The 576,716-nt window shown below is 44.3% G+C and overlaps 9 protein-coding genes and 4 pseudogenes across 20 annotated transcripts; 5 read left to right on the forward strand and 8 right to left on the reverse strand.

The window, feature by feature from the left end:
* The first annotated feature begins 6,215 nt into the window (after window positions 1-6,215).
* N4bp3 (NEDD4 binding protein 3) lies at window positions 6,216-16,465 on the forward strand. 2 transcript variants are annotated; one of them, XM_076856500.2, is made up of 5 exons: window positions 6,216-6,544; window positions 11,812-12,159; window positions 12,441-12,962; window positions 13,361-13,615; window positions 13,784-16,465. In XM_076856500.2, the coding sequence occupies exons 2-5, from the start codon at window positions 11,839-11,841 to the stop codon at window positions 14,309-14,311; spliced, it is 1,626 nt and encodes a 541-aa protein (XP_076712615.2). In that variant the 5' UTR covers window positions 6,216-6,544; window positions 11,812-11,838; the 3' UTR covers window positions 14,312-16,465. The 2 variants fall into 2 exon arrangements, with proteins under 2 accessions (XP_076712615.2, XP_076712614.2); XM_076856499.2 differs by having other exon boundaries at window positions 11,815-12,159.
* Window positions 16,466-21,538: 5,073 nt separating this feature from the next.
* On the forward strand, window positions 21,539-36,094 carry Rmnd5b (required for meiotic nuclear division 5 homolog B). 5 transcript variants are annotated; one of them, XM_077109378.1, is made up of 11 exons: window positions 21,616-21,639; window positions 21,804-21,923; window positions 28,447-28,597; window positions 30,372-30,517; window positions 30,613-30,753; window positions 31,398-31,498; window positions 31,708-31,874; window positions 32,849-33,014; window positions 34,814-34,916; window positions 35,002-35,156; window positions 35,238-36,094. In XM_077109378.1, the coding sequence occupies exons 3-11, from the start codon at window positions 28,459-28,461 to the stop codon at window positions 35,299-35,301; spliced, it is 1,182 nt and encodes a 393-aa protein (XP_076965493.1). In that variant the 5' UTR covers window positions 21,616-21,639; window positions 21,804-21,923; window positions 28,447-28,458; the 3' UTR covers window positions 35,302-36,094. The 5 variants fall into 5 exon arrangements, with proteins under 5 accessions (XP_076711906.1, XP_076965496.1, XP_076965495.1 ...); XM_076855791.2 differs by lacking the exon at window positions 21,804-21,923 and having other exon boundaries at window positions 21,539-21,639; XM_077109380.1 differs by lacking the exon at window positions 21,804-21,923 and having other exon boundaries at window positions 21,609-21,639; window positions 28,451-28,597.
* A 1,030-nt stretch (window positions 36,095-37,124) lies between these two features.
* Nhp2 (NHP2 ribonucleoprotein) lies at window positions 37,125-42,132 on the reverse strand. Its single transcript, XM_076855793.2, has 4 exons — window positions 41,915-42,132; window positions 41,763-41,832; window positions 38,551-38,656; window positions 37,125-37,482 (listed from the first exon to the last, which is right to left on the reverse strand). The coding sequence occupies exons 1-4, from the start codon at window positions 42,072-42,074 to the stop codon at window positions 37,357-37,359; spliced, it is 462 nt and encodes a 153-aa protein (XP_076711908.1). The 5' UTR covers window positions 42,075-42,132; the 3' UTR covers window positions 37,125-37,356.
* Window positions 42,133-76,155: 34,023 nt separating this feature from the next.
* Window positions 76,156-87,343, forward strand: Hnrnpab (heterogeneous nuclear ribonucleoprotein A/B). 2 transcript variants are annotated; one of them, XM_076856502.1, is made up of 8 exons: window positions 76,156-76,391; window positions 76,484-76,715; window positions 77,513-77,681; window positions 78,436-78,594; window positions 78,796-78,927; window positions 80,383-80,497; window positions 81,188-81,328; window positions 81,597-87,343. In XM_076856502.1, the coding sequence occupies exons 2-8, from the start codon at window positions 76,507-76,509 to the stop codon at window positions 81,665-81,667; spliced, it is 996 nt and encodes a 331-aa protein (XP_076712617.1). In that variant the 5' UTR covers window positions 76,156-76,391; window positions 76,484-76,506; the 3' UTR covers window positions 81,668-87,343. The 2 variants fall into 2 exon arrangements, with proteins under 2 accessions (XP_076712617.1, XP_076712618.1); XM_076856503.1 differs by lacking the exon at window positions 81,188-81,328 and having other exon boundaries at window positions 76,157-76,391.
* Window positions 79,709-102,675, reverse strand: Phykpl (5-phosphohydroxy-L-lysine phospho-lyase). 2 transcript variants are annotated; one of them, XM_076856504.1, is made up of 13 exons: window positions 102,584-102,675; window positions 101,611-101,729; window positions 100,301-100,460; window positions 97,239-97,313; window positions 96,570-96,657; window positions 96,376-96,492; window positions 94,722-94,804; window positions 94,243-94,468; window positions 85,850-86,004; window positions 85,352-85,441; window positions 83,715-83,845; window positions 82,715-82,783; window positions 79,709-80,067 (listed from the first exon to the last, which is right to left on the reverse strand). In XM_076856504.1, exons 1-13 carry the CDS (start codon window positions 102,640-102,642, stop codon window positions 80,036-80,038), a joined length of 1,404 nt encoding a protein of 467 aa, XP_076712619.1. In that variant the 5' UTR covers window positions 102,643-102,675; the 3' UTR covers window positions 79,709-80,035. The 2 variants fall into 2 exon arrangements, with proteins under 2 accessions (XP_076712619.1, XP_076712620.1); XM_076856505.1 differs by lacking the exon at window positions 79,709-80,067 and adding an exon at window positions 81,836-81,970.
* A 4,377-nt stretch (window positions 102,676-107,052) lies between these two features.
* Col23a1 (collagen type XXIII alpha 1 chain) lies at window positions 107,053-465,653 on the reverse strand. Its single transcript, XM_076855794.2, has 29 exons — window positions 465,345-465,653; window positions 435,221-435,287; window positions 171,901-171,945; window positions 154,593-154,600; window positions 152,708-152,734; window positions 132,519-132,545; window positions 131,415-131,441; window positions 130,053-130,079; window positions 125,833-125,949; window positions 124,872-124,907; window positions 124,372-124,398; window positions 122,713-122,739; window positions 121,565-121,618; window positions 120,969-121,031; window positions 120,455-120,499; window positions 118,985-119,062; window positions 117,285-117,338; window positions 116,614-116,658; window positions 115,908-115,997; window positions 114,991-115,053; window positions 114,604-114,660; window positions 114,346-114,372; window positions 113,248-113,310; window positions 113,111-113,164; window positions 112,847-112,873; window positions 111,023-111,076; window positions 110,707-110,793; window positions 108,293-108,331; window positions 107,053-107,829 (listed from the first exon to the last, which is right to left on the reverse strand). Exons 1-29 carry the CDS (start codon window positions 465,645-465,647, stop codon window positions 107,827-107,829), a joined length of 1,641 nt encoding a protein of 546 aa, XP_076711909.2. The 5' UTR covers window positions 465,648-465,653; the 3' UTR covers window positions 107,053-107,826.
* On the reverse strand, window positions 359,233-360,625 carry LOC143399964 (acyl-coenzyme A synthetase ACSM3, mitochondrial pseudogene; annotated as a pseudogene).
* On the forward strand, window positions 360,653-434,096 carry LOC143399965 (eukaryotic translation initiation factor 1 pseudogene; annotated as a pseudogene).
* Window positions 465,654-476,787: 11,134 nt separating the features above from the next.
* On the reverse strand, window positions 476,788-497,392 carry Clk4 (CDC like kinase 4). 5 transcript variants are annotated; one of them, XM_076856510.2, is made up of 16 exons: window positions 497,255-497,392; window positions 492,769-492,929; window positions 491,750-491,820; window positions 491,135-491,186; window positions 490,017-490,035; window positions 488,070-488,292; window positions 486,877-486,967; window positions 486,414-486,480; window positions 483,817-483,933; window positions 483,564-483,730; window positions 483,256-483,350; window positions 482,841-482,970; window positions 480,923-481,005; window positions 477,963-478,042; window positions 477,016-477,106; window positions 476,788-476,936 (listed from the first exon to the last, which is right to left on the reverse strand). In XM_076856510.2, the coding sequence occupies exons 2-16, from the start codon at window positions 492,869-492,871 to the stop codon at window positions 476,796-476,798; spliced, it is 1,530 nt and encodes a 509-aa protein (XP_076712625.1). In that variant the 5' UTR covers window positions 492,872-492,929; window positions 497,255-497,392; the 3' UTR covers window positions 476,788-476,795. The 5 variants fall into 5 exon arrangements, with proteins under 5 accessions (XP_076712625.1, XP_076712621.1, XP_076712622.1 ...); XM_076856506.2 differs by lacking the exons at window positions 490,017-490,035; window positions 491,135-491,186; window positions 491,750-491,820; XM_076856507.2 differs by lacking the exons at window positions 490,017-490,035; window positions 491,135-491,186; window positions 491,750-491,820; window positions 497,255-497,392 and adding an exon at window positions 489,374-489,432 and having other exon boundaries at window positions 492,769-492,851.
* A 729-nt stretch (window positions 497,393-498,121) lies between these two features.
* LOC143400343 (dehydrodolichyl diphosphate synthase complex subunit NUS1 pseudogene) lies at window positions 498,122-512,788 on the forward strand (annotated as a pseudogene).
* Window positions 512,789-518,332: 5,544 nt separating this feature from the next.
* Window positions 518,333-528,113, reverse strand: Msantd5 (Myb/SANT DNA binding domain containing 5). Its single transcript, XM_076857612.2, is given in 4 exon segments — window positions 518,333-518,538; window positions 518,852-519,076; window positions 519,079-519,150; window positions 528,014-528,113. Coding segments are annotated over 4 exon segments (603 nt in total).
* A 5,361-nt stretch (window positions 528,114-533,474) lies between these two features.
* Window positions 533,475-535,897, reverse strand: LOC143400345 (pre-mRNA-splicing factor RBM22 pseudogene; annotated as a pseudogene).
* An 11,962-nt stretch (window positions 535,898-547,859) lies between these two features.
* On the reverse strand, window positions 547,860-568,372 carry LOC143399068 (zinc finger protein 354A). The gene is made up of 5 exons (XM_076855795.2): window positions 568,199-568,372; window positions 567,141-567,226; window positions 561,775-561,901; window positions 561,185-561,283; window positions 547,860-549,853 (listed from the first exon to the last, which is right to left on the reverse strand). Exons 2-5 carry the CDS (start codon window positions 567,171-567,173, stop codon window positions 548,289-548,291), a joined length of 1,824 nt encoding a protein of 607 aa, XP_076711910.2. The 5' UTR covers window positions 567,174-567,226; window positions 568,199-568,372; the 3' UTR covers window positions 547,860-548,288.
* Between the last annotated feature and the right edge of the window lie 8,344 nt (window positions 568,373-576,716).

Consider the following 576,716-nt stretch of genomic DNA (forward strand, 5'->3'; position numbering starts at 1 on the left):
TGAACTCAGGGGTGCATGACTTCTGACCACATCCCCAAACCTTTTTTTATTTTTTATTTTGAGACAAGTTCTCGCTAAGTTGCTTAGGTTGGCCTTGAACTTGTTATCCTCTTGCTTTAGCCTCCTGAGTTGCTGAGGATTAGAGGTGTGTATAACCACACCACCTGGCTCTACCAACACTTTGTTTATTTTTTTATTTTATATATATATATAGACACAATAACTTTATTTATTTATTTATATTTTATGTGGTGCCGAGGATCGAACCCAGTGGCTCACACATGTGAGGGAAGTGCTCTACTCCTGAGCTACAACCCGAGCCCTACCAACACCTTTTAACACCACCAAATATGAGAACCCAAACTCACTGTATTGAACATATTTCTTCTTTCTTTTTGAAACATTATTTGTTGCAAGACACACAAAATATAAAATCTACCATCGTAACCATTTTTAAATGTACAATAGTGTTAAGTACATTCACACTATCATGCAAGCAATCTGTAGAGCTCTTTTCATCTTGCATTTGTTCAGTTTTGTGGTGACTTCCCGACTTCTGCCACCACGGTGTCCCACTACACCTCACCCCCACCCCCCATCATAAATCACTACAACAGAGATACTGGAATCCATGTCTCCAGAGTTCTTCCACCTGGGATGACTGCAGACCTTGGACTTGGCTGTGGAGTTGCTGGTCCAGGTTTCTGGAAACCCAGTAGTAGGCCACTGGGCTGCTTGGACTTCCGGTGTACTTTACCCTGGAGTCCTGGCTGGCTCCTCTGAGCTCCCTGCCCTAGGGAAGGTACTTAAGCAAGTTCTGGCAGCTCCCAGTTTCCACCCCTTCTGCCTGCCTGGGGCTGCCCCAGGTCACCTGGGGAGGGAGAGCTGACTGTGAACAAAGGCCCCTCCTCAGTTCTGGTGACTCAGGGAAGACTCCAGGTCCTGGAGTCCACTTTCACCCCAGGTGTGAGGGTGACCAGGGGAAGAGCCCCTGCCTAGGTACAGGGTCCTACTGCTTAACTTTAACAGCCATCTCTGTGACACAGGCTCAGAGCATTTTGGAATGAGTGTCAGGAGCAAGGATGGACACCAGGCATATCTGTTAGTTTGCTCTTTGCTGATCTGAAAATGCCTCTCCAGCAACATCCAGCTCTACTCCCTCAGTCTGGGGGCCTGGCCCAGCTCTGGGGGATGAGGGGGCAAGGGAGAGCAAGGAGTGAAGGGAGGGCAGTGGGAGGGTGGAGCACACACAGCGATCAAGTCCCTGTATCCAGTGTATTTCCTTCACCCGAGTTATGACATTTAATCCTAGTGATTTGTCCTGTTGTACCAATCCAAGAATCTAGGGCTCAGAAAGGTCACCAGAAAGTGATGAACACACAATTTAGGGGTTTCTTGGGGGGCTACTGGAGATTGAACTCGGGGGTACTTGACCACTAAGCCACATCCCCAGCCTATTTTGTACTTTATTTAGAGACAGGATCTCACTGAGTTTAGTGCCTTGCTTTTGCTGAGGCTGGCTTTGAACCTGCGATCCTCCTGCCTCAAATCTTTCAAGCCATTGGGATTATAGGTGTGTGCCACTGGGCCCTGCTGAACCCAGAATTTAGCACAAGAGATACCTTATTTCATTTTCTTCCTACTGATAGAAAACAGCCATGAAGTTGCTTTTGGCAGATAGATGGTAGATTGGAGGTGAGCATGGCCAACTCTTAGGTCCTGGAAGAGCAGGGGAGGAAAAAAATAGCTTCCCTTTACCCTCTTAGGTTCTTTGGTGGTCTACAAATTAAATTGACAGATTAACAGGAGAGCCGGGCACAGTGGCGCATGCCTGTCATCCCAGAGGCTCAGGAGCTGCGGCAGAAGGATTGTGAATTCAGAGCCAGCCTCAGCAAAAGCAAGACAGTTAAGCAACTCAGTGATATCCTGTCTCTAAATAAGATACAAAATAGAAGTGAGGATGTGGCTCAGTGGTCGAGTGCCCCTGAATTCAAACCCCACATCTCCACCCCCCACCCCCGCGCCAAAAAAAAAAAAAAAAAAAAAAAAACCCAACAGATTAACAGGAGAAAAAACATATTTAACTATGTATACGTGGAAGTCCTGCATAATGTGAGGCTCCAAGAAGGGTCAGAGAATTGCACCTTACATAGCATCCTGAACTATGGAAAGGAATAAGGGCTTGGGGCGCCTGGTGGGTGGGGGGGTGACTCCAGCCACAAGAAAGTAAGGGGAGGAGCTGTGTGGTAGAAAGGGTGATTGATTTTGCCTTGAGGGTGGGAGGACAGGCCTTAAGGACAGTGGGTGCTCCTAATGGATTATTCTGTTGTAGGGACAGATGAGGCAAGGCTCTGAAGACAGCAGGAAACAGTTTTATTTGGTTGCAGCCAGGTTCAGAGGGCACAGCTTTTGCTGTAATCAATCAATCCTCTGAATCCCGGGTTCAGGGAGTTTCAGAGTTTTATACCCAGCATGTAAGGGGAAGGGCTCAGAAGTTCACAGTCTGCAGAAGTTCACATGAAAGCAGTTTTTTTTTTCCTTTCACTGTTCTGGGCATGTTAACCCTTCGAGGACAACACCTGAGAAGGGGAGAGCTTCTTCTCCCCTTTTTTTCCTCCCCCCTGCCAGCTGTTACCATGGAGCCCAATAGGGCTTATCTGAAAAATGTAGACATCTCTGTGAAGCCCCAGCTCAAGGCCAGAGGCCTTGTTTACACATTTCTACAAACTATGGATACTGTTTGTGAAAAACTAGTAAGGGGGTGTCCAGCACCTGGAGTGCTGATTTCTTCCCGGCCAGTGGCCAAGTAAAACAGGGCAACACAAAAATTGGAAGTTTATCTACATTGAACTCTTCTGTAGACTCTTTTGCTGACAGTCCTAAACACAGCCATGGTAAAGATTTCTGGAGAAGCTCAGTTAAGACTTTTCTGTGGAGAAAGGGGGTGCCACGACAGTTCCAACAATCAGTCATTTACAATTGATGACATGGCGGCAGTTCCCAGAACAGAGGTGTGCGGGCGCGATAGCACTGGCTGAAGGGAGTCACAGGACCAGTCTTGAAATTGGGACTCTAACTTTCAGGGAGAAGAGAGTGGGGACAGAGTGTGTGGGCTCATGGGCTCCCTCTGGGGCAGAGTGGGAGGTAGCTGGGTGGTGGGGAGCTCAGAAGGACTGTTGCAATATAACTAACTTTAACAAGAGAAAGGTAACGAGGCCAGAGGTGGTAGAACCAGAGAGATGAGAGAAATTTCTCCTCACCATGTGCCCCAGGATTGTATGGTCCTGGCCACTTGCAGGCAACATGAGTGAATGAACTACCTGGACCAGGTTGACAGATACGTGATGATGACAGTGCGTGCTGAATGTACACAGCACATACTCTTCCTTCAAGACAGGCTCCCTGTCTTTCTGACAAATCTTCCCAGGGACTAACCCATCTGCCAGGCACTGTGAGGTGTGCTTTTTAGATAAACACTAGTTGACTTAATCCTCCCAAACTATGATCTCCTTGAAGAGATGAGGAAATTGAGGTTCAATCCAAGGTTAGCCAATTTAGGCAGTGGGCAGATCTAGGGAGCTGGGTTTCACTTCCCCTGGCCTGGTACCCTAAGTGCCTCACCCTAGACATCCGGTCAGTGTGCCTTCCAGCCAACTCTTTAAGAAAGTCAAGTCTGGGGGCAAGTGGCCCCAGGCTGGGGTGTCTGCCCTGCACACCCAGAAGGGTGAATGAAGTTCAATGAGTACATGCCTTCCCCAACCTCACCTCCTGCCAACTCCCTGCCAAAATTCTGGCCTTTCCCATACTGTCCAGGGAAGTCTGGGGAGGTAGGACAGAGGCCTGGTTTCTGTTGGATTCAGACTTCTCACCTCTGTCCAGTCCACCTTCTTCTCTCTAAGGCCTCAGAAAGGCAGTCTCAGTTTCCAGGCCCAACTCTGCTCCTAGATGCATTTGGGGGCCTCAGGTTTTCCACTGGAGAATGAACTGAGGACACCCAAAAGTTCAATATGATGCCCTATGCTTCATGCTTGGGACCATGCAGAGGAAGGCATGGGGTGCTAAGGCCATGGAAAAGGGACAGCTGGACCCCTCTGCTGTGCTACTTCCCATTCAGCTGACCAGGGAAAACAACCTCAAAGGGCTCAGGAGAAGCCTGGTAGGAAGCAGTATGTGCCAGGCCACCTCCCTAGCCTCTGGAAGGGAGTGTGCTCTGAACAGCCTGGGGCCCAGATCCTGAGCAGGATGTGGAAAGACAGGCCACCTGATCCAGTCCTGGAGGGGCCGAGGGGCCTGATCTTTGCTTCCTTGAATGACACCTATTAGACAGAGCCAGGCTGTTCTCTCCCTCTGTCCCCCAGCTCTGCACCCCTGCCTGCTATCTGTAGCTGCCTTCTCTGGGTGTTCAGCACCTATTTTTTTTTCCCTCCCAGTTCTAGGGATTGAACCCAGGGGTGCTCTACCACTGAGCTATGTCCCCAATCCTTTTTTTTTTTTTTAATTAAAGATGTTTTTAACATTCTTTATTTATTTTATTTATTTTTATGTGGTGCTACCACTGAGCCATAACCCCAGACCCTCCAATCCTTTTTTTTTTTTTTTTTAGAGCGAGAGAGAGAGAGAGAGAGAGAGAAAGAGAGAATTTTAATTTTTTTTTTTTTTTTTTTTTTTAGTTTTTTGGAGGACACAACAACTTTGTATGTGCTGCTGAGGATCGAACCCGGGCCGCACGCATACCACTTGAGCCACATCCCCAGCCCCTCCAATCCTTTTTATTTGGGTCAGAGTTTAAGTAGCCCAGGCTGGTCTCAAATTTGATGGTTCTCCTGCCTCAGCCTCCTGAGTTGCTAGTGTTATAGGCATGTGCCACCTGCCAGGCTCAGTCACCTGTTTCTTGAGTTTTCAGTTTCCTCTCCCTCTACTCTTTAGGGAATATCTTGCTAAGACAAATCATTCTTTTTTTTTTCTTTTTATTTTATTCATTTATTTATATGTGGCACCGAGAATTGAACCCAGTGCTTCACACATGTATGGCAAGCACTCTACCACTGAGCCATAACCCCTGCCCTGACAAGTCAATTCTTCTTTCAAGTTATCTCATGTGTGTCCACCATCCAGTCTTCTCCCTGCTGTCCCAGCCCTCCTTGGCCCATTTCTTTTCCCTGAGTATTCCATAAACCAGGCTACTTCCTCTTCCAAATGAAACCCCATACCCATTAAGCAATGCCTCCTCACTTCTCCATCCCACAGCCTCTGGCTCTAATCTGCTTTCTGAGTGGACTTACCTAGTTCATGTAAGTAGAATCATACCACACTTGGCATTTTGTATCTGGTGTCTTTCACTTAGCATAATGTTTTGGAAATCCGTCCATGTTGTAGCATGAATCAGTATTCCATTTCTTTTCATGGTTGAATAATATTCCATTGTATGGGTAGAACACATTTTGTTACCCTCATCAGCCTGACAACTCCACCTTTTGGCTATTGTGCACAGTACTGTTATGAAAACCAGAGTATGAGTACCTGCTTTCAATTCTTTGGGGCATATACTTAGGAATGGAATTGCTGGGGCATATGGTAACTCCGTGTTTAACTTTTTGAGGATGATATGATGTTTTAACTCTTGACTCTGAATGCCTTTGGGTATCCAGCTCTGTCTTTGTTTCCACCTATTTTTGTCGTCTTTCACCCAGCCCGGTTCGACTCATTTACATTATATGGCCCCTGAAGGCATCTGAATTTGCAATTCCCTACATTAAAAAAACCCCAACCCCCACCCCCCCAGTGCCCAAATCAGCTGCTGAAAACTAGCTGAAGGCGTCGAGCAAATCTCTTTACCTTTCAGAGTACTACTTTGGCTCAGTCTCAAAAAATGAAAATAGTGCTTACCTGATAGGAGGCGGCAAGGATCAGAGAGGTGATGGACTCAACGAGCCTCTTCCGAAGCTGTTTAGTTCTGGCAAGAGAGAGAAAGGCGGGTGAGGACAGGAGGAACTGGGGGAGGAGGAGCGGGCGAGCTGGCCAGGAGACTTCTGGGGCCTCGGCGGTGCTGGAGGCTTCGAACCCACCCGGGTCCGAGCCGGCGCGCCCAGAGGTGGCAGCCGAGCGGTGCACAGCAGCTAAGGGACCCTAGGCCCCAGCAGATCAGTACTGGTCTGTGCGCCCCGACTTGGGGCGGGGCTCAGGTTGGATTACCGGTGGGCGGGCGCTGTCCCCCCGTCCCCGCCCCCCACATCCGGGGGCCGGGGCCGGGGCCGGGGCCGGGCTCAGGGCTTGCCGCGCGCCGGTGAGTCAGGCCGGGTTTTCCCTCCTCCTCCAGGGCAGGCGAGAGAGTGCCGCCGATCGCGTCCCTTCCTCGCCAATCCGGCTCCGGCGCCTGTCCGCCCGTCCGCCGCCCGCGTTTTCTAGGTGCCTGCCTCACGGCCGCTCCGGCTCGGCTCGCAGTCTCTGCTGGAATCGGCGCTTCGGAGGAGGGTTCAAATCCGCCCAAAGAAACAGCGGCGCACCCGGGCGCGGAGCGGCGGTCGGCGAGCGCTGCGCCAGCATGGTAAGTGGGGCGCGCTAGGGGCCGGAGGATGGACGCGCGGGGCAGGGAGGGTGGCCGAGTTCTCGCTTTTCGGGTGTCCTTGGCCACATTGCAACCCCTAGCTGGCCGAAGCTCCCGTCTGAAAAATGGGCGGGGATGGCAGCGTGCGGTGTGCGCCCAGGTGTCTTCAGCTCCTGGGCGCCGGGTTGCGCTGGAGAGGCGGGCGGCAGGTTACGCTCTTCTCTGCAACCCCTGTAAACGCGCTTTTCTTGGAACATCGCCCAGGACCCCTGCGCCACCGCTGGGCGGGGCAGGCGCCCTTGGCGAAGAAGTCTGACCTCGGCCTCCGCCCCCCTTGCCCAGAGACTCGCGTCAGGCCCCAGGAAGCAGGAGGAAAGGGGAGCGTCCCCCCACCTCGCCTCCTAGGTAGCTCGAGGACTTCCAGTGGTTCTGGGGATTCCTTGCCTTCTCCACTGCCTTCCCGGGGACAGTTCTGTGGGGGATGTCAACCTCCTCTTCTCCGCCTTCCCCTCTCACCCGCCCCGCCCCCAGTATTCCTCCTTTCTCCCTCTGGTCCCTCTCCCGTCCCGGCGACAGCTGCGGACTTGAGGATAGGGAACATTCCTGGGTCTTGGCGATTTAGACACTGAACCATTCCGGGCCAGAGCCTTTGACCAAAGCGAGGGCCAGTCTAGGACCCGGTGGAAATTAGGGCTCTAGATATATCCGGAAGGAGAACTGAGACACCCTTACCCCCAGCCCATAGGAAGAGATTGGGCCTGGCCGTCCTGGGGCAGGAGCAGAGGCAGGAGACCCTTCTGAGCTCTGTGATCACCCTCTTTCCAGTGCCCTCCCAGGCAGGACTCCTTTGCCTACTGGCTGCGTGTGGGTGTGTTAAGTGCGAGACTGAATGAATGCCGCCAGCCGGCTCCCGCCACCGCCTCTAGCAGCTTCCAGAGCTTGGAGTCCTCAAGCCAGCCACACTTCCACTATTTCTTCCTGACCCTCAGGGCCAGGCAGGAGGGATCCCAGGCCAAAGGGACTTCCATCCAAACTAGCCTGGTGGCAGATGCCCTTGGGAGAAACAGGCCGGGGTGGGGGGGGGAGGGGGCTGGGCAGTCTACATAATACAGCAATGTCCATAGAAGGTGACCCCTGGCTGAGACAGCCTGATGCAGTACAGAAGGCTTTGCCCAGACAGTTGAGATCGCCTCTCACTGTGGGATTTGGGGCAATTAATTTCCTCTTTCTAGGCTGTAAAGTCCAGATAGGGTCATCACTGCCCTGCCTGCCTCCACTAGCTGTTGTGAAGATGAATGAGATAACAAAGTGGAAGGGCTGAGAAAAACTGTAGTGCGCTGTGCACCTGTGAATGACTGCACAGGTCAGTTGCTTGCAGAGGTCAGCTGCCAGGCTGCGCCTCTTCAAGTGTCTCATGGGGATTGAGTATGCCAGCCTCTCCCATTCCCTCTCCAGGCCCCATCACACACTGCCCCCTCTTTTGGAGCTGGGACCACATTCCAGTCTCATTCCTTTGGGGCAGCTGCAGACACACCCCTCAGCCTGGCTGATCCTCCAGCAGGTGGTGGGACCCTCCCCTGGGGCCAGGGCTCTGGAAGGCCTAACCCAAGCCAAAGCTGGCAGGACTCACCCATAGGGGGTTGGGATGTGCATGGAGTCAGAGAATCCGGGAAGCCTGTGCACTTTCTCCTATGCAGCTGATCATGACCTTGGACACATTATTTCCCCTTCTGAGCCTCAGTTTCCTCTTCCGAAGTGAGGGGTGTCAATACTCCCCTCCTATGTGCATTTCGAAGAAGGGATAGTCCTCAGGGTCTGGAGCTGGAATGTCCCACTGCATGTCCTCTCTTCCTTTGCTTGGTGGCCAGGGCAGCACTGTTCTACCAAGGGTTGGTTCAAAAGAGCTGTGCCTCTATGTTCAGGGCTATCCATGCCATCTGCTGATCTTGGGGGTAAAGTGGGAGGGGAACAGGAATGAAAAGTCCCTTTTGGAGCTATCTGGGGCCTGTGAAAGATGTCCCTCTAATGACCTAGCCTAAACCCAGCCAGTTGGATGGTGGTGGATTTTTAGCTCTGTGCAGAGATCTGGGCAGGCACAGAAGCCCAGGCACTTCTGTTCTCTTGTCTTTCTGTGCCTAAGTCCCAGGGAGACTGCATGGTTCTTGCTGTCTCTCCCGCCCTCCTCCTTCACCAAATCCTCTCCAGCCCCGCCTCACAGCCCTGACCTGAGCAGACATTCCCCTGGGCTTCCAAGCAACGCAAGGGAGGAATGTCTGTGTGTTTGGGGGAGGGTGTGGAGGTGGGATGGATCCTTTAGGAAAAGCGATTGTCCCTAGATTGAGACCTAGGCAGAATGGAGCCTTCTTGAAGCAAGGGATTCAACCCTGCTGTGGAAGCTGAGAAAATAGCTAGAGATGTTACCCAGGAGGGGTGGACAGTGGAGGGTGGGGGCTTAAGGAAAGACAAAGGGAAGGGCACTCTTTGTGCCCTTCAATCTCTGTACTGCTTCTAATAGCTGGCCTCACACTCCCCATTCAGCATCAGCACACCAACATGTGCGTACACATTCCTAGCCAGGTGCGGGAGGACCCCTCAGTCTTCATGCTGGGGTGTTCCTCTGTTATGTCTGTGTCCTTGAAGGTGCTCAGTGCTATGTGGTGACCTTGTGCATGATACTATGGCTATCCTGTGTCCTGTACCATAGGTTTCTCCATGCTGAGTGGGGACATTGTGTTCCCTGTGTATTCATAGGCATTGTTATGGTCCATGGCTACAGCTGCTCCCCTGGACCTGAGACCCTTGCTGGGACACATAGTGTCAGCGTGTCAGTTATTTATCCCTGAGGACAGAAGTGAGCATTGCCAGGGGAAGGCTTGGTGGTATGGGTTTGGGGTGAGGTGGGCATATTTGGCTTCACTGCCAATATCCCAATCCCCTGGTCACACGGGACTTAACAATTTGTTCACAAGATCCTTTCACTTCCATTTGACATTGACTGTCATGGTAACCCTAGCAGGAAGGCAGGGCAAGATGTGGAAACTGAGGCATGTCAAAGGGAGATTATTAGTGCCTAGGGTCCCACACAGAGAGAAAAGGAGGGGCAGCTGGAGATCAGCTTCTTTGCTGTCCTCTCTCTGAGAAGGAGTGACAGATCAGTGCACATTTAAATAGAGTACTGTCTTCCTGGGCAGAGGTGTTGTAGCAAGGGGCTGTCAGATGGGGAGGCAAGATGACTCACTTTCAGTCTTTTGGCTGTGGGTGACATTCTGGGTCCCCAGTAGACATTAGGTAGTCATGGAGTTGGAATCTCAGGCATCCTCACCCCAGTAGCTCTGTGACCTTGGACAAGTCACTTCACTTCACTGAGCTCTGGAGGCCTTACCTTTAGAAAAGGACATTAACTATGTCACAGGAAGTGCCTTATCACTGAAGGAGCCCAGCACCTGTGACTCCTTAGCTGGATGAATCTCCTGGGGCTGGGGTGTACTGACTCAGTCTTGTCCCCCACCTCAGGGCTGGGGTCTGGGAGAAGAAGACTGAGAAGATTATTTTTGCCCAGGGTGTGGTTGAGAGCTGTAGAGTGGGGGTAGGGGACAGGGCCCGCCCTCCTTCTCCCTCTCAGAGAGCTTTGTCTTCCACAAACACAAAACCTGGAAATGGTTAAGGAAGATGGAGCCTCCTAAGGACCATTGTTTTGGGGTGGGAGTGGGTGTCCCGGAAGTATATTGGATGGGTGGTGGGGGACTTTCAGCTGCAGCCTGCCTGCTGGGCATCTGTTCTGGAATGGGAGAAGGGACAGTGGGGTAGGAGGCAGAAAAGGAGGCATTCACACAAGACATTTGTATCTGCGTTAGGGTGGGCATTGGGCTGAGCACATGTTCCATTGGGGACCCTAGGTACCCACCCATTTCACCTTCCAGTGTGTCAGGCCCAGCACAGGTGGGAATAAGCCTGGTCACTTGGCAGTGTTTGTGTGTGATTAAGCTCTGCTTCAGCCAGCCTGTGTTGACCCTGGCTGCGGGCCAGACCCTGGACAGCGTGCTTTGTCATGTTATCTCACCCTATCCTTCCAGCATCCCTCTGTGATAAGAGCTATCATTGCCATTGTACATATGCATGAAACCAAGGCTTATAGAGGTTAGGGGCATGGCCAAGGTCACACACCAGTTGGTTCTGCTCTAGGTCAGGATATGAAACCTGTTTGGCCTTGTGGTGGGCTTTGGTATAATAGCAGCAGCACCACAGGCATAGCAGGGGTCTAGCTGCCCCTTCCCTCTGCCTCCCACCACTGCCCAGACCTGAACACCTGTTCCGGAAAACTCAACCATTGTTCCTCCCTTAGGCCCTTCCTGTTTGTATCGTCATCCTTCCTCCCTGTGGGCCCTTCCTGTTTGTATCCCTCCCACTGTAGCCCCCAACCCCACCCATGCCAGATGTTTCCCTGAGGGAGCTCTGACCCTTTACTGGAAGAGGGGCTGGACAGGTTATCTCAAGGGAAGGAGAAGAAATAGAGTCCATCTGGGGCTGGGAGTGGTGGTGCACGCCTGTAATCCCAGCAGCTTGTAAAGCTGAGACAGGAGGATTGCGGGTTCAAAGACAGCCTCAGCAAAAGCAAGGTGCCAGGCAACTCAGTGAGACCCTGTTTCTAAATAAAATACAAAATAGGGCTGGGGATGTGGCTCATTGGTTGAGTGCTCCTGAGTTCAATCCCCAGTAGCTCCCCCTGTCCCCCCACCCCACCCCCCGCCAAAAAAAAAAAAAAAAAAAAAGAGTTCATCTGGGAATTGGAAGGAATAGAGAGTCCTTCTGGACTGGTTCGCTATGCTTCCTCCCCATTCAACAAATTTGGTCGGGACCTTGGCAGAAGAGTTAGCAAGGTCAGGGTCAGACAGCCTGAGTCCGTCCTCTATTAGCTCTTTGCTGGCCTGGTCTCAAGAGGTGGGCCCTTGTCCTACTACTTGAGGTCTTCCTCCCACCATACCCACTTATCATGCTTCCACATTGCACACAGGACGCTACTGGAGCTGTCCCTTTGGTGTTCCAACTGAATGTTAGATGAGCAGGAGGCTTTGGGACCTGAACCCCTTTCTCTTGGCAGTTTGGGAGTCATGTCCTGACATTGTCTCTGATTCCTACCCACATCTGCCTCTCTTGGGCCTGGGCAGGTAGAAGAGCTGGCAGATGACAAGTGCCTGGTTTTAGGGAATCTGGGGATTTGGGCAGTGAGTGCTCACCTGCTCCTAATGGAACCTCCTGATTCCCTGAAGCAGCTGCCTGTGCCCTGTTGAAACTTCATGGCCACAGCCCCAGGCCCTGCTGGCATTGCCATGGGCAGCGTGGGCAGCCTGTTGGAACGTCAGGACTTCTCCCCTGAAGAGCTTCGGGCAGCACTTGCTGGGTCTCGAGGCTCTCGCCAACCTGATGGACTCCTCCGGAAAGGTTTGGGCCAGCGTGAGCTCCTTAGCTATCTGCACCTCCCCAAGAAGGATGGCAAGACCACCAAGCGGGCACCTCGGAATGAGCCTGCTGACTATGCTACCCTCTACTACCGGGAACATCCTCGGGCTGGTGACTTCAGCAAGACTTCACTGCCTGAGCGGGGTCGCTTTGACAAGGTGTGTCTCTGCTGATGTCCTTTATGTGGCACAGGGAAGTTGGAGATGGGCAGCTTGGGGCCTCCTTGGAGACCCAGTTGCTAGGATGGGATGAAGGTTGGATGGGCTAAGATGTGGAAAGCCTGCCATAGACTGGCTTGAGTCTTGGTTAATTCCTCCTGGTGGCATGTGCCCCATGTTCTCACAGAGGATTTCCAGGGGCTGCAGGAGCATCAGGAGGGGAGAGCAGAGTTTTACTATACTCACAGACCTCCCTCACACCTGCCCTCTCTTTTTGGCAGTGCCGCATCCGCCCATCAGTGTTCAAGCCTACAGCAGGTACCGGGAAAGGCTTCCTCTCCATGCAGAGCCTGGCTGCCCACAAGGGTCAGAAACTGTGGCGCAGCAATGGTAGTCTGCACACGCTGGCCTGCCACCCACCCCTGAGTCCAGGGCCCAGGGCCAGCCAGGCTCGTGCACAACTGCTGCATGCCCTCAGCCTGGATGAGGGCGGCCCTGAACCTGAGCCCAGCTTGTCTGATTCCTCCAGTGGGGGCAGTTTTGGCCGCAGTCCTGGCACAGGACCCAGCCCCTTCAGCTCCTCCCTAGGCCACATTAACCACCTTGGGGGCTCCCTAGACCGGGCCTCAAGGAGCCCCAAGGAGGCTGGGCCATTGGCTGTGCTGAGCTGCCTGCCTGAGCCACCGCCCCCCTACGAATTCTCCTGCTCCACTGCAGAGGAGGTGGTAGCCCTGCTGCCTGAGACCTGTGAGGATCTCAAGAGGGACCTTGGAGACCAGGATGGCTCCAACCCCTTCACACAGGTGAGTGAGCCCCATCCTAGGGTCCTATTCTGTCCCTTGGCATTGGTGTATGAGCCAGACTGAGGGACCCCAGATGGTTCACCCACATGTCTCTGGGAAACACTGGGTGTGGTAGCATACACCTGTAGTCCCAGGTACTTGGGGGGATGAGGCAGGAGGATCTTGAGTTCAGGGCCAGCCTGCGTGGCCAAAACAGTAAGACCCTGTCTCAAAAAAAGAGGGAGTGTAGATGTCTTGGCTTCTGTCTTCCAATAACAGCCCAAGGAGTTATTGGTGGAGAAAGTATTAGGGTGGTGGTGAGCTATGGGAGCACAGGTGGATTGTATCCAAGGGGCGGAGCCCTGTGGAAATCTAGGCATGGTTGGTCAGCCCTACTGTGAACCTCTTTCTCGTGACAGGTGCTAGAGGAGCGCCAGCGGTTGTGGTTATCTGAGTTGAAGCGCTTGTACGTGGAGCGGCTGCATGAGGTGGCTCAGAAAGCTGAGCGCAGCGAGCGCAACCTCCAGCTGCAGTTGTTCATGGCTCAGCAGGAACAGCGACGGCTGCGCAAGGAGCTCCGGGCTCAACAGGGCCTGACCTCTGAGCCTCGGCCCCCAGGTCCAGTTCCAGAGGCCGACTCCAGCAGCCGACCAGAGGAGGAAGCCCGATGGGAGGTGAGAGACCGCCAGGGACTCAGAAACACCCATCCCCACTGCCCTGGTCCCATTCTCCATTTCCCCTCCCTCAACCAGCTCTCCACACCTTGGAGCATCTGGGTCTTCAAGGAGGCCCCAAGCTGCTTTGCTTGGCCCTTGTTCATCCTGTGTCCCCCCATCTCCCAGGTGTGCCAGAAGACCGCAGAGATTAGTCTCTTGAAGCAGCAACTGCGGGAAGCCCAGGCAGAGCTGGCACAGAAACTGGCTGAGATATTTAGTCTCAAGACGCAACTTCGGGGCTTCCGGGCACAAGCCCAGGCTCAGGACGCAGAGCTGGCCAGGTTGCGTGAGACTGTGCGCAGCTTACAGGAACAGGCTCCTCGGGAGGAAGCCCCAGGCAGCTGTGAAACCGATGACTGCAAGAGCAGAGGGCTGCTGGGGGAGGCAGGAGGTAGTGAGGCTGGAGGTGGTGCTGAACACCTGCGCGCCGAGCTACTGCAAGAACGGCTCCGGGGCCAGGAGCAGGCACTGCGTTTTGAGCAGGAACGGAGGACTTGGCAGGAAGAGAAGGAGCGGGTGCTGCGCTACCAGCGGGAGATCCAGGGGGGCTACATGGACATGTACCGTCGCAATCAGGCACTGGAGCAGGAGCTGCGGGCACTACGGGAGCCCCCCACGCCCTGGAGTCCTCGACTTGAGTCCTCCAAGATCTGAGGCCAGCAGAGCAAGCTATCAGCAGATGCACTGTCCAAGATGCTCTGAGAGAGCTGACCCCTCCCTTTCACTAGTCTGGGGCAGAATGTGCAGAGGCCAACCCAGGGATGGGAGGCCCCCAAGAGGAAGGATCCAGGGGGGGGCGATGGGCAGGATAAGGTGCTGGCTACAGAGCCAGGGTTAGACCCTTCCGGCAGAGAAGCACCCAGGCAGGGCCCAGCCCTGCTCCTTGGAGTGGGTGTGGCCCAATGAAGGAGGTTAGAGAATCCAGAGCCACTGATAGGGAAGGGCAGGTGTAAGGGAGGGTGGCTGGAGAGCTGGGCTGAGGCCTTCCTTAATGGAAGGAGGCTGGGATGGAAACATTGGCCTCCTCCAGAATAAAACCACCTTTTCTTTGAGGAGGCCCTGGGTGATATATTGAGCCTGCCCTTACCAGAGTCCAGTTTTGTGGATAGTCAGGGTTGGGAGTTGACCTGGCCTGTAGCTCCTTTCATGGTCATGGTCATTGGGAGGTGTGCCCTGTGCCTGTCTGTGAAGCTGCTGATCATATGTGTTGGAGAGTGGAGGCATCCTATTTCCTTGCTCCAGTACTACACAGTTCCTTAGCTGCTGTGTGGGCTGAAATTCCTTTCTTCAGCACCAGTGGATTTTTCAGAAGGAACAATACTAGGGAACTACAAAAAAAAAAAAAAAAAACAAAAGGGCGAGTCAAAAGGCATTTCAAGGAAATGAAATGTTCCTTTTGGTGGAAAGTCTGGGCCCTGGTTGCCCAGGCCTCTGCAGGATTGGGGCCAGCCTAAGACAGCATCCTGTGGGGGCATCCAAAAGCTCCTGTGAGCTCTACCTCTTCTGGAGCCCACCTCCTATCTTTCTGTCCAGCTGTGGTGTGCCTCTCTCTTCATGGGTGGGTGAGGGGGAGGTTTAGGAAGGTGCAGAGAAGCTTGGCAGGGAAAGCTTGTGGGTTATTTGGTAAAGGATCTTACCGGAAGGAATGGAACATTTCCCCATAAGCAATGGAAGGCTATTGGGTATTTTTAGGTAGGAATGAGATTTGATCTAATTTGTATTCTGGAAAGCTCTTTCTTGAAGAAGCAGCCCCACACTTCCCACCTCTGTTCTTTACCTGGCCTTGGAACTGTCAGTCTTCTTGCACTCCTGCTGATGGTCTCAGGTTCTAGAAAACCCACAGCTACCCCAGTCCCTCAGCAGTCTTGGGACTTTGCTCCCCTCCAGGTGGTGACCTGGTGCAAGTGGAGTCTTCCCTATCTTTTGAGAGAAGCTCAGCTTATTACACATGTATCATTGGAGTGGCTACCATGCATCTAGTGCTTACTGTTTCTCTGGTTGGACCCTTGAGCTTGGGGCCACAGGGTGAATTTGATGTGCTTCCTGCTTAAGGGTAGCTAGCACACAGTCATCTGCCCTCCAATCCTTGTTCATGTAGGGCCACTCAGGGAACCTCTTAGAAGTACTCCATGTAGCCAGACATGGTGGTGTACACCTCTAATCCCAGCGGCTCAGAAGGGTGAGGCAAGAGGATCACAAGTTCAAAGCCAACTGTGGCAACTTGGTGAGGCCCTAAGCTGTCTCAAAAAATAAAAGGGCTGGGGATGTGGCTTAGTGATTAAGCACACTTGGGTTCAAATCACAGTACTCCTCCTGCCCCCAAATAAAAAAGTACTTCATGTAGAAACCCAGGCTGCTCCCTTTGGCTGACCCTTGGTCTTCCCTGGCTATTCCTGACATGCCCCCCATCAGGCCCAGTAGGTGGATCCTGGTTGTAGAGTTTGCTGGAGTGTGGACTACATCCCATCCTCCTTGGGAATTGTGGCACATGAGTTGATGGGCCCCGCCTTTTTGGGGGCCATGAGTGTAGCGTGTGACTTGTCTGGGGGTGCTGTGTTTATGGCCCTGTGAATGGCAGATGTGTTTGTGGGTGGTGGGTGTGCCCAAGGAGGTGTGTTTGGGGCACCTGGCCTCCAAAAGCCAGCTCCTGAATTGGAGGCTGGGAAAGCTGCTTCCCGGCTCTCCCTCTGCCAGGAAGCAGCTCCACTGTCCAGGCCTCGGTCAATCCTGTGTCCAGGACGGAGCCCTGAGCCTAACTAAGACCCATTTACTTCCACTCCTGAGCTCAGGTCTAATGCCTGAGGAGGGAAAGGTGAAGTACCTGGGTTAGGCAGGCTAGTCTCCACAGATCTAAGGGTATTCCTATTTCATAGGCCCCTCTAAACCCAGATCTCTGGGCCAATGGACCCCTTGAGGTTTCCCCACTTCCTGGACCTGCATGCTAGCTTGAAGCCTAAATTACTTCCTCCCTGTGACCAGGAGCTGGTTAGGCTGGGTGCCCATGTGTCCCAGAGTGGCTGGGGCCCACCTTTTGGTATACCAGCTCTGCAGAACAGCTCTCCACCCAGTAATTAGGGAGCTGGGCCGGCCAGTACAGCCAGCGGGGAGTGGGTGGGCGGTACCAAAACTTGGCAGCAGTGCCAGAAACCAAGGCCAGGCCCAGAAGAAGGGGGAGGGTGCTGGAGAGCTAAAGCTGGGGTGTCTCAAAACCAGATACCGGTTAGTTCATCCGTGCTGGGCAAACCAGTTCCCTGGTCCCCAGGCAGGCTGAGTGGCTCTGGGGCCAGCTGATCACAAGTGTCACTGTCACTGTCATTGTCACTGTTGTGGCTACTGCTTTGGGGAAGCCCCTCCCTTCTGCTTCTGGCTGGGCCCTCAGCTGCTGCTGTCAGGCTCAGCTTTCCCCTGGAATCCCCTTCCCCAGCAGATCTGACCCAGGCAGCCAGATCTGCACTGTGCTCTCTGCCTCTGATCCTCACTTAAGTATTACACTTTCTAGCAGCTCTCTGGGCCCCTAACCCCTCACGGAAGGTCTCTGACTCTGGTCTCCAGGATCACTGATAGCAATGCCCCTTCCAACCTCAGTGAACTCCACAGTTTGACTTAGCCCTCTGGACATTCTACCTCATTCTGCAGGTGATCCTGGACTGAAAGACTTGCAAGGAGGGACAGACACAGGGAGGGGAGGCAGGGCACCATTTTGGAGCTACCTGGAGGGTGGAAGAAAGAAGTGAGGATTTGAGTAAGTCCTGGACCTGGCCAGGGAGGCAGAGAATCAGCTGTCTTTCTGGGCTGCCTCCTGGTGTCCATTGCACACAGAAGGCAGGAAGTGCTCAGGTCTTGCTTTCTCAAGGAAGTCCTTCCTGGACTACCTACCTCCTCTGCAGTGCTTACACGTCCATATGTCTCTCCATCAGCTCTTTGCAAGCTGCTATATTTCTTGGTTTTTCTCTATCTCCAATGAGCTGAGGGTATTGCCAGAGCAGATCAGTGACTTCCATTCCCCCCGCCCCAAGCCCACTCTGGTTCCAGCCCCAAAAGGCACTTGGAGAGATGTAGAAGCAGGGTGACCAGAGCCCTCCCCTGAGTAGGAAGGCTTTGAGGTGAGAGAGTGGGGAAGATAGGGAAGGCTCTAACTCTGAGCTAATTGTGGCAAGTCTATGTCAAGCATGGGGTTCCAGAGCTAGTTACTATTTTATTTTCATTCTATGGGGGTGTTTGAGGGCCTCCCTCTGGGCCAGATGTCATTCTCAGGTGAGTAAGCCATACTAACAAAGTTCCCTGCCCTTTTGACACTTGTGTGTAGAGGAGGGAGACAGTGTGTGTCCTACTGTTGAAGGTCATTCCAGATAGTGACCAGGTCCAGACAGGAGATGAAGAAGACAGGAGAATTCAAAAGAGCTCTGATACACTGACACAGGACAACATGTCATCAAACAAGTGAGCCGAACATGGAAAAAGGGAGCATGAAAATACATTTCTCTGAGACTGAAGGGATGTAGATTTTAGGGAACTTTTCTGCAAAGAGGGTGCAGTACTCTGTAGGTGATGACATAGGATATATGGAAGTTTGGGGCAGGTTCCAGAGAGGGTCTTGTGTGGAATTTTAGGAGGGGAACAAGGAGAATGGGAAGCATAGCAGATCCTGGTCAGTCTGGTAAGCTGGTGCAGGACTCCCTGAGCAGTCAAAGGAAAGGGTTAAAACCAGGACCAGTTTTCTGTGTGTAAGACCTATGCAGCACCCAGGGCCCCTACACTTGGTGTTATGCTCTGCTGTTGCCATCTTGAACTTCTTAAGAATGTTTGAACAAAAGGCCTCACATTTTCATTTTGCTCTGTGTCCTGCAAACTAGGTAGGTAGTTCTCGCTTGAATTTAGGACTTGCAAGGAGGGACAGATCAGGGAGAGAAGACAAGGCACTGTTTTGGAGCCACCTGAAGGGTAGAAGAAAGAGGTGAGGACTTAGGTGGGTCTTGAATCTGGCTGGGGAGGCCAGAAAGGCAGCTAAGGCTCCCCTTGGTTGGGCTTGGTTATTCCTGGATTTCATAGTGGAGCCAAAGGCAGTGGCTGCATCGTCCACCACTGCCCCACCTCCACAGCCGTAGGAGATCCCATCTTTTTCTATCTCTGCCTTCTAGGACTAAGTGCAAAGAAAGCTGCATTTCCAAGTGTGCATGTTCTACACCCCTCTATACTCCCCCTCCTGGGCTGGGGAATGAACCCAGGGCCTCACACATGCTAGGCAAGTACTTTGCCACTGAGTTACACCCCCAACCTACTAAGGTATAATTTGCACACAGGAAAATTCTTCCTTTTTAGGATACAGTTTGGAGAGTTTTGATAAATGCAGAGTTGTATAAACAACCATATAATCAAGACATAGAATTATTACATCACCCCTCAAAATTCTCCTTTCTGCTCCTTTGTGGTCAATTTCTCCCCTACCTCCAGCCCCTGGTAACTACTGAACTGCTTTGTCAATAACTTTTTTTTTTTTTTTTCTTTTTGTGAGAGATGCTTAAGCCCACCTATCCAATATATGGTATTGGAACAAAGTACCAAGAAAAACAATAGGATATTGGTATAAAAATAAATAGGTTGAGGAACCAGAAATAGATTCCATTTTGTAGAAAAAAAATATGATGAAGAGATTGCAAAGGAGACAGTAAGGAAGGAATATTTAATAGGGAGCCCTGGGTTAACTACAAAATTGTGCGTGGGGATCATACTTCGCAGCATCCCTTTTGAGATAAAAATGGACATTGGGTTATGAGTTAAATTTTAAAAATCAAATCCTAGGAAATTGGCAGAAAGCTCAACAAACTATTGCTGAATTAATGGAGAAGAGCTAATGAAGCAACATGTTTGGAAGCAACCCCATCCCCTCAACAAAAACCAAATATATACAACCCCAATGAGGAAAGAATGATAAAATCAACTTTGCAGTAAAAGTTGGTGCACAGTGAAATTAACAAGTCTGAACACAAGGAAAATCACAAGACAAGACAGCAAAGGTTAAACCGCCTGATGTGAGCGGTGTATTCAAGGTTCTTCCCAACTTTACCCACACCCTGCTCTGTAGGCCAGGGTTCCAGAGAGGAAGTAGGGAAGCCCAGGGGCGGTCTCCAAAGCCTGTGAGGTCCTGTCGGCTCCTGCTCAGTGTAGAGGCCGCCTGGCCTCCTTGGCCCCAAGCATGGTTCATTCAACTCTTCGCCCCCGCCGCTTCCGCGTGTGGGGCCAGGACCACCCAGGATCCCAGTGAGTGCACCGCCAGGCACCTCCAAGATGCTCCATCTGACGCCCCCGCGGGCATAGGGTCCCTCTCTGAACTGACTGGCTCCTCACCTGCCGTGCTTCCGAAGGTTTTTGAGCCAGGGTTTCTTCTTTCATATGAGAATATATGCTTCCTCCCAGCATCTTTATGCACCTACTGGTTTCTAGCAATGATGAACACAAAGTCCAGGTCCCAATGGAGCTTTTAATCTTAAAATGTAGGGGAGGCAGGGTTAAGGGCCGGAAGATAGATCAACAAGTAAACATAATTTCAAGTGAAGGTTGTAAAGAAAACAAAGCCAGATTCTGCAAGTGATGTGCTTTATTAAGAAAACAAAACAAGATTGTGCAAGGGGTGGGGGCAGGGAAGAAGAGGAGGTGTGAAGGGTTGCAGCCCTAATGACCTGGAGTGAAATCAACCATAAAAGGGAGCAGTAAATCAGGGAAACAGAGACCCAGGAAAACGGAGATTGAAACTTTATTGTGGGGCTATTTTTTGTTTAAGTCTTTGAGGTCTGAGGAGAGGGTGGGAGTTCTCTAGCCCTTCCCTTCAGAAGAAGAGGGCCTGGTAAATTCAGTTCTGGCCTGGGTTTGGAGTCACCATCTTTTTCTTTTCAGATACACCCTTCCTGCTTAGGACAGATGTGTCACCCTTACCGTAAGAAGGGTAACCTATGGAGGGCAGGAGGGCACATGCTGTGCCATCTTTCCTGTCCGCATAATTCCATTCTCAAATTGACTATCCTGTGGGCAGATTAAGTATGGGTTTAGGATCTAAGAGTACAGCAGTTACTCAGAAGGCTGAAAAAGGAGGATGGAAAGTCAGAGGCCAGCCTGGACTACTCAGCAGACCCTCCCTCAAAATAAAAAATAGAAGCCTGATATGGTAGTGCCTGTCTGTAATCCCAGCAACTCAGGAGGCTGAGGCAGGAGGATTGCTAGTTCCTGGCCAATCTCAGCAATTTAGGCCTAAACTAAGGGGGATGTAGCTCTGTGGTAGGGTGCCCCTGGGTTCAGATTCCACTACCAAAACAAAACAAAAACAAAACAACAAACCAGCAAGGACTTTTCTTTTAAATAGTTATTACAAAAAAGCACGACGAAAAGAGCCTGACTGCTGGATCCCTTACATACAAAGTGCTGTTTAGAGATATTTTATTATTATTATTGTAATTATTATTATTATTATTACTAGTACTACTACTACTTGCGGTTCTGGGGACGGAACTGCAGGCCTTGCCCATGCCACACCCCCAGCGCTCTATTTACTTTGAATTACAGGTGACAGAAAGGAGGCAGGCATTTTTTTTGCGTGGTTTGGGGCTTCTGAGCCGAATCCCGCAGCGCAGGAACCAAGGTGCACCTTTACCCTGATGGCCGCTAGCCCCGTACACCCCCGCGGGCGAGCGAGTGGTTTGGTCTGATTCCTTCCCGCTATCTGGGAGGTTGGGGCCTTGTCCGAGGAACTGGGAGTCTGGGAGCGGGTTGCCAGGGCGCGACACAGGGTCTGCGACTGGCCGTCGGCTCCTGTGGGCGCCTCCACTTTCGGCGCGGGAGGGAAGAGAAGACCTGCCGCAGGCGAGTTAGCCGGCCATCCCGCCCCCCTGCGAAACCACGCATGGGCGAGTCCAGACACTGGGTGCAACCGTCGCGACTTCCGGTTCCGATGACAGCGGCGCCGGAAGCCGGGCCCCGGCTGCAGGACTAGGGTGAGTGCCCTGGGGCTTCTGGGCCCGCAGGTGCGGTCGCAGGGCCGCTGGCGGAGGCGTAGGGGGCGGCGAGGGGTGCGGCAGCGGGGCGAGCGCAGCGCGGTCTGCCTCCCAGGCTCAGGGCCAGGGAGGCCAATTCATCCTCGGGCTTGTTCTCTTTGCAGTCTTTGGCCCCGGCCCGGGAACTGGAGTCCCACAGAATCATAGGACTCCCCATCCTCGTAGAGCTTCCTCAAGGGGTGGAGTCGCTGGGTCCCATCCTAGTGCGACTCCCTGGGTCGGAGGTAAACAGCTGCGGGAGGAGGGGTGCCCGGCAGGGCATTTGAACCGGGTCTTTTGAAGGATAAGTGGGAGTTTGCCAGTCATTTGCACGTTAATGCAGATGTAATCTCAGTAGGGTCTTGCTGCTCAGGCAAAATGGTGGGCTTTTTCCTCCTTCCAGTTTTGGTCAGTGAGAAAAGAGATTTGAAACTTCAGATAGCGACGTGCAATGAAGAAAAGGAACAGGGCCATATAATAGGGTGACTGGTGTGAGGTTGAGGCAGAGGGGTCTGCATTGGTCTAGGAAAGCCTTTCAGAAAAGATGGCATTTGTGTTGAGATCTGAATAAAAAAGAGCCAGCCGTGGGAAGAGATGGGAAAGTGATCCAGGCTGAGGGAAGAACGAGTACAAAGGCCCTGAGGCAGAAATAAATTGGATGTAGTAAAAAAACAGAAAGAAGGCTAATGTGGCTAGAATGAAGCATGTGAGGGGAAGAGTAGTGGGGTGATGAAGTTGGAAAGGTAGTTGGGTGGGGTGTGGGATTGTTCATGTAGAATCTTGTAGGCCAAATAGAGGGAGAGGATTTTATTCCATGTACAGTGGAAAAATCTATTGGTTTTGAGCAGAGGAATGTTATGTAAGGTGGAAAAGATATAAGGATGGCGACTGTAAAAATACAATAATTAGGTCAATGGAGGCAATGGAGATAAAAGGCAAAAGGGACTAGTCTATGATTGGCACAAATTTCCCTTCTTCCCTCCCCAGGAGCCCTCTTGTTTTGGGATGCTTAAAACTAGGGGCAAAACTCCCATGCCTGCCTAAGTGAAGATTTAATACTTCCCTCATGTGTCTTTCTGTTCATACCTACAGGTTTGAGCTCAAGCTCTCTAGGTCAAAGATTAGGGAATGGATGCACTATTTATTTTAATTAATTATTTTGGTACTGGGGATTGAATCCAGGGATACTTCGCATCTAAGCCCAGTTGTTCAGGGCCTCATTAAATTGCTGAGGCTAGCCTTGAACTTGTGACCCTCTGCCCCAGCCTTCTGAGTCTCTGGGATTATAGGTAAGAGCTACCATGTCTGGCAGATGCACCATTTAATCAGCAAGTACTTACTGAGCACTCATTCATGAACCAGGCCATGGACTGGGCACTGAAGGAAGGGAGAAGATGGGACTAATGTTAGTCTTTGAGAGCTCATAGTCCAGTGCAGGGAGATAGATGTATGAACAGATAGTTACTGTGTCACAGTAGAGACTCAGATGTGTGTGGTGCAGATGCCCCTGGACAGGCTTGTGAAGTAGAAAAGGAGGTAGGGAGAGGTCATTGAGGGTTTCATGGGGAGCTGATAATTAGCTCATATTCTCCATGCAAAAAAGAAATACATAAGATTCTCTAGAATAGGAACAGCTTGTGCAAAGGAAGTGAATACATAATTGCAAAGGGCTGTGTATCAAGCCATGGCAGTATTGAGCAAAGGGGTGACAGGATCAAATGTGTGTTTTGGAACAATAACCCTGGTGGATAATTTCTGTACACTGAGGTCTTGGGGAGGGAAGCTCAGGATTAGTGGATGTGAAATTCCAGGCATTGGCATTTATATTAATCATGCAGTTTGTCAAAGACAAATACACACATTCTTGTGTTTGGTGAAGATGATGGATTGATTTAAGCAGCATGGTTTGTTCCAAATGGACTGAATTAACCTCTTGGGCTCTTTGGATCAAATACCTGCAGGGAGTCCTGGTTTCCTGGCTCTTATTTTTAATTGAATTGAATTTGATTGATTGATTGATTGATTACTGTGCAGGGGATCCAACCCAGGGCCTTGCACATGCTAGGCAAGTATTCTAATACTGAGGAACACTCCAGCGCCTCTTTTCAAATTTTTTTTTTTTTTATTGAGTTAATAACACATTTCAGTTCACAGTATATTTAATTGGTCCATGCAGGTCCCTTTCCTTTTTTCTCTTCTTGTATAGGGGATTGAACCCAGGGCCTTGCACATGCTAGGCAAGTGTTCTGCTGCTAAGCTACATTCCTAGCCTTTTCTTAAAAACAAAACAAAACAAAAAATCCTAACTCACTAAGTTGCCCAGACTGGTCTGCTTCAGCCTCTAAAGTTGCTGGGATTACAGTCATGCTCCACCACACCTGGAAGGGCCTTTTTCTTGTTTGCATTTATGTATGTATCCCCTTATTATCTCCATCCCTCCCTTTCTCCCCACTATAGGAAACCACTCTGATGTGTTTGGTGTATAGTGAGCCCTCCACATCCATGGGTTCTCATCTGTGGATTCAAGAGATCACAGATCAGAAATATGCAGAAAAAAAGTTGTGTCTGCACTGAAGATGTATAGTCTGTTTTTTCTTGCCATTATTTCCTATAGTATAACAATTATTTATATAGCATTTACATTGTATTAGGTATTATAAGTAGTCTAGAGATGATTTAAAGTATAGGAAAGGGGCTGCTGGGGATGTAACTTGGTGGTAGAATATGTGTTTAGCATGCTCAAGGCATAGGGGAGAATATGTAGGTAATATCAAATATTACATCATTATTTCTTTATTTTTTAGTCCTTGATGGACTTTTATTTGCTTATCTATATGTGGTGCTGGGAATCAAATGCAGTGCCTCACACATATGAGGCAAGCGCTCTACTGCTGAGCTACAACTCCAGCCCCTATGCCATTTTTAAAAAAATATTTATTTTTTAGTTGTAGTTGGACACAATACCTTTATTTTATTTGTTTATTTTTATGTGGTGCTGAGGAGTGAATCCAGGGTCCTGCATATGCAAGGCAAGTGCTTTACAGCTGAGCCACAACCCCAGCCCCTCCTGTGCCATTTAACAATTTTATTTTATGTTTTTAGTTGTAGGTGGACACAATACCTTTATTTTATTTATTTATTTTGAACCCAGTGCCTCTCACATGCTAGGCAAGTGCTCTACCACTGAGCCATGACTCCAGCCCAATTATGCCATTTTGTATTAGGAACTTGAGCACCCACAGTATCCTAGGGAAATCCAATCCCCTACAGATACCACGAGACACTGTTTATCCTTTTATTTGGTGTATATCTTTTATTTGCCTTAGTTATATGCATATGTTTTAAGTTTTTATTTAAAACACCTGGACTTCATTTTATTTCCCGTACCTCATGACCATGCTTTGGGATCTTCCTGATGTGGCTGTGGATATATCTAGAATACAGTTTCTAAGTGCCACACAGATTTCCATAGGTGCACCCCCACTTTTTTACTTACTTACTGATTCTTCTAGTGATGAGGCCCCTAGATTTTTCTCCTAGTCTTTGCTACAACAAACAATGCTGGGATGAAAAGCCTATGCCCATCTCCTTCTTCAACACTCCTTTCCCACGCCTGGGGCTTGAACCCGGGGTGCCTAGCCACTGAGCCACATCCCCAGTCCTTTTTAATTTTATTTTGAGAAAAGAGTCTTGCTAAGTTTCTGAGGCTGGCCTTGAACTTGTGATCCTCCTCCCTTGGCCTTGTTTTTTATTTTAAGACAGGGTCTTACTAAGTTGGTTCAAGACTGATGTCGCTGGTGATCCTCCTGCATCAGCCTTGTGAATCCCTGGGATTATAAATTGTGCCACCATCCCTGACTCCTTCCTCAACTTTTTAATGAAGTTTCAAGATGCTGCTTTGGGTTTTCATGGTCCTCATGTCACTCCATATCCAACAGGACCAGACCTTTTGACCTTGGTAAGGTCCTGACCTTTTTGAGACATGTTTATTTTTGGTAAATTGTGACTCTGGTTCCCAGACACTTGGCAAACGTTCTTTTGTCTTGCCATCTTCCCCAGCAGATGGTTCTCACAGGCTCTGTGGTTAACTTCCTGTTTCTTGTTATCGTTAATGGTTACTGTACATTGATTCCAACCACAAGTATTTGCTGCTTTCCTTTCCTAATAAAATAGTGACCTGTTAAGCTGGTTCTGGCCATACTTGTAATATGAAGTACTTCAGGGACGGGCTCTGGAGCCTAGAGCCAGACCGCCTGGCTTCATTTCCCACTCCTCCGCTTCCCAGATGGTGTGACCTTGGGCAACTTATTTAATCTTTCTGTGTCTCATTTTCTCATCTGCAAAGTGGGTCTAATAACTGTACATACCTCATAGTGTTTTTGTGAGAATTAAATGAATGAGTTAATGCATGTGAAGTCATTAGAGCAATGCCTGGTACATAATAAGCTCTTATGAAATGTTAGCTATTAATAATAGCAATAAAATTTTCATATCATTTTAGATGGGAGTCTATGTTACCTTTTGCCCACACTGGCACATATCCAGTTATAGCATATTTCTTTAGGGTGGGGTGGCATTTCTTCTGGACACCATGGTTACAAATTTTAGTGTGTTTGATAGCATCAGCTCTAAGGAGAGAAGGTTAAACATATCCCAAGGCCCCAGGTGCCATTTCCTTGTTACTTGTTCCCTGTGTCTAGGGAGATAGGGTTATAGAATGGGACTGAGGTGATGAGGCCAGGACTGGTGGTTTTGCTGGAAATGGGGAAGAGTCTGGTGAAAATGGGAAGATTCTGATGTTCATCTTGGACATAGGATTTTCTTTATGATGTTACTCTGTACCTCTTTTTGGTGTGTGTGTGGTGGATGGGTACTGGTGGTTGAACCCAGGGGGACTCCACCACTGAAATATACCCCTAGTCCTCTTTTTTTTTTTTTTTTTTTTAAGAGAAAGAGAGAATTTTTTATATTTATTTTCTAGTTTTCGGCGGACACAACATCCTTGTTTGTATGCGGTGCTGAGGATCGAACCCGGGCCGCACATATGCCAGGCAAGCGTGCTACCACTTGAGCCACATCCCCAGCCCACCCCCAGTCCTCTTTATTTTTTATTTTGAGATGGGGGTCTCACTAAGTTGCCCAAGCTGGCCTTGAACTTGCCATCCTCCTGCCTTACCTCCCGAATTGCTGGGATTACAGGTGTGCACTTAAGAGAATGACAACTGGCTAGATTTGACCATTTTATAGGGATGTGTAAACAGTCCCCTCATTTCAAGTCCTATAGATATATGAGGAGGGAAATTAATTCTGTCACCAACATTTTAAATTTATTTGTTTTTTTTTTGAAGAGAGAGAGAGAGAGAGAATTTTTTTTTTAATATTTATTTTTTAGCTTTTGGCGGACACAACATCTTTGTTTGTATGTGGTGCTGAGGATCGAACCTGGGCCGCACGCATGCCAGGCGAGCGCACTACCGCTTGAGCCACATCCCCAGCCCTGTCACCAACATTTTGAAGATTGTGTGTTCAGTGTCAAAGCCTGCTCTAAAATGGTGGGGAGCAGTGACCTAGGGTGAGAAGGGTTTAAGAAGAGGGCTAGCTTCCTGTGACATCTGACAAACTGGAGAAAGATGGGCCAGAGAGCAGACCAGGGGGAAGCAACATGTATCAGGGCATCGGGCTGTGAGAATGAGGGTTCTGGTTGGTTGGGCATAAGGTGCCTATCCATGAGCTAGCAGTGGGGGTTGGCTGACACTAGAGGGACAGGCCAGGCCCATCAGACCAACATGGTTGGCAGTTATTATCTAAGCTATATTTCCAAATTTATCCATTCAAGGATTGCCTTGATGGTTTGTATCACTGTAGTATATGGATAACCAATTTCACAAACTGTAAGAGGTGGCCATAGGGAATATAAGAAATACATGAGATATGACTCTGTGCAGTGTATGGGTTTCTAGTTAGACTGTATAGCCTGCTAAGGATTGTGTGAGGCCTGCTCGGTGTCCTGATTTAAAAGGGAAATGAGCTGGATGTGGCGGTACATTCCCTGTAATCCCAGTTACTCAGGAGGCTGAGGCAGGAAGAGCACAAGTTCCAGGCCAAACTCACCAATTTAGGGAGACGCTCAGAACCTTAGTGAGACTCTGTCTCAAAATAAAAATAAAAAGATCTGGGATGTAGTTTAGTGGTTATGAACCCTAGTATCAAAAAAGTCAAACCAAACTAAAAACTGAACAAACTGGGTATGGTGGTACACACCTGTAATATCTGTGACTCAGAATACTGAGGCAGGAGGATCACAAGTTCAAGGCGAGCCTCAGCAACTTAGTGGGGCCCTGAGCAACTTAGCGAGACCCTCTCTCAAAATAAAAAATAATAAAGGACTGGGATATAGCTTAGTAGTAAAGTGCTCCTGGTACAATCCCTAATACCAAAAAAAAAAAAAAAAAAAAAAAAAGGAATCCCTGCTTAACAAAACAGATCTGGTCCACAGCTTCCCATCCATCCACCCAGGTACCTGTGGGAGGACACCAGACTTATATAAGGACAGGATCAAGGTTTTTTTTTTTTTTTTTTTTTTAATACTTTGTTTTTGGTTCATGTTTTGTAACAAAGCATGTGCCACCATACCTAGCAATGCAGGGGATTTCTGAATATTGATATATGATATGGGAATGGTGAGAGGGATCTGAATAAATGGTCTGGGAGCTCCCCTACTGTGTCACCCTGGTCCATTTCGGGCTTGACCCAGTTGACATTCCTCAGGCAGAGGCTGTCATGGAGCAATGTGCATGTGTGGAGAGAGAGCTGGACAAAGTCCTGCAGAAGTTCCTGACCTATGGACAGCACTGTGAGCAGAGCCTGGAGGAGCTGCTACACTATGTGGGCCAGCTGCGGGCTGAGCTGGCCAATGCAGGTGGGTGTCCACCCCTGAGAGATCCCCATACCAGACTTCCTGTGGATGGGGGAGATCGAGGGCTACTTGGTGACGTGGTCCGGGCAGGATGATTAGGACATTGATACATATACCTCTAGGCCTCTTCAAATGGGTGTAATGGCATTCTCTGAGCTCTTTCAAAAAGCCCAACCAAAATTATTAATTTACCTGAAATTATTCTGTTGTGTTTATTTTTTTTGGTCCCCTTCTTTCTTTTTTTTAATTTGGGTACCAGGGATTGAACTCAGGGGTGCTCAACCACTGATCCACACCCCCAGCTCTTTTGCATATTTTATTTAGAGACAGGGTCTCACTGAGTTGTTTAGTGCCTCACTGAGGTTGAGGCTGGCTTTGAACTTGCGATCCTCCTATTTCAGCCTCCCGTGCCACTGGGATTACAGGCATGTGCCATCGCGCCTGGCTCTTTATTCTTTTTTTGATGGTGCTAGTGATCAAACCCAGGACCTCATGCATGTTAGGCAAGCACTTTACCACTGAGCTACATCCCCAACCTATCTCTCTTTTGAGCTACAATTCATATATCCTTAAGCTTACTCTTTTTGAGTATACAATTCAGTGCTTTTTAAGAATATTTACAAAGTTGAACAATCATTACTACTATCTAATTTTAGAACATTTTCATCACCCCCAAAAGATACTCAACCCATTAATAGTCTGTCCATTCCTCCCACTAACACCCTGGCAATTGCTTATCTACTTTGTCTGTATAGATCTACCTATTCTGGACACTTAATATATATAGATTCATACAATATGTGGCCTTTTGTTTCTGACTTCTTTCTTTCTTTTTTTTTTTTTTTAAAGAGAGAGTGGGAGAGAGAGAGAGAGAGAGAGAGAATTTTTTTCTTTTAATATTTATTTATCACTTCTCGGCGGACACAACGTCTTTGTTTGTATGTGGTGCTGAGGATCGAACCCGGGCCGCACGCACACCAGGCGAGCGCGCTACCGCTTGAGCCACATCCCCAGCCCTCTGACTTCTTTCAATAGCATAATGTTTTCAAGATTCTTCCATGTTGTAGCATGTACCAGGACTTCATTTCTTTTTGATATAGGATCTTGCTGTGTTGCTCAGGCTGGTCTCAAACTTGTAGACTCCCGTGATCCTCCCACCTCCCAAGTGGCAGGGACTACCACCATGCCTAGCTTTATTCCTTTTTATGGCTAAATAATATTGATTGTATGGATAGGCCACATTTTATTTATCCATTAGTTGATAAACATTTGGGTTATTTCTTATTCACATATAAGATTTTGGGTGGCCATCACTTTTATTTCTCTTGGAAGTGGAATTACTGGTATAGAGTGGGTCAGTGTTTAACTTGACAAACATATAATTCTGTGTATGAATGCAGTACATGAGCTAAAACAGTCAACTCACAGTAAGTGCCAAATTGTCTTCATTTTATAGCAATCTACAGTTTTTATAGATGAAGGAATGAAAGCACAAGGGATAAATTGGCCTCTCCCACTTGACCAGTTCCAAGTTAAAAAGTGGCAGGACCTGAAATAGAAGCTAGATATTTCACTGTGTAGTTCAGGCTGCTAGGCCGGCATTTAGCAATGAACTACTTCCTCAGCTACTTTTTTTTTTTTTTTTTTGGTGGTGCTGGGGAGCAAATCCAGGTCTCATGCATGCTAGGCAAGCACTTTATTACCAGGCCAGCATTTAGAAAAGAGGAAGCAGAAATGGATCCTCTGTGTCCTGACTTGCTCCACTGTTTCTCTGAAGCACTCCAAGGGACTCCTCTCTCAGCTACCCTCTCCCTGGTGATGTCCCAGTGCTGCCGGAAGATCAAAGACACTGTCCAGAAACTGGCTTCAGACCATAAGGACATTCACAGCAGCGTGTCCCGAGTGGGCAAAGCCATTGACAGGGTGAGCATGTGGGCAGCCCAAGGACTAGGGGTGGGAATATCCTGGAGCTTGGCAGGATATAACTGAAGTTATTGGGCCCTATCTCTCCTTGTCAGAACTTTGACTCTGAGATATGTGGTGTGGTCTCCGACGCGGTATGGGACTCACGGGAGAAGCAGCAGCAGATTCTGCAGCTGGCCATTGTGGAGCACTTGTACCAGCAGGGCATGCTCAGTGTTGCTGAGGAGCTGTGCCAGGTAATGACTCTGCCAGGAATCAGGTTGGCTGGGAAGGTGCTGAGGGTACCTACTCATTCTGCTTTTTATCTGGTCATTTTCTTCCTATTAAATCCCTGCCTTGTTTAAATACATGTATTTTAGAAATCATTTCCCTTCCATAAAATAGAAGGTTGCTCTAAAAAGATATATGATGAAAAGCAAAGTTACTGATTTCTACAGTAGCCAGGTTGCTAAGTTGAAGCCTGATATCCCCTTATTAAAAAGGGGATTAGTGAAATGATAAAGTAGCACTTGTTAGGCATTAAAGACACATTGGCAATGGAAGAAAAGGAGTCTTTGCCTTAATGTAATTAGGAGGATTGAAAAGGAATTTTCTCACCAAGCTCATCAATGTCAGGCCTGAGGACTGTTCTCAGTACCCCAATGGTGGGATATAGTTTGTGGTCTGCACTCTGCACTCTGGGAGGTCAGCCTGTGGCACTTGATCTCCTTAGAAATGAAATGGGAATAAGAGGGACCTATGTGGCTGGCAGGAGACCATGGCTCGCCTTACAGACTCTGCCTCACTTCAGTCTGTTTTTGGCAGATCAAGTTTTATTATGTGTCTAACAGAATTTTGGAAATTCTGTCTTCCATTGGTGAGATCTCTTTCTCCCCCACAGGAATCAACACTGAATGTGGACTTGGATTTCAAGCAGCCCTTCTTGGAGTTGAATCGAATCCTGGAAGCTCTGCACGAACAAGACCTGGGGCCTGCACTTGAGTAAGGAGGACCATGGGTGGGCTAGTAGCGCTCTGTCATAGCCTCTCAGGGGCAGAACTTGTCTGTGGTCTTCAATTCACCCAGATGTGCTTGACATGCTTCCAGCCCTGTCTTGAGGGCCTCACACTCTTTTGGATCCCTTCTCTCAGATTCTGGCTGTGCCAGAGCCCGCTTTTTAGCCCCCACCAACATGGCTCCTTTCTTCCCAGATGGGCCGTTTCTCATAGGCAGCGCCTGCTGGAGCTCAACAGTTCCCTGGAGTTCAAGCTGCACCGACTGTACTTCATCCGTCTCCTTGCAGGCGGCCCTGAGAAGCAGCTGGAGGCCCTCAGTTATGCCCGGCACTTTCAGCCTTTTGCTCGACTCCACCAGCGGGGTATGTGCCCAGGCACTGAGGGTGGTGCTACTGGGGTCCAGCTGATGTGTCAGTTTGCCAGTCCCTGTGCCCACATTGGGTTCTGACACCCAGATGTCTCTCCCCAACCTGAAAAACTCTCTTTGACCCCTTAATGCCTTTGAGGTAAGCTTCACACTCAGTGCTCTTCTTCATCCACATCTGCGAAATCTTTATACTGTCATCTCAGACACATCAGGTCTCCAGTGCCTGCTGTGTGCCATACCTATACCCAGAGCATGCCATGCCCTCATGCTGCTGCTTCTGCCTCATACGTTTCTACCTACCTAGAAGGGCCCTGTTTAATAAGACTCACCTGAGCATCTTCTCTGGCATGTTCTTCCTGAGTCCCCTTCCTTCATATTTGCATTTCCAAGCCTGTCCTTTGAGTCTTGCCTTTGAATGACCCATACTCCTCAACCAGGGATGAACCCAGGGCCACACACATGCTAGGCAAGCACTCTAGAGTACATCCCCAGCCCACAAGCAATGATTTAAAATTTTTGTTAGATACTGCTGCCTCCTGAAAGTGTCAAACATGGGATCTGCTTTTGTTAAAAAGGGAGATTAGAGTTGGTGAGTGCAGACATTTTGTGCTAAGTGGAGACTTGCTTTTGATGCAAACAGAAGGATGGAAAGAGGATTGGAAAGGAACTTCCTCCTGATTCCATGTTGGCAACACCTGTTCTTGATTTATGGCAGCAGCCCAGACTTCCCCTTCCAGCTGGTTTTAGAATCAGTTTTGCCTGAGGGTGTTTCAGTTCCTGCTCAGTCTGTCAAGGGGCCAGGGAGCTGCCTGAGGGTGTTTCAGTTCCTGCTCAGTCTGTCAAGGGGCCAGGGAGCTGCAGTGTTCAGTGGAGCTCACAGAATTGTGCTTCTCAGTCCTGCTGCCCTCCCCCCGGAGGATGGATCTAGAGCCCCTGCATCCTCTGAACTGCTGCTTGGTTGCCTTGTAGAGATTCAGGTGATGATGGGCAGCCTTGTGTACCTGCGGCTGGGTTTGGAGAAGTCACCCTACTGCCACCTCCTGGACAGCAGCCACTGGGCAGAGATCTGTGAGACCTTTACCCGGGATGCTTGTTCCCTGCTGGGGCTCTCTGTGGAGTCTCCACTCAGTGTCAGGTATGACCCAGCCTGGGAGGGCAGCATAAGGGGGAGGGCTTAGAGGGAAACATGATTTTGCCAAGGCACTGCCACCTACTGGGATGCTTCTTGGTGTTTTCACCGAATCATCCTTTGAGGTAGAAATTCCCCGTTTTTATAATTAAAATAGAGGGCCCTGCCTTGCCTGCACATCTCTCCTAGATTATGGCAAAACCCTCCCAATGAAGACAAATCCACGCCTTTGTGCAGCCCTGTGACCTTTTGGTCTCTTCTCTCAAACAGCCACTTCCCTCAGGGGAGACTTGTGTGGTGGAGTAATGTGAATTTAGAGCTATTGCTTAGAAGTCTCCGTCATAGTAATATCCTTCTATCCCAGCTTCACAATAACTCTGGGAATTGGATGTACTGTTATCCTCATTTTACAGATGAGGAAGTGGCAGTTCACCATGGAATTAGCATGCCTCACAGAATAAAGGACACTTGGACTGACCCCAGAGCTACACTCCACCACAGTGGACAGCTGTCACATTGCTTTTTTCACAGTACTGGGGATTCAACCTAGGGGTGTTCTACTCAGCTCTTTTTATTTTATTTTTATTTATTTATTTATATTTATTTTTTAGGTGTAGATGGACACAACACAATGCCTTTTAATTTTTATGTGGTGCTGAGGATGGAACCCGGGTCCCGCCTGTGCTAGGCGAGCGCTCTACCGCTGAGCCACAATCCCAGCCCCAGCTCTTTTTATTTTAATTTAAATTTTTTTTTTTTCCACTGAGGATTGAACTCAGGAGTGCTTTACCACTGAGCTAAATAAATCCCCAGTCCTTTTAAGATTTAAATTTTGAGATAGGGTCTTACTAAGTTGCTGAGGCTAACTCCAGCTTGTGATCCTCCTGCCTTAGCCTCCTGAGTAGCTGGGATTACAGGTGTGTACCCTACTGCCCAGCTTCACATTGCATTTTATTTAGACTGGTTATGGAGTTTTATACTGTTCCCCAATGTGGAAGACTGACTCCACTTTCATCTACTTTGTTACCATGGATTTGGATTATTATTTCCTGGCAAGAACACCACTGACCTTTTGACAGGCTCTGTGCTGTACAGCACTACCCTGTGCATTTCTAGAATTCATCATCCAAGTTCCCAACCAGTGAGCTCCCTATCACCCATGCGATGATTTTTGAGAACTGAATCCCCCTTTCTCATTTTTCAGTATCCTAGATTATAGCCACTATCCTACTGGTATACTGTGACAAGACAGTAGGATAGACCCTGTAAATGGGCTGGGGCCCTTCCAAATTGACCACTGTCCTCCAAGTCACACCATGGAATTTTTTTAGTGTGTGTTTACTGGGGACTGAACTCAGGGGTGCTCTACCACTGAGCTTCATCCCTAGCCATTTTTATTTTTTGAGACAGGATCTCACTAAGTTGCCCAGGCTGGCCTCCAACTTTTGATCCTTCTGTCTCAGCCTCCCGAGTTGCTGGGATTACAGGTGTGCACCACCATGACCAGCATACCATTTTTCATTGGTATGGATGAGCAGATATCTGCTCTGGAGCTTCTCTTTGTCTTTCTTATAGGTTCTCAACCTTTGGGGTACATTAGAATGATTCTCTAGAGTTAGACATACCTGTCTACATATATAGCATTTTATGAGCCACTGAAGGATTTTCAAGGACTGATTTCATCTCTCGCTACTTTTTAATCCTGTCTCAAGTCCCTTGCCAAAGACATGCTGCACCAGTCCTTTTGTCTGTCATCCAGGTCTCTGTGGTCTGAGCTACTCCAGCCCCTGCTCTTTGTTCTGCAGCTTTGCCTCTGGCTGTGTGGCGCTGCCCGTGCTGATGAACATCAAAGCTGTGATTGAGCAGAGGCAGTGCACTGGGGTCTGGAGTCACAAGGATGAGTTGCCGGTGAGGCCTGGTAGGGGGAGGCGTTAGCACCAGGGAATACAGCCAGGACAGAAAATGGAACTCAATCCTTTGTCACCCTCTCCAGATTGAGATTGAACTAGGCATGAAGTGCTGGTACCACTCGGTGTTTGCTTGCCCCATCCTCCGCCAGCAGACATCGGATTCCAACCCTCCCATCAAGCTCATCTGTGGCCATGTCATTTCCCGAGATGCACTAAACAAGCTCATTAATGGAGGAAAGTAAGTCCCCCCGCCTAATTCTATCTTGACCAGGCTGCTCTGCTGGCCACCCCTGAGATGGTCTTGGTTCTCCCTTTGCAGGTTGAAATGTCCTTATTGTCCCATGGAGCAGAACCCAGCAGACGGGAAACGCATCATATTCTGATTGCTGCCTGAAAGGAACTTTGTTGGAAGGGGTTTTCTCCCATGAGCCTCAGTCTGTCTAGGGGCAGATGGATGAGTGGCTTTAGTGGATTGGAATTCATTTCAGAGGAACTGACTGAGGAACACTACCATGGGGTGGAGCCTGGCCAAGCTTTTGGCAGAGGCCAAGAAAAGAGGTTAAGAGCTAGACTGGGAAGCTACCTCCTTGGCTATAAGGAAAGGGAAATGCTGGCCTCTGTACTCTTGCTGTTTATATTTGCCCCACTTAGCAACTGACAGAGTAGCAAAGGTCTTGGACATCAGCAACAATCTTCCACCCCATCCTCAGCCATGGCTTTTACTGCCATGTGAAGGCTGTATCCACCTCTGCCTCTCAGCCTAGATCCAGCTGTGGCCAGCTCCTCCCACTGTATAGCCTCAACTGTATATCCATTCCCTGTTGTAAATAGTCCAAGTTAGAACTGAATGCTGTTGTTTTATAACTTTGAGCAAATATATTCACAGCTCTTCTCCTTACTTCTAGCCAGCCTGGAGCTTCACTGACAATTATGTGCCCGCTGCACCATACATACTGGCATGGCCTGGTGGCTGCTAACAGAACCATGGTTAGCCAAGTCATCTGGAAAGTCTGCCTCGGGGGAAAATGTGGGAGATGTGCAACCCTGGGCAAGGTGCTTTTATATATATGTGTATAAAATCTTATTAGAAATCACTGTAAGAGGATTTAAGATGAAAGGATTTAAGATTAAGAGTTTCAACAGCTCTTGACCCAAGCATAAACTCTTTGCAGATTACCCCAGGGAGGCTGAAGACTGGTTGCTATGGGTACTAAATCCTGTGGTGAGGGAGTTTATAAGGCAGGGAGGGACCTCAGGTATACAGTGTTTGCAAAGGCCATATGTTCAGAAGGAGAAAGGCCTGGGTTTGTATTTAGCTTCATATTCCCATATTAAATCTATTAGCCAGGTGCTGTGGGGCATGTCTGTAATCCAGTGACTTGGATGGCTGAGGCAGGAGGATTCCAAGTTCTAGGCCAGCCTCAGCAACTTAGCAAGACCCTGTCTCAAAAAATAAAAAGGACTGGGGATGTGACTTAGTGGTAGACTGTTCCCAGGTTTAATCCCTAGTATAAGGAAAAAAAAAATTTACTGTTTTGAGTTTTTTCCCAGTAAGTTTTCCACGTTTCTTTTTTTTCCCCCACTAAGTTGCTGAGGCTGGAATTGAACTTTTGATCCTCTTGTCTCAGCCTCCTGAGTTGCTGGGATTACAGGTATACATCATAGTGCCCAGGGTCCACAATGGTTTTTAAAGCTCCTGGAAGAAAAGAGGAATGGGACTGTCTCTAAGTGTCTGCAGGCCCTGCTGCCTATCTCAAAGCCTACACTTCTCCTGAAAATGAGAGTTGAAAGTTCTGGAGTACACAGGAAAATCAGTTCTCGAGCTGGGCACTGTGGTGCATGTTTGCAATCTCAGCTTCTCATCTACTCAGGAGTCTGAGGCAAAGGATTACAAGTTTGAGATCAGCTTCAGCAACTTAGACCCTATGTCAATAAAGGGGCTCAGGATATGGTTCAATGATAAAGCACTGCTGAGTTCAATCTCCCTTACTACCCCTCACCCTCCAAAAAATCATTTCTTAGCTTAAACCAAAGCATGGGCCCTGAGTGACCAAGCATTAGCACTGAACATTCTTTGGATTCTCTGGTGAGAAGGGATGCTTCCACTCTTTCCTGCCTGCCAACTCCTTGGCTACACCAGCTGCTGATGTTTTTTTTAAAAAAAAAAAAAAAAAAAAAAAAAAAAAACACCCACAGACTCATCACATTTTAGTCTTAGCATTTACTTCTCCCACTCCATATTCTTGGAACTCTCTTCATTGAAGCTCAACAGGAAGTGGAACTGATGGAAAGATGCTGGCTCTACCTTCAACAAACAGCTGTTGGAGCTAGCTGGGAAGAATTCTCATGGAATTGGAAGATGCTATGAGGATGGGCAATCATCCTGGTACCAGCTCAACAGCTTCTGGAACAGGTGTCTAGGCTGCTGTCCAAGTCCTTCACAAGGGAGGTGGCAGGGCCTGCACTTCCTCCAAGCATTCATCATAGGCTTCTTGGTATTCCTCGTGGGGCTTGACCATTATCACACAGGTGGGGCGCTTGGAGCCAGCAGCTGCACCCAGGTCCTTTAAAGAAGAGGAAAAGTGAGGTGGTTTGGGAAAAAGCCTATATAGCCCCTATGCCAGAGTCACAACTACATGACCAACTAGCCTAATCTGGCCCACAGCTATGTTCTACTGAGTACACATTGTTTTTAAAAACATTTCCAGCCAGGTGCAGTGGTGGTGCACACCTGTAATCCAGCTACTCCTGAGGTTTAGGCTGAGGCAGGAGGATTGCAAGATCGAGGTCAGCCTGGGCGACTTACTGAGATCCTGTCTTAAAAAATAAATGGCTGAGGATGTAGCTCAGTGATAGAGTGCCCCTGGTCTTAATTCCCACTACCATAAAATAAATAAAGGACTGAGGGTATAGCCCAGCGGTGGAGTACTTGCCTAGCATGCATCAGGCCCTGGGTTCAATCCCTAGTACTGGTGAAAAAAACATTTTCTTTGAATTGGCTGCCATCATTTAATCCCAAGCAAACTTTCAAGCCCTGGTCCAGCAACACTGGGCCTACATTCCCACATGGCTGCTGTAAAAGAGCTCCAGCCTTGCAGGTGCTGTCCTCATAGGCAGGGTGGGGCCTGTGCTAAGTCTCTGCCATCTCCCACATCCTATGCCCTATATCTCATTCCTGCTATGGAAGGACAAGGATAGATACAGGTTCCAAAAATACCTACTCTAAGCATGAATCCGCCTAACGTAACTAACATGGATGCAGCATCTTAAAAGTTTATGAGCACTTTCATGTACATCTATTTTCATTCTCATGGTCCAGAGGAAACCCTCCAGGCATGGTGGCAAACACCTATAGTCTCAGCTACATGGGAGGCTGAAGCAGGAGGATTGCTTGAGCCCAGGAGTTCTGGGTCAGCCTATATAATATAAGATGATCCTGTCTCAAAAAAACAAGTGTAGAAATGTAACTTATCTGTCCCACAACTAAGAAGCATCGGACCAAGAAGCCACCAAAACCTGTCGTAATGCTTAAGGATATGAGTTCTTTCCCATTCGGCCTGCTGCTGCAGACTGCATTCTGGAACCCCTCCCCAGGGCTGACCAAGGTGTGTGTGTGTGGCGATGCTCCTTACCGTCTTAGAGGGGATATAAACATAGGGCAGATTCCGGTCTTCACACATAACTGGGAGATGGCAGTACACCTCAATTGGTAACGTATCTCCTGCCAAAACCATGATCCTGAAATGAGAGAACCATCATTTCTTAAGAAGAGAGAGAGAGAATCTTTTTTTTTTTTTTAAATATTTATTTTTTAGTTCTCGGCGGACACAACATTTTTGTTTGTATGTTGTGCTGAGGATTGAACCCGGGCCGCATGCATGCCAGGCGAGCGTGCTACCTCTTGAGCCTCATCCCCAGCCCGAGAGAGAGAATTTTTAATATTTATTTTTTCGTTTTCAGCGGACACAACATCTTTGTTTGTATGTGGTGCTAAGGATCGAACCCGGGCCGCACGCATGCCAGGCGAGCGTGCTACCGCTTGAGCCACATCCCCAGCCCCGAGAGAACCATCATTTCTAACTTGCTCCCTTCTCTCTTTCAGTCCTAAGTTCCACATCTGGCTGGGCCTTGGGAATAGAGAGATGAATAAGATGTGCCACCCCCAAGGAATCTACAGTTACTGATGTGGGCCTGCTAAATTCTGAAGGGAGTGCAAAGTTTTTGGACAGAGGCATTCATATGGGGAAGTGAACTCTACTTCTTGAAAGCATGTAAATGCCACCAAGTATGATAAATAGTACAGTGCTGGGATAGATGAAGTACTGCAGAAATGCCAAAGAATAAGAATTCAACTCTAAGGCTAGCAAGAGACACTTGAATAATGTCAGGTAGCCAGTGGAGGGGTAGGAGGTTTGGAAAGTGTAAGACTGAGGGAATCAGACCAATACCAGATATATAGAGGCTGGTTGTGGGGAGCCTGAGATGTCTTTGTAATCTTGGGATAGGGAAGACAGTAGAAAACAAAGCTGAAGAGATGGGCAGGGGTCCCACTTATGGTCCTTTAAAGACAGGCTAAGAAGCATGAGCTCTGTCCCAAAAGGGAAAAGTTTGCCAGAGAATGCTCTACTATGGTTCTACCTACCAAGGTATTAGGGCTTGGGGCAAGGACCTGAGAAAGCCTGAAGACACAGAAGGAAGAGTATTCTCCCAAGGGTGAATGACCGGCAGATGTAGGAACCCTTGATTCAAAGTCCTGCTTCCAGGGCTGGGGATATAGCTCAGTGGTAAAACGCTTGCCTCACATGTGTGAGGCACTGGGTTCAATCCTCAGCACCACATAAAAATGAATAAAGATACTGTGTGTTCATCTACAACTAAATAAATACTAAAAAACAACAACAACAACAAAACAGAATCCTGCTTCCAGGGCTGGGGATATAGCTCAGCTGGTCAAGTGCTTGCCTCGCATGCATAAGGCCCTGGGTTTAATCCCTAGCACCACCACCAAAAAAAAAAAAAAAGAAAAGTTCTGCTTCCATACCTCTAGTTTCCTTTTTGCCTCCTGCATTATATGTTCTGCAGTCTCCTCTTTCTTATTATTATTGGTACTGAGTATCAAACCCAGGGGCACTTTACTTCTGAGATATATCTCTAGCCTTTTTAATTTTATTTTTGGAATGGGATCTTGCTAAGTTGCTGAAGCTGGCCTCAAACTTGGAATCTTCTTGCCTCAGCCCCACCCTGCCCAGCTGCAGGCTTGGCTTTTTTTTAGTACCAGGGATTGAACCCAGGGTTGTGTAACCACAGAGCCATATCCCCAGCCATTTTAATATATATATATATTTTTTTTTAAAGAGACAAGGTCTTGCTAAGTTGCTGAGGTTTGCTTTGAACTTGCAATCCTCCTGCCTCAGCCTCATGAGCTGCTGGGATTATAGGCATGAATTACTGCACTAGTTCCAGGCTCTTCTTTAAGCAGCCTTTAACTGTTGGTGTACTTCATAGCCTGGTCTGTGGCTGCCTTCTCTCAGTATCTTCTCCCTGGATGACTCAATCCACTGCCCTTGTGTCAAGTGCACTACTCACTCCCATATCTATTCCCTCCAGCTTGGCCTTCTCTCTTCCATGCTCCAAACACATATAGCCATATCCCTGTTGGGCAGTTAAGCTGGGGATGGAGGGCAGTGTGTCTCCGAGACATCTCAAAAAGTTGCCTAAAACCAAACTTATGTTCTTTTCACACAAACCTGGTCCTCCACTGTTTACAACCTCAGAAAATGAGCCCTCTATCCATTTGGCTGGGAATGAAACCATCCATACCTCTTTAGTCTCCCTATCTGAATGTGCTCTCAAACCTATCTTCCCCCATCACTTCTCCTGGACAACAGTTGTCGCCTACTGGATTTTCCCATATCTTGCCTCTTAATACTTTCTTTAATTGCTAGAAAAACCTTAAGGTGTAAACATAGTTTTTTCCCTTCCTGCCTTTAACCTTAAATGGCCACCCAAAGTTCTAAGAAAAAAAAGTAAACTTACATAACTCACAAGGCACCATGAGGAGGTTCAGCACTACACTCTTGCCCTGGGATCCACACTTTCAGCTGTCAGGACCCTGCTTCCCCAAATCAATCCTGTGTTGTCAGATCTCAGCACAAATGGGCCTGCTCAGGGAAGCTTTCCCTCATGCATCCCCACATGAACAACTAGGTCAGATTCTCCAGTGAGCATCAAATCCCATCACACACATTTTCTTTGCAGTGCTGGGGATCAAATCCAGGGTCTCACAAATGCTAAGGCAAGTGCTCTACCATGGAAACCAACATTATCTTTTGAGCACCTACAGTGAACCAGAGACTTCTTTACATAAAACAGTAAAAGGCCCTGTTCTCAAGGTACTGTCTGGCCTGAGTGGGAAATACAGGGAATAAAAACATAAGTGTGCTTCAGATTCTGATAAACGCCAGAAAAGAAAGAAGTAGGATAATGAAGTCATTCTAATTGCAGCTTGCAATTTTCCTCAATGACTATTATCCCAACTTGTAATTATTTTTGTGTGTGATTTTATGACCCATGTCATTGTCTTTCCACAACACAGTACTTGAAAACCAGTAGACTCAATCTAATTAATGAATGAAGCCAGGGGTCCTAAGAGCTCTGACTTCCCTCTGGAATTCACTATGACCTTTCAAGTGATGGCTCGGTATCCGTTTGAAGGGAGTTCATCTATTGCTTTACTGTTTATGTGGCTGGGTCAGAGTTAACCCTACCTATACCGAATACCTGCTATCAGTAGTAGCAGGCATTCAATTAGATAGGCAAAATTTGGCGGAAGGAGGGTTCTTACCCTTTCTCGCCTTTGTTGACAAACTTCTGAACCTCCTTAACCCCGCGCCGAATTTGCTTCTGCTTCACCGCTGCAACGACAGAAGAAATCAGTCGAATGCCGCGTCCAGCCTCCCGCGCCCCCTACCCGGGTCACGCCGGCGCCGACTATACCTTTCTTGATGCATTTATAGAGCTTCCGCGTGAGTCTGCGAGAAGCCAGAGGCTGCGCGATAGGGTTCAGATTGACTAGCAGCTCATGGTAAGTGCGCTCTCCGCAGCACGCCTCCGCCGGAGTCTCGGGTCCGTCGGGATCTGCCTTTATTTTGGTCATCCCGGCAGCCGCAGCAACCCAGACCCAACGATGAATCCACGCGGCCCGCCGTCTCTGGAATTACTTCCGGGTCATCTAGTTATGCGCACACTATCACCAATTAGAAAATGAGGTCTCCGATTCAGGCCAATCATAAAAGAGGGGGCGGAGTCTTGGGTCTAGGGGCGGGACCACTCTTGACTGATCAGATTAGGGGCAGGGCCAAGAGAACCTCTATCTAGGGCGGGGCCCGAGGAAAGAAGAGAGCGTAGGACGCCCACTTGTGTTTGTTTAAGGGATGGGCATCACAGGCTTTGGGAGTGGAGGCACCTGCGCTTGGTGAGGGTGTGAGCACATGTTGCTGGCAGGATCCTTGCCTAAAGAGCGGAGTCTGCGACGGGGAAGTCTGTACTCGATGTGATTCCAATACCTAGAACGTCTTTCCTCAGATGGGCAATGCGGTTCCCGAGCTGGCCCTGGGGGGTGTGTCCACAAGTTAAGGTAAAGCCGGATACTGCTAAAGGTTTATTCTGTTCTTGCATAATTTATCATCCTTTGTTTTCTTTTTCCTGGACGCCGTTGTGCAGCTATGAAACAAACATACAGAGCTAGGGACAACCCCATTAACTGAACGCCTTCATCTGGACCGCTTCTCCCCAAATTGCGGGTGGACCGCTTCCTGGGGAATCTGCCCAAATGTTACCCATGGAGGAGGTTCCCCTGATCACTTTATCAGCAATTTCAGTCCCTTCTCACCGCCCACAAGCTTTCCCTAACCTTTTATATTTCCCCTAATTCTTTATTATTATTATTATTTCATTTTTTAGTTTAGTTGGACCCAGTACCTTTATTTTATTTATTTTTATGTGGAACTGAGGATCTAACCCAGGGCCTCACACGTGGGAGGCAAGCGGTCTAGCGCTCTAGCTCTGAGCTGCATACCCAGCCTCCGTAATTCTTACCCCTTATTTTTTTTTCTTTTTTTTTTTAAAGAGAGAGAGAGAGGAGAGAGAGAATTTTTTTAAAAAAAATATTTATTTTTTAGTTCTCAGCAGACTTTGTGGTGCTGAGGATGGAACCTGGGCCGCACGCTGCCAGGCGAGCGCACTACCGCTTGAGCCACGTCCCCAGCCCCCTTACCCCCTATTTCTTAGGGCATGTGAACACAGCTGAGTGTTGCCGTGAACCCTGCAGGGGAAAGAGATTTGGGGTGAGGGTAAGGAAGAGCTCTGAGTAATTGGTCAGTTGGAAGTTCTGTAGATTAGTGGACAGTTGACACAGATAGAGTTATGAACAGGCCTAGATTTTTGTTGACCTTGGTATTCTTATTTGTCCTTTCCAATATGGTACTGGGTATTGAACCCTGAGGTACTCTACCATTAAACCAGCCCTTTATATTTTTTATTTTGAGACCGAGTTGGCCACTCTGGCCTCCAACTTGCCATCCTCCTGCCTCAAGTCACTGGAGTTGCAGGGATTAACCGGTGTGCTCCTCCATAAATAGTGGGAGGAATGTCAGTCTGATAACTGATACAAATTAAGTGCCCTTGATTGTGTGGTTTCAAGCCTGCTATATTGACCTTTTAACCCTGGAACCAAGTTCAAAGTTATTAAATCAAAAACAAATTGGCAGAAGCTAGGCATCGTAATTCTTGTAATCCCAGTGGCTTGGGAAGCTGAGGCAGAAGGGTTTCAAGTTCAAGGCCTGTTTTGAGACAGGGTTTCACCAAATTCCCCAGGCTGGTCTTGAACTGGTGCTCTTCCTGCCACAGCCTCTACAGTTGCTGGGATTATAGGTGTGTGCCACAATACCCGGCTCCTCCCTACTTCTTGAAACCCTGTTTCAAGTTACCTCAGCAATTTAGTGAGGGCCTAAGCAATTTAGCAAGACCCTGTCTGAAAATAAAAAATGAGAGGGCTAGGGATGTGGCTCAGTGGTTATGGATCTCTGGGTTCAATCCCTGATACCAAAAAAAAGAAAGAAAGTTGGCAGCCAGGCATGATGGCACATGCCTATAACCAGCTACTCAGGAGGCTGAGTGAGGAGGTGAAATTCCAGCCTGGCAACTAAGGTAAGACCCTGTCTCAAAATAGAAAAATAAAAATAAAAAGTGTTGGGGATGTAGCTCAGTGCACCCCTGGGTTCAACCCCGACTACTGCTGTGGAAAAAAAGGCTGGGAGATAGCTCAGTGGTAGAGCACATGCAGTGAAGCCCTGGGTTCAATTCCCGTCACTCCTAGAAAGGTTTTTTTTTTTTGTTTGTTTGTTTTTTAAGTGCTATTTTTATATTGTTATATTGTGTGCATGTATGAGTATATAACAACAAATCCCTCTGTTCACCAAATGCACACCCCTCCAAAAAAAAAAAAAAAGGAAAGAAAGAAGAAAAAAAAAGAAATTAAAAAAAATTTGTTGTCTTGCTGGGTGCAGTAGTGCATGCCTATAATCCCAGCATCTTGGGTGATGAGGCAGAGGATCACAAATTCAAAGCCTGCCTCAGCAACTTAGTCAAGCCCTAAGCAATTTAGCAAGACCCTGTCTCAAAATAAAAAATAAAAAGGACTGGGGGATTTGGCTCAGTGGGTAAGCACCTCTGGGTTCAAAATTTTTGTTATTTTAATAAGAAAAATTATGCAATCCATACAATTTTAGATCCCCAAATAATTTTTACAGATAAAAAAATATGACATCAACAAACATATTTAAGTAGTAAAAGACAATTTGGAAATAAATGAAGTTTGTATTCACGATGTAACAACAAAATAAATCTTTTGAATGTTTGCCTTTTGGAATTTCTTGAGGAAAGATGACCCCTTCATATGTTTGGTAACCTGTGGTTACTGTCAGCTTTTGCTTTACTGTGGAAAACCTTGTTGTAGTACCATTTACCACCCCAAATTTTCCTCATCCTTCTTTTTCCTCCTCTTCTATCCTTTTTTTCTTCTTCCTTCCCCATACTGGAGATTGAACCCAGGGGTGCTCTAGCACCAAGTCACATCCCCACCATTTTTATATTTTTATTTTGAGACCAGGGTCTTGCTAAGTTACCCAGGCTGGCCTTGAACTTGGGACCTTCCTGCCTCAGCCTCCAGAGTGGCTGGGATTATAGGTGAGTACCACCACAACTGGCTCTTCCTCCATGTTGTAATTACAGTTCTGGTGCCACTGGGAAGCCTCCCCCATGTAGCCTGTGAGTCCTGTGAAGGCAGCCCTGTGGCTTCTGAGTGTTCAGCTGACAGGACTCTGCAGAGTGGTTTTCTGTTTTTATCTCTGAGTGGTGTTCCAGCTGTACAGGAGGGATGGTAATGTGCCAGGGTCACAGAGAGAAGTGCTGCCACGTGTGTGCATGAAGCATGATGAACTCTGTTTAGCAGAATGATGGAGAAGTTCATCCCCAGAAACCTAATTCAAACAAATGTGTTTGACTGACCTCACCAAGGACCTCAGTTGTGAAGGTCCCTCAGATCCTATATGGAAGGAAAAAGAGAATTTAACATTTGTGTACCAGTCTGGCTTCCTTAGTAGGTAGAGGCTTCTCAGGAGTGAAGTCTGAGGCATTTTCTATGTGTATGTGGTACTGTAGATTTAACCCAGGGTACACCACTGAGGTACACCCCTAGCCCTTTAAAAAAATTTTTTTGGGGGGTACTGGGTATTGAACTCAGGGGCACTCGGGCACTGAGCCCCATTCCAGCCCTATTTTGTATTTTATTTAAATACAGGGTTTCACTGAGTTTCTTAGTGCCTCGCTGAGGCTGAGGCTAGCTTTGAACTTGCGATCCTCCTGTCTCAGCCTCCCAAGCTGCTGGGATTACAGGTGTGTGCCACTGTGCGCAGCTCCTTTTTAAAATTTTTGAGATAGGGTCTCACTAAAACACCCAGACTGCAAATTGTCTTTCTAAGCTCTCAGCTTCCTGCAGTAAGGTGTGTCCCCAGCAGTTGAATCTGAGGAAGATTCCATTCTCCAGGATCCCACTTGGTCATTCCCCAATAGTTCTGTCAAAAGGCCTTGGGCCAGGCATGATGGTGCATGCCTATCATCCTAGCCACTCAGGAGGCTGAGGCCTGAGGATCAAGAGTTTGAGGTCAGCCTGGGCAACTTAGCTAGAACCTCTCAAGCTTGGTACTTCAGAAAGTACCTCTTTAAGCTACAAATTCTGGCTTTAGAATTTAAAACTTATTAGCATAACATGATAATATTTAAAAAGATGTTCAGATAGAACATATGAATATAAAAGCATAGGCTGAGGATGTGGGTAGAGTGCTTGCCCAGCAAACATGAAGCCCTGGGTTTCATCCCCAGCGCCCTTTCCCCCGCAAAAAATGTATAAAGCAGCTGGGGGCAGTATCACACATCTGTAATCCCAGTGACTTGGGATGCTGAGACAGGAAGATTATAAATTGAAGGCCAGCCTCAGTAATTTAGTGAGACTGTCTCAAAATAAATATTAAGTTTTTGGGAATTTACTTATGTAATATACAAACATACTGTGTTTGTATATTTAAATATGCATTAAATGCAAACTGCTTTGACCATACTACAGTGATGTAGCCACATCAATGTTTTTTTTTTAAATATTTATTTTTTTAGTTGGACACAATTACCTTTATTTCACTTATTTATTTTTATGTGGTGCTGAGGATCGAACCCAGAGTCTCACATTTGTGAGGAGACTGCTCTAGGGATGAGCTACCACCCCAGCCCCACCACATCAATGTTTATAGCCGCTCAATTCACAATAGCTAAGCTATGGAACCAAACTAGGTACCCTTCAACAGATGAATGGATAAAGAAAATGTGGTACATATACACGATGGAATATTACTCAGCCATAAAGAATGAAATTATGGTATTTGCTGGTAAGTGGATGGAACTGGAAACTATCATGCCAAGTGAAATAAGCCAGTCCTAAAAAGCCAAAGGTAAATGTTCTCTCTGATATGTGGATGCTAACACACAATAAGTGACGGGGGGAGTGGAAGGAAGGAAGAATAGAAGTTCATTGGATTAGACAGATGAGAATGAAGGGAAGGGAGTGGGAATGGGAATAGGAAAGACAGTAGAATGAATCATAACTTTCCTAGGTTCATGTATGAATATACCAGTGTAACTCCACATGATGTACAGCCACAAGAATGGGAAGTTGTTCTCCATATATGTATGAGATGTCAAAATACACTATACTGTCATGTATATCTAAAAAAAATTTTTTTAAAAAACTACTTTGAAAATTTATTTCTACTCATCAATGTATCTTAGGACATTTAACCACTCCTGCTGATAGACCTTTGTTTTCTTTTAGTGTTTTCACTATTTTAATAATGGTGCAATAAAAATTGTGCATTTTTTTTAAACTGTGCTAGAAATAAAACCCAGGACCTTAAGCATGCTAGGGAAGTGCTGTACCACTAAGTTACATCTCCAGCTTTTTTTTTTTTTTTTTTTACATTTTAAAATTATATTTTTAGGGCTGGGGATGTGGCTCAAGCGGTAGCGCGCTTTCCTGGCATGCGTGCGGCCCAGGTTCGATCCTCAGCACCACATACAAACAAAGATGTTGTGACCGCCGAAAACTAAATAAATAAATATTGAAAATTCTCAAAATAAAATAAAATGAAATTATATTTTTAAAATCCTTTTTTTTTTAATTTTAAAATTTTTATTTTTATAGTGCTGGGGGGTTAAACCCAGGGTTTTGTGCATGTGAGGCAAGCACTCTACCAACTGAGCTATATCCCCAGCCCTGTTTTTTTTATTTTGAGACAGGTCATGTCAGTTGACCCAGGGCAGCAATGAACTTGTGGTCCTCCTGCCTCAGCCTTTGTAGCTGGGATTACAAGGCATGTTCCATCATGATCAACTTTTGTTTTTTATTTTTTTTATGTGTGGTTATCTTTGGTACTTTCGTAAGTCTGTCCAGGTTATAAAATCCATAACACTGATAATTTTGGTATGTGTAATATTATTAAATTGTCATTTAAAGATTTACAGTTGTTTTAATATTATCTCAAATACTTGCCAAGACTATTTTAGCAAACCTTTTTTTTTTTTGCATAATTCAAAAGGCAGAAATGGTGTCTAATTTAATTTAAGTTTCTTTAATTCTCATGGGTGCTGAATAATATTTTTCTTTTTTCTTCCTTACTCTCTCTGTGTCTGTCTGTTTTGCTCTCTCTGTCTCTCTTTAAGCTGTGGATTAAACCCAGGGTATCTCACATGCTAAACATGTACTGTACTGCTGAGCTACACCTTTGTCGCTAGATAGTTTACATTTTTATAAGTCGTTTCTGTTTTTTTTTTCCTATAAAATACTATTCTCATTTTTGTCCATCTTTTTATGACTTTAGAATAACTTTTTGTGGCTGGGCGTGGTGATGTCAGCCTGTAATCCCAGTGACTCAGAAGGCTGAGGCAGAAGGATTGATCACAAGTTCAGAGTCCCCCTCAGCAACTTAGTGAGGCTCTAAGCAACTTATCAAGATTCTGTCTCAAAATAAAAAACGAAAAGGGCTGGGGATGTGGCTCAGTGGTTAAGCGCCACTGGGTTCAATTACCGGCGGGAGGGGGAACATTTTGTGCTTTTGGTGTAGGACAGATGAGGCTGAATACCCGAGGAATTTTCAGGAAGCAGGTTTATGTAGCTTCAGTGGTGCAGAGGGTGCTAATGCTTAAAAATCTCTGGTCCCTGAGTCTGAAAATTCTTTTAGGTTTATGCTCAATGGGATGGTTACATTTCAGTGGGTAGGTACGTAACAATTACTCTTTGTCCCACATTCTTAGGCTAGACAGAGGTTTCACAAGTTTTGTCTCCAAACTGGGCATTTACAAGACAGAAGAAGCTATTGACACCCTTTGTAAAATCTTTCTGATAAGAAGAGAAGCAAAATATGGCAAGAGTATTTTGGGTGGGAGTACCTGGTCTGCTTCACTTTAACGAAATTTTTTCTTGCCTTAATATACATATGGCAATATACTAGCTATCTAGAATCTTTATTTTAATTTATTTTTGTGCTCGGGATGCAGCCCCAGGCCTTTCACATGCTAACATGTGTTCTATTACTGTACTATACTTCGAGCCCCTAGATCAAATTTTTTATTTTTGGTGGTGTTGGGGATTGAACCCAGGGCCTTATGCATTCGAGGCAAGCAGTCCACCAACTGAGCTATATATATATCCCCAGCTCCTAGATCAAAATTTTATAACCTCTGTGTCACTGGTCTTTTGATTGAGAAATCAAAATTAGTGTTTAAATGCATCAATCTTCTGTAACTTCTAAATTTTGTGTCATGGTTAAAAAGAATGTCGTCTGGGGAGCCTGGGTTATGGTTTTGCAGTAGAGTGCTTGCCTACCACGTGCGAGGCCCTGGGTTCGATCCTCAGCACCACATAAAAATAAATAAATAAAATAAAGGTATTGTATCCAACTATAACTAAAACTTAAGTAATAATAATAATAATAATAATAATAATAATAATAATAATAAAGAACGTCTTCAGATTACCATGGAAACCCTGAAAAGGCTGTGAGAAGTTCCTGGCCATTTGCTAGTCTGTGAAAAGTGAGATTTCTGGCAGAACAAGTCTTGAAGCTGGCATCCTGTGGAGATGGGGTATCACCATTACAAGATTCCTACAATGCAAATACTAATATTGATGAACATAATACTGCTGTCCTGCTACCAAACAATAATAGCACTACTTTTTCTTTTATTTTCAATTATAAAAGAAGAGACTGGCTGTGTCTCAGTAGTAGCTTGCAGGAATCCCTGGGTTTGATCCCCAGCTCCACCAAAACAAACAAACAAAACAAGTCAAATCATGCAGATCTTTATTTTTGTAATGCTAGGGATCAATGAACTTGTAATGCACTTGCCTGCATGCTAGGCAAATGCTGTATGCTCTGTCTCTGAGCTACTTCTCCAACCCTTTTTATTTTTGATTTTGAGACGTGGTCTTACTAAGTTGCCCAGCCTGACCTCAAACTTGTGATTTTCCTGCTTTAGCCACCTCCCACGTTTTTGGGATTACAGGGGTATACCACTGTGTGTGGCTGTGCATATTTTTGTCATATTCCCCCCGCCCTTTTTTCCCTCTGAAATTGTTCCCTTTTTAGGAGGAACTTTGGTTAATAGAAAAGTTAATGTTATCACTGGATAAGGACATTTATGAATAAACAGGACTTCAAGGTCATATATCTCAGTATTCTGGCAGAAAAATTATGATATTTATCCACTGCTCTGAGGAGTCAGAGCTAGCTTCGTGGGTTACATTGTTGTTTCAAGGCTTTGTGGATAGGCCTGGTTTGTGGAGAGGAAATGAACGTGATTTTTGAAAAGAAGGAGACTGTTTTTACAACTTTGTGATTTTTGCTTTATTTTTATTTATTTTGTGGTGTTAAGGATCAAACCAAGGGCTTTGTGTATGCTAGTCAAGTGCTCTACCATTGATTTCCACTCTAGCTCATCCAACTTTATGATTCTTAATAATTAGGACTGTTAACTTGTTTTTTTTGTGGGGGAGGGGGTATTGGAAATTGAACCCAAGGACACTCCATTGCTTAACTATGTCCCCAGCCCAGAGGAAGAACTGTCTCATAGGGCCGAAGGCTAGGGAGTTGGAAACAGCATGGATCTTGGCTTGGGCTATCCACATATGGGCATGTGGGTCCCTCACTATACAGGTCACAGTGGGGCAGGTGGGAATAGAAGAAGGGTGGGTTAGGGGGTATGTGTGCTCTGACCCTGAGCCCTTCCAATGTGAGGGGTAGGCCTACCTCCCCTTTCCCTCATAATGGGTGGAGGGGGTGAAGGGAAAGGATCAGTGTATTCATTTGCTAAATAAACAGAGCAGTAGATTCATTTCCTGGGCCTGCCATAACACTGGGTGACTGCAATCAGAGTAACTTGTCTCTCAGTTCTGGAGGCTAGAAATCCAGAATGAAGGTGTTGGCAGGGCCATGCTGTCTCTGAAGGCTGGAGGAGAGAATCTGTTCCATTCCTTTCTTAGCTTCTGGTGTGGCCCATAACCCTTTGGTGTTCCTTGGCTTGTAGACTCGTCAGTGACTGCCTCCGCTACCACATGGTGTTGTTTTTTTTTTTAATGTCTGTCTTCATATGGCATCCCCTCCTTTTTTTTTTTTCCTATGCTGGGGATCAAATCCAGGGCCTTGTGTAAGCTAGGCAAGTGCTCTACCATGAGCTGCCCACTAGCCTGCCCCTTTTTTTTATAAGGATGCTAGACATAGTGGATTAGATGGACCTAATCTAGTCAGCTCATTGTAATTGGATTACATCTGCAAAGACCCTATTTTCCAAAAAAGGTCATAGACACAGTTACCATTGGTTAAGACTCCAACACATCTCTTTGGGAGACAGCCTGTGGGCAATTGGTGTTGGTACCAGGAATGATGGGGCTGGGGACATGGACTAGGCAGTTTCTGAGGTAAGGCTTCAGGACCCTGCCTTTTGCCTTCTCAGTTTGTGACCTAGGGTGGCTGGGGACATGTGACTGTGATTTGTGGCTTGGGTAAAATTAAGGAGGAGGCTGTGGGTATAGCTAGAGGTAAAGCGCTTTCCTAGCATGCACAAACACAGGTCCTTTGTTTAATCCCCAGCACTGGGGGTGGGGGGATCTGAGGGAGGACTGGACTAGTAGGAGGAAAAGTGACTTTGGGAACTTCCTGATCCAAACATATTATAGGTGGAACACAGGAAGCTATAAAAGGTGTTCTGTGCATATGGCGATGGACCCATAGAGGGATATCCACTGTGGACTTCAGTTATGGGGCAGGGGGTGGCTACTGAGTCTGTGATCAGCCATAGATTCCCAATTTGAAGCCTGAGGCAGCCTTTGTTCCAAGCTGCCAACCAAAAGCCCGAGCTTTTCCCAGATGGATTTTCTTGTCTGAGGCTCTTTCAGGGAGGCGGAAGTAGGTGCTACAGCTGTTGTGGTTCTGACTCTCACTCCTATCTTCCTGGTTCCTAGGGCAATAGACCCGTAGGTCCCCTCTGTAGTCTTTGGGCAGCCTTTCCTGAACTGTAGCTCCTGCCACCTGTTTAGACTGTCACTTTTTCTTATTGGCTTTCTGTGGTCTCAAAAATCAGGGACCTTTTTCCTCTGTTGGGAGACTTGCCCTCTCATCTTTGCTTCTTTGGTAGAGGTCTGTAGCATTTTGTCGGTATGTAAGTGTGCAAACATGTCCCCTCTCCATGGCACCACACAGCCTCCTACCAGCAAGATCCTTGAGCAAGTTCTTGATGGCCACATTTTTCTGTTCTTGTGCCAAGAAAATATCTTCCTCTTTCATAGCCCTCTTGGAATTGATGCTAGTGTTCCTGCGAGACCTGGTGTCATGAACTAGCACCATTCCATATGGCCATGCCCCAGGGTCTTAGCTGCAATTTGCAGTTCAGACCTGGGTAGTGTGTGCTAGGTTGGGCACCTGTGTTAGTCAGATTTTCATCAATGTGACTGAAATACCTGACAACTTAGAAGAGGAAATTTATTTTGGCTATGGTGTTAGAGGTTTAGTTAATGGTTGGCCAACTTCATTGTTCTGGACCGAGGTGAGACAGAACACCTGGGAATGGTGGAGAAAAGTTTCTCAGTTTGTGGCATGCAGAAAGCTGAGAGAAAAAGAGAGAGAGCTCATGTGCAGGAGAGCTCAGAGCACAAGGAGCCAAGGACAAAACATGATTCCCAAGGCAATGTCCCCACTGACTGACTTCTTCTAGCCACACCTCACAGTTGCTTAGAGTTACCACCCAGTAATCTATTCAAATTATTAATCCATCAAATGGGTTAACCCACTGATTAGGTTACATTTCTCATAATTGAATCATTTCACCTCTGAACATTCCTGCATTGTCTCATGAGCTTTGGGGACCACCTCCTGTAATAGCACCCATGAGCTAGAATGTTGAGCAGCTGAGGTTTTTGCTTCTAGCAGTTTCTTTGGAATTGCTAAACTGTCAAAAGTACAGAGAGTGCTAAGGAGGTTTGGGTCTGTACCATTGCATATGAGACTTTCCATTCATTCAAAACAATTTTCTTAGATGCATGCCTGTAATTCCAGATACTTTGGAGGCTGAGACAGGAAGGGTTCAATCCCCAGTACCACTCCCCCCACTTAAAAAAAAAAATTCCTGACTACTTGTTATGTGCCTACTATGATTTGAATTTGTTTCCTGAAGTCCATGTGTTAGAAACTTCATGCCTAACGCAACTATGTTGGGAGGTGGGATGTTTAAGAGGTGGATTTGTGTTTGCTTTACTTTGGATTTAGAATGTCCCTTAGAGGCCCATGTTCTAAAGGCTTGGTTGCCGGTCTGTGCCATTATTGGGAGGTGGTGTAACCTGGGGCCAAGTGGGAGGAAGTTAGGTCATTGGACGTGTTACCTTAAAGGGGACCTCAGGCTCTTTTTCTTTTTTTTTCTTTGCTTTCTGCCTGCCATGAGTTGAACAGCCTCCTTCACCATGTGCTTGCACCACAAAATCCCGCCCACGTCCCGCATAGGGGGTGGGAATGGAGTTCCTCCTGATGGAATGGGCTGGCTGCAGAATAACAGCTAAGAAAGGTTGAGTGGTGGTGAAAAAAACATAGGACATAAATAGTAATTTTAAAAGTGTGGGGGGGTGGGGGGTGGGGGGGACAGGCTGCTGATCTTAGGGATTGAGCTTCCACATTGAAAAGACTAAAATGGAGCCTATGCTTGCTTTATTTACATCAGGGAACATGAAAGGATTTCCACTGAATGTTCTGAAGACCCCCAAGTAATTCATGGGTGGCTCCCTACAGCAAGATACTATGCCACTACAGGCCCAGAACAACAGGGCCAATTGATCATGGATGAAACCTCTGAAACCATGAGCCAAAATACATCTTTCTTCCCTTGAAGATGATTATCTCAGGTATTTTGTCACAGTAATGGAAAGCTGACTAACAATGTTGATACCAACAAAGTAGGGGAGTTACCATGAGGATGGATTGTTATATTTATTTATTATTATTGTCATTATTTTTACACAGTGGGGATTGAACCTAGGGGCTCTCTACCACTGATCTACAATGCTAGCCCTTTTATTTGGACTTTCAGAGCAAGTCTCCCCCATGTTGCTGAGGCTTGGCCTCCAACTTACAATCTTCCTGCCTCAACCTCCTCAGTAGCTGGGATTATAGGCATGCTGCACCACACCCAGTAAGAGTAAGTTGTCATAAAAGTAAATTGGCCTATAATCTCAGCTACTTGAGAGGTTGAGGTAGGAGGATTGCAAGTTCGAAGCCAGCCTGGGCAATTTAGACCATGTCTCAAAGTAAAACAAAAAAGGCCCAGATGTAGCTCAGTGGTAGAGTGCTTGCCCTGGGTTCAGTCCTTAGTAGCACATAGGAGCATGCATTTGGGCCCCCTTTTGCTCTTTCACTTTCACCCTCTCTCGCCCCTTTGGCCTTCTGCCATGGAATGCTGGAGTGTAAAGGCCCTCACCAGATTCTGCATCATGCTCTTGGGCTTCCCAGGCCCCAAATAAATCTCTTGTTGTAAGTTACCCAGGCTTGGGTTGGGGGTATAGCTCAGCAGTAAAGGGCTTGACTCATATGCATGAGGTCCTCGGTTCAATTCCCAGCACAGGAAAAAAAAATTATCCAGTCTAAAAATACACAATTGGAACTTATCAAAGGAATCTAGGGAAACCTGGATTTTTTTGGATAGGAGAGACAGAGGAAGAGGGTGCTGGGATATGTGACAGGAACAAAAGAAAGAGAGGGTGAAGATAGGGCTGAATATGGCCAGGTGGCAGGGCCCATTGGGATGACCATTCTTGGTGCTTATAGCTCTCCACATAGTGGAGTCCTTTTGTCCTACAGGAAAAAAAAGGAGGGCAGAGACTATCTTCTGAGATCTCAGTACCTGGCAGAGAATCAGTGCTCAAATTAATTTTATGGATTTTTGTTTCTCTCCAGAGGCTACTGGAGAGCTCCTGAGGGATGGGACTAATGTAGTATATTAGTCCATTTTTCATTGCTATAATGAAATACTTGAGACAGGCTAACTTTATAAAGAAAAGGTTTATTTATTACTTTGCAGTGCTGAGGATCAAACCCAAGGTCTTGCACATGCTAGGCAAGAACTTTACCACTGAATTAAACCCCAGCCCAAGAAAAAAGTTTATTTGGTTCATGGTTTTGGAAGCTGAAAGTCAAACAGCTGGGAATAGGTTCTAACCCCCACTTGACAGGATCATCTCATGGTGGAAGTGTGCAGGGCAAGAAGTGATCACATGGCAAGGCAGGAAGGAGGGAGAGAGGGAGAGAGATACTGGCAGGGCTAGGATTGGGGATTTACAACAATCCTCTTTGGGAACTAAGCAGGGTTCATAAGACCTATTTAAGACTTTTGAGGGCAGGCCCCCTGATTGCCCTTGCCTTCCCACAAGACCCCACCTCTTTTTTTTTTTTTTTTTTCTGGTAATGGGAATGGAACTCACAGGTGCTCTACCATTGAGCCACACCCCCAGCCCTTTGTATTTTTAAATTTTGAGACATGGTTTCATTAAGTTGTCCAGGCTAGTCTGAAACTTGCAATCCTCCTACCTCAGCCTCCAAAGTAGCTGGGATTACAGGCATGCTTGCTGCACCTGGCAGAAGTCAGACAAATTTGAAGCACAAAGAGAATGATCCCTGTTGCTGACTGTCAAGATGGAGGGGGACATAAGATAAGCTGGGCATGGTGATGCACACTTGTAGTCCCAGCTACTCAGAAGACTAAGGAAGATTGCTTGAACCCAGGAGTTCAGGGCTGCCCTGGGCAATATAGTGAGACCCTGTCTCAAAAGAAAAAAATCAGCTGGGCGCAGCTCATGCCTGTAATCTCAGCTGCTCGGGAAACTGAGACAGGCAATCACAAGTTCAAAGCCAGCCTCAGCAATTTAGCAAGACCCTAAAGCAACTTAGACCCTGTCTCTAAATGAAATATAAAAAAGGGCTGAGGATGTAGCTCAGTGGTTCAGCACCCCTGGGTTCAATCCCTGGCCATTAAGCCACATCCCCAGCCCTATTTTGTATTTTATTTAGAGTCAGGGTCTCACTGAGTAGCTTAGGGCCTCGACATTTCTGAGGCTGCCTTTGAACTCACAATCCTCCTGTCTCAGCCTCCCAAGCCACTGGGATTACAGGCGTGTGCCACTGCCTCCAATGCCATCTGGGACTTCTGACCTGCTGCTGTGAGATAATAAGCAGATGTGGTTTCCAGCCACCAAGGGGTCATCCAATACAGCAGCAATAGGGAACAAATATACCAGATTCCTAGACACATTCACTGAATTGAAAAAGGCAGGACTGATAGGGAGGAGGGATGCAGGTAGTCTTGGATGGATAATAATAGGCTCTGCCTCATCAGAGTGTTGGGAAACCCCTAGTGTACATATAGTAAGTGCTTAATAAGTGTTGGCTATATCTGGAACTAGAGGGAGACCTAGAATAGAGAGGCCGATAAGGAAAGATCTGGGAGTAGATACAGAAAGCCTGCCTCCCAATGCCAAGCCTCCCTTAAAGTCAGGCTCAGTGTGGGTGGGGGCTGGTGGCATTGCTCCCATGTCTCCTTACCACCCTCATCTGGGGGTTGGGGACTGGGGTCTTTCTGTTGGGCCCCACCCAGCCTACTCCTTCTGGAACTCAGGCCTCCTCTCTCTTGCTTGTACTGCCACCCTGTGGAGAAGTGTGGAATTACCAGTAGTTAGTTGTGACCGGCTTCTGTCTTTGTGTACAAGTCTTCTCTGTAGGTTTCAATTTTTGTGGTATTAGTTATCTGAGGTCCACTAGAGTCTGAAAACATTAAACGGAATGTTCTAGAAAATAAAAAATTCGTAAATTTTAAATAACATTTATTACAGCATGTGGTTATAATTGTTTTTTTTTTTTGTACCTACCCTACTATTGAACCATGTCCCTAGTCCTTTTTATGTGGTTTTAGATCTTTTCTTCTTTTGTATCTTCTGATTATTGTTGGCACATGTAAAAGCTACCATACCGAATCTTTTTTTTTTTTTGGGGGGGGGGGGGCTAGGGACCAAACCTTTGGTTTCATGCGTGCTCAGGAGCTAAAACCCCAGTCCTCTCATCCCCAGCCCTTTTTATTTTTTATCTTGAGGCAGGATCTCACCAAGTTTCTGAGGCTGGCTTTGGATCACAATCCTCCTGCCTCAGCCTCCCAAGCTGCTGGGATTATAGGTGTGCACCACTATGCCCGATATCCCCACCCCCTCCACTTTTTTGAGATAGGTTCTCTGTAAATTGCCTAGGCTACTCTTGAATTTATACTCTTCCTGCCTCAGCCTCCTGATGGTGTGATTATTATTTTTTTATTTTGTGTTGTTTTTTCTTTTGTCTTCTTTTGGGATTTTAAAATAATATTTATTTTTTTTTTAAACAGCACACCCACTCCCAGGTCTAAGCCATATCATCCTGAGAAGGTAATGCTTTTTTTTTTAATGTTTATTTAGTTGTAGATCTTTATTTATTTTTATGTGGTGCTAAGGATTGAACCCAGTGCCTCACACATGCTAGGCAAGCTCTAGCCCTGATATTTATTTAGTTTTATCAAGAGTGTTAACGGGAGGATGGGGGTGTAGTGCAGTCGTAGACCACTTGCCTAGCATGGCCTTGGGTTCCATCTCTGAGTGTGGTGGTGCCCGCCTGTAATCCAGCCACTTGGGAGGCAGAGGCAGGAGGAGCACAAGTTCAAAGCCAGCTTTAGCAACTCAGCCAGAACTTGTCTCCAAATAAAATATTTCAGTGGTTAAGCACCCCTGGGTTCAGTCCCTAATACCAAAAACAAAAAAAATGAATGTTTATTAAAAATATGTTGAAATGTATTAAGTACCTTTTAATATATATTGGTAAGATTGGTTTCTTCTCACTTTATCTCTTCATGTTATTAATTATATTAGTGGAGATCTTAATATTAAACTGTGCTCTGAGTGACTCCATGAAAACAATAATTTTCCCGCTGTACCTTACCCTGAGTTAGTCCCTTTTATTAAGTAGTAGTTTGCCACGAGTTATTCCATTTTTAAAAAAATATGTTTATTTTTATTTATTTATATGTGGTGCTGAGGATCGAACCTAGGGCCGCACACGTGCTAGGCGAGCGCTCTACCACTGAGCCACAACTCCAGCCTGAGTTACTCTATTTTGAGTACAAGTGCTGACACAGAATGATTTTATACCTTGTTTGTACAAGTAAACAACCCCGTCTGCCTAGCACAAACCAATAAATAAATCACACTAATAAAAATGACTACTTGGGACTGGAGTTGTAGCTCAGGTAGAGCACTTGCCTAGCATGTGTGAGGCACTGGGTTCAAACTTTAGCACCACATTAAAAAATGAATAAAATAAAGGTATTGTGTCCATCTACAACTAAAAATATTAAAAAAAGGAATAAAATAAAAATGACTACTTGTGAGTTTATTGAATTAATCAGAAGCATATCTATGTGTGGGCATATCAAATGCTATCAAATGCATATCAGAGGGCTAGGGGTGTGGCTCAAGCGGTAGCGCGCTCGCCTGGCATGCGTGCGGCCCGGGTTCGATCCTCAGCACCACATACAAAGATGTTGTGTCCGCCGAAAACTAAAAAATAAATATTAAAATTCTCTCTCTCTCTCTCTCTCTCTCTCTTTAAAAAAATGCATATCAGAATTATGAGCTTATTAAACACACCAGAGCATTGAATGAAGCAGTCCCCTTACCTGAGGCCCCATAAAAGGAGGAGCACCCCCAGAACAGATGTGGTGGGGCATGCCTATAACCCCATCACTTGATCACTTTGTTGCCTTAGCGACAAACCTCTGATTTCCTGATTTCTCCTGCACAGCCCACTCCAAGCTGACATCTCAAGTTGACACTCTGAATGCCCCACCACTGTAAGGTCCTTGCTTAGCATCTGGATGGCCATCTTAAGTAACAGCCGCCATCTTAAGAAAAAGTTTCCCTTTCCCACCCAAGGTTGTTTCTGAGAAAGGATCACTACTCCCTCATACCAACCTCACCCTCAACCTCCGAATTGGGACCCTTCCGGCTCTGATTCCTGAGCCTGCCCTATAAAAAGTCACAGAACCCAAGCCTCTATTGCCTCTTTCCATCTATGGAGAGATGACCTTTATTTGTCAGCTCTGACAAACTCTCATGTGTGTCTCTGCCTGGTTTCTTTCTTTCATTTCTCACTTCCCCCGTCTCCCGGTTTCCTTGCTTTCTTTTCAACCTCCAATCTGCATCGATAGCCTTTTCCATTTTTTCATTTATTTTGTGGTGGGGATCAAATGCAGGGCCTTGCACATGCTAGGCAAGCTCTCTACCACTGAACTTGAATTTACAGTCCTCTACCACATTCCAACCCATTTAAATTTTGTTTTGAGGCAAGTTCTCATGTAATTTCCCATGTTGGCCTTGAACTTATGATCCTTCTGCCTTAGCCTCCACATACAGCTATTTTTCTTGTATTGGTTGTCCGAGGCCTGCAACACCAGAGATGACCTCCTAGTGGAGGGCGCTGGAGGCTGTGGGACCTGTGCACATGGAGATCAGGGAAAGGGCTGAACTGTTTTGTAAACAGTTGGTATGTATATATGCTAGGAAACTGGACGAGATCGCCCAGGGATTGAGTGTAGACTGAGACAAAGAGCCAAGTTTTTACAACACAATCCAAAGTTCAGCTTCAGGGGCAGAGCCAGCAAATTTAAAAAAAGAAAGAAAGAAAAATCACTTGGCAATGAAGATGAAGTATTATTATGAGGTATTATTAATATATGCTACAATGTGAATGAACCTGGAAGTTATCATGCTTATCTGAAAAGTTAGACACAAAATAGGAGAATCCAGAATAGGTGAATCTAGAATAGGCAAATCTATAGAGACAAAATAGATGAATAGTTGCTTGGGGCTAGGGAAATGAGGAGGTGCAGAATAATTGCTAAAAGTTAAGGGATTTCTTTGTCTGTGATGCAGATGATCTAAACCTACATTGTGTGGGTTGTTAAACTCTATGCTAAATAAAACCCTTGAATTCTATACCTTAGGTGGGTGGGCTTTATGGTATCCTAATGATGTCAATAGTTAGAAAACACCTACCAGGGCTTGAAACTACCAGACCCCACTGGGAAGTGAGTACTCACCTTTTAGCAAGTAATTGGAGATAAGAGGGCTGATGTAAAGTGGGGGATATAGGTTAATGGTAGAATGGTTTTCTTTCTTTCTTTCTTTCTTTCTTTTTTTGGCTTTTGGTAATAGGGATTGAACCCAGGAGCACTTTACCGCTGAACTACATCCCCAGTTCTTCCCCACCCCCCAGTTTTTATGAGACAGCTTCTGAGGCAGGCTTTGAACTTGAAATCCTCCTGCCTCAGCCTCCTGAGCTGCTGGGATTATAGGTGTGTTCTATGGTGCCCAGCTTGAGACAGAGTTTCTTCAAATTGCTTAGGCCCTCACTTATTGCTAAGGCTGGCCTTGAAAAACCAGCCTCTGTCTCAGAGCAAAGCCTGTTCAAGGAAGGGACATGACCTTTGTCCTTGGAAAGATCCACAGAGCACTCCTAGGCACATTCCCACCCTGCTAAGTGGTTTATCTACAAATAACCGGAGAGATCTGCTGCGCCAGGTGTCCCTGACTCAGTCAGGCTAGGTGGAGACCCATAGTAACCTCCTAGCAGCCACCAATCAGCATGAGACAGGGAAATACCTGGGATGCCAGATGACCCTCCCAGTAGTTTATGGTGGTTGATAACCGTGTTGGAAAACCATGTAGTTCAGTACCAATACCCCTCTTGGCCTAAACCAATCAGTTCAAATGAATCCCCCTTTTGTAGTAACCAATCACCCCTACCCAACTTGTTCCCGCCAGTGAATGTGCTAATCATGTTTTAGAGTTGTTATTTGATTTTCCCTGCGGTGTGTGATGATTTGCTAAGAGATGCTATGATGTATGTGGGGGTCCCTGCCTTCTCCAAAGAATGTATAAAACTGCTGCAAACCCTGGGCTCAGGGCCTCTTGGCGTCACCAGTTGCTGTGTGCGCACGGAGGACCGAGCTAGCTCGCAATAAACACCTCTTTGCTGTTTACATCGATCTTGGTCTCTGGTGGTCTTTTGGGGGTCCCAAATTCGAGCATAACATCCTTACACTTGAGATCTTCCTGCCTCAGCCTCCTGAGTTGCTGGAATTTCAGTCAAATGTCATTGTATCCATCAGTAGAGTGATTTCCAAGCATGTACAACGCCCTGGGCATTATCTAGCACTACCAGTGCTTGTTAGAAACCCAATTTTTAGGTATCACTTGTCATTGTTGAAGGTAGTTACAAGCTGGCAACCAAAAAGGATAAATTTTAGAAGGAATACTTTGCCAAGAGGAAACAAATTTTTTGTAGTTGTGACAAAAGAAAATGGGTGAATCAGACTAGAAATGTGACCTAGGCTTTACCAAGCCAGTAAGAAGCTATTTGCTGGGAACCTTGTGTGTAAATGGCCCACCTAGTCCCAGACCCAAGAATTGGTCCCCACCTGGGGTATCCAGAGCAATGTGCAGGGTCAGGATACCCACTGGGTGTGCTGGAAATTCTGTGGTCTGACCACAGTGGAGGGGATGGATGCGTGTTCTGGTGTCATCTTGGGAAGAAAGCCTAATTGTTGAGGAGGAGATTCCAGACAGATGGAGATCTGCCCTGCTAAAGCAATACAGAAGTCACTAATGTGGAATTGATGCCTTTGGTCTACGGGAGGCAGTTTGTTGAGGACATTGGGTGAGGCGGGTGCACCATCAGGACGGATACTTAGCTGGATGTGGGGGAGGTGGTGTGAAGTGAGAGGAACAGATGGAACACTGGGAAGAGTGAAGGAGTGAACAGCCCTGATGGCCTGTGCTGGATTTCCACCCTCCTCACACCCATGTAAGTGCTAACCCTGTTCGGATAAAGAAAACTCAGCTTTCAATAGGAAAAGTGACTCGTTCTAAATCCCAGAATTGGGACATGAAGAAGCTCAGCCTTCTGATTCCAAAGGCAACCCTGGAGCTTTTATGTTGGACTTAAGCAGGGATGTGAATGGTCTAGAACTTGGGTGGATGGGGTGTAGTGGCTCAATGCTTGTAATACCAGTGACTATGGAGGCTGAGGCAGGAGGATCACAAGTTTGAGGCCAGCCTGGCAATTTAGTGAGACTCTTGTCTTAAGATAAATAAAAATAATAAGAAGAAGGGTTAGGATGTAGCTCAGTGATGAAGTGTCCCTGGATTCAATCCCTTGTACCAACAGAGAAATCAGAGGGTGAGTACTTTAGACCTTGTGGGCCAAGAGGCCCATTCAAAGGTATTATATAAGTAAGTTGTAATAGAATAAGTAATAAAACAAATTTCCATAATTTATGTTGCCAGATTTTAAACTTTATAGAAATTTGAATTGTACTTAGTTTCTTTTTCCCCTCCTCTTCTCCTCCCCTCCTCCCTTCCTTCCTTCCTTCCTTCCTTCTTCCCCTTCCTCCTCCTTCCTTCCCCCCATCCCCCATCCTTCCTTCTCACCCCCATCCCCTTCCTTCTCACCCCCTCCCCTCCTCCTTCTTCTATTGAACCCAGGGCACTCAGGCACTGAGCTACATCTCTAGCTGTTTTTGTTTTTTTGAGGCAGGGTCTTACTAAGTTGCTGAGGCTGGTCTCAAACTTGTGATCTTCCTGCCTCAGCCTCCTGAGACATGGGAGGCTTGCACTAAGTGCCCAGCTTCATGGAATTGTTATGTGTCATAAGATGTTACTCTTCTGATTTTTTTCAGATGTTTAAAAATATTGGGCTGGGGGTATAGCTTAGTGGTAGAACATTTACCTAGCAGTGGCCTGACACCATAAAAGAAGAGGGGAAAAATCATTCTGAATTAAAGGATCATACCAAATTGAGCAGCAGACCAGGTTTGGACTGTGACTACTGTTTGACAACCCTGGTGTAGATCTGTAATGTCCAGTAGCCGCCTAGCCCTGTGTGGCAATCTTGATCACTGGAAAAGTGGTGAATCTGGGTTGTGCTCCAAGTGCTCAGTATACACTGGTTTTCAAAGACAGTCCACAAAACGAGTAAAATATCCCAATCATTGTTTTTGTGGCTTATATGTCAAAGTGATAATATTTTTGAATAGATTAAATTATAATGAATTTCACTTGTTTCTTTTTTACCTTCTAATTGTCTCTAATAGTTTTTGTTCTCGTTTTAGTGATGGGTCTCACTGTGTTCCCCAAGCTGGTCTCTAACTTGTAGGCTTCAGTGATCCTCCCACCTCAGTCTTCCAAGAAGCTGGGACTACCCCCATGTGGCTGGCCTAATAATTTTGTAAAGTAGCTACTAGAACAATTTATTTATTTAAAAAATTTGTTTTGAGCCAGAGCGGTGGTGCACACCTATAATCCCAGCACTCAGGAAGCTGAGGCAGGAGGATCCCAAGTTCAAGGCTAATCTCAGCAGTTTAGTGGGCCCCTAAGGAATTTAGCAAGACTTTGTCTCAAAACAAAACATCAAAAGACCTGGGGATGTAGCTCAGTGGTAAAGCACCCCTGGGTTTAATCCACAGTACCCAAAAAATTTTTATTTTCTTTTGAGATAGGGCTTCACTGTGTTGTCCAGGCTGCTCCTGAATTCCTACCTCCTGAGTAGCTGGGACTGTAGGTGTGTGCTGTGGTGCTGGGTTAGAACATTCTAAATTGTTCACATTTGCACTTGTGGCTTGGGTACTATCTCTGTCATATACGGCTGCTCCGGAAGTGAGGCTGGAGGGCTGTGCGTGATAGGACACCCCTCATTTCTGTTGGGAGAGGTGGGTGAGGCCATCTGGGGACAGTGGATTTCATTAAAGGGAGGTGAATGGATGGTGGGGTGGGGGAAACACACAAGCCATGGAGGTTACTATAGGATTGGGTTTTAGGTGGTGGTAAAGGGCTGGGGTGGCATCTTAGTGGGAGAGCACTTGCCTCCCTTGTGTGAGGACCTTGATTCAATTCCCAGCACTGCCCATCCCCCCAAAAAGAGGTAAAAATGAGATTTCAGAAAGTAGGGGGATTGAATTGGAGGTACTATGAGAGGCTGTGCAGCCAGATGAATGGCAAAAAGCAAGAGGTTTCTGAGCCATTGGGCAAGTGAGTGGGCATGAAAGAGAGGACCCTGCCCTGCGGAGTTTCCACATCTTGATTCACTCGGATTAAGAGAGAGAGAGAGAGTGTATATTTATCTTCCATTCTAAGCCTGGACCCTGCCTCCTCATTGGAGAAGTGGTTTGGCCAATTCCCTAGCTGAATGTGGAACCAGAATGCTAAGATGGAGCATTCACAAGAATCCTTTCTTTCACAGGAGAAGACTTCTGGCCTTTTCTTCATGGTAACCTGAGTCTGCGCTTCTGCCCTCCACACTGCTCCTGCCTCCTCTGCCTGCCTAGGGAGTCTTGGGGGTCTGGCCTTGTGCTAGAAACAGCCAGAGCTGTGGCACCTTGGCTTGTGTTCACACCCAGAGACCTCTGTGCCTTCTCCTCTGCTCTGGAGGGAGGAGGGAGGAGGGACATTCCCAGGAGATGTTCCCTGCCTATCATTTTCTGTTTCTGAGCTTCTAGGAGAAAGAAAGGCAGGGTTTCTACTGTCCATTATCTCCGTGGTCTTTCATATTCATATTCAGTGTTCCTGTGGGAGGATGAAAACCTTGGAGGGCCTCTGTTCTCTTTCTCTTGGGTCTGATCACACCAAAAGTCCTCTGCTTCGGAGGAGCAGTGTAGGAGCTAAACTGCCATGCACAGGGAAATTGGGGGTTGGTACTGTTTTTCAGATTTCCCTTTGTTGATATTTGGTTTTCTTTTGTGAATGAGGGTTTGGACTTAATCTTTGAAATGGATCACCTCTTTCTCTCTCTCTCTCTTTTTCTTTCCAGTACTGGGTTTCAAACCCAAGACTTTGTGCATACTGAGCAATTGAACCCATGGCTTTGTGCATTCTGGGCAAGCACTCCATGATGAGTAGCTCAGGCTACATCTTCAGCCCCTGAATTGGATCATTCCCCCCCCCACCCCCAATACTAGGGTTTGAAACCAGGGGAACTTTACCACTGAGCTACTTCGCAATCCCCAGACCTTTTTATTTGTTTTTTACTTTGAGACAGGGTCTTGCTGAGTTGCAGAGGCTGGCCTTGCAATCCTCCTGCCTCAGCCTCCCAAATCACTGTGATTATAGGCGTGTACCACCATGCCTGCTCTGCATCATCTTTTTTTTTTTTTTTTTTCTTTTGCGGGAGAGTGTACTGGGGATTAAACCCAGGTACACTTAACCACTGAGGTATACCCCCAACTCTTTTTATTTTTTATTTTAAGACAGGGTCTCACTAAGTTACTCAAGGCCTCACTAAGATGCTGAGGCTGGCCTTGAATTTAGGATCCTTATGCCTCAGCCTCTGGAGTAGAGCTGCTGGGAGTATAGGTGTGCACCACCACACTGAGCTGGATCATCTCTTGATCCTTCTGTAGCCTCTAGAAACTGATGTACTAGACAAAATGGATGGAAGTATGACACCAGAGGCAAGTATAGCCAGGAATTGAGGGGGTTTCATCTGGGGTACATTTTTTCTTTTGTTTTTGAGGTGCTAGGGGTGGGTTTTCTTATGAGGCCTGCAGTCAGGCATGCCAGGTCTTCCACTGTGTCCAATGTCCAGTGTTATTATCCATCCTGCCCCTATGCAGAGTCGGGGTCATAACCACACACAAAGTTCTGCCACCTCACCTCCTTGTTATCTTCCATTAACCTTTCCTGTGTGTCTTCTCCCCTGAACTGTTGCCATTGCAGTATTTACTGACTTCTGGTTTTCTGTGGGCCACATCTGAACCCTTTGCCAGGACACATGATGCCCCTGCCCAGCCCAACAGTTTCCGCTCCTCTGTATCATGTGGATCAACTTGCAGTTCTCTCGTCTATGCCTTCTCACGCTTAGAGTCTTTGCTTACTGGGTCTCCTCTGTCTGCACACCCTTCTCTCCCATCTTGGCCTGGAGGAGCACTGCTCAGTCTTTATGACACAGCCTGGGCTCCTCCTCTTTTGTGAAGCCTTGTCCTATTCTAGTACTCTCCCCAACTTGGTTCAGTGTACCTCCTATGTGTTCCTGTTCCCTCTGTGCTCCCCTCCACCACATGGCAAGTCAACCGAGGGCCTTGTAGGCTGGCTGATCAATGGAAAGCTTTTCTCTACCATCTCCTTTCATTGTTACCAGTACACTTAGTGAAATCTTATGGCAATGAAAACCATGTACTCAATCTGTTTTTGCCTGCCTTATGCAAGCAGTGTCCCTGGCAATAAAGCAAGGTCATGTGAAAGATTTCTGGCCAATGGGATGTGAGTGGAAGTGATGAGTGCTGCTTCCAGGTCAGTCATTAAAACTCCCACACTAGCTGGGTGCAGTGGCAAACAGCTGTAATCCCAGTGACTTGGGAGGCTAAGGCAGGAAGTTTGCAAGTTTGAGGCTAGCCTCAGCATTTGATGGGACCCTGTCTCAAAATAAATATAAATAAGGGCTGTGGAGCATGGTAATACATGCCTGTAATCCCAGTGATTTGGGAGGCTGAGGCAGGAGGATCCTGGTTTTGAGGCTAGTCTTGGAAACTTATCAAGACACAGCCTGGGCTCCTCCTCTTTTGGGAAGCCTTGTCCTATCTTGGAACCCTCCCCAACTTGGTTCAGTGTGCCTCAAAATAAAAATAAAAAGGACTAGGATTTATCTCAATGGTATAATGCCCCTGGATCCAATCCCTAATAATGCAAACAAAACAAAACAAAATAGTAATACCTGCTGCACTAGCTCCTCCACGCTTCTTTCCCTTTTGCCATCTACATGTAGAGGACAAGGCCTGCAGTGGTAAACCAAAAGATGGAAGGGACTGGGGTCTTGAGGAGACCATGTGGTGAGAGCTACTCCTCCAGCCTGAATACTCACCCAGGACTGGTAATCTGCAAAATAAAATAAAATAAAATAAAATAAAAACACTCTTCCATTTTGTTGCGTGATTAGATATTTAGGTTTATTTTGTAGCTTGCTCTGATTAATAGTCTCAGTGTTCAAACCTGAGTGCAGGTAACAGAATAAAACAAACAGCCTGTTGAAACTGGGCACAGTGGCACAGGTCTATAATCTCAGTGGCTCTGGAGGATCCCAAGTTTGAGACCAGTCTCTGTTTCATAACAAAAAATTTAAAAAGGGCTGGGGATGTAGCTCAGTGGTAGAGTGCCCAGCACTGTGATAAAAATAAATTTAAAAATTTTTAAAAAGTACCAGGCATGTTTATACTTAGGTGGCAAATTCAATATGAAGAAGGTAAAGGAAGAGCTGTCCACCAATTTTTCTTGCTTACACGGGTGGCTAGATGGCAGAGGCATTCTTGGGGTACCCAAGAACCCCAACTGAGGGTCTGGATTCAGAGAATGACACATAACTTATTGTTAATTTATTACTATTATCATCATCATCCTCCTCTTCTCAAAAATTAGAGGACAGAGTCTCACTGTATTGCCAAGACTGGTCTTCAACTCCTGAGCTCAAGTGATCTTCCCACTTCAATGTCCAGAGTAGGTGGGACAATAGTTACATGTTGCCACACCATGCCACATGCTTAGTTTCGGATATAAGAAGATTGAAATGTCTTGAAGACAATTCAGAAGAGATGTTGAATTATAGTTGTGCACGAGGATTTAGAGTTTAGGTAACAAGTCTGTTCTGGGGTCATGGGCATGTTGATGGGAATGAAAGCCCCAAGAATTGAGTTGACTAAATGATCAAATAGATGAATAATCAGAAACTGAGGCTCAAAGAGAGTCCCTTGGATCCACCCTGACTTAGTGACAGTGTAAAACCATTAACAAAGAGTCTTTAAAGAATGGTCTCTTTAGGAAGCACCTCATAGAGGGGAGATGGGCATTTCTCAGTTTTTTAGGCTTTTTTCTACCTGCAGTAGTAGGTCCTAAAAATCTGCCCCTGTGCCAGTCCACTGAGCCTTGCACCTGGAATGATTTATTAAAGTTGAGTGTCTAAGCCAGGCATGGTAGTATACATCAGTCCCAGCTACTTGGAAGTTAAAGCAAGAAGATCACTTGAGGTTACAAGTTTGGGGCCAGGCTGGACAACATAGCAAGATCCTCTCTCTCTCTCTCTCTCTCTCTCTCTCTCTCTCTCTCTCTCTCTCTCTCTCTTCTGGTGCTGGGGATTGAACCCAGGGCTTTGCACATTCGAGGAAGATCCTATCTCTTAAAAACAAAACAAACAAAAAAACAAGAGTCCAACTCTAGGAACCTGAACTCCAAAGTAGGATTTTCATGGGACAGTCTTGCTCTGTTTCCCAGACTGGTTTCAAATTCCTGAGTTCAAGTAACCTTCCTCAGCCTCCTGAGTATTTGGGATTATAGGTTTGTGCCATCACATCTGGCTCCAAGTAGTTTTAAAAGCTCTGTAGGGGTCTGGGGACTTAGCTCAGTGGCAGAGGGCTTGCCTGGTCTGCACTAGGCCCTGTGTTCCATCCTGTGCATCTCAAAACAACAAAGATCACGCAGGGGATCCTGACATGAAGGCAGGCTGGGACCCCGTGTGTGTGCTGTGCCCACTGTAGGCAGTTTGTACATTCCTGAGGGAACTCGGAGGTTTAAGGTTCTGTATGTGAATAACATATTCCATTGAAGTCTGATTCAAGAAAGAGGTTCTAGACATTTCTGTTTGGAGTCTGGTGGGCAAGAGGCTGCCTCTCGGACTCAAGCAGAGTGCAGGGTTTGCTGTTGCAAGAATGTAATCTTGGGAGGTTGGCGGCTAACAGAATATCTCCAGATCTTCTGTTTTGAGGACTCCATTTCAAACATATTAGGGGAGCACAGTAGGCAGAGGAATCTTGTTCCTGATGCTTCTATTGTCATTATTGGTGTGAGTAGTAAGAGCAGCTCTCATTTACACCTATTCTGTGCCAGGCACTCTCCTGAACTACTTTTATTTTTGGCGGGGGGCGGTGGTGGTGGTGTGTACCAGGGATTGAACTCAGCCATTGAGTCACATCCCCAGCCCTATTTTTTATTTAGAGACAGGGTTTCACTGAGTTGCTTAGCAGCTCACTTTTGCTGAGGCTGGCTTTGAGCTCCCAAGTCGTTAGGATTACAGGTGTGCACCACTGCACCCAGCATATGCCGAACTCTTGGCAGCCATTCTCTCTGATTCCTGAAGGACTACTGAAAGACAGGGTTAGCATCCTTGTTTTAAATATGAAGAAACTGAGCTAGGGGCTGGATATATAGCTTAGTCATATAGTGCCTGCCTATCATGCACAAAGTTAGGTCCTCAGCACAGAAGGAAAGAAAAAAAAATGTTGAGCTAAATGCAGGTCTGCTTATCATTGACATCACATACTTTCAATGGAAAATAAGTTTAGGGGGCCCAAGAGGAATACATAGGACACAGTAGGGGTCAGAGTTATGTAGACAACACTTGCTTCATCTGCTATGGAGCAGTGTGACTCAGCTCTCATTGATTGTGGAGATGGGGGACTGTGATCTAGTGTGACTCCATCCAACAATTTTCCAAAAGTAACTGGACACATTTTGTAGGAATGTCATAATTTTTTTTTTCCCCCAGGGGACAGGTACCAGGAATTAAACTCAGGGGCACTCAACCACTGAACCACATCCCTAGCCCTATTTTGTATTTTATTAGAGACAGAGTCTCACTGAGTTGCCTAGTGCCTCGCTAAATTAATGAGGCCGGTTTTGAACTCATAATCCTCCTGCCTCCGCCTACCAAGCCTCTGGGATTACAGGTGTGCCACTGCGCTCAGCAGGAATGTCATAATTTTTGCATGTTGGCAAAAAAATTTTTTTTTCAATGTTAGGAATTGAACCTAGGGTCTCATGCATGCTAAGCAAGCGCATTTCCACTGAGCTACACCTCCCGACTATACACACACACACACACACACACACACACACACATACATATGTAGGGCAAGCAAGTATGACTGTGAGTCAGATTCAGCCTACCAGGTACCAATTTGTAACGTTGGGTGAAGAGGTCTTTGATGTATTCGGCAGGTATTGGAATGCTCACTGGAGGCATCAAGGTGGAAGAGACCTGGTACAGGATCTCTCTCTTTCTCTCTCTCCCTTTTTTTCTTTCTTTCTTTTTTTATTTTTGTACAGAGAATTGAACTCAGGGGTGCTCTACAGCTGAGCTACATCCCAAGTCCTTATTTTTATTTTGAGACAAGGTCTCACTAAATTGCTCAGGTTGGCCTCAAACTTGTAATCCTCCTGCCTCAGGCTCTTTAGTTGCAGGGATTACAGGAATATACCACTATGCCTGGCCTGGTATAGGATGTCATTGAGCTCATGATCAATTTCAATATTGTGTGGTCCATGCTTTCAGAGGGGGGCCGTTCCCTGGAGGCATGGCACCTGCTTCCTGGGAAAAGTGAAAATTGATTGATGTTGTATTAGTTTTTTTTTTTTTTTTTAGAGAGAAGAGAGAGAGATTTTTTAAAATATTTATTTTTCAGTTTTCGGTGGACACAACATCTTTATTTTATTTTAATGTGGTGCTGAGGACCAAACCCAGCGCCCGGTGCATGCCAGGCAAGTGCGTTACCATTTGAGCCACATCCCCAGCCCTGTTGTATTAGTTTTTTTAGGACTGTTGTAACAAAGTATCACAAACTGAGTGGCTAACAGAAATTTATTGGTTCATAGTTGTGGGGGCTAGACATCCCAAATTAAGGTACTGGCAGGGCCATGCTCCCTCAGAAGTCTCTAGAGGAGAATCCTTCCTTGTCTCTTTCTTAGCTGGGTTTTTTTTTTTTTTTTTTTTTTTTTTTTGGTACCAGGGTTTGAAGCCAGGGTGCTTAACCACTGAACCACATCTACAGCCCCTTTTATATTTTTATTTTGTTTTGAGACAGGGTCTTGCTAAGTTGCTTTAGGACCTTATTATGTTGCTGAGACTGACTTTGAATTCGTGATCTTCCTGTCTCAGCCTCCTGAGCTACTGGGATTATAGGCATGCGCTATCGCACCCAGCTTTTAGCTTCTGATATTGCCAGCAAGTCTTGGCATTCCTTCGCTTATTGATACATCACACCAATGTCTGCCTCCACTGTCACATGGCATTTTCCCTGTCTATTTCTATGTTTCTTTTCCTCTGCTTTTAAGGCCAGCAGCTATATTTAATTAAGGGTCCATGCTAGTCTAAGATGACATCATCTTAACTTGATTATTATACCAGTGAAGACCCTATTACGAAACAAACTCACATTCAGAGGTACCAGGAGTTAGGACTTTAACAAATCTTTTTTGGGGAACACCATTCAACCCACAACAGATGTATAGAAGAGGAAGTTGAAATTTGGGGTATAGTATTGCAAGTAAGGAGAACAGCAAATGTAAAGCCCCCTCCCCCTCCCCCCAGACAGGCACACATTGATGAGTTACAAGAAATAAAAGTAATCCAGCAAAGCTTGAGTGGAGAGTAGCAATGAGATGCAGCCAGGATGGCCATGATGGGCTCCATAGGCCATATGGCATGATCAAGTTAGGTGAAGCTGCAGTTAGGAAAAAAAAATCCCAAATCTTTGTGCTGGGCACAGTACAGGTTCATTTCTAGCTGTGTCAAGTCTGATGTGGGTTGAACATCTCTTCTTGGCTCTTCTCTGCCATGCAAAGCACATGGTGTCCAGGGAAATGAGATGGGAAGAGGTCCCAGTCTCAAGTTCCCAAGCCTGGAAGTGACCCTTGTACTCACAGATCACATAACAAGGGAGGCTGGAATTAGGGGCACTGTTTTGAGAGTCCTGTCTTGCTTGTATTCACCCAAGTCAGGGTTAGGACTTCCTTCCCAGAGTACTGGGAAGGCAGCCAAGGTTTTCACACAGAGTAGTGACAAGATTCAACCTGCATTTTACAAAGATTTCTCCTGCTGGAGTCAGAGTCAGCCCTGAAGTGGGGGAGTGGCAAACCATCTGGTGGCCTGTGGGAAGTGGCCAGAGTGGGAGTTGGTCACAGCCGAGGCACAATATATTTGCAGTTAACTGGTAAAACTTCCACCTCACAGGCACAGCTAAAAATAATAATGATGATAATGTGAGAAAATTAGTTCATGTAATTAAAAAAAACTATGCAAGTGCATTTTGTGTATATCCTCATCTAGACTAGGAGTTTTGGGTTTGTTTTTTGGTGCTGGGGATTCAACCCAGGACCTCACACATGCTAAATAGGAGCTCTACCACTGAGCTACACCTCTAGCCCTAGATTAGAGATTCTACATATTTAACACATATACTACTGGGCAGCCTGAATCCCTAAAGCCAGGATACTGTAGTCTCTGAGCCTCTTGGGGTCCTTCCTGACTTGACCCCATCCTTAAGACCCCTTGCTGCCTTGAGAACCTCATTGTCATGGAAAATGCCTTCTACTCAAGAGTCCTTAACTGGGACCCAATAACAACAGTGAGGACCCTTGTGTCAAAGGGATTTCATGGTCAGGCTCTGCCTGTTATCGTAGCTACTCAAGAGGTTGAGGCAGGAAGATTGCAAATTCGTGGCCAGTCTGGGCAACTCAGGGAGACCCTGTCTACAGTTAGCGGGGTGGTGCTGGGATGTACCTCAGTAGTGGAGTACTTCCTTAGCATGCAGGAGGGTTAGGGTTCAATCCCTACCACCGCAAACAAAACAAAACCAAAACAAGGGATTTCCTACTGCTTCCAAACATCCTGGTGCCCTGCCTCTGTCAGACTGGGGGCATTTTTTCGCTGAGTCTGACTCCCACTTGCCTGTAGTTCTTTATATTTTCTAAGCTGTTTGAGCCTTAGAATCTGATGAGACCTAATTTAGATGAAGGAACTGAGAAGTCAGAGATAGCTTGTCCCATGGTAGCTAGGATCCCTGGCAAAAACCCCCCTGATGGGGAGTTGGAAGTGAATTGTGGCCTTGTGGCCACAGATTAGTTTATTTACTTATTTTTTCTAGGGATTGAACCCAGGGGTGCTCTATCACTGAGGTATACCCATAGTCCTTTTTATTTTTGGAGACAGGGTCTTGTTAAGTTGTTGAAGCTAGCCTGAAACTTGTGATCCTCCTGCCTCAGTTGCTTGGGCAGCTAGGATTACAGGAGAGTGCCACTGTGCCTAGCTGTGGCCACAATTTTAGCTGTATAATTTCAGTACTCTGATATGGATAAACTGAATATAGGTGTTATGGTTTGGATGTGAGGTGTCCCCCAGAAGCTAATATATGAAACAATGCAAGGTTTAGAGGAGAAAGGATTAGGCCATGAGAGCCTTAATCCAATCACTGAATCAGTTCCCTGATGGGATTAACTGAGTGGTGGCTGAAGGTGGGTAGGGTGTGGCTGGAGGAGGTGGGCATGGAGACATGCCATTTGGGGTATATATTAATATATATAGTCTCCATTTATATCTGGCAAGTGGAGACTCTGCTTTCTGATCATCATGTGAGCTGCTTCCCTCCACCACACTCTTCCACCATGATATTATGCCAAGGAATGGGGCTGGCTTTCTATGGACTGAGACCTCTGCAACTGTGAGCCTCTGAATAAATCTGCTCTCTTCTTAAATTGTTCTTGTCAGGTCTTTAGTCACAGTAGCAAAAAAATCTGAATAAAACAGCAGCTTTCTGAAAAAAAGATCTCACTCAGTTGTTGAGGATGGCTTGAATTTGCAATCCTCCTGTCTCAGCTTCCCTGTATACACAAAGCTATTTTGAAGCTCCAACATAGCAATGTTGGTGGGAGCATTTCGCAATCTGTGAAGCATTGTCTAAAAGGTATCCTCAGATTTTGTATGTCATTGAAAGTTTTTGAAGGTAGTCATGTCAATGCATGCCTATAATTCTAGCTACTCAGGAGGTTGAGAAAGGAGGATCTCAAATTCGAGGTCAGCCAGTTCAAGGCAATTTATGTCTCAAAATAAAATAACAAAGGCTGGATATAGCTTAGTGGTAGAGTGCTTGCCTAGCATGCAGAAGGCCTTGGGTTCAATCCCCAGAATTGCACCACACACACACACACACACACAAAACAAAGTTTCTAAGTCATGCTGAAGGCATACATGTAGAAAATTAACGTGGAAAATTAACAACTGAGTGAGTATATGCCCTCAATTATTATGTCCTGAGGCTACTCTTACACTCTTTGAATTTAATTTCTTAAATTTCCCTTATATTTTGGGCAGCTTTGCTTCATTTCCTGCTGACCTGGCCCTTATTTCTTTTGGTGGTGAGAACTGGGGTGGAGCAGAAGGACATTTAGTAGAGACTTTTCTGTAAGCCTTACAACTAAATTTCAGTGACATGATTAAAGGTGAGTGGAAATAAATGAATTCAAGGTATAGAATCTAGACTGAAATCGTGAAGAGTTTAAATGGACCTTGAAGTGAACCAGTGGACATTTGCTTACCTAGAAAGTGAGGATGCCAGTTCTGGTTTGATTGTTGCCTTGGTGGCAGCATGTAGTGCAATATAGCTAAATATTCAGATTTTTGTGGAAAAGTCTGAAGTCTTTTTTTGGGGTACTGGAGATTGAACTCAGGGGCACTCAACCACTGAGCCACATCCCTAGCCCTTTTTTGTATTTTATTTAGGGACAGGTTCTCACTGAGTTGCTTAGTGCCTTGCTGTTGCTGAGGTTGGCTTTGAACTCTTAAATCTCCTGCATCAGGGATTATAGGCATGATCCACCGTACCCAGTTTGAAGTCATTAAATGTGAAATTGTCACATTTTTCAATCTCAGAGCAACAGCATACTGTCTGTAGTTTGTTCATGAGTCTGTTGATTAGCCTGGGATCACTGCTCTGGGCTTCACTTTTGGCATTTATAGATCAGTGATGATTCCATCATCCATAGGATAGCAGACCAGATGAGAACAAAATGTCCAGCCTGCCACACCACACTGGGCCTGGTTTTGGTAATTCAGTGGGAAATGTCAGTTTATGTTCTGTTAGTAGGACAAGTAATCTCCAAGCTTCTGAATTTGGAATTCTAGTCCATCTGGGGCCTGCCATCCATATGATTATTAAAGGAATCACGGGATTACCCAAGCCTTTTCCAGTTTGGTGATAAAGGTTTTCAGTATTTTTCTGGAGGTACTGGGGATTGAACCCAAGGGTGTTCTATCACTGAAATACCTCTCCAGCCCTTTTTATTTTTTTTTAATTTTGAGATAGAGTTTTGCTAAATTGCCCAGTCTGGCCTGCAGTCTGTCTCCTTCACCTTCCCGAGGCGCTGGGATTACAGGCATGCACCATCGCGCCGGGCTGGTTTTAAAATATTTTTAAGTTAGGAAAGGAGAACTAGTTCTTCACCCCCAAAAAACTCATTTAACGGGAATGAAATATTTTTCTCAAGAAAGAATTCAGCCAAACTAAGTAAATTTAAGGAAAAATGTTAAATAACACAAGGTAAATGTGATCTTAATCATGAGTGGCGCCAGGCGCCCAGAGACTGGGAAATACTATGGTCCCACCGTTCTCGGTGCGAGACACCTGGGGAAACCTCCTAACCCCTTATTACTGGGGGAGAAGGCAGAAAGGGCGAGAGCGCAGGCTTTCCGATCACCAAGGTTCAGGGGGTAGGTGGGCTCCATCCCAATCACTCCAAGCGGTGCTGAGAGCTTTGGAGATAGCAACACACCCTATCTCGGAAGCTTGTGTTCTGCTACTTCATCCGGGCGACCTTGGGCTTCGAGACTTCTCCCGCTCAGTTTCCTCTTGGGAAACGGGACGACCTAGGCTGCCAATGTGTGTGTGGATGCGTAAGAAGGCAAGCGATTTGAGCTTCAGAAAGTAGAGGGTCCGCCTGGAGCTTGCAAGATTTTGGACACAACGCCGTTCCCCTCGACACTCCGAATCCTCAGCTGAGCCCAGACTCGCGCGCGTTCTAAAATGAGGACAAAGCCCTCCCCTACCTGGAGCGCGCGCGCTGTCGTGGCCAATAGGAAGCCGAAATAAGGGTGAGTGACGGGAGGGGCCATCCAATGAGCATGCGTTTTGTTGCGAGGTGTCCCCCGGCTCCAGTATTATAAAGAGCTCCACGAGTCGGCATTGTCAGGCGGCGGCACCGCGCGAGTCGGACCTGGGCTGTGGTCCGTGGGTTCTGTGTGGCGGCGGCCGAGGAGGAGGAGGAGGGAGCTCCATCGGAGCGGCTCCGTCAGTGGACGGAGGCGAGGTCCCGGCAGCGCGAGCTTGAGCGCGGCCGAGCCCGCGGCGCCTTCCCCAGCGGGTGGGGACAAGTGGGCCCCGCGGCGTCATCGGCGGCGAGGTGAGCGACCGGGCCGCGGGAGGCGGGCGGGAGCTCGGGCAAGAGTCGTGCCGGCCTGACGCGCTATCGCCGCGTGTGGTCGCTCGTTGCAGGAGCCGCCGCGGCCTGCCCTACCATGTCGGAAACGGGTGAGGAGCAGCCCATGGAGACTACGGGCGCCACTGAGAACGGACATGAGGCCGCTCCCGAAAGCGAGTCGCCGGCAGGGGCTGGCACTGGAGCAGCCGCGGGTTCTGGAGGCGGGACCGCGGCGCCCCCGAGCGGGAATCAGAACGGCGCCGAGGGCGACCAGATCAACGCCAGCAAGAACGAGGAAGACGCGGGGTAGGTGCGGTCGCGGGCGGACGGGGGCGCCGCCTTTGTTCCGGGGCCGCCTTTTGTTGGCGCCACGCGGCGGGGGGAGGGGCGGTCGGACTGGACCCCGCCACGCTCACTGCTCAGCTCTTGAGCTGCTACTCGCTCTGGAGTTTGCAGGAGTTTGTTGGGTCGACTTTGGCGCCGCCCCGGGGCCGCCCGCGCGCTGCCAGGCCGAAGTCGGCTCCGGGGCGGGCAGCCCGGAAGAGGGAAAGCGCTCGGACCCGGTGCCCGGCCGGGTCTAGGGCTGCGCAGGGGCTGTGTGGGCGGAGTTGGCGCGCGCCTGGGCCCAGGCCTCCCTCCTCCGCCTCTTCCCGGGGGCGGAGTCATGGTCTGAACTCTGGGCGGTCTCTGCCCCAGGAAGCTTCGAGTTCCTTGAAACAAGTTCTTGGAGGTGGTGAAGACTGGAAGGGACGCTAGCCCATAGATTCGTGGTGGTTGGACACCTTATTTTCAGTTTTGAGTGGTCTGGGCCTATACCCCTGGCAACGTTTCCGTTTTCGCTCAGAGCCTGGGACTGCACGGTGTGGTTAAACGTCTCTGAGATCAGAGGGCAGTGGGGTCCAAGTTGAATTGAGATTGTAGATCAATAGAATTTAACATTCCTTAAAATGTAGTGCCCTTGTAGACTCTTAAGGGTGGCTGTAGACTTTGTCTACAGGATGTTGGCTTTATAATCATTTCATTGAAAGCTTAGCCAGGGTTAGTCCTTAAAATCACAGCTTTCTTACAAGATTTGTTGCATGCATCTCACTCTACCATTTCAGAAAAATGTTCGTTGGTGGTCTGAGCTGGGATACCAGCAAAAAAGATTTAAAGGACTATTTTACTAAATTTGGAGAGGTCGTGGATTGTACAATAAAAATGGATCCCAACACTGGACGGTCAAGAGGGTTTGGGTTTATCCTCTTCAAAGACGCTGCCAGTGTGGAGAAGGTAAGCTGGGTATCAGCAGTCTCAATGTATAGGATTTGAAATCTAAAGACACTGTTGTACAGAATGTTTAGCTTGTGTGCTGTGTAGTTGAGTGCTTTGGGACAAGTAGGTTAGGAAAATCACATTCCTGTTTTTGAGGGATTAATACAGGTTTAATGGGAAGTAAGTGATGAAATGGTTCAGGAAGAGTATTGTTGGTGTTTGTTTCTTTTTATGTGCGTATTTCTGGGTACCATGCTGAACATTTTACTGTGGGTATTAGAACTGAGTCGGATTATTATGAGGATAAGCATTTAGCTCCATATAGGAAAAAACAAAATCCTAAGCCTCAAATTTTAGTGGAAGAGATCATGCAGTTACAGGTAGAGTGAGAACTCCAATCCCTAGCACCCCGTCTCTAAGTCTGCTCATAATCACTGCTCCTTTATTGGAAAGAAATAGGCCCTACATTGGGACTGTTTGGGCAGGGTGGGTAAGGGCTCAGTGGACTATTACTGACTTTGGAGAAGTCATTGACTCTACAATAAAAATAGATGGTCAAGAGAGTTGGAGAGGAGAGGACTGATTTATAGGTGTTTAGGTGAACCAGGTGTATTGGAAGTTTGGAGAAAGTTGGGTTGGAAGATGGACTGGGGTGGAGTTCGGAGGGCATGAAGCACATTTTGTGTACCTGTGTGGGAATCTTGAGGCTTAGAGAGAAGGGCCTCCATGGTCATTTACTGAATAATAACCTGATCCCTTCTGTTTGAAACAGGTCCTAGACCAGAAGGAACACAGGCTGGATGGCAGGGTAATTGACCCTAAAAAAGCCATGGCCATGAAGAAGGACCCTGTCAAGAAAATCTTTGTAGGGGGTCTGAATCCTGAAGCCACAGAGGAAAAGATCAGGGAGTACTTTAGAGAGTTTGGGGAGGTGAGTGTGGTGGCCTCAGGAGTGGCCTGCCAGCTGCTCTGAGACTGCTTGCTTCCTTCTTGGTCCATCCTTGGTAGTCTTGGCTAGTTGGAGCCCTCAGTAGGGCTTTCTTACTCTCTGGCCTTTTAATGGGTCTTCTCTCCAATAGTTTATACGAATTGGTAGGAGAGGTTTGGTCCTGAGCATTGTTTGTTTTTACAGATTGAGGCCATTGAGCTTCCAATGGATCCCAAGTTGAATAAAAGACGGGGTTTTGTTTTTATTACTTTTAAAGAAGAAGATCCTGTGAAGAAAGTTCTGGAGAAAAAATTCCATACTATCAGTGGAAGCAAGGTATGGTGTTTTAGCTGTGTGTGCTCATCTTTCTGGAAAGCTGGCTCTTGCAGGTGTGGGTTAGGTTGGGCTATGTCAGAGATTAATTAGCAAGTTAGTTGTTCTCCAAAGTATACACTTGACTTGACTGGAGCAGGTGGTCTTTTAGAACTTACGCAATTGAATAGACTACCTTTTATGGTGAGGATTTTGAGGATTTGCCCTGTTCCTGATGACCTCTTTTTGTTCATCTTGGGATATATCCCTTTGGGCACTGATCTAGACAATCCTTCCACAGGCAAAGATCCTAAAGAGCATCTGGGGACCAGGCCAGCTTAAATCTAGGACCAGTTTTGCCTTCATATGTGGAGTCATGTGTAGTGGAAAGGTGCAACTCTTCCCCTGAACTCTGGTAGAGGACAGAATAGTTTAAGCTTCAGGATGGCAGTTAGCAGAGTTAAAGGTGTGGCCCTCTGTGGCTGGGTGTGGCAGGCTGTGTGTCTCAGCGGGAGTGGAAGTCAGATAGGTGGGACAGGTAGGGTGGGGCTTCTAGAAGTCCCCATCCTGGCTAGGAGTTTAGAAAGCTCCAAATAGGGATTAGGTCCCTAAATGTTTTATAAAATAAGCAGGTGAGATGCGAGTTGTTCCTATAGTGGACAGTGACAGACTGCTTTATGTGCATGCGAACAAAGCAGTGGTAAGAGCCTCTAAGCTAACATTTTAATGATGGGTGTTACAAATAAGTATTCAGTTGAGTGTAATCAACTCAATTTTTAATTAAATGGGATAGAAAACAGACATCACTTAGCAGGTTCAAATGTCAATTAAATGTATCTTATGTGAGGACACACAATGTATAGTGATTTTTACTGTTTTTAATGGAGGTGTCTGTCAATATTTTCCTTAAGTACCACTGATTTATTTTAGCGGACACAATCCCCATCCCCTTGCCCAGTGCAGATGTTGTGCAGGAAGGAAACTGACCCTCTGGGCCTGTGGTAGGGATGTAGACATGGCCTTATCCCAACAGTAGGCTAGTGCTTGGAAGAGCAGAGGAATGGGTGGCAGTGTGGTCTTGGGCAAAGCCCCATGCTGAGCCTCAGAAACTGTGATGGAGGTCAGGGTTTTCTCAGTAGAGTATTTGGGTGGGATGAGTTTCTTCTGTAAAAAGAGAAAAGAAAGAAAAATGAGAGGTGGTGCCAACTCCCAGGCCATCTGTTCTCTGTTCCCCTGATGTCTGGTGTGTCTTGCCCTCCTGGGATGTAGTTGGTCCAGTGCATTTTCCTAGGAAAGGTTCTCTTAAAGAAAGGCCCTGGGTTTTAGTTGGTTTTAGGAGCTTTTAGCGCACACATGGATTTCTGCCCCAGCATATTTTGAGCAAATTGACATGCCCAGTCTACCATCTGAGTGTTGCAGTGAAAGTCTTTGTCCTGAGCTAGCCTCACTGGCCTGACCCACTGTCTCTTTGGCTTTTAGTGTGAAATCAAGGTGGCCCAGCCCAAAGAAGTCTATCAGCAGCAGCAGTATGGCTCTGGGGGCCGAGGAAACCGCAACAGAGGGAATCGAGGCAGTGGTGGCGGTGGAGGTGGAGGTAAGTGAAACTTCAATGAAGATGGGTCCTGTTTCCCTGCCTGTAAGATGCCTTCTGTGCCTGTTTTGGGGTTGCCTCTGGTGTTCTGTGCAGCATGGGTGGGCAAGCAGTGTGTGAAATGGGAATGGGGCAGGAATAGGAATGATTTCCTGGGTCAGCTGTGTGCTTTTGCTGCTGTGGCTCCTGGAATGGAAGAGACCTGTCTGTCTTCACTTGTGCGGCTTGGGGCCCCAGGGCAGAGGGAGCATTTGCATTGCATTCTGGGTGGGGGCATGATGGGTTGTGCTTGGCTCTGTGGCTGTCCTCTGAGTCTTGGTACACACAGGGGCCAGTGGGCAGAAGGGTAGGGCAGAGCTGTGCCAGGCGCTTACCTCCTTCCATCACAGGCCCTCTGACTCCAAAGCCTGAACTGCATCTATTTCAAGGCCAAGCTGCCAGGGAGGGGTGGGGGTGATCAGAGGGTGACTTGAGTAAGCCACTTGTACCCCAGGTGAAGTTAGCATCCTGGCCTCCTGATCCGGTCTCAGGCCCAGAGGTGGGCCCAGGGCCCTCTAAAAACAGAAAGCAGCCCCATGGCTTCTGCCTGAGTTGCCATTGTAACCCCGCCACCCAAAGGGCAGGATTTCCTCCATCCTAGCTCCTGCGTGTGCTAAATGGTCCATGGGCCCCTGTGCCCTGCTCCCCCCACAGGTCAGAGTCAGAGTTGGAATCAGGGCTACGGCAACTACTGGAACCAGGGCTACGGCTACCAGCAGGGCTACGGGCCCGGCTATGGCGGCTACGACTACTCGCCCTATGGCTATTACGGCTACGGCCCCGGCTACGACTACAGTAAGTAGGAGAGGGAGGCCCTATCCACTCCCCCACCAGGGGGGCAGGTCAGACAGTGCAGGGGCCACTGGCAGCAGGGGCTTTGGAGTCAGACAGGCCCTGGCTCAGGCACTGGAGCTACCCAGTGGAGTTCTAGCTCCAGGGCCTCAGTAAAATAGAGGTGATCCCTACTGTACAGGGTTGAGGATCCTGTGAGGATGCGTGTCAAGCGCCTGGCACAAGGTAAATGCTCAGTAAGTAGTAGCTGCTACGTTGTTCTTGTCCCTAGGTCAGGGTAGTACAAATTACGGGAAGAGCCAGCGACGCGGTGGTCATCAGAATAACTACAAGCCATACTGAGGCGGCAGCAGGAGCAGCTGACTGACTGACCGCACACGCTTTGTTGGATACGGAGTGAACGCAATTATGTACCAAATTTAACTTGGCAAACTTTCTATGGCCTGTCCCATGTGCATCTTATTTAAAATTTCCCCCCTGGAAATCACTCTCCTGTTTACTATTTCCAGAGCTCTAGTTGTTTTAGGCAGGGTGTGGTGTCTCAGGCCAGAGCGGCATTAGGGGTTGATTTTATTACCAGGTTACCTAGAACCAGGTTGGAGGGTCTGCTTCCTGTTGCCGCTCTGCAGCCTGGACCTGTGGACCCTGGTTGTAAAGAGTAAAATGTATCTTAGGAAACCAGTGTCACCTTTTTTCCCACCTTTTAATTTTATATTATTTGTGTCATACATTTCCTGTAATGGAAGTGTTAATTTTACTGTACTTTTTGGTACCTTTTGGGAATCTAATGTATTGTAAGGTATTTTACACGTGTCCTGATTTTGCCACGACCTGGATATTGAAGCTATCCAAGCTTTTGAAATAAAAATTTTAAAACCCCCAAGCCTGGGTGAGTGTGGGATATGCCGTGAGACCTCTTACCCAGAGTATGGGTGCCAGGTGCTCTGGGGCTGGGGCCTTCTCCCATAGCGAGGTCTTTCAGGTGCTGACCCAGTTGTGGGTTACAGCTTGAATGAAGGACCTGACTACTGACCTTTTGTGAGCTGTTTTGGGTCTATATCCTCCATCTCTGGAGAGCATTCTGTCAGGCATACACACCCTACACATCCTTGGTTAGTTTTCTCAGCATAGAAAGCTCATTGAGGGAGGAAATGGCTATTCCTGCCCTCTCATCCTAGCCAACAAGTACAGGCCAAGTTTTAGAGACTTTTTGGTGGGGATGGGTAGATAATACTCAGGGAAGTAAGAGCTTCCCACTTATGAAGAAAGTAACCTGTGAGAAGGAGCAATTAGAACAAGAATGTTTTAGAAGGTTCATTTTGCTAAGGAAAATGGCTGTTGATGGTAAGAAACCATCTCTGGGTCTCTTAAGAGGCAAGGTCCACTCACCTGGAGGATATTTGACTGAGCAGGGCTGAAGTCTCAGTGTTTCACAACTTCTTACCTTCTCTTCCATATCTGAAAAGACCACAAAGCCACCCCATGGAACACCTTTCTCTGGAGCCTTCAGTGTCCAAAGCTGCTTGGTTGGCAGTTTAGAGACTGGGCCCACCTACATGGCTAGTTTCATACCTGACCCTTACTCACAGAGGTGGGCTAGCAATTTCTTGGAAGGAAACCATACATACACCTGGAAAACATAAGCCAGCCCTCGGTTCTCTTGTTACTTTCAGGCTGTGTCCAGGAGTCAAACCACTTCTGTAGCCAGTTAGCTTCTCGTTTGTTAGGCTTCCCACAAATAACACTGTCCATCAGAACCCCTACCATCTCAAATTGTCTAGCAGGGATTGGACTTTGTTCAGCTCCAGGGCCCTGGGCATATGTGTACCTGTGGTCAGCAAAAAAGTAACCCAGAGGTGGAAAGGAAAGAGTGCTTTTGACACGTTCCACCGATAGTTTTGCCTATATGGGGGTCTCAAAGGTCTCCGCAAATGGTATACAGCCTCAACAGGGCTTAATCTCAGTTTGGTAGAGATGTAAGTAGATTGAGGGGATACACTGGGCTTATTTTTGACCATTCTAGGTGATTGGGGAAGAAGTTTATTGTTGTCCGGTCTCTGAACAAATCTCATTTCAGCCACCCCCCAGCTAGGTGAATGTGTTCCTAGCTTCCAGTATAGAAGGAAGCTGCTGCCATCTGTATCTCAGGGTGACTTTAAGCACATGTAATGGGGTCTAGCCCAGGCAGGTGGGTTGGCTGGTGGCTTGATGCCCAAAGGGCTAGAAAGCTCTTTTAGGTCCAGGCAGGAATAGGAGAGGCTTGGGCTGGAAGGCCCTTCACAAACTTGGTGTGTGTCTCAAGGATATCCTGTCTTCTTCTGGGCTCTCATGCCCCTTAGTGCATGCTGGGGGCTCTAGATAACATGGTCAGTTGCTGCTCCAAGCTCACCTGTCAGAATGGCATCCAGCTTTGTCACCACCAGTTGTGCATTGTCCAGGCTGAAACACATTGGGGGCTTAAACTTCAGAATGTTCCTTCCAGGGCCATCAGCACTTAGCAAAATGTAGTTTTCCTTCAGCCTGTGAGGACAGGACACCCCTTTGACATTCAAGCCTTCTTCATCGTCACTTTGGCTTAATGTCCAGGATTCAAGCTACACTGTCTTCAGAGTCCTTCAACAGTCTTTTCCCACCAAGACACTGTCCTGTCCACCCTGCCAAAGTCCTGCTCATCCTGTGGCCCAGCATTAATGGCCCTTGTCTGGAATGCACTTGGTTCTGAGTCTGCTGCCCCCAAAATGGGTCTGACTTCTCCAGTCTATACCAAGCCAAGAATGACCAGGGTTATCAACAATGCCTGCATTTCCCTTTTTTTGTGCATGGTTTGTGGTGTGTAGTATGTCCCCTTTCTAATGGAACATGTCTAACATGAATGGAATGAGAATTCTGTAACATTTGCCAAGCTTCAGTAACTTCCCTCCCCATGCCTCCTAGGGTAATTTGTCATCCCAGCGGGACTATTAATTTCCCATTCTTTTTGGGAAGATGAGTAATTTTTAATATTCCACATTAATATTTGGATATTTTGGCTACTGACAAAAGGGTCTCGAATGATTTATTTGTGTTTTGACTTATGCTCCCATTCTTTTTTATTTTTTATTGTTAAAATATTACCAGGGGTGGGGTGGGGCTTGTTTTTCAATTTGTCTTCTGGCTCCTTTTTCCTGTTCCGGTTCTTTGCAGCACATTGGAAAAAATAAAGTTTGAACTGTGGATTCTCCCCTAGGCCTAATCTAGCTCTGCCACCTAGCAGGGTCACTGCAGGTGGAACACCTGTCCCATATTTAGTGTTGTGAAGGTGTAAGAATTAACCTAGTATCTGGCTTCTCTGCCACTTGACCATTCAGAATCCCCAAGGCTCATTGTGAAGATGTTGGGTGAGCTGGCAGGGACTGGCCACTGCAAACATTTGAGGGAAAGGATTTACATTAATATGGTATAGGGTGAATTAGCACACAAGATCATGAATGTTTCATAATTTGAATAAAGGCATACCAGAGGGGGTTTCTGTTGGGGGGGTAGGAATGGGGAGTGGAGATAAGAGGACAGTAATAGGGGAAGAGGTCCTGAGGCCTTAGGTCCTGCCTGGGGTTCAAGTGAAAGACCCCAGGTTAGGAGGCTGGTAGAGTGAGCCCCAGCTGCACACCTCCATTCCAAATGAAGACTGGGAAACCATTCCAACAACCTGGCACTCTGGGAATGGGGAGTCCCCCCAGTCTTGGTGGCATAGTAGCCCTCATATGAGGCTTTAGGAAAGCTATTTCCTTCTCCAGCCCTGTGTGAAACTTAGGGCTTCCTGGCATTGGGTACATGGCTGACAGAGCTGCAATTCCTTGTCCTAAGAGCTCAGTTGAGAGGGTCAGATCAGCTGCCTTGCCCCTCAGGCCCAGATACTATAGCTGTTTAGCCATATTTGTGGGAACAGGGTGGACAGAGGGAGGCTCCCTCCTATTCAAGGCCCTAAGTTGTGCAAAGAGGCATCATGGTGATTTCTACTGTAGAAGGCAACTTGAAGGAAAAAAATACCTGGTTACCACATAGTCAGCCTCTTGGGTTGCTGGCATCCTCGTGGCCTCATCTTGGACCAGATCCACACCAATGAAGAGTCCAACACCCCTGGAAAAGTTGACATCTCAGAAGGCCAGGTCTAAAGGCCACCATCCCTGCTCATATTCTGCCTGGGCCTCAACCAGACACTATCTGTTGGAACTATCTGGGACTGTCCCTGTGCCTCCTGTGGAGGCAGAGAGCTTAGGAACCCTTGGAATGGATGAAAACAGTTCTGGGGAATAACTGGGAAGGGATGGGGGCTGGGTTGTGACAGAGGAAAGAGGGTTGGGGTCAGCCTGTGCTCAGACTGAATCTGAGCTTTCTTCCCTAGAAAGTACAGTGTTGAGTAGCAGTTCCTCTGGAATGTGGACATAAAAATTCTTACCATCCATATTAGGTTGAATAATATGGACTATCCTGGGCCCTGAGAGGTGCTTGGTTATTGGGGGGCTGACTGCTGTCTCAGAGCCTTACCTGACATCACCAATGATAGGATGTTTGGCTTTTTGTTGCCTGAGAAGCTCCATCAGAAAGCTGCCCACACAGGTAGCATGAGCCTGCAGTTGCTCCTTCTCTAAGACATCCAGGACTGCCAGCCCCACAGCACAGGACACTGGGCTGCCCCCAAACTGAGCCAGGGGACAAAATATGTCAGATACAGTAGAGTGGGCCACACACCACACAGAATTGCTACACTTCCAAAGGAAGCGACTGGAGCACAGGTCCTGAACCCCATAGGGCTCAGAGCTCTCAGTAGATGGAAATCTCCTGTGGTCCCACTGGATGTCCTACTTTCTGTGGCTTCAATGCAGTTAGGACCCTCACAGAACCACTGGAGAATGTGTGTTTCAAAAGAGCTAGTGCCGTCCCATCCTCCTTCAGAAGCCTTAGGGTGGCAAGTCATTGGCTGTGCCCAGATCCACAGCACTGGACTGTACCCATCACCTCTGTAAAGGAGGGTTCATAACAGCACACCACAAAGCTTACCAGGGAAAAAAGTCACTCTGGGTGGCATAAATTCACAGCTCTGTTGGCTGAACCTGGAATACCCTGCATTTTATTTGGCTTGTATGGCATTTCTAAAAGCTTATGAATTGGGCTCATAAATTCTTGCAAGAGACTTCATGCCTTTATTTCTGATAAAACAAACATGGCCTATCTGGCCACACAAGGACCAAGCAAGATCAGTGGTTCTCTTCAGGCAGTGAGTGCATTAGCTTGCTTTTCCTGTCCAGCCTGACCCCACAGGTGTCTGAATCGGACCTGTTTTAAAGGATCAGAAGCCCAGTGACTCCTGAGGTAGGGAGACTGGACTCCTGAGGCCAGCCTCAGCAATTTAGCTAGGCTCTAAGCATCTTGATGAGAACATTTCTCAAAAAACGGACTGAGGATGTGGCTCTATGATAAAGTGCTTCTGGGTTCAATCCCCTATGTTACAATCCCAAACTTTGGGATTGGGTGTGTAGCTCAGTGGTAGTGTGCTTGCCTAGTTTGTGCAAGGCCCTTGAATCAATCCCCAGTACTGCCGAAAAACAAAACCCCAAAACCAAGAAATTTAGGCATAACAATAAATAATGATTTTTTTAAGTGTAAGGTTGAATGAGATGCAACAAAGGTATGTACTTGTACAACTTCCTCCATGATGGCTACAGAATATTTCCATCACTCCTCCAAGTTTCTTGTACTCTCACTCCTTCACTATTAGCCCCAGGCAACCATTGACTTGCTTTCTGTCACTCTAGCTTTGCCTTTTCTAGAATGTGATTTAAATGGAATTTAAGAATTATATATTCTCTTGTGCCTAGCTTTTGCTCATTGTTTTTGGAATTTGTCCATACTGTTCATTTTGTTGTATAATTATTCCATATTATGGATCTGCCATAATCTGTTTATCAATCTTCTGTTGATGGATCCTTTGGCTATTTTAATTTTTGGTTATTATGAATAAAAATCCTATAAATATTTGTATACAGTCCTTTGTAAAAACTATGTTCTCATTTTGCTTAGGTAAATAGGTGTGGAACTGTTGGGTTATAAGGTAAATGTATATATACATGAAAAAAAATGCATTCCCATCAGTCTGTGAGATTCCAGTAATGTCTTACTCGACATTTCATTATCATTTTTTTTTTTATTTAACATGATTTACCCTTATCCAAAATCTGAAACTTTACCCCACTCCCCATATTAGGGATTGAATCCAGAGCCTCATGCATGCTAGACAAGTGCTCTACCATTGAGCTACAACCTCAGCCCTTTTGTATTTTGAGACAGGGTCTCGCTAAGTTGTCAGGCTGAGAACTTGAGATCCTCATGCCTCAGCCTGCTGAGTTGCCTGGGATTACAGGCATGTGCCACCATACTTGGCTACAGCGTAGTAATTTTGAATTTAAAGACCAGAGTGAGAGGGCTGTGATTGAGGCTTAATGGCAGAGCACCACTTGCCTCACACATATGAGGCAATGGGTTTGATCCTCAATACCACATAATTTATCTACAACTAAAAAAATATTTTTAAAAAAGCCAACTTGTTAAAAAAAAAAAAAAAAAAGACCAGGTGAGAAAATTCCTAGAGGAAAAAGTGGGGGAAACAAATATAAAACGTAAATAAAAACTAAGTTTTTTATATGGAAGACGGATGGAAGTGCTAATATCTGAATAATAGAAGTCTTAGAAGGAGAACAATGATATGAAAATGTGCAAGTAGGGGCTTGGGGTTGTGGCTCAGCGGTAGAGCACTCGCCTAGCACATGCGAGGCCCTGGGTTTGATCCTCAGCACCACATATAAATAAAATAAAGTTTTGTGTCCCAACTACAACTAAAAAATAAATATTAAAAAAAAGAATGTGCAAGTAGTTGAATTAGATCTGGAATTTTTAAAAAAAACCTACCTCAGATGTAAAGAATTCACAGAGTATCAAAAGGAGAAAGGTGAAATGCATATATGGACATTATAAAGTTTAAAATAATAAAGACAAAAGAAATTTTCAAGCTGGGTATAGTGGTGCATGCCTGTAATCCCAGCAATTTGATGGGTTGAGATAAGAGATTGCAAGTTTGAGGACAGATTTGGCAATTCAGCTAGACCCAGTCTCAAAAAGAGCTAGGGATGTGGCTCTGTGGCTCAGTGGTTGAGTACCTGGTGTTACTCCCCAGTACTAAAAACAAGGAAAATTGCAGAAATGTCCAAAAGAGCCAATTGCATAAAAAAGAGATTTCCAATAGAGTCAATTGCATAAAGAAGGAACAAGAATTGATGACTTAAAGTGATAGTGATGAAAATGACAGAATAAGGTCCCTGCCTCCCCCCGCTTCCAAAATTCTCTTCTCCATAAAAGGAACAATACTAGCAAAACCCATCAGAACTCAGGAAATGGGTTTGAAGTGTCTTTGGAAGCCCCGTTCTTTGAGAACTCCTTTGACCTTCCTGGTGGCTCCCTGGAAGACCTCACACATAAGGGGGAATTTATTTGACATTGGAGGAGTTTGCCCAGTGTGAACAGCCTTTTCTCCAGTGTATTTGTTGATCAGAAGCAATAGTTTAACATTGTGGCTCACTATTGGGACAAACAGTAGATTAATAAAAAAAATAAATAAAATGTTGGGAAATGAGGTGTCTATAGGGACTCTGAAAAGCTAGCTCTGACATGTTCCTGGTGATTTAAGGGTCATGCATATACTTAGGAATATGCTCAAGCCAAATATATGTGTATGTTCAGAAAGAACTGAAAAGCCCTAAACTCACCACTGGAAGGATTGCTCAAGTCCAGGAATTCAAGATGAGCCTGGGCAACACAGCAAGATCCCATCTCAAAACCAAACAACAACAAAAACAAACAAAAAGCCTGTAGAAACGTGTGGACACAATCAAGTAGACTAACATACAGTCCCAGAGGGGGAGAGAAGAGGCAGAAAACATTTAGTAAAAAGTCCTGTATAACTTAAAATGGACAATGTTTTGTTGTCCCCTCAAAATTCTTAGGTTGAAATCCTAACACCAATGTGATGGTATTAAAAGGATATGTAATCAGGTCATGAGGGTTGAGCCTTCAAAAATAGGATTAAACTTTTTTAAAAGACTCCAGAGAGCTCTCTTGCCCCTTCCATCATATGACGGTACAATGAGAAGTCAGTTTTCTGTGACCTGGAAGAGGATCCTCGCCTGAATTCAACCATCATGACACCCTGATCTTAAGACTTTCTGCCTCTAGAACAGTGAGAAATTTTGGTTGTGTTTGAGCCACCCAGTCTATGGTAGTTTGTTATAACAGCCCAAACTGACTAAAACAACTTCAAGCAGCAATTAAGGCTGGGAGCAGTGACACACTCCTGTAATCCCAGTAGCTCAGGAGGCTGAGGCAGAAGGATTTTGAGTTCAAAGCCAGCCTCAATTCAGCAATTTAGCAAGACCCTAAGCAACTCAGTGAGACCCTTTCTCTAAATATAAAAAAGGGCTGAAGGATGTGGCTCAGTGGTTAAGTATAGTTGGATTCAATTCCTGGTACCAAAAGAAAAAAAAGCAATTAAGTTTCTTTTCACAAAACACAAAGTTCAGATTGAGTTTTTACCAAACTTTCAAGGAACAGGTCATTCCAATTTTATGTGAAGGGAAAGAATACTTCCTAATTCATTCTACAAGGCTAGCAAAACCCAAATTACAAGAAAAAACATTCTAGTTAAATTTTACTCCTGAAAATAGATGCCAAATTATAAATAAAATATAAGGAAGTAGAATATAAAAGTGAGAATATCCCACACTCAAGCTGAATTTGTCTCAGGTATATAAAGATGGTTTATATTAAAAATACAGCTGGGCACTGGTGGCACATGTCTGTAAATCACTGTGATTTGGGAGGCTGAGGCAGGAGAATCTCAGGTCAGCTTTAGCAACTTAGACTCTGTCTCTAAATTTACATATATATAAAGGGTTGGGAATGTAGCTCAGTGGTAGAGTGGCCCTGGTTCAATTCCCAGTGTTGCTAAAAACTAAAAAAAACCAAACCCAAGCAAATATTAATCTATTTATTTATTGAGGTGCTAGAGATGAAACCCAGGGCCTTGCATATGCTAAACATACATTCTGCCACTGAACTACACACCCTCAGGCCACAAACATCATCCTAAATGGATGGATACATGCATTCCCATAAACTGAAAAATATGCCTCATGTCCTATTATTTATTTTGTAGTGGAAGCCTCTCATCCTGTGTAACTAAATAGCTGACATTATTTGGTGATAAGATTATTTATACAGGAAAAACCAAAAAAAATTCCTCTTAGACATAATAGAGTTTAGCAAGAGAATGTGGATAGTCCATAGTTTTTCTTTTTTGGTATTAGGGATTGAACTCGGGCACTTGACCACTGAACCACATCCCCAGCCCTATTTTGTATTTGTTTAGAGACAGGGTCTCACTTGAGTTGCTTAGCACCTCGCTTTTGTTGAGGCTCGCTTTGAACTTGTGATCCTCTTGCCCCAGCCTCCCTAAGCCTCTAGGATTATAGGCGTGCACCACTGTGCCTGGCTCTGATTTTTTATAATAGCACCAAACAGTAAATATACACAAAAGTCACCATTTATGATGGCGAATATATTTAATAAAAAATCTAGCAGTTTGCACGATCTTTTTTTAAAAATACCTTTATTTATTTTTATGTGGTGCTGAGGATTGAACCTAGTGCCTCACATGTGCTAGGCAAGCGCTCTACCACTGAGCCACAACCCCAGCTCCTATATGTAAGATCTTTATAGGGAAAATTATAAAACATGGAAAGTTACACCATGTTCCCGAATAGGAAGATTCAATATTGTAAATAAAGCTTTTCAAATTGACCTATAGTTCAAGCAGTTTCCCTAACAAAATTCCAGTAGGGCATTTCTTAAAGTGTTTATAAAGTGAGAGAGAAAACATTTCTTGAAGTGTTTATAAAGTGAGAGAGAAAAAGTGGTCAGGAATAGTCAGAACTCTTCTGAGCATGAAAAAAAGGTAAGAGGGACCTTCTTTATATCAGATAAGAACATATTATAAAGCTCATAACAGTAATAAAGTAACGTGATACAGGAAGAGATAGACAAGTTAATCAAAAGAGTAGAAATAAAAGCTCTGAAACAGACCCACTTATGTGTGACCTTTGGTTACTAAATGGAGGTAGCATATCAGTGAAGTGTAAAGGAATCACAGAAAAATGATGATTCCTGATACACAAAAAATAACTCCAGACAGATTAAGGACTTGTATGTCAAAACACTTAAAATATTGATAGTATATTTTAGATATTTAGATCTTGAAGTAGGGAGAGATTTCTTTGACAATAAAAGAAAAAATATAATAGAAAAGATAGGTCAATGATATTAAAAATTGAAAGCTGATTTATCATAAATACAAAAAGTTGAAAAGCCAGGTTATTAACTGGATGAACATATTTATAATATACACATTGACAAAGAATTAGTATCAAGAATATATAGAGGGGCTGGGGCTGTAGCTCTGGTTGAGCGCTTGCCTAGCACGTATGAGGTACTGGGTTCGATCCTCAGAACCATATATAAATAAATAAAGGTTTAAAAAATACAACATTTAAAAAAGTATATAGATATGTTTGTGTAGGTACACACACAAACATACAGACACATGTGTACACAGATATACAAAATTCCCACAAATAAGAAAATCATCAATAATTTTAAAATATGAAAAAAACATGCATTTCACAGAAGAGGAAATACATGGTCAATAAAATTAGGAGATGCTTCATATAATTTGAAGTCAGGGAACAGCATATCAAGTCCATATTGGCTACCATTCTACATGGTTCTTAACTGGCAAAAACTAAAAGGTGTTGATGAGGACATACATTGCCGGTGAAGGGTCTTGTGAACTATTATGGAAAATGGATGCCATTGTCTCTTAAAATTGAGAGTGGATACAACCCCTGTGACCTGGTAGTCTTACTCTTAGGTTAATTCATAACCTATCCTTTCACTCCTAAGAAAAACTCAGCACAGGAGCCCAGTTCATAATTGCCAAAAACATGGAACAACCTCAAAGCACATTAACGGGAATGGATGAATAATCTGTGGTACGTTAACACAGTGAGTATTATAAAGCAAATTACAGTGAAAAGCAATATGGATGAATCTTGGTAATACAATGCTAGGTGAAAACAACAAAATCCAACTAAATTCAGCAAACAACTAGAATAAATAATGAACTTGGGATTCAGAGTGATAGTTATCTAGGTGATGGAGGCAATGAGATGGTTTGGGGCCAAATAAAAGAATAAATGTAGGTTATCATCAAGGTCCTAACTTTTATTTGAGATGATGTCCTCCCAAGTTGTTTGTAACATCAATAAGGTAACCAAGTAAATTGTTAACTTGAAGAATATGCAGGGACAGATGATGAGAGTATTTTATGAAACAAGGGTTATACTTAAATCTAGTTATGTGCACTTGATGTAAAAGTAAAATATATGAAACAAAAACTCCAGGATCAAGCTTCACTGGGTCATTGTCTTTCATCAAACACAACACTTTCTTTTTACACAGCGAATACCTGCTCATTATTCCAGATTTGGCTTTGGGCTCATCTTCCACACAATGCCTTCACCACTTGGCCTACCTCCTGTCTGGGGCGCCCCCTTTGCTCTCACAGTGCCATGAACACTATTTCCATTAAGTCATCTTCCACTGATATCATGATGGTACCATGACCCTGTCTCCCCTGACAGTGAGCTTGTTCAGAGGCCCCAGGCACTGTTTTTGTCACCTGGGCACACAGTGACAGTCTGCTGAAAGCACCAGCCAAAATGTTACTTTTTTCCCCCCTTGCGGTACTTGGATTGAACTCAGGGCCTCAAGCATGCTAGGCAAGAATGGGACCATTCTTTACCACTGAGCTATATCCCATCCCTTTTATTTTAATATTTAACCCAGGGGCTCTCTACCACTGAGCCACAGCCCCAGTTTTTTTTTTTTTTTTTAAATTTATTTTGAGGTAGGGTCCTGCTAAGTTGTCCAAGCTGGCTTCAAACTTATGATCCTCCTGCTTCAGCCTCCTGAGTTGCTGGGATTACAGGCTTACACCACTGTACCCAGCATTTCCCTCATTCTCAATGACCTTCTCTGCCTTATTTAGCCATCCTGAAACTGGTTTAAGCTCTGGAATGTTTTGATCTCTAGTTCAAACTGCCTCTTTTTGACAGTTTAGTGGATCCTCAGCTCTGTCCTGTTCTTCCTGTGGCCTAAGCACAGATTTGGGCCTCCTTTCCTGCCTGTTACAGTCTTCTGTGATTCTGTCTGCATCTTTCAAAAAATTACTTCAGACCTCATCTTCCATGATTAAAACCCTCTCACTGGAACTCCAGGTGTAGCTTAGTGATAAGAGTGCTTGCCTAACCTGCAAGAGGCCCTGAGTTCTGTCCCCAGTACTGCAAAACAAACACACCCTTCACAGTTCCTCACTGCCTTTGGATCATTTTAGATTATCTGTGCAATGAAACTATGGCTGACCACCATGCTCTACTTGCTTACACTGCAGTATCCATCTTGGGAGCCATTGAACAAGCTATTGGGTCAACTTCAGTTAGAGAAAGCTCTTGATCCTGTATCACAAAGACAGGAAACACAAAGCTACCAGTCTGTTCCTGGGTTATCTGTTTCCCTAAAACACTCAGCTTCTCATGCAGCTGCTCAGCTTTCTGGCTCCAGCACCTGCCATAGGGCCTAGCACACTGTAGGCAGCTTTGCTGCTCTTTCTTAGAATCTCTGCACTGGGCATAGTACTATCCCCGCCACCTTTACTATGGGTAAGCTGGAGTATAGTAAAGCCCATGGTGTTCCCTTGCCCTGGAGCCTTCACTCACCGTGTTGAAGTATTCGACGCCGGTGGCTTCAAATGCCCTTGACACAGCTTGGGTGGTGGCCACGCAGGCAATTGGGTGGCCATTGCCAATGGACTTGCCCATGGTGACAATGTCAGGGACAAAGTCTTCCCCCTGCAGCTGGAAGGCCCAGAAGTGCTTGCCTACTCTGCCAAAGCCAACCTGGATCTCATCTGCGACAAAGACCCCTCCAGCCCTGTGGATGTGCCTGTGGTGGAGGACAGATGGCCATTGGGACTTTGGTGAGAGGAATTTAACCAGGAGTTGGGAGGTCTTAGGGCTCTGAACCTGGATCTGCCAGCAGAAAGGTGGGGTGGTGGAGGGCAGGGGGAATGGGCAATGGCTAGCCTTCTCTAGGCCATCATTTCTTTAAAATATTCTGGCAGGCAGGTCAGGCTGTGGTTGGGATTAGGAACACAGTTTTCTGCCCTCCCTCGAGCAGGTGCTGCCCAACTACTTACTCTGCTACTTGGGAGAAGTAACCAGCAGGGGGAATGATCTGCCCTCCCACGCTGGGCAGAGACTCCATGAAGAAGGCTGCAATCTGTGGATGAGACACACATTGGGAACACTACCAGGCAACTCGGTGTGCCCTGCTGATGCTGGCTCAGTGGTAGTCCCCAGCAGGACCAGACGCCATCACTGCTGTACCCTCCTTTGGAGCCCAGATGATCCCATGTCACATCTGATGGTTTGAGACTCAGGTTTTCTTTTAGGTCTCAAACCAACCCTTACATATGGATGCCTCCGTCCCCTTGTTCTTGGTGTGTCCCTAACTATAAATTCACTGGTATGCCTGTTTCTTCCTTCCCCTCTCTGGTGACCAGTACCAATCTCATCCCTCCTGCCTTGGACAAATATGGTCCCATTCTTGATTGCCCCCTCCCTCATCTAATCAGTCATGCTGACATGGATTCTACTTCAGTAACATCTCTGAACTCACTACTTCCTCTCTGACATGCTGCCTCCCAGAGGACTTGCCTGTTTCTGCCTTGGCCTCATAGTTGTCATCTACTCAACTGGATACTTCTACAGTGTCTCTCTCACAAGACCACAGGGTGACACTATAAGCCAGAAAGTTGAACTCTTTGCTGTCCTGCTTAAAACCCTTTACTGACCCCTCTGCTCACAGCCATGATTTCCCAACTGTGTTCTGCCTGGGAACTGCTTCAGAGGCCATTGGTAGGATGTGGGGAGGGCTGATTGGATGGGAAACTGATCCTCTACCTCCGCTGCAAACAGAGCAATGTTCTTTCCAGGTTTTATGGAAGTGGATGCACAGCATCTGAAATCTACAGATCAGACTTCCTTGGTCTGGTCCTGCCAACCCTTCTGGTCCCACAGCCCACCTTTCTTTGCCATGTATCCTGTGTTTAGCTCTGTCACTCCTTCAGTGAAGTATTCCAGAAAGTCTTCACCCCAGTCACCAAAACTGCCCTTTGTGGGTGCTGTTCTGGGTCACAGCACATTTCTCCTGACTCTGCCTGTCCACTCCATTTCCACTAGACTGCCCTGGTCAGGTTTCCCCATTGCTCACTTAGAACCAACACAGCCTCCTCAAGATCCCTCCTCTCAGGATATCCCATTCACATCCATCCCACACAGCTGGGATGGATGAGAGAACAGCTCAGCCCTGTTATCACTCTCCCTCTTAAAGCCCTTCACGGACACTCATGGTCTCCAGTGCAGAGTTCCAGTCACTCAGCACAGCATTGGGATCCCCTGGCAGATGGGTCCTGTCTGCCTCTTCAGGCCCACCTGTCTCCACACCCACAGTTCCTCACCTCTGCACAGGCTATCCTGTTTAGGAGGCCCTTCTTCCCCTGCTCCCCGCCTTGAGTAGCTAATTCCTACTCACCTTTTACTATTGCAGTCAGGTAGTACCTTCTGCAAGGACCTGCCTTTGTGCCCACATAAGTCCTCCCTGGGCCTTGGATGCCTATAACATCTAGGATGTTCTCACCAAAATTCTTGGCTGGGCACCTATTAGCCCCACCTCATGCACACACTAAATTCCAAGAGGGCAGGGCTTCATTCTGCTTTCCCTCTAGGCATCTAGCACAGCACAGGTAACAGTGGTGGTGATATTCACTGGACTGTTGAGGGTGTGATTACCTTCCTGCCCTTCTCCTGTGCATTGCTGACAACACGTTTCACTTCATTGGCATAGGCCACAGCTGGATTGGGATGGTCCTCTCGGTAAGGTCCCCGGTAGGTGTCTGGGAGAGGTGCCTGTAGGGAGTACAAGCACTGTGTCATTCTGGCTTTGGGGTGGGTACCAACCTGTTGCCATTGTGGGTAGTGCATACCACATGGACCCACTCCTTCTGGCCATCCAGGTACCGGAACTTGTATGGACTGATGTCAATCAGGGAGCTCAGGTGACCGTGATAAGCACTGGGGAGAAAAAGGGAGGGCTCAGGCCCCAGTAGCATGTTCTTATGATCTAACCCTGACCACTGTCTATCCACTGCCAAAGGCAACCCAAAGGCCCCCAGCTCTTGGGCTGGGAACAAGCATGGGCCTTGTAGTAAGACTTCCTACAAGGCCACTAACTGGCCATGTCAAAATACTGATTGCTTAATCTCTCTGGGTCCAATTTTCTCCTCTGTGAAGTGTGTTTGTGGCATCTCCTTCAGGGTATAATGTATCTTAATTGGGCTAATGCTCTAAGCCCAGGCCTGGGTCTTCTGCACATCAGATACTCAATACATAGGAGCTATAGCTGGAACAGTTTGAATATCTAAATGAAGGACTTTCAATTCCTTACAAAGCATGTCCTCTTCCCCAGGAGCTGCCCTCCCAGGACAGTGGCCTGATGATAGAGTCCCTGGGAGGTATCTTTGGGGCGCAGTCCTGTGCCTGTCATGTTTCAAGGCTTTCATCCTCTGTTTAAGGTAGCCAAGGTCAGAGTCTCACTGATACTCAATAAGCCTATGGGCCTGGAAGTGGCAGGCAGGGCTAGGAGTTTCACTTACTGGTCTAATACCACCACGTCCTGGTGTCCTGTGTATTGGCGAGCCAGCCGCAGGGCCAGGTCATTGGCTTCTGACCTATAACAGTAAAGGTGGGCACGGCTTGGACAGTCACTCAAAGGTTCTCCACAGAGAAACCATGTGAACAGGAGGAACCCTTCCAGCAACAAGAAGATTCTTGGACTTCATTCATTTAGTCATTTGTTTGATAGACATAAAGTGCCTCCTATATGCTCAGCCCTGTTATCACCCTCTCTCTTAAAGCCCTTTGTGACACTCTGGGGTATAAAAAGAATAGGTAAAACAGGAGGCCCTGGCCTCCTCGAAACTTACATTCTGATGTGTCATGAAAGCCAAAAAACAAAGAGTGATCATTTTTTAAGTGCTAGCTGTGGGTCCAGCGTACTAAGGGAGAATCGGATGGGCGCTACCTTAAATTTAGAGTGTGTTAGGGGTTGAACTGTGTTGCTCCAAAATTGTTATGTTGAAGCTCTAACTCCCAGTATCTTATATGTGACTTTATGTGGAAATAAAGCTTTTGAAGAGGTAGGGTAAAAGAAGGGCTTCAGTGTATCCTGATCCAATTTGACTGGTGTCCTTAGAAGGAGAGGAAATCTGGATGCACAGAGACATCAGGGATGTTTCCATGAGGGCACAAGAAGGAGGCAGCTCTCTGTGAGTCAAGGAGAGAGGCTTCAGAAGAAACCAATCCTACTGACACCTTGATCTTGGACTTTTTGCTTCTTAGAAATATGAAACAGTACACTTCATTGCTGAAGTCCCCTAGTCTGACATTTGGTTATGGTCACCCTAGCTAGGGTCAAAGGTGGCTCTTTAAGGAGGTAACACCTGAGTCTTGAGGGAGACCATTCCAGGCAGAGGGAGCAGCATGCACAAAGGCCCTGATGGAGGCAGGAACTTGTGTCAGAGAAGCAAGAGAAGACAAGCAAGGCCAGAGCCTAGGGAGGGCAAGTCAGGAGAAGTGCAGAGTGCTGCAGGGGCCACATTCACAGGGCTGGGAAGGAGCCTGGGTTTTCTTTGCAGTGTCAACAAAGCCAATGAGGAGTTTTAAACAGAGAAAGCACATGACTCAAATCCCATTTTAAGAGGCAGTCTGTAGCTATAGGTCAAAAGGGAATGAAAGTGGAAGTGAGGAGACCTAGGAGGTCCAGGTGAGAGCAGGGGATGGGGAAATGCTTGGAGTAAAGGGATTTTTTGGAGACAGACAAGATGGGACTGAAGCAGAAATGTATGTATTTCGTTTCTGCCTTGAGAGAGATGTGGATAGTGATGCCATTTATGAGATGAGCTGATGTGAGGATGGTAGTGGTGGGGCTGGGAAGGCCGGGAGTTGGTGGCTGGGAACATCAGGGAGAACCAGTGTAATGGTCTCACACTAGGTGTCGCAGAAGAAGACGTGTCTTGATTGTTTCTAGATATGTGAAGTTGGAGACGTTTGTCAGATGTCAAATGGACAGTTAGAACCTTGAGTCTGGAACACATGGGAAGCATCTGGGCTTGTGATATAAATTGGGATTCAGCAGCACACGGATATTTAATACTGAGGGAATGGATGAGATCATGGAGCAAGAGGACTCAGAGAGAAAAAAATGGCCCAGGACCAGTCCAGAGGAATATAGCAAGAGGTATTGGCAAAGGATTCAGAGGAGGAGTGGCCAGAAAAGCTGGCAGGATACCAGGAAGGCACCAGAAACCAGAGGAAAAAATTTCCAGAGCACGGTCACTCTGTCAAATATTGCTGGAAGACAGATAAGTCAAAGGTAGCCAAGATTACTGGATTTGGTAACATAAAAGTCATTGGCACCTACACAGAATGAATTTGGTGGGTTAATAAGCCAATAGGAATAGCTCTTCCTCCTCTGCTGAGAAAGTACCAACCCTGCACCAATTCCCTGCTCTTCCAACTGGGGTTCCAGTTTAGTCTGTCACTTCTTAGCTCCTTTCTTTGAACTGTTTCCTTATCTGTCAAATTAAGATGGTAAATTTTACTTCCTAGAAGTAATTCAGGGAACTGATGAATGATAAATGGCAATGGCAATAATAATCATTACTAGGCTGGGCAAGTGCTCAGTGGTAGACAGATTGTCTACCATTTATAAGGTTCTGGGTTGCTTCCATACCACCATAAAAACAAACAAAAATCACTACTATAATCCAAATGCCACTACCTACAATTGTTGGAATATTCTCTCTCAGATATGCCATGATCATCTGCCTGATTCTGCCGTCACTGCCACTCTCATTGTAAGCTACAATCACCTCCTACCTGGCCCCTGAATTGGCATCAAACCCTGTCAACTCTTGCTTTCTGCCAGCCCTGATGACATCACTTCCCTAACTAAAACTCTCTGATATCTTCCCAGTGCTCTGAGGATATAGTGTCCTCACTTGAAGGATAAGGTCCTTGGGTGATGGGCCCTGGGTCCCTCTCCAGAGTTAGCTCACACCCTTTCCTCTTCCTCTTTCAGTTCTTCAAGTGTGCCAGGATGCTGTGCCCTTTCCTATGACAGGGCCTTTACACAAGCTGTTCTGTGTGGTGACCGACCTAGACAAGAGTATTTGTGATGGAGTAGGCAGCACCCTTCCTTCCTTTTCCCCTAGTTTTCTCCTGAGCTTTTAGCTTAACATTGTTTCCTCAGGGAAACCTTCCTGACCTTCCAGAACAGGTCAGGTCCCCCCAAATTTTGGGGCCTCATTATACCATATGCTTTTTCTCCAGACAATAACTTTTCTTGGTAATTTTATATTTCTTTGAAGAATCATTTGATGTTTCTGCTTCTACTAAGCAGGGGTCTTTGGGCCTTATGGAAGGCAGAAATAAAGGAACACATTAATTCATCAAGCCCCAACAATGATCCTGGAAGAGAGGCAATGGCATCCTTTACTAAAAGAGAAGAAAACTGGATCCAACAGAAAAAAAACCAGGATCCACACTTAGGAAGCACAGGAGCCTCTCCCTGAAGCCTACACCATGCTGTGCCTATGTGAGTGATTCTTCTTTGGTGCCTCATTCTCTTGCTAGGGGCTGGCTGCAGTTCACTTACCCGGAATTCAGGAAATAAAACACACAGAGCTTCTCTGGCAGGGTCTCCGACAGCCTCTGTGCATAATCCACGATGTTGTCATGAAGGTATCTGCTGTTGGTGTTGAGCACCTGGTTCTGTTCATGTGCAGCTTGGACCACGAGAGGGTGGCAGTGCCCGACTGCAAGAGGGCCACCTCCATCAAATGGCCGACTCCACTCAGCCAGTCCCACTGGGCCTCCCCCAGCCCCATTCTGGAAACCCAGCCAGGGGAGACGCAGTTACAAAGGGAGAGGTGGAAAGAGATGAGTTTAAGATGGGAGTGGGGGGGATGATGGATCTGGAAAGGAAGATCTAGAAAGAAGTTCCTGGGATTCCAGCAGAAGGAAAAGATTCTCTAGCAGAAATCCTATTAGGCAAACTATGCCTTTAAGGAGGCTTCTGTAGGCCTTTTCCTTGAGAGGCAAGGATCAGAGGTGATTGTTACATGGCTTGACTTGACTAGTTGGTGGGGGCTGGAGGTAATCTTGATTGCCAAAGGCCAAGGATAATAACAAGGAACATGTACTGAGAGCTTGCCTAACATCAGGCACATTCAAAACTAAATTTTGTTAGTTAACACACATAATTCTCCAGAACACTTGGAGGTGAATGTCTAGTAGTACATGGTCTATTATGCAGACGAGCAAATAGGTATAGAGAATGAAGTAACTTGTTCAAAATCACAAAGTTGGTAAGTTAGCAAAAGCTAGAGCCCTGGCTTTTTAAAAAAATATATATTTTAGTTGTTGATAGACCTTTATTTTATTTATGTATTTATAATAGTGGTACTGAGAATCAAACCCAGCGCCTCACACATGCGAGGCAAGCCCTCTACCGCTGAGCTACAACTCCAGCCCCGAGCCCTGGCTTTTAACCTGTTTTATTCACCTCCATTTTGCCTCCTAATTCATGGACTCCTTTTCTTCCATCAGTTCTGGCAGTCCTAGCTGAGTGACTGAATTTCTGCTTCACTTTCCTTACCAGCACCTGAAATGGTCAATGTAGCGGAATCCCTGCCGTAATCCCTGCACTTGGCCACGGCTGTGCTGCAGTGCTGGTCATGGCTGGGCCGTCTGTCACTCTCTGAGCTCATCATCAGTCCCAAGTGGAACTGAATCCACACACCTAGACCTCTGACTCCTGCCTGGAGACTTCTACTGCTACTTGCCAAAGACTGGGCGTTCTCTGCACATGGATGTGACTCAGCTCAAGCCAGGCTCTCTACAACTGGCATCAGATTCACAGCCTCAGCCTCCTCTCCTGCCCCACCAGCCTGAGGTGATACTGACCATGAGCCACATTGTTGATGCAATCGATGTATTCTCCCCCTTGTTCATCATACAGGTACTGCCCTTGGCCACGGACAATCTTAACTGGATCCTCAGGGAAAAAAAGTCTGCAGGAAGAGCTGTGGGGACAGACCAGAGGTGGACAGCCATGTCTGAAGACCTGAAGGGACCACCTACCTCCTCACCTCTTCCTGGTTTCTAGAAAGAACAAAAACTTTAAGGACAAAGTGCTCTTTCCTTGCTGCCAGGCTTCTCATTCCATAGTAAAGAAGGAAAAGGATGGGGCAGAAAGTTGCTAAGACTCAAAATTGTTTAAGTCATATTAAGCCTCAGTGGCCTTGCTCATTTCCCTGTGTGCCCACATCAGTTGCTTAGATCCTGGGAAAAGGAAGCTGCCCCAGTCAGACCCACGGGGTCCCTGTATGGCTGTATAAGGAATGGCACCCTTAGGTAGCTGTCTCTCAGCCCTAAAGATTCCTTGCCATTTAAGTGGCCCTGTTGCCCCAGATGTGTGCTAGTCTTGAGCTCTGGCTGGAGGATGCCTTCTCCCCTGCCATGTCCCATTGAGGTCAAGTGCAAACTTCCTCTAATGCTGTGAAGGACTCCCCACCCCACCCACCCTCGGTCTGAACTTTCAGCCCTCCCAGGATCACTCTCAAGTCAGGCCCTGGTCGTGCTGACGGGCCACCAGTGGGCGAGGTCCGCCCAGGTGCTAGGGCAAAGGCTGTCTCCCCAGGCTCCCGTGGCGAGAGCTGCGGGGCGGGTGACATCGGTTCCCGAGCCTCAGAGGGGGGGTGGGCCAGGAGCCGGCGGGAAGCCGCTGCGGGAACCGCCTGCCCAGGGCTGCAGAGCTTCAGAACACGCGGGGTTGCGGCCGGGATAAGGCCGGGAGGGGATGGGAAGTCGCGGGCTCTGTGCCAAAGGCGCGCGCGCGTCGTGCGTGCGTGCGTCGTACGCGCGCGCGCCTAGGTACCTGAGGAGCCGCTGCCGCAGGGAGAGAGTGTCGGCCTTGGCGCGCTGATCCGTGGCCATGGCGCCGCGCTGTCAGTCGGTGCAGAGACGCAGCGTCGAGACTGGGCCGCGCGCGCTTGGAATCTAGGGCCCCGCCCCGGCCCCGCCCATGCCTCCCCGGAGACTTTGGCCTCAAGTTTGCATCTCAGGCCCCGCCCCCCAAGTGGCCCACTTCGCTTTAGTTCTTTCATTTTGGCAAACGAGCTTCGCAGGCTTCCGGCTAGCGAGTCATTCCTTGTCCTTCTCCCGCCGGGCCGGGTTTGCGTCCGCCCTGCCGAGTGCTGTCCTGGCTTTGGCCCCGGGACGCGCTTTGGGCCTACCCGCTTCACATACCCGTGCCGTTGTCTCCCCTTGCCCGGAAGAAGTGTCCCCAGGTGATCCCGCCGCTGCTCCCAGCGCCCGATTGAGCAGCACTCAATCCTGGCAGGCTACGCTTGGACGAGTTGCCGTCTCCGAGCATAAAAAATGATGCAGTGTGAGGATTAAATGAAAAATGTGCAAATGATATCCACCTGGGGCCTGGTATGCACCAGGGGCGGCAGAGTAGAAGACAGGCCTCTCCAGCTCCTGCAGGAGCAGCAGGAAAGTAGGGCACAACGGTCATTACTGGGGCTAACTAAGGGCTGGACCTGATTCCTGCTGGAGTCCAGGCGGGGTGAATTTGAGATGATGCAGTGTTTAGACTGGAAGAGAGTTGGGAAGTCTCCTGAGCTGTGTTATATTGTCTAGGAAACTGAGACCCAGGAAGGGAAAGGCCTTTGCTAAAGGCATGATTCCAGTTTCAGGAAGTGAGAAGAAAAGATCTCCAAGGGATTGGAAGCCTGGAGAGCAGAGAGGTTCTTCCTCTTCTTGGGGGCACGAAGACTTCCTGCCTTGAACCTTAGAACAAGGAAGAACTTGGGACTGCCTCCTGAGGACGCTGGGAAGGAAGGCTTACACTTACCCTTGCTGGTGTATATGTATCTTCTCATGATTCCCAGCCCTCTGCTTGGCTTCCTGATTGCTGATTTCTTCTTTTCCTCATAAAATTGTAGACTGCTTAAGGCATTTATTAAAGAACATTCTTATATTCTTTTATTCCTTATGTTTTTTATTGTGGTAAAATGTACATAACAAACTTTACCATTTTAGCCATTTTTAACGGTACAATTCTGTGACAGTAAGTTCATTCCCATTGTTGTACAACCATCGCCACCATCCACCCACAGAACTTTGTCATCTTCCTGAACTGAGTTTCTTATTTGTAACTGTACAGGATTCTTGAAAAAATTCTAAAATTAACCATGAGAGGTTAATTGTTTATGGCAGGTACTTCTTTTTTGAGGGTCAAGGCCCTTGTGTGTGTGAATGGGAGTGCGTCAATGGTTTTCTCAATGTACTGGCTCCTCCTCTTTGCTGGAGAGACCCATGTTCCTCTGTGCCCTGCAGTTTCAGCTTTTAATGTTGTGTGTGTGTGTATGTGTGTGTGTGTGTGGTGGTGGGGGTGGTGGGGGGAGGAAGGGAGAGAGGAGAGAAAGTCCTGCCTGATTTCCATCTTCAGTGTTGTCTTACAGCCTAAAGTCCAGCCACAGGCATAGCCCAGGGCAGCTCAGAGCAGACAGATTGGCTCAGGGGCTTTCCTGCCATGGGGTAGAGGGCAAGAAGGCTGTACCCAGGATCAACGAACATCTTACCTGCCCTGGTTATCTAGGGCCAGGGGCTGATACAGTTGAAGGTCAGACCAGACTGGGACATTTCCTGGTTCAGATGATCTATAGCTTCACTCTCTCCCTGCTCAGAAAAAGTCCATTCCTTTCTGCCTTTGGCCCATACTAAGCATTTTCCCATCCATTATCTCATGTGTGTCCTTCAAAGCTACACTGGAAGCCAAGAGGGCATGGGATGGGAGGAAGGGGCTGAGCCAAGACTTTAACCTGGGGCATGGTATTTCTCAACTGGCATTCTTAGTGAGATAATTCATTGTTGGGCAGAACTGTCCTGTGCATTTCAAATGTTTGCTGTCCCTGGCTCTGCTTACTGAATGTCAGGAATGGCCTCCAATAATTGTGACAATCCAAAGCCTCCCCTGCATTTCTAGTGGTATCATAAGGATGAGGAGGAAGTATAACTGGGTAAGCCCCCCTCTCCCAGGCCTCAGATTCATCTGGAAAAGGGTATAGTGGTCCTTGCTGTTAGTTTAGCTCTCAGTAAATATGCTTTTCTGTCTTTCGGAAGCGAAAAGATTGAAGCAGAGCTGCCCTTCTTGGCAGGGAGCCCTAAGCCCCCTTCTCAGTCCTTGAGGCTCAGCAATGAGGCAAGGCGCTTTGTAGTGTCTTAGCTGGGACCTTGAACTAGTCATTCAATCTCCCACAGCCTCTCCTCCTTCACCAGAGCTGACTCAGCAGGTTCTACATACTGATGTTGGCAGTTGAGTTTGTATACTGGAGGATAGCAGGAATGGGGACACAAGGGGGCAGCAACGAGCCAAAAATGGTCCCATCCAGTCCAATGGGGTAGTAAATTGACCCCCTTAGTTGTCTGAGGAAGAAAAAAAGTGGCTTCTATCCCCACAAAGACCTGTCAGCCACCCAGCATCATGGGGATGCCTAGCATTTTCCATTCCTGCTAAAGACAAATTGGAGAATACCCAAGAGCCTGCCACTCCATCCTGGCCGTGCATCCCTGGGCAGGTGAGAGTTCCCTCTGATGCTCAGTTTTCCCATATGGAAAATGGACATAGTGTCACCTACCTCATAAGCCCCATACCTCACAAGTCTAGGGAGGATATCAAGTGAAGTTCCTGGTTGGAGGGAGGAGTGAATTGCTAACTGTCAAGTGTAGATTTAGTAGGTTATGGGGACTCAAAAGGAGGCATTGACACCCAGAAGTCTCCACCAGTCATCAAGTTCACTGTGTTTCTCCTCCTTTTCCTACTTCTGGCTTCCCTGGTGAGCCAGTAGACTGGCTAAGCAGCATGGCCTGCTACTTATTACCAGCTCCTGAAGAGGTCAGAGATAGGGACTTGACATATTCCTCCTTCCTCACCCCGAGTATAACTGGGCTGCTGTGCTTAGCAAGGAGGGCATACATTTGGGGGTCTTGTGGTGTGGGGGGAACTACCCATATTGTAGCCCTCCTTAGGCCCCAGACCTTGGGGAAAGGATGTCTGAGACACTCTACCTATAGGTCCCTTCTTTTCTATACCACCATGGATGTGCTTGGTTTTGTCCTCTGTAAAATGGGCATATTTGCTGGGCCCTTCTCTTAGGGATATTACAAGGCCCAGTTGACATTAGAGCTATGGAAATGCTTTGCAAGATTGGATCTCGCTTGGTCTTAGAGTGGGGAGAAGAGAGGAAAATCTGAGTCCCAAGTGCTTCAGAGTGTCTGATCAGTCAGTCCTAGATTCTTTCTGTATTCCACAAAGTTGATCCTCATTGAACCACTTAGTGATATGAAATGCTATCTCCTTTTGTAGTTGAAGTGGTAGGTGGCATTATCAAAGATGGCTGCAACATATAGTGTCCCACATTTTCTCCTTAAAATACGATGTTGCCACTTTTTTCATTGAGAGGGTGGGTCTACCTCTCTATTTTCAAATTGGGTGAACCTCTGACTCTGGCCGAAAGTAATATCATATAACTTTGGAGGTTTGGGCATAAAAGGTGACACAGTTTCTACCTGTCTTATTCACTTTGGAATCTAGCCACCACACTGTGAGGAAGCCTGGACTACACATAAAGTCCAGATAGATATTCTGGCCATCTTGGGCAACATCAAGCAACAAATGTGGGAGACTTTCAGTGAACCACCCAGCCAAGCTGATTTACCCTTAGAACTGTAAGAGAAAAACAGAAACAGTCAATACTTTAAGGAAACAAGCAAGTTTCAGGGCAATTTTTTTTATGCAGCAGTCACTGCTAGCCACAGCAAAGAAGCACACAGGGGTTCCGTGACATGAAGTGACTGGCCTGAGGACTCTGCTGGGGTGTGGTAGGACCTGACCTTGAGCCTATGTCTTTAACTCCCCACATGTCTCCCACCTGATCCTGAGCTACCTCCTTTGTTTTCTGAGGTGGCTTCAACCTAGGAACAGTTCCTTTCTCCTTCCCCTGCTTGCAATGTCCAGGGTGAAACCTCAGCCAGAAGTGCCTGGGGCCAGTCTGCAAGGACAGGCACACCCAGACACACATCTGTGGTCTGTTACACATAGTGATGCCCATCTACTCAGAGAGGAGAGGAAAGTAGCTAGGACAGAGCTGATCACTAGGACTCTTTGTTAGATGTGGCAAAGCCTTTCATCAGAGTGTGGAGGACTCAGTCATAGGCCCCCTGCTCAGTCCTGCTGGGAACACCAGCTTTGCAGTTTGCTGAGTCTGTACAACTCACTGTGAGACCCATTTCTACCAGGCTGATCAGTATTTTGAGCAGGAGACTTTGAGGCCAGTGAAACCCAAACTGAGCTGGAGGCTTATCTCTTCAGGGCCAGGAAAGTCCCTTCCTGTGGTGAGATGACAGGAAGTGGCAGCCATAAAACCTGGGTATCTCTGCACACTCAAGGACAACAGGCTCCCCACTGCTGCTGGCTCCACATTGCGCAATCGCAGATTTTGGCTACAGCTGATGGCCAGAGGACACATATTCTCACAACAGACTGGCTTCTGAGGGCTACAGAAGTTGGTGGGGGCTAGACCCTCTTGGAGTGCTTTACATCGACAGTTCCCTAGGTCCAACTGTAATTGCTGATGGTAGTCTTGTCCTGCCCTGGGAAACCCAGGGTCTGGGGGTAGCGGGTAATGATTGAGTCTGGAGGCTGGAGAGGCCAGAGCAGCTGCAGATGCTGTCCGAACATCATTGGGTACAGTGTGACCAGGGCCTCCGGGGATTAAGGGGACAGTAGTGAGTCTTGGCTAATCAGGTGACTGAAGGCCCAACCCAGTGTCTTTCCAGGCTCACCTGAGCCAGGCACTTTCACCTTCGTCTCCTTCCCAGGAAATCCAAGCCCCGCAGGTGCCCCTCAAGCACACAATTCCCCTGGATTGGCCTGTCCACATTCCTGTTGGCGTCACCTGCTGATGGTTCTGGGGCTGGGTGGCACACTCTCAATTGTTAGAAGGCCACAGGTGGTGCATCCCATGAAAGAAGATCAATATATTACTGTTTTGTTTTTACAAAAATTAAAAATGTCCACACGGATCTGTACAAGTTGTGAGCTGGACCTGAGGATCACTGGAAAAGGAGGGAAAGACTACAGGTGATGAGGGGCCTGGAAGGTCCCTGTGGTTTTGCCTCTGCTTGGGCCACCCTGCTTTGGTGGCCCCCATCCCACTGTATTTGGGTGTGGCCCCATCCCCTCTTCCTAGGCCTTTCTTAGTAGGTCAGTTTGGACACTGTGCAGTTGGGCAGATTCAGAGTTCCAGGAAGCACTGACAGCTCTGAACTGGCAGGCCAGGTGTCCACTAAGGCCTGTATGACTCAGTAGGGTGGGTTGTACATAACCAGCCAGGACCATAGTCCCAAGCCTTGGCCACGTGATGGGAGAATCAGAACCAGGGTCACCACAGGGAAACCTGGCTATTCAGTCACTGTGTGGAATGCAGCAGATATCCAGAACTGTGAGCAATGGTGTCCAGCCCCCAGGGCCCTCTCTGACCCTCCGTTCCCCGCCCCCCCACTCTTCCCTGCAAGGTACCTTATGCCAGCATCCAGGCACCGGCAACCCATCAGGGCCCTGGAAAGGAAGAAGGTTCCAGTGATGAGAACGGTATTCTGGCCAGCCCTCCACATTCCACACACTCTGAGTCTGTGTGGAGATGCAGCCCAGGGAGCTGCCAGGCTGCTGTACCCACTAAGGCAGGATGTCTCCTCTATCCATCTGGGGAATGGATGGCCCCTTACTGCACTTGTCCTAGTGTGTTCTCACCGTGCTTGTTGGGACAACTGTGCAGTTGGGCAGAATCAGGAGGAAACTATGAAGTAATGGGCATTGTGCCACACATTTGTTGGCCAGGAGGAGGGTCTGATCCTGGCCCTGTGGAGGGGCTTCTGGGCTTCCCGCCTGGCAGTGATGACAGTGGCTATGACTCCTTAGCTTGGGGGCCTGGGAGCTTACAGGCCTTGGGCAGTAATGCCTCCAAGAGGAATTTAATGACAGGTCAGGAGGGGCATCTCTCTAGCCCATTCTGGCTCTGTGATGGGATCTGAGTGGCAGACAGGAGGACTCAAATTGTCAGGGTGGACTCTGGGCTTGGGGGCTGGGGTTGTCTGGAGGCACAAGCAATGCTCACTCAGCCATCAGCCACAAATAAGGGGTGGGTTTCCTTAGGTGGTCTGGAGTGGGACAAAATGCAAGGTCTCTGGGGGATCCTGGGGCAGAAAACACTTCACTCTGTTCCAAAGCACAGACACAGGCCTCAGACACACCGAGCATGTCCCCTGGACTCCTTCCATGCACATACCAGGGGTACAGGCTGGGGACAAAAGGGAAGGGGAGAATGGGAGAAGGGACAGGAAGTCAGAAGTAAGGAAGGGCAGGGGCAGATTGTGGGCACAAGCAGCCCCGAAGGCCCAGGACAGCACACATAGCAGTCCAGACCACGTACCACAGGGCAGGGCCCTCTGCCCTTTGCCAGGCTCCGGAAGCCCGGTGCCCCTCGCTTGCCTCCACATCGAGGATGTTCCTGTTTCAAAGACAAAGGCTGTAGGATGGATCCCCCTGCCGCTGGCCTTTGTGTGTATGCTTACCTGTCTGCTTTTCAAAAACTGACCTCTCAAAATCACTCAGAGGGAGGGGCTGCCACCCCCATTGTCTGGGTGAGGAGCCTGAGGCCCAGGGCTAAAGTGACTCCTGGAAGGCTGGAAGACTGGGTGGGGCTCCCTGGCTCTGAGTCTGCCTGCACACGTAGCTGGAGGTCCCTCTCCGTGAACCCCTGGCTGGGGTGGCTGGGTATGGACATCTGGCCAGTTTTAGTATGGGGACCCAGCTGTTTTATTTCCCTGTCTTTTCTCCACAGGAAGAGTCTGACAGGTAAATCCTCCCGTCTTTTAGAAAATAGAACCTGCATGGTTGTTTCAGGCACTGGGCCTAGTGCGCTATCAAGGAGTACTTGTGAGGGAAAAGGAAAGGAGAACCATGGGAAGGAGGGAAAGGAAGGGGTTAGGGACACATAGAGGGGATGTGGAAAAAGGGGTGGACTCCCCTGAACAGAAAAAGACACCTCTGGGAAGGAGAGGACAGAAGGGGAGTGAGAGGCCCCCAGGGAAGGCAGGGTGGCCCCACACTCTTCGATGGCTCTGAGGAAGCTCTGTCTGAGTCCAGCCTGGTCTCAGGCCTAGAAGGAGTCAGAATCTAACTGGGGCCCCAGGCTGCTAAGACCAGGAGACTGCGCATTCACTGGCCCTGTCCCCACAGCAGCCTGTCCACGGCCATTGGGCTTACTTTCCTGGAACTTAGTTACCCTCCAAGGCGCCCTGATGTTACTGAGGACTCAAGAAAAAGCTAGCTCTGTTCTTGGCCTGGCCCCTCTTTTCCCCTAGCCCAAGATGTGTTCCCACTCAAGCCAGTTCTGCCCTGGGCTGAATAAGGAGGGGAAAGTGACTCTGGTGCACAGACTCTGGCCCAGGCTGGGGCCCCATCTCCATCGAGGGACTGTGTCCCTTAGCCATGCCCATTGAAGAGGGATCAGGACCAGAGCAAAAGGAGCAGTAGCCAGGTGCAGTGGTGCACACCTGTAATCCCAGCGACTTGGGAGGCTGAAGCAGGAGAATCGAAAGTTCAAGGCCAGCCTGGGCAACTAAACAAGACTCAGTCCCAAATAAAAATTTAAAATAAAAGGGCTGGGGATGTAACTTAGTGGTAGAGCATCCCGGGATTCAACTCCCAGGATCTCTCTCTCTCTCTCTCTCACACACACACACATACACACAGGAGTAGTGATGGTGGCCATGGCAGCTGCGGAGGCCCAGCACTGTGGGCACCCTGGTGTGGGTCTGATGTAGCCTCTGGGACTTTTTCCTGAGCTTTGAGAACAGGGAAGAAATTGGCCTGACCCTAGCTGGAGGCCAAAAAGACCTGAGTTGGGGCTCGCATCCTGTCGTGACACATACCACAGGACATGGCTGGTCTAGTCCTGGTGGTCCCGGCTCTCCCTTCTGGCCCTTCACTCCTTTTCGGCCTGGAACACCTCGCTCCCCCTGCACACGAAGGGAGATGGTGGAATTCTCAGTCTCCAGACCCAGGACCCCTGCAACACTTCTTGGACAGAGATGACCAAAGGCCAGCAGCCACTGAGCTTCAGTCCCAGCCTCCCCTGTCGCTGCCCTCCCACGGCCCCCAGTCTCTCTCTGCTGATGTCTTGCCTCCCACTTCTGCCTCCTCCCTCTCTCTCCACCTGCCTCCCTTTCCCTCTCCCTTTCCCCTCACCTTCTCTCCGCGCTCACTCTTATCGCCTTTTTCTCCCCGGGGTCCAGGGAAACCCTGATAGAAGGATTAAAGGTTAAACCCTAAAATGAGGATTCAAGGCCAGGTCTCTTATTATCTGTGCATCTCCCCTCCTCCCCCATCCATCATTAACTCCTCCCTCCAGGCACATTTGTGGCACAGCTGCCCGGTCCCCACTGAGAGGTGATGCACATGCTGGTGCCAGGTGGATGCAGGGAAAAGCAGGCCACTATTGGAGTCTCAAGATGGGAGTCCTCTCTCAGGCAGAGTTGCCAGTGAGGGGTTTTCTCTCGCATCGCAGTCAGAGGTAGCTGGCCCAGGTTGGCTGGGGACAGAGACTGAGGAAATCCACAGAAGTTTATGTCACCATCCTTGACAGACTGAGAAAGGGTGAACTCTGTTCTTTGACCTTGGCTCCATTTCTTATGCGCTCCTCTGTCCATCTATTCAGCCAATGTAAGTGTGTACCAGGCTGCAGGTAAAGAAGTGGATTCCACAGGTTTCCTCCCTCATGTCTAATGGGACAGGTGGTGGGGTGCTGATGACAGTAGATGTTCAGTGACAGAAGCATGAAACAGGCTGGAGGATTGGGGGGCAGTTCTATTGACAGGTGGTGATTCAAAGGAAGTTTCTGATCAGGGTGGCCATTTCAGCTGGGTCTGGGGGAGGAGGGACCTGGGCTTGTCAGGTAGAGCAGGTGGATATGGCTTTAGGGCTTCCTAGAAACCAAATGTGGCCACACTCATGATGACATGGAGCCTCTTTAGTTCACCCTCAGTGACTTCCCTGGGCCCAGAGCCTGAATGAGGTGTGGCTTCATCTCCAGTGCAATCTCCCTGATGAGTCATACCTGCCCCCAGTCGGAACCCCGACTGGCCTCCCTCTTCCTGGTCCACACTTGCTCTCCAAAGCAACATTCTCTTCTTAAAGTCCCGGTTACACACGAGAGCTCGGAGAGCCCTGCATCTGGTCACATTTCCCTCATGACAGCTGCCTGAGGGAACCCCCCCTCCCTTCTTGGGATCCACTGCCTCCACCCACAGCTCCAGGCTGGGCATGTGATCATGCCTGGCCAATGAGGGCACTGCATTCCTATGGCCAAGGGATGGTTCAGTGTTGACCTGGCTGGGACCAAAGACAGCCAAAGAGACTTTCTTTACAGCAGTAGCAGAAGGCACATATTCTTTCTTCTGGACTTGGGTCCAGGTAGCTACAGGTCTGGAATGCTGGCTCCACCTCACCTCCAATTTTTCCACTTGGAAAAGCAGAGACAAGAGAGGGTGAGAGGCTGGGTTGTGCCCTGGATCCTTGGGTTGACCCTCTGGACTTTTCAGTTATGAGTCATTCTAAACCAGTTAAACTATGCTTTGTTTAGGTTGTGCTCCCAGAGGAGACTCGATACAATCAGCACTGGGAGAATGCTTCCTTTTCTCTCTTTCCTACAATTCCACCCTAGCGGAAGCCTCAGCATCTCTCAGCAGGGGCTTCAACAGCGTCCTCACTGCTTCCCCCACCTCCCTGCTGTCACACATCGTCCATCCATCCATCCATGCAACATCTATCATTTTTAACCCATCATCTGTCCATATCTCCATCCACTCTCTTATCTGTTCATCCGTCTGTCTATCCATACACCATCCTCTACCATCCATCCATCATCCATCCACAAAGCCCCTGTTTGAGGTTGTGCACTGAACTGAGGACATGGGGAACATGTCACGGTGACGTCACTGTATGGGCAACACGAGGACAGAAGATACACATAGGAGGGACCCAATTACTCACAGCGAAGGATGAGACACTTACATCTAGTCCTGGCTCCCCGGGTCTGCCCTGAGGAAAGACACAGGCGAGTGTGAGGGGTAGGGAGGGGGTGCTGGGAGTTGGGTGCCGGGAGCTGTGGGTTGGCCATAAACTTGGGTCAGGAAGACTCACTGACCAGACAGGCATAGAAAAAAGGTAGGGGGAATGGCTTGTAAGAGCCACAGGTCTCTGACCCTGTGGGGGGCAGGGGCTAGACCTCAGAGGCTGAGCGACACTAGGGGCATGGGGCCACAGTGAGGCGATTACCTTCTCTCCTTTCGTTCCCGGCAGCCCAATAAGGCCTGGTGGGCCAACTGGCCCCTGGATGGAAAATAAGTAGGTCAAGAGACTGATGGTTATAGGATGTAATACCTCTAGGGACAAACAAGGCTGATAACACTCACAGGCAGGCCATGAGGGCCTCTCTCTCCTGATGTGCCCTTCTCTCCCTTTGCTCCATCCAAGCCCTGGAAGCAAAGGGGAAAAATAAGTAAGAGAGAAGGAGTTGGACAGGTGGCAAGATAGGAAGGCTTGGGGCCCTTGTGGGCGCTGGGCTGTGCCTGGCAGAGGGACAGACTCTTGGTTCTGACAGGTCTGGTCCCAGCTTCCCTGGGTAAGAATGATCAGTGAACCATGGTTGTATACATGTCCCTTTTCCCATACAGGGGCTCCCTCAGGAATCATGGGAGGGGGTTATGGTGACGTCTATCCCACAAATGAGAAAGGAGGTGCCAGGGATGAGCCCAGCCACATGTCCAGGAAGTGGCAAGGCTGGGTACTAATCAGGTTCCTGAGCCCCAGCCTTGGACCTGGTCCCTGACAGCAGCTGCCTCTTCTAAACAGGCTCTGGGGAGGCTTGGGACAAAACAGAACCAGAAGCAGTGCATCTGGTTGGCTCACATGCTTGGCCCCACTCGTGTCAGGGATTCCATGACTCGGAGTCCCCAGGCTGTTCTCTGAGCTGGGGAGGCAGAGATGTATTCTCCCCCTGACTAAATGAGACTCAGGCGTGAGAAGGAGTGAGGCCAGCTGGCCCTCACTTCTGTGTCTGCCTTCTGGGGCCAGGCACATGGGCAGACCACACTCGAGGTTTTAATTTAAGAGCAGAGAACATGACATTGTGAAGTACACACCAAACAGACTTCATGATCAGGGCAGTTGAGAGACAGATGTGCCTGGAGGGAGGGGATGGGGTGGTGCAGGGAAGTGGGAGGTGCAGAGAGACGGGGAGAAGTGGGCAAGAGGGAAGATGTAGAGGGAGATGGGCCCGAGAAGGAGATAGCCTGGGGCCCCTGGGCAGACGGAGAGGGAAAGAACAGAAACCCAAGCATGGAGGTGGGGGACATTAGGCAGGTTACAGTCCAGGGTGCTGGGAGTGTTCAGGCTCTGGAAAGACTCAGGGCTGGGTCCAGACTGAGGAGAGGGCCTCACTGTGTACATTAGCAAGGCTTTCTACAATGGCCTCTGGCGTCTGAGTGAGAAGGGAATCTTCATCCACTCACCTTGGGACCCTGGATTCCCTGAAGGCCCTGGAGGAGAAGGAAAACCGATTAGAAAGGCCACTGGGCTGGGTGCAGACTTTGGGCCAAGACAGCGATCACGACAGCTCCAGGCTGCTCACTGGCCCCGTGGCCCTGACCCCGGTGCTGCCCTCTTTGTCTGATGCCCTCTGTCCTCCCCTGGGTTACTGCCCTGGGGCCTGGGCTCAGGGCTCACCACTGTCTTGGTATCCCAGCTGCTTTAAGTGAAATTGTGCTTACCATGGGACCTGGGGGTCCAGGCGGCCCCGGGGGGCCTGGCTCCACTATGACCTGGGCCTAGGAAGGGTCAAATAAGGGTTAGTCACCCACTGCCCACTGTCCCTCACCTGCCCACTCAGGAGCTCATCACCTAATGGTGAAGAACAAGGTGGGGGGGGCTCTATCCTGTCCCCAGGAGGGCACATTCTGGTGAGGGACCCAGTGGCTGGCCTTTGGGTTCTCAGTTGGGCCATGGGTGGGGGATGCAGCCTGAGCCTCTCTTGCTGCTCTGCCCCCACTGCCCTGGGTTGGGTCAGGCTGGGTGGTCTTTCTGTCCCAAGGCTCAGAGTCTCCACTGGACCTAGAATGGGTGTTGGGTGGAGCCCTGAGCCTCAGCAACCCCCTTACCAGGCTCTCCTGTAGGTTGTCAGATGCTGACTCTCCCTTCTCTCCCTTGGGGCCGTCAGCACCCTGCAGGATAGGTGGCTTGTGAGTCCTTCCTGTCAATCCTAAAATCATCCCCGCAGTGCTCAGCTACTTCCCCTTCCTTCCCCCACAGGGCAGCAATAATTTGGCTTTTGCAGTTTAAAACAGTGTTCCCCAAATCAGTGTGACACACCCTGGAACGGGAGCATGATGGTACATAGACACAAACAAACTGTCTGGAGGTGCAGGGTGACTGGGGCTCTGGAACAAAGACCCAGGTTCAAATCCTAGTGCTGGCGCTAACTCAGGTGGTCAATGGCTATGAGGTGACAGGACTCCCAGTGACTGCTTAACAACCTGGCAACTCTTCCAATTCGGCCACAGAAAGGATAACAGTAAAAATGATGATGGGTGGTGTGTGCATGTCTGTGGGGGGTTACTGGGTGCTGGCTGCTATTCTTAGCCTGGTCTGCTTTTTTTTTCAGGAGTGGGAAGTTCACATCCCCACTTTAGCAGCAAATAATCAGAAGCAAGAAGAGATTAGGTCACTGTCCAGGGTAGAAACAAAACCAGAGACAAACTTGGATAACTTAGGCCAGAGCAGAGTCCAAACACTCGGCCACCTGGCTTCCACCAGGCGGGGCCTCCCCATTTCACCTTTAGGGAGGCCTCCTTGTGGAGCTGCTTTTACGGAGGAGGAGGTAGAGACTCAGGGCAGTGTGGGGGAACTAGAGTGTCCCTAAGTGTCCCTCTGCAGGGGTATGCCCTGTCCTTCCCAGCATGCCTTTACCACTGTCCCTGCAACCCCTAGCGGCCACCCTGTGGAGGGCACTCATGCAAGTTGGGACCACCCCTCCCCAACATCAGGTAAGTCGGTGGGGCCCAGCCCAGCCATATACCGGAAGGCCAGACAAGCCCATCTCGCCTGCTTCCCCTTTGGGTCCAACTGGCCCAGGCTCTCCTGGGTCTCCTTTTGGTCCTTTGGGACCCTGAAAGTCACAAGAACAAGAAATTGGTGGGCATGCTTCCTTTCCCCACTCTGGTGGGTCCCTGATCTTGGTTTGGATGAGGCCAGACTTGGCCAGACCTTCCTGCTTGTGGGTCCTGACTTCCTTGTGGGTCTATATAGCATCACACATACACACTCTCTTTCACACCCACTCACCCACTCCAATACCTAGCACCCAGGTAGCTGGGAGCCTTGGCTGAATGCACTGGGGGAATTGGAATGAGGACAGCAAGGGGCTTCCCTCCTCTGCCTCCCTATAAGCCTGGGGTGTGGGTGGCAGGGGGTGGAGATTTTGGTGGAGAGGGAACATTTGGAACTGGGGCAGCCACCTTGGAGCACTCGTGGAGTCAACTTTATCCTCCCAGCTCAAGGGCTCTGAGTCATGGCAGACCTCCACTAGACCAATTATGTCATGATGTGCCACATGCTGGGGACACAGCAGTAAAGACACATAGTAAGGGACACCCAGGGATATGCTCATGTCTATATGGACTATACCCACAACCACACACAGACACAGACACACACACACACACACACACACACACACTCCAATGCCCAGCACCAGCATCAACAAAGACATTAAAATCCAAGACCTTCTCTCCATCGATTCCTGGGGCACCAGGCAATCCAAGCTCACCCTGAAAGGGAACAGGCAATAAAGGGAGTTTAGTCCTCTTTCAGCTTTAGAGGAGGGTTGGTGGCCTGAGGGAGGGACTGGCTGACTCCCTGATCAGTACATCATCCCTGGGTGGGATCCATGCTGTTGAACTTCTAGAAGGGCTCTTGCTGGGTGCTAGGCACCCTCTGCCTCCTGTGCTCAGCTCCTCCAGGGCAGGTGTAGCTCAGGGCTGTGAGCTACAAGCTGGTATGTTATAGATTTGGAAGTTACAAACCTGGGCCCCAGGAACAACCGTGCCAGGAACAGACCCTGCCTGACTTTAATGTATTAGACTCTTTCTTCCAAGACAAGTAGGCAGGGTATAAATAGGTACAACCCCGGGAATGCTGTGCATGTCTACAGGATTGTTGTGATGTCTGGAAGGGCTGATTTTTCAGTTTCAATATGTGAATGATTCTTCCAGCAAAAGTAGGTAGCAAGGGCCAGGAGAAAAGGCACTCAGATTGGTAGGGAAGGATCAAGGTCCCTTTCTCTGAGACCCCAGAAACCAGGCCAAGATACCAGCAGGGAATATGGCAGAGAGGAGAGGGAAGGTGCACCCTGGAGATAAGAGCGTGGGGACCATGCAGCTGCATTTACACTGACCTTGGCTCCAGGGATCCCTGGTGGCCCTGGGGCTCCCTGTGGCCCAGGAGGACCCTGTGTATAAAAGTCAAGCTGGTCAGTAGTTAGATAGTCCCACCCTGCTGTACTGCCCACTGTCCCTTCCACTTGGGGTCAAATCCCTGTCCAGCAGGGCTGCAGGAGGGGCCTTGCAACCTGCTTCCCACTCAGTCAGGTCATCCATAGGACATATAACTTGGTTTGGCCCCATAGTCTCAGGAGAGGCAAGGGAGGTGACATCCAGCATTGGATGAGATACCACAAGTGTGAGCTTCTCTTCCCAGTACAGACACCTTCACAAACACTCCTGCTCAAGAATCTGTGATGGTTCCCTGCTGTCCCTCAAAGGAAGTTGAAATCCCCTGCTGGCTTTCAAGCCACTCAGAAATCAACACTCTGAACAGTGACCTGGCCCCACTATCTCAGCTTGCCCTGTGATCTCTCTGACCAACTGATTGTCGCCTGCTGTCTGCTGGCCCCAAGGAATTCCTCGGTCACATGGGTAGGGGACAGGGTCTCAAGTGTTTCCAGTCTGATCCTATTTCTGAGGCCCTGTCCCAGCCCAGGCTTCCTGCAGGTCACTGACCACCATGGCTCATTATCACCCCTTACTCAGTCTTCAGACTCATGCCCCTTCCTAAAGGGCACACCCTTCCCAGCTCCCCTGGTTTGACAAAGTCTTGTCCTACCAACTCTATACTCAGTCCTCCCAACCAGTCCCCTTCCTTTTGGCCTCTCCACTGGGTTGTCCCTGGTCTTACCACCTTTCCTCCACACCTGCCTCTCTGAGGGGCTCCTTGCCTACAGTTCTCCCCGACATGCATGCACCTTCATTCCCTAGCCAGTGTGTGTGTGTGTGTGTGTGTGTGTTTTTTTGGAGGTCATTCTCCTGCTCAAGAACCGACTATGGCTGCCTATTGTCCATCAAATCAATTTATCATCCTAATCTGGCATCCAAAATCCACCTTCTGACTCCCTGCACAGTAGGGCTTCTCCCATGTGGCTCCTAGCGAGCTCAGGACACACCATGCATGTGCACGCCCTCAGGGCCAAGTCGCACCATGCAACACCATGCAGGCCCAGAGTGGGCCATAGTTACCATCAACTTGTACTTCCCCGAGGCCTGTGGGAGATAACTGGCATTGAAGCTTGGGTGGGGTCAGGTACCAGTGTCCAGTCTGGTCTCTGAAAACCACCCTGTCACTACCCCAGCTCCTTTCCCTGGTACCCATGAGCAGTTGGCATCCTACCTCTCTCTCCTCTGCTCGTGGGTCCCGAATTTGCCAGTCAGAGGTCATGCATTTTTTTCAGGTTCCTGGGACAGACCCTTCCCCACTTATCTTCCCTCACAACAGCTATTAGAAGATCCTGCCCTTTAGTCAGCTAGGTTTACTGACCAGGAAATGCTCTGCATTCTGCCCTTGAGTGGGGAGCTTCCCTTTTAGCTTTGACCTTTGGGGAGTCTGTGGGGCACATAACCACATGCACAGCAGCTCTCTGGGTACCACGGGGTCTCAGAACAGCACTGATTGCCGTATCTGGACCTAATAGAATTGAGGCCGTTGTGGTGAGCTGCCCCTGGTCCCTTTGTAAAGAAGTACAGGATTAATACACAAATTGAGCAATCATTCCCTCAGGAAATGAGCACCAAGGGGGCACCCTGGTCCCCCTAGGATCACTACCTTAAGGGCATCCAGGATCCTGCCGTCATAGTCGATCACCACAGTGTCTCCTTGCTCGCCCTTGAGGCCTGGGGGTCCCTGAGGCAGGAGAATGAGTTTCAGGGAAGAGCTACATTAGTGGGTGACATGGTAGCTGTCTCTGTGACACACCCAGAGATGAGGGGGACAGAACAGCCTGGATACCCGGGCCCACAGGCAGGCCTGTGGCGCTGGGGGTCGGCTCCCCAGTGTGCGCAGGCCTCAGATGTGAGCTGACAGGACCTCAGCGTGTGAGGGAAGGGGCAGGGAGGGGGTCTGGGGGCCCCACTGAGGAATCACCTCCCCCTGGCCTGAGGGATGGCTGTGATTTGCCTTCATGTGGGTGTTCAAGCCCACGGAGGCCTGACCCCTGAGTTCTCAGAAAAATGGAAAGCCTAATTTGGATGAGAAGCTCTTCAGACTTTTAGACGTTGCCAATAAACAAAACCAAAACCAAACCCTCATCCCCCACTCCCCCAGCCTTCTGAAACACTGTGTACACCAATGATGGACCCCAGTGGCTGGATCCGCCTTCGGGCCTCCACTTCCCAACCTCCGCCCGAGGCTGCACAAATGTGCATCGAATCCACATTCATTCCTGGTTGTGTGCACACAGCATGCATTTGCACTTGTCCACACCCACAGGCGCTGGCATGTGCACTGCTGCAGGCCTAACTCACCCCCTCTGAGCCCCACTTCTCTACGGGGGCTGATCTAGGCCAGAAGCGAAGGGTCAAAAGCACTTTGGTTCAGGCTCAGAGTCAGCCCCTGGCATGCGGTGGAGAGAGTCAGGCCTGGCTGGTCTTGTCTTCTAGCTTTCCCAGGGCCACGACCTGTATGGAACTGTCCAGTGTATACACGAACCCCACATTCAGTGCCCGATCTACCAGCCACCTGCACAGCCAGGCTGGGGGTTCTGACCTATTCTTTGGAGGAAGAAGTCAGCTACCAGGAGCAAGAGGGGCTGTGGTTGCATCAGGTGACAGAGTCAAGGATAGAATTCTGGATATTAGTGTATAAAAGTACATCTATAAGGACTGGTCACAAAGACCTGGAGCCAGCTGGAGTGGGGCGGCGCTGTGCCCCTCATGAGAGGCATGAATGTCTATGTGGGGCTGGGAAAAGCAGGTTCTACCCCACAGTGGCAAGGCCATGCTGTATGACAAATTGAGGACCTATGTCTGAATATGAAGAGTCTAGAAGGGTATACAGTCACCCGTGCAGGGGAAGAACTCTTATTTGATAAGAGGTCGGGACTCTAACTTTTACATATCTGTATTTCAACTTTCTACCACAAGCATGGATCAGGATATTTTAAACAGTCAGTAAAAAAGGTAAAAAAAAATTTAAAAGAAGTGCCTAGGTCCTGTATCTGCTCTGCTCCTCTGGGGTCTTCTGAAGCTACTGGCCCCCCTGCATCCCACTGGTATGGCCCGAGGGGAGGTGGCTTACCCGGGGCCCGGCAGCTCCGTCTGTGCCTCGGTGGCCAGGCTCCCCCTGTGGAGATACACAGTTGCAGCCTCAAGTGTGGGACTCCCTCCCACCCCCTCCCACTTCAGTCTCCTCCTCTCAAAAGGGCCCAGGCCCCACATGCTGGCGTCCCAATGGCCTGCATATGAGAAAGGCCTTCCAGGAGTAGGATTTCCAGAGAGAGGACATGTGAGACCCTATTCTGACCACACACTGTGAACAGATGGGGACACTGAGGTGCAGGAGCCTAAGGGTACATGATGGGTTGGCCCAGGACAGGGCCCGAATGGAGGCCTTGTCACTTACCCAGATCTACTGCCTTCCCACATCCCAACGCCACCCTCTGATTATGAGTCCAAGGAGACTCCTGGCCCAGGCCCGCCTAGGTCTCCCCATTTAAAAGGCAAAAAAGAGGTGAAACTACATCTGTCCCTTGTAACTGGGTGATGGTTTGAATGGGGCTTTCAGATGCTGGAGCAGAGCACTCTAATGTCACCTTAGGTCCTGGGGCACCGTCCATGCCGTTCTCTCCTTGTGGCCCCACATTCCCTGGCTCGCCCTGAAATACAAATATTCACAGTGATAGCAAGTGCTGGGAGTAGGCGTGGGGTTGCCCGGGGCTGCTGGGCCTTGCTAGCAGGCCTCCTGGAGTATATGCCTCACCAGGGGAAGTGGGGTGGACCTCAAGGCTCTTCCCAGCCACAGATATCAGCTTCTGGTCTGGGTTTTGGCACACCCTTGAGGCAGCTCAGGAGTACAAGAGACATTTAAGAGGTGGGCTGGCCAGGGCTTGGCTATTACAAGGGTTTGGGTGTGTGTGCAGATGATACCCAGTTCCTGGCTTGGGAACAGGGTAGAGAGTGGGTTCATCTAAGATAGGAATGAAGAGGACTTGAGGATGTGAAGCAAGCGGCTGGGTGAGCTGCCAGGTCTGAAGGCAAGTGAGGTCTAGAACTTTCCTGCTGCTTCCCTCTGGCCTGCCCTGGCCACACCCCTATGATGTGAAGGGACTGGGCGGGGGCCTCACCAGGCAGATGGCCACTGTGGGAGGACGAAGGCAGAGGGACCCCTGGGGAATAGGCATATACCTACCTTGGGCCCTGGGGGCCCAGGGAGCCCTGGCTGGCTGGGTATCCCATCATCCCCCTGAGGAAAGAAGAGCTGAGGCTGCAGACATCCCACCTGGCCAGATTCTCTGATGGCCTGTGGCTCCTCCCTCCTCTAGACTCCCAGCATCCCAGTCCATTCCTGGCACCAGCACCAGGAACTGCAGGTTCCTCCTCCCCTCCTTAACCCTCTCGGGCAGGGGTGGCATCAGATTCATCTCTATTCCCTACCCCCACCAGCCCAGAGCCAGCCCCAGCAGGTGTTTGCAGAAACGAGGGGTGCACAGATAAATAAGAGTAGATTCATTAATTCATTCATCAAATATTTTGTGGACCAGACAGACGAGGTCTCTGCTCAGAAGGAGTGACAGGAGGACAAGGGGAAAGAAATATTTAAATAAGTGGAAGGTGTCATGTCAGGAATTAGCATAAGTTTTGGGAAAAGAATATAAGAGGATGGCATGATGGAAAGGAATTTGGGGGAGAGCCTGTTTCAGCAGGTGGCCCAGGGAAGGACTCGTGAGGAGGGGACAGTGTTGCTGAGAACTGGATCGGGAGGAGGAGGCCTAGTCATGGGAGGAGGACTCGAGTTCAGTGGTTGGTTCCCAAGTTGGAAGTGCACATCACAGTCACCCAGAGGGCTGCTGAATCAGACCCCAGGACCTCACCCCTAGAGTCTCTAGTTCAGTGGGCCCAGGGTGAACCCCAGAATCTATATTTCTTTCTTTTGTGGTACAGAGGATTGAACCCATGGTCTCGTGTATGCTAGACAAGTGCTCTACCCCTGAGCTACACCCTCAGCCTGGAATTTGCATTTCCAACAAACCCCCAGGTGATGCTGACACCTGCTGGTCCCAGGACCACACTTTGAGAACCACTGATCCAGCCCTGACGTGGGCACCACCTGGGTGTGTTTGGGGAAAGAAAAGAGTGAGTGAGTCTGTGAATAAATGAATGAAATCCCGGCTCCACTGAGATACAGGACAGGGCAGCCATCCACAGTGAGCACTCTATGAAGAGAAGGGGACCCTCCCTATGGGGAAGCACCAACCTCATCCTGGTCCCCTGCCCCTGCCCTTCTCTCCAGCTACTTCCTGCCACTGGCCAAGAAGCATTTCCACAGGGGCCCCTCACCTTCTTTCCAGGAATCCCAGGCTCACCCTGAAAGGGAGACAATAGGAGAGCAAGAGAGAGAGGTCAGAGTCACAGGAGCATGGTCTACACGCCAGACCCATTTCTCTTTTAGAAGTGGCACCAATGACCCATAGCCAGTGCCAGCCCAAAGACCCCTGAATGACCCCTCTAGAGAAATATACGTGGGCAATGAAGCTCTTAGATTCTGAGTCAGTCACCCCCAGTGACCCTGGGCAAGTCACTGCTCTTCAAAGTAGGGAGGTAACTCCCCCAGCCTCGGAGGGATGTTGGCAGGGTGAGAGAGAGCTCCCCAGGAAGCCCATGCTCACAGCAGGCGCTCAATAAGTGGATCTCTCTTCTCATCCTTCCCTTCTCCTCGTCCAGTGTCTCCTTCAGGAGATACAGCATGGGGGTAGGAAGAAAAAAGAGCTGACATTGAGCGGGCTTTAAAAAAACTAACATGGATGAAGACTTGTGACCACACAAAAACCTGTCCCTGGAGGTTGGTAACAGCTGTACTCATAATTGCCAAAATTTGGAGGCAATTGAGATGTCTTTCAGTGGGTGGTTGGGAAAATAAACTGGTACCTTTCAACACTGGAGTAACACTTGGCCCTAAAAGGCAATGAGCCATCAACCCATGAAAAGAAATTGTGGAACCTTAAATGCATACTTCTAAGAGAAAATAGCCAATCCCAAAAGGCTACATACTGTCTGACTCCAACTGTGTGACATCTGGAGAAGGCAAAGCTAAGGAGACAGTCAAAACATCAGTGGTTGTCAGGGATTCGGAAGGAGGAAGGGAAGAACGGGTGGATTTTTAAGGCAGTGAAATGACCCTTAGGTTCTAGAATGAAGGGCACGTGTCATCATACATCTGCCCAAACCCATAGAATATGACACCACCGAGAATGAACCGCCATGTCAGCTCTGGGCTTTGGGTGGTGATGTGTCAAGGTAGGTCATCAACTGTGGCAGACGTACTGACTGTGGTCCGGGATGTTGGTAATGGGGGAGGCTGTGCACACGTGGGGGTGTGTGCAGAGGGTGTATGGAACTCTCAGTACCTTTCACTCAATTTTGCTGTGAACAGGAAACTGCTCCAAAAATAAAGACTATCAGGCAACTGATGGGGCGGGGAGGGGAGGGGAGGGGGATAGTAGAGGATAGGAAAGGCAACAGAATACAACAGACACTAGTATGGCAATATGTAAAACAGTGGATGTGTAACCGGTGTGATTCTGCAATCTGTATACGGGGTAAAAATGGGAGTTCATAACCCACTTGAATCAAAGTGTGAAATATGATATGTCAAGAACTATGTAATGTTTTGAACAACCAACAATAAAAATTAAAAACAACAACAACAACAACAACAACAAAATAGGCAGCTAATGTGTTTTATGATTCAACTCTCACAGCCCAGTGTGAAGTTGAGGCAGGAAAGGTTTATTATGCTCCCATTTAATAGAGGGGTAAACAGAAGCCCTCTGCAGATGCAGTAGCCTGGGACCTGGGCTACTAACCCATCATGGACCTGGAACTCCTAACCCTTCTGCCTCAGCTTCACTGGGTGGAGTGGGGGTGGGGGGAAAGGTGGTTGTGAGGGTATCTGTCCCCCAGGTCTGGGGAGCAGGAGGAGGAGTGAGGAGTACTCACCTTGGACCCTGGGGGTCCCTCAGGGCCCTGGGATAGGAGAAGAGAAAGTGTTAAACATTACACTGGAGGCTGATTCTAGGCCTGTGTTCTTTATCACCCTCTTTTTATAAAGGGTGACATCATGACAGGAAGAGGCAGGCCTGTCACTGGAATGGTGGTGGTGCATCCAGTACTAGGACTGACTGCTCATTCTTTGGACAGCTGCTGCATTAGGGCTCTAGACTCCCACCCAGGACTCCAGACTCCCATTCTGGAAGGTGGGGCTATGGGAATTTGGTCCCAGATGGGTGCCTTACACATCTATTTCCCTGATGCAGGCAGAGGGCAGGAGTGCAGGCATTCACACGCTTATAGCTTCAAGCCTCAGGCACGTAAGCATTGCAAGCATGTACCCAGGCACGCTACATGGTCCTGGAATGGGTGTGTGTGGCAAAGGGGCTTCCAGGTCTGGCAACTACAGCCCTGCCCGCCCTGACCTCTGAAATGCCCTGGATACTGACCATCTCTCCATTTTGTCCAGGCTCTCCTTTGGGACCCTGAGGGGACATGAGAGAAGAGCAATGAGGATCCAAGAATGTCACATTTAGTTGAACCCATTCAACTCACCATAGGCCCTGGGCTGGGCTGTAAGTACATGATCACATTTCATCCTCATCCAGCACTGAAACAGTGGGCATCATGTCCCCATTGCACAGATGAGAAGGTTTGAGAAGGTTAAGGCTTATATGCCCAACATGATAAGGAACAGGTAAGCCAATTGAGTAGCTACTCTGGTGTCAGTAGGGGACCCTGTTGGCAGTTTGGTGGAGGTGTGGGCTCTGCGCTGGAGGGGAAGGACAGGTTGGAGTCCCTGGAAATGGGTGGTAGAAGGAGATCTGGCCTCCAGGGTTTGGGTTAGGACGACAGGAGGAAAACTGAGGCTAACTAGTTAGTGCTGAGGAGAAAGTGGGGCAGGGAGAGGAGCAGGGGTTGGTGAAGATCTGCAGAGAAATGCCCACCTATGTGTTGCAGGGTCAGAGTCAGAATCAGGATTGAGACTGAGATTGCAACTAAAGTCAGGGTTAGGGGAAAAGGATCTGTTTGGAGTAAGAGTTGGGCTTGGATTTAGGGTCAGATTCTGTAGGAGTCAGGGTTAGGTCTGGATAATAGTCTGAATTGGGGGTGTGGATCGGGATTTGAGAATGAGTTTGGGGTGAGGGTCTTGATTAGGGTTAGGACAGATTAGAGTTAGATTTAAGGCTTGGTTGAGGTAAGGGTTAGGGTTAGGGTTAGAGTCTAGAGTCAAGGACAAGATTTGAACTGGGAATCCATTGGAGCTGAGGTTCAGCATTTGGATTGGGTGAAGGTTGGTGTTAGGTTTGTACTAGGGGTAGGGCTGGAGTTGATTCTGGAATCAGGGCTTGGGGTTTTGGTCAATATAGACCCACAGTTTGGGTGCTCCAACTCCAGGCCTTCTCTTACCACTGGGCCTTGAGGTCCCTTGGGGCCATCTTTCCCAGTGTCGCCAGGAGGGCCACGGGCCCCAGGTGGTCCAGGGGGCCCTGGAGGCCCAGTAGCTCCATCTTGCCCTTGATCCCCCTGAAAGAGATGGGGTTTGGTTTGACCCTGAGGGAGAGGGGAAGGGGTGCCAGCCTCCAGAGAGAGGATGCATGTGAAGGGAATAATGCTGTGTAAAAAAAGCCAGACTCAAGAGAGTCACACGCTGTATGGTGGCAGCTACGCAGTGCCCTTGAATAACGAAATTATACAGATGGGAGTTAGTGGTTGCTTGCGGTTAAGAACGGGCGGGGAGGGAGATGACCATGAACATGAAAGGGTAGCATGAGGGAATCTGTATGCATCTACGATTGTGGTAACATTGCACAGAACAAAATACACACCAGAACACAAATGAGTGTATGTCAAATTGAGGAAATAAGAATCAGGTTGTTGGGTTGCAGCAACACAATTTTCCTCCTGGTGAGATTGCTCTACAGTGATGCAAGATGTCACCATTGGGGAAAACTGGATGGAAGGGGCATTGGGTCAGTACCACTCCCCCCACCCCCCACCCCCGAAAAATAAAGGTACATTGGGTGTTATTTATAACAACGGCATGTGAATCTGTAGCAATCTCAAAGTAAAAAGCTTAAAAAACATAAAAAGGTACACACAGTCTTCTCCAACACTAAATTCGCAGTTCTTGGACCCGATGTTAGTACTGGGTCAGACCTCAGGCAGCCAGAGCCCTCACCTCATGGCCCCAGCCCACAAGGAGGGAAGCCCACAGCATGACGGGCACCTTTTTGCTGCCCTAGCAGGGCCTGCCCAACACTGGCATAGGATATATAGTAAAGGGCACATCCATTGTGTCAGCAGCTCCCAACCTTCTTGTAAGCTGAAGAAGGAAGAAGCCTTTTGTGGACTCAGCACTGAGCAAGCAAGGGCCTCCTGGAGGTTATTTATTCAATCTGTGTGCTCAGCCAGCTAGGCACTGCTGTTGTCTCATTTTATAGAAGAAGTGGGCGGGGGTCAGAGAGGGTGATCATTTACTCAGGATTACAGAGCTAGGAAATGCTGAGTGTCCTCTGACTGCCAAGGCAACTGGTCTCTTTTAGACCATTTTTTTTTTTTTTTTCAGATGTATCCCTACCCCACCATGATATGAAAAAGCTCACCTCTCTAGCCTGGGTCCTGATCAAAGGGTTATAATTTCAGATTAAAGAGACGAAAACTGGCAGTATAGTTGTTTGGTCACCCAGCTTCAGGTGGTGATGGTAGCAGGTAAATTCCTGTTTCATTTAGCTCTAAATCAGGAAGAACTTGATTCTCCCTCCTGCAGCTCTGAGACCCCATTTTGGGAACCATCGGCCTGGATTCTACTTTTTATTTTTATTTTTAAATTTAATATTTATTTTTTAGTTTTTGGCGGACACAACATCTTTGTATGTGGTGCTGAGGATCAAACCCGGGCCGCACGCATGCCAGGCAAGCGCGCTACCACTTGAGCCACATCCCCAGCCCAATTTTTATTTTTTTTTAATATTTAGTTTTTAGTTTTAGGTGGACACAGTGTCTTTATTTTTATTTTTATGTGGTGTTGAGGATCGAACCCAGGGCCTCACACATGCTAGGTGAGTGCTCTACCACTGAGCCACAACCCCAGTCCTGGATTCTACTTATTAAAGCATAAAATAGGTTTAGACACTTGAGCTCATCCTAGGGGAGGTTCTCAGCATCTCTCAGGGCCATGGCTCCCTCCTCCCTCAGGGATTGGATGACTGAGGTCTAACCCTGGAAATGTGGGGTGAGGAGAGGGTGGGGGGTACACGGCAAACCAGCAGGCTCAGACCCCTCACTCGGTCAGACTACCTTGAGGATGCGGAGACTGTACGCAGGATGGTCTCCACTTATAAAGCCTGGATTGAGCCGTGGGAAAACCATCTAGTCAGCAAAGGGTTGGGTGGTCAGAAAAGCAGGAGGGGGATTTAAAAAAATCACAAGGCTATTTCTGTAGGCACAGTCACCTAACCCAGCTCAGAGAAAGGCAGCTTGGTTGTTTGGTATGCAGACTGCCTGCTCCAAAGATGGCTGCTATGCTGGCTTCTGGCCCACAGGCTCTTCTACAACAAGGCCTTCCCACTGCCTATCAAGAGCCAGGGCTCTTTCTCTTCCTACTTGACTCTGGGTGGGCCCAGTGACTGACGTGACCAATAGAATGCAGTGGAAGTGATGCTATGTCCATTCTGGGTAGAGCTCTTCACAGTCCTGGCAGCCCCCACTTCCTGCCTCTTGAAACGCAGCTCTTAGGATTCCTTCTAGAAACCCAGCCGCCATGTTGGGAGAAGCTGGAGATCTGTGGGGAGTCACTTGTGGATGCTTCCCAGCTAAGCTGCGCTGGCGGTGAACATGTGAGGGGACCATCACCTTGGTCTCCCAAACAGCTGCCTTTCATGAGAGAGACCCTAGCCAGCCCAGGACATCATGAGAGAGAATGACAGACCATTGTTTTAAGTCACTAAACTTTTTTTGGGGGGTGGTGGTTGGGAAAGTTGTTTCATAGATGACTGGAATATTGGGACAACAGGGAGGATATCCATGAAGTAGGAAAGGGCTAGAGTGGGGAGACATCTGCTCTTCCATGACTTTGGGAGTCAGAGGATTTCCAGTCTGTGGTGGAGTAGGCATCCTCATTTGGAAGATAAGCTTCTCTATATCCACCAGAAAGAAAAAAAAAAAGGGATTTTTCTCAGCAGCTACAAAAAACAGGAGTACCTTTTCTTTGACTTCAGGGATATCTTACCAGCTTTATGCAGCCCTGGACCTGGCCTTGCCTTCCCATCAGAGGCCCGGCACAGGAGAGCTCTGTCCTGGGAACTCAGCCCCTTTCCTGCTCCCAGCTCATGATCACAACCATCCTGTAATGTAGGCTCTATGTCCTCATTTCAAAAAAACCAGGCTCAGAGCCATGAAGTTGCAGAGCAGGGGCTTAGGCCACCAAGCCCAGCCTATGCTGTCTGCCCTGTACCCCTACTTCCTACTTTCTTTCTTTATTATTATTATTATTGTTTTGGTACTGCAGATTGAACTGAGGGGTGCTTAGCCACTGAGGAACATCCCCGGCCCCCCTTTTTTTTTTGTATTTTATTCAGACATAGGATCTCACTGAGTTGCTTAGAGCCTTGCTAAGTTGTTGAGGCTGGCTTTGAACTCATGATCCTCCTGCCTCAGCCTCCCACTGGGATTACAGGTGTACACCACCACACCTGGCCCCTACTTTCTTTTAATTATCCTGTAAGTAGTTCCCTCCTCCAAAGTGGCTCATTCCTCCTCCATTCCATTCCTACCTCCACTGCAGATGATTGATGTGGGTAACTAACTTGGGGTTACAGTGTCCACCCCATAAGCTTCTTAGAAACAACCAGAAGTACACCATGATCCAGCCTTTCTCTGGGCAGTTGATGTCCATCTCTCAACCTCTCTAGTTAGGGCTCCCTGCTAGAAATGGTCAGGGCACCTGTTTATGGCTGCTACTTAAGTGATCCTTTACCAAGACCCACTTTAGGGACCCCAGCTCAGGTTCAGTTTCTGTCGGATGAAAACCCAAGTTCAGCACAAGGCACTTCTGAGTTCCTAAGCCCAGGGGACACTGAGGGGCAGAGGTGGTTTGGGAGGAGATGCAGATCTACTGTCCCTCACTGGGCTCTGGATGCTTTTATGATTATAATAAATCTCCACAGCAGCCACTGTGATAGGGGCTATCATCCAGACCCATGGTTGGAGCAACTGAGTCTCAGAGGGAAAGGTGACTTGTACAGGGTCACTTAGGTGGCAGAGCTGAGCTTTGGGGCCAAATCTGCTGGCCTCAGAGCCTTCCCTTTTTTGGAGTACCAGTTGCCCTCAGGAAGGTCAGTCTCTGGTCTGGAACGAGGGCCAGCTTCATCATCTGGTCACCCATGCTGACAAGGAGAGGGAATGGGAAATATACCAGGTATTCACCATCTGGATGGGATATCACAACCTTGGCCAAACCAGGGTGTCTTGGGGGCTTCCATGATGGGAGGGAGGGTGGTGTCACTTGCCTCTGTCTGTGATAAGCTATAGGGAACTGGGACCCACAGGAAATGCTAGATGTGCCTTATTATAAATAACATGAAACAAACCACATGGGGTGGGGAAGGGAGGTGGTGCTCCATTCTTACCCGGGGGCCAAAGTCTCCTGGTGCACCCTAGGAACAAAAAACAAGGGGATAGATCACCAGAACAGTCACTGTTTGTTCACATTTCCCATTGAGCATGTACTCTGTGCTCTGTGCTTCACATATATGGTCTAGCTTAATTCTAAGAAAAACAACAGGCAGGACCCATTTTTATCTCCCTTTCCAGTGAGGAAATTGAGTCACAGAGAGGCCAAGTAATCTGTCCACAGCTGGCAGATTCAGGGTTTGAAACCCAGGTACTCTTTTATCTATGGCCAGTTCCCAGGTATTTGAGGCCTCAGACATGGTGGATCGGGCACATCTGCTTCTACTGTGTCCTCTTAGAATTCCTGAGCCTTGGAAACAGTGAGGGATGGTAAGGATTAATTGTTATATAAAGTCATCAAGCTTTGGGGCAGTGCATCATGTAGCCATAGATACCAAATCACTAGTTTCTCTCTGGTCTCAAAGCTCCTGCTTGAATTATTTCTGTGGCTTGGTGGCATCAGTTAGAACGAGTGAGAAGGCAATCATGATCCCTACTAACTGTACTAGTGTCTCCTCATCAACAAAGAACATGCAGACCATGAGTCTGTGAGGCTGGTTTTAATTTATAAATGGGGAAACTGAGGCTCACAGAACCAGGCAACTTGCCTAAACCCACATAGTTGTTGAAGGAGCTGGAATAAAAAAACTGAGACTCTGAACACCAAATCCTATGCCTTTCCATGGCTTCCTCAGCCCTGATGGTAGCCTGGAACCCTGTCTTCCCTTACCTGAGTGGTCATATTACACCGGGGTCCACCATCCACCAAGCTCTTGCTTCTCCATCTCTGAATTCTGGGAAGGGATGGGGATGTGGCCCAGCCATTCCCGGACCTTCCCTGGAGGCCCTCAGTTGACCCTGCCACACCTAGGTCTGCTCTGGTCCCTCTCTCCTCTAATCCCACCACCAGGGACATAAAAATCCCATCCTCCAGGATGCTGCCTGTGACTTTGACTACCAACTGCTAGGGAAGCTTTTCTCACAGCAGTCTGCAAAGAGCTTTCTGCCACCTGTTTTCCTGAGGGGGTGTCCTCCCCACAGAGAACACCAGTAACGGTCCTTGTTCAACTCCCCAAAGTTCTCTTAGCACTTCTTCATTATTCGTTTATTTGGGAACATGTCATTCTGGACAGAATTCAGATTCAACACTCCTGGCATATATATTATCAAAGGTAAGTCTTGTAATCATTTTAGGAGGTAGGCATATGTACTTGTCCCATTTTATGGATGGGGAAACTCTATGGAACTAGGCTCTGGAGGCAGGTTTCTGGTCTCCTTCATCAGCCTCCAACATCTGGACAATCTCCAGCAACACTTACCTTTTCCCCTTTGGGGCCTGGAAGTCCCTGGGGAAGGAAGGGGGAGAGAGAACAGGCATGAGTGAGGAGGGCTAGGTTGGCTGCCCTTCTGGCTGCCCATGGCTTTGAGGGCACAGGGGCCTGTGATTCTGGGCAGAGCAGAGTGGCTGGGTGGAAAATCACACACAAGCCTGTCATCCCTCAATGACAGCTGCCATCATTGGCTTTATGGAAACTCACATCTCAGTCCTCAGCCTGAGGGAGATGAGGGTTTGGGGGTCACCAGTAAGGGCCCATGGGCATCCTTGCAGCAGAGAAAGGGGCACATGTGTTAGTCACTTCTCCTAGAAGTCACAGATCCTCACTGCTCAGCACACCCCTGTTCCAGATTCTGGTAAGGAGGCTACTGCCCTGGGGTGTCTATTGAATCTGCAAGGCAGGCAGTAGACAGAGATCTTGTCTCCAGAAGTGGCAGCCCCTCAGAGGCTCCATCTACTCATCTCAGCTGGATGAGTCATCCATTCATCCTTCCATTCGTCTGTCCATCTGTCCATCCATCCATCCATCCATCCTCCATCCCCCGCTTCCTCCCTCCCTTTTTCCCTCCACCCACCTACCCAACCTCCTGTCCATCTATCTGTTTGCCCGTCTATCTATACCTGCTTATTTATTTAATCGTGTTTATATCTTCCTGTGTGTCTTGATCATCTTCTGAGGACACCCAAGGACCATAAGCCTGGCTCAGGTGTCGAGAATTTCTCAGCCTGATACCACTGTGGACGTCTCAAGAATGAACAAGAGACACTTGGAACCCACTGGGAGGGGCTTGCAGACTTTGAGGGCTGCCTAGATACCAGGGACTGACTGCACTGTCCACCATTGTTCATAACCCCACAACATCCCTGTGAGGGAGGAGTGAATACACCCATTTGAGAGATAAGAAACTTTAGACTCGGGGCTAAAGTTTTAGAAGGGGCTCCTCATGGTTGCAGTCAAAAGATGGACACCCAGTGGCTTCTCTTTGAGTTGAGCCAGTGGTCCCTTCCCTCAGATGCCCCATGGTCACTCCCAGCTCTGTAGGGGCAGCCTTGTCCCAGGACCACCTAGAATTGCCTTGTCACTTACAGGCTTGCCATCCAGACCCAGGGGTCCCTGGAAAATGAGAGAGAGTAAAGGTTACACATGGGAACAGCACTTCCTCCGTGTTGTATGACCCAGAAGCATTGTTCAGTGATAAGAAAATGAAGACTGTCCTGAACCCAGAGGTCTGAGTGTATCCCAGGTGGACTTGGGGAGGGACAGTGGGCTTCTGTCCATTGTCTGATACCCAGAATCTCCTCCTCTGACAGCAGAGTCTATAACACCCCATTGTTTGGGCAGGGTTGCTGGGGATGGCACATGGCCACATTCCCGTGGCCAATGTGACAGATGCAGGCATGAGCCTGTGGCCCAAGCTGAGCCTTGAGTGTCATGTCTGGGACTTCCAGGGGAAAGAGGACTCTTTCCTTGCAATGGGGCTGAGCTTAGAGCTCTGGGGAGGTTATCATGTGACTTGAAAATGAGCCAACAGAGCAGAGAGCAGAGCTGAGAGACAGAGAGTAAGGCAGGGCTGAGGGCCCAACGCTGTAGCTACCACTGCACACCCTGTGTGTAAGCTAGGACTGTGCCCCCCTTGAGCCAGCCTGAAGTGAGCTTCTGTCACTTGTAACTGATGAAACCCAAAGGAGCATCCTGCATGGCTGCAGCTGAGAGAAAGCCACAGGGCAAGTCCTGAGAGATGGGATCTCAGCCACCTCTAAGGTCTCTGGTGTCTGCAGAGGGCCAGCAGCTATGGCACAGGAGCCTTACAGAAGCCTCACCCAGTTTCCCCTCCTGGCAGAGCTGCCAAGGAATCCAACAGGTGGGAATCCTGCAGACATGGTCTCTGCCATGTCCTCTGCTCCTTCCCTCCATTGTCCCCTCATTCCTATATACTTCACTTTTGACCCCAGCAGCGTTTTCTGCAATGCCACATTCCGAGTCTCACACATACTGCCCACTCTCCCAAATTTGTACCTTTCCTCTCAGTTCCTTCCTCTTCTGTGAAGCCTCCACGTTTCTCTACTTCCCAGAGTCAGGCCATCTGTCCCTGTTCCCAGAACATATATTCTAAGGGTTGCACGTGGCATGACATATGGCTAATGTGTGTCTACACAAGTCCTCTCCAGTAGAGCCAGGAAGAGGGTGTGATCCCCTGTGTCTCCAGCGCTCACATGAGGCTTGGCATGGAGCATGTGCTCGGGAAGTGTGTGCTGAGTCAAACTAAGAAAACAGAGAAAAAAAAATATGTGCAGATACATATCCAGGTATAGTAGCCCTTATCTGAAATGCCTAGGACCAGAGTATTTTGGAGTTCAGATTTTTTTTTCTCCAGATTTTGAGATATAGGAAACCCAACACTTTTTGTGCACCAACGTGATATCACAAGTGGAAAATTCCACACTATGAAACTTTGTTTCATTTATTAAATTATTAAGAATATTTCATAAATCACCTCCAGGCTAGGTATGTAAGGTACATACGACACAGATGAATTTCATATTGGGTCCTATTTCTCAAGATAGCACATTAGGTTCATGTAAATACAGGTTGGATATCCCTCATCTGAAATGTTTGAATCTGAAGTGATTTGGATTTTAATTTTTTTAAATTTTGGAGTATTTGAAAAAAAATATTCCAAACTAGAATAAACTGCTGGCTTCTCTGGCTTGAACTCCCAACTGCTCTCAGAGGAATCAGCAGATCAGCCAATTTCCCAGGTGATGCAAGAGTTGCTACCTTGGGGAGGGCTTGTTGCCAGGGCCTTGTGTCTGCCAGGAAACCAGGGCAATTCTGAAAACTGGGGACTGAGTGCTTCCAGCCATCAGCTTCATGGTCAGCTGAGGGTTTGGACATCAGAATGATGGCCTGGGGACAGCTGGGATCCCAGGAGAGGGGACTGGGGCCATTCCAGTCTTGGGGGTCCAGGTCCTGAGGGACCTTGGTCAGGGCCTTGGTCCCAGCCACAGGCACGGTTCTGGTCACCACTGGAAGCTGCCCTAGCTGGCTATGCTCCTTTTGCCAGGTCCTGGCTCTTGTGACCCGTGGATCCACAGGCCCGAGACTCCTGCCTTGCGTAGAACACTAAATTGGGCCTTGTCCTCCTCAACCTGCTACTCTTAGGCCCTGCTAGGCCTCTTCAGGGCTGTGTCCTACTGGATGTCTCTGCTGTGGACACCTCACTCAGGCCTGACTCTCCAGGCTGCCACAACATACACTGGGTCCAGTACCAGCCAGGGTCTCTCCTGGGAGTTCTCTGTGGCCCCCACACTTAGCCTTAATCACTGTGGAACCCTACGGGGTAGGTCTTAATACTGCCCTATTACTGAGGAGGAAATCTGAGGCCCATTGAGGGGAAGACCTCACCCAGGGCCAGGACCGAAGCCCCCGTTCCTGGCCATCCTTTCCCCTCTTGTTTGGCTTTGCAAGTCTCTGTTGCTCCCATTGCATCCCAGACAGTGCTTATCCACTGGCCTCCAGTCACCTCTTCTGGTGTGGTTGCCACCACAGACCATGCCCAGGCTCTGTGAGCATGGCGTGTCATGCCAGACTGTTGAAAACTATGCCTGACTCCTGCACATCGCGTGGACTAAAAGTGCCACAATGCAAACCAAGAGTAAAAAATGGTGAAGGCCCAGGATGGAGCTAAATAAAGCTTTCTTCTTGTTATTCAGACAGGAAGGACACAGTAAGCCCTTCAGATAAATCACCTGGGCATTGTCCACAGGTCCCTTCCCTGAACAAATACCTCTAGTCCATATATGGCCCTGGAGAACTTTCTAGAATGCAAATATGATCGCAGTGGTCTCCTGTTTGAGGTCCTCTATGGAATCTCACTCATGAAGGAAAACATCCAGATCTCCTAGTCTGGTGCCCAAATGCCCCCTCCCCACCCCAGGCCTGGGCACCCCCTATGTTCCACATGTCTTTTCATGGTACCTGTGTCCCATTTTGGCTTCTTCCATGGCTGGGACTACCTTGGGATCATTGCTGGGTTCTGGGACCCAGTTCCAGGGTATCTGCTAGGATGTCATGAAGCTCACAGACCCATGGTGTTTCAATTTTCTAGAAGTGTCTGCAGAAGGGAGCCCAGGATGTTCTTTGTTCTTGACCCTAGAGGGGGCATCTCAGTGCTGCCAGCTGTTGCTGGAACTGTTTGGTGGCCAGATTTCAGCTTAGAGTGACCACAGGGCTCAATGCTGCCCTCTGCCAACTCTGAGACTGTCCTTGGTGGGTCACTGATGGTACAGCCTTGGTCCCCATGGCTTCTTTCATGAGTGTGAGAAGCCTCTCAAGTGTCAGAAAGCCAGCTTTCCCATTGAGGGCCCTGCCTACGTTTGAGAGACAGAATGCTTGACTTCCAGACCTTGGAGTTTAGAAAGAGTGAATAGGAATCCAGGAGTGGTGATGCACAACTGTAACGCAAGCTACTCCGGAGGCTGAGGCAGGAGGATCATAAGTTCAAGGTTAGCTGGGGCAAGTTAGCAAGATCCTCTCTCTAAATAAAAAAATAAAAGGACTGGGAATGTGGTTCAGTGGTGGAGCAGTTGCCTAGTATGGGTAGGTCCCTGAGTTTGATCCCCAGCACTGTAAACTAGCTAACAAACACTAACTAACTAACAGATAGCTTCCCAATAAAGACAGAGGTGTGGTATAAACAGAGCGACTGGAAATGCCTATTATGGGGTTAGAGGAAAGTCAATTCCAGTTCCACTGGATCCCAAGCCAGGAGCTGATGGTTCGGGTATTTCTGCAACAAACACACGAACTTCACTCATAAATACTGATAGAAAAGAAAGTGCCAGAACCTGGTCTTTGGGATGGAGCAGACCAACAGCTCTGGCCTTGGTCTGTGGAGGTGGCCATGGATTCAACTGTGATGACATCTGAGTAAGAAGACTGTCCCCAGACCTCTAAATGAATTCTCTCCCTGAGCCTTGGAGTGGCTAGCTCCATGGCCCCCATTTCAAGGTCTGGCTGAATCAAGGCAAAGAAACTGACGTGTGAGCATCTATGAACGGTCTGTAAATTAGATGTTTCTAGGGGCTAAAAAAAGGGTTGAACCCGGCTTTAGTGCTCTTGAGAGAGGGACACACATCTCAAGGAACCAAAATTGAATAGGGGGTGGGGGTGTCCAGGAGCAGGGCAGGGTCCAGATTGTCCAAACCAATAACCAGCCAGTTCTGAGCAGAACAGGGGCTGTTCAGGAAGGGTAGACTCCCCAGACTGGGCAGATACCTGCCTCCCTGGGAGGAGAGGGGCTGTCTCTCTTATCAAGGTAGCCCCTCCCTGCCTCAGTGAGCATGATGCTGACCTGTTGATTTGCTACTCTCCTCACATCTCCAACAATAGCAAGAAAAGTAGCTGGGGTGGGGGGCAGGAGTACCAGCAACTCACATAGTGCAGGCAGGGGCTTGGGCCTTGCTGGACCTCAGTTCAAATCCCTCCTCTGAGCCTCAGCTTCCTCTTACAGCCCCCACACCACCGTGGCTGTAGGCTCTCCATCTCTGCCTGCCTCCTCCCTGCCTGATCAAAGCCGTAGAATCCACCAGAGGTTTTCAACGCCCTCTGCCCACTGTGAAGCCCCACAGCTGCTTACCAGCCTCAGGTCTGCTTTAACTCACTCTTTCCCTGAGGAGAGCAGCTGGCCTCCAGGATGCTTCTGGATGTGCAAGAAGCAACAAAACTCTGGGCTGCACATGAAGGAGAAGAGACAAAGCCTCCAGCACTGGCTCAGTCCCTTGTCTCACTGAGGGACCCACGTGTGCCAGAGCCTAAGTTATCTCATTTGTAAAATTGGAGGCCAGGACAAGTTCAAGTTGAGACCCAGGTCATTATCCCCTGTTTCCTCATCTACCCGGACAAGACAGGCAGCCCCATGGGCAAGCAGACATGGGACTGGGGTCTGCACTGGTCTGGCTGGGCCAGTGCTGGAACTGACCTTTGTGTGGCCAGCAGGGGGATGCCAGGCTGCTCTACCTGTTGACACCTGTTATCTTGGGGGTTTGTTCCCACTGTCCTTCACCCTATTGAGGTTTTTGTAAGCAGGGTTCCACAGAGCTATCTTTTGATAAGAATGAACAAGTATGACTTCAGAGGAGAGATTTCTTTCTATTGATGGATTAATCGCAGAACTGGGGATGGAACCAGGGCCTGGTGTTCTACATGCTCTACATGCCCAGCCCTTTTTACTGTATTTTGAGATAGAGTCTTACTAATTGTGCAGTCTGATCTTGAGCTTGAACTTGAACTTGGGATCCTCCTACCTCAGCCTGGCTTGAGGTAAAACAAGTTTGGGACATGGTGTCTGTGTCTCCATCCTTGGGACTTTGCAATACCTATCATCAGCCAGTGAAAGCTATGCTGATCTGTTCACTCCCTGCTGGGGAAAGGCCCAGGCAGGCCCTGTTATTCCCCACTAGTTCCGTCAAGGCAGAGATGAAGGCAGTACAGACCACGATCCAGGCTAAGACTCAGTCCTTCTGGTTTTGGCTCAGTCTTCCCTGATACCAGTTGGAACACCTCTAGAACTGAACTGAATCAACAAACTGGCTGTGTTTAGTTGCAAACAGGAGTAAATGCTCCAACATGCCAGAGTTGGGTGACTGTCTAATTCTCTGGTTGTAATTAATGCTGACAGCTCCCGTCAGGGAAATGGAGACCTCAAAATGCACAGGGAAGGGGCCCCTGGATGAGGGGCTTACCAGGATTATCAGTCCAGGGCCTAGTAATTATGCCACAGATGTTGACAATTCATCAAATTACAAGGCCGGTGGAGTCTGAGGTCCTAGCCTGGGAAGGGTGCATTCCTGTGTGAAGGCTCCCCGAGCCTCCTCCTAGGCTTCCTTAGGGCTGGCCAGTGGTTGAGGTGTGGGTGGGCAGCCTCCTCCAGGCAGGTCAGCACCATATGGTTCTGATTTCTTAGGCCAGGCTGCTTGCAAACACGTGAGCTGCAGCAAGGCTGTCCAGGGCTTAGCAATTTCCCAATCTTGAATTCCCTGACACAGGGCAAGGAAAGAAAGGGTCTTCTATGCTTAGGGCCGGCCCAGCTGCTGCTCATGGTGTAGTATTCTCCCTAGAGATCCTGGGATCTGGGGTGCTTTGTAGAGTGGGCTTGTGGTCACCTATTAGACCCTAGCTCATTGCAAGCTTTAGATATTTTTGGTACCTGGGATAGACCCAGAGGCACTTACCACTGAACCACAATCCCATCTCTTTTTAAATATATATTTTGTTTTAGAGCCAGGGTCTCACTGAGTTGCTTAAGACCTCAATAAGTTGCTGAGGCTGGCTTTGAACTTGAGATTCTCCTGCCTCAGCCCAAGCTCCTGGGATTACAGATGTGTGCCACCATGCCTGGCAAGCTGTAGGAGTTTTGCTGAATGGGGGCCCAGGAGCCTGCACCAAGGTGGGGACCTGCCTTACTTGTTTTATGGCCTGGCCTAGGCTGGGTCCTTGTCCACTCCTCAGCTGGATGGTGAAGGATTGGGCTTGGGCATTGTCTTTCCTGGAGCCAGGTTTGGTCCATGGCTCAAGCGGTAGCGCGCTCGCCTGGCATGCGTGCGGCCCGGGTTCGATCCTCAGCACCACATACAAACAAAGATGTTGTGTTCGCCAAAAACTAAAAAAATAAATATTAAAATTCCCTCTCGGGCTGGGGATGTGGCTCAAGCGGTAGCGCGCTCGTCTGGCATGCGTGCGGCCCGGGTTCGATCCTCAGCACCACATACAAAGATACTAAAATAATAAATATTAAAAATTCTCTCTCTCTCTCTCCTCTCTCACTCTCTCTTTAAAATAAAATTCCCTCTCTCTCTCTCTCCCTCTCAAAAAACCAAAAACCAAAAAAAAACCAAAGCAAAATAAAAATGCCTCAAACAAACATCTTCCCCAAACCCCCAAGCCTCCAAACATCTGAATTAGCTGCAACATTTAAACAAGGTGACATTTCATATCAACATCCAGAGTTTGGAATTTATTTGAAAAAAATGGAGATCTCACAGCTCCTGGCCCACACTCCTGCCTGATAATACCTTCTGTGCCAACTGCTTTCTTAGCTGGATACTACCCAGGGCCACAGGCTCTACTTCTGCCTACCACCTCACACCTGGCTGGTTGCCCTGGGGAGGTGATCTGCTAGCTATATAGGGACTTCTGAGGTTGTCACCTTTGGCCTAGAAAATCTCCCAGGTTCCTTTTGCCCATGTGATGCTATGAGGCCATGGAACCAGCTGGCTTCTATTTTGGGGCTGGGCATGCTCAGTGAACAGCCTGTGTGTGCTGGAAGCAATTACACCTATGTCCACGTTACACATCACGGCTGGGAGAGGTGGTGTTTACAGTGCTAAGCCTTTGAACCGATCCCAAATACCTGCTTAAGTTACACATTCATTGGTGGGGAGAAACATGATTACCCTGTCAGGTATCAGGAAAAATTGCTTCTAGTTGGGGTGGAGGGGAATGGAGGGCCTTGACTTCCACCGGGAGGATGGAGGATGGCATTGGGAATCAGCTGTGTCTGCCTGGGCTGCTTCTGGCCTTGGGTCAGTGGCTCAGGCCCATGGTGCTGGTCTGGCATAAGTCACTGTAAATAGCAGACAGGCCAGGGCCCCCCGCTGCCAGCATATTTGGGTGCTGGTCTTGGATGAGGTGGGGCTCTAGCAGCATGGGGCATACCAGAAGAGGGATGGTCAAAGCATGGCTTGAACTCCATGATGGACACCTTGGGACAGGGCTATGGAGACAGCTCACAGCAGTCTGAAGTTAAGGGTCCTTTAGCTCACCCTGTACACAGCAGGGATCCCTGTGGCTGCTGGACCACACCCAGGCCAAGCTCTTGCTCTGTCCTTGGTCTGATGGAGTCACCTGCTTCCTTCCTCTCCAGTCTGCTTGCACTTGATTCCCAGATTCCTTTTTTTGGCAGTGCTGGGGGTTGAACCCAGGGCCTGATGCATACTGAGCAAGTGCTCTACCACTGAGCTGTGTGCCCATCTCCAGTCTCTTTGACAGCCACCTATTGGGCCGCAGGGTGGATCTTCCTTTGTTTCTACAGACAACAGAAGCTGGGCAATTGTTACCCATGGGCAAATAACTGGTTAAAATCCTTATGAATCCAAAAAGTTTTTGTAAACTTTGAATATCCAGATTTTCTTGAAATAATATGTGGGATTGTCCTGCATGGGGTGAAGCACAGCATCTCATTTAAGTGGGACAGATGCCCCCAGTCCACCCAAGCCCCACTGTTTATGCTCTCCCACATCCAGCCAACCTCACCTACCTGTTGGGACCCTACAAAGCAACAGTGAGCTTATGAACCTATAACTTGAGCTCTGAGCCATCTCTCCAGTCCTTCCGCCCTTCTCCCCAGGACTTGGCTTCTCTCCCACAGCAGCCTCCACTAGCGTCCCTGCCTCCTGCCCTGCATACCCGTTCTTTTGCACAGGAGAGGGGTAAAGGATGTCATGATAACTGTTCCCACCCTGTAGGCCTCAGACTGAGATGCCCATCCTCTCTGGAGTCCATGTCCTTCTCTGAAAAGAGGCTCCAAGTTACAGATGGAATGGCTCCTCTGACTCTTGGCACACTGGGTGCCCGAAGAAGCTGGGCTGAAGGAGCAACTTGTTTGTTTGGCCAGTTCGAGGGGAGTGGATCTGGGAGATAGAGTGACAACACTCTTGCCTCCTTCTCTGGGCATTACCAACCCTGGTAGTTCAGTCAGATGCCATTATCATCCCTTTTTTATAGACAAAAAGGCTGAGAGCCAGGCACGGACAGGTTGGCCTGGGACCCAGCCCAAATGCCCCATCTTCCCGTCTCTCCTCTGGCTTCTGTAGCACCTGGCACATCCTGACCCTCTGCCAGTAGGGCCAAGTCCCACCCCTTGGTCTGCCATCCAAGGAAAACTGTATCCTAAGCACTTCCTTCCAGTGGTGGAGGTCAGGGGTACTGCCACGAGGGAGGGAGGTGGGAAAGCCAAGAAGGTGCTGGTAAGAGGGGAGCTGCAGGAGGACCCTCCACCCAGAGGACCCCACTCCCCTCTGTATCCCACCACAGTTACTGACTCATTGCTCTGTCTTCCTTCCCACAGTGACCATGGTGACTCTATCCCTGGGGCTCCAGTGCCCATCGAAGTGCTGGCTGAGGGACCTCCATGAATCTTGAAGTGTCCTTTCCCCAGTCCTCTAATCTGGGCTTGTGCCATCCTGTCCATTGAGTTAGGGTCCAAAGAGGTCCTGTCCAAAGAGGCACCATTGGTGAAATGACCCACCCTTGGTATGGAGATGACCTGTCAGGGTCACCTTCCCGCTAGACTCTCTTCCAGACAGGAGGGTGTGTAGCCCTGAGTTGCACACCTCCAGGAATGGGTAGCTCACTGCTTCCTGGGAATTCTGATGGGTGTGTAAAGTTTTTGTTGAAGCCCAGCACTTCCCAGGTTAGACCCTCCACCTTGCAACCCTGACTCAGTTATGGCCAGAACGTCCACAGGCGGGGAAGATGAGGCTCCAACTCCGGGGGAGGAGTTTTAAGCTGTCAGTCCCTCTCTCTCCACCTCTTTGGAATAAAGCCCCAGGTGGACAGGGAGCGGATGACTCCTCTGCAAGGCTGGATGCTCCAGTCATTTGTCCCCCTCATCAGCCTGGTCCAACTGGGGTACAACCCTCTATCTGGAGATCCCCCCTGCAGTTCTCCATTTGTCAGAACCTACTCGGCCTTTTGACCTCATCTCCCACCTTTCTTTTGTGGGGGCAGCACCTGTCACCCCACCAGACCAGACCCCAGGTTATAGGTGCTTGCAGCAATCTGTACCTTTGGGCCCCGGCCACAGTCCATGTGAGGCTGGAATTCATGTGAGTTTGGATATCTCTCCCACTAAACCATAGGCGCTAAGGGGGTAAGGACCCCTGGATGTGTTTCTCATCACTATGTCTCAAATGCCAAAGTGCCTCGAACACTGTGGGAAGGGGATAAATATTTGTTGGATGAACCAACTGTCAAGGGAACAATTCTATGAATGAAAGTCCCACATCCCACCAGCACAGGTGCCTGCCTGTGAGCACTAGAGGGCGCTCTTGACTTGATGAAGGCTGGCTGGGGGTTGACTCCTGCCCTGCGCTCAGTCTGGGAGGTCAGCCTGGATACTGAGAATGCTGGCCTAAGTGGGGCTCCTTTAGCCACAAGGGTTACCTTACTTGCATCTGTGACCATCATGGAAGTAGGAGCGATCATGCACTGAACCCAGTCTGTGCGCCCAGCTCTGTGGCTCTCATGGCATCCCCCTGGCTCTCCTAATGTCTGATGAAGCGGAGGCTCAGAGGATGCACCTGAGATCACATGGTCTGTGAGAACCCAAAGCTCATTGTCTCTCCACTGCATGGGCTGGACATGGGGCCGGTGCCTGATTTCAGAAGTTGGGTGAAGCGGCTTCATACCCCCATAACTGCTTTCTTTTAAGTCTTTTTCCTTGGGCTCTGGGATCTTGTGCAGGTCTGTGAGCTTGTTTTCCAGAGCAATCGACTCAGGGTGCCGTGGGGATGATTTGCTGTCTGGGTAAGTGGGAAAATGTGCCTGCCAGCCACGAGCCTGGAAGGTAGCCTTCTGCAAAGACGTCATCACAGATCAACCAGCAAAGCGCAGGACCTATCTTCACCTTTGCCTGGCCTCCCACAGTGCTGCCCCTGCTCAGTGATCTCCCAGAGCTGGATGGGTACAGGAGGACCCCAGGCTGCTGCCAAGGAGATGCAAAACACTTGAGAGGGCAAATGAGGTCCCTGGAACCCAAGGACAGGCCTCTCTGACTGGGCATAGCCACTCCTGTCTCTTGGCTGCCACCTATGTGACATTCATGGGGAAACTGGGGACACAGTGCTAGGCCAAGACAAGTGGCTAGACTTCAGGTGTTCCTGCCCCGTGATGAGCCCTAGGGAGAAAGGATGACATGGTGGCCCTTTCCTGCCAGCCCAGCTTTGTCTCCTTGGGTTCCAATCTGGGGGCCATTTTTGGGGACTCAGGAGGTCTGCTTTCATCTTGTTCTTGCTCTGCCCAGAATCTGGGGGGGCTGGCGAGTGGCCCTGCAGGGGTCAGATAAAAATGAACTGGAAGATGTTGAAATCTAAAAAAACAGATGAATTTGGGGTATTACAGATGAATCATTTAACTAATTACATTTTTACAATCAAAGCTGTTTTTGAACTACGAGAGTGCAAGAAAGCATATGGGTGTGTGGGGCTCTGTGGTCCTTTTTTGTTCACTTGATTAATTCCAAACAGTCCAACGGAGTTATTCATTTCAAAATTGGTCCCAGGCCGGGGGCCTGTCTCACAGACCACATTTCAGCCCCGAGCTCACGCTGTCCCCTGGGCTTTGCCTGTCGGTACTGCCATGACTGATGCCGGAGACGACAGGCAGCCCCAGATCCCTTGGCTCTGGTGAGTTTATCCAGATGGATCCTGTGGACAGTGTCAGCCTGGGAGATGCTGGCATGCGGATTCTGAGGCTGCCCACCAGCTCTGTTTCTCAGTTCTTGAACCTCATCACGTGAATTACTGCAACCCCCTCCCCCTGGGACCCCCTTCTCCCATGTCTGTCCTGTAGCTGGGGAGGACCTTTCAATGTACAGGTTGAGCATCTTGTATCTGAGGGTTCCAGGTTTTGGGTTTGTTTGTCAAGTTTTAGAACGTCTCCATGTACACAATGAGGTATTCTGGGGATGGGACCACGTCCGTCTACATACAAAATTCATTTACATTTCATATATAGTTTATGCAGAGACTGATGGCAAATTTTTTTTTTTTTTTTGGTACCAGGGATTGAACCCAGGGATGCTTAACCACATCCCCAGCCCTTTTTATTTTTTATTTTGAGACAGGGTCTTACTGAGTTGCTTTGGGCCTTGCTAAATTGCTGAGGCTGGCTTTGAACTTGAGATCCTCTTGCTTCAGCCTCCAGAGCTGCTGCTGGCTTTACAGGCATGCACCACTGTGCCCAGCCTGAAAGTAATTTTTGGGGGGATACTGAGGATTGAACTCAGGGGCATTCACTACCGAGCCACATCACCAGCCCTATTTTGTATTTTATTTAGAGACATGGTCTCACCGAGTTGCTTAATGACTCGCTTTTTGCTGAGGCTGGCTTTGAACTTATGATCCTCCTATCTCAGCCTCCTGAGCCGCTGGGATTACAGGCATGCACCACTGAGCCTGGTTTGATGGCAATTTTATACAATATTTTCAGTGCATCTGTCTTTTGACTGTGACCCATCCTGTGAGGTCAGGTGGCATCGTGGGTGCTCAGATTGTTTCAGCTTTTGAAGTATTTCAGATGTTTGGATCAGGGATGCTCGACCTGCACAACTCTGTCCATGTCATTTAGGGGCTTCCATGGCTTCTGGACTCTGCTGGGTGGGCATGGTGAGCATGTCATTTGGGTGATTCAGCATCACCCTCTCTCCTTTCGCTGTCCCCGGGGAGTGTGGGAACACATTGTGCCTCTGTACTCTGTTCTTAGCAGCACGGAATGCCTCCCATCTTGTCTTCCCACCAAACTCCTACTCATCCCTCAAGACACACCTCAAATGTCCCTCTTCTGTGAGGTGTTCTCTAGTGCCAGGCAGAATTCCTCTTTACTCCTTGGGGCCCAAAGCCCAAAGTGTGTGTTATAGCCCTGCTCAATGCACTGTAAGGTTCTCTGTATGAGAATTTAATTTGTCCCCCAAAGGCTTATATGTTGGAAATTTGGTCTCCAATTTGGCCATGTGAACCTTTAAGAAGTATGGCCTAATGGAAAGTCCTTAGGTCACTGGGGTGTGTCTCAGGAAGAGACCTGACTCTGCTTCCTGATTTTTTTTTTTTTTTTTTGTGGCATGATTATCGATTATTGCCCCAATTACATTGTGGGGGAGAGTGCTGTGGCCAGGGTTCCTGAACCCAGAGCTTGCACTTGCTGGGCTCGAATTCTACCAAAGACTCACTCCTCCAGCCTTTGGCTTCCTGTTTTGAGATGGGATTTCTTCCTTTCACACGAGTCCCTGCCATTGTGATGCTGCTATCTGCTGTTAGGCCCTCACCAAAGGCCAAACAAATCCTCCCCTTCTCCCACCACACCTAATCTTAGATTTTGAACCTCCAGTTCTGTGATCTGCCTCAGGTATTTCATTATAATAATGGAAAATAGACAGATATAGGATGGAATATAGACCTGTGAAGTGCTGCACAGATCTGATTCTTAATGTTTTCATCCAGGCCAAATATCACATTTTGCAAATGTAGACACCGAGGCCCAGAAAGGTAGGGATAGAGTTGTGCTCATACTGGTGCCTGGTGGCAGTCCCCTGGCCTGCTTTGGCTCCATTCAGCTGCAACTTGACAGGGCCAGGATCCTGGCCAGCAAAACACAATTGGACATTTTATCACAAGGGGATGATCTTCTTTCTGATTTCTAATGATGGCTAAGACAGATGGATGAATGAGAAATAGGAGAGAAGGTAAAATGGAAAAATGGACTTTACTAGACTTTTTTGGGGTGTATGTAAAGCACACCCCAAATTTTGATAATAGGGGTTACCAAATGCACTGTACAAGAAGAGAGCTCCAGGGATGGATAAAGACAAGAATGAGCAGGAGAAACTGAGCATTCACTCTGAATATCTGTTTCTCTGGTAGGAAGAGGAGAGTGACCCTTTTGCCAGTATATAGTCCTGGAGTCCTGATCTTGTGGCTGTAACCAGCTCACAGAGAGGCTGGTTGGCTGGTGTCATGGAGTGGGATCCTGTAGTGTGGGCACTAATAGGCTTTGGCATGCAGGTGGGCTGTGTGTCTCGTCCTGTTACCCTGTGTGCTCGGGACTCGTCATTTGTCAAGCTGGGCAGATACCACTGGCCTCTCAGGGTGGGAAAGCATATGAGTGTGCACCCAGTAAGCACTCAATACTTGCACTTGCTTCCCGGGCACATTGGGAGAGCTTCAGGGAATGAGAGGTGACAGTCTTCTTTTGTGCTCCTGAAGAAAGCATTAGGATGAGGGGATCTCGGACCCTTGGCAGCTGTCTCTAGGGCCAAGTGTCTCTGTGCTCCTGTCCCTCGCTAACTTGGTCAACCCCTCACTGTGACCCTCAAGGTTCTACTCTGTGTGGCCCCCAGAGACCATCTTATCTTCACCTTCTCTTGACTCACTGGCCTCAAGTGTGCCTGGACACATGAAGCTTGCTCCAACTTCCTGACCCGCACACTTGCTTTTTCCTCTGCTGAGAACACATCTTCCCTAAGATCTCTGAATCTTTTTCATCATTTTAAGTCTCAATCCAAATGTCATCTTCTCCAAGAGCTTCTTAATTATTTAACCCAAACGATACCTGTTTATCTACCCAGCCAGCATGCTCATCACATCCCAGATTTTTTTCTCTTCTTAGCACATTCAACTATATTCAAGAACTGTTTGCATTATCTTCTGAAGTTGCCAATCAGACCAGAAAGTCATGAAAGATCAACATTAAGAGTCAAGAAAATAAAAATACTAGAAGAAGCAGCAAGGATTTCAAGGCAGGAGATGGAGATGATGAGAAAGTCTAATGTTTTCTGTGCAAAGTCAAAGTGGAGACAGACAAATCTTTTTTACCTTAGTCAGAAGTTAGACGAGTTGTTATAAATGAGATTTAGGAAGATCAACTTGTGCCTCTAGTCATTCTTTCCTCTCTATCCCACACAGCTCCAAAGGCTGCCACTAGATCTGACCCACCATTGTTCTACCCCAGTGTCCTGCACTGGGCTTGACATCAACCAGACTTGTTGAACAGAATCAAGCCTCTTATTTATGAGATGGTAAAATCACTTGATTAACATAAATGCTGATTATTGCCCCAATTACACTGTGGGGAGAGTGCTGTGGCCAGGGTTCCTCTGAAGGTCCCATTTTTGATTCACAATGATCTACCCTGAGAATTCCCCCTTTGATGCTGATTCCGTGATGTCCGCTGTCCCTGGATCAATTGGCAGCTGAAAGATCTGGGGAAGGTTGGTGATTTCCTCTTTAAACTCTATACCTGCAATTCCATGATATACCACCAGGTGGCAGTTAGGACTACACAAACTTTATCAAAACTAGTTTGATCTCTAGGACTATACTTCTAGTGCAAATGTACCTCAAATTAAAACAAGATCCATACATATACGCATATATTTTTTAGACTTATCATATTGAAATAAATTAAATAATACCCACAGTTGGCCAGAGTTTGGGGAAACGGCATTTTCATACGCTGTTGGTGGGAATGTAAATTAGTGCAGCCTCCTGGAGGGCAATTTGGCAATACACATCAAAAGCCTTAAACATGTGCAAACCCTTTGGTACAGCAATTCGACTTCTAGACATTTATTCTATAAAGATAATCATGGAAATAAGTCTACTTTTATTTCCAGGATGTTGACTCTAAGGATGAAACATTGTCAATATAAATAGTATGACTTGGAGACTCGTTAAATAAATTATACATATGATTAAATACTATGTAGTTATTATATTCTATGAGGATTTTTAATGATGTGGAAATATCTCATGATATATTAAGTGAAAAAGATAGTTTATAAGAAAGTGTGTTTCTTGTGATCCCATTTTTATGATAATAAATATTAAAACAAGCTGGCATATAAAAAGTCCTAGAAGAGCAACAAGCAAAATATTGAGAAGACTTATCTGTGGGTAGTAGGACTAGAGATTAGTCTTTTTTTGTGTGTGCTTTTCTCTATTTTCCCAAATGTTCTGCAATAGACGTGCACTATTACAACCAGAAGAGTGCTGTTAATTAACCCTCGGAAACAGAGAGGTCAGGCCGGCCTCTTCAGGGAGGGCATGACAAGGTGACCCCAGGGTCCTTGTCAGCTCTGACCACCTTGAATCTACAACCTGGCCCACAGATGTGGGTGGCCCCTGTGCCCCATGTCCCTTGGCCACTTGTATTTCTGCACATGTGGACCTGGTTTCAGCTGAGGGGCCAGGAAGGGTGAATGCAGAAAATGCAGGCGACATGATCTCTGCCACGGCCCTTTGCTTTACTCTGTTCTTGCTCTTATTTCCCCCTAGAAATTAACAAGGTTCTGGCAGAAAGAACAAATGTCCTCCTTGAGGATGGTCTTAAAGTTTATTAAGATGCAAAAAGAAACAAAAACCAAACCAAATACTAAAAAAACCCAACAACAACAAACTTCTCAACCAAAAACAAACAATAAAAAACAAAACAAAACAAACAAACAAAAAAAACCCAAACTTTTTCTCAAACTGACCACTCTCAGAACCATTTTTCTTTCCAAATGCCTCAAATGTATGTTCAGTCAATTAGAATGATTTTATATCATCATCTTTCCCTCCCCCTGCTTTTCATTATTTCTTTTTTTAATCTTATTTTGGGTTGAGGTTGTAGCTCAGTAGTAGAGTGCTTGCCTAGCATGTGTGAAGCCCTGGGTTTCATCCCCAGCACAATGAATAAAAAGATCTTTGATTGATTAAATTGAGATGTATTTTAATACATGCATACAATATGTAAGATTAGGATGATTTCTTTCTATTTCTCTCTCTCTCTCTCTCTCTCTCTCTCTCAATACTGGGAATTGAACCCAGGGATGCTCTACTATTGAGCTACATCCCCAGACCTTTTTATTTTGAGACAGGGTCTCCCTGAGTTACTGAGGCTGGTCTTGAATGTGCAATCCTCTTGCTTTAGCCTCCAGAATTCTTGGAATTACAGGCATGAGTCACTGTGCTCAGCTGGGATGATTTCTCAAGCCTGTCTTTCCTTCTGTTGAGATATTCAGTGATGAGGAAGATAGTGATACGTAGGGAGGGGCTGCCACACATTGGACTGCACATGGGCTTTGCAGGGATCTTATTTAATCCTTCAATTCCACAGGTGTGACCTCCCCAGGGTTCTGAGAGGTCAAGGACCTGTCCGAGTCCACACCACTGAGCTAAGAACTGGATGTGCGCCTGACCAACTTGAAGCCCATGGTGATCCTCTGTATAAATGAGGGGTCTCATAAGTGGCCAAGACCACTTGGCACCAGGCAGCCTCCCCAACCTGGGATGGCTGCATGGAGCCATCTGTAAACACGTTTCAAGCCAAGAGCAGGCCAAGCTCTCTTGTGCTCCACAGCCAAGAGATCAGTCTTCAGTTCAAAACATGTGGGTCCCCTGTGCCCACAGAAGTCCTTCCCTTCCTTGCATGGGCCTGCTTTCCCTCTATGCAGGGAAGCCAAGCAGGGTGTCATCCTACCCCATGGGTCTCACAAAAGAGATGCCCATGAGGGCGTTTGGAGGCCCGCAGCTTGGTGAGCTTGCTCCTGATGCTTGCTCACTAATATCCTGAACCAGGAGTGGGCCCCGCCCAGCCAGGGAAGACGCCCAAATCTGTGTGGAGAGGGGGGTCTGTATGACAGTTGGCCAGGGAGGCCTCTGGAAAAGGTCAACTGAGGTTTGTGACACCAGTGTCCTGGAGATTTTGACAGGGTCCCTTTATCCCCCACTGGGCCCAGCCTGATTGGGACTTCTCAGTGATTAGAAGGAGCTGCTATCAGGACCAAGGCTCAGAGCTGCCTGCAAACAGGAAGTGAGGAAGGCTCGCTGGGTCCTCACCCCTTTCCTTTCCAGGAAGCTCCCAGCTTCAAGCCAGAGGGACACTTGGGTTCCATATATCCCCATCCCTACATTCCCAGATGCCAGCATTCAGAGTCCCTTCTCTGGGACAGGCTTGGAGCCAAACATCTGTCACAGAATGAACTTCCTGTTTAATTCCCAGCAATCCTGTAGTGTCCTCAGGTACTGGCGACCTTGGTTTGCTGTGACCTGTGGCATTCTGGGTACTTGTGACCTCATTTTACCCAAACCCTGGCTCCTTAAGAAAGGGACCTTTATCATCCTCCATTTATAAGGAAGGAGCCGGGAACTCAGGATGGCTTGGTGGCTTGGCGGCTTGGTGGCTTGCCTGCGGCTCCACACTGATGAGTGGCCAAACTAGATTCAAACCCCGGCTGCTTAACTCCACACCAGCCTCCTGCCTGCCTGTCACCCCCAGAGCCACCAGCTACCCCCTAACCTGACCTGGTCAAAGGAGGAAGGCAGGGAGAGGAGAAGCCTCTAGAGGGGACAGATGCCTCACTTTGGAAAAAGTGTCACCATCATCAGCCAATATCCTCTCTGATGCTCACAGCCAAGGAAAAGGGATCCCAGTCACCCTTTGCCCAGAGGAAGCAAACACGGGGCAGGAGGGAAAGTCACCAACCTCCCAGCCCTCCCCTGTGGATGTGTGGATATGCAGAGGGACAGGGTGCCGGGGGAGCATCTGCAGAACTGGGGACAAGTTCTGGGCAGGGGAGGGCAGTGAGCTGCGGCTCCATCAGCCCCAAGATCGTGGGGTGGTGGTGGTGGGACGGACAGCTTAGACCTCACAGTGACATGCTACTAAGCTAGGACGTTTTTAAGCTAGGTTCATATAGGCATTCTCTTTAAAAATTTTCTTTCTTTCCTTTTTTTTTTTTTTTTTTGGTCCTGGAGATTGAACCCAGAGATGCTCTACCACTGCTCCCAGACCTTTTTATCATTTTGAGACAGGGTCTCACTAAATTTGTGATCCTCTTTCCTCAGTTTCCCAAATTGCTGGGATTACAGATGGGCTCCATTAAGTGCAATTTTGATCTGAGAAAATTTCAACGTAGGATGGGGTTCCAGGATGTAAGCCCATTGTAAGCTGAGCAGCATCTGTGAAGAGAGACCCTGGAGGGGCAGTTAACCAGGTCTCCGGGAGGAGCTCTGTTAGCAGTACGCCAGTGCACCTGAGCTGGGGATGCTGATAATCTCCCAGTGGGAGGCTGAAATATTTTAGCAAAAGCCTGTGACTCCCTAAGACTCTGGCTGCCATGTGCAGGATTGAGGACCTGACTGTTTCCTGATCAGGAAGGTGGCTGGGACCGGGGTAGGACCCTGACCCCAGGATGCTCCTGGGGGGTGAAGCGGATCATGGCTCCCTTTCACATTTCATTCTTTCTTCATGCAGAGCTGGGGGTTTCCTTGTCTGAGATGCCAAGTTGGCTGCTGCTGGGGGAGCTGCCTTGATCAACTGGGAGACCCCAGGCTACTCTGGACCTAGCACGGGGTTGCCCCGGGCATTAGATCAACGTCCCCAAAGTTTCTACCCAGTCCTGGAGGACTGAGTTTGTGACCTACTTTGTGCTTTATGCATAGCTGTCATCTCCTCAGTCTCGTTTACTCCCAAGTCTTACACAGCACAGGAGGCTTTCATTACCCTATTCACAGAGCAGGAAATGGAAGCTCAGAGAGGGTGAGTATCTTTCCTGAGGTCACCCAGCCAAGAGCCCGTAGAGATGCAATCCGAGTCCAGGTCTCCCTGATGTTGGAGGCAGTACTGCTTTCCCTGGCCTACTGGGAAAGCATCTGCAGAACTGGGGACCACCTACTTCTGTCGCCAGCCCATCCTGACCCTGGATGGATTGGGTCATTAGAACGACTTCTGAATCAACCAACATTTCCCATCCTGCTTCTTCCTGTCCCGAAGGCACAGAATGTCTGTCTCTCCATATGATGGTGATGCTAAGTGACTCTTCCGCTGGCCCCACGCCTGCTCTTTCCGATGCATCAGGACTTCTGGATGTGATTGGCACAGTCCTTAACCTCTGCAGGACTTGACAGTGTCAGGGTCACATCCTCTCTTAATTCTGATGTGGTGCCCCTGAGGCCTGGGCTGGGGGCGTCTACTCCAAGTGTAAGGTGACTTTTAGCTGAAATGTGGAAGATCCGAGAGGTAACGAGACCAAAAAGGCCAGACTGGATCAACCGAAGCCCTGTTCCTGAGTGGTGACATGCCATGGGGGGCTGGGACAGGGATCCCCTGCCCACTGGGTAGAGACTGGCAGTCAGACCCTTTGGAAAAGGCATGTCCCAGCCACAGGCTGCACGCCCTGCTCAGGGCTGGCACTCTGTGCTGCAGGGTACAGCGTTGGGTGGACTCAACGCTTCTGGGTCATCCATGGGAAGCCTCTTTGCTTGTCTCCAGGGCAACCTGAAAATCTGTGTGGCCTGAGTCTGTGCAGACCTTGTGCTAAGTCCCCTCCATGGAAAGATCACAGCTACTCAGGAGCAGAGAAGGAAGATAGGAGAGGAGAGAATTCAATCAAGGCTCAGGGAAAGGATATCGGCTTAAGAGGAAAGGGCAGAGAGAGCAAAAAATAAATGACAAATTACCGGGTAGCCATCTCGTCCTGATTGCCCCTGTGGTAATTAATATGTCATTAATAATCAGACTTTCGGCAGAAAACCATCTGGCAACACTTAGGACTCAGGGCCCAGCATCCCCCCCTCCACGTTCCGCACGGTTTGCAGCAGCAGCTGCTGTTGGTGGTAGCTCGCTGTTTTAAGGGGGAGAAGCCTAGGGCTCCGATGGTCTGGGGGACAGAGGACCCTTTTCCTGTCTCGAGAGTCAGGCAGCTGGAAGGGGCGTGAGCCTCCACTGGAGCCACCAGGGTGTGCACTCAGGTGTGTCCCTCCCACGTCATCTGGGGCATATGGTGAAGACCATATGGGGACACGAGGTTCAGGAGGGCACTGTCCCATCTACCATGACTGAACCAGGAACTGAAAATATTCCTTACGTTGGACTTGTGGAAATACTCATTTCCTCCCTGGTTCCAGTGGGATGGGGTGAACTGGAGGAACAGGGACATTTATGGCTACTGGCTACTTCTCTGTCCCCCAGCAAAGGTCAGCCCTGATTGCAAGTTGTCGCTCGAACATTTCTGCATTTGTTTAATACATCTAGTATTTCAACAACCAAGTCAAAAAACAATCGCTCAACCACCCTCTGTATTTTGCATTTCAGCGAGCTCACCCCCAGTCTCCGGGGGACAACCAGGAACATCCCCAACAAGGAAACCTCCCTTGTGGCCAATACGTCTATGCATTTTTTTGTTGGCTTGCTTTTTTGGCTCAAAGTGGAGCTACATGCCTGGAGAAGCCCAGATCCAGAAGGGTGCTGATGGGGGAAATGAACTGGGATAAAAAGCAGTCAAACCCCAAAAGGGCTCAGCTGAGAAGAATTCCTTTGGAAGGTTCATTTTGGTTCAAGGGGACTGTCAATGTGCTTCTTGGATGGACTCATCAGAATTTATCAGGTTCTGAAAAACTGCCAAGAGGAATCCAAGACAGAAGCATCTCCGGGCCTGGAGAATGTGAGATTTCCAAGGCCACGGACAATCCTGCTTCCAAACTGCCCCTGGATGACTGAACTGAGGGAAATTGTGGGGCTGCTCAGTGCTTTTCCTTACACCCTTCTTAACCACAGTGGCACTTTTCTGCTGCCATCTCAACACCCTCATCAGTCACTTAGGCTCATGAGGTCCCAGCTGTCTAAGCCAGGGAAGGAGACATTCTGGTCAAGAAGGAAAATGAACCCTGGACCTCGTGACGAAGCCCAATTCATTCCTGAAAACACTGCCTGACTCTCAGCCTCCTTTGCCAATGCTCATCTGATAAAAAACATTTTAAAATATCAGCAACTGCAGACCATTGCACAAATACAGGCCTGGTACTTGCATTTCTGTGCACTAGGTTGAGCCAAAGATTTGGTAAGGAGCCGCCAGGCTCGTGCCAGTCACAGGATGTTTCAGCAGGCAAATCACACCCACAGCTTCTGGGCTTGCCTTGCATTTTTCTAAATAAAGAATATGGCCCCTGTCTTAGATGGATATTTTTCTTTTCTTCTTCTTCTTTTTTTTTTTCCTCTAGTGCTGGAGGTCAAACCCAGGGCCTTGCACGTGCTAGGAAATCTTAGCACTGAGTTACACCTCTAACACAATTTTTTTCTTTTTTTTAAATGTTTTTTTTAGCTTTATATGGACAGGATATCTTTATTTATTTTTATGTGGTGCTGAGGATCAAATCTGGTGCCTTATGCATGCGGGACAAGTGCTCTCTACCTCTGGGCCACAACCCCAGCACTCATTTTTTTTTTCTTTTTTTTTAAAGGATACATCTTTCTAGACAAAAATTATTTTCATGGGTGTGCTATAGAGAGAAAAACCGAATAAATGTCTTATCTTTCAGGAGATGAGCACAAAGCCAGGACACTTACTGGAGGACCTGCAAAACACAAGCAGAGGAGCCACCATCAGCATTGAAGGCAGAGAAGGTCCCTTTGCCTGTTCTCAGCACAGCTACTGGTCCCCTTGCCTCTTGCCAAGGTTTTAACGGTGTCACAGATATTGTCTGTAATAGCTTTACAAACAAGTGTCAGTCCCAAGGCCAAGTGGCAGAGCAGAAGAGGCATTTTTGTCCTTGGAGGGGCCGGGATGGTCATGTGGGTGGTAATGACATTTGCCACATATATTGGTTCATGCATTCATTCGAGGAAGCTGGTTGGTGCTCATTCACGTTGGGTTCTAGCAACTGAGTAAGAATTGACCTTGTTCCTGCTTGAAAAATAAGTTTTGGGGCTCACCATGGGTTGGCTCATTTCTATTGAGGGAAAACACTTTGGGGAGAGGTAAGGTCACATGGATCTGTGAGTGTGAGCAGAGTGGGGGTGGGGGAGGCCTGTGGTCCAGCCCTGGGGTTAGATGTGCATGAGGACATTGAAGGGGACAAGTCTAGAAACATTGGTGGGCGAGGGGTTGGTGCGTGTGTGTGTGTGTGTGTGTGTGTGTATGTGTGTGTGTGTGTGTGTGTGTGTGTGTGTGAGAGAGAGAGAGAGAGAGAGAGAGAGAGAGAGAGAGAGAGACACAGATAGATTGAGGAATGGCTGTAGTTGGTTAGTGATGCCATACATTCTGGAAAGTGGGCTCCAGAACTGGCCCAACCAGTGACTCCTCTGTTCCTGTGAGACCTCAAACCTCACTGCATAATGAGGCCACATACAACATGTGGTCAGTTGATCAATGAGTATTTGTGGATGGTCCACTGTGAGCAGGGAGCTGCCGGAGGTAAAGAATGGGACCCAGTAGTGAGTACAAGGGTCAAGACCTTTGACTCATGGAATGTTTATTCAACAGACAGACACTTAAGAAAACCATGCTGGGGGGAAGCACAGGAAGTTCCAAGCACTCAGCAAGGAGCTGCCCCAGGATGGCCGACTCAGGAAGAGGGATGGGCCGAGTCCAGGAGGTGAGAGAAGTGAGTTAACAGGGTGAGGCAGGGGAGGGAGGAGTGCTGCAGAGATGGAACAACCCAAGATCCCTGGGATTTTGAGGAACAAGAGAAATGGAGCAGAATGCAGTGGAGGAGGGGCCTGGGTACAGAGTCCAGCCGAGCAGGGGGTGGGGGAGGGGGGTGGGGGATGAGGTGGGGTGAGGTGGGGGTGGGATGGGGTGGGGGGGCCTGTTTTCAAGTGACAGGCGGGAGAGGGCTTGATCCTAAGGACAAAGGATGTTACTGATGGGTTCTGCATGGAGGAGCAATGAGGGGGGCTCATAGGTCACTGCAGGTGTCCCTGTATGGATGATGGTGGTGACGGACAGGTGAGAGTCAGGAGGACAGATAGGACTTGCTGAGTGACTGAATGGGGGGTTAAGGGGTGTACGGAGGAAGGAAAGACGACCAGGATTTTTGGCTGAGAAAACTGATACACTAATCCTCAAGAATGGCAACACAGGGTCAGGGAGGTTGTGGTTTTGCTAACTACACCGGGGAGCAGAGCAGGGCGTTGGCAGCTAGGACATCCCATTGACCCTTCCTTTTCAGCCAGACCTTGCTTCTTATTTTACATAGAAAACAGAAGCTTTGGGAGAGTCACCCTCACCTTCCCAAGGCCAGACGTACACGGCACCTGTGCCTGTGCTCACCTGCCTCTCCACGTGCATGAGTTCATTCCAAAGGACTGACTCACCTCCAGTGAGGGCCAGCTTCCTGCAACGCCTTCCCTGGGTCCCTCCCTTCCCCTCTCTGCTCCCTGTCTATCCCAGTCAGCTCACTCTCTCAGGCTAGATCCTTCCCAACAACTTTGAAATGCGCTCTAATCCCATGCATAAAGAAAGCACCTTTTGGTCCCAATCCCCTTCTATGACTACCCTATCTTTGCCTGCTCCCTCGAAGCCAGATTGCTTCCAAGAGGCCTCGACGCTCACTGTTCTTGAACTCCTCATCCTCCACTTAATTGTGACTCTCTGATTTGGATTCAACCCATTCCTTCTCACAATGTCTCCAACGACCGGCCTCCACACCAATGAACCAAGCCATTTTCTCCTGCTCATTTTACTTGGCCTCTAGGCCGAATCCCCGCTGCTGACTGGTGGCTCCTCCTTTGACTTCTTTTGGTGCTAGGTATGGAACCCATGCTCTGCTCTACCACTGAGCTACATCCCCAGACTGACTGAAAGGTTATTGAAGCAGTTGCTTCCTGTGGCTTCCAAAATGTCAAATTCCACCCACTTTCCTGGCCCCCCAGTCTTATGTGTGAAGTTTCCTCAAGGCTCAAGGGTGGGCTCTAGCTCCTCAATTCACTTCTCTGCTGGTTCTTCTCTTCTGTCCTCTTTAAGAATCTTATCCATGCTGTGGCTACCCTCTGCAGAAGAGTCCCGAATGTGTATCTCCAGCTCTGACTGTGCCTCTGAATCCCAGTCTCCCTTTCCCAGATGCCCACTTAGCATTTCTTCTTGAATGATTCCATTTCCTCCAACACGTGCACAACCACACTTCTGATCTTCTTCCCTAAGCCTGGCTCCTCTTCCATGGTTCCTGGTCTCAGTGAAGGATGTCACCCCCATCCAGTTGTGTGAATTGGAAAAGGAGGGCCCACCCTGGATATGCGCTCCATCCCCAATCTATTCATGCATCCATGGTTTCTTCTGCTTGTTTTTAAGTTTTATTCATTGATTTCTGAGACCTGGTCTCACTAGGTTGCCCAGGCTGGTCTCAAACTCCCAGGCCCAAATTATCCTCCTACTTTAGCCTCCCAAGTAGGTGAGACTATCAGCCCATCGTTTCCTCCTCTGGAATCCATCCACTGATCTCTCTCCACAAACCCTAATCCCTCTTACTACCATCTCTTGACTGCTGCAGTGACTCCCAGCTGACATCCTTAGTCACTCATTCCACAGATACCAAGTGCCTGCCCTCTGCCAACCACTGTTGTAGGTACCTGGGATACATCAGTGAAAATAGCCAAAATCCCCATCTTAATGGAGTTTCCCTTCTAATGAGAGTGACAGATGAGATACAGAAACATAACGAATCACTTGGAAGTTGATATGAATTATAGAAGAAGAGAGGCGCTAGTGTTTAAGGAAGGGGGGCCATTTGTGCTGGGGAGGGGCAGATTGGAATACTCCACAGGATGTTCAGGGAAAATGTCACCCTGAGATGACCTCTGAGCAAAGCCTTGAAGGAAGTGTAGGTCTTGGGAGGGCCGATTGCTGGGGAAAATATGTACCAGGCAAAGGGAAGACCCGAGGGCAGGAGGGTGCCTGGTGCGTTTAAGGAGCAGCAAGGGGGCCAAGGGGCCTGGAGAAGAATGGGAAGTAGCTGTAGAGAGGCACTGGGGTTGATGGCCACTCTTGGGACTTTATCTTATCTCTGTGATGGGAGCCCTTGTCAGGTCCTGACCAGAGACAGGATACAACCTGGCTAGCGTTTTAAATGATCACTATGAGGGGCAGCAAGAGTAGAAGCCAGAGGCTATTTACAGCAATGCAGGGGAGAGAGAACGGTGGCGCATAGCCTGAGGTAGCAGTGAATGGGGTGGAAGTGGTTGGTTGGGTTTTGGATCGGTGGTGAGGATGCATGGAGAGGATTTCCTGACAGACTGAATGGACAGCGTGAGGGGATGAGTCAAGGAAGATGCCATGATTGTGGCCAAAGGATGGAGTTGCCATCCCTGGAGGTGGGGAGACTGTGCTGGGAGGGTTTTGCTGAAGGGATCAGGAGCTCAGCTGGGTGCACATGGTATTCAGGGACACCCCAACTGTTAGGAGTTGGGGAGAAGAGAAGGAAGTCCTGAAAACCACGTTGTGAAAAGTGTCTTGAGGAGGAGGAGGAGGGAGCGATCGCCTGTATAGTACCCAGTTAGGGGAGAAGAGGGAGGAATGCGAACCGCGAGTGCTTTTGAGGAGTTGTGCTGCAGGGAGAAGCAAGAGATCAGAGTGGATGCTTTGGGGTTCATGGGGTCCAGAGAAGAGTTTTTTTTTTTTTAAGAGGAGAGGTACTATGGCAGTTTTTAATTGAACAGGAGTCATCCTGCAGAGAAGGAGAGATTCAATGAGTAGGAGAAAGGGAGATTCCTGGAGCAATGCTGTTGAGGAGGTGGAAGGGGCTGGTGCAGAGTCGGGTGCAGGGACATGAGGGAGCATGGAGTCTCCAACCTTGGCAATGGGCAGGGAGGCGGAACATGGCGCTGCTCAGTGTGGGGCTGAGGATGTGGGAATTCAACTGAAGTTCTCTTCTGGTTGTGCCCACTTCTCCAGTGAAGTAGGAAGGGAGGCTGTCAGTCCCAGGTGACCAGGATGAAGGAGGCCGTGGGTGGCTGGGATTCAAAATTGGTGTCCTGTGAGCTTCGTGGGTGCTGGAGCCGGGCATGTGGAGGGCTGGGTTTGCTCAGAGGTGGCGCTTTGCTGAGCGAGAGTAAGAGGTGGAAGGGTAGCAGGGGCGGAGGTCGAAGGCACTGAGTGCTGTAAGCTGGAGGGGACGAGGGACAAGGAACAAGGTGGTTGATGCATGGATTAGAAGATGGGTGAGGTGGAAGGACCGTGAGGCCAGGGAACTAAGGGAGTGGGCTGGACCCTGAACGGAGGTTTGGTGGACTGCTTTTATTAATGATGATGAGGAACTGGGCCAGGTCATGGCAGTGGGAGGCTGTGATGGTCATGTGGAGGTCCAGTCACTGGAGGAGAGGAGGCCACAGAACCCAGAGGTCAGCATGTGTGAGGAGCTTCTTCCCAGATTCACTAGACTGGGAAGGGTAGAAAGGAGGGGAAGATAGAGACAGTTGATTGATCAGTACATAAATACAGTTGGATCGCAGGATTACTGTTTTCTTTTCTTTTTTTAAAAAGTATTTTTAGTTGTAGATGGACACTATCTTTTTTTTTTTTTTAGAAAGAGATAATTTTTTAAAATATTTATTTTTCAGTTTTTGGTGGACACAACATCTTTATTTTATTTTATGTTTTGCTGAGGATCAAACCCAGCGCCCCGCGCATGCCAGGCGAGCGTGTTACCACTTGAGCCACATCCCTAGCCCCTGGACACAATATCTTTATTTATTTATCTTTATGTGGTGCTGAGGATCTAACCCAAGGCCTCACACATGTTAGGCAAGTGCTCTACCACTGAGCCACAACCCCAGCCCCCAGGATTACTATTTTCTATAGCACAATAGGCTAACAGTAGTTAATAATAATCGATTATATATCAAAATAGCTAAAAGAGAGGGTTTTGAATATGCCCAATACAAAGAAGTGATGCATATTTGAGATGATGGCGATGCTCATTACATTGATTTGATCACTGCAAATTATATACATGTATCAAAACATCACACCGTACTCCAGAAATATGTACAATTATTATATGCCAATTGAAAAAAATCAAACACAGAAACCCCTAAAGGAGGGAAAAAAGAAGTTATAGGAATTCACTCAGAAGTAATACTGGAGAGAGGGCTGATGACCCAGCAGGTGACATCTACTAGCAATGAGGTAGATTCATCTGGGGTCATATAAAGCTTCAATGCCATTCTAGCTTCTTTTCTGGGACCAGAGTGATGTTCTCCAAATGCAAGTCTGGTAGTGACACTCCCTTTCCCAACTCTCTCTCTTTTAGTACAAAAGTCTAAATCCCATCATGATCTCCATGCAGGGTTCTGCTCTGGATCACCAGGCTGCAACACTCCACTGGAGTCCCTTGAAATAGGAGAGATGTGTTATTAATAGGGAATGCAGGAGAACTGGTAGTTATCCAGGAGTAAGTGAAGTTGAATCAATGCTTCAGCATAAACCAGGATAATTCCAAAATTTACAGAGATAATTTACATGTTTAAAAAAAATCATGAAACTCCTAGAGGAAAATGTGGGAATTTTTTTTCTAACCCTGGAGAAGGGCAGACTTTCTTTCTTTTTTTTTTTTTAATCCAGAAACCATAAAAGAAATGTCTGATCCAATCACATAAAGCACCCCCCCTCAAAAAAAAAAAAAAAAAAAAAAAAAAAAAGAAAGAAAAGAAATCCTGACAGGCAGAAAGCCCTGTAAGCAAAGTCAAAGGCCAAACGGGGAATCGTATATTTAACTCACATCACAAAGTCTAGATACTGGGATATAAAAACACTGCCAGAAATCAACAGTCAAAATATCACCATCCTAATGGAAAAATGGCCCAAAGATATGACTCTGGAGTTCACAGATCAGAAAATAAAAAAAGAGCCCTTTAAAATATGAATTATGAATTATCATCTGCACATAAGAGAAAACATGTAGCTTTTGGTTTTTTGGGATTGGCTTATTTCACTTAGCATGATATTCTCTAGCTTCATCCACTTACTGGCAAATGCCATAATTTCATTCTTCTTTAAGGCTGAGTAGTCCAGGGTGTGTGTGTGTGTGTGTGTGTGTGTGTGTGTGTGTATCACATTTTTTAAAATCCATTCATCTGTTGAAGGGCACCTAGGTTGGTTCCATAGCTTAGCTATTGTGAACTGAGCTGCTAAAACATTGATGTGGCTGCATCACTGTAATATGCTGATTTTAAGTCCTTTGGATATAGTCGGAGGAGTCACATGGTGGTTCCATTCCAAGTTTTCTGAGGACTCTCTATACTGCTTTCCATAATAGTTGCAACCAGTGTGATCCTACATCATGTACAACCAGAAGAATGAGAAATAATACTCCATTATATATGATGTATTGAAGTGCATTATAATGTCATGTATAATTAATTAAAACAAAAATTTAAAAATATGAATTGTGCATGAGGATTAGTTTTTGTATTTTTGTATTTACAAAAGCAAATGATATTTCATAAAAACATAAATGAAGGTTAAAATTGGTTTTGGAGGTTTAGTTCATGGTCAGCTGACTCCATTGCTCTGGGCCCAAGGTAAGGCAGGATACCATGGTGGAAAGGTGAGGCTGCTGCATTCATGGTAGCCAGGAGGCAGACAGAGAGGGGGGAAGGAGCTGAAGGGAAGATGAACCCTTCTAGGGCACATACCCAGTGACCCAACTTCTCCAGCCATGTCCCACCTGCCTACAGTTACCACCCAGAGTTAGTCTATCCAAATTGGGATGGACTGATTAGCTTACAGTTTTCATAGTAAAATAATTTAGCCTCTGAAAATTCCTACATTAACACAGGAGCTTTTGGGGGACACCTCCTATCCAAATAGTAACACTGATGAACTACCATGTGAGAGCTATAAGGACAGTCATCTCACACACAGGTGAGAGAGGATACATTGGGATATTATCAATACAGAGTGATTTGGCAATATGTATTAAGATTTAAAATGTATATGCTAACTGCCACAACAATTATCCCCCTAGAAATTTATTCTGTAGAAATATTAACATATATGTAAAAAGACAGGTATAACCAGACATGATGGTGCATGCCTTCAATCCCAGCAATTTGGGAGGCTGAGGCAGGAGGATCCTAGTTCAAAAAAAAAAAAAAAAGAAAGAAAGAAAGGAGAAAAAAAAGGGCTGTGGCTTGATTTGATGGTTAATTACTCCTAGCTTCAGTCACTGGTACCAACAAAAAAACAAAACAACAAAACAAAACAAAAACCCAAAAAACAAAACTAGGTATTATCAGAATATTCATTGTAGAACCACTTAACCACTTGAAATATCAAAAACATTAGAAACAGAAAAATGGTACTGATGAAATGAAAGATGGTATATCTATAAATGGAAAATTATAGAGCCATGAAAAAGATACATTTTATATGTTTGGATAGGTTTCTAAGGTATATTGTTACATTTTGAAAGAAAGGTATTGGATGGCATATATAACATGAAGCCATTTGTGCTAAAAATCTGCAGATTCAGGCTGGGAATGCGGTCAGGGGTAGAGTGCTTGCCTGGAAAGCATGAGGCCCTGGGTTTGATCCTCAAAATGGCAAAAAAAAAAAAAAAAAAGGAAAAAGAATCTATAGACTTTTGTTTGTATAGATATGGAACATCTTTAGGCATGAACACAAGAAAGTGGTTATGGGGTTGTTTCAGTCAGGAGCTTTTGGTGGGGTCTCTTCCATCTCATGGATTCATGTATATTGAAAAGTTAATACACTTGAACTTGAACATGGTGATGAAAAAACTCCATGTTTTTGTTAGGTCCTCAGCTTTCCTAATACTTACCTCCACCCTCCCTCCAAGGAAGTTTTTTCTGAGAGCTAAGGGTCCTGAGAGCAGAACCCAAGGTCTTGGTATGAGGTTCATCCCAGGGGAGATGAAGGAGGGGTGGAGAGTAACCTCAGGCTCTGGGAACGTAAGTGCCTGCTCTCCTCAGATCATGTCCCGTAACATTTGCAGCAACCTCACCAGGTGCATTTTTAGATGAGGAAATTGAGGTTCAGAAAAATCACCATGCCCAATGGCACATCTTCCTGACCTGGGCATAACCCAGGCAGGCTGACCTTGAGCCGAACAAGGAAGAAGGGAGAGAAACCGGGCAGAAAGAGCTCTGTACTCTACTGAACTTCCTCGGAAGTCCTGGGGAAGGTATGTGCTGTGTCTGAGATCACCCAGCTAGTGAGGGGGCAGTCTGGGCTGGAAGCAGTCCTGTGGGACCCTGACCCATGCCATCCTCCACAGTGTCTGGAGGGGACCAGCATGGGAACAGCAGCATTCAGAGACAGAGCTCACTGCCCACCTGACAAGATTCCAAAACACTGGCACAGCACCTTTCTTGGGCCCCCCGACATCAGTTCAGGAGACCACCACTGCTTCACGGCAGTGTCACTGTCACAGCTTTCTAATTAGACTCCTAGGCACCCAACCCCTCCAGCCAGGGGAACCTTAAAAAAAAAAAAAATCCAAACTCCTGGAAAAGCTCTTCTGTATGGCCTGGTCCTTTGTCGACCCCTGACGTCCTGGGCTGCTGCTCCCTGCTCCACTCATCTCTCTCAATTTCCCAAGGTTCTCTGGGGTCTTAGGGTGTTCACATCTGCCATGTCCCTGGGCCCAGGGGGCCTGACTTCATTATCACTGCTTTGGACAGCTTTCCACAACTGTGGCCTCTAAGGACATCTTCGTTGGTTTCTATCACACCTCCCTGGTGATTTCCTTCCTAGCACTTGCCACCGTCTGTCATGACTGTCTGTCAGCACCACCATCAAGGGAGGTTGCTCATAGCCGCCACCACATCTGCCCTCTTCATGCAGTCTCCCGCCACCTAGCTCAGGGCCTGCGAGGCCCAAGCACTTGATAAATAGGTGTTGATCAGATGAGAGCAAAAGGGACAGGAGCTGCCTGGTGGCTCTGCACTTGACTCGGTTCTAGGGCGTTTGTGCTGCGTCTGCCACAGACTCTGGAGTTGGCGTCTACAACCAGCAGCAGGCTGGGCACCCAAGAGTGAGGGACAGAGCAGGAGGTGGGGCTCAGGTTAGGCAGGGGATCCCTGCTTGTAAAGTGAGTCTGGCTGAGTTAATCCCCATGGCCTGGTCCCACGAGTGGGTTTTCTACCCCAGCCCTTCTGTATAAAACTTTCAAACATATGTTCCCAGCGCTGAAATGTGGGAGCAATTAAGTAAGAGCCAGATGACTTGGGAAATAAATAAAAAGGACTGAGCAAGTAGGGGATTCAATGATTCTGGGCCCTCTTGTGTGGGATGTATGTAGCTCAACCGGGTTTCCCAAACTGGGAGCTGTACGTGCTCAAGGTTAGGCCGTGTTGCTCGGGTGGGAAGTTGCCTGCTCAGTGTTGGTAAGTAAGCAGAGGCAGGTGGTAAGTCTGGGAGTTCACAATGCTCACCTTGATTTTCTAGCTCCTCTGGGGATAGTCAGTTTCCCAGTGTTTCCCAAAGGGCACCTTTAGCTTTCCTGGAAAAGCAATCTGGGAAGATATAACCCACAACCTGGCAGGTTCTGGCCCAGCACTGGAGGTGGGGGCTGGTGGCTGGGGGTCATTGTCCCTGCATCAGCTCCGTACCTGCTCCTCTCTTATCCTGGACTCCTAACTCCTCGGGACTGTTACCCTCCCTGGTCTGGGCAAGACCTCTGCCTCTCCCATTCTGCCAGCTTAGGTAAGATGTCACACCCTGGGGTCTCACCTTTCAAAAATCCAAACCAACTCCCACCATAAGGTCAAGAACCTTCCATCGTGTTTCTCGGGAGATTTTTTTCCCCCCAAAGGAGTAGGAAAAAATTTAAAAGCTCTGGTCCTTTGGGAAAAGGTAGATGTAGTAAGGCAGGCAGTTATGAGTTTTAGTGAGCAGGGAGAAACTGATTAAGAGTTGGTTCTGTGAAATGCGGGAGTAACCATCCTTGCCTCTCTGGGTGAGGCTTGAACCATAGACTGTGTGTACATAAAGTGCCCCGTACAGGCACCAAAACCAAGAGCAGGGTGGAATGGTAGCATATTCTTTCTTTCTGTGTGCACACGTGACCCCTTAGACCTTATGGAGAAGAGAAACCCAGCAGGTAGATTTCCATTGTTTGATTTCATGTTGAAGAACTAACCCTGATTGTACAATAGACTTGCAGTCACTCCTTTTTTCAATGGCACCCCAAATGGGCCTCTAGAAGTTTGGCTGTGGTGGGACGATCAGATACAGAGCAGCATCTCTGGAATCCAGTGCCAATCAGGCCAGCCTGGAGGTCAGTTCAGGAAATTACTCAGAAACTGCAGGGCCGGCAGTGGTGCTGATTACGTTTGGGTGGAAGGTAAAGCCATTGAAAAAATAAAAACAAAAACAGCCAGGCGTGGTGGCACGCACCTGTAGTCACAGCTACTCAGGAAGTTGAGGCAGGATCGCAAGTTCAAGGCCGGCCTGGGCAATTTAGGGAGACACTGTCTCAAAATAAAAGATCAAAAGAGCTGGGGATGTAGCTCACTGGTCGAATACTTGCTTATCACATGTGAAGCCTTGGGTTCAATCCCCAGTACACAAAAAACAAAACAGATTTATTGAGATATAATTAATGTACAGTTGATCCCTTGATATCTGACAAGGATTGCTTCTAGGACCTCCAAGAATACCCAAATCCAATCATGCTCAAGTCCGTTAAAAATGGTGTGGTATTTGCATATTACCTACATATGCTTTCCTATATACTTTAAATCACCTCCAGATGATTTATAATACCTAATACAATGTAAATTCTAGGTCAACAGTTGTTATACTATATTGTTCAGGGAATAATGACAAGAAAAAAAGTCTGTACACGTTGAGGAGCATTGGATCCCTAACCATGGAATGGCATACCTGTGATAGGTTGAATCTGGGAATCCAGACCCTGTGGATACACAGAGGGCCAACTGCACCTTAAAGTTCATTCTTTCAAAAGTGTGTACATCAATAATTTTCAGTATCTTCACAAAGATGTGCAACTGTCACTATAAGACAATTTTATTTTTCCTTCATTTTTTTTTGTTTTTTTGGGTGGAGAGTGGTACCGGGGATCGACTTCAGGGGCACTCAACCACTGAGCCACATCCCCAGCCCTGGTTTGTATTTTATTTAGAGACAGGGTCTCACTGAGTTAGTTGCTCAGGGTCTCGCATTTCTGAGGTTGGCTTTGAATTTTCGATTCTCCTGCCTCAGCCTCCTTAGCTGCTGGGATTACACGCATGGGCCACCTCGCCTGGCTTTCCTTCAGCCTTGAGAAGTAGTTTTGCTGGATAAAAGATTCTCGCTGTGCGTTTTTTTTCAGCCTTTGAATATGTCATATTATCCCCCTGCTTTCTGGACTACAGTGTTGTGGATGAGAAGTCGGTGTTCATCTTATTGAGGTTCCCTTGGTCTCTCTAAAGTTTTGCTACTTTTGTTGATTTTTCAAAGAGTCAACTTTTGGTTTGGTTGATTTTCACTATTATTTTTCCATTTTTTTGCTTTCATCTCTTTCTGCTCTAATTTGTTTTTCTTTCTTCTTTGGCTTAATTTTGCTCTTATCCTTCTAGTGTCTTAAAATGGTTTTGTTGTTGACTTGACAGCTTTTTTTTTTTTTTTTTTTTAAACACAGGTATTTGTAGCTATAAATATCCCCCTCTGAACACATCTTTAGCAATATTTCATTAAATTTTGGCATGTTGTGTTTTGATTTTTATTTATCTCAAAGGATATTTTGATTTCCCTTGTGATTTGTTGTTTGAGTCATTGTCTTTTAGGAGTGGGATGTTTAATTTTTTTTTTTTTTTTTTTTTTTTTTTTACAGCCTAACACATTGCCTGTCCTGGAGAATATTCCATATTCACTTGAAAATAGTGTGTGTTCTGATGTTCGTTGGGATAGTCCATAGATGTCAGTTAGGTATGCTTGGCTTATATGTTTATTCTGATTTTTCACTTCTTTTGTCTATTGATTCTATTCATTGTTAAACATGGGGGTACTGGGGCTGGGGCTGTGGTTCAGTGATAGAGCTCTTGCCTAGCAAGTGTGAGGCACTGGGTTTGATTCACAGCACCGCATATAAGTAAATAAAAAAGAATAAAGTTTCACAACAACTAAAAAAATATTAAAAAAAGAAAAAAATGGGGTACTGAAGTCCACCACTATTATTGTTGAGTCCTGTCAGTTTTTGCTTCATATATATTGGGGCTCTTTCTTGGACTGTAATAAGCTGGAGTCCTAAGTTGAATGGGTTTTCTGTCTTTCTTTTCTCCTCCATACTTAAATTGCTAAGTAAAAAAAAATTTTTTTTTACCACTTATATATGTAAGTTTTACCACTGAGCTATATCTCAAGTCCTTTTTATTTTATTTTTTTTATTTTGAGATAGGGTCTTCCTAAGTTGCTGAGACTAGCCTTGAATTTGTAATTTTCCTGCTTCAGCCTCCAGAGTTGCTGGGATTACAGACATGCATCTCTACCACATCTGGCAAAGTACTTTATTTTTATGATTTTCTTAAGAACCTTCATTTTTTTCTAGATTTTTTTTTTCTAAAAGCAACTAGACAAAGCAGATGCTAGTGAGCTATTAGTAACCGTGATTGTTTAACTATAAATTATGTGTATTAATTTGGTTTATTTATTCAAATATATTAGTAAATGGCTGGATACATTATCCTATATTTACTATAATCTTCATGATAATTCAGAACAATCTGAACAGTAAAATAATGTAGATATTTCCTTAAATGAAACCCAGTTTTGAAGAATTCATAAAGCAGCTTTTGTTACATCCTTGGATTTTTTTTGTACTTACTAAATTTTTTATTTTTAAACTGGTCAGAAAATTGTACACATTTATGAGGTGTGATGTAATGTTTTAATACATGTATACATTTTGTAATGTTTAAATCAGATTAAACATATTTATCTCTTCAAACATTCATGATTTCTTTCTTTCTTTCTTTCTTTTTTTAAAAAGAGAGAGAGAGAGAGAGAGAGAGAGAGAGAGAGAGAGAATTTCAATATTTATTTTTCAGTTTTCGGCGGACACAACATCTTTGTTTGTATGTGGTGCTGAGGATCGAACCCTGGCTGCACGCATGCCAGGTGAGCGCGCTACGGCTTGAGCCACATCTCCAGCCCCATAATTTCTTTATGGTGAAGGTTTTGGAAATCTTTTCTTTTTTTGTACCATGGTACCCAGGGGCACTTAACGAGTAAGCCACATCCCCAACCTTTTTTATTTTTTATTTTGAGACAGGGTCTCACTAAATTGCTGAGGCTGGCTTTGAACTTGTGATCCTCCTGCCTTAGCCTACAAGGCTGCTGGGATTATAGGTATGTACCACCGCACCTGACTCTTCTAGCTTTTTGAAATATATACTGCATTATTGTTGTCTACAGTCACACTCCTGAGTAATAGCACACCAGAACTTCTTGGTCTTATTTAACTGTAACTTAGTACCCATTGATCAACACTTCCTCAATGCCAATCCACCCACTGCCCACAGGCTCAGGTAACCACCACCCTACTCTACACTTCTGTGAGATCAATTTTTAGATTCCATACATGAGTGAGATCAAGTAGTACTTGTCTTTTGGTGTCTGCTTTATTTCACTTAACATAATGACCTCCAGTTCCATATTATTGGCAAATTACAATATTTCATTCTTTTTTTGGCTGAATACTATTCCCTGGTGTATATTCTTTATTCATTTTTCAGTTGATGGATACTTAGATTGTTTACATTTCTGGGTTATTGTGAATAGAGTTGCACTAAACATGGAAGTGTGGATGCCTTCAACATACTGAATTCATTTCCTTTGATAAATACCCAGGAATGGGACTGATGGATTAGATGGTAATCCTATTTAAACATTTATTTATTTATTTATTGTGATGAGGATCGAACCCAGGGCCTCATGCATGCTAGGCAAACACTATACCACTGAGCCACACCCCCAGTCCCTATTTAAGCATTTTTTCAGGAACCTTCATATGTTTTCCCTAATAGATGCACAAATTTACATTCCTACCAATCGTGTGCAAGAATTCCCTTTTCTCCACATCCTTGCCAGCACTTGTTATTTTTAGTCATTTTTTGACCTTTTGCTTCTTTTAAAAAAATTTGTTCGAATTAGTTATACATAACATTAGAAAGCACTTTGGTACATCATACATAGATGGAGTATAATTTCTTTATTTTTAAAAATTTTTTTATTATATTTATTTATTTTTTTTACAATTTCTCATTCTTGATAATAGCCACTCTTACGAGGGTGAGGCAATTACCAAGGTGGTTTTGATTTGTACTTTCCTGATGATTAATGTTATTAAATATTTTTTCGTAAAACCCTTGGCCATCTGTTTGTCTTCCTTAAGAAATGTCTATTCAGATCCATTTCCCCTTTTGGAATGGGTTTTCCAGTAAGCTGAATCATACTCTACTTTGTCCTTAAAAAAGTGACTACGTGGGGCTGGGGTTGTGCACTCAGCAGTAGAGTGCTCGCCTAGTATGTATGTGCAAGGCGCTGGGTTCCATCCTTAGCACCACATAAAAATAAATAAATAATAAAAGAAAGGTATTGTGTCCAACTATAACTAAAAAAATATTAAAAAAAAAGAAAAGTAAGGACGTATTCCTCACACCCTTCCAAAAAGAATGTCAGGGAGCTTACAATAAAAGGCAGTAAAATCTTTTATGATGGTAGAAAATAGGAACTGAGTGATGAGCGTGTATTTGGTGGGGGGTGGGGTGCAGTGGGTGTGCTAACACACACATACACACAAATTCAGACTAATGGAGGTTCTAGCCTAAAACATAAAACAGTTCAGTTTCTGGAAATCAAGGCAAAAAGAGAAACACGAGGGGTGTTTTCTATTAATAAGCAAACCCAGCTCTGGGAAGAAGAGTCTGAGGCTCTGAGAGAAGCTGCCCTGGATTCTCTTGAACCCAATCAGCCTGGGGTCCTGTTGGTGGTGGCTCCCTCTGGCCTCGCCACTATGCCCTCCTTATGAAGCTGCTTAAGGGCAGGACAGTCATTCAGTGATTCACTGTCCTCTGCATTTACCTGTTGGATGCTGGAGACTTGGGATGGTAGCCCTTAGCTAGATGTAGAAGCTACTTGAATTTGACTTGAAGGACAAAGAGAAATGACCTTGGAGTAAGAGTCTAGACAAAGGAGGAGATATTCTTGGCAGGGGAGGACCTAAGAGTGAGGACTCAGAGGTAACAGGACCCTGGACACCCACAGTGAGGCTGAATGTGAGGGACATGGGCTAGGAGTGGGGGGTGAGAGCCGCTGCAGGCTGCGGCCATGAGAGAGAGAAGGTGGCCCAGCTCTGAGGTGTACTGAGAAGTCGGAAGGGGACTTGGTGTGGGGAAAGGAAGGGTCACAGGGAATACTGGAGTCCGCACAGGGGAGCAGGTGGCTGGTGTCTCCTCCCTGAGGTGGTGAAGCCGGAGCAGAGAAGAGGGGAGGAGATGCTGAGTTGGTGAAGCAGTGTCCAATCTCTGGGACCCCGAGGAAAGGACTGGGCTTGAGGCAGGGAGAGAGGTGTCCTCAGTGTCACTGGAGTAGCTGAAGCCACAGGAGTGGGAGACTGTGGGGACAGAGGAGAGGAGAGGGCCAAGGGTGGATTCATTTAAGAGGCAAGTAAGGGGGGCATCTCATAAAGAAGGCAAAGAACTGGAGGTCAGATGTGGGATCAAAACTGGCCCTGAACTGAGCCAGAAATACCCAGGGCGGAAGGGAAGTGACACAGAGTGAGGGTCAAGAAAGATAAAGACGTTGTTTAAAGAGAAAACAATCTTATACTAGGATTGTGACCACAGAACCACTAATTCAAATAATATGAACCTTTAAAGCATTATCTTTAAGCAGCCCCAGATATTTAGGGAAAGGAAATACTAAGATATCTATAATCAATCTATCACACTTAAAAATAGAATAGTCCTTAAGCAGTGAGTGTTTCATCTGACTTGCAAATTTTGCACCTATTTTGCCAAAGTCCCGATGGTTTCTCTTATCCATGTTCACACTCTCACCCTCATTCTGTTGATGCTGAGATCATTAAGATACACCTGCAGCTTGTATCTTCTATTCCAGACACAAATACAAAGGAATGTGGAAAGGGACTAGGGCATACGAGTGTTCCAATGACTCTCTTCTCTTTGCTAAATAAGTAGATAGCATTAACTGAGTACAGAAAAGGAAGAGAGGAAGAAGTTAAGTAAGGAACTAAGAAGGTTAAAGACTACCGAGTGTCTGCTGGTATGACCTGAAGGAAACCATTGGTAAATTTGGCCTTTGGGTGAGATGAAGACGAGGCAGAGGGGATGGGGTTAATGCCTCTTAGTTGCTGGCAGCCAGGTGCGGGGAGAGGGGATACTGGGGACTGTGCAGTGTGAGTTTATTTTGGGTGAAATGGAAATGATGGGGAGGAAGGTGGTGTAGATAAGTGAGTCCGTCTGCAGTTTGCTTGGAAGGAGGAGGAGCCTCTTCCCGAGGGCTTCCTCTGCCAAGGGAAGGAGAGGCCAAGTTTGGGGAGGGAGTGAGACACGCAGGAGAACTGTCCTGGCAGGTTGACAGAGCATGGCAGAGACTGGGCTGGCAGAGTTGTAACTGCCCTCCACATGGCAGAGTGGCTGACAAGGGACTGAAGTTTCTAAGGCTGATAAACAGATTCAGGGGGTGGCTGAGGGCAGAGATGGGACAGTCCTGGAATTATGGATGTCAAGAAGCCAAGAAAAGGCAGTATTGGGCAGTGTGGGAGGAAGAACTGACGCAGGATCGAAGGGCATGACTAAAGGTGGGAGTCGGTGGCTGGCACCTGCAGCCAGGTTCTGGCCAGTTGTGTTCTTCCCAGGCCTGGTTTAGAAATTAAGAAAACCCAGGACTCACCAGGGTCGCCTCTTCTTCCAGGCTTGCCACGCCGTCCAGGGGCACCTAGGGAGGAAAACAAAGATGGATTCATTGAGAAGGGAAGCCAGGGGGCTTGGGAACAGCCTGCCAGCTGCTGGTTCCCCACTGCTGGGGCCCACCTGCCCACACCTGTGACACTATCCTGGGAGCAGCCTGCCACATGGCCAAGGCCAAGGCTGAGGCCAGCCTGCTGGTGGCGGAGAGAAGAAGGAGAGAAGAAACCGCTTACTTCTGCTGTCCCCTGCCCTGGCTCCTCCAGACACCCGCTCCCTGCTGGGCTGCATTCCTCACTCCTTACTGTAATTCCATCCTCTGTTCACTTATTCATTCACAAGTCCTTCCCCAACCAAAAAGATATACTCCCGGGACACTCCTAGGCAGGAGAGAGATTACAGCTGAGAAACTTCAGACTTAGGAGACAAAGAAGGCCGAGGGAGAGAGTTTTCTTAGGAAAGCCCTGACAAATGCTTTCTGGTATCAAAGAAGGAAAAAAAAAAAAAAAGCTAACACAATCAAGACCAATGAAGACACTATGGGACATTCCCAATGCTTCAATTTGGTGACAAGAGGCACCATCCATCCACGGTCTTTCTACTACCATCCACTGGAACCTTCAGTTCCCTCCTTTCCACCAGCCCAGGGAGATGCTTATACATGTGTTGTACTTTATTGCAGACCATGTGCACACCAGCACGTAATCCAGTCCTTCGTCCAGACTCTCCCCACCCCCAGTACTGGGAATGGCACCTACCGCCTCACACACGCTAGGCAAGCGCTCTGCAGGGAGCCTGGCCCCATCCATCAGTTTTAAGCCTTTTTGAATTTATAATTGCAGACCCTTCTGCCTCTACCTCTAGTCCTCTACCTGTGTTGGTCCCTGAGACCCAGGTGGCCTTGATGCCACTGAATGCTGGCCAGCTCCCTGCCCTGGGTTGGAAGTCCTTGCTTTTGGTTGTAGGGTAGAGGCCTTGAGGCTTCTGTCAGTGTCCCTCATCCTGTCACCTCTGATGCAGCTCACCGCACACTTTCCTGGTGTCCCTTTGTCATATGCTCTGCCTCCCTTCCCACCCCTCTAAGTCTAATTATTCCTGATTCTCCCGTTTTCTTAGAGGAAAAGATATGCAGCAGTGAAATTGCATGTGATTACTACATTGCAATTTACAAATGACATTTATACCTCTGTCTTGCCTGATCACTATATGCTAGGCTCTGAGCTGGGTACAAAGGCCACAGAGAGGCAGGTATTATAAGGCATGGCCCTTTCTGGCAAAAGTCAGCCTCAAAATCTGTCAAGAATTCCCAGAATAACCATGGAGCAGATCCAGGAGATTGGCTATGAATCGTCTGAGGTTGGTGGTCCATGGAAAAATGAATGTATGTGTGTTTCCCGTTTTCCTTCTCCCCATTTTTGAATGGGAGGTGGAGCCCTTAGTATACCCTTGGCTCAAGGGTTAGCAGAGCAAAAAAGGAGACGCAGTCCTGGATCAGAGGTGCTTCCTGACTTTGGTTAAGAGGGTGCCCTGATGGGGAGGAGGGAGGCTTCAGAGGGACAGTGAGGGAAGAGGGCCCCTCAGTGCTTTGCTAGACCTTGAAACATACTCAGGCCCATGGGGTGAGGTGACAGTGAATTTCCTGCCAGGCTCATAGCCTGAGGGTTTGAGGTCAGAATAGTTGAACAAAACTTAAATGTTTAAAATGTGCTGCCTCACAACTCTGAGTCTTGAGGGGAGAAACTCATACCAGTGACATAGCTCTTGATTTTCCCTCATCCTGGGCACAGACCTTGAACTTGGAGTTTGGAGCAAGATCCCACCTGAGAGTTACCCTGTTTCACCCTCTTTCCTCCACTTCCAGGAACCATGTTGCTTTGGAGGGGGGGCAAGATTCCAGCACCCCTATAAAATTCACTTGTCACACCTGCATGGGTTTTATAGCTTATGATGTGCCTCCAGGCCCACAATCTAGGCTAAGGCTTGGGACTCCTGTGCTACTGTACTGTTAACAATGTCTCTGACACCTCCACCTGGGTGTCTCAACAACTCAGGACTCTGGTGGCCAAAATACCTTCCCCCCCTTTTTTTTAAGTCCCCTTCCTAGCACCCCAGTTGGAGATGAGGGGGCCTGGAAATCTCATCAGCTAGTCATATAGAATAAGTAAGCCCCCTTGTGTGAGCGGCTGGTTGGCATGCTTGAATGATTTTTCTCCTCTGTGGATATATTTATTTTCAGGGTGAGGGGGGAGTGTGGGAACAGGAGCCCCACCAGCACACTCGGCATCATGTTCCTCTGCTTGTAGCAGAGAGAAGACCCAGTTTTCACCCCTGAAGTTTCAGGGCTCTTGCCAGGCCGTGGAAGGCCCAAGTTTGGCTCAGGCAGGCCACTTGCCTTGAGCCTTACGTGTGGGACATGTCAGGAAAGGGGCCATGAATGGGAGAATAAGATGGGCTTCCTTTGACCTGAAGTGAAACCAGTACTGTGGTTTTCTGATGGTCATCACCGGTACAACTGTAAAATTCTCCGTCTGGGTAACTTGAGCCTGATTTGACTGCATTGAAGTGGCTGAACAAATGCATTTGTCTGGGTGGTTCTCCCGGGTGGCATGGTTAGGCAGCAGGCCCACTGGAAAGGGTTGCTAGCAGGGCAGGTGGTTGCCCTGGCAGCGTGGAGTGCTCTACCTTCCAGAGCCAGTGGGCCCAGCTCCCCGCAGACTGCAGCTGCGTGGGAGCTGGGATGTCACCGAGCGGGCAGGGCCTGTGGGGCTGGGGGCCCTGCATGCTGAATGCTATTTCTAACTGTGAGAGAGTAGAGAACAAGAATGAAGTGGCTCATGAGCAATCCCTGATAGGTAATGTAAACCAAGTACTGAAGGCTTTTGTGTGACCGACTCATGAATGGACAACTGGTCTACCCTTTATTGTGAGATTCACACACAACCTTCCACTCCACTGGGAGGCAACATGTCCAAACTCCAAGTTCATCTCCTAATTACTTGCCTTCCCTAAGTGCAGGCATCACCAGTACCCCAGTAGCTGGGCCAGATCCCCACCTGAGAGTCACCCTGCTGCATCCTCCTTCCTCCATGCCCGACCTAGACTGCTTCCTTATTGGCATCAGGCAAACTTCCCAGCACCCAGGCTTGTCTCCCATTTGTCCTTCTGCTCCCCCTCTGTTGGGAGAATTCCTTCTCCAACCCTGGGATGGGACCGGGTGATGGTGGTGGAAGGAAGAAGAGAGGGAGAGGGCCTGGGTGGGTAAGGAGGCCTCAGGTCTCTCCTCATCATTTCCTGGCCTTCCATTTAAAAGACTGTCGAGTTCAACAAGATCCAGGGCTGAGAGGAGACCCAGGGTCACTTGGTTTGATGGGCACAGGTATTTGAGATGAGGAGTGCTTTCTGCTTTTCTTTCTCACTGGCTTCAGGAAGATAGGTGGTGAGGCCTGCCAGAGCTGGTGAGAACATGCCAGAGGTGGGTTCCATGCTCACTATGGGCTCTTACTCTGCTGCTTCTGCAAATAGCAAGGCAGACACACACGAGGACTGGATGGTATAAGCTGCAGGGGTGGAAGGCCCAAGCACAGCCCTTTATGAGTTTCTAGGCTACCATGGGTAGTGCATGCACTTGGTTCAGCATCTCTTAGTTTGGATATGAAATGTTCCCCCAAGGTCTCTTGTGTTCGGAGGGAGGACTCGTGGGAAGTGTTTAGATCAGAGAACTCTGACCTCATTAGTGGATGAATCCGCTGACGGCTAAATGGACCACTGGGAGGTGGGACCTATTTGGAGAAAGTAGGTCACTGAGAGCGTGCCCTGCAAGTATTCATCTTCTCTCCAGTTCCCTCCTTTGTCTCTCTGTCTGCTTCCCGACGGTCATGAGGTGAGATGCTTTCCTCCATCCCACCCTTCTGCCATGGTGTTCTGCTTCATCTGAGGCCCAGGATAAGGGGGCCAGCTGACCACAAGTGGAATCCTCTGAAACCATGAGCCCAAATAAATCTTTCCTTCTCTAAGATTTTCTCATCAGGTATTTTGGTCACAGTAATGAAAAGCTGACTAACAGCATCTACAGGTGCCAGACCACCTATTCATCCATGAGCAAGAACTTGGAGCCCTTTTGCTCCACCCCCAAATAGTCCTTTGAGGAAGATACTAGTGTCCCCTCCATAGATGAGCATTCTGAAGCTAAGCCAGATGAAAAGACATGTTTCTGGTGCTTTCTGGGGCTTTTCACAGTCAGTTTGTGGTTCCAAAGGTTTCAAGGACAGTTGTGCCCCATACACCTCCTGGAGAGAGGGGAGCCCACTTGGCTGCAGTTCAATTATCCGAGTGAGCACAACCAGAACACTGCTCAGAGTTTTCCCCTTGTTGGTCTGTCGCTCCCATTTCTACGGGAAGGAGAACTCTCCTGCAGTTGCCGCAGACTCAGACACTCATGAGGGCAACTGTCTGTCTTGATTTACCTGTTCCCATGAACACGGGGAAACCATGTCTGGAAGAACAAAACAGATGTTGTCCGAGGCTGTTGCTGGAAAAACTGTTCCAGCTGCAAGTCTGCAGATGATGAAGCCTGGCTTGGGCTGGGAGAATGTCCTTGTCCCCACCTCTGCAAGAGAACCGTGTGAGTCTGGGTCCAGGGTTGGCAACTGTAGGGACATTGGTGTTTACAGCTGGTGTCACAAGAGTGACATGGGCAAAGGCCCCCATTTTTCTTTTATTGTCTTTTGGTACTAGGGCTTGAACCCAGGAGTGCTTTACCACTGAGTTACATCCCAACTTGTTTTGATTTTTATTTCGAGAAAGGGTCTAGCTAAGTTGCTGAAGAATCTCACTAAGCTTTTAAGGCTGGTCTCAAACTTGCCATCCCCCTGCCTCAGTTGCTGGAATTACAGGCAGGTGTACTGGGCCTGGCAAAGCCTCATTTTTGAAGCTATGGGCAGCAGACATCAAGGGTGGGGGGGCGTGCCTGAGCAGGAGGGGAAAAGACCTGAGTGACATGGAAGCTGTTCAAGTCTGAACAAGCCACTCAACCTCTCTGAGCCTTAGGTTCCCAGCCCATGAGGATGAGGATTTAGTGATGGTGGCAATTACATATACCTTGTAGAATAAGTAAACAGATGATCTGGCAGCAGAGGACAGAAAAGGGCCACTAATTTGGGATCTCAATAAATAACCAGTTGGGAGGGCTCCTGGACCATTAAAACATGGGGTCTTGATGTAAATGGATATTTTTTGGTGTTCTCCAGGCAGGGAGAGACAGAGCAGATCCACTTGAGTAAACTTGTGGACAGGATTCAGCCTTATTTTGAGTGTACAGGGTAAGATCAGCTCATGGAAAGTCTGGGCTGTCCCTAATCACTGCCTGTCTGCAAACCTGGGCATCAGAATGCAGAGGCTGAGCCATCTAGGAAAGGGATTTCTCCATGAAATCCTGAGGTTTCTGGCACAGCACGGGCCAGTGAGGGCTCCAGCTTATTGCTACATGACTCAGGATGCCTGTGACCACCATCTGTGCTGTAAATAGCTCCAGGAGGATTAGGCTCTGTTTGAGACCAGACAAAATGGAACCATTTCTAACTCACAGAAGCTTCATCTCATGTTGGGCTGGAGAACTCAGGTCAATGGCCAATACCAAAGGGAGACCCTGAACCCTGACTTCCTCTGAGACTTCAGTGGTGAAATCTTGGCTCTCAAAGTGGTGCTGTAAGCCTTTGTGCACCTACCTCTGCTGAGGGCATCTTCCCCAGCAACACCTGCCTCATCATTGACCTCTTACAAACTAGAGCCACCCTACCGCAGCTGGGCTGTGCAGGGACAGCATGCCCAGGCTCCTCCCTCTGTCTCTAATGGTCTGACTGCCTCCTGGGCTCCTCTCTGGTTTCTCAGCCCTCAGCCCTGTTCCTGCTCTTTCCTCCTGTCAGTCCCTGAGGGCAGGGACTTTTGTGCAATATTTCTAATTATATCTACTCAAAAGTTCACAAAACATTTTAATCTGTCTCTGCTCTTTTCTCCCTATAGATTGGGAGAATTAAGGCTCAGAGAAGCCACGCGATGCTCCCAGAGAGAACAGATAAGGAGGTGTCTCTAAGTGTCTCTATATGGAAGAATGGGTAAGCAAAATGTCATACATACAATGGGGGTTATGGTTTGGATCTGAAATAAAAGCTTGTGTGTTGAAGGAAACAGTCTCCAGAGGTGAAGGTCTTTGGAAAGTGATTGGATGAATCAGTGGATTCATTCATTGATGGATTCATAATTTAACAGGCTACTGGAAAATGGTGGAGACTTAGAAGCTGAGGCCTAGTTGGAGGAAGTTGGTCCTTGGTGTACCCTTGAGGGCTACCCTTGGTCCCCTGCCCCTTCCTCTTTCTCCATTAACTTCAAGTTTGCTCTCCTGCATGCCCCCCACCATGATGTCCTGTGTTGCCATGGCCCCAAAGCAATGGGGCCAGTTCGCCATGGATGGAAACATGAAACAAAAACTCTCTGAACTCCTTTTGTTTTTATTTTTTATTTTTATATTTGTTAGGTATAGTTGGACACAATGCTTTTATTTTATTTATTTATTTTTATGTGGTGCTGAGGATCGAACCCAGGGCCTCGCACATGCTAGGTGGGCGCTCTAGCACTGAGCCACAACCCCAGCCCCATGAACTCCTTTTAAGTTGTTCTCCTAGGTATTTTATCACAGATGGACAACTGACCAATGTACAGGATGTGATTCAGCCTTAAGAAGGAGGGAAATTCTGACACAGATGGATGAACCCTGAGGATGTTATGCTAAGTGAAATAAAAGTCTCGGAGAGAGCAAATACCGAATGATTCCCATTATGTGAGGTTCCTTGGTTAGTCAAATTCACAGAGGCAGAAAGTGGAATGTTGTTTGCGGGGGGCTGGGGTGGGAGAGAGAGATGGGGAGTTAGTGTTTCATGGAGACAGAGTTTTGGTTGGGCAACAGGAAGAGAGTTCTGAGAAGGGTGGTGGTTATTGTTGTGTAACAATGCGAATATACTTGATGCATTAATTATATGCTTAAAAATGGTTAAAATCATAAATTTTAAGTTATGCATATTTTAATCACAAATGAAAAAACAAAACAAAATACTAAGTAGTCCTAGGGTTCTCAGCTACAAGGAGCAGAGCTAGGCTGGCCCAATAGACTATGGCGATGCTGTGGTTAACCACAGCTGAGTGTCTACCATGATCTTGGCGCTGTTTAATCAGATAAAATGCCACCCCCAAGGTCATGATGGCATCCTTGAGGTCATACAGTGAGAAAATGGCAGAACCAAGACTGGAGCCCAGATCTGTGGGACTCCAGAGCTCTAGAGTCTGGTCCCCGAATTTCTCAGCTACTGTGACCAGGACCAGACTCTTCTTATCATCCCGTAAAGTGACTACAAGCCTCAAACATCCCCTCGATTTAGTTATTCCCAAAGGCACTGACTCTCAGAACTTTGGGAGGAGAGTGAGGGGAGGTGGTTTTGGATGCCTCCTTCCCTGACCTTCAGCCTGGAGCTCCCCAAGGTTGCCTGGGGTTCTGGTGGGCTGGGCCCTGAGCAGAAAATGGGTGGGGAGGTCCCTGGATTTGAGCTTTTAAGACCAGATCACCAAAAGCATCTCCCTGGTTCAATTGGTTTTTACAAGTCTCAGACCAACCTCAGGGGCAAAAACTCCCACCCAGATGCTTGTTTCTATCTTGGCCTAGTCTTTTATCCCTTGGAGGAGGGAGACAGGTGTATTGTGGTGGATGCCTCTGGGATAGGCCTAGGGGCTATGATACGTTGCCCTGGTTAATTGGGCTCAGCCAGGACTGTGGAAAACTCTGGCCTCTGGGAAGTAAAATCACAGCCTGTTGCTCAGCAAACCCAGTTCATTCCAGAGTTGCTTTGTCCCCGCAGTCCCATCTTCCACGATCCACCACACCCCTCTGTTGCAAGGTTCCAAAGCAGTTGGAAAAACCAATGCCACAGACTGCCAGGGTTTTAAGGCACCACCCTTTTGAGTGTGTCTGGGACCAAGGTCAGTGTCCAGGCTGGTGAAAGATCTTGACTGGCCCAGTGACCAGATCTGGTGAGATCACTCACACACTGTGCCATTGAGTGAACGAAGGAACAGAGCCCAAGTCAGGAGCTGCTGGGTCCATGGATGGCCCAACCTCACATTCACAAAAGACCCCATGTGGACATTACTGCTCTCTCCAAAGGAGTTCAGTACCTGACAGCCACAGCAGGACCCTGACAGTATTTAATTAGTGGGGACCCTTTCAATAAACTGTTTATGTTTGGCACTAACCTGGATTCTATGGTATTAACTCATATGTCCCGCACACCAAGTCTGTGAGGAAGGCTATGATTATTAATGTCCACTTTACAGATGAATAAACTGAGATACGGAAAGATTAATGAACTCTCTGAGGCCATACAGGTAGTAGTGACTAGAGCCACACAGTCTGGCTCATGAGCCTGTGCTTCTAATGGCTGCCTGGCTCCCTCCCACCATAGAAGATACTTGTTAGAGGTAGGCAGTTAAAATAGTCCACAACTTTTATAACCATGTCTTGGCATTTGTTATTTGTTTATTTAAAAAAAAATATTCCAGGAACCATACAAAATGGAAGTGGCCCAGGGATGGCCCTCCAAGGTCCATGAATTAAATCTCTAATTGAAAGGCCACATGCTGTGGGCAGCACTGGAGACTCGGAATGCCTCCAAGCCCCTTGGGGCATGCCTTCCTGAAGCCATCCCAAATGGCTGCAGTTTACGGGCAGATTCCTCCAACTCAAGTCGGGAGTGGCTTTCATAAAGTGTTTAAAATGGGGCTAAGGAGTTCAAATCTGATACTCTTAGCGGTGCTGCAGTGACCACCCTATGTCAGCCAGAGTCCCAAAAGCCCTCTCCCAAAGGGTCTTGGTGGGGAGGGGAGGCCCACTGCCACATGCTGAGCCTGTGCAAGCCACCTGCTGGGTGCTCTTGCTATTTCTTTAACCCTCTGAGTCATTTTGAGATCAGATTGGCCCCATTAACAGATGGGGAAACTGAGGCACAAAGGTGAAAGTCTGGGCCTGGGCTCTTGCCCCCATCAGTGTTGGCCTCCTAAGTTCCTCCCTTTTAGGGAAAGAGATTGTAATTTAGGTCTCAGAGCTAAGAATGGAATGTCCCACCCAGAAGGTGTAGCAAGAAGACCTGAAAAGAAACAGAACCTAGGGGGAAGGGACCAGGGTCAGTGGATGGTGTCTGAACTTGGTGGTAGGGCTCTTATGTACTTTTGGTCAAGGGTGTGTGGGGAGCACCCAGAGAAGCAGATAGGAACACTCTCATAGTGGAAGCAGTGCTTTTTGGAAGCCTTCGGTCCTCTGTGTCTTAGAATAGAGACTTAAAGAAAGAACAGCTAATCACGGTCCTTTTGATGGACTGATGTAAGTCATGTGGGCATCTTCCCATGTTGGGGAAGCCAAGTGCTATGGTTTCAATGTGCTCCCTAACGCTCATGTGTAAACTTCATCCCCACTGCAACAGTTTGGGTGGGCAGGACCTTTGAGAGGGATCAGGTTATGAGGACTTGGTGCTCATGCATGGGATTAATCTGTTACTATAGGAGTGATTTGTTGTAAGGGGAGTTCGGGTCCTCTCTCTCTCTTCCCTCTCTCCCCTCTCTTCTCCCTACTTTCTCTCTCTCTCTCTCTTTCTCTCCTTGTCTCTCTCCGGTGCTCTTTTCTCCTTCTGCTTCTCGCCAGGGGATGATGCAGGACAGGAGCTGTCACTAGATATGGGTCCCTTGACCTTGGACTTCCAGTCTCCAGAACTGTAAGAAACCAGCCCCTGGAGGGCCAGGCATGATAGGGCACCCCTGCAATCCCTGAGACTGGGGAGGCTGAGGCAGGAGGAGTGCAAGTTTGAGGCCAGCCTAGGCAATTTAGCAAGACTCTGTTTCAAAAACTAAAAAGGGCTGGGGATGCTGCTCAGTGGTAAAGCACCCCTGGGCAATCCCTTGTACCAAAAAAAATATACCAGAAGAAATCAATCCCTGCTCTTCACAAATCCCTGAGTCTCAGGCATTCTGTTGAAGCAGTGCGAAGTAGACTGACACCCAGTAACAGGCCATGTCTCAGGCTTGGAAGGCCCCCCGCCCCCCACCCCAACTCCTGGGGGGCTTGGGCAGCTGAAGCAAGGATGGAGAAACTCTCATGAAGAGTGAGCTCTGCCTCTCAGGATGACTGAGAGAGACCATGACCCTTCTCTCCCATGGGGGCTCAAGGCCATGAGAATGGCTTTGAAAGGGCTGCAGGGGCCCTGACTGGTCATCAGGCCTGGACAGGAAGTGGGGGAGAATTCCAGAGAGGGGATATGGATATTCTTGGGCTCTCAAAGGGTGTAGGCTAAGAGTCAGGTTAACTGGAACATGGAAGTAGCCCGTCCCCAGCCAAAGGTATTGCCTCAGAGGAAAGAAGGTGTTGTATGCAATAGCTGGCCACTGGATCTGCAGGATGTGGGTGGCACGGCTACTGAGGGCATAGGGTGGCCGCCAGAGAGCTTGGGGTGATGGCTTTTGTTGTATGGGTGGATGGTCTAGGGCTTGGGGGCTCCGTCAGCCCCAGATCTGTGCTACTACAAATGAGCTCCCTCCCAGGGCCCGCTGTCTCCTGGGATCCCATTTCCTGTTGGAAAACAGGCTCCAGCGAGGCGCACATAAACCAGCACACCCCAAAGATGCCAAATTCCTCAACTCTTCATTCACCCCAAAGCCTTAATCACTGACACATGGGCTGATCTATTCCTCCAAACTTAACGAAGGCCAGGATTTATTGCTTTCAGAGAATGCAAAGCTTTTTCTTTTTTCTTTTTCTTTCTTTCCTTTTTTTTTTTTTTTATAACTTAAAAGGTCATTCATGTGAGCTTTGATTTTCATGAGAATTCCTGACAAACCTGCATACAAAATCCCCACCCTGCTATTCTCAGAAGGTTCTAGAAAAGGGCTAGTGAGGCCAATCAGCTGGAGGTCTGTGGAGTGTGGCCAGCGTTGGAGTGGGCATGGACTTAGTAAGTCACACAGTGGTGGTCGGGGGAGCTGACCACTCAGCATATATCACTTGCTCCCAGGTGTCCCCACATCATGGACCCTGGATTTTGCATTCCCAGCTCCTTGGGACAGGAAACAGAGATCTCCTGAGGGAAACACAGGCCACCCCACAGTGGGGCCTAGCGTGATTTAATTTCCATAAGGAACGGTGAAGAACTACAGTGGGCATTAGGGTGCTCAACGATCCCGGTATATCTGGGGCTCTCAATGCTAAAGTCAGGACAGTCTCAGCAAATAAGGATAGGTGGTCACCCCAGTGGACAGTTGTGAGGAAGGAAACTCTCAACACTGCCCTTCCACCAGACTCCCTGTCACAGGACCTTACTTCCACTCTTCAACCCTGTGGCCTACTTCTACCCCCAGGCCTTTGCACTGGCTGTGCCCTCTGCCTGGGACTCTCCTCCTGCACATTTGCACTACTGACTCCTCCTTGTCACTTCCTGGACCACCAGTCTAAGCTGTCCTGCCCTCAGGACCTTCCGCCACATACTCCTATGTTATTTTCTTCTAATCACTTATCCATATCAAAATCAAGTGTTTATTTTATTTGCTTCTTTTTGCTGGGGACTGAAACCAGGACCTTAGTTATATCCCCACCCCTGCTTAAAAGATTTTTAAAAAAGTTTAAATCAACACATAGTAATTGTACAGACTGATGGGGTACAGTGTGGCCTTTCAATGTATGCACATGACGTGCAGCGATCGGATCAGTCTCGTTGGCATATCCATCACCTCAAACACATCACTTCTTTTGTGTTGGGAACATTGAAAGTTCTCTCCATTTGCTATTTTGAACTCTTCAATTAATTTTGTGAACCTTGATTTCCCTACTGTGCTGCGGAACTTTAGATTGGGGATGAAGCTCAGTGGTGGAGCTTGAGCTTAGCATGTGCAAGGCCCAGGGTTTGCTCCCCAACATTAAAACAAACAAAAACCAAAGGAACTCAAACAAACAACCCCCTCCAAAGAAAACAACAAACAGAGGGAGGGAGGAAGTCCTAGGGGTTAAAACAGAGCAAACTGTTATGTGCATTTATGAGTATGTCAAATGAATCTCACTACTATGTTTAACTACAATGCACTGATAAATATTAAAAAGCAAAGTTGGAGAACACACCCAACAGAACAAACAAAAACCCCCAATTATTCTTCCTATCCAACTGCACCTTGTACTCATCAACCAGACAGCCTCCCGAGTTGCTGGGCTCACAGGCATGCGCCACCATGGCCAGCCCCTTCACTTGATTTTTAGTGTTTATGGTGTCTCTTTCCTCCCTGGAAAGTCAGTTCCTGCCCACTGGTTCATAGCTTCAGTTTTCAAGTGGGGCCTGATACGCAGCCCTGTGCTAAACAACTGTTCAGAGCATGCATGAACTCTCTTCTGGAAACTGGGCGGGGGTGGGAGGACCCTGGGGTGCTTGCTGGGACTCCCCCAAACTGGCCAACGGTCAATCTTGCTGTTCTGAAGCCCTTCTGAACTGGGAAGAAGTGGGCTTTGTCCCCAGGCTGTGTGCAGCCAGATTGCATGCAGCCCCAATTACCCATGTGTCACCTCATGTAATTCTCAGAGCAGATTCTTGAGGCTGGGACACCAACGTTCCCTTTTACAGATCCTGGGATGGGGCTCAGGGTAGGAAGGGACTGCTCACCATCAGTGTCAGCCAGGGCGGGCAGCCAGCCTGTGTAGTCCCCAAGGCTTGGGCCTCTCTGCTGCTTGCCTCTGACATGAGTCTGAGGTCTCAGGAAGCCACTTCAGCTGTGCAGCTTGGCCAACCACATCTGGGGGAGCTAAGAGGAAAGATTCAGGGGGCCCAGGGGTCTGCTCCCAGGTCCTGGCCTGTGAGGCAGAGGTGCCACCCTGTTCCCTTGTACTATTGACTTGCACTCCCAAGGGACCTTGAGTGATCCACACTTGTTTTTGTTGACCACCAGGGCCAGCGCTGAGGACCATGGCTTCCCTTGGAGAATTCTGGCTGTCATGAGCCGAGACCTACTTGTCTGTTCTTGCCTGCCACTGGCCTGGCTGCTCAGAGGCTGCTCTGCAGTTTCTCACACCCTCCTTTTCCTCCAAAGCAGTAGCTCCCTGCCCTTCATCACCATTGGGTCCTCATGTGGCCTGGAGGTCACATGTATTCAGGGCTGGGACCAACTGTCCCTGCATGGGCTGGTGTGGGGAGGCCCATGTGGTCAACATCTGCTGCTTTTTTTTTTTTCTCCAGTGCTAGGGATTGAACCCACATCCTTGCACACACTAGGCAAATGCTCTACCCTAAGTTACACTCCAGCAGCATTGTGTTCTAAACAGCTTTATTAGATATGATTCACCTGTCATGCAATTCATCCAATGACTTTTTTAAAAAAAATATTTTTAGTTGTAGATGGACACAATACCTTTATTTTATTTATTTATTTTTATGTGGTGCTAAGGATCGAACCCAGTGCCTCACATATGCTAGGCAAGGACTCTACCACTGAGTCCCAGCCACAGCCCCATCCAATGACTTTTGGTATATTACACCTTTTTTTTAAAATTTATTGGTGCAGTATGCTAAGCACACACTCCTACCATTGAGCTACATCATCAGCCCCTATATTTTAACTTTTAAATTATTTTTAGGGGTTGGGGATTCAGCTCACTTGCAGAATACTTGCTCAGCACACACAGGCTCTCAGCACAAAAAAAAAAAGAAAAAGAAAAAGAAAAAAATTTAAATTGTGGAAAAATCGATAACAAAGTGTATCATCTTAACCATTTTTATGAATGAAGTTCTGGAGCCTTAAGTGCTTTTACATTGCTGTGCAAACACCACCACCATCCAGCCATCAGAATTTTTTGTATCTTGCAAAATGAAATCTCTATCCATTAAACCGTAAGTTTCTCTCCTCTCTCTCCCCAGTCCTTGGCAACCACCATTCAATTTTTTCTGTCTATATGAATTCGACTATGTTTATTACCTCACCTAAGTGGACACCGGCATTATGTGTCCTTCTGCGAGTGGCTATTTCCCTTAGCATAATGTCTTCAAGGTTGTCCATGGTACAGAATGTGTTGAACTTTTCTTACTTTTTAAGACTGATATTCAGTTATTTAAAAAATGACAGTAAAACTGGTTGTGGCCTCACATGCTTGTAATCCCAGCAGTTTGGAGGCTGAGGCAGGAGGATCAGGAGTTCAAAACCAGCATCATCAATTTAGTGAGGCCTAAGCAACTTACTGAGACCCTGTCTCAAAATAAAAAATAGAAAAGACTGGGGATGTGGCTCAATGTTTAACCATCCCTAGGTTCAATCCCTAGTACCCCCTGAAAACCCCCCAAAAGCCACTGACATAAATAACATTAAATTGTATATTTTAACCATTTTTTAGTGTATAGAGATTGAAGGACCATTCATGACAAATACCTGTGCAATCATCACCACTAATGAGTTCTGAGAGTTTTCATCATTCCAAACAGACACACTCTTATTTTATTTTTGTAGTACTGGGGATTGAACCCAGAGTCTCACACATGCTAGGCAAGTGCTCTTCCACTGAGCCACAACCCCAGTCCTATTTATTTTATTTTGAGACAGGTTTTGCTAAGTTGCTTAGGGGCTGACTAAGTTGCTGAGGCTGGTTTTGAAGTCCCGATCCTCCTGCCTCAGGCTCCATAGTTCCTGAGATTACAGGCGCCCAGTAGAAACTGTTGTTAATGTGTTCATGAAGCAATAATTCCTCATCCCCATCTCACCTCCAGTCTAATCTACTTTCTATGAATTTGTCTATTCTAGATAACTAGGTATTTCACATAAATGGAATCATATAGTATTTGGCCTTTCCATTTGTCTTATTTCCCTAAGCATGCTCTCAAGATTCATTCATGTTGTAGCATGTGTCAGACATCATTCCCTTTTATGGCTGAATAATATTCCATTGTAAGGGTGTAACATGTTTATCCATTCATCTAGTGGTGGATGCTTGGTCCATTTCTACCTTTTGCCAATACTATCATGAACACTGAAGTACAAGTATGTTCGAGACCTGTTTTCACTTTCTTTTGGGTATATATCTAGGAGTGGAACCACTGGGTCATAGTTCAAAGTCTATATTTAGTGGTTAGAAGCTTTTTTTTTTTTTAATTTCTAAAAGAGAAGAGGCTCAACTTGTGCCTGGATTCCCTCCCGCTTCCTGGTGCCCCTTGGGAGAATCAACCTCCTTTCCTCCCTCTCAGTGTTTCTGGGATCACAACCCCTGCCCTGCTGAGCCATTCATTGTGAGAGCTGTACAGGGGCATCAAGCTCCAAAGATCCCTTTTCATTCAGACCTTTGTAAACAAGACAGACAGAGTCCCCATTGGCACAAAGCTTATTTTCCAAAGGGGGAAGATCCGCCATTGTATATGGAAGATTCTGCTAATGTTAGTAGGGCCTCAGAGCAGGCTATTTCCTGGAGCCTCTGCCTCCTAACCTGCAGAATGGAGACCCTGATCCCATTTGTCAAGGACATTTGATGATAAGTTGAGATAACAGGGGAAATTTAACTTTTCAGACCGCCAATTGCCTTGGTCTCAAAATGGAAATTAGAATGCCCAGCCCCAAGGTCTGTTAGTCATCTAGTCATCCCCAAAGCATCCACTGGAGGCATCCACCCTGCTGGTACCTGACATAGGTCAGTCCTGTTCCCAGGTCCTGAGGGCCAGCAACACCTCCCTGAGGAGTGGGGCTGGGGACAGGCCGACAGCTAGATGGGCTGTGTCACCTGAGGGACCACTTAAGAACACGTTGTTCACACACTTGCTCTGCCAGTCTGTCAGGCTTTCCCCATTCCACTGCCTGGAAACTGGCTTCTTCAGGAGGGAGGGTGGGTGGGGCAGGGCTTCCAGTGGCTCTAACACCCAGTGCCCCCTGCTCTCTGGTGACTCTGGGAATGCCTGGTCCTGTCTCTCATCTATTCAGATGCTAGAGTCTGGTCAGAGAGTCCCAGACACAAGCAGCCCCTTTATTTACCTCCCAAGGTCTCGCACTGTTCTGCGTGGGGCTGGGGCTGCAAGGGCAGCCTGGGAAGCTGGGAGCCCTCTGCCAAGAGATGCTTTAGGATACAAGGAACGTGGCTCCTGTGTGTGTGTGTGTGTGCGGGGGGCTGTCATGTGCCCTGCATGTGCTGGGGCTCCTTCAGATGTTTGCACATGTCTAATGTGCTCAGCACCCTTTCCAGGGATTTAACAGCAACCTCACTTTGGAGATGAAGCAGAATAGACTCACAGAGAAGGGACCTACACCAAGCGACACAGTTGGTGTGCAACAGAGCTCAGTTGTGTTCAATTCCTGAACACTGGCCTTCTTTTTTTCTTCTTAAAAGGAAAAAAAAAAGGGGGACTGCCTGGAATCTCTCCATCTATTCCAGATGCCATCGTGAAATGACATCCAGAGAGACCCCTGGATCTCCCCAGATATAAGCACTTCCCTTTCCTTCCTTGACTTGTGCTGCTCTGGCAGAGTGGACTATGGCCTGTGGGGGCAGGAGGACTGGGTTACTCTGGGCTGTGCTCTCAGGGGGCTTGATCCCACCTCTGGTTTCAGATTCAGTGGGGCTGCGAAATTTGCATTTTTAACTGCCTAGGAGTTGCCATTATTGCTGGTCTGAGAAATACACTTTGAAAGCCAGTTGATTTCTTTCTCTAGTTTTGATTTGCTTTTTGCTGTCCTGGGGATTGAACCCAGGGCTTTGGAGCATGCTAGGCAAATGCTCTACCATATTTCCAGCTTTCTCTCTTTAAATACTACTTTCTTTGTTACAAAATATTTTCAGCCTCATGTGTTTTTAGCTATGCTATGTTGCCTTTTGTGTGCTCAGGGAGGCTGGAGTCAAGCTGTGCCTTTACAAAACCTGGGGACACCACCTCTGGGTTCATAAATCACTGGTAATTATTTCTACTGCTGCTTTTGCTGTGGGGTTGTGAGGTCACTGAGCACAATTGCTATGTACCCAGCCAGCGCTGTCATGTAAATCACTCACTGGATTTTTATTTTTTCTCTTTTGCACTCTTGGGGATCAAACCCAGGGCCTCATGCATGCTAGACAAGCGCTGTGGCATCGAGTTGCATCCTCAGCCCTTTTTATTTATTTATTTTTTATTTTGAGACAGGTTCTTGCTAAATTGCCCAGGCTGGCCTTGAACTTGCAATCCTTTTGTCTCAGCCTCCTGGGTAAGATAGCTGGGAGAACAGGCATTTGTCACCACGCCAGCTCCATCCTTGAATTTTCACAGCCACTCTGAGGCAGAAGACATCACCAAGGAGGAAACTCGACCTCAAGAGGTCAAATCACTGGCTCAGGGCCACACAAGCATCTGGATTTGGATCAAGGTGATTTAGGGCCAGAGTTCATGCTCTGAGTTCACACCATTCTGCCTCAGGATTAGCAGAGATGGGACAGAAACCCCTCACCAGTTCTAGTGGCAATTGGATGAATGGCCTAAGCCAAAGTCCTCATCTCACTCCCATTTCATTCTCTAATCTCTCCAAAAGAATCCCCCGTCTCCATGGACAACATCACCACCTATCAGGTACTGCAGCTGGGATGGTGGTAGGTCCGCCACTTCTGAGATTCCAGACTACCACCTTTTTATGAAAGTGACAGAGCTGCCATCCTACACCATTGACCAAGTGCTGGTGTTATCTGGGCGTTTAATGTATATTAACCATGAACCTCACAACAACGAAGCAGGCACTATTATTATTCCCACTTTTTCAAAATTAGCTATACATGACAGTAGATTTCAGATGTGGAATTGCAGCAATGAGAGGATAAGTGTGTCACCTAGTCAGGAAGAGAAAGATCCAGAGCTTGCCCCTCTCTGTCCCCACCAGGTCCAGTCCCAGCATCTCTCTGTGGATCTATGGTCAGATCCTCTTTCCTGGCTTCTCTGATTCCCCTCTTGCCTCCTTTCTGTCACTCTCCATCCCACAGTTAGGGTGGCCCCTTTAGAGCAGAAATCTTACCATGCCATGTCCCTTTCAGGGGATGCACTTGTTCCTCGCTCTCTTGGGAACACAGCTTACTGGTCAAGGCCCTTTCTGGTTGACTTAGATTCCGCTCCTCTAACCTTCCCTGCCCTGCCCACCCTCTGCTTAGCTTCCAGGACTTACTGCTGACCCATCTTCTGCCAGAATACCTGGACTGGAGGCACTACACCTCCAACAGCTGTTTGACTCATGTCTCCAACATCCTTTCTCCCATTTCTTGCCAGAAAAACTCTTACTCATTCTTTAAGACCCAGATAAGACATAGAAATATATCTTGGCCTTCCTGGCTGCTCACCCTTGGGCTAGGGATTCTTACTTGCTGTAAGTACTTAGTGCCCTGGGATGGAGTTGTCTGCTCATTCGTCTGTACCATGAGCCCCCGAAAGCAGGGACCACATTGGATTTGCCTTGGTCCTTTGCTGCCTAGCCCAGGCCCACGCAGGATCCTGATGAACTGAATAAGGTGGATGGTCAGCTCTCAGTTCCAGGCTGTCCCTCAGCAACTTGTATTTGGGTCTGATCTTTGCTGGGCATTAGGAAAGAAAGAAATATGATCTTTGTTCCTTTGAATTGGGCAGCACCTGTCCTTCCCGCTCAGTGCACTGGGGGAGGGAAAGATGCCAGTTTATGAACCCAGTGCAAGCTGCCATGATCCTTCTAGTGTTGGAAACCACTGGAATGGATCTAGCCCCGGTAAACTGCTCTTAACCACTCCCCAGGGAGAGCCCCGAGACCCCAGATAATTAGCTGCATGTGTGTGGGAGACAGGACTGTTTTTTTTCCCAAGGATTTATGAGCAGGAGGACTATTCTCATTGACCTCCATTTCAGGAAAGGCCTCTTTCTGGAACACTTGCCCGAATATTCCATCAACAGTAAAGCACATATGCTCGCAGTAAGCCTGCTTGACATCGTCACACCGGCATATGTTTCTTGTCTCATACGCATTTTAGCACTGGCTCTGGGGAATGCATGTATTTCTGAACGTCCCTAAACACAGCTCCGAATGAAGCACTTATAATTTACCCTTCATGAAAACCATCTCTGCTCTTTCCAAACATACTTGGAAGTAGATTCAAAGTTTATTTAGAAAGAACTTAAAAAAAAATAGACTGAAAAAGAGTGCTTGTGGATTCTTTCTCCTTGGCTTATTGGGACTTTGGGACCAGCTCACAGACATGACACGCTTAGAAGAGACCATGAACGTGTGAACATCGGGTCATCTGTCCACGCAGGCATTTCTTCAACTCATCGTCTATTTATTTGTCTGTTGGGCTACCTGCTTTTCCCTCCCTCTGCGTTTGGCTTTCTTTTTGGTCCATTCATGTTCCCTTGCCTGGTCATTATTCATTCATCCATTTATCCTGCCATAAAAACCGGCCCAGTGTTTACTCTGGAGTGAATGAATGACTTCATTCATCTAGGCAATCAAGTAGCCATCTGCACATTGGTCCATCCATCCATCCATCCATCTATCCTTCCGTCATTCCTCCATCCACTCGTTCATTAAGTTATTAATCTTTGTTCATGTATCCCTTTTTGTGTGTGTGGTACTGGTGATTGAACCCAGGGCTTCACATGTGTGAGGTAAATGCTTTACTACTGACCTACATCCCTAAGTCCTTTATTTTAAAATATTATTTTGAGACAGAGTCTTACTAAGTTGTATAGACTTGCCTTGAACTTCTTATCCTCCTGCTTCAGCCTCTCAAGTAACTGGGATGAAAGGCATGTGTACCACACCTAGCTTCACTCATACTTTTAGTCATCCATCCATCTATTGGTATAGATGTTCATCTATCCATCCATCTATCCAAGAAGGAAGCTCTAATAACCCAGTCTGTGCCAGGCAAATGAGATCCTTAAATGAACACATTCTGGTTCTTATCCTTGAGTACTTCACAAGGAGTTGAGAGATAATATGCAAGCAGCCAATTATAATACAATGATATTAGAAAGAGATGTACAGGCATCATGGGGGCCCCAGGAAGGGGACAGATGCCCGGGAACAATTCTGGGTAGAGAAGGGGAAATGGAGCCATTCACAAATGGAAAACCTGCCCACTTCTCCCTGTCTCCCAGAACCAGCAAGGCAGCAACCTAATGCCTGCTTTAAGCCTTTGGAGACATTTCTGGCAGAAACAGTCTTCTGGATGGGACTGAACCCATTCTGATCTGCAACTATTCTTTTTCTTGCAGGGCTGGGGATGGAACTCAGAGCCTGGTGTATGTCTGCTAGAAAAGCCCTCTCTTAGTGATTATTCTAGCAGTCCTACAGGGCCTGAATTAATCTCTCCATCTGCAGAGGAGGAAACCAGAGCTCAGGATGATGGAGAGTGAAGAAAGATAGGGCCCTCATACTGGGGTCTGAGAAGTGGCCCCCATTCCATGGAGCTACTGGTTGGTCCATGCAGATCTCTGCGGCCTCTGTCCAAGGGGTAGTCCTGGTGATAGAATTATCTTCTGGCTTTTCATCTCCCCTTCTGAGTGCTTGGGACCAATTGTTCAGGGGTCAAGGTTCTCTCTGGATTCCACATCTCAGAACTATCCAGACATCCCTTGCCCTTCCTCTGTGGAAAGCTGAGTGCTCAAAGAACCCCCCACAGAGCCCAGGGTGGAAGTCCGATTGAGAGAGAGGAGCCTGTCTGCAGAGCAGGGCATACTGCAGGTTCTGTCCAGGCCCCAGGTTCTAATTCCTGCAGAGAGACTGGCCATGGTTCAACCAAGAATCCAGGGAGCTGCCCTAAGCCACACGGCTCTGCCTGGGCGAAGATGGCAGCACAGCCCCTCTGAGGGAGTGAGCAGTCTATCTGTCCTCTCTGGCCCAGGGTTGCTGTCTGTAATTATCCTGCACGTCTCCTCTTCTACGAGTCCCCAGTGAAATACGAGTCCTGTCTGACATCTACGTAGACACTGTCAAATGGCTTCTCCCCTAATCTCACTGCCTTTGACCTCCTTACCAGCCTCTCTTTCCCTGGGCTCCACTCTTCTCATTCAGCCTCTTCCTTGACCCCCATGCATGGAACTTTCTAAATATGGTCAACTGGTTTTCTCCCAAAAAGAAAAAAAAACAAAGACCCTGGCAACCTCCTCCGCTCAGGAGCCGGATGGTAATGAAAGACCTGGGTTCAAATCCCAGCTCTCTCACATACAATCCACTTCATTGGCTTCATTGGGTCTCAGTGTGCCCATCTGTAAAAATGTGAATATTAAATACCCATTTCTCATGGATTGTTGTTTCATGACAGCTGCATATGAACTAAGGCTTTTCCCCAAAACTATGCTTCAGAAAGGAAGAATAATCTATATTCCAGTCTTTAGAGAAATTTTTCATTTTATGTGGTACATACAGATTGCATTTAAATGCATTTAAAACAACAATGAAGTACTGTTTAGTGGAGACACATAGTCCAAACCAACCCTGATTGATGTTTGTTTTAGATGGGTACAGAGGTAACTCAAGGGATCTATTTTTTTTTTTAAAGGTGGGGGCTGAGGATGTAGCTTAGTGGTAAAGAACCTGCTTAGCAAGCATAAGGCCCTAGATCCCATCCCCTGCACTGAAAGTAAATTTAAAAAAATTTTAAAAAGAGAAGCCTAGTAGTTAGGAATGGTGTGTTGGGAAGTGTCTGCAATTATCCCACATGCATACAGTTGCCTCTACTACTTCTAGGAGTTTGAGATGCAAGGGCAAAGAGGTCAGCAGAGTAAATACTGCCTCCATTAGGAAGCTGAGGAGCAGATGAATGAAGGCTAACTGCCTGTGCAGAAATGGAAAAGCCACAACTCCGAGCAAGCCATGGGAAAACCTCAGAGCACCCTGATGTCTGATGCTGAACACCCCTAAGGCTCAGGAATGGTCAGCCTCAGTGCCCTGAAGAGGTAGCATCTAGAAAAGGGGTCTCAAACTATGGCTCATGGACTAAAGCTGGCCTGCTACCTATTTTTTTTAGGACTTTGATTTTTTTTTGTAGTTGTAGATGGACAGAATGCCTTTATTTTATTTGTTAATTTTTATGTGGTGCTGAGGATCAAACCCATGCCTCACACATGCTAGGCAAGTGCTTTGCTACTGGGCTACAGCCCCAGCCCCAGGACTTTAATTTTTACCTATTTAAAATATATTTCATGTGTTTTTAAATGACATAATAATTGTACATATTTATGGGGTACAGTGTGATATTTTAATAATAAAAACAGTGTATCGTGATCAGATTAGGGAAACTGGCATATCTATTACTACAAACATAATTTCTTTCTACTACCTGTTTTTTTTTTTTTCCAAACAGAGTTTTATTAGGACACAGCCATGCTCACTCATTTATATGTTGTCCTGCTCTACAATGGCAGAGTTGGGTAGTCTCGAGTAAGACTTTATGGCAAGTTAAAGCTATTTACTGTCTGGTCCCTGATCTGGACAGTTGCCCTTCCCAAACCTGGTCAGACACCTAGAGGTTTTTTTTCTCTGGAGAGAGGGAAATGGAGTCTCTAAACTGAAAGACCCCAGGCATGGAGGAGGAGAGAGCACCATGGAGTGCAATTTACAGAGGGAATATAGAGGCCCCTGGGTCTTTCCTTCAGGATGACTTCCAGGACACTGGAAGCCAAACCTTAGCTTCCGGGCAGGACAAGAGCAACCTCTTCTCAGGGAATCGGATCAAGCCAAGAGAAAAGAATCAGCCAGATCTGGCTTCCTAACGTTGAGAAGCCCTATCTGTGTCCTTAGAGCTGCCACTCAACTTTTTTTCCACTCTGAAAAATGAGCCATAGGTGCTGGACATTTGAGGGACTCCAACATGAGATAAAGGGAAGAAGAAATGGAGAAAAGTAACTCAGGGTAGAAAGAGGTTGCTCAAAAGCTGGAAACTTAAAAAGAAAAATAGTAATTAATAGGCCCAGGGATAACAGTGGATATGATGTCCATGTAACAAGACTAGGATGCTATTAAAAAAGAACATCAGGAACATGTGCACAAAATTCCTTGCAAATTAAACACATGATAGCAGTGACCAAAATTTCACTTAGAAGTAGAGTTGTATGAGAGTTTGAGGGAGTCTTAAAGAAAACAGAATAAGACATAGACAGATGCAGAAAATAGGAAAGAAGAGATGAGAAAATTAGTTCAGGAAACTGGGATCACTCCAGGAACAATTACCCCCCACCCCTCAATTAAAAAAATTTTCAGATATTTGGAGGGGAAATCATTCAAGAGACTGCTCAAGATATTTGGTCTTTGGAGAGTCGAGTTCAGTAAAAGAAAACAGACCCTAATAAGGTACTTCATGTTGAAATTCCAGAATCAGGGAGTAAAGGGAAGATCCCTTTACTTTTTTCAGAGAGAAAAAAAATAGCAGGTTTTATGCAAATGACTCAGGAAAAAAGGAAGGTTTTGGACTTTTTCTAGGTAAGACCTCAAATTGACTCAAGTTGCAGATATTCATGGAGGAAGAGGATAACTATCAAGAGAACCCCCAATATTTATCAAGTAGAATGCCAGAAGCTGGGGATGTTACCAGGATAAGCTAGGCACAGGCTTACCTGCGATTTTACTAACTAGTGGGAAAGTCAGGAATGGACCCTGCGGTGTATCAGATTACAAGTTGCTACATGGTAGAAAGGAAGTGTTTAGGTCAGGGGTTCCCTGAGAAACCTACGCTGGGGAGGAGGCAGTCAGAGGACAGGAGCTGCCTGGGTGAAAAGAGGGAAGGGTGTTTCAGACAGGAGGAACAGCACGTGCAGAGGTGCTGTCGTGGGTGGTACAGGTCCTCAAACTGGAGCTCCCACCACAACCACCTGAAGGGATGTTAGAACAGATAGACGGGCCCCACTCCCAGACTTTGGGAGACTTTCTCTTGGGCTGGAAAATTTGCATTTCAGACGATTCTCAGATGAAGTTAATGCTGTGGGTCCCAGAACTACAGCTTGAGAAACACTGGCCTAAGTGTGTAGGCAAAGCCCAAATCTAACATATTTGTATTTTTATCCTTCGGGCTAAAGGTTCCCAAATAGAAGAATCACTTGGGTGCTTGTGAAACATGTGCTTGATCTTAGTTAAAAGACCAAAAATCAATGTGAAATATGCAAATGACCAAGCCATCTCCCAGAAATTCTGGAAAGATTCTGCCCTGGATGGGGCCTGGCAATGAGTATTGACCCAGATACTGGTGGTCCCAGGAGGGCTCAAGGGCTAGGAGCTGGGGCAACACACAGGTACCTCTGGCAGCAACGCATGAGGAAGGTGATGGGCCTTTGCCACCAAGGTGTAATAGTCAGCTTCCTGTTGCTGTGACAAAATACTTGAAATAATCAACTTATAAGGAGGAAAGGTGTATTCTGGCTTTGGTTTCACAGGTTTCAGTTCTTGGTCATCTGGTTCCATTCTTTTGGAACTGCGGTGCAGCAGTGAATCATGGTAGGAGTTCCTAGTGGAACAAAGCTGCTCACCTCATGGTGGCCAGGAAAAAAGGGAGAGAGGAAGGGGCAGGGTCCCCAAAGCTTCTAAAGGACATGCCCCTAAATGACTGACTTCCTCCAATCCAACTAGGCCTCACCTCCTAAAAGTTCCATCACCTTCTGGTGACCATGCAGGCAGGTGACTAAGCTTTCAATACATAGGCCTAAGGGGGACATTGAAGATCCAACCTGCAACACCTGGCAAGGAAACAAGAGGTGTGGAGAGCTGGATAGATTTGAGAGGGGACTGGACAGGGCTGGAGATGGCTTGAGGACAATGCAAACTGAAGGGTGTGTAGGAGCATAGCCAACACTGGCACTCCGGTTTCAGACTGCTCAGACGAGGAGCCCTGGCAGCTCAAAGGCCCCTTGTCAGCCAGAAAGACTGTCTCCAAGTGGCCATTTTAGGTTTCAAGTGTCCGTTACATTCTGTTCCCTGCCCCCACCCCGAACCCACCTGAAAGTTCACTGCCAAATTGATTTCCAAATTCTGTGAAACAAATGTATTCCCAGGTGGAAACTCCTATATCAGATTCCTTCTGTGGATGACCCGGCCAAGATGGAAATCTGCCCCATCTGACTTTTGAATTCAGCAGAGTCAGCTTCCGTTTCTAAGACAACTGAACGAAGCCCCAATTCCCACCGTGTCCCAGCCAGATAAAGCAGGCTGGTCTCTGAGCCCCACCTGCCAGTCACCAGCACAAGGCTCTCCACAACCCGGGGCCCCCTGTCAGCAAGGAGGGGCCCAGCCCACAAACCCCCCAAAGCCCTCGTGCCTCCTCCCCACCAGGGCAGACCCACTATTCACTGACCAGAACAAGAGCCATCGGCTGTCCAAAAGGGCCTCACGTCCATTAGGATCTTGCTGACCCTGAGTTACACCTGCCCCTTGGGTTACACCACCTCAGTCCGCCTGCTTTTGGACACAGGATAGGAGGTCTATCAACAGCTTGCTCTATGGAGCTCTTGGCTTGTGTGACTAAGGAGCCATTGGTAAAAAGTTCCAGGAGGCGAAGGCCTGTGTAGCTTTTGGTTCCAGGAGAGTTTAGATGGAGAGGTGGTTCTGGCAGCCTTCTCCAGGACCCCGGGAACCTTGTCTTGCTGCCTGTATACAGTGCCTGGCATATTGTAGGAGCTCATAAATATTTGTTAAATGAATTAAATGAAGACATGCAGGCCCAATAGAAGAGGAATGAGATAGCCAAAGTCACAAGTAGCCACAGCACTGCCCAGGCTGTCACACTGTGTTCCTAGCTGTTCCCTTCTTCCATGCTGGAGACCTGGCTTGGGCAGCTTAGGGGTGGCTCTGTGTCAAAGGAACTTTCTGGAAGGCAGAAATGCCACTTCTGGGTTATCATGCACAGATGGTTTGGAGCCTGCAAACCAGACAGGAAAGTGCAGTAATTAAGAACAGAGGCTTTTTAGCCAAAAAGATCTGGGATGAATCCCAGCTTGGTCATTCACTTGCTGCATGGACCTGGGCCAGTTGGCTGATTTCCCTGAGGCTCAGTTTCCCCGTCTATAAAGTGGGAACAGCATAGCACCTGACTTCTCCAGATGTCATGAGGCTTATGGGGGACCTGGATTATCAGGTCATGAGCACAGGGCCTGATCAAGGCCTAGCACTTGCTAATGTTACCATAAAGATAAAAATGGCGGCTCTGTCTGCCAGGGGCTCAGGCAAGGCGCTCACTACCTGGCTTGAGCCCCTGCCTGGATGGTGACTCCTGTCCGTGTGCCCGCAGAGAGATCTACAAATGGCCCCCCAAGGAATCAGTGGCCTTCAGGGCACGTGATGGTACCACACTGGGCAGGTCCTTAAGGAGTGGGACTCTGAGGACAGAGAAAGCCACCATCAGGAGGGTGGAGAGGGCACAGATGCCACAGGTCAGAGGAGCTTACACTTGGCTCCTCCATTTCAGGCCGAGCTGGGACATCTGCATGGTTTTTCATCTTTAATCCCAACTGTTATCGGGTGCTGGGAAATAGTTGAGCCCAGTCTCCGAACTGGCACAGGCTTCTTCTGAATTCCTTGAAGAGAACAAAGAGTTCTGAAATAGTGACACAGCTGCCCTGACCGGCAGCCTGGGCGGTCAGCTGGGAGGGCCAGGCCAGGAGGAAGGCACGCAAGAGCCAAGCCAAGCCACTTGGCCAGAAGAGTGGGCACAGCTGCCAGGAGGCTGCCAGGCAATGACTGACCAGTCGGCCTGCCAGGGACCACCCTGGGCTATGGGGCTGTTGGGAGGCAGGGCAGGAGTATTGCCTTCTCTTTGGGCAGTGCCATTCTCTGTTTGGGACCCCAGGAGCAAAGTTCCTGCCTCAGGGCTTCCTTAGGTGCAAGGGGGGTGACTCTGTTAGGTCTCCGCGGGTGACCTCCCTGACTGGACGGCAGAGCTTGGAGTGGTCTTTGATGACTGCTCCCAACCTTATGATTGCCCCACCCCCCCGCCAATATTTATAAAGGCCTCCATCCAACACGGACTGCAGATCCCGTTGCTTTCTCGCTGACAGGATATAGGGCTGATTTACATTCCCCCAATCAGATGCAGCTGAGTGAGATTCTGATGAACAGCTGAGCCGGGTGGGGATAGAGGCTCATTTTTTTTTTTTTAACCAGATTTTGGATTTATTGATTAGTCCTATTGATTTTTATTTTTCATTCTTTATCTTTCTACTTAATTTGAATTCATTTATTATTTATTTTTTGTTTTAGAGAATTTTAATATTTATTTTTTAGTTTTCGGCGGACACAACATCTTTATGTGCATGCGTGCATGGGTCTCACGCATGCCAGGCGAGCGCGCTACCGCTTGGGCCACATCCCCAGCCCCAGAGGCTCGTTTCTGTTGGTAGAGACGGTGTGGTTCTGAGCCAGCAGTGGTGGGGAAGCTTCCTGATCCGGCAGTGGCGCTGTAGGCAGGCGGGTTCAGAGTCGTGGCATGGGGAGGCAGTCTTGGACGCTCCATCCTCTTGAGTGTCAGATCCCTTAGTTTAACTTTTCTTTCTTTCTTTCTTGGCTTAAATCGGCCAGAGTGGATTCTGTTATGTGCAACTATGAATCTTGAAAAACTTCTTCACTGACTCCCCGGCAGTGCTCACCCAGATAAAAGAAACAGACTCATTTGACAAGTCACCAGGCAGTCCTGCTGGCTTGTGTTTGATTTTTTTTTTTTTTTAAAGAGAGAGAGAGAGAGAGAGAATTTTTTTATATATATATATATATTTTCAGTTTTCGGCGGACCCAACATCTTTGTTTGTATGTGGTGCTGAGGATCGAACCCGGGCTGCACGCATGCCAGGCGAGCGCGCTACGGCTTGAACCACATCCCCAGCCCTGTGTTTGATTTTTTTTTTTTTAAATTTTTATTGTAGGTTGTTCAAAACATTACATAGTTCTTGATATATCATATTTCACACTTTGATTCAAGTGGGATATGAGCTCCCATTTTTACCCCATATACAGATTGCAGAATCACATCAGTTGCACAACCATTGATTTACATATTGCCATTCTGGTGTCTGTTGTATTCTGCTGCCTTTGTTTAGAGTAGTCTTTCTCTACTAGAAGAAAAAAGAGTGCAGGCCCAGTAGTCAAAGGTGAGTGAGGTTCCATTGAGGGCTGGGGAGACAATAGGGACAATGGGGGGACTGTGGCAGACTGGATACCTTAGATAAGGGAGCAGCTATCTATGTACAGCCACTTGCCCTACGCTGGTATCTGCAGCAGATTGTTCTAGGATCCTCGTGGATACGAAATTCTTCAGATGCTCAATCCTTTATACAAAATGTTGTAGAATTTGCGTATAATCTATGCCCATTCTACCTGATACTGTAGATCAACTCTCGATTACCTAAAACATCTAGTACAGAGCAAATGCTATGTAAATAGTTATTATGCTGCATTGTTTAGGGAGTAATGACAAGAAAATACGTGTTCAGTACAGATGCAACCACTGTCGGCCTAAGTACTTCTTACACCACCCATGACTGGTCGAATCCTCTGATGTGGAAGCTGTGGATATGGAGGGCCCACTGAAGTTACAACTGTTTCTGGGTCTTTTGATTTTTTTCAAGAGAAGCCCCAAATTGGGATTTTTAGGTGACATATGTTTATTTAAAATTGTTGACTCATGTTTTAAAAACATACTGTAGGCCAGAGACACTCCTGAAGTCCAGACCTCTGAGACTGGGTTTGGCCCGTGGGTGCCCTCTGTAACCACAGTCTATGGTATCCAGTTTCAGTTCTTTATTATGGCATTTAAAGCCCTTGCACAAGTCTACCCCCTTCCATCTACCCTCCCCTGACTTCACATGCAGACCCATGGTCCTCCTCCTTCATCCCTTATCCAGGTTGCTTCCCTGCCCAGTCATACCCTTTCCTTTACCATCCCCTACCCAGAAAAATGCCTGATCCAATGGTCAAGCCCTTTACAGAATGCACCCCTGATTTCCTGAATGGAAGGCATCTAGTCTTGGGGCTCCTACAGTTGCCTGTACATCCTTCCATCTTGGTGCCTCTCACCTTGGGTGGTAACCCTTGGGGTCTGTGTGTCTCCAGGCTAGGGCTAGGAGGATGTCCATCTTTAGGGAAATCCTGGGCTGTGGGCTGGCCTTTGTAGGAGGAAGGCTTAGGTGAATATTATCTCTGGCTTAGATTAGTGCTCCCCAAAGGCCTGTGCATTAAAGGCTCAGTTCTCAGCCATAGCGCTAATGGGAGGTGGTGGAACTGTTAGGAGGTGTGGCCTTACGAGAGGAAGTTAGGCCATTGGGGATGTGCCCTGGAAGGGGATATTGGGACTCAGGCTCTTTCTCTCTTTGCTTTTGAACCACCCATGAGGAAAACAGGTTTCCTCTACATGCGCTCCCTGCCATGTTGTAGGCCCAAAGCAACAAGGGCCAAATGGCCATCAACTCAAACCTCTGAAACCATGAGGCAAAATAAAACTTTCTTCCTTATAAGTGGATTATCTCAAGTATTTTGTCATAGTGATGAAAGTTGACTAACACAGACCCTCAGGCTGCAGGTCTGGTATACCAGGTCCCTTTCCTGCCCTCAACTTTTGTTATTTTTTGGTAGTCTCAATAGACATTTCCTTACTTTGTCCAAATCAGCACAGTATAAATATCCACAACTATACATAAAACATATATATATATATGTGTGTGTGTGTGTGTGTGTGTGTGTGTGTGTGTGTGTATGTATATGAATGAATATCTGATATTTTTCCTTATGGTAACAAGCAAGATAAAGTACCATCATTGGGGAAGGGCAACTGACATGCCTGCCCTCCTCAGTCTTTCACTGTAGGTTGTCTTCCTCCCGCTCTCTTGAATGGGGCTGTGATGTATTTCAGCTTCCCCAACTCTAACCAACCTCACTGTGGGGACAAGTGCATGGAGTACTGCATACATGGCACACGTTAAGGGTGTTTGAGTGGCAGGCCATTCCCCTCGTGCTAGGTGTGTGAGTGGCAAACTGCTTACCCCATAGGCACAACTCTGGGCGTGAGGCCATGTGTTACAGTCCCAGCACTTGCTCCTTAATTGGTTGCTGCAAGGACAGTTGGCAAGAAATTGTACTGGTGCTACTGCCAGAGTATATATACATGGTAACTGTGCAATAAAATCAGACCTGCTTCCAGATTGATCTCTGGAGGTCTTGATTAGTGACTCTGCAGCCATGATCTCCTCTACTCTGTTCTGTAGACCTCCTCCCTGGATGAGAGAGAGCCCATGCACCTCACCTCACATTTTTTGAATCCCTATCACCTGCCCATACTGCACAGGGTGAGAACTCTCACCATACCAATGTGAGGTTGTTCTCCTCTCTATCTTAAAGACAGGGAAGCCAAGGCTCCGAGTGGCCAGTGATGTGCCCACGATATGTGCCTGAAGCAAGAACATGTCCCCGGTACTAATCTTGTACTATTTCTAAAAGAAATGATTGTTGTCTGTGGGGCAGGAAGAGAGCACCCAGGAGACACCAGTCCACCCTTTCTAATGAAATGAGCTCATAGGAACATGCCCACATTAGCATTTCAAAGGGCACCTTCACTCAGTGATTACTGCTTGCCCATGAGAGCATCCAGCTGCAAAGCATGGCCCAGCACACCCAGGGCTGCATTTCCCCAGGTTGTGTGTTCTCTTCCATGGGGGAATTTTCAAGGGAGAGACACCTCCCCGATCTCCTCCCTGGGTCTTGTCATTTACCTTCCATCTGCAATAGTTCATGAGCAGACGACTCTACTGTCACCTGGGCAGTTTCACTGATGTTGTCTCAAGTCTTGTCCTTCTAAGTCTTAGGAGGTGGGGCTATTATCACACAGGTCAGTGGACATAGCCCCAAAAGGTGGACCTTTTTGAGGTCACACAATAAACAATGGAGCTGAGCTGACCTTAAAGGCTGTCCCTTCTTCACATCCCAAATCTTTATCAGGTTGAGTATGTTCAGAGATTTTCTGGAAGGAAAGAATGGCTCCCTTAGCAGATGAAGGTAGCAGGTGGCTCCCACGGGCAGCCCTCAGGCAAGGCAGCCTGGCACCTGGAGAGTGACTGGAAGGCCAGGTTTTCAGCTTCCAGAGGGCCAGCTACTATGTGCCAAGAGGGACTTTTTGAAATAGGAATTTTCCATATTAAAATTAAAGGTGAGGTTTCACAGGAAGGCTACATTTGGACCCCCTAAACACTCAGACCTTTGAATGAAGCTGATGTGTTCATAACTATGTTGGAGTAGATAACATAATCTACAGATCAAGACTGGGTGAGGTTGGGGGCGTAGCTCAGTGGTGCTTAGCATGAGGCCCTGGGTTCCATCCCCAGCACATGAACCATATATATAAAAACAAAAGAGAGTGATGACAGGGCTGTTCCTTACCTGTGGTAACCAGGCATTTCAAAGAGCACACGGGAGTGTTTGGCCAGTGCAAGGCAAGAAAGTTTCCTTGAGTGGGTTGATGAACAGGAAGACAAAAATAAAGATGCCAGCTGCTTAGATCACAGGACTTCCTGCCTTTCCCATGAACTGGGCACACATAGGATATTCCTTCCTGAAACTCCAAGCCAGGGCAAGTGGCCTGGTCCATGGAGACCCCTGGAGACCCTCATGCTAGAATCTGACAATCCTTCCAGCCACAGAGAGATGGCAGTTTCAGCATCTCCCTAGGGAGGAGATAAGAGATCAAGAAGAAGTTTCTGCCTTGCCTGGTGGCAGCACAGACTAACAAATAAGGGGATACTTATTGTCTGCAAGAAGCCCAGAGGACTGGGAATGACCACTTGGACACTACAAGAACTTACAAAGTTATTGCAAAACGCCATTTTGCTCACTGTGTTAAGCTATAATTAACCTCCTTTGTCTTTGAAAAGAATTTCAGATGATTGACAGTTTGCAAACAACCCTGCTCTATCACCAGTGTGGCCATGTTTTCTGCCTGCTTCTGAACTTTTTCTTGCTCTCTACAAACTGGTAGGAAAGCGTGGAGAAGAAGCTCACTGTGGCAAGGGCAGAAAACGTCAAGTGCACAAATGTGGTATGGAGTTTTGGGGATCTGAAGAGGGTGAGGTGAAGTTGGGACCTGGTACAGGTTGGCACATACGCTAGATGCTCTGTAACATTTAAGAGAATACAGCTGTTCCTCAAAAAGCTAAATGTAGAGTTACCATGTGATCTGGCAATTGAACTCCTAGAAATATATCCCAAAGAACTGAAAATAAGTACTTGTAAAACAAATACTCAAACAAGTATGTGTAAGTCAATATTCACACCAGCACTATTCATGATAGCCAAAAGGTGCAGACAACCGAAATGCCCACCAATGGATGAATGGATAAACACATTGTGATGTGTGTGTGTGTGTGTGTGTGTGTGTGTGTGTGTGAGAGAGAGAGAGAGAGAGAGAGAGAGAGAGAGAGACATATGGAATATTATTCAGACACAAAAAAGGAATGAAGTACTGATACATACCATGAATGACATGGATAAACCTCCAAAACATGATGCTAAATGAGATAATCTAGAAACAAAGGTCACAAATGTAATTCCATTTATAATGCAATGTGCAAAATAGAAAAATCCATGGAGACAGAGCACAGATTGGTGGCTGACCAGGAGAGGGGGGGAAAAGGAAAGTAGCTGTTTAATGAGTGTGGAGTATCCTTTTGGGAACTAGATAGGGGTAGTGGTTGCACAACACTGTGAATGAACTATCAAATTGTTCAATTAGGTCAATTTTGTTATGTGGATTTCACCTCAAAACAAAAAATCCAGCCAATCATCTGGCTTCATCTCCAACGTAACAGTGCTTTTTAAAAAATAAAAATTAACACGAGGGAGAATAGACTATCAAGAGGGTAGACGTTTAAAACAAACAAAAAGCAAAACTGAAACAAGGGCAGCCTCTCCTCCAGCTGCTTTTCCAAGCCCTTTCCTCAGCCAAGGATGGCTTGCATTCGTAAAGAATAAAGACACCTCTCCTGAGAGGCCCAAAGCAAAGCTGTGTGTGCAGGAGTCCCTAAGATCTCACCCTCCTGTCCTCGCCCTGTGGGAATTAAATTTATCTGGAAACAAGCAATAACGTAAAGGACACCCTGACCATTCAGCCTGGTTGGGACACTGTGGCTCTGAGAGGGTCCAAGTGTGGAGTCACCCACCGGGTGCCAGGTGCCTGCCTACCCTGCTGGAGAGCAGAAGAGGGGCTGTGGTTGCAGGGCTGAGGGTGACATGGCATCCCTCCGGTGAGCCTCGCTCAGCCAGTCCCCAGGGAGGAGTAGCGAGACCCGCTGTGGTTGATGTGGCTACACCAACAAAGGCGCCCCCTTTTTCGCCCTGGAGGCAGGTTCTAAGGGCAAGGTCCAGACGTCAGCTCTCCCAGTCTTAAAATTAATTCCATAAATTGGAGGAAATTCAAACATGTGAAACCCTTCCACAAACCGGGCTGACTGCCAGACTCTCCGCAGAGCCAGAGAGGGCAGCAGGACAGAGTGAGAAGGTCAGGGGGACTTAGGCAGGGTCTCTCTTTCCAAATCCAAGTCTCCGCCTTGGGGTCACCTGGGCTTTGCAGGGGCTGGGTGAGATACTGCAGGGTGGGGGACCCTGCAGAAGGCCCCTTTCCCTGGAACCCAGGACTGGAGTCTACCTCTCGGCCCAGATACCCGGGTGTTGATAATTTAAATAATTATCATACTATATTTTAAGACCACATTACAAAATATATTTATTTAACATATTTTTGAGACTGGAGTCTTGTCAGTTGCCCAGGCTTGCCTTGAACTCGTGATCCTCTTGCCTCAGCCACCATACACAAACCCTCTTCCTGACCCCTGGGAACTCAATGTTCAGGTCAATGAGCCCAGCATTTTCTTTAACAATATTATTGAAAAGGTAACATCTGACATTTTTTGAGCATATGTGGGACTCTGGATCATTACTCCAGGCTTCTGACAACTCTCTGAAGTAGGAACTGAATGAGTGCCATGTCATCACTGAGAAACTGAGGTTCAGACAGGTGAACTGTCTAGGGACTTGGGGTCACACACATTGGGACTATGCAGATTTATTCAGGCAGCCTGACTCCAGGGTCCATGCTCTTAACTATGACTTTCTGCACCTAGAACCCTGGGTATTGGGGGTCAAGGGCTCCTGCAATTTCTGCCCTACCTTTAAACAAGTCCACCTCAGAACACCTGGCTAGAGGGACAGTCTTAGTCTCTGAGCCTAATTCCTAAGAGTTCCAAGAGGGCATAGTGAGATAAAGGCCAGGGGAACAACCAGATGCCCCACGTGCGGAGGGACCTATTCCCTCCCCCAAGGGTGATCCTCCCCAAACAGTGTGGGGCAGGGGCTTAGGGCCAAAGACTGCAGGTCAGGCAAAAACCGTACATGGAGGATCGTTGGTGGGATCGTACAGTAATATGACCACAGTGGAAATCTGTATGGAGGCTCCACAAAAGACTGGGAATAGACTCACCACATGACCCAGCTATACCACTCCTCCATGTTTATACTAGAAAATTAGTCATCTTACTGCAGTGATTCATGCAACCCATGTTGATAGCAGCAATAATTCACAATAGCTGAACTATGGGAGCAGCCTAGGTGTCTGTTAGTGGATGAATGAATAAAGAAAGTGTGGTCTATATACACCATGGAGTTTTATTCAGCCATAATGAAGAAGGAAATTATGCAGGACAACAGATGGAAGGGAGAGCGTTATTATGTTAAGTGAAATAAGCTGGACTTAGAAAGTCATATGCTTTCCCTTATATCTGCAAGTTAGAGAGGAAAAAGGAAGGATAAAAGGTGAGGGGAATCCCATGAAAGTCCATGGGATAGACTTTCATGGGTGATGGGGGGTTGGGTAGAGAAAAGGGGAGGGAGGAGAGAAGGGAAAGGGGGAGGTACAGGGGGATAAAATTGGCTAAATTGTGTTATGTGCATGCAAGAATATGCCACCATGAACCCTGCTATTATGTATGATTTTAATGCACCAATAAGAAATTAAACAAAACTGTGTATGACTGGATCCATTCTGAAAAATCCTCCAGGAAGGTGCCACTGGGGACATCCCTTCATAAGAGCAGCTTAGCCGGCTGCTGCCCCAGAACTGGGGCTGCTCCCGGGTCTTCAGCTGGCCCAGATGCAGAAGGTGGCTTATGTCTTGTGGGAATCTTGTACTGTCCCTTGGTATCCGTGCGGGACTCATTCCTCAGATGGTCAAGTCCTCTGTCTAAAACACTGTAATATTTGCACATCACCTACAACCTCTTCCCATATACGTTAAACCATGTCTAGGTTACTTAAAACAATGTAAGCGCTGTGTAAATATTGTTATACTGTATCGTTCAGGCAAATGACAATGAGAAAAAAGTCTGTTCCTGTTTGGTATAGATGTCATTTTTTTTTTTCCTGAATATTTTCTCTCCATGGTTGGTTGAATCATCTCATGTGGATAGAGAGGGCTGGCTGTATTTATACCCTAGATGCTTCCATGAAAGGGTTCCCAGAGACCACCTGAGGATACTCAGATCTGCTGCTCCTGGAACAGAGGGTAGACCAAGAATCTGTGCAATGGGGATCCTTAGTCTCTTCTGGTTGAACATGAATTTGCCTAAACTATGTGTACACTTGATGTGACTCTATGGAGGAGAACTGTTGGGAGGTCCAGAGACCAAGGTTGAGTCCAGGCTCTATCAACAACACACATTAGGATTGGAACTAGGACTCCAGGGATGAGTACGCCTATGGGTAATGAATTCACAACTCCTGCTTTAGGAATCAGAAATTCCTTCCCTGCCTCCTGACTCCTCAAAGAGTCAGGCACTCCATTGCTTATTAGAAGGCTCTTCTTCAAGCTGAACTACTTGAAGGCTACTCTCTAAGGTCCCATCGCTAGTCTGGGCCCCATAGAGATGACAAATCCAGCCACTCCACATAAAAGTTCCTAAGAGATGGGCAAGTCACAACCTTAGTTCCCTGGAGCGTCTCTATGAGATGTGTGTTCTTCAACCCTCCGTCATTCTGAAAAGCCTCTCTAGTCCTACTTCATCCAACAATTTTCTTTCCTTTATACTCCAGCTCCTAGATTGTCCAACAAGCCTTAGTGCAGAGCAGGATAATCACCTCCCTTGTTCAAGATATTATGCTCCTGTTATTGCAGTCTCAGTTTCTGACTGACATGTGTGTGGCCAAAGCTAAGATAGATGACCCTGGATGTGAAAGTGAGTCTGTCTTTTTCTGCGGGGAGGGGGTACCGGGGATTGAACTCAGGGGCCCTCGACCATTGAGCCACACCCCCAGCCCTATTTTGTATTTTATTTAGAGACAGGGTCTCAGAGTTGCTTAGTGCCTTGCTTTTGCTGAGGCTGGCTTTGAACTCACGCTCCTCCTGTCAGTGAGTCTGTCTTTTAACTGTGCAGCAGAGATGTAGTCTCACTGACCCACAGTCAGTTATACATGTTTGAGGGAAAATAAGAAAAAATAAGACTTAAGTCCTGAGGATACTTCACTTAAGCACTGGAGTAAATATGAGATCAGGGACACAAGTCCACCAGCCTCCGAGTGGTCCTCAGTTACCTTGTGTGGGGCGAGAACCTCTAGCTTAGCCATTGGAGTTTCGTAATAAGGACCACGTAAGGACACCTGAAGCCCAGCCTGAGCTACCAGCACTGTGACAAATACTGACTCAGCTGGGCGGACAGAGATTAGCTACATTCTTGCATTTTTATGAATAACATGAGGGCTTTTTTTTTTTTTTAAAGAGAGAGAGAGAGAATTTTTTAATATTTATTTTTTAGTTTTCGGTGGACACAACATCTTTATTTTATTTTTATGTGGTGCTGAGGATCGAACCCAGTGCCCCGGGCATGCCAGGTGAGCGCGCTACCACTTGAGCCACATCCCCAGCCCAACATGAGGGCTTTTTAGGAGAACCTTGGACCATGAAGATTTTTGCTTTATGCAATCACTGTAGAATAAAAATTCCATCTAAAATGTGATTCTGCCACAATTACTTACTAGGACTTAACTGTATTCCCAGCTCTAGGAGGGCAGGGGCTGGGTATTTTGGCTATTTATTCTCTTGAAGACAGTCTAGTCACTGGGATGTCATAGGTGTGTGTGTGGGGTGAGCGGGTAGGTAGGTGGGGGGATGAGTGGGTGGAGGGTGGCCAGACGAGGGGATGGGATGGATGGATGAGGAAGTGGATAGATGGGTGGGTGGATAATGGATTACAGATGGGTGGACAGCTGTGAGGGATGAGTGGTCAGAGGGGGACTAGATGAGAGGGTGGGGATAAATGGATAATGGATGCTGGATGGATAGCTGTGAAGGATGAGTGGGCGGAGGGTGGCTAGATGGGGCGATGGATGAATGTATGGATGGGGTGGATGAATGGGTAGATTGGTATAGGAGAAGGATGGATGGAGGTTGGCAAGATGGGGGATGGATGGGTGAGGGGGTGGATGAATGGGTTGGTGGATGATGGCTAGACGGTGGTAATTCATGAGTGGAGGGGATCTAGCTGGGTGGATGGATGAGGGGGTAGATGGGTAGATGATGAATGAATGGTGGATTGGGAGTGGGGGGGATAGAATTCTGTACTGACTATCACTAGCTGTTGGACCTTGGGCATATCACACCTTTGGCTATCACGCCTTTCCCTCCTTGTGGGATTCTTAGGAAGGATGTATCCATGAAAGTTCCTAAGCATGGAGCTTGAGCCAACCATGGGCCTGGCTATGCAAAGACACCTCTCTGACCATCAATAAGCATTTGGCAATAAGCATTGCCCAAAAGTGCAATCCTGTGAACCACAGAAGCCTTTCCAAAGGGCATGTGTCAGAGAAGATTTATTGGCACCTTCAGAGTCTTGCAATGGGTAATAAAATTGGCTTTGGTAATTAACTTTCACTCCCACTTTAGCCTCTGAGGCTGGAAGAGCCCAGGTCTTGGCCTGGCCAAGTCAACGCAGCTTTGCAGCTTCACAGCTTCGCAGGCCAGTCAAGGCAACTCCTGCACTCCTTCCCCACCTTTTCAGCCAGGCCTTCTCCAATTTCATGTGCATTCAAATCATCCGGGGGATTTGCTAAACTCCAGGGTCTGATGGAGAGGTCTTAGGGGGTGGACTAAAGTTCTCTGAGCGTAAGCTAGCACTGTGGTCTGTCAAGGCCCTGAGCGTGCATGGCTGATGGCAGGCAAGTCCTGGGGACTGCTGTTCCTTAGCACCATCAGATGCAATGAGTCTGTTCACTGGAATGGAGATACGCTGGGGCAGGATGCAGATCTTCTTAAGCCATGCTCCCTGATGCCATCCAAACCGAAACCGTGAGATCTACGACCCACGGCTGCTGTGCATGAGTTGGTTGAGTCAATATGAGAATCTGGAGTCAAGGTCAGACTCTCAGCAGGAATGCTACCCTGTGAGTTGGAGATGGCTGGTTTGACATCACACCATTCATATCAGTCAGCTTCATTTCCGTCATTCTGGAGCTGGGGAAACCGAGTCCCTCCAGCTCAAACCCTTGGGCTGACCTTCCCTAGGCCACACGGTCACTGATGGTAGAGCAGGGCTAAGTGACATCTCCTTTCTCTTGGACTCTTGTTCCAATCGGTGTGCCCCAGAGAACGGACAGGGAAATCCCATGTTTTGTTTGCAAAATTACAAGTAAACATGAGTAGCTGACAATAGGGAAAAGTTTTTTTTTAAGTAAAGCTGTGCCTGAGGCTTTGCTTGGGCCCTGGGTGAGGCAGGCTGGGGCAGCTGAGGATCCCACAGGAAAGAGTGTGGATGCTGGGTCTCAGCTGTGGCCTGAGTGACCGCGGGCTGGCTCCTCTCTTCTGAGCCACTGAGTGATCTGGAACTGTGGTGCCCTGAACCTTGTTGCCTACTACTCACCACGTGTGTCCGCTTTCCCTCAACCTCTCATTCCAGCCACATTGGTGTGGGGGTGCTGTTCCTCCAACAAGGACCTTTGCACTGGATGTTCCCATTGCCTAGTGAACTCCCTCACTTTCTTCACTTTTTTGATCAAATGTCACCTTCTATTTAAAACTGTGACCCCCCTCCTCCAATCCCAGCACTTAAGATTGCTTTATTCTTTACTGGTTTTTTTTTTTTTTTTTAATTTGTCTATTGTCTTTCTAACACAGAAAAACCTCATTAACTGCCTATCTACCCAGGCAGAATATAAGCTCCACAGCGAGGGGTATGCTGTTTGGTTACCATCTTCCCAATGCCTAGATATGCTAAGCATAAAGTAGGTGCCAATGTTAACAATGCCTGCCAGGGGTTACTTCAAGGGTATAATAATGTCCGTGCACCAGGATTATGGGCCAGAAGATGTGGAGCAGTTGCCATGCCCCATGAGAAATGGGTAATGACAAGAATGTCCTACATGAGCTGGGCCAGGTGGTGCAAGCCTGTAATCGCAGCTACTCAGGAAGAGGAGGCAGGAGGATAGCAGAGGAGTCAGAGGACTAACCTCCGCGTGTCCTCTGCCAATCAAAGAACCCTGCTGGTGGAGTCAGGGGGACAGAGGTGCAGACCCTTTGCCTCCCGAGTTCAGCTGTGTGACTGCTGTAGTTGGAATGTGGAATGTTCCCCAGTTAGAGGCCAGCCTCAGCAATTTAGCAAGACCATCAGTAACTTAATGAGACCTTGTCTCAAAAGAAAAACTATAAAAGGGCTGGTGATATAGCTTAGTGGTGGAGCACTTGCCTAGCACACAGGAGGTTCAGTTCCCAGAACAAAAATAATAATAAGGCCTGCCTTCCCGTGAGCTCCCCCCCGCTCTTGGCCAGCCTCCTGCCCTCCCGCGGCATCAGCGCCAGGCTCTGCAAGGTCCTGATCCTCCTGGTCCTGTGCGCCCTGGCTGTGGCGTTCCCCTCACTGCCCCCAGAATCAACCGCTGACCTACTGGAATGGATCCCTGATCTAGAGTCAACCACTGATGGAGAGGTAACTGGGGATCAAGAGTCAATCACTGACCTAGACCCGACCACAGACCTAATGAACCTGGATGTCATGCAGATTTCCAAACTCTATGTTGACCTTGCAACAGCCACTGCCATCTATTTGGAAGAAGCCAGTGAGGCCCCAGATGATTATAATACATTTCAGATAAAGAGCTTTGTGGGTAAAGATTTTGACCAGACCAGCACTTTTACAGAAAGCAATGAGTCCACTTCGGTGTATCTTTAAAAGGAAGCAAGGTCTCCATTTGCTGTGACGGTCACTCTGCTATTCAACACTGTCTGAGAAGACTTGAACTTTTGAATCAGCCAACTACTACACTTATTGGATATTGCTTGATTGTGGAAAGCTAGTGAAACGTGGCGCATGCCCAGCTGAGGAGAAATGGCAAGCACTGGTCCAGAGTGGATGTTGTGACAGGAGAGGGGCATTTCTTAGCTTTGTCCCACTTAATACAGATTTAATAAATTTTAGAAAAAAAATAATAAAAAAGAATGTCCTGTATGAGTAGCTGCATCTGGCACAGGAAAGGCCTGGGGAGGGGTGTTGTAATATCAGAGCATGTGTGTGTCTCACTTGTTGCCATCTGAATGGACTGAGGCTGCCAAACCCAGCAGGTAGCCTCAGATGCTCCAGCTGGTGGGTCCTGGGAATTGGAGCATCGCTCACCGTTTTGTGTCCTTCCTCATGACATCTGCCGGCATTTAAGGGAAACTACGAGCCGCTGCTTGGGCCCTCCCCCTCCCCCCCCAAACCTACTCCCAGGTTGGCAGAGATCACAGGGTGAATCAGGCCATCCTGTGAGGCTGCCTGTGTGTGTATACAGGAGGGACCAGGATGGGGGAAGACAAGGAGCAAACAGACTCCGGATGATAAACAGAAGATGTGCTGTGGCCCAAGAAGGCTGGAAAGGAACCAGCTTGGTTCTAGAGATTCTGCAAAGTGAGCTGTACCCAGATGTAACCTGGCCAGAGGGCAAGGCCTCACTCCACACCTACAGGAGCCCCTGGCGGCAGGCAAAGCCTTCTTGGGCCATGTGGGAACTGGGTGACGCTCAGTGGCCCCCAGCAGAAGCAACTCAGCAGAGGAGTCAGAGGACTTACCCCCGCGTGTCCTCTGCCAGTCAAAGAACCCTCTGGTGGAGTCAGGGGGACAGAGGTGCAGACCCTTTACCTCCCAAGTTCAGCTGTGTGACTGCTACAGTTGGAATGTGGAATGTTCCCCAAATGCCCATGTGGTAAACGTTTGGTCCCCACGGTGGCACTATTGGGAGGCCGTGGAACCTTTTAGAGGTAGGGCCTAGTAGAAGGTCTTTAGGTTATTAGGGGTGTGTCCTCAAGGGGGGTTCTAGGACCTTGTCTCCTTCTCTCTCTCTTTTTTTGTTTAGTTAGTTTTTTTTTGTCTTGTTTTAATGTAGTGCTGGGGATCGAACCCCGGGCACATGCTATGCAAGTGCTCTACCACTGAGCTCCAACCTCAGCCCTGTCTCCTTCTCCTCCTTCTTCTCCTCTTTTCCCGCCTTGCTCTCTCTCTATTTCAGTGCTGGGGACTGAACTCTGCCCAGCCCAGGTCAGGAAAGCATTCTGCCACTGAGCTACACTCCCTGCTCCCGGCCATGGGGAGTGGATCTGCTTTGCCATGTGCTTCCACTGTGATGTGCTGTGACTGCACAGGCCCAGAAGGAACAGGGCAAGTCAATCATGGGCTGGATCTTCCAAAACTGTGAGTCCAAATAGATTTTTTTCTCTTTAGAGAAGAGATATTTTGTTATAGTAATGGCGAGCTGACTAACACAGTTCCTTTGGATGGATCCTTTACCTCTCTGCACTACTGACTCCTCCCTATGGAGTGGATGTGGTTTGTCCCCTAGGGGTTCACGGGTTGGAAGCTTGGTCTCCAGTGTGGTGACGTTAAGAGATGGTAGAACCTCTAGGAAGTAGGGCTTAGTGGGAGGTTCCTAGGTCAATGGGGCATCAGCCTTGGAAGGAATCGACTTCATTTACGTGGGACCCTGGGAGGTGGTTCTTTTTCTTCTTCTGCCCCTTCTCCTCCTCCTCGTTCTCATTCTCATTCTTCTGATTATTGCAGTACTGGAAATGGAACCCAGGGCCTCACACATGGTAGGCATGTGCTCTACCACAGAGCTCCATCTCCAGCCTGACCCTGGCTAATTCTTGAGGGAGGATTATTATAAAAGAGCAAGACTGGTCCCTTCTTAGGATCTTTTGCTTCCCTACTCACTATGTGACCTCTCCTTCTTGCAGGTGCTTCTACCATGATGCCATTTACTTCAAGATCTTCACCAGAATAGAGCCAGTACTGTGCCATGTGCTTGGACCTTTAAAACTGTGAGCTGAATAAACATTTTTTAAAAAATATATTACCCAGCCTCAGGTGTTTTGTTATAGCAATGGAAAACAGACTAACACTCCTCGTCTGCAATGCAGAACATACAATGAAGGGCTGATGTGATAGGGAGGAGAAAATCTACACACACAACCAGCCCAGAGCTGAGGACAGGGTTAGCTCTTGGAACAATTACTTATTTTAAAAAAGAAGATGGCTTATGATCTGCCAATAATTCTCAATACTCTCTTTCACAGGGGCCTTTGTTTTTCTATTAATACATATGTTTATTAAATAAAAATCACTAATATTATTAATATTTAATATATAGACCATCAATAATATTTGTAGGAAAAAATGATGACGACTTATAGGATAAAAATGGTAACTTGTAGAATGAAATGGAAGGACAATAATAGAGATTTCTAGAATTAAAGAAAGATGAAAGATCTCAGCTTGGAAAGACCTGAAGAACACGACATGGAGTTAAGAAAAACCCGCACATCAGAGGAAAGCTGGAGATTATCAGAGATAGAGGCAGAGGAGTAGAGAATGTGCTAAAGGAACCAGAGTCGGGTTGACATCTGGCTGCTGACAGCACCCCCACCTGCAAGAAGACAAGGGTATCAGAGTTTCAAGTAGTGAAATGAGAATTGAAGTTTGGGGAACAGAACTTTTTTCGGGGGAGGGGGTATCAGGGGTTGAACTCAGGGGCACTCTGTCACTGAGCTACATCCCCGGCCCTATATTGTATGTTATTTGGAGTTGGGGTCTCACTGAGTTGCTTAGCGCCTCTGTGGGGACAAGTGCATGGAGTACTACATACATGACACCGGTTAAGGGAGTCTGAGTGGCAGGTCACTCCCCCGTGCTAGGTGTGTAAGTGGCAAACTGCTTACCCCGTAGGCAGAGCCCTGGTGTGAGGCTGCATGTTGTAGTCCCTGCTCTTGCTCCAGGGCCTGCTCCTCGATTGATCACTGCAAGGACAGTTGGCCAGAAATTGTATTGGTGGCTGCCTGTAATCTGCCGAGCTACTGCCCGGGTATAGATACATGGTAACTGTGCAGTAAAGTCAGACCTGCTTCCAGCTTGGTCTCTGGAGGTCTTGATTAGCGACTCTGCAGCCACACCCTGTTCCGTGGACCTCCTCGCTGGAGGAGAGAGAGCCCATGCATGCTGAGGCTGGCTTTTAACTCTTGATCCTCCTGTCTCAGCCTCTGGAGCAGCTGGGATTACAGGCCTGAGCCACTGCGCCCAGCTTGGGTATACAACTTTGAACCTTGAATTTTACAGGTAGCCAACTATCATCCCACTGTGAGGGTATGACCCAAACAATCTCAGACAGAGATTCTTCTGTCACAGGAAGACCCATGTGGAAAATACTCAAGAAACGTGCCCAGAGCATGCTCCAGGGCATATGTGGATCAAAGGTTGATCAGAGTTCCCAGTTAAAACTGTGGCTCCCGACCTGCTCGAAAAGCTAAGGTCACGAAAAGAAACAGAGCATGATGGGAACTGAGTGGAGGGAGAGCCAGGGACATAAGGGCACAGTAAAATTTTTGTCCCGACCAAGGGACAGATGGATAACAATTTTACTTAGAAAAAGAAAGGATCAACAAAGATGTAAAAATGGAGAGACATCCGTACTCCAGTGCACTGTTCACAACAGCCGAGGAAGGGGAACAACCGAGGTGTCCACCAGGTGATGAATGGACAAAGGAATGTATATGGTGTCCCATTTAGAATACTCTTCATCCATCAAAAGAACAAAATCCTGTCATTGTGGCATAAAAGATGGAACTGGAGATCATTATGCTAAGTGGAATTAGCCAGGTGCAGAAAGACTAGGACCCCATGATCCCACTCACACCTTAATTAAAGTTGATCTCAGCCAGGTGCAGGGGTGCACGCCTGTAATCCCAGTGGTTCCGGAGGGGATAGAGAGTTCAAAGCCAGTCTCAGCAATAGTGAGGCACCAAGCAACTCGTGAGACCCTGTCTCTAAATAAAATACAAAATAGTGCTGAGGATGCGACTCAGTGGTCAGAGTGCCCCTGAGTTCAATCCATGATACCCCCCTCCCCTGCAAAGAAAGAAAGAAAGAAAGAAAGAAAGAAAGAAAGGACTCAGTGCTGGGTGTCTGGCACCCTGCTCAGGGCTGGGCCGGGCCAGACACACATTGCATCAATACATATTTGCTCAGTGAGCAAATGGACAGGTGTAGATTGCTGGTTTTTACATTGAGCCCAACATTTGAACTTTCAAAAAGAAAATGGGTACTAGACATTTAAAGAGTTTAAAGAGTTTAAAGAAACTAGTTTTATTAGGTGGTGACACAAGTATGACCACTGCCTATGGAAACATCCTTTTTTTCTCTTTTAAACGACACATTGAAAACTGCTGGAGATGAAAGGAAAATTCTGTGTTTAAACTGACCTTTGAAAACGAAACACAAGGTACATATGAATGTTTAAATGTCACACGTACATGCATATTCCTCTGTGTGCACCCTCACTGCCCCCACCTCCAAATCTTAAATCTTGAAAGCCATTCTCAAGAATGCTAATAATAGTTGCTTGTAGAGGGTAAAATCACACAAAACCCTCTTTATTATTTTGCTTCCGCCATGAAAAGATCGAGTGTCCCAATCTGCGTTTATGTAGTCATAGCTAACTTGTTTTCCCATCATTATTAATCAGACTCATGTGCAGTAGCCATTCAGGGCCTCTGATGGCTGCAGATAGGCAGGCATCCCACCCTGGGCTGACGGAATCCTAGTGGAAAGTAAAGAAACCCAGTGTTGGGTTGGTCTGAAAGCCTGATCCCTCAACAAAGCAAGATTTTCATCAACGTTTTGGAAATAGCAAAAATCACCAGTGGATCCCATTATGGCCCCCAGGAACCCAAGAAGTGGACCAGAAGGGGCAGGTATATTCTGCTCATGTATTCTTCCTCTTTCCCTATAAAAGAAGTTTCTATGACAGTGGGAATATCCCTGGCGTTGTCCCCCATGGAGGCTACAAGCCACATATCTCTATGGAGCACCTAAAATGTGGCCAGTGTGGCTGAAGAATGGAATGGTTGATTTCGTTTCACTTGAAGTTTAAATAGCTAAGGATGAACCTTGGAAATAGATGAAGAAGCCAGCCACAAAAGGTCACACATGGTATGACTCCCTTTTTATGAAATGTCCAGAAAAAGCAAATTCAGAGAGACCTCCTAAAGCAGCCAAATGGTTCGTTGCCAGGTGCTGAGAGGAAGGGGAATGGGAACTGACTGCTAGGACTTCTGTTTCAGTCTGTTTTCTGCTGCTGTCACAGGATATTGCCGACTGGGTATTTTATAAACAATACATGTTTATTTGGCTCACAGTTCAGGAGGCTGGGAAGTGTAGGAGCATGCGGCCAGCATCTGGTAAGGACCTTTGTGCAGTGTCATGATATAGCAGAAGGGCCACCGAGCATGTGTGAGACGGGGGGTGGGGGGTGGAGGGGGAGGATGGGGGGGGAGTAGGGCCACACCTACTCTTTTATCAGGAACCTACTCCCTATAACGACCCATTCCTATGAATATAGCATTAATTCACTCAACAAGGCGGAGCCTCCTGACCTAATCATGTCTCAAAGGCCCCCACCTCTCAACATGGTTACAATGGCCATTACATTTCAACATGAGTTTTGGAGTTTTGGAGGGGACATTCGAACCACAGCAGCTTCTTTTGGGGATGATGGGAATGCTCTGGAATTAGACAGCGGTGATGGCTACACCATTTATGACTACACTAAGAGCCACTGAACTGTACACTTTAAAATGGTGAATTTGACATTAGGGGAATGATAACTGCATTTAAAAAAATACAAAACAAGTTAAATAGCCACAGGGGCTAGTGACTACCACATAGAATGGCATAGTTTGAAGGGGTCCAGGCCTTGGAGCATCCTCCCCTGCCTCCAGTGCCTGCTCAAGCTCCAGCAGTGTCCCCCTGGGGCCCTTCCTGCCCTTTTGGGCTTCAAGTGGCCTCTGTCCTCTCACCTTCAGCCTGCCTTGTCACCCTCCCCAGCTGCCTTTGCTTGGGGCAGCCCCTCCCACCTGCTCTGCCTCACATGCAGGGACTACCACAGGGGCACCTCTGTGTTCATGCCGCCCCGGAGAACCTCAGGGACAATCCCCTGCACTCATCTTATTGCGCTCAACATAGTTCCCTCCCTGCCCTCAGTGCAAATGGCTGCTTTCCCTTTGGGTTTATTGAGGAGGGGTCTTCAAACAGGAAGCCACCCCACACTGGCCGTGGCTAGGCCATGGCCCCATCCCATGGCCCCAGCCCCCATCGCAGCCCCGATCACACTCCATTCTGGTCCTAGGTCCTGTTTTCACATCCATCTCTCTCAGGACCCAGTGCTGGGTGTCTGGCACCCTGCTCAGGGCTGGGCCCGGCCAGGCACACATCGCATCCATACTTGTTTGCTCAGAGGGCAAATGGACAACAGCTGTGCCTTTGTCCTGGCTCTTTAAAGTCTGCAGAGTGCCTTCGTGCCCATTCGTGACTTGGCTTCTGGGTTGAGCTCCCTGCCTGAGTGCAGAACGTACTGCCCTGGGAGGGAAAAGTGGGAGGACCTCAGGGCCCCTTCCTAATTCTGATCTGCTCGGGGAACCGATAGACTTCACCTTCCTAAGCCTGATTTAGGGAGGGACTTCCAGGAGGTTCCAGGTCCCATTCACCACCACCTGCTCCAAATCCAGGACTTCCCTGGTCCTTGCTGAGACCCCCCAGCAGGCACTGCACATGGCGCAGGTGTGGGGGACAACACAGGCGGGAAGCTGCACTCCCCACACCCAACAGGGTCAGTCTCCCTTATCCGCACCAGCAGGACAGGCTGACCCCAAATCCCACCCGAATCCAAGCAGGAGTGGGGTGAGCGCATGTGAAAAGGTGTTTTGCTAAACTCACAGAAGGCAGTATTGTTTCCGTGGGTCTCCTCAGGCTGAGTCTGCAAGGACTTTTGGTAGGAGCGCCAATGAGGCCTTACCAAATTCTCAGCACAGCGAGGATTCCGGTGATTGATGCGGAGAAAAACATTTTTTACCAGCCCCCTCATCTGGTTTGTATTATGCAATTTCCATGCTTGGATTTTTTTTTTTTTTTCTTCTTTCCCAAGGTAAAAACTGACAAGGACTTAGGGCCACAGAAATAAAAGGGGGGCACAGGCATCTGGGGGGGGGGGCTGACTGAAAGATGTGACCATGGCTGGGGGTGGGGAAGCCCTTTGCCCTTTAGGATCAGTGGGTGGGTGCCCTGGATAATCACAGGACTGTTGACAATCCATCCATCATACAGCAACGGTGATGCTGTGTCTGGCTCTCTTTGTCACCTTATTAAATTCACAATGGATCTGGCAGCAAAAATGGTGTCCGGTTCTTCCCAGCACACACCCCACCACCACCTCTGACAGAGCCACTGCATTCTACGCCCCCCCCCACCCCCAGGACCCCTACCTCTCCCCACTCCCCTTCTCTATCTCCTCTCTGATCATGATCTGGTGTAACTGGAAGCTTTGCATTTTTGTTTGCCTTCCATCTCTTGGCTGCAGCATAAAACCCTCACAAGGGCCAAGGACCAACTCAACCCCTGATTGTTGATTGCATGAATGAAGGACTGACCAGTCCTGTTCCTGCCTTCCCCTGCCTCTCTCTGGGCCCCAGGCTCCTCCTTCCAGCACAAGGTGAGCAGTTAGTTGGTGTGGCTTCAGCTCCCCTGATCAGTGCAGTCTAGAGGGGACAACCCTCTGCTGTGGCTCCTCATGGAGGGGAACTCCAGCATCCTCTCGGTTCTTCCCAAGTCTGGGGGATGGGGGATAGGAATTGGGAAAACCTCCCGTACGCCTGTGAATCCAGTGCATGTTCGCACAGGAAATGCGGCTGGATGAAGGGCAGGAAGGGTGGGTGGGCAGGCTGGACGTCATGCTGGGACCACGGTGCAGGTATCTCCAGGACTCCACACCCCAGGGTTCCACAAGCCTCAGGGAAGTGTGAACATGTTATAGCATGGAAGACAGAATGATGGACTCTGCCAGAGGGTCATCAGTTAACGGAACACTGTTGCCTGACCCGCCAGGCAGCCCAGGCTGGTCAGTCGGTCAGCTGGTCAGGCTCCTCGGATCTTTTCTGAGGAGAGCTCGTTTTCCTCACTTTCCCAGGGCTCAGGCCTTCTCTCCAGCACTCAAGCTTCTCACCCTGAGCCTGAGCCCCGCCATGCCCATCTCCCACTTTTAACAAACCAAGGAGCAGACTGGCCCGGAGGGGACTCAAGGCCAGAACTCCCCGGTCCAAGTACAGAAGATTTCCTGAAGGACACTAAGGACAGTCAGCTGGGGAAACCTGCTGGGCTGGAGATTCTGCCAACCCCAAGACAGCTAAAGCCGGAAGGATGCTCAGTTGGGAAAGCGGTGCTTTAAAGATCCCTCGACTCTCTGCACGGCTGGGTGCAGGACTGACTTCCAGCCACACAGGGAGTCAGTCATCAGCCTCATACGGCTTGAATGGGGAGACCTCCACGTGGCCAGCTTTGGAAATGGGGTGAGGAGGGCTGTAGCACCAGATGAAGAACTAGGAGAGGAGAAAGGAAGCCAGGTAAGGACTGGCTGAAGGAGGATGCTAGTGCCAACCAACAGTTAAGGGGCCAGGTTGAGACAAAGTGGTGGTGGTGGGACCACGTGTCCTCCCACCGCACAAGCAAACCTCCGAGTGAGCAATAGGGCACGTGTGAGTGTGACTGGCCTGCAGACGCATCGCAGTGGGCCTCTGTCCAGGGCTCTGTGAAACAGCTAACATAGCCAGAACCAAAGGGGCAGGAGTACATGGGGCTGTCAGGTGGGTGACCAGGGACCTGGCTGGTCTGGGGGGTCAGGAAGTGTTGGCCTGGGGTCTGAAGGATGTATGGGGTTGAGGTGAAGAGAAAGCATCCCAGCCAAGGGGTCTGTGGGGCCCTACGGCAGGGGAAGGTAAGGCTGGGAGAAGGACATATTCTCCGCTTGACGCAACTTTAGTCGGGTTCCTGAAATTTCTCCTGGGCCCATCTGTGCACGTCCTCCTATAATCTGGTATTAGCAAAGAACCCTGCTAAGCCACTTTGGCAAGAATCCCCCGCTCTTGATACCGGATCACCCTGGGTACCTGATCAAATTCCTCACCCTCCAGCATCCCCAGGTGATGCCCGATCACCCTGGCCTGTCTTCAGCAAGGATCCTGTTAGGTTGATTTAGCTACGATCCCCCTGGCCCCCGATGTTTCTCTTAAGTTATTTTCTGTTCACTGAGCCCCACCTGCTTCTTGGCTATAAATTCCCACTTTCCCATGTGGTGTTTGGAGTTGAGCCCAACTTTTCTTCTCTACCCGCAAAATCCCATTCCACGGTCCCCGTGCTCCTCAGGATGGTCCTGAATAAAGTCATCCTTATGGTGCTTTAATGAGTGTCATTGAATGATTTTTTTTTTTCTTTTAACAGGGAGGATCAGAGAGAAAGAAGCATCTGGAATGTGGGAGGCCCAAGGCTGGCAGCGCAGGTGGGGGCCAGATCTGAGGGTTTGGGATTTTATCCCATGGGGGGGACATTGCTGCCTTCTCTGTCCCAGGCTGTGATGGACTGGACTGTCTCCCTGCATGTGGAAGGCCTGACCCCCAGGGTGGCTGTTTCTGAGATAGGGCCTTTGGGGAGGAATTACAGTGAGGGCAGGTCTTTAATCCATTGGACTACTGTCCTTATAAGAAGAGGAGAGGAGACCAGGGGATTTCTCTCTCTCTGTCTTTTTTTCTCTCTGCCACATGAGGATACAGTGAGGAGGAAGCCATCTTACAGGACAGGAAGAGAGGCCTCACCAAACACCAACTCTAATGACACGTGATCTTGGACTTTCAGCCTCTAGAACTGTGAGAAAATACATTTCTGATTTTTTTTATTTTTTATTTTTGGTACCAGGAATTGAACCCAAGGGTGCTTAACCACTGAGCCACATCCCCAGCCCTTTTTATTTTATTTTAAAAATTTGAGACAGGGTCTCACTAGGTTGCTTACAGCCTCACTAAGTTGCTGAGGCTGTTTTCAAACCTTCGATCCTCCTGCCTTCGAAGTCACTGAAATTACAGGGATACACGGCCATACATAGGTTACGTTTCTGTTGTTAAAGCCACCCAGACTGTGATACTTTGTCGTGGCCTGAGTAGTCTAATTCTAATTCACAGGCTCTAAACTGGACACGTTTTCTTTTGGTATTGGGATTGAACCCAGATGTGCTTAACCACTGAGCCACATCCCAGCCCTTTTGATTTTTTATTTTGAGATAGGGTCTTGGTAAGTTGTTTAGGATCTTGCTAAATTGCTTATGGTCTCACCAAGCTGCTGAGGCTGGCCTTGAATTTGTGATCCTCCTGTCTCAGCCTCCTGAGTTACTGGGATTATAGGTGTGTGCCACTGTGCCTGGAAAGCTAGACACTTTCATAGGTGCATTTCCATTCAGTCTCACAGTGGCTCTGTGAGGTGGGCGTCGCCCTCCCTGTCTTCTTCTTGCAAAGATACAAACAAACTTGGAGAGGTTCTGTGATTTGACCCAGTTTGTAGAGTGAATGGTATAGCTTTAAAAACTTACTTTGGGCCTTTGGAGTTTTCTATCTCTTCAAAGAAGGAAGGGGGAAGAAACAGAGAGAATGACCACCTTTGAAATCAGTAAGATGGAAATACTATGAAACACATTTTTACAAATAAAAACAGACTCCAGCCAAGCATTAGTGGTGGGTGTGTGGGGGGAAACTTTTGCTCACCAGTGAAAATGAGGGAGGAGAGAAGAGATGTGACAAAACCTCAGTGACCTTGATGGTGGCCCCTAAAATTCCTATAAAGGACAGTCAGAAACTGTGCAAAAGGGGTTTGATTAATACACAAAATACAGATGCACAGGTCTTCTCAAACTCCTGTCCCTTTTTAATATACCAGGAACATCTAGAAAAAGGACTGGTATTCCCCAATAGGGGAGAAGGGTCATCTCTTTGTGCTATGGCCTGGCTGCTCACCAGGTATCAATATGGGATAGATACAGTGACTTGTTTGCTGGGGCTTCAGGTCCCTTTGTTCATCCTCCCTGCATCGAGTCTATTGAGAAGAAAATCTAGGGAGATATTTTCCATTTGAAAACAAGAAGAGCTGGTGAGGCTGGGACAAGCCTCTCCTGAATACCACTCAAAGGAGAGATGTGGGGCAACGTCCCAGGAAAGAAGGTTGATGATCTATTTACAGCCTAAAATGCATGACATGCTTTTTTCCATTTTTAGAGGTTCACCATGTACACAGAAGTCTGATGTACGAGGGACGTCACTGTGCATTGCGTGTAATAGAAAAAGACTGGAAACAACCAAATGCCCAACAATGGAAAACTGATGAAGTAAATTATAGCACTCTCGTGCAACAGAACCCTGTGCAGCCTCTAAAATGAATGAGGCAAGATGAAGCTATAAAAGTACTAAGAAGAGCGATAAATTTCTTTTATAATCTCTGATTTGAGAAGGCCCTTCCATATTTGACTCAAGCTTCAGAAGCTATAAAATGAAAGACTGAAAAATGTGAATATGTTAACCATTTTTGGGGGGCATGATCTCAAAAGACCCCCAGCCAAACCAAGGAAATAAAACTGCACTCATGTGTTGTGTCAGGATGTCTCAGTCACTGATGGATTGCATATACTTTGGTCCTCTAAGACTGCAATGGAGTGGAAAAATCCCTATTGCTGAATATTTTTTACAGTACCTTTTCTATGTTTAGATCTGTTTAAATACAGGAACACTTACACTGGGTTACAATTGCATACAGTGCTTGGGATGGTGCCAGACAGACAGCCTTGCAGCCTGGGAGCCATAGGTTGAATTACGTAGCCCAGGTGTGTGGTAGGCTGCATCATCTACTTTATAAGTACATGGCTGTGATGTTTGCAAAACAAGGCAGCTCTTAGAATGTATCCCTGTTAAGTGATACACAAGCTGTACTTATAATGAAACAGCATCAAGCAGCTTAGGGGGCCTGGGGGAAGCTGTTCTCACCTGCATGGCTGAGGGCAGGGACGTGGGCATGATGTCCATGGGTGGCTGTTAGCATTATTTACTCACAAATGCTTTGACCCGGCAAATCCAATTTTAGAAATGTACCCCTCAGATGTCATCTAATGTGGCAGTTTAAAATAATGAGGAAGCTCCATCAGAGAGACAAAAACATCTCTTTCTATTTGAGGCCAGCCTCAGCAATTTAGAGTGTCCCTAGAAACTTAGTGAAACCCTGTCTTAAAATAAAAAGGGCTGGGTATATGGCTCAGTGGTTCAGAATTCCTGGATTCAATCTCCAGTATAAAAGAAAGAAAGAAAACAAACAAAAAACTCTAGTTACTCCCAAAGAAGCAATTTTGTTGCTAAAGGACCCTAGCAAATGGGACTGTTCTCATTTGAATCTCAAATTATAAATATGTAACCTATTAAGAATTACAAAGGAAAAATAAAAAACATGGAGCACATGTGTATTTCTTGATATGAGATGATTTCCAACATATCTTGAAGTATAAGAAGCAAGGTGGGGATGGGTGCAGTTGTGTATGCCTGTAATTCTGGCAACTCAGGAGGCTGTGGCAGAAGGATCTCAAGTTTGAGGTCAGCCTTAGCAACTTAGCATGACTCTGTCTAAAAATAAAATAAAATAAAAAGGGCTAGGGATATAGCTCAGTGGTCAAGTACCCCTGGGTTCATTCCCCACTACCTAGGGGGGAAAAAAAACAAGGAGAGCTGGGAGTAGTTCATTAGTGCAGTGCTTGCCTTGCATGCATGAGGCCCTGGGTTTGATCCCCTGAACCAAAAAAAAAAAAAAAAAAAAGGGAAGGGGGGAACAAAAAGAGAAAGCAAGGTGTAGAGCAGGTTACAATATAGATAAGCCTGAAAACACTATGCTTGGTGAAAGCAGCAGACCCAGAGACTACAGAATTCCACTTCTATGAAAAGTGCAAATCTAGGGAGACAGGAGGTAGATTAGGGGTTTCTGGGTGCTAGGAGGAGTGTGAGGAGTTAGGGAAGAGTGACAGCCAAAGGGTACAGGACTTCTTTGGGGGTGTTGGTCAAGCCATACATAGTTGTTCCTGGTACCCTTAGGGGATTGGCAGATCCAGGACCTTCCACAGACAGCCACTTGCTCAAATTCCTTATATAAAATGCTATAGTATTTGCATACTAAACATGCACATCCTTCTGTATAATTTAAATAATTTCTATGTGATTTATAATACCTAATAGTTTGTATGTGTTCAGTTTGGACATAATTTTTTTCTGAGTACTTCTGGTATGTGGTTGATTGAATCCATGGATGTGGTACCTGGATGGTATCAAAAAATTGAACTATAGCACACTTTAAATATCATAGAGTATGTAAATTATATTTCAACAAATCTATCATTAAAAAAGGCAGGGTGCAGAACAGTGTGTAAAGTATACTATGGCTTGTCCAAAAGCAGGGGCAGGCAGGCGCATTTGTTTGAAATACCCTGGGAAGATGCAGAAGTCACCAGGACTGATCACCTAGGGGAAGGGAAGCTGAGGATCCAGGGCCAGGGTGGGATGGAGACATTTGAAGGTATGCTCATTCCCTCTGCACAGAAAGGGAAGGGAGGGTGTAAAGGGTAAAGAGAGAGAAGGGAGGAGAGAGAAAAAAGAAAAACAAAGAACAAAACAAAGAGAGTTAGTGTCCCCCCAGTGCCCACGAAATTTTCAAGTCCAAATTCAAGGAGCTGTTGCCTTTCCAAGTTCAGGGAGTTGAAGGAGAGCTGTTGCTGCTGCTCACAGCAGGGCTGCCATTGCTCTAGAAGGCTGTGAAGGGTGAAGTGAGAGCAGGGGAGGTCTGCCATCCATCCCCTACACTCTCTTTCTCTTTCTCAGTTTTACTGAGGAGTAACTGACAAATAAAAACCGCATCTTTTTTATTTTCCGGGGCTGTGGATAGAATCCAGGGCCTTGTGCCAGTTCTAGGGAAGTTCTCTACCTCTAAGCTGTACCCTAGTCCTAAGGATCATATCTACTCAAGCCGTACACCATGACGTTTTGAGAGATGCGCAGCCAGGCGCTGCTTAAGGACAGGGATGCATTCTGAGAAATGCGTGTTAGTTGAGTTCTTCATTGTGCAAGCATCAGTGCGTGTATGTGCACAAATTCGGCCACCACATCACTAAGCCATATAAGTTAGATAATTAAATATAAATATGGGACTGCTGTCACATTTTTGACCCACTGTTGACCAAAATGTTGTTATAAAGTGTGCAACATTGTGAAGTGATTACCACAATCAAAGTGAATTGAAATAGCCATGACCCCTCATATTTATCATTTTTAAATATATTTTAGGTGATAAGAATATTTAAGATCTACTCAGCAAATTTCAAGGACACAATGCATTACATTTATTATAGTCACCGTGTTATACATTAGATCTCCAGGATTTTTTTTAAACATTTATTTTTAGTTGTAGGTGGACACAATACCTTTCTTTTATTTTTATGTGGTGCTGAGGATTGAACCCAGTGCCTTGCACGTGCCAGACAAGCCCTCTTCCTCCGAGCCACAACCTCATCCCAGGATTTACTTGTAACCAAAAGTTTGTGGCCCTTGACCAACATTTCCCCATTCCATCAAACCCTCAGAAACTGCCTTTCTGCTCTCTGCTTCTATGAATTTGACTTTTTAAGATTTTGATATAAGTGAGACTGTGCAGAATTTGTCTTTCCATGTCCAGCTTATTTCACTTAACATAATGTTCTCCAGGTTCCTCTGTGTTTTGGCAAATGGCAGAATTCCCTTCTTTTTTAAAGGCTGAATAATATTATAGATGGTCTTTAGGTTGTTTCCCTCTCTTGGCTGTTGTGAACAGCGCTACAGTGACCATGGAAATCAGTTCTCCGAGATCCTGATTTCATCTTCCTTTGGATATTGTTTTAGTCCTTTTTCTGTTGGATGTTTTCTCAGTCCTTTCTGTGGTATAACAAAATACCACGGACTGGGAAATATGGAGAGAAAAAAATGTATTCCTATGTTCTGGAGGATGGGAAGTTCAAGATCAAGCACTTGGTGGGGCCTTCTTACTGCATCGTAATATGGTGGAGAGCATCACCTGGGGAGGAAGCAGGAGTGTACACACTCAGAGCTCTCCTTCTTCCTCTGAAGCCACTAATATCATCATGGGAGCCACCATCCTAAGGACCTCATCCAACCTTAATTACCTCCCCAAAGCTCTGCCGCCAATTACCACCAACAAATGAACTTGGAAATTATTTCCAATACGTGAACTTTTGGGGGACACACTCAAACCATATCAGATATATATCTAGAAGTGGGATTGCTAGATCACGTGGTAGTTCTATTATTTTTTTGAGGAACCACCACATTATTTTACATTCTGGCTGTACTAATTCATATTCCCATCAATAATGTATAAGAGCTCCGTATTTTTCAAATCTTTACCAGAGCCTATCTTTTGCCTTTTTTTTTTTTTAAAAATAAGTTGTCCTAATAGGTGTGAAGTGATATGTCCTTATGGTTTGGATTTGCATTTCCCTGAGGATTAGTGATGTTGAGCTTTTCATGTACCTGGTGTCTGTTTGTATGTCTCCTTTGGAAAACATCTATTCAAGTCATTTTATATTTATATGAAATATATATTTCTTTTTTCAAAGGCTTCGAGAATACACAATGGGGAAAAGAGAATTGGGGAAAACTGGATATACACATACAGCAAAACAAATTTGAATTTTTATCTTATACCATACACAAAAGTCAACTCAAAATGGATTCAAGACTGATATGAAAGTTTTGAAATCAAAAAACTAGGAAAAAAAAAACATAGGCAAAAACTCTATGACATTGGTTTTGGCAATGATTTCTCGGATATGACATCAAAAGCACAGGCAACAAAAGCAAAAATAAACAAGAGTGACTACAACTCACTAAAAAGTTTCTGGGCAGCAAAGGAAACAAAAACAACCCATGGGATGGGAAAAAATATTTGCAAGCTGCATATCAGATAAAGGACTAATGTTCAAAATATACCAGAGACTCACACAACTCAATAGCAAAACCCCAAATAGCCTAGGTTCCCCCTTTCGTGTTTTCCTCCTTGGGAAAGTGTAAGAACTGCCAGCTCCTACCAGGGCCGTGATGCAGTGAGATAGCAGGGTCTCCGGGTGGCAGTAACTTTCTAATGTTCTTGACCAGAGCCAGAGCCGGCCAGGTCCCCAGCAAGCACCTGAACAGGGAAGCAGTCTGCCCAGACAGCAGCTCCCCTCATGGTCCCTTGGTGAGCTCTGCTGTTCTTTCTCTGCCCTATGGATGCGATCAGATCTCAGGACCTCTGGGGCGCTTCCTCTCCTAGCAAACTGCCATGGCTGTGGGGTGGCCCCCCATTCTACTCATCCACACACCTAAGGGCTTTGAACCCTGCAGGTGCCCAGTGTCTGCCCAACACCTTCAGGGTTGAATTGCTGGGGAGAGAGGCATGGCATGTGGGGATTCCAGATAGGACAATGACTGGCTGACTGGACTGAGCATGAGGCAGGGATGGGTAGACCTCTTTCCCATTCCTGAAATCTAAAAGCAAAGGAATGAGGGCAATGGAACAGACGTGCAGAGAAGCCCAGACCTGAGCTGACAGCTGCCACTTACCACGGCAGGTAAAGCCGAGAAACAGGAGCCGACAATGCTTTTGTCCAGTGTGGTCCTGTGTGCTCCAGAGCTGAGGGCCCCTGAGCGGAGTTGCATCCTCTTGAGAAGATGGGAAGGGGAAGATGCTTTTGCAAGTCAGTGACGGTTCCCTGACCTGAGCCCAAAGTCTGGCCTCCGTGGAAGGAGCCGTGGAGGAAAGGGTGTCACTTAAAAGTTCAATACTATGATGGCCTTTTTCAGTGTGTTCCAGATAAGACGGGACTCCCCCATTGGGCATGTTGTATAGTCTCCATTTGTAGAGTTTCCTTTGTGGAGGCTGTGAGGACAGGGCACAAGCAAGGAAGGGTTCATCCCAAGAGGTTAGAAGACTTTCCCAAGTCACATCAATAAGTCTGTACTGACAGCATGCGGTGCAAGTTTATAGACCCAAACTGCCTTCTAGTCTGCAGAAGTTCATAGGATATATGGTACGGCAATGGAGCACCCTCCATGATCACTTTCACCCACTGTTTCCTCCACCTCTTGAAACAAGAGCAGTGGCAGTTAACACTTCCCAGCACACAAACATGTGCCGGGCATTTGGCGTTCACTGCCTTGTTTAATCTTCAGGAAGTTGACCTTTAAACATTCACACAGGTCTTGGGAACAACCACACAGAGCCCAAGGCTCCCATTGAAGATTCCACTGCACAGGAAAGGTATCAGGGAGAAGCTGTGTGAGTTAGGACTTCTAGGAGAGTGACAACAAGGTCAGGGATCTCAGGCAGAGAGGATCTTCATGGCCATTTAGCTCAACTTCTTCCCATCCATCCATCCATCCATCCACCTACCCAGTTATCCATCTGTTCATCCATCCATCCATCCATCCGTCCATCCATCTACCTACCCAGTTATCCATCTGTTTATCCATCCATCCATCCATCCATCCAACCATCCATCCATCCATCCATCCATTTACTCTCCCATTCATTCATTCAGTCATTCAGCATCCACAGATCTACTCATGCAACCATCCATCCCCAAAATTTATTTAGCATCTACCTACCATGTTGTCAAACAGCAACACAAATGTGATTGAGACTTGGACCTGCTCATGAATCTCAGTCTATTGGGGTCTATTGAGTGTTCTTCCCATGATGGCCTTTCAACCTGTTTTTTCTTCCTTCTCATGCTGGGAATCTTACTATCCAGCCAAGTTTCTCATCGTATTTTATGGAATTCATGACTGATTTGTCCCTTTAATTTTCTAGTAGAGGAGACGAGGAGACTGAGGCCCAAGGAAAGAACTGGCTTAGCTGAGCTCACACTACAAACCAGTGGCAGAGGTGGATACTTTTTTCAGGGCTGCTTCTTCTAGTTTGGAGGCTCTCTGAGCTGTGGCATGTTACCTGCAACTGTTGGAGCTATAAAAGGATTAAAAATTCAGCAGAAGTTTACATGGGGGACCCAAACTTCTATTTGGCATCTCAAAGGCACAGACAGCATGCTGATGGCTAGGTTGAAAGTCAGATCAAATTAAATGCTCTTGTCTTCACAAAAATGAAAAATTAAAATACAAAAACTTTTAAATTGATTTTTAAAATAAATAATAGCAGAATGCATACAATTCATCTTACACATATAGAGCATCATTTTTCATATCTCTGGTTGTATATAAAGTATATTCAAATCAATTCGTGTCTTCATACATATACTTTGGATAATAATGTCCATCATATTCCACCATTACTAACCCCATACATCCTCCCTTCCCCTCCCACCACTCTACACTATTTAGAGTTTGTCTATTCCTCCCATGCTCCCCTTCCCTACCCTACTATAAATCAGCCTCCCTATATCAGAGAAAACATTCAGCATTTGTCTTTTGGGGATTGGCTAACTTCACTTAGCATTATCTTCTCCAACTCCATCCATTTACCTGCAAATGCCGTGATTTTATTCTCTTATTGCTGAGTAATATTCCATTGTGTACATATGCCACATTTTTTTACCCACTCATCTACTGAAGGGCATCTAGTTTGGTTTCACAGTTTACCTATTGTGAATTGTGCTGCTATAAACATTGATATGGCTGATAACAGGAACATATCTCAACATCGTAAAGGGTATTTATGCTAAGCCCCAGGCAACATTATTCTAAATGGAAAAAAATTGAAGACATTCCCTCTAAAAACTGGAACAAGACAGGGATGCCCTCTTTCACTACTCCTATTTAACATAGTTCTTGAAACACTGGCCAGAGTAATTAGACAAAAGAAATTAAAGGGATACATATAGGAAAAGAAGAACTTAAATTATCACTATTTGCTGATGATGATTCTATACCTAGAAGACCCAAAAAGTTCCACCAGAAAATTTCTAGAACTAGTAAATGAATTCAGCAAAGTAGCAGTATATAAAATCAACACCTATAAATCAAAGGCATTTCTGTGTATCAGTGACAAATCCTCAGAAAGGGAAATGAGGAAAACTACCTCATTTATAATAGCCTCAAAAACAAAACAAAACAAAACAAACAAAAACTTGGGAATCAACTTAATGAAAGAGGTGAAAGAGCTAAACAATGAAAACTACAGAACTCCAAAGAAAGGGAATCAAAGAAGACCTTAGAAGATGGAAAGCTCTACCTTGCTCTTGGATAGGCAGAAAACTTTTTTAAAAGATTGTTTCTTCCCCCTGGGAGCCAGAATTGTAACAGAACATGAGCTTAGGATATCCTTAGCAACTTGCCAACCCACTCTGTGCTGTGGCACAGGGCCTGGTGTGTGGGTTGGCTATGGAGCAAGAGAAAAAGTTTGGACTTCAAGCATAAGGAACCTGGGTGCTGGTCTGGGCTGCAGCCTGGGGAGCTGCCCATTTTACTGCTCTGGCTCATGATTCTCACACCTTCCTCTTCAGATAATCGACAGCAGTTAAGTGCTCAAGAAAACTAGATAGGGAGTTTCAAAAAAAGTGCTTTCAATCAAATGAAAACATTGTCTGAATTTTCCAGGGAATGGCACAATGAAAGAAATTAAAGATTGAATTCCCTTTCCAAGATGCTATTTTCTCAGTCCCCTCTGTTTTTTTCAGTCCTTAATTGCATTAAGCCGGGTTCCCTCCCTGGTGGCCCTGAGCTTCCCGGCAGGAAATGACCTTGAGCCCTGCTGCCCAGCGACCTGCTCTCTGAAGTCCCTGGTGATGCATTCCCTCAGGGTGACCTTCCTCCTCCAGGCTCCCTGGCCTGGCCTCGCCCTGGGGAGAACACTTTTCTCTGCTTTCATAAAAGACCCACCACTTACTTCTGAGCTTGGCAGGCCTTGCCCCCAGGAGCTGGCCAGCTCAGCTGCAGGAGTGTGGTTGGGACAGCCCCCTCCCTCAGAACATTTACAACAAAACGAGGTCAGGCAGGGTCAGGCCTGCCAGAAATGTGGGGTCTTGCTGGGAACAACACACACTGGGAAAATTATGTGCCTTTGAGGCCTTAACTCTTCAGTGAGTTTCTTAAGGGGAAACATGTTTTGGAATTTGGTCTGAATGATACCACAAGGCAGGCCATCTTCAGAGGTTTAGAGACCTGCCTTTGACTCTGGGTTAGCATTATGCTAATGATGACTATCCCCCTCTCAACTTTAAAATGTTTGCTCCAAATATGAAGGGACTTACCCATCCGCTGAAATTTTCAGTTTTTATTTTGCTTAATGTCATGTGAAGTTTAAAATGTGTATATGTTCTTGGATGTATGAACACACTATACCCATGTCTAATTTAATATGTGTATGTACAAACCCACAAACATAAAATGTTTACATGTAAAATATATAAAAATATGTCTGTTTCTTTATGAAAGTTCCAGTGGATAATAAATTTGAAAATAAAGGGAGAAAAATGATCCACGGTTCTATTTCTTTTATACCACTTCTGTTAAAAGTGTGTGCATTGTGTATTGGATGTCGCATCAGTCAGTCTAATAAAATGCTTCTCATTTGGTTTGGAAGAGAAAGGGGTGATCTCGAGAGACAGAAAGCTCAGAAGATCAAAGGATATACTGTGCAGAGTGGAAGGGGCTTGAGTTCTATAGGAGGTCAGGCTTGGCTTTGATTCCATTACTGCAATAATTATCCTTGTGACCTTGGGCAAGTTACTGAATCTCCCTGAGCATTAGTTTCTACCAACACCCCATTTCCTGGTTGCTGCCAATGTGAAATAAGATAGTGAAGAAACTGGCATAGTTCCTGTCCAAGTGTATGTCCCACATAAGTGTTCATTTTCCTTGTTTCGTTTAATAAAGTTCTTGAGACAATGAGAAGAGGGGATTGGTGAGTTCAAACTCTGCCTATGTTTCTCGCTTGCTGCACGGTGGCTCTGCCTCTCCAGGACATCCTTACTTATTAAAGTAGCAAAGAAACTCAGGTCTGGTGTGCAATCAGGGAGGGGAACTAAATGACAAAGGGGAAATCAGAGACCCAGCTGATTTCAAGGGGAAAGATGAAGCAGGGCTTTGAGGGGTCCCAGAAACCAATCTCCTTCTTAGAGGGGAAGAGGAAAATGGAGCAGAGGAGCTGGGTAGAAAGAGGGGGCTGCAGAGGGATGGGGACTCCTGGGCTAGGATTGGGGTCATGGGTGAGTTTATGGTAGCAGAAAGGTTTTTCCTGAGGCCAGAGCCTCTTGCAAGGCATGGGGACATCTCAGGTCTTTGGGGACAGCTCCAATTTCACAATTCTTTTCTGTGGTCCCCATAAATTGCCCAAGTGTCTTACAGCCCTCTGGCATGCAGACCATAATCTCCCAGACATAGCCTTTCCTGCCAGAAGGAGCCTCAAATTCTTTGTTAGACCATGAGTTTCTAGTTGGGAAGATGTGACTACATCTGAATTTCACAGAAGGTGGAATAAGAATAGGAACTTTTCAAGTTATTTTCAAGGAAACGTAAGTTTTCCTATCAGATTGCAAAATCTTTTTCCAGAGGGGACAGGTCAATTTAAAGTAGAGATAGCTATTAAGGGGTGACACACACCCAGGGAGAAACTGCCCGTGTAGACCACATGCTCCTGGAGCCAGGCTGAGCCTTATGGGGGAAGAAGGGGTGGAGGGTGTGGGGTCCTGCATGGGAGCTAACTCTTTGCTCCAACAGAGGATAGGCATTGCCAGGCAAAAGGGGTGAGAATGGATTGAATGCAGATCTGAGTTCGAATCCTTCACATTGAGTGATTGTCGTGGCACTATTGGCAAACATTGCTCTGAGCCTCAGTTTCCCCATCTTAGAAAAGATCACAGACATGTTGAGTGAACTAAATCCAAGTGCAAAATGAGAAGCATGGCATGATCCCATTCATAAGTGGAATTTTAAAAAGTTGATCTCATAGACATTGAAAGCCTAATAGTATTTTTCAGAGACAGGGAAGAATAGGGGTGAGGAGAGAGGGAGAGGGAACAATCAATAGGCCCAATGTCCTTATTTGATAGGGGGAATAAATTCTGGTGTTCTATGGCAGAGCAGGGTGAATTTAATAAATAATAATGTATTATATCTCTCAAAATAATTCGAATGTACTCACCATAAAGAAAACATCAATGTGAATTGCACTGTATGTCATAAATAGGTACAGATATTATGTGCCAACTAAAAAATAAAAAATTTTAAGAAAGGAAAAATATGAGACTATGGTCTTGAACTGTTGAAGGTGGGAAGTGCTCTGTGAAGTGTCATTAGGCAATGCTGTTGTGTTGACTTCACAGTGTGCACGTACACAGACCTAGAGGGTCAAGGTCAATGGCTCCATGTCTCCTCTTGAAGCAGTCAAGAGGTTCAGTAAACATGGGACAGATGAGGCTTCTGCCTGCAAAACAGACAACTTTTTACAGTAAACTTTTTGCATAAGTAGGAGGAGTAGACGCTAAACCAGTAATGCGGTGGTTTATTATCAAGTCTTACATCCCCTACATAATTAGCCATGCTATACTTTTTTTTTATAGTCCTGGCAGTGCAGTAGGTGTGTTTACACCAGTATCACCACAAATGTGTGGGAAACACATTGCACTGTGACGCGATGGCATTATGACATCACTAGGCGATGGGAGTTCTCAGCTCATTATCATCTGATGGGACCACTGTCCGGCACGGCTGAAGTGTCGTTACAAGGTGCACAACTGTGCCTTTCGTGTTGGGCAGCAGAGGATCAAATGAAAGACATGTTAGAAATTCTCATGCTACCCGAGGACCTGGAGTGTTCAGAGGAAGCATTGTTCCTTGTCCTCCTGGGGACAGGTGAATCCATCTGCTGTGTTTAGGGGACCAGTGATCCAAAACAGCTACAGTTGGCCCAGTCCCTGGTCTGGACACTGGTTGACAGAGCAAATGTACCAGGAGAGGGGTATGCCCTGTGGGAGGTGGGGGCTTAAACAAGAGCAAGTCCTGTGGTCTTCTTGAGTGAAGGATGATGGGAGGAGTTTTGAAGCTTCAGAGGCAGCAAACAGGGTTGCCCTATCATCTCACAGGGACCTCCCCTGGCCCATCCTTCTACATCCAACCAAGGGCTGCCTGGAGCTGCTATCAGAGTCTGTTTCTTGTGTGGTTTGCACTATATTTAAAAAACTAAAATGTGAAAAAAAATGTTTTTAACTTTTCATACCGAAATAAATTCATTTGAAAATGAAATGTAGATTACCACTACAAAAGGAAAACCTATCTTCCGCGCCGCAAGTCAATTACCCAATTACGGTCGGAATCTACAGGATGAAAGATACATAGCGCAGCAAAGCTCCCCTGGAAGCCCCTGCCTGAGTCAAGCTCTCAGCCTCTGACTATTCTCTTTGTAAAAAGGGAGATTAACCGGCATTAAAGGGGTGTTAAAGACACAGTATGCCAAACCAAGATGCTCTGAGCCAAATGGGAGGATTGAAAGAGATCTGAAGGACTTCCTTGTGTAGAGTCAACATCTTTTATATTGAATCAGCTCCTGGGCCCTCGTTCTGGGACACTGCCCTATTGTGGATGTGGGTATACTCGTCGCAAGCGGATGCTCTTGGATTCTTGCTCCTCCCATGGCTCCTTGCAACTCCTCTGCAGGTTCCATCTCCCTCCTACAGGACTCTTCTCCCCACCTCTGTTCCCACTCAAACCTTAGTCCTCTGTCTGTGTCTCCTTCACACATCTGCCTGCAAAACTCATTCGTTCTTACAGTCACCACAGAACCTGTACCCAGAGCATTTCCACCTCCTCTTACAGCTCCAATCCTGATTGCTCCTAACTTGGCCCCTGGGATCACCCACTCTGCGCTAGACCCCCATCCCTCATCTCCTCTGGGAACCACTGTCACTTCAAAGACAAGTGCTTTCACATTCTGCGCGCTCACTCCTGCACACGAGCAGTTGCTGTCTCCTCACGCAGATGAAGGAAAGTGAGTGGCAGCCAGACTGCTTGGCAGCCAGGCTCGCTCTGCATCCTCACGCTCCTGCCCCCCTCTCCAGGGGTCTTTCCACCACCTCACTCTGGAACTCTCTTTGCAAACCACAAGCTGAAATAACACAGGGAGCCACAGGCACTGCCCAGGAAATACCGAGTGGGAGATAAAGGAGTTTTGATATTTATACAAGAGTCCCCGCCTCCTTCCCTGCAGATATGGGGCCGTTTTCCAGGCAACAAGATTTCCTAGGTCCAATTTCTAACTGATATCACACTGCAGTGTGGCAGGGACACTAGGTGGGATATATACACTGGGGCACTTCTTTCTCCAGCTGACAGTCAGCTGGTGAGGGGTCAGTCTTCAGAGTGGCTCCTCCTATCCCTGCCTGGAGGTCATTAAATGGAGATTTCATTTCCATTTCTACCCAGAGGCCAAGGGAAGGGAGGGAGCCCAAGTCTAGAGCCAGATGAATGTGAGTTTGAACTATACCATGACTGTGGACCCAGGGGCAGCTTAAGAACCAGGAAGGGGAAGGACAGGAGCTTCTCTGGGGTTGGCTGGGTTCCAGTCTGCAGGTGGTAGCAGCTGGGGGCATGTTTCACTGAATCCCGGATCAGCCATGTGTCTGAGTGGGATGGCACAACATGGCATCCACTGGGAAGCGTCTTGCCCGCCAGGCAGTTCTTCTCTCTGGTTTTGCCATCAGCACCTTGATTTTCTCTTGGAGAATCATCCTTCCCCTGTCTCTGTCCATATGGATTTGGGAAGACTAACCCCCAGTTAGGGCAGGTGACTTCGGCCTATCCATCAGCACGCTCTCATTAACATGTCACCATCCTGGGACTTTGTATTAGAAAAAAGACGTTCTCTTTTGTGTCACCACAAGAAAGAGGTAAGGCTAGAACTTTGAAGATTCTACCTCCTAAAGATGAACAGAGCAGAGCAGATCCAAACACCAGGAGAGATGGACTGAGGCCACAAGATGAGCACCCAGATCCATCCAACTGAAGTCACATCGCCTCCTGCTCCTTTTTCTCTTCCTCTTTTATTTTTTTGGGGGTACTGGGATTAAATTCAGGGGCACTCGTCCACTGAGCCACATCCCCAGCCCTAGTTTGTATTTTATTTAGAGACAAGGTCTCAGTGAGTTGCTTAGCACCTTGTTTTTGCTAAGGCTGGCTTTAAACTCACGATCCTCCTGCCTCAGCCTCCCAAACCACTGGGATTACAGGCGTGTGCCACTGCACCTGTTTTCTTTTTTTTTTTTAAGGCCAGTTTATGTCAGATATTCTTGTGACAAGCAACCAAAGTGCTCTAAATAGTGTAAAGAATATTTTGGGGGGAGACAGATAACAAAACTTATACTAAGCTTCAAATCCCCATTCATTACAGTACATTTTATCCAGATTTTGCTAAATTTTTATTCCATTCTCTGATAGAGCTAATACTATTCTCTTGTCATCTGCAAATTTGATCACTGTATACTTTTTTTTTTTTTTGTACTGGGGTTTGAACCCAGGGACACTTAACCAATGAGCCACCTCCCCAGTTTCTTTTTGTTTTTTATTTTGAAACAGGGGCTCATTAAGTTGCTTAGGGCCTTGCTATATTGCTGAGGCTGGCTTTGAACTTGTGATCCTCCTGCCTCAGCCTCCTGAGCTCCTGAGATTACAGGCATGTGCCATCATGCCTGGTTCCTTTTATACACCTTTTATACAGAGTAGGACTAAGTATAGAACCTATGATTCAAAAGTAGAAAATAACCTGGCTGATAGCAACCCATCCCATCCATCCATCCATTTTTTACAGGGACCTATGATAGGCAGGTGGCCCATACCTAAAATGACCTGGAGTTCACTGTCATCTGGTTTCAGATCACAGACACTTTGCTTCCTCCTCTGCTTTAGATGGTGACTGCAGGTCCCTGTCTGACTCACCCTCATGGACTTTCTAGAACCCATCCCTCTGAAACTTTCTTTATTCTTCCTCAAAGATGCACCACATCTCTATGACCAAGTCAGCACATTCTCCCCATGCTCCGGGCACAGGTCATCTGGGTGGAGACAGGTCCGCATCTTGGGAGAGGTACTAGCACTAGAGGTACTTGAGCCCTCCCCCTGGTTCTCCATCAGATCCTTTAGTGCAGGGGGTGGCAGCACCAGACCTGAGCCACCCTCTGTTCTTTTTTTTTTTTTTTTTTTTTTTTTTTTTAAGAGAGAGTGAGAGAGGGAGAGAGAGAGAATTTTTGATATTTATTTTTTAGTTTTCGGCGGACACAACATCTTTGTTTGTATGTGGTGTTGAGGATCGAACTCGGGCCGCATGCATGCCAGGTGAGCGCGCTACCGCTTGAGCTACATCCCCAGCCCTCACCCTCTGTTCTTGCTAGTGCATCCTAACCCTGAATCTGGGTCCCTGGCCACATGTTTGGCTCTTTGTTCTCCTGTGCCCAAACAGACTTCTAAAAGCTAAGTGAGCTCTTCTGTACATCTTTGCCATCCCCAGGCAAAGTTACTCCCTGGCTCTGTTCCTCTCTTTCCCATCTAAGAACATGCCCCTTCTGAGAAGGGATGGGTGGCCATGGCAAGGCCCACTGAGCCCCCAGCCCCTTTTGAGAGAAGCCACGTTTCTTTCTTCAAACATCCTGACATCTGTTTTCCTAATACCCAGGATGTGAGACTTTTGGTATGTGGGATGGCAGCTCCAGATGCCCAGGACAGTGAGCAGAAGATGGAGCAGAACCACAGGTGGTGCCCACCTGTGTGGAGAGGCCACAGCCTTGTCCCCTGGCATGCAGAGACTTCTTTCCCTGGGCAGAGCTGGGAGCTGTGCACTGTCTTCCTGATCCTTCCTCTCCCATCTCCAATGTCAACAGGCACCACATTATGCTTCATAGTGGGGGAGGTCCTTGGAATCATCTGGTATCTTTAATTAGCATAATCACCTGGATGGCGTTTTCCTATTCCTGCTCCGGAGGCTCTGGAGTCATGTGGTTTGGGGTGGACCTCAGGCACCTCGGCTCCTCTATCACTCTGCCCACATGCCCCACTGGGAACCCCTTTGCCTATGGGGAAGCTGGCAATCAGCTCAGGGTTCCAGAGTGAGCTGCACAGAGCTCCCCAGGACCCAGGCTGCTCTGTGCAGCCCAGCATTCCCATTACCTCATTCTGGCCACAGGCTTGGTCGCCTGGGCTGTGGCTGCTTATTTTCACAACCCTTATAAATACAGCCCGGGCTGATTAAGTAATGGGGACCATCCCATCAGACCAATAAAGAGACGCATAAACAGATAAATCAATGAAGAAATAAACTATCATGGCAAGAACAATCTCTTTATGATTGCTCTTTGGGGGTGGGCTTTACAACGTTGCCGTGTGTGTGTGTGTGTGTGTGTGTGTGTGTGTGTGTGTTTTAAATAAGCAAAATTGTTTTCTTGGGACTCCGTCCAAGAACATTAGATAAATAACTGTGATCCAGCCCCAGCTGCTCACAGGAAACCCGCTCAGGCAGACGGTGTGGGAGAGAAGGCTGCGCTTTGATGCCTTGGGGGGTTACTCTGGGAGGCCATGAGACCTTTCTGAGTATCCCAGGCTCTGCCATTTCTGAATATGGCCTTGGCCAGGTCAAGGCTTAGCCTTAGCTCCCAACTGGCCTCTTTCCTCTGGCTGACATGTATCTGATCGATGCCTAGGGGATCTCAGCATCTACCTGGAAAGCTCTGATTCCTTCCCAGCAGCTGTGTGCCCTGTTTTCTCTTTCCCTCTTGTGCGTTCTGATCTCTGCCTGGAAAGCCATGTATCATTCTTCAAGCTCAGCTCAGATGTCACCTTCCCCATATCCAGACCTAACTCAGGGTAGGGGTCCCCTGAGCTAGGTTCCTATGGATTGCACTCCTGCTCTCAATCATGGGCATATTGGGAGCCTCTCAATGGCAGAACCTCAGTCTCCTAAGGCTGGGTACATACATTGAGTTGATAAAAAGCAAGGTGGGAAGGGGTAGCAGTCAAGGGTGCCAAATACTTTAGTGGCAGACACACTGAGTTCAGACCCACTCCAGCCCTTACTAGCTGAGCACTCCTTACTGCCTGTAGGTACCCTCTAAATCCTCACAAGCTCAGCTCAGATGATGCCCCTCAGTGACAGGCATCCTTTGTTACCATGTGCCCTAGGTGCCTGGTCCTTCTTCTGGGGGACAGTGCTGCACTTGTTAAAGCTACATTTCTTCTATCATATGTGAGTCCCCTGGGAAGGGCTGGCTCTGAATTACCTCTTTCTCACCTGATCAGCACAGGTAGGACCCAGAGGGTCACTCTGCAACTCTTCATTGGCTGAAGGGGTTGTGGCTGTCCAGTGCAGAGGGGAATCTCTGCCTATGCTTGGGCTCCCACTGGACCCCATAATGCACCCCCCCAATCCTCCAGGGCCCCAGGTCACCTTTATTCTGAGACTCTGGTCACTTAGCTCCATCTAGTTGCTGAAGTCCACTTTCCCCCATCTCAACTGCTCCTCCCCTCCCACTCCCTAATCTCTTTCCAATTTGCACCTACCTATCAGCTCTCACCAACATCTTTGTTCATAGCCTTCTCTGATCCCACATCCCTATCTGACTGAGCTTCCAGACATTTTCCACCAGGGCCCTGGGAGACTGATTACAGTTCATCCCTTCTCAAAAACCCATGCCCGAAACTATAGCAAATACCCGTCTCTCTATCTGACCTCCCACTCCACCTCCCAGCTTCCTCTAGACCCGAAACAACATCCTGCTCCTGAGACTAAGATGGGGCCACACTGAGCTACTCAACTTTACTGGAAGCACATTCCCTGCTCCTCGTTGTTTTCATCAAAATCCTAGCTATTGTTCAGGCACAAAGCACACATCACCTCTTTCATGAAGAGTTTTTTTGACTCTTTCCTTCACCAGGAGCAGGCAGGGTCTGTTCTCCTCCACGGGTCCACGTGATACACTTTGCATCAATGGCTGTTGTCAGCTGCCCAGCCACAGCAGCTGGTCTGTGCTTTCCCCACCTCAGAGTTCCAGGCATCTCATCTACAGGCCTGGAATGAGGTGGGCACTTGGTGAGTGTTTGTTGACATTGAATTTTGGACAGCATGCATTCATTTTGAGACCCTTCTCTGAATGGGTTCGGGTTTGACTGTTAAGCAGTCCACTTGCTATCAGACAAAATTCAGTTGTGGTCAGGTCAAAAATTTCCCTATGGCCAAATCATTATCTGAGGCTATTGCTGGAACATAAATCAGCACTAGCTGGATCAGTTTAGCAAAAGGCGGTGGCATTGGCTCCAAGTGGTTTGATGATGTCCAGATGTGGGCTGCTGTGCTGAATTTTCCACAATTAAACGGAAAGGAGCTCCAAGTTGGGTAGGAGAGATTGGACTTGAGCAGGGCACCCCTCTCTGGGTGCCCCCATTTCACCTCTAGAGCAGAGGAGCCCAGCTGGCCTATCAGTGAGATCACACAAAACGTGGGACAATCCCCATTTTCTTGATGCAGAATATACTTGGAAATCAAGCCTTCTCCGTATTTGTAAAGAGCTTTGAGCCCATCATAGACTGGGGGTGTCTCCTTGGAGGGGGGCTAGGATATCTGGTCTCCCCTCAGTGTTGAATGGAGGAGACCCCTAAGTGGACACTAGGTCTCACTGGTAAACCAGAAGCCCTGGAGGGCTAACCCTTGGCCAAATCCAAGGCCAATCCGGATCTAGAAGACTTGTCTTAGTCTGTTTCCAAGCAAATGCAGCATGTCATCCCCAAACTGTGTAGATCTCTTTTCTTTTCTAGTACACCATCAAAAATGCCTGCTTCCCAGTTTGGGGGATTCTTGCTCTGAAATGCAGAAACTGTCTCAGGGCACCAGCAGGTAGGTACATATCTGCATGTGAAGACAGGCTTCCCAGGGGTCACCTACCACCCTTTAGGGCCATGTTCTAAGCTGGGCACTTCAGAAGGGATGAGGGATGCAACCTGGTTCTGTCCTTCAGCAGTTCCTGACCAGGCCAGGTGGTGGGCCATGTTCACAGGACAGCTGCTCTACAGGAGATGCCACATACTCTATGGAAATGTGTGTGGGGGACATCAGTTTTGCATGTGGGGGATTATGGAAGGTTCAACAAGAAAGGCAATATTTTTAGCAGAGCCTTGAAGGATAAGAATTTAGACACATTAAGAGAGCGACAATGACCTGCTGTGTGAACAGTTTGAGGTGACACAGAAACAAGTAAATCTAGAGCCACTAGTTTTGGACAGCATTTTCAGAGAATGAAGGGCATAATGAAAAATAAAGTCCATTCAGCAAGGGTGGCAGGATAAGGAGGAGAAATCCTATGGGTTGGACAGGGAAGATCTATCATATATATATATATATATATATATTTTTTTTTTTAAAAAGAAGTTTTAGGTTCATAGCAAAATTGCACAGAAGGTACAGAGTTTGCCCATATAATTCCTGCTCCATGTTTGCCAGCTTCCTCCATTATCAAGAGTGCTAATGAGTGAACCTGCATTGACATATCACATTCTATAGTTGACATTAAAGTTCATACGTTAGTGTCAGTTTTCTGTTGCTATGACAAAATAACTGAGAAAATCACCTTCAAAACGAAGAATGGTTTATTTTGGCTCAGTTTCAGAGGTTTTAGTCCATGGTCACTTGGCCCTGTTACATTGGGTCAGTACATCATGGTGAGAGTGCAAGACAGAGAAAGCCTGCTTACATCATGGAGTCCAGGAAGCAAAGAGAGAGAAAGAGGAAGGACCAATGTCCCAATATTCAAGAGCAGGACCCCCCATCAGCCTAACTTCCTTCCTAGGCTCCACCTTCTAAGGTTTCCAACACCTCCCGGCAGGTTGTGGGGTGAGGGTCAACCCTTCAATACATGGGCCTTTGGGGAATATTCAAGGTCCAAACTGTAGCATCCTTCAAGTTTCCCCCACATCACCTCTGAACAAAGCCAGAGGTGAGGACCTAGGCTGTATCTGTCGGGCCCTCTCTGCCCCTTAGGGGTTTGTCAGCATTTTCTCAGCTCAGACTGGGAGGGGATGGCATGAACCCATCCAGGCAAGGCTCCGAGCAACTGGCCTGGTGTGTGTGTGTCTTGTCCTTCCAGGGGAGGGAAGCAGTGTGGGGGTCCTGGACATGTTGACCTCTGAGGAGAAGAAATATTCCCCTCACGGCATCCTCCTGCCCTTGAGCAGAAACCTTGCTCCCCAATCTGGCTCCCAGAAGATGTGACACCAAGGGAGGGACGCCCTAGGTGAGAGGACGTGCCTTCCTGGGAACCGGAGCAGGACACCCTCGTGGCAGATCAGAAGAGACGCCTCACTCCTCATACCTCTCCTTCTGTCCACAGGGTTCTCAGAATAATCCCTAACACACAGAGTTCAACAGGGCAGAACAAAAAGAGGGAGCAGAAACAGGGGCCAAAAGTAAATGATCGTGTCAGGGGCAAGATACGTATCTAAGGCGAAGACATGAGTTCTCTGGCCCTGTCTAGATGTGGGTCCAAGATGTAGTGAGACAAGTCAATGTGGACACCCTGCCAGAAACCAGTGATACATATGGAGGATTAAGAATAACCAGGTACCTCAGCAAAGTACAGCTAGTCCCAGCATTAAGACCAGAACCAAATTGATACCAAGTGTCCCTGGAGAAAGATCCCATAAATATCCCTGCAAGGAACAAAGATTCGGTGCCGAATCAGTGACGTTTCTTACCATTCTGGTCCTGGTGGGCTGCCTCCCACTAGAGTGGTGGGTGCCACAGTTGTCACATGGTTACCAAATGATCAAACAGAGCAGAGTGACCTCTAAACTGAACTGAACAGGGAGTGCCAGCATAATTTGCCCACAAGGCAGTCCCTGATCATCACATCCAAACATCTGCTTCTGGATTCTAAATGGGTTCGACCAGTGTCTCCAGGTAGCACCCCTGAGACCAAGACAGAGACCCCAGTTTCCCTCTACTGTACCATTGCTGATCCCTTGGACTGACCAACCTCAGCGCGCACCTCACTCTGGCTTCCAGTGAACCATCCTACATGCCACATCTGGGTCTTGCGTGGACTGGCCCTCCCCTTTGAGGGAATCCCCAATTCCATGGTTCCTTCTGGATCACGGTTTCCTACCAACATGGAGACATCACTCTCTCTTTTCATCTCTGAGCCTGCCACCTTCTTTCCATCCAACGGATCCTCCACTGTCCTTGTAGCTTGGAATCTGGAATGAGAGCTCTGGAATCTAGTACCATGGTCAAGAAGGCTTTTTTTTTTGGGGGGGGGGATGTCTAACCAAGTCTGTGATAGGAAATCCAGTCTGATTTTTAGATGAGAAGTTGGACAGTGCTCACTGTGGGCCGGAGCTGACCCCTAGACTTGTTTTGTCTGGCTGCAGTGTTTTTTGAGACATGTGAGTGAGTCGCCCCAAGTTGAAGATCCGGTGATTTCACACACAGCTCTGGATTTCTGGTTCCTCTTAAAGAAATGAGGTGACTGGGCAGCAGAGGCTAGGCCCCTGAAAGAGAGGGATGGGGACTGGCCCAGGACGCAAAGCGGGTGCTAGGAGAGGCATTCAGGGGGAGTCCGCTTGCTGGGCTGCAGCGGCATGATTTACACACTTGGCAGGAGAGCCGTTTCTTCCAGGTTTTCTGTTTCTCATTATAACTTTTAGGCAAAAAGGTTTAAGTTGCTGATTCTGGTGCTGCAGTTAGTCCTGGCCTTATTAAAGAGAAATCTACAGCCAAGAGGAAATGAGGAAGGAAGGACAAAGAATGCCACAGGGTGGGGGTGGGAAATGGGCTGAAAATCCAGAGCAGACCACGGAGTGAAATACGGGGGCCCCGGGAAGCAGGAGCTATGATTCCTGCCAAGGTGGGGGTGGAGAGGGAGAGAAGTGAGGCAGAGCCGGAGATACCAGGTATAGCTGGTTCCATATTCATGGAGCCAAACAGGGTGGATGAAAATTATTAGAAAAAGCTTTCTGTAGTGCACAAGTATGGACTTTTTTCCTTGTTATTATTATTTCCTAGATGATACAACATAGCTACTATTTATGTAGCATTTATAATGTTAGGCATTATACATCATCTAGAGAAGGCTTAAGGCATACAGGAGGATGTGCATAAGTTCTATGCAAATACCAGGCCATTTCATGTAAGGGACATGAGTATCTGTGGACTTTGGAATATGGGGGTCCTGGACTTTGGAATATGGGGGTCATCTAAGAATACTCAGGGACGACTGTTCTGTGAGTATGCTGGAAAGAAGAATCAAGTTCCTTGGTAAAAACCAAAAGCTTAAAAAGATCCTAAAGATCTCTGATGTAGATTTGAGTACCAGGACTGCTGCTCCCCAGCTGGCTGTGAGCCCCCTGGTTGCCAGGGAGTTTGGCATCTCTCTTGGTCTGTTTTTTTTTTTTTCTTTTCTGCAGCTATAAAAAGGGTACAGCAGTCTGAGTGTGGTGGCGCACACCTGTAATCCCAGCTATTCGGGAGGCTGAAGTAGGAGAATTGCAAGTTCAAGATCAACCTGGAGAACTTAGTGAGATCCTGTCTTAAAGTAAAAAACAAAAAGGGCTGAGGTGTAGCTCAGGGACAGAGAACGTATTTAGCATGTGCAAAGCCCTGGATTCAATCCCTAGTACTCACACACACACACACACACACACACACATACACATACACACACAAGTACAGCAACAACAGTGAGATGAGGTTGCTGTGGGCATGAGATGAATGCACTAGATACAGTGGTGTTTTGGGTCAATTCTCAGGAGTCAGAATTGCACTCGCACCTTGGCTGGGTAGAATAGACTCTGGCTATTTTCATCCCAGCAGCATCCCTACCCCTACGTCCTGGTATTCTGCCCCACAGTTTAGTCCTATGAGATAAGTCTGGGAAATACCTCTCTCCCATTATATTTCCTATTATCTTTGCCCTGAGGGTCTCCTTTCCATGGGACGGTGGCTACCAAAGTCATTGCATGGCACTGTTGTGATAAAGCAAAGCAGAGGTAGCTTTAAACATATCAATACGGCCCTCACCTGAGGACAGGCACGGCCGGGCTCTGGTGGAAGCAAATGCACCCTTCTCATTCTTACTCCTCCTGGGAGAGTGCTTTAGGGAGGAGGGCACCAGGAATGGCAGCACTGATAAATTCTCTTTTCCCTGTCGGGGCATATGGATGAGCTCTCATAGGTTATATGCACATGTGAGCCCCACTCCATATGACAAAAGGCTTTCAACTAACCTGTCTGCTAAATGTAAATCAAGTGGACCCTTATGATGTAATTCTCAACACACACTGGTTTCTATCAGAACAGAAATATTTGATTTACAGATATTTTGCTGTAAAGGATAACACACCAGAAAGTACTTTAATGGAGGAGACAGAAGAAGGTGACTGTTTCTTACTAACCTGAGACACATCTTCGCTCTTTCCAGCTTCTGTATGCCCTTCCTTTTGCATGCCCTTCCATCCTGCAGTATCTTTCCATTCACCCCTTGCCACTCAGCAAACTCCTACTCACCCTTCCAGGCCCTGTTCACCTGTCAATTCCTTGACACCTCATAACTGCCACAGCTCTCTCTGCACACCTCCACTGCAGCTCCCATTGTGACATACTGCAGACAGCTGTTTTGGGGCATGTCTCCCACTCCTCTCTCTGTAAGGTTTTTGAGTACCACTAAAATCACGAACCTGGAAACCAGACTGCCTGGGTTTACATCGTAGCTCTGTTACCTGTGATCAGTTTCCTCATCTGTAAAATGGGCATGAGAACACAGGGCTATGGTAAGAATCTGGATGAGGAATGCACGTGAGGGTGCACAATGTGCCTGGTCTTTGTCAGCCCTGGAAACCTGGCAGCTGAAGTTTCTGCAAACGCACTAGAACGGCTAGCATCAAAAAGATCAGATAATGAGTGCTTAAGAAGCAGAAAAATTAGAACCCTCCTACATTGCTAGTGGGAATGTAAAATGGTATGGCCACTTTGGAAAAGTCTGGCAGTTCCTCAAACAATTAAACACAGAGATATTCTTTCACCCAGAAATTCCACTCCTAGAGCAATCAGGAGTCAAATAACAACTAACCCAAATAACCAATAACTCATAATCAAATACCAAAGAGAAATGAAAACATTCATCTATGCAAAAAAACTTCTACATGGATGTTCATATAGCATCATTTATAATGCCTCAAAGGCAGAAACATCCTAAAGGTTCATTAATCGATGAATGAACAAAGAAAATGTGTTGGAGCCATTCAATGGAATATCACTCAGCCATAGAAAGAGAATGGAATACTGATACACGCTACAGTGTGGATGAGCCTTGGAAATGTTACGCCAAGTGAAAGTCACCAGACACAGAAGAACCCATATCATATGGTTCCATTTATATAAAATGTTTAGAACAGGCAAATCTACAGAGCCAGAAAGCAGATGAGTGGTTTCCAGGCTGAGGAACGGCTGTGGGGCAGGCTGTAAGAGCTCAAGGGTGTAGGGTTTCCTTGGTAGGTGATAAAAATGTTCTGAGATTGACTATGATAATGGTTGCCTGTATCTGTGAATATATCAAAAGCACTGAACTGTACATTTTAAATGGATGAACCGTGCAATATGTGAAGCATAACTCAATAACTCAATATGTGAAATATAACTCAATAAATCTGTAAAAAACTCAGCTCTCAGCATAGAGAAAAAGAAAAGAAAACATATAAGCTTATATTTTCACTATGTGGGCTACACAGGGTCCAGAGCAGAGAAGGTCCAAAGTTTGGGAAAAGAGTGAAGTAAATCAAATAACCAGCACTGATCATGTGACCACTGATGCTTTTGCAGAGCCTCTCATCTGCCCTTGGTGAGCTTGGTGGCACTCCCGATTCCTCTTTCTCTGACCTCCCTCAGTCAGTCTGTTGGCAAATCTTATTGGCTCCACCTTCCAAGTGCATCCAGAATCTGATCATGTCCCACCATCTCATGGCTACCACCCTGATCCAAGCTGCCATCATCTCTCCACTGGATTCTTCAACACCCTGCTGAGCATCCAGTTCCCACCTCCCCACCTGCAGTCTGTCTTCAGCCACGTGAACCTCTAAGAATCCAGGATGCAAATGGCCCACAAGACCCTGGGTGGCCCCACTCTGTCCCTCGTCCCTCTTCCCCTGGATTCTTTTCCCCGGATTCTCTCCACCTTGCCAACCTCAATCATGCCCAGCAAATTCTTGCTGTTACAGAGGTGACCTCTCAGCCTGAGCCTTGTCTCCCCCAAAAATCCACCTGACTTTTCTACTTTGTCTTTTTTTTTTTTTTTTGTATCAAGGATTGAACCCAGGGGTACTTAACCACTGAGCCACATCCCAGCCCCTTTTTTGTGTGGTATTTAGAGACAGTCTCACTGAATTGCTTAGTGCCTCACTAAGTTGCTGAGGCTGGCTTTGAACTTGTGATCCTCCTGCCTCCGCCTCTGGAGCCACTGGGATTATAGGTGTGTGCTACTGTGCCCAGCCTCTAAATCTTGACTCAAAGGTCCTTTCCCCACAGGGACCCACAGACCTTCCTCCCCACTATTTAATGCTACAAACTACATCTTAAATACATCTCAGTGTTTTATCTTCATCTGCTTTTTCTTTTTTTCCTAGCACTCACCACCTTTTAAAATACTCTGTGATGGACTTACTATATTCACTGCAGGTTGAGCATCCCCAATCTAAAAATCCAAAATCTGAAATCTCAAGTGCTGAAAGGTCACACAAAAAGTTTTAGATCTCATAGTGTTTTGGAATTTGGACTGGGGATGCTCACCTGCTGAAGTTTATGCAAATACTGAGTTTGGAAAAACTCCAAGATCCAAAACACTTCTGTTCCCAAGCATTTTGAATAAGGGATATTCAACCTCTATCCATGTCTGTCCATCTTGCTAAATGGGAGATCCATCAGATAGAGACTTTTGTCTGTTGTATTATTCAGGTAACCTCTCGTTGTATTGGTAGGCACTCAATAAACATTGGTTGAGGAATTCTGTCTTCACAACATCTTTGAGAAGTAGGTATTACTGTTATCATTTTTCAGAGGGGAAAGGAAGGCTCAGAGAGGTTAAGTAAGAAGAGGTGAAGTAAGAAAGAGATGGAATACAGAGACACAGTGTGGATGAGCCTTGGAAATGTTACGCCAAGTGAAAGTCACCAGACACAGAAGGCCACATATGGTATGGTTGCATTTATATGAAATGTTTAGAATAGGCAAATCTATAGGTGGAGACTGTAGGGATGGCAGCACCACAGCAGGAGATTGTAGGGATGGCAGAAATGTTTACTTGTATAAAGAGATGGAAAACCTTTTAGATGTGACTGAGATGTGCACCCCCATGCAGATCCTGTTTACTTCCACAAAATAAGCACCCTGAAGGAAAGAGCGCTCAGGCAGCTAAACTGGGACTTGGCAGGTCTGAGAGTAGAAAAGATATCAACAGGTTGCCTCGCAGGACATCATCAACGCAAACGTTACTTTGACCATCCCCAGGGGGCTGCCTCACGGGCCCCCTCCATCTGGTACACCAAGTGCCGCAGTACTCGGCTGTCTGAGCGCCCCTGGGATGGGGTCACTCACTGGAGGTCATCTTAAGGACAAATGTGACCTACTTTATGGGGCCTGACAGGAGGCTGGCTGCACAGGATTGATGGAAATACTCAGGCTGTGTTCACGGGTCAGCAGCAGGTGGTGGGTGATAACCGCATATTAGTTGAGTAGAATTATTATTAACATAATTTGAACAAATAATATCCCATAATGGGCTGATGTTTCACACCTGTCAGATATAAAACCACTTTCCCCTTCCCAATGGGAATGATCTCCTTTCTGGGCTGTGCAAAAAGGACGCTGTCCCTCCTGGCCCTTGGCAAGGAGAGGGACGGACTGCAAGGTGTTTAAGAAGCAAGTTTTTCCCACCCAGGGGGCAGAGTTACCCCACGGCTGCCACAGAAGGAGCTCCATGGCTGGTTCTGATGTGGCTTTAAGCAGATTTGCTTGCAGAGAATCACTGCCAAACCAGAAATTGGTCTTCAGACTGTTACCTTTTCTTCACCCCCTGAAACCCACCTTCTGGTCCCATGACTACTGCCCAACTTCCCTGGGCATACCTCACCCCCTCCCCAGCTCCCTGGTGGCCGGCCTCACTGTCCCTTGGGCCAGGCCACCAGCTTCCTGCCTCCAGTGGATTCCATCCTGGGGATGGTGCGGAGCCTGTGGAGCTGCTGGAGGTCATGGAGACTTGAGAGGGAGGGACGTGGCACCCGGTGTAGGCGGTGCAGAGTCCTGGTCCACTGCAGCATGGCCGAGGCTACTGGCAGGGGAAGTGGAGATGGGGCAGGAGGAGGGCAGGCCAGGCAGATGGGACTCAAATGCAGAGGCTTGGAGGGGAGTTTGGTCTTGGGGACAGTGAGCAATCCTATGCATGTGGCAGGAGTCTGGGCCTATGACACTGGGTCAAGAAGATGCTGGACAGGCAGGCGGGGGTCAGACACGGAGGGGCTTTCCACAAGCCATGGAATCAGCCATCAAGAGCCTTGCAGGCTCCACAGAGCCCTGGGAAAACACCCTTGTCTCCAAACACCTCTTCTGACGGGTCTTAGGGTGTTTGTCACCCGCTGGGTCCACAACTCTGCCCTGTTGAGGTTGGATCTAACTCATCCCCTAAGGTTAACGTGCCAGAAGCTTGGTCCCCAGGCAGGAGATTTTAAGAGGTGGAGAAACCTTTAAGAGGTCAGGTTTGGTGGAAGGTGAGGACCCTGGAGGAGCTGCCCCTGGAAGGGTTAGTGCTGGCCTCTCATGGTGAGTTAGTCACAAGAGAGGGTATAAAAATACTAGATGGGGTGGTGCACGCCTGTAATTCCAGCAGCTCGGGAGGCTGAGGCATGAGGATCATGAGTTCAAAACTGGCCTCAGCAACTTAGAGTGGCCCTAAGCAACTCAGTGAGACCCTGTCTCTAAATAAAAATATAAAAAAGAGCTGAAGATGTGGCTCTTTGGTTAAGTGTCCCTGGGTTCAATCCCCAGTAAAACAAACAAACAAAAATCCCCAAACAACAAAAAAAATCTGTCCCAGGCCTCTGGCTTCCTGTTTTGTCATGAGATTTCTTCTGCACAGGCCACCACCAGTGTGTTGCCATCTGCCACGAGGCCCTTACCAGAGGTTGAATCAGTAGGGCTGCCTGATCTTGGACTTTCAGCTGCCAAAATTGTCAGCTAAATAAACTTCTTTTCCTTACAAGTGATAGCTTCGGGTATTCTGCTGTGGTTATGGAAAATGGACTAATACCTGTCCTGAGGTGAGTGGGCCTCCTCAAGGAAATACCAACAAGGAAGGAACCACCCTTGGACCTATGCTTCAGAAATGTGTGGAAGATGACTGATGGGGGGACAGAGGAGGGAGGGGGCTGGGGAGCAGAACTCGATAATTAGTGCAAAGGTTTTTGGTAAATGTGGCATGATCAAAATCATAAGAACAGTGACCAAGTGAGGGTTGGAGCAGGGAGTAAGTAATACCCGTGTAAGAGGTCAAAGACTGCCGCAGTCTGGCTGGGCACAAAATCACGAGCCACTCACAGCTTTGTAGATTCAAACAGCAATTCTTTATTCCCGAACTCAAACCGGCCCTCTACAAAATACGTTCTGGGGAAATCCACCTTCTCTGCCCAAATACTCTCTGAATCCCGTGAGAACTCAATGGGAACTACTGGAGCAGGCACGCCTGAGGCAGCAGGATGCGCCCTATTCCCAGCAGGGTACACCTTAAACCTGGAACCGCCCTAAACCCAAGGAGAGCCCTAAACCCTGATCGGCCCTAAACCCGGATCCGCCCTGGTCCTTGAGCAAGGTCACCTTACATGCAATGTCACTGCAAAATGTCCAAAGCAAGTCCATTTTACCACGAGTCCTTCCTGTAAGCAACATGGGGTACGCTGGCAAGGAAATTGTCATACCTACTTGGCTAATGGCTCTCAGCAAAAGACAGATCCCCTGTACCATGCATGCAAATCTTAGGGGTATGGGGCCACTGAGAGGGAATCTGCAGGATTCTCATAGGTTGGAGCAAGTTCAAGTGCCCCCCAAAATTATAGCCCCTCCTGAGAAAGACTACCCATCCCACCATGAGAAAAGCCCTCTCGTTGCCAAATGTCAAGGACAGGGAGAATGGAGACCCCAAGCCTGGGGACACAGAGATGCCCAGGCTCAGGCAAGCTTGCTCAACAGGTCTGGGTGCTGGGCAGACCTCCTACAAAAACCCACAGCCTTGCCTCAGTCCAAATCCAAAAAGTGCTGAGCTGGAATTTATGCTAAATTTCGGCAGTTCTTATCCTGAGGCAAACCAGGCCTGACATTAGGCTGTTTAAAGGTTTTATTTATCCACTTGGGGCGAGTGTTTATACATCTCACTGCAGAAATGTTAGCCTGTCTGGTTTCCAAGGGCTGCCGCTGAACAATTCTGAATTCTGACATATCAATCTCGAAGGGTTTGGATAAAAGACTGTGAACCTACACTAGAGAAGTTTGATTAAATTATTGTATAACCATGGGACAGCTCTGAAAAACAGACAGAGAGAGATCTCCAAGACATAGTGTTCATCTAAAAAAAGATATACATTCAACCATGCACTAAGCATTTGCAAAGTATGAAATGAGTCAGCCACTTCTCTAGGTCCCGGGATGTGAAAAACAAACAAATGTAAAAGGGCTAAAAGAAACTGCACCGTGCACCTGATAAAGGAAAAAAAAAAATCTGAGATGCCATAAATTTAATTACAAAGGGTTAATTACAAAGGGCCAGGAGAGGGAAGGGAAGAGAGATGGCTGGGAGGCAATTAGTAATAAGCGGTAGGCAGAAAAGAAGAAAAAGATCATTTTAATTCTAGTATGTATGTTAAAGTGTTAATTTGAATGCTACCTTGAGCATCTCTCATCTAATTCAAGTTTTTATTTCTATAGATGATGAAACTGAAGGTCGGGGAGTGTGGCCCCTCCTGAGAGAGGCTACCCATCCCCACGAGCTCAGGCCAGGATTGGAACCCAGTTCTATAGACTTATAAGCAGGGCTTGCTCTTGAACCCCTGGTGCCTACAACACAACTCCCCAAATAATAGAATTGATGCAAAGGCACTTTTTGAACTGTAAAGAATTACACATACACATCACTCTTTGGTGGAAATAAAATTTTACATTTTGGGTTTATTTTGGCCAAAGCCCTTTTTACCATCGAGGGACTACTCTAACTTGTGATCTGTAAAAGGCATGGAGAGGAGTATCTCCAGAGCAGGACCCGGATGGCTGACAGGTAAAACACTGCCCAGAGTTGGAGCAGGAGGAAGACTAAAATCCACCGGTGGGACAGTGACCCTGGGGTCATAGATGACCTTAGGAAGGGAGCCCAGGGTGTGACCAGCATATGGATTGTGGTATATGGGATGTGGACACTAAAGTATAGTTGTGCACAACTTAATAGCCTTGGATTTCCAGTGTGTGTCTTATTCTTGGTGGGTTTTTAAAAAACTTTCTGTTTATGTTGTATTTACTTTCCTTTCCCTCTCTCCCTCCCTCCCTCCCTTCCTTCTTTCCTTCCTTCCTTCCTTCCTTCCTTCCTTCCTTCCTTCCTTCCTTCCTTCCTTCCTTCCTGACTAAAGTGCAAAGACTGTTGCCACCATGTGACATCTGATCTAAGGTCCAACTTTGAATCTTGCAAACGTAATTGCTTTTATTCCCTGTGTTAGTTTTCATGCGATACTCATTTCTGCATCAAAAATGTTTTTCAGGGGCTGGGGTTGTGGCTCAGTGGTAGAGTGCTTGCTAGCTGGCATGTGTGAGGCACTGGATTCAATCCTAAGCACTACATAAAAAAATAAATAAAATAAAGGTATTGTGTCCATCTACAACTAAAATAAACACATAAATAAAATGGTTCTCAGCATTCTGAAAATCAGAGCAAGAAAATGAGAAGTGACATTTGAGTTGGGCCTTAAAAGAAACCCTGGGGTCAGTGGGGTGGGGGAAGTGCAGCCCTGGTCAAGGGGTCAGCCTGGACAGTGGCCCCGAGCATCATGTCTGTGGCAAGCTTAGGAGCCAGCCACCGTGCGGAGGAGATAAGGGGACAGGCACTGAGGCTGAGGATGCAGAAGTGGAGACTCCACCTGTCCCTGAAAGTCCTGCTAAGCAGGGTCACAGTGGAAAAAACCTAGGTCAGGGACACCCTCCAAGGCATTGGGCACAGACAGCAGGTGAGGCAGAGGCTGGAACAGCAGTCAGGAAAGAGCTGAGGCTGAAGCAGGTGAAGGAGTCCAAGACATAATCACCTCCAAATATGCCCCTACACGAAGTGCTGATGACTCTGAATCAAAAGGAACAGTGAGGGAAACAGAGATGCATAAGAAGGACTTTCCTGAATTTCTTCTGGTTAAAAGAGGTCAGGGAAATGCAAATTAAAACCATAAAGAGATACCATTTCACCCAGGTAGAATGTGAGATATATATATATTCTGTGTGTGTGTGTGTGTGTGTGTGTGTGTGTGTGTGTAAATGCTGGCAAGGATGTGGAGAAAAAGGAATTTTTACATATTGTGGGAATGTAAATGAGCAAGACCATTTTGTATAATAGTATGGAGGCTCCTCAAAAAACTAAAACCAGAACTTCCTGATGATCCAGTTATCTGGGTATATATCCATAAGAAATGAAATCAGCCTAGACACCTGTGAGTAGCTTCTTGTAGTGCAGTTCGTAGTAGCGAGATACGAATGGCATCAGCCCAGGTGCCCATGGACAGTTGAGAGGGGAAGGAAGATGTCAGTTGTAAGGAAGAGTGATGTCCTTCCCTCAACTGATGGAACCGGAGGACGTTATGGTGACCAAAGACACAGAGAGACAAGTACCACGCGTTCTTTCTCATATGTGGACGCTAAAAAGAGTGGACTCGAGGTCATGAGAGCTTGGGAAGGGTGTGACATGGGGAGGCAGGTGGATAAAGGGAGACTGGATTTGATCAGGAAGGGCTGTGTGCAGGTGTGAAATATCCCACAGGACCCCACTGATACGTATAATTAATACTTGATGATAAAAAATAAGCAATCCTCCAGAAACAAATGAATTGTCATGAAAATCTTTCCTGGAATTTCAATCAGGGGTGAACGACATGCCTCAGAGAAGAGACTACTTTTTTTTTTTTTTTTTTTTTTTTTAATTTGCAGTGTGGGGGATCAAACCCAGGGCTTCCTGTGCTAAGCACAAATACCACAATTACCATGGAGCTATACCCCCAGCCTGAGGCTGGAGCATTATATCTGGCCCAGACGGGTTATTACCTACTTGTTCCTCTGTCAATGATCATTCATTCTTCCTAAGGTTGCCTACAAATTCCCCTCTCCTCTCTTCTATAGACAGGATAGATACATGTTTAGATTTGGGGTATTCACTTTTCTGTCCTCTGATACCCCCAGGAATGATGGTATGCTATATGTCATGGTCAACTATGGAACCAGCAGACGAGGGAGAGGAAGCTCCATGCACAGGACAGGGATCAGGAAAAGGCGAGTCCACATAAATCGGGGGACTGTGAGCCCAACCCAGCTGGGCAGGCCTGTTGGCTGGGTCCACTGGTAGCTGCAGCCAATGCCATGAAATGAGGTGCTTTCACATCAAAAGCCTGGTTTCTCCCTTGGAAAATCAAGAGGCTCTGGTCTCCCTGGGCCATGACCTCGGGGCACTGAAGCAGGGATGGGTTTTGCCTGCTTCCTGCCTGTCACTCATCAGCTAGACCCGACTGAGTTGCTGACAATGCCTCCAAGAGATCACTAGGAAGTGGCTTATGTGGAGGGAAGGACAGTGGAGCAGCAGCCAGCTCTCCCTGGACTCAGGAAGTGGGAATGCTGAGCCCATGAAGGCTGCCAGCTCACTGTATTGCCACCCTCCTCCCAGGAAGCCTGAGGACTCACAGCAGGCTGCCCCCAGACACATGCAGCAGAAGTCCTCCTACTGAGAGTAGGACCTACAGGGGCAAAAGAAGAGGTCCCTCACATTGTCCAGTAAATACAATGTGATGACATAAAAATAAAAACGGTGGTGGAGTGGTCCAAATGGGGGGCAAAACTCCTTTTCTGAACCTTAGAGATTGACTGCAAGGAGTTTAACTGCCATACAGACATGTTAGGAATGGAATCCAACAGAGGGAACAATTTTCCAGAATCTAAAAACAACTTGCAAAGTTTGAGAAATAATGGAGTGACCGGGTTTTGCCCCCCTGAACCAGACACTGCAGTAGGCTTGCAAAATTTGCAAATTTACAGCTACACTGATTTGCGTCAGTTTCTAACCACTGGATTTGCCTTAATCCTGCACATCTCTTCCAGAGATTCCTAAACTGCATGTATCTGCTTCTCTCTGCTAAAAAGTTCAAATGCACTTTCCCTAATAGAACCTGCATTTCATGATTTGCAAACCTAGTCTGCACCCAGATGAAGGGTCTTTGCTTTTAACCTTAACCTCATTTATGAGATCTTGGCTTATAGTAGCTACACAATGTAACTGCTGAGAAGTGCTGCTTGGACCAGAGATTGGAAACAGGTGTGTCCCTACCAGCAGGACTGTCCGCCTAGGGCACTGTCACCACCAGAAGTCCCAGCCTGCCCCTGGCCCTCAGGTACTCCTTTCCTGCTCTGGTTTTGTGTTAGCTTCTATAGAGATGCCACTTACCAACAGCTTTTAGTAACAACAAAATGATACACGGTCTCCAAATTAATGGTGCTTGGACATTGCAGTCTGTTAACTTTACAGTGGTGCAAAAAGCTGTACAACATAAAAACAGACTTTGAATGTTGCCCTTTTCCTGGGCTGACAGTATGCAGTATGATGATCTGGGGTGACGCTGAGCAGCAGCAGTGAGCTGCAGCTCCCAGACATGTAGTGTAAGCACTCGGGAAACAAACCGCACTCCTCGTTGTGCCGTTTTGCTAAGCTACGATGGTCAGCTAAGATGGTCAGTGGGCTTACGGGCTTATAGGAACGTGACCCCATCGTAAATTGAAGGGCATCTGTATTAGAGCAACAAGCTCTGGTGCTGCTGTAATTAGGTCTCTGAGCCCCTCCCTGAGCGAAGGGTGCTCTGGCCTGGGTTTCTTGGGTCAAATTGGCACACCCCTTCCCACAGGGAATCCCAAAAGTGGTACCGTCTTGATACTGAGTCTTTCCACGAAATGGTCTACCCAGCACAGAGATGTCTATTTCAGTGTTTTGGTTCATAGCACTACATTTTCTGGTAGGAGATGGGTCAGGGTACTGGGGTTTGAGGGTGGGGGTTCTGGCATGGTCCTTGTGGGGCTTGTGTTTCTCAACTAAGAGGCGGAAGCTCAAAGAGGTTGGATTATCTGCCCAAATTCACACAGTGGGTAGGCAGGTAGAGGCAGAGCCTCAGTCCCAGCTGTTGGGGGCCAGAAGGTACTTGACTCCTGACCAGAGGCACCCTAATTCCTGGAGGGTTGAGGGCGGGAATGGGAAGCTGAAAACACGGTCAACTTCCAGGATGTTTTTATTTGGTTTCTGAATCAGTTTCATTTGAGTCTCACACACAGGCCTAGTGATTTGCTGTAAGAATAGGAAGGAAAAGAATAGAGTTGAGTCTCACCTACTCCCCTCCAATGTTGGGGTGGAGCTAGATGTTAGGACTTGCCTAATCAGGGTGCAGGGGATGGAGGAGGAGGTGACCTTGAGGAGGTGGGGACCTGGGGGTGGTGGTGGAGGAAACTCTCGAGGTGCAGCAGGGCCCTGTGGGCACCCAGCATAGCTCCAGAGCTCCAGGGGGCAAGGTGCGGTGGGGGAGAGGGACCAGAACCCTTAGCTGGGTTCCCCCAGGTATTATATTCCTAAGCTCCCTACGGCTCCCAGGAAGTGGGAAATGATCCCCAGAGGGGTGAGGAAAGAAAAAGAGAACGTTAGGACTGGGGTGATGCCCAAGGTAGAGAAGCCCAGTACAGTCACAGGGTCTGCAAGTGCTCAAACCAAACTCACCCCCACCTCCCCCCTGCCTCCCAGGCCAGCGGGCCCCAGGAGCCAGAGAGTCAGGAAGCAGAGGGTAGGGCGGGGAGGAGTCCTCTCCAGTGCAGACCTGGGGAGGTGGGGGTCTGCCTGACAGATGCCTTGGCACCAGAAAACCTGATAGGAGCTGGGGCCTCTGGTGTGTGCCTCTGTGCTCAGAGCTGTTTGCCTCGGTGCAGAGGTGATCAGATTTGAGATGTGGCAGAATTTGCTGGTAGATTCTTTTTTTTTTTTTTTTTTAAGAGAGAGATTGAATTTTTTAATATTTATTTTTCAGTTTTCGGTAGACACAACGTCTTTATTTTATGTGGTGCTGAGGATCGAACCCAGCACCCCGCGCATGCCAGGCGAGCGCGTTACCGCTTGAGCCACATCCCCAGCCCAAGTTGGCAGATTCTTTGACACACAGATTTGGGGCAGAGCCCCAACTTCCTACACCCCTCCCCCCCTTGTTGGACTGGAATTTGCATTTCTAAGGTTTGGACATTTTTCTGGTTCTGCTGCTGCTGCTGGTGGTCTGGGGACCATACTTTGAGAACCACTCCTATAGGAACCAGCCCTTCCCACCAACTGGTCCTGTTCTCTCTGCAGTGCCACCTGATTGGAATTCTATTAGGTTGGCTCTGCCTTCTCTGTAGGCAGGAAACCCAGGAAAAGTTGCTCAAGGAGTCGGTGAGGGGGGCGGGTGACTCCCTCCAGCTGGCTTGTTTCCCCGCGATGGGCCACGCTCCCTTCCTGTCTCTGGGGAAAGCTGGGCTCTGGCTTGGCCTCCACCACCTGCAGGCCAGGACTCTGTGTGTGCTGTCCGTTACCTCACCCTCTCCAGACTCCCTCAGTCCCGAGCTGGGGGTGAGCCTCAGTGGTAGGGTGCATGCTCTGAATGTGGGTGGCCCTGGGGTCAATCCACAACATTGGAAAAATAAAGAGACTCATTTTCTGGGGGCTGGACTGGAGAGCTCTCCTCTCAGCTGTCCGTTGGGCCCCAGATCTTTCTGTGGAAACCTGAGCCTCAGCCTGGAGGCAGAACATGGCTTTTCCCCTAAGGTCTGGGTGTGGGCAGCGGGCCTCAAAGCCCTCTATGGCAGTTTCTTCTGGAAGGATCTGTTGGTGTCCTTACCAGCCTCTGTCACTCATCAGGGCCAGGACTGAGGTCTGGGTGGGTGCTTCCTGGCACACATTGCCCCCAGGCCCAGCTGGTATGGTTGGCAGAAGCTGCCAGCGGTTCATATATTAGAGCCGTGAATTAATTACAGGCCTGGTTGGCAGGAGGCAGCAGAACACCCTCATCCAGGTATCAACCGTGTAAGGTATTGGTGGGTTCCACCCACCAGCCATATGACCCTGGGCAACCCACCAGCCATATGACCCTCAGTTTTCTCACATGCACAATGGAGAGCATTACAGAACCTACCTCATGTAATTCCATGAGGACAAAAGGAGAATCCAGTGAGTGTCCAATAAACTTAATAAATGTTATTTTAAAAATAAACCAAGAAGAAAAACTCACATATGTTTATAGTTGTATCACTAACAATAGCTCCAAATAGAAACAACCTAAATGTCCATCCACTGATGAATGAATAAACAAAATGTAGTCTATCCATACAGTGGAATATTACTCATCCACAAAAAGGATAATGAAGTAATAGTATGCTATAATTTGGGTGATTGGAAACATGCTAAGTGAATGAAGCCAGTCACAAAGGCCTCATGTTGTATAATTACTTTTATATGAAATGTCCAGAATAGGTAAATTCTTAGAGACAGAAGACACATTAGTGGGGAAAATAGGAGAATGGGGAGTGACTGCCTAATGGATATGAGGTTTCCATTTGGGGTGATGAAAATGTTCTGGAATTAAATAGAGGTGTTGGTTGCTGTGAATAAACTGTATACTGTGAATAAACTGTATACAGTTCTGAACTGCATACATTAAAGTGATAAATTTTATATTATGCATATTTTGTCACAATAAAATATAAGCCAAGAGTGTCATCTGTATGAACGATTGCAGTCCTCAAAGGTGTTAGCTTGGGACCTCCTGGTGAGGTTGGAAACGGGACATCCTTAAATGGCTTTTGAGAGCTTCTGGAAAAACAAAGGGGGTGGTTTAGAGCACTTGGTGTTAGTCACCTTTCTGTCACTGTGACAAAATACCTAAGATGATCAACTTAAACAGACGACAGGATTATTTTGGCTCATGATTTCAGAATCTCCATGGTCAGTTGGCCTATGGCTTTGGGCCTGTGATGAGGCAGTAAGTACAACATGGTGGGAGCATGTGGCCGAGCAAAACCGCTCACCTCATGGTGGCTGGGAAGCAAGTGAGCGAGACAAGACTGGGGTCCCCATACCTCCAGTGACCTCACTTCCAGGGAACACCACCAGTGACCTCACTTCCTCTACCGGGTCCCACCACCTCAAGGCTCCACCACCTCCCAACGGCCCCCAGCTGGGGACTGAGCCTTTAACACGTGGGGGGACGTCCCGGATCAAACTCTAGCACACACACCCCTGTGAGGTCTCCTTCCCATGGCCCCATGCTGCAAACAGCAAAAGCAAACCTTTATAAGAGAGAAATGGAAGAGAAAAAAGATTGAGGCAAAAATAGTATCAGAAAAAGGTTAGTGATAAATGGATAGGAAGTTAAGGGAATTAGAAAATCAGGTTGACGAGGAGCTAAAGACCTGTTATCCAGACCAGATTGTGTGAGGAGAGGAGCTGGGACTTTGTTGGGCGACTCAGTGTAACTCCTGGCTGCCCCTGTTACCACGGGTGGTCACCCAGCAGACCTTTACCTCTCTGCCCTGATCCCCCCTTTCTCTAAAAGAGAATGATCCCAAAAGGAGCTGACTAGGGAGAAGACACAGAGGCAGGGTCAGGGGAAAGCATTTTTTAGAAAGAACAATTGTTCTTAAAGTGATGGCAGTGTCTGCCCGGACAGGACGCACACACCGAGCTGCGGGGGGCAGGTGCGCAGAGACTTGACCAGCTACACCTGTCTTCCACACCCCGATCCAACCTCAGACTCCCAGCTGCGTCACAGCCCCCACCTGGACCGGCTGTTTTCTCATAAACCAGTTTTCATGAGGTGTTGGTTTCTCAGTCTTGACATGAAACGAAGCCTCAGGAAATCCTGGAGATGTTCAATCAGGTCATAAACATGGCCACAGCTTTTCAAAGGCAGGCTTCTCTTCCCTACTCCCCTGAGACTTTGCACTATGGAGACCACAAGAACAGCTCTGAGCAAAGTTTGTCACACCAGGGAAACAGGTTGTCACAGCAGCAATCCCTCCACTGGCCACTGAGCAGAGCTAATGTGCTCTTATCTCTCCTGAGCTGATTCTGCACTCACCTCCAAGGACAGGGTTTGAAAATGAGGAAACCAAAGCTCAGGGGAGGCAGGGCAGGGATTCATACTCAGATCTATGTCTAGAGCCCACTGAATCACAAAATAGGGTGCTCGTGGGGGTGTCAGTGGGACCCACTTTGTGCCTGACAGTTGTCGATACCCATGTACCACAGTGGGAACATCTCAGACTGCTGGAAGCTTAGAATACTCTCAGAGAGAAATATCTGTGCCCTACCCTACAGTTTAAAAAGACCCCCAACAGAAAAGTTGGCAAAAGAGAATGGCTAGACAGTGTATTAGTCAGTTTTCTATCACTATAATGAAATACCTGAAGTTGGCTGCTTTATAAAGAAAACAGTTTGCTATAGCTTAAATCTGGAAGCCGAAAGGCTGAACAGCATGGTGCTGGCTCTGGTGAGGATTTCCCTGGCTGTGCCGTCTTAGGGTGGATGACATGGTGAAGGGAGTGAGTGTAAGAGGGAGACATCACATAGGAAGCCAGAGAGAAACTGGGGGGTCCCATGAAAACTTCATCAATCTCTTCTAAGGACATGCCCCCAATGACCTAAACACCTCCTACCAGGCCTCACCTCTTATAGGTCCCACCACTTTTTGCCACACTGGGGGGACAAAGCTTCTGACATGTGAATCTTTGGGGGACAGAGTTAAAACATTTCAAAACCACAGCAGGTGGACACAGAGGCTTCTGTCCCTTTGGTGTGTCCAACCTCATCTGTTTGCCCTGATCTGAGTCAGACCAACTGGGCTGCCCATCCCGCCCCCTACTGCGCCCACCCCAGGCTAGTGGCTGTGTCTCTGAGAAGGTTCTGACAAGGTGGGAACTCTGTGGCAACTTCCCTGTCAGGGGCATGGGTGCATCCCTCCACACATGCCCACGCATCTTCATGCCAACTGCTGGAAGCAAATGTCCAAAAATTGAAATACTTGTGCTAGGTCCTGACTCAGTTTCCTCGTCCCTCACTTCTCCCAGGACAGGAGCCCAGCTTAGCCCCAGACAACGCAAGGCTCCTTGCTCACCTCCTCCCTGCAGGTGGATGGGCACGGAGCCCAGATGGCCACTTTTCTCCCTGTTACTTTGGTCATGTTCACATTAGGAAGTTACTTGTGTCCTTCCCCTGGAACTTTCCAGAAATGGGTGATTTGCTGTCTGTGAACTCTAAGTAAATAATCTGTCACCACATCTTGGATGGATGTTGACTCACACCTGGGTTCAGAGAGCGAATTGACGGAGGGAAAACTAGATCCAATAGAGCCACTCCCTGGAGGCCAGAGTTGGGTATGCCCACATGCACCTTCGAAGGTGATAAAACCAGGACCTCTGGGACCAGAAATCTCCTGAGTCAGCTGCCAGGATTTTCAAGAGACATATTTATTTTAGCCTGAATTGTGTCCAATATTTTACCAATTTTTCCTACACTCAGAACCAGCGTGACATTTCTTGAGAAATGAAAATCATGTGTCCTGACTATCTCGTATCAAAGCAGAAGAAAGCAGGGTGTTGGGAATTTATAAGTTCATAGCTGCATTAATTGGCAGCTGGAAAAATGAAAGCTCGAGTTGCAGGGCATAGTACACCACTTGTGCCCAACCAGGGCTCTGTGTGTGTGGGTGTGTTTTTTCAGTATCATTATTTAAAAAGGCAATACACCATTCCAGGAAATCTTAAGAATAAGACACCCACCACCTAACACAAATATTTCCATTTTTGGACATTTGCTTCCAGCCTGTTGACATGAAAACGAATGGGTATATGTGGAGGGATGATGTCTGATGAAGTGGGGATCTGCTTTCCTCCTTAGACTCTCCATCCACACAGTTCCCAGGACCTGCAGGAGGGACATGTTAACAGTACTCCAACCCTGCACAGTCAGTGGAAGGATTTGCAGGGGCATGTGGGCTCTAAGAGCAGAAAGGGCCATGCTTGGTCCTGGGCTGTGGGAATGCCCAGGAGATGGCCAGATACACACTCCTTATGGCTGTGGGCCAGACAGCCTTGCTTTGCCATTATTATTATTATTATTATTATTATTATTATTATTATTATTATTTTTGACCGGAGATTGAACACAAGGGTGCTTAACCCCAGAGCCATATCCCCAGTCCTTTCTATTTTGTATTTTGAGACACGGTCTAAGTTGCTGAGGTTGACCTTGAACTTGATCCTCCTGCTTCAGCTCCTGGAATTGCTGAGATTACAGGCAGGCACCACCATGCTCAGCACCATTATGTTTAATGACTCCATCCCGTCACTACGTTGATGTCTGATAATTTCCTTGGCTATTCCCCCTTATCATCAGACATTTGTGCAGCTTCTGTTATTTACTATTAAAGGTGCAATAAATACCCACCTTTACTGTCCTCCACGGCACTTCTGGCCTTCCCCTCTTGCTGTCTGACTTCCTTATACTCTGGCCCCTCCCCTTGCTTCTGTCACCTCGGCAGCTTTTTCTAACCCTCTCTGAGACCCACATCAGCCCCCAGCCCCTCTTTTTCTCTTCCTTTCTGTGTATCTTAGTGTTGACAGCTCACAATGTCCTGAGACACTTCCATGGCTCCTCACATACAGCCTCCCAGAGAAGAGCCATACTCTTTAGTCTGATGATAAAGACCCTGGTTCCTTGGACCTGGACCCTCCCACCCCCTGCCTCCACTTCTCTGCTTCATCTCCTTCCATGAGCTCTTCAAACGCCAAGGTCTGAGTCGGTGCACAACCGTAGTCTGAGGTCAAGGATCGCCTTGAGCCCAGGAGTTCAGGGCCAGCCCGGGCAACAGAGTGAGACCCATTTCTTAAAACCAAAATGATAAATTTCAATTTCTGGTTCCAAGACTCAGTGCTAAGACAAGCCTTCATGCATTTGCACATGCAGATGCCAGCATCTCGGGCACTCTTCCCAAAACCTGCCCCCTGGGTGTTCATATCCCTGTCTGTCTACTGCCCATGACCTCCTTAGACTGGGTCAGGAACAGTCTGCTTCATCTCAGTGCCCGATGGACAGAGCTCTTCCATGTTACTCTTCCCAGTGGATAGTCCTTGAGAGTTTACCTATCAGCCTCTATCCTGGACCCATACTCCTGGAGGCCTGAGATCATTTATCTTTTATCCCCAACATGAATACAAAGAAAAGGTCAAAGAACATGAGAGAAAAATAGACAATGAATCAGTGAATAAATGAACAAATGAGTGAATCTGAGTTTGCCCCACCAATGGTGTGGGACTGTCCCAGCTCTGCTCCATCTCTGGGCCAGTTCAGCAGTTTTCCATTCCTGTCTTTCCCTGTGCTTGTATCCTGGGAGGAAGAGGGTCTTTGAAAGCCCTTGGCTGTCTTGCAGGAAATGCTGGCTGGCACAAGACTCAGTGGCAGAGCACTTGCCTAGTATGTTCCAGGTCCCTGATTCAACCTCCAGCTCTTAAAAAAAAAGGGGGGGTGGGGGCTAGAAAATGAGGAGCTGAAAACAATCTACCTGCAAGCCTTCTCCTAAGACTTCACAGTTAGAGAAGTGTCACCAGCATCACCAATAGTAAGAGCAGGAACATGGCCAAGTGGAACACAGCCACCCACCCACACCAACCCTCCACTCTGTTCATCTCTGCAGTGCGAACCTTAAGTTATGGACAGAAAGTTCCCTGCCTCTGAGTCCCAGCTGCTCTCTGGCCTGAAACCTTTTAGAGATAATTTCAAAGACTCTCCCGAATGAATCATGTAAGCCTTCTGCCAACAAGCAGGCCAGGTTAAATTTCAAGAAACACCAGAAGACAAGACAAGCTGGTTGTTCTGAGCGCAGCAGGGGAGCACAGTTCACAATTTATTATGGATTTTATTAGGAACTTGAAGAGCGGAGTTCAAAGGTTCCCAACACAGGGAAATGAGAAATGTTTAAGGAGATAGAAGTGCTAATCATCCTGATCTAATCACTACGCATGATAAACATGGCTTGAAGTATCCTACTGTACCCCACACCAAATCGGTACCAGTGTTATGTGTCATTTAAAAAATTTTAAAAATGGGCTAAACATGGAGCTCAGTGGTAGAGTGTGGGCTTAGCATGTGTGAAACCCTGGGTTCGATCCCTGGCCATGCCTAAAATAAAATAAAATAAATCTTAAAAGTTAAGATGGTAAATTTATGTTACGAATATTTTTACCATAATTAAAAAACAAAAAGTCCTTCAAGACCCTAAAAAAATTGAGGAAGTGTTCTTAGTGCCAACTCTCACAATTCCATGGGAGATCCAGGTTTCTGTTCTGCTTAAGAACCGAGGGGCTGGAATTGAGGTGAGGAGGGGCGTCCTCTGGGGCCCCCAGGGGAACAGTTCAGGACAGAGGACTTGTGCTTGCTGAACACAAGCACGAGCTGCCAGCGAGAAGCCCTTTGGCTGCTCTTTCCAGGTCCTGGAAGAACCCAGGGGACCCAGCTGCTGACAGCTAGGCGGCTCAGGTTGCAGCCTCAGCACAGCCGATATAGGCAGCCACTGTCTTCTCCCTGTCCCTGTCTCTGTGGTCAAATCCTTCCTCCTCTGGTGGTTATGCTAAGGCGTCACAGGCACGCAGCTAGCCGCTGAGATGGATCCTCTGATTTAGTCAGTGACCACTTCACCCAATGGTCTCTTCCCCCTAGCAAGGGCCAGCCATCCCACCCCCTGTCACTGGCATCTGACCCTGTTACTCCCTTGCTCTAAAGCCTCCTGTGGCTCCCTGTTGCCTAAGCTGTGCTTCTCTCACAACACATAGGCTATAGGATTGTTTAAGGAACGCCCTGAGTAATCTAGAGTCAAAGGAGCATGTAGGTATAAACTCAGTACAATGTACGTATATTTATACACACACACTATATATCTGTGTGTGTGTGTGTGTGTGTGTATCCCCCCACAGATCTTTACAACTATGTGTCAATTAAAAATAAAAATAAAAAAAAAAACTAGAAAAAAAGGGCATTTATTGCAGGACTTCACAGGGCCTCTAATATGTGAACACTCCTTACAACTCTCCAGGGTTGGGGCTGGGGAGACATGCAAATGAGGTTTCCCAAATTTTGGTGACTATGGAACCCTTTTTCCCAGGTATCTCATGAATCAGGTGCTCTAGTGACACTGCTTTGGGGATCTAAAGGCTAAAATTCACTTTTCTTACCAAAGCAATCCAAGCCTTCCTACTCTGGCTTTGACTCATTCCCCAAGCCTAGTGGCCAAGCTCCCAGGGCCCCACTGCATTGTTTTATGAAGTTTCTTCTGTTTGGAAACCCTTGCTCCCTTTCTCTAGCCAGCAAAGTCCCACCTTCCTTCCAACACAGCCTCCTGGACACCACCTCCAGGAAGCCCTCTCTTGTTCCCTTTCTCTGAGTGGGGTGGGGGTGGATTTTGCCATACTCTCTTCCTTCCAGGTGACAGCTACACAAAGAGTCAGGGCAAAGAGCAACACTTCCATGTAGTCACTAGGATTCTTCAGTTTGGATTTCTGTATGAAAACTGCAGATCTGGCTCAGGGGGTCAGATGTTCACATGGGGTGTGCTGTGATGTAATGTCTTCCATGTTCATTTTAAATTAATGTGGAGATTTGGTTGCCCCTACTTAATACCAAATGATATGACTAAATTTGAATATGACTAAATTTCCTATGTTGATGGGGCTTGGAGGTGGGACCTTTGGGAAATATTTAGAATTAGATGAGGTCATGAGGGTGGGGTCCCTATGATGATTAGTGGCTTTTTAAGAAGAGAAGTGGCCTGAGCTAGCACACTTGTTCTCCCCATGTGATGCCCTCTGCCATGTTATGATGCGGCAAGAAGGCCCTCACCAGAGGCTGGCACCATACTCTTGGATTTCCCAGTCTCCAGTACTCTGAGTTACACAAACCTTTCTTCTTTATAAATTACCTAGTCTATGATATTCGCTCATAGCAACAGAAAACAGACCAAGAGAGGAGATGTGAATCAATAAAGCCAATCACATTCTCAAATTAGGGGATGGGTATGCATGGGTGGCATGGTAAGGGTAGCCACATCCAGCTCTCCTAGCCCTTTCTGAAGTGGAACCAGGCTGGCCCTCCAGGGCACTGGTAAACTCTTTTTTAACTGCTAATCTCAGAGGCTTAGAAGAAGGCTTATCAGCTGCAAGGGGACCAGTGACCCAGTCAGCAGCAGCTGTGTGTCCTGCCAGCCGCCATGCTCATGATTTTGGGATCCAAACTGCACCTGCTGAGAACTCTGTTGTGAAACTTCAATTGTCCTTATTAATGCTCCTGAAGGACACAAAAGGTGGCCTTGGATATTCAGGGTACATGTTTTGGGGTCCACGGACCTTCTCACTGTATAGGGTGATCATATAACTGGTCATCCGGGGCGTTTTCAAAGAACAAGAGGTAGGCTAATAAGTATGTAGGAAGAACAGGCGTACATCGGGACTGTCTCGATGATGTGAGGCATGGGGTCAGTTTAGTTGTGACCATCTTGAGGGAGGCAGTGAGGAGCAGTGAGGTAGGTGGCACACAACAGGTCCTCGCTTGTGCCCTCCAGGCTCAGTGCAGCACATAGGGGTGGCCAGCAAAGGAAACGTGGATGTTGTCCACACTGACCGACTGCCCTCCCAAAGCCTTCACCAGAGACCCCTCATCCCATTCCCACCTCAGAGTGCACAGGACAACATGGGACAGAGAAAGCTCAACAGAAGGACTTTCCAAGCCTCCTAATACTGTGAGCACCTTGGCTACCTGAGGGCCGTATCATGGTAGGTGCTGTCCTGCACCCGAGAAGGTTCTTAAAACCTGTCTGTTCCAATGAGGGCACCAAGTTAATTCACTGGGAGGAAAACAGCCTTTTACAAATGGTGCAGGAACGACTGGATATTCCCATACAGAAGAATGAAGCTGGACTCCTACCTCACACATATGGTTTCATACGTAGAAACCAACTCAAAATGGAGAAAAGCAAAAAAAAAAAAAAATATAGAAAAAAATGGAACAAAGATCTCAAGAGTTAGAATGATGTAGCTCAGTGGTAGAGTACTTTTCTAGCATGCACAAGGCCTTGGTTTCAATCCCCAGTACTGCAAAGAAAAGAAAAGGTTAAAACGATAAAACTCTTCATAGAAGACAGTTGCAAATCTTCATCATTCTTGGATTAAGCAATCGTTTCTCAGCTATGACACCCAAATACAAGCAAGCAAAGAAAGAACAGATAAACTGGAATTCACATAACGAACAAATAAAAAACGGTGCTTTAAATGATACTATTAGGAAAAATTGAAGGGTAAGCCACAGAATGGAAAAAAATATTTGCACATCACATATCTGATAGGGGACTTGCATTTGAAATATATAGGGAGTTCTTACAACTCAATATTAAAAAGACAAATAATTCAATTAAAAAACAGGCCGAGGATCTGAATAGACATTTCCCAGAGAAGATAAACTTAGAGCAAATTAACACATGAGAAGACTTCCAGCACATTAGCCATCAGGAAGCACAACTACAACCTTAACAAGGCACCAATTTCACAACTACAAGGATGGCTAGAGCCCAAGTGACAGACAATAAAGAATGCTGGGGAGGCTGGGGAGCCACTAGAACTCTTACGCATTGCCAATGGCACTGAAGCTTTGGAAGCCAGTCTGGCAGTTCCTCAAGTATTTAAATCTAGACTGCTATCTGACCCCGTAATTCCACTGCTAGGTATTGACTCAAGAAAAGTGAATCACATATTCGCACAAAAACTTGCACTCAGATCGTCACAGCAAGGTATTCATAAAATCTCCCAAATGAAAATAGCCCAATGTCTACTACCTGATGAATGGATAAATAAAATATGATAGATCCATATAATGGAATATTTGCAAAAACAAAAGTCTTTTATGATGATTAGAAAAAGCCCAACACTAAAGAACATGTTAGTATGGTTCCACTTGTAGGAAAGGACCAGAAAAGGAAAATCTATAGATACAGAAAGCAGATCTGGGGATGCCCAGGACTGGTGTTTTGAAGGGAAATAAAGGGTGACTATTAGTGGTTGTAGGTTTTTTTTTTTTTGATTGAGGAATTGTTTTAAATTGGCTGTAGTGAGGTTGCACAACTCCATGAACATACTAAAAGCCATAGAAGTGTATGTACACTTGAAATGCATGAATTGTATAGTAAGTGAATTATGTTATAATTAGACTGTTGCAGAACAAAACCAATCCGAATGGCTGAGCTAGCATTTATTAGCATCCTGTTCAGCCCCTCAGGATTCTCAGAGCACACTTACCATCTATCTTTCTAAACACATGGGCACTGCATTTCCATCTTTTCTTTTAAAATATGAAAGAAACTGTATCTGTAGGACACATCTTCCAAAATAAAAAGTACTCATCCAAACAGGACTGCACACAAGCCCACACCACCAGTAGAAATGCCCAGTGATTGTCAGGACATGAACAATATTTTTATTCAGGCAGAAGCACTAATGAATAGGAACTGTCAGTCTGCCTTCTTACTGTGACATACGTCATAGGATGCCAGAGCACCAGGGTGACACCTTAGAGGATGCTCATTTAGACAAGCAGTTCAGGATGGCTCCCCAAATACATGAGGAAAAACCACCCACCCAGCTTGGGACCCCTGTCCTGATCCTCATGCATCTAATGGGCACATCACCTCCCCTTCCACCTGTCTTGGCACAAGATCACTCATCCAATAAGACAACAAATGCCAAGATGTGGCACTGGAGCGACTGTTCCCAGGGAGGGGTAGCTGGTCCAAGGAGATGTCTGGGCACAAGACACTTGCGTGGGGATCAGGAATTGGGCACCTGGGCTTGGTCACTTGGTTTCTCTATTTATTCAAGAAGGCCACCCTGAACCTTAATTTTTATGTTTCCTGTCCCAAATGAGCAAGTTTTTGGAAAAACAAAATAAATAAACCAAAAACATTATGGAAGTCTCAAAGAACTAATGTAATACAGGTTGTACATCCTTAATCTGAAAATCCCAAATCTGAAATGCTCCAAAATCTGAAACTTTTTGAGCACTGACATGATGTTCCTGTTGGAAAATTCCACACCTGACTTCATGTGATGGTTCAAACATCAAAATGTAGGTGCACTAAAACATTATATAAAATTACCTTCAGTTATGTGGATAAGGTGTATATGAAACCTTGAATTTTGTGTTTAGATTTGATTTACATCCCCAAGATATCTCATTTATATATGTGTATATACACACATATATATGTATGTATATATGTATATGCATATATTTTAAAAATCTGAATAATATTCCAAAATCTTTAACACTTCTTGTCCTGAAAATTTTAGATAAAGGATATTCAATCTGTATTAATTGAGCACACTGAAGCCCAGCCCAGTCCAAAGCATTGTGGCCTTGGTCTGCGTAAAGGCATCCAAATCAGAAGTCAAGATGCTACCAAATGGTAATTAGTAAGGCTTATAATCAGCTGCATAGAGGAGCTGTCAATCAATATGCCAGGCCAGGTTGAGAGAGTAAATGGGCACAGCCCACCCAGGAGCATACCTGGAAGGCTACTCTAGCCAAAGCCTCTCCCTATGTACGCTCAGTGGTGCAGGTGTCCCAGCATAGGATGACAGTGTGGCAGAGGCCCTCAGCCCCGACTCTCCTCCCACCTGCTGCCCCTTTAGTCTAAAATCAACCTCTAAGATGTGTCACTTTCATACCAGAAGCCAGCTTGGCTTCTTACCACTTGCAAATTTATTAATGAGACCCTTCCCATAAAAAGCCACATTGTTACCTGAAGGTTGTTGGTTCAGTAGAAAATGCCATTAGAAGAGAATACCCCAGGGAGAGCAAGAACCAGAGTTGTGTCCATGTGAAAAAAAGAAAAGGAAAAAAAAAAAAGAATCACATTAAGACTGTTAGCAATGTCTGGGAACAAGACAAGACACTTCTGAGGAATCTGAGAGCAATACCCTATTATTGTAATTCCTCTCACTGCAGAGAATGTTCTCCACTTTTTTACCCTCTTTCATCTCATTGGATGCTCATTAGGACCTGTGGAGGTATCTACATTTTGCAGAAAGGCTCAGAGAGAACAAAATCCTCAGCAGCTATGGGCAGAAAAGCAGTTCAAACTTAGATCTTCAAACTCCAAACTGTATATTGTTGTTTGGTTAAATGACTCCTTGAATGTGCATAAAAGTATTTGGCTTGGGCTGGGGATGAAGCTCAGTAGTAGAGCATATTTTCCTGGCATGCACAAGACCCTGGGTTCCATCCCCAGCACCACAAGAAACAAAACAGAACATTTGACTTGAGAGATGGCCCAGGCATGGGGTATGATTCAGCCTTATCAAGAAAGGACATTCTTAGTAAAATGTGTGGTGGTGCACACCTGTAATCCCAGAGAGTCAGGAGGCTGAAGCAGGAGGATTGCAAGTTCAAAGCCAGCCTTAGCAACTTAGTATAAGGCCCTAAGCAACTTGGAGAGACCCTGTCTCAAAGTAAGAAATAAAAGAGCTGAGGATGTGGCTCAGTGGTTAAGCTCCCCTGGGCTCAATCCCTGGTACCAAAAGCAAAAAGGACATTCTGACACACACATGTAGTAATATGGATGGGCCTTGAGGACAGTATGCTAAACGGAATAAGCAAGTCATAGATGGACAACTGTTGAAAAATGGTGACTAAGTTCACTTACATGAGGAATCTAGAGTCGTCAAAATCAGAGACAGAAAGTAGAATAGTGACTTCCAGAGCCTGAGAGGTAAAAAAGGACGGGAAGTTCATGTTTAATGAGTAGAGAGTCTCCAATTTAGGAAGAGGAAAATGTTCTGGAGATGGTTGGCAGTGATGGCTGCCTAAATGCGAATACCCTCAACACCACTGAACTGTACACTTAAAAGTGATGAAAACTGTAATAAAATTTTATCAGGTTAATGAAAAAATGCCCTCATGCTAATCAGATGACATGAGAAGGGCTCAAATGCACAGGGAAAAAAAACCCATCCATCAAGACTCTCTTTCCTCTTTTCAACAAAGATACCAGGGTGCCAGGGAGGGGAGAGGACCATCATCACCCTGCCCAACACAGTTGGCCCTAAAAGGAAGGACAGAACATCACGCCTTTGTCCCATCAGGTGCTGAATGTGACCTCCGACTGCCAACAACCAGACAAGACCTGGGAGGGCGGGAGGAACAGGAAGCTCCAGGAAGGAGGAGGAGGAGTGGGGGTAAACTCTTTGGAGGATGCTATGGTTGGAATGATTGTCTCCACCATGTTGAAATTTAATCCTCAGGTTCGTATGTTAATGGCATTTGGAGGTGGGGCCTCTGGAAGGTAACGCAGTTAGGATTGGATGAAGTAAAGAGGGTGGGGCCCCTGTGATGGCATTAGTGGCTTTATAAGGAAAGAGACTTGAGCATGGTCTTGCCATGTGATGCCCTTTGTCACGTTATCCCACAGCAAGAAGGGCTGCACCCGAGGTACCCAAGCAGTTGCCAGCCATGCTCTGGACTTCCCAGCCTCTAGAGCTGTGAGCCAAGAAAGCTCTATTCTTCAAGTTACCCAGTCTTGGGTATTTTGTGATATCAACAGAGAACAGAGCAAGACAAAGGATAATAATATCTCACAGACTGGGACAGACAGGGGAAGCCCAAGGCTTTGACATGGAACATGGTGCCTCTGTCTGGCTGCATTGTGAGGCCTGGAGCTTCCTGAGGTCAAGCCCGGTTTAGAGGCCTGAATGACCCCATGGCTGGATGCTCAGCCCAGAGATTGGCACAGAACGATGCCTGTTTCATGCCTGGTGAATTGACCACGAGTTCTCAGCTTGGAGCCACTCTGAGCTGGAGGGAACTTACTATGCTTCAAGGTGGATCTGTTCCCCCAACCCAGGAGTGCCGAAGAGAGCCATGTGGCTTGAGGGTTCCTATCCCTGGACACACAGCAAATGAACTAGTGTTTCTTTCCCCAAGTCCAGATGCCTGCTTCCTGTGGCCCTCCTGACATGGAGAGGGATTGCTGTCTTATTAGCCCCTCTAGCTACAAACAGGGAAACTGAGACCCAGAGACACAAAGTGACTCCCAAGGTTATAAGCGGGTCAGAGCAGGGTCAGAATGACAAGGCTGAGGGGAATTAGTTAGCTGAAGTCATGTTAAGCGACTCTCTAAATGTCCATGTTCTGTGACATGTTCCTGTCACTGGCCAGCACTCTGGGCTCTGGCCCAAGACTATTTTGGCATGAACTTCAAAGGAGCACGACAGCTGAGCATCTGGGGCTTCCCTGGTGTTCATTGAGCCAACGTCAAAGACTCGGCACCAAGGGGCCACCTGTCGCACAGGCAGAGGCCTTCTGGGATGCAGCCTGCCTGGAGCTCACAGGCTGCTGGGCTGCCCTGTTTTGCACTAGGTCGTGCATGTCGTCCCCAGGAAGGGGTGAGCAGAGCCTCCACAAATCATAGCCAGGCTGGCAGGGCCACCCACAGGCCTGGAGTGTGGCAGACTCAAGTTCAAGCCCCAGCTTGGCCATTCCTAAGCCATGAACCAGGAATGTCTCTGTGGCTCAGTTTTCTCATCTGTAAAATGGGACTAACGTATGGACCCTTCAGAACTGTTTGTAGGAATTAAATATGATGACACACTAAATGGAATAAAGGAGGGCCCAATAAATGTCACTCCCTTCCTCCCCTCTATGCCTATGCACACAGGGCACTCACCCCTTTTGCCTGTTAGTGTGGTTGCAGGGCATTGGCTTGCTGATGAAGCAGGTCGGGGCTGCAGCTATGCTGGGGGCTCTGATGGCACGGGACAAGTGAGTGTCCCCCCCTACCACCATCTTTGTTTCCTTGACTATGAAGGGGGTTTAACTGTCTGCCCAATCTAATTGTAGGATGATCAATATGGTAGGCAGAATAATGATCCCCAAAGGTTTCCGTGTCCTGAAGCTTGGGACCTGTGACGATGTTACCTTCTATGGCATCCTGAGTTCCATGGCATCATCCAAAATTCCCATCCACCCGGAAGCTCAGAATGTGACTTAACTTGGAAATAGGGCCTTTGTGGGTATAATTAGTTAAGATGAGATCATAGTGCATCGGGGTGGGCACTAAATGCAAGAGGACTGGTGCCCTTATTTAAAAAAAAAAAAAAAAAAAAGGAGAGGATGCAAGACGTACACAGAGGGAAGAGGGCAGAACCGGAAGTAATGCACCTGCAAACCAAGGCACACCAAGGACTGCTGAACAAGGTGAGGAAGGAGTCTCCTCTAGAGGCTTTGGAGGGAGCCTGTGTGCCCAGGCCAACACACTGATTGTGGACTTTTGATTTACAGAACTGAGAGATTTCTGTTGTTTAAGTCACCCCAGTTTGTGGTATTGGCTCGTTGCCACATAATAAATTTTAGTCAATGACAGACCACATAGATGACGGTTGTCCCATAAGATTATATCACCTACTGGGGAGGCTGAGGCAGGAGGATTCAAGTTTGAGGCCAGTATGGGCAACTTAGTGAGACTCAAAATAAAAAATAAAAAGGGTTGGGGATGTGACTCAGTGGTGAAGTGCGCCTGGGTTCAGTTTCCATACCTGCTAAAAGAAAAAGATATTGCCCTGTTGACATTATAGCCTTCCCAGTTTGTCAGTACACCCTATGATGTTCTTGAGATGATGACATCATCTAATGACACATTTCTGGAACGAAATCCTGGCAGTAAGCTGTGCCTGGCCACACTGTTGTAGCCACAGGAAACTAACACATATAGCAAAAGGAATCTTGCTGATGTGATTAAATTAAGGACCTTGAGACGGCGAGATGACCCTGCTCATCCAGGTGGGTCCAGTGTAATGGGTCCTTTTTGTGGAGTGGAGTGGGTCCTTTTGAACAAGGACAGTAGGTCAGTGAAGACTGCGGGGAGTCTGAAGTGACCTGTCTGCAAGCCAAGGAATGCGCCAGCCTCTACAAGCTGGGAAAGTCCAGAAGGAACCAGCCCTGAAGCCACTTAGACACTAGTCCCCCACTCCTTCCCTTGTAAGACCCATTTTGGACTTCTGACCTCCAGAACAGTAAGGAAATGACTCTGTTGTTTTCAGTCACCAAGTGTGTGGTGATTTGTTAGAGTAGCCACTGGAAATGAACATTAAATGAAGTCGTGTGACCATGTTGGTGTACACGGAGTCCTCAGGCTCTGGGGCCACACCAGGTCAGGCAGCCACCATGACCAGGGGCAGCTTAGGAAGTGCTGATTCCTGAGTCCCATCCCGGGACCTGCTGAAGGAGACTCCCCAGGAGTGAAGTTCAGGAACCTGGATTCGGAGCATCTTCTGAGGCCCACAGGGATTGGGACACTTTGAGCTTGGTCCCATAATACCCCATGGGGACAAAGGGGACCCACTGATGATCACTACTCTGGCTGCTGGGAGCTTAGGGGACAGTTTTAGGCTCAAAGTCATAGCTCTTGAGACCAAAACGTTCCCTGGACTGAAAATGTGAGTATTTTTTCTTCTTGGGTCTTTCTTTCCCTTTTTCTCTTTCTCCCCGCTGTCCCTTCCTCTTTGCTAGAGATCAAACCCAGAACTTCAAACATTCTAGGCAAGCATTCTACACTAAAATACACTCCCAGCCTTCTGTCTTCAGTTTAATTGAATAAATGCTTTTGATTTGGTCCTGCAGATAAAATCAGGAACTGTGGGCGGAGGCAGATGTGGTCAAGTGTGCTGTAGTGGGTGAGATACAAGCAAGAAGTGGCTGAGATCAAGTCTCCAGGGTTTTTTAGAACGGAGGGACCTGGCCCCACCAGGTGGGCAGGGAGGATTTCACAGAGGAAGAGGCCCTGGAACAATTCAATAGTTTGTGTCTCTGCCTATCTATTCTAAAACACACTAAAATAGAAATTTGGAGCATCACATTAGTTGCCAGGGAAACTATTCTAATATATGTAGGGAAAGGAAACATCTTATTCGTTAACAGAAAATTGTACTGATTGGTATACGCAGTCAAAGGCAATTGAAAACATTCTTTTCAAATTGATAGTGTCACATAAATTTGATTAAATATGAGCCAACACGATGTGCTGAATTCCTTGTAGGCTTGTGCTTTGCTCACATTTGTTCCAATGTGTCTTGATGGACGCCATATGCACACTGGCATCACTATGGTCAGGCTGAGCAGGTTGGGAACCACACAGAGGCTGACTGTTATTAGATACAGCCCACGAATGGTGGGACAAGGCAGAGCTGCGTGTTGCAAAATAGGCAGTAAATTTTGAAGTGTCAACAATCCTAGGCTGCAGGGTTTCTTGAAATAAACATCTGTCCACAGGGAGAGGTGAACTGCAAACATTCTTAAAAATAGAACCACTAAAGAAAGAAAATTCAAATTTGACCTGCAGGGGTTGATCACAACAGATTTTTAATAAATTTTAGTATAGCTCTACGAGGACAGATCCCACAGTTGAAGAATTTGACCCGCAGGGAAAGATTGTTGAATTGATCTGAGACCCCTGGGTGGGGTCTGGAAGGAGGAGATGGTTATCAGGAAGTTCATGAAGAAGGGCATTTCAGGAGGAGGGCAAGGCCTGGACAAAGCCACTGGCCAGAGCCTGCACGGTCCAAGCAGGTATACACAAGTAAGAGATAGGACTGTGTTTGGAGCTTGGACTTCAGCCCAGGGGCTGTCACTGAAGGGGTCTTGAAGGTTTGAAGTTGCACAGGGATTTAAGGATTTAAGGCTGCAATAAATCAGACTTATGTAGCAGGAGCTAAAACATAATCTTAAGTGCAGTGACAATTCAGTACCTGTGAGAAGCCAAAGTTATCACAACACAGAAACAGTGGCATAATCAGATACATCCACCTCTGACGCTATGGTCTGTCCACGCTCATCAGGCCACTGTCCTTGTTGGGCAATGTTGGGATGATCATTATAAATGACAAATGTAAACAACAGGAGGCAAATTGATGTGGGTAGTATAAGTGTCGCCCAAAGGCCCAAGTGTTAAAGACTTTGTCCTCAGGGTGGCGCCACTGGGAGGTGGTAGAACCCTCAAGAAGTGAGGAGGACCTTAGGTCCCTGGAGGCATTATCATGGAGGGGACTGTGGGACTCTAGTCTCTTCTTCTTCCTGTTTCTTCTGCTTTGCTTTCTGATTAGGAGGTGAGCCGCTTTGTTCTACCGCTCACTCCTTACCGTGATGGGCCACCCTAGGGTCACAGGATTCCACTGATCATGGATTAGAACTGCCAGAACCATAAGCCAAAATAAACCTTTTCTCTTTGTAAGTCAGTTATCTTGGGTATTGCATTACAGCCATGAAGAGCTGATGAACACAGAAGTGAAAATGCAGATCTTGTAAAAAGATGTGGAACTTCGTGGAGTTGGGAAAAGCAAGGTTGGAGAACTGCTTGGATCAGACAAGACAGCAACAGAAGGTTCTAATCTGGCAGAGTGAGCTTAGTTAACAACTAAAGAAGAGTCCAGCCAGGAATAAGGACACAATGCCGGCTTCAAAAGAGAAGGTGAGAAAGATCAAAAAACCTGATGAGAAGATTATGAAACTCTTGGATATTTTTGCAATGACTCTCTTTTGTTAACATGTTGTGACATTCAAATGTGAACTACCATATTGTGGTTTCGTGTATGCTGTTGGTAAGATACCACCAAAATATTAAAAAAAAATTACTTTGTTTCATTCTAAAAATTTTCCCAGGTTGCAATTATAACATAAACATTGTTAAATATGGATGAACTTAATTTTTATAATTTTGCATTTTATTTTATTTATTTATTTATTTTTTTAAAGAGAGAGAGAGGTAGAGAGAGAGAGAGAATTTTTTTTAATATTTATGTTTTAGTTATCGGCGGGCACAATATCTTTGTTTGTATGTGGTGCTGAGGCTCAAACCCGGGCCGCACGCATGCCAGGCGAGCGCGCTACCGCTTGAGCCACATCCCCAGCCCCTAATTTTGCATTTTATATATCAAGATTTAGTTTCTATGAAACTTTTGTTCACTATTTCCTATGAAATTAAAAAATGCTCTCAGGGCCCTATTGTTCCCATTTATTTATTTAAGTATTAGGGATTGAACCCAGGGGAGCATAATCACTGAGCCTTTTTAAATACTTTATTTAGTATAAAAAGTATTTATATAATTTATATTTATTTATACTAAAATATAAATTAGGATCTTGTTGAGTTGCTAAGGGCCCACCTAAGATGCTGAGGCTGGCTTGGAACTTGTGACTCTCCTGAGCTGCTGGGATTACAGGTGTGTGCCACCACGCCCGGCTATTGTTCTTATTTAAAAGGGATCACCTAAACTTGTCCTTTGCAAATCTCTCTCTTTAGATCACGCCTCCTAAGGACAGGTGTTAATGCTTCTGTCTTTGGATTCCTGACATCCAGACAACCTAGTAGGAGTGGACTCTCTGCCAGTCTTTACACAGACAATGAAGAGCAACTGTATTTGGGTCACTCACTGGGACGCCTGCTCATTCATGATCTGATGGACTGTCCCTGCCAAGAAATAGGGGGCTCCTTGGCTTGGGGATTTCACGACTGCAGCTGGGACAGAAAGTGGCCTTGTCTTGTGTCATGCACAGGGATGATGGCATCTAAATAAAACCTTGTCATATTGCTTTTCACAAGAAAAATAACGAGAGTAAAATGACTGACATAGAGTGTGGTGTTTCTAAGCAGAAGGTCAGTGTTGCTAGGCTCTGGAGTCTGTTGCCTTATCTCTCACATCCAGAGGAGCTGCAGCTGTGAGTGGTGGGCACAGAGGAGGAAGGTTCAGGTGTCCAAGGGGTAGCCAGGACTTCAGAAGGGAGAGGGAGAGAAAGAGACAGAGGATCCTGATAAAGCTAATTAGCCACGTGATCAGCCATATCTGAAGCTAACCCAGCCCAAGAATTTCAAGTATATGGGTCAACGTTTTCCCTATTTTATTTTTTTATTTAAAGCCAAACTTTTTTTTTTTTTTTTTAATGATGGAACCATCTCTTTTAGCTCATTCACTGGGAATATGGGAGGAAACAGCTGACAGCAGGTTGAATACTGGGGCCTGGGGGGATGAGACCCTCCATGGGGGTCTCCCCCAGCCCCTGCTCTGGGGGAGGCAAAGGAAATTCACTAAAAGCCCCCCAAATGTGAGCTGCTTTCTTTGTTTTAAAACATCCCCCCCCTCAAGGCATAGAGGCAGGGTCACAAAGCAAACCGGCAAAACAAAACCAAAAACAAAACTAAGGATGTTAAAACAAAACAAAACAAAACAAAAAACCCAAAAAACAGAGCATCAAAGGGACACAGACCCAAGGAGGCAGGGGTGAGGGACTGCTGTGCAAACATATTTAATATTTAACTAAAAAATCATTTGACAAGATATTAAAGCATCCAGAGCCACCAGATTTCAGAGATAGTCTCCAAGGGAAAACTTACTGACATGATTTTTATCTCAATTATAACTATGGCCACACGGTTCTCATTTCCTCCAGCTCATCTGTCTCGAGATCCACCCCATGTCTATCCCTAGGGTTCTGGGGACTCGGTTCCTGGCGCTGTGCCTGGCACACAGGTGGAATTAATAAATATTTGTTGGCTAAATGAATGAACCAGCAAATATAGTCAGAGCCCAGCTGGAGCATCTCTATCTTTTTACAAAATCATTTTTAAATTTGTACAGAGGAAAATTCATTCTTTTTGGTATACGGTTCTTTGCATTTGGATAAAAGAATAGTCATGTGATCATTATGACAATCAAGATACAGAAGAGTTCCATCACCCCTCCTCTGCCCAAATTCCCTCATTCTACTTTATCCTAAGTCCCTGACAATCTGTTCTCTGTTTTTATAGTTTAAAACAAATTGTGATAAAATACACACAACATAAAATTTACCATTTAACCCTTTTTAAGGATACAATTCAATGACATTAAAGACATTCTCAATGTTGTGCCACCAGCATTGCTATTCATTTCCAGAACTTTTTCATCATCCAACAGAAACTCTGTACCCATTAAACTATAATGCCCCTCCCCCAAGACCCCGAGAACCTCTGTTCTCCTTTCTGTCTCCATGAATTGACCTCTTCTAGATAGTGCACATATGAATTACCCAACATCTGTTCTTTCGTGTCTGGTTTGTTTCACTTAGCATAATATTTTCAAGGTTCATCCATGCTATAGCGTGTGCCAGAATTCCCTTCCTTTTAAAGGCTGCATAATATATATGCATATATGTGCATATGCTGCATTTTGCTTTCCCATTCAGCAGTTGATGGACATGTGGATGGTTTTCTTTCTTTGGTTACTGTGAATAATGCTTCTATGAACATCGGCGTACAAGTATCTGTTGGGGTGCCTGCTTTTAACTACCTCTCTCATAGTTTTGCCTTTTATGAATGTTGTCTAATGGAAGCATAAGTGTGTAGTGTGATTTACTTTTTGAGTCTGCATATAAGTTTTTGTGTGAATATAAGCTTTAGGTTCTCTTTGGTAAATACTTACATGCGGGAGTGTGGAGTCATATGAGAAGTGGATGTTCAACTTTAGAAGATACCACCAAACTGTTTCCCAAAGTGACTGGGCCATTTCACATTCCCACCAGCAGTGCACAAGAGTTCTAGTTGCTCTATGATCTCCTCAACCTGTGGTATAGTCGGTTGCCTCTGTTTTTTTTTTTTCTTGTTGTTGTTTTTTGTTTTTTAAACTTACAAAGTATCCATTAGTTGCCAGATCTAAATAATAGGATAATGATAGTGGTAAGAAGTGAATGAATCTTCAGTGTCCCCACAAAGGCCCTTGTTTTAAAGGCTTGGTCACCTGCCTGTGGCACTGTTGGGAGGTGGTTGAACCTTTAAGAGGTGGGGACAAGTTGGAGGAAGTTAGGTTGTTGGGGGCGTGACCTTGGAGGGGATCTTGAGACCCAGCCCCTTCCTTTCTCTCTCTGCTTTCTGATCACAGTGAAGGGAGCTGCTTTTCTGCCACATGCTCCCTGCCAGGATGCTCTGCCTCATTACGGGTCCCAAAGCAATGCGGCCATGTGAGCATGGAAGGAAACTTCTGAAAATTCTGAAACAAAATAAATGTTTCCTCCTTATAAGTTGTTGATTTCTCGGCTATTTTTCTCACAGTGATGGAAAGGTGACTAACACAACTATCATTTACTGAAATTGTTTACAAGTGAGACACATCTCAAACTGTTACTGCATATCAGACATGGAACTTACAGCTCTTTATGTTTTATCCCACTGAATCCTTACATCATCCACAACTTCATGGGAGAAGACTTACACACACAGGAGAAATAACCTGCTCAAGGTTGTGCAGCTAGTAACGGCTGAGCCAGACTTGAACCCGGATATTCTGATCCACGGTGCCTTGTACCTCCCTTGCATCTGAATGGGTGCAAGTGCAGTCAGCCCTCTGTATCCTTGGCCTCCACCAACCTCAGATATTTGAAAAAATCTCTTGCATTTGTACTGAACATGTACAGATTTTCCCTTCTTCTTCTCCCTAAACAGTGTAGTATAATAATTACTTATATAACAATTATATTGCACCAGATATTATAAGTACTACAGGGAAGATTGAAATAACACAGGAGGGTGTGCAGGTTACATGCAAATACTACAAAATTTCATATAAGGAACACGAGCATCTGCATATTTGGTGTCTGTAGTGGTGCCTGGAACCAATCTCCTAAGGATGTTGAAGGGTGACTGTAAAAGCTAAGTCCCTTTCCCCCTTGGAGAGTTTCAAATGCATTAGCCAATTGTTGCAACACCCACTTGAAGGTAGCATTGTTATTCCCATTTTGTAGGTGATGCTTACTTAGACAATGAGCAGTGGAGGCCCTGGGGCCTGGGTCCACTGGCCTGCTGAGTCCCAGAGCTCCACCAGACACCAGGAAGTCATAGTGTAGAACGGCTACTTCCAGGCAAAAGACATGAACATTAGGTCTGTTCACCAGAATCAAAGGCCAAGACCCTCGGGTGTCTGAAAACCTAGAGCCCCAAGGGGTCCTGCAACTTCCTGGCTGGGAAGCCTCACAGATGCGCAGTCACGTTTGAAGCTGCGTCCCTCTGCTCTGACTGTGCCCAACATCTGCAACGCTTTCCAAGAAAGACAATGTGAAGCCAGGGGAAAGAAAACACAAATGCTTCTGTGAAAAAAAACCACTGATCTGAAGGCGCCTGCAAGCCTTTTGGGGCAACCCAGGAAGGGGCAGACGTGGGGGGCCACCAGCACGGCCGGGAAACCACAGGCTCTGCCTACTTCTCACAGTGAGAGCCTCAAAGAAAAAGGGTTCTTTCTTTCTTTCTTTTTTTTTTTTTCCTAAATGGAAGTTCAAAGGGTTTATTCTTGCCTTTGGTGGAGTTTCTGGGAACAGAAAGGCAAAGGAGGATCAGCTTGGGGTGTCCTGCACCCCATGTCTCCCTGTGGCTCTCTGCTCAGCCTGCCTCTGTTCATGGAGTGAACTGTCTGAACCAGAGAGGCTGCAGTCACCCCTGGATAATCTGCTGTGTGGCAGGCAGATGTGTGACCCCATACTGGGGTGCCTTCCTCGAGTCCCCTAACATAAGGGGAGGCTGCTATGCTGGGTGGTGGAAACTCAGTAATGCACTTGGTCATGATAATCGCCACCATTGTTCATTCACTTAACAATGAAGGTCCACACTCCAGCAAGGGACACTGATGTGGACACAGGGTGGCCAGTAGGTAGAGGTTTGTGGTGACACCAGGAGGGTGGAATGGACTCTCCTGGGCTGGATGTGCTTCATGGAAGAAAAGATACTTGAATTGTGTCATTGGTGGAGAAGTTTGCTAGGAGGAAAGGGGCATTCCAGGCAAGGAGCAACATATTCAACGGCCCCAAGGTGTGAAATAACATGAAACATTAGGGGAAGTACAGGTAATTCCTTATGGAGGATGAATGGGGTGAGGGAGGAGCGTGAGATGAACACCCCAAGTTCCTCCATTGGTTCCTGGGACTCTGATCCCCACAGCATACAGCAGGCACACAATAAATCCATGCTGCTAGCCAGAAACCAGTCGTCCTACAAGGGGCACAAAGATGGCTAATAACCAGAACCCTCATTTTGTCTGTCCCCTTAGGGAGGGATCAGATAATCACATGACATCACAGATGAGGAGGAGACACAGAAGGTTGCACTGAGACATGGACCCTTACTTTCCAGCATCCTCTGTGGGACACCAACTATGACTCTGTCCCTTTTATGAAAACACTCCAGGACCTCAATATGGGAATAGTTACTATGCGGCTAAACTCGATTTTGCATTAACTTATAAAAGAAAAAAAATCATCATAACCCTGGTTCTTTTTCTATTATTGATAATAAGTAATCAACAGCATCCCCACTCCAGGTGCCTATGTCGAGGTGGCCTCTGCCCAAGCCTGGCCAGGTGACCCTCTGAGCATCCCTTAGAGCCCTACCACAAGCTCTGGCACCTGAGGGCTGGATGAGCTGCTATTCCCACCAGCAGTGTCTGAGGCTTCGGTAGCTCTGTAATGTCACTGACACGTGATGGGTCAGCTGCTTCTCTGCCCGCAGGGTGTCTGGTTCTGGGTTTGCTTTGGGAATGGATGATGAATCAGCTGTGCCCTGCTCGGTGGCCGCCTCCACCCTGGTATTTCTGATACTTGGATCTGTGAGTCAATAAATTCTCCCGTTTGCTTACTATGGTGTAAGTTGTTCTATGTTCCAAGACTTTGGATGAAGACAGCTCTGCTCTTGTGTAGATTGTTCTCTTTATGGTTTGTCCCCCAAAAGACTCCTGTGTCAAAGGCACAGGTGGGGCTTTTAGACAATGATTGGATCACAAGGCTCTGACCTTATCAGTGGATTGATCCATTTGATGAATCAATAGTTTGAATGGAGTTGTGAAGAGGTGGTGAAAACTGTGGGCAGGTGGGATGTGGCTGGAGGAAGTAGGCCCCTGAGGGCACAGCTTGGGGTCCCCTCCCCTTGCCCCCTGCTTCCCAGCTGCCACAGGCTACACAGCTTCCCTCCACCACGCCCCTCTGCCATGATGTTTCTGCCTTGGCATCAGCTGACCATCGACTGAAATCTCTGAAACCAAGAGCCAAAATCAACTTCCTCCTCTAAGTTGTTCTTGTCTGGTATTTTGGTCACAGTGATGCAAAGCTGATGCACACGTTCTCTAAACACACTCTGATTCATTTTTCAATTTTCTTTTTGTTCCAAGAGCTATTTAGGAGATATTTTGTAAATCTGCAGATGGGAAGGTTTAGTGTTTAAACACTTTTGCCATTTTAAATACATATATTCTTAATTGACACATAATTGTACATATTTATGGGGTACAGTGTGACATTTAAATATATTTATACAATGCGTAATGATCAGATCAGGGTAACTGGCTCATCTATCACTTCAGATACTTTCTTTCTGTTCAAAGCTTTCAAAATCCTACTATTTTGAAATATTATAGTAATTGTTGTCAACCAAAATTATCCAACGCTTCTGCTATTAATGTTTCATTTATTACTCTGTGATAAAAGGGACAGCAGATATAGGTGAGTCTTTTACTCTTCATTATTCCTTAGTTTTATTGAGGTGAGGTCTTGCTGTGTTGCCTAGGCTGTTCTCACTCTTCTAAGTTTAAGAAATTCTCTTTTCTCAGCCTCCCAAGTAGCTGGAATTACAGGTGTTCACCACCATGCCCACAGTCCCCTGCATTATTATTATTTTTTTAAAGTATTACAAACCAAAATCTTAAAGGTAATCATATCTCCTTTTTTTGGGGGGGGCGGGTGTCAGGGATTGAGCTCAGGGGTGCTTAATCACTGAGCCACATCCCCAGCACTTTAAAAAAATATATTTTATTTAGAGACAGGGTCTCACTGAGTTGCTTAGCGCCTTGTTTTTGCTGAGGCTGGCTTTGAACTAGCAGTTCTCCTGCCTCAGCCTCCCAAGTCGCTGAGATTGCAGGCATGTGTCACCAGGTGCACTACATCTACTTTGAACACACTAAAAGCACCTCCTTAAAGTCAGGAGTGAGATAAGAAGGCACTGTCTCTACTATTAGTGAACAGGGCTCTAAGGCCAAGAGAAAGGATGGAAAAAGGACAAAAAATATAATTATTTCCATATGGTGTTATTTGATACTTTAAATCCATGAGAACAAACTAAAAATCACTAATGGTGCTGAGAGAAGCTGGTACAGAGAGTAGATGAAAACAAGGCCTTCTAACACAAAGATAAATGCCACTTAGAAGGTACAAAGAAAAAGTGTCCCTTAAAATAGCTACAAGAAAAGAGTGAAAAAATCCAGGAGTAAACTGAGCAAGGATTTATACAAAGAAAACTTAAAATACTGCTAACTCTACTGAGGGATACTTAGAAGACAAACCTACTAGCAGACATTTGTTTTGTTTTTTTGATATTAGGATCGAACCCAGTGGTGCTTAACCACTGAGCCACATCCACAGCCCTTTTTATATTTTATTTAGAGACAGGATCTCACTGAGTTACTTAAGGCCTCACTAAGTTGCTGAGGCTGGCTTTGAACTTGCAATCCTCCTGCCTCAGCCTCCCAAGCTGCTGGGATTACAGGCGTGTGCCACCATGTCTGGCTGCTTTGTTTTTAATCCATAAACTTAAGAGCTCCTCATGGCCACACCTACATTCATTATTCTAAACATTAAAAAATGTTGAGGTTCACCTAGAGAATACTTGTAACTTTGATAATCCTAAAAGAGAAGTGTAATGGGTAAAGACTTAAGACTAGCCCACCTAGAAATTTAAAGCATGTTACAAGGTTATAATAATTAAAGCTGGTAGAAAGATTAAGTAGGCATACTTTCTCCTATTTCTCTTGTTAAGTTTGGCTAAAACTCCTGGGCACTTTGGCTGTCCCTTGGTGTTCGAGCTTCCAGGCTCTGCTCTGGTACCAAAATCTATGTGGTATAATATTTGCATATAACCTATGCATATCATCCTGTACACTTCATCTATTTTAAAAAAAATCATTCTTTTATTGCTAAGGATTAACCCCAGGATTTTATATAGGCTAAGCATACACCCCAGCTTATAATCATTACTTAAATGATTATAAGTAATCATTTCTAGATTACTTATAATACCCAATACAGTATAAATACTATGGAAATTATTATTGTATGTATTATTGAGGGATTAATGAAAAATAGTTCATACATGTTCTGTACAAATGCAAATTTTTTTTTCCTGAATATTTTCAATCCACAGTTGATTGGATCTATGGGTGCAGAACCTGCAGGTATGGAGGGCCAACTCTCTATATACATATGAAAAAGACTCTGGAGGGTGGAGAGAAGACCTCGACCAGCTAGGGACCTAGGGGCTTAAGAAAAAACAAAGAGGTGAAAAACAAAGAAAAAACAAAGAGCTTTTTCCCCCCTTTCTCTCTTATGTCTAGAACAGGATGCTAGAGGAACCAGCAACTCAAAAGCATCCCACGGTGTCAGTAGAAGTCACATGGAGAGCAGTAATAAGGCACTCTTGTCCTTCCCAGCCATGTTGGTGGAAAAGAAGGCCCAGTAGGGAGCTGGAATTCCCACTCCTTTCCAGTAGTAACAAGGAGCCCCTCTCCACTTGGGGTCAGTGGAGGCAGAGTTGAAAACCTAGATTCCTACCCCTGACCTGGAAGTCATGAGGTAGTGCCCCTCCATATCCATCAGTATGGTATGTGTCTGGAGGCCAGCTGAAGCCCAAGATTTAAATAACATCCAGATTATCATAGGACAATACACAAAATGCGCAAGATTCCATAAAAAAGACCACTCATCATATCACAAACCAGGAAAGCTTCAACTCGAGATCAAGACAATTGATAGACATGGAAACCAATATGACAAATGTTAGGATTATCTGACAAAGATTTAAAAACAGTTACCATAAAAGTGCTTCAAGGAGTGGGCTGGGGATGTAGCTCAGTGATAGAGCACTGCCTAATAGGCAGGAGGCCATGGGCTCCATCCCAGCATCATGCACACAAACTCTTCAGTGAGAAATTAACACACTTGAAACAACTAAAAATATGGCAAATCTCGATTAAAAAATAGTAGATACAAAGAAGAACAAAATAGAAATCCTGGAACTAAAAAACCTAGGAACCGAAATAAAAATGTCAATGAATGGGCTGAACAGGAGAATGGAGAGGTCAGAGGAAAGAATCAATGAGCCAGAAGGTAAAATCAACATAAATCATCCAATGTGAACAACAGGGAGAAAATAAACTAGGAAAAAATGAATAAACAAAAAAACTAACCTTGTGTCATCAAGAATCCCAGAAGGAGAGGAGAAATAGAATGAGACTAAGAAAAGATTCAAAGAAATAATGGTCAGAAAATTTCCAAATGTGCCAAAAGGTAGAAATCTACTGATTTAAGATGCTAAGTGAACCCTAAACAGGAAAAAACAAAAAACAAAACTAAATACATTACATTCACAACAAGAAATACAGTAAAACTTCTGAAAACAGAAGGCTAAATAAATAAATAAATAAATAAATAAATAAACTTTTTCTAGAGAGAAATGACCCCCTACCTATTGGAGAAAAACAATTAAAATATAGGGGATTTTTTTTTATCAGACTCTAAAGAGGTCAAAGGAAGTGGTAAACTTTTTTTATTTTTATTTTTTTTTTGAGTTCAAAGAAATCTACAATTCTATGTAATGGAAGGCAAAAACAATTTGTTTGCGGCAGATGAATTCTGTAAACTAAAAGGAAATAATAAAAGCAGCAATATTGGAATGTCGGAGAGGAAGAAAGAACACAGTAAGCAAAAATATGAATGAATTTAATAGGTCTTCCTTCTACTGAGTTTTAAAAATTATGTTTGAGGATTGAAGCAAAAACTCTAACATGTTTTTCAATGTATGTAGAAAAATTATATTATAAATTCTGGGATACAGAGACATTTAAGGGGAGTTGAGATTTCTGTACTTCATTTGATCTGGTATAGTCACTCTGGAAAACAGTTTACTTGTTTCTAAAGGAGCAACTAAATATACACTTTACCATATGACCAACAATTGCACTCCTGGGCATTTATCTCAGAGAAATGAAATTTTATATCCACATAAAATCCTGTAGAGAAATTTTATTTGTAATAGCCCCCAAATGGAAACAGCTAAATGTTCAACAATAGGTAAATGACTAAACCAACTGTGCTACATCCATATCACAAAATACTACTCAGCAATAAAAATGGATGAACCATTGATACATGCAAAAACTTGGATGGCTCTCAAGGGCGTCATGCTGAAAGAGAAAGGCCAAGCTCAAAATGTCACTCACTGCATGATTCCAGTCATGGAACATTCTGAAAATGACACATTTACAGACATGGAAAATGGATTAGTGGTTGTCAGAGGATAGGAACGGTGAGAGGTCAGGAGTGGTTGAGAACACTGTGATGACATAAGAAAAGTTTTGTGCATTGATAGTTGTGGTGCTTACTTCAACCTATACATGTGATAAAATGGCACAGAAATGTACGCACTGTACCAACACACATATCCTGGTTTGGATATTGTATTATAGCTACAGAATATAAATCCATTGTTAGGCACTGGGTGATACATGGGGCTTCTCTGTACTCCTTTTGAAACTGTAAATATATAGTTATTTCAAAAATAAAAGTAAAATGTAAAAACCCAGTTTGGTGCCAGGCATGGCAGAGCATGCCTATAATCCTAGCAACTTGGAGGACTGAGACTGGAGGATCTCAGTCGTTTGAGACCAGACCCAGGAAGTTAATGAGAACCTGTCTCAAAATAAAAAAAAAAAAATAAAAGAAAAGGCTGGGGATGTAGCTCAGTGGCAAAGTGCCTCTGGGTTCAATCCCCAGTACTGCAAACACCGGGGGTGGGGGTGGGGGATATATTAATATAAATAAATAAAATCGATTTAGCAGTGGAGAAGAAAGTGATAAGACAATGCAGAGGTATATAAAAGTCAGAAATGTATCCAAATACAGATGAGAAATCAGAATATCAAAAAGATGGCATTTTGATCAATACTTAAAAGATGGATTATTTAGCAAAGTTTTTTTGGACAACTGGCTAACTACAGGGAAAATCATTCAATTGGAAGATTTTCTTACTCATTATATCAAAATTCTCAAGGTCAAGAACAAAATACAGTTGGTTCTTTCTACCCATAATTTCTTCATCCATGAATTCAACCAACTAAAAATTAAAAACATTTGAAAAAAATTTTAGAAAGTTCCAAAAAGCTAAAATTTGCCATGCCATGTACTATGCTGAACCCATGTGAATGAAGTGACGTGTAGGAGTTGTATATTAGAGAGTATAAGTAGTCTAAAGATAATTTAAAGTGTATGGAAGATGTGCATAGGTTATATGCAAATAATACATCATTTTATATAAGGCACTTGAATTTCAGAGGATTTTAGTATCCTCGGGAGATCCTGAAGTCAGTTCCCTGTGGATACTCAGGGACAACTACACATTGTAATGTTTGCTTCATACTAGGTGATTCTGGAATTCTACCTTTTCTTTTCCTACTCCTCCCTTAATTTTCCAGTCCTTGTTAATTTAATCTGAGATTACATGTGTCAAGTTATCATATAGTTCATTTTATTTTTAGTGGAGTGTGATGCATATCAAAGTGCACATATCACAACCGATATATAATTTGGGGCACTTTACTTTTTCTGAAAAATTCTTTTTGGATTTTGTATTCAGTTTTGTGATTATAATTTTAAATTATCTTCAGTGTCTCAGTATATTTCATTGATTTTGGTGCTCAGACAACTTTGCCTCTTTAGATCCTGATTTTGGTTCCTTTCTTCTTCCATTGCTATATATGCCAGGGTAGCTTTCTCAAGTTATGCATATTGTCAGGAAATGTTTATTTTTATCCTTGACCCAAGAATGACAACACAGCTGAAAAAGAAATTCTTTTTGGGGGCGGGTGGGTCCTGGGGATTAAACTCAGGGGCACTTGACCATTGAGCCATAACTCCAGCCCTATTTTGTATTTTATTTACAAACAGTGTCTCACTAAGTGGCTTAGCACCTCACCATTGCTGAGGCTGGCTTTGAACTTGAGATCCTCCTGTCTCAGACTCCCAAGCGGCTGGGATTACAGGCATGTGCCAGTGCACCAGGCAAGAACTTCTTGAGTATAACCTTTTCTGTGCAAATTCTGTAGCTCACTTTGATGGTTTTCTGATGCTCAGAACCATGGGGAGATTTGCTATTTTGCTTTTGAATATTTTATGGCTGTTATTCATGTGGACCCTGTTTATGGTAGGTTTTTTCCTTCTTGAATTTTTATGAAATATTCTTCATTTATTTATTTTTTGATTCTTTAAATTAAAATGCTTTGCCATATGAAATCCATATGAAGTTTTTCAGTTTATCTTGAGTTCAATGAGTGTTTTAATAGAAAAAATTCAAGATTTTCTTAAGTAGAGAAAGCGTTTCTTATCCTGTGTATTCACTAGAATTCCTACTGATTTGGGTTGTTTCCCATTTATGTATCTTCAAGTGCTGGGCATTGGGCCAGGCTGAGAAGACTGGAGGAAGTAAGACCCAGACTGGTCTCTGGTGTCACCAAAATTTAATTCAATGGGAAAGCAGACAACTGATCAACTAATGATAACAAACAGTGATAATGGTTCCAAGGGGTGGGGGGGGGGAGTGACAAAGGTCCCAGCCTATGTGGGGATGGGCCAGGGGGTAGCAGAGGGTTCCAGGCAGGGAAAATAGCATTTATCACAGGGTCAGGAGTGCCTGGGGTAGAGGAAGTGCAGTAGTATCGCAAACTCTGGGTTCTTGGTTTATTTGGGGAGGTTAGTGTTAGTTTCCTTTTAGTGTATCTACTCTTGTTTTCCCTTGGCAATTAGGGTAGGATCCTGGGATCTTTTTGGGGTCCCATCAAAATCCACTTGCCTTTCTGAGAACCTTTTTTTTTTTTTTTTTTGTTACCAGGGATTGAATCCAGAGGTGCTTAACCACTGATCCACATCCTCAGCCCTTTTTTTATATTTTATTTTGAGATTGTGTCTCACTGAGTTGCCTAGAGCCTTGTTAAATTGCTAAGGCTGGCTTCAAACTTGCAATCCTGTCTCAGCCTCCAGAGCTGCTGGGATTATAGGCGTGAGACACCTCATCCAGCTCTGAGAGCTTTTTCACATCTGCCCTAAATGTGAAGTTCAAGCTGATGTCCCCAGCCTGCAGGTGGAGTTGGGAAAGCAAGAGACTCTTCAGCTCATGCTGGTCCTGGATCCTGTAGGGCGAAGATCCCTAGCTGTACAGAGGAGCTGCCTGAAAAGGGGTCTTGGGCCTTCTGTGATCACACTGGCTATCCCACTGCTCCCTTCGTTGATCTCATGGTAATCAGCCCTGCCTTGGGAGAGTGACTTCATTATCCCCAGAGCAACAGCACTGCTGGCAAATGAACATCTATCTTGGGGGGGGGTGGTGATTTATCTATTAGGGTGTAAGCTCTTTGAGGGCAGGAAATGTTTGCGCACTATGTCACCCAATCCTAGTGGGCCTGGTAGAGTGTGTTGACTCTGGCATTTTATATATATATATATATATATATATATATATATATATATATATATATATATATATATATAGAGAGAGAGAGAGAGAGAGAGAGAGAGAGAAGTAGAGGTGGGAAGGGGGGGGCACTCAGGTAAATATCTGTGTAGAAAAGGGAACCAAGATAGTGAGTACTCCTTGGCTTCAGCTAAGCCAGTCACAACCCACAGCTCTGCTTAAAGGCAAAGCAAGATCACCCAGCCCACCTAGGAGGTGGAGGCCGTGGTGGAGGTGGTGGTGATGATGGTGGTGTTGGTGTGTGTATGTGTGTGAAAGTGGGGTGGGGAGGGGTGAGGTGCAGTGTGGTAAGAGGGACAGGTTTCTAGCACCCGAAATGCAGCCGCTACCAACCTGCCTCTTTGCTCCCAAGAAAAGATGAAGGCAAATTATGGAGCAATCTGCTCTCAGTTTCCTGGTGAGAAATCTGGACCGGGTGAGCACGGCTGGCTCCCTCAGCAAGCCGGGCTGCCATTATTTAGCCTCTGGCCCTCCCAGGTGGGAGTTCAAATCCAAACAATGATCCTGACACCTGCTTGGCACAATTGCATACTCTGTTCCCGATTGGTGTCCTCATCGAGCAGATTAAGTGGCTTGTGGGGATGAACCTGCCCTGACGGGTAGGTGGGAGGCTGTGGACACTGAGCCCACCATGCTGAGCAAGCCCATAGGGCTCCAAATTAGTTGCATATCTAAAAACAGTTGTGGTCTCCTCACACCCTCAGGGGACAGGCTGAGGCTCTGGGAGGGCCGGCCTCGATGGAGCACCACCAGCCCTGGTCTGCCTGCTCGGTTCTCTACTTAGATCTCACCTCCATCAACATTTATGCTCTCTCCTGAAAGATCCATAGTCGGGAGGATACTGTAGACATCGCTCACTTAGACTTTGAATGGATGGTATTTCCACTCTGACCTTGCTCTCCTGTGTCCATCATGGGTAAGGGGATCATTTGACCCATTGGTGAGGTGGTCAGTCAACAGACAGTGCCTGATGACAGACCTGTGCCAGGCCAGGATCTTTGTTAGGTACAGGGTCACTGGAGACAGAACCCGCATCTGAAGTCCACAACGTGCCTCAGTCTTAGAGGAGAGATAAAAAAGCAAACTGTGCACTCCTCCAGGACACAACCAAGCCCTGTCACTGTCAACTTGCAGGAAAGGAGGGACAAAGGAGGGAGTGGACAGTACCTGAGAGCTTGTGGGGAGTGGTGAAGTCAGGGGTGGGCAAGGTCAAGATGTTCAGCCAGAGGGAGGACAGGAGTGGGCGGGGCTGGAGAGAGCTGGGGAGGGAGGGCAGAGGAAGCAGGACACACACCAGAGTTCCTTTTTGATAGCCAAGGCACCGAGGTCTTGGCAATTCACTCAGCCATAAAATTCTCAAAAATCATATCTCTGGTGCCATTCTCAGTCCAGATCCTCCCATTCATTCATTCATTCATTCACCAGTTGCAAATGTATTGACATCTATTTGCCAGGCATCAGTACAGAGAAAAGAATGAACATCTTTACCATTGACAGGTTTATAATCTGAGAGATGAGCAATGAAACAGATCTCGCATGGCAGGCCTGCCTCATTCAGGAGGCTCCCTGAGCCTCCATAGATGGCTGACTACTGACATCAGCACCCATCTCCTCCTTGGTTCCTGGATCAGCCCTGCCTTAGGGTGTTAGGGTGACCAGGCTGGAGGGGATGGAACTGGAGGGGTGGGGCTCAGGGAGGAGGTGTTGCCTGGACCAAGACAATATAGAAGTCAATTCCACATAGATTTAGAAGATAGAATTAATCATATCTATACTTATTTTAAAGCACACATATGTGCTGAGTTCATTATGAGCATTATCTAAGGTTTTAACACTGGTGGTAGTATTGTTCCCACTTTACAGATAAGGAAACTGAAGTTCAAAGAGTTAAATAACTTGTCCAAGGTCCCAAAGCTAAGTGGGTAATTGATGGGATGTGGAGTGCAGATTGCTAAAGATGCTCCTGGTATCTAGTTTAATCCCCAGGAGGGTGGGGTGGCAGTTGATTACTGAGATGAGAGGAGGGAAGGTGAGAGGAGACTGCCCACATACCGGATGTAGTTAAAATTCCTTGTCCAGGCCCCATCAAAATCTGACTGATAGCTGGAAGTCTGGCCTCTTCTCACCTCCCAGGCTTGCTCAAGGTATGAATTTTTGGAGTGAAAGACCTCCTGTGGCTCAGCACCAGCATGGGGCCTGCTGCCAGATAATGCTGTTTGAATCAATCAAGACCAATAAAAACAATGTCATTAGCATTGGCTTTTGAAGTGAGACTAGTGCTACTAGAAGGCTGGGGAGCACTCCTTCTCCCAGATGGATGGCTCTTCTGGTAACACATGCACCACACACAAGAGACTAGCATGCACACATGCCACATAGAAACACATGCATACACACGTGCACCTGCAGAAGAATGCAAACAGATTCATGTGTACACAAAGTGCATATGGACATGTGTGCACACACATGAATCCAGTTTTGAAGGCTTGTTCCTGCTGTTACCTTCAGATTAATGCCAGAGAACTTTCTGGTTTCCTTGCAATGTGTACTGTGCCAATATTTTTACAGATAAAGAATTTGACCTCTTTCCAGTAGCAGAACTCTCTGCTCAATGAAGGAAATCAGGCATGCAGCATTCTGAATTCTCCTGCCTGTGAAAAACCCCAGCACTGCCTCCATATTCCCCAGTGAGATATTTTATACGATCTAAAACCATGGCATCTGTATCAGAGGGAAACCTAGCCCTTGACGATAAAGAGACACTTGAAAGAGTGCTCAGGAATAGCAGTATCTGATTTTTATGGTGATGGTTAATTTCTGTAGGTGGTTACACCCCTCAGTCCTGGCTGGTCTCCTTTATCCAGGCCAAGAGAGAGACCAGGTTCATGAGCAAAACAGATGTGGCCTTGTTGTACCATGAGGATAAATATCACCTAGTACCCAAAGAAATGAGGACATTCTGAACCTAGGCTGCAGTAACAGCCTCTGACTTGAACCCAAGGAAAATTGCATTTTTTTCTCCTTCAAATTCCATTAACAAATATTTATTCAGAGTCTATTATTTATTCGGCATCATGTTTCAGTTCTGGGCTTCTCTGTCAAGGCTTTTCCCTAATCCCTGGTTCAACTCTGAGGAAGTAGTCTCAGACTGCTACTGGGAGGGGCTGCTGAAAGTCAGTCCCATCTGGAAGACCCAGGGTCTGAAGGACTTTATGTGTGCTCACTGAGTTCCAATCCCAAGGGCTGTGCTGTTTAATAGCTGTGCTACCTTGGGAAAGCTACATAAACTCTTTGTGTCTGAGTTTCATAATTTGTACAAGGTGGATAATGATAGTACCTACCTCATATACAAAAAGTATGAGATGATTATGTACTCAGCAAGAGCTGCTATGATTACTACTAACATCAGGATAATTACTATCAGGTTAGCTTAGCCCTCTTGCCTTGGGCTCCAGTCTCAGTTTTCTTGCTGTATTACATACAGACTGCATTCACTGGGGCCCTTCCCTAAATTTCAGTCCTTCTGGGCCAGATCCTGACCCTGCTGCACCCACAACAAGACACTGGAACCAATCCCTGTGCACCCTTCTCAACCATGTGTCTTGTGGTCTGGAGGTCTGACCCCAGACTGAGTGCGGCTTGCTTCTGGCTGCCTGGCTCAGCCTGCTTCCCTCAGCCCCTACTCAAGCCTTCTGAAGCTTGGCTACCAGCAGCTGGCCAGTCCTCAGACCAGTCTCCCAGCCTGACAGTGACCCAGGCTGCCAAGCTTAAGCTCAAGCCACACCCTGCCCATTGGAGAAAGTCAGAGATCTGCAAATAGGCCTCTGGTCCCTGAATCACCCTCTGCTTGTCAGAGTTGGGGGGTAACCTGCACTTGCCCTAAGCCGTTGGTCAGACCCCAGTGTGTAGGACTGCAGAGATCCAAGTATGGTGCAAGAAAGAGGCTGTGATCAGAGTGGGTATCTGCCTCCAGCTCTGAAATGGGAACCCCAGAGAGCAAGGGCTCAGCCTGTCTTACTTATCCTGAGTGCTTGGAACTTAGTGCTGTCTGACCCATGGTAGATGCTCAGGAAACGCTTGTAGCGTGAATGAAGCAAACACCCCTATCTTGTAGCTCATCTGGCTTGTGTCCTGCCGCCTTGCATACAGGCGCTTGATTTTCAGGTGAGGGGCCTCACCCCCTGTGTTCAACTTGACCATGTCCCTGTAAAGGAGTCAGTGACTTGGGACGGGGGGAGCCAAGGTTGAGCCTCCAACTTTCTCCCTAGGGCAGAAATGAAGTCACTGATAAATGGCCATGAAACATTTCCTGAAAATCTGCTCTCTGCCTGGCCCTGGCCTAGGCACCATCACCCGGTGCTCTTCAGTCTGCCCAGCCCCACACTGGAGAAGAATGGTCACCACCCCACTGTGTGGCCGAGGTAGGAAGCACCCTGCTCCCTGGTTCCGTCCTCTCCTCCCATGCTGGCCCAGTCCCTCATGTTGCTGGGGGAGCTTCTCAGCCTTCCCTCCCAGCCCTGTTTTCAGTCTCCGGGAGAAGCTAAATGAAGAACCCCAGGCCCATCCCTGACCAGCCCCATGGCCTTAGGGAAATTATGCCACACTCCTCAGTGTCCTTCTCTATAAAATGGGGATGGCTGAGGCACGTCTGGGGGGCTGCTGAGCACAGGCATCAAGAGCAGTGATCTACAGGGCTCAGGGTAGGGCTTCGTATAGAGTAGGTGCTCAATAAAGGCTCCCTTCCTTCCACCCCATTTTGAGATGTTCCATCCCTTTTGGCAACTATAGATATACTACGCTAAGAGGAATGTGGGCTTTGGGCCTTGAAAGGGCAAAGAATCTCCAAACAATGGGAAACACCAGCTCTGCAGTCCAGAGCTGCTTCAGGGTGGTCACCATGCGGCCCTGGGAGGAGGGCTGACCTCACCCGGCCTTTGTTGGTTTCATCTTATTTGTAGAACCTCAAGCAGAGCTCTATTCCTGAAGAAAACCCCCCTGGAAGCAAAAGTACAAACAGAACATCTCCCTCCCTGGAAGGAGGTCAGAGTCCCAACCCCAGGGAGTCACAGATCCCCAACCCAGGACAGGATAACCAAGTGTTCTTTGTTTACCAGGAAGCTCAAACACTATCTGCTCCCTTGTTTCCATTTTCTTCTACTAAATAGATTCCACTGGGGGAAAAATGTTCTGCAGTTGTCAAAAGCTCCCATGGTATAACCTGAACTGTTTCTGAAGGGTATGGTCAATCAACAGTCACGATCTTAATTTTGGAGATACATTGAACTGATGATCAGGATAATTACTATCAGGTTAGCTCAATCCTTTTGCCTTGAACTGATGATCAGTTCAATGTAAGACAAACACATTTTCTATTAGAAAAGATCAAACGTTTAGTATTACTGAACAGACACTGGAGCTAGAAGGACCTGGATTTCCAACCAGATTCTGTTCTTACAAGCTCTGTGATTTTGCTCAAATCGTCCAACCTCTCTGGGCTTCGTTTTCTTTTCCCTTAGAGTGGGAGTAATCACAGTTACGCACTGCCTAAGGGATTTGTCAACGACAGGCTGCACAAACAATGGCAGTCCCACAAGATTATAATGGAGCTAAAAAAAATGCCCATGGCCTGGTGATATTTTAGCCATCATAACATCATAGTGCAACCCATTTCCACATGTTTGTGGTCATGCTGGTATAAATAAACCTGTGCCTCATGAAAAGACAGCACGTTCAATTGTGCTCAGTGCATAAACTTGATAATGATCATAAACGACTGGGTTTCTGGTTTCGGTATTGACTATGTCATACTTTTTATCATTAGGTTAGTCTTCTACTTATAAAAAGTGGTTTATAATGAAGCAGCATGCCGGGTTACGCAGCCAGTCGCTTGGCACCCAGAGGTCCCCGACGGGGTTGACCTATAGCATCTAGGTTTGTGTAAACGCACACTATTGTGTTTATATAACCACAGAATTACTTAAGGATGCATGTGACATGCTTCTCATGGTGTCTCCATCACCAAGTGGCACTGACTGTATATCTGTGTCTGGCGGCTAAGCTTGATAATGGACTAAAGTTTCAGCACAGGATAGATGAGACAGAGAGCTCCCAAACTTCCTCACGCTGAGAAGAAAAACTACCCATCGGCCCTGCCAAGGAGGCTGAAACTGATTTAGCACAGCCTCGCTAAATCTGCACATGCATGTCACCTGGCTTTCGTTTCTATGAACCCTTCTGTAGGACCTGCAGAGAAACCATCTAGCTGCTTCTCCCCAGCTTGATCAAACTGCATAACATTCATTTTTCCTTTTTTACATTGTTTGCTTATTTCTCATGTGGGTTAGCGGCCGAATCTGGCCAGCTGGGATCCAGGCAGGTTCCCTGGGCTTGGCTGCCAGTAACATAAACATATCCCCACCCCCCAAAGCCTGCCTTCTCCTCTCCTGTCAAATATTTTTTCTCCTGCCATTTGCCAGCAGAATTAGATTCACTGAGTTAACACTGCAGATAGGAGGCAGAGACTGCAGGGAGCAGAGAGAACACCATGGGGCAAGGGTCTGCCCAGGGGCTGGTCCCAGCTCTGACAGCTCCTTGATGGGGAAACCTTGGACTTGCCCTTGCCTCTGGGCCTCAGTTTCTCTTTTTGTAAACTGAGGGCTTTATCTCCTGGCCCTCCAAGCTTGCAAGTGTTAAGACCATAAAAACTTAGCTCAGCCTGGTGCTCCTCTCTCCGAGCACAGTTTTAAAGAGCATGTAGTGTTTCAATAACCTGAGAAGGGCTCCAGGAGGGGACAGCCCTCAGCTCTGTGCTGGGAGGAATCACCCAGCACTCCCTGGACACCTTCCAGACGCAGGGACCCCTGATGGACCCTCTGTGCTGAAGGACTCACCCAGCACTCCCTGGACACCTTCCAGACGCAGGGACCCCTGATGGATGTTCTTGCTGCAATTCCTACACTTCCCACAGGCCGAGGCATTTGTCCAAAGTCATTCCAGCCCCAACAGATTCTTCTGATTAACATTAGACAAAAATTCAACCTTGACAGAAACAGTTCCTGAGCAACTGGGAGCAAAATCCAAGTTGTGCGGGCAGGGGGTTTGTAGCTCGGTGGTAGAGCGCTCGCCCAGCGTGTGCGAGGTCCTGTGTTCCATCCCTGGCACCGTAAACTTTTTAAAATGTAAATCCGAGAAGACATTTGCCTCTTGGAGGTGATGACAGACAGCCTCATGAGTGGCTCAGAGGCAGGCAGTGCCCTAGCATGACCTATTCAGGAGATACATCTTTGAACACTGTCAATAATCTCCTGGAATCACAGCTCCCAGCAGGCCAGGAGCTGGTAGAGTGGGACCTGTCACCTACCCACCTGCTCATCAATCCCCTACCTGCTCAGCCATCTATCAGCCTTCTGATGGTTGCTGAAGATTCAGGGAGTTTAAACACTCTGCACGGCCATGTGATGCTAGGGACTGTCACTCAAGACTTTAGTCACATAGTCGGAATAAATTACAAAGGTGCCTGAATGAGTCATTGAAATTGTATGAAATAGTGCTTGCAATATTTATAACTAAATTATGATCATATACAGATGAAACTCACATACAAAGCCCTCTTCTCATTTGATCCCCATTGTAGTCCCTGAAGGTACACTTATCCTCATGTGTTGGTCCACTTTCTTCTTCTATAACAAAATACCTGAGACCGGGCCATTTATAAAGAACAGAAATTTGCTTCTTAAGTCTGGAGAACTTAACATCAAAAGGCTGTCATCTGGTAAGGGCTTTCATGCTGCATCATCCCATGGCCGAAGGTGGAAGGGCGAGAGAGTAAGAGCACAAGAGGGACAGAACCTGCTTTTACAACAACCTACTTTTGCTAAAGATGAACCCGCTCCCACAATGAGGACATCAATCCACCCAAGAGGGCAGAGCCTTTGTGACCCAATCACCTCCTATTCGGCTCACTTCCCAACAATGTTTCATTGGGGATTAAATTTCCGACACGTGAACTTTGAGGGAAGCACTTAAAGTTCATGGAGCCCAGGAGGAAACTGAGGTTGGTGAAGGCTGCTGCACACTGGACACTGCTAAGACTGCTGCTGGGATCCCCAGCCAGCTGCTCGTGATACTTTGCCTCCCAGAAGGCTCATCTTTAATGTCAGGATGCTTCGTGCATTAAAGACAGAGCTGTCTGATCATTCAGAGACTGAGGTGGGAGACAGGGAGGTATGTAACCGTGGCTCTTCACACTGCTGATCTAGCAAATGATTCAGGAGGGCCGAAGACCTAGAGGTATGAGAAACCCATTTTACAGATGAGGAAACTGACATTTGGCAGAGTTAAGTGATCTCTTACTGTCACATAACAATTAAATATCAGACCTCTTCTTCCCTATCAAGGGTCCCTTTTCAGTAGCCAGGCCTTGAGGAAAGTCTGTGTTCACTTGCTGCCCCAAGACAGTGGACAGGAACCACCGAGCAGTTTCCTGTGCACGCCCGCAGATATTCACCCATACGGTGTGTAGGCACTCTTTCCTTCACATACTTGCCCTGCATTAAGTGCCAAAGCAGCCTGCGATCCTCCATGACACAGGCTACTGGCTACAAAAACGATTGTTAAAACAGCTTCGCTGCATTGGGCATGGAATGTCATGTGGATCTAAAATCTGACCTCCCTGCCCAGAATTCTAGGGCAAGGGCTTGGCTCCACGGGACATGGACGTGGAATGACCAGACTTCGGAGAAAACCCTTTGATCCCGGGCCCAGTCTTGCTCTCTGCTTTGCTCCTGCCCTGGGAGAGGCAGTAAAAATGTGCACATCAGCCAGAAAGAGAACATTTAATGCTTTTCTCTGGAGCTGAATAAAGAAGGGGGCTATGCTGGGGCCAGGACAAGCGAACCCCACAACGCTCAGAATTAAAATACATTGGCAGTTGTAGTCATTTGGTGCCCTTAAAATAAAAATTCCTCAACTAAACCTAAACTAGCACAGATAAGACTCAGGTCTGATGCTGCTAGATGGACCACCCTGAGGAGTCATTTTCCCTCTGAGATTTAGACTCTGCATCCATAAAATGCAGCTCACAACCTCTCCCTCCAACTCTCCCAGGCCATAGTGAGGGTTCCATGATATCATGCTTGCAAAAAGACAAAAACTGTAGGATGCGATAAGCAACTGAGGACACCCTTCTCATTCTAGGAAACTTAAAAGGGGTCTGGCCTTGCCTCCTCAGGAGATGTTGTCGACCAAGGAAGTGCCAAGACAGGAATCTAGTTTGGGAGGTCTGAATCCATCTGCTTTTACTACTCTAATGCATTGGGGCATATAATTTCCTCCTCTGTAAAATGGAGATAATGAATAACTGGCAGGACTATTGAGAACCCCAGGAGAAGAAAATGTGAAGCTTAAAGTCTAGAGTGCTGGGTAGAGCATTGTTATTTCTTGGTCTCGTCTCTGTCTCTGTTTCCTCATCTGCCGAGGGAAATGTCAATATTGACACACAGCCCTGAAATCAAATGAGATATCAGTTGTGGAAATAGATGGCATGCAGGGGTGCTTAACTGATGTAGAGTTTGGGTTTTTGAGCCGCTGAGGAGGGGGCTGGATGAATGGTGGGCCATCTGAGGTTTCAAAAGAGGCTGCAGCACACCATTGGCATCTGCCTCCAATTACTACTCATTTGTTATCTGGTCTCAGCTTTTATTTGGAAAGATGCTTTGATAATCAGCTAACTGGGAAAGCATGTCACTTCTACGTTCCCAAAGCACGGTGGCAGTGGTATCTTCTGTTGCAGCCAGTGCACAAGTAACGGAGGGCAGGAGCCAACCACAATGGACTTCTCACTTCTCTGAACACACTCTAAGAAAGAGTCCATCAGTGGGGTCCCTCGTTCAGTTCCAAGAGAAGAGGGCATCTTCTACCCTGGGCCACCAAGTGGCGCATATCCCTAGCCTTCCCTCACTGCTGGTGAGGAACTCCTGGCTTAGTGTGGATTGGCAGGATTGGCAGCAGAAACATAAGGAACCAGGGCTGGGGATGTAGTTCAGTGACAGAGCGCTTGTCCAGCAGGCACTAGGCCCTGAGTTAGATCCCAGAACCACAAAAACAAAAAAAGAAACCCTTGATTAATCAGCTGTTTTGTAAATGGTTGTCTTTATACATAAGAACTTTATTTACCCTTTAGAAAGTGGAAAAGAAAAATCCACACTCAAGCCCGTCAATCCAACAGAACTCTGGCTCTCTGGTGTCTGGCCTTGGGGAAAGGAACTCCCCGAGTTTTAATCTGAACTTTTGCCTTTTTGTGTCTTGAGTTTCCCCATCTCCTGATTCAGTGATTCATGTTTTTCCACTGAATTTTTGTCCTCACATAGACCAATTCTGTCCCATTAGGAATGCCTGGGTCATCGTGTTCTCAGGTGCACCCCCACTGCTGCTCTTGCACCCCGCTTCTATCTGCTTATACTCTTAGTGCCGAAATCACAGCCAAGATCTCACTCTGACTGAGACTTGTCCCCTGGAGGTAACTGTCAGAAGTGGTGAAAGCCACAGAGCAACCCCTTGCAGTGTGTGACTCCACCAGTTCCCCACTGGGGAGGAATCAGCCATTTAAAACCAGACTGTCAGACAAGTCACAGACCAGAAGAAAAGGTCTTCAGAAGGCACATCTGATAAAGTACTACTTTCCAAAATACACAAAGAACTCTTAAAACTCAACAATAAGAAAACAAACAACCCAATTAAAAAACGAGCCAAAGATCTTCACACCAAAGAAGACATGAAGATGGAAAATAAACATAAGATGCCCTGCATCATATGCCCCCAGGGAAGTGAAAATTAAAACAACAGGAAGATACCAGGGCATGCCTGTCAGAGTGGCCCAGATTCAGAACACTGACCACACCAAGGCCTGGCAAGGATGTGGAGCTGCAGGAAATCTCATTCATCGCAGATGGGAGTGCACCATGGAACCGCCACTTCGGAAGACTTAGTTGGTTAGTGTCTTACAAAATCAAACCTGCTCTTAACCTCATGACCCAGGAATCACACTCCTTGGCACTTACCCTCAAGAGTTGAAAATTGACGTGTATACAGAAAACCTGCACGGGGATGTTGGTAGGAGCTTTCTTCCTGATTGCCAACACTTAGATGCATCCAAGAGGTCCTTCAGGAGATGAATGGATAAACTGGTACATCCAGAAAATGGAATAGTATTGACAACTAAAGAGAAATGAATGAGCCCACAAGCCATGAGAAGACAGGGAGGAAACTTCAATGCAAACTACTAAGTCAGGGAAGCCAATCTGGAAAAGTTACATACTGCATGATTCCATCTAGAGGACATTCTAGAGAAGGTGAGACTATGGTGACAGTAAAATGATCCGTGGTTGCCAGGGGTTGGGAGGGATGGCTAGGCACAGTCTGAAGGAAACCACTCTGCATGGTATAATGGTGGACACATGTCATTGTAAATTTGTCCAAACTCATACACCAAGGGTGAACCTAAATGTCAAGTGTGGACTTTGGATGACGGTGGGTGAGTGTAGCTTCATTTACTGTAACAAATGCACTGCTCTGGAGGGAGATGTTGCTGTTGGAGGACGCTGTGCGTGGTGGAGACTCTCTGTACCTTCTCCTAGTTTTGCTATGAACCTAAACTACTCTGAAAAACAGGAACTTGGAGCTGACCAACTTCGGTCTCGACTCTGTCACCTACTGACCAGCTGTGTGACACCAGCTAGAACTACTCCTCGGTCCTCTTGTCCTGCTTTGGAACTCTGGGGAGGAACTCTGCATTCACAAAAGAGGGACCTGTGTTAACACCTTCTGGACCGGGTGGGTTCACTGCAGGCGCTGTGATGGAGGTCAGAATGACTCAAAGGCGGCTCCCACATGGGAGAGCAGACCAGACCCCGTAGCCAACACCACACGCATCACTGAAACGGTGACTCTTGTCTCAAGCTGGGAGGTGATATCCCAAGGCTCCTACTTTTTCATGAGGGCAGTCATTTCCTGAATGCCACCTGGTATGCCTGCCCTTGCTCACAGTGATTTATATTTTTTCATTTAAGTTTCAGAACAAGCATGCCAAGTGGGTACAGTTATCCCCCTTCATACATAAGGAAACTGAAGTTCAGAGGGGTTAAGTAACTTGCCTGAGGTTCAACAGATATAAAATAATGCATACATTCAGGTAGTCAAATGTCAAAGCTTTATTTTGTGATAAATGTACAATATTGCCTTTCTGCTTCTTCTCCTTCCTATTGTGAACCATATACATGATTGATTATATCTAAGTGGATCTTAGAAACGTCAAGTTTTTAGTCTTGCCAAGCTCCTACTCAGTTGTCAACGTTCATCTACTTATTCAACAAGTGTCTCAGTCCATTTCCTGTTGCTATAACAGAATACATGAGACTGGGTGATTTTTGAAGAAAAGAGGTTTCTTTTGGCTTACTGTACTGTTGAGAGTCCAAGATCAGGTGGCCACATCTGGTGAAGGCTAGTACTACTTCAACTTACTGTGGAAAATGGAAGGGAAGCAAATATGTGCAGAAGAGACAAAATGCAAGGAACCAAGGAACCAAGTTGCAGGAACGCACCCACTCCCATAAATTGGCCTTAATCTGTTCATGAAAAATCCACCCCATGGCTCCCACCTCCCTAATCTACTGCATGGAAGGATTAAATCTCAATATGAGTTTTGGTGCAGACCAACTGGACTCAAGCCATAGCAGCAGGAATCCTGAGCAGCAGTGAAGTACGGGGCCAAGCAGAGAGTCCCTTCTCTCCTTCCCTCTTTATCTGCCTTAGATGATGACAAGTTTTTGAAAGAAACTGTCTGCCATCTCCTAGCCTCTGCTGGTCCCTCCCTACAGCAGAGGCCAGTGATTTCTGCAGAGTTTGGCCAGTGTGGTCTGTGTCTCCCCATCGGGGGGCCCCTGTGTTCTCATTTTCAGGCCCTCTGGGAGACACGGGAGGGTGGGCATCTGGGTGTCTACTCTGGGGACACCGCAGGCTTGACAGGGAAGGGAGGAGTATTGGGAAGACCATTTGGTTCATGGCCAGGCCTTTGCCTCCAACCCAGCGTTTCCTGCCGTGAAGCAGCCATTCAGATCTGTCCGGAGCCTGTTTCTATTCTCATTGGCTCATAGATAGAGGGATCAGAAACCCTCAGCAACACTGTCCGGGAGGCTTGGGAGAGAGGCCTCTGGCTTCCCCAAATGACTTCTCTCTAGCCATGAAGGTGCCCTCTGGGAAACCTGAGGAGCCCTGGGCCAGGCCTTCTGCATAAAGAAACCATCCTGGACCAAAGTGGTCCAGATAACAGGGATCAAGGACAGCCTCTGGCTCTCTGCTTCTACCTACTCATCAGACTCATGGAGCTGAGGACAGACCGAATATCCTGGAGGCCCTGTCCAGCCTGGCCTGGCCTCCGGATCCAGGAGCCGGTACGGGGTGCCACAGCATGGTCTCTGGACAGCTTCTCATAGCCAGCAGCCTCTGCCTAGAGTCCAGACCTTTTTGGCCCCTGTACCAGGCTGGCGGCCATTTCTTCTGACCTCATATGTCAGTGCTCTGGCTGGGCTGGGCTGGGCTGAGCTGGGGACAGGATGTTTCTTGCTCCTTCAGGACATATCACCCTCTTGGCCTATGGCCACTTATTCCAGAGCTTCATTTTGTTCCTGAACTGATGGGCTCAGGGTTAGGATGGATTTTAACCCCCTGGTCTGCCCAGATTCGGGACTGCAGAATCAGATGCTGCCAGCCCTCTAGTATTAGGTTTCAGATGCTCTCAGCGTGGGGAAGGGCCTGCTACTGTGTCCCTTTTGTTGTCCAGCTAGCTCCCTTCCCACACTTGGAGTTCTGAGAATCAGCTCTCAGAAAGGAATGGGTCCCTCTGTGGGCTTCCCGAGACTCCCCTGCACCCAGCCCAGCCTAGCACCTGGGGCTGTGGGGTGCTCTCCTTCGTCCTTGAGTCTGGGAGAGGAACACAACTTGCTCCCTAGACCAGTGCAGGAAGGAGCAGGAAAGTATCAGGGTGCTGGGTCCCACACTGGGCACCACGGGCATTTCCTTGGCCCTACTCTCCTAGGAGCCTTGAGAGGCAGGTATTATGCTCCTCTACAGAGGCTAAGAGGGGCCCTAAGAGGGGCAGTGACTCGTCCAGTCAGGCCCTAGCTATGCCCTGTGTTACCCCGGCATCAAGCCCAGTGCTACCGCATCACAATGCCTTCCCTCTCCTTTCCACAGAGAAAGATGCTCTGCTTCCTTGACCTGAGCCACATGGCAATTAATCCAGGCCCATGGGGCATCCTTGCTGGGACATCTGCAGAGTTCCAGGCAAATCTCCAGCCCTTCCGTGGTTTCTTACCTGGACACTGCAAAGCTACGTCCTACCGTCCACAGCAAGTCTGATGTCAGAGGGATCTTCGGAGCCTGCGGCCCTGACCGGGCCCTCCTTCCGTGCACCATCCTCCATAGCTCCCCGGGGCTTACTGGTACCGTGAAGTGTCACAGCCTTTCCTCAGAGGGTCTCACAAGGGAGCTCCAATTTTTCTTCCTCTTCACTCCTCCCCAATCATTGATAAAACTCTGGGACAGTTCTGTCCCCACGACTGTGCTGATTCCTCTGCTGGGCTTGCACTCCCACACTCCTCTTCCAGGCAGGCTTTGAAACCAGCTTTCATACCTGTCCCCACAGGTATGTCCAGCCAGAGAGCTTAACCGCCATTCCCTCCCCTGAGGTACGCTTAAGACAAGTGTGCATCAATCTGTCGCTGTGCTGAATTTTAAGAGCATTAGATATTTGTGGGTGGAACTGCCACTCAGAGACCTTAGCTTGAATGCAGGTACTTAATTAATCCAGAACATACTGCAGCATCATGATTGAACATTCATTTCCTGTTTCCTGAGCGCTGGTGAGTTAACGTCCCCCTGCTGGAAGTAAGTGATCACAGGCCAGGAGGAATTTCTTCTGGGAAAGCAATAACAAAGACTCACAGGTGACCTTGTCAGGGCCCCAGGTTCTTGGGGCCTCTGCATACGGGAATTCTGCCACTCCTTGTCAAGTATTCTAGAAACGGGTTCCGATTTCCCAAGGATATAAATGTCACTGGTTGTATGATTCAATCCTGGGGGCTCAAGTCCCCTGAAAAGGACATATGAAGCTGGGAAGAAAAGGGACAAAGAGTAGGCAGTGTTCTTAAGAGGTGAGTGTGACCTATTCACATGCAGTCAGTGCCCTGGCTCTTCCCCCGTGTGGGCAAGGTCTATGCATGCATGCACATGCAACATGCAAGGAACACAGGGGCTCACTCCTGCTCTCCAGGCAGGAGGTTGAAAAAGGAAACCAAGTTCCATGATTCCTTTCAATGGCAATTTGGGAAATAAGGTCTTCTGGTGAAATGGGAACAAAATCATCTTCTCAAATCCACAGTAGTCACATTTCCTGTCTGCTGTGTCCAGGCCTTGAGGTCCAGGTCTGTGAATACTCACTGCACTCATGCTTTCATGGAGCCCTGCAGTTCCTGGGCATGGTGGGTGCAGAGTGAGCAGCGCATCTCCACCTGAACAGTCAAGCAGCACCCAACAAGTCTGAGGCTGCAAGTATGTTAATTCAGAGGTGCAGACACAAGCAGCATGCCGCTAGTGTACAGAACAGGGAGATGTCAGAAAAGGTGACGTTGGACATGGGCTGCGTCCTCTACACAGAGGCGGGAGACAGGAATCCCAGGCAGCAGCTCTAGTTACTGACATGGAGGCTGAACAGTCAGTTTTATGGAGTGGTAAGTGGGTGAGCTGAGGATGCTGAGGAAGCCCAGAAAGGTCAGTGGGCCTGGATGGCTGGATGAAAAGTGGAACTTGGGCCTGCAAAGCTCAGGAGCAAATCTCATGTTAAATGCAGAGTGTATTCCTGGCTGGAGATGCTTTCGGAAAGCTTGCTCTGGGGGGCAGAAACCTACTCACACCAAGGAAGTTCTAGAATGTAGCTGTCATGATGAAGTTTCAAAAAATAATCTAGTAGGCAAATAGCGGCTCCCAGAGATGCTTTAATTCCCAGAACCTGTGAATGGCACCTTATATAGAAAAAGAAACTGAAAATGGATTCAAGGATCCCTTGAGATGAAGGAGATTATTCCAGATTATCTGGTTGGATCTAAATGTCATCACAAGTGGCCCTACAAAAGGAGGCAGAGTGTAGTGGTCCTGTAATCCTAACAACTCAGGTGGCTGAGGCACTAACACAGACACTCTTGAATTGTCACACATTGTCAGCCACCTCAATCTGAGAAGGATTATATCACGGTTCTTGATTACTTCTGCTAAGTAGACTAAATATAGGATAGGGAGAAAAATCTTCTTCCAAGTTCTATAGGTACAGCATAAAATCGATCAGAAACCCATGACAAATGATTGACCAATTCTGATTAGAAATGTAAAAAGTTAGAAGCCAAAAGAGAAGTGGGCTTTTGCAACATAGTTTTAAGGTCTTGGAATAAAGAAATGACCTTTCTCTGAGTGTTTGGGAACTGTGGCTGCAATAAATCATTACCATGCTCTTCAAAGCCAAGTCCTTTCTGTTTACTTTAAAGGCTTCAGAAAAAAAGTATTTCCTATTCACATAGACGAAATCTCACCAAGGAAAGAGAAACCCACTACAAAAACTTAACATCAGCGGGAATTTCACCAGGCGCTCGTTTCAAAGGTGCTGGAGGAGTTGAAAAGTGGAATAGAGGCCGTTGACAATAACCTGATACAATGAAACTAAATGCATTCAGCTGTGATGTATAACTCATTAGGAAAAAAATTGCCAAAAAACGGAAAAATAACCCAAAGGTTAGCAGTAGCAGGAAGCTACTGCAGTCCCTAGACTGGAGCGACAAATGACAGGGAGCAGTGTTATGGCGCCCAGGAACTGGGTAACTACAAAAGCTGGAGCTGTGGCTGTCGAGCGGTGGGAGAAATGCCCAGGTCTCTCTTTGTCCCGCTTTCTAAACTGCCTCCTGTGCTTCCATTGGCTGAATCCAGCGGGCCCTAGGCGGGAGGGAAACCACAGAGACTGCATCAGGGCAGAAAAGAAGGGGTGCTGGGCAGAAGGGCAAAAAGAATGCGGGCAAGGGCAAAACCTCTGAACCAATGTCCTGTGGTCAGTGAGAGCCCTTAGCTGAGTGAAGCATGTGTCCTGCCCACAACCCACTGGACCTAGGAGACCTGGGAGCCTCCCTCCTGCCTTGCCAACATCCCTCAGGGTGTAACCTCCCATTTCATTTATCCTGCTGGCCCTGCTCTCTGCATGGGGTCCATTATGCCCTTAGCTGTGGTTGCTAGTGCCCCCCCAAGCTCCTTTCTTCCACTAGCCAACTCTGTGAGCTCACCTCCGGACCATCCCACCTTCAAGATGAATGACTAGGGTTTTCACTGAGAGGTTTTTTCCCTCCTGACAAATAGGTGGTAAGTCCAACTCTCCTACACCAACTGGTGATCTTACAATTCAGTTCAATCCTGACACTGAGTCCCAAGAATTAGCACAGACACTGTAGGTTTAAGGGTTTAGTCCCACAAGACTGCCCTCCTTTAGAAACCAGCCATTAAGTCCTAGGCCACCCCTACTTCTGATCAACTGGCAATAAATCCAGGGGTCCCATGGCCTCACCTCTGGTTGGATAATTTGTTAGATTGGCTTACAAAACTCAGGAAAACATTTTATTTGCATCTCCCAGTTTATTGTAAAGGATACAAATGAACAGCCAGGTGAAGAAGAGTCCCAAGCACAGGAACTTCTGAACCTATGGAGTTGGGGTACACCATCCTCCCAATTCATGGATGCCATAATTGATCTGGAAGCTTCTAGAACCCCCATCTAGGCAGTTTATTGAGACTTCAAGACACACAGGCAGATGGATTTAATCACTGGCCAAGGGTGATGGCTCAATCTCCAGCCCCTCTTCTTCTCAGAAGTGGAGGGTGGGGCTGAAAGTTCCAACCCTCTAATCATGCCTTGGTCTTTCTGGTGACTAGCCCCATTCTGAAGCCACCTAGGACCCCGAGATACCAGACATCTCATTAGCATACAAAGTACACACTTATCACTCCCAGATTCCAAGGATTTTAAAAGCTGGGTGTGAGAAACTGATAAAGAGCAAATATTTGATTTTATTACACCACACTCTGCCTCATTTAACCCTCAGTCAGGGCTGATTGTGCATCCCCCTCCCCCTGCCAAGTTCATATGTTAATGCCCTAACCCCAAGTCCTTCAGATGTGACTGTATTTGGAGATAAGATCTTTAAAGAGGTAACTAAGTAAAGTTACTGGGCTGGGCCATAATCCAACATGACTGGTGTCTTCAAAAGAGATCAGAACAGAGACACACATAGAGGCAGAGGGAGAAGACAAAGAGAGAAGATGGCTATCTATAAGCCAAGGAGAGAGGCCTGCAAAGAGACCAACCCTGCTCTCTCCTTCATCTCAGATTTCTAGCCTCCAGAACTAGAAGAAAATAAATTTGTGTTGCTTATGACACCCTGACAGTGGTACCTGGTAGTAATATAGTCCTCCTAGCACCCCCAGGAGCGGGTACTGTTATCATCTCCACCTTATAGCAGAGAAATCATGACTTAGGTTCAATACTGTGCCCAAGGTCCCACACTGATGCCTGCTTGAGGTCACACTGCAGGCAAGTGGTAGGCCTTGCCTTTTCCTGCTGGTCTCTGCAGCCTCCTAGGGTACCTCCTCATTATGCACTCACTGGCCCTGAAACTCTCCTCTCCGGGACAGGGACTGTGGCCACACGTAAGCCCAGCAGGGCAGTGGAGTAGGGTGAAATGAAAGTCCAGTAGGACCTGGGCTTGGATGCTGGTTCTGCCATTTGGCAGCTCTGGGACTGTCAGGTGTCTAAATCTCGTTCCCCTCCTGTAACATGGTGAGGTAGGATGAAGAACAAAGGGTGCTGAGGTTGGAGCAAGGGGCCTTCCCAGTTCTCCTTGGGTGGGACCCCAGCCTAGAGTCTGGGCTTTGGTGGGCAATTTGGGGGCAGGGAGGAGGACGCTTATCATGGAAGGGAAGGAGGACAGTAGGGAACCATCTGCCACTAACTGTCTCACCCGCATCTCCCCTTCACAGCTGAGGAAGCAGGCCTGGGATGGTGGTGGGCAAGAAGGTATCATTTTCTCAGGGACCCAGAGTCAGAACTTAGCAAAGCTGGGAATCAAACTCAGGTCTAATTTCAGAGCTTCTGCCTCTTTCAGCAAGGCAAGGAGTGATTTGCTCTGAACTGCCTGTCCCAGAGCTCACCTTGTCGATCTCCCAGGGCACCCAGCACTGACCCTGTGCTGGCTGCTGGCTGACTTCATGTTTCCCAAGAGCCTCTGCTGCAAGGGAGGAGGGAGTCGGCACCAATCCAGAGCAGCTCCCTGGGCTCGAACCAGCACCGGATACAGACACTGTTTGCCCAGCAGGGTAAGCAATAATCTTTTCATCTATTCCTGGCTCCTGGAGATTTGCCTCTCTCTGGGGAAATTACTTTGGGGTCACAGTGAAATCTCTGTGACAGTTAATAAAGAAACTTTTCTGTTTTCTGGAACCAGGTCCTGGAGCCCTGGATGCCTGGAGGGGGCTGTGTGTGTGTGTGTGTGTGTGTGTGTGTGCGCGCGCGCACCCCTGCCCTTTTAACCACCAGATGAGGTAAAAATAGGTGAACAGTGGGCTCACTCTGAGCTCAATGATCTCTTTGGACAAAGTTCCCTCTGACTTTGTCATTTGCACACACAGAGTCCTAGGAAAGAGGGTTTCTCCGAGGAGGTCTGAAATGATATTTAAAATATGTGGGGGGATTCAGGAATCTTGACTTCAACCTTCCACTCTGCAAACTGAGTGGGGTACATAGCCTGAGGATGGACACACAGAAAGGCCATGGGGTTCAGCTGCCATGTTGGGGGTTCTAGTCCTGGCTCTGCCACATGCCCTTAGGGAGTTACTTCACTTCTCTAAGACTCAATTTCCTCATCTGTAAAATTGAATAATAACAGGACCCATGTCCTAGTCTTCCTTGGCAATTCCAAAATTTCTGATTAGGAAAAAAAATAGGGGATGGAAGTCATCTTGTTTCAGGGCAGCAAGGGGGGAGGTGGATTTGAAGCCACAGTTGCACTGTATAGTAAGGCCATGTTTCTACTTAGATGGTCTGTTCTGGAGGTGGCCCTGGAAAAGCCCAGAATCTCCTGGCCCTGCCACTGAACAACAAATCTGATCATACAGAGAATCACCTAGCACCATGCTGGCCAAGTTAATTAGCACAGAATATACTTACTGCCATTATTGTATTACTGTGACTAGCAGGATATGATAGTTGTCCCCCATGTTTACAGAACTCTGAGGAAGGAAGCCTCAAGCTGGTCATCATAAGCAGCATCAAAGGGTGCCAGGTTTCATGGGGAGGCTCAGCAACCCTGTTTAATTCTGCCTGGACTTTGCAGAGTGGGTGACATTTGTACTGTGGCCCTAAGGGTGCACCTGAGCCCACCAGGTGTTGGGGCAGGGAAGGGAGGGGTCAGCATGAGTGAAAAGGGAGTGTGGACAAGAACTGCCCAGTGAAGGTCTGAGTGCCAGTCAACAGCAGAAGGCGGGGTGAGAGAGCTGGGAACACCATCTGTTCCCTTCTGAGTCCCCAACTCAGATGCCTGGTGCTTAGCTGTTTGGCAGGGAGACCTAGGAGGCTGTTAGGAGGCTGTCCCATTCCAGGTGGAGGAGATGGCAGGGAAAGTGAGGGGACAGAGAGTGTGGAGAGTGAGTGAGCCCCACGAGACCCATGTGAGACTGCATGGGCCATCAAAGTGGCTGGTGAGGTCCCGGTAGAGGTGACAGTGGTGGGAAGGGCAGGAAGAGCAAGGGTGGAAGGCTGGGGTAGGTGGCAGTGCTGTTAGGGAGAGAATGCAGGAAACACCAACCATGGTGCGACCCAACTGAAAACACCCCGTTTGTTCCGAAATGGACCATAATCAAGGATTCACCAGGGCTGACTCCAAACAAAAGCATCAGAATGGTGGCTGAGCAGCTGCTTCTCTTATGGGGTCATAGTACAATCTCTGGTGGCTGGCTAATCCCTCCTTTGGAGCAAAGAGGGCAGGAACCCAAATGTGGGCTCCGCTCATTCCCCAACCACCTGTCTAGATCACTGAACTAATAGCTAACATTTATCAGGTGCTTACTGCATAGAGAAACCGTGCCAAGCTTCTGGCAGGTTTCAATCCACCCAATCCTGGTAATAAAAAACCCAGAGGAGTATTTTTTTTTTTTTTTTTTGAGAGAGAGAGAGAGAGAGAGAGAGAGAGAGAGAGAGGGTGGGGGGAGGGAGGGAGGGAGAGAGAGGGAGAGAGAGAGGGAAAGAGAATTTTTTAATATTTATTTTTTAGTTTTCAGTGGACACAACATCTTTATTTTATTTTTATGTGCTGCTGAGGATCAAACCCAGCGCCCCTCAAATGCCAGGCGAGCCACATCCCCAGCCCCCCAGAGGAGTTTTATAGCCATTATGCAAAAGAGGAGACTTAGGGTCAGAGAGATTTTGCCCCTGAGTCAAGGCTGCACAGCAGTAGCAGTGGAGCCAGGGTTGGTCTGACCTGGTTGGTTAAAAGATTGCTTTCAGAACCTCATTTCCTTGTGATTTCCCTGTTCTGTGATTCTTTCCCTCCCTAAGATTGCAAGAAGGTTAAATGGTAGAATAGGAAACTGAACCTGGGACTGTCTATCTCCAAGTCCAACACCTTTACTACCCTGCCCTCTCCCTCAGTGATCTTTCATTCAATTTCTGGTGGGAAGGAGGGGTATTGCCTGATTATAAAGTTAGAGAGAGAATGCAGAAAACACCAACTACCAGCTACCCGACTGAAAACACCCCGTTTGTTCCAAAATGGACCATAATCATGGGAGATTAGCTCCAAGACTCCCATGAATGCCAGGATCTGAGGATACTCAAGCCCCTTATATAAAATGACATAACATTTGTGTGGAACCTGCACACTCCCTCCTGGCTACTTTAAATCATCTCTAGATTACTTATAATAAAGAACACAATGAGAATGCTATGTGAATGTTTGTTGTACTGTATGTATTGTTTACGAAACAGTGACAAGACAGAAAGTCTACATGTTTGGTACAGTTGCAGATTCTTTTTTTTCCCCCCGCCAAATACTTCCAATCTGCAGTTGGTTGTGGAACCTGCAGATTCAGAGGGCCACCTGCAAGCAACTTCTGGCTCTTAATGATCTAGCTGGGATGAGGTGTCAGGTGAAGAACTAAGCCCAGAGCCTGGGGAACAGGAGGTCACCCAGGGTCTAGCTCACTTTCACGGCATTCTGGGGTCCAGCACCAGCCTGGCCCTTGGTAGTTCCCAGTGGATGACTGGATGTGTGTTGGGGGAGAGGGCCCATAGCCCCAATGATAGCCAGATCCCGGCCTCTGCCTCAATGTCCCTGGTGAGGTTGTATGTAGCTGGGCACTGGCTGCTACCTGCTCAGCATGACACAGGAACTGCCCAGGGGTCAATCCAGCCTCTGACCCCAAAGTCTGCAGGCCCTGGGCCCAATATCCTCTCTGGATCTCTCTGCTCCTCCACTCCTCATCTGGCCCCTCTATGGCCAGCCTATGTCCCCATGAGCCCCACCCCCAACTAGCTCTTTCTTAATTTCATCAGCCAAGATACAAAAGTTAGGAAGCTGAACCAGTCCTGGGGGCACCTGGAGACTGAATCCAGGGTCACAGCCAATAGGGCCCTAGCAGGAGGTGTGACGGTGAGGTGAGCTCAGATGAGCTGAGCTGCTTATGCCTGGGAGGCCTGGTGTAAGTGCCCACGATGGGCTCAGAGGTTCCGGATTGCCACAGTGAATATTGAAGATAGAGGAGAGTTGGAGGTGTGGGCAGGGCTGCTGATTTGACCTCAAAAAAATCTCTGCCAATGTGTCTTAATCCCCTGAAAGAGGACCGGGGCCAAAGACATGTAGGGGCAAGGCTCCTCTGTGACACCTGTCTCAATTCTGAGACCTTTTGCTGTGGTCCAAACCAAAGAATTAAGGGATTAAGTGAGTAGAAAATAGTATCTAGAGAATTTCAGATGCAAGAGCACTTGGCAAAACAGTCCCACTTTACTTTAAAAATAAAGCATAATGCATAGCTCTTGGTCTCTCTCAAGTTACTGCTTCAAGAGTTAAAAGATGCTTGAGTTTCATGGGCAGACACGAACAAATAAATGCCACACACCTGGAGGGTGAATAAGGAACAAGCCATTATTTTGTTTATTTAATTTAACTATCCGAAAATACTTGGGCAAGAAAAATATGCATCAATGAGTTTTTCCAGTAGAATCTGGGGGTCCTAGTGAAATAATTTGTTTTCCCTATAGGTACGCAGTCCATCATATGTATCTGATCCATGTTTATGTATACATGTGGTACGGAGACCACAGAGGAGGCAACATACAACTAATAGGCTGGTTCCTTACCCACAAATATCTTCAAATTCCTTCTGTATCCGTATTTGTAAATATTTTATGTAAACCAGATGGATTTGCAGAACATGTGCACTGGAATCTGGTTTTATTTTTTAACAACATGTACTATAAAATGCTTCAGAAAAATGATCTGTGCATTTGAAAGGAAGAGGAAAAAAATAAAAAGATTTCTGGGACTACTTCTGAAACAGCAAGAGAATCCAGAACACTTTCTTGGGAAATGCTGGTATTGGGAGCATCTGCTCAGAATTGGTCCAAACCAGTTCCCTTGGAGCAGTGGTTCCCAATGTGGCACATTCTAAGCACCTGGGGTGATTTTACAACTTCTGGTGGTTGCGTCTCTCCCTTTACCAATTAAAAGCTCTAAGTGAGACTTGGGCACCTCAGGAGTTTGCACAATTTCCCAGGTGTTGCTACTATCCAGGATTGCAGCTTCCAGTATCCCCAGCTGGAGGACTTAGAGCAGTGGTTCTCTGCCCAGTCCTGCCCAGGTGTACATTAGAACTAACTGGGAGCTCTAAATGTCTCTGTGCCTGAGCTGTGCCCCAGATCAGTGACATCAGGACCCAGTCAGCAGGAAATCTTAAAGTTTTCCAGGTGATTAAAACCTGCAGCCAGAACTTGGAAGCACTATCCTCAACGGATTTGGGAACGATCCTAAGGGATGTGACTGCTGAACTACCTGTGCTTGATGGGGCCCTATCATGGGCCAGATGCTTCATCTCATTTGGGGCTTGAGTCTTGCTCCAATTCTCCTCTATCTTCTAATTTTGTGATGCTGAGCCAGCTCTTGAAGTGCTCTGTGGCTTTTGCCCCTAGACTCCAGGCCTCATCAGTATCTTTAGATTCTGGCTCCTTCTCTTCATCTGCCCATGGGCACAGCTTTATCCTAGGGCCTAGACTTCCCCCCCTCCCCCTTCCCCCCCTCTCCCCACTCAGTCACCCCACCCCACCTGCAGCTGGAGGCATCTTCTGAAAAGCAAATCTCATTACTTTTCACCTTTGCTCAAATCCTTCGGCAAATACGGAGACACTGAACTCTCATAAGCCACCAGTAGGAAAGTGAAATGGGGCTGCCACTATGGAGGTGTCAGTATGGAAGTTTATTTTTATTTTTTATTTTTAGTTGTAGATGGAGACATCTATTTTGTTTATTTGTTTATTTATTTATTTATCTTTAATGTGGTGTGGGATCAAACCCAGTGCCTCATGCACGCTAGGCAAGCGCTCCACCACTGAGCCACAACCCCAGCCCCAGCATGGCAGTTTCTTAAGAGGGAAACACATATTTATCATACAGTGCAGCAACTCCATTCTAGATCTCCCCGTGAGAAATACAAACATTTATCCACACAGACTCACATGCAAATGCTCGTAGAGTCAGTATTAATTGTAGCCCCAATCTGGAAAGAATCTAAATGTCTATCAATTGGTAAATGGATGAAACGTGGCATAACTAATAGATGGAATTGCCACTTGGTGCTTCAACATAATGGAACCTCAGAAACACAATGTTGACTGAGAGAAGGCAGACAAAAGAGACCAAGTACTGTCTGTGTCCATGTGTATGACATTTCTAGAGAGACGAATCTATAGAGACAGAAAGCAGATCAGAGTTGGGAGACAGGATTGAGGATTGACTGAGCTTTTGCGGGGTGATGGGAATGTTTTAAAACTGGATTGTAGTTGTACAGCCATATGCATTTACTGAAAAATGTGGAACTATGCACTTACAATGGGTGAATTTTATAGCATATAAATTATACTTCTAATAAAGCTCTTTTTTTAAAAAAAAACAACTAAATTTTCATGTCAAGTAGGGAATTGAACAAACTTCTTTCCTGACTTGTGATGCTCTCCTCTGCAGGCTGACCTGTATTTTCAAAATCATCTCTCCAACATCCAAACCCTCCATGGCCACAACTCACCTTCCCCCGCTGCCAACTATGCCATGGCAAACTCCCTCTCACTCTCAACACTCCAAGCAAATCCACCATATTTCTTCTTCCCATTTTTTTTTCTTGCAGTACTGGGGATCTTACTCAGGGCCTTGCACATGCTAGGCAAGTGCTCTACTACTGAGCTAGACCCCAGCCCTGCACTACCCTTCTTAATTCTATGATTCTATAATTCTCATTATTTACTTACACATTTATCTCTCCCATGAAAGCAGTGATTTAAAAACTCAGGCAAAGAGAAATTGTGTGGTACAACCGATTAAAAAGGGAAATAAAATAGACTAGAAAATAGAAATTACTTCATGAAAATTATTGATTTTATTTTTGTATGTGCACATACCAACTGTCCCTGCCTTATAATGGTTTGACTTAATTTTTTTTACTTTCCAATGGTGTAAAGCAACATACATTCTGTAGAAATTATACCCTGGGGCTGGGGCCGTAGTTCAGTGGCAGAGTGCTGGCTTAGTATATGTGAGGCACTGGGTTTGATCCTCAGCACTGCATAAAAATAAACAAATAAAATAAAGGCTGCTGACTACACACAGCTACAAAAAAAAAAAAAAAAAAAAAAAGGAAGTTATACTTTGAATTTTGAATTTGGATCTTTCCCTGGGCTAGAAATGTGTAGTCTGATCTTCTCTCTTGATGCTGGGCAGTGGCAGCAAGTGGCAGGTCCCAGTCAGCCCCATGATCATGAGAGAAAACTACTATATGGTACAGTGTGCCATGTTGCTAAGCCACAATGCTCCATGGGCTAGGTGCATTACATGCATTTTGGACTTACAATATTTCAACTTACAATGAGTTTATACAGATGTAAACCCAATGTGAGTTGAGGGGTGCCTGTATTTGCGTGTATTGCAGGGCTGCATATTTCATTATGGCTTCAAGTTTAAAAAGTGTGAAGAACATTTCATTAGATGAAGCACTCCTTGAGGGCAGGAACTGTGCTGTATTTCTGCCTCTCCATGGTCAGGGTGGGTCTTGGAACCCAGAAGTCACCCAGTCTGCTCAGTGGAAGAGTACCTTTGCAGGCACGTGAAACTCCCCCTGCAACTTGACGATAAGCACTTTTGTGTCTTATATTTTCCACCTCCCACAAAATGCACAGGATTAAGAAAAAAAAAAAGTTGTTTGTTGACTGACAGACCACACCCTCCTATAGTCAGACTGGCCATAAACCCCAATAAGAAGTTCAAATGATTGCTCTAAATCTTTATTGGACAATTAAATATACAAATACATTTTTAAAAAAAGAATTGGGCTGGGGGTATAACTCAGTGGTAGAGCTTGCCTAGTATTTGCAAGGCCCTAGGTACAGCAAGCAAAAAACCCCCCAAAAACAAACAAACAACAAAAAAAAAATGTTTTACCACATCCGTTTAGATTTCCAACTTCAGGAAAATAAGGGCACCTCTCTGCAGTCCCCTTTGGCTTCAGGATCTAACTGTTCTCTACCTTACGTAAAAATAATAATATGTAATAACAAGAAGTCCAATCTAAAACTCCAGATGAGACTGGTGACACGATTTGTGGGATTCATTGTGAAATAAAATATGTGAGGACCCTTGTTTGAAATATATTAAGGATTTTAAGATGGTGAGAGCAGAGCACCATGCCCCATTCAGCGTCCTCTCAATGCAGGAACACCAGGCACTTGCCCAAAGCCAACTCTGACCCTGATCCACAAAGACAGAGATGTGGGGTGTAAAGGATGAGGCTAGAGTTTAAAAGTGTTACCACAGTAGGTCTTAATGGATGGGATACAGAAAAGTCCATTTCACCAAATGTTTAGAGAAACAGGGATTTAAATATGCTTTTGAAATGAATAAAATAGGCTCCTGACCGGGTACAGTGGTGCACACCTATAATCCCAGGTACTCAGGAGGCTGAGGCAGGAGGATCACAAGTTCTGGTCCAGCCTGGGCAATTTAGTAAGACCCTGTCTCAAAATAAAAATATAAAGGCTGGGGTTGTAGCTCAGTGGTAGGGCACTTGCCTAGCATGCACGAGGTTCTGGGTTCAATCCTCAACCAGCCAATCAACAAACAAAAAACCCCCAAACAACGACAGAAAAACAAGCCAAAGTACCTCTAGCTGCCAGTACAGGGCTGACAGATTCGATATTTGGTTCAGCCACAAACTCTGTGCACTTGTCCTTTAGGTTAACATTGTCCATCAACTGTGACAGTGGTGAAGGAAACTATGGACTGTCTGACAGGGGCCCAAATCAACAAGAACACAAGAGACAGGCTTCAGAGAACCATGTGCTTCAGGGCGGAAGAGTGACTGAGCACAGGCCCTCAGTTTCCCTGCCCTGCATGCCCATTTGTTTGGCCAGGGCCTTTGACTTTCACCCACTAGCCTGGTCCTCTGGGAGAGCACAACATCACAACATAGGCCAAGTTTGCAGCCTGGTCGATTCCCCAAGCTTGGATCCTGTGTTCTCCTCTTCCCCTTGGCCGAGACCCCAAAACGGCGAGAAAAGAGTCCAAACTCCTTTCTCTCTTTGTCTTATAAAACCTGGATGGGAGGATTGTCAGGAAAAGGGAGAGAGAGGAAAGGTTTCAGGTGCAAAACCATACCGAAAGGGTCTATTTGCTGGTCATTCCTCGAAGAAAATTGCCTTTGACTTGTTTGTACAAACAGGTCTTTCAAACTGAGATGGGAACATTTTTTAAAGGTTGCCCTTCTTTCCACACAATTTCAAATGTCATCATTGAAATGATTTGGAGCTTCTTTGGAACAACATTTTACTCCTAACCGTGTCAAAAGCAATTTCCCAGAGTGAAGCCTTCCTGAATCTTTAAAATGTGGGGTCTGAGCCATCTCCCTCGGGGCCAGCTGGGGTCAGGGTCTGCTGGGTCAGGGTCTGCCCCTGGGGAGCATTAGCTTGCTTCTTGCTGACATGGGGAATCAGAGGGCTCCAGAGGAAACTTCCATAACATCTTTCTTTTAACGCAGCAGAAACCATTCTTTAAATAGAAGGCATCTTGTAGAGAGGCCCAACCTATAAAAGACTCAGTGGTAAACAGCTCTAGCTCACAGGCAGGCAGGAACCGCGGCTGGACATCACCCTCACCCCCTGCTGAGGAAGGGCCTCTGTCACCTTTAGTACTCAACACAGCCCAGTCTGACACCCCCTGGTCTATTCTGCTCCACCCAGGGGCCTCCCACAGGCATGCCTAACCTTCCCCTGTCTCTAGGCTGGTGGGTGACGTGGCCACCACCCCGGGCTGCCTCTGTTTCCTTTTAGCTGTCGGGAATTGAAGGGCCCTGAAAGATTTGAAGCAGCTTGTGCATTTGTGTGGTCTCAGCGGAGTCTGCTCTACTGCATTCACTCAGGCCTGTGTGGCCTGGAGCCCTCAGTGGGAGGAAGTTCGTGTACACGTCCTCACCCTGACCCACCTACAGCGTTTCCTGAAACCCATTAGAGCCACAGAAGCAGTGCCCATGTGAAATCATTTACCATGTGCCATTTTGGCTCAAGACAGCAAATGAACCCCACATTCAAAATGAGTTGAAACTGGAGCGCCTTGGGCACTCTACCAAACCAGATCCAAAGCACCCCTACTTTGCAAGGTGATTCAAGACCCAGACACACACAGGCCAAATGCCAGGTATCCATTGCCTCCTCTTTGTTCCGATTCTGGCCAGAATTTTAGAAATTTTAATACAATGATTTCCCTTCTCCTCATCCCCCTCTCACTCCCTTTTTCTCCTTTGATAAGTTTTAAAAGATGCATAGATTCTTGTAATTCCCCTTACTTACAATCAAAGTATGTTATTTGCATATATGAATATGCTACAATGAAGCACATTATTCTGTATAATTAAAATGCACTAATTAAAAAAGGATAAAGGCAATTCCAACACCCACCTCCAAGTTCCCTCCTGTAATCCATTTGATTCTTACCCCAAATTCTAAAGGGACTAAATATCTGTTCTTTATGACTATAGTCAAGTCTCTTCCATGATGTTATATATGTGGAATCATAGGGTGTACAGCATTGAGAAACTGATTTCTTTCACTTCTCATCAGACATTTAAGCTTCATCCGAGATATTTCATGCATTAGTGCACTCTTTTTTGGTAATGGGGACTGAACCCAGGGCCTTGCGCATGCTATGCACTCTACCACGGAACTATATCCCCAGCCCTGTGTTCATTAATAGTTAATTCCTTTTTGTTTCTGAATAGTATTCTACCACATGGATGTACAACGGTGGTTTATCCATTCACTCATGGAGAGGCATTTTGTATTTGTTTCTGGTGACTTTCAATAATGCAGCTGAGTGCATTCAGGTATAGGTTTTTGTATGAACATAAGTTTTTACTACACTGAGATAAATGCCCAGGAGTGGAATTTCTGAACCATTTTCTAAGTGTCTTTACCTTTTTAATAAACCACCAAACTGTTTCCAGAGTGATTCTGCATTCTCACTAGTGATCCATGAGAGTTCCAGTTGCTCCACAACCTTTCTGACCTTTGACATTGTTAGTATTTTTTTAACCCATTCTAATAGGTGTGTACCAGTAGCTCATTTTGGGTTTAATTTTCATTTTTCTGATGACTAATTATGTTAAGCATCATTTCATTATTTGACATTCATATATCTTCTTTGATGAAGAAGATATATGCCCATTTTTAAAAACTGGATTGTTTTCTTATTGTTGAACTTGAGACTTTCTTGTATATTCTGGGTATAAGTCCTTTGTTGAATATGTGATTTATAAATATTTTTCCTAGTGCACAGCTTGTCTCTTTACCCTAATTAGAACAAATTATTCATGAAGTTCAACTAAAGGTCGATTTTTTTTTTTTAAATGGATCATGCTTCGGGGCTACTGTGTCTAAGAATTCTTTGCCTAACCAAGATCATGAAGAATTTATATTTGATATTTCTATCTCTGATCCATTTGGAGCTTATTTATTTATTTATTTCCTCTCTCCCTCCTTCCCCCTCTTCCTTGGATATCCCTATTGTTTTATCATCATTTGTTGAAACCAATGTCCTTTCTCCAGTGCATTACTATTGTTCCTTGTCAAAAACCAGTTGACTGTATTTTCATGGGTCTATCTCTGGGCTCTCCATTCTGTTCCTTTGATGTAGATGACTTTGCTTTTGCAAAGTCTTGATTTGTCTTGATTTGTGTGTGTAGCACAAGTCCTCCCAAATTTGTTCTTTTTTTTTTTTTCCTCCAAAAAATTTAGTTTTTGCTATTCTGGTTCTTTTGCCCTTCCAAATAAATTTTATAATAGGCTTATTGATATCTACAAAGAATCCTGCTTGGACTTTGACTGGGATAGCCTTAAATCTATACATTTATTTGGGGGGAGAATTGATATCTTGACTATATTGAATCTTCCCATCTGTGAATCAGGTTTGGCTTTCCATCTGTTTAGATTTTTAAAATTTCTTTTTTTTTAAACAATTTTTTTAAAGAGAGAGAGAGAGAGAGAGAGAGAGAGAGAGAGAGAGAGAGAGAGAATTTTAATATTTATTTTTTAGTTTTCGGCGGACACAACATCTTTGTTTGTATGTGGTGCTAAGGATCGAACCCGGGCCGTGCACATGCCGGGCGAGCACACTACCACTTGAGCCACATCCCTAGCTCCTAAAATTTCTTTCCATCAGCATTTTATAGATTTCAAAACACACACACCCTTGTCCTCCCACCAATAAATGGTTCATTTAGGAGCAGTATAAATGAGACTTCCCATTATTCTTTTCTACTATATAGAAATATGGTGGATTTTTTTCCTGTTGACTTTTTTTAAAATATTTTTTTTAGTTGTCAATGGACCTTTATTGATTGATTGATTGATTGATATATGGTGCTGAGAACTAAACCCAGTGCTTCACACATGCTAGGCAAGCTCTACCACTGAGCTACAACCCCAGCCCTCCTGTTGACTTTTTAATGGTTTGGATATGGAATGTCCTCCAAAAGCTTGTGTTGAAGGCTTGGTCTCCCATACCGCAAGGTTCAGAGGTGGGGTTTTGGGGCAATGAATTGATCATTAGGGCTCTTCTCTGTTTCATTGGATAATCCATTGAAAGCTGAATGGACTCCTGGGAGGTGATGGAAACTGTAGCAGGTGGGGCCTGGTGGGAAGGAGTGGGCCACTGGGGACCTGCCCTGGAGGGGTTTCTTGTCCCAGCCCCTCCGCCCTCCCTTTGCCCCTAGGCTGCCATGAGGAGAACTCCTTTCCTCTGCCAGCCCTTGTGCCGTGCTGTTCTGCTTCACCCCAGGCCCAAAGCAATGGACCCAGGTGACCATGGACTCAAACCTCTGAAACTGAACCCAAGTAAATCTTTCATTCTCTAAGTTGTTTTTCCTCGGGTATTCGTCATAGCCGTGAAAAGCTGACATCACTTTTCAATCCTATGACTTGATAAACTTATTTATTACTTCGAATAGCTTTTTAGAAATATTCCTTTATTTGGGTGCTGTGGTGCATGCCTGCGATCCCAGCCACTTGGGAGGTTGAGGCAGGAGGATCACAAGTTTAAGGACCCTTGGGCAACTTAGCAAGACTGTGTCTGAACATAAAAAATAAAAAAGGGATAGAGATGTAGCCCAGCGAGTTTTTATACTACTGGAGATTGAACCCTGAACCCCTGGGTTCAATAACCATTACTGACAAATATATACATATATATATATATTTTTTTTCTTATATACATATATTCTTCATATTTTCCATGCAATCATATCATCTCTGAAGAGGGATAGTTTTATTTCTTCCTTTTCAGTTTGGATGCCTATAATTTCTTTTTCTGGCTTTATGACATTTACTAGGACTTCTAGTGCAATACTGAAGAAGAATGCTTTCCCTGGTTATAAGGGGAGAGTATATAATGGAAATATGTTATAGTAGGATTTTTGAAGATACTTTTTAATCAGTCATACCATCACCCCATCACTAACTCCTCAAGCCATTGGTACATTAGTACACTTTCAATTTTTCCAGAATGTCATATAAATGTTATCTTATAATTTGAGACTGGTTTCAGGTTAAGGAAGCCCCCCTCTACTGTTTTCTGAGAATTTTTATTGTGAATTGGTGTTGGATTTTGTTAGATGCTGTTTTTGCATCCATTGATATGATTATGTGCTTTATTTAGTTGTTACTATGGTGAATTCCATGGATTGATTCTAAAATGTTAAATCAGATGTACATGACAAAAAATGTTTTGAGCATGGCGTTTCTCACTTGTTACCAAATTTTAAAGCCATTTAAATGTGTGTTATTTCCCCCAATGGACTATATTTTAGTCAATTAACTCCATTTATCTCACTTGCCACCAAGCACCTGATTCTACTCATGGTAATTTCATACATAATCTTATTTAATTTTCATGACACCACTAGGAAGTAGATATTATTATACCAAGTAGCCCCCAGGAGTTCTGGATCCCAGATGAATAGAACACTTGCTCTGAACTTGGAGGCACAAATACCAGCCAAGTGATGCTGATCTTGTTCCTGATCTTAGGTGAGGAAGGTCTTTTACCATTGAGTAGGATGTTAGCTCTGGGTTTTTTCACAGATGCTCTTTATCATGTGAAATTCTTGTTTATTGAGTTTTGTTTTTTTTAATCACGAGAAGGTGACCAATTTTGTCATATGCTTTAAATTTTTTTGTTTTAATTAGTTATACATGACAGTAGAATGCACTTTGAAACATCATCTATAATGGAGTATAATTTCTCATTTTCTGGTTATGCATGATATAGAATCCATTGGTCATCTAGTTATGTATGTACATAGGGTAATAATGTCTGATTAACATCATATGCTATTTTTTCAATCAGTGAGATGATAATGTGACCTTTTTACTTCGTTCTATTCATATTGTGCGTTACACAGATTTATTTTTTTGTGTTGAACTACCCCTCCATTCCTGGGATGCCACTTGGTCATGAAGTATAATACTTCTACTATGCTGTTGGGTTTGGGTTGGTATTTTTATAGAGATTTTTGCATCTATATTCATAGAGATTATTGGCCTATAATTTTCTTTCTATGTCTTAATCGTCTTTGGTGTCAGAATGATACTGGTTTCATAGAATGAAGTTAGGATTCCCTCCTCTTCTATATCTTGGAAGAGAAGTTTGAGAAGAATTGGTGTTACACAGTGACCTTTTAGAAATAATGAGATGACCAATGATTTAAGGATTAAGGTCCCGATTTCTTATCAGAATTCTTTATATTACCTACTAGATTGTAAATGTGGAAGCTCCTCATTTCCTGTTCTACTCCAGCCATTCTTGCCTAACCCAGGGCTTTAAAACAGTTTCCACGTTAGTTATTTTCAGCCAGGGGCGAACTGAAATCCTTTCAGTGCACACTGTCTGTGAAGCTCTCCTTGACTCACCAAGCTCTTTCCTGCCCTAGAACTTTTGCACATCCTCTTCCTTCTGCCTGGAGCTCTCTTCTTACATCATTTCACCTAGCTAAGTGTGTCTCAACTCCTGGGAAACCTTGTTTAAATCACCAACCTACACATTGCAGTTTCCCTTTACCCACAGTTTTGCTTTCTGAGGTTTTTATTACCTATGGGCAACCATGATCTGAAAGGATCAACTGGAATATTCCATAAATACATAAGTTTAGATGGTGTGCTATACTGAGTAATAAAATCTTGCACTTTCCTGCTCAGTCCCACCGGGGATATGTCTTATCCCTTTGTCCAATATATCCACACTGTGGTATGCTACCTGCGCATTAGTGACTTAGTAGCCATCTTGGTGTGGTGACATCCATGTTCTCAGAAATCCAATGGGTGTCTTGGAATAGATCTCCTGGGGATAAGGTGGGAACTGCTGTATAGTAGTTTAGTTTCCCTCAATTTTTTTTTTTTTCATAGTACTTTGACCTTCCCCTTTATAGCAGTGACGGCCATTGTAACTAGGGATCACCAGCTGTGCTGAGGTCTCTGGGAGCATTGTAACTAATTATCCATGTGACCGTGAGTTCCTGCTTGTCTCCTCCATAGAGCTCCAGGTGCTGTGATGACAGGTCTTATGCTTGTCTTATCACTGTAAAGCCGGGGCCTGAGTGTCTTTCGTAAAGGAAACACTTGATAAATATTTACCCAAAGAATGAAGAATGACAGTAGGTAAATGGGATTGGGATGCTTTCTGTATTTTTAAGGTGTGAAAAAATTTAAAGTAATTAAAAATTACCTGTTGCTTAAAGGCTCAAACAACATGCTTTGAAACACTATAACTAGTCGTATTTAATAATTCATGTTTTTCTTCAAATATTGTTTTTGAGTTGTCTGTGATATTTTCTCCCAGACTCCTTCTTATCCCTATTGATAAATATGGTGTTTTTGCTCTGTTTTTGATTGGGCTTGCCAAAAATATGTATTTACTTCCCTGAAATTGCAGCTTTTATTATCTTTCATCTCCAAGAGGTGTATTTTAATAAGGATCTTTTTTTTTAACCACTAAGCTTCTTTTTTTTTACATCTGAGCTTTTATTATTTATTTCTATTTGGATAACCAATGGCAGATAATGGAAACTATGCAGTTTTTGATTTTTTTTTAATATTTATTTCTTAGTTATCAGCGGACACAACATCTTTTGTTTGTACGTGGTGCTGAGGATCGAACCCGGGCCGCACGCATGCCAGGCGAGCGCGCTACTGCTTGAGCCACATTCCCACCCCAGTTTTTGATTTCCAAGCTATATTGTGGCCTACTACATAGCCATTTATAAAAATATATCATGATATAGAAAATGTCAGTAAATTCCATCAACATCTAGGGAGGTTGCTTTCTTAATCTTATCAGGTACTCAGTGAGAACTTTTGATCTTAAGACTCAGCAAACTCTTGATTTTTTTCTTTCGTAGTTGCTTCCTCCATTTTCTCCTCCTGAAATTTCTACCTCAAATATATGTGGCTGTGTGACTATTTTTCCTGTGTCTCCTTTTTTTTTTTTTTCCAAAAATGAAAAGCAAATGATTTGAGATGGTAAGACAATTTAGTGGCAAGACATAGGGAAAGTATTTCTGCCCTTCAGTTCCGAATGTAAAAGGTAACACAGCACCTCACGTTAGGGTTTAAAGGACATAATGCAGACACAAAGTTTGTGGCACATGATATACATTCACTGTTACTTGCTATTTATTTCTGAGAGTGAACATAACTTGGCTGGTGTTGGTGCCTAACATCCTAAAGGAAACACTAGCAAATTCAATTTAAATATCATATACATGATGTCTATGTGGAATTTATTACAGAATTATAAGAACGGAACTTAATATTATGAAATTAGTTGATATAACATCAATGATTCAAGTTCATCCTTAATTTTCCTGCTGATTTGAAACAGTTCACCACAATGATATGCTGTACTACCATTACTAATACAATAATAATAATAGTTATTATTATTGTTGCATATGAACCTAGGTTTTTGTGCATGTTAAATGACTTTTTCTTCTTGGGTTTGTTTCAGAAATTTCTGTTGTTTTCTTGATTTGTTTGTTCCTGTACCAGTAATATGCTGTTTTCATTTTCATTACTACAGCTTTATAATTTAATATCTGATACCCTAAGTCCATCCTCTTTGAACTTTTCCCCTTCTAAACTTTTCTTAGCTGTTCTTATATGATAATTTTCCTAGATGAAATTTAGAATCGTTTGGCCAAATTCCCAAAACATCCCATCAAGATTTTGATGGAAATCATACTAATTGAATATGTCAGTTTGACAAGAGTTGACATCTAGAGTAGCCAACGAGCCATCTGTATGACATGTGGAACATCTATGACATTTTGGCTACGTGCCCACCTATTCAGAGAGGAAAAGTAGATTCAAATCTACATGGACCAGGTAAAAAAGTGAAGTACAGAGAAATTAAACATTTAAGTGTAAAAAACTGACTCTTAGAACACGAGAAGAAAGTATTAAAGATACTGTCAGTGCAAAATAACTTTTCTAGTGTAGGATACCAGAGACAGGTGCCACAAAGTAAAAAAATGTAGAATAAAAACGAAAAGATGATTAAGTAAAATTGAAAGCAACTGGCAAATTGAAACATATTTTGTAGTATATGTGAAAGACAGAAGATTGATATCTTAAATGCTTAAAAATCTCTTCCTTATTAATAGGAAAGGGCTGAAATATCCAAAGGAAAAGAAAAAAAAAGTTACACATTTAGCAAAGGAAGATATACAGCATATAAATTCTTCTATCTCCTTAATTATATTACTTCAAATTAAGCAAGATAGTCTTTTACCAAGAACTTTCCAATATGTATCTTTTAAATGTAATGTATCCTTTAAAACATTACATCCTGTGCAGGGAGTGTCATGACATACAGTTGTCTTTTTTTTTCTAAATATTTTTATTAGTTATTGATGGACCTTTATTTATTTATTTGCTTATATGTGGTGCTGAGAATCGAACCCAGTGCCTCACACATGCTAGGCAAGCACTCTACCACTTAGACACAACCTAAAATGTGCAAAGACCTCTACAATGAAACTACAGAATGCTAAAGAAAGAAATTAAAGAAGACTTTAGAAGATGGAAAGAATCTACCGTGTATAGGCAGAATTGATATTATCAAAATGACTATACTACCAAAAGCACTATACAGATTTAATGCAATTCCAATCAGAATCCCAATGACATTCCTCATAGAAATAGAAAAAGAAGTCATGACATTCATCTGGAAAAATAAGAGACCCAGAATAGCTAAAGCAATCCTTAGTAAGAAGAATGAAGTAGGTGGCATCACTATACTTAAACTATATTTATATAGTATACTAAAACTATACTACAGAGCAATAGTAACAAAAACAGCATGCTATTGGCACCACAATAGATTTGTAGACCAATGTATAGAATAGAGACAAACCCACATAACTACAGTTATATTAGACAAAGGCACCAAAAACATACGTTGGAGAAAAAGATAGCCTCTTCAACTAATGGTGCTAAGAGAACTGGAAATCCATATGCAACAAAATGAAATTAAACCCCTATCTCTTACCATGCACAAAACTCAACTCAAAGTGGATCAAGGACCTAGGAATTAAGCCAGAGATACTGTGCCTATTAGAAGAAAAAGTAGGCCCAAATCTCCATCAGGTTAATTAGGCCCTGACTTCCTTAATAAGACTCCTATAGCGCAAGAATTAAAATCAAGAGTCAATAAATGGGATGCATTCAAACTAAAAAGTTTCTTCTCAGCAAAAGAAACAATCAGTGAGGTGAATAGAGAGCCTACATTTTGGGAGCAAATTTTTACCACACACACATCAGATAGAGCACTAATCTCCAGGATATATAAAGAACTCAAAAATCTTAACACACACACACACAAAAAACAAATAACCCAATCAATAAATGGGACAAGAAACTGAACAGACACTTCTCAGAAGATGATATACTATCAATCTAACAAATATATGAAAAAATATTCAACATCTCTAGCTATTAGAGAAATGCAAATCAAAACTACTCTAAGATTTCATCTCACTCCAATCAGAATGGCAGCTATTATGAAGGCAAACAACAATAAGTGTTGGTGAGGATGTGGGGAAAAAGGTACACTCCTACATTGCTGGTGGGACTGCAGATTGGTGCAGCCAATATGGAAAGCAGTGTGGAGATTCCTTGGAAAGCTGGGAATGGAACCACCATTGACCCAGCTCTCCCTCTCCTCGGTCCATACCCCTCTGACTTAAAAACAGCATACTACAAGGACACAGCCACATCAATGTTTACAGCAGCACAATTCACTATAGCTAAACTGTGGAACCAACCTAGTCGCTCTTCAGTTGATGAATGGATAAAGAAAATGTGGTATATGTACACAGTGGAATGCTATTCAGTATTAAGAGAGAATAAAACCATGGCATTTGCAGGTAAATGGATGGAGTTGGCTAAGTCAAGTTAGCCAATCCCAAAAAACCCAAATGCCCAATGTTTTCTTTGATATAAGGATGCTGATTCATAATGAGGTTGGGTGGGGAGCATGGGTGGACTAGACAAACTGTAGATAGAGCAAAGGAGAGGGAGAGGAAGGGAGGGGGCATGGGGGTAGGAAAGATGGTGGGATGAGATGGGCATCATTACCCTAAGTACATGTATGAAGACACAAATGGTGTGACTCTAATTTGTGTACAACCAGAGACATGAAAAATTGTGCTCTGTGTGTATGAGTTATAATGCATTCTGCTGTCATATATAACAAATTAGAATAAAAAATTAAAAAAATGTGCAAAGATTTGGTTATAAACATAGACAATATTATTTAAGATTGAAAAAACAAAAATTATTGAAATTTCTTTGTGTGGGTAATTCTGTGAAAATAATATTTAATCTTTTAAAACGATGTTTACATAGTATAAAGTTTGTGTTAAAGAATAGTTTTATTCAGAAAAAGAAGTCATACATATCTATGTTTAAAAATTCAGATAGTATATAGATCACAGACTATTTACAGTGTTTATCATGTGCTGAAGGCAAGATTATAGTCGATATTAATTTTCTTTTGGTTTCTCTAAATTTTATATGAGCATATGCTACTTTTTTTCCAATGAGGAGAAAAAAATTTCCCATGTTTTATTTTAACCTTTTCAAAACAAGAAAAATTTTAGAAAAATTAAAATACCCACTGCTGTCATAGGTACTGTGAAACTGGCATTTTAAAACATTACCAGTGGCATTACAAATTGACATAGAACATTTGAACACAAATTTTGCAATATCAAGTATTATTTTCTTTCATTTTGCAAATCTGTCCTCCAAAATAGTTCAAAAACACTTGAAAAAGTCATACATATGAAAAGGTTCATTGTAATGCTACTTATAATAAGGTAAAAATTAGAAGCCAACCATAGTAAAAGAAATTCTGCCAGAGGGAGTGGTGCATGCTGGTAATCCCTGCTATTCAGGAAGATGAGGAGGACTACAAGTTTGAGACTAGCCTCAGTTAAATTGTGAAGCTCTAAGCAACTTAGCTAGATCTTGTCTCAAAAACAAAACAAAACAAAACAAAAACCCCAAAACAAAACAAACAAAAAAAAACCTGGAGATTATATATATATATATAAAGAGACATGGGGAGGGAGATAGGGAGAGGGCTAACAATGTAACTTGGCAGTAAAGTGATTGCCTAGCATTTGCAAGGCCCTATGTTTAACACCCTGTAATGCAAACCAAAAGAAAAATGTATTGTTTATAAATTATCTAGTCTAAGGTATTTTTTAAATATTGTTTTAGTTGTTGATGGACCTTTATTTTATTTATTTATTTGCAGTGCTGAGAATTGAACCCAGTGCCTCATAGATTCTAGGCAGGTGCTCTACCACTGAGTTACAACCACAGCTTCAGTCTAAGGTATTTTTGTTACAGCAGCCTTGAGTAGACTGAGATACTGCCTAAGGAAATGTCAGGCTCTCAGGAGGCTGATCCTACATGTCCTATTCCTGGTTCTATTTCCCCATGTCTACAGATGGAGAATGGTCATGGGAAGAGGGCAATGGGGCCAGCCTGCATACTCTGATTCCCAGATAGTAACTTGCCATTTGTTTTCTGGTTAAGACTCCAACATGAGGTTTCTGGCTCAGAGCCACTGTCCTTTAAGCTTATGAATAAAGCCACTTTATATGCTGAGATGCAAAAAGCACTTTTTCCCCTCTCCCTTACATGAAAGCCTTAAAAATAATGCTCATTAAAGTAAACTCAGACAGGATAATTAAAGGCAGAACTATCCTGGCCTAAACACAGCTTTCAAACTCAAAAGATGCCGCACCACCCCCACCCCACTGCACCCCACCTTTTTACTTACTATTTTTCCTAATTAGAGAAGTGGCCTGAGAGACAGGGGAGGTTTTGTTGTCTAGCCTCCCTAAGTTTCTAAGAAGATTGCACATAAAACATCCTCTTTACAGCTCTGGATATGAAAGTACTGGCAAGTGGTCATCTCCAGCGCAATGATCCTTTCACCCTCCTTAGTCTAGTAGCCATCAACTAACATTTATGGGCACCTACTGTTTACTGGCATAATGATCAAGGCCTGACCTCTATGAGTAGTATCTGTCATGCTTCAGCAAATATCAGATATGATTCCAGGTTAGATCTCATTAACCATAAGAATGCACTTACAGGAAATGGAAGGTGTCCAAAGCCAGCCTCAGAGAAGGAGCTAGGTTGATCTAGATATGGCCATTACCTCATCCTCCTGGTCCTATAGTAGAGTGAGACATAAGGCCAGACCCTGTGCCCTTCTGCTCCAGCAACCCCGGCACTCCATCATGGTGACCCACAGGCCCAGGTGTGTGGCCCTCTGGGGGTACATGGGATGCATCATTTTCATATTCGGTCACTTGTCACTTAAAGAGGGAACATAGTCTGAGAACTGTGTGCTCAGGCGATTTCACTGCTATGCAAACATCACAACATGCACTCACACAAAGCTGAATGGTCTATCAGTCACTGTGCGAGGAGTGGGAGGCGGCTGCTGTCCTAACAGCACACTGTTCCATAGGAAGCTCATAAATACAAAGTTAAGTACACTCTAAAATAATGATTAAAAAGTATAGTACAGCAAATACATAAACCAATAACCTGGTCATTTCTTACCATTATCAACATCGTGTACCACCCAGAATTGCACATATGCCTGTTGTGCCTTGGCAGAACTGTGGGTCTGTTTGCAGCAAGACCACTGCATCTGCATGGGCAGCATGGCATACGATGATACAACAGCTACCATGTCACCAGGAATAGGAGTTTTTCACCCCAGTGTCATCTTATGGAAGGCACTATTGTACATGTGGTCTGTCGTCGGCCGAAGTGTCACAACTCAGGATAGCTCTGAGAGCTGGTTGTCCCCAGTGCTCTTTCTCCCTTCTTCCCTAGCAAGTAAATTTTCAGGAGGACATAAACCCTACAGTTTCCAGATCCCCTGCAGCTGGGCACGGTCATGTGACTGGTCTGGCCAAGAGGCACAAGTAGAAGCAAGGGGAGCAGTTTCTCAGACCTGCACTTGGAGAGAGACGGCACCACCCTCCCCTTCCCTTTCTTGCTTCTGTCAGTCTGAGCGATGATGCCAACATCAGAGCAGCCAATCTGTATCCTGGCACACCAAGCTTAAATTAATAGATGTATTAATAACACTAGCTAGCATTTGTTGAATATCATGCATGCACCATGCAGTGGGCTAGTGTGCTCTACATATGTTATCTCACTTGACTCCTCACAACAACCCTGATAGGTAGTTATTGTTTGCCCTGTTTTACACCTGAGGAAACTGAGACCCAAAGAGGTGGGCAACATTGCAATGAACTGGAGATACAGCCAGGACTCCGATTCTTGGTTTAGGGTGCCTGGCATTAGTCTGTGCTGTGTACGGCTTTCAGTTCGGTGATTTTTCTTTCTACCTATAATTATTTGTGAGAGCATACTATTTCTAAGTCAAAGTTAATTCTGAGCACAGAAAGCATAAGGAATTATATTCTGTTTCATTGAAACTGCATTTCACCTTCAGAGCTCAATTTTCAACTTCTGTTAAACTGACTTTGCTTTGGTATTTTCAAGACTTAATCCCCAGCTGGGAGTGGTGGCACACACCTGTAATCCCAGAGACTGGGGAGGCTGAAGCAGGAGGTTCACAAGTTCAAAACCAGACTCGGCAATTTAGCAAGGCCCTAAATAACTTAGGGAGACCCTCTCTCAAAATTTAAAAAATAAATAAATTTTAAAAATTGGGCTGAGGCGGTAGCTTAGTGGAAAAGCACCTCTGGGTTCAATCCCCAAAACAAAAACCAAAAAATCAAAAGACACAACCCCCAACAAAGGAGAAACAAAATCACCCAATTCCCACTTTTCTTGTTAATCAGTAAAATTATTGACCTTTACTACCTGTGTTTTATTTCACAAAACTCAGAACCTTATATATAATTGTTTCCTAGAAATCTCAAGAGAACCATAATCATTAAAAGAATCCAGTAATACAGTGAAATAAAATATTAATATAACATGAAAGAATGAAACTCTGTTATTTGCAGCAATATGAAATTGATCTGAAGAACGTTTTGTTCAGTGAAATAAGCCAGATGCAGAAGGACAAGTACCGCATGATTTCACCCCTATGGAATCTAATTTCAGTTAGATGCTCTCTAACTTTCTATGATTTCATAGAAGTGAAGAGTGGAAAAGTGGCCACTTGAGTCTGGGGAGGAAGGGATGGGACAAGGTTGGTCAATGGTACTGAGTTGAAAGAACCTAGTTCTGGTGCTCCTTCTAGTACAGCAGGGTGAGTATAGAGAATGATAATGTACTGTCTATTCCAGAAAAGCCAAAAGAAGGATTTCTAATGTTTTTACCACAAAGAAATGATAAATGTTTGAGTAGACAATATACTTACTGAAATGTTTTTTTTGTTTTTTTTTTTTTTTGTACCAGGGATTGAACCCAGGGTTGCTTAACTACTGAGCCATATATCCCCAGCCCTTTTTATATTTTATTTAGAGATAGGATCTTGCTAAGTTACTTAGGGCCTCACTAAGTTGTTGAGGCTGATTTTGAACTTGTGATCCTCCTGCCTCAGCCACCCAAGCCTCTGAGATTACAGGCATGTGCCACTGTACCTGGCAATACTTACACTGATTTGAATGTTGCACAAAGGATACATATAACAAAACATCACATGGTGCTCCCTAAATATGCTTGGTTTGGTATGTCATTTAAAAAAATGACACCAGAAAAAATTAATATAGAAATCAATAACTTTCTAGCCCAATACCTGTATTCCCAGTGACTCTAGAGGCTGAGGCAGGAAGATTGTAAGTTCAAGGCCAACCTGGGCAACTTAGTGAGATTCTCTCTCAAAATAAAATAAAAAAGAGCTAGGGATGTAGCTCAGTAGTAAAGCACCCCTGAGTTCCATCCCTAGTACCAATAAACAAAATAAAGAAAGAAATAAATAAAAGCAATATCTTTCTTATTACTTACTATAACAATAACCAGTTATGAGATATAATCTAAGAAAAAATCCTATTTCCTTTCTATTCTTGTCTAAAATACAAGATACTTAGAAATAAATTTAACAATGGTTGGGATATATAGCACAGGGGTAGAGCATTTGCCTGATGTAAGTAAGGCCCTAGGAAACTTATTCTAAAGATCATATGGAAAGCCAAAAAGTCAAGGCTTACCAGGCAAATTATAAAAAAATTCGTCTTCTGAATTCTAAAAGAAGTAACCAGGCAGGGTGAACTCCATCAGATGTTAAGATGTGGTATAAAGTCTGGGTAATTAAAAATACAGCATTGACACATGAATAGACAAATCAAAGGAACAAAATTAAAAGTCCCAAAGGAGGCAGAACTATATATAAGAGTTCAATTTATGAGAAAGATGATGCTTCAAAGTAATGAAATATTCAGTGAATGATTGAAGTAACTTAGGCAGCCCCACCTGGGAAAATGAAGCTGGCGTCACATCTCAGACTTTTTACACAGGCAAATTCCAACTAGATCAAAGATTGAAAGGTAAACATGAGACCGTAAAGTGGAAAGCAATGGAAAATGCTTTTGGAAACTCAAAGTGGTGAGGCTCTTTCGAACCTGTCATCCATAAAAGAAAGGATTGATAAAATGGACTAGATAAAAATTAAAAACATCTGTGCCTCTAAAAACTACCATAAGTGAAATGAAAAGACTAATGACGCACGTGGAAGAAATATCTTCCACTCATTTCATAGACAGATCTTATTTCCCGAACACACAAAGAACTCCTACGAACGGTTAAGAAAAAAACCCAACTATATAACAGACACAAAAGCTAGGATCAGATAATATACACAGAAAGAAAAGATGCTCAACAGCATGTATAGAGCACTGCCAATTAAAACTTCCCTGAGATACTTATTTAACTCAAGAGAACGGCCCAGGCCACGGAGGTCGAAGTGTGGTGAACCAGGAGCTTGATAAAAGGAAGTTTACTAACACCATCCACAAGAGCAATGCTAATTGGTCCAGGATCCAGATGGATGTACTTATATGTGCAGGAAATGATAGATATAGTAGTTCCCCTTATCTGTGTGTAGGGAATCATCCCCTGTGTTTGCCTGAAACCGTGAATAGTACAAAACCCTGTCTAAACCATGTTTTCCCCTATACATCCCTATAATAAATTTGAATTTTTAAATTAGGCATGGTAATAATGATAATAATATAATGACTACTAATAATAAACTAGCTAATAGTGAAATAAAATAATTACAACCACATATTATAATGAAAGTTATTTAAAACTTATTAATTATTTATGGAATTTAATTTTACTTAATATTTTTGGACCGTGGTTAATTGCAGATAACGGGGGCCATAGAAGGTGAAATTGAAGATCAGGGGGATTACTGTATATAAATTTACACCATGGCATTGCTTGTAATGGCAAAAGAGCAGGGTAATGTAAAATATCCACAAGCAAGGTTCTGTTTAAAGAAACCAGGGCACACCCATGCAGCAGAATACCATACAGCTGTAAAAATGAATGGGAAAGTTCCTTATCTACTAACAGGTCAAAATTTCCAAGATGTATTACAAAGCTAAGGAAACAAGGTATAGAGCAGTATGTACTGTATACTGTTTATGTTGTGAAATATTGGGAAAAGAGACATATGCCCAAATATATGCTAGAGAGAGAGTAGGTTAAACACTGAAGCATAGGCTATCTGTGGGGGAGAGTACTAGGTGTGTGGAAAACAGTATACCCCACACACTTACACATTTTTCAACCATGTGAATTACATATGAAACTTTTTCAACCATTAAAAAAATCCTAGCTGGAATGGTGGCACATGCCTGTAATCCCAACAATTTGGAAGGCTGAGGTAGGAGGATTTCAAGTTCAAAGCCAGCCTCAGCAATTTGGTGAGATCCTAAGAAACTTAGTGAGACACTGTCTCAAAATACAAATTTACAAAAGGGCTAAGGATGTGGTTCAGTATTCAATCCCCAGTACAAAACCAACCAACCAATCAACCAAACAAACAAACAAACAAACAAAAAAACACCAAACATGTTGGAGTGCCTTTTCTAATCTCACTGAAGCCTCACTTTCTGGGTAATTCTTACGTACACGGTGCTTTTGTAAGTGATATAGAGGGGACTGGTGATGGGGAGTTCAAATTCTAATTCTTATTCTTAAGCACCCAAACTTCAGTTGACCATGCAGGCTGCCCCTTCATTAAAAAGTTTTGGCTTTCACAGAATTCTAGAGCATGAGCTAAAAGACTGGTCCACAGTGTACTGACCTGGGGCCAGTTGGTCCAGACAATTCATCGTGATAAAGACAACGGTGAAGAAGATGATGTTGATGGATATTGTCCCATTTTATAGGTGATAAAACAGAGGCATGTCAAGATCACGTGACTTGCCCAAGGTCACACACTTTTTTAGTGCTAGTCATAGAGTAGGGATCAAATCCAGCCAGTCTGTCTCATTTCTCACTATTCCATACTGCCCTCAGAATCCTCTACACCATGTCGTGCTGGACTGGGGATAGTAAAATTAAAAATTTTTTAAGTCCCTAATTTTCAGGAGTTTCAGTTTAGGAAAAAGGTATAGATATGGTAGCTAGGGGAAATAATTCAAATGCCATACTCTAAAAGAGGTGTTTGTCTTTGAAAACCCTCTTTCCCTCTTCATACAGTGGAGCACAATAATGAGTACCTACAAATACAACATCATTTAAACTATTAAAAGCCCTGAAAAGTAGTCACAGATAAAGTGGAAAGGACTTTTTTTTTTTTTTTTAACATATGCTTTCCTTTCCCATCCTGTCAAGGTCCAGATGTTTGAGAATTATTGACATGAAATAAAAAAGCTCATTATAGAACTTCATGCAAACCATTTTCTACGTTGAAAAGCCTATAAAAAGCAACTCAGATCAAATAATGAACAGATGACCACTTTCTGTATGGATACTAGCTGTGCTAATAATAAGTCTTGGAGCAAAGCCTTTAATGTCTGTCAGCCTCAGCTTCCTTGCCTGGAAAATGGGGATAACAGTACCCCTTTTTTGCAAAATTGAGCAGTTCAGATGAGCTAACTGGCTAAGTATCAAGAATGGGGCCTGGATCCTTGCAGGGAATCAGCATCCAAAATTCTCTCTTTTCCAACTCACAGTATAACCACAGGCCCCTGGAGATACACATTCTCCTTCCTATTGAAGAAAGAAGACCTACCAGAGTGTGTGAAATGTCTGAATTTCACACTGTTTTATAGAATCATTCACTGATCCTTTATGTATCAGTTTCCTGCAGCTGCTGTAACAAAAGTCCCACCATAAACTAGGTGGCTTAAAACAACAGAAATTCATTCTCTCACAGCTCTGGAGGTCAAAAGTCTGAAACCCAGTGTCTTCAGGTCTCTGCTCCCTGGGAGATTGGCTAGGAACCCTCTTTCCTTGCGTCTTCCCAGCTTGAGGTGGTGACTGACAATCCTTGGCTTTCCTTAGCTCACAGTAGAGCTCTCTTCTCTGTTATCACACAACCTACCTTTCCTTCCTTCTTGTTAATAAGGACCCCAGTCATACCAGATTAAGGGCCTGCTCTACCTTATTGCATCTGCAATGACTTATTTCCAAATAAGGTCACATTCTGGTACTGGGTGTTAGGACTTCAACATGTTTTTTGGGGGGACACGATTCAACCTATAACACTGAACAATCACTGAGTCCACCAATGTCAGGTGACAAAGGAGAACAAGGCCCACATAAGACCTTCTCTGATCCCTATTTGGGAGAACAGACACTGACATGGAATGACGGTGAGAGGGACCAAGCAATAGACACCATGTGTGGGAGAACCAGCCCTGGCTTTCACAGCACAACAGAGTGGATATCCCAGGGAGGCCATATGCTAGCCATGTGACCAGGGCAAGTCACTCAATGACAGGGATCTCAGTCCCTTCTATGTTAAGAGGATAAGAATAACACATGGCCACCTGGATAAACGCTAGTATGTTCTCAAGTACCTTCTGTGACTTGGAGAACACAGGTACCTTAGACCCATTGGTCCTTCCTAGGTGGAAAGCCCCACCCCCCTATCCAGTTAACCAAACAGGATACCAAGGAGTTGCTCTAAATTCCCTCCTTCTTCAGCCTCCATATCCCAGCATGATGTCATTCTTCTCTTTACTGTGTCTTTAATGTGTTTCCTCCATGCTATTCCATTCCGACTCCAACATGAAGCTGATATATTTATTCTGTTTTCCATCACTATAACAAAACACCTGAGGCTGGATAATTTGTAATGAAAAAAATATTCTGGAGGTCCAAGAGCACAGTATTGGCTTTCTGCTCATCTCTGGGGAAGATGCCATGGCAGACAGCATTACAGTAGTAGTTGTGTGTGCAGAAGCGGTCACATGGCGAGTCAGAAAAGCAGATACAGACAGAGCGGTTGGGCTTGCTTTTTTTTTTTTTTTTTTTTTTTTTTAATAACTCACTCAAGGGAGCAAACCAGGATCCCAAGAGAACTGTATTAACCCTTTCCAAGGATGACACACCCAATGATCTAATCACCTCCTTCTCGATATAGTCACCTTGAGGACCAAGGCCCCAACACATGAACCTGCGGGAGACACACTCAAGCCATATCTAAACCACAGAACCTGGGTAGCTGCAGCATCTCCCACCCATGCCCCTCAGATCCGAGGAGCCAGCTCCTCATCCGAAACTCGCCTCTGCTCAGCCAGTCCTCCCATCAGAAGGAAACCCAAACTCCATTTAAAGCCATTCCCATAAAAGATCACCACGATGGTTTAACTTGACAAAATAATGCTCAAGTGTATTCAGAAGAACAAACAGACAAAAATAGCCAAGACATTTTTGAAAGGGAAAAATAACAAGAAATCGACTTGAGTTGTAAAGGAAAATTGCAAAACCACACAAATGGAGACACAGGGGCACTGGGCCAGATTTTGAAGGAAGGGAAAAAAAAAAAAAAAAAGATTCCTGTACCAAACAATCTCATATGTACTACAGGAGAAAAACAGACTGTTCAGCAAATGGTGCTGGGAGGACTAGTTATTTGGAAGATAAGTCCCAGCCTTTCCTTAGCCTTTATGCTATAATAAATTACAGATATATATATATAAAAAAAAAGAGTTATAGGGCTTGGGGTACAGCTTAGCACTCAGGCACTTGCCTAACATGTGCTAAACCCTGCCGTGACCCCCAGCATCACTAACAAAGAAAAGAAGTAGTTAATGTAAAAATAAATGAAGCCTTTTATATATTTCCTAAACTTTTATAACTCTACAGCAAACATGTATCACTTATGTAATTTGTAAGGGAAAAAACAATAAAAGTGGGAAAAATAATAAAGTAGAAAAAGTAAATAAATCCTAATATAAACTAGAAGGAAATGTAGGTAAATATGTAACAGATATCAGATGGGACTGGACTTTCTAAGCACAAAAGTAATGAAAGAAATCGATCAACAAACTCGATTAGTTTAAATTTTCCAAATTTTATATGTATATATAAACCATTAAAATTGAAAGGCAAATAACAAAATGAAAAAAAATATGTAACAAATACAACAGAAAATTGTTGTCCTTCAGATATTAAAAATATCTTGCAAATCACACTGGGTGCAACTGTCCTTGTACTAGGGAGGCTGAGGTGGGAGAATCATTGGAGCTCTCGAGTTCAAGACCAGCCTGGCAATGGAGTGAGACCCTCTCTTAAAAAACAACAACCCAAATCTTGCAAGGCACGAAGAAAAACTCATAAGAATCCCTGACATCCCATTAAACAAGGTACCTTTTCTTGAGTGTTTGGTAGCATTGAACCATTAATTATTATTAATGATAATGAAAATATTGATCAGGGTGCAGAGATACAGGCCTTTTGCTTTGCTCTGGAAAAGACACTGGGCCCTATGTATCAGGCTTAGACACCTGTTTGCTCATTTCACTTCTAAAAGTCTGGCCTAAAGAACTAAAAGTCAAGAGTTACCAGGTATGGTGCCATGTGACTATAATCTCCACTACTCAGGAGGCTGAGGCAGGAGAATCTTGGGTAACTTAGCGACACTCTGTCTCAAAATAAAATAAAATAAAATAAAGGGCTAGGGATAGAGCTCAGTGGTAGAGCATTTACTTAGCCAGAGCGCGCACACACACATGTCAAGGGCAAGAATGTTAACCACAGCATTTTTTCTAATACCAAACATTTGAATGCAACCTTAATGTCCAAAGGTCAAGAAAATTTTATATCCAATAGGGAATATCACACCCCCATTAGAAGAAAAAGATTTCCAATACACAATAATCATAGTAGTAAAAACAGCAACAGCAAAAACAAAAGCAAAATTTGTGTTCGGTGTGGCTCAGTGATAGAGCACTTGCCTAGAACGTGCAAGGCTCTGGGTTCGATCCTCAGCACCACATAAAAATAAATAAGTAAAATAAAGGTATTGTGTCCAACTACAACTAAAAAAAAAATTTAAAAAAATTTAAAAAATTGTGTTTGGTAACCATATGTTGAAGGTGGTGTTGCTATTTTCATTCTGACAGTTTCAGGTGTGTTGTGGGATAAGGCAAGCAAATTAGGTTGGCGTTGTTGAGAGGCAAGATTTTCAGCCAGGGTAAAAAAATCATGTTAAGGAAAAACGTGATAGCCTAGAATTCAAATTGAAAATAGCAGCATGCATTCAGGAGGTATTTTATCTTAAAAACAGATGAACAATTTCTAGTTCTGTCCACAGCTAGTCCTACAAGAAAAGTGACTAGTTGTGGTGAGCCGCTTCTGTAGATTATGGTCGCCATTGCAGGATGGCGCTGGCTCCACTGTGGTCTGTAACAAACAACTCCTTGTTTGTGAGAGTTGGTGCATGGTTTTTCAGCACCCTGTGAGAAAGTTCCACGTGGCAGCTTCGCATTGGGACTTGGGATGCTTTATTAAGGCTGGGAGGGGCATCCGACGAAAAAGGAATTAGAAGAAATATCAAGGGCCTGAATAAACTGCTGAAAGAAGATTCCTGAGTTGCGTCTTCCTTGCGGGCAAGGGGTCGCGACAAGTGGTGCTGAAAACCCGGGAACCAGAACTTTCAGCAGTCAGGGGTGGTGCACCGGTTAGTCCCAGGTAAGTGGGATCCGCTATCAAAGCGGGAATTAGTCCCAGGTAAGTGGGACCCGCGATCAAAGCGGCAGCTCCTCTGTAAAGCCAGAGAGAGCATTACATCTTATTGCAGCTGCACTGTGTACTTTCGCTCTTACTTTCACTTTTGTTTTTTGTGTGTCTTTTGTTGTGTCATGGGTGCCGTATCTTCAAGTCCGCTTCTCCTGGCCCTAGATGACCTGTTACGTTCCAAGGGCCTAGAAGTGAAACGTAGTACTTTACAGAGATTTTTACAGAAGACAGATATTGCTGCACCGTGGTTTGCGTTCTCGGGCAGCCGTACTATACCTAGCTGGGATAAGTTAGGCACAGATCTTGACTTTGCTTCTGAGCAGGGCATATTAGAGGGTGGGGTGATACCACTTTGGAAGTTAGTTAGAGGATGTATAGTAGATAGTAAATGCCAGGAAGCTGTGAGTGAGGGTCAAGCTGTTCTTGAGCAACTACATGAGGAAAAGTCTGAAGGATCACATAGTGAAGTGGCAGAGAACATTGGGAGTAAGAGTAGTGAGAAGGCAAAAGAGCCTGAAACTAAAAATAGGAGAAGGCTCTACCCAGACTTGGCTGAATTAAAAACGCCTGAGAACACAAGCGGCTCACCACAACTAGTCAGTATCACTGGGGACCCATTGCACCCAGATTGTGGTCTCTAGATATTTCTCCCTTAAAGGAATACATGAGCTTTTACATTATTTCAATGTGTCCACCCAAAGTTCATGTGCTGGGAACTTGATCCCCAAAGTCTCGGGTTAATGGTACTTGGAGGTGGGACCTTTGTGAGGTATTTATGATTTAGATGAAATCATGAAGGTGGGGTCCCCACGATGGCATTAGAGGCCTTAGAAGAGGAGGAAGAGAGATGCTTGTTCTGTCTTATCATGTGATGTCCTCTGCCACGTTATTTTTGCAGCAGGAAGGGCCTCACTCGATATTGAGCAGATGCTGGCACCATGATATTGGACTTACAAGCCTCCAGTACCATGAGCCAAATCAACTTCTATTCTTTATACATTATCCATTTCAGGTAATGTAATGTGTTATGGCAACAGAAAATGGACTAAAACAAGCCCAGATAATCTTGTCATAGTGGAAGTAAAGAAATTATCAGAGATTGCTAGAATCACGTCAAAACGACTCACAAGGCACTCTGAAGTTCTCTTTGGCTGAAGAAGGGACCTCTTAGGCATTGTAAAATAACTGAATGATTTAAATTCACCAAATATGTTTAAATGCATGAAATTCTAATAGCAGAATGTAGTGGTCCCCTTTGGTGGATGCTTGGGAACAAACTCGTTATTTTGAAAACTAGTAAATAAGGACGGGGGGGGGGCGAAATAAAGCATTGCTATCCCTAAGTGGATTCTATCACAGGGTTACTGAACAGTCTGAGGAGAACATTCTCTTTATAGAAATGTTCCACCTAGTAAGCAAAGGCAAGCAACAGAATTCTCAATATTATCATTTTACAAATCCCTAATAAAATAATGAATAAGTAGATCGATGGCTGTCAACCTCACAAAAAGAAACACTCATTCTGTGCCTCCTGGTGGGAGGATACTCCACCACTGAAAAGTATTCTTACCCGACCCCCCAAAAAACCTGAGTCTCGTCAGGCATTTAGATCTACCCACCAATTACAGAAAATGCAGGGGCAGAGGAACATAGTAAATGACACCACAGGAATGCAGTAATCAGAATACAGATGGTGAGAAACTGTGGGAGAGATGACCAGGTTTCTCCTCAGTGGTATAGCACTGCCTAGGATGCACAAGGCCCTGGGTTTTAGTATCGCAGAAAACTAAAATAATGAGTGAATAAATAAATTGCAAGGAAAAATAAAGGAAAAGGAAGTAGACTTTAGAAGACTAAGTGAAACATCACAGACATACCAGCCAATCATGACACACAAGCTTTATTTGGATCCTGACTCAAAGGATTAAAAGTTAGAAAACAATTGGGGGAAGCTGTATACCAATTGGAACATTAATGGATATGAAGTGCTAGCTAATTTTTAAATTTTAGATGTGATTTTTGTTTTAAAAATGCCTGTGGCTTTTAGATATTTATACTGAAATACTTGTCCCCAAATTAAAATGATATGATGTTTGTAACTTGCTTTCAAATAATCCAGGGGGTAAATAGGTGGAAAATAAGATATTTGTAGAAAAACGAGATTGTTAATGACTTGGTAATTTTTTGAAACCAGATGATTGGTACATGAGTTTCTTATTCCATTCTACTTTTGTATAATGTTTAAATTTTTTCTGTAATAAAAAAGGTAAAAAATCATTTCAAATGATAATTTATTTATTTTACAGTTTAACGACATGGAAAAATGCTCATGAAATGGCAAGGCTATAAAAAGAAACTATAAAACTAACACACAAGAAACCATTTTGAGGACCAAAGAAAAAAATTCAACACAATAACTTTTACTTCTTTACCGTGGTATTATGTGTGGCTTTTTTTTTTTTAATCTCCCTCTTTGTGTTTTTTTTTTTTTGTTTTGTTTTCTACGGTGAGTAGGCCACTCCAGAAATATATTTTTAAAAGTGCTTAACTTGGAATTTGTCAGGACAAGCTCAGTTGTTATGTTCATAGTGTGTTTATTTCTGCTTTGGCTAATCGCTTCCAACAGTCTCCTCCACGGCCATGAACCCTGAGGCTTTCACTGCACAGAGAATCCCCAGATTGGATCATATAAACAACGTACAGTGGACCTAATACAGAAGCACCTTTCTCAGGCCAAAACAGATTGACAGAGCCTACAGTTGTTTACCTCCAGGGGAAAATAATGGAGCAGAAAAAAAAATCCTTTGCAAAGATGAGCCTGGAATTGCCCATCTGGGTAAAGGAGAGCTGGATGGGGACTGTCCAGCTACCGGGATAGAGCCATGACCATGGCCATGATGAATGTAGGTTTTGTGCCAATGCATACAAAATCCACAAGAAACCCTGTGTCACGTGGAAAAACTAATCCTCAGAAAATTAGTTTGTGCTATAAAATATCATTTAGGCTACCAGAGAGTGCGATCCTTGGGTGTGGACCCTCTCCTTCCAAACAAGCAAAGCAGCTTTAAGATTTACACAACTGAGCTCAATGGAAGAGTGCAGGTCTAGCATGTATGAGGCTCTGGGATGGATCCCCTGCACCACCAAAATATAAGTAAAAAAAAAAAAAATAAAATAAAATAAAAATCACACTACTGAGAAGCTTTAGTTTCCAAAATGCTTTGTCAGCTAACCTGAAAAGCATCTCCCCCGACCTAGCTACCTTTTGTTCCCAGTGAAAACAGACCCACAGAATCCATTTCCCTTCTCTTCTTGCCTTATACCTGCCCCCCCACCCCTCCGGCCACAAATGCATGGACTGTTTTTCCCTGTCCTACACATTTTATATAAGTTCTTACCAACTACATGTTGCTAGGATATGTGAAGAGGAAAAATTATTCTGCGATCTCTCTAATCTGAGGTTTGAAGTACAGTGAAGAAGGAAAGACAGACACCCAGGATCTTCCTGATACCCTCCCCCCATTTTTTGACATTTACTCTTGGAGGGGGCGGGGCGTGTAAATGTGACGTCATCGTTCATGCCAGCATTTTCTTAAACTTAAGGCAATAAATACTAGAAGTTCCCATGGGAAAGTCTGATGGCAACACCTTTAAGAGAGTTGCTCTCTAATGCAGGCTAGTGAACGAAAACAAGCCACTTCACGGTTTTGGCAGCAGGACCAGGGGCCTTCCGTGAGATTTTGCAGAGATGGGAACTGGCCACAGCCCAGGAGCTGAATTCCTCGTGCTGCCTCACCCCTCGACAGTGGGTTACTTCCCCTGACCTGATGCCCGAAAGGTCTGTCCACAGGGGCTGCTGTGTGGGGGTCCAGACTGGACGTTATTGAAGGTCAGACTTAGCCCATCTCCTGGTCACCTCTCCTGACTGTAATTTCTGTTTCCACCACAAGAGGCAGCAGCGGCAAAGGCAAGTCCGTCACCCACAGGCTGAGGCCAGGGGCTGGGTAGAGAGGAGCCAGGAACCTGCTATTCCTACCACTCCTGCATCCCTCCTGTTTCCCAGCCTGGGCTAAATCAAACAGGTGCTGGGACTGCTTAGCTACAGCTGATTCCACCCAGGGAATGGCTACTTGGTGTTCTGGTGAACAGATACTGCTCTCAGAAAATACCCAAGCAATTTTTAAGAGCGTGATCAACTGTGGGAATGCTTTAGGGGTATTAGAAGCAATTCCTCCACTTTGGGGAGAACAGGGAAGCAATATGCCATAGTTCTTACAAAAGTGCCTGATCTGGAAGTTCCTTCTAGCTGCAGCCTTGGGAAATTTGCCTCACTTCTCTGGGCCTCGGTTTCCTCATCAGTAACATGAAGATGATAACTCTGTTGACCTACCAGGATGTTGATGAGAAGACCAAATGATGTCATGGGTGTGGAACAATCTTGGTAAGCACGTCATGTGTGCTTAATGATACTAAGGACATTGGTGGTGCTTTATTTTTCCTGTTCAAATGATGGGTACAAATTCGAGAATGTACACAGTGAATTCTAAATAAGTTCAAAAAAGAACTGAAGGCAAAGGTTAGGAGAAGGTATAAAACAAGTTCTGATATCTGAAGGAGCTGACCCCAACGTTCCAAGCAGTCAGACACTGTGCTGCAAATTTGGTGTTGAATCAGCAAGTTTGTGAGCCTTATACTCTTGGCATCTAGTACAGTTTGTGGCACATAGTGGGAGCCTATTAAATATTTTGGAAGGAAGAGAGGAGGGAATTATGATAAAAGCAGCCATATACTCAAAACTTGCTGTGCACCATGCATGCCACTGATGGCTGACATTTTTACATAATTTAACTCTTGTTTTATTACTGCCACTTCATAGATGACATCGAGTCTCCAAAAGGTTAAGTTAGTGTTTTTTTTTTTTTTTTCCTAGCAAACAGATCCAATCCCCAACTCAGCTTTTAAACAAAAACAGCTGAGGCATTTACTCTGGTCAGTAATGAAAATTCAACATTCTTCTGCCATTGATATAACTTATAGGGTGCTTTTCATATTGATTCCTTTTATCTTTGCATTGGAGGCTAAGATAAACCTGTATGCATTTAACTTATTTCAGTCATTTAAAGAAATAAAGAACAAAAGACAAGAATCTGTGTTAAATCAGGCACAATAAGAGGAAACATTTTTAACAAAATATTATGGTAAGAGCTTCAGGTTTCTATAAATCACCCCCATTGAGTTCTGAAATCCTGAAATTACTATTGTTGTGCTATTTAATATTCTCCATCCATAATAGCTGATGAAAATGCAGAACCAAGCCAAATACAGAGTTGGAAATATTTTTAACTTAATTTGGACTCTGCATTTCTAAAAGAGAAAAAAAAATCAAAACATTCTGGGATTTAACAAATTTAACTACAAATTACAAACCAGGTCCTTTCAACAATTAGATGCCTATATAAAAAGACCGTCTCCCAAATCAAATTTCCCAGATTTTTCACTAACAAATGTCCCTGTGCTTCTTTCTTCAGAACTAGAGCCAAAATGGAAATTGGTGTGAAAATTAGCGAACATTTATGAAGAGCAGACGACAGCAGAGAAAGGGAGGAGAGAAACAGGAAGGCAACATTTGCTATTTATTTGGAATAATTAGCAAAGCAGAACCAGCTGAAGCCTGGCACCACGTACCTTGCCCAAGTGCTGCAGAGGGCTGAGTATTCAAAGGGCCAGCTAAGTGGATGGTTAGGTACAATTTCACGCCTCACTGCACAGCGAAATAAAGGGAAATATTTTTTTTCAAGTATAATTGAACTTTTGCAGCACCGATGGGCTTTCTTGTTTTGGCCCAGGGAGATTCCAGTTATTTTGAGAGCTGCACACCTTTAAGTTACAACAAGGGCTTTTTACAGACTAGGTAACATGCACGTTATATAAAGATTTTTTTCTATTATCACCAGGGAATTCACAAACGTTTCTGCATTTTAAATGTTTGCACAAATCCTGCTTTTCATCAGATGTGTGGAAATGAGTTTATTTTCTCAGAAAGCCCAAGACGACTTGGGTTGGGTTTCTCCTGCCCACTGCCCCCGCCCCCATCCCTGAGCTGATGCTATGAGGTTGGGTCTGGAAAGGAAAACTAGGAGCAATAGGGGGGAAAAGGGCAGGAAGAGAAGCAGGAATAATTATGATGATCCACATGGATTGAGCACTTACTGCATGCCCTGTATGATTCTGATTACTGTAGAGACATTCACTGGTTCATGACACTACAGGTAGAAGTTGTTAGTATCTCTGCTATGAGATTGAGGAAAATGAGGAAGGAGAAGTTAATGAACCCACTGACAGTCACACATTAAGAGGCGAGCTGGTGAGCATCATGGAGTGACTCCCCCAGACATGCTTTCCAAATGTGCACTGGCTGTGCTGGCCACCCCAGCCCCTGCCACAGTGTAAACACAGGGGGTCTGGATGGGAGCAGACGTCTGGTTTATAAACAAGCAAGAGCTCAAACATCTGGCCGTGCTTTGCAGCTGCAGACACCGTGCAGGTATGGGCCCTCTGGCCTGCCTGGTCCACATAGCATAAATATCAGGAGGCTTGCTCCTCCTTAGTCACCAGCCTGGGATGGCTGAGACCTCAGGAGAGGAACAAACCTCTCTGTGGGCTTCCTGACAGCTGGTGTGGGCAAGGATGCCAGATAGGGAGAGAAATATGACACCCACACTTCCCCCAAGTCTTTAGGAACTGCTTAGTAAATCATGGGCACCTACCACCCCCCACTGAATTTTGGTAACACATACATGAAATGTATTACTGTTGCCATTTTTAAGTATACCATTCTGTGGTATTATACACAAGCACACTGTTGTGCAACCATCACCAACATCCATCTCTGGAACTTTCTCATCATTCCCAAATGAAACTGTGTCCCAGTTAAACACCAACTTCGTACCCCTCATCCCCCAGCCCCTGGCAACCACCATTGTTCTACTTTCTGGCTCTATGAATTTGCCCAGTTTCAGTACTTCCTATAGAAGTAGAGTCACACAGCATCTTTTGTGAGTGGCTTATTTCCTTAGCACAATGACCTCAAGGTTCATGCAGGTCATAGCATGTGTCCATATTTCCTTCTTTGTTAGGGCTCACTAATATACCATTGTCCACCTTTTGTTTATGCATTCATCTGGTAATGATCACTTGGGTTGCTTTTATTGCGTTTAGACACAATAAATATCTTTCCCCTAGCGTAATACACAATTACAGTCACATTGTATTTATATGGCAGTCCCTTAGGGGTTACCTATGAAGGCTATGGCTGTCACTCTGCCCTGACTGCTGGAAAGTAGGGATGCTGGTTCTGAGATATGCTAGAGCACCTCACTTTAACCTCAAGAACATGGAAACTGGATTTTTAAGGGTCAGCGCCTAAATTTTTAAATTGATGATAATCCAAATGCTTTACCACACTGGTCCAGAAGCTGATTTTGACCCTAAAATCCTCAGTGTTATATCAGTCTTACAATAATTCCTTGCAGTAGTGTTTTTTAAACAAGGAAGCAGAGTTCAGAGAATTTAAGTGAGTTGCCCACGGTCACGAAACAGTGCCTTGAATGGAAAATTTCAGCTCTAAGCTCAGTCTCTTTCCCAAATCCATCACGGCTTATGTGCAAATGCTTTGTAAATGACAACATGGGCTATGTGATTGTTAACACGAGTGAAGAGGTGGCTTTGAGCAGAACCCTAAAAAAGAGTTCCTTAGACTTAAAAGGCACATCCAAAGTCCAGCTAAGTGGGGGACATGGGTCTTATTAAGCACTCCTGACCTCCCAGTGGCAAAAGTAGAGCAGCACTTCCACCTCCGAACCCTGTACAGTGTGTACATTGAACCTATCAAAAAATGAGGGTTGGCTTTCCAGTTGTTAATCAGGGAGATGACTTCCAAGAGGGATCCCGTGGTAAGCTCTGAGGCTTACAGTTTTCAGGCTCTGGTGTTCTGGGAACAGCAGGCTGTCATTAACCCTTAGGGTGCAAAGGCCAGACATTCCTTAGCTTGACCCTGCTCCCTAAAACCCGAGATGCTGGGCTCCTCCAGGGGCAGGAAGGGGATAAATGGTGCATCTGTTTTCTCTCTCAGGAGGTCAGGAGCTCAGGCATGGGTTTAAAAGCATTCTTTACACAGCGGCAGATAACCCCTCTGACACAGGCCCTCACGTAAGCCCGTTGTGCAGGTCCTGGGGCCCTCCTGAGGAGGCAGACCCTTGGCACCCACAGAAAGGTAGGACCACTGCCAGGATTTGCAAAAGAAGAAGGCTCTCTATGACATTGGTATGGTTTCTGGTCCCCTCTAGATTATTCTAGAATGTTCTGAGCCCTTTGTAGATCCCTGCCCCTGTGGGGATTGGGATGGGGCAATATGATAGCTCTGAATACTGAAAACAGTAGATTATCTAGTCTGTTAGAAGGAGGGATCGGACTGTCGGAAGCAGGGAGATTTGGGATAGTAAATTTTAAGCAGTGACTGACAGGAGAGCACGGTGATGACCAGCTGTCTTCCTGTGCAGCTTCCTGTTCAACTCCCGAGCTCGGGTCTGAGCCTCTGCAGAGCACACTTGGGAGAACAATGCACAGCAAAGCCTTTGCCCTTCCGGGAGGTGCCTCCACTTCCGAGTCATTTTGTTTATATGACCCCATTCCTTCAGCGTCCTCTCTGCCTCCTCTCATTCCTGAATGACATTTTGGTGAATGACCCCCATGAATCCCAATTTGAGAGACCCTGGACTCCTTCCTAAGCTATGGATCTCAGAGCATCTTAATCCAGAGTCACCCACCATCATCAACAGTCCCAAGAGCCTTCCAACCTCCTCCCTCTGCTTGGCCTCTGTTTTAGATAATTTTTGTGTTGCAGCAATCAAAAGAACTGACAAGAAAACTTAAGGGGAGGAATATTTATTTTGGCTCATGGTTTTAGAGGTTTAGTCCACTGTCAGCTGACTCCATAACTCTGGGCCCCAGGTGAGGCAGAACATCATGGCGGAAGGTTATGGCAGAGGAAAGTCGCTCAGGACATGGCAATTATAGAAAGCAGAAAGAGTTCCATTTACCAAGGACAAATTATAAAGCATAATTCACACCCCCAGTGACCTACTTCCTCCAACCATACCCTCCCTGCCTATAGCTACTGCCCAGCTAATACATACTAGTGGATTTAGCCACCGATTAGTTTATACCTCTGAAAATTTTTGACTTATCCCACATAGAGTTTTTGGGGGACACCTCATTTCTAAGCCATAGCATTTGTTTCTGAATCTTTAAAATGGGAACATTAATAGCACTCATAGGGTTGTATATTAGTTGGTTTCCTGCTGCTACAATGAAATACCTGAGGCTGGATACTTTATAAAGAAAAGATCCTTATTTAACCCACAAGTTCTGGAGGTCCAAGAGCATGGAGCCATCATCAGTTCAGGTCTGGTGAGGACCTTATGGTAATGGTATCATAAAGGTGAATGGAGTGTAACAATGGCAAGAGAAGAGGTAATAATGTAGAGAGACAGGGAGCCATAGAGTGGGGAGGGGCTCTTTTATAACTGCTCACTCTTGAGAGATCTAACTTAAAGTCCCAGGAGAATTTTAATCCCTTCCAAGGAGAGTACTTCCAATGACCTAACCACCTCCCCCATAGGCCCACCTTTTAAAGGTACCCTACTACCTTTCAGCACTGCCACATTCAGGACTGAGTTGCCAACACAGGTATCCTTGAAGAACACACTCAAACCTTTCCAAACACAGCAGGCTATAAGAATTAGATGAGCTGATATGTCTGCAGTGCTTAGGACGGGACTTGTCAGCCACTGATCATAGTGGGACTAGCACTTGACATCGTAGCTTGTTTTTCAAAGCTTAACTTGGTTTTATTTTTTCCTTGAGCTGTCATAAAAGAGAGAGCCAACCTTTCTTCATTGATCATTCTAAGTTTTCTAAGCTAGTGCTTTCAAACATAGCTGCAGAAAATTGAGGCTTGGGCACCCCTATCTTAGTACCTTCTGGTAGACAGAGGGTGCAGGATGACTCAGAATCCTAAACCCCAGCCCTGGGCATCAGAAGCCCCATATTCTGGGTCTCACCAGTCCTTGGGCCAAGTGTAAGGTTGTTTCCTGGGTCGCTGCTACAGGAGGTGATGGCCCTACACCTTTGCCCTTTGGCCACACTGAAAAGCATCCAAGCCATGGTCAGAGTCCATGTGGAGTTGAGCGTATGTCTTTATGGGATCCATAACATTTCCTGTTCAACTGAGAGGGGCTGTCAGAGCAGTTCTTACCCAACCAGGCTGGGCCGGACAGAGGGACAGCCATGTGTGAGGGTCAACTTGTTACATGGAAGGCTGAGTAGATAGAATAGATAGAGGAATCAGAAGATGTCAGATTGTGTCCCTAATCTATCTGTGTGACTGTCCGACAAAGTAGAGCCTCAGTTTCACCACATGTAAACGGGGATAACAGTCCCTAGTTTTGGAGATTTGTTTTGATAAATAAGTAAAATAATATATACATAGTATGTTAGTCAGATTTCCATCACTGTGACAAAATACGTGAGATAAACAATTTACAAGGAGGAAAGGTTTATTTGGACTCCAGGTTTCATTCCATAGTCATGTCAGCCAGCTCCACTGTTTTGGGGCCTGTCGCAAGGCAGAACATCATGGCGGGACGCGCAGGGTGGAGCAAAGCTGATCACCTCTTGGTGGCTAGAATGCAAAAAGAGAAAAAGGGGCCAGGACTCCCAATCCCTTTCAAAGGCACACAGCCAGTGCCTCAACTTCTTTCTAGTAGGCCCCACTTGCTAAAGGTTTTACCACCTCCCAAGAACACCACAGACTGGGGACAAAGCCCTTAACACATGGGATCAAATTTATAACAGACAGGATTTATTTTGAAGAATAAGTAAAATTACATGTATGCATAAATGTATTGTGAAGTGTCAGATGATGGTAAATGTGAGAACATATATATATGCACGTGTGTGTGTGTGTGTGTGTGTGTGTGAGACATAAAATGCAAAGGCAGCAGGCACTACTGTTACTACTGTTGTTACAAGTTTAGGTTGCATGAACCCATAAAACAGTTGTGTTGAGACATGTGGCCTAAATTCATCCTGTGTTGGAGTTCCGTATTTTGTACCACCTCACCTTCAGAGGGAGCTTGCCCATTGATCCTTTTCTGAATCCACATTTTCAGAGGCACAAATAGAAACTTTTGCTGCTTGGACCAAGGAGGTCTGAGGAGAGAGAGACCTCTGATGCCTAGACAAGTTGGCCTGGTCTTTTAGAAGTGCGTGGGCCTTGCCATTCCCTGCCCTTGAGGCGACCCTTCTGCCCCTCTGAGCCAGCAACCTCCATGTTTCAAACACTCCCAGATGTCTGCTCTGGGCTTACTCTTGGCTGAGGGTTGGGGACCCAGGGTGCCCGCCCCCCCAACCCCCATTGCCTGCCTTAGGGAATGTTCTTTAGAAATACAAAGAGGCAATTTCCATAAAGGGTGACACCTGATGTGCACTTTGGTGCTATTTGGTTGTCCAGTTGGAGGAGTAGGGTATCAGAGAGGAGCTCAAATTTGCCAAGGGAGTGAAAAATGCACAGGAATTCTCTAGGTCTATCAAACGCTACACCCCACTGAGCCCCTCCTTTGTGGTTCCTGCCAGAGCCACACACCTCTTCTCTTATTATTGACTTAATATTATTCTTTAAATTGACCCATGTTTTTTTACTTAAAGTCATTTTTAAAAGTAAACGTTACATACTCTGGTAAATAGAAAACCAGTTTCACTTACCCAAAATAGAAAGAAACTCTAAAAATAAATACAAGGAAGGGAAGTTATTAAATTATAACCAGATACTGCAGCGTGTTGGAGGCTTGGAGTCTGAGGCTGGCTCTCTCTCTGTGTGTTAAAAAAGGGTGGGGGGAGGGGATGAGCAGGCGCTAGAGACAATTACGGACACACTAGCATCAGCACGAGATCTTCTCTTCCACATCATTGCAGAAGAACTGGAAGGGGGTCAACTTCATTTCATGTCCCAGCTGTGCATCATGTATGAACTTTCCCTGGGGGGCACGCCCCTCATTTGGGAGAAGTTGCCAGAGCTGGAAAGATTCCCAGTGCCAGAGAGAGATCAAGGGCTTTGAGGTGTGATTGTGGGTTCGTGGAGGAGGTGGAAGGTAATGAACTGAGCTCCAGGTGTGAAGAGGAACAGGGATGATGGTGAATGAAAGAATATCAACCATAACTTCAGCCCACACTTCCTGAAGGGTCTTCCCCAGGTCCAGGCACCACCTGCAGGAACATTGTTTAATTTTCACTGTGTCTCAAGAGGGAGCTGCCTCTTGAGACTACCCCCAAAACACAGTATTTGCACACAATCCTAAATCAGCCCACACCTTGCTCAAACCTAGGCTTCCCTGCCCCTTAACTCTGGAGCCTGGACCACAGGAGTGTGGGCCTGGGATGTGCCTGCAGGCAGCCAGGCACAGAGCCTGTTCATCCTCCCAGATCTTCCCAGCATCCTGGGGGCTAGGCAGACACAGGACCCTGGGCTTGTGAGGTGGCTCAGAGACAAGAGTTCTATCTGAGGTCCTGAAGTCTGTGGTTCCTCTCCATTGTGTGTCCTATGTTTAATTTATAAATTCCAAACTTCTTAAAATTAAAAAATTATTATGGTAAATTATACATGATATTGATCATCTTAGTCATTTTTAGTTTTTGCAGTGCTACGGATAGACCCCAGAGCCTCATGCATGCTAGGCAAAGTGTTCAAACACTGAGCTACTCCCCCAACCCCATCTTAATGATTTTTAATCTGCTTATTCAATGGTATTAAGTACATTCACACTGTGTGTCACCGTCACCAGGTCCCACTTCCAGAACTGTTTCAACTTCCCAAGCTGGTACTGTCCCCATTAAACACTAACTCCTACAGACCCTGGAAACCATCATTCCTTCTGTCCCAATTTGACTATTCTGGGCACTTCATATAAATAGAACCATATAGTATTTGTCATTTTGTGACTGGTTTGTTTACTTAGTAAAATGTCCTCAAGGTTCATCCATGTAATAGCATATGTCAGAATTTCTTTCCTTATTTTTTCCCCTCTTTGAGATGGGATCTCATTATGTTGCTCAGGCTGGCTTCAAACCTCTGGGGTTAAGTGATTCTCCTACCTCAGCTTCCTAAGTAGCTGGGCCCATAGCCCCATGCCATTGTGTGACCTTCTGAATAATATTTTGCTTGCATGCATAGACCATAATTAGTTTATGCATTCATCTGTTGATGGACACTTGAGTGGCTTCCAACTTTTGGCTCTTGTGAATAATGCTGCTATGAATATGTACAAAAATCGATTTGAGGGGCTGGGAATGTGGCTCAAGCGGTAGCGCACTTGCCTGGCATGTGTGCGGCCCGGGTTCAATCCTCAGCACCACATACAAACAAAGATGTTGTGTCCGCTGAAAACTAAAAAATAAATATTAAAAATTCTCTCTCTCTCTCTCTCTCTCTCTCTTTCTCTCTCTCTCTCTCAAAAAAAAAAAATCAATTTGAGTTTTTACTTTCAATTCTTTTGGCATATGCCTAGGGGTGGATAAGTTCCCAACTTTAAACATAATTAGAAGGACCTCATTACCTGTGGGACACTGCCCAATGAATAAGCTCCCTCTGTTCATCTCCTACCCATCCCTCCTTGGTTCCAGCCTAGTTTGCCTGAACAGCATTCTTATCTTCACCCTGAGATACAGTTGTCCCTTGCCATCTGTGGGATTGATTCCAGGACCCCCCTCAGAGACCAAAATCTAAGAATGCTCAAATCCTTTATGTAAAATGGCCTAGTATTTGCGTATAACCTACACATACCCTCCTGTATATGTTAGATAATCTCTGTATTAGTTATAATACCTAATACAATGTAAGTGCTATGTGAATGGATGTTACACTGTATTGTCTTTGTGAAAAATGCCAAGAAAAAAAGTCTGTACATGTTTCATATGGATGCAATTTTTTCTCTAAATATTTTCAATCTGTGGTTGGTTGAACCTGCACATTAGGACCCTGCAGATATGAACAGCCAACTGTGTTGTTTTTATAAGCCCTACCACATTGTACAAAGGACTATAATACATATGTGTTCAACCCAAATTCTGAAAGTGTATCAGTTCCAGGAATAAGTGTGAGATGAAAAGGAGGAGACGGGCATCTCACCCGTGGCCCTAGGGAAAGTCCCCAGCCACGCACCGTTGGGTGAGCCCAGTGCAAGGCAGGCAGCTGAGACCTGGCCTTATATCTGTCAGTATTACTGACAGAGCCTAGGGTAGTTCTGCCATCTGCTCCTTTCTTCAGAAAGCCCCTGCCCTGTCAGCAGAACCATCAAACTGACCATCTCCCAGGCAAGCTGCTTGCAGCTGTTGATAACCAGAATCAGTCTTGGGAAGGAGATGGGGCGCTCCTCCCTGAGAGTCCTAATGGCCACGCAGGGATGGGCTGCAGAAACATCTCCAGTGATTCAGCTAAGCAGCCCACTGTGCAGAGGCCTAAAGGGAAATTTCATCACGCTAACATGGTTTTATTTTTATTTTTCTTAGGCATCTCTTCTCACTCGTCTTTTATTCTCATCATCATAATATGGTCCATTCGTTTTTAAACGTTTCCACCCCATTTATCTAACAGTGCAAGTGATCACTACAGCCAACTAAATCAGTCCATTTAAATTCCAAGTACTTCATTCTCTCCACATCCAGGGCATGCAGACATCTGCCAGACAAACACAGAGCAGCTGTAGATCAAACTCATAAGTTAATGGAAAGTCCTGGTTGATCAACATCTGGTTCAGCCCTTCCTCAAGGGTCCTCCTTAGGCCTGTAGCTTGCTTTGAGCTGACCATCCAGGGTTTGCACCTTCCTCCTCTGGTGAGGTTACCATGAGGTCTTCATTTCATCTGGCTTCACATTCCCTGACCCTGTGTCCTATTAGCCAGGAGCTAGTATCTTCAAGCAAACACAGTACCTATCAACTGAGCAGCCTGGGCTCCTATGATTACAGACCCCTGCAAGCCCAGGCCACAAATTAGAACTGTCTTCCTTGCTCTAAGGACTGCCTAGAATGGTCCAAAATTCTGTGAAGCAGGTAGTATGCCAAGGTTGTAAAGATGTCCAATTCCCCACCCAAAGCTGAAGTCCACCTTCAATCCAGAAGCCACAGCAAACAGCCAATACTGAGCAGCAGATCAGGATACAAAGATGCAGAAGGTACAAATCTGAGCTCCTTAACAGGCCAAAGGGAGAGACAGAAAACAGACAGAATGTGAGACAGAAAAGTGGATGGAAACCAGAATGTGAATCAAAGGTAAGGCCATTGGGGGAAATGCCTGGCTTTTGGTACCCAAGCATCTTGCTTGACTGGAAACCCAGAAATAAATCCAGGGTTCCTGGAGAGCTGCTTGCCCAGAAGCATCTGGACTCACACGGAAAACAGTGGCTTTCTACATTTGGATTTGGATGCCTCTGTCCCATGTAGCCAGCCTCCGGGGCCCCACTCTGAAAATCATACTGGGAAAAGCCTGTCTGAAGTCTGCAGTGATTGCTGGGAGCCTTCAGAAGCCCCAGAGTTGAGCTGTCACCTATTCAACACCTTGGGCCTTGGTGGCCAGGGAGAGATTGTGGTCCTAGGTCTGGCTGATTTCTAAAGGCAGCAAATGGCTTGCCTTCAAACATGCCTTTTGTATGCAACCCAACCAATCCAAATCCCACACTCCAAATCAATAGTTCTCCTGCCCTAAATCACTACAAAGATAGGCACCAAACAACTAGGGACCAATCTGTAGCCCAAAACCTGCAAGAATTACTTAACTCTGCAATCCTAAACTTGCTCAGCTTGCCTTCCCTGCCCTGCCCCTTCCTTCCCCGGAAAACCACCAGGAAAAAACTCTGGCCCTTGCTCTCTGCCATGTCTTCCTCTCTTGACCCCCCTGGTGCTTCCACATGTGGCCCGGCTTTTCTTTCGAGGTGGTTTTCTCCACATCTGTCATCCTTTTTTTTTTCCCCCAGTTGAATATTTTATTTCAAAATTCAGCCTCTGATGTCATAATTACGAAATATTTAAAATCAACATTTTATAAGGATACTGCCACATTAAAAAAAAAAACTTGTTGGTTTCTACAGATTTATAGATACCATGTTTGTTTTATATGGACTTTGAGAATGGAATGAATTGAAATGAATTGAAATTTCTTTCTTAGTTCATATCTTTTTATCTTCCTACTATCTGTCTTTGGCAGCTCTTGAATAAATTCTACCTTTTTGGGATATTTGTAAGGTTCTATAGTTTGTTTCTTTTTTTTTTTTTTTTTTTTTTACATGCTCCATAATCTCATTTTTCAGTTGTTCTTGATCATGTGACTTGTAATCAGGGTTCAAAACAATAATAGTCTTTACTACATCAGGGCTGCTGACAACAGCTGACTCTGAAAGGAAGGGTGCTCCATCAAGGCACTTTCTACCTCAAATGGCCCAATCCAGTAAACAGAGGATAATATAATGTCATCTGATCTTGCAACAAACCAGAAATAGCCATCTTTCTCCCTACACCCTCTGTCACCTGTGACATAGAAGTTGCCTTGTAGAGTTGAAGCTATTTTTGAGGAATTATCTACATAATGAGTAAAGGCAAAATGGTCAGTTAGGTAGAAGAACTTGGATTCCAATATCTCCTTGTTCCGGAGGCAGAATATTGCTATTTTCATCTAAAATCTTAACATCAAAAGCAGGAGAAGGTTTTCCCACTGAGCCAGGCTTATTTTTTCATTCTCTTAAATTTCCACAGATTAGCATTGTTTCTGTCTGTATCCCTTCATAGACATCCAGGCTGGTCCTATTTCTCCATTGTTTTATCATTTCTGGAATGACTAGCGCCCTAGCACTCATGCACTGCTTTAAGCTTTGAATTTATAGCTGCATGTATCATTCTGTATAAGCATTTGGTATTCAGTTGGTGCTGAACAGAAAATAGTGATGGGAAACTTGGAGAGTGTTTGTAAGATGGACATTGACCCAAAATGGGCAAATGGTGTGCAGATATGCATGTTCCTTGGATCCTTGGAAAAGCGAAACTATTCCATGCAGATTTTACCCAGCTTGTGTCTAAGGTATACTACATCATATCCAAGGGTGTCAAATCCAGGCAGAATCTTCCATTTATAGATAATCCTAAACCAAAACTGCTGTGGGTGTGTGTGATCAATTTAGGAGGTCCAGTTCTTGCACTGGTAAAGTAAATGGCCATCATCTCAGGATGTTCTGTCTTCACACAGGTGTGGCTGTCACTGGCGTGTTTCATCATCTCCTTGAGGTGTTCCCAACCCTCTCTGGAGTTTAGAGACACAATTAGTTTGGAGTGGACATTTTCACATTTAGATACCATCCATTGCTGGGCCACCGTGTCATTGGTAATAATGCACTTTGCTTTTGAGACTGTAGTGTGTAGAGGAGGTCTTTCTGAGTCAGCTGAGTGGTTCCTGGGATAAGAACTGTCCCAGCAGGAGTTGGGATCAGGTTCATGTTCCTCCAAGTCAAAGAATGAACACCATGAATGCTGCTGAGGTAAGCAAGTGAGCAGGAATTTTATTAAAAAGGAAAGTGAGAGAAAGATTCAGAATCCTGGCACAGTGTGCCTGGGAGGGGCAAGAGTGCTCCACATCTGTCATTTTACCATACCTGATTAAAATAAAATACTGGGTGCATTTAAAAATAATCTCAAAGACAAAGGGAGGGCTGGTGGAGGGAAGAGTTCTCTGTCCCTGGAGAGAGAGAGAGAAAGCTGCATGCAGAAGCTATGTGAAAGGAGCTTGAGGGACATCATTTTGCATGAGGGACGTGGCTAATCCACTGTGATCTTCAGGAAGGTCAAATGAGACCCAACCATGATAAGTCTCCAGGGACCCAGATCAGGGTGGACAAGGGAGCAAGGTGGGTCTGAAGCTTCAAACTGCAGACGCCAGGCACACTTGGGCCCTATTCCAAGAAAGTGTGATTCAGTAGGTCTTGGGTGGAGCCTGGGAATTTGTCTTCACTGCTTCTCAGATATATCTGATGCATAGCCAGATATGGGTTATACATTACAAAATGTAAGGCATTGTCAATTTTAATAATATTAACAATGGCAGCAGCAATAATAGCTACCATTCACGGAGTGCTTCTGTGCCAAATGCTCGTTATGCATTATTCCTAATTCCCACAACACTGCCAGCTATGGCTTGAACATGTGCGCAACCCAAAATTCATGTGTTGGAAACTTAATCCTGAATACAATGGTGTTGAGAGGTAGGACCTTTAAGTGGTGAGTAGGTCAGGAGGGCTGTGCCCCATAAATGGATTAATTCTGTTATCACAGGATTAGTTACTGCAGAAGTGGGTTCCTTATTAAAAGGACGTGGTCAGCCTGATTTTCCTCTTTGCCATGTGTGCTGGCCCTTCCAGTATAATGTGATACGTCATGAAATGGCCTCTTCACATACTGTCACTATGCTCTTGAACTTCCTTGTCTCTAGAATCACAAGCCAAATACAACTTCTATTGCTTATCATTTACCCAGTCTGTGGTATTCTGTTGTAGAAGCAGAAAACAGATCAAGATATCCTTTAAAGGGATTATTATTTCCATTTTATAGTCAGAAAAACTGAGGCTTAGGCTGGTTATGCAATGTGCCCAAGGTCACCCAGGTTGTCAGTGAGAGAGGTGGGAAGTCCAGTCTGATCCCAAAGCCAGTACCATTACTCTTCTTATGTCAGTCATCTCTGATCAGTCTATGGGCTAATTAATGATACCTGGTATTCCATGAAAACTCATTGAGCAGGACTCTTAGGGCTCTTACACAGACCTCCAGCATCCTCTGGGGTTTGTTTATGGTTGCTTAAAAACAAGCAATTTGCCGACTGTAGTGGTGCAAACCTGTATTCCCAGCAATTCAGGAGGTTAAGGCAGGAGAATCATGAGTTTAAAGCCAGCCTCAGCAACTTAGTGAGACCCTGTCTCAAAATTAAAAATTGAAAAATAGGGGGCAGGAATGTGGCTCAGTGGTTATGCACCCCCTGGGCTCAAAGCTGAGTACCCAAAACAAACAAACAAAAAACCAAGCACTTTGAGAACCTTGGGATAAAGATGCTGAGCAATCATATCAGATTATTAGTTTTGCATTCAAATGAGTTTATTTCTCTTAATAAGATCTAACTATTTTTATTCCCTGCAACCTCATGAAACAGTGTTCAGCACTAGTGTCTACACACAGCCCCCATCTTACCCCCTGCAAAAGGAAAGCAGAGTTCAGTAAGAGGCTTGAGGTCATTCTCAGTCAGGAAAATGAACTTACTTTGAAAAAATTCTTTAGAACAAGAGCTCTTAACCTGGCTACAGGAAATTCTCAAAACACATGAGATTTTACATGAATAGGCACTTCTGTCTGTGCCCTGAGCTTTAATCAGGGTCTCAAAGGAGCCCCAGAGAGCCAGAATCTTGACTCAATTTCTTTCATAATTAACTTTAAGGGTTCCCCTGCCTAATTCTTCTTTCCTTGTTTTCAGTGAAACTAGAACTTGTTCCCAAAACAGGCATCCAGTAAAATGGAGTTCACAAATATGTTATGGTAATACAATAGTAGGCTACATAATATAAATCTAAATGTTCCATTCCTTTATCATATTCATAACTAAATAATTATTTTATTGAAGTTCAATGCTTCCCTCCTTCCTGAAATCTTGGCATCTTCTGAGATGTAAAAATAAAAAATTTAGGGATGGGGTTGTAGCTCAGTGGTAGATTGCTTGACAAGCAAGCATCAAACCCTGAGTTTGACCATCAGCACTGCAGAAAATAAAATAAAGAAAAAATAAAAATTCATATTGAAATAGTCAACCTGTTCTACTTCTTTCTTAATCCTTCTAACTGCAGGGGAATGTGGCTTACTGCAGAGTAATTATATTATGGACATGATTTTACTAAATAAATATTAATCAAGGTTGGGGATATAGTTCAGTGGTAGAGTGTTTGTCTAGCTGGATTCCATCCTAGTACCACATGCACCAATTGATAAATAAGTAAATATTTATCAATTCACATATCACATTTTTAGTAAGTCCGGTTCCCAGCACTGATTTAGGTACAGGAGATTCCAGTGCAAACAAACCAATAAAGAAGCCAGTTGTTCTCAAGAAACTTGCATTTCAATGGGGGAATATAGATTATAAACCATAAATCATGAATTAGAGAATGAGAGAGAGAGAGAGAGAGAGAGAGAGAGAGATGGGGGGGGGGGAGGTAGTAATAAACATGTATTAGTTCCCTGTGGCTGCTATAACAAAACCCCACGAATCTGGTGGCTTAAAACAGCAGAAGTTTATTTCACTATTCTAGAGGCCAAACGACTAACATCAAGGCATTGGCAGGGCTACGTTCCCTCTAAAAGCACTAAAGGAGGATTCTTGCTCACCTCTCTCTTAGCTTCTGGTGGTTGCCAGCAATCCTTGACTTGTAGACTCACCAATTTCATTTCTTCCTGAGTCATCACATGGCATTTTCCCTGGGTCTGCCTCTGTGTCTAAATTCCCTCATCTTATGTGAACACCAATCACTGGGTTAGGATCCACCCTAATCCAGTGAGAATTTTCTTAATTGATTATATCTAGAAAGACTCTATTTCCAATAAGAACACCTTTCTATGCAGCAGGAAGTTAAGGCTTCCCATATGTATTTTGTGGGGGACACAACATAACCCTAACAAGTAAAGAAATTTAAGTAGCTACAAGGGAGACAGAGTGACAAATGCTAGCATGACCAGCCAGTTTCCTTGGAGGAGATGCCACTGGAGCAGAAACCTAAATGAAGAGAAGGAATAAGCCATGAGGACATCTAGGTGAAGGAATTTGAGGCAGAGACATCCAATTAAGCCCTGCCTGCATGTTTGACTCTCAGAAACCACAAAATGATAAATGTTGTTTGAACCATTAGTTCTGGGATAATTTGTTGGGAGCTGTCAATAACACACAGTTACCCTGTATTGACCATGTCTTTGTATTTGATTACTACTGATGTATAACAAATTACCTCTAATTTGGCAGCTTAAAACTTCTTTCCTTCCTTCCTTCCTTCCTTCCTTCCTTCCTTCCTTCCTTCCTTCTTTCTTTCTTTCTTTCTTTCTTTCTTTCTTTCTTTTTTCTGTATTTGTTTATTTATTTATTTAGTGATCCTGGGGATGGAAACCAGGGCCTTGCACACACTAGGCAAGTGCTCTACCCCTGGGTTTCATCCCAGTCCCAGCAGCTTAAAACTTTAGGTCAAAACTCTGCATCTTCTGTTCAGGGTCTCACAAGGTTGTATCATGGTGGTGGCACGATGTGTTCCTTTTAGGGACTCAGGGGGGGCTTTTACAAGCTCACATAGCTGTTGGCAGAATTTAAGTCCTTGCAGTTGAAAGAAAGAGGCCTTCCTGTTCTTATTAGTGAATGGCCAGGAACTCCTCTTAGCTCCTGGAGGCTGTCCATAGTTCCTGGCCACGTGGCCCCCTGTAAAGGCTCTCACTCTGTAAATCTCTCTGATTTCATCTCTTTCTCATTCTAGATTCATGTTGATAGGACCCATGAGATTAGGTCAGGCACACCTGGGTAATCTCCCTTTTCAATACTGACAATCATATTTTATTATAGAAGATACACATGGACAGCCAGATGAAGAGGCACATAAGGATCTTCAGTAGAGGAACCTGTCCCCATGGAGTTAAACTCATCACCCTCCCACCCTCCCTGAGGATTTAGCAGTAGGTCACCCAAACCTCATCATTTACAGTTTTTGCTGAGGTTTCATTGTATAGGCATGATTGATACGATGACTGGCCACTGGTGACTAAATTTTATCTCCAGCACCTCTCCATCCCGAGAAGCCAGGGGCTGAAGCAGAGCGTTCTAACCCTCATGATAAATTCTCTTTGGATAAATTTAAAGGCATCTGTTTGAGTAACATTAATTATACTGGCAAAATCCTTTTTCCGTGGACACAATCGTGACAATACCCCATCATACATATTCCTAGAGGTTGCTTCTGATTCCGCCGTGCTCGCTTTTCAGACTCATGACTGGAACCATGGGCTGCGCGAGCGCGGTGCGCGCCAGTCAGCAATGCGAGGCAGGGCTGCTTTGGTGTGAATAGAGGCAGAAGTTCTTGACCCCTCTGTTCCATGCTGGTCACCACCCTGGAGATTCACGTCCCATTCCATCTCATCTTCCCTTCCATGCAGGCGTTTCAAACTCCTCTGTTATATAGATGAGAAAACTAAGGCTCAAAGGACTTTGTTGACTTCTCTAAGCTCCCAAAAGTAAAGTGAGAACCAGGATTGGAGTCCAGGGTGTCAGAAAGTAAGGACTCCAGTTCCAGTGTGATTACTTTCTGCCTGTGTCACTCCACCCCGCCTCAGCCTCACTCTGCCCATCCTTAGGGTGGGGTGGACAGAATATTCATTCTACCTCCCTCACAGGGTTGTTGTTTGGGTTCTAGAAGCCACAGTGGCTGGAACTGCATCTTCTTAACAGCAAAGAGCCATAAAAGGCTGAGGGAGCGTGGCTGTTGACATTACTTTTAAGTCTTTTTGTTTTCATTTCCTGGAAGAAATTGTTTTGTAGGCATCCTGAGGATTTAGAAAACAACCAAGCCATTAGCTCTCAAATCCCTGAGCAGGAGTTATAGCATGTTATGTTGTGGGGGGAAAGGCATCAATTCATTCTACAACAGAGGCAGAGTGGCAGGGTGGGCATAGGTTTTCCCTTTCTCAAACCAGGGATGCCTGTGAGCAGAATCTTCTGGTTTTGCCCCTATTTATGCAGGGTACTGAGTCACTGAAGTAACCCAGCAATCCATTTTGCATAAAAACAAATGACTTGTTTAAATGAAAAGCAGACAACATTAAGTAGAATTGTCCCCCAAAGAGTGTCTTTCATGCCTCCTTATTAGGCGCCAGTAGGTCTTCTAGACAGTTTGGCCCCAAAGGAGAAGTGGCTAATTGCTGCGCATGTTGCCTAATCAGGAAGCAAAGACCTTGCAAGACATTTGAAGGTTCATCTTAGAAATGCAAACCAGCTTGAACTCTCTTCAAGTGACAACACATATGTTTACAACAGTGTCCCTCCTGCCCTCCCTCCCTTTCTTCTCAAGAAAAGTCTCAGAATGAGAAAAAAAAAAAAAAAAAACGTTTTGAAGTGTAGCACACAGTCATTTGTTATGCAGGCTGGAATTAGTTTGGATGTTGATTCTAATAGGTGCAGTGTGCTACTCAGATGCTTGTGAAGGTCCTTCGAGGTAGAAATGATCCTGTCCATTTCACAGAGGAGAACATCAAGACTGAGGGGGAACTAAAGACCAGAAGGCAGGTGCCAGTTATTCCAAGTTTAGACTCCCAGGCTTCTCATTTCTGCTGAGGGAGGTCTCAGGGGCCTGGACAGAGCTGGGCATACAGATGGAGTTGGTGTGGGGAGGACATGAGATGCCAACCCATGAGGGAAGCAGGCTTGGGAAGAGGCCAGGGCTGGGGATCTTGCTTGATCATGCCTGGGGCCATCCTGATAGACTCCTTTGAACCCATTCGGGCATTAGAGGTGAAAGTTCTTTCCGAGTCCTGTTTAGAAGGTTGATATGTGAGATGGGAAGATATCAGGATTTGGCCAGAAGAACCAATGAGTTGCCAAGATGCCTGGGGAGGTCAGGAGAACTCAGTGAGGGTTTGGAACTCTAAAGAAACACCAGGATTGTTCTGGACAGACTAGAACTTGTAGCCCTGTTCCCCTGGATTACAAGTGTGCTGCAGAAGGACTGACCTTCAGGCTCAATACAATAGTGTTTTTCTTACACCGCCTACTTGTCATTTCTTTATTACCCAAGTGCTGTGGATTTTCTCACCTCTGGTGTCATTTGCTTGGAAATTGCTCCTTCCTTTAGCATTCCTCATACCAGCATGGGGGAATATCTGGGTGAGCTCCCCTAAAATGTTTCCCATTTGGGTAGCAGACTATTCTAGTGCCAACCAATCCCCTCCCTTTCTGTGTCCCTAGAGAAATCAAAATAATGATTTCAATTAATATTTGGGAATAACACCTTTGGCCTGTTATTTTTATCATGGCCTGTTATTTTTATCAAACCCAAGTCATATACTTGGGTTTGAACAGAATTGGCTGGGAAAGAAGCTGACAGGGCCCTTTGAAGGAACTCTTTGGTGCCTTCCCTTATCCGCAATGACATTGTAAAAAGGTATCCCCCATAAGGACATAGAGGTCCCAGGGTTTTGCAAGGCACAGAGAGTGCCAGAATTTCTGGGTTTGGGCATCACACTTGGCATCAAAACAACCTTGGTATTCTAAGAGGGACCACTTTCCATATGATTGGGTTTCCTTGTAATCTAGGTTTCCCCAGGCCATGCCAGGCCCAGGGGACAGCCAGGAGATAAGGCACTCAGGACCTTCATCAGGATAACAATCACCACCTCAGTATGATTATGATGATGAATGACCATGTTGATGACACTGAGTACTTAACAATAAGGTAGCGCATTTAGGAGCAGGGTTTAATGTGAAGTGGGTACTCTTATATATCCTTAGTTTATGGCTGAAGAAATGGAGGCTCATGGAGTCTGCCCAAACTTGCACAACCACTGAGGCCCAGAGCCAGGACCTGCAGAGGGCTATCCTACTTCAAAGTCTGTGCTCCTGACCACGGCACTGCATGAAACCTTGACTACTGCTCCTCTCCCCTCCCGGCTCCTCCCTGATGCAGCTTCACCTGATGCCGGCCACTGGGTATATCAGCTCACCCCATGTCCCATGGTGGCAGGGGGAGGCCACTCTCCCATTATAGGTGCTTATAGCTATTATACCCCAGAAGGAATCATGGGCCCCTCAGACTAGAGGACATGGGACAGTTTTCAGGACATGACCAGAGGGTGTCTGGGTAATGTTATGTTGAGACGATGTATTTGGGGGACATATGAAGAAATCTGACTTTGGACAGAAATTATATTCATATTCATCTTAGCTGTGACAATGACACTACAGTTATGCAGGAGGAAAAACTTGTAATCGGTGAGAGATACAGAATAAAATATTTGCAAGTGACATGTCAGGTCTCCAGATGCTACAGTTTGGGTCTGGAATGTTCTCAAAGTCCCAGGAGTTGAAACTTGATCTCCAGCTTAGTGTTGGGAAGTGCTGGGAACTTTTAAGAGTTGGGACACAGTGGGAGGGTTTAGATCATTGAGGGCATGCCCTTGAAAGAGATCAGGGAATGTTGGTCTCTTTCTCTTTTTGCTTTCTGAGGTGCTGCCTTGCCATAGATCCAAAAGCAACAGGGTCAACTGACTGTTGACTAAAACTTCCAAAACGGAGCCAAAATAAACCTTTTGTTTTTTTAAAATTGCTTTTCCTGGGTATTTTGTTACAGAAATTAAAAGCTGAATGACAGACATTCTGGGATACTCTTCCAGATATTCTTGGAATACTCTGGACAAAAAAAAAAAGAAAAAGAAAAAAGGAAAGAAAAGATGAGAGTTAGATGAACCCACATCAGTACATTGATAATTGCTGAAACTGGAGGATGGGTTCATGGGGATTGGCTATTAGCTTGATCTGCAAAGCAAGCTAAAGTAAGTAAGCCTACCTCAGACAGGCCAGGTTCCAGACTGTCCTCGGTCCCTCAGCCACCTGAGTCCCCACTGCTATTTCTCCAGAAGGCTGAGGGAATTCTTAACCAGTGAAACCATTATAAACTTCAACCAATTATTTTGTTTTGGCTCGGGGCGGGGGGGAGGGGGCGGTACCAGGGATTGAACTCAGGGGCACTGGACCACTGACCCACATCCCCAGCCCTATTTTGTATTTTATTTAGAGACAAGGTCTCACTGAGTAGCTTAGCGCCTTGCTTCTACTGAGGCTGGCTTTGAACTCACCACGCTCTTGCCTCAGTCTCCTGAGCCGCTGGGATTAAAGGCACGTGCCATGGTGCCTGGACAACCAGACAATTTTTTAAAACACTTGAGAAGTCATGGATAGCTAGTACCAAACTGCTGGTTTCTGATCCCTGGCTCCTGTCACCTTCATCTGGGTCTGGTTGTCTAGACAAGGTCCCAAGGACACAGGCTCCCATGACTTTGGCCTCTAATCCATTCCTTGCACTATTGTCCAGCTTCAGGTCTCAGATACCTGAGTCTGAGAAGGTATAGTTACCTCATGACTCACCTTCTCTCTTGAAATCTCTTCCTTGAAACCCAAGAACAAGTTAGCTTTCAAAACAGTACATCTGTGTAGATTGGTTTCCTCCTAAAATATCACCTCCATGGCTATATGATGGGTATGTTTATCAAACTCACAGAACCAACCATAAGGAGGTACCACTTCATAAACGTTAGGATGGCTGGGATCAAAAAACAAAGTGACAAGTGATGGCCAGGATATGGAGAAACCAGAATGTTGGTGGGAATGCATAACAATGTAGCCATTTTGGAAAACAGTATGGATGGAGCAGCCTCATAAAGTTAACCGTGACTTTGTCATGTGACTCAGCAATTCCAATCCTTGGAATATATATACATCCCAAGCAAATGAAAGCAGGAACTTGCACATTAAAGTTCATAAAACATTATTCACAATAGCCAAAAAGAGGTGGAAACAATCCAAATCTCCATTCACGGATGAATGGATAACAAATTATGTTCTATTCATAAAATGGAATGTTGTTCAGCCTCAAAAAGGAAGGGAATTCTGACATGTGCTACAACACAGGGGAACCAAAGACAATGTGCTGAGTGACATGCCACACACAGAAAGGACAAATCGTGTATTATTCTACTTATATGAGGTACTGCAGGAGGGTGGTGGTGATGGTTTTACAACATTGTGAGTGTATTTAATACCACCGCACTGTACATTTAAATATCATTTGGATGGTAAACTTTATGCGGTGTGTATTTTACTACAATTTTTAAAATGTACATAAAAGTTTATAGAATGGGACAGCTAAGAAGAATGAGTTTTACTGTATATAAATTGTACTTCAAGGAGCTTAACTTTAAAAAGAAATCACCACCTATCGCCCTTTTGGGAAAAGTTATTTAGATAGCTCATTCTCTTCCTCTCTTTTGCTGGTGAGATGGCCTGGTAGAAGGGAGAGGGAGATACCCAGAAGAATAGGACACCAAGAGGGAGCCAGTAGGGGTGGGGGTGGGGAGGTCATGAATAGACACAGGGCGTTTTGCACTTCTTCCTGGCTTTCTTCTCTCCTTTTACCCAATCACACAGTTCAAGCTGGTCCATCCCGGGAATCAACTGCTATTTCTCCAGAAGGCTGAGGTCACATCCCAGGTGTATGAAATATCCAGAGTAGGGTACCTATTCTCTCAGAGACCCCATCTTCCTTCAGGAGCTCTCGAGAGGTCTTTGACTTGGAGGTTAATGAAAAATACAGACCCTGGAGCCAGGCTATCTGCAAGAAAATCCCAGCTCCGACATTTATCATCCTGCGACCTTGGTGAAGTCACTAAACTTCTCTTTGCTCCTGTTTCCTCATCTGTTAAATGGGGATAATAATAGTGCTTACCTCACTGTGGAAAGGATTAAATTGCACTTAATAAGCTTCTCATTTGTTTATTTGGTTAACCTTTTACTGTTGGTGCATGTATAGGTCTCTACCCTTGAAATAGAAATTCTTTCAGAGTGAGACTCTGTCTTACTGGGGATCCCTGTCTTCTGGGCACCGCACAGGGTCAGGTACCAAATGAAAGCTCTAATCCTCATTGTGAGAGAAGATACTCTCCAGAGGCCCTTACTTCATAACTCCTGTGGATCTGTGAACCCAAGAGATTCAGAAATACCTTCCCCGTGCCATAAACCATTCCTTACCGGTCCATAGTTGCAGTCCAAATTAAATCATACCTCCTAGCCTGAGAAGGGAGGAAATTTGCCAGCCTTCTAACTTTGCTCGCTAAGGAACAAATACTTTGTAGAAGATTCAAGGCAATTTCTAATTAGGAAAATCAGATCAGATCAAAAAAGCCATCAGCACGTACGAATTCCTACCTACAGTGCTGCATGCTCCCTGTCTGCATGGGCCACCCGGCTTCGTAGAGTTTCCTTAGCTAGTCACTGGCCCCATCCTGTAGACCACCCTTACAATAACATTAATGTATCTTTTCTTTTCCTTTTTTTGTTCATGTATAGGTGCTAGGGATGGAACCCAGAGCCTTCTGTGTGCTAGGCAAAGGCTCTACCACTAAGCCACATCCCCGACCCAACACATCTTTACATGAGTAATTTCCAGAGCCCAGCCCTTTGGGCAGACTCTACACTTCTAGGGTTCCAAAGAGGAGAATTCAAGAAAGAACTTTCTCATTGGCCCATCCAGACCTAGGCAGGCCAGAAGTGGCAGGTGGATCTGACATTGGTAGCCAAAGTGGCTGCATTTGAAAAATCACAGGTCTTTCCAAAGCGCAGCCGCCTGACTCTGAGAGAACATCTTCCCCTGGCTGGTAGACTGGGCACCACTGATACTCTTTGGCGGGGTCTGCTTTAGAGGAAATCAACCCCAACAGCAAAAGGCAACACATGTAATCACACCAGGCCACGAGTCACTGCCAACCCCAAACCTATTTCTTTCACAAATCCCAGAAGGAATTTTTTATTGGGTAAGAGCCCCTAGTGTGAATGTAGCTGCCAGTACTTAAGGAAGTCCAACTTAAATCCCTCTTTCCTGCATATGGAACATGAGGGTTTATTTTGGCGATTCAGTCTGTTTCCAATCCAACTATTAGAGAAACCACAGAGGGGAAAGGGTAAAAGGTATATGAGAGTGCAGATCAGTTCTAGTCTTGAAATACCCCAGGGTGTCTCAATTATATACGGGGGGAGGCTATGAAAATCTTAAAACATTCTTCAATAAAATTAACTTTCAGTAGCCTAGAAGGACACATTCGGCTTTGATTCAGTAGATATGCATGGAGGGCTGACCAAGTCAGACACCATATAGTCTTTCCTGGTAGAGGTGAAAATGTGCAATGGTTTGGATATGGTTTGAATGTGTCCCCCAGGGGTTTGTGTGTTGGAGCCTGGTCCCCAGTGTGGTAGTATTATGAGATGGTGGGACCTTTGAGCAGTGGGGCTTAATGCAAAGTGATTAGGTCATCGGGTCACTGCCCTCTGAAAGGAATTTAGTTTTCTGGGACCCTGGTTAGTTCTCAAAGAAGTTTTTATAAAAAAGAAATACTGGCCCCTCTGTAGCTTCTTGTCTTAGCATGTGATCTCTCTCTCTCATACATACTCCCACCAGAGCCAGAGCCATGCTGTTTAAATGCTCAGCCAAACTGTGAGCTCACTAAACCTCTCCTCTTTTTTGTACTGGGGATTGAACCCAGGGGTGCTTAACCACTGAGCCACATCTCCAGCCATTTTTTAAAATATTTTATTTAGAGATGGGGTCTCACTGAGTTGCTTTGGGCCTTGCAAGTTGCTAAGTGTTGCTCTGAACACAGGATTCTCCTGCCTTAGCTTCCTGAGCTGCTGGGATTATAGGCATGTACCATTGTACCTACCTTAAACCGCTTTTCTTTATAAGTTACCCAGCCTCAGATATGTTGCTACAACAATGGAAAAGAGATTAATACAGGAGGTATGCAAGGTGCTGGCTCAGCAGTAGTAAGTTACATGCCATGAAAGTGACATGATGGGAGAATAGTGTGTCTCCACTCCAAAGAGGGCAAGGTACCAGGCCTTGGTGGCAAAATTCAGTTCACCTTCTCATCAAAGGCTTAGGGTGAGAGGCACAATCACTGCACATGGTGATTGGATGTGCCGTAGTTCTTTGAACAAGAGTGCTCTCCTCCCTGGTACATGCTTAATGCCTTTCCATGTATCCAGTACACAGAACTTCTCTGTCAGTCACTGTTTCCTATCTGAGCAGGGCTTTGGAAGATCCTCAACATCAAGCTGGACCATGAGTAACAAAGTTTTCCTTCACCTATTCACTCACATGCACCTTTGTCTCTGGGTCCCAGTAAAACTGGAGATAGTTGGTGAGGATACTGAGCCTTCAGTGATATGCCCACAATCAGTGTTCAGTTTCACAAATATGAAGTCACCAGAGATACTCCCAGTATCCTGAGAGTCTCTTCCTGGCTCTCCCATCTGTGTTCTGAAAATTTCCCAGGAACCCAGCAATTAGACATGAGGCTATTTCTTGGGTTATAGGCTCTCTAGGCCCCATCCATTATCAGGTGTCTTAGTCTATTTTTTGCTGCTATAACAAAATGCATGAGACTAGGTAATTTATAAAGAATAGGAGCTTGGCTCATGGTTTCGGAGGCTGGGGAATCCAAGAACACGGGGCGGGGTGTGTGTGTGTGTGGCATCTGGTGAAGGTCTTCTTGCTGCACCATAATATGGTGCAGGGTCTCACATGGTGAGACAGAGCAAATGTGGTAGCTCCAGTCTCTCTCTTCTTATAGAACCAATGCCCTCATGGGGCCCCCACTGCTCATAACTTCATCTAACACTAATTACCTACCAAAGCCCCACCTCATTAACATATAGATTTTTTTTATACCAGGGATTGAACCCAGGGGCAATTAACCACTGAACCACATCTTGGCCATTCTAAAAAAAAGAATTTTTTTTTTTTTTTTTTTTTTTTAAATAGGGTCTTGCTAAGTTGCCCAGGCTGGCCTTGGAATTGCAATCTTCCCACCTCAGCCTCTCTAGTAGATGAGATTGTGGGAGTGCACCACCACATCTGGCTGGAATCGTCAGATTATGAGGGAGAATGGGGTGAATGAAGCTGATCAAGAAAACTGGGAAGGAAAAGGAGGACGAGAGAGGTCAAGAGAGCAGCAGGCTGCCAAAAAGGACCACAGATGTTGAGTAGAAGATGAAAGGGTCCCCGTAATGTGACAATCGTGAGGTTCCAAAAGTCACGTGTCCACTGTAACCCCTACAGCAATAGTAAGAATTATATTAAAAAAAATTTTTTAAGAAGTAATAATAATGGCCAACATTGATGAATCCTTTCTATATATTCTAAGCATTTTCCCATATTTAATATTTTAGTCCTTGTAACAACTGTGGGTGGTAGATACTACTACTTTTTGTGCTTTACAGATGAGAAAGCTGAGACAGAGTGGTTAAATACTTTGCTGAAGGTCACACAGTAGTTAAGCATACAGTGGTTCCGAGGTAAAGAGAACCAGGAAGTCTAGCTCCAACGCCTGTGTTTTTAAGCACCTGATTTCACTCTTTTGCTCAAGGGCAGTAATCAATAACCAGGAATGGATGAGAAAGGCCAGAAGGCAGAACTCACTGAATGAGTTTATCAAGGGCACCTCAGTGCTGCCATCTGTAACCTGGGAATGAAAATGACCACTTTTCCTTTTCTCCAGCTCGGAACAGAATGTTGTTAGGACTCTGGCAACTGTCTGGGGGAAATGTTTCAGTATATCTGAGGTTAGATCTTAAACAGGGTAAAGCCCTGACATAATTCACTCTGCCCCCAGACTAACGAGGAAGGCAGAAGGAGGTACGTGGAGAATCCCAGTTCACAACAGTTGTGAGACAGCTGCCCACAAGAGGGGCGGACAGAGGCAGAAGTGCCTTCCTGTTCTTCTGGAAGTTGCCCTCGCTTAGTCATGCCTTGGGCATGAAGTTTCAAAGTTGTAGCCAGATAAATTTGCATAAGTATTTCAGATTACTCCTTCGGATATTTTAAGAAAACAAGGGAAGGAAATATCAATGAAAAATACATGTAAGATTTAACTTAATTTATTTATAATTTGCCTCTTTCCATTAAAGAGATGTAAAGGTAGATATGCTATTAATCTATACATACAAAGTAGAAATCATGACATATTGTATATAGCAGTGGAGGAAGCCAATCCTAAAGACTAAAAGTGTTGGTAAGATTTGGCATCTGTTTTGACCCAATGCTTCCTGGCAGTTTGGGCAAAAAGGGAAATAAGATGTATTATAATGCTCTTGCCATAATCAGAGGAAGCTGGCCAATCCCTCTGGCAAAGACAAAGCTCTTCCTGGCACTAAATTCTCAAAGAAATTCCTCATGTAGAATCTTGAGAGAGAGAAAACAGTGACTAATGATTTTCTGGAACACTGGAGCCTGAGATCTAATTTTCAAGGCCCCGGGCTGCTTCAAGAGGATCCCTGTTCTATTGAAACACATAGCCCTAAGCTCCTAGAATTCCTTTTGGTTTCCTGGGTGAGGAGTTAAAAATACCATCTCAGAACTCTGCTTCGGGCATGATGGCCGTCTGGACAGGTAGTACTCTTTGGGGCAGTACTGCTGTTAAAAGAAGTAAATGCTCTAAGGGTCCCACCTGCTAAGTAAAAATGAAATCACGGGCTACTCTTAGCTCATGTACGTACGTATACACTGTGAGCAGTGAAGAGCCAGAGGAGCCAAGTTGTCCTAAGAGCCAGTAGCAATAGAAGTCGGCTATCAGGGCACACTGTTGGGTCACTGGCAAAGAAAACGTTGGGCAAGACTTTCCAGATTCATTGGGTCTAGATCCTCAGGAAAGGAGGATGTAGTTCCAGGACAGTGGCTCCCCATGGGCATCAGCTGAAGGAAAAGCAAATCTGACCCGGAGGAAGAGTTCTCCCATTTTGGTTCATGGACTGTTTCAGATATACCATCCTAATGCATGATGCTAATAACTGGGACAATGGGGCAATGGGATGCTAATAACAGGGACAACAGCAGGCATATGGGAACTCTCTTGTACTATCTTTATAACTTTTGTTTAAATCAAAATATGCTCTAGATTGAAAACATAATCTTAAAAAAAACTCTTTAAAATTAAAAACAATAGCAGAAGCGAACGATAAAAGGATCAGAAAATAACAGTTAAGGTGACGTTCCAGAAAATAGAAAAAAATAGATCGAAAATATAACAATAAATATGAGTAAATGTGAGAAAACCAGAGGACAGTTTCACATTCAGATGGTATGAGTTATAGGAAGAGAGAACAGAGAAAAGGGGAGGAGGAAGTAAACCTCAAAATAATTTGAGAAAACTTCCCAGAACTGAAAGACATGAGTTTTCAAACTAAAACAATCCGCCATGCATAATAGATCCCTCTAGAATGCTGGATAGAAAGGAGAAGACAATAAAAATTTTAAACCTCTCAACAGCATTGGAAGCCAAGAGGACAATGGAGTGATGCATTCAAAAATCCGAAGAAATATGCTTTCTAACCTAGAACTCTATACCCAGCCAAATTATCAATGAAATGTTTGAGTTAAATGATATTTTCAGACATGAGAGATGTTGAAAATTCTACTTCCTTTTTATTAAGGTTGTTTTCCATCAAAAGGAAAGAGCAGGCTGAAAAAGAAAAAGACATGGGATCCAGAACACAGGAAATGTAACACACAGCAAAAGATAAGGAACTCTCCAACGTAAAGATGAAATATGCCAGGATAATAACACAGAGTATAAAGGGAAACCAGTCCAGGTTAGAACAGTGCTACTAACAGGTCAGGTATGCTATGCTATGTTACAGCCATGCCCTTCACCACCATACCTCTATTTAACTTGAGAAAACTGCTGGAGGATATGGAGGAAGCATGATACTCACACATGTCTTGTGAGTACGACAAAAAGAGAATGTCATGGGATGACAGTGTGGGAAGAATTAGCAAATGGATGTATATACACAGACAAATGAAGCAAATACAAATCCAAAGCAAATATTAACTTTATGCAAACCAAAAGAAGTTGAAACATATTCTGAACTTTGAATATATTTCCATACTTATTACAACAGTTATGTTATTAAGTAAACCTCACAATAATTCAAGAAAACTTCCCAGATCTGAAAGACACAAGTTTTCAAACTAAAACAATCCACAATGCATAATAGGCCCCTTTAAAATGCTGGATTAAAAAAGAGAGGATCATAAAAGTAAATACTGACTTTGAGCAAAAATTATAATTATAATAAACACATTAAAAAGATGCTCAATATCATTTGTCATGAGGGAAGTGAAACTAAACTCACGACGAGATGCTTGTTAGAATGGCTAATATTAAAAAGGCTGACCATACCAAGTGTTGGCAAAGAAGTGAAGCAAGTTCTGGCAGAAGAGTGATACTCTAGAAAATGATTTGACAGTTCCTTAAAAAGTTAATAAATACCTATCACATGATCAATCATTACACCCCACAATATTTACACCTAATGGAAATAAAGGCTTATACAAAGATTTACATAAAGGTTTCTACGAAGGTTTCTACAAAGACTGGTACATGAATGCTCATAGCAGCTCAATTGTAATACTCTCAAATTAGAGGCAACCCAAATGTCCATCAACCAGTGAGTGGATAAAGAAATCGTGTTAGTGACAAATAGTGGAATATTACTCAGCAATAAAAAGAACAAATTATGGAAACATGCTACAACATAAATGAAACTCAAATCAAGCATGCTGAATGACATAAAGTAGACCAAGGCGAAAATATCATGTGCTGTGTGATTAGAGTTATACAAAAATCTAGGAAACCCATAATAATGTCCAGTAACAGAAAGCTAATCAGTGGTGGCCCATGGATAGAGGAAGGGCAGAAAGGTACACTGAGGAAAAATTACAGAGGGATGGGGGAAATTTGGGGGGTGATGCATATATTTATTTTCTGTTATGGTTATGATTGCAAAGGTATATACATGTATGTGAAAAAATTTATTAAATTATGCACTTTAAAAATATCAATAATTCTTCAGTGAGGCTACTTAAAACTATGAAATTGGAACCTTGACCTATAACATACACCAAAATCAATTCCAGGTGGATTAAGAATTTAAATGGCCAGGTGCTGTGGTACACACCTGTATCCCAGTGGCTAGGGAGGCTGAGGTAGGAGGATTGCATGTTCAAAGCCAGCCTCAGCAACAGTGAGGTGCTAAGCAACTCAGTGAGACTCTGTATCTAAATAAAACACAAAACAGGGCTGAGGATATGGCTCAGTGGTTGGGTGCCCCTGGTACCAAAAAAAAAAAAAAAAAAAAAAGAAAAGAAAAAAAAGAATTTAAATGCAAGAAGGAAAAACATTACATTTGTTATAAGAAATTATGGAGATTATCTTTCTAAATTTGTAAAGAAAGGATTATTTCTTAATAAACAAAAAGCACTAGCCTTAAAAATGAATAAAAAAAGAAAGAAAATATGGATAAGTGGAAACTACATTAAAATCAATAAAATATGTCAAAAATATCATTAAAAGTGTTTTTAATGAGCCAGGTACAGGGGCACATACCTGTAGTCCTAGCAACTAGGGAGGTCAAGGCAGGAGGATTAAAAGTTTGAGGCCAGTTTTAGCAATTTAGTGAGGCCCCCAGGCAACTCAGTGAGACCCTGTCTCAAGATTTAAAAAATAAATAAATAAAAGGGCTGATGATGTGGCTCAGTAGTTAAGCACCTCTGGGTTCAAGGAGCTACCAACTGGGAAATACTGTTTTTAATAGATTTAGCATGTCTTTTTGACTAAAAATTAGTATTCAGAATACATAAAGAACTCTAAAGTCAACAAGGATTCTGCTTTTAGACACAAGGAGTAAATATACTTTTCCCTATTTCTCTCTCTAAGCACAAGTGAGAACCCTGGGCATTATATATAAAATAATCATATATACAATCACCCTCGACTTACTATGGGGTTGCATCCTGATAAAGTTATCATTTGTAAGTTTAAAATATAATAAGCACAAATGCATTCAATACACTTAACTTACCAAACATGCCTACCTTAAACATGCTCAGGGAAGAGGTGGAATGGTTGTTTCCTTGCTGCTGGGTAGAATTGGAAGTCCAGTGACTAACCCTAACCCTAACCCTAACCCAAAATCTTCTAGCACAAAGATTATTTTATACTAAAATGTTGAATATCTCATACACACACACAGATAGGCCTTTTGTAGACCTGATGGCGTGTGAAAACACACTAGTAAAAAAGAAAACACTACCACCACAGTACACTGTAGATAGAGCATTCGTTATTTCCCTGTGATAAATCACATGACTGACGGAGCTGCAGTCCACTGCTGCTGTTGGTGTCAAGTGAGGACACAGTGTCCCACATATGACTAGCCTGGGTAAAGAAAAAAAAGTATTGTTTCCATTGAATGCATATCACTTTTGCACCACTGCAAAGTCAAAAAGTTATAAGTTGAACCATCGTAAGTTGGAAGCATCAATAAAACATTCAAAGGCTGTTATAGTGGAGGGAAGAAGGCAGACCAGATAGGGACCTCACAGTGGTAAGTCCTCTGGGTTTTCTTTTTACTTGGAGCTGAGAAAACCAGCAGCCTGGAAATATCAATGGGACAAATAAACAAATAATAAAGCCCCAACGTAAGCCTGTTGCTCTAGCCAAAGGACAGGGACAGGCATCCTGGCACAAAAGAAGACAGTTAGGCAATAATGACTCTACTCCAGCCAAAAATCATAGGGAAAAAAATATGATGATCTCACTCTCAATGTCCAACATCAAAGGCAGAGAGTCTAGACTTCTGCCTTAGGTGGCCACACCAATGTCCCCAACACGCCCTGCTTGGGGTGGCATCAGAGAAGGTCAAGTAGGGAGATGACATGTTCATCCAAGCAGGCCAGTTATTAAGGCCCACCTGGGGCACTGTTGGAGACCAGTCAGGAAGCCAGAACTCCCACCCAGGCAGCACTAACATGAAGCCCTGCTCAGATGTTAGTGGAAGTCACTGGACTTCCAATTCTACCCAGCAGCAAGGAAACAACCATTCCACCTCTTCTCTTGTGTAAGAGCTTGGGGCAGGAGGCAGTTAAAATAGAAAAATTTTAAATAAGTCAACAAGAAAAAGTCAGAGAGATGAAAAATGCAGAAAGAGTAGAGAAGATAATAATTGCACTATCTCCGAAAGCTGTTCTTATGATTAAAGGATGTATTGCTTAAACTAGTTTCTCGCTGTAAGTAGTAAACATGAGGCAGTATTATCATCATTATTATCACTATTGTTTCACAGGATACGATTCACATATGCTCTAAACACATAAAAAAATGCTCAATGTCACTAATAATCAGAGAAATGCTAATTTAAACCATAACAAGACAATGATTCACATATTACTTACTCACTAGATTGTCCACAAAAGAAGGGCTGGGGCTGTAAGTCAGTGGTAGAGAGCATGCTTAGCATGTGCAGAGGCCCTGGGTTCAATCCCCAGCACCCAAAGAGAAGAACAAAACAACACAAAAGCTCATCAATACTAAGTGCTGGTGAGGATGTGGAGGAGCAGGAAGTCTTATTCATTGCCAGTGGGACTTTAAATTTAGTGCTTCACTTTGGAAAACATTTGGAATCATCTTGAAATGTCGAACATTCATGTAGTTAAAACCTAGCAATGTCTCTTCTGGGAATAAACCCTGAAGAAACTTTGCACATGCACCAACAGACATGTACAGAAATGTTCCCAGCAGCACTGTTTACAGTAACAAAAAGCTGTGAATATCCCATGTCAAGCAACATGAATGCATCCCCCAAAGTTCGAGGGCCGGAAAGCCGACCCCCAAATTCATATATTGGAGGTGGAGCCTTTGGGTGGTAATCAGCGTTTGATGAGGTCACGATGGTGGGGTGCCCATAGGATCTCAGTGTTCTTATAAGCCAAGGAAGAGACCTAAGTTAGCGAGCATGCTTCCTCTTGTTCTCACCATCTCTTGCCATGTGATGTCTTTTGTCATGTTATACACAGAAAGAAGGCCTTGGTCTGGGATTTCTAGGCCTCCAGACTATAAGAAATAATTTTTTTTCCCTTAAAAATTGCCTAGTCAGTGATATTGTGTTATAGCAAAACAACACAGACAAAGACAACATGCTAATGTGCAACAAATCACAGAGCTCAGGCACATAGCAGGTAGAAGAGATACCAATGGGACAAATAAACAAATAAGAATAAGATCCAACACTGAGTGAATTACCACTACATGCTACGTGGATGAGCATCCCAAACATGACTCTCAGTCACAGGAGGGCACATTCAGAAACTCAGAAAAGGAGTTTTTATTTTGAGACAGACAGAGAGAAAGAGAGAGAGAGAGAGAGAGAGAGAGAGAGAGAGAGAGAGAGAGAGATTGAGATTGATTGATTGATTTTAAATGTCAATATTGTAAAAGGCAAAGTAAATCTTTGGAAATGCTCCAGACTGAACGATGCTAAGGAAACATCAGTGAATCCTACGGAAAAATAGGCTACAAACAACACTGTTGAACCAATTTATTGAAGTCAATAGCAGCATGTGGCTGTGTCAGGGAATATTTCTAGTGTTTTGCTGAAGCGATTAGGGGTGAGAGGCTGCACACAAAATGATAGCCTCAAATTATTCTCATAAAATTATGTGTTTATGTGAATAAGAACATGTGGGCATGGGTCTGTGTGCCTGTGTAGGTGAGCAGAGGAAGAAGGGACAGGGAGAGGGAGAGGGAGAGAGAGAGAGAAGAGAATGAGATCAAAAGATCCAAATAATAGGACAAAGTGTTAACGATAGATGAGTCCAGGTAAAGGGTACGTGGGTTTTCTCTGTACTGTTTTATTTTTGCAACCTATCTATTAATTTGAAATTATTCCCTAATAAAAAGTTCAAAAGAATGGGGGATTGAAGAGAGGTTACTATAGTTTGAATTTAGAATGTCCCCCACAGGTCCATGGGGTCAAGGATCTGGATCTTATTAGGAGATGGTGAAAGATTTAAGTAACTGTAAGTAAAGACCTAGTAGGCGGTCTTCAAGGCTTCCCCTGAAGCGGGTAGTGGGACACCAGCCCATCCTTCTTCCTCACTCTCTTTCACTTCCTGACCATGAGGTGGTCAGTTTTGCTCTGCCTTGTGTTCCCTACCAAGGGAGCCAACCAACCATGCACTGAAACCTCCAAACCTGTGAGCCAAAATAAACCTTTTCTATTTCTATGTTGATTGTTTCAGGTATTTGTTACAGTAACAGAAAACGAATACAAGGTAAAATTTAGGATAATGATTCCCTAAGGTGGGGCAGGTAGAAGAATGGGCTAAGTCAAGGGAGAGAGAAGCAAGCTTTCATTTGTGCTCCAGTTCTTATTTTGGGAAATGGATCTTTAGGTGTCCATTATGATAATATGCTTTGTAACTTAGACACTATCTTTTGTATGGATACTGCCAAGTAGCATATTGAAAAAAGATAAAAAATAAAAACATCTTGCCTTAGGAAACACATTCTAGGCTGGTACCAAGTGGAGCTCTGAATAAAACAAAATGCAGGCACACTAAAAATATTGTATAAAATTACCTTCAGGGCATTTGTATAAGGTGTATATGATGGGACCACCATTTGACCCAGCTATCTCTCTCTCCTTGGTCTATACTCAAAGGACTTAAAAACAGCATATTACAGGGACACAGCCACATCAATGTTTATAGCAGCACAATTCACAATAGCTAAACTGCAGAACCAACATAGATGCCCTTCAGTGGATGAATGGATAAAAAAAAATGTGGCATATATACACAAAATGGAATATTACTCAGCAATAAAAGAGAATAAAATCATGGCATTTGCAGGTAAATGAATGGAGTTGGAGAAGACAATGCTAAGTGAAGTTAGCCCATCCCCCCAAATCGAATGTGAATGTTTTCTCTGATATAAGGAGGCTGATTCATAGTGGGGTAGGAAGGGGGAGCATGGGAGGAATAGATGAACTCTAGATAGGGAAGAGGGGAGGGAGGGGAAGGGAGGAGGCAGGGGATTAGCAAGGATGGTGGAATGTGATGAACATCATTATTCAAAGTACATTATTCAAAGTACATGAAGACTCAAATTGGTGTGAACATACTTTATATACAACCAGAGATATGAAAAAATGTGCTGTATATGTGTAATAAGAATTGTAATGCAAAAATAAATAAAACAAATTTTGCATATGGACCTGGGTCCCAAGATATCTCATTACATGTATGCAGATATTCCAAAATCTGGAAAAAAAAATCTGAAGACAAGGTATACTCAACTTGTACGCAGCTCCCATCTCTTTACCTGAAGGCTAAAACAACTTGCACATCTTCTTTGTTTTTCATCCCCTATGATTTCTCATATTCCTTGTCTCCACCCTTCAAATATTTTGGGGTTGGGGGCAGGAAAAGATAACATGTAAGAGAAACTATTAGTTTGAACACAAAGACCACTGCACTGTTCTGAGTTTTAAATTGATTATTATTATTATTTTAAATCTACTCTCTTTTGATAAAAGGGTCAACTGGAACTGGTCTGGAACCCAGGAGGCAGTGGGATTTAATTGTTGGGTCTGTTGGCCTGGAGGTCAATAGACTGCCCACTTCAGTTGGCCTGGCTGTCCTGGGAGCAGGAAGAAGATGGGACCCAGGGAACATGAGGACAGGCACTGGCTGGTACCAGCAAGGTTCAGCAAGGAGAGGGGCTGCCTTCCAGGCAGAAAGCAAGCAGGACACAGGGTCCAGGGGCCCAGATACAGGCGACCTGTAGGAATCTCAGTGAGTCTTAGTGACAGATGGGGTGGGGATGCAGAGTAGAGGAGGAGGGGCAGTCCCAGTCCTGGAGGTACTAGAGCAACGAGGAGAAACTCAAAAGCCTTCTGGGGCCAGGCAGGGCCCCCACTCTGAGAGAAACAGATGCATCTGTGGGAGTATGCTTGGCTCTTTTGTATACAGTAGTTCCCCTCATTTGTGGTTTTACTTTCTGAAGTTTTAGTTACCAAGGTCAGCGGCAATCCAAAAATATTAAATGAGAAATTTCAAAAATAAACAATTCATAAGTTTTAAATTGCACAGTGTTCTGAGTAGCATGATGAAATCTCGTGCTGCCCTGTTTCCTCCCACCCAGCACATAAATCATCCTTTGCCCGGCTCATCCATGTGTTAGGGTTTAGATCTGGAGTGTCCCACAAAGGCTCATGTGGTGAAGACTTGGTCTCCAAGGCAGCAATGTTCAGAGGTGGAGCTTTTAGGAAATGATGGGATCTTGAGGGCACTAACTTCGTCAGTATTCAATCCACTGATGGAGTCATAATTTGAATGTGTTATTGGGAAGTGATGGAAAATATAGGAGGTGGGACCTAGTTGGAGGGGAGGTCCTTGGGGGTGTGCCCTTGGGAACTGTAATTTGTCCTGAATCCTTCCATCCCTCCCCCTCCCCCTCCTCCTCCCCTTCCCCTCCTCCACCCCTCCCCCTCCCCTCCCCCTCCCCCTCTTCTCCCCCTCTCGCTTCCTCTCCCGAACCTGCTGTGAGCTGCGCAGCTTTCCGCCATGATGTTCTGCCTCACCTCAGGCCCAAAGCAATGGAGCCACCTGACCATAAACTGAAATCTCCGCAACCACGAGCCAAAATGAATCTTTCCTCTTCTAAGTTGTTTTTCTCAGGTATTTTGGCACAACTACGAGAATCTAACACACCACGTTAGGTGCCCACAGTCATGTAGTAACCATCTAGGTTATCAGGTCGACTGCTGCAGGATCATAGTGTTTGTCCAAGTTTCCCTTATTTTACTTAATAGTGGCCCCAAAGTGCAAGAGTAATGATGCTGGAAATTGGACGATGCCAAAGAGAAGCCATACAGAAATCACATCCTGAAGTTGCTAAGAAACATGGTGAAAATGAAACAAAGCATATGTAGGGTTTGGTTCTATCTGCAGTTTCAGGCACTTACTGGGGGTTTTAGGCCATCTCCCCTGTGGATAAGGGGCAAAACTGTTTGTGCCTTGACATACACTGAGGTTAGTGATAGGATCAATGACAGACAGAGGGGCGGCTAGTACTCTCTGGTGGCCATTACTTTTATATAGTCCCCTGTGATCAAGCAGGAATGGCTGTAGCTTGGCAGATCTCCTGATTTTTCAAGAGAAACTAAAAATCTGAGTTTTACATGAGCTCTACATACATCTTAAAGTGTCAAGTCAAATAATCTTTAAACAAGAGGCAAGCCTGACAATTATGGGATGGTCCCACTTGGCAACCTCCTTGTTAAGCATGTTCAAGTCCTGGGGCTGCCATAACAAAGAGTCACAAGCTGGGATGAGTTGGACAACAGAAATGCATTGTCACGCAGTTCTGGAGTTTAAGACCAATGCGTCAGCAGGGATGCTTCCTCCCAAGGGCTGAGGGAAGAATGTATTCTATGTCTCTCTTCTATTGTTTTAGGCTACTTTGTGCTGCTGTTACAAAATACCCAAGACTGGGGAATTTATAAAGAGCAAAAATTTATTTCCTCACAGTTATGGAGGCTGGGATATCCAAGATCGAGGCACAGGTAAGCTGGTCCCACAAGCCTGTAGCTATTGGGGCCTTCAGACCTGGAATGAGGTTTCTGATGAGATGTACCCATCCAGCCCTGTCTCCAGAGCTTGCAAACCACATGGAAGGCCACGTCTGCTGAGGGACTGGAGAAGGTGAATTGAACAAATAAACAGAGGGGAAAAAAAAAAAAAAGAAGAAGCAAAGTCCTGCTTCTTGACTAGGAACAAATTATCATGCCATTTCCCAGGACTTAGACAGTCCTGCCAGTCAGGGCTCAGCCTGGCGGGTATTTTCCAGTCCTAGATGAGAATCATTTCCAGGTTGGCTGAACGCCTGGCACTTCCTTGAGGCCTCAGGCTTCCTGGGTGTCACATGTGGCCTGCACACATGAGCAGCACCTGGTGCCCACTCGCACTTTGGGGGACTCGGACAGGAAAACCAGGGGTCCTCAGGGCACGTCCTCCAGACAGACTTAGGGAGCCAGAGAAACCAGGGAAATAGCCTATTCATCCTCACTCATCCAGCGAATGTCCCCTGTGGGCAATCGTGGCAAAGATGAATGCCCTGAGCCCAGGGGGACTCGGTGGGAGGTGGGAAGGAGGGCCTGACCCCAGGCAGGGGACCCACGTGGGGCTGCGGTTGCTCCTAATGACATTAACGCAATTACTTATGGAATAAAGCAAGTACTTCATATGGCTGTTTCCAATTCCCATTAATGATGACAAGCTTTACTAAATTCCCAAGATTTTATATTTGCACCTCTTTCCTTACAGTGAAAACCTGGGTATTTAAAGACAGGATCATAATTACTAACGGTTAAATGTGTGTGTGTGTGTGTGTGTGTGTGTGTTTAATAGTTTGGAAATAACAATACCATTTTATTACTAACAATAAGACTACTGAATGCAGCTTAGGTTTTATTTGTGGTTCTTTTTTGTTTCTTTGTTTTACTTGGAATGCACAAATTACTGTGTTTCAAAGTCACTTGAAGTAATTCTCTGTGAGGTTAAGCCATCAATTTTGTATACACGACTGTTTGTTTTCAATGTTAAGAGACGGTTTTTCTTCTTTTTTGGGTTTAATTTTGTTTTTTAGTTATGCAAAATGTTTACAAGGTTCCAAAACCAACTTATAAAAACAAGGTACATTATTTGGTTTGTAAGCCTGTGGTTTAGTTTGTTCTTCCATTGTTTCTTTTTTAAAAATAAAAGCAAATATGTGTACACATTCCTCCCTCCCCCCATTTTTTTCTAATATAAAAGGCAGTGCTGTGTACACAGGTCATGCCTGGCTTTCTTTAGGCAGATTAGATAGATAGATAGATAGATAGAGAGAGAGATAGATAGATATAGAGTTTTATTGTCAGAGACCTTCCTCATTCCCACTCACTGCTCCATGCAATACCACTGTGACTGTGCCGTCTTTTGCTCAATCTGGCTCCTTTGTGTGGATATTTGGGAGATTTCTGATCTTGAACTTTAAAAATAATGCTGCAAATGACCTTACTTCATATGTAATTTTATGTTTTTGAGAAGAAAGCTTTTTGAATTCTCACTCTCTGACTGGTCAAAGGCTTGGCTTGCTTAACCTGAGGCTCTTGCCTGTAAAATGCAATAGTATCTGACTCACAGTTCAGAATGAGTGGGTGTTCTTTAAAATACACAGTACAGGGTGGGGCAGGGTGGTGCATGCCTGTAATCACTTCTTCTCTGGAGGCTGAGGCAGGAGGATCGCAAGTTGGCCAACCTGGGCAACTTAGGGAGATCCAGTCTCAAAACAAAACAACAAAAACAAAAACAAACAAACAAAACAAACAAACAAAAAACCAGCTGGGGAGGTAGCTCAGTGGAAGTACTTTCCTACATGTGTAAGGCCCTGGGCTCAATCCTCAACTTCCATGCCCAGTACTGTACACCCACAGGGTCTGGTACATAAGCAGAAATACATAGCAGATAATGAATAAATGTTTGCTGGGGTATTTTCCCATTTTGTTTTCATTGTTCATAGTCTAATACTTTAAAAGTTCATCATCTGGAAGGAGATGTGTGACTTTTTAGGTCTCTGATGGCATGTTAAGTGCTGTCCCAAGTATAGATAATAAATGCTGTTGTCCTGGGGTATTAGGGAGGCTGTAGAAGATATCCCCTAATTTTACCTACCCAACAGAGACTTCTCCTTATGGAAATTACTGCTTAATTTTTCATTCCCAATACATGGAGCTTCCCAGGGTAGACACATGATCCAGGCCTGGATTCTTGGGGTCTCAATAATTGGCTGAGGCATGGGCAGCACATGACCCAAGGCAATCAATGAGAGCCAGCCCTGAAGCTCACAGAGAAACTCTTAGAAAAGAGGCTCTGTTATTTCCCAGGATACGAATCTCCGCAGACATAAGCCTGAAGCTGCCAGGGACCACCACACAGCATGGGAAGAGCATGAGGAAGTCAGGGCTCATAGAAAAAGGCCCATTCCCAACACTGGCACTTGGACACCAGAAATAACAGTTGGGTGAACAGGAAAAAAATTCCTTTTCTGACCCCTACCAGTTTGAATTGGGTTCTCCTTTGCATGGAGAGTAAGTGAAGACAGACAGGAGGGTCCTGAGGTCTGAGGTTGAATTTATAAGAGGAAAAAGAAAAGACATTCCAGTGGAGGGGAAAGCATGTGGGAGGATCTTGAGGAAATGTGTCACTCAGCCTCTTTAGTAGATTTAATGAAAGCAAGACCCATGAGACAGATGCCCATCACCTAGACCCAAACCCTGTTTTTGAATCTAAGAGGTTGATGTCTGGATTCTGAGGAAGAGCAAGGAGGAGTCCTCGCCTGGACATCACCAGCCAGGTGATGTCAGAGTCAAATGAGTGGGGGAGGTGTTAGAAGCTCAGCCTCCAGGAGCACTCTGGGACAGTGTGCACATATATTTTCCTGCATACATTTTCTCCCGAATGTTAGAAATCATCTCTAGATGCCTTTTAAAACCTAATACAATACAAATGCTATGCAAATAATTGCTATACTGTATTCTTTAGGGAGTGGTGTCCAGGAAAGAAGTCTGTACATATTTTGTACGCACACAAGTTTTTTTTTTTTTTTCCTAAATATTTTTCATCTGCAGTGGATTGAAGCCCAACGTATTTAACATGTGGATACAGAGGGTCAACTAATCAGATGGCACTGGATTGGTGGGATTCCTGGGGCGAAAAGGCACAGGTGTTCAACTGGAATGACCTCAAAGAGAAACTAGGTTGACCTTGGGTGACTGTGTTAGCTATCAGAAGCTCAGTTTTCCCTCTGGGAAATAAAAACCAAACTACTTATCTTGTAGGGGTATCATGAGGATTAAGTGAGATCAAACATGTGAAGTGCCTGGCACTGAGACTGCACACCATAAATAATGACTTTTCTCAAACAGTCCCAACCTTACAGCCTAATATTTTCTAAATAAGTCTTGAGTTGTAGCTCAAACTGTTTATAATCTTGCTGCAGCTGCTGCCAAGCTCCCTGACATTGGATAAGTCCCCTTCCCTCTCTGGGACCCTGTTTCCCCATCTTTAAAAGGAGAGGATTGGTCTAGATTCCCGCTTCTCCATGGTTGGTTTACATTAGCCTCTGGGGATGGTTTATATTAGCTTGTAGAAATGCAGAATCTCAGGCACCACACTTGACCTACTGAATGAGAATCTGCAATTAGCAAGACCCCAGCTGATTTCTGAGGCTGAAGTTGGAGAAACAAAGCTTAGGTGACCACTAAGCCCACTTTCTGCACTGGCCTTACCTATTTTAGGCTTCCCATCTTCATATCACTGCTGAAATGCTCTGATCTTTCTACTCTGGCTACATAGTCCTAACAGACATCTAAAGCACAGCACAATGACACCCCACCCCAAGCACAAAGTTTGATCCTCCAGACTTTTTAAACACCTGTTCTCTGAACCATTAGCATATTAGTCAGCTTCTCATGACTATAATGAAACAACTGAGGCAAGTACATTATAAAGAAAAAAAGTTTGTTTAGTTTCCAATTTTGGATCAAAGTCCAAACGCTACAGAGTCAGTGAAGGCTTCCCCTTGTCTACATTTTCTTATGAAGCATGGCAGATGGCAATGGTGGAAGCACATATGGCAGCCAGTAATTAGATCTGGAATCAGGATCTGAAAGAACTAGGTGGGGCCAAATGCAGGATTCCACAACTCTCTCAAGAGAAGTAACTTCTTTGGGCCCCAAAGACCTAAGGACCTTCTACTGGGCCGCACCTACCACAGATTCCTCAGCACTTCCCAATGCTGCCACCCTGTTCCCCAAGCTTTCAATCACAATGGCCTCAGGGGGACATAATCAAATAACTAAACTGCCCCCCAAGCCATAGTGATTAGTGAGTTGATTTAATCACGTGCTGTCTAATGATAGCTTGTCTCTCGTGCCACAGTTTAAACCACAGTTACCTAGCACTTAGTGAGGATCTGTTCTAAGAAATGCATTGTTAGGCAATTGCATTGCTTTACAAAAACTAAGTCAGCTGTGACTGACCAGGTGATATTCTCTTAAGAGACCACCATCACAGGATCAAAGCGCATGGCGCCTGACTGTATCAAGCATTATTATTACGTTTTTATGCCAGGTATGGTGGTGCATGACTGTAGACCCAGCTACTGGGGAAGCTGAGGGAGAAAGATCACTTGGGCCCAGAAATTCAAGACCAAGCCCAGGCAACAAATTTGACACCTTCTCTGAAAACAAGGATGTAGATAACTTCCGTAAAGCTCAGGGGAGCGCAGACCAAGGCTTCTGTTCTTGGTGGTCACCATCTGGTTCTCTTTGTGCAGGAGATACTCCTAAATGATTAAATACTTAATCATTTGCACCAAGAAAGTGTTCTAAGCACAGCTTCTTTTTGTCCTTACAGATAGAAATAAGAAAAAAATACTATGATTATCAATTTTCAAAAGGAATCTAAGGAAATCTGAATTTTCTGTTCCCTTTAAAATTTTTCATTTTCATGATAATACACAATGGTGTTGAAACTGGCACCCACACACCTCGCTGTAAATGGACACAACCCGTTAGAAAACACATGCAATGTATTGTATGGAAGAAAAAGATATTTCCAGAAAACACACACCTGGGACTTTATTATGTTTGTTTGTTTGTTTGCAGTGCTAGAGATTAAACCCAGGGCCTTGTGCCTGCTAGGTGAGTGCTCTACCACTGAGCTACCACCTCTGCCCCTCTAGTTCATCTTAATTAAACACAGCAAAAGTTCATTCATACAAAGAATCCTATATGTACTGGCAAAAACTGGGACATAATCTACATGCCAAGGAGCAAACTGTGACAACCATTTGAGGGACGACCATGGAGCCATTTAAAACAATTTGGAAAACTGTATTCAAACCTAGAAAAATATCTATTTAATATTAGGTAAGAAAATAAGAATATTAAATAACACATATGCTATGATTATAACGTGTAAACAAGCAATCAAAAGGAAGAAAAATCCTGGAATTTATATTTCTAAGCAGTGAAATTGGATTTAATTTCCTGTCCTCATTCCCTCCACCCAAGTTTTCATTTTGCCAACTTAGTTACTAAGTTTTAAAAACTGTTTCTAGTGACAACCTAAAGTAGATTCAGAGATCACCTTGGAAGGATTCACTTAGGAGCACATCAAAGCCATTGACTTTGTAGGTCTTTGTCATGTGGGATCTGACAGTTCTGTGACATGTGACTCAGGAAGGGAGGGCAAAGGAGGGCTTGAGGCTGAAAGAAAAGACCTTAATTTTTCACCCATAGCTTTGAGTTGTCACTCATTCTTCTCCCAAGCCCTACAAAAATAAGATTCTGTTTGCAGATTGCCGGTGGGTTGTGTGCTTGTGAAAAGAATGAAAAGCTTTCAAATGTCCTTATTTAAGGTATCAACTTTTCCCCAAGGACTTTGTTCCTAGGAAACCCCAGTTTGCTGCCTTCCAGGAGTCGAAGCTGGGGCCATCCTGGGAAGAGTCCTGGAGAAGGTCAAAGTCTGGTCCCAGACTCACACTCGCTGGTGACCTGTGGATCTCTAGATCTGCAGTGACTGAGAGCCAACCCTCCCACCAAGCCTCATGTCCCGGAGCAGCTTAAAAGCCCCTTCCCTGGGCTGGGATTGTGGCTCAGGGGGTAGAGTGCTTGCAGAACACGTGTGAGACACTGGGCTCAATCCCTAGCACCACATGAAAAACTAAATAAACAAAATACAGGTGTTGTGTCCATCTACAACTAAAAATATATATATTTTTAAAAAGAGTTCCTTCCCTGAGACAGTTCATCCATCCATAAAAATGGGGACATTGAGGCTTTTCTCACTTGTAGAAACTAAAAGAGGAAGCAATTTCCAGCATTCTTGGAACATCATAATAATTAATATATGTTAGCATTTTACATATTGTGTATTAATGGCCCCCCAAAATCTTTTGAATTGGTACCACAGATCGCTGGATGGGGATGAACAATCCTGTACATGCCCAGTGAGACTTTATATTGATAATGACCCTTCCAGAGGGTGATTTGGAAATATTACATGTAACCAAAGCTTTGGGGACTCATGTGTGACTTGACCCAGAAAGCCTGCTTCTGGGAATTTGTCATAAGAAAATTAGACATACAGTCATGTGTTGCTTAACAATGGGGTCACATCCTGAGAAATGCATCATTAGATGATTCTGTGGTTGTGCAAATGTCACAAATTGTACTTACACACACTAAGATGACTACCACATCAGTAGGCAGAATGACCCCACAGGACCATGGTCAGACTGTGGTCTGCTGTTAACTGAAACACACGGTGTATGACTGTCTGATGTGTGAATGGCTTTTTCTGGACCAGGTATATCCTGGGTCTCCACCCCATGGAAGGTGTGGGTGATGAATTAACGGGGTCCCTGTCCCACAGAGGAGTACAGGGAGGAAGGGAACAACAGAGAGGCCCCCAGGACTGGGGGACAGCTGCTAGGTACCAGGGCATCATTAGCCTGCCCACTACAAAGAACTGTGGGAATGGATGGGTGTCACCTCCCACCTTGTCTCAGCCCAGCAAGAATGCCAGGGCCCGGAACTTTGCTTGAGGCTGGAGGGGAGCAGAGAGGCCTGACTTATGGTTCTGTTGGAACCTGCAAACCCCAAGGGCAGATGGAGGTGTGCTAGGCCCACCACTTAAGCTAACATAGCTCCCAGAGGCTTTGGGGCTTCCACAAGGGCAGCTGAACCCTCACTGAGGACCTGTGACCTGATTGGTCACCTGCATCTCAGCCACACTTCCCCCTTCCCAGAAAACAGAAGCTGGTAGGAGATGGAGGTGGGATGTAAACCTGGAAGTTCGTAATCCATGATCCCACACCACACCGGCCATCGTTTATGCGTAGTGGCAAAGAGGGACAGAGAGAAGACTGTTCCAGAAGCTCAGGCTACAGAGAAGAGCGTAGCCCATTGGGTATGACCGAGAGGATCAAGATAAGATGTCACTGAGTATTAACAGTCTCAGTCCAGACGGAAGGAGGGCCTGGGATGAGAGGGGCTTCAGCTGGACCCGGGAGGACGACTCGTCCTTGTTAGGACCTAGGAGGGCATGACAGTGTTGAGATGGTAATGATAAGAGCTAATGCACAGCAGGCATTTACTAACGCCCGGCACCATACTAAACCTTACTAAGTCATTTAAACTCCGTCCATCACTTGTGAGGTGTGTATGCTTAGGTACTCCAACTACTAATGAAAAACCAAGGCACAGAGCTTAAGGAACCAGCCCAAGGCCACCCAGCTGGAGAGGGACGGAAACAGAATTTGAACCTGGTGTGCGTGTGTGTGTGCGTGTGTGTGTGTGTGTGTGTGAACAACACCAATGAGTTATCTAGAGTTCTGTCGGACAGAATTTTCACCAGGCTAAAATCAAGATAGGAGCAGGCAGTGTTCCTTTCTGGAGGCCATGGGGAAGAATCTGCTTCCTGCTCCTCTGGGTGGCCAGCACAACTCAGTTTCTGGAGCTGTGAGACCCAGGCCTCATTCTTCTTGCTGGTTGTAAATGAGGGTGGATCCTGGCTTCCCCGGCCACTGCCTTCCCTGGCTCATGGCACCTCCTCTGCCTTAACAGCTGGCAGGTGAGTCCTTGGGGCACATCTACTAACTTTTCCCACTGTCTACCAGTTTTTAAAAATTATTATTATTTTTAAAATGATAGCTACATGTTTTAGTCAGCTTTTTCGCTGCTGTGAATAAAAGACCCACTAAAACAATCATAGGGGAGGAAAAGTTTATTTGGGGACCCAGGGTTTCAGAGGTCTCAGTCCATAGAGAGCCGACGCCATTTCTCAGGGCTGGAAGTAAAGCAGAACATCATGGTGGAAGATTATTGTGGAGAGAAGCGGCTCACATGATGATCAAAAAGGGTGGGGGGGGGAGAGAGATTGAGAGTGAAGGGGGGGGAGAGGGAGAGAGAGAGAGATCCATCTGTACATGCCCCAAGGACCCACGCCTCTAGCCACACCTGCCTGCCTCCAGTTACCACCCAGTTAATCCCATCAGGAGATTAATTAGCTGATTGGGTTAAGGCTCTCCTAACCCACATTCCTTACATGTGAGCCTCCCCCGCCACATTCAAACCATAATACTACATGTATATAACCGCACACCATTTTAAGAGTATAGTTCAGTGGCGTTAACTACGTTCACATTGCTGTATACCATTATCCATCTCCAGAAATTTCTTATCTTGCAAAACTTGAACTCTGTACCCATTAATTACAAATTCCCATCCTCTCCTCTCCCATCCCCCAGAAACCATCATTTTGCTTTCCATCTCTGAGTCTGCCTACTCTAGGAACCCTCTATGAGTAGAATCACATAGTATTTATCCTTTTTCGACTGTTGATTTCACACTAGCATGTGTCCTCAAGGTTCATCCATATTGTAGCATGTGCCACAATGTCTTTCCTTTTGAAGGCTAAATAATACTCCAGTGTATGGATCTACCACGTGCTGCTTATTCATTCATCTGTTGTTGGACACTTGGGTGACTCCATGTTTGAGCTAGTATAAAAGGGCTGTTATGAACATGTCTGTTCAAGTCCTTGCCTTTAATTCTTTTGGATATATACTTAGAAGTGGAATGACTGGATCATATGGTACTTCTAGTTTAAATTTTTTGAGCAGCCCTCATGCTATTTTCCATAGTGGATTGCACCATTTTGCATTCTGAACCCAGGCAGTCCTGGTCCACAGCTGTCCTTGCTCTGGCTACAAGAACCCAGGGACAGTGGTGCAGAAGCAGGATGAGCAGGTGTGTTGGGAAGGCAAGGAGGAGCCAATCCTGTCAGGGAGGTGTAGGCAGTGAGAGCCTAGGGTTGTGCCTGGCAGAGACATTTAGACAATGTTGAGGGTAATAGGGAGCCACTGAAGGTTCTAAGGAAAGGGAGATTAGGTGACAGGGTTGTATTTGGTAGACTGTTCTGGAGACAGTGGATTGGATTGAGGGGATGACAGTTGCCAGCTCACCTTGGAGCTCATGGTGCTATGGAAGGAACCCTGAAATTCTCTGTACATTTATTGGTTCATTCACCAACAAAGTGCTTCACAATTCATCCGCACAATCAGTACTCGGTAACACGTCCTGGGCCACAGAGGTTAGGGCCACAAAAATGAATGAACCTGGGGCTCAGAGCCCAGTCAGGGAGCTGACACAGCAGCCCACTGCCCCCAACAATGTACAAAGAGGCTGCTTTGGGGATTTTAAGGAACGTGGGCCAGCATAGAAAAACCTTTATTTGAAACTGACATGCATGGGAGGGAAAATACCACATTCCAGGATCTGGTCACATTTTCTGAGCTTCAAAATCCCAATTCTTCTTAAGGCACAGGTTCCTCTTATCCACAAGTGCAGACTGCTTGGCTGGAGATTCAAATTAGTACTCAGCATTCTCGGCTTAGAAATGCATAACGAGGCTGAGCTGAGACCAAGTCCCCTTTGTGTTTTCCGTCAAGGTTCTAACTTTTATTTAGAGCTGTTCCCCACCCCCAGTGCAATGAAAATAAAATCACTCTCTTTGAAGCAAAACTTTTCCATGCTGAGGAAAGTTGCTGCTTGCTCTAACACACACCACCCAAGGGCCATGTGCAAACAGAGGCAGCTGAGCGGCAGATGCTGGGAAGGGCGCAGTGCCAGGCTCAGATCCCATCCCCAGCCCTCCTGGGGACATCTGCTACAGGGGACTTTTCCTCTGCAAACCACATTTCCAGGGGCCCTTTCTGCTCATCCTCAGTCTCCCCCCAACCTCCCTCCCTCCACCCTACATGCTCTGCAGAATGCCCACCCTGGTGGGGACATCATTAAATGTCGCAGGACATCCAGGAAGGTATAAACCTGTTCTTGCACTGGGCAGAGTCTGCCCCGGAGCAGCACTGGTACATAATTGGTGCAGGGCTTTTGATGGGGTGGAAGCCACTGACCAGCCAGAGAGAGATGGAGCTGGTGAGGGAAAGATGGACGGAGTTCATGAATCTCCTGCAGCCCTGGCTGCCTGAAATCCTTCTGTTCATGTCCCCTCAGCCTTAGTCTCTTTAAACCATGTACCCACCTGTTGATTCTGAGTTCTCAGCACCCCCGACCCCTTTCCCCAGGAAACAAATCATCTGGGCAAATTTCACAGCCTCCAACCTTTCCTTGCTCCGCTCAGACCTCACCTCCTCCTGCTTCTTTGCCCCCTGGTTTATTTCCCAGGCTGCACTGGCCACCGACCACACTTCATGCTCCTTCCCTCTTAAGCATGCTACCTGTCCCTGTGCCCCTTCTAGATGCTGCCCCTCCCTCCTCTCCCCCTTCTCTCCCCCTCCTCTCTCCTCCCCTTCCCCTTCACTTCTATCTCCAGTGCCTCCACCCTGCTCCCCTGCTGAATCCAGTGGGCATGTTTTAGTGCTTGGCATTGTCCTGACGCAGCCTGGCTCTCCAGACCCTGCACACATCACCGCCTCCTCTACAAGCTCTTCCTTTCCTTTAAAGGGCGTCCCATTGTTTTTTTTTTGTGGATTGCTCCGGCTCAGGACCAAGCCCTCCTCTCCTTTCTCTCTGCAGAGCCCTCTTGAGAGGTCTCACCTGCCCGGCTTCTGTCTCAGTCTCTCCTGAGCATCAGAACCAACACCAAGCAGCATCCCGGGCCTCTCTGCCTCAGGCTGCACCTTGATCACCCCCTCTTCTACCCACCTGCTTCTCATGGCCACCCAGAACAGCTCCTTCCTGCTCGGCCCTCTCCTCCGGAATGAAGCCCAACCCCTACAAGCAAGGCTACTCTGATGAACCCGTGAGCAAAGCATTCTTCACCAGCCTCTTGCTCCGTCCCCAGATGACTGAGCAGCCTCCTACCGTGTCATGCCATGGATAGGTCTGGCCTCCCCAGATCCCTCCACCACCCAACTAAAAATAATGTGCTCAAAGGCTCTCCATTCCCCATCAGACCTTCCTGGCTTTAGGATAAATTCAGCTCCCCCACCATGGTATACAAGGACCAGTGATCTAAATGACAACCCTCTTGCTGTGGCTCAGGTCTGGAATGTCCCCCAAAAGGCTTGGTCACCAGCCTGTGGCACTATTGGGAGGGGGTGGAACTTAGGAGGTAGGGCCTAGTGGAGAGACATTATTAGCTCCTTGGAGGCGTGCCCTTGAAGGGGATTTGGGGATCCAGCACTTTCCTCTCTCTCCTTTGCTTCCTGGCCACCATGAAGTAAACAACTTTGCTCCACCACATGCCCCTGCCATGATTTTCTGCCTCACCATAGACCCCAAATCGAAACAAAACAACACAACAATAATAACAACAAAAAGCCAGAACCAAATACCATGGGCATGGGCATACTTCTGAAAACATGAGCCAAAAATAAACCTTTCCTCCTTATAAGTTGATTGGCTTGGAGTATTTTGTTACAGTACTGGAGAACCAACTAACACCTCTGTCTTCAGCAGCATTCTTTGCATGCTGTCTCTGCTCCTGCCTGCCTTTTCTCACCTCTCTACATCACACTCATGTGTAAAAAAATCTACTTGCTTACCACATTGAATTATTTTTTCCTCAGCTGCTCTGGGCTCTCACTTTCCACATACTATTTTGTCTGACTAGAAAAAACTCTTATCTTCTTCCCATTTCCTACTTACCCTTTTTAATTAAGGTATCACCTCCATTTGGAAGTATTCTATCTCCTTAGGCCTGGAAAGGGTATTTTTTTCTAGTTTCTCCCAGGTTTCCAAACACTATAAGGGAGTATTTGGTATTCCTGCAGCTCACACTTGTGCTGATACTAAATAATTAGCAGTTAAAATGAGGGCGTGCTCTGTGGCACGTGCACCCGCAGGAACTGTGAAGTGGGTCTTCCTGTAGGCAAAGCTGAACCATCTGTGGCTGTGTGCATGGAAAGTGTCTGTTACTGAGGGGGTAGGCTTCTTGTCAGCACCCTGGGGCCAGGATCCAGCTGAGACTGAGTTTCCAGACCCCGAAGAGTTACAGCCATGACACCCAACCTCCTGTCTATCCATCCGTCCGCTCACAACCAAGAAACACTTTTCCAAGAGCGCCCACTCAGGTGTGATGAGACATACAGTTATAAATTCCTGGGGAAACTTAGTAACTCTCAGTCGTATTCCTCCCCTACAGTCTCTGCTTATTCTTGCTGTAGACTTCAGCAACTTCAGCATAGTGGGTTTTTTCCTTTTCTTTTCTTTTTTTAAGTCAAGAACTTTTAACTTTTTACTTAAAGGAAGCACTTCATGGCTCTTCTTTGGCATATTCAAATTGCCAGCATCACTATTCTTGTACATTGGGTCTGTAAAATCAAACAATGGTTATTTGAGCACAAGTATTGGGATACCACAACAGTTGATTTTTGTAACCAAGATGGCTACTAAGTGACTAGTGGGAGGGAGGCATATACAGCATGGATACTTGGCACAAAGGGATGAATCATATCCTAGGCGGGTGAAAAGGAGATTTCATCATTCTACTCAGAACAGTGTGCAATTTTAAATTTATGAATTGTTTATTTCTGGAGTTTTCTATTGAATATTTTTTGACCCTGGCTGACCCTGTATAACTGAAGCTGTAGAAAGTGAAATCACAGATAAAGGGGGACTACTATATATTATTTCCAAAGTCTAGAACAGTGCCTGGCAAGCAGATGCTGAGATTTATTGTAGGGATAAATGAGTGATAAAAGCATACCTGCACTCCAAACATGTAGGTGACGAATCCAAAATGCACAGCAGCCCAGCACCAATGACAAAGTGGGAGGAGTCAGAAGGCTACTTTGAGAGATGAAACAGGCCCACATCTCTACCTCTAACAGTGCTAAGCAGCGTGCAGGAGAGTGTTAAACCCAACTCTTTCTCTCTAACACTTCTTAGTAGTTCAGGCTCTTGGTGACAGCAGCCTCTTTTGTTGAACAGTATGGTGCATTCTGTAGATCTGTTTTTACCTCCTTTCCCATCTTTCCCCAGATTTCTAACCCATATTTTTGAAGATGAGGAAACTTCAAGCTCAGGGGCAGAACATTTCAAGACAAAACCTCAGTCTACAGAGACAGTGTCCCATCCGCCTTCATAAATCACAGAGTCAGCTGCGGTGGGGGGGGGGTGCTCCCTCAAAGGCCTTCTGGAGCCAGGTATGCAACATACATGTGTTAAGTGGTCCAGGTACAAGACCACCCGCAGGGAGTGGTGGGGCTGTGGGGAACTGGGGTGTTCAACACTACACAGCTCTGGTGGGAACTGAAAACTGAACTCTGTGCTTCCTGGTCTCCCACTTTTTCCAAGCCAAAAAAAAAAAAAAAATCAAGACTTTGAAATAAAGTTTCCCGATTTTTAACACATTATGCTAGCTGGATCCATCCCACAAGGGTCAGTTTGCAAATCCTGGTCTCCTGCCTCTGTTGAAGAATGTTTATCTTACTGCCTTCCACTGTATTTAAGAGACTGACATAGGACCCAGCAAGCAGCAAACATATGATGAATATTGTGTGGATGAAGTAATGGATGGCAGGGTGGATGATATCCGATGGTCAGGTGGGTGGATGGACACAGATGTGCATGGATTATGGATGGCTAGACGGATGGATGTCAGATGGCCAGATGGTTAAGGAGGGATGATGGGTAGTCTGGAGGGACGTAGGAGGGAAAGGAAGGAATGAATGTATAATCATACGGTCAGATGGTCCTTGACTTTGCTGTCATGGCAAAGGCTCAGTGGAGGTATCTGGTCATTGATTCCCCAGCAGCTGTGCAGACAGATCTGTCAGTTATCAGCCCTTCTGAATCCCCCCTGATAACTGCCACAGAGCAGGCTCATGCAAGACTCCTACATACTCTCCTCCATCACTGAAGAGTTGACATGGGGTAGGCCAAAGGATAAGAACCTGGGTCAGTATAGGCCAGGGTTCAAGGCTCTGTCAATGAATTTGGGAAAAAGGCATCTGTGAAACATCCGTAAATGTAACAAAGCTTCATGAATCAACTTGTCTCCATGATGAATGAGAGAGAGAGAGAGAGAGCAAGCAGACAGAGGGGAGAACATGAATTCAGGAGTTAGGTGGTCAGCATTCAAATCTCAGCCAGTCACATACTAGGTAATTGACCTTGAGCGTGTCTCTTATCCTCTTGGAACATCAGGGTTTCCCTCTGTAAGAGAGGGTGATGATCAACCTCACACCATGTGAATATTAAAGGAGATAATGCTACGTACATGCCCCCAGCCCAGAGGTTTGTAGTTAAAAAAAAAAAAATCAATAAATGTTAGTTCAATCATATTCCATTTATTTGTCCAAATAATATAAAATTAAGACCGTCTAGGAATAAAATGTTAAATATCATATTTACTCCTTAAAACTATTCAAAACCAATATTTAAGTTCAAATGTCCACAAATTGATGAATGGATCAATAAAATGTAGTATATGGATACTGTGTGAGGAAGGCATTCTGTCACTACAACAAAGCACCTGAGATAAGGAACTTACCAAGAGGAAAGTTTTACTTTGGCTTACTTTTTTAGAAGTTCCAGTCCTTGATCTAATGTCTCTCTTTCTTTGGGGCTTATGATGAGGCAGAAAACCCTGGTGGCAAAACCACTCACCTGATGAGCAAGAAGCAAAGAGGAAAAGAGGAAGGGGCCGGGGTTCCAGAATTCCCACCAAGGACATGTTCCTCATAAGGACCTAAGGACCTCCTACTACACCCCTCCTCCTAAGACTTCACCACCACTCAATAGCACAACCCCAGGGACCAAGCTTTTAACAGGTGGGTCTTCAGAAGACATTCAAGACCAAACTACAGCACATACAATAGGATATTATTCCGTTATTAAAAAGAGTAGAGAGAGTAGAGGAGAGAAATGAATTACAGTAGATGGGGTAGAGGGAGAAGATGGGAGGGGAGGGGAGGGGGATAGTAGAGGATAGGAAAGGTAGCAGAATACAACAGTTACTAATAGGGCATTATGTAAAAACGTGGATGTGTAACCGATGTGATTCTGCAATCTGTATTTGGGGTAAAAATGGGAGTTCATAACCCACTTGAATCTAATGTATGAAATATGATATGTCAAGAGCTTTGTAATGTTTTGAACAACCAATAAAAAAAAAAGAGTAGAGAATTGACTTACAATGCAGCATGGATGAACCTTGGAACATTTTGCTAAGTGAAATATGCCAGACACAAAAGCCCATAAATTGTATAATTCCATTTATATAAAACATCTAGACTCGGCAGATTGATAGACAAAAAGTAGATTAGAGGTGACCAAGGACTGGGGAAGGGAATAGTTGTCATTTACTGGTTAGAGTTTCCCTTTGGGGTGATGTAGCAGGTTGGAAATAGTGGCCTTGGTAGCCCAGCATATTGTGAATATAAATAATGGTGAGCACAGTCGTTCTATGTTATATATTTTCACTGCAATAAAACATGTTTTAAAAAGAAGAAGAAGAAGAAAGAGGAGGAGGAGGAGGTTCTAGCAAAGCACAATTCTTGGAGTTTGTCTGAAAAAGGAAAGCACTACATGACTTCATGCTGTATAAACACTGAAAACATTCAGAGCTAACTAGATGAAGGTGTCTTTGGCCCTGAGAGACCTAAAATGTGTTTTCAGTTTATAAAATGAAATTTGGAAACATGACCTGGATGTTTTGCTTTCTGTAATTTGGGGGCAGGAGCAGGGAAGAAGAGAAAAGCTAACCAGGCAAGTTACTGCCTTTGGAAAACAACCAACCATGGAATAGGTTTTTTCCCCTCTCAAATTAAGACATTGATTTAGGCCACATGAATCTCAGCCCAAACACACTGTAACAGGAACAGTTTTGTCTCGGTGTCTACCATACACCTGGACTGGGAAAGGCTTTTCCCCTTTCTTCCCATAGATCCATCAGATCAGTTTCTTGGCTTTTGGCTTTTGGTTTTCTTGCAATGCTGGGAGTCAAACCCAGGGTCTTGTGCACGCTAGCAAGTGCTCTGCCACTGAGCTGTGTCCCATTCCGAGTTTGTTTAAAAGCTGCAGTACTGCAGCAAGGAACACTGAGGCCACTCAGAGCTGTGCACTGTCTGTGATCCTTAGAGACTCCAATGACATGCCTGACGCCGAAAGTCATGATCCACACAGGCACCAAGCATCCATGAGGGTCCTTCCCAGGAACAACATCAGCTTATGGGGACAGACGATTAATTCTGCCAAAGGGCATCCTTCCTCCTAACACTTCCTCTCCGTCTTTAACACAGGTTGACCATTCTTTATCCAAAATGCTTGGGACCAGAATGGCCTCAGGTATTAGGGTTGGGGGTTTTGGGTTTTTTTTTTTTTTCTTTTCAGATTTTGAATATATGTTTGCACACACATTCTATCTTAGGGACGAGACCCAAGTCATTGGTATGAACCATAAACATGTAGCCTGAAGGTAATTTTACATAATTGTTGGTGCACCTGTCTGTTGACTGTGATCCATCACATGAGGTCAAGTATGGGATCTTCCAGGCATGTGGGAACTCAAAAAGTTATGGATTTTGGAGCACTTTGGATTCTTAATTCTTGGATTAGGTATGTTCGACCTATAATAAGAAGGTTCATCTAGACCCTTTGAAAAATCAAAGGATTGTGTCCAATCCTTGAACCCAAAGGTGGTTTTATAGTACAACTTGAGCCCAGAGATAGTTTCAACTGCAAGCTATGAGCCCAAATAAACGTCTTCTCTTATTAAGTTGATTAACTCAAATATTTATTATAATAATAGGCTGATGTGGGCACGTTCTCAGTAATATATAGGCAACAGAATTGAAGATGTATCATTGGGAACTGGCTCTAAAGCTCTGTTTAAGCCATGGATTGAAATCTTCATGTTCTGTGTCCGTGGAAATACCAGGACAGGTGATTTTGTATCTTTTTCATTTACTGCCATGCTTTATCAATGCACGCGTAATTATTTCCATTACCAAACCAATTGCATGTGTAAAATAGGAACCAACATCCCCAGGCAAAAATTCCCTGAGACCTTGAATGGTGAACAATTGTAAGGAAACTGCTAAATGTGGTTAACACACATCCTGGATCTTGGCCCTGTTCTCCCAAGAATCACCCCTGGGATGGATCTCTTTCTGAAGGGAAGGGAAGCTCTGTCCCTGGGTTCTGAACATGGCTTTCACTCATTTCAATAGGTATTTCTGGGGATTTCACCTGCTCATGGTAGTTCATCCATGTGATTTTTGACAGGGACTTTGAAAATGCAAACTTCAATGAGAATGAGTAGCAATAGGGATATCTGTTCTGTAGGGTTAGGCTCTCTGGAGAATAATTGCTTTCAGAAGGGCTTTTATCTTCAAAGTGCAGAACCGAGTCAAAATTAGCTTAAAAATGAAGAGAATACTTGGCCTGTCTTGACTGAAAAATCTTTGAAGGTTCAGGTATGGCTGGATCCAGGTGCTGTAATAATAATTATCAGAATTCTCTCCTCCCCCATATCTTGGTTCTATTTTCTCCATGTTGGCTTAATTCTCAGGAGACCCCTCTTCATACTGTGGCCCCAGCAGCTCTTAATACCACATCTTGCCAGCTAAACAACCACAAAGGAAAGAGATCCTCTATATTGAAAAAGTTCTAGAAGAAATTTTGGAATCTGTTTCTTTGTGGGATGACTGGGCCTAGTGCTTATCACTAGACCCAAGGCATGACACCCCAAGCCACAGAGTGTGGTAATGGGGAAGAAGGGTTACCCAAAGGAAAGAAGGGTGTCAGGCCAGCCACAAAAGACTTTAACTGCCAAAATGTGGATTCAAACTTGGGGCTGCAGGTCCAGGGTTCCCTCAGCCTCGTTCCTCTGGTGCAGAGAGTGGGCTCCATACTTGGCAGGTTTGATGCTGTCGTCCTCCTTGGGGTCCTGTTTATTATATTAAGACCACATAAAATTGTTACTATCCTTGCTTATCCTCAAACAATGGTCTTTTAGAAAGAGACCTCCTCTGCCCTAGGTCCTCAGGAGGCAGTGGTGGGTCAGAGATCACACAGGCCATTGAGAGTCAGATCTGGGATGAGGACCGAGTGCAGAGGCTAAGCACATCCTGCAGGGCATCTGGTGCCGGAGGGGGTCAAAAGCCAAGTTGGAAAAAGCGGGGTCTCAGCTGTGCAGCCCAGGCAGGGCCCGTGGAGAACAGAGGGGAGGCTGAAGAAGAGAGGCTCACGCGGCGACCACAGGGCACCCCAGGAGGCTGGGCAGGGAAAGATCAAGGGACTCCAGGCTGGGGTGACTTGACTTTTGGTCACCCTGAGAGCTTTTCCTTCTGTCTTGGGGTAAAGAAGCAGGAGGAGCATGCTTTAGTGGGAAGGCTGAGCCAGACAGCTGTCTAAATGTTTTCGGAACGCAACCCCTCCAGCCTCTACTTCCATTATGAAAAGCCTAGGCTGTCTGTCCCAAGGGCCCGACCCTGGCTTCTCTCTCCCCTGGGCCTCTGCCAGCATCAGCAGGGCCCTGGGGCACTCTTCTGCCTCCAAGGCATTATCTCCTGCTCAGGTTCTATTTCCAGGTGACGCCTGGTCTGATAGCTAGCGTGTCACAAGCTTGCACTGGGCACATCACCACGTACAAACTGTCCTCATGACTCAGTAATCAACAGGATGGGGATGCCTGCTCTCTTCAAAGAGCTGGAGACAACTGTGTACCCCCAGTGGAATATAAGAATACAACCATGCTGACTGCTTAGGGCTTCCCATGGGGTCTGCCCGGGGGGACCTTGCCACTTCTGACTACAAGCTGCCACCTTTGGAGCAGCCTACACACTGGACACCTGGCTGATGGAGGCATGGTCCTGGCCAAACTCAGCTTCTCCTTCCTCAGTTAAACAGTCCGAAGTGGAAAATGCCCAGATGAAATATTTTCAGGATTCTTGGATATGAAACAGCTCCCCACACACCCACACGCCACCCCCCTCCCAATGGTGACTTAAGTGTCAATGAATCAGAAACACCTGGACATTTTTCTTAAAATAGAATTGGATTCTAAATTCAAGGGTTAGAGCTGAAACACATTTGGAATTCTGGCAAACACAACGGCTTTCGGTTAAGACATCTGTCTGTCTCTGAATGCAACGCCTGATCCCTTCCGCACCCTTTCTTCACAGTCTCGCCCAAGGGGTGCTAATTCTGCCTCTGGATCTTCTCCTATCTACTGTTCTACCCCTCAGCTTGCATGCCCTCTAGAAACCCTTGTCTCTTACTTGTGAAAAAATCCTGGCTTAAATATTCACTCTTTCCAAAGTTCCTCTTCAACTAGGCCACTCAGGATTGTTCATTCCCTCTTCATCCACTTACTGCCCTTCCCAACAGTGGATGTATTTATTAGTCCATTTTCTGTTGCTAATAACAGAATACCACAAACTGGGTATGTTGTAAAGAAAAGAGGTTTCTTTGGCTCAGGTTTTGGAGGACTAAGGTCAAAGGGATGTATCTGGTATGGCCTTCTTGCTGGCAGAATCCCATGGTGGCACAGGGCATGACATGTCAAGAGACAGGGAGCATGAGCCCATGTGGCTCTGTCTGGTCTCCTCCTCTTATAAAGGATTCACCACGAGGGCTCTACCCTGATGTTACCCAATCCTTATCACCTCCCAGAGGCCCAGCCTCTAAACACCGAGTTAGATTAAATTTCCACTCTGTTAAGACTTCACAATGGGGATTAAACACCAACATGAATTTTTTTAAAAAAAAAAGAGAGAGAGAGAGAGAGAATTTTTAATATTTATTTTTTAGTTTTCGGCGGTCACAACATCTTTGTTTGTATGTGGTGCTGAGGATCGAACCCGGGCCACACGCGTGCCAGGTGAGTGCGCTACCGCTTGAGCTACATCCCCAGCCCCAACAACATGAATTTTGGAGCACACATATTCATACAGCAGAGGGTAAGTCTTGCCTGCCCCCTTCTCCGGTAACAACAGCCTTGTTTTCCTCCCTCCCCTACCATGTGTTGGGTAAGGCTGATCCAACTCCTCACTAGCCACAAGAATGGGCACATATTTCTGGCCTGAACATCTTCCCCTGGACACAATGATTGGTTTCAAGAAGATCAAAGGATTTGTATTAGTTAAATAAGAGCCAATCCTTCAATCTCTTGATTTTTTTTTTCCTGAAACTAATAGAAAAGAAGTGCTTAATGTCCACTTGGATTTCTGAGACCACTGTTGTTGCCGTCTTGTCCCTACTTAGAGAAGGGGTATTAGTATCTTTTGCCATGTAACAACATAACCTAAAATGTAGTGGCCTAAAACATCAATATATTATTTCTTATGATTGTGCAAATGAACTGCATAGTTCTGCTCACATGGTCATGGAAAGTCACTCACATGGTTGTATTCAATTAGAAGCTTGTAGAAGACGGCCTCACAATCCAAGGCCTCTCTTTTAAGCCTCCTCTTATTATTATTCAGTAGTCTAGCTCAAGCATCTTTATAGTTGGGTAGCTGGGTTTCAAAAAGGCTCATTTTAAGAAGACAAGACAATGCCCAAGAAGCTTCTCAAGCTTCTAATTGTGTCACATTTGCTAACATGCAATTGGCCAAAGAAAACCACACAGCTAGGCTCAGGGGCCCTATGGGAGGGATGTGTGCATGGCATGAGTGTCAGAGCACTGGGGGGCCACCCTGGTAGGGACCTAACTTAGAGGCACAGCAGGGACGGGAAGGCTTTTAAGCTATTGTCCTGGGACCCAGCTACTTCTGAAGTCAAAGATCTGCCCTTGGACTTTCCAGTTACATAAACCAAAAGCAAACAAAATCCCTCCCCCACCCTGCTTTGGTTAATTAAGTCATTCTGAGTTAGGTTTTTGTCATTGACTAACACAAAACCCAATGCTGCCTCACCCAGAATGGGTCCTGGGGACACAGACTGACACAGGCAAGGGAGTTGCCAGTTGTCCGTCTCTCCCCTCAAATTACAAATTTCCAGTGAATGGGGCCAGACCGCATATATGCCTTGCACAACGCTAGACACCTAAGAAATGGTTAGTAAAAACTTACTGTTGAAGTATTTTAATCCATTTTGTTACTGTAATAAAATGCCTGAGATTGGGTAATTGCAAAGAAAAGAGATTTGTTTAGCTGAATGTCTAAACAGCATGGTGCCAACTCTGGTGAGGGCCCCCCTGGTATGTCACATCAGGGCAGATGGAATCATTGGTGGGAGCATGTGGGAGAGAAAAATGATATGGAGGGACAAGAAGCCATTTAGGGATCAGGCTCAGTCTTTTATAACAGCCTTCTCTTGAGAACTAACCAGGCTGTCACATCAATTCTTTCCCATGGCAGCACCCTTGATGAGCTCCCACTAGACCTCATATACCACCTCTTAACACTACAACGTTGGGGACCAAGCTCCAACACATGAATTCTTAGAGGATATACTCGAACCATATCCAAACAATAGCATGAACTTATGTACATGTAATTTTAAACATTGCTCATGCATTCTGAAGTCTTATGTTGTCACATAGCAACTCTCAAAATTAACTAGGTGTTGTTTACTTTTTAGACTAAGGAAAGTCCCACTCCACCAATCAGCCTGAGGCTTTCCAAATAAGTTCATACCTGCTCAAACCTTTTCTATCATCTATAGTTCCGCTCCAAGAAGTCTAGCCTCTCTTGAAATCGAGAATAATGAGGGCAAGCAGGAAAGAAGAGGAACAGGAACTTGAAACCTACGGATAAATAATGGGTTTTCAGCATGTTCACAAATTCTTTGGCAGTCATCCCATCAAAAGGTAGAATCTAAGCCAGGTGCAATGTTGTGTATTTATAGTACCAGCTACCTAGGTGCCTGAGGCAGGAGGGTGACTTGAACTCATGAGTTCGAGACCAGCTTGGGCAACACAAAGAAACACCATCTCAAAAAAAAAGAAAGAAAGAAAAAGAAAAAAAATCTCAAAAAAAAAAATAAATAAATAAATAAAAAGAAAAAGAAAGAAAGAAAAAGAAAAAAAAAAGGCAAAGTCTAACTTCTGTCTCCTTGAATGTGAGCCAGTCTTAATTACTCACTTCTGGTGAAAAGAATGTGGCAGGAACCATGTCACATAATGTCCCAGGCCAGTTAAAAAGGATGACTGACACAGCCTCCTCCTGAATCTCTCTTAGGACCCTCACCTTGGAACCCAATGACTATGTTGTGAGGAAGCCAAGCCAGGCAGCCTTGTGAAAAGCCCCAGTGTAGAAGATCTGTCCATAGCTCTTAGCTGAGGTCCCAGCCAACATCCATTCTGCATCACTTGCCAGACAGGTAAGTGAGGGAGCCTTCTGATGTCCCTAGCCAGTCAGAAGCCAGCGGACCTTTCCAAGACCTACTAAAATTTCAGACCCGTATGCAAAATAAACTGTGTGTATGCACGCACACACAGTACTGGGGTTTGAACCCAGGGCCTGGTACATGCTAGGCAAGTGCTCTACCCCTGAACTATAGCCCCAGTCCCAAAATAAACATTTTAGAGCTATAAAGTTTTAGGCTCATTTGAAATAAAGCGGGAGATAACTGAAACAAGATGGAAGAGACTTTGGAGGAAATAGAGAGTTCAACTCACCCATTTTGCAAGTGGGAAAATGTCCAGGAGATGGAAGGGAGTTGGCCCAAGGTAACCCAGAATGGGACATGAATCCAGGTCTCTTGATTGCCAAGTTCAGTGCTCTTTGTACTTCTCCCTGACCTTTCTCTGCAAGGACGGAGGTCTGCCCATTAAGGATAGAGGGATGGATAGGTAAAAGACTCTGGGATTTTGAAAACTCCCTGAGCAGCTGTCCCAACCCTGGATTGCCCACTTCCAGAATTATCATCATACAAGGAAAATAAATCCTGGTGGTATTAAGTCAGAGGTTCTGTTATCTGCTGCCAAATGTGGGTCAAAGAGATGCACTGGTCTTCCTACTGTACTGGATCCAAAGTTCCTACTATAATCTTTTAACTTAATTTTGTTACTGTTGCTGAAAACCATGTAACTGAGCAATAGCTACCAGGGACCAAGTTAGAACTTCCCAGTGCCCTGCTAGCTGCTCAAACTCTCTGTCTATCAACAGCAAGTGTATTCTCTATGCTCAGCCTTTGGAGCTGTCCCAGTATCCTGCCTGCTTCCTTTGGCCACTGAAGGATGCAGGTGCCCGGGGCTTCTCTTAGCCTTGCAGCCCGTAAACTACAACACCAGGCTCAATGTGGACCACTAAAGCCCCCAGGAGGGTGAGGTGTGATGGATCACACAGCCCCCAACAACAAAAGGAGGCTCCCAATGAGAGAGAGCAATAATGGTCTATGCATATATGTGAAAATGCAGGTGTCTGAGATCCCCTTTTCAAGTCCTGCCCCAGCCAAGGTCTGAGTGACTTCTGCAGAATTCGAAATCCCTCCAACTGAAGGGTTTACACCAGGCCCCTTTCCCCTTCTGAGTCTGTTTACCAGGTCATGATTTAATATTATTCCTTTAAAAATAATCAGGTTATTAAGAGGAATTTCTACTAACCAGGTTTGAGCAAGGCCCCTGGTAGATGGCTCACTGTTGTGGCTGCCCTAATCGAAAAAACATGGTGGTGGAAATGGCCTTTTTAGGAGCAGTTATGCAGATAGGGGACATTAAAGTGCCCATCCACTTAAGGCTGCATGCATTCAACTAAAGGGCCCCCAAGACACCCCCACCCCTCAGGAAGCTAGGCAGAAAGCCTCAGAGAAACAATCTCAGGCTGATCCCTGACAGGTCTAAGCTCTGCTCCCCCCTTAGTTCACTCAAGTCACATCATAATCCCATAAAAGTGTGTGTGTGTGTGGGGGGGGCTATTGTCCCCATTTACAGATGAGGAAACTGAATCTAGAGGCACTGAGGGGTTTGCTCCAGGCAACATACGAGAGAATGTGTGCTATGGAGTGAGCAATGGGGCACCCAAGATGGAATGAGTGTCCTTATAAGAACAGGGAGAGTCTTGAGCCCCTCCTCTCTCTACCGTATGAGGACACAGCAAGAAGGATCTGTCTGCAAACCAGGAAGAGGGCCTTCACCAGAGTTCTACCACACTGGCACTCTGATTTCAGAATTCTAAGACTCCAGAACTGTAAGAAATAAATATCTTATTGAAGCCACTCAGCCTAGGATAATTTGTTATAACAGCCTCGACTGACTAAGACAGCGGGGTACATGATTGGAAGCCCCTCAGCCTGCATGCATCAGTGAAGCAAGTCACTTAACCCTCTATCCCCCAAGTTAAATTTCCCTGGGTCTAAGACCTTCCAGGGTGTTTGTGAGGATAAGGGAGATTGCAACTACCACCATGATCTGAGAAACAGGCATACCAGAGTTTATAAAATTAAACATATTTTTTTTTTATTGCAGTAAAACAGATGCAACATAAAATTCACCATTTCACCATTATGCAGTGTACAGCTCTGTGACATTAAGTACACTCACATGGTTGTCCAACGATCACTACAATCCATCTGTAGAATTTTTTCATCTTCCGAAGCTGAAACTGTGAACCCATTATATGATAACTTCCTGTTCTCATCACCCTGACTCCCTGGCAACAACCATTCTATTTTCTGTCTCTATAAACTTGACTATCCCAGGGAACTTGTAGAAGTGGAACCATACAGGGTTGGTCCTTTTGTGACCAACTGATTTCACTTAGCTTAGTGTCCTCAACGCCTTAGTGTTCCGTGTTGAAGCATGTTCCAGAATTTCTTTCCTATTTATTTATTTGGGGGTGGGTACTGGGGATTTAACCAGGGGCAATTTACCACTGAGCCACATTCCCAACCCTTTTTATTTTTTTATTTTGAGACAGGGTCTCACTCAATTGCTTAGGGCCTTGCTAAGTTGCTGAGGCTGGCCTCAAACTTGCAATCCTCCTGCCTCAGCCTGCTGGGATTACAGGCCTGAACCACTGGGCCCAGCAGAACTTGCTCCTTTTTTAGGCCGAAAGCACATTGTGTCTTTGTACTACATTGTACTTACCCATTCATCCGTATGACAATTTAGCATCATTATGAGCTCAGAGGAACTGAAGGTGAGCTGCCCACTCTCCTTCTCACAACTAATCCCAAAGGGTTTTTTACACTCTTCACCTCTCTTCTTCAGCTTCAGTCTACCAACTTTGCTTTATGAATGATTTCCTCAGAAACACAGGAACAAGGAGAGGTGCTAGAGGCCATGTTTGTCTGCCTATCTGTGGTGAAGGCCCTTTGTCTTGTTTTTAGTTTTCTTCTCATTTCTGATTTGTCAGAGACCCATTCTTACGTAAAGTACACTAAAACAATATAGAAGAATAAGAATTAAAAAGCCAGAAAACACAAAACTACTTGCTCTTTTTTTAAGCAATTAGATTCAGCAGACATAAAATTACTGCGTAAATTGCTATAAAAATTTCCAAACATTCCCAATTTCTATTTTAATCTTATTATAAACCTGTAACAAACAGTTCAAGGACTGGCACTCATTTGCAAACCACACTTATTTATTTATTTATTTATTTACTCTTGTGGTGCTGGAGATCAAACCCAGGGCCTTGTGCATGCTAGGCAAGTGCTCTTCCACTGAGCTGCACCCATCCCGCAAACCACATTTTGAGTAGCACTGCCTGCAGCATTGTTTTGCAGCAAAAAATGAAACAACGAAATGACCATCAATAAGGTAGTTGCTAAACACACTTTAGTATATCCACATTATGGTTTGGCAATAAAAAATAATGAAGCGTATGAGTCAGCAATTCCACTCCTAGGTATCTGCCCAAGAAAAATGAAACCGTATGTTACTATAAAAACTTTTCCAAGAATGTTCACTGTAGCTTTATTCTTAATAGCTAAACAGTGAAAACCCAAATGTCTATCAACTGATGAATAGGTAAACAAACTGTGGCACATCCATACAATATGATATCATTCAGCCAGGAAAAGGAACAGAGTACTGGTACACACTCCAACATGGATGAATGTTGACAATGTTACCCTAAGTAAAAGAAAACAGAGACAAAAGGTCATATAATTGTACAACTAATTTCATATGAAATGTCCAGGATAGATACATATATAGACATAAGAGGTAGATTTGTGGTTCCCAGGGACTGGGAGTGATAAGGGAACTTGGAAGACCATAGCTAAGGAGAGTTTCCTCTGTGGAACAATGGAAATGTTCCAAAATGATTTTGGTGATGGTTGCATAACTCTGTGTGTACACTAAAAAATACTGGTAAAGAGCTTACCCAGCATGCACAAGGCCCTGGGTTTGATGCAGGGACACACACACGCACACACACAAATATTGAACTACATGCTTTAAGTAGATAAATTGCATGGTGTGTGGATTATATCTTAATGAATCTATTATAAGAAATGAAGCAGAGTCCTATAGCTATTAAACAACTGAATTATTTGAAACCCAATTAAAATCCCAAACCTGGGTGTTTTTACCAGTGGAATCTTCCAGACATTTAAGAAAAAAAGCAACACTCAATCTTAACAGAAATTTTCCCAGAGAACAAAAACAGGGCTACCAATTTCCAGCTTGTTTTATAAGAGTAATATAGCCTTGATACCAAAACCTGACAATAAAATAAAGGATGTTAGCCCATCTCTCCATGAACACAGATGCAAAATCTCTAAACAAAACATTAACACAACAACAAAAAATAATATATACCATCCAATTGGGGTTTCTTCCAGGAATTCAAGGCCAAACTATCATTCTAACATCATTCTATGTAATTCACTGTTTTGACAGGGAAAAAAGGAGAAGAAGCTTATGATCATGTTATAAATGCAGAAACATCATTTAACAAATTAAAACTTAAAAAAAAAAAAACTTCTTAATGTTTCCTTGGAGTTCAGTTATGAAACCAGGATGCCTGCTATTGCCAATTCCATTCAGCACGATGGAGTTTTCTGCCAACACAATGAGCCAAGTGAAAGAAACAAAAGGCTTATATGGATTGGAAAGGACAAATAAAATTCTATTTATAGATTGTATGAGAGAAAATACATGGAAAATCTAAATGACTATTAGACTATTAGAATTAACAAGTGAACTTGGCCAGGTCATTTGATACAAGGCAATATATAAATCATCGGCAACACACAGAATGCAAAATCTAAAAATATAATAGTTTAAAACACACTAAAAAATTAATTCCTATGAATAAAGCTAATAGAACGTGAACAAAATCTCTATACTCAAGACTATAAAGCATCATCAAGCAAAGAAGACTCATATACATAGTAACATATCACATTTATGAATTGGAGGTTTTAATATTGTAAAGATGTTACTTCTCCTTTACTGTCATATATCACTAAAAAAGAACAAATAAAAATGTCACTTCTCTCTAAATGAATCTATATTCAATGAAATTGATCTTAAATGTCATCAGGACTTTTTGTTGTTGTAGTTGTTCTTGTCATTGGTTTTGTTGTTGATTATAAAACTTATCAAATGCCCAAGAAAAGTCAAGGCAATCCTGCAGAACAAAATACTATTTGATATCAACATTTAGTCTATAGCTTTTTTAATTAAAATAATATGGTATTGGTCCATGGATAGAAAAGAATCCAGAAAAAGACCTGCAAAGTCACAAAACTGACTAAAAGAAAAAAAAGACAGAAAATGCCAAATGTTAGTGAGGATGCAGAGCACTGGGATTCTTGTGCATGCTTGATGAGACCATAACCCTCCTTGGAAAACAATTTGATGCTATTTACTAAAGTTCAACATATGCATGCCTTATGCCCAGCAATTTCCTCTGCAAGGTATAAACACAACAGGAATGCATATATGTGTTCCCTAAAAGACTTATATAAGACTGTTCTTAGCTGTACTATCCATAATAACCCAAAACTGGATACAACCCAAATGTCCAACAACATCACAAAAAACAAATGAACCATCATAACTGTCATGGCAACATGGATAGATCTCCCAAGCAGAATGTTTAACTCAAGACATACAACAATCCATTCCACATGAAGTCTAGAATAGGCAAAACCAGTTTACTATGTGAGATATCAGAACGGTGGTTACCCATGGGGGTACTTGGGCAACTCTGGGGGGGCTGGTCCTATGCTGTTTCTTGACCTGGACCAAGTGTGTCCTGTTGGTGGAGATTCATCAAGATGCAAACTTATGATAAGTGTTCTTTTCGGGGGAGAGAGGTACCAAGGATTGAACTCAGATATTCTCAACCACTGAGCCACATCCCCAGCTCTATTTTGTATTTTATTTAGAGACAGGGTCTCACTGAGTGGCTTAGCACCTCGCTAAATTGCCGAAGCTGGTTTTGAACTTACTATCCTCCTGCCTCCACCTCCCAAGCCACTGGGATTACAGGCCTGCGCCACCGCATGATAAGTGTTCTTGTCTGAAGTAAGTTACATTTTGGTAAAAAGCTTTAAAAACTAATAAGGCAGGCTAGGTGCAGTGGCACATGCCTGTGGTCTTGGATACTTGAGAAGCTGGGACAAGAGGATAGCTTGAGCTGAAGAGTTTGAGACCACCAATCTCAGGAACACAGTGAGACCCCATCTCAAAAATGATAACAATAGTAATAATAATGAGGCAGAGAGAGAGGTACCGATATGTTGATACTATAGACTCGTAGACTATTACTGGCTTTATCCCACTTCCTAAGGAAGAGCTTGAGCTTACCAGCTGGTCACTGTGACCTTCCATTAGGCTGACCAGGAGAAAGAACAGGGAGACCAGAGTCAGCAGGAACTGGAAACACACCAGGAGGCTTTTATATGGGAAAGACTGAAAACTATTGGTGTGGAAGAAAATGTGGAAAACATCCAGGAAAGGAAAAGGGCCAGAGTTCTGGAGGGGAAAATGGGGCAGGGTAGAGAGGAAGGGGGAGAGGAGGGCTGGGAGCTTTGGAGAGACACCCACCGCCTCCCCCCCAATGACCCTGCTGATTACATTTTGGTGTAAATTTGAATATGCTTCCATGGAAGAATGGTTCAGGGGCCTCCAGAGTCCATTCAGGTTGGACAGTCAATGAACAGTAGCCCTATGCAACCACCCCCCTGTATCCATGGATTCTGCATCTGCAGATTCAAGTAATCATGGAAAATACTCAGAAAACAAATTATGTCTGTACTGAATATATGCAGACTTTGTATTCTTATTACTGTTCCTAAACAATGAAATATAGTAACTGTATACCTGGCATTTATGCTGTAGTGGGTATTATAGTAATCTAGAGATGATTTAATATATAGGAGGGTTGTGTAGGTTCTATGCAAATACTACAACAATTCATGAGGGGTTTGAGCATTGGAGAATTTTGAGTATTGTGAAATCAAAGCTATTTTTTTAAGTACATTAGATCAAACCTTAAAATAATTTTCTATAAAAAAATGTGTTTAAGAATAGAAAAAATAAAGTCTGACAATGTAAACAAAACTGATAGAATATTTACATCCCAAGGGAAGAGATTGGATAGGGTGGTATAATGCAGGTATGAAGGAGATTTTTTTTTTTAAACATTGAGCTATGCTTTTTAGAGGGGGTGGAGAGCAGGATTATTTTTAGAAGCATAATGACACCTTTTAACAACAAAAGGACAGGCCTGGGGTTGTGGCTCAGTGGTAGAGCACTTGCCTCGCATACATGAGGCACTGGGTTTGATACTCAGCACCACATAAAAATAAACAAAGATACTGTATTCATCTACGATTAAAAAAAATATTTTTTTTTTTTAAAAAGGACAGCTTGCTAAGACTGGGAAGAGGGATTCTGAGGGATAGTAGGGGACCCCAAGGAAAAGAAAATGGCCTGTTCTAGTTAGAAAATGAACCACCTTGAGAGTTCTGAGAGGCGCTAGATACCAACTGAATGAGCCCTAGGGGGATTCTGGCCAGAAGGAGCCTGACCCTTCCCACAGAGAGTGGAAGTCTAAGCCACTGCTTCAGTGGGAGTGGGCAGACATTAATAGACCTGGGTCCCTGCATCTCTCACCCACCCCTCTATCACCTCCACCTGTCTTAGTTCACTCAGGCTGCTATAACAGAATACTGCAGACTAGCCAAAATCTGGTTCTCACAGTTCCAGAGGCTGGCAAGCCCAAGGTCAAGGTGCTGGCAGATTCTGTGTCTGAGAGGGCTTGTTTCCTGGTTCACAGAGGAATCTTTTCACCGTGTCCTCACATGGTGGGACTGGTGGAGAACTCCCTAGGGTCTCTTTGCAAAGCACACTAATCCCACTGAGGAACTTCCATCTTCAACCTCCCCTCTTCCCAATACCATCACCTTGAAGGTTAGGGTTTCAACACAGGAAGGAAGGGGCACAAACATCCAGCCGCCTCCCCTCCCTCCTACAAACCCTCTCCCACCTGTACTTGTCCCTGTACACCCCTCGGTGCATTCCTCTCCCCAGCATAGACTCCTCCCCTTCCCACTTCCCCCACCCCCACTACCAGGAGCCAGGTAGGAGAACTCGACCTTACAGACCCCTCCACCCTCAGGCCCCAAATGGGGAGAATCAAGACAAGGGAATGTATCAACCAGGCATCAAGGGGGCCTGAGAAGCACCCCTTTGTCCTCTTAGGAATTAAGGCCAAATCCTGCCTTGTGGGGGCAGGGGACTCTCATTTCAGGGGCTACTCCCAGTCTATCTCAGGAAGTGTCCCTGAGAACCCTCTCTGAGCACTGTGAAGTCCACATTCACAACTGGTAACTATATCACTCCTGGGCACAGCTGGCCTTTTTAGAAAGCACCTCAGTTAATACCATCTGAATTTAACCCCACCTTTGTAATAGGTGAAACTCAGGAGTGGTCACTGTCCAGACCTGTTAGTGGCAAAGCTCAGAGGCATTAAGGTGTAACCCTAATCAGCCTCCAGGTCACCTGATGCCTCACCGCACCAGGGGTACATATGATCTCATCTGTACATTATCAAAGTACATTCTCAATCCCTAGCACCACAAATAATAATAATAATAATAATAATAATAATAATAATAATAATACAAAATATATGTACATATGTAAATAAATTAAATAAGACATTTTACATTCTTTAGTAAGCAGCACTGAGGTAGGTGGGCATTTGAGATTCTAATGGCAGACAGAGGTCCAGCCCTTCCTCCTCGCTGGCTATTAGGTGTCCTTTGTTTGCCAGACTGTTCCATCCTGATGAGCCCCTGGTTCCCTCACAGCCTGCATGCCTGGAACTTCTTTCTGTGCCAGTCTGTGTGTGAGTGGGCTCCAGGATCTACAGGGGGCTACTTCCAATGGCCACTTCAAGGCCATTAGTGTCAAGAAGCTCATGACCTCATGGGGCAGGAAGCTCTGTTGGCATTCAGACCTTTTTCTAAAGACAAGGCTAAAAACAATTTAGAAGAACAGTGGGGGCTGGGGCTGGGGAGGGGAAGAGCTTTTGGTGGGTCTTGAAAACTCCAGGGTGACAGGCAAGAAAAGGCTCCTGCAGATAATCTACCAGCAGAAGAAAGCTCAAGTTCAAGGGCTCCCAGAGGAGCCCAGAGTTACTCTCCTTCCGCCTTTGAGTAGAATGTTTGCTGAAGGATCTGGCACAATATGAATCAAGAGTCTAAGCAGAAATGACATTCTTATCCTTGGGGGAGACCAGGACAGGAAAGAGCACCCTCTCAAACTCCCCTCTCTAAGCTATGCTTGCTCCCTGATATCACCCCCACTGGAACAATTATGGGTACCTGGCCACCCATCCCCTTGGGGACCACCTCTCTTTACCTAGGAAATGAGTAGACAGTATTAGGTGCATATGGTGTGCCATGCATTTCTACAGACATTTTTCCCCCCACTTTATCCTTAAGACAAACTTGTGAAGCACTTCATATTGTCCCAAGTTACATACAAGGAGATGGAATGAAAACTTGCGAAACTCACCTCAGCTCCCGGAGCCCTCAGGTGGTACAGCTGGCATTCACAGCCCAGTCCACCTGCACTCAAACCAAGGCTCTGTTCCCCCACCCCACATGGCATCCTGGATGCAGAGCAGGAGGGCCATTGCTCAGCCCATGGGAGCCCTGGAATGGGGGGTAGACCCAGGACCCAGGTGTGGCCTGCAGGACTCTCATGGACTCTCCAGCACAGCGACACACCATAGGCACCACTGGGTGTGGGTACATCCAGGAGGCTTCTGCTCTCTGGGGGCGCTGCCCTTTGGCTCCTGATGCCTGGGTCCCCAGGACTGCCCTGAGTTGTGTGCATCCCCGAGCTTCATTCCTCATGCATTTTGCTTCTGTGAGCTCTAGAAATTCTTTCAATACTTCTCTTTTTGACTAAAACTGCTAAAGCTGGTTTCTGTTGCTAATGACCAAAGAACACTAAATTTGTTCACCATCCACTGCAACTTCAGGTCCTCCTCTGGTGGAGCACCTGGCTCCTCCTTCATGCCCCTTCTCCTTTTTACTTCCTGGGATAACACACAGACCCTGCCAACTCAAAACTCTACTCAAAATGGATCAAGGTCCTAGGAATTAAATCAAAGACCCTGCATCTACTAGAAGAAAGTGTAGACCCAACTTTCCATTGAGTCGGCTTAGGAACAGATTCCTCATTAAGACTCCTAAAGCACAAGAAGATCAAGAATCAATAAATGGGATGGTATCAAACTAAAAAAGCTTCTTCAGAGCAAAGGAAACAATCAAGAATGTGAACAGAGAGCCTACAGAATGGGAGAAAACCTTTGCTACCTGCACCTCAGATATAGCATTAATCTCCAAGATACATAAAGAACTCAAAAAGCTTAATGCAAATTAAAAAAAATAACTGGATCAATAACAGGCAAAGGAACTGAACAGACTCTTCACAGAAGAAGAAATACAAAATGGTCAACAAATATATGGGAAAAAAAGTTCAACCTCTCTAGCAATTAGAGAAATGCAGATCAAAACTATGCTGAGATTTCTTCTCACTGCAGTCTGTATAATCATCAATACAAGTAACAACAAATGGTGGTGAGGATGTGGGGGGAAAGGTACACTCATATATTTCTGATGGAACTGCAAATTGGTGCAACCACTACAGAAAGCAGTATGGAGATTCCTCAAAAAACTAGGAACGGAACCACTTGACCCACTTATACCACTCCTAAGTATATATATCCAAGGGAGTTAAAAATCAGCATATTACAGTGATGCATCCACATCAATGTTTATAGCAGCAGAATTCATAATAGCTAAGTTATGGAACCAACCTAGGTACTCTTCAGCAGATGAATGGATAAAGAAAATATGGCATATATACCCAATGAAATATTACTCAGCCATAGAAGAATGACTTTATGACATTTGTCAGTAAATGGATGGATCTGGAGACTATCATGCTAAGTGAAATAAGCCAATCCCAAGAATCCAAAGGCCAAATGTGCTCTCCCACAACAAGGGCTGGAGGGCTAGGGACAGAAGTTCAGTGGATTAGACAAAGGGGAATGAAAGAAAGGGATGGGGACAGGAATAAAGTAGAATGAATCTAACACAACTTTTCTATGTACATATAGGAATACACCACAGTGAATCTCTACAGCATCTACATTCACAAGACTGGGATCCTAATTAGAATAAGACATACTTCATGTTTGTATAAATTTGTCAAAATATGGTCTACTGTCATGTATACAAAACCCCAAATTTTAAAAAAAGTATTAAGGGTTCACGAGGGCAGAAGAGGCTGGGACAGAGAGAGCCCAATTAAAATTAAGAGATTAAAGGAAAAATTGGAACGTTCTATATGTTTCTGCCACAACTCATGCTGTTTGAACAACTTAGCAAGGGCCACTGTGTCTGTCCGTGATGCCTGCTGCAATCAGCCCAAGGACAGAAGGCAGGCGAAGGCACTTCCTGGCCAAGGATGAGGGCACTGCTCCCCCACGGTGGGCATGCTGGCACCCCCTTTGTAAGACCTGGGGGACACGTGGAACCTGGCGAGGACCCTGGAGGAAAAGAGGAGAGGCTCAGGGCTTAAGGGACAGAGAAGACACAAAGGAAAATGCTCATGTGCAGAGGTGGCCTCCCACTTTGGTAAGGCATCTATCTGGGAGCACTCAGGTTTAAACAACTCCCAAATTCTGTTCAATTTAGGCCAGTTGGGGACTGGAACAGAATGTACAGACAATATGAGTTGCAAAGGGTAGAGAAAGCACTTCAGAAAAGATGTTGCTGAACTATTCCCTGCAGGGAACACATTTCTCATGACAAGGAGTGACAAGTGTCCCTACCAGACCCTACTGGATCTGATTCACAGGCAAGGGACCTAGCACAGCAAATGCAAGTGACTTTCAATCATCAGCCTCTTGGGCAAACTCAGAACTCAGCAGAGCTGTGCTGTGGCCTGGGTGACATCTAAGACCAGCAAGGAGAAAATATAAAAGGTCATATGGTGAAATCATGAGAAGGAACTGAGAGAGGCAGGATGACATCTGAACACAGAGAGGGGGTCGGCAGCATGACAGGATTCCCTGCAGGAGTTGAGAAGCTACTGGATGCAGGCGAGCTGGATTTCTTGAGAGCAAAGGAGCTCAAGATGGACAATGTCAGCCACCACAGATTTGTTTATAGATTTTATTACTCCTTCTTTGCAACAGTCCTCTATCAGACTTGTCACTGTCACTTCACAAATCACGCAAAAACACAGTTATAAAATGAGCTGAAGTCCATGTGCTTCTTTTTAAGGGTGGAACACCCTGTTTCCAACTTCCCGCCTTCAAGAGTGTGGATCACTGGAGGTGGTGATAGGCAAGTGCTGACAAACCAACTATAAGACAGAGTCACAGAGGCTAAAGTTGAGGGGCCCCCAAAGTGTGAGGGATTACAGAGGACGGGACAATTAAGTCTGCCTGATAAATGGGGAAGATTTCTTGAAGAGGCAAGAATTAAGCTGGCCCGTTTTTTTTTTTTTTTTTTTTTTTTTGTTGTTTTGTTTTGTTTTTTGTGAGGTGTGGGGGTCTTGCTAGCCTGGAACTCCTGGGCTCAAGTGATGCTCTTGCCTCAGTCTCCCAAGTAGCCACCAGCCTAGGACGGTCTCCAACTTATGATGGTTTGATGTTTTTTCAACTCAATGATGGTACAATTGAATATTATTCAGCAAAAACCATATATCGAGTTTTGAGTTTCTTTTCCTGCCCTGGTGATATGGAAAGTCCAATCTGCCCTTGGTGCTGGGCAGTGGCAGGGAGCCTCAGTTCCCAGTGAGTCCGGTGACTGCAAGGGAAAATATCCAAAAACTTTGCAGTACACTGTGTTGCTAAGCTACGATGCTCTGTAGGTTAGCGGCATCTAACACATTTTCAACTCACAGTATTTTCAGTTTATGATGTGTTCATAGGGATGTAAACCATTATAAGTTGAGGATTATCTGTCTGTCTGTCTGTCTGCCTATCTATCCACCCACCCACCCGACCACACATCAACCTTGCTACACTTCCTATTGGTTTGTTTCTCTAAAGAGCCCTGTTCTTTTGTAAGGAACAAAGAGGCCCACCAGCCTCCAGGCTAAGGAAGGAAGCAAACCCCAGCTTTTGCCATCTCCATGACCCCTGCCACCAATACCTTATGCATTCGGAATCAGCACGCGGTGAAGAACTGTGGGCCAGCCCTTAGCCATTGTCTCCACTTTTGTGTGCCATTTAATCCAAGGGCTGACTGCATATCTCCTCTTGGATGTTCCATATCATGTCAAAATGAGCAAATTCAAGCCTCCCTCTCCTGTCCTTCCCCCATGATAGCAAATGGTGCCATCCAGTTACCCAAGTCAAAATTCTGATTGGTGCCAAAACTCTAAATCACCCTGTCTTCTCTGTCCCTCATCCCTCCTTACTCAGTCTACCTCTGTGGTCATGCTAATGTGGTCTCTAAAACACATGTTGAATCCATCTGTGCCTCCCTATTCCTCCAGCATCAGGCCCTCAGTCCAAGCCCCCATTACACCCACCTGAGCAACTGCAATCACCTCCCACCACAACCAGTTTCCTACTTACTCTTCTGCCCGACTCTGCTCTCAGGCATTCCTCCAAGGCCATTTTCCATCCTGCATCCATCTGAGCTTTTTCACACCTAAACTGGGCAATGATGTTTCTCTGTTTGCAACCCAGAAATATTTCCACTGTTCCTTATATAACACACACACTTCTCTGTGTCCCTGAGGGCCATGGCCCACCTCTCCCTCATCATCCAGCTCTTCCCATGTCCTCCCTGCTTGCTTCAGTTCCCTCCTAGAGGACAGCCCAGCCTCCTGGCTGCCTAAGAACCTATTGTTCTTGGGGTCTTGGAACTTCTTGGATGGCTGGCTTCTCGTGATGCAGATCTTGATCTCAAAGGCCATCCTTGCCTTCCCTTTCCAAAGCAGATTCCAACCCTAGCACCTGCATTTGCCCTCTACCAAACCACCCTATTTGTGTCCTCATGGTGCTCCGCATAATTTATAATTATCTCATTTGTTTGCTGGCTTACCTATTTCACTTTGACTCCTCTGTTCTACCCCTGACAACCTGGAATGTCAATTTGATGAAAGCACAAACTGTCTTGTTCACCCCTTTGTCCTCCAAAATCCAACATCATAAATAGCATTGAATAAAAAATAAATAACAAATAGCTGTCTTCTAAACTTGAAATTATCTTGCCATTATTAAATTGGTATTCATTAACTAATACTCAGGAAGGTTAAATAACATGTCCAGAGTTGCTCAGCTCTAACTGGCAGATGTGGGATGCAAATGTAGGTCTGTCTTAAGGCCAGAAAATGTGCTTCCCATCACTCCCCACAAGCTGTCTACAGACTACATATTCACAAATATCTACAGTGCATTTTCCTCTTAAAAGATCTTTAAGAAACACATTTTTAAATTAAATGCAAATATATTTGGAGCACCTGTGATGTGTCAGATTTCATGCTTTGTGAAGAGTGGTCCTTAAGTCAGTCAGGGACTGTCTTCCCAGGAGACCAGCACAATAGCCCTGTGAGGTCAAAAAAACAGGCAAGCTATCTGGAAACACACTCAGAACCCTACCTTTTATTTCTTTGGTTGGATATTTTTTAGCTGTTCTGCTTTCTGTTCCTGATTTTACTGTTAATAAATGCTCAATATAAACAAACAAAAAAAAATGCAAAAGGCGGGAGGACTGTGTCAGTCAGCATCATATCACTGTAAGAACTTCCTGAGATAATCAATGTATAAAGGGGAAAGGTTTATTCTGGCTCGAGGCTGCAGGGGTTTCAGTGCATGGTCACTTGGCCCCACTGTATTTGGACCAGTGGCAGCACGCACATCACACAGGAGTGAGTGGGTGGAGGAGTCTTGGGTATGGAAAAAGGAGAAGAAAGAGACTGGCACCACTTTAAGAACACACTCCCATGATGTACTTCTTCTCACTAGGCCCCACCCACCTCTTAAAGATTCTATCCCCTCCCAATCATGCCAAGCTAAGGACCAAATCTCTTAACACTTAGGTCTCTGGGGAACATTCCAGATTCAAATTATAGCATGTACTAATAATCTAATCACCCAAAGATAATCACTGTTCGCAGTGTGATATTATTTTGTCTTATAGTCAGTTTTCTACCTACTTTTGAAATAGTGTGATATTTTTCCACTGTAAATAACTATGGGTATTGTTTCCAGTGTTTACGCTACTAAAATGATGCTCTGATAAATATCCTGGTGGGGTCACCTTTGCATAGTGTCAAATTATATTCTGAACCTACGGGTGGAAATGCTAGGAGATAAAAATTTATACTTTTAAAATTTTATTTATGGGCCACACTGCCCATCAGAAAGATTGAAATAATGATATTTTATCAATATGAGAGTTAATAACTGATCTCATTTTATGATGTATTTTCTCCATTATTTGCAAAGTGGGCCAGTTTTCAAGTGCCCAGACCAGTGGCTAGCACAGAATGAATGCTTTGTAAATATGTTCATTGAAGGAAAGTACATCATTCCTATTTTTCCTATGGGGGCTCCCCAAACCCTTTTTCGTCCCTTTTCTAGACTATTTCTTATTCTTCTGTAAGAGCATTTTACATTTCATGAATATTAATCATATGCTTCTTATATGTTTGTTATTTGTCTTTTTTTGTTGTTTTGGGAATCAAACCTGGGGACTTGAGCCTGCTAGGCAATCACTAAACATTTGTTAAGGTGACATTTTTCTTTCTCTACAGAAATTTAATCTTTGAAATTTAAAATGTTAAAAAAAAATTGTTTATTTGTTTTTGTGGCACCAGGAATTGAACCCAGGGCCTCATCTATGCTAAATGAGTGCTCTGTTACTGAGTTATACCTCCAGCTCAAGAAAACGTTTCTCTCTGTGACATGGTCACTACCTCAGCACTACTAGAAATTTGGGCTGGATAATTCTCTGTGGTGGGGGCTCCTTTGCCTTAGCTTACAAGATACCAGTAGCCTTCCCCAAACTATCACCCCAAAATGTCCCTGGACATTGCCCAATGGTGCCCTAGGGGAAAATCTTCCCTGGTTGAGGAGAACTTCTGCTTACAAAGTCCAATCTAACTCAGAATTCTAGAAAGTGACCCTACTGGATTTGTGTCCATGTTTTTAGTTTTACACACTGAAATCTTCAATCCACATGGAATATACTTTGGCAGAAGAAGTCAAGTGAAAAACCAGATATCATGATGATACCAAACTTAGCCCCTGGAAAAGGCAATTCCGCTCCCAGTAAGCTCCTGATATGTGCAACACTTCATAATCCCATTGTACAAAGTTATACGACACCTCACAGAGAGGAAAGTTGCACCTGTCACCAAATAGTTGGCACAGAGTTCACCAAGCAGACGTCAAGATGTTTCTGGCCTTATTTTCCCACAGTTAAAGGGATTCTCTGCTCCAAGTAAAGCAGATGGTACTCAATAATGCTGGACAAGTAAGGCAATGTATTCCTAGGAATGTGTTTTCTAGGGGATATTTTACCCATCACATAATCATCGTCATCCAGAAACTGTCAGCAAACCACAAGATTCTGGAATCATCTGGAAATTTCTAAGTCGTCTTTCATTTTAGCCTAGGGGAAAAAATTACCAGACTGAGTGGTTGACTTTGTGAATAAATGCCTTTGACTTGAACTTTTGTGTGCTTTCTAATAATTTTTAAATATAAATATTAATTATCCTTTTGAATTCCTGTTATATTTCTATAGAATTTAATAAACATATTAGGGCTCCCTCTGGTGGTCAAAAGTAAATCTCTAATTCCCAATGGTGAGAACACAGCTAAGTTTGAAAATCTTTATTTATAAGACACGAGACGTTTGATAATTAATAGATTCAGAGTGGCTAGACTATGCTTGAAGAGAAGACTTCTAATTATTTTTTTCCATTCATCAGTGGTTCTACAAGTTGGTTTGTAAGGCCACTGACCAAAACCCTGCCTACCCTGTTCCCTTCCAAAACACTTCCTTTTTGGGGATTTCCTGTTTCTGGCCAAAGTATCACTCTTCCCCCAGGCTTGCAGCTTCAGTCATCTCTGTCCCCTCCCATGCCTATTCATCCTGTTTGTGAGTTTTGTCTACCACATGGCCTGGGCCTGTCACAGCTGTTCCCTGCTATCAATTCTCGGGGCCGTCATTCAGGTTCTTCTCCAGGCTGGCCATTGAGCAGATATTTAACAACCCTCATTCCATGTGCCTGGCACCATTCTGGGCTCAGGGGATGCAATGGTGAACAAGTCAAGACCCCGTATGCAGTGAGCACACCCCTCTGTGAGCCTGCTGGAGCCATAGCTGTAATCCAGTCAGTCTCCATCCTCCCTACTATTTCTAGAGTCCTCCTCTAAAGCTGAACTCTACTCAGCCACCTGCAACTGTGTCCTGTGCATACAGCCCCAATGCCTCTGAGACCTGCCCTCACCTTCACACAGCTGCCATCTTCCAGCCACACAGAGGCCTGGCTGCTCCTTGGAGCTCCCCTTTGCCCCTGCTCAGGATGGCAGGCCTTGTGGAGAGGTATCCCTATCCCGGCTGGCTAACATGTCAACCAGTCTTGAAAACCCTGTCAACTATCACCCTTTCAGAGAAGGACCCTCCTCTCCCCTCTTCCAGATCCTTCTGACCTGGAGCAATCTCCCCTCCTTTTAATTTTATTGGACATTTGATCTTAGGACTTGTTCCATCCTTAGCTATCGTGATTTTCATATCTGTACCAGTGGATTTGGAATTGTCTCTAACCACCTTCATTAGGGACATGTGAGTTGACATCCTGAACAAAGAGGGGCTCTAAAGGAAGGTCCAGGCTGTGTGGCTAGAGGATGGCAGGGGAGGTGAAGGTGAGGGCAGGGCTTGGAGGGATGGGGGTTGTGGTCCCTGGGACATATGGAATGTCTCCCATAGAAAGACTATCACAAAATAAGGTATGTTGAGATGAATGAATGTGCAAATGAACAAATATCTATGTATAGTGGAGTGGGGAAACTGAGATCATCCTCCAGAAGATTCTGGAGAAGCAAGCAAACAAAACAATCAGATATAAATTATCTCCTTCAACTTGGTACATAATTAAATACCTGCCTTGTAGACCATTGATTTGCCATAAGCTCAAGTCAAATGGGATTTTTAACCCTTGTTTTTGAAAAGTATCATTTAAAAAAATTCTCCATATAAACAATTCAAAAAAGGATAGTTTCTTGCTTCAAAATACTAAGAGAGCCTGTTGTCCCCTTCCCCAAGCTCATTCTTAACAGTAACAAATACAGTAAAGAGGCTGGATACCAGTAATCTGTGTTACTTCTGTTCCACTCTGTAACATTTTCCATAAACTATCAACGAAACGTATCAGGTTGTATATCATTTCCACATCGAGCTGTATGTTCTGTGAAGTCGAGTCTACTCCGCCGCTCAAACGTCCAAATGTTTTCACAGAGCAGGGAATTCCTAACTCTGATGAATCTGTTTATTCGTTTCTGGAAAATCACCCTGTCCTGCAAGCGCAGTGCACATCACTTGGAAGCTTCACATGTCTCTGGAATATTATGCAAGGATACAAAAAGGAAATGAGTACTACCACTTTTCTGGAAAGTTCCCAATAATGTCCAGGGAAGATTGACCAGATTAGAAACAAGAATGAAGGGGCAGAGGCCTGGGGGCTGTGCTGCTGTTGTGGTCTGACAAGAGTCTATGGGCTACACAATTTCTTTTCTTCAGTTTCTCTCACTCTGGTGCCACCGCATTTTCTCACCCATCTCCCAGCAGAACATGCCAATAAAGTCGGCCAAGCCTTTGTTCTTTCCCAATAGACTATTCCCAGCCAACCTCTAACTCTGTACCTCCTCCTCTCCTTCCTCTCTGGCAGCCCCTGGCTGATGACAATGGAGCTGAGTTAATGGGAACCACAACACACTGGTTCTCAGGAGGCAGTGCAGAGCTGGCCTAAGCTGCCTACATGGCTTCACTCATTCCATCCATGCGAAAGTCCTATGAGGTAGGTACTATTAGGAAGCCCATTTTACAGGTGAAAAACTGAGGCCTGGAGTTGGTTAAGTGGCAGAACTTAAGCCAGGCAGGCTGAATCTAGCTTCCGTGTACTTGTCATAACTGCCTTAGGGACAATTTGACAGAGGGCTAAGACAGCTTTAGTATGCTTAGAGGAAAGTCTCTGGTCAAAACCAGAATCTGTCTACCATGCCCAGTAAGGACATAATGGCCAGCTGTCCCTGCAGCAGAACTAAAGTGATCATCTACTATTTGTATTTGCCTAGCTGAATCTGTTTCCTACTCTTTTGGGGATAGCACCCCTATTTTCCTTGGGGTAGCTACCATTCCCATACCACATGGTTCTGGTAGTCCCAACCATCTCCCATACTGCCTCCCCCAGCTCCAAGAATGGTCACATGACCCAGACCTTGCCAATCAATGCATCACATCCTCCAGGCTATGGAGATTATTCAGAGGTAGGCACCTTCCCCAAGCCAGGCTCATCAGGGCCAATTCTGGGATTTTTTTTAAAAATTCTGGTAAAATACATATAACACAAAACTTTTAACTATTTCAAAGTACAGACAGTTCATGACTTATAATGGTTCAATTTGTTGTTCGAAGTTACAAGGATGTGAAAGCATGTGAAAGAATCCCTACTTTGAATATTGAGTTGGGATCTTCTGGGAGAGTGATCTGAGGTGCAGCCTCTCCCATGACCCTGGGCAGCAGCAGCGAGCATGTCTCCCACTCAGCCAGGTAGCCATCAGCAGCAACGGCTGAGTCTCCATGTGCTGTGTGGCTAGTGAGGGTGTTCTGTAGATGCAGTTTATTAAATGCACTTCTGACTTACGATATTCTCCACTTACAATGTGACCCTGTTGTACATCAAGGAGCATCTGAACACAATTCCATAGCATTTAGGATATTTACTCTATTATGAAAACATGGCAGATCCATTTCTAGAACTTTTTCATCTTTCCTACTAGAAACTCATTCACCTTTAAATATCTCTCAGCACTTGTATGCTAGAGCTGCCACAACAAATGACTAGGTGAGCTAAATAACAGAAATGTATTTTCTCAATTCTGGAGGCTTGAAACTGAAGGTCAAGTTTTCCAGGTTGGTTTCTTTGAAGGCCTCTCTCCTTGGCTTGTAGATGGTCATTTTCTCTATATCTCCACATGGCCCTCCCTCTGTGTGTGTGTATTTCTCTGTGTCCAAATCTCTTCTTCTTGTGCAGATACCCTACTGGCCTCATTCTACCTTAGTTACTGTCTCCAAATACAGATGCATTCTGAAGTACAGGGGTTTTTTAGGACTTTTTAGGACTCCAAAAGATGTATTTTGGGGGGACACAGCTCAACCCAAAATACCCTCAACTCTCCAATTTTGGTAAGAAAGAAGAGTGCTTTATCTTCTGGGGATGCTGAGCAGGTGTGACATACCTGGAGCTACTCGTGGCCACCTTCCCAAGGAAAGATGATCTTGAAGTGATGCAAAGAATTGGGAGATGGAGAAAGTCCCTGAGCCTAGACATACCTGAAGTTGGTTCTACCTCTGATCTTCCCATTTCCCATTGTATGACCCGATAAATTTTCTTTTTTACTTTCTTCATATAGGACAGTCAGAGCATTAATTACTATTCTGATGCTTGTAGTTTAAAGAGTGAGTGAATACAAGGATATTTTATATCAAAGTTGGTTATATCTCCAGGACATGCAACATGGGACCACATAATGGCTGCTTAAGTGGAAGAGTCAAGATTCAAATCCAGGCCTCTTGGGCTCCAAGGTGCTGACCTTGAGCTGCCTCTTGGAAGGAACGCTCCCATGCACAGCAGTGGTGCAGCCTGCTCCCATGGTGTGGACTTCAGGATCAACCTGGTTGGCTTCCTCCTCAAACTGAGGACTCCTATTCTAGTCCAGACCTCCTCCCAGATCCCACAGCAGAGCCTGGCTTATGATGGGCTTCAGAGAAAAGCAGGATGAAGTCAGACAACAAGAGGACATGGCAGGCCATCCTTCCCTCCATTGCAGGTTGGATGCAGGATAAGAACCCAAGATAGGCCAGGCTCAGTAGCACATGCCTGTAATTTCTGTAATTCTGAAGCAGGAGGGTTGCAAGTTCAAAGCCAGTCTCAGAAACTTATTGAGGCCCTAAGTAACTCAGTGAGACTCTATCTCTAAATGAAATACAAAAAAGGGCTGGGGATGTGGCTTAGTGGTTAAGTGCCCCTGAATTCATTCCACAGTGCCAAAAAAAAAAAAAAAAAAGAACCCAGGATGGCAAAGAACCCAACTGTCCTTGGGGGGTGGAATTGGGCAAGTTACATCTCAGGATATCCCAACAGCATGACAGGATCCCATGAACCAAATCAGACAGCCCCTGCTGTCTATCATACAGACCATCTCAAGGAGAAATTGCAAACTGAAAGAAAGCACCATGCTAACAACAATTCATGAGTAATTGTGCACAAAAAGGTGAGGACTGACTTGCTAATATACAGATGATCCCTGACTTCTGATGACTTGACTTACCTTTTTCTTTTCTTTCTTTTTTAATTTTTTAACTGCATGGTAATGCAGAACCATTCTGTTTTTCACTTTCAGCACAATATCTAAAAAATGACTTGAGATATTCCTCAATTTATTATAAAATAGGTTTTGTGTTCAATTATTTTGCCCAACCCCAAGCTTATGTATGTATTCTGAGCATGTTTAAGGTAGGCAAGGTCAACTTATGATATTCAGAAGTTAAAGTAAATTAAACGTACTTCCAACATTATATTTTTAACTTATATTGGTTTATTGTGATGTGACCCCAATGTAAGTCAATGAAAATTTTTATACATAAACTATTGCTGACACTGGGCTGTCCAATATCATAGCTACCAGCCATATATATCAATTTAAACTGTTAAAAAGAAATAAAATTTTAAAATCCAGGTTTTTCTTGGTCACACACGCCATATCTCAAGGGCTCAATAGTTGTTATCAGCTACAGTGTTGCACAATGCAGGTGCAGAACATCATCACAGGTTGTTCTACTGGGCAGTGCTGCTCTGGGAGGACATATGAGTAACTGATAAATGGTCTCCGAAAGGGGAGTTGGAAAGCTGGGGAGGAGCATGGGTGGAGAATATGTTTTTTAAGTATAAAATTTTGTAGTACTTTAATTTTCTGGTCACATATTTTGCTTCATATTTACAAAGAAAAAAATTAAATTTTAAACATGTTTTAAACACGTAAATGATAAACCCAAGGGACACAGGTCAATCCCAGGTATCTCTAGCCTGGGAGTCACCTGCTGAAGGATGGGTGTGGCCCTCTTTCTGGGCAGGAGCATATAAAAGAACAGTGACAGGTACCGCCCCACATCTGACTCACACTCCCCAGTGCTGGAAGCTCCTTCTGTCCCCCACATTTCCATCCCCTCAACAATCTTATGAGGCCCTCAGGGTGATTATTATTCCCATTTGTTTTCATTTCCTAGGGCTGCTGCAGCAACACATTACCACATATTAGATACCCAAAAAACACAGAAATTTTTCTCTCATGATTCTGGAGGCCAGAAGTTCAGGGTGTTGACAGAGTTGGTTCCTTCTGGAGGCTCCAGGAGAAAAATGTCTTCCATACCTGTCTCATTACTGGTGGCTCCTGGCAATCCCATGTCCCGTGGCTTGTAGGACATAGTTACATGGCTTCTACTGTGTGGCTCTGTGTCTCAAATCTCCCTCTCTCTTCTCTCCTGAGGGCACCAGTCATTGGATTCAAGGCCCACCCTAAATCCTGAATGATCTCAAGATCATTCAGGTGGGCCCTGAATTACAGTTGTCTCCCTTATCCACAATTTCACTTTTAGATTTCAGCTGCCTACCACCAACTGAGGCCCAAAGACATTAAATGAAAAAAAAAAACTCCAGAAGTAAACAATTCATAAGTTTAAAATTGCACACCACTCTGAGTTGGATGATGAAGTCTCCTGCCACCTGCTCCTTCCCAAATGGATATGAATCGCCCCTTACCCAGCATAGCCAGGCTGTATATGCTACCTGTCCTTTGGTCACTAAGTGGCTGTCCAGGTTATTACATCAACTTCGTGAACTTGAAGTTAAAGTGTTTGTGTTCAAGTAACCCTTATTCTATTAATAATGGCCCTAAAGCACAAGAATAGAAATGTTGGAAATTCAGATCTGCTCAAAAAAAAAAAAAAAAAGCTAAAAAGTGTTTCCTTTAAATAAAAGATAAAAGAAAATAAGATATTCTGAGAGACCACATACACATAACTTCTATTGTAGTATATTGTTATACTGTGAATTTTATTATTAGTTATTGTTAATCTCTCACTGTGCCTAATTTATAAATTAAACTTTATCATAGCTATATATGTATAGGAAAAAACATAGTATATTGAGGGCTCAGTACTACCCCTGGTTTTGGGCATCTTGATTCCCATCTTGGGAATCTTGAAGTGGATCCTCCATGGATAAGGTGGGACTACTGTACATCTGCAAAGATCCTATTTCCAAATAAGTTCACATTCACATGTATTGGGGGCTAGGATTTGGATATATCATTTAGGTGGAAATGATTCAACCCACCATTTTACAGACAAAGAGTGCAAGGCTCAAGGGGCCCTTCACTGAACTGAGGTCATAGAGCTGGTTCAGGGCAGAGGCCTGCCAATCCTTCCATCATGGACTTGGGCAAGAGGGATGCACATCTTCCTGCTTGAAGCCCGCCACTCCCTCAGCCTTTTACAGCTGGCTTCACAATGGGCGACATACACAAAGGAACTGGCCTCTTCTCTGGCCTCCTTATCTGCCTGCCGCCTGCTAGGATCTAACAAAAGATTACACTGTCTCCTTGGACCGTGGGAAGGAACTCGGCCAGGGGATCTGTGGGTATTTCAGATGAGACAGGGATCCGAACTACAGAGGGTGGTCTGCATCTCCAGGCTCCGAAGACTATGGGGCTTTTTGATCAAAGCCAGAAAGAAAGGGCGAGAGTTCAGAATTCTGGTGTTACAGAGAAAGGCCTCTGTCCTTTTTCTGACCAGGGGAGCCTGTGGCAGCCTCCTGGGGTTTGTGTTGATGAAGAACTCTGGTCCCCAAGCCAGAGGTGGCAGGAGAGACAGAATGCACACGGGAAGATGAGGACCCTGCTGAGATCACTGTGCTGCATATCCAGGGCCACCCTGACCACACAGGCCAGGACAGCTGAATTGCAGCCAGGAGACCCTGAGACAATGACAGCACAAGCTTACCACGGGTAGGGCCTCCCTGGAAGGCAGGGAGAACATGAGTCCCACTCTTTGCTGGCCTAGAGGTTTTGCCCTAGTGCCGATCATAATCCCCAAAGATACAACCCTGGAATGCCTTCGTTCCAAATGTTGAAATTCTCAAAGATCAAAATCCTAAAAGTCTAAAAATCCCTAAAGATCAAAATCCCTGAAGATCATAATCCCGAAAGATTGAAATCCCAAATGTTGAAATCCTAGAAGCCACAATTCTGAAAACCACAATTTCCAGGGATGGGCGTAGGGGCTCTATGAAGAGTAAAAAGCCAAATTTAGTAGAAGGAATTAGTGGTTTTGGGTTGTATGCAGGTTAGCGGCCAAAGTTTTCATTCATGTCTTACTTCTGCCCCTTCACATACAGTGCCATACTGTATGCCCTCCGTGGGAGAATATAAACAATTTGACAAACTCAGTCACTTTCTGATATAGTCCCTCCAGTGTTAGAAAACACATTAAATGGCGAACTTCTCTTGGTTAGGAATCTGACTATACAAGAAGAAAGTCTTGGGGCTGTGGTTGTGGCTCAGCACTTGCCTAGCATTTGTGAGATCCTGGGTTTGATTCTCAGCACCACATATAAGCAAATAAATAAATAAATGTCCATCAAAAACTAATAAAAATATTTTTAAAGAAAGTCTTCTCCTATTTACCACTAAATCCATAAAGTATTCTCCTATTTACCACTAAAACCATAGAAGAATTAATGCATGTTTCACTTTGGCTAGTGGATGGTGCTTTCAAAACTGTTCAAACATCTCACTAGTTCTTCACCCCCATGAACTTCCCATTTTATATATTTTGCAGACTACCCAAAACTTCATTTGTGGATTTGAATTTGTTTCCTCATTTAATTGTGATTTGTGACTTCTTAATGTTCTAATGTGTCTTTGTGATGTCTTTTTTCCCCCTCCTATTAAAATCTCAGATTCCCCAGTCACTGAGCTGCCACTGGGGACTCAGTAGCTTCTCCCTTCTAGAACCTCCAATCTTTGACCCCTTTGCTGATGCATGTAAGGGTGATGAATGGCTTCCTGCTGACTCTGAGGATTACATCCATATAAGAATTCAATAGAGAAATGGCAGGAAGACCCTTACTACTGCCCAAGGAATTCCTGATGATTATGATAAAAAAAAAAAAAACAACTAGTGAAGCCTTTAAAAAAAATTTATAGCTGTAGATGGACAGAATTTTTTTTTTTTTTTTTTTGGTATGTGGTGCTAAGAATTGAACCCAGTGCCTCGCACATGCTAGGCAAGTGCTGTGCCACTGAGCTACAGCTACAGCCCACTAGTGAAGCCTTTTAAGAAGAAATTTGCCACATGGAACAGTAATTGAGCACCTAGACTATGGAGAAGTAATTCAGCTGCCTGGTGACCAGAGCTAGAACATATGCCAGTTCCTGGTAGAGACTGGACTGGTTAAGGATAATTAGTGGGAAATTCATGGGTTTTAAGTGCTTGTGGCTCACTAAAGCTTAAGTGAGGATTTCCTTGCAGTGAATAGAATTTCTCTTCTGTCCCTTGTCACAAGTTTAAAAGCCTCACAGCTTTTCACTTGGACTAATGTTAACTCCTTCATGCAATAAGTTGAAAAGAGCCAAAAAAAAATATTTTTTTTCAGAGGTCCTAGGGTAGCTTTGGTTTAATCATAAAATCTCTCACTGGGCCCTCAGAGACTGAATTTTCCCACCATGAGATTCATCTTTGCAGAGGGGCCTCCCAACCTTGAGTTATTAGTTATCAGTTTGGTTTGAGTTTGGTTTCTGGAGCAGCTAAAGTAGAGTAGAAAATGCTGGACGACTTTGCTAGTAGGAGTGACAGTGACAGTGAGGACAAGCCTGAGATACATTACAAGGTTCCACTCTTTCCCAGGTATTATATATCCTCCTGTGCAAGGATTATTCTAACCCTGAAAACACCAGGGTTAGAGACTACACACCAAAATTCTCCATCATGATCTGTACAAATCTCCCCTGAAGACCACCCAGGCCTGATGGTAGGAATCTGAATTTGAGCTATGTGGATTGAGAATCAGCAAATCTGGCTTTATTCACGGCCCTCCTGATCTACAACAGCAAAACCGAAGACTGACATGATAATTTGAATAACCCAGGCAAAGCTTCCTGTTCCCCTCCTCTGCCTCCACCAAAAGAAATAAAAACAAAAATTCTGTTTTCATGAGATTATTTACTCCTCACTTCTGAAACAGAGCTCTGGCCACAGGGTTAATACCAAGTGGATGGTGTCTCCCATTGGTTCATTTCTGTTTCTCCATCTTTAAAATGGGACTTTTGACCATCTATGCCTTTATTCTAAGTTATCTCTAACACTTTCTTAGTTTCTCTGCCAATGCCTCTAATCAAACCAAGTCAGCTCATCTTGCTGGAATTGTTGACCAATGAACCTGACAGAGAAGACACAGGAAGGAAGATCCCAGGATCATCCACAGGGTACAACATCCCCAAACTCCAGATGACCCTCTTGGCCATGGATGTCTTGAGCAGTTACGACCAGGGAGATGAGATCAGGGTCAGACTTACAGAAGCCGGGAACTGGCGAGGAGTGAATGTCCACTTACCTGGGGGGCAGATGCACTCAGATGGAGCCTCCCGCACAGTCCGGAGCTTGACAAGTCCATCCAACTTCTGAACCAAGAAGGAAAGGGGAGAAAAAATAAGGATGAGTTTCAGAACAGAGACAGATAAAAGAGGAAAAATTATCAAAAGAAAAGTATCCAGATGATCTATAGTGGCCATGGCATTTTCCAGAGCATTTCTTGAAAGGTCATTAAATTCTAAACACAATTTTCAAATGAGAAGAAAAGCAAAAACAAACATTGAACAATTACTGAGTCCTTGAAAAGAAGGTTTCTGCTTTGTTACAAGTTCAAATACAATACCAAGAGCTAAAAGCAATAGAAATGGCTTCTCCAAAGTCAAGGAAAGTCAAGGTGACTGTCAGTCACACTAAGAAGGGAGAGAGGAACAGAGAGAGGCTTGGGTGGGTAAATCAACACTGGCCCTTGTAGCGGCTCTCTGGATGCCCAAGATCACCCCATCCTCCCAGGAAGCCCCCAGGCCCCCAGCTGCAGCCCCTCTCAGTCCACAGCCGTGACCTTGATGGCCCTCGTCTAATTTACCCTGAAGTTCCTTTCTTCTTTCCACTGGGGATCCTTGGCCTGAATAATTTGGCTCAGTACAACTCAACAAAAGTCTCTGCACATGCCCGGCCCTGTGCTAGACATGAGGAAGAAGGAAAGAATTACCACATAAGAGTCAAAGGCCACAGCTATGCTACAATATCACACAGGGACAGCTCCAGCATATTCAAGGTCTGACTTGACCCTGAGGGTGACTTTTCAGACCAAAATTAATAGTCCCTGCCTCATAAGGAGGGGATGCAAACTGAAAAAGAGGAATTTATCCCAAATCCCCAAATCTAGGTTTAGAGGAATGAAATGATTGGCCTGTCATCCTAAAACTAGGTGGGATCTGAGTTCTGACAAGGATACACCAAGTATTAACCTTTTTTCCTAGGAGGGAATATAAAACCCTAAAAGTGAAACAAAGTAACAAGTCTGTTCTTTTGAGTGTACAGTGTCCTTACTATTATCAGGATCTGTACTTCCGGTTAAACATACAGAAACATTTTTTCTTTTCCTTTTTACAGTGCTAGGAATCAAACCCAGGGCCTTATGCATTCTAAGAGCACGCTGTACCACTGAGCAACATCCCAGCCCCAAGAAGTAGTCAGGCTCCTGAAGCTTCCCCTAGGCTCATCTGTTTGCATGTTCTTGTAAAATCCAATTTTAGCAAAGAACCCTGCTAAGTCAGTTTGGCAAGAATCTCTTACCCTTGATATCTTATCACCTTGCGTACCTGATGAGGCTAATCACCCTCCGCCATCCTCCAGGTGATATCTGGTCATCCTGGCCTGTTTTCAGCAAGGATCCTATTAGGTCAGTTTAACTAGCATCTCCCTTATCCCTGAGATTTCCCCTTAAGTAACATTCTATCCACTGATTCCACCTTGCTCCTTAGCTAGAAATTCCCATTTGCCCATGCCATATTTAGAATTGAGCTTAATCTCTTTCCCACTGCAAAATTCCATTGCCATGGTCCCTGTACCTATTGCAATGGTCTTTGAATAAAAGTCTGCCTTACTGTGCTTTAAGTGGGATCATGAAATCATTTCTCCTTTTAACGTCATGCCTTGAATTCTCATAGAAGACAGGATTCCAGTCAATTCCCAGGTGCCTGTGGCTAGAACAGCCCAGGACCAGGAGTCTGAGGCTAAAAATGCAGGTAGTTCCAAATGCCTGAGCAAAGCACTTTGGAGATCCACACCCAGCACAACCCTCTAGCCTCCCTCTCATTGTACAAAGGTGGACAGGGCTGAGCTGAAACAGGAGGTTAAGGCTGACAAGCAGTAAAGGAACGCTGGTTATTGACACTGCACGGCAGTCAGAAGATGCAACTGTAGCACACTGTCACTGTGCTAACTTCATCCTTGCTACACTCCCTGGCCCTCCAAAACCCCAACTTGCCCAGTAATTGGATCCTCACTAGGCCTCCAGACACCAGCCTCTCATCTCCCACCTGGAACCTCCACTTACCACTCACTCCTGCTCCTACCTGGAGCCACCACTTAGCCCAGAGTGACCCTGTGAGCAGCTGGGGCTGGCTCTCGACCTCCAGAGGTCCTCCACAGTTATCATGACTCCCCTGGGACAGGTCACCTGTTCCACCACAGGGAGCAGCAGACATTCCTGGTTCCTCTCTCCACCAGGCTCAAAGCCCTGTGGGGGGCTGAGGTTTATGAATGAGGGTCTGGAAGCAGGATGGCCATTCCTGCCCTTGGAAGCCTCTGCAGAAACGGCAGGCTTGAGCAGGACCTTGGAACTCACTCTCCATCACATTTGCGGATGCTATAGCAGATTCCAAAATGTACTTAGGAGAAGAAACCAGCCCTCTAGTTCAAACTAGACAATTTGTTCAAGAAGTTCTCATCTGTCTCTAGCAATGCTAGACAGAAATGACTGCCTCCTTAATTTCCTGTTTCTAACAAAAGCACTTAATACTAAAAGCAATTAGCTTTAAACAAATGCTATCACAAGTGGGCCTCTCTCCTAAAGGGTAGGGGCTTAGTCACATACTGATAAGAAACACATGACTTTAGATTTACTTTCATCTTAAAATAAGGTGAGATGTGGAACCATAGATGGGAGAAGAAAAAATTACTGTGGAACTACTAGGTGGGACCAGAAATGGCTGGGATTGAGTTTTTGTTTTGTCATTTTTCTAAACTCTGCTAATACGTTTCTTTTCTAGATCAAAAGATGAAACTGCAAAGTTTTTTTTTTCTTCTAGTCTCCTCCCTTCCCCCACCTCCAGGCCCCTCCCTTTCTGTGGTTTGAAATGTTGCTACTATGAACTCAAGTGAAATGTTTGAATTAGAAACCCAAGCCCACAATCTTTACTTCATGCTCTTTTCTTTTTAATTCTAAGAAAATACTCTTGTGTGTCCAGGTTTGTAAAAATGATTTAAAAGCCTCAACTTTTTACATTCAATTATCTGGCAGCACCTCTAGCATCTGCAAACAATATGGTCCTGTTTTTACATATGCAAACAAGTCCTTCCTCTCAAAGTAAATAAAGGATGAGTTTCTGAGAAAAGACTTGAGAGGCACCACTTCCAGAAGCCCTGAGAAGGAGAACTGGAAGTTCAGGAGGAAGGGGCGGTAGACATTCAAAAAACTGAATCAAGGGAAAATCATGGTTTTCAAAACATGATCAGATGATAAATTTACTAATGATCTGCTGGGCCATTAAACTGGGATACTTTGCCACGTTTGATCCAATGGTTTTGACTGGGTGAAATACAGACTGACAGTGAAAAAAATAAGGGTTGAGCTGGAGGTGGTGGTATGGATCTATAGTATTAGCCACTAAAAACCTAGTGCTTGAGTCCAGGAAGCCCCGGAAGCCCCGGGCCATTCTGGGCAACATAGTGAGACGGGTTCAAAAACAAACAATGCTGGGCATGGTGGTGCACCCCTGTAATCCCAGCAGCTTGAGAGGCTGAGGAAGGAGGATCACGAATTCAAAGACAGCCTCAGCAACTTAGTGAGGCCCTAAGCAGCTTAGCAAAATCCTGTCTTTAAATGAAATATAAAAAATAATTGGGGGGGGGGTGCCTGGGGATGTGGCTCAAGCGGTAGCGTGCTTGCCTAGAATGGGTTTGACCCTCAGCACCACATACAAACAAAATAAAGATGTTGTGTCCACCAAAAGCTGAAAAATAAATTTAAATTCTCTCTCTCTCTTAAAAAAAAGAATTGGGGACGTGGCTTAGTGGTTGAGTGCCTCAGGTTCAATTCCTGGTACCAACCCCCACCCCAAAACAAAACAACAAAGGATGAACTGATTTATTTCTGTAAAATGCTGCAAATAAAGCTATAGGACATTCTTATTTTTTGGCTCAAAATTCCTACTCTGGGGGGCTGGGGTTGTGGCTCAGTGGTAGAGTGCTAACCTAGCATGTGTGCGGCACTGGGTTCGATTCTCAGCACTGTATATAAATAAATAAATAAGTTTTATCAACAACTAAAAAAATTTTTAAAAATTCCTACTCTGGGGAATATATTTCAAGGAAATAAAGCAAAAAGCAAAAAATGATATTTATGAAGAAATTGCACACAAAACAAATGGTCTAGAGAAGGTCAGGGAATCTGCTTGATGGAACTGTCATAAAATAGCATTATAAAGACTATGTAAAAAACATGTTTGTGATATGGTAAATAACACATCTACATCTATGGAAAAAGTCAGGCATTAAGGAGACAGCAATTACCAAAATGAAACCCAGTTGGATGTGCAATCATGGTGATATTCTTCTTTAAAAAGTTTATTCTAGCTGGGTGGGGTGCCCATGCCTTCAATCCCAGTGGCTCAGGGAGGCTGGGGCAGAAGAATTCCAAGTTCAAAGCCAGCCTCAGCAACTTAGTGAGGCCCAAAGCAACTTAGTAAGACTCTGTCTCAAAATAAAAAATATAAAAAGGGCTGAAGGTGTGGCTCGGTGGTTAAGTGTCCCTGGGTTCAATCACCAGTACCCACCCTCACCCAAAAAAGTTCATTGTAAAAAAAATTTTTTTTAAATCTTGGAAACACAGGGGTTGGGGTTGTGTCTCAGTGGTAGAAGCCTGCCTCACATGTGTGGGGCATTGGGTTCGATCCTCAGCACCACATAAAAAAATAAATAAATAAAATAAAGGTATGTGTCCATCTATAACTAAAAGATATATTAAAAAAAAAATCGTAGAAACACAGAACTGCCAAGTTGAATTGTTGAAATCTCCTGGTCAAGGGCAATATTTGAAATGGAGACAGACGATTCTGTCTCCTAAGGGACAGTCAGTGCCAGTATTGATCCTTTTAATACATACATGTCACAAATACCAGAGGAAAAATCAAACCCAAAGTTACATGTCCTCTACCCTCTTTCCACCCCTAAGGAAAGACTCATACATGCATCCTCACTGCTACCAGAAACCTAAGAGGGCAAGATTTCCTGACCTCTTTAAACATTCTTTTTTTATACCCCACCATGATAACAACAATAATGGTGAAAATAATAATAACAAGTATAACCAAAGCTGTATTATTAAGATTATTACTTATTATGTGGCAGTGGCATGTACCACACCAACAGCTGTTATCTCTTCTAAAATCATTCTCATAAAATTGGAACTATTATTATACCTATTTACACATGGGAAAATTGAGGTGTAGGGAAGTGTCAGGGCTGGACTTAATCCTGCTATTGATTGATTCCAATCACAAAGCAAGACAACTAGTTTGCTTACAAACAATTTTCATGTCTGCAAAGAACGTTTTAAAAGTTGACATCAAAAGCCAGGCTATCAAAGTTGTACAAGCAGAAATAAGGTTGGTGTTTTCAAAAAGTTAGGAGAGAGGAATTAAGTATAAGGGGTCACATGGAGGAGATTTGAGGGTGCTGGATCTGTTATTTGTGGTGTTGGGTGGTGGGTACAGAAGTATGCATCGTCAAAACCCACAGGCTGCACATGGTAAAGCATGAATGTCAATGGATTCCAGATAAAAACAAAAGTCAATCAGGATGCTGAAGAATCCCAAGATGGAATACAAGCTATGACAAATGACTCTAACTCTGATAAATTGTTCAGTAGTTCCACTTATCTGCCAGGGAAATGTGCCAAGATCCTCAGTGGATGCCTGAAACTGCAGATAGCATTGAACCTTTTATGTAGACTATGTTCATCCTACATATACATACGTATGGCAAAGTTTAATTTATAACTTAGGTGTAGGAAGCATGAAATTGACCAATTTATGTTATGTGCATCTATGACTATGTGCAATGAATCTCATTTTTATGTATAATGATGTACCAAAAACAAAAATTAGGCACAGAAGGAGATTAATAACCAATAATAAAACAGAAAAATTCTTGGGGCTGGGATTGTGGCTCAGCGGTAGAGCGCTCGCCTAGCATGGGCAGGACCCAGGTTCAATCCTCAGCACCACATAAAAATAAAGGCATCGTGTTGTGTCCATCTACACCTAAAAAATAAATATTAAAAAAAGAAAAATTCTAACAACATACTGTAATAAAACATATGCTAATGTGATCATTTTTGCTCTCAAAATATCTAGTTGCATTGTACATATCCTTCTTGTGATATGAGATGATATGGTTGGTGTCTATGTGGTAGGATAAAGAAAAGAGTTGTAAGCCTTGTAACATTGCATTAGGCTACTACTGACCTTTTGATAATACTTCATAAAGAGGATCATCTGCTTCAGATGATACTGGATCATTGAGTCATGATAATGTCAAGTGAGTAGTGTATAAAGTGTAGATACACCAATGTCTGACAAAGGGATGATTCACATCTCAGGACAGTCTAAAAGGGTGATGTGAGATTTTGTCACACTGCTCACAACAGTGTGCAATTTAAAACCAGATCATGGTTGGCCACAGATATCTCAAACCATAGTGAGAGAAAAAACTTCAGATAAGGGGAAACTATTTTTGTGATATAACCTCATTAAAGGTTATATGGGAGAAATGCAGTTGACCTAAAGTAAAGTTGCAAATCTTGGGGTTCTTTTGGGGGCAATACTGGGGATTGAACTCAGAGGCACTCGGCCATTGAGCCACATCCCCAGCCCTATTTTGTATTTTATTTGGAGACAGGGTCTCACTGGGTTGCTAAGCACCTCACTTTTGCTGAGGCTAGTTTTGAACTCAGCGATCCTCCTGCCTCAGCCTCCCTGAGCCACTGGAATTACAGGCATGCACCACAGCACCCGGCACAAATTATGGCTTGATTGAAAGCTTTAAGGCTGGAGACAAAAGGAATCATACATAAACACTACACTAGTAGGCACAGTTGTTTCTTATAAGTATACAGCTTAGCAATTTTGAGGGCATTTGGCATACACATTAGGGTTGAACAAGTAAGAAATAAACTAGGAATAGTAAAATCCAAGTTTATCACTGTCCAAGAAGGATGTTATAAATAAGAAAAGAAAGAAAGCAAAAATGTACCCTGAAGTGCTGAATCAGAGCCAGAGACTTCACCATTAGATCATGTGTATGTAAGGTGCACAGAAATATACAGAAGTGATTACAGCTATGTGCTTACAGAGGAGTTAATGCAAATGCATATCTACCCTACTGTGCCTGCAGAGGGTTTGTGAATAGAGACACCCTGGTAGTAATGACATACCCTACATCCAGATCTTGGTTTCTAAGTACTCTTCTCCAATAAATGGGATCAGGGCTTCTTAGAGAAAAGCCTTATTCTAGGGCCAGTGCAGGAGAAATACAAGATGAGCCTGGAGTATCTTACAGTGCCAGGAAATATGGAAGTGCTTTGTTAAAAAATAACAAAATTTAAAAATTTTTAAAAAGGAGGGCAGTATGTTAAAGAAATACAAGTACCAACCTGAAAGAGCTCAGAGTGGCGAGCACTGGAAAAACAAACAAAAATAAATAAATAATATAGTGCTGGATTATAACCCAAAGAACAAATTAAATATCCATGATTCTACACTGATATAAATGATTAAATAAGTGAGGAGAAGAGACAAAGCTTCTTACAGAAGCCCTCCAAATAACATAAGTAGATGCTTCCCCCTGTAGGGAGATGCAGTTAGATTCTCCCCTCTTTGAATACAGGCTGGATTTAAAATGTGACTCATTTCCAGAGTGTAGAGAAAGGAAAATAATTAATGTATAATGGAGAAATCTGGCGGTACTATGTGCTATGGTTTGGATTTGGAATGTCTCCCAAAGGCCCATGTGGTAAGGGGGATTGGTTGCCAGCTTGTATCGCTTTTGAGAAGTGGTGGAACCTTTGAGAGGTGGGCCCCCCCCCCCACCGTGGGAAGAAATTAGGTCATTGAGCTGGATGTTAAGGCGCATTCCTACCATCCCAGCAGCTCAGGAGGCTGAGGCAGGAGGATGGAAAGATCAAGTTATCCTCAGCAACTTAGCAAGGCCTTAAGCGATTTAGCAAAACACTGTCTCAAAATAAAACATAAAAAAGTGCCCCTGGGCTCAATCCCTGGTACCAAAACAAAAAAGAAAAAAAAAAAAAGGGGGGGAAGAGAGCAAAGAAATTAAGTCACTAGGGCATGCCATTGAAGGGGATTGGGGGCCCCTGGTTTCTTCTTCTCTCTTTGCCTCCCTGTGGCCATGAGGTGAGCAGCTTCCTCTGCCACATACTCCTGCCATGATATGCTGACTCCTTACAGGCCCAAAAGCAAAAGTGTGGGCCAGCATAAACCTTTCTTCTTATTAAGTTGATTATTTTGTTACAGTCACAGAAAAAGCTACCACACTACCTTAACCAAGTGATCAAGGTCATCAGGGATATGTTGACATCGATATGATGTCATACAAATGACAATCCACCTTGGTGATGTTCTTCCCCAATACTTACAACACAGTCTGTCTAATCATAAGAACACAAGACAACCCACATGGAGGGACATTCTACAAAATACCTGACCAATATGTCTCAGAACTGTCAATGTCATGAGAAACAGGGAAACACTGAGAAAAATGTCGTAGATTGGACAACGTTCAGGGGACATGACAACCAAACACTACATGGGATCCTGGATGGAATCCTGGAATAAAAAAAAGAGCATTAGAGGAAAGAATTGGTGAAATCTGATTAAAGTCTGTTAAAAAATGTTAGCAGAACCCTAGTCACCTCAACTATGACACAACTTTGTTGTTTTTTAGTTTAGTTTACTCTTTTTTTTTCTTACTGACATGACATTCATAAAATTAATCACCTTAAAGGGAATAATTCAGTACCATTAAACAGACTCATATTCATACGCAACCCCCCATTTTGAGTTCCCTCTAACTACTTCCAGAACAGTGTCATTACCCTAAAAGGAAGTCCTTCACCTGGATAGTACTCCTCTCAGCAATCATCAATCTGTTTGCTTTCTCTATGGATTTATCTATTCTGGGTAGGTCACATAAAAGAATCACACAATTTGTTCTATTTTTTTGTCTGGCTTCTTCCACTCAGCAAAATGTTTTTGAGATTCACCCACATCATAGCATGTGTCCTTTGTATGTGTGAATAATATTCGTGTCTATACCCCCATTTGCTATCCCTTCATCCATCGATCAATATTTGGGCTCTTTCTACCTTTTGGTTATTGTGAATATAGCTGCTAGGAACACGAGGATACTTTTGTTTGAGTACCTGTTTTCAATTCTTCTGAGTATAAAACTAGGAGTAGAATTGCTATGTCATGTGGTAATTTCATATTTAATTTTTGATGGCCTGCCAACTTGGCTGACCCACTCTTCCTACTAGCAATAAATGGAAGTTCTAATTCTGCCACATCCTTGACAAGACATTCTGGAGGTTGTGAAGTATTGTGAAGTCACACTGTGGTTCTGATTTGCATTGCCCTGAAGACTGATGGTGTGGAGCATCTTTTCATGTGTTTGCTGGCCATTTGTTTATCCTATTTGGAGAAACATCTGTTCGAGTCCTTTGCCCATTTTAAAATTGTGTTGTGTATCATTTTTTTGTGTGTAAAGTTGTAGGTGTTCTTCATGGATTCTGCATAATAGACTCTCCTCAGATATGTGATTTGCAAATATCTTCTCATATATTCCCCCACTCATCCTGAATATCATAGGGCATCATTCCTATGACTGACATGGCTTGTCCTAGGCAAGCACTCTACCACTGCATTATACTCCAGGCCTTAGATCTTTTTGATCAGAATTCTATCCAACCAAGGTACAATATGAATGTGTAAAAACCATCTTGGAAATTGGTGGAAGTAATCTCATGGCTTCATGCTGATCCTCACATTAGTCTTTATGGAGATCATTTTGGATAAATACTTGTATATTGTTACTGATTAATTTGATCAAGTCCTCTTTAGTACCTGTATTAGTTTTCTATATAACAAATGGCCAGAAAGCACCTTAAAAACAACACACAAAGGCTGGGGTTGAGGCTCAGTGGTAGAGCGCTTGCCTAGCACATGAGAGGCCCTGGGTTTGATCCTTAGCACCACATAGAAATAAATAAATAGGGGCTGGGGTTGTGGCGCAGAGGTAGAGTGCTCGCCTAGTACACATGAGGCATTGGGTTCGATCCTCAGCACCACATAAAGAAATAAAATGAGGATATGTGTCCACCTATAACTAATAAATAAATAAATAAATAAAGGTATTGAGTTCAATTACAAATAAAAAAATAAATAACAACACACACTTTCTCTCTTACAGTTTCTATGGTCAGAGATAGCTGAGCTTGGTCTCTGCTTGGGGTCTCCAAGGCTAAAATCCATGGGTCACTAGGGGTTTCTTTCTAGAGCTCTGGAGTCCTCTTTCTTGCTCATGAGGTTCCTTATGGTTGCAGAACAGAGACCCCAGTTTTTTTGTTGCTGGCCAGTAGCTGTTCTTTGCTCCCACAGGCAGCTCACAGTTCTGGGCCACCGGCTCCCTCTACACACCCTTTCATACTTCGAGTCTGTCTAACATCAGAGAGGCCCCTGTCCTTTTTTAAGGACTCAATTGATTAAGTCAGGACCACTGTATAATCTCTTTTTTTTTATTAATGCAACTGACTAGTAACTCAGACTTAGGAATGATGCCGCATGATATTCAGATTTTGCCTAGAGGGGACTCTGAAGTGTGTACCTGAGAGGGTGAGACTCTTGGTAGGGGAGGATATTTTAGAATTTGGCCTATCACAGTCATGTATCACAGTTAATTCCTCACCTTTGACAAAGGTACTGGGTTTATGTCCATATGTATATACGTTCATTTTTCCTTAAATCAAAAATGACTCTGAAAATGTAGAATGGCCACATCATGAATTTCCACTTCTAGGCAAAATGAGGTGACAATGACAGATTTATTATCTTGTCTAAAACAATATTGGAGCTCCCCACAAGCAAGAAAACTCACAAGCAACATATAGGAAACTATATTTTTGAAGACACTAGCACCAAGCATGGAAGGACAGTGGTCTCCCAAATACGGACAACAATTGCTCTGGTATCCTGCCTGGGGAGTGTCCAGGTTGTGGGCACAGAGAGGACACTGGAGCCTCACAAATGGAAGAGTGGGCCTGAGATTAATCCAGGGCTGCTGAGGCAGTTAGAGTTTGCAGGACTAAAGAGATGAGAGCGGCGCAGAGATCTTCAGAGAGTTCCCCTCAGGTATTAAGTGAAAGCCCTGAACAGCAGGATGGTTAGGAAACTATGCCAGGCTAAGGAAAGAACCACCCAGAAGGATCAGAGGGAAACATGGCCAGCGCTCTACAGGATGGGAAGAACGCTGCCTGTTCCCACCAGACCCATAGTACTGAGAGCCACAGTAGGAATGACGCAAGGCATTTTTGGTTGAAAGGTGATGCCAGAAAGCCATTGAGATGATAATGGTTATGTAAAGATGTGTATTCAATTGGATATTAGACCCCTGCTGTCGTGGGGTTTCCCGGAGAGTTCCCATTGGTTGGGGAAGTGCGGTAGGAGGGATTTCCGGAGGAGGGATGTCCGGTTGGTGTGGTGTGTCCCGGGAGAAGGCCGCGTGTGTGGCGTTGGCAGGAGTTTTGGAAATAAAGTTTGTTCCTGCTTGAGTGGCTCGTGATATTGTGCCCAGCCAGACTGCGGCACCGTAGATCCTATAATGCGCTCTCATAAAATGCTGAGTGGAGTCCCTTTGAGGGTTCAGCCTCAGTGGTGAGGAGTAATCACACCTAGACTAAGCACTGTTCTGAACCCTCCCAACAGATCTTGAATACAAGACCCCAAAGGATCAAATCATAGTTGAGCACCCCATGGCGTTTTGGTCAACCATGGTCCACATATACCATGGCAGTCACATAAGATTATAACAGCTGGAAAGTCCTCCCACCTAAGGACGCCATCACCAGTGCAACAACACAGAATAACACTTCACTCACACGTTTGGGGTGGTGCTGGTGTGACTAAACCTACACTGTCGGTTGTATAAAATCACATACATACACTTACACACACACCGTGTATACACTGTGCGTTTATAACTAGGTATCACCCATAATACTCCATAATACATGATTATTACTGGTTTATGTATCTACCACATGATACTTTTATCACTACTATACAGTATATCCCTTCTACTTAGAAAAAGTTGAGTGTAACAGAATATGTTGTGTTATGCCTGCCACAGACTCATCCATCTCATGCTCACTTGTCCTCATGATCCTGTGGAGGGGCCACAGCAACGGACTGACCTAGACCATCCTAGGCTTGTGCAAGTTCATGCTACAACGTTCACACAATGACAAATTTCACCTAATGACTCGTTTCTTGGACCATAATCCCGACCATATTTCTAAGTAACTTGACCTGTGACATAAAAAAGCTCATGAATATTTATAGAGATAAAAAACATCCATCACCTGATACAAATTATCAGTAGGGAAATAAGACCCACAGCCTAATGTGGTGGTTGTAATCCCAACAACTCAGGAGGCTGAAGCAGGAGGATCACAAGTTTGAAGCCAGCCTTGGCAACTTAATGAGACCCTGTCTCATAAAAAAAAAATAAAGTTAAAAAGTGGGTCGGGGATGTAGAGAACTTCTGAGTTCAGTATCCAGTACCACACACAGGAACACACACAAAATAGGCCCCATAATGGGCAGAAAAATCAATTGATTGAAAAACATCACTGCTAACAACGTTAGAATTAGCACTTGGAGACCTTAAAACAATGATAACTGCACTAAATATGTTGAAGAGTTAAGTAGAGATGCCAAAGATATTACAAAGATCTAAACTGAAATTCAAGAGGTGAAAAGTATCACTTCTGATATGAAAAAATATGGTAGAGGGGATTAATGGTCAATTAATTGCCAAAGAAAGATTAATTAACTTGAAGACACAATTCAAAGTATCCAAAGTGGCTATTTTTTTAAAAAAAATTTATTTGTTTTAATTAGTTATACATAACAGTAGAATGCATTTATGTACTTTGATATACATAGATGGGATATAATTTCTCATTTTTCTGAGTGTACATGTTGCAGAATCATATTGGTCATGTAGTCACATATATACATACAGTAATAATGTCTGTTCATTCTACTATCTTTCCTATCCCCACTTCCCCTCCCCTCCCCTCCCATCACTTCCCTCTACCTAATCTAAGGTAATGTTATTCTTCCCTAGTGTTCCCCATCTTATTGTGAATTGGCATCTGCATATTAGAGAAAACATTTGGCTTTTGGTTTTGTGGGATTGGCTTATTTTTCTTAGCATGATATTCTCCAACTCCAACCATTTACTGGCAAATGCCATAATTTCACTTTTCTTTAAAGCTGAATAATATTCCACTGAGTTTCTTTATCCATTCATCTATTGAGGGACCCCTAGGTTGGTGCCATAGTCTAGTTATTATGAATTGAGCTGCTATAAACATTGATGTGGCTGCATAAGTATAATATGCTGTTTTTAAGTCCTTTGGATATAAACCAAGGAGTGGGATAGCTGGGTCAAATGGTGGTTCCATTCCAAGTTTTCTGAGGAATCTCCACACCGCTTTCCATAGTGGTTGCATTAATTTGCAGTCCCACCACCAATGTATGATTGTGCCTTTTTCACCACATCCTCGCCAACATATATTGTTGCTTGTATTCTTGATGATTGCCATTCTGATAGGAGTGAGATGAAATTTTAGAGTAGTTTTGATTTGCATTTCTCTAATTGCTAGAGATGTTGAACACTTTTTCATATATTTGTTGATCAGTTGGATTTCTTCTTCTGTGAAGTGTCTGTTCAGTTCCTTAGCCCATTTATTGATTTGGGTTATTATTTTTTTTTTTGGTGTTAACTTTTTTGAGTTCTTTATATATCCTAGAGATTAATGCTTTATCAGAAGTGAATAAGTGGTAAAGATTTTCTCCCAATCTGTAGGCTCTCTTCTGACATTATTGTTTCCTTTGCTGAGAAGAAGCTTTTAATTTGAATCCATCCCATTATTGATTCTTGATTTTACTTCTTGCACTTTAGGAGTCTTGTGAAGGATGTCAGATCCTATGCTGACACGGTGAAGATTTGGACCTATTTTTTCTTCTATTAAGTTCAGGGTCTCTGTTCTAGTGCCTAAGTGTTTGATCCACTTTGAGTTGATTTTTGTTCAGGGTGAGGGATAGAGGTTTAATTTCATTTTGCTACATATGAATTTCCAGTTTTGCCAGCATCATTTGTTGAATAGGCTATCTTTTCTCCAGTGAATGTTTTTGGCACCCTTGTCTGATATGAGGTAACTGCATTTATGTGGGTTTGTTTCTGTGTCCTCTATTTTGTATCATTGATTTATAAGTCTTTCTGTGTCCTCTATTTTGTACCATTGGTCTACAAGTCTATTTTGGTGCCAATACCATGTCATTTTTGTTACTATAGCTCTGTAGTATAGTTTAAGGTCTGGTATTGTGATGCCTCCTGCTTCACTTTTCTTGCTAAGGATTGCTTTAGCTATTCTGGGTCTCTTATTTTTCCAAATAAATATCATGATTGCTTTTTCTATTTCTATGAAGAATGTCATTGGGATTTTAATTGGAATTGCATTAAATCTGTATAACGCTTTTGGTAGTATGACCATTTTGACAATATTAATTCTGCCTATCCAGAAACATGGGAGATCTTTACATTTTCTGAGGTTTTCTTCAATTTCTTTCTTTAGTGTTCTGTAGTTTTCATCATAGAGGTATTTTACCTCTTTTGTCAGATTGATTCCCAGGTATCTTATTTTATTTTTTTAGGCTATTTTGAATGGAGTAATTTGCCTAATTTATCTTTCAGTGGATTCATCGCTGATGTATAGAAATGCATTTGATTTATGGGTGTTGATTTTATATCCTGCTACTTTGCTGAATTCAGTTATTAGTTCTAGAAGTTTTCTTGTTATTAATTCTAGAATCGTGTCATCAGCAAATAGTGATAGTTTGAGTTCTTCTTTATCGATTGTATCCCTTTAATTTCTTTCTTTTGTCTAATTGCTCTGGCTAGAGTTTCAAGGATGATGTTGAATAAAAGTGGTGAAAGAGGACATCCTTGTCTTGTTCCAGTTTTTAGCAGGAATGCTTTCAATATTTCTCCATTTAGAATGATGTTGGCCTTGGGTTTAGCACATATAGCTTTTACAATGTTGAGGTTCCTACTATTCCTAGTTTTTCTACTGTTTAAAAGAGAGAAGAAAATCAGTGAACTGTGGGGCATCACTAAAAGTAATTGGAGTCACAAGTAATTGGAGAATAGAAAAAAAAATATTTGACAAAATAGAATAGAAAAAATATTTGAAGAAGTAATGGTCAAAATGTTTTCAGATTTGATGAAAACTATAAATCCACAGGTCCAAGAAAACCCAAGCAAAATAAGCAATAAGGAAACTACACCAAGACATAATCATATTGCTTAAAACTAAGATCAAGAAAAGCTCTTTAAAGCAGCTAGAGAAAGGAGACAGTATATGGATGATTGGGATGCTGATATACTGCTGGTGAGAATGTAAAATGATTTGATGACTTCAAACAAAAATTTAGCAGTTTCTTAAAAGTTAATCATGCAAAAAAGTTAAACATGAAACTATTAAATGATCAACTGAATGGTATTTATCCCCAAGAGAAATGAAAGCATATGTCCATATAAAAACTGGCATATAAATGTTCATAGTTGCTTCATTTGTAATAACCACAAACTGGAAATAATCCGCATGTCCATCAGCAGGTGAATGGGTAAACAAATGATGGTATATTCATTCATATAATGACATACTAGTGGGTAATAAAAATAGTGAATTGAATACTGTGTAGAATTAGTTGTTTGCATAACTATTAAAGCAAAAATATTTTTAAAACTCTCAATAATTATATTGATTGAAAAAAAAAGAAAGGAAAAAGGAAAGGAAAGAAAGTACATAATTCCATTTGTATAAAAATCCTGAATGATAAAAATGGATCAGCAGTAACAGAAATTGGTGGTACCTGTCAGGTACCCCAGGGAGGGATGGAAGAAAGAGAATTCAAAGAAACAGAAAGAAACTTCAAGGGTGGTAAGTATGTTCACTCTCTTGGCTTTGCAAAAGGTTTCATGTATGTGCACATCCATCTTTGTCAAAATTTATCAAGTTATATGATTAAGGTAGTTAATTATACCTAAAAATAAGTAAATAAATAATTAGAAACTTCCAGGCTAGGGATGGTGCAGTAGGTGTCCTGGGGTCAGAAGCCATCACACTGAGCTTTGGATGCCTCCTCAATGCCAGGTAAAATCTCCCCCACAGAGTGGTGGCCAAGACAAAGTATGAGAGCACCGGGCCAGCCCAGGCGTTTGGCAGGAGCTGCAGAACTTTTCTCAAAGGAATGTGGATTTAATCAGTGACTCCCATCGGCACGCTGAGTGACTCTCTTCCAAACCACATCAGCAAACATATTTCCTGAAGGTTCCCTGCTCAGTCTCGAAATACATGAGCATGTTTTGAAAGGGCTGGTCTACAAACAAAACACAATTCTTCAGTAATCCTTCGTTCATGTTCCTATTCATTATTTTTCAAAGGCGCACATTGCTTCTCGTCAGAACCCGCCTTCAGGGGCTCACCACATCAGGCTGACAGAAAGAAATCCCATCAACAGACCTACTGGGGGGCAATAGACAGTTTCCATGCTAGCTTTTGGCACGTTAAGGGGAGCCCTCAGGCTGCTCAAGATACGGGCACCAAACCTCCTTCACGTCACAGCCAGCACCTTCTGAAATGGCATCCCCCACCAAATTTGTAAATTGAAGTCCCAACCTGACTACCTCAGGATGTGACTGGATTCGGAGACGAGAGCATTAAAGAGATAATAAAGGTAAAATGAGGTCATGAAAGTACACCTTAATCCAATAGGCCTGGTGTCCCAAGAAGGGAAGATTGGGACACAGTCACACATGGAGGGAAGATGACGGGCAAATACAGCAAGAAGGCAGCCATCTGAAAGCCAAGGGGCCTCAGGAGGAACCAACCCTGTCAACACCTTGATGTCAGACTTCCAGCCTCCAGAACTATGGGAAAATAAATTTCTGTCACTTAAGCCACCCAGACTGTGATATTTTCCTATGGCAGCCCTAGCACACTAATGCAGATGGGGTCTTGCAGGCAATCTCACTGCCACTCCATTTGCCTTCCTCAGATTACTCACCAGACGCTATGGAGACTGAAGTGAAGGGGACAGAGAGGAGGCTGCAAGGACGTTGGGAGCCTGGCTGACTTCCTCAGCTCATGGGTGTTGGAGGCATTAATGGTTGAGTTAGTCAGCTTTACATCACTGTGACAAAACACCTGAGGAAAATCAACTGTAAAGGAGGAAAGATTTGTTTTAGCTCATGATTTCAGAGGTTTCTGTCCAAGATTGGCTGACTCCATTGCTTTGGGCCTGAGGCAAAGCAGAATAATATCATGGCCGTGGGAAAATGTAGTGGAGAAGACTGCTCACCCCATGGATTCTAGGAAGCAGGGGCCGGGGGAGGGAGAGGAAGGGCCTGGGGACAAGAGATGCCCTTCCAGGGCAGAACCCAGTGACCTATTTCCTCCAACTATGCCATACCTTCTGCAGTTTCCAACACCATTTGATTATGAACCCGCCAATGGATGGATCCATTGATGAGATCAGAGTCTTCATGGTCCAATCACTTCCCCAAAGCCCCACTTCTGAAAATTGCTACACTGGGGACCAAGCCTTAACACATGAGCTTTGGGAGAACCTTCAAGATCCAAATGGTAACAATGGTTGATGAGGCAGACACCACAGAGAAATATGTAGGAAAATGAGCAAGGCAGCAATGGCCAGACTGGCCTGGCTGTGAAATGGCAGGACTGAGAGAAGCAGATCTGTAACTACAGTCAGCCCTCTGGATCAATGGGTTCCACATCTGTGGATTCAACCAACAGTGTATGAAGAATATATTTTTCTAATTGAGTCTGTATTGAACACATACAGATTCTTTCTTGCCATTCCTTAAGCAATACAGTATAACAACTATTTACTCAGCATTAATATTGTATCAGGGACTCTAAATCATCTAGAGGTAATCTAAAGCATAGAGAGGACATGCATAGGTTCAGTGCATTTCTTTGCCTTTTATATAAGGGACTTGAGCAACTGCAGATTTTGCTGTCGACAGGGGTTCCTAGAACTGATCCTCCATGAATACCAAGGGATGACTGTATTTTAAGAAGTTAATGGGATTGAAAAGAAGGGAACAGAATAAAGTCCAGTGAAGAAATCATCTGCAGGATTTCCTTAGCTGGTACCTCCCATAGATTCGGTACCTCTTCCCAGCCCACATCACTAAAAGCCAAGCCTGAGTTTGGAGCCTCAGAACAGGAATGGGAAGGACTTGGAGGATCTTCCCCGAGACGTTCCCTCTGCACTGGATGTTAACAGTCCTGGAAGCCACCCAGCTGCCAGGATTAGCAGGGCAAGGAATGGTAGGTGGGAGACTGATGGCTCTGCTATGCCCTGCCAGGGCTGTCCTGGGGAGGGTGCACCACTTCATCTTCACACAAACAGAGTGAAGCAGATACTGACACCCTTGGGAAAGCCAAGGAATTTGTCCCAGAACATTTGTGGGTTCAGAGGCAGCCCCAGACTCAAATCCCAGGTGCCCCCACTCTAAAGCCCACAGCAGGAGCCATGCAGCCAATGAAGGGGGATGTGGGCGGAAAGACTTCTACGGAGAGACAGTAAGGTCAGGTTGGTCCCATCTAGGAATCCCACAAAGTCTCTCACCCATGTGAATGCCCAATATGCACGCAGACTCTCATATGCACTAATGTACACCCACACATTCGCACACACATACACACACTCGCCCTCTTATACTAGCTCACACTCACCTTCTCTAGTCCCAGTGCCATCATGGGAACTTGTCCTTCGTTTGGCCACTCCACAGCATGGGTCTGAAGACAAGATGCCGTGGATGATAACCGCCCAAACGTCACACAAAAAGGCACAGTTTAAATAAACGAACAGACCCCGCTTTCTTTGTATGATGTGACTTACTGAAGGATGCAAGTTGAACTGCCTTTTTAAAAATGCCAGAATGCATTCTAATTGCTTTATGATTTGTTTCACAACTCAAATTTGGAAGCACATTCTACTTTAGAAGCTCGCTTTACCCATTTGAAAGCACACACATTCCTCCTACCCCCCGACCTGGCATCCTCCAATTTCATGGCTACATCAGGAAAATAAATGTTCCACTTGCCAATGTGAATTGAAGCAGATGTGTGAAGCCTCTAATTCACCAGGTTAATCACGAGTATTTAGGGGTGTTTGTGCCTTATTGCATAATCACAAAACCAGACTATCCTGTAATTTAAGCAAATTGATTAGGTGTTGGTGTGCCCTTTCACAATGGCAAATTCATATAATTATTTTCATGAACAATATGACTTATTTGTCATAAATATAAAAATTTTAATGGGAAATCTTATTGTTCTCAAAAGAGGCTAAAAATCAAAATATGGGGACTATGAAGCCAATTCAGTGTTTGCCTTCCTTCAACAACCAGGTCACATTCTTCTGTCCGTTGACTCAGACTGGATGTGTGTTAATATTTTTTTTTTTTTTTTGCATCTGTACAGCTTTAATAGGATGGCAGTACCCCAGTGTTAGGGGAGCTTAAGGTCAGCCCTCTAACCAGGGGACCTCCTCTTCAAATAGCCCACAGAATAGACATTCCTTCTAGATTCCGGAAAGAATGTTCTGAAAAGTACAGCCATGTTCAGAGTATGCATGGTGCACTGAGTGCTTTGCACAGGGCACCTTATTAAGTCCTATGGAAACCTTGTGAGGCACGGACTATATAATCCCTTGATCAGAGGATCAAACTGAGGTTCAGAAAAACTCAGTGTTCTGAAGTCATACAGCTGGGAAATGGTGGAGCTGGGATGTGAACCTGGGTCTGCTTAAAGCTGATGTCTCTCTTGCCACCCTACACGTCCATCATTTACAGATGTCGTCAAGGACGTCCACATTTGTAAGGAAAAAAAAACAAAAACAAAAAAACTGCTGCTTCTGACACTCAAAGCTAAATTTGCTCCTTCTAGTGGGTCTGCCATGAGGACGTGGAAAGAATTCGAGATTAGGAGTTGGGATACCTGATTATCCAAATTTATATGTATACGGTCACCAGGAGCCTGTGGCTGCCCTTCTCAGAAAAGCACTTAGGGCTGGGGGTATAGCTCAATGGTAGAGCATTTGCCTAGCATGTGTGAGGACCTGGGTCCCATCCCCAGCACCACACAAAAGAAAATCTCTCAATTGTTTTCCCCTATAGCCTCCAGGAGTATAGTGACATGACTTTCTTTAAAGCTCCATCTGCAGACCTAATTTTTTCTCCCAATGGTTCATGCCATTGGTACATGAAATATGTTTCTGAACACCATGAAGGGATGTTTTCTGGGTGTTTGTGTCAACAATTGAAGATTAATCCTGATTCTACACATGGAGAAAATCGAAGGGGCAAGAGCCGCAGGTCGTGTGTGGCCTCTGGAGAACTTTCTCAAATTGATTTACATTTGTTCACATAATTAGAAGTCACAGTGCAGACCAGGCCTGGTGGCTTACACTGCTAAATGCTATTCAGCAAAGATCTGTGCACCAAACCGACAAAGGAGCCTGATTCTGAGATGAGATCTTCAGACTGACTTTTCCCATGTGTTATGGTAAAGCTTTCTTTTTTGCTTTCAACAATGACAAATTCAGCTTACAAGACAGACTGAATCCACTTTGCCCATCATAAAACTCGAAACAAGATTTCAGAATGGTGCCATAGCTTCAGAATATCACAACAGGGAAAAATGTTCTGCAAAGGCAACACAGACACTCTCAAATTGAAACAAAAAAACAAAGCCCTAAGGACATTCTTCTTTATCCAGTTATTCTACATCCCAAAGAAAACCAAAGTAAGAAATTTTCCTCATGAAGCCACGGATGGCACCACATTTTGGGCTAATAAATATTTAGAGGAGGCCTAAATGATATGTTGATAGTTGGATACACATTTCCTGGATGGAATAATATGCAGTCATTAAACATGACCAGAAAGATCATGTATCACCTTGAAAAAGTTTTGTGAGGTAATGTTTAAAAACACATGCAAGATGCAAATGGTATGTACTCTGTGGTTAAAACTGGCTGAGTGCAAATCTGTCCATGAACTAGGATTGGGAGGGATTATGCAAAAAGTTAAATAGCCATTTTTTTAGCTGGTAGGATTATCAGTGCAAAAAGTTAAATAGCCATTTTTTTAGCTGGTAGGATTATCAGTAACACTGATTCTGTGAAATCAAGATACATTTTGGTTATTCTACCAAAAGAAAAAAGAGGGATGGAAGATAGCCAAGCTGGCATGCTATTTCCTGAGATAGTCAACCCTTCACATCTGATGCGCTGATTTAACTAGCCATGGTTCAAAAGTATTTGCCGGGATGGAATATAACTCAGTGGTAGAGTGCTTGCCTCACATGCATGAAGCCCTGGGTTTAATTCCCAGTTCCAAATCAGGAAAAAAAAAAAAAGACAAAAGTATTTGGGGAAGAAGAGGTGTATCTGTGCTGAAAACCTAAAGGCTTTTCCTCTTGTCATTATCCCCTAAACAATAAAATATATCAATTATTTTCACACCATTTACATTGTATAAGGTATTACAAGTCATCTACAAATGATTTGAAGGATGTGTGAAAGTTCTATGCAAATTCTGTGCCATTCTATATAAGGGTCTTGAGCATCCGTGGGTTGTGGTATCCAGGGGGGGCGGTCCTGAAACTAATCCCCCCAGTGGATACTGAGGGGCAACTGCTGCCCAACAAAGAGCAAATTTGATAGAACCCAACCTCTCACCAACAACCTGTTAGTGCCTCACAGAGAGGGTTAGAGTTATTGAGCAACAAGGGAAAGACACGTAAGACATCTGTGTTGAGGGAGAGGCTTCTCTGAAGGTGTGGGATTATACCAATGCTCTGTGAGGCTCTGCAAGCAAAGTATACTGGAATCCACTGCTCAAAGCTGATAAAGATTCCTGCTCCACTAAACAGTGGTTAGGTTCATGATCCTTCTTTTAGGCCCATCATGCCCATCCCTCTAAAATCCAGTTTTAGCAAAGAACCTTGCCAGGTCAATTTAGCAAGAAAGACCCATCTTTGATTTCATATCAGGTTCCTCATCCACCACTATGTTAGCTTTCTGTTGCTGTGACAAATACCTGAGATAATCAACTTTATAAGGAAGAAAGGTTTATTTTGGCTCATGGTTTTGGAAGTTTCAGTCGATGGTCACTTGACCCTATTGCTTTTGGGCCCGTGGCAGTAGAGTATGTCATGGTGGGGACACATAGTGGAGGTCTATTAACCTTGTGGCAGCCAAGAAGCAAAGAGAAAGAGACAAGAAGGGGCTGGGGGCCCATATCCCCTTCAAGGGCATGCCCCCAATGACCTAACTTCCTTCCACTAGGCCCCACCTCCTAAAGGTTCTACCACCTTCCAATAGCACTGCAGACTGGCAACCAAGGTCTCAACACATGGGCCTTTGGGGGACACTCAAGATCCAAACTAAAACACCCCTCACACCCAGCTGAGGTCCACCCTGATCTGTCTTTAGCAAGAATCCTGTTAGCAGGCAGGGTAGTGACTCAGTGGTAGAGCCTTTTGTCTAGTGTGCATGAGGCCCTGGGTTCCATTCCCAGCATCACACGCATGCACATATGCGCATGCACACGTGCACACACACAGCCTGTTAGGTCGGTTTAACCAGAATCCCCCTGATCCCTGAGGTTCCTCTTAGTCATTCTCCATCTATTAAGCTACCCCCTGCTCTTTTGCTTTAAATCCCCACTGCCCATGCTGGATTTGGAGTTGTGCCCAGTCTCTCTCCCACTGCAAAACCCCACTACCTATTAGGCTGGCCCTAAATAAAGCTGGCCTTGCTGAGCTTTAACTGGTATCATTAAATCATTCTTTTCTGTTTAACAAGTGTCATGGAGTCATTTCTTTTTTTGCAACAGAGCTCATCCTCCGCTGCAGTGACTATTTCCACTAAGCCCTCTCTTTTTTACTCTGTATCTCAGCTTCTCTGGATGAGTCTGAGTATAAGCCCTTCCTCCCAACCAGAGAACTGCGGGATGGGACTACCTGCCTGGGCCACACAGCCCATGGGCAGTGTGGCCTCTGTCTCCTCACCCTGAACTTTCCTCCTCCACCCTGAAGCATTTTCCTATTCCAAACTCAGGTCCCCAAAAGTCACGAAAGCAGATGGTGCCAGGCAAGGCTGTGGCGGCCTCCCAGCCACATGCATCTCATTCTTCCCTGGGATTTGAGATGCCCCCCAAGATTCCTCAATTAGCCAGAGGACTAGAGTCTGCTCCTCTGCAGAATACTGCCTGAGAGGCCAATGGCAATGGGTCAAGGAATAGGGATCTCCAGAGCAGGTGGCCCTGATGTGAGCCCAGGCACACTGTCCTAGGCTGGACACAGAACTCACACAAAGGGACAGTGGATGCAAATATCCTTCTTATGCTCTCTTGCAAGGCACCCTGCAAGCCCCAAGGGAGCCCAGGCCTGGTCCTGTGTGCCCTGAACGTCCACCTCTGTGACATTTCTGTGAAACAGCCATAACCGGTCTTGTCTCATAAGGTTGTTGCAGGCAATTTTTAAGATTTTTGAATGATCCTGTAACATGGAAAGCTCACATTTTGTAAGCTCATTAATCCAGAGGGAAGTACAGATTTCAGTATTGCCACAGATAAACCCAAATTTACCCACACACATGAACCTTTATGGAACAAGAGCCCTATTGCATATCCTAGTAGATAAAAAGTCCTTTTGCTGGATTTTGAGCCACGGAGGTGGGTTTTTCCAGAGCATGGTTCTAACCTCTCTCTTATTATTTCTTGGATGGTTACCTATTGGTTTTTCTGGCCTCATGTCCTCTCTCCCTTCTTCTAATAACAGCACTTGGAATTGTCCTTTGGGGGCTGGGATGGAGCTCCGTGAGAGAGCACTTGCATAACACGTGTGAGTCCTGGGTTTGGTCCTCAGCAATGCACAAAACAAAACTGAATTGTCCTTTGGGCACATCCTCTACTTCTCAGTCCCTTCAGTGCACACACACACACACACACACACACACACACACACACCCCTGAACCTGGCTGGTCAGAGAGGCTGTCTGGCTGGTCTTAGTGATGCACACAGGTAATTCATATTGGACCAACAGAGAGAATCAGGTGACTTCTGTCAGGACTGTTGGAAAAGAGAAACTCTAAAGCTATGAATATGACTTTGGAGACTCTGGGAGCTTCTCAGGCACCTCATGGGAAGAACGAGGACATCCTTGAGAAATATGGAGCCAATACAAAGAAACCCCAAACAAGATGCCTCTTCTAGGTCCAGAAGACATTCACCTGGGCTTCCTGGTTACTCAAGCCATCAATTCCCTTTGAAATCCAAGGCCCTCGGAGGGGTGGGCCTGCCACATTGTTGTATGAAGGTACCAGGGCCCAAAGGCATCTAGAAAGGCTGAACCCAATGAGAAGGACATCCTCCTGCTCTGGGGACCATGATCTTCACTGCACACGCTCTGGAAGGGGATTTGAAGTCTGCAGTGACATCAGCTACAGAGACAGCCAAGGAGACCCATGACTGGGAGGGGCAGGGCTGAGGGGGAAGCAGTGCTGCCCAGGCACAGGGGCTCCCTCCATGAGCTCTGGGTCAACTGATCTCCTTGGTGCTTGGAGGGGCTGCGTCAGTTTCCTCCATCTGAGTAGCCTCTTCTACTTCCGGCAGAGTGATGTGAAATATTATCATTCCCTGCATATGCCAGAAAAAAAGTCAGCCTTCAGAGCCCTGGAGTGCCACTCTCAGTGTGGGGCCACTCTAGCCAGTCACTTTGAGGTCAGAACGGCATCCACCCAAGGGTTAAAGGTCATATGACTCAGATGTAGTTTGTCCCCCAAGTGTTGGAAGCTTGGTCTGTGCTAACATTAGGAGGAGACAGGATCTTTAAAGGGTGGAATCTGGTGGGAAGTCTTTAAGTTATTGGAGGCGGTAAACCTAGGAGGAATTAAGAGTATTTCATGGGACCCCTGAGTTGGTTCTTATGTCAAGAACCCCTGCCTGCTCTGACTTCTGGTCTCATTAAATAATCTCGCCCACTTGTATGCATTCTTAACTTTGTAATGCCATCCATCATTATGTGACATAGTCAGGAGGGTCCTCACCAGAGCCTGCACCATGCTGTTTGGACCTTACCTCTAAAAACTGTGAGTTAACTAAACCTCTTTTCTTGATAAATGGCCCAGCCCCAAGTATCTCATTATAGTAACAGAGAATGGACAAATACAACTATAAAGACTAGGATTGTGCCAGAGAGAATCTCAACCTTCAACTATGTCTGGAGGCAGAGCTGGATGTGGAGAGCAGAATCTTGAAAGAGACATCAATTTTGTGGTTGGAGAGTGTTCCCAAAGTGTGGAGTTTGGGAAACACCAAAGTGAAAGGAAAACATACTTGTTAAAGTTGACAGGACAAAAAATGACTGCCTCCCCATCATTGACTCGTTTCTCCTTGGAGGACATCTTGTCCTCCCCTGGAGTGACAGTAGTGACAGCATTCTGTAGGACCTGGCTGACACTCTTGGTTGCTCCCCAATAGCCATTCCCAGTCTTCTTTCCTAACAAAGTCTCAATTCTATTCCAGTGGCAATGTGCCCAGCCTCAGGCGATGAATCAAGATTGGCCAAAGCCTCTTTATTGGCAACCCCATTACCCTTGCCAGTGAAAGGGTGGTGACCATGTGACCTAGTTTGGGCTGATGGCTATAAGAGTATTCTACAGAAAGATAATGGGAAAGTTTTTCCCCCTGATTTAAATAAAAGAAAAAGTTTCACAAAAAGCTTTTTCCTTTTTCCCTTCCCAACCTTGGCTATTCTGGTTTAAAGACACATGTGTGGAGCTACAGCAGCCATCTTGCATTCATGAGGAAAGGACAAGAGAATGGCAGATGCAATCTGGCACCCGGGTGTGACCAAGTCATTGAACTAACCCAAGATATCTTGACTTTCTTCCAGGCTTTTCTTATACAATTCAGTGACTGTCATGTTTAAGCAACCACACTCAGATATTCTATTACTTGCCATCAAAAGTATATACATTGATTGTACTAGTTCATTTCCCATTACTATAATGAAATACCAGTGACTACTGGTAACCACCATATAGAGGAGGAAGCTGAGGCTCAGGAAGCTGAAGAGGCTGGATGACAGCTCTAACTAGTGGGACAGATCTGAAAACTCTCCCCAGCTGATGAGAAGCTGCATCTGCTCTGCCCTGCTCTGCCTCCTGGTTAGGAATTCACTCAGCTCACGGTGTCCCCCGGTTCAGGAGCTGTGCCTTGAATCTTCAGAGCCATTATGGAAACATCCAACTCAAAAATTCCAAAAACTGACTTTGAAAAGAACACACCAACAGTTGGCCTGTTCTAAACATGCTGCTATTATTATAAAGCTCTTCCAAACTGTGGCCTTTAAAATAAATTTTTTTTTAGGCAAGAAAAGAATGGAGAGAGAAAGTAAGCATGCCAGAAAGTAATTGGAAGGAAACTTTTTTTTTTCTCTTTTGGTTTGGGAGCCAAGAAATGCCAAAGAAACAAAAGTAGTTATGATTTATACTCTATCTCTAGTTGTGCAGGGATTAAAAAATAGGCATCTTTATTAGAATGGACACCACAGAGCTGTCCTGACAAGTAGATACACTCTACAAAGTCTGGAAAAGCTACAGCTGATTTTGAGTTTGATAGAAACTTCACTAATATACATAGTTGATGGTAGGGAAGAAAGCCCTTTAATTTTATTCCCAGTCTCTGGGCTTTTCTTGTTTTCAAACTGATTGGTCTGGACAATGGAAGGCCAACAGCCAACAATAAATCCATTGTAAGCTGGAAATGGTCTCCTCTGAATACAACTAAATATTTCTTTAATCCTTGCATTAAATTTTTTACTGTAATATAAAAGCTATGCACTTTAAAGCCTAAGCTTTTGTAACACTTTTTGTGTTAGTTTTGTAACACAATAACCAGAAGACTGATTAATTAGGCAACCTACTTAACAGCACTTTCATAGTGAAATATCAAATGTTTGTTTTGTATCAATATTTTCAAATTACACTGGAGACGCTATCATGAATGGGTCTTGCTCAGAAATTTTGTGTTTATATCCTAAAAACCATTTATTCCCTTTTGTTCCATGGGAAGGGTCTTTAATAATCAAGCAATAACAAGAATATTCCTTTTCTGTAGCTTCTGTATCTACATTATCAGGCACATCAGCCAGTCCCAGAAAAATTTATGTCACAGTTCTGTTCCCAAGGGAACAAGGAGAGTGGGTCTCCTCCTAACAGTGGCTTTTGTTGGCTTTCTTTTCTTTTTCCTGACATTAAAGTTGTGTGTGGTTGGCAAGGATTTTTTAAAATTTGGGCAGGATTTCTGCCTTTGGTACTCTGAAAATGAGTTTGTTGGTAAAAAACAAGCCACAGGCACCTTCACACATAATCGCTTCAGCACTGGCTTAGAAGAGGCTCCACTGAGAACAAATCTGAGCTTAGAAAAAAAAAAAAAAAGTTCAAGTACAAACATTCTTCCCTTACAGATTTTTAGTTTGATATTTAGTTATCCTTTGTATCTAGCGGTTCAAAGAAGTAACTACACATCTATTTAAAGCCAATTACTGGTTCCCCATAATGGGCCTCTCACTGTACCCTCATCTCAGCCAGGGAACTCACTGTCACAAAGCTGTGTACATTTCCCATCCAGCGACATTTACAAGAAGCACAGCTAGTAGCAAGAATTGATTGATGTCCAGAAAGAGAGATGCCCACTCACGGGGGACACCTCAACAACCAGAAGCTCAATACCAACTGGTATCCACATGGAGCCATCTCTGACTCTCCACTGGCAGGGCAAGGTGGGCAAGCACAACACAAGTACCCCAGATACTGAACTCTGCATAGTTAGTAGTATGATGTGTCCAAGGGTATAGCAAAATCTTGAGTAGGAATCTCAGGATTCTAAAATTTCCCTTTGCCTTTCTAATCAAGAGTGGTAGAGAGAGGTGGGGGGGAAAGAAAGAAAGGAAGAAAGGGAGGAGAGAAGGGGAGGGGTTAGTAGGTGGAGAAAGAAGGAGGAGGGAGAGGAGGAGGAGAAGGAGGAGAGGGCAGCTGAGCTCTGTCCACTAAACCATCTCTGTCCTCTAAATCATTATTCAATCACTACAGTCCACCCAAGTAACATTCTGGCAGAAGTGTGATGAAGTAGTCTTTCCCCACTGAAGTTCAGGACTAAAGAATCAACATTTCTGAGCAGAGGCTACTTTCCCAAGACCCCCCATCCCTATTAGTACAGACATAATTTGTTAAGTTCCTTGTTAAGAGGTTTTACCAGGCCTTCTGATTTACTCAATAAGGGCTTGTGGTTTATTTTTACTAAGTCCGCAGGGCCTCATGATAGAAAGAACAGCTGCAGTTATAGCATTCACAGGTAGAAACTTTACGGGCCCTCCATAAATCAATTCAACACCCTGGTCTCTAGGGATTTGCCAAAAGATAATAGACAACAATTATAAAACTATTGCCAGGAGTTGCCAGCAGGGTTCGGGGAAATTTTTGAAGTCTGTATGCACTTTCAAGGGGGAAAAGAGGAAATCATTTTAGGAAACAGCAATTTTGCCCAGAATCAAGTAAAATAGATGTAAAACTGGCTTAAAATGACTAAGAAATAGGTGTGATGAACAAGGAGGTATGATATGTGTTCTTCCATTCTCCCTAAGATGCCAGATTAACTTGACAATGGATACAGAGTGCAATATATGTTTGGTGGCGTGGATGGAACCCAGGGCCTGGCTCATGCTAAAGAAGCACTCTACCACCGAGCTACACCTCCAGCTCTACACAGTGTGACATATTAGTAAGGATGACAGTAGGCTATGGTTTAGGGAATTGGTGGTAACAGGCCTGCCCTCCCTGTCCTCTACCATGAAACACTTGCCTCATTTCCTACAGCACTTGAGGATGTCCTTTGGGATCTTGGGTAGCCACCCTTCCCAAGAGGAAGAGTCCACTCAGGCAGGGGAGATGGCAAGGCCAAAAGCAGCTCTGGCCAGGGCATTGGTGCCTGTTCCTATTCTATGGGGAGAACTAATGCACCAAACTCGGAAACTAAAACCAACTTTGAGGTCCCAAATGTGGCTCCTGCTCTGAAGACAGCAATCCTAACTCTTTAGACGAAAGAGACTCACAGGACATTACCAACCTGGGGTTGGGGGATGGATCAAATTCGCATTACAGGTGTGACAACTCAGGATGTGATGCGTCCCCACTGCTCAGGTGGCATCACTGGAAACCAGAATGCAGATGTCGGGCCTTGTTTTTACTTCCGCTCAACCTACCCAGCTAATGTGGACACCGCACTCAGTCACGGCAGCCTGGGGGCACAGCATATCCAGGATGGAGCTGCTTCCAAACTTTAGTTTCCAAACTTTAGTTAGCACCTAGGACTAATGCGACCCCTCCAAGACCCTGAAGCTTGTCTGAAGTTTCCCTCTACTGTGGCCACCAGCTGCTTCAGGTAGACCAGTGATGGGAACTAGAGTCTGCGGACACTTCCAGCGTGAGCCTTGTCATCATCTGGGGCTCTCCACCGCAGGCGGGAAGTCCTGTGTCCGAGTGCACACAACTGAGAAGACCAGCTCCCAGGACAGTTACTCCAAGTCTGTGGTCTTAATTTTCCCTTCCCCTGCTGTTCCCCTAAATGGTTCTTTTGGCTTTCTTTCCCCCTATCCGCAAACCCTGGCAGAAGATTCTGAGGAGGGAGCAAAGACAGCAGGACCACTCTGGGTCGGCAGCCCCAGTCTCCATCCCGGTGTGGGCCTCCTAGATGTCCTCTACAGCGCCCAGCCCCAGGGCGACCCCTCCTCAGGGCAACAGACACGCCGCCCCTGGCTCTCGGAGCATTGACCTTCCCCCAGCTCCCCCGTCCCCGGATACCGGTGGGACCACCCCTGCCCCGCTCCCGAGCGCCTTACCTCGCGCAGCAGGCGCTCCAGGTGCGGCTCGGCCCAGGCGTCCAGGGTGCCCGGCGGCCCCGAGCGCCGCAGGAGCTCCCGCTCTTCCTCGAGCGCCGACACCCGGCCCTGCAGCGCGGCTGCCTGGGCGCCCAGCAGCAGGCAGGCGGCCGCCGAGCCCACGGAGAGCAGCAGGCACAACGCGCTCACCGCCCGCGACCCGGCGGTCGTCGCGGGGCGCCCTCCGCCTCCGCTCCCAGCGGGGCTGCTCTTCTGCGCGTCGTCGCCGCTGCCGCCAACACCGGCGCGCTCGCCTAGGCTCATGGCGCGCTTGTCGCACGAGGGCTCTCCGAGGGTACCGCGCAGAACTGGGGCAGCAGACTGAGCGCACAGGAGAGCCCGAGGCTCGAGGACGGCCCAGCGCGGGGCTTGGCCTTCGGGTAGTAGCGGATCGCGGCGCACGCCCCCTTCTCCTCGCCAGCTCCTCCACAGCGGCCACTTTGGACAGTTTCCTCTATGCAAATAGACCCTGCCAGAAAAGGAGCCGGGACCCACCCAGGGGAGGAGCGGCCTGGTCGTTCTCCCTCGGCGAGGGGCGGGGGCCAGAAGGGAGTCAGCTCTTGAGAGCCATTCGGGTGAGCCAGACTGACCCAGTGCGCAGCGCGCCCTCAGCCCTCACCTGGCCCGGGCGCCGGGCTACATCCATCCCGGCGTGAGCGCCTTTGTGACTTCCCGGCCATGGTCTCCACAGCGATCCCCAAAAGTACGACATGCGTCCAGAGAGTCAGTGCGTCTTCTGCAGCCCACTCATGCTGGAGCGCCAATTGTGCCTTGGGAGCATTCACCTAAACTTTTGTGATTTAACCTTTCGGACACTTTTAAATAAAAGTTCAAACTCCAAATCCTGAGGAAAACAGTGGCTCGGTCCTAGATGGTCTCTTAGCGCCGCTTGGCGGCCAAAAGAGACGTCTGCAGATTGGCATTTAGAGACGCAGTCAGAATCCAGATTGAGACAAAGAGAAAGATGCCTGTTAGAATCTTAATTCTCTCACCATGTATTATAGTCAGGTATGGTGCTAGAAACAAGATGAGAAGACTTTGTTTCTGACCCAAGGGGAGAAGTTAGTTGAGAACAGACTATAACAAATGGGAAAAGATGTGGAAAGGAACTCCAGCTTCTGAACTCGATGACTTAATTTTGCGGTAGAAACATAACTCAGCCAAAAATAATCATCTAGTATGTGTCATATTTAACCTGAACTGCCATCGTGCTGCATATTTACAGGCAGAAAAGCTCTGGCTACAGTTGTGTCCAGAGAAGAGAATAAAACTTACTTGCAGAAGTGGCCCAGTCTTGGCAGGAGAGGAGAGGAAGGCTTTCTGCTTGCTGGCAGTCCTATCAGGCATATTTATAGCCCAAAATGGGTCCCGAGCAACTCCTCTGGTATCCAATTAGCCAACACTAGCTTTATTAGATCTTTGTAATTTGGACAACTCTGAGATTGTCTTTTAGAAAAAGATGTCTCTCTCTTCTTTCTCATTTTCTGGATATCTTATTATTTTTTTTTTGCAGATAGATTACTTCTCTCTTAAAACTGTTGAAGCCTACAGCTAACAGGTTCCTCCTGCTTCCTTGAGGGCAAAGGTACCCTAGAAATTGCTTGATAAGAAGCAGAAGGTGGTTGGCATCTCACATCTGCAACTTTGTAGCTGTGGCCTTGCATAAATTGGGGTTATGGTTGGACGGTTATACAGTCTTGGCCTTGTGCTAAAATTGAGTGTATGGTCAATAAATAATATGTGAAGTACCTGTTAAGCAAACTTGATCATCTACTCTTTAAAGGGACTAACATCATATTACAAGTTAGTACTCATTCTTACTATAAACACATGTAAATTGTCCTACTTATATATTAAAAAAAAAAAAAAACCTGTGTTAATGTTAGTGCCTGTACTGTTCACTGTATTCCAGAGGCTTCTGTGTATTGAACAAACCAAGCTCATTGGACCCTTGGGCCTTTGCTCTTCCCTGCTACCTCGCCTTCTGGATTATCCTCCTCCCTAATCTTTGAATAGCAAGTTCCTCCTTATCCTTCAGGTCAAGGTCTCCAGGTCTTCAGCCTCTTGTCTGAAAGGCCTTCCTTCCCAAACTGCCTAATTGAAGGTGCTTCTATCTTTAGTCCTCTGCAGAAGGACTGATTAAGGAATGGGGGCATTTATCACTGAAGTTACCTTTTAACCACATATTCTTTATTCACCACTGTCTTCTCAAAGAACAGAACACTATCTGGCACATAGTTGAAGCATTTATCATTGAAGTTACCTTTTAACCATATCCCCTTGTCATTCACCATTGTCTTCTCAAAGAACAGAACACTATCTGGCACAGAGTCAGTGCTCAATAAATGCATTAAGATGAAAAATGCCTACTGCCCCCAACTCATTTTAAAAGGCAAGAAAGAAATCACTCTTACATGTGCAAGTTGTGATCCTAGAAGGAAAAGATACAATTTACATGGGATGAAGGGAAGCCAGCCAGATACTGAAGCACTCTGATGCTATCTACAGTGGGAAGCCATTATTACCACCCCGTGTGGCTGAAGAGTGAGGGAAAAAAATATTTCCAGAACCCTGTGAAAGCTTAGAGCTGTGAGAGGAGCTGTGACCCTTGGTAAAATTCACAGCTTCTGCCAAACTGTATCCTGGAAAGGAGGGAACTGGAGGAATATCACTCAACTTTTCCCTGCTGGGGTCTCCCATTATCCAAACCTTCAAAGAAGGTTAGCCCTAAAGGGCAGAGTCAGAGTGTAGAGGGCAGATGGGGCAGAGTATGCACCTACCCTATACAGCATGTACCAAGTTAATCTAGCTACTGCTGCCTTTGAATAGCTAATCTGTCAGCAAATGCTAACACCCTGGCATGGTGTTTCTCAGTGACTGTCTACCTGGACTACTTTGGACTCACTCCATTCAGAACAGGGGTAGCTATTCCAGATACAAGCTTATCTTTTCTATCCACGAAGCCTCATCCAGCACCACCATCCTTATAGAATGGCCAGCCCATAGGTAGGGAATCCTGTATACCACAACCAACCAAGGGATACACTTCACAGGAAAGGTGGTAGGCGTAAGTCTAAGGCCAGGGAATTCACTGGTTATTACTGCATCCTGAAATAGCCAGCCAGCCAGCCTCACAGAATACTGGAATTGCCTTTGAAGACACAGATGAAGCACCAACTCAGAGGCAATCCTCTGTAGTAATGCAGTGCCATCTTTCAGGACGGAGTAAATGTATTACACCAGAAACTTCTCTATGATGTTGTTCTCCAAGTAAGAAAACATGGGTCCAGGAAGTAAGGAAGAGAAACAAGAGTGTCCCTAGGACTCTGTGCTTTCTATCCTCACAACTCAGCTCTGCAGGGTTAGAGATCCTAGTTCTCAAAGGGGTAACTCTTGCCGAAAGCGAGACAGAGATCCATAAAGAAAAAGCTATGGGGGCCAGTCACTTTGGATTGCAGTTACAAACACCATTCTGGCAATAGTAACTGACCCTGACCAACAGGAAGCGGTAGGGCTGCTTTTATACAATGAGGGAGGGGAAGAATATGCTAGGCAATTTCTGATACATGTTTGCCTTACAGCAGCTGAGGGAAAAAAATGAAGCTGGCCTGATGATTGAGAAGGACTCAGAATCTTCAATATAAGAGTATTAAAGAATATTTTACAAAATAGGAATTTGGGTGAGATAGGATTAATAACCATGGCAGAATACCATAAATAAAGTCAATAATGACAAAGTTTAAATATGTTCAATATGCTGTTCAAGAAGGCAGGGATATGTAGTCTGTAAGTATTTCCAGCAAAAAAAAAAATAAATAAATAAATAAAAATAAATTAAACTATAAGGTTTTAAGGGATAAACTAATTACATGAGGGAAATTGTTACATAGGGAAAATCACCAGCTCTTCACTTGGTGCCTTAATTTCAGCCCTGGCTCCACTAGCAGCTCCGTGTATTCATCGGAAGCAAATTAACTACCTTCTGACCCTCTGTGTTCAGTTTTAAAATTCAGATATTGACAGGAACCAGCCAAATTTACCCTCCTGTCTGAAACAAACAGAAAACTAACTGTATAAAATGGCAGTTTTTGAGACACTGGCTATCAAGCAACAATAAAGACAGTGATCCTTGGGAGATGGGAAACAAAGTGAACCCAAGGATGCTCTTATCAGGCTACAGCACAGGGAAGGGTCCCAAGCAGCTGACCTAAAGCGGAGAGAAAGCTGTGAGTTTACGAAGGCCAAAGTCATTAGTAGGTGCAGAGCAGACAACTGGAGGACAGCCACTATGGAGTTAGAAACCACCCCAAAGTAGGACTGTAATCCTGAGTGGAAACAAACCCACAACTAACAAAAGGCCAGTGTGAAAAATCTGATAATTCAGAGGGTATCAGGTGGAGTACTCAAAAGTTTCTGACTAAGTAGTAGAGGGAAAAACTAGCCCTACACTAAATAAACATTGCCTAACAAAGCTTAAAACCAAAGCCTGAAAAAATCAAACTGATTGAAATAACTTAACCATGTTCATAATAGAAATAAAGTTTACAAGGATACAAAATAGAGTAAAACAAGATGCAAAATTACCAGGGATGTAAGAAAATGCAAGAAAATATGACCCAGAAGAGAAGAGCAACTGGTCAAAACCAATCTAGAAATGACAGAGAATTAGACAAAGGTATTAAATTATAACTATATTCATATGTTCAAAGAACTAGAGGAAAGATTGAAAATGTCAAGTAGAGACATGAAAGATTTTTTTAAAAAAAAAAACCAATAAAATTCTAGAGAATGTTTGATATGAAAAATACACTGGATGGAATTAAAGGCAGACTAGACACTATAGAAAGGTTAATAAACCTGAAAATACAGCAAAAGAATCAAAATGAAAGAGGGGAAAATAATGCAAAACATAAAAAACATAAACAGCATCAGTGAGTTTACAATAATTTCAAAGGGACTAATAAACACATAACTCAAGTGCCTAGAGGGTATAAAAATTCTGAATGGCTGAAAATTAACTTTCCAAATATGATAATAAACTTATGAATTCAAGAAGTTTAAGGAACGGAGGCACAAGAAACATGAAGACAACTATACAATGCAGGCACATTATAAATTGCTTGAAATGAGTGGTTAAATAAAGACTAAAAAAAAAAAAACTTAAAGCAACTACAGAAAAAAACATACAGAAAAAAAGAAAATAGCAATTTCTTATTGGAAACAATGCAACCCAGAATATAGGAAAGCAACAACTTTTGTCAAACTAGAATTCTATATCTAGCAAATATATCTTTCAAGAAACAAAGGCTTCTAGACTCTCAAACATGCAAAAAAGGATGGAAGAATTCATCATCACTGGACCCCCACAAAAAAAGTAGTTAATGGAAGCAATTCACACAGAAGGAACACCATATTAGAGGAAAATATGAGTTTATACAAAGGACTGAAAAGCACCAAAATTTCTCACTGAAAGATAATCAGTGGCTTAAAGCAAAAATAACAAATGTTTTGTGGGTCTTTAATATATAGCTAAGTAAAATATAAGACAATAGTATCAGGAAAGAAGAAATGGTAGTTTACTATTGTGCGATTCTTATATGTGAAATTGTTTAATGTCACTTAAAAGTGTACTGTGATAAGGTTGTGTACTACACTCTAAAGTGATTGCTGAACACACAAATAGTTACAGCTAATAAATCACCAAAAGTGATAAAATGGGAATCTTGAAAAAAATAAGATAGAAAAAGAGGGAAACGAAACAAAGAATAGGACAAACGGGAAATAGCAAAATAGTGAATCTAGAGCCACCTAGATCAATAATCACATTAAATATAGTCTAAACCCAGTTAAGATAGAAAAGACATACTATGCTAACATTAAAATAATGATGATCTCTTATTTGCAGTCATTTATAATTGTTCCTATAGGGCTAACAGGAAAATATCTTTTAAACTATAGAATACTGCAAAGAATATAGTGGGGGGCTGCAGTTGTAGCTCAGTGGTAGAGCACTTGCCTATCATGTGGCGAGGCACTGGGTTTGATCCTCAGTACCACATAAATATAAACATACAAAATTAAAGTATTGTGTCCATCTATAGCTAAAAAAAAAAAAAAATACTAAAGGAGGAACAAGTCAAGAAATGGTGAAAAATAATTACCATCAGCACTTCATGTAAATTATTTCATTTGCTCCTCACAACTACTTTCAGAAAGTTAAGTATTATTTCTCCAATTCATAGATGAGGATACTAGAGAGAATACAATACTTAATAAAATACACATGGTACCAAGGTCTGAATTCAACTGATTCTATAGGCAAGCAAACCACACTGTTCTCAGGTATGTGGTTGTTGATACTTGTTTCTGAAGTGCTCTGAAAAGCATAAGGTAAAAATATCAAGATTTTAAAAAAATTAATTTCCCTATCAATGAGATCACATAAGCCATTTATCCTCAGAACTGTACTTGCCCATGCTGTCTTTTAATTACATGCAAGCACTTTTAAAAATTTAACACTGGTTTTCAAATTTAAAACTATATATATAATAGAAAAAATTTAAGTCACCTGGGTGGAGGGAAGGCATCCTCCCAACCCCAAATCTTCAGTCTTTACTTAATCTCATTGTACTGACCACCATTAACAGTATCTGAAAGAACTATCCATATGGGGTTCCAGCCCCAAGATATTTAGGGTGGCTTAGTGTTGTTTTTTGAGAGAGAGAATGAACTTTTAATATTTATTTTTTAGTTTTCGGCAGACACAATATCTTTATTTTTATGTGGTGCTGAGGATTGAACCCAGCAACCCGCGCATGCCAGGCGAGCACGCTACCGCTTGAGCCACATCCCCAGCCCCTGGCTTAGTCTTCTTAATTAATCTTTCTTTAGGCCTAAAACCAAACTAAGGAATGAATGTTGGAAAATGCATCAACAGTATACACTTTTGTTAAAAACAAATTTCTTTGAAAAATTCTAAACCCCTACCAGTTTCAGTGAAACACCACAACTATAATGAGCTGGACACACACCAGTGCATGCCTATAATCTCTTGTTTCTCACAAAGCTGGGGCAGGAGGATCACAAGTTTGAGGTTGGCATGTGCAATTTAGCAAGATCCTGTCTCAAAATAAAATTTAAAAAGGAACCATAGTTCATTTTTAATGGTAGAACACAAGGCACTGGGTTCAATCCCCAGAAAAAGAAAAAATGTTTAATGATAATGTTGAGAGATAAAAAATGGAATTCTTGATAATAACAGTAATTCCTGACATAATAAAGAGAATGATTAACATTATGAGGAAAATTAAAAAAAACTAAAAAGTTGTCTGAGTTAAAGCATTTATAGAGAACAGTAACTAGTCAGGCATGATGGCACGTATCTGCAATCACAGCAAATTGGCTGAGGCAGGAGGATTTCAAGTTTGAGCACAGCCTCAGTAACCTAATGAGTGAGACCCTGTCTCAAAATTTAAAAAATAAAAAGGGCTGTGAAGTGGCTCAGTGGTACAGTACTTCTGGGTTTCATCCCCAGTACCTAAAACCACTTAATAACAATAATAAAAAGAAATCATAACAAAAAAGTAACTGCTATTAATAGGACTATCAAACATCAGATAATCTGCTAGATGGTTTTAATCACATTATAAACAGATATTACCTCTAAGTAATCCAAAGTAAATAAGCTGAAGTACTCAACCACTTATTCCCAAGGACAGAAAACACCTTCGACTAGTTTGAACCGTGGTGGAAAAAAATCTGATCTCTTTCAATATCCAATGTGCTACCCGAAAGAATTAGCTGAAAGGTAAGAAATGAAGGCAGGCTTGATGACAGCCTGCTCCTTCCATGAAGTACTTCAACAATTTTTCTCCTAACAGTTTCAGCATTCATTGATGAAGGTGCCAGTTTACAGGATAAATGGGGATTAGATGAATGCATGTCACTATGACAAAATAATTGAATATGGTTAATTCTCTAAGACAAATGCCCCAGTTTTATAAGCAATAAAATAGAATGGGGAGGAAAAGGTACAAAGTGATTAAGAGAACTGAGACATAGAAAAATGTTTTTAATTTCTGAAGCTGGGAAATATAGTTTCATTGTACTACTTTTGTGTATTTTGAAAAATCACTTGTTATAGAACTAGCCAACTTCCCCAAATGACTTATATTAAAATCTATTCATATCAGGGAGATTTTTACTTTTAATCACACTGCAAAAGGCTGGATTGACAGTTATAAAACTAAACTTGACTTTTGAGCATTATATTACCTTTCCTAAAAATCTCATAAAACAAGACCGATCAACTACCCAAATAAAACCTACATTAAGAATTATTGGAAATTAGCTGGAGACAGCAACTTCAAATAATCAAAAATCTTTTTTTTAGAAGTTGTTTCCATTAGTTTGTAAACATACAATCTACTAAACCTACAGTGGTTGGCTACTATTGGTCATAATAAATTCTAAAATTTACTATCTGAAAACATAGCTTGTTAACCAAATACTGGCTGTGTAACTTAAAAATATTTGCATCATATTTTGTAAAATCAATATTTTCAAATTGGAAGAGAGTTAAAAACTCAGGCTACTTGATGGCCAGTATTTTTTTTTCATTCAAGGATGTTGATGTAAGACATTGGTATTCACCTACCTACCTACCTAAAACAGAATGACATGCTTTCAAAAACAGCCATATCATCTAAATCATTTTGCTAGAAGTCTATCAACTTGTAAAGAAAAATGTGAATGAATGAAATCAAAATAAAAAAGCTATTAACCATTACTTTTCATTTCATTCCAAGTCATTTCACAGAACTATGACTAAATAAAACTGATCAAGTTATTGACTCATCAATTTGGTATATTACTACCAAGCACAATGCTAAATCTTGCAAGTATGAGTTTATATGTCACAATTCAGTCATAATTATTGGGAGACTTTGCCCTGTCATTTCCAATTTCTCTAGCATCTAGCTCTTCCAACTACCTGGAATAATTTCAGTTTTATGAAAAACCACAAAACTTCAGAGTGGTAGTTGTCTCCTACTGTCAGTTTACTAACAAGATTCAATTTAATTAATCCACTCTGAAAATACTCCATGAATGTATGGAGGAATAAAAACCTCAGGCAGCAATGGAAACCACATATTCATCTGAGAAAACCACACTAGACGAGGTTCCATCAAACAGATATTAAATTACTAAGAAAAATACCTAAATTATAAATGATCCATATTTATACACTGACCACTCTAAACCTTTTCACTTTTAGTGGTGAATTCCAAGCACTATAAAATAAATAAAAAATCCTGGAGCTTTTAGAAAACCTAGTCCAAAAGTACAAGGAAAAAGGCAATTAAGAGCAGAAATCTGATCCCAAAGAACATGAAGCATGGGCTGGGAGAAGGCTTTGACAGGACAGTAGCAATGGAGAAGGGCTGTAGAAAGGATGGCAAACATCTTAATCTATACAGCAACACTGTTAGCCTCAGGACAAATACTTTTTAAAGAAAAAAATGCTAATTCTAAATGCTCCTTTTAAAAAACATTTTCACAACACACATGCATGTCCCTGGGTCTCTTGCCATATGATGCTCTGTACCTTCTTAGGATTTTGCCAGCAAGAAGGGCATGACCAGATGCAGATACTTGACCTTGAGCTAGACCATGAGTCAAAACACACACACAAAACAGAAACCCACCAAAAACCAAGAAATCAACCAACCACTTTTCTACATGATTACCCAGTGTTTGGTATTGGGTTATTAGCAACAGAAAATAGACTAAGACACTCAAGTGATCTAATCTAATCTACCTATGCCTATTTACTCATCTGGTCTTTCCAGACAAGACTAATTTGGGATGTTATGTGAATGTATAATCATGTTTTAATGAACCTCACGTTATGTATAATTATAATGTACCAATTAAAAGTTAAATTAAAAAAAGAAAAAAACAGTAACAAAATAAAGCTCAACTATTCTGAAGAGTATGTCACTGTATGTGATTCCATCAGAAGTCTAAATATTATTTAAATGACTCTACAACTTATCTAAAAATTTCTAGTCAACTTTCAGAACACATTACACTGGTAAATGCTAACTGTAGGGGAATCTAGCCTGGTTTTATTATTTATCAGGCAAGAAAATTCCAGGCATTTTCTGTTTAAAATATACAGATGTAATTCAAATCTGTCTGTAATGCACTTATGAAATGAGGATACTTTCAACAAAACAACCAGTACCATAATAACCAATTATGAATTCTATAATGATAAATATTTCAACCTGACAGATTGAACAAAAAGCCTTTTTTCGTTTACTACATTAACATTTAGTTTTTATGTGAAAACAGGCACAGTAAGAAAAATACCTATAAGCAAAAACTCCATTAAACAATTAAGTTCTGTAGAGCTCTCTTCCCCAAGTTTTTTCTAATAAAACCCTTTTTTGTTTTTCTCAGTAAGGATTAACACACAAGCACACACTGCTTAAAATAGCCTTAATTCTTGTAGGCTTAGGTTTAGGTATTTACTTAATTTGATAAGGAAACATAATAATTTCAAGACTCCTCCAGGACTTAGCATTAAAAACTAAAACCTCGCTTGCCTAGCAATGCATGAAGCCCAGGGTTCCATCCTCAGCATCATCAAAAATATCCCTCAAAATGAAAAATCTCAGGCATCAGAAGTCCTATATTTATGTCTGTGACTCACCAAAGAGTTATTGGAAAAGTATGATTTTCCAAGCTGACTTTCCAATTAGAGTTTAATTTTCAATGAAGTATGTACTTGGTGTTTTATTAAACAACCTGTCACAATGGACAAATTGAATGACTTTCCATGAATGCCTACTTGCCCCCACTGACCCAATAAAATGATACAAAACCTACAACTTAATAAAACTAATAGTAAATATTTTCTATGAGTTTTGGTTTCCAATATTTAGGCCTACCTAAGTTAGTAATAATGATTACCTGTACAATTATTCCAGGAAAAAACTGAAAACTTTTAAATTTGAGGTATATAAATAATATTCACTTAAGAATAAAGTAATCAAGATTTCCTTTTACTTAAAAAAAAAAAAAAATCACTTCAGAGTCAAACTTCATGTACAAAAGACAAGACCAATCACTTTATCACTGGACACAAAGGTAATTCCAAAGGCCTTTAAAAATGGTAATTAATCTCAAAAAGGAAAATTAATTTCAACTTTTATATTTCATTCATTATCAAGACCATACTGCTTAACAAGGTAAATTTGCTATAGATACAAAACATACAGTATATACACTTAACTGTACAAAATAATTTAATGTTTACAAAAATATTAGAATGTTTAGTTGACTGACACAGTCTTAAAGTAATCTCTTCTAGAGAAGTATATAGTAAGACCACTGATTTCCATTTCATTTCTTTTTTAATAAGTCAAAGAAAGGATGCTGCAATGCTTCGTCCAAGGTGATTCTTTTAGTTGGATCATATTCTAACATTCTTCGAACAAGGTCAAAAAGCTTCTCATGTTCTTCATCATGACTGAGCATAAATTCCTGGAGGGAAAAATTTTTGTTAAAAAAGATACTAATAATAGTGAAAATTTATTTTTCTTTTAATCCTTTTTTCTTTCACCTTTAATGGTTTGCAGCGTCTCCTAACATATCTACCAGCAGAACTATGTTCATCCCAATCTAGCTGGTTATGGTGAAAATATTTTCGTTTCCTAGAAGGAAAAAGAAATGTGGATTAATAAAATACTAAAAGATCTACATTTTTACCTTGCCCCCAGAAGGGGCTGGGGGGACAGATTAAAGAATGACCTTTTTTCTTTAAATATATAAACACCTATATACAATTAAAAAAAATCTCAGTGACAAATGTGCATGACACTTTATATTTTCCTTTTTCCGCCCCCATCCTGTGGGGTTTTAATATTTCAACTAAATTTTTTCCCAAATATAATGGAACAATGCCAGCTTTAAAAATAGACACTGTTGGATCCATTCCTGTCAATTCTGCTTTCACTAGATCTGGAATAGGGCTGTAAATCTTGTAAATAACTCCCTAGATGACTTCTGTGGTGAAGTATGTTTGCAAACCACTATAGTGTTAATCAAACTTAGGAATGTTATTCTCAAACTTAGACTGATATGAGTATAAAAAACAAGCTTTCCCACCTCTATTTTTATTTTTACATCAGCTTAGGAAAACATGTATGTAAAGGTTAAGTTTAAAAAAATCAAAACAAAAACCCTCCATCTTTTAAAAGAACATAACATAAATACCGTTTTTTTGTTTTGTTGTTGATTTTGGGTTTGTTTGTTTTTTTTGGTGGTACTGGAACTGAACCCAGGGTCTTGAATGTGATGGGCAGTTACTCTACTCACTGAACTACAGCCCCATCCCTGAATTATTTTTTTTAAAATGGGTTAAAAGACGTAATTCTAAGTAATCACTAACATAGAATTTTTTTTTTTTTCCCAAAACCCACAGTCCTTGAAATAAGCATGTTAAGTTATCTGTGTTGCAATAGAGGCCATTGCATGCATCCAATGAAGAGCTTTAATCTTTAAACATACCTTGTTTTCTGAATCATGTGTGCTGGTATGGGTCCTAATATTCGTTCCATCATGGCCAGATGCTCTTTACTATCATGAGTCTAAAAAATGTGGAAAAAGAAAGTTTAGCACTCTTATTTCCCCACATGTACACTAAAAAAGGACATAAGAATATGATGCTTACATAAAAGAACTAGACAGCTATACAATTTACACGGCATAGTTCTCCAAAGATGAAACAATACTGAACAAGCTAGTCTTGGAGATGGAATAACAAGGTCTGCATACTGAGCAACATGTAACTTGTTTAATGTAAAACAGAACAATTTCCTTCACTATTTGTATTTTTTACACTGTTTAACTCAAGAACTGGGGAAGATTACCAGAAATCCTGTTACCTCTTCATTTATTTTTATTTATTTATTAATCTATTTTATTTTTTTTAAAATTTTTATTATTGGTTGTTCAAAACATTACAAAGCTCTTGACATATCATATTTCATACATACATTTGATTCAAGTGGGTTATGAACTCCCATTTTTACCCCGTATACAGATTGCAGAATCACATCGGTTACACATCCACTTACCTCTTCATTTAATCAGCTGCTTAAACAAAAGTTAACCTCCATTATCAAACAAATAGCCAGCCTACTTACTAACACTAATCTCAGGTGTTGAAAATACCCAATAATTCTCACAACAATCCTCAGCTGTATATGTGGGAACATGAGTTCAAAGAGGTTAAGATACTACCTTAAAGTCACATGGCTTATAAATGATGAAGGATGAGCCATAAACAATACAAAGCTCATATTCTTTCCACTGATATAGCTTTGGCTTTATAAAGTAGAATATGGCAATTTTTTTTCTTTAAAGGCCACATAATAAACATTTTAGGCTTGGCTGCTCACAAATAGTCCCTTATTTAATCATCTTAAAAAAAAAAAAAACACAAAAAAAACATCAGGCACAATTCACCATGGTCATTGTTTGCCACCCCTCGTTTAGGGAGCAGGGTTGTGTGTGATTGCTTTTTAAATCTACCAACTATAGTGTCAAGCACACTGCCTTCAAAACGTTATTAATTCATGACAGGAATAAATATTATTAGTTCCCCATTTAAAATTAATGTTAATAATATACATTTCACTTAAGGCCTTATAAGTGCTTTACAATTATAAAATCACTTGAAGCACCTACTTAACTAAATTAGTGGGAAGAAAGAATGCATTCAACCTTACTTTTTCTTGACTCTACAACTTACTACAAAAAAAAACAGACACCAATTCCTACAATAGATTGATAACTCATCTACCAACTAGAGTACTTTTTGACTGATTTTCTACAAATCAGACAGGAACAGAAGCCTGGTGAGGTGCCCCACAAGCAGTGAACTCGTATGTGTGTGATAATGACCACCTCCATGACTCAACTGTTCATAGCTTCACTTGCCTCTGTACTGCTTAACTTCAAAAGTCAACCTCAACAGTTCTGAACTACATCTTCACAATCCCTGAACAAAGCAAAGTTGAACAATGGAGCATCCTGATCATACCACAACTCTACTTATTCTCCAATGGTTGCATTATCTAAAGCTTTCAAGACTTTTCGACTCCAGATGTACTTAAAAATTTTATAAGAAAAAAAATGGAAACCAAAACAGAGTTTCCTACTTTTTATTTTACCAAATAAGGACTTCTAACTTTAAAAATTCAACTACTGAAGCCAGGCATGATAGTGCACAGTTGTAATCCCAGCATCTCAGGAGGCTGAGGTAGGAGGATCGTGAATTCAAAGCCAGCCTCAGCAACCTGGCAAGGCCCTAAGTATAAGTCACTCAGTGAAACTGTCTCTATATAAAATACAAAAAAGGCTGGAGGTGTGGTTCAGTGGTTAGGCACCCCTGGATTCAATCCCTAGTGAGAAAGAAAGGAAAGAAAGGAAAGAAAGGAAAGGAAAGGAAAGGAAAGAAAGGAAGGAAGGAAAGGAAGGAAAGAAAGGAAAGAAAGAAAGATTCAACTACTGAAAAGGAAAAAAAAAAAGCTAAAATAATAAAAGTTAACTACCTGCAAAAACTATCATCATTTCATAAAAGGGAGATTTTAATATGAAAAAAAGAGGTATAACATCTACTAAAAGGATAGAATGGCAATTCTATAAAATCATTTTCACTTTGGACCAGCCCATATTTGGAAACCACTGACTTCAAGGATAAAACAAATACCCTTCTCAAAGGTATATGCCCTTTCTGTCAGTTCTTGTCTGTCTTCATTTTCCCATTTACAGGAAATACTCCAATAAATACTTTCCTTCCCTAACTAGAACATAATCTATTTCTCCTTCCTTATAGGCCCCGTCACATTCTTGTTTTCTGACTAGCTAGCTCCTATTCTTCCTTCTAGCATTAGCCAGAACTCCCCACCTCTCAATGATTCCTTCTCTAATCCAGGGAACTCTCCCTGAAGCCTCCCTACATTTTCTACATAGTTCCATTGTAGCAAACACCACATTACATTAGAATGATTTTTCAATGACTTCCCTGAAGACTTAGAAATGCCTAAGACATCATGGAAGCCGTATTTTTAGTGTAAAATACACTTGTTACTGAATTCTTTTATAAATAAAGAAGTGACTTGTTCATGGTCATATGATAGTCAACATAATCAGAGCTGAATTAAAACTAGCCATGTCAACACTAATGCAAATTTATGAAAGAGCTCTATAATTTAAAAAATGGGAACATGAAGCAAGATGAACCAACCATACATAAACCATGTGTTAAAGACACATCAATCACATTTAAATGAGTTATGCTATTCACTAACAGTATTTAATTCAATTGGGTTCTAAAGGATAATAATTTGCATATGCAAGTTTTAATAAAGAATAGTGATCTATGGCAACTTTCCAATAAGTAAATTAAAACTAACATTTAAAATTAATTGTAAATTATTAAATAAAATTTACTAGATACATACCTGAAAGACTGTGAACCCAAGGTAATATTCAATAAGAATGCAACCTATACTCCAAACATCACAAGGCTGAGACCAACCTAAAGCTATAAAACATAAGAATGTTATTATGCAATAATTTTTAATCTTCTATAAGTCCTTCCCTATATGGGTGAACTCTTTTGAATAGTCTATTTGGGAAAATACAAGAACAAATTCAGAGTTTACACTTTTAAGTTTTGTATCAAACATTATCCAGTATGATCTCATTGGGAGGGGACATTTTAGTAAAATAAAAGGGGACTAGCTAACATTTTCCAAATGTAACTACCAATTCCATATTCTTTGAACTGCTTACACAGGGGAGAACTATACACTATATACTCAGTTCATGGATGGCTCAGGAATTTTTACCTTTTATTAGTGCAAATACAGGTTTATAATTATCCTCAGAGAATATAATTACTTGTCCCCTATGTATTATCATAAGTTTGATACATGAGTTTACATCTTCTATTAAAAGAAATATTTGACAAATTATGTAAAAATTCTAATAGGAATAAAAGCAGTTTCACCTATAAGGAGAAATACTTAAGTTCACACAAAGAAGGAGAAATACATGTATTTCAGGCTGGCTGTACATGATACTTTCTCCTTTTTTCCAATGGCAATACTATTCTGGAAAGAATAAAAACACCTATCCTTCTTAGACCTAGACTCAACTGGAAAGGAGAATAATAAACCATACAGGATATTTTAATCTTTTAAAGACCAAACATTTAGTAAAAGAATGCATAAATAAAGCTACTATAAAAACATTTCAATTATGACACTCAAAGACACAGGAAAAAAACAATATATTCAAAGGCCTTGAGGAATATGATTTAGTCATTTCTGTTCATTCTCATAATGCTTATCATTTGAATCTAATCTGACAATTTCCAGATCCTTTGCCTCAAGGGCAATGACTCCAATTCTAACTTATAGTTAACATATCCAGAATCTGTAAATGCTATAACCTGGACTGCAAATAATAGTTTTTTTCTTTAACTACTCTTATCTCCAATCTAGGTTTTTTCCCAGATGATTGTAACTTTCTGCAGCATATCATCTCATTTTTGGGTGAGTAACCTCTAATATTCTGGAATTCTACATCACTCACTTTTCCCACCCTTCCCCAGCCTTACCTGTTTACTATCAACAACCAAGACACCATCCCTCTATTGTAGCATCAGATTACGTCTTCCTTTCAACCTGCACCACACCAGCTTCTACCCTCAGGAACGCTCCACAGATATGCCAAAAGATCCTTCTAATCACCCAATCTCCAGATTTCTTTGAGGCCAATGAATCCAATTTTAGACTTATATCAACTCTCCCTTACCTGGAACTTTCTCAATAGCAAGTCCCCAACCCCATCTTTCACTTTAAAAATTTTCCTTTTTATTTCAAACTCTGCACTTAACTCATTTTCTTTTCCAGCCTTTCTCCTATCAGTGGTCATCAAGAAACTCTCCACTTGGAGAGTTTCTTTCTTTTCCTCTTGACCTTTATCTACCCTAAGTCTAGAGTCTGCCAGATAAAACCATTAGCATTTTTACCAGAGCCATAATTTTGTGAAGGCATAAAAATGGGTACCTATAAAATTTCAAAATTACAATGCTATGATGAACTTAGCTAATGGAAACTGCTCTCTTATGTTAATAAATCCATTAAGAAATAATCACCCTTTGGAATGTTTCACAAGTGGTATCACATTCATATTATTCAGAAAATAATATTTATAGTAATGTTCACACGTTTTTAATGAAAAACAAAATTGTTTTCTGTATATTGCTAAAGTTACCACTTTAGCCATGAACCCCATCCACATAAATCAAAGCTATTAAGAACAAAACTCTTTTCTTTAATTACAGTATAATGAAGTCTGATGTCTACTGACCCAAAATGACCTCTGGAGCTCTGTAGTGCCGTGTGGACACCAAAGTACTGTGATGTTCATCATCATATGTTGCACTTCCAAAGTCAACAACTTTAATATCTGTGTTTTTTAGTGTGCGTTCATCACGTTTCTACAAAATTGAGAAAACATAAAACTAATAAAGACATTTTATAACACTACTCAAAATACTGAACAAAAATAATCTTTCTTTCTTTTTTTCTGCTGGGTGCTGGGGATCAAGCTTAAAGCCTAGAAGGGGCTATGCTAATGTTCTACCACTGAACTACATTTGAGACCTACTCTTTTGCGATTAAGAACTGAACATAATGGGCTCAGAAGTAAAATTCCTCATGCAAAGATCACCAAACTAAGCTAAATTTTAAAGATAATCACTTAAAGCAAGTCTTTTACTTACCATTTTAGAATTATATTTGACTACATAGTCAGACTTCACAAATAAAATATTTTCAGGTTTCAGATCTGTATGTGTTAATTTATTATGATGCAAAACTACAAAGAGAACAAAAAGACATTATTAGTTTTACCTAGAAATTGAATTGGTAAATGGGAGGGATGAAGGAGAATTAGCAGTAGATATGGTGATCAAGAAGGGTTTCATCTTTACCTGTGGTATGTATTATACTTTGGTGACAATTTTTAATGTTTTTTATAAAATAAAAATCTTAAATTTCCTAATTTTAAAAATTTATCAAATATACTTACAATTTATTGATTGGCAGATCTGATAGGCCATCTGCCTGATGTGATCAATCTGAAATGGCAGAAAGCTGTTTTCTTTAATGAAATCATAGGTACTAAGTCCCAGCAGTTCAAACACAATACAAACATGACCATGATGATCAAACCATTCTAGCATCTGGACACATCGGCTAAAATAAATCAAAATAGCAAGTTAGTTCATAGAATTGTGATTATTTTATGTAATAAAATGGCCCAAAGTTCAACTTATACTTACAAGACACTATTAGGATCTGTACTATTTAAATGCTCCAATACTTGGATTTCTGAACGAGCTGCTTCACGGTAACGGCCTACATTTTTTACGATTTTCACTGCTACATGTAAGCCATCCCTTAAAAACAAAATTAAGAGGAATACACTAAATATATGGCAGTGGGCTGAAGCCATTTATCCTTTAAAGTATAATTTTAATTATTAATCCTCTATGCTATTTTTCTAAAGCAATCTTTTAGATTACTCCAAATTCTATACAACATCTTTTCCATACAATCAAACAAAATATACTTTATATGAAGCAGTAATTCCCTTAATACTTATGAATTTAATGTTTATTCCTAAAAGTTTACATTTACGTAGATTTTATACAAAAAAAGTAAATAAATATATATAAGAACACAAACCAAAAACATATGCTACAGTTGAAAACATTCACTCATTCACCAGGCTAGACCTATTCTATGCCAGACAGTACACAGGTTTTAGGGACAAAAAAATTGCACTTGTTCCTACACGCCTCACACAGTCTAATGGAGTTTCTTCACAGAACAGGTGAAGCCCCAACAAAGACAAATAAAAAAAAACTTATTTATACAATAAAAAAGTATAGAGTCCTAAAAGACAGCTTTGATTATCAAATTGGAAGAGAAATGAAATATTTGGGCAATGACACCACCCTAAAGTCAAGAAGCCAAGACGATGTTTCTTAGCTTAGCATATTTATGATGCAAATATGCAGAAACAGCAAGAGCATAGGGTTCAGGGATTTACACAAAGGCACTTGTATACAGCGATGAATATTTCGACATCTTCAACTTCCTCTTGCCTCTGGTTCTACACCCGATCTACTTGAAGATGAGCTAGTACTCAAGCCTTTTTCACTAGGTGCCTCTACTTTACAAAAGAAAACAAAATCTCCTCCTCTTGTAAGATATCTTTGGGGTTAACAAATGATTTCTACTGGCTGGATAGCAAATCTTTTTCCATGTTTGCTAGTTTCCAAATCACTGCTTTCATCAAGGTCTCAATAAAGTTGTAGCATGATAAGCCATTTAAATGTTTTTTGATAATATTCTCCTTAAGATGTTTAGCATGTATCTCCAGATTTACCAAAAATTGTTACAAAACAGCTGTTGGGGCTGAGGATGTAGCTAGCTCAGTGGTAGAGCACTACTCGCCTAGCATGTACAAAGCCTGGGTAGTTAAATCACCAGCACCCTCAGAAAAGAAAGGGGGGAAAAAAAAAACTGGCAAAACTCCTATTCATATATTTAATTATATGATCAATAATCTTTCTTTCTCAGTGTTTATATCTATAAAAACAAAAAAAGAGAATGCCAAACAGTACTCATTTTTTTAGAAGCCAACAATCCCAATACAAGACACGCTTCAATAAACTTTTTATGTCTAATGAATAAAAAAATATGTAATGTTAGTACTTGGATCAATTAGAATACCTTGATTAAATAATCAAGAGAATCTCAGGAAATTATTTAAAAGGCCATTAATGAACAATTGGTGAAATCTGAATAAGATTAGCTGGCAAAATCTGGAAATATATGTATATGTAGATAATAAAGGAAATATTGTCAAATGTTCACTCTGGAGAATCTGGGTGAAGGACATATGGGAATTCTTTGAACTATTTTAGCAACTGTTCTGTGAGTCTATAAATATTTCAAAGTATAAAATTCAACTTATGTTCACATTTTTGTTGCAGAGAAGTAAGATGGAGTGATAATAAAAGATAATTTAGTATAATTTTCTTTATGGACAATGGAACGGAAATTACTTCAAGGATGAAAAATTTGTGTTGCTGAGGACTGAACCCAGGGCCTTGCACAAGTACTTGATTGCTGAGCTACTCCCCCAGTCCTAAGTATGCATTCAAGAAAGTTTGTTCATGAATGATAGTACACTATCAAGTGGCTATGATATTAAGATTGCCTCCAATATATTTAAAGATTTATTTTTTAAATACTCATATTTAAAATAAGCTGAAAATTACATCCTTTCCAACTATCATAATTTATGACAAAAAACTTTAGATGTCAATTTAGAATATGCAGTTCTACTAAATGTGCTTTAAAAGATTTAGTTACAAAGACATAGGCAAAACACAGAATAGAGGTACTGAAAGAATATGGTAAAATGAGGCAGAGTGGGTCATCAAATCACAAACGGGTAGGTAGGCCTCATTAAAAAAATTGGACTTTATTCTGTAGGTCTCAAGTAGGATAGTTTCTTTGCAGACTAGGAAGTTAACTCTATTATGAAAATTTAGATATACTTTTGTCTCTGCAATCCAAAAGTAGCTGAATCTCTCCTAATAGAGGACCAACAATCTAAGCTCTGGGAAACTCCTTCACTTGAACATACACTTTAACTTCAATAAACTCAATCTGATGGAATTTGTCAGCGTTCTTCATAAAATCTACATACTTGGTAAATAAATTATATCTAGGTTAAAGAAATGTTGAATATCTATCAGAAAAACTTGTAGCTACTACTACTTTACAAACATATTTCATTTAAATTATGGGTGATTTCCCATAAAAAATATCAGAATGTTCAAAGATATAAAAATAAACTTACATGCCATGATCAATGCATTCTACAACTTTGCCAAAGGCCCCTTCACCCAAAGTGTCCACGATTTCATCTAAAGTGAGGGAGAGAAAAAGAGGTATAAGTAACTAAGTATAAATTAACTAGTTATTCAAACAATGAATGCTTAAGTGTGGAATATTTTCAAATGATCTCTAACAAGCATAACTAATGTTTCAGCACTCAAATTATTTTATTTTTCATCTGCTACAAAAACAATTAGATAGAGCTATCTCTCTTGCTCTAATCTCAAATTCCACTGATTATTTTGGAACTTTAGAGTAGAAATATTTAAATTCTACAGAAAAGAAGAAATACAAAAGAACAAACAAACCCACAAAAAACAAAACAAAAAAGCAATGAAGAGTTCTTTAGCCCCCCGCTGACAAACTATTCTTAAAAAGATTATTCTGTCTGCAAAGTTTAAAAAGTGTTGAAAAATATTCTATACATCTTGCTCTTAGAACGTCTCCACTTTGACAGATCAGGTGACCCTCCTCATCATCCTCTATACTCCTGGATCTTTTCCTTCGGTGGCTCTTCTGGAACGGCAAGTGGGCAGCACCAAGATCGTCCAGCCAATCAATATATCAGAGTGAATTCAGGGCAGAATACGCAATTCATTCAGCGGGGAGATATTCAGGCATTCAGATAAGCACCAGGCCACGAACAGTTGGCAGGAGCAATTTCAAATTCAGTCCCCAGAAATTCACAGGGCACAGTTTATGTTACAGAAGAAAAACATGGCAAGGAACAGATTTTCAGATAAGATACTTAAAGTGGCAATAGAAAAACAACACAATTGTCTCTTTAAAATACTGATTTAATTGAAGTCTGAAATTTAAAGAATGCAATGTCATGAATTACTAATCTCTTGTTATAACTAGCATATGCTGTGAGTTGAGATGTCTAGTTTGTCAGAAAAATGTTTTAAAATGTCAAGATTGCTGTAATTGTCTTATTTAGCAATATTCTGAAATATACATGATTAAAATCAAAGGGGAAAACAAAGGCTAGTTAATTTTAATGTTCAATCCAATAACAGCTAATTCTATCAAAGAAAGGTTGGGGAGAAAAACTGCAATTCAGTTTACAGATTAAAACAATGAAGATGTCTGTTTTAAAAAAAAACTGGCTTTTTAAAAATATGTTTCCCATTCAGCACCCATATTCACAATTTTAATAGATGTAGTTAGACAATGATGCACTGTATTAGGGATTATGCTATATACAGGTTAACAACATTTAGGTATCAGTGCAACTTTCCATATTTGTTTTTAAGTATTAGGAAAGAGGTTTCTTTCAAAGTAAAATAATATTTCAATTGAAAGAACAAATAGGTGCATCATTTTTCATAAGATTATATTATACAAACACAAAAATGAAATAATTTCTATAATTAAAATCAACAAACTCATGATCTGGTCTGTAGAATGAGTAAATGTGGGCAAGTGAGAGCTAGCTAATAAATATACAGATCAGCTATGAGAATGTGGACGTTTCCTTTAAGGATTCAATATAATATAATAATTATATCCAAATAGCATTACATATATAAAGAAACTTTTAGAAACCTATCAGCTCCTTAAGAGCTTTTACACACAATTAAGAATCCACTCAAAATAAAAACAAAATCAATCATACCGAACGTGACTGATGACTTGAACAGTGTCTATTACGCTTCCTTTTAGGACTGCTTCTCCTGCTTCGGACTGAGGATTTACTGCAGTGGATTCGATAAGCGCTTTCAATGTCTCTGTGATAATGTCTAGGAATATATCCTTCACAGTAGTCATTTCTGTATTCATCAACGTATCTCCGGTCCCGATAATCTCTCTCATTCAAGGACCTTGCTTCTAAATAATGACTGCAAACACATTAAAGGATTTCAAATCATTCTCTTCATTTTGGAATAAATGGTTCAAATAAAACACACAAGAATTCCTGATTTAAATAATGAAAGAAAAAAACTCACAAGTTAAAATTTATATTATACTTATCTCACAAACTTAAGAAATAACTTTACCCAACAAGCAAATGGGTCCATGTTTCTCCATTATAAAAATTGCTGTCAAGCACTTCATAGCAAGGAACAACAACAACAAAAAGCTTAAGTCAAATTATGTTTAGAGTTTACCTAAGTGCTCCTTTACCTTCTGGACAAAATTAAAATAAAAAATTCACAAAACTACTCTCCTGGAACTCGTCAGTCTTATATGCATCTGAAACTAAGCTTCCTTTTCTCTCTCAGTCACACACAATCAGAGGCAGGCAAAATAGGATTCCTTTCTCTTTTAATATTAAGTGCATTTTAGACATCCTAGCAGAAAATTCTTCCATGAAAGGTGTATTAGAGATACAAGGAGCCCTGAATGTATTCTTGCCCTCTCATTTTAATGACGACTAAATTAAAAATCCCTAAATAATATGCACATTAGTGACAAAAACTGAGACATTTTCAAACTACTATTTTACATCACTTATTCTGTCTTTTCTTTGCATTTCTAGCCTTGTTATTCCTGCTTGAGAAACAGACAACTTTCAGTACTGCCTACTCTGCTGAAGACATCTGCAAGATATGTTCCACAAATGAGAAAGGGATCCTGTGATTGCTTGCCTAGGATTACATAAGTCCCTCCACCCTACTTCCCTTTGCATTTCTAACTTCTCATCATTCCTGCTTGAGAAACACACAAGAAACACATGATAGAAAACATCATTATCTAGTGCCACAGTACTTGGATCTACAGATCCCTTTGAGAATATGATGAAAGTTGTGGACCCTCTTCCCTAAGAAACACACAAATGCATAAACAAAACTTGGCAAATAGTTTCATAGAGGTCATGGACCTCAGGAAGTCAATGGATCCCAGTTAAGTAGCCTTGATCTGATGGAAAGAAAAGGACATAGAGATTCAATTGGCCCAGTTTCCCGTCCCCCTCTCTACCTGGGATGAGTGTCCTCTTCAACAGAGTGCGAAGCTTCAAGAGGGATGCACATGGAGCACTGAGGGAGAGAGGGGACACCTGCCCAGTCAGACAAATTAGCTAAAATAATCCTGACAAGCAATGGAGTGACAGATGTTGCCTAAAATGCCCTCACCAACCCCTTTAGGTTCCCCAGAATATGTTGTCATTTTTTTCCCAGAGTTCTGGTTTAGGCAGAAATAAAGGAGAGAAATACCCTTAAAACCACTACCCCAAAACAAGGCTGGCATCTAGTACTACCCAATTCAGGCGGGAGATGCAGGACCCATTCTTATTCCCTAGAGTCAGTCTAAGTTCTAGCCACTGGAGAAACAACTCAGGATTTTAGGGAAAGATTGTGGGGTCTAGGTTAGCTGTTTTGAAAGTGTCAGGGAGAACTCTCCACAACAAGCTAGGAAGTACACACTCATTAAGCATATCCTGTCTAGTTCTATAAGGCATCCTTCCCACAAAAATCCCAAAATCTTGCTATCAGAAAAAACACAAACAATCATTAGTTGGAATACTACATGAAATCAGAGCTGCTGATAATCCAAAAACAATATATAGAAAAACAAAACGGCATGATGCAATACCATGAGGAAAAACTAAAAAGACTGGAACCTTTTCAATCTATAATGACCAATGACCAAGGCTGAGAGATTATATAAACAAAAACTATAGAATCATACAGGCTATGGACAGGGTAAACAAAATGAACAGACTGATTAAATTTTTACAAATATTCACTGAATGCCAGTGAATATTTCACTGTAGCCTTTCAAAATAGTCAAAACTAATGAGGATAGGGGCATTCATTTTTATTTCCACACAGGTCCTGTGGGAAATAAAAAAAAAAAAATTATATAAGGCAAAGTCCCTGCCAACAAATAATGAACAATTTGAGACCATCACATAAAAATAATATAAAACCCAACAATGAAGGAAATACTGAAAGGTTGGATGTGAGTGCTTAAGAGTCAGAGAAAGGAAAAAACTCAAATCTGCTTAAAATGGTCAGGGAAGAATTCATGAAAAAGATGGGAACAGAGTTTCACCATAAAGGGAAGCCAGGATATGGACAAAGGGGAAAGTAGAAGAAATTCCAAGGGAGAAAAATGGCATATTATCACTTTACATTTATAATACTTTTAGCCACAATGGCTTAGAAATGGATTTGTCTATGTGTTACTCAGGTAATAGTAAGTAGACAATTCCAGCAAGAGCAATGTTCACCCTGAGAAATATAGCAATTCTCTGGCTGAAAATATATCATTAAAAGCTCAGGCTAAGGAGTGTATCTCAAATAGTTTGTCTATTAAATAAAAACTTAGAATAAGGAGTTCTTACTAAAAATGAGATTCCTGGGCTTCAGGGTCATACTTATTGAATCAAATCTGCATTTGAAACACACCTCCAAGGTGATTCCTATTCACACTAAACTGGTTTAAGACCTGATACCTTGTTATAGAAAGACATTTAAGGATATAAAAGTGGTATTTTACAGTCACATCATCTTCTCAATAAGTGTGCAGAATGGATTAAGCCTGTAGGAAGAGAGACCAACTCACAGGCTACTGCTATAAGATGAATCACAAAGAAAAGACACTTTGCAATATATGTGAGAAAGGGTTAAAATAATGGGAACATGAAGAAGCATTTTGTAGAAGTACAATTTGGTATGAACCTTCTAAGAAAAGGAAAATATTTAAGAATCACCTTTTAAAAGTTCATACCCTTTAGCCTCTTGGAATATATATTCAAGAAATAATCAGAGGCAAAGATTTGTAAAACCTTTTTAAACAAATAATAATTTACATCTAAATAGTGGGCCACTATAACATCCTACTAAGGTTACCTTCTTCATATTTTTCTGGATTTAAATTTTTTTCTATAGTTTTATAAAAACTACTCATAAAGTTTTTAACCTTCAAAAGGAATTTTCTGGATTATGATCAACAATTACCACCAAATATGTCTGAGGCTAATGTCAAAGAAGTAAGTACTGGTCTGGTGGTTAATTAGATTGACTGGGTATTATGTTTACATAGTTAACTATAAACATGAATCAATCAAATCACTTCCTTTGTACATACACAATATATAATAACTTATGAATAATCATTACTATGATGTTAACCTTACTTTGTATACTTATCAATATAATGGGATAGATATGATTTTTATATTATACTATACATTAATTTGCTCTAGTCACTGAAATCCTACATTCAACCTCCCCCCACATTCCCTTATGTAACAGTGTTTAAAAAAGCATGATTAGTCTACACTGACTACAAATAAGCTCACTGTTTAGCAGAACAAGTCTATTTAGCATGGAGGAGGAAAAAAATTACATACTGTTTTTTAAAGTAACCCCAGCTGGCTAATTTAGAAAGCAATCTGGTAAACAGTCCCAATGGAACATCTGCACAAACAAGGAGAAAACATAAAACCAACACAAAACAAATGAGAAAGGGAAATTAATGGAAGAGAGTGTGCAAGAAACTATATTCATCTAGCCTTTAATATTTAGAACTTTAGGATTCCTTTAATTCTATATAAATGTATTACCTCCAAATTTTACACCAGTAAAAATACAAAAAAAAAAAAAAAAAGACTCAACACTATCGTAAATTTTTGAAACCCTTTCCTAAATTACTAGCTACTGCCTGAATATAAATAAAACAGTTCTTAGAATACAAGTAAACTTCTAAAATACCAAACCTATTCATTGGCCTTAATTCTGTAAATATAACCTGTAGAATATAAGCGACTAATCCCCAATGCACTTTAACTTATCCACGTTACTTTTCTTATCTGGATTAAACTCTGTCCCACCCCTTCCATCACCTCACTTTTGAAACACTTAATGAGCACCCTAATTTATGTACCACCCTCCTACACACAGGTTAAAAACACTCAATGGACATTCTTTCATCACCTTTACTGAACTTTATGTGTGTCTCAACTCCCCAACTATGTTACTGGCAGCTAGAAATCAACATGCTACTGACTATATTTTTCTGCCTGCTTGCTTACTTTTTCCTGTGGTAGTGGGGATCAAACTCACACATGCTAGGCAAGTCTTCTACCAATGATCTACATCCCCACCCCCTGAATATATTTCTTATTCACTTGCAGATCAACTGTCTTTCAATACCCCCAGACAGACACAGATATATGATAGAAACTGTTTTATTGCAGCTACAGCCTTTGCAACTACAGAAGCCAGCCTATAACAGTAATGGATAAGAGTTTTTTGAATGAATAAATGTTGACTGCATTCTACAATCACTTGATACAACTATATAAACAAATAAGAAATAATTAAAACTATTAGGACTAAAATGTTACTAAGTAGAGAGTAATTTACCAATCAGATTCTTTAAACTGGTGATGCGGTTTACAATGCCTGTTCTCTTGTGTACTACTGTGAGATCTCCTCTTCCGTTTGTGACTTCCACTGTAGCTTTCATGACCCCAGCTTTCTCTGCTATCCCAATCAGGGCAGTGTGTTCGTTTGGAATGTCGCATCTGTTAACCAAAAAAAGAAAAAGTGAGTTGTGGAGGTTAGAGAGAGCTGTGGAGATGGATTTGTTTAATAAATGAAACATTATTAATAGAAACATTATACATTAATATTATTTAAATATGGCATATAGGGTCATAAAGGCTGTAGAATATTTTTAGGTATGTTTCCCAAGGCATAGAGTACTCTACCACTGGTATATCTGACAACTACTGAGTGGCATAGATCTAGTACTAAATAATGGATAACACAGTGACACCTTTAATACACCATCTTTCAATTCTTCTGAATATAACCAGGACAAATTCTCAGCTTGGTTGTCTTCAAAAAAAAAAAAAAAATGAAAGAAAAAAATTTTGTGGGGCAGTGGGGAGGCAGTACTAGGAATTGAACATGGGGGCACTCTTACCACTGAGCTACATTCCTAGTCTTTTTTTTCTTGTTTTTATTTTGAGACAGGATCTAAGTTGCCCAGACTGCCTTGAACTTGGGATCCTCCTGCTTCAGCCTCCGGAGTAGCTGCTATCATAGGCATGTACCACCCTACCAGGCAAAAATTTTTAATCTTCAAATTTTTGAAAGGTTCAGGCTTAAGGCTTCAGTAGACAACAGTATTTTGCTTGAAATCAATGATTTTTTTTGTCTTAATTTACTGCCACTTTAAAAATGTTAACATTAAAACATGAGCTGATTTAACATTAAATAAAATCACAAGTTTCATGCAGCTTGGTTAACGTATAATACAAATAATCAATGTAAGAAACGGATATTAAATATTGGAGGTAACTTCTATCTATTTAAAGGTAAAGAGCTTTTCATTAAGCTTTTTTCTCAAACTTCTTTTTCTAAATTTTAGAATGACTCCAAGGTTTGAAAATAACAAAGGAGGGGCTGGGGTGTAGGTCAGTGTGTGCCTAGCATTATCAAGGCCCTAGGTTTGATCCCCAGCACCCCCCTGCACACACACAGAAAGAGAAAATAGAAGTGAAAGAACACAATATTCAACAGAGAAACTGAAAAACCAAAAGGTGGTTAGTATAAATCCATTTTCTCTAGTAAGAAGTTTATTTGCAAATCATTTGTAGTTTTCCTTAAAATTAAAATATATTTGTTATAAATCTGGAGTAACCCTGAAAAAGAAACCAACCTTTGGGGATACACAATGAGGCATGGTTATAGTAACATCAGACTACGAGGGTAACACAATTCCCAGACTCAATCTACACTTCCAATATACAGCAGGATTTTGAACCTATGCTCAATTTAACCAATCTGCCTCTTCCCAACTTAATTCTTTTTCAAAGCGTAAAATTTTTAACGGTAAGGTCCAAACTCTGCTAAAAAGGGCAAGTTTAAATGGCAAAAAGAAATTCACAACTCAACAAAGGAGCCGGCAAAAATCTAAATTGGAGCAAATAATTTAGTTAACCTTATTCAGCTTGCCTAAATGAGAAATAAGCAAATAAATCAAAAAGTAAAAATTTAAAATATTTCAAATTGATTAATGGCTTTGAAATGAGGCAGCTTCAATTCTCCTGGGAGGTCTTCCCTGTTATGCATCATGCCTTCAGAGCCTGATGCTACCAAACATGTTTTTTTTTTTTTTTAAAGCAATGCTGAGATCAACCAAGGGCCTCCAAATTGCTAGGTAAGTACTCTATCACCTTCAGCCCAAACATTAGGATATTTTAATTTGATGCTGATTCTAATTCTATACATCTTTTGGTTCATGAGGCTTCTTTTAAAGCTTACTTAGCAGGAGGCTGAGCAGGAGGATAACAAATTCCAGGCCAGTCTCAGCAACTTAGTGAAGTACTAAGCAACTGAGCAAGACCTGTCTCAAAAATAAAAAATGAAACAGGCTAGAGATATAGCTCACTGGTAAAATGCCCCTGGGTTCAATTCCCAGAACTAAACAAACAAGCAAACAGATAAGATATTGATCAAGTCAAATAAAAAATCCTAAAATTATTGTTGGCTTCTCACTGGAAGTTAGTAAATCTTCAGAATTATATATATAAAAAAAAAATTTAAAGCTGGCACAGTGGCACAAGACTGTAATCCCAGAAGCTCCAGCAACTTAGTTAGATCCTATCTCAAAATAAAAAATAAAAAAGGGCTCAGGATGTAGCTCAGTGGTAAATTGCCTCTGGGTTAAATCTCCAGTGCTAATAAATAAACTTTATTTTTTTTCCCTAATTCTAGAAGAATTCTCCTAACTTGTTCCTTCAATTGCCAAAAATGTATTTTAACCACATTCACAACTCAGCTTGGCTAAACATTTTTCTCTCCCCCACTCTCATGCTAGTGATTGAATCCAGGACCTGGGCCTTTCCAAGCACCTCTAACCCCTGAGTTAGGACACAAGACACTAAAAGAGGCAGAAAACAGGCATGCAGAACACCACAAAGTGGCCATGATTAAAGTCCACTTTGACATGGATTAAAAATTCAGGTTTAAAGGTCACAAAGAACACCATTACAACCATTATTAGACCTTATCCACATGTACAAAATGAAGTACTGTGTTCACAAAGCAAAACACACCAAAAACAAAGAAAGAAAATACCCCCACACACACTTTGAGTATTGATCAACATATCTGTAAATGACCAACATCCTAGGAATGATCAACATGTTCGGTTACAAACACAAAGGCGAACTGAAAACAACCTCTTAGTTCATGTCCCTGTACTACTGATCTTACATGTATAAATATGTCTAGATAAGGTGGAACTAGCAATATCCTCTCTTCAACACCCACACTCCACCCTGTGAACTTCTTTCTTTCACCCAATAAATTCAATCATGTGCCTCACTTTGGAACATAAATTCCTTTTTGAGAGCATACATCAAAGGACCCTCACAGCCAGAATTGAAGTTCACCTCCTTTCTAAGGGACCTCTTTGGATCCTCATCCTGGTGACAACCCCCCTAAGCATTCTTAAAATAATAGCAAGCAAAATTTCAGCTTCTGATGACTAAGGGTAATTATCATGACCATCCATTATGAAGGTTTTGCAACACATCTGTGTTTGCTTTAGTTTGTTTTTTCCCTACCTACCATGAGTCTGCTAAATCATCTCCTCTAAAAAACAAAGGTATCAAATTATCAAACTTATTAATATGTAATATTAAGAATGAGTTCCTTGTCAAACCCAATATTTTTCTAGTCGGGTTCACTATTTTAAATTTAATTCAGCTGTTGGTCCCAGCCCATAAACACCCACTTTGGTCCCCAGCAAATTTTAGAAATATTTTCTCAAGAGGCAAAGAGAAGCTTCTTGGACCTACCCCTTCTGTAAGGTTCCTTCACATATAGAGAAAAGCAAAGCTACCTAAAATTACCATGCTGCCTCTAATTAGTTAAAAAAAGAAAAAATCCTACGTGCTAGAATCATCAGGTGACTGAGGTTTCAATAAAAACACCCGACACAAAGGATATATCACCAGTATTAGAAATCTGATTCTCCATCACCTTTTTAAAAGATCTTAAAAAATACTTGACAACTTTATGGTATGAACACAATTTAAAACATTAAAAAGGGGGGGGGTTACAAGTTATGATTCGAAGGCATTTTCAAATAGGCAAAAAAAAAAAAAAAAGAAAAGAAAAGAAAAGAAAAGCCTGGAGGTGCCTGTTTGGAGAACCATCTATACAGGTGATTGGCCGGTAGTCTGGAGGTTGGCTACTTCACCAGAGATAACACGCTGCAGAACTACCAGAAAGGCTCATTCTCTCCACAATGGTATGCTCCACCTTGGGGGGGGGGGCGGCAGTATTGCACAAAGGACGAATCTCCCCACGTTTCAACCTCTTACCTGCACTAGGTGAATCCCACCACTGGATTCGCCCAATCCCCACCCACCTCTCCGCCCTGGGCACTTAGCCAGAGGCTTTGGCGTACAAACAGGGGCAAACCCTGGACTAGGGGAAAGCCCCCCAACGCTACAAACGGTGGAGGTCAGGCAGCTGGGGGCAGGGGAATCGATCGCCGACAACACAAACACCAGCGACAGGCCCCTCGCAGGGTCTCCGGACACGACCTCGCACTCGCGGACCGACCTAGCACTCGCGGCCCTGGCAGTGTCTATAATAGAGTCCGAGCTCTTCGGTCAACACCGTGGGGCTAATTTAGAGCCTCTGGCAGGACCGCGGCGCCAAAGCACCTTCAGGTTTTTAAGGCCAACGGAGCTGCACCCTGCAGGAACCGCCAACCCAGTCCCCAAAGGCCAAGGCCAGGAACCGGTCGTTTCACGAACACCTGGCTCCGAGACCTAAAATAAGATTCGACAGTAGCCTAGCCCAGCACATCACACCGAAACCTCACCTCTGCGAAAGCAAAAGGCCCTCTGGCCGAAAAATGTCGCCAAACCGCCGTCGTTCCTCTCCAGCCGCTGCGACAAACACCCTACAAAATGGCGGCAGCGCCGTCACCCTACAACCCCCTAGGCGGCCTCTAGCACCACCTACACCGCGCGAACGCGACTGCGTGACAGAGCTAGGCGCGTTCCCGCAGCTCCCGTAAGGGGCGTGGCTTCTGTGTCGTAAGAAGCGCGGCTAGCATACTGCGGCTGCGCGGGCCCGCTCATTACATCACAAAAGCCCCGCCCTTTGGACCGGGAGTGTGCTCGGGTTGTTTTCCTCCTCAGAACCCAGGGAAAAGGCAAGGTGAAAACCCTTAAGCTCGTGGCGCGCGTCCGCTCTTCAAAGTGTAGTTTTCCTGGGTGCGGGATCTCTCGGCGCAGCCGGCCGTGACCCGTTTCCTTCCTCTCACCCTCTAGTGGGACGCCCCGTCGCATTTTGCACTCTTCTCGCCCTCCCCCAGCCTTCCCCAACCCACACAGCTAACGTGCCGCCCGGGGCGGGTGCTGAGGGCGGCTCGGTGAACCGGGTCGCTGTAGTCCAGCACACTTGGGAGCTTCCCGTCGAAAATGGATTCGGATAAACATTGAAGTCTCAGAAAACAAGCTCAGGAGGTGCTTTTCAAGGCAAGTGCTCCTAAATCAGAACAAAACAAAAAAATTGGAAAGTTAAGACTCCTGACAAGGTTCTTCCTGTTACTTCCTACCTCAGGGCAAATAAAGTACCTGGAAGTTTTCCTAAGAAAGTTCTCTCCGTTATTTGTACCTGTGAGTTGATATCATTCATCCAAGGCCGAGTACTGTCGCAAAGCTACTGAGTGTCCATTAGGGGCATGCTTACCTCAAATAAGGTATTTGGCTGTCCTAAGAATCCTAGGAAGCTTTGCAGTGTGAATGTGATGGGGTCAGAAGGCTTGAGGGCCAAAGTTCGTGCCCTGGAGAACACTTTCAAAGAACAGAGGCGAAGCATCCAGAAAAGGAATGATCAGAGGGAGGAGAAGCAAGAATATGGTGTCAAAACAAGGGAAGTTTACAGCTTGGTATGGTTTGTCCCCCAAAGTTTGATGGGTGGGAAGCTAGGTCCCCAGTGTGACAACGCTGAGGTGATAGGACTTTTAAGAGGTGGGTCCTTATGGGAGGTAATTGGTTATAAGGGTTCCATTCTGATATGGATCAGTGCTCGTCTTGCAGTATGGTTGAGTCTCACAGGAGTTATCACCATAGCATATTTTTATATAGAGGAGCCAACACATACCTTAGCCCCTTCTGCATGAGGCTATTTCTCTTTACAAATATCCACCACGTTGTGACACAGACAAGGGGGCCCTCACCAGGATGCTGGCATACTGCTGTTTGGACCCTCCATCCACCAGATCATGAGACAAATAAATCATAAAGTACCCAGCCTCAGATATTTTGTTTAAGCAACATGAAAACAACTTACACAGGAGAAAAAAATAACAGCCAAATACTGAGAAAGATTTAGGTGTGGTTAGTACTGAAAAGTGTCAAGAAATTCCATATTCTGACTAGGATTCTCTTGATATAAGGAAAAGCCAGATATCGTCATTAGAAGAATAGGGTTAAATTATTGTGGGCCCAATAGCAGGTGGGAGTCCTAAACTATTGTACCTTAAATAGATAAAAGAAGGGTGCCTTCATATCCTTAGTGATCTAACATCATAGAAACTCAGCCTGCTACTCTAGATAAATAGGATGCATTTGGATAAATTTCATGAAGATTGTACTCCACTTCAAAAAATGAAGTAAAGGCTGGGTGTGGTGGCTTGGGAGGCTGAGGCAGGAGGATCAAGAGTTCAAAGCCAGCCTCAGCAATAGCAAGGCACAGAGTAACTCAGTAAGACCCTGTCTCTAAATAAAACAAAATAGGGCTGGGGATGTGACAGTGGCCAAGTGCCTCTGAGTTCAATCCAGGTGCCAAAAAAAAAAAAAAAAAAAAAATGAAGTAAAGAAATAAAGTTGAAAAGACCCTTGGAAAATTTTAAGAGAACACTCTTTATGCTATAGAATGAAATAATCACCTGGAATAGCTCTCATCATTGCAGCTACAAGTTTAGATCTTAGCTGCCCCAGGAAGGACCATCTCCTTTAAGACAGTGCCCCTGACCACATCAATTTCCATCCAGTTCCCTACTCTAACTACTTCAGTGATGGAAGAAGTCCTCAAATAGACCAGGATACACTGGTGTACCTGGAGTCACTCAGGTATGCCAACCAGTTTGCCCAAAGAATGAAATGTATACATTCTAGGACTGATTGCACATTGTTTCAGGGACATCTATCAAATGGAATACTGTTGAATAACATGTGGTCTTGCAAAGTAAGGTAAAGCTCAAATTGCAGACATAAGGGTATAGATTCAAGCTAGAGCCAGAGAAAGTTCTGTTTGCTGGAGTATGAGCAGTCTTTGCTCATGAGCAGGGTCAGGATGCTGCTTAAACAGCAGCACAGGTTAAAAGGCAGCCATGTGGCCAGGCACAGTGGCACATGCCTGTAATCCCAGTGGTTTAGGAGGCTGAGAGGGAGGATCTCGAGTTCAAAGCCAGCCTCAGCAACTTAGCAAGTCCTTAAACAACTCAGGGAGACCCTATCTCTAAACAGTTACAACAAAAGGGCTGGGGATGTGTCTCAGGGGTCAAGTGCCCCTGGGTTTATCCCCGGTATAAACAAACCAACTGGCCATGTGGAAAGGCCACCTTCAGAAGTTTTTATAAATAACACACACTCTTGTTAACAACCAAGAATGACAGTAGTGGCTCTGCTTTATAATTGCCACTATCTTGTTTTGGAGTAATCTTGAGTATTTTAATCTTGAGTAATCAAGTAATCTTGAGTGCCACCCATAGGTGTATTCTTTAGAAGCATGTAGTGATCAGAAGAAAGTTGAGATTTTCCTATGACTAGTGTCTATATAACACATAATATAGTAGTACCATAGTACTCTAGAATATTCTCTGTAGCCTTCACTAGAAGCAAGGATTTGGTTTATATTATCTTTGGTATCTCAGTGCTTAGAAGCCACTAAATATTGGTAGGTTGTCTGCATAAGCAGCATTTGCCATTTTGCTTAGTTGGTTTAATTAACTCAAGGGTAGATAATTACTCCTGGATCTCTGTACCAAGTATCATACTACTTATATGGCAACCCTTTCTATTAAGATAGTTATTTGACAAATAGACAACCTTGATCAGAAGACTTAATGAGATGATCTATTTATTTATATTTCCGAGAATCCACTATCAACACCATAAACACTGCCTAATCCAGTAGCTTCATCTCTACACAAGAACAAATATGTCCAAGAAAATATTAAATCATGTGTTAGAAACAACTATATAAAGAAAATCTTTGTTGTGAAGAGTAATCAAAGAATATTCTTATGTATTCTAGAACATATGTTCTACATGCTTAACTTCAGACATTGAAAGTATTCACCTGTAAAAGCATAATACCAGACTCTATTGTGTAAATTAATTTAACAAAAGTTGATCATTTTCAGAGTGACCTTTACAAAGATGTAAATGAACCCTTAACACTTAAAACCTCTTTTATAAGATGCTAATTCTGATAATTGCCAATCTGTATTCAATTAGATTTTTTGGTTGCCTTAAACTGTCAATTAAACATTCATTATATGCCAATCACTTTATAGACATGATCTAATTTAATAATATAAACAACTTTATGAGGCAATCAATAGTTACTTGTCCTAGATCAAGTAACTATCAAGTGCTGGAACCAGGATTCAAACACACACCTTCCTTGCTCCAAAGCTGTTAAGCTTAACCTGTTGGACTGTTTCAACTCATTCAACAAAGAATATAGCAACTTACTTTACTTAATCACTAGAGGAAAACATGTTGAGTCCATCTTTTGGCAAGACCAAAGAGTTTGTCTTAAAACACTGCTCAAGATGATGTATCATTGAAGGCTCATGATGAAACAATGAGTTTATTTCTAGCACATCAAGATATTTAAAGGTTTCAGTGCCTTGGTCACTGTTCAACAGTGAGTCGAAGTGGGGTTCCCAGGCATCCCACACTACCCAATATAGATAATATCCAAGGTTTCTTCAGTGTTCCCTGACCCTGGTTGTAAGGATAGTCACATAGCATACCATCAAGCAAGATTTAGTTAAATTAAATCCTAGAAAGATCCCAAGATATGGGCTGGGGTTGTAGCTCATTAAAGTGCTTGCCTTGCATGTGTGAGGCACTGGGTTCAATCCTTAGCACCACATAAAAATAAATAAAGATATTGTGTATCATTCTACAACTAAATAAATATTAAAAAAAAAAAAAAGATCCAAAGATTCACAATGCACTTTGCAATGTACATGTGAGATGGGAGCAGGAGGGTGCATTAGGGTGGTCTTTCCTATTGCTGTGTCAGTTTCTGCTACACCAATGAAAAGGTCTCAGAGCCAGTTTGCAGTTGAATGTATCTTTTTGATATGCCTTCAGGATTCTTCTGATGTTGATCCTGGAAACTGCAGTAGATCAGCAGTTTGCCAAAAACAACTCACATATCATGTCCAAAAAGCCTAAGGAAAATGAAATACAATGGCTCTTGTAATGAATTCTTAGATTCTCGGTTGCTATAGATTAGCCACATCATTCTAAAGTACAGGAAATCAGGAATTGAACAAAGAAAACTTCAAGTGTCAGAAACTTCCAGTATCAATTCAGTATGGATCCCCTGAGTTTTAAAGCAGTCCCTAAAGTATTTTATTAATTTCTTAATGTCTGTCACATATTACTGTACAGGTCACTATGTACCGACGCTGATTTGATTAAAGTCATATTTTAAAAATTTACCCAGTCCATGTATTTTCTCTGAAAAATCTACTCTGAATTTTTCTCAGCATTTAAAAATGAAAACTATCTGGGTGAACTATTTATCATTGTAGATCAGACATCAAACTAAAATTGGACTCTGATTATCTTGGGCAACCTATTGGTCTGTTTTGGATAGGCTTTTATATACAAAAATGGCCATACGTACTAAAGAAGTAATTTCTCATTCATGTTAGAAAATGAGAGTTTCTTAATATCCTTACTTCCCACATTATCAACTGTCAACCAACCAAGGAAACCATGGAAGGAAACATGGAAGGGAAATTTAGGATTTACCTAAATCCTAAATTTTTAATGACCATTGTAGGAGCCTAAATGAAGGTATAAGAATATGTAACATGTTTGTCTTAGTCTAAATCTCTTGAGTTTACTGTTTATTTTCATGTATGAATATCAAGTTCTTATTTCATGTAATTATAGGAAGTACTGCAGCCTTCAGAGTATACATATGATTTCTGGAGAAGTCGTTAATTTTTATGGTAGTTTCCAGTCATATCTTACTCCAAATTCCTATTCCCGGTGCTACCACTCAGTTCTGTCCTTTATATCGTGTCATGCCAACTAGGGACAGAGACCTTGTCTCCTTTATTCTCCAAAGCCGCCTAACACATAGCTTTTAAGTAGAAGAGACTTAAAAATGCAAGAACTCAGGAGGATAGGTACAGCACAGAAATGGAAGCAACTTAAAATTTAGTATCAGAACTCACTTTTAAGGTTCCAGGTCTGTATATATGGAAGAAATATCTGTACAAATGGAAGAGTGTTTGTGTTTTAATACAGGCCATTTCTTACGGGCCTTTTTTTTCTTTTTAGGTCTCAATCAGTCAAGTTCCTTAGGATTGTCTTCGAATTTCCTTTCAAGAGTTTTCTCCTTTTTTCTATTTATTCTTCCTTTCTTGTTTTTCTCCCTTCATAAAAAGCCCCATGGCTTTTTATGAAGCCCTAAGTGACAACCTAAGTGACAACCTGTCCTATGTGTTGCAGATATGAAAGTATACAAGACAAAGTACCTGCATCACTAGAGCTTAGGTCCTAGTGGGAGAGAGAGATAAAATGGAAATAAAATACTTTTTACTATGTGCTATGAAAGAAATCAGGGAGAGGGAATAAAAGAATAACTGTTGAGGTCTTGCTTTGGGTGAGATGGTCAGTAAAGGGCTCTTGGCAGATGTGACATTTTGAAAGAGAAAGGAAAAAGAAACTGGCCACATAAATAATGGGACAAAACCCATTTAATTCCATAAGGAAGTCTAATTTAATTACCTAAGGAAACAGGAGTGAAGATACTCTTCAAAGTTTTATAATAGGAAAAATATTGGAGATAATATAGATGTTTGTGTTAGCTTTATGTCACTGTGACCCAAATGCCTGACAAGACCCACTTAAAGGAGGAGAAGTATCTTTGGCCTCATAGTTTCAGAGGTTCAATTCATGGTCAGCCAACTACATCACTTTGGGCTTAAGACAAGCTGGAGCATCATGGCTGAATCATGGCTGAAGAGCCCATCAGAGGAAAGTTACTCAGCTGGAGGTGGCCGGGAAACAAAGAGAAGGGAAGGGACTGCAGGAAAGATATACCCTTCTAGGGCATTCCCCCAGTGACTCACCACCTATAGTCATGCCCCATCTGCTTACAGTTACCACCTCAGTCCACTCAAACTAGGATGAGGTTACAGCTCTCAATCTAATTATTTCACCTCTAAATATTCCTGCATTAACACAGGAGCTTTGGAGGGACACCTCATGCCCAAACCATAACAATGATCATCTTAAGGGGTAAAGATAAGCAAAAAATAAACCTGTCTTAATCTATTTCTGCTACTATAACAAAGTTTCTGAGGCAGGATACTTTATACAGAAAAAAAAGGTTTATTTAGCTTATAGTCATAGAAATTGAAGTACATGGCACCAGCATTTACTTGCTTTGGGTGAGGGTCTAGTGGCAGATGGCATCACAATGATGGGTGCATGTGTAAGACTGGCAAGCAGCACATGCAAAAGAGGCATTCACAGGAGGTAGCAGGCTCCCTTATAATAACATTCTTTCTGGAACTAATCAAGATTTCCAAGTTGAATTGACATTGTTTTGTTCTCTTTTTCCTGATCATTGAAGCCAACTTTTCCAGAATTTGTATTGATTGATGATATCTGTACAAATGGAAGAAAAATATTTTCTGTGTTTCAAAGTTTTAAGCAAATAATCTGAGAAGTATTTTTCAGAAATGTTTGATATTGTCTTCATAGTGCTGCCTATAATGAAATCTCAAAGGCACACACACACATATAAAGTAACTTTATGAGTAATGGGTGCATTAATTAGCTTAATTGTGGTAATATAAAAGCATATATAAAAGTATCAAGTTAAATATTAAATATATGCACTTTTGTCAATTGTATTTCACTAAAGCTTAAAAATGAAAGATTTTTCAGTCAACATTGTGAATGCTGGTAAAAACAGACAAAACAAAAACTACTTTGGATATGTGTACGTGTGTGTGAGTGTGTGTGTGTGTGTGTGTATAAATTCTGGAATATAAAATTGGGCATTGAAAACCAATGGAGCTAAACTAGATTTCTAAAATTGAGGAAGTGCTTTATTTTATTTTATTTGCTCCTTTTAGTTATACATGACAATAATGTGTATTTTGACATATTTATACAAACCTGAAGTATGTCTTATTCTAATTGGGATGCAAGTCTTGTGACTGTATGAGCTGTAGAGATTCACAGTGGTATATACATATCTGTACGTAGGAAATTTATGTTAGATTTAGGCCACTGTCTTTCCTATTCCTATCCCCATCCTGTCCCTTCATTCTCCTTTGTCTAATCCATTTTTTTTCCCTCTGTCTCTTTGTTGTGTGTTAGCATCCAGATATCAGAGAGAACATTTGACCATTGGTTTTTGGGGATTGTCTTATTTCATTTAGCATGATAGTCTCCAGATTCATTCATTTACCAGACAAAGTCATAAAGTCATTCTTTTTTTATGGCAGAGTGATATTCCATTGTGTACATATACCACATTTTCTTTATCCGTTTTATCCGTTCTTCTGTTGAAGGATAACTAGGATGGTTCTGTAGCTTAGCTATTGTGAATTGAGCAGCTATAAACATTGAAGTGGATGTGTCACAATAGTATGCTGATTTTAACTCTGTTTGATATATACCTAGGAGTGGTATAACAAGGTCAAATGGTGTTTCCATTCTGTTGGGGCAGGCCCAAAATGGCTGTAGTTAGGTTCCCTTACTGCAGCTAAGCTATATTTTCAGCGTGTGGCCAGAGCTAGGATCCTGCTATGTTATGATTAGTTAAGGCCAGAAACACTTTGAACATTAACTTGTGAGACACCCGCCCCCCCTTATGTAATCTGTTGGCAGTGTTAAAAGGGCATATAAAAAGGGAAAATAATTGGGGTGAAATGGGCTAATGGGGGGACTAATGGAGACAAAATGGGGGGAAAATGAGAATTAAAATGGACCTGGCTGGGAGCTGGAGCTGAAGCTGGGGGCTGGCTAATAGCTATGGCTGCCCCTGAATAAAGGATGACCAGTATTCCCACTGTGCCTCACATCTTCTTTCAATTGCTCAATCTTTGAGCTTTGTTTCCTGGGTCAGAGCCTCTGCACAACACATTCCTAGTTTCCTCTGCATAATACATTCCTAGTTTTTTGAGGGATCTTCATACTGCTTTCCAGAGTGATTACACCAATTTGCAGTCCTACCAGAAACGTACAAGTGTACCTTTTCCCCACATCCTCACCAACATTTGTTGTTGCTTGTGTTCTTGATAATTGCCATTCTGACTGGAGTGAGATGAAATGTCAGTGTAGTTTTAATTTGCATTTCTCTAATTGCTAGAAATATTGAACATTTTTTTGTTTATTTGTTGACCATTTGTATTCTTCTGTGAAGTGTCTGTTCAGTTTGCTTGCCAATTTATTGATTGAGTTATTTGGGTTTTTGGTATTAAATTTTTTGAGTTCTTCATATATTCTGGAGATTATCCATGTGAGATACTAGTAGCAAAGATTTTCTCCTACACTGTAGGCTCTCTCTTCCCATTCTTGATTGTTTTCTTTGCTGTGAAGAAGCGTTTTAGATTAATACCATCCCATTTATCGATTCTTGATTTTACTTCTTATACTTTATGAGTCTTATTGAGGAAGTTGATTCCTAAGCCAACACAGTGGAAAGTTTGGCCTTTTTTTCTTCTAGTAGGTGCAGTGTCTCTGGTCTAATTCCTAGGGTTTTGATCCACTTTGAATTGATTTTTGTGCGAGGTGAGAGATAGGGGTTCAATTTCATTCTCTATATATGCATTTCCAGTTTTCCCAGCACCATTTGTTGAAAAGCCTTTCTTTTCTCTGAAGTATGTTTGTGGAGCCTTTGTCTAGTATGAGATAACTGTATTTGTATGAGTTTGTCTCTGTGTCTTCTATTCTGTTCCATTGGTCTTCATGTCGATTTTTGTGCCAGTACCTTTCCGTTTTTGTTGCTCTAGCTCTGTAATATAGTTTAAGGTCTGATATTGCTTCACTTTTCTCACAAGGATTGCTTTGGCTATTTGGGCCTCTGTTTAATTAATGTAGTGGTGCACATCTGTAATCCCAATGACTCAGGAGACTGAAGTAGGATCTCAGGTTCAAGGCCAGCCTGGGCAATTTAGTAAGACCCTGTTCCAAACTAAAAGAAATAAAAAAGGACTGAGAGTGTTGTTCAGTGGTATCCATATCAGGAAAAACAAAAGAGAGAGACATCTACCCTTGAAGTAAATTCAGGTATAAAATACAATAACATTAACTATAGTGACCATGCTGTATATTAGATCTCCAGAACTTATTAATCTTGAATAAGTGAGACTTTGTACTCTTTGGTCAACATATTCCCATTTATCCCTTCAATCCCCCATAAGGGATTGAACCCAAGGGTGCTTAACCATTGATCCATATTCCCAGCCAGCCCTGCTTTCTTTCCCTCATATTTTTTAATTTGAGACCAGGTCCCACTAAGTTACTCAGGGCCTCACTAAGTTGCTGAAGCCTTGAACTTGTGATCCTCCTGCCTCAGCCTCCTGAGCTGCTGGGATTATAGGAATGAATGTACCATTCTGCCTGGCCCATTTGAGTTTTAATTTTTTGACAATTCTATTGTGTTTTTATTAATGTGTTATTGTGATACATAATATTGAGTTCACTTTGACATAATCATACATGCATAGAATATAATTTGCTTCACTTCAGTTCCTAGAACTTCCTCTTTCCCTCCTGTCTCCCTCTCTCTGTCCCTCTTCCTCTACTCTCCTGGTCTTCTTTCTATTTATTTTTAGTTTATTTTTTAAATTGGTGCTTCATAGAATATATAAAGGTGAAATCCACTGTGGTACAGACACATATATACATAGCACTTGGTCAATTTCTTTCCACTTTTCCTACCTTTGCCTCCCAGTCCCCCTCTCCCTCCCCCTCTATCGTCTTCCTCTACTCCACTGATACCTCTTCTATTTTCATGGGATTTCACCACTCCACCTTTTTCCCCTTATTTTGGTTGGGTCTAGCAGCCACATAATGACACAAAGCATTCGACTATTGAGTTTCTGGGTCTGGTTTAATATATATAGCAGTGCAATTCACAATAGCCAAGTTTTGAACCAACTGTGTGCCCATAAACAGATGAATGGTTAAAGAAGACATGGTATATATACACAATGGAATTTTACTCACTCATAAAGAATAATAAAATTATAGTACTACAGTAAAATGTATGAAAATTGAGAACACTGTGCTAAGCGAAATAACCCTTTTTATTTTTTAATTCTAGATAGGATCTCACTAGGTTGCTCAAGACTGGCCTTGAACTTGCAATTTTCCTGCTTCAGCCTCCCAAGTCACTGGGAGAAACACAGTATCTAGCTAGCTATGAGTTTCTTATATGGGTATTAATTATTTATCATATATATGATTTAGAAATTTTTCCTTCTCCAGTTGCCTTTTCATTTTGCTTCTGTGCAGTACCTTTTTTAGTTTCAAGTTGCCCCACTTGTTTATTTTTGCTTTTGTTCCCTTATCTATTAAGCATTTAAGGAAGAATTAAAATCAGTTCTGGTGTATGGATGAATACTGCATTATGAATCCCATTATTACATATAATGCACCATAAGAAACCCAAAATCTATAGAACATCTTCCATAAAATAGAGAAGGGAATACTTGACAATTCATTTTATGAAGCATTACCCTAATACCAAAACCAGACAAAGACAATACAACAAAAGAAAATAGCAAAACAGCAATATGTAAAAAAGAATTATATGATGAACAACTAGTATGCTTCAGGAACAAAAGTCTGGTTCAACATTTGAAAATCCAATCAAAGAAGAATGACATGGAAAAATTAGTTTACAGTATTTCAGAACTTATTACATAGCTATAGTAGTGAGGTGTGTGTGGTATTGACCCAGTGGTCAATATGGAGATCAATGAAATAGTACGTAGAATTTGTGAGTAGACTCATACAAATATGCCTGACTTGTTGCAAAAGTGCCAAAGAAATGCAATGGAGAAATGATAGCCTATTTTAAAAAAATGGTACTGTAGCAACTGGACATCCATAGACAGACAGACAGACACACACACACACACACACACACACACACACACACCTGCTGCGCGAACAGCACGCTAGCTTCATACTAGAGGTTCTAAACATAGAAGTTAACTAATGAGATCAAAATAAAGACACATAAACTCAATTTACCTTTTTCTTGCCCAGCTAAGAGACGGCCCTTCCCGGCTCCTGCTTCGAGCCACCTGATGTGGTAGCGAGGTTTACACAAGAGACCAGCAGGAGAGAGGGGAGAGCACGCCAAAGAGTGGGCTTTTATTGGGGAACAAAAAATTCAGGGGAAAATTCCATCCAATGAAGGTCGAGGGGGATAGCATTCCAAGGTCAGGGTCACTGATTGGTTTCAGGGTCAATGGTCAGTCACACCCCCACACGGACAGGCTCTCGCACCTGAAAAGGGTGGGGATAAAGCTCTGACACAGCTGGCCTGAGTGCCTCACACGCAGTCAGGGTGATACCCAATCATGTGTGAGAATGGCTTCACACACACACATACACACACACAAATGATCCTTGACCTAAACGTCAAGATTTATCTCAAATATTTCCGGGACTTAAATGCAATATCTAAAACTATAACAATTTTAGAAAAACAGCAGAAAGTCTTCAGAATATAGGACAAAGTGTTCTTCAATTTATACTGAATGCTGTACCGATTAAAAATGGATAAATTTGATCTTTTAAAAACGTGAAAGTTCATGTGAAGAGGATGAAAGACAAGGTACAAGCAGGGAGAAAATATTTGAATAGCCTACATTTCACAAAAGACTAGTATCTAGGCTGGGTGTGGTGGCACGTTCCTGTAATCTCAGCGGCTCAGGAGGCTGAGGCAGGAGGACTGCAAGTTCAAGACCAGCCTCAGCAATTTAGCAAGGTCCTAAGCAACTTAGAGAAACCCTGTCTCAAAAATAAAAAAATAAAAAGGGCTGGGGTAAGGCAAGTATGAGGGGAGGTTGGGCACTGAATTTTTAGGCCAAAGACTGATATTACAAACTATTTGCTAACTATAGAACCTTGGGCACATCAGTTAACTGCTCTTAGATTCACTTTCTTCATCTGTTAATTGAGAAGAATGTCTGTGCTGCCTACCTCACAGGGTTGTTGTGAGGGTCAAATGAGAATGTATGTGAAAGATTTGTAAATTAAAATTTTAAAAAAGGGCTGGGGATGTGGCTTGGTGTTTAGTACCCCTTGGTTCAATCCTTGTTACTAACAAAACAACAAAAAACTTATATCTAGAATATATGAAGAATCCTCAAGTCATAACAGTAAAAGCAAAGAATCCCCTAAGAAAATGGCCAAAAAACATGATGAGACGGAGGACTGAAAAATGGAAACCATTATTAGATATTACTACTCTGGAATGCTGTGGGGAGGGAACCTAGCCAGAGGCCAGCATTGCAAGCTCTTATCAGGGAACTCTGGAATGGGCTGGACCAGCTGATGCCATTCACTATTAGAATGGTTAAAATTCAAAATAAGGGACTGGGTTTGTGGTTTGGTGGGTTTATCCTTGCTTGGGTTTGATTCTCAGAACCACATATAAATAAATAAATAAAATAAAGGTCCATTGACAACTAAAAAAAAAATTATAATAGGGACAACGCCAGACACTGATGTAGATACAGAAAACCTGGATTCACTCATATGCAGCTGGTGGGAATGTAAAATATGTAAAATGATATAGCCATCCAGTAAACAGTTTGGCAGTTTCCTAAAAAAAAAAAAAAAAAAAATTAAACATGTGGTAGTCATGGCAGCACATACCAGTAATCCTAGTGAGTCGGGAAGTTGAAGCAGAAGGATTTCAATTTCAAGGCCAGGTTAGGGAGACTCTATCTCAAAAAAAAATGGGATATAACTTGGGGTAGAGCACCCCCAGGTTCAATCCTCAATTCCCCTTCCCCCTAAATTAAACACACCCCCAGAAATTTCACTCTTGGGCACTTATCCCAGTGGATGTTCTGTAATAACAGAAAAACCTGTGCCTAAATGTTTATAGCAGCTGTAATCATAATATCCCTAAACTGGAACCAATCCAGAGGTCCTTCAGTGAGTGAATGATTAGACAAATTGTGGTACAGTCAGACCTTTGAACACTACTCTGCAATAAAAATGCGCACAACCCTGATACACAGCTGGATAAACTGCCAGAGAATTATGGCAAGTGAGAAAAAGATAAAGCGAATCCAAAAGGCTACATATAATATGATCCATTTAATTAATATTCTTGAAATGACAAACATATAAAAGGGGAGAATGATTCAGTGGGTGTCAGGAGTTAAGGAGGGGAAGAGGGTGAAAGGGTTGTGTGTAGCTGTTAGAAGGGAATGAGATGGCTCATGGATTCTTGGGTGATTGTGTTGATTATACCAATGTCAATATCCTGGTTATGGTAATATACTTCAGTTTTCCAAGATTTTACCACTGGGAGATCCTGGTTGGATGGTTTACGTCTTTAATGTCCGCTAAAAAATTGGAAGCTTGTGCCCAGCCCATGGTGCTATTAGAAAGTGGTGTAACCCTTAGGAGGTGGGGTCTTGTGAAAAGTTAGGTCTGGGGGATGTGCTCTTGTAGGGGATTTTGGGACCCCATACTTCCTCTTCCTCTATCTTTGCTTCCTGGCTGCCAAGAGATGATCAGCTTCCTCTGCTACTGCCTTGCCACAGGCCCCAAAGCAATGGGGCCAACCAACCACCAACTAAAGTCTTCCAAATTGTAAGCCAAAATAAACCTTTCTTCTTTTTTTCTTGGGTGTTTTGTTATAGTACTGCAAAACTGGCTAACACACTGGATAAAGAATATTTCTTTGGGATTTCTTTTGCTGTGACTACATGTGAAATGCTAAAAATCTCAAAATAAAAAGTTTCCTTAAAAAACAGACCACGAAGGAGGATGACTGTGGGGGTGAGGTAAGAGATTATGTACTGGCAAAGGAAAAGGGTTCAGGAGGGAGGGCAGGTAGGGGGATGCAGAGCTATTGGCCTGCTGGGCACCAGGGGTTGATAAACAGCTGCCAAGGGTGCCCAAGCACCACTGGGCTGGTGTGCAGATATTGCTCTACTAGCATTCACTGTTCACCTCCTAGCCATGCCTTCACCTTGGGATGAACACCTGCATCTGGATCTGAAGGCGAGGCTGTTTAGGGGCTCGGCCTTAGTCTAGTGCCGCTGGGCTTCACAGTACCTGGAAGCAACTACAGTAACCACAGGCACCCTCCTATCCCCTCCACTGAAGGCAGTTCCCTGGAGAAGGTGTCAGTGCTCATGGGCTTGGTGATTGCAGAGGAAAGGCAGGAGCCCATATTCTTGGAATTCACAAGCCCCATAGTGTGATGTGTGGTAGTGGGCATTGCCTACATTAGCGATTATCACCACCAAGGTTTTTTTCTGTTTTCTTTTGGCACTGGGGATTGAACCCAGGGGTGCTCTACCACTGAGATACATCAGACCCAGCCTTTTTTGTTTTTATTTAGAGATAGGGTCTCACTAAGTTGCTTAGGGCCTCTCTAAGTTGCTAAGACTGGCCTTGAATTTGAGATCCTTCTGCCTCAGCCTCCTAAATCACTGAGGTTACAGGTGTGCAGCATACCAGGCCCACCACTGTACCTTCAAAAGAAAGAATTCCTTGATGGATGAAAATTTGAAACAACAGCAGGAGTTTTCAAGCCTAGGTTGTTCCAGCTACTCACCAGAGTTTGCAAATAGTCATGACAAAGATGATCAGGCTCTAAATTGTCATTAGGTAGTGAAAGTACTGTCCCCATATGGAAGAGCAGATATTGTGAGAGCTGCTTAGGACTTTTGCCCATTTAAATAGTTTCCCTGATCCTGGTTTAGTATTGAAGCTTGGTCCTGTGGACTAAACATTATACTTTGTTCCCAAGTGAATCAGATTGACTAAGATTGTCTTTGTCTTCCTATTTAGACACCAGTATTGAGGACTTTGTCTCTGCCCTTCCTCAATATGTATCCCATGAACAGTATCTGGGTAACTAGTGATCCTAAACAGTCCTAAAATTCATTTGGAAGAATAAAAGATCCAGAATAGTCAAAAAATTCTAAGCCAAAAAAATAAAAAATAAAAAAATAAAAATGAAGCTATGCTGGAGGCATCACAATATCTTGATTCAAATTATATTACAGAGCTATAGTAACAAAATTGCACAGTACTGGCATAAAAACAGATACATAAACCAATGGTACATAATAGAAGACACAAATAAATCCACACATCTGCAATCTTCTGATCTTTGACAAAGGTGCCAAAAACATACATTGAAGAAAGCCTTTTTACCAAATGGGGCTGGGATAACTGGTTGTTATATATAGAAGGATGAAACTAGACCCTTATTTCACTCTGAATAAAAGTCATCTCAAAATGGATCAAAGAACTCAGAATTAGAACAGAAACTATGTAACTCCTAGAAGAAAACAGGGCCATTGCTCCAACTTTTAGAAACAGGAAATGATTTTCTAAATAGCCCCTTAAACAGAAAATTATGTCAAGAGTTAATAAATGTACATTACAGAACATGAAAGAAAAAAGTAAAGGAAGGCTTTGGAAGATGGAAAGATCTATCATTTTCTTGGATTGACAGAATTAATATTGTCAAAATGGCTATACTGGGCTGGAGTTGTGGCTCAGTGGGTGGAGTGCTTGCCTAGCATACATGAGCCACTGGGTTTGATCCCCAGTACCACAATAAAAAAACAACTAAATAAAAATATTGTGTTCATCTACTACTAAAAAAATTAATAATGGCCATACTATCAAAAGTGATATACAGATCTAATGCAATTCCTATTAAAATTCCAATGATGTTCTTCATAGAAATAAAAAAATCAATCATGAAATTTATTTGAAAAACAAGAGGCCCAGAATAGCCAAAGCAATACTAGCAAGAAATTGAAGCAGGAGGCATCACTACAGAACTATAGTAACAAAATAGCATGGTATTGTCATAAAAACAGACATTAAGACCAATGGAACAGAATAGAAGACACAGTCATACCCACATAAATACAGTAATCTCATATTAGACAAAGTTACCATAAACATACATCAGAGAAAAGCTAACCTCTTCAACAAATGTTGCCAGGAAAACTGGAAATGCATATGTAGTAGGATGAAATTGAACCTCTCTTTCTCACCCTGCACAAAACTCAAAGTGGATCAAGGACATAACCTTTTGGTGGAGTGTTTGGATCTTCCAAGTCTAAGATCATATCATCTGCAAACAGTGATAATTTGACTTCTTCCTTTCCTATATTTGTCCTTTTTATATCCTTCTCTTGCGTAACTGCTCAAGCAGACTATTTTTGAGGGAAAAAGTTGTCCTGGTAACTTCTCATATGCTTATATAAAAACAGTTAATGGAAAAATTTTAACCAACTTTGAAGCATACTACATAGTATACTACTCTTTGCACAAAATAAGAATCAAAACTTATTTTTCTTTTCTAGGAAAATATCCACCTTTACTATTGGGATTACAACTTTTGTTCAGTTTTTGACTGCCTAATTCAATATCTAAGTTTTTTTTTTTATATTCTGTATTTCAGTACAGTTAGAATTCTTTTTCAAATGTTCTTCACAACCCAGAACACAGATACCAAAGCAACATTCTCAAGTCACCTTGTTTAACTATAAAGAAGTAAGAAATGAAAATGGATGGGTTTCTGAAGATGAGTACTCTCTCTGCTCTGAAGATGAGCAAGCTTTCAACATTTAAGCAGAATAGAACTCCACTCCTGAAGTTCCTTCAAACTGAAAATACTTCCACCTAATAAGTCAATCAATATATTGTTCCTAAAAATGAAAGTTTGATTACTAGGAAAAACTGAACAAAAAATATTTTCCTCACCCCAAACAACCACCCAAATGGCTCTCATCACCCCCTCTGAACCCACAAAGAGGGAAGCAGTAGGGTCTAAAGGCTTTAAATCAGAAATCTTGGCTTCTAAAACCCTGGTGCTATTTATTCAGAGTGGTAGGTCTATGTACTGTGGGAGGCCAACCTTACACGTGACTGGGTTACACTCCCCGGCTGGGTGCTGAGGCACTCAGTTGCAGAAATGTGGCACAGCTTTCCCCACCCTTCTTGGATTGGAGGGTCAGTGTCTCGTGCATGGGTGTATCTTGCTACAGCCCCATGGGTGAAGCTACGCTCACCTGTTCCTTTGTAATATAACCCCTTGCCCTGTTTAGGATAGAATCTTCCATGGAAGTGCCTTGTGTGTGTCCCCTTCTCTTACTGTGCCCTTGGGTGTGGCCTACCCAGGTGTCAGTCAACCTGCTGACAGTGGACATCATGAAGATAGAATCAGCCCCCTGAAACCTGACCCCTTGCCTCATTTGAATAGCTTCCCTCAATAAAAGGGGTCAGCGCGTGCTCTCGCTCTCTCTTTCTGCAGACCCTTAAGGTCAGAGGAGCCGTCACAGCAACCCCAAATAAAAAGATATTTGTGTCTCTTGTGTGGTTATTTCGTGCAGCCCAGTAAGCCCAGTTCAACTGGAGTGACCCCTGAGCCTTTTAGTCTTGAGAACAGAAACCCGGCAATGTACTATGTTCTCTAATACTTCCCTCATTATTTTATTTTATTTTTTGTATATAAGAGAGATTTTAATTTGCCTAAATTGTTTAGAATATTAAGTGAAATTCAATCAAAATCACAGAATTTTTTTATAAAATAATAGTAACTAAGACCATACAACCTGAAAAAAAAGATTAATGGTAGAGAAAACTATAGCAGAACTAAAGACACTTAGAAATAATTATGATAAAGCCAGAACACTTCAAATTTCTAATGAAAATATGACTACTTAGTAAATACTGATGATAGAATGATTTATGAACAAAAATATTTGTATAACTGCATTACAATATATAAAATCAATTACAATGCATTAATGACCTAATTATAAATGCAGTTAATATCTTAAAAAATATGAGCAATTAATGTCAGGCCTCAAAATAAGATTTTTAAGTAAAAACATGCTAAAATAAGATTTTTAAAGTAAAAATATTTTTAAGTATTCTCAACATCCTAAAATATTCATTTGATGATTATTCTTTTTTTAATTAATTTTTTATTTATATATGACAGCAGAATGCATTAAATTCTTACTACACATATAGAGCACAACTTTTCATATCTCTGGTTGTATACAAAATATATTCACACCAATTCGTGTCTTCATACATGTATTAGATAATAATGATCATCACATTCCACCATCATTTCTAACCCCTGCCCCCCCATTCCCCTCCAACTCCTCTGCCCTATCTATAGTTTGTCCATTCCTTCCATGCTCCCTCTCCCTACCCCACTATGAATCAGCCTCCTTACATCAGAGAAAACATTTGGCATTTGTTTTTTGGGGGGATTGGCTAACTTCCCTTAGCATTATCTTCTCTAATTCCTTAGAAAAGTTGGGATGGAACCACCATTTGACCCTGTGATCCCACTTCTCGGTCTATACACAAAGGACTTAAAATCAGCATACTACAGTGATGCATCCATTTCAATGTTTATAGCACCTCAATTCACAAGAACCAACCTAGGTGCCCTACCACAGATGAATGAATAAAGAAAATGTGGTATATATAAACAATGGAATATTACTCAGCCATAAAGAATGAAATTATGGCATTTGCTGGTAAATGGATGGAACTGGAGAATATCATGCTAAGTGAAATAAGCCAGTTCCCCAAAACCAAAGACAGGATGTTCTATCTGATATGATAACTCATATGATGCTAACTCACAATAAGGGAGGGGAAGATTCGTTGTTCATTGAACTAGACATAGGGGAAGAGAGGGAAATGGGAAATGGAAAGAATGATTCATACAGATATTTTCTATCCACATCTATGAATATATGATGAATGTAATTCAGCATCATGTACAACAACAATTATGGGAGACTAACTAGAATAAGTCATACTTATTTGTATATATATAAAATCTCAAAATATACTCTACTATCATGCAAAAAAAGTTTTAAAAACAGAATGGGAGAAAATCTTTGCTAGATACTCTTCTGACAGATATTTATATCTAGAATATATAAAGAACTAAAAAATCTTTACACCAAAAAAAAAAAAATTACCCAATTGATAAATGGGCAAGAGAGCTAAACAGACAATTTTCAGAAGAAATACAAATGGACAACAAATATATGAAAAAATGTTCAGCATCTTTAGCAATTAGGGAAATGCAAACTAAAGCCACACTGAAATTTTATTTCATCCCACTTAGTATGGCAGTCTAAGTGGGATGAAATAAAATAAAATAGAATACAAATAATGAATACTAGAGAAGGTTTAGAGTAAAATGAACACTTTTAGACTGTTGGTGGGATTGCAAATTCGTTCAACCATTATGGAAGTCAGTATGAAGTTTCCTCAAAAGATCGAATGAAATTACTCTTACTAATGGCTGTTGTGAGACAATAAATGAAGATTGAGAAGGTTTTTTGAAAAAATGAACCTGTTCCTCTTTGAAATAACATCTGAGATTTTTATTCAGTAAATCCAGTGATGACTTTGTACAGAACATTAAGTAAGATTGAGGCCTCTATGGGGAATACCTCCAAAGTCTACAAAAAATAATTGAAATAATCTTACATCCTCTCTTTTATGAAAGAACAGTGTTATTACTATTATTTTTAAAATGAACAAATGATACCGGAATATGCCTGTAATTCCAGTGCCTCTGCTGCAGGAGAACTGCAGGTTCAAGGCTAGCCTCAGCAATTTGGTGAGGTCTGTTTCAAAATAAAAAAAAAATAAAATAAAAAGGGCGGGGATGTGGCTCAGTGGTTAAGTGCCCTGGGTTCAATCCCTGGAACCAAACAATAATTTTTAAAGAAACTAAAAATGGTCCAGGGATATAGATCAGTGGTAAAGTGCCCCTGGATTTAATTATGAGTACTATAATCCATCAGTCAAATAAATGATCTTTTGACAGGTGTTTGAAAAAATAGACCACCAAGGAATATGGAAAATGAATAACATGCAGGATGAATATACCACCTATGTATGTTTTTATCCTAAAAACTTATTCTTTACCTAAATAAGAAAGACCATCTTCGAGGCTTTGTTTTGTTTTCTCTGCAGTGCTGGAGCTCCAACTCAGGGTCTTGTGCATGTTAGGCAAGCACCCCACTGAGCTCCACCCCAGCCTCCATCATTTTCAATTGTAATAGGAGAAACTTGAGACTCGGAAACACTAAGTTCTGTGATCACAGTTAGAGGATGAAGACAGGATGGAACACAGTTGTCTCTGAAGGTAGAAGTTGCCTCTGTGGAAAAGGAGTCTTTTCCATGTAGGAAGCATTATGGGAGAAAGAAGGAGGGTAGGACTCAAGTCACCCTAGTGGAGTGGCTGAACACCTGCCCTGCCCCCTGGCTTCTCTATAGTTATGGGTTCCATCTGAGCCACAAGCACAATGCAGAAAGGGATGAGGCTGTGGTCATTCAATTAATTACATATTTTATTCTCACTCAATTGGATGGGGAAAGGAAAGAATCACAAGTTACAGAGTTGGATTGTTCTGTTGCAGGGTGGGGTACCCTGGAAGGTTCACGTTCCAGAGTTCCCATCTGGGTGCCTGAGGATTTTCCATGAAGATCACAGGTAGAGGGACCCACAGCAGCTCCTCAAAGGAAACAGAGGCACCGCAGTCCTCGGGCTGGTGTTCAAGAGGTAGCAAGTCAGCAGCAACATCTGTACAGAGAAGACCTGAGAGAGGGCGCACAGAGAGCTCAGGACATGTCACCCACCTGAATCCTTGCCTATGACATTGCCTGGCCCTGGGTTTGTGTCCATTCTCAAAAAGTCTATGAGCAAAGTCCCTCAGGTCACTCTTTGGGGATTTAACTAATAGAAGAAATAGGAGAAAGAGGGACAGTTGGACCAAAAGAGGCCTGTCCTATACTGTATATAGAGGGACCCTGTGGGCAGGATCCTGTCCTATCATTCCCTGCCCTGAGGATTAGGCCAGCTGATACAATTCACAAAAGGACCTTGAAGCTGAGTACAGAAAGAGACAAACCTGAGAGGTCATGGTCTTCCTGTCTGTACCCCAGGATTCTGTGCAGGGCTTCTCCATAAGGACAAGGCAGCGGTTCACTTCTTGGTCTCTTGTTGGCCTCACAGATAGTCCAGTACAGATCCTGCAAACTTGTCAGCATGTGGGAACATTTTTTCCAGCTCTTCTTTATGCCTCTCTGATTAAGACGCTGGGAAATTGCTTTTGATATTACATGATTATTCTTCACTCATGTTCAAGAAATTCCCATTCTTGCAGGAAACTCTGGATTTCTTGGTTGTTCCACGGTTTAACTGAGTGCACTGCAAGGAATAGAAGAATGTGGGTGTACTTTGGCATCACTCACGTGCACGTATTAGGGGGTCTCAGAGGCCCTTTCTCTATAGTGGCAGGCCCAAACATGGCTTTATTTCAATTAGTAGAATATGATAAAAATCTTTAATGATGAGAAGTCCTGGATGCAGCATCTGCTTTAGTCCCCATGTCCAAAATATATAGTCATTGAGACAAGTCGGGAAAACATGGGAAAGTATGTATGTTCAAGTTTCATAAAATAAATTTCAGAGAGTAGAATAGATAGGGCCTTGATGGTACATTTGCTGCTGGTAAAGATTCCCCTGATGTGGGACTACTCTCTCCCACCCCACAAGTGGAACCTTTCACCACTTCCAGGTGTCCAGGGCTGTGGGCAAAGATAAAGATCCCAGAATGCTGAGGACAGTCCTGTCATCCCCAGAGCTATCCCCTCCTAGGGGACTAGGCTGAGCACAGACTCAGAAAGATGAAGGTGGGATAGAACATTTTTTTTCTACCCAAATATGACACAGAACATTATACCTGAGAGCTTTCCTGGTTTCTTGTTTTCTTTTCCCTTCTTTAGCACCTGGGTATTTCTGGAAATTTTATCCTATAGCATGATTTTCTAATTAAAAGAATGAAAAGATCAAAGTTTTATTTTTATAATAGGAATGTCTTAATGACTTACCTGAATCAGCCAATCAGAGCACTGGAAATAGTTTTCTCTTAAGAATAATCTGGAAACACATGTATATCTTAAAATAATGGAGGACCTCAGTTACAAACACAAATCCGCGTAATTCCCAGGCTGGAGAGCAAAGAGAAAAAAACTCCAGTGTTGCTGGTGTTTGGAGATGAGAACATGGGAGAGTGAAGTGTTCTAGATATCACAGGGACAAGTACAGTACAAAGAAGCAGCATTGGGGTAAGGGTGGGGAGAAGGAAAGAGAAAGAGCTTTGTAGATATTCAGAAAAATCCCCTGGCCAAGTAGAGGCCAGTGCATGAATGAGGGGAACTGGCCCTGGGATTGTGTCCATTCTCAACAAGTCTATGAGCAAAGACTTTCTATGGTAAGAACCAGCAGAAAGGAACAGTCTGGAATATTCCTTGTGTCACTCAGGCCCTAGAAGAATATGTCACCAGCTGCCAGAGTGAAAAAAAAAAAAAAACAACACCATAATCCAAAGGGCTTTGAAGATAGTGCAAAAGGATATTGCCTAAGGGGTTGGTTCAAATTATGCATACTAAAGTTTGTTCCGATGTCAATTAACAAAGATTCAGCACAATTTTCCAAAGCATCAATTCATTTCCAAGTAAAAACACATCACAAAATACTGCAAAATCCAACAGTAGTCAAGTGAACACAAAATACCAAGCCCCTGATAATGTAAAATGCCCAATATGGACCTCCTAAGTAAAATTATTAGGCACGAAACAAAAAAATATAATTCACTGTTGTAAAATCAATTAAGAAACCCAAGAAAAGACACAGATGATGGGATTTTAGAAAGACTTTAAAGTAGCTGTTGTATATTTCCCATGGCCAAACATGTAGAGGAAGCAGAAGCAAAAGAGGTTACAAATAGGAAGACAAAGAACCTAAGTAGAACTTTTGAGGATGAACTATCAAACAGACACACAATCCCATTAAAACCAGAAATTTGCCAGGAGAGGTGGTGGCGTGGGGCTGTAATCCCAGCTGCATGGAAGGGTGAAGCAAGAAGATCACAAGTCTGAAGTCAGCCTTAGGAACTTCATGAGACCCTGTCTCAAAATAAAAAATAAAATCCCAGATACTCCTGGGGCGGAGGCAGAAGGATTTCAAGTTCCAGGCTGACCTGGGCAACTTCTCGAGACCCTGTATCAATATAAAAATAAAAAAGGACTGGGCAGGCAGCTTAGTGGCAGAGCACATAACTGGATTTAGTCTCCAGCACCACAATAAATAAAGTCAATAAGGTAAAAATCAAACCGAGAATTTGTGAAGGAATAAACTGTAAAGAAGGCAGCATAGAATAGCTGTTAAGGTCATAAACTCAATAGGCAGCATGTAAGGTTTTCCCAGCTCTGAAAATTGCAGGCATGGGTCCTTCAGACAAGGTAGTTAGTCAGGTCTGTGCCTCAGTTTCCGTTGCTGTAAAACGAGTATAGTAATAACACCTTCCATCAGGTTCACTAGGAGGATCCAGTGAGTTAATGTTTGTAGAGAGGTACACAGGGTACACATGTTAGTGGTTGGAAAAGTTCTTGTGAGATAAAAAAGTACAATCCAGCCGTCCTCCCATAAAACACAGGAACTAGGTTCCCTCCAACTTACCTCCATTTTTATTCCTCCTGGGATTCTTTTCATTGTAGTCGCTGAGCCTGTTGAGAGGTCTGCAGAGAACTTGCACTTACTCTGCCCTAATGGAAACCAGGTGAGTCAGGAGGTGCTTGAGTGTAGTATTCACTCCTCTCTGTTTCTGTACTCAGTACAGATATGGCCACATTTATATGTCTTGGATGTGATTGAGCCGGACCCATCCTACAGAGTCTCTAAGGACTAATTAAAGGCAAACCAATTTTCATCTGCAAAATCCCTTCACCTGAAGTAAAATTTGATGGAATAATTGTTTTTTTTCAATCCTTTGCTTTGCACTTTAAAAATATTTTCTTTTCGTTTTAGTTAACACAATAATTGCACATATTTATGAGGTACACTGTCATATTTCAATATATGTATACAATATGAAATGGTGAAATCAACGTAATTAGCATTTCCATCTCCTTATAATTTCTTAATGTTTGGAGACTTTGAGCTCCTCTTTTCTAGTTCTATAGTTCTATAAAATATAAAACTATATTGAACTATAGTTTCTATTGCCACTACATTGGTATCTCTATCCAACTTTCCTCTATCTCACCTCTCGCCACTCCCCTTCTTACCTTCCAATAATTACTATTCTACTCTCTTCTACTTTGAGATCAATTGTTTTAGCTCCCACATATGAGAGGGAAGATATGGTATCTGTTTCTGGCTTATTTCACTGACCATAATCAGAGACCAACATGGTAGCAGTGATTCTGAGGATCTTTGAGCTCTATGTTCCAAAATGTAAAGGGAGGTTGATACATTTCTACAGATGAACCCTCCTCCTATTCTCATGAGATAGAGTTAAAGGACCAGCAACGCCGTGTGAATTTGGCATCAGAATTGGGGAGGGTTGTTTGCATGGAGAGTCAGGGAAGAGACCAGGCTTTCGCTGGCTGAGGTGCTCATGGATGGCTGTAATGGCTCTGCAAGAGACTTAATTTGACAGTAGTGTTAAGAGATGAGAGAGGAAAAGGAGACCAGAACCTTTCTCCTAACAAGAGGATAAACTTGAGCTATGCATACGTCAAAGGAGGAAGTGGAGTGGGAAATTTGAGTTAACTTGCAAGAAGTGATGGTGGGGGTATTGTAGGGACAAATGAGGCAAGGCACCGAAGACAGCAGGAAACAGTTTTATTTGGCTGCAGCCAGGTTCAGAGGGTACAGCCTTTGCTGTAATCAATTAATCCCCTGAACCCTGAGTTCAGGGAGTTTCAGAGTTTTCTACCAAGCATGTAAGGGGAGGGGCTCAGAAGTTCACAGTCTGCAGAAGTTCACATAAAAGCAGCTTTTTCTTTCACTGTTCTGGGCAAATTAACCCTTCAAGGACAACACCTGAGAAGGGGAGAGCTTCTTCTCCCGTTTCTATTCTCCCCCTGCCAGCTGTTACCATGGAGCCCATTTGTAACTTATCTTAAAAATGTAGACATCTCTGTGAAGCCCAGCTCAAGGCCAGAGGCCTTGTTTGCACATTTCTTCAAAGTACTATACGGATACGTTTGTGAAAAACTAGTAAGGGGGTATCCAGCACCTGGAGTGCTGGTATCTTCCTGGCCAGTGGCCAAGTAAACAGGGCGACACAAAAATAGGAAGTTTATCTACAATGGACTCTTTCGCAGAGACTCTTTTGCTGACAGTCCCCAAATCAGCCATGGTGAAGAGGACTTTTCTGTGGAGAAAGGGGGTGCCAACTTCAGGGGCAGAGAAGGGTAGGATTGAGTACCTGGAGTGACCAAACTGTCAAGGACACAATTCATGTATTTTTTCCCTGGTTTTTGGATCTCAGATGTAGTCCAGGATTATGGACACCACTCAGAATAAATCTGCAGTCTTGAGGCCCATTTGTTTCACTCTACCCAATCCTTCAGAATTATGGCCTCTATCTCATGCTGCAGTCTGAGAAGACAGGGAAGGAGACTGTACAATGAGTGGTCGCTTCTTAAGTTAGAACCTACTCAATGTGTTGTGGCTTAGGAGTAATCCTTGGTATCAGTTTCTCTTAATTTCTATAGATATCAGGCCTCCATTTCCTCATGTCCATATGTTTGGGAAAACCTGGAACTATTCTCTGTGCTTTCCATTTTAGGCCTGTATGATACATCTCCACGCTGCCTAAAGGGACCATCTGAGACAAAAATCTGATCAACTTATTACTTCCTCTCCCTCAAGTGCAAATATACACCTAGTCTTCCTCTCCAGGGTAGAGCCCTTTGTTTATTTGCAAATACAAGTTTCAGGACACCCTCCACTGCATATCCAGCAGGAGCCTCGATTCCCAGTCTGCCTCCTTTCTGGGCCTCTGTCTTGGTGTAAATGGCAACCGCACCCAGGATGCCCAGTAACCATTTCTGCTCAAGCAGAAACTGTTGATATCCTGTCTTCTAAACATGTGGCATTAATTGGCTTTTTACTTATGCTGGAATTGAAACGGCCCAAGTGTGGGCCATAGTCACAGAGGCTGGGGATGCAATTTAGTAGTAGAGTGCTTGCCTAGCACGCATTTGGCCCTGAGTTCAATCCCTGGAAGCCAAAAGGGGATGTATGTGGGGGAGGCAACTTCAGCCAAGGATCATTGTCATGGACAGTGATCAAAACATCTAATGAGGGGCACTGTTTATACGGTTTCAGCACGCAGCCATCCTGTACTTGGGACTTTTCAGGGCACTCTTCATTCCCTGTGCACTTAGAACTTCAGATCAAATCAATTTTTCTGTCAACGTCCAGGCTCCACCCATACTTAATGGCTCTCATTGTTAAATACATTAGGCACAGTTTTCCCTTGGGCCTTTTGCTTCTTCTGTTAGTTGCTTTGCTCCCATAACCACCATCAAGCTGGCACATACCACTTACTCAGGTCTTGATCACGCTGTGCCTGCCTGTAGGCCTTCTTACATGGAGACACTCTTCATAAATGCTGCTTTGACATTCTGTCCTCGATCTCTATCAACACTCCACGTCAAAATAACTCCTGGGTCAAGTCTACCTCTCCCACTGATGTATAAGTTCAGGGAAACCCATGGATCCTGTCTGCAGGAGAATACAACAGTGGAACAGTTGTCCAGCCCTGATTCTACAATGGAATCAGCTGGAAGGCTTTTCAAAGGCTAGTCCCAGTGTTGAGAGGGGGCAAAATTGTGAAGTATGCAGTCGAGGGGGAGAAATAAAGAACGTCCATGCACTTCTACCCTTTTCAATGTTTTATTCACTCAAATTACTCCATACATTTTCACTCTATAGGTTCTTAATCAAGAAAATGACAATCTTTAATGCTAGGTACTGCAATAGACATATCAATTAACAGTAAACAATTCTAGATTAATTAGTTCACTGCAAACAATTCCAGATAATTCTAAGCACTGCAAATACACTTAATCATGACAGGCTAATGACAGACATTCCCTCTGTGTGCTAAGTTCAAATGTCTTAAGCCTTAAGCTTTACATCCAGCAGATGCACACTCTGCAGTGATCAGATCCAGAACCAAGGCAGGCTTCTCCTGGTGTGGAGTGGACTGCAGGTTGAAGAGAGGGTCGTATGGAGAAGTTGTGGCCTCACCAGGGTCCAGACAGGGCAGAAGAGTTTGAGAGCGGGGAGGATCACACAGAGGATCAGGAAAAGAATGACAAGTGATGGGATGTCAGTCCAGGTCCTCATCAGGCCCTGCAGCTCGAGTGCATCCTTGTTTCAGCTGGCTGAATTCCTTTTCATTAGTTCTATTATTTACACTGAATTTTGGGACTTTTGACCCCCCTTTCAATCTTATCAGTTACCACTGGATTTCTCCATGACATCATTTATCCTGGGGTCAGAAACAGCTGTGTTGTAGGGTCAGATGAGGCAAGGCACCGAAGATAGCAGGAAACCATTTTATTTGGCTGCATCCAGGTTCAGAGGGCACAGCTTTTGCTGTAATCAATCAATGCCCTGAACCCCAAGTTCAGGTAGGTTCAGAGTTTTATACCCAGCATGTAAGGGGAGGGGCTGATAAGTTCCCAGTCTGCAGAAGTTTACATAAAAGCAGCTTTTTCTTTCACTGTTCTGGATAAGTTAACCCTTCAAGGGCAACACCTGAGAAGGGGAGAGCTGCTTCTCCCCTTTCTTTCTCCCCACCCCTCGCCCCAGCTGTTACCAATGGAGCCCAGTTGGTAACTTCTCTTCTCTTAAAAATGTAGACATCTCTGTGAAGCTCCAGCTCAAGGCCAGAGGCCTTGTTTACACATTTCTACAAACTACTATACTGAAAAACTAGTGAAAAACTAGTAAGGGGTGTCCAGCTCCTGGAGTGCTGATTTCTTCCCAGCCAGTGGCCAAGTAAAACAGGGCAACATGAAAATTGGAAGTTTATCTACATTGAACTCTTTTGTAGAGACTCTTTTGCTGACTGTCCCAAAATTAGCCATGGTGAAGATTTCTGGAGAAGCTCAGTTACAACTTTTCTGTGGAGAAAGGGGATGCCACTACAGCGGGTTGGTCGTCTCCACCCTGATCTTCAGGCCTTTTCCTCTTATCAGGCGAGGTCAGCCTGCCAGAGGCTTCACTTTCTTAGGGTGGGGGAAGTGACTTGTTTATGTCTGAGGCCATACTAGAGGGATCTGTTAGGTGTGCCTACTGAGGCTTCAGGTTTCAAACTGGAGTTTTAAAAATGGAGTTGCTTGGGCTCAGGCCTAAGGCCATCTTTACACCCAGTAATTCAGCTCTAACTAGTCAGGACAGGGGGACTCAGTGGTTAGGTGGTTATGGATGTTTAAAGTTTCTTGGAGGATTTTTTTTGGGGGGGTGCTGAGGATTGAATCCAGGCACTGTACCACTGAGTGATATATTTGTCTGCTTGTCTGATTCTAACATAAGCCTGGGTTGAGATCTCCTGCTTTAGAGGCACATTATGGCAGAGTGCAGAGGTGGTCTTGGTATTTCCCCAGCCTATTATGGCACCAGGATGTGGGGATATAGAGTAGATTAGAATTACCCAGGCTTTGGATTAGAACTATCTGCGGAACACTTCACCATCCTGGGATTACTTTCAGAGATTCTGATGTGATAATCTAGGCTGAGATTCCAGAATCATAAATTCTCTAGGTCCTAGGTAGTTCCAATGTACCATCAGTACATTTCAGCCTTTTTCCCCTCCTGGTGCTGGGGATGGAACCCAGAGGTATTCGGCCACTGAACTATGTCCCTTGTTTTTCATTTTGAGACAGGGTCTCACTAAATTGTGAGACCCTGGCCTAGAACTTGTGATCCTCCTGTCTTAGCCTCCAGAGTAGCTGGAAGTGCATGCCACCATGACTGATGAGGTTCAGTTTTAAGAGATCCAACGACCATGGGTCTTTTTTATTTCTAATAATAGATAAAACTGCATAATTGCTGGAGTCAGGGGCAGAGGATTAGGTCCTGATCTCTAAAGAGTAATGTTTTGAGATTTATTTTGAGGGGGCAAGTGAGTTTAAAGGAAATGTTTTTCACAGTCTTTGTTTTTGGTGTGTGGTGCTGGCTAATAGACCCAGGGCTCCTGCACATGATAACAAAGCCCACTACCACTGAGTCACATTCTCAGAAGTTTTCACATTTTTAAACCTACTTGTCTTTTTGGGGTTGAGAAAAAAAAAATGAGTGTTCTGTTTTAAACCTTTAGAAAAAAATTCTAATTTATGGGAAATTGACTCACTATTTCAGTGTATAGCTGAGATAATAATTTATTTTATAGTTAAAATAGCTAATAGAGTAGATTTTGAATATTCCCAGCACAAAGAAATGATAAATGTTTGAGATGATGGATATGCTGATACTCTGATTTGATCATCACACATTGTATACATGTATTGAATCATCACACTGTGTGCCATTGATATGTATAATTATTGTTAATTAAAAATAAAAAGGTTTGTAAGGTGTGGTGGCACACGCCTATAATCCCAGCAGCTTGGGAGGCTGAGGCAGGAAGATCACAAGTTCAAAGCCAGCCTCAGCATCTGAGCAAGACCCTAAGCAACTCATTGAGACCCTGTCTCTAAATAAAATATTAAAAATGACTGGGGATGTGGCTCAGTGGCTGAGCACCCCTGGTTCAATGCCTGATACAGAAAAATAATAATTAAAAATTAAATTATTATTATATGAGGCTGAATTTTTGAAATGATAAGGGCATTGGTGTAGAATACTGGGGAGAAAAATAGTGGGAGTAATGAAAGTGTAAGGTGATACAGATATTCTCGATGCCAAAGAAGGTCTCTACAGGTTAGAAATAAGTGGGTGAGCCAGAGGTGGTTGCCAATGAAGTATTTTATTTGTAAATAAAAGTGTAGTCTTTTCAGGTTCCCCAGTAACAAAAGAGAGACTAAATGTTATGTAACAAAGGAGATTGGAACAAATAAGAAAGAAATGCTGGAGAGACTCCATGATTGCTCTTACCTAAGTGGTGCCAGGAGAATCTGAAATAGCAGGTAAGAGGCTGGAGAGAATCATCAAGGAGACAAAAGCACACAGCAATTCCCTCCACACAGACAAGGCTGACCCTTACCATGCTGAAGGCGAGGGACAGAGGAGACACATTCCATGAGGACATCATGTTCTGATCTCTGAATTTCGGCCTTATTGGAGAGGCTGTGTCCACTCTGCATAACGCCAGGACAAGGTCCCTCAGGGCCACTACGTTGTCCCTCAGTTATGAGGAGCAAGCAGAGTCATGGGGCACATTCATATGTCACCTTCATTGTGCTGATGTGCAGAGGGAACCTAAGGGCAAGGGTCTGCATAATTTAAAGGGTCAGGCTTTCTAAAGACATCTCCTAACAGCTTTGAACTAGATACTAAAGAGCCTAAGGAGATATGGTTCTACCAGTGATAGCCCAGGGCTCTCCCTCTCTGAAGCGGGGCCAGGTCTGTTGTTTTCAAGCCCAATGGTGCAATATAAGTCTGTAAAGGAGAGTGGATTTCATCATGTTTTAGAGCAGCTAGGAGAGGAAACTTCTTTGTTTGGCCAGGGGGGGACGGTGCTGGGGATTGAACCCAGGGCCTTGTGACTGCTAGGCAAGCACTCTACCACTGAGGTATGCTCCCACCCTTAGAGCAAACTTAAACAGATAGAAAAATCACCATTAAAAAAAAATATTTAATTTATTTTAATTATTTACTTTCTTTTAAACAACATCAAATAATATTCATTAAATCTATGCAACCAAAATTATGAAATTCAAGATCTGGAAGGAATGGAGAGAAAATTAGAGAAAGTAATTGAGGATTAATGGGTCTCACAACCAAAATGCTTGTGTCCTCCCCAAATCTGTTCATTGAAGTCTTACCCACTAATGTGATAGTAGTAGGAGGTAAAGCCTTTGGGAGTAATCAAGACTAGGTAAGAGCTGGGTGCAGTGGCACATGCCTGTAATTCCATCTACTGGGCAGAGGTCAGGTAGGGGTGGTGGTGTTTGTAAGTTCAAGGGCAGCCTCAGCAACTTAGTGAGACCCTATCTCAAAATATAGGCTGCCCCTGGGTTCAGTCCCCACTCCTGAGGGGAAAAAAAGACTACAGAGGTCATTTCAGTCATTTCTAGTTTTGAAGTAATGGGATTAGCATTCTTGTTAAGAGTCCAAACAGCTTGCCCTGGGATCCTGGGTACATCCTTTGTTATCTCTCAGTACTGGTATCATCCCCTGCAAAGGAAGAGAATTTAAATAACACCCACCTGATTGAATCAGACCCACCCTGGACATACACTTGGGTAGTTGATTGACATAAGAATTTGAGACTTTGATTGCTTCTACTGAATCATTTTGGGTAGAAACAAAACCAGTTTTGTTGTTATTTTTTGGAACTGGGATTGAACCCAGGGGTGCTTAATCAATGAGCAACATCCCCAGCCTTTTTTACTTTTAATTTTGAGAGGTCTTGGTAAATTGCTTAGGGCCTACCTAAATTGCTGAGGCTACCCTGGAATTTGCAGTCCTCCTGCCTCAGCCTCAAGAGTCACTGAGGTTACAGGTATGTACCATCACACCCAGCTAAATTAGTGTTGATTGGATATCTGAGATAAGGTGAGTCTGATCTCAACTACAGCAGGCATTCTTTTTTTTTTCTTTTTTTATTTCTTTCATATATACATGACAATAGTGGAGTGCATTACATTCATAATTATCCATTCACAGCACAATTTTTTGTAACCTTGTATATAAAGTATGTTCACACCAAATTATGCCATTATTTATGAGCTCTCTTATTTATTTATTTGTGTACAATTCTTGCAGGCATTCTAAAGGATTCTTTGTCCCATGTGTCCAACAGTGATACTGATAAACCCACCCTAATTCCCTCTTAGATTAGGAGCCATCTCATCCCAAAGGCATGAAAAGTTAATTTCGACTGTACTATAAATTACTGTGATTTCTGAACTTGCTTGGAATGTCTGCCCATGCCTTGAACTCACCCATGCCTGGCTTTCCCTGACCAGATAACAACTCTCTCTGAAACTTTAGTGGTGCCTCATAAATTCTGGCTTTCCCAGGCCAGATAAAGACCTTCTCTGAAACTCCAGTGGCGCCTCATTAATTCTGATGTTGGAATCTAAATTTACTTCCTAATTGCTGGACCACTAACCAACTTCCTGCCTTTGTGTAATGCTTGTCCAAATCCTGTTATCTGTAAGTTTTCAAGACACCTGCCCTTTTTGCAACTTTCTGTGCTATAAAGCTGTGCTCCTAGATAGCTATGGTGCTCTGCTATTCCCATGGGTTTTGGGAGAGACAGCCCTGGCTGGTCGGAATTACAAGCTTGCTTTAATTTGATTTAAATTGGAGTCAGTGGTCTTTCCTTTGCTTCGTGGTTTAACAATACCCCACTACCTCTTAAGAGAAGTGGGGATCAAAGTTCAAATTGTCTTTAAATCCAGGACCTGGTTTAGAGTCAGGAGAAGTCAACTACTGCTGCTTCAGACCCATAGGGAGTGGGGTCAGTAAGAAGGACAGGAAACAAGTGTGGGGATGACTATGGAAGACCCAAGATTCCCAGGACCCCTCCTAGTCTTCAGCATCCTCAATATGGTTCATCTGTGGTAGAGGGTGGAAGGGCCTGGCCTATATGGTGTTGGGAAGTGGGGGCTTCTGGGTGCACAGGGAAGAGACTCATCAGAACTGGGTTAGGTCACCTGGAATCTCTCACTGGGCCAAATTCACCCCAAACAGGGTCAGCAGCTGAGTCCCTCAAGACCATTGATCTGCACGTGACCAGTGGAGAAGCAGTGTTCAGTTCTTTCCATTCTTGTGAAGAAAGGAACCATGGGTCTGTCCCCCAATTTTCTACCCTGTTCAGGGCACAGTGTGCTGGGCAGGGCCAGCTGATGTAGTTACTTAAGGACCATGAAGGTGTTATGCTCGAATTCGGGACCCCCAAAAGACCACCAGAGACCAAGATTGGTGAAAGCAGCAAAGAGGCGTTTATTATAAGCTAACTCAGTCCTCTGCGCACACAGCAACTGGTGACACTGAGAGGCCCAGAGCCCAGGGTTTGCAGCAGTTTTATACACTCTTTGGGGAAGGCAGGGACTTCACATACATCACAGCATCTCTTAGCAAATCATCACACACGGCAGGAAAATCATAAAACAACTCTAAAACATGATTAGCACATTCACCGGTGGGAACAAGTTGGGTAGGGGTGATTGGTCAGTACAAAAGGGGTATTCATTTGAACTGATTGGTTTAAGCCAAGAGGGGTGTACATGCTGAACTACATGGTTTTCCAACACGGTTATCAACCACCATAAACTACTGGGAGGGTCATCTGGCATCCCAGGTATTTCCCTGTCTCATGCTGATTGGTGGCTGCTAGGAGGTTACTATGGATCCCCACCTAGCCTGACTGAGTCAGGGACACCTGGCGCAGCAGATCTCTCCTGTTATTTGTAGATAAACAACTTAGCAGGGTGGGAATGTGCCTAGGAGTGCTCTGTGGGTCTTTCCAAGGACAAAGGTCATGTCCCTTCCTTGGACAGGCTTTGCTTTGAGGTAGAGGCTGGTTTTCAAAGGAAGTCATGGAAGAGACATGCCTGGGAAGACATGTTCCTCCTAGTCCAGGCCAGGATCCACTGCAAAGCTTCTCCAGAAAGACAAGGTCAGGACTAACTCTGGGGCCTCTGGCTGGCCTCATGACTACACCTGTGGAAGTCCTTACAGACTTCTCAGCATCTGGACACCTTGTTGAAGCTCTTTTTATCTTGTTGAAAATTGACCTATTTAGTTATCAAAAAACATACCGCAACATCAATTTTCCTTTCCCCTTTACAGTTCTGTTACATTCAAACATTCTAAAACAAGATAGTTTCCTGCCCAGACTCAAGTAATTATGAGATGCTGAAGACACCCAACAGTAAAAATAGAAGATAAAAGTTCCAACTCTAACCCCAAGACTTCTATTCAAACATAATGCAGTGCTTTTTATTTCTGTTTGTTAAAATATAGTACAGGATGTTCTTTTAAATATTTTCATCGCAACGCTGGGCATGATTATGCATGCTTGTAATCCCAGCTACTCAGGAGGCTAAGGCAGGAGAATTGCAAGTTTGAGGCCAGCCTCAGCAACTTAGTGAGACCCTGTCTCAAATTAAAAAGGGCTGGGGATATAGCTCAGTGGTAGAGGGCCCCTGGGTTCAATTTCCAGTACTGGGGGGAAAAAGTTTCATCCCAAATACCAGATTTCTTCAATTACATACAACTCCAACTGATAGAAATAGAAAGCAATTTCTGTCTTTTGGTGATGACATAGAGAAATAAAACTATCCATTAGATTCCTTTAGTAATGAACGAGGGAAAAGAGAGGAAAGAAAAGAACTGGGCTGTGCTGGGTGGTTGGTTTCTATTTGTTTTTCTGAGGATATGACTTCAAGAGTTAAGACACACTTTTGTGCCACTACCATAATTAGTATGGGCCATCTTTAATTTTAGGTGATAAAATGAGATACACTCAATGAACATAAAAATGGTCAATTTTTTCCTTGCAGGTTGATTCTCACCACCAAAAAATGACAAATACAAATTGAACATAGAATTGGGATGGTGACTCTGCTGGACATTCCATTTTGGTAGCTGCTTGTTTCCCATAGAAGTAAGAGGAACAGGCACTAGGTTTTCTTAGGAATGTAACAAAATAACCAGCAGACTTCATGGCAGCTTATCTGTGGTACTGATCCTTGGAATACACACAGGAAAGACTGGCTGTTGTTCTCTGACTGCCCATATTTGCACATTCGATGACAATGGAAAATACCCAGACAAGAAAGCAAGAAAGAAACATGTTTCTTCCAAGATTCAGCTGCTGGAATTTTTTTTTTTTTGGTAGTAGAGATTGAACCCAGGGGCACTTTGCCATTGAGCCACATCCCCATCCCTTTATAATTTTTAGTTTGAGACAGAGGTTCATTTAGTTACTTAGGGCCTTGCCAAATTGCTGAGGCTGGCCTTGAACTGGCAATCCTCCTGCTAAGACACGGGATTCTAGACATGTACCACCATGCTTGCCTCAGCTATTGGGTTCTCAGGGACCCTTTCTTCCACAGAACCCCAGGGTGGTGATACTGTGCTGCTGTGTCTTTTGAGCTTCCATTCTCAGTTTGTCCTGAGAAAGACAGTGGATTGGTCCTGGAGCCCTCATGGAAGGAGAGGGTGCTCTCACTGGGAGGAACATGGTGACCCACACACTGGGAGTGGCAGTGAGGTAATGGTCACTACAGCTGGGGGACTACATGGAAAGAGTTAGTAGTTTCCAGAGGCCACTGCTGCCGCTGCTGCAGGAGGAGAAGGAATACACCTTGTCAGTCCTAGAACAGGCTCTAGCTTGATCCCCAAGACTATGATTCCATCCTTCTATTTTTTTTCCTCTTTCCCATTTTGTTGACCATTGACAATCAACTTATTAAAGATTTTTTTTTTTTCCTGCAGCTGGGCCCGGGCCAAACTGGATGAAAGTGACTGCTACCTGTGTACAGTAGGGATCATCCAGATCTCTCCAAATGACTTCTTAGATCTGTCCCAATGATGGTATTACCCAGCACCAATATCCAGTATGGTGATGATCTTGTCCACTGAAGGGTCCAGGTAAAGTCTGGTTGCAGCCCACTTGAGAAGTTTATATGCTCCAGAGTCATTGATTCCATATTGGTCTTTAATAGTATGACTAGCCTAGGAAGTGGCTATCTGGATCTGTAGCTGCTCATGTCTATATGGAATGCTCCTTTTCTCTCCTCCTTTACACTCTTCTTTCACCCAGAAGGAGCAAATGTGGGGCCAATCCCTTTTGAAGTAAGGATGGTTGGGGCAGCATGTCACTGATGGATGTGGCTTTCCCCAGCATGCTGACTGGCTGTGTTCCATCAGTTAGAAATCTCTTTTGCACTTAGTGCTTGACATCTGACTTTGGTGTGTCATCCCTCAAGTCTCTCATCATGTACCTGGATGGATAGGGCATACTGTAGATCTGAGAGGCAGGTCTACTAGGCATCCTTCAGTTCACTTCAGGTTTGGCTTACTTCAGTTTTCTTAAAACACATCTGGACCCTGAAACATACCAATAAAACACTGTGAATTACTTGGCACAAACTTCAAATTCCTTCCCTTGTTTTTTTTTTTCTGGTCATTGGTATATATGGGTTTTCTCCAAGACACATCTGGCACAGAATGGGGGGAAGTCTACATTCCCTCCTAGTTTGGCCTGAAGCAGGTGTTGGAACCAGTCAGGGAGCCATCTGGAGAGCTTCTGGAGGCAGCAGTAGCATCAGAACTGGGAACTGGACTCTCCTACTTCCAGTGTTCTGTCACTGAAGGAGGTTGGAGGTGTTCCAAGAGAGTGGGACCTCAACTCTGGACAAGTGGGGTCCTTGACAAGCATCACAGAAAGGAATTTAAGGACTCATCAGAGGCAGAGGCAGATTTATTTAGAAAGGCAGAGACACATTAAGGGAGGATGTGGGAAGAGTGAGAAGTACTCTTGGTCTGGATGTTAATATTTGTAGAAGGGATAGTAGCCCAGGGGGGCTCTGCTAGAAGTGGATTCAGGGCAAAGTGATGAACTTTGGGGCCAATTTCCCTAGTGCTTACATCATGTGACTTTTTGCCAGCAAGGACACAGCTGAGGTTGCTGGTTGAATTGCCTATTCTGCATTCCAACAATTCATGGCTAAAATTTTCTGCATTCTGATGGTTCATGAGCACTTTTCTTTTGAGACTCAGTATATCTTTTCTTTCTGTAATTTCAAATTCCTATCTCAGTTCAATTCTGAATGTTATCTTTATTATGTAGGTTTTAGGGAAGGGGTCATCTGTGCAAAGAACTGTGATAAAGCCTTGTCTTTTCAATGGAATCAGGATCAGGGTTCTGAGAATCTTTATCTCCAAGTGACCCCCTGCCCCAGAGCCTGGCAGAGCCCTATCCATGGGCTTGAATTTCAAACATGAACTCTGAGGGTACCAACCCCCTCAAAGATTGTTTTTCCTTAGTGGGTGCTGGTAAATGGGGTCCCTAATGGGAGAGTCAGGAAATTAGATTCTCACAGAGCTCATCATCTCTCTGGGAAAACAATATTGGGGAAAGGACTGAAATCCTCATTATTTTGACTTTTCTTAGACCTTGTTAGAAAAGTGAAAAATAAGGTGATAGGTGTGTCTACGTAACTGACAATACAAATTGTGCAAGAGGGAATCTTATGAAAATAGAATCTGCACAGAGAAATTCATTGCTACTGAAAAATATCTTCTTGGAAATGTACAGTTACATAAGAGAGACAGAGACTCTGCCATGTATTTGTGTTATTATGATCAAAGAGACTGAAAGTAGAAGCTTCCACTGAAATGTTGTCAACCAAAAAGGGAGGCCCAGCAATGTTAAAAAAAAAAAAAAAAAGGACCACTAGTTAAAAAAGGTGAAGGCAGGATTCAAAGGTCAGCTGTCATCCTTGAGTCTAAAAGGTGTCCCATGATAGTCAATGAGCCTCCAAGCACTATGAATGAAGAAGGGAGCAGGGAGAAAAGAACTGCAGACCAGGAAGGTGAGCACCCTTCCTGCCTTCTATTGTTTAAATGTGTTTTCCCAAAAGCCTGTGTTGGAAACTTAATTCCTAATACAGGAGTGTTGGGAGGTGGGACCTAATGAAGGAAACAGACCTCTTTGGCAATGGGCCTTCTGGACATTCTGCCATAGTTTCTTGCTCAAGAAATGCTGTTCCACCAAAAATGCATTTGCCAACTCTGTTCCTCTGACAGACAGAGCCCCAGATTGTCACTCACTCCCAGTGGGTCTTCCTGACTTGGCTTTGTCACCTGGGAACAATCCAACAATCTTAGCTGGATTTTGGAGGCAGGTGGGGTTAGAGATGTTGTTCACTTTGTGGTCATCATAGGGATATGCACCATGGTGTTCCATTCAGACTCTTGGTGTGCTGTACAGAGTTGTCCCTAGTGTCTTGTGGCAGATGGAGAACTGGAAATGTTTGATGGTTTGTGCATGAGGTTCCATTCTGGATACCCCTGGTGAATGGATAGGAACTCCACTGGGACTGTGCCTCAAGTCCCTGGTGTGCCTAGAGCACTGGGCTGTTCTTCAGAATATAGCTTAGGAAGGCTTGGGAACATTTGGGTACCTAGAGCCCTGATCTCTGTCAGACATAGACTCAAGAGAAAAAGGGTCACTTGAGGTGGGGATCTGGAAATACAGAGAAAAAAAAATAGACTGAATCTCAAAAGAGAAGCGCCCATGAATCACTAGAAGGCAAAACAATCAACCTGTAAGCAAATAAGCATTTGTCCTTGTCCACAAAGAGTACTAGGATGTGAAGACAACGTGCAAGTGCAGGAAAAGCTGGCACGAGATTATCTAACTTCACCCTGACTTCACCTCTAGCCCACCTCCTAATTACTGTCCCTTTATAAATACGAACACCCCAGACTAAGGAGATACTGCTCACCCTCAAGACAGCCCACGTCCTCCCTTGAATGTGTCTCTTCCTTCCTAAATAAATTTTTGTCTTTTCCTCTAGCTGACATGTCCTTAAATTCCTTTCTGTGAGGTTTGACAAGGACCCCACTCATCCTGAGGTGAGGAAGCCCTCTCTGGGAACACCTTGGATCTTTTCTAGTGACACACTAGGCCTGAAACTTGAGTCACAAAATAGTAACTTCCTTGTTTCTAAAAAAATCCTCAAAATTTATAGGATACAGGCACAGAACCCTAGGACCTGAACTAAAATGACCTTGAGGACCTGGCAAAGTTCCTGATTAGTTGAACCTGAGAAAAAAGAACAGGGCCTGTGGACTTAGAGGTAAGAGGTGCCATCCACAGTTGTAGGATGGACCAGAATCATCCATCAGTTCTACCTGGACCCACCTGCTGGGTCCACCAAGACTCCTGGTAATGACCAATCAGCTCCCTAGTTCCCCTTACCTGGGGCTATTGGTTGATCAGGAATAAGGATTTGGATGTTCTTACTGTTATCCTTCAATGACGCTCTTCTTTCAAGAACCAGTGTTAACAGTGTTGACTTCTTTGTGCATTGGGCAGCAAGCCCTTGCTTGGTAGCAGGCCTATGTGAGTACTCAAATCATGGCCAAATACACCCCAGCTCATGCCTTCATATGACTGATCTGTCTTCAGAAGGTCCTTACCCACCTTGTGCTGCTTGGAATTTCATGCACAAACTTGGTCTCCTCCATAATTCTTTTTTTTTTTTTTTTTTTTTTTGGTGCTGAGGATTGAACCTATCTCTACATGTGGTTCCCATCCTTCCTAGTCTCACTTTACCACTGAGCCACATCTCATTCCTTTTATTATTTTGAGACAGGGTCTCATGCAGTTATTTAGGGCCTTGCTAAGTTTCTGAGGCTGGCCTCAAATTTGCAATCCTCCTGCCTCAGCCTCTCCAGTTGCTGGGATTACAGGCATGTGACACCTTGCCTGGCTTTGCCTCTGCCTCTGGAGCTCAGTGATTCCTTCTGAATTCATTTTACAGATAGGCCCTAGTGAATGGGGGCCCTCTAGTGGCCTAGTAGCCAACTATTTCTCACAGAACTCTCAACTCCCTGGAAGAACAAGTCCCATCATTTTGTCATATTTGATTATGCATAAACAGTGAAAAATATATGTTTTATCCTTTTTTATCTTTGGTACCCGAAATTGATCCCAGAGGCACTTTACCACTGAGCCATATCCCCATCCCTTTTTAAAATTTTTATTTTGAGACAGGGTCTCACTAAGTTGTTGAGGCTGGCTTTGAACTTGGGATCCTCCTGCCTCAGCCTCCCAAGCTCCCCAACATCACAGATCACCGGTATGTGCCACTGCACCCAGCAAAAATATGTTTTTAAGTAATAAAAATTTGAGAGAAAGGCTTGTGAAAATGGGTTCTGTGAGAGAAGTCAATTCAATTTCATTTTTTTTTTCTCTGAAAATGTACACAAAGTGTTGTAAGAGACACAGCAGCTGCCATTTGGCTATTTTATTTAGGTAACTTTCAAGAGGAGTTAGGTAGTAGAAATTTCATCATTCACTGTCACTTCACAAGGGATAAATGGAGACTTAGTAATGTTAGATCAAAGCTAGAAGATGCTGAAGGCAGGATTTACAGTCTGTGGTCTCTGAAACTAAAAGTTGCTCCAAGATGGTAAATGATCCCCTGAGAACAAAGAATATATGACAGTGTGGAGAGAAAAGGATGGCAGATGCTATAGTTTGAACATGTCCTCCAAAGTTCATGTGTTGAGAACTTAATTCTTAGTGCAACCATGTTGAGAGGGGGAACTAGATCACACAGAGAGCAGCCCTCGCTCTCTGAGTTAATGCTGTTATCATGGTAGTGAGTTCATTGTTTAGAGAGTAGCTTTATTATAAAGGTGTATTCAGCCCTCCCTTCCTCTTTCTTGTGTGTTTTATTGCCATGTGATTCCTTCAGCCATGCTCTGACATGGCAAGAAGGCCATCTCTGCATGTGGTCCCCATACTTCCTAGTCCCTAGAACTGTCAGAAATACATTTCTTTGTGAACTGTGTAGTCTGTGGTATTCTGTTAAAGCCACATCAAATGAACTAAAACAGTGATCTTAAGTCACCTGGGAAGCTGAACCCCCTCCCTGATTCTTGGCTTCCCTCCATTAGTATCTGGGTCCCTGAAGCTTTACCATCAGAATAGAGAGATGCTGTTCATCTCATTTGATTCTTTTTCATTGTATTTGGTTTGGGAAAGGAAAGGGGTCATGCTGTGCTTAGTACATTAGGTAAATCATTAGGGACTGTGAAGCTCTTATGTTTTGAATAAAATGTGTCTCCCAAAAGCTCTTGTATTAAGGCAGGAATAGCTAGAGGTGAAATGATTAGATTGTGAGAGCTGTAACCTAACCAGTCATTCCTCATTGGAATGGACTAACTGGGTGGGGACTGTAGGCAGGTAGGGCCTGGCTAGAGGAGGTGGTCACTGGGGGTATACCCTGGAAGGTTTCATCTTCCCTGCTTGGCTTTTGCCTTTCTCATTCTGCTTCCTGTCCACCATGAGGTGAGCAACTTTTTTTTTTCCACTGCTGCCCTTCTGCCATGTTGTTCCATCTCATCTTGGGCTTGAAGTGATGGAGTTGGCTGCCCGTGGACTGAACCTATGAAACTGTGAGACCCAAACATACTTTTCCTCCTCTAAGTTGGTTTGTCAGTATTTTGGTCACACAAGGAAAATCTGACTAACACCGAAGCCAATTGATGTGGTGAGAAGGGAACGGGAGACTGCTGCTGCCTGTTTCCCAGCACTGGGAAATTCTGCCTGACTCGAGACATTTGCTTTTGAGGGATTTACTGTTAGAGAAAATCTCTGGGTATAGACCAGGAATTTTTAATACAACTTTCCACAGTGAGGGAAGTGCCTTTTCTATCTGCTTTACTCAAAATGGTAGCCACCGGATATTGAAATTTGAACTGTTACTAGTGCAGGTAAAAAACTGAATTTTTTTATAAATTGCAAATATAAAAACCAAAAATGAAAAATGGCTACTATTATAGATAAGTGCATGTCTAGATAATGTTCCTTTTGAGAGTTCTGCCTGCATGATGCCAAGACATTTTCTTTTTTTTTTAACTGAAAGAGAATTTTCAAATAAGAAACAAAATAGTTATCACCTTTATTATTATTACTTCTATATGTTGAATACCTACTAATTACTGTGCCCTTTTATTATCATTATTTTAGTAAAGTACTGGTGACATAAATTCGCCATTTTAGTAACTTTAAGTTTACAATTCAGTGTCATTTAACACATTTACAATGTGGAAAAACCATTACCACTGTCTAGCTCTAGAACATTTTTATTATCCTCATACACCCTTATGAAATCTCTCCCTGTTCCTCTGTTTCCACAAACCCTCATCTACTGACTCTACAGATTTGCTATTCAGAAGATGGTACATAAATTGAATCAGATAACATGTGGCCTTTTGTGTCTGGTTTCTCTCACTTGACAAAATCTTTACAAGGTTCTGAGTCATAACATGTGTTAGCATTTTATTCCTTTTGATTGTTGAATAATATTCAATTGTATAGCTATTCCACACTTTGTTTATCCACTCATCAAGTGCTGGACATGTGGGTAGTTTACATCTTTTGTGAATAGTGCTGCTGTGGACATTTGTGTACAGGTTTTGTGTGGGCATGTGTTTTCACATGGGTATAGACCTAGGAGCAGAATTGTTGGGTCATTTGATAATTTTATATTAAAATTATTGAGGAACAACCATAATGTATGTGACAGAGACTGCACCATTTTGTTCCATTAGCATGTATAAGAATTCTAATTTCTCCAAATCTTCAGCAACACTTGTTATTTTCTGTTTTTTTTTTTTTTTTAATAATGGACATCCTATAATGGGTATGATGTGGTATCTCATTGTGGCTTTTATTTGCATTTCTTTTATGACTCATAATGTTGAAAATCTGTTCATGTGGTTATTGGTTCTTAGTATATCTTCTTTGGAGAAATGTCCATTGAAGCTCTTTGCTTATTTTTAAATAAACTGTGTTTTTGTTGTAGATTTCTTATATATTTCAGATGGCAGGCACTTAGAAGATATAAAACTTGCAAATATTTGCCATATTCTTTGGGTTGTCTTTTATTCTCAGTGTCTTTTTTTTTTGAAATTTTAATTTTTAATAACTGAAAAGTAATCAAGACATATATGTACAATTTTTAATATTTCATTATTTGGACACTATTTACAATTCATTCCTATTACAGAAATGTATAATGACTACCTTGACATATCAATACTTATAATCTCCATCTCATAATTTCATTTGGATTTATTCTTAGAATTGGAACTACTAGAATTCATTTATGTAATAATTTCTGCAACAAATATGTTTTTGAATGCTTTGTGCCAAGAAAAATTTTGAAGGTTTTTGACACATATTGTTAACAATGCTATCCAGAGTGGTCATGCCAACTTATTGGTGGTCCCGCCATATATACTTTCCTCTTGGTATTTATGTCCTGGCATAGCCCTTTTTGTACCATGTTCATCCGTTGGCTATTACAGAAATGAAGGCTGGTCGTAAAGGAAATTTCTCAGTGTCTTTTAATACACAAAATATTTCAATTTTGATGAAGTCTGATTTATGATATACCTAGGAAATTCATCTAATTCTAGGTCATGCAAATCTTCAGCTATGTTTCCTTTTAAGATTTTTTAGTGTTAGCACTTACATTCAAGTTTTTTTTCACTCAAAGTTAATTTTGATGCAGTAGGGATCCAGATTCATTCTTTGGTGTATTCAGTTGTTTCAGTAAATTAATTGAAGAGATTAAAACAATTGACTCTACATGTGTAGGTTTATTTCAGGGCTCTCTATAAATCTATATATTTAGCTTTATGCTCATATCACAATGCTTTGATTGCTATTTTTTAGAAAGTTTTAACTTGGAAAGTATGAATTCTCTAACTGTTCTTCTTTAGGATTATTTTAGCTATTTGTGACCTCTTAAATTCCCACTAAATTTTAGAGTTTGCTTTTTTATTTTTGCAAAAAGATCACTGGGATCTTGATAGTGATTAATTTGGTGTTGTCATCTTAACAATATTGAATCTTACATTTCATGAATATTGAATGTACTTCTTTAGGTCTTTAATGTCTTTCAGTAATGTTTTGTAGTTTTCAGAGTATAAGTCTTGAACCTCACTGATTAAATTTATTCCTAAATATTTTGTTCTTTTTGATGCTATTGTATATGAAATTGCATTAATTTCCTATTCAGTTTGATTATTACTAGTATATAGAAATAAATTTTTTTTGCATGTTGATCTTGTATCCTACAATATTGCTAAACTCACTTATGAGCTCTATTTGATTCTTATTGAATACTTAGGACTTTCTATATATAAAGTCATATCATCTACAAATATAGTTTTATTTCTTTTTTTCCTAGTTTGGATGGCTTTTCAAATTTCTTTTTCTTGATTAACTGCTCTGGGTAGAACTTCCAGTACAATGTTGAGTAGAAGTGGCAAAAAATGAACACTTGTCATATTCAGGATCTTTGGGGAGAAGTTTTGAGTATGATGTTAGTTGTATATTTTACATAAGTGTCCTCATGTTAAGGAAGTTCCCTTCTGTTCCTAGTTGTTTCAGTTCCTTTATCATGGAAGTCTGTTGGAGTTTGTGAAATGCTTTTTCTTCATTGAGATAAACATGTTTTTCTCCATTCGCTCTGTTACATTGCATAGATTTTCATATGTGGAAAATCAATCAATGATTTGGATTTCTGGGGTAAATTCCCTCGATCACAGTATACAATCCTTCTAATATGCTGCTAGCTCCATGTTAACTAGGCTGAGAATTGGCTAGCCATAGGTGCAAGAGGCTTCAGATTCCTCTGGCATTTTGTTTTTGACTTCACTATAACTTCCTTAAGTACTTTTCCACAAGGAGGGTCTGTGTCTTGTGGCTCTTTCTGTGTAATCTAGTTTTATATGGACTATTTGTATGGGTGCAAATTGTGGAGTGCATTCTACACGTTCCAATTAAGTCTGAGTGTCAGTGTGCCTATGTGTAGTGGCTGGGACTTGCTCAGGTGTCCCTCTGGTGGTACAGCTTTTTGCCTCCTTGCCTTTCTTTCTTGGTTGCAACATCCCCAAATCTGTCCTTGGAGCCCAACTTCTGTTGACTGTTTTCTTCCAGGTAATACAGGAAGGTTAGAGGGAGCAAAATGGAAGAAATGTCCTTCCCCCAGTTAGCCTAAGAATCTGGCAAACTCTCCCCCTGCTGGACTTTAGGTCTCTTCCCCACCCCCTGCCCTATGGTGAAGACTGGGTATATTTCACAGCAGTTACTCACCCACTGCAGATCTGGTATTTCCATGTGAATCTAGTTGGATTCCTGGAACCAACTGGAATTCAATCTAGTTTGCAATGGAAGTATGGTGGAATCCCATAAGACTGTGGGACCCAGCAGGTTCTCACACTTTCAATCTGTTACATACTCAACATCTGGCAATTCATCAAAATTATCATTTAAGTTTTCCCACAAGTTTAAGGCTCCAGTAGTTTCTGCTCCAAACAAATGGATTTCAGCTATTTCTGGGTATGCCTGTATCACCAGATTACAGTGTTGTGACCTCAGTTCTCAGAAACATAGAAGTGATTGGGGACACACGGATGCCAGTGATGGGAACATGAGGATAAGGGAATAATTCTATAAAATGGGCCCACTGTGCTGACCCCCACATGCTTTCTTTTCCAAGAAGCAGTTTACCTGAAGCTCTACCTGGCTTAAGTGGACAGGATATGTCACATTCCTCAGCAAACTATCTGTTATCTGCAGGAGAAATGCAGGCCTGAAATAAAGTCGCAATTTACCTGCGGCCCTTCCTGGATTTAAGAATTTATGGTTAAATGTCCAAGTTAGAACTGTCAGCATGGGCCAAGGTGACCTAGAGTTGTCATGGCAGTGGGGACTTGAAAGTCTGATGTCAATCTGTTGTCAGTCAAAAGTCAAGAGATGGACTTTGGTGGGACTCTTTGGAAACTTCTGTGGAATCACAAATAAAACTGAAGTACAGGAGAGGCACACTGTCCCCCTTTCCCTTGAGGATGTCCCCTTTCCTAGTCCTAATAAACTCACTGCCTGTTACTCTGAGCAACACGTCTAAAATCTTTCTGATTTGATCACAAGAGTCAGTGCTTCAAAGGGGGGATGTCTTCATGTGGCTTCAGTTTTTTAGAAGGTCCCATTCCTTTAACAGAAACAAACTGTCATTGATTTTCAGTTTGACCATTTTTTTCTGTTGTAAGGAGGAGCAATGACTTCCAAGATGTTTACATATCAGGGCTGAAACTCTAAGTTCCAATAAGTTTGGAATCAAGGAATTCTGAATGGCAACATAATAACAAAAATCCTTTTAACTGCTCAGTTTAAATGCTGAAGTAAGGAAACAAATTCCAGATGATTAGTCCAGTGTTAATAGGAGGCTAACAGATGTCATTATGCAGAAATGCAGAATACAGGAAGGACAGCCAACACCTTTCACAGAATCTTTTATACTTTGCTTTAATTTTGAATAAAAATTGTTTGCACTTTTATGCATCTACCTAAATTTGTTCTCAACCAAAGTGGTACAATTTTATTTCACTCAACTCAATTAAATGAGTTTTGAAAAAAATTTTGTATTGTTTCTGAGGTCTCATCTGGAAGGAATAAAATAGCCTCCCAAGCAAGATTTTTCAGGAGTAAAGCATCACTCAGAGGGATTTTTCCTCTTTATTTTTCCCCTCATGGGGCTATTTGTAAAAAAGATGAGGCATTTTAAATCCTTAATAATCTCAATAATAGTAAGAAGAGCTATTACATTTTATTATTGCAGATTTTTTTTTTCTGGCACTTGAAAATTTGTTTGCAGTTTCAAAATCAGAGAATACCTTTGGTATGTTCAGTTGGTCATTTGTCCTGGAAAGATTGAGGAGATGAAATATAGTGTGAAAGGTCATTACAACTTCTGCTGTGATTATTTTATTTTCATCTGAATTTTGTAAATCAGGAAATTTGTTACATTATCCATTTCTACAGGACAAGTTGAGGAAATCATATACCTCTTAGCTTAGCTATTAGTGTATGCTGGAGTATACATCTGACTAGTCATTGTTTTTGATTCTAAATAACCAACTGCATATTGAAGAACTTCAAAGGATTTTCCCTTCATTTAACAAAAACCCAAAGTTTTAAAAATTAATAAAAAATTTGCACTTGAATTTGGGATCCAAATATACACAAATAAAAATAGATAATAGGGTAGATGTCAAGTTAAGTGTTCTTACCAAAAAATATAAAATAGATTATAGCAATCATTGCAAGAATTTAAAATACTGAATTTAACAGTCTCATTCATGAGGCTAACAGTAAATTAACAGTAAGTTGAACTGTTGAAATGGTTGAGACTTGCAAACTCAACTATAAATTAAACTTGATAGGCAGAAAAAGTGAACTTCACTTGTTCCTGCAAGGGAGAGCTGCACTTGCAAGAACAGTCTCCCTGAAGAAAGCCAAAGCTGATCTTATCCAAGGTTCCTGAAGTTCAGTATCCAGGATTGGTGGATTTTTAGAAGCAGGAGCATTTATAAACAGACAGATTTTCAACTGTGTTAATGTGGTCACTAGAATAGGCAATTGACTAGTGTCCTTTCAGGAACATGGTTTCTGAAGTGAGGTCCTTGCTGATTGTTGACCAGAAGCATGAAACTGATGATGGTCTTTCAGAAGCTAGAGGTTGGCATTAACTTCCTTACTTTCAGAAGGAGGTCCACTGGAATGAGGCTGGCCCTGGTTTTGGAGCATGTGTGCTGTTTGGACATCTAATTATAAATAATTATTTGTTTACAACTTGGAACTTTGGCCAAAACTTATCCTTTCTTTAAGATGGAAAATAAGTACTTTCAATTCTCAGTTCTCTTTCATCATATAGGATTGCTCAGATCACTTTGTAGAGGTGATTTCGGCTTGTGTTGCTACTTGGGTGATTTAAATGACAATTACAGAGGCAGAAAAATAGCTCTAACTGCTGATTTTTTACTAATTGGAAGAAAATTTTTGAATACATTGCGCGTGTCCTGACAGTATAGGATTCAAGACGTAATCATTAAATATAGGACATCTGTCTGGCAGCCTTATTTGTGGGCCAGATTAGCTTTCTTGTCACTCAACACCCTCTCCTATTTGCCTGGGAAAACCCTGTTTATTCTAATAAATGATTATTTGTCTCCTATTCTTCATCCATGCAGCACTTGCTTGAATTTGTATTCTCATTCATTTATCACTTGAATCACAATAGTCTAAATTTCTAGGCATCAGTCTATCTAGCTTTCTTTAACCTCCTCCTAAGTTGATCCTCTCTACATTGTTACTGAACAAATTCCCTTGCTTGATATTAATATAATTTTTTAAATTTATTTTTGGTACCGGGATTGAACCCAGAGGGGCTTTACCACTGAGCCACATCTTCATCTCTTTTTAAAAATTTGAGACCAGGTCTTGCTAAGTTGCTTAGAGCCTTTTTAAATTATTGAGGCTGGCTTTGAACTTGTGATCCTCCTGTCTCAGCCTCCAGAGTCACTGGGATTCCAGGCATGCCCCACACATTTGGCTAATATTAATTATAGGATAAAACACAAGTTCCTTACCATGACAAATGAGGCCTTTTGTTATGTGGCCTCTGCCTTCTCCTCAGGCTTTAACATCTTTTATTCTTCTGCTCACTAGCTCTACAAGCAAGTTTCCTAATGTGCCATATTACTCAACTGTAGTCTTGCATATGTAGTTTACTTATTTGAAATGCACTTTCACAAGAGTTTTTATCATTCCAAAATTTGGCTCAGGCCTTTATTGCCTCTACAAAGCTTTCTTTGATATCTCCAGGCCCCCTACATCTCTTTTTTCATCCAGTGCAAAGTTTTACAACATTCTTGCACTGCAACATATTGTCATATTAAACTGTTTTGTCTGTAAAAACAAGCAGTTATATACTGAGAGATATTTCCATATTCCTTTGATAGTCCCTCAACTCCTTTCTCTTCCCCTACTCCATGGCTTCTTGAAAGAAGGTCTGTGTCTTTCTTCTTAAAATTTACAATGTGTAGTACAGTACACATCTCGAAGCAGGGATAAAAAAGCAATACTGAGTTGCGGGATAGAGCTCAGTAGTATAAAATGCTTGCCTAGCATGCAGGAGGCCCTAGGTTTGATCACTAGCATTTGGAGGGAAAAACACCAAGTTTATAAAGTAATTAATGTCAGTCTATTTGGGCTGCTATAACAAAATATCCAAGACTGGGTAACTTTGAACAATAGAAACTTCTCACAATCGAGGCTGGGAAGTCCTGGATTAAGGTGCTAGTGGGTTGTCTGGTGAGGGTCATCTGGTTCAAAGATGGCATCCTCTGATTAAAGGGCTGAGCAAGTTACACCAGGGTTGTATTTTTTGGTACTGTTGATTGAACCCAGGAGTGCTTAACCACTGAGCTACGTACTCAACCTTTTTTCAAAAAACTTTATTTTGAGACAGGTCCTTCTAAGTTACTTAGGGCCTGGCTAAGTTGCTGAAGCTGGCTTTGAACTGGTGATCCTCCGCCTTCAGCCTCCCAAACTGCTGAGATTTCAGATGAGGGCCACCTCACCAGGTCTGGGACTATCTTATTAGGGCACAAATCCCATTCACAAGGACCCCACTATCATGATTTAATCACTTCCCCAAAGGCCCTACTTCTTAATAGAACCTCAGAGGTTAGAATTTCAACATAAGAATATTTTGAGAAACAGCATTCACACCACAGAAACATTTTTCGAGATTTTGAGTTGCTTAGAGCCTTGCTAAATTACTGAGGCTGACTAAATTTTTTTTTTATTTTTTTAGTGAAAAAAACCTCGTAGTAGCTTTAAAATTGAAATAGTTTCCTATTTTGTATTTAATACCCTTAGGTGACAGCTCACAAGATATTAGTGGTATACTTTCATAATAAATGATTTCAAAACAATAATTTTTTTTCTTAAAACAAAAATTAGGTGGAAATTTTCAATTCACAGTAATTACTAGAGACCAGATTTTTCTTTCTCTTCTTTAATAAAATCTTTCTTTAAAATATTTTTTTTTAGTTATACATGGACACAATATCTTTGTTTATTTATTTTTATGTGGTGCTGAGGATCAAACCCAGGGTCTCTCACGTGTGAGGCGAGTGTTCTACCACTACGCCACAATCCCAGCCCCTAAAATCTTTTTTATTTTAAATGAAATCCATGCGCCAATTTTGACATTAAGAAAAGGATAAACCCCAGAGACTGAGAGTTTATTTTAATCTTTTATTTTGGTTCTTTTCATTAAAAATGTATAATTTCTTTGATTCATTCAGTCATATGCTACTAAAATGTTATAAAAAATATCACCAGTGTAGAATTTGGTGTTTTTATGAGAAAACCAGAGAAATCCCTACCCACTTGATGTTTATGATGATCACATGTGATAGCTAGACTACACTGCTGTAGGAAAGAGGAAAATCAAACACCTTTTATTTTACAAATGCCCAAAGTTAGTGTCTCCACTTATGAATTCTCAGGTTATTTTAAAAAGTGACAGGCATGATTGCTTTCCTTTTAGCTATTACATAATCAAGATTTGTCCATGGGATTTGATAGCTAATGGGCACTAAATGATTATAGGCTTTTTCAATATCTATTACATCACTCTTGAAGTATGTATTCTCTGATGAGCTTTGGTTTTAGGCTTTTACACATGCAAATCTACTTTCTAGGGTTCTTCTTCCATATGGATTTTATAGTGATTAGTAAGGGATGACCTGTGGTTGAAAAGTTTCCCACATGTGTTGCACTCATAGGGTTTCTCCCCTGTATGAATTCTCTGGTGTGCAATACGTGAGGAGCTTTGTCTAAAAGTTTTCCCACATGTGTTACATTTAAAGGGTTTCTCTCCTGTATGAATCCTTCGATGTTGAATAAGGGCTGAACTTTGGCCAAATGACATCCCACATTCCCCACATCGATAGGGTTTCTCTCCAGTATGGATTCTCTGATGATTACTAAGGGATGAGTTACACCTGAATGTTTTCCCACACTCATTGCATTTGTAGGGTCTTTCTCCAGTGTGCATTCTCTGATGCTGAATGAGAGCTGAACTCTGCCTGAAGGCTTTCCCACACACTTTACATTTACATGGTTTCTCTCCGGTGTGAATTCTCTCATGAATGATAAGAGTTGAATGGGAACTTAAGGCCTTGCCACATTCATTACAATTATAAAACTTCTCACCAGTATGGATTATTCGATGTCTATTGAGTCGTGAAATAGAAGTGAAGCCTTTTCCACATTCATTACATCGATAGGGCTTTTCTCCAGTGTGAATTCGTTCATGTTGAATAAGTGATGCACTCTGACTAAAGGCTCTCCCACATTCACCACATTTGAAAGGTTTCTCTCCGGTGTGAATTCTCTGATGATAACGAAGGGATGAACTAGATTTAAAGGTGTTGCCACATTCGTTACACAAATAGGACTTCTTTCTGGGATGAACTCTTTGACCAGGAAGGGATGTGTTGCAACCAGATGCTTTCCTACCTGGATTATATTTATAAGGGTTTTCTCCAGCATGGATTTTCTGATGTATAAAAAGCCCTGACCTTCGGCTGAAGGACTTACCACATTCCTTACATCTATAGGATTTCTCCACAGTATGGGTTCTTAGATGCTTATACAGGGATGTACTGAGAGTGAAGGCTTTCCCACATTCTTTACATATGTAAGGTTTCTCTCCGGTATGAGTTATTTGATGTTGAATAAGAGCTGAACTTTGGCTAAAGGCTTTGGAACATTCTTTACATTTAAATAATTTCTCTCCACTATGATTTTTCTCATGTTTACGAAGGGATGAAGTATTAATGAAGGTTTTCTCACACATACTACATTGATAGCGTTTATCTGCTGTCATTTTTGGCTGATTAGGTAAATTTGAATTATGTTTCAAAGTGTTTCCTTTTTTTTCACATTTTGGTGGTGGTTTCTCTCTGGGAACTATCTGTTGCCTAACAACTACTGACTTTGGGTTGAAGTTCTGGCTAAATTCAACATTTTTATGGCTTCTTTCTACAATTAAGGTTTTTTTGTGGGTGACCGAAACTATCTGAAAAATTTCCTTTTTATCCTGTTTTTTCTCTAATTTGCCTTCATATATGCAAGATTTTTCTGATTTCAAGTCCAAGGGTCCAAGTCCATTCCTTCTGGATCCGATCATTATCAATCTCTGAAATGAAGAGTCTTGTGTTTGAGTTGACTTTGTGGTCTTATGATGGCTCTTCCATGCTGGAGGGGGAAAAAAAAAAGAAATTGAAGATGACTCATGTAATATCACAGAAGTTGGCTCTTTGGATCAAATGTGGAACCAATATATATTGATGTTATTAAAGAAGGTCCTGGTATCTGGCAAAAAATATAGGAAGAGAAAAAAATAGGAGAGTTAGGTAGTATAGGAAAAAAATCAATGGAGTAGAAGTACAAGGTATGAAAGAAATGAATAAAATGAACCCATTTAAAGAGAGTGAGACAGAAGATATCAAAAGGGGAACATGAATTAGAAAGTGCAGTCTAGGATCAGAATCCAAAGCGCATGAAGAACTCCTAAAGTATCATCTCAACATTCCTTTTCTTTGTGTAAGTATTCCTGATCTGTAAAGTTTTCTTTCTTTTGTTATGCCCAAATTCCTTTGTATCCTTCAGATTGAGTTCAAAAGCTAACTCTATGAGTCCTTGCTTGACTCTGAACTTTCATATTCTGTTCCCCTTATCCTAGCACTTACTAGAGTGTTTAGACACATACATACCCACATATATATACATATATATACACATACACTATATACACATTGTATGTATATACATACATATTGTATTATGTATCTTTCTATATTTCTCTCCTTATAGATCACTTTACTTTTCTAAGTGTTCTTCATAAGCAGATCAGCACATCCTATCTTCCTATAGATCCTCTTGATAGCAACTCAATTCTACACAAAACTTGTTTTATTAATCTTTCTTAATTATTTACATATTCCTAGTTTATAGAATGTTAGATATTTGTATATGCTAATTTCATATATTATACATTCACATACAAATATTTTAAGCCCCTTGTAGAAACTGCTTTTCAGGACAGCACATGGGTGGTCAGGGAGGGCCAGTTCGCACAGCATTACTGAGTTAATTTAGAGAGGTGCCACAATGTAGGCATGAGGCCAAGGGTTGTGAGCTGGAAAGGCAGCTCGTGCATCAAGCAAGAAAAGCTATGCAGGGAGGGTTGAAAAGAGTCCAAGATCAACAGCAGGCAAGAATATAAAAATGTAAAGCAGGGAGAACATGAAAAATGGCAAAGACCAGAATTTAGTAAATATTTCAATTGGTAAAAATACAATTCAGTAAATATTAAATTTTGTCAGAAAAATGGTTGTGCTTGTAGTTTGTCATTTTTCCCTGGGCTAGACATTGTTTGAAGGGATTCTTGCTGCTGCTTCTCTTTTTTTGGAAGTGGAGGTACCAGGGATTGAACTCAGGGGCACTTAACCACTGAGCCCCAGCCCCAGCCCTATTTTTTGTATTTATTTAGAGAAAGGGTCTCACTGAGTTGCTCAGCACCTTGCTTTTGCTGAGGCTGGCTTTGAACTTGTGATCCTTCTGACTCAGCCTCCCAAGCCACTGGGATTAGAGGCATGTGCTACCATACCTGGCTGATTCTTGCTTCTTACTATGTTTGAGATTCCTATTTGACTTTTGCTTTCTCATCTTTCTCACATTCACACATTTTTTTTCTGCTTAGTGAACATTATATATTTTACTTTTCTCTTTCTCAGTTTTCTTCATGAATAACTCTTCTTCTCTTCCCTCTTTAAAACAGTATTCCTAAAGGTATTGAATTCTTCTCATATAGCACATCCTCCTTGACTGGTTTTATATTCACCCACACCCATACTTTTGGTGCTTATTATAAGGGAAAGAGAATTTTTAAATTCTCTGCTTAATGTTTTCCTAGTTCCTATTGACCTAAGATATACTAAATTAAACAATCAGATTTTACTTCCTTATCTGGGCCTAAAGCATTGGGAACACTTTCCCCTGTGTTTATTGGCATTGTTTATAGGTTTGTACATGTGCTGGGAAGAAAGCAGTAAGATTTTGCACTCTGGATTCTAGCTTAAGGTAACAGCAAAAACTCTGCCTTATGACTTAGCAGGCACTGAAGGGAGACAATGAAATAGTCAGTTGTATAGATTATTTTGGAGAGCTGGGAAATGGTCAGAGCTGAAGATATACATGTAGGATATATCCACATACAGATTTTATTTAAAGATAAAGAATGGAGAGAAATTACTTGATTATTGCAACATTCAGAAGTTAAGAAAAAAATCAGGACAGTATGATGTTCCAGAAGCCAAAGAGAATAAAAAGTACTCCAGGAAGGAGTGAATAATCAATTGCGGCAAATACCTTCAGGACTAAAAACCCTGATTGTGGGCAAGATGGAGGCAGTGTAGAGCTTAGTACAGTGCTTTTAGTGAAATAGTAAGGAACAAGGTCCTACTGGAGTATACAGAGGAAACAATGGCAAGTGAGAAAGCAAAAACAACAAATGGAAAATGTTTTTTTTTTTTTAACCATAAGATTTGTTTTTATTTTTTTTTAGTCATACATGACAGCAGAATGTATTCTGACATATAATACATACATGGAATGTACATACATCAATCATATTGTCTATTCTATTCTGCTGCCCTTCCTATCCTCCCTACTCCTCCCCTTCTCTCCCATCCTTTCTCTCTATCCAATCTAATGTGACACACTTTTTTTTTCTTTTTCTCATCACAACATCATATATGTATTCTGTATAACAATGAGGTTCTCCTTCCATCTTCCGTGCAACTCCCCTTCTCCCTCTTTTTGCCCTCCCACCTCTCTTCCCTATTTAGTGGTAGTCTTCTTCTCAGGCTCTTCCTCCCTATCCCATTTGAGTCAACCCCCTTATATCAGAGAAGACATTCGGCATTTGTTTTTTAGGGATTGGATAACTTCACTTAGCATAATCTGCTCTAATGCCATCCATTTGCCTGCAAATGCCATGATCTTGTTATTTTTTTAGTGCTGAGTAATATTCCATTGTGTATAAATGCCACATTTTTTAATCCATTCATCTATTGAAGGGCATCTAGGTTGGTTCCACATTCTAGCTATTGTGTATTGTGCTGCTATAAACATTGATGTGGCTGTGTCCCTGTAGTTTGCTCTTTTTTAGGTCTTTTGGGTATAGTCCGAGAAGGGGAATAGCTGGGTCAAATGGTGGTTCCATCCCCAGCTTGGAAAATGTTTTTGAAAGTTTGGTTTAGAGGAGAATAAGGAAAATGAGACATGGACATTTTTATTTGTAATGAAAGTAATTATTGCTACAAGAGTCCATATCAATTGTGGTAAACTCATCCTAGCACTAAAGTGCCAATGCCTTAGTCTCATATTTTCCACTGAAACAGATATGAGTCTTAATTGAGGACATCCTAACTTCCTCATGATCCACTCAGAATTTGCTACAGCTCTACAAGTATGTCTCCTAAGGTGCAGTTCAACTTCTGTTCCAAAAATCAAGCACAGGCCTGCGCTAACTCATGAATAAGGTTAAAACTTAGGCTAGAAGTTTAGAACTCAGAATGATCTTGCTAATGACCACCGCCATGATGAGTTCCTGTCACTAGGTCTAGATTATCCTCCCAGGGCTCTTCCCATATTGAGAGTGTCTCTTCAATCTTCTCTCCATCCCCACACCTCCTATGTGAAGGACAACCCTGAATTTTCTCTTTCTAGCCTGCCACTGCCACTGAACTGTTTCTTAACTGTAGTTAAACATGTTAATAGTTTTGAGAAAGTTCAGGTAAATTTCAGGTAGACACAGGACATTTTTGCCTAGTATATACTCCCTTTCCTCAGGGTATGGACATCTTTCTGCCTTGCTGCCACCCAAAGCACACTTCTGTTTGTAAGTCCTTAATAAATTGCACTTGGTGCAATCCTGTGTCAGTCTGGCTTGTTCTTTCATCTTTTGGCACCTTCCATCTTGGCAGCTGGTTCTTGAACATTGGGTTTTACCAAAACAATTCCTTTTCAAAGCTTTTTTCCCCTACGTTTCCCCGTTCAAAATGACATCATAACCGTTTCAATGATTTTTTTCTATAAATTTTGGTTTCATCTTGAAATCTTCTTTCCCCTGCATTTCAAGTCTAGGCAGTCACCAAATTCTCTTAAATCCATTAGGTGAAAGGCCTCCAACAGCCATCACTGATCCACCCAAGATCAGAATTTTCTTAACTCTACAGTGACTATTGCTTCTGACCTTCAGTTTGTTCCTTTGACCCCAGTATCTCACCTTTCTAGTATTATTTCCCACTGGATTTACTTTTTAATACAGAAAGCTCCTCTTGCTATTTCAAAGAGTATTCATTGCTCCTTACTTTATGCATTTATCAAATAGTTAAAAGATACCTAGTATGTGTTAGGCTATAACCTAGGTACTGGTAATCTACAGTATACTACAGATCCTGTAGTAAAAAGAAACCGTTCATTTCTTCAAAGAGTTTATAGTTTGGCATAGAAATGAAAAAATGAATAGACAATTACAACACAATGTGATAATTTCTACAACAAACATGCAAGGTAGAAACGGATGCAAACGTGAGCTTAGACCACCATCAAAACTATCCTTAGATGGTGGTGGGTGCAGGTAGGCAAGGGATGCAGATACTGTTTAGAGTTTTCTGATATCTAAGATGAGACTTTAAAAGACCAGTCATAGGATAGATGGGGGGTGAAGTCATCACTAGTCTTTGAACCCAAGTCAACCTTCCAGATTTATTTCCTGAAGTGTCCTTCCCCACCTTATTCTTCAGCTAGATTCATAAAATGATCCAAGTCATTTCTATAAAAATGTTGCTTGTATTTGCAGTCTCACAAAGTTTCTAGAATTAGAGAATGAGGGAGCTATATGCAGGGAATTATATATATCACCATGATAGAGGGTAGAATGGCACATTTGTAAACATCCTCCAGATGTTTATGTTTCTGGAAAAGAGAAACATTCTAGAAATTGTATGGTTGGTAACTAATTTAAAAAAAATTTAATTGTGGAAATTTTGCAGCAATATAAAAGAGAAAATTGTACAATGAATCTTCAAACAAGTTTCAACCACCATTAATACTGTTCCATCTATATATTATAATGGGTTGATTTGTCACATCCCCCAAATATGTTACAGTCCTAATTTCTAGTACTTGAGAAGGTAACCTTGTTTGGAAATAGGGTCTCTATAGATTTGATCAAATTAAGATGAGGACATTATGGTGGTCCTGAATCCAATATGACTACTGTCCTTGGAAACTGGCAAAATCTGGCCATTTTTCAGAAATTCATGACAGAAAAATGAGGATGCAATGTGAAGGTAGAGGAGTTAGGACTGATGCAGCCAGGAGCCAAGGATTACCAAGGACTGCAGGCAACACTATGAGCTAGGAAGAGGCAAGGAGGGAAAAACCTAGTTTCAGAAGGAGTAGGGTTCTGCCAGTACCTTGACTTTGGGCCTCCAGAACTGTGAGACAATACATTTCTGTTGTTTTAAGCCAATTGGTCTGTGGTAATTTCTACAGCCATAGCACAATAATATAAACCCTTACCTCTCTTCCAATAAATTATGCTACAGGAGACCTCAGACATCAATTGTTTCATGCATAAGTGTGTCAAAGTTACACTTATCGCTGTCACTGAAATGCACACTATTGTTTGTAATTATTTTTGTCCTTAGGATATAAACTACAAATAAATGAAATTGCTGTGATGTAAAGGAATTTGAAATAATTATCTATATTGCTAAACTAACCAACCTGAAACACAATTAGGGTCATTTGTTTCATTTTGCTCTCAACATCTGGGGGATACTTTTTCATTTTTAAATTTTACTTTATAATTTTTTGAAATGTCTTTGTATTTCCAAAGTCAAATTAAGAAAAGATATCTTAAAAAAAAATCTAGATTCTATTCCTAATCCCGTCATCCTCTTATTTCCTTTACCTTATAAAACCATTTTTATTGATCTGCTTTTATCCTTTTTTTCCTGTATCTATCTTTTTTAAAAAATTGTAAGTACATATATAACATACCTACTTTTTTTTTTTTGTACTTCCTCGGCCCCTTCTTAGATGACAGTGGAATTTACAGAGATCATCTTTATTTCTTTATACAGCTGCAGAGAATTTCACTATGTGTATACACCAAAGTTTATTCAACTAGATTACTTTGATGAATCTTTGGGCTAACACTAATTTTAATACATCAAAACTTTACATTGGCACTTGATAAAGGTATAGCTTAAATAATTTCCCACATTGCTAATAACATTGATAAAATCCTAATCTCAAGTGGACCTGCTGGCTATCATTACCCAAAACTGCATGTAATCAAGTCCAGATGTTTTCCCAGTGGAGAAGAAAGCTGGCGTAGAGCCAGCCCAGAATGAGGAAGCTCTCTGTGTAGCGAACAAGAAAAAGTTTTAATATGCACCAAGTGAAAGGGGCAGAATAAGGTGTATTATATACTACTTTTATCTAAATATATTCCTATATGTAGTGTATTCTACATTTATCCATTGCTACCTCTCACTCACCCTTCATCATATCCACTCTGGCTTTCTGCTCCTACCACCTAATGCCACTAAGACCTCCATGTGGCTAGGACAAGACACTTTCTTCGATTCTCACCTAACTTACTTCTAGAAATACCTGACAACAATCCCTTGCTTTCCTTGGGACACTCTCCTCCTAAGCTATGGTGACCCCATACTTTGCTTCATGTTGTGGCTCATTTTTCTTGAGCTACAATCTTCTTTGTACCATCAGTTTTCTCTACCTGCTCTTTTAATTCATAGAGTTCCTTAGGGCTTAGTTTCTGGCCACCAAACTTTTCTCTCTTTGTTTTTTTCCACTGGCTAGCTTCAATTACAAACTTATATTCTAGGCAAGAAGTCTCTACTTGTCATACACACTTCCAGATTATCTACTCAAAACAGCAACTCAGATGCCTTAATGACACCTCAAAGTTAATATGCCTAGAACCAGATTCATGATCACTTCATCCAACCTGTTTAATCCTCTGATTCTATAAATGGCACTATTCTCAATCAAATCCTCAAGAGGCAGCCTCTTGTTCCCATCATCTCATCAACTACCAAGACTTTTTTATTCTACCATATAATATATTCCAAATCTATCCACTTCTTATTTCTACTGCTACCATTCTATTATGCATCTTGCCTTTGGTGGTACCAAACTCTCGCCAATTTACTTCTTCAGTACACCTATACTTGACCTCCCTATGGATTCATTCTTCTCTACCTGACTACTTGAAATGCTTCTGCCCCTACCACCTAACATCACTAAGACTTCAATGTGGCTCACCGTAGCCTCTTTTTTCCTCTTACTGTAACCTGAGCCTTCTCCCTAGGCTATCTTAACCTCACTCACTGTTTTAATTATCCTCTATGGACCAGGTTCTTGCAAATTTACATTTCATACTCAGTCCTGACATCTCCAGTTGGATAACTGGGCCAACTAAAGACAATTCAATTTAATTAATTCCAAACCAAATTCATACCATCTCCCATACTCGATCTCCTTCCAGTGAATGATATTTTGTTCTTTCCAGAACGAGCCACCAACTAAGCAAGTATCCCTAACAATTCCATCTCCTTTATTTTCCTTATCAATTCCATCTCTAAGTCCTATTTTTACTTTCCAGATATCTTTGGAATTGGCTTGCTTCTTTCTATGTCCATCAGAACTAACCTAGTCTTAGTCATTTCTGCATTTACCATAAAGCTGGACGTCTACTCTGGCCAGCCACTATTTTAGACAATAGGAAAGTGGGAATGAATGAAAGAGGCAATTCTTCATAAGGGAGCTAACAATGCAAAGAAAGAGACAGATCATATATAAATATGTACTATTATGCAGTGATAAGCATGCTGAGGGGAAGAAACCTGTGGGACATGAGGAAATGAATCATGCATGCATGCGGTCATCAGGAAAAAGAATGGGTATCAGACAGGAAAAGTATGTGCAAAAAAAGAGATGAGAGCCAGGATGATTAGAGTCCTTGCATAAAGGGCAGAGAAGAAGTAGATGAAGGTCAAGAGGCTAGACCATTATAGGTCTCTAAAGGCCATAATGAAGATTCTTGATTGTACTCCATGGAATGGAATCCTCTAAAGGCTTTGAGCATGCAGCAATTTGACATTATTTACTTTTTAAAAAGATCCTTTTGATAGCTACAAAGGAAAGAGAAGTTGATGGCAGCAGGGGGAGGTAGAGGGCCCATGTATGGGTCTTTGTTGGAGGGCAGGGGGACAGCAACAGCACTAATTCATACATATTAAACAGGGCTGCAGAGTATTGTGACTCCACTGATACTGTATAAGAAGTCACTTTTTAAAACCATTGCATGCCACTTTGGTAGGGCTGCTGCTAATCTGTATAGCAGCTTGTGCAAATCAGGAAAAGATGCCTTTCCTTCAGGCAGATGCTGCCCAGGCAAACCTTACTAGAGCATAGCAGGTAACACTCGAGGTGACCACCCTGCATTTCAGTCCATCTTAGATGGCTTCTTGCTTTGAGAGGACAAAAGAATTGGAAACAATGGGAAGAAAATATTATCTTTCACTGCATGGAATCTAATATTTTTACATTTGGGTGGGAACCAAACTTATGAGCTGTACAAACAAGTTTAACTCCATTATTCTTAGTACAACTATTCTAGAAAAGCACAACCTCAAATGATTATGTTTTTGGTTCATATTCTAAGCAAGAGACCCAAATCAGAGATGCAGACCCTTTGAGCCATATCTTCCTGTCTTTTAACTTAAACTTAGAAAGCCAGGGATGACACAGGTTGTTTTTCTCATAATTTTTTTTTTGTTGTTTTTTTTTGGAGGGGGGCATTGTTCCTATTTATTAACAGTTCTGAATTGAAAAATAACTTTGTAAAAGTGCATTCTGAGGCTATTGGAGGTTCTAGGGAATCCTGCTCTCAGAGCATGAGCTTTTCTGTAACTGGTTTTTCAAGGGTTAGGATTTTGGTTCTGGTTGAAAGTTAATTATAATAGTAGGTACTTCCAAAAACATCTAGGTCCTTCAACTGTGCTCTTGGGGAGTGAGCTTCTTTTGGGAAGGGCTGTTCAGAGGACACCATAATCCAGGGACATGGGTGCCTCACCAGAGGTGTAACACATCCACACCACACATCAGCTCCCCTAGGACTACCACCTCATGTCTACCTTTCACCAAAAAGAGGAAGTCCACCCCATGGGGTAGAGGGTAACAGCACAGAAAATAGTTTTGATGTCCTTCATTGTACTTAGTGATCACTCACAGCTTTCCTTCAAGGCTGTCTTCTGAAGCTGAGAAGGGGTGAGTTGAGAGGTGAGTGCCCAGCCTCTCTCTGAACAGCCCTGAATCTTGGTACTCAGTCTAATCTCACTCACACTTACCTTTCTCATGAAGGAGACTCACTCCTCCTTCAGAAGCTCCCAAGGCAGGTGATTTCTCCTAATCACAGGTTATGATTCTTTCTCCTCTTTCTCTGATCTTTCCCACCAGAGTCAGGCCTCATATAATAGCCAGATTGATGCCTCCTAACTCCAAAGTTTCCCTGCTATCTGAGCTCTCTGTTTATTTTGGGGTGGTTTCTGGCAGTTTCCAAAGAATTCATTTATTTCTCCAAAATGACGGTTAAAAGATAGACAACTTGGGTTTCCATCTCAAAAATTGTCACCTTAATTGAGAAGTCCCCAGCATGGGCACGGTTGTACCAAGGCAGTCTGTCCTGTGCTCTTTCTTCCCTGGGCTGGGACATGGGAGGCTGTCTCTGACCGTCTGACTTGACGTAGCCTCCTATGTGTCTCCTCTCTATGTTCTCAGGCTCCCTAAGTCAGTTGGAAGCTGCTTCTGTGGAGGGTGAACCTGTGCAGCTCCAGGAAACTCACAACTCTTCAGCCCTTCCCAGGCTCTCCAATTCTCAGACCAAATCCTGTTACAGGGCCGGGGCTCAGCAGGATCTGCTGTCTTCTGCAGTTTCTTCTACTCTTCTTGCTTGAACTGACCTTTCTCCAGACCTTCCCTGACACCACTTCCTATGCCTCCACAAACTCAGATCCCCAGCCTTTCTTGGATGACAATCACCTCTTCTGTTTCTTTCTTCTGATAATTTAACCTCAGGTTTGTTCACAAAGTCCTTTCTCTCTTAACCATCTCTCAAATGTTGGTTTCCTAGGATTCTGTTTTCTGCTCTGTTCCTTTACCTGGTCAACTCAAGGTGACAATTACCCCTTTGAACTGAGGGTTCCTTGACCTCTACTTGGAGTGCCAATCAGTCTGTCTCCCTTACACAACTGCCCACCTGTAACCTCTACCCATGTATGTTACTCACATCTCAAATGAAAACCATTCCACACTGAATTCCTCAGACTCCCTTATCAAGCTGGCTCTTCCTCTGTCCCCTGATCCTCACAGCAGGTGCCTCTAGTCCAGGCCCACTGGCTTCCTGCCTGAATTCCCATGAATTCTGTGAGGCTTCCAACTCTAGTTTTGCCTCACTTCAATAATGCCTCCTAAGAGACCATTCTTATTAACTTCTAATTAAGAGAACTTCGTGAACATATTCTCTTTGTGAAAATTAAAACATTACATGGAAACAAAGTCCTCTTTTATTAGATTCATTCCAAGAGTAATTGCTGTTACCAGTTAAGGTGTGTCCTTGTAACTCTGTGTGTTTTCCAAACCTTCCTCTCAGTGCTTATTTGCATATTTCACAAACATCTAATATTCTTTAAATATAAATAGTAACATATGGTGATATTTTGTAACTTGCTTTATTCCTTGATGTGCCTTGCAGCTCCATCCACATTAGGGTGTTCTTTCTTTCTAAACTGTGACAACGTTTGCCAGAGTAAGGACACATCATTGTTTCTTTAGCCATTCCTTTATTAAGGAGCATTTGTTTCTGATTCAGACCAATTTTTCTAAAATATCAGGGGTAAAAAAGTTCTTCTGCTTAAATTCTTTAAATATTTCTGGTCATCCAAGGAACAGTTCAAATCTCTTAGAACCGTACCAAAGCATTTACAGTGTGGCCCTTAGACAGCCTCCCATCTCATTGTCTTCCTTGTCTCTTTCATACCTGCAGCTTCAGCTAGAATGAATTATTTATAATCCCTTAAATTACACTGTTTGTTGAATGAATACATAAAATGCAGCACTTTTCAGAAATAACAGGAAAGAATAAAAAGAGCTCTAGAGAGATTCATTTTGTGAAGTGATTATGAGCAAAGAAGCAGAAGCTCATGTCTAGGGGCCTGGGCTTTCCCTTCCCCATCAACTTCTTGAGGCCTGAGAACCCTAAAGGAAGTTTCCCAATTAACACACTCCAAGCTGCACCTTTCTCTGAACCAGACTGATACCTGCAGCGATTCCTCTCTGTGCTTATTTGCATATTTCACAAACACGTAATATTCTTTAAACATAAATAGTAACATATGGTAATATTTTGTGCTACCCACTCACCAAGAGAGGTGCCTCCAGGGTTTTCTTTCTCTACCTTCCAGGGATCTTCTCCCTTCTGCAACAGGGAGATCACCTTTGGTTTGATAAATGGGAGTCCTCCTAATAGAAAATAATTAAAATTAAAAAAACTCAGAACAACACAAAACGAAGATCAATCTGTTACAGAGATTACATGTGGCCCACAAAGCCTATACTACCTGGTCTTTTATAAAGTTTGCTGACCCCTAGAAAAAACAAATGGGAAAGGCAAGTGGAAGGTCCAGAGGTTGGATGAAGCCTTCTGCCAAGAGTTGCAAACACCACAGAACAATCACAGTGGGAAAATGATACCTGAACTATGAAGAAACTTCTAATGTGTAATTACATAGAAGGAAGGTGATGGTTACCAAGATCACCTCCTCCATTCCTAAACACAGGGCAATTCTATACCTGTAAGAGGAACATGTTCTCAATATTAATTTACAAAGATATGATTTGTATAATCATAAGGCAAACCTCAGCTAAACTTTTTTAATGACCAACAGCTTTTATTCAGGGAAGCAGGTGCTGAAATCTAATTTCTGAACTGTGTCCAGAGGGGGTTTCCTTACCCAGTGAGGCCAGGTTACTATAGTTCTCCAGCATCACCTCCCGGTACAAGCTTCTCTGGGAAGGATCCAGCTTTTTCCACTCATCCCGAGTAAAGAGCACAGCCACATCCTCGAAAGTCACTGATACCTGTAAGAACAAGCCACTCCAGCTCTCCCAGGACCAGCCCTCACACAGCATATAGATGGAGAAAATGGAGAAGGACAGGCTACCATGAAATCCTGTTTATACTATTTAAGGTTCTCGAGGTGCCAGGTCTTTTCTTTAATGAATATTCATCCAGTGACAAAAACACACCCAACAGAAAGAATTATGAATGTAGCTGCTATATCTTAGGATCTTGAGCGACCCCCAAAGGCCCAGGTGTTAAAGGCTTGGTTCCCAGCCCAAGATGCTTTTGGGAGGTGGTGGAAACTTTAAGAGTTGTGGCCTAGTGAAAGGAAGTTAGGCCAATAGGGTGAGCTCTTGTAGGGGATTTGGGACCTTGGCCCCTTCTTATTTCTCTCTCTCCATGTTCCAACAGTCATGATGTGAGCAGCTTCCTCTGCTATGCACTTCTGGTCATGAAGTAATGTTCTACCACAGGCCCAAAATGACAGGCTTAAGTAACCATGGGCTGAACCTCTGAAACCATGAGCCTAAATAAACATTTCCTCCTTACAAGCTTATTACCTTGGTATTTTGTAATATCAATGGAAAGCTGACTAACACACTGGCCTTGTGTTAACCACTACAAAAGATGTGTAAAGGGATTAAGGCCATTAGTGGGAGTGTTAATTAGAACAATCTGACAGATTTGATAATACGTATTACAAAGCCCGGGAATGTTTATATTCTTAATTTAACAATGATTGTATTTGTACTATAATGAACAGTACACAAAATTGCACATACAAGAAAACTTATCATGGTGTTTGCAGTAGCAAAAAATGGAAAAAACCTAAATATTCATTGATGAAGACTAGGTTAAATAACTTAAGACAGGCAATGTCTGCTTATTTGAATTGAAGATAGTAATTACAAAAAGTAAAATAGCTGTCAGTTATTGAATGCTTTCTATGGGCAAAGTACTGCTCTTAAAGCTTTATGTTAATCTTTTATGTATAATCTATTTAATCTTCACCACAACTTAAGAAGGTAATATCATTGTCCCCATTCTACCAAAAAAAAAAAAAAAAAGTATGAAAAGGATAAGAAATCTGTCCTTAAAAAGTCACACAGCTGATCAGTGATAGAAATGGAATTCCAAACCCAGTGGTTGTCCTAGACTCCATTCCTAGTCAATCTGTACATCTGCTTCTCAACGCCTACCTCATAGGGTTAGGAAATATATAAATGAGATAATCTATATAAGAAGCTGAATTTCTTTGAAGAAGCCACATCTATATTTTGAATTAATTTTTATTGGTGCATTATAATTATACATAATAATCAAATTTATTGTGACACAGTTGTATATGCGTATAACATAAATCAGTCAGTTTTATTCCCCAGTGCCATCTATATTAAAGATCAAGCAGACTGACCTCAGCTGAGAACATCCTGATTATGGAGAGATGGCAAGTTGCAGGTTGAGAGTCAAAATTAGCTTGGGCTACATTATGGACTTAGAAAAAGAGTCATTTACTTAAACTTTTGTATCTCACCTAACATTCTCCTAGGTAAACCTCTTAAAATGTATTAACGGCTTAACAGACCTCTAGTCTCCACCAACCCTAAAGCTAAGAAGGCTGCAACAGTCAATACCTATAGGAAAAACTTTCCCTTTCTGCTACAGCTCACCTACCTACTGGCCTCACCAACATATTTCTTAAAAATATTGATTCATGACTTTTGTTCATTGGCTATAAGTTCAGGTAATCTCTTCCACAGCAGAACAAGTCATTCAGGCAACTTGAATCCATGTTTCTGTGCCACTCATACTTGGTTCAGAGTAAGTTATCTTATTTTCTTTAAAGTCAAGTTATTGTTTTATGTTATCATTTACAATGGAGATGGATAGTGATGATGGTTCCTTAACAATGTGAATGTATACACTTAAAATGTCACTGAATTATACACTCAAAAATGATTAAAATTATACAGTATGTACATTTTAGAATAAAAAATTTAAGATAAAATACATATACATATGCACATAGATAAATGGACATAAAAAATGATTTTTATGGTACACACCAAAGGGCTGTCAATGGTTATCTCTAGATGTAGAAGCAAATGACTCTTTACTTTCTTTAAAATGTGATATCATGAAATATACACTTGGTCTTCATTCCATTTCTTGGCATGGAGCTCCTAAAATCCATAGAATCTTCAAAAGTGATGAATGACAAGTGACTTTTTGTATGCTTAGAACTGACAAAAGCTAGGAGCTGATAGTGAAATTGGCCAATGATTTAATATATAGTGCCCGTGTTAATGGAGCCTCCAGAAAAACTCGAAAAGAAAGGATTTGGAGAATTCTTTGAGGGTGGCATACCATACTTCATTTGATGCACCTCTTTATTTGTATCCTTTCTGATAACTTATTTTTTATTGTTTTGGTGATAATTTTTATAATAAGCTGGTACATGTTTCATTAATTTTGTGAACTGCTCTACCAATTTCATAAAGGAGGGGTTGCCAGGGAACACTAATTAATATCTGGTTGGTCATAACTGGCCTAAACTGCTGACTGAATTGGGGAAAGTCTTTCAGAGCTGTTATCCCCAGGAAGACAGTGTCAAAATTAAATTAAATTAGGCTGGAGTGATGGCTCAGTGGTAAAACACTTGCCTCATATGTATGAGGCACTGGGTTCAATTCTCAGCACCACATAAAAATAAATAAATAAAATAAAGGTATTGTTTCCATTTACAACTAAAAATATATATATATAAAATTGAATTAAAGGACACCTAGCAGGGTCTGCTTCTGTAGCATTACTTGCTCTGTGGGTGAGGAATCTCCCTGTCCTGCCAATCCTAGCAATGTTGCGAGAGTATAGTGGGAAAAACTGACTTTTACTATTCATATATATTTTTTTTAATTCTCTGAAATTTATACCATGAACATGCAATATATGACAAGAAAAACAATTTATTGGTATATGGAAGGAATATAAGAAATGATCTTTGCCCTCTAAGAATTTACAATCCATATTGTACACAAAGAAAATGCATTAAATGATTTGAACAATGAAAGACAGCTGTGTAGAGGTTGTGGGTATAGTTCAGTGGTAGAGTGTCTGACACGCAAGAGTCCTGGGTTAGATCTCTAATTCTGCAATACAACAAAACTGGCAGGACAGGTAAGAGCATATGCCATCTTCTACTTCAATCTTCATTTCAGAGACAAGGAAAATCAAGTGCAACCAAGAACTGAGATCATATGCTTTTACTAGTGGCAGCAGAAAGACCATAACTTAAGTATTCCAGTTGTGAATCCAGCACTCACTCTGGTCTTAAAGTTCCTGTCACTGAGTTTTACGTACCACATCCCATACTAACCCATGGGCAGCAGGTGAGGATAGGGAGATGCAGTAAGAGGATTCACCTACACACAGGGATGAAGAAAGTTTTTGGCAGTAGAACAATTTGGCCCTGTCCGAATAGAATGGGAAAGGCTTAAAGAAAACAGAGCAGGTGAACATACAATGGTGGGTCCTGGCCATAGCCTCAGAAAATGAAACTCCACCATGTTTGCGGGTCCCTGGAACAGGTAGCTGGGTCTGTCCATACTCTGAATGACATACCAGAGAAGTGGCTGGTTCAAGCATGGATTGAAGGCCAGATGTACCTGAGAATGAACTTGGGTTACTTGTCTTCTTTGAGCCTCAGTTTTTTCTTGTGTCTATAAAATGGGGAAGTTTTAGTCAGCTTTCAGTTACTCTAGCAAACACCTAAGGTGGTTTATTATGGTTCACAGTTTTGGAAGTTTCAGTCCATCTTTAGTCCTGTTGTTTTGGGGCCTGTGGTGAACATGAAGGAGAGGAAGCCCATTCATCCTATAGCTGGGAAGAAAAAGAAAGAAAGAGGAGGAGGCCAGGGTCCCAGTATTCCCTTCAAGGGCTTCAAGTCAGGTCACACTTCCAGTGACCTAACTTCCTCCTACTAGATCCCACTTCCTAAAAGTTCCTCTGCCTCCTAATAGTACCACAGGTTAAGGGCCATGTCTTAAACATATGGGCATCTAGGGACCATATTATATAGGAGATAACTGATCCAAATTATATAGGGATAACTGCCATGCTGTTGTGAGAATGAGAAACAACAAATGCAAAACCCTCAGAACATTCCCCAGCATGTTGGACACTCAAGAAATACCAACTGTTAGTTAGTGTTAGATGAAGGTAAGTGGGAAGGACTAGTATTTTCTGGGTCCCAGAAACATTGTATAATTAAAAAAATTTTATGATGCTGGGGATAAAACCCAGGGCCTTATAAAAAAGCTAGGCAATCACTCCACCTCCAGTTTTTTACTAATTTCTATCCATGAAATTAATATTATTATAAATATAGTATCATTCAGCTACCACAATAAGCATACACTAAGCAATTATTATGTGCCCAGCCTTGATCCAAACACTTTTTATGTACTAACGCATGTCATCCTCTCATCTATCCAAGGAAGTAGGCATAGCTGTTATTTTGATTTTATAGGTGAGGCACTAATAGGTGGAGTTATTTGCCCAAGGCCCATAAACAGTAACAAAGGAATTGAGTTAAAATGTGGCTGTCTGTTTTGAGGACTCCACTTCCCAACCATAGCATGTGCTGGTTCTGTATCACCAACATCTCACAAGATCCTCATGGAAACCTCCTGCAGCTTCCTGAGGAGTATATTCTTTGCCTTCAGAGAAAAAGACCTCGTCACTGTGTGCCCTGCAACATAGCTATTTTTTGTTCAAAGGTTATGTCACCTGCATGGGGTACCTCCTTTAGTTTCCTGACACAGAGGAGAGAATGGCAGGTCAAGATCAGTTGACCTGAGAGTAAAAACTGGTAACAGGCAAAACACTTGCTCAGAGGTAGGGGGGAAAAAGCATTTTGCGGGCAGGGAAGACAAGAATGAGTGAAGAAGGGAGGGCCAGAAAGGAATTTTATCAGGTTTGCATGTTTGTTCTGTCCCTAGTGCGGCATCTAATCCTATCAAATTAGTAATCACACAATGGATTGAGATTAATGAATAAAAATGTGTTTAACAAGAAAAAAGTGTACACTAGACATGTGTGAGTATGGGCAGTATTCCTTACAGAATCCACCACCTGTGAGGGTGGACCAGCTACCCCAAGATCAAAGGACTTGTGCTCCAAATTCTGGTAAAAGTTATATTGTAAGTGGGAGGGGGAAAATCCACCCACTAAGAACAGAGATGGCAATGAGCTCACCTGGGACCTTGCTTCCCTTTGCTCAGGAGCCATGTCCTTTTTTGGGCTCTTCTCCCCAGGGTGGGTGCAGTTTCCAGAAGGCAGATCTAAGAGAAGAAAAGGAACCACAAGAAAGCCCCCTCTGCTTTCCACTCCTCAGAATCAGGAGCTCTGAAATTCGACCCCCATGTGCCCAGAGAGGAAAGTCAGGAGCTGGGAGTGGACAAAATCAGAGAAAAGGGCTGGGGCCATCCTGGATCAGGGCCCCATCTGTAGCTTTCCAGAAGCAAGACTCAGAAAGACATGGGACTTCATCAGCAGCAGGACTCACTGAGCCTCACCAGGTGCCAGGCACCAACAGGCTTACACTGTTCAATCCCACATAGTCAGCAGGCATTGCTAGCACTCCGTTTCACAGGTCAGAAAAGTGAGGACAGAGTGCACCAGTTCACACAGCCAGTGAGAATGGCGCCAGGAATCAGGTCCTTGAGCATCCGCTCTAACCTCATTGTGCAACTTGCAATTTTTCCTCCAAAATTTCTACCCAAATTCCTCTGTCTCCTTTCAATGAATCAATTCCCAGATTTTAGAGAAAGCTGTTTCTGAAAAGGAAAACAGTGGTTTTCCTATGGGGGGAAGGGGGTCAAGCGCAGAAACCAAAAACTTGGGTACCAGTCTTAATTGTGCCATAGGGGCACCCTGCACCCGTCTCTTCGGTGAGACAGATCACGATGTCTGCCACCGCACAGTGCTGAAGCCATAGGGACGAAGCTTATTTTCTCACGCGTTCCAAAGAGGCCGGCAGGAAACCAAACGCTGGCAGGGCAAGGCAGAGTAGGGCAGGGAACGCGCAGTGGACAGACCTGGGTTAGCAGGAGGTGGGCCTGCCGCAAACGCGGGCCAAGAGCACCACCTGACACGCTTGAGGCGACGTCGCGGGACAGCTTGCGGGGACAGGCGCTGGGGTGTTGCCCGAACCACAAAGGCTTCTCCGCGCACCTCGTGGGCCTGTTCTCCACGCCTGGGCGCCGCATCCTCCCGAGGCCCGGGTCTGCCTCCCGCCGCCCTCTGCCGCTCACCTCCCTAGGCTCGTGGCTTCAGGGATGATGCCTCGCCGGGCGGTGCTCCTCAGGCAGGAAGGTCCGGAACCGCCCCGCCCGCCAGCAGGCTGGCGTCGGGACCCTGCCGGCAGGCTACCTCAGCCCCGGGCGTCACGCATCCACCAGCAAACTCCGCGGCCGCAAAGGTCCAGGCATCCCGGGCTGGTGGAACAGGGTTGGCCGCTAACGCCTCTGGGAAATGAAGTCCACTTGACACTCGAGGATTCTGGGAAGTGTAGTTCTCCGCATTTTTTGAGGCGAGGCGCTGGCTGAACCTATCTGGTTCCCAGACCTCAGTTGAGTGCTCCCTCTAGTGTGCTGGGGTTCGCTGATTCCCTCCAAGAATATTGGATTCCAAGAAGTGAATCTTCATCGAGGGCAGCATCTCGTACTCTTCATGTGTGTGAATGATGGTGTGGCCATCAGACACTGGCCAAGAACCAACCCATTGCAGTTATTCATCGAAAGGATACAGAACGCCTGCTATGAGCCAAGTCTTATTGCGAGCCATTTGAAAAAACATGGGTGAACAAACCTAACATCATTGGTTTGGAGTAACTTTTAGCCGGTAGGGAGCAAACAGTGTCTGTTTTCTGATGCTAAAACAAAATTCTTAATGCTGGATACTTTATAAAGCAAAGATAATTATTTAATTCATGGATTTGGAAGCTGGAGGACCAAGATTTTATTGGCACTATCTGTTTTACCTTTGGTAAAGGGCACCTTGACTTCATCATAGCATGGTAGAGAAATGGGAAGGAAAACAATCATAAGCAGAAAGAGCAGCACATGGGTGGCTTTGCTTTATAATAGTCCACTCTTGGGAGAATAAACTCACTCTCAAGAGCATTAATTGCTTCTGAAAGCAGCACCTCCAATGACGTAATTCTTAGAGATTTCATCAAATCAACACCACCACTGTTGACTAAACTCTAGCACATAAACCACAGGAGGACAAACCACATCCAAACTCTGGTACCCCACATGGACTGGTCAGATATGCTGAAGTGACCACCCCTCTTCCAGAAATATGATTCTGTAGAACTTGTGTCTTTTTTTTTTTTTTTTTGCTCTAAACACACAAATTAGAATTCTTCATAGGAAACCTGCTTTGGAAGTGCCCTGGACCTCATAAAGGCTTTGCTCCATGGGTATTTTATCATAGCAAGAGGAAACAGAATAAAACAGTTAACAAACATACCTAGGCATTTTAAAAGAAAGAAAGCTTAGATGAGAGGTTGGACCTTAAATCTAAGATCAGATAGATATGACTTTTGAGCCATGCTCCTCCTGACCAAGCATTCAGAAATATCTTCTGATCCAACAGCCATCATCCTGCCTGATGTCACACCATTATATTGTGTTACTCATTTTAAAAATACATATAAAGAGTAAAGCATGTCAGGTAGTCTGTATTAGACATTGCCTTTCAATGACAGTAGTTTAAGAAGTGCACACAGCTCTTCCAGCAGCTGTTTTTTCTGATGTTTCAGGTGACAGCTCAGATACAAGGAAGGAAGACTCACACTGACTTTGAAGCCCTAAGCCCCTACCACATCCAATGTCTCTTAACATGGCCTAAGAATACAGTGGTTCAGTTTCTAGTGTCCTTGCTTGGCATTCACCAGTCCAGGTACAATTTACCAACCTGGAGTCATTTTTATCATAAACAATGTAATGCAACTGATGAATCTTTTTTAGCAATTTACCAAGACAATCAGAACCATAAAGAAATTTGCTTCTTGGTAGGTTACCATGGGAATGGAACTAGTAAACTAATCCAAGATCAAATTCTTTTACAAAGAAGAAGAAAGGATTTTGTTAACTCATTACTTGTTATCCACTCCCTTGATCATTGATTAACTTATTTCTTAAACTTTTATTTGGAGATAGTTGTTGATGCACATGCAGTGGTAAGAAATAATCAGAGAAATTTTCTGTATACTTTACCAGGTTCACCAATGGCAACATCTTAAAAAATATAGTACAAAACAACATATTAATAAGTTTTTTTTAATATAGAAAAGAAAATTTATACTGTACTTAGGATTTGTGTTGTAAAATGAGCTGTTAACCCTTCTATTTATTCCTTTAAGAATTAGGTAATTTCCCAGTGTGCTGGCACATGCCAGTAATCCCAGTGTTTTGGGAGGCTGAGGCAAAACAATAGTGAGTTCAAAGCCAGCCTCAGCAACTTAGCAAGGCCTGAGTAACTCAGAGAGACCCTGTCTCTAAATAAAATATTTTAAAAAGGGCTGGGGATGTGGGTCAGTGATTAAGCACTCATGGGTTCAATCTCTGGTACCAAAAAAAAATTAGGTAATTTTTTCAGTCTAAATAATTCATAAGAGACAAGCACAGTTGTGCACACATGTAGTCCCAGCTGCTTGGAAGGCAGAAGCAGGAGGAATCCCTTGAGCCTAGAAGTTCAAGGTCAGCTTAGGTAACACAGGAAGACTCGTATTTATAATTAATAAGTTAAAAATAATACTTTTATAGTATCAATGATATTTTATAGGCAATTTTCTATTAAATACAGTATCACAGTTTTAATACACGAAACTATAGTGTTAATTGACAGAAATAACATATAAAACCAGAGTATAGTATCTCTTCATATTTTTACAAGTATCTGTTTTAGGCATCTCAAACTTAGCATGTTTAAAATTAGATTTTTAGCAAGTGTCTCTTTTGGGCATTTCAAATTTAGCATATTTAAACTTGGATATTTTGTCTTCTGACCTAAGTCAGTTTTGATCACATTTAAATAAAAAAATAACACCTGCATTTTATTTCTTAGAGCAGTTTTAAGTCCACAGTAAAATTGAACAGGAATTAGAGACAGTCCCCAGATCCACCTGCACCCACCCCCCAACATGCATACATACCCTCCCCAATTAATATCCTCCATCAGAGGAATGCATTTATTACAAATGAATAACCTACATTGACATGTCAATATCATCCAAAGTCCTGTTTAAGTTAAGGTTCATTTCTGGTGGTGTTCTTCCTCTCTTTCTTCCTTCCTTCCTTCCTTCCTTCCTTCCTTCCTTCCTTCCTTTTCTCCTCTCTTCCTCTCTTCCTTCCTTTCTCCCTTTCTCCGTTTTTCCCTTTCTTTCTGCATTTTGGGTTAAAACTAGGGCTCTGACCATGCTGAACACATACTTTACCACTGAGCTATTTCCTAGTCCCTATTATTATTATTATTATTATTATTATTATTATTAGAGGGGGCTGTCTCAATTAATGATAATTCCTCCTTACAGAAAAAATTAAAAATTTCCTTAATCTCTCTCTCTTTTATTATACTTCACATTGATCCATTAGTAAAGTTAGGACTTTTCCAAATCTCAAAGCCTGACCTGTCATAAAAGAATAGTTATGGTCCTATCTTTCTCTTAATCTGCAACACCAGTGTTTTTTCTCTAGATGGCAGCACAGATCATTGGTCAAATTCTAGGATTCAGTTCACGAGGAGCCTGCTTGCCTGGGGTGAATTAGTACCACTAGCCATGTATAACAACAAAACACATTCATTAGCAGTGCTTGTTAAATTGCTAATGCAGATGACTTGAATAGGCATGTGAGGGTGCTTCTTACCTATGAAATTTGTCAGGGAAAAGCTATGGGGGAGGAAACAATAATCAAATATGCCCAAAGAGTTCTCTAGGGATCCAAATTAGAGTCAATCTACCCTTCCACCATATTTTCCTGCCCGTTTTTATTGAGTTGCTTATTAAAAATTGTATTTATGAGTTATTTAAAAATCCTTTGTCAGGTGTATGGCTTGGATCTGAAATATCCCAAAGGCCCATGTGCTGAAGATTTAGTCCTCAGACTGTTAGCACTATTGGGACGTAGTGGAATACTTAGGGTTAGTGGGAGGAAGTTAGGCCATTGGTGTCTTGCCCTTGAAGGAGACACTGTGAAGCCAATCTCTTCCTCTTTTTTTCTCTTTGCTTCCTGGATATTAGGAGGTGAGCAGTTTTGTTCCACTACATGCTCCCTGCTATGATTTTTGCCTTATCACAAGCCCAAAACCAATAGTGGAACCATCCATGGACTGAAACCTCTGAAACTGTGAGCCAAAGCAAATCTTTCTTTATAGGTTGGTTTTTCTCAGGTATTTTGTCACAGTAATTGAAGGCTAAGTAAGATCTCCCCTCACACACTTATACACACAATGGCTATGCACTCCTGGTCTGTTTCTTGCCTTTTCATTTCTTAATGTTATCTTTTCTTCTCTCACAAATCTTTGTAGCAGATTTATTCATAATTGTACCCTAGTTACAGAAACAATACTCCATTAGGTAGTTCCCTGTTCTTAAAGGTTTCTATAGCAAACGGAAAAGGACATCTTGCCCCAGTCATGACTCTTCTACTTGGCATGGTTGTTTTACAGGATGAAGTCATAAAACAAAATGGAGTCACATTTGCTCCTACTATCACAATGATGGAACAGGAAGCCACAGACCTTGTTCTGTCCCTCAGAGAGACACCCATTTGACAATCTAGGGTTCAAAGCCTTTATGAGACTCCAGAAACAAGAAGTTACAGCGCTGCAAGGAAGCACAGAGTCAAGAACAGTCACATGGAAACAAGAAAGAAAAACCATTGCATTTCACCAGCAATAGACCTCCCGTCAGGCCAGCACAGCTCAGAACAACTGGGAAAAAGAAAAATAAAAACAAAAAATAAACTAAAACCAAAAAAGGCACCCAACTGGAGGCTGCTCCCTTGGGAGGGAAAGAGATGAGTAGAACATATATTCAACATTTTGAAGAGGCTGCCTAGGCACTAACTTCTGTCTTGTCTGATACAGGGTACTGACCTGGAACTGGCATATTTTACCTGAGGACTGCTGAGAACAAAGAACTCTGGTGTTGTGGCATCTGAGAACCTGCAGTATAGCATATAGACACCAGAGGAGCAAGAAGATTACCAGCTTCTGAAAAAACAAAACAACAACAACAACAGAAAAAAAAAAAACGAGAACTTTTTAAACTGAATTTATACTACAAAAGGCAAGAGTAGATGCATCCCTGGAAATGATGAGGGCAGCTTACAGAATCTCCAGCTGGGAGGAACAGTGAAGGCCTCACCTGTACAAAGCCAGTCTGTATAGACTGGGAGAAGTGGCTGTTTTTCTTCAAATGTCCAAATCCCAGAAAAAATAGCAAGGCATAAGGAGAACCAGAGAAACAGCTCAGTCAAAAGAGCTCAGACACACTGAGAATAAAAGTGGTTACCAAGGGTGGGGGAGGGCAAAAAGATGGGGATCTAGAGAGCTAGTGTTCAGCACTGGGAATATAATTAATAATAATAATAATGTATTGTATTCAGGATTTTTGCTAATAAAGAGAGCAAAAATCAGCCTTTCTTGTTCCAGGTGGAAAAATGGGTAACTATGAGAGATGATGGATATGTTAATTTCTTCCACAACCATATATATTTGGTTGACCCCTTGACCAATGCAGGAGGCACCTCACCCCTTCCCCAGTTGAAAAGTCCAATAAAACTTTTGACTCCCCCAAAACTTAAATGGCTAATAGCCTAGTATTGACTGGAAGCCTAATGTGAACAGTTGGTTAACACATAGTTTGTATGTCATATGTATTACATGTGGTGAAAACTACATCAGAACCAGGAAAGACCCCTTTTTACCGGGATAGGCAATTTGCTGGGCAGTGGAGCTGCTGGCACCCAGGTACCCATGTCCTAGGGCATTTTAAGTGAATATTTGCAAATATTTGAGCTCACTGCCCTTCCAACAGGAGGTAGCCTCGCTATCACAATAGTACAGAGCCTACTACAGCCAATTATATGCCATTATGATTTAATACCGCATCTTTACATTTGTTTACATCTTTTCTACCCTGTGAATGGCATCACATACTGTCTTTGTGGGTAAATTTTGATAAATTTTAACTTTATATAATAGATTTATGAATATTTTATGGGAGTAAGTGATAAAATAAACTATTATCAACATATATTTTATACATTTATGACATGCCTAACTTTTTCCTAAGTTTTTTTTTCCAATATTTAGACTATGGGGTTTATCTGGAAAATTTCAAATTGTTGCAAATCTTTAAACAACACCCCCCCCAACACAATACAACCAACCATATTCAAAACCATGTTGCTCAAGGGTCAGCTCTTCTGTGTGGTCTCACTCATATGTGTAGTCTAAAAAAATTTATAAGAAGAATGGAGTAGAAGAATAGTTACCAGGTTCAGGGATTAGGGTGCAGGGTGAAAGAAATGGAGAGTGGTCAATGGATATAAAGTTATATAGGACAAATAAATTCTAGAAATCTAATTTGCATCTTGAGTACTATAATGAATAACACTTTATTATATACTTGAGATTTGCTCTGAGAATAAGTCTTAAGTGTTCTCACACCCTCACAGAAATGGTCACCATGTGAAAAGGTGATTATGATTGATAATTTAACTGGAGTAATCGCTCTCACACTCACACACACACACATACACACACACACACACACACACACGAGACACGGTATACCTTAAATATATACAATTAAAAATAAGTTAATAACAAGGCCCTAAGCAACTCAGCAAGACCCTGTCTCTAAATAAAATATATAAAAAGGGCTGGGGAGGGGCTGGGGCTATGGTAATACACCCAAAAGAATTGAATGCAGAGATTCAGATGCATGTATACCAATGTTTATAGTAGCATTATTCATCTTAGCCAAAAGGTAGACACAACTCAAGTGTCTATCAATAGATGAATGTCTACTGGCAGAGCACTTGCCTAGCATATATGAGGCACTGTGTTCGATCCTTAGCACCACATACAAAAATAAATGCAATAAAGGCATGCTGTCCATCTACAACTACCAAAAAAAAAAAAAAAAGGCTGGGGATGTGGCTCAGGGGTTAAGCGCATCCCTGGTTTCAATATCTAGTATATACATATATAAAAGCAAAAACAAAACAAAACTATTTCTTTTCCTGTCTGAATGTCATTTCACTATATACATATAAATATATCTCTCTATTTATTTTTCCCCATATTTGTTTAGACATTCATCTATTGATGGAAACTTGAGTTGTTTCTACCTTTTGGCTAAGATGAATAATGCTGCTGTAAACATTGGTATACATGCATCTGAATCTCTGCGTTCAATTCTTTGGGGTGTGTTACTTACCAGTGGAGCTGATGTGTCATATAGTTATCATCATACTCTGGGTCTGCAATGTTTGCCAGAGGCCCAGTGTTAAAGGCTTGGCCCCCAGCATGCCTATATTGGGAACTGGAGGACACTTTAAAAAAGGTAAAGCATAGTGGGAGGTATTTGGGTCACTAGGAACATGTCCCAAAAGGGGATTGTGGATTCTCAGTCTTTCTCATTTTCTTTTGATCCTTGACCATGAGAAGAGAGGCTTTGTGCAATGATTTGCTATCCACTGTCTTGAGCTGCTTTGCGACAGGCTTAAAGGCGGTGGATATGCTCAATCATGGAAACCTCTAAAATTATGAGCTCACATAAACCTTTTCTAAGCTGATCATCTCAAATATTGGTTATAGTGGCAGAAAGCTGGCTAACACAGTAATTCTATACCTAACTTTTTGAGGATCCATCAAAATGTTTTTACACTTTTTGTATTCTCATCAGCAAAGCACAAGGCTCCCAGTTCTTATCTTCATTAATACTTGCTATTTTGTTTTCTTTTGATAACAACCATCCTAGTGGGTATGAAGTGTTATTGTGGTTTTGACCTGCACTTCCCTAATGGCTCAAGATGTGGAGAATCTTTTCATATACTTGTTGACTATTTGAATATCTTTACAGCAATATCTGTTCTTGTACTTTGCCCATTGTGAATTGGATTGTTTTTTGTTGTTGAGTTTGTTGTAGGAGTTGTTTTTATCTTCTAGATCTTAGTTACTTACCAGAAATATGATTTATAAGTATTTTAACCCATTCTTTTGTTATTTTAATACTTTTTTGGGTAGTATTATCTTATGCACAAGTTTTAATTTTGATGAACCATTGTATCTATTTTTTCTTTGTTACCTATGCTTTTGGTGTCATACTTAAGAAACAATTACCCATGCAACATCATGAAGCTTGTCTTTTGTGATTGTTATGGTTTTAGTTCTTAAATTTAGGTTTTGATGTTTTCATAAAGGATACTGGTCCACAGTTTCCTTTTCCAGTTCCTTGAAATTCCTTGTTTGTGGTGTCTTTGGCTCCACTGTTATGGTGATTCATAGAATGAGTTAGGACATATTCTCTCCTTCAGTAATTTCAAGGAGCTTGGGAAGGATTCTTATTAATTCTTCTTTAAGTGTTTTGTAGAAGCATTTATCAGTCAAGCCATCTCTTCAATCTCCTTGTTTGTTATGGGTCAATTCAGTTTTTCAGTTTCTCCTTGAGTCAGTTTTGGCAGTGTCTGTAGTTTTAGGAATTTGTCATCCAATTTGTTGGCATTCAATTTCTTAAAAGATTTTATTTTC

This window comes from Callospermophilus lateralis, chromosome 5 (assembly GCF_048772815.1).
Source record: "Callospermophilus lateralis isolate mCalLat2 chromosome 5, mCalLat2.hap1, whole genome shotgun sequence".
Lineage (NCBI taxonomy): Eukaryota > Metazoa > Chordata > Mammalia > Rodentia > Sciuridae > Callospermophilus > Callospermophilus lateralis.

What these genes read in the sequence shown, in the direction of transcription:
- Phykpl (XM_076856505.1), bottom strand. Translation starts at nt 102,642, where the DNA reads ATGGCCACGGATCAGCGCGCCAAGGCCGACACTCTCTCCCTGCGGCAG. An exon ending in CTGCGGCAGCGGCTCCTCAG is followed by an intron (nt 101,730 to 102,583) that starts GTACCTAGGCGC and finishes CTGTCCCCACAG; the next exon opens with CTCTTCCTGCAGACTTTTTT. An exon ending in TACTTCTCCCAAGTAGCAGA is followed by an intron (nt 94,469 to 94,721) that starts GTAAGTAGTTGG and finishes CCTCCACCACAG; the next exon opens with GCACATCCACAGGGCTGGAG.
- Rmnd5b (XM_076855791.2), top strand. Translation starts at nt 28,459, where the DNA reads ATGGAGCAATGTGCATGTGTGGAGAGAGAGCTGGACAAAGTCCTGCAG. An exon ending in GGCTGAGCTGGCCAATGCAG is followed by an intron (nt 28,598 to 30,371) that starts GTGGGTGTCCAC and finishes GTTTCTCTGAAG; the next exon opens with CACTCCAAGGGACTCCTCTC. An exon ending in TTGCTGAGGAGCTGTGCCAG is followed by an intron (nt 30,754 to 31,397) that starts GTAATGACTCTG and finishes TCTCCCCCACAG; the next exon opens with GAATCAACACTGAATGTGGA.
- LOC143399068 (XM_076855795.2), bottom strand. Translation starts at nt 567,173, where the DNA reads ATGGCTCCTGAGCAAAGGGAAGCAAGGTCCCAG. An exon ending in AAAGGGAAGCAAGGTCCCAG is followed by an intron (nt 561,902 to 567,140) that starts GTGAGCTCATTG and finishes TTGTTCTTACAG; the next exon opens with GTATCAGTGACTTTCGAGGA. An exon ending in TAGTAACCTGGCCTCACTGG is followed by an intron (nt 561,284 to 561,774) that starts GTAAGGAAACCC and finishes ATTTTCTATTAG; the next exon opens with GAGGACTCCCATTTATCAAA.
- Clk4 (XM_076856510.2), bottom strand. Translation starts at nt 492,871, where the DNA reads ATGAAAGCTACAGTGGAAGTCACAAACGGAAGAGGAGATCTCACAGTA. An exon ending in GTTACTTTAAAAAACAGTAT is followed by an intron (nt 491,187 to 491,749) that starts GTAATTTTTTTC and finishes TTGTTTAAAAAG; the next exon opens with GTTTTACAAATCTTTGCCTC. An exon ending in GATCTGCCAATCAATAAATT is followed by an intron (nt 483,351 to 483,563) that starts GTAAGTATATTT and finishes TTCTCTTTGTAG; the next exon opens with TTTTGCATCATAATAAATTA.
- Hnrnpab (XM_076856502.1), top strand. Translation starts at nt 76,507, where the DNA reads ATGTCGGAAACGGGTGAGGAGCAGCCCATGGAGACTACGGGCGCCACT. An exon ending in TGGTGGCGGTGGAGGTGGAG is followed by an intron (nt 80,498 to 81,187) that starts GTAAGTGAAACT and finishes CTCCCCCCACAG; the next exon opens with GTCAGAGTCAGAGTTGGAAT. An exon ending in CGGCCCCGGCTACGACTACA is followed by an intron (nt 81,329 to 81,596) that starts GTAAGTAGGAGA and finishes TCTTGTCCCTAG; the next exon opens with GTCAGGGTAGTACAAATTAC.
- N4bp3 (XM_076856500.2), top strand. Translation starts at nt 11,839, where the DNA reads ATGGCCACAGCCCCAGGCCCTGCTGGCATTGCCATGGGCAGCGTGGGC. An exon ending in GCTCCAACCCCTTCACACAG is followed by an intron (nt 12,963 to 13,360) that starts GTGAGTGAGCCC and finishes TTCTCGTGACAG; the next exon opens with GTGCTAGAGGAGCGCCAGCG. An exon ending in AGGAGGAAGCCCGATGGGAG is followed by an intron (nt 13,616 to 13,783) that starts GTGAGAGACCGC and finishes CCCATCTCCCAG; the next exon opens with GTGTGCCAGAAGACCGCAGA.
- Nhp2 (XM_076855793.2), bottom strand. Translation starts at nt 42,074, where the DNA reads ATGACCAAAATAAAGGCAGATCCCGACGGACCCGAGACTCCGGCGGAG. An exon ending in GTCAACAAAGGCGAGAAAGG is followed by an intron (nt 38,657 to 41,762) that starts GTAAGAACCCTC and finishes CTCTCATTTCAG; the next exon opens with GATCATGGTTTTGGCAGGAG. An exon ending in TTTATATCCCCTCTAAGACG is followed by an intron (nt 37,483 to 38,550) that starts GTAAGGAGCATC and finishes TCTTCTTTAAAG; the next exon opens with GACCTGGGTGCAGCTGCTGG.
- Col23a1 (XM_076855794.2), bottom strand. Translation starts at nt 465,647, where the DNA reads ATGAGCCTAGGCGAGCGCGCCGGTGTTGGCGGCAGCGGCGACGACGCG. An exon ending in ACGGTGCCCCAGGACCTAAG is followed by an intron (nt 120,500 to 120,968) that starts GTGACATTAGAG and finishes GTATCTCCACAG; the next exon opens with GGGGAGCCTGGCCACCGAGG. An exon ending in ACGGAGCTGCCGGGCCCCGG is followed by an intron (nt 119,063 to 120,454) that starts GTAAGCCACCTC and finishes CTCCTGCCTCAG; the next exon opens with GGACCCCCAGGCCTCAAGGG.